This window comes from Oncorhynchus kisutch, linkage group LG17, assembly GCF_002021735.2.
Source record: "Oncorhynchus kisutch isolate 150728-3 linkage group LG17, Okis_V2, whole genome shotgun sequence".
In the NCBI taxonomy this organism is placed as follows: Eukaryota; Metazoa; Chordata; class Actinopteri; order Salmoniformes; family Salmonidae; genus Oncorhynchus; species Oncorhynchus kisutch.
In genome coordinates, this window is record NC_034190.2 from 67,974,165 (window position 1) to 68,524,869 (window position 550,705).

Sequence of the window (550,705 nt, forward strand, 5' to 3'; positions counted from 1 at the left end):
TAGCAACAAAGTTGAAGCTGCTGAATCAGTTGCTTTGTCAGGACAAAACATGGAAATGGACAGGACAATGCAAGGAAGCGTTTCTGAAAACCAGTGAAACACTCCTGATATCTGAGGCAGATATCCGGACTGCGGACCGCCACTGGAGGCTCCGGACTGCGGACCGCCGCTGGAGGCTCCGGACTGCGGACCGTCACTGGAGACTCCGGACTGCGGACCGTCGCTGGAGGCTCCGGACTGGGGACCGTCGCTGCAGGCACGGGACTGGAGACCGTCGCTGGAGGCTCCGGGCTGGGGACCGTCGCTGCAGGCTCCGGACTGGGGACCGTCGTTGGAGGCTCCGAACTGGGAACCGTCCCTGGAGGCTCCTTTCCCTGGATCATTACTGCAGGCTTCGTGCCATGGATCATCACTGGACTGAGGAGACGTACTGGAAGCCTGGTGCGTGGAGCTGCCACAGGGCTTACCAGGCTGCGCAAACATACTGGAGGCCTGGTACGTGGAACCGGAACAGGTCTCACCGGACTGGGGAGACGCACTGGAAGTTTGGTGCGTGGAGCAGGCACCGGATACACTGGGCCATGGAGGCGCACTGGAGGTCTCGAGTGTTGAGCTGGCACAACCCGTCCTGGCCTGATGCCCACTTCCGCCCGGCAAATGTGGGGCGCTGGCACAGTGCGCACCGGCCTGTGAATGCTCACTGGAGACCCAGTGCGCATCACCGCATAACACGGTGCCTGACCGATCACATGCTCCCCACGGTAAGCACGGGGAGTTGGCTCACGTCCAAACCCTGACTCCGCCAATCTCCCCATGTGCTACCCCCAAAAAATGTTTGGAGCTTCCTCTCGGGCTTCCGTCGTTGCCGTGACTCCTGGTCTCGTCGCCGTTCCTCCCTCGCTGATTCCACCTGTTCCCATGGGAGGCGATCCCTTCCGGCCAGGATCTCCTCCCACGTCCAGGATCCTTTGCCGTCCAGGATGTCCTCCCATGTCCACTCCTCCTGGCCATGCTGCTTGGTCCATGTCCGTCGTTAGTGGTGGAATGACCGGACCAAGGTGCAGCGTGGTAGGCGTACATTTTCTTTATTAAACGTTCCACCAAAAAAACAAACAACACAATGAACGTAAAGCTTCGGAGTGCAACACATGCAACAAACAGTGTGGGAGCAGTAGTGTCCTATATCATGCTGTCATGACGTTGGCCTGGGGTTGGTTTATGACAGTTATAAATACCTCTTCCCCCCTTTTTCCTCTCTCTACCCTACTGATGTTACATTTGCAAAACCCTTGGTTAACAACTATATTCTGGTAATCTGGCCAATTGAACATATGCAGTGGTACTTAATGAATATGATGTCAGTTCGGTTGTCATCTGAGACATTCTCATCAATGATAAAATGACAAACTCTACAGTGTAAAGTCTACACATCAGAGTTATCGGATTCACTTGGAATTGTTGTTCAATTTAAATGTTTGAATATGAAATTATTCGTGATGGGATGAAATGTGATTTTAGTTTCTAAAATGTGAGAATTGGGTTTTCATGAGTGAATTAGGCCCGACTCAGTGGCCTGCCCACGTGAAGATACATAGATTGCAAACTATGAAACACACCTCTTTTCTCCCTCCACTATATAAGCCCTTGACGAAAATGTAACCTCCTGTTCCGAGGATGTGAGGATGACGGTCCGATGTCAGAATGGTTCAGATAATAACTACAGAACGAAGCCAACATCAGCGTGAGCTTTGGTTGCAAATGGTATGAACTTTGAACCCTTATTCACTACAGAAGTGATACCTCCTAGCCATTGAGTTAGCAACAGCAGCTGCAAATGAGGGTTAGGAAGGAACAGACAGAGTATCCCGTCTATCACACAACGACGTTACTACAACGTATCCAGTTGACCACCAGAGACAAAGGATAAAGGACTCGGTTTGGCAACACGGCCTTCCATCTACCACCAACCTAGCGAAGCGCAGCTCAGAGTAAATATTTATTGCATTTTCCTTTTCCAAATGGGCGGTAATTTAGAATGCATAAAATACTATATTTACGATAGCACAGCTTCTTCCTTTGGTCCTCAGTCTTCCCGCTCTTTCTCTCAAACCCAGTCCTTTTCTTTTGTGTAACCAGCTGTCATATCTGTTCCACCCGCTAGGGACGTTTTCCTTTATGACGTAATTTGTAATCAAGGTATAATTCATTCTTTGTATATGTAATTCTGTGTGATTATTTTGGTATTTAGTAAATAAATAATTTAACCCAATTTTGTATTGCTGATTCAACTTGTTAGCCAGTGTTTGTGCAGATAACCAAGAATTTACAACTTTCAGATGAGACTGAATTAAGGTGACGATTAATATTGACTGCTATTGATGTAAAATATTACTAGGTCTTTAAGAGTTTATTCGGAAGATAATAGCTCTATAAATATTATTTTGTGGTGCCCCGACTCTCTAGTTAATTACATTTACATGATTAGCTCAATCAGGTAATATTAACTACGAGAAATTATTTAATAAAATAGCATGTCATATCACTTAATCCGGCATAGCCAAAGACACGACAATGCCTTCAGGTAAAGAGTAGCCGATCGCTTTCGCATCAAGGACATTGAACAAAGCAGAAAGTAACTACACACAGATATAACGAGAAGCCCTAGGCATCATATTTTGAGTGAGTATTTTTCACTAGTATCTGTATGGGAGGAAGTTCACCGTTCTTACAGCTCATCATTCGCTGACGAGCACATTTGGACCGCATATACGACATCAAGTACCACAAGTCAGAACTGCACTGCAATGCAGGTGGACTTTCCAGGTTACCACTACCTGTGGGTCAAGCCAGAGTCATGCCTGGTGGACATCTTCTACTTCAGACAAGTGGAAAACGCACCAGTCACTTCAACACAAGTGCAGAAAAAACACCAGAAACAACCTGATGTTATCTGAAGTGATGGACATCATCATCAAAGATAGAGCCACTGGGTTGTCTGGTTGTCTGCTATGGGGGAGGAGAGTAATCATTCTGCCTAAGCTGAGGACACCAGTGTTGCAACAGCTACACTCAGAGCATTGTGGAATGGTTTGCATTAAGGAAATCACACGATGCTACTTCTGGTGGCCTGGGTTGGATGGAAGCATTGAGGAGAGACATGTTCCTCAAATCAGAATGTTCTCAACGTACCGCAACTTGCACCTCTTCGTCTGGGATTGGCCTGGAGCAGGCATGGCAACACATACACGTCGACTTCGCAGGTCCATTTGAAGACAGAATCTTTCTCGTGGTCGTGGATGCTCATAGCAAGTGGCCAGAGATTGCCATCATGAGGTCTACTACTGCTGAGAAGACAATCGAGAATCTTGGAGAAGTCAGTTCAGCTTGTTACTCCATCTTGTAGGCGACAACTGACCAATGCTTACACAGCTTCTATCCTATACGAACAAGCTTCATGCAACCACCAAAGCATTGCTTGCATCACAATTCATGAAGAGAGAGCTATGCACAAGCTTTGACCTACTCAAACCTCTGAACGCAAAGGAGTGCGATGTCAACAGGAAGGTTAAATCAAATGTTGTGTACTGAGAGCAAAGAACAGAGTTTGGAGAAACTGTCTTAGCTAGGATCTACCTCAAAGGAGCAAAGTAGGTTCCTGCTGCAGTCATTGCTCAGACTGGTCTTGTGTCCTACATTGTCTAGACTGCTGAGGATGTCATCTGGAAAAGGCACATAGATCAGTTACTGGTGCGTAAAGCAACACCGATAGAATCACCAGTCGTGAGTGGCCCAGAACTGTTACTGGGTGACACTCTGACCCAGCAGGCATCACCTAAGGGCTCAAAGTCACATTCTCAGGACACTGACTCAGGCACACCCATACAAGTGTGTGATGAGACTGTAACACAGGCTATTCACATGCCTACACCTGTGTCTTACGCCACAGTCTAAAGACAGTAACCAGGTTTCCATCCAACCATTTCATGCGAGTAAAGTACATGTTGAATAAACAAATGTCATGAAACTTTCCATCAGGCCTTTCCAAATGTTGACAAAACAAAATACGCTAGACAAGGAGGATATTTTGTGTTGGTAAAATGTATTTTGTGAGAAATGTCAGTGGAAATGCTTTTATAAATATTGATATAATAACCATCATATTGAAATAAACTTGGAGTCACACCTCACGCGATAACATGTTGTGTGATCCTCCCACTATGCCTAGTTGGCTACAGATTAAGTAAATGATGTTGATCTTCAGAGGGTGGTGAAAGTGCAAGGTGATGAGCTCAATTGATGCTCATTTCCAATAAATATTGAGGTTCTTATTCTGGTGACATGATCATCGATGATTGGCTGCCATTTGACAAATAAAAATAATCTTGCTCTTTTGTCCATTATAATCTTATCATGTAGGCTGGCCTATCCACACTGTATCTGCAAGTTGTTGGCTAGAGCACACGTGCCAATACCAGAGTGGGAACACTCGCTACATAACAATTTTTTTTGTAAGAAAACCAGAGAGTGTATTTTTTATACGGTGCATGGAAATTTAACCATAAAAAAACATTTTTATGTGCACTGCATCATCACGTACAGCTTTTTTGAGTCAATTTGATGGAAACATCACTGGTGGGAAATTTAGTTTTTACGTGGGTTTTAGAATATTTGTGTGAAAATCTGTCACCAATTGGATGGAAATCTAGCTACTGTTATTGAGAGTCAAGTTGACCGCCATTACCCTACGAGTGATAGGTGGGCACCAAGACGCTTGGACTTGTTCATAATTGTTTTTAAATAGGTGGGGACGAGATGTGGTGTATGAAACCCACGCAGAGCATCATGGGAGTTGTACATTGAGAAGTGTTTGTTCAGATAAATGGTTGAGCTAATTCCTGTCTCCCTTCTCATCATTATTTAATTGTTATAAAGATGTGGTTATGAAACCCACAAGACATAACAAAAGTGTATTTCTGAGCAGACGTGGGCGTCCAGCTATATTTTTTTTGACAGGCAAAAAGCAGAACATAATCATGTCATAGGGTTTCTACACACACACACACACACACACACACACACACACACACACACACACACACACACACACACACACACACACACACACACACACACACACACACACACACACACACACACACACACACACACACACACACACAGTCTTCCTCTGCACAATACTGTACATATCTCACTCCTACACACAATGCATCAAAATCCCTCCTTCACACGACCCCACTAACAAAATCAGCACACTCATACAATGGAACACCCACAGAAAGAGGAACACATGAACAGCCCACACAGTGCAGTGCCTATACATTTCACTCACTGAACTAAAACTCTGACTGTATTACAGTAATAGTGTAAATGAAACCCTATCCACATAAATACACTCAGGATCCTTAAAACAAAGCCCCAAGCAGATTCATCAATATCTAATAATCCCAGTGTGTCACACACTCACCCATTCAGTACAGTAGCTACCTATCTGTGTTGCGGTCTTTACACAGTGAGCACATCACTTCCCCTCAAACTCGTGTGATCAGGATGAAAAATATCCCTCTGGTTTTACTCAATGGTGCTGTCACTCACTGAGATACACAGAGGAGTTATATAACTGTGCGATCACAGTTAAATGAACAGCATGTCAACTCGTTGAATTCAAACAAAATTAAGTAATATCAGCAACAGGGGACATTTTGGGCATAAATCATTTGGGCATGTTGGGAACTACCATCAAGAAACAGTGACAACTAGTGACAATGTTTTACTTCAGTCAGGGAATAGGGTCATAACACCATAGCCATCAAGCAAGTGAAGCAACCCATGCTTCCATGGGCCATGGAAAGAAACTGTGGAGAAAACATGGGAATTATACAAGAGAGAACCAGAGACACATTGTAGCATAACTCACTTTCTGCGGATGGTGGAGCTGTTGGTATCGGAGCTGTCTGTGTGTTCCAGTCTCTCCCGCTGCTCCCTCTCGGCTGGGTTCGAGCCACAGGACATGCCCCGGGTCAGCCTGGTGTGGGCACGTCTCTCCCGGCTCGGCCCTGCAGGGGGCACCACCACCGCAGGGGACGGGGCGGCGACAGGGCTGGTGGTGCTGCCATTACCTCCACTACTGCTGCCAGGGTGGATGGGCAGGGAGGGGGGCTTCTCTGATCTGTGGTTGGTGTTGCTATGGTTCTGTTCGGGGAGCTCCGGGGCTCGTGGAGGAGTGGGTCTTTCCAGCCTCAGGTCCTGGTTTTCCTGGCTGACTCGGTCCAGCTGGCCTTCCAGCTCCTCGATGCGCCGCCGCTGTGTCTCCAGGAGCTTGGCCTGGCTCTCGATTATGTTGTTGAGCTCTAGGAGGTACTCCACGGCACGGTTGGGGCTCTCGGGGCTGGTCTCCATGGTGGGAGGCCTTGCTCCAGGGAGGCTCCAGGGTACCACCACCTCCGCCGCTACGACCCTGGAGCTCCAGATCCCACCCCCCCACCAGCCCTGATGAGTGGGGGGGGAGAGGGGAGGACGGACAGGGGGGCTGGAGGAAGATGAACTTGGAGATTGTTTTTGTCCCTTTCTACTTTACGCAAAAAGCCTTTCAGAGATTCAGAGAGGTCAAGGGACACAACAGAGTGTGTCGACAGTTTCTCTAATTATTACATATCAAATATCACAATGCAAGATGGGGTTGGCTGCAATTGTTCTAGGTCCATAAGAGATGGCTAAACCAAGACAACGGTGTAAAGTTGAAAAACAAGTAAGTGGTACAACTGAGTGGGGTTAGCTGAATACTTAGTGTCTTTAAATTCAGCATCTTGAAGGATGGTGGAGGATTGAAATCCAGGGCTTTGGGCGTCAGGTGTCATTATTCCAAATTATCAACCAAAATCAAACCATAAAAGAGAGATGGATCAAGGTAGAGAAACAAGAGACAGAGAGGTATAGTTGAAATCTGAAACAATAAATGCACCGTAGTCATCTTGACAATTCAATATTATTCTCTCTTATAGAGAAGCAAACATAGGGGGTTACTGTGTAATAAAAGATCAGTCAAATAAAGAGAATACACACCAGTGGCACTTGTCATAAACCCGTGTTCTCCTTGTTAACTTCAGTCGAGATGTGTTATGATCTCAACAGCCAAGTGTTGTGGTGCAATTATATAGATTATTCCTTCAAGTATTAATGATCACTAAACGTTGTCTGTCTCTCCTGCTAAAAAGGGAAAGGGGAAAGGGGTCAGGCAAAATGGCTTGTAATGGTCTCCCACTAATAAGCAGTTTTTGTCAAAGATTATATAATAGAGAAAATTCCATGTTCCCTCCCATATAGACTATCCCCGCAGTCTCTACCTCATCCTCTTCACCCCATGACTAGATGTGTCTTTGGGGGGGGGGAAATGAAGACGTTGGACGACTGATTCATTTCATAGTTGAGGTCCAAGTCCTCACCCCTGCCCTGTACAGACCACATCCAACAGCTTGAGATTGGCTTTTAGGCTACAGCTTTGCCCGTGTTCCTTGTAATATCACCGCACTGCGATCAACGTCACGCATCCATAACGGATAATTGCCTACTCGATCGAGTCCTCTACAAATATTTCGACAGTCCAGTTTCTTTCAGAAAATTGTTAGCTGAAAAATAATATAAACGTAAAATAGTTCACACGTCTCCAATATACATACTTTATCGGTATAAGGAGTTTCCACTTGCCTGTGTCGCGACGGTTCAGGGAAACCAATAAAATAATCCTCTGCTAATTTCTAAAATCCCCTATGATAAAAATAAAGTGCATTTAGCAAACGATTTTCAACTACAGAGGCGGTAACTTCGCACTAGTGGTGGCACAGATAAACGAAGATATGGACTCCTTGGAAATCTGTGGACTGTCCTGAGCGCGCGTGGTGCTCAGGAGCGCTCCCGTGGCGACGCGCAAGGTATGCTGCACAATCGTTATAGACATGTAGCTTAGACTCTAGGCAATTTAAAATGTATATTTTTCCAAAACGTTTTGATTGATTGTCTGTAATGATAGATTTAACGAACATTTTATGTTAAAGTATTTTTTAAATTGGTTTTAATATTATAGCCTATAGCTTAGGCTACTGGTTTGCTGTAACTCCACTTCTCAAACATTTCCCCAAATCTCCGCGGTGAAGGGACGTTCCTCAAGCCGAGTCATGGTCTAATGGTCTAAAGTAACTAAACCATTAGAATAGAGTAGACCATTGTATATTACGGGCCTAAGTATTGGAAGTGCACAAAAATACGTATAGTATGATTCGTATACTGTATATATGGCTCTAGGGCCAGGCTGGACTCAACTGGAGAAAAACTAGCGCGCGCTGCGCGTACTGCGCTATTAGCAAGTTTATTTGCAGGACGCAATGCTGATGAGACGGGTCTAGTCTTCACCAAACTAGGCCTACAGTAATATGTCACTATTGGTAATATTGCCTACTCTCATGGCTCCCTCTGTGCATTTTCTTCAGAATAATGAAACTTGAATACTTCAATGAAGCGTCAGACTTTTGCAGAAAATAGCCCTCTGAAGGACCTCTGTTCCATTATATTTTTAGTAATACAGGATTACCTAACTGTCATTTAGTTTTAAGATCCCAGTGCCAGGTTTATAAAGGTCTTTGTGTAAATGTGCATGTCCTAAAAACTGTGTGTGCATGTGCGTGTGTGAGTGTAAGAGACAGAGAAAGAAGGGACACAGAGAGAAAAAATATATGCATATATTATACATTTAATATATTTATATTATATACATATAAATACTTTAAAAAAATATATATATATACATATACATACATACATACACACATACATACATACATACATACATACATACATACATACATACATACATACATACATACATACATACATACATACATACATACATACATACATACATACATACATACATACATACATACATACATACATACATACATATATATATATATATATATAAAGATATATGTATAAAGAGAGAGAGAGATTGCGAGAGTGAGTAAGAGAGTGAGAGATGCCTGTGTGCATGTGTTACAGGTGAGGCAATTTTACACACTGTACACTAACAGTAAAAAGCCTGATATTAGATCAGTGAGGAGAGTACATAGAGAAAAGTGAAATCCCTGCTCTTCCACAGAGCCTGGTAAATCATTAATGTGCTACATAAAGACCAGCTGATCCTCATCTGTCACACAACGTCCCTTTGTCTATACATTCTCTATTCAGCCACATCTAAACATTTCCCATACAGTGTTCCCTCTGCCACGCTTACACTGAAGCTATTCAGGCATCTCTTTCTTTTTTCACTTCCTCTATACAACCACATCTCTCACCTTCCATTTCAATCTCTCTTCTCACACACTATACAACCACATCTCTCACCTTCCATTTCAATCTCTCTTCTCACACACTATACAACCACATCTCTCACCTTCCATTTCAATCTCTCTTCTCACTCCTTCTATATAACCACATCTCTCACCTTCCATTTCAATCTCTCTTCTCACACACTATACAACCACATCTCTCACTTTCCATTTTAATCTCTCTTCTCACACACTATACAACCACATCTCTCACCTTCCATTTTAATCTCTCTTCTCACACACTATACAACCACATCTCTCACCTTCCATTTTAATCTCTCTTCTCACACACTATCCAACCACATCTCTCACCTTCCATTTTAATCTCTCTTCTTACACTCTATACAACCACATCTCTCACCTTCCATTTTAATCTCTCTTCTCACTCCCTCTATATAACCACATCTCTCACCTTCCATTTCAATCTCTCTTCTCACACACTATACAACCACATCTCTCACCTTCCATTTTAATCTCTCTTCTCACTCCTTCTATACAACCACATCTCTCACCTTCCATTTCAATCTCTCTTCTCACACACTCTATACATCTCTCTATGCCATCCTTCTTTCCCAGCTCTCTTCTGATAGTTACTTTATTCTCTTCTTGTGTGTTTGTCAGCCTCTATCAGTCCCGGCTCTCACCCAACTCTCTGACTCAGTGGTGTTTTTGGATATGTTGGTTTGATTGCTGTCAACATCCGTACAGGGTAGAGGAGAAGAGTGTCCTTAAGTGCTCTGAAGCAGTGCCCTCCAGTGATACTTAAGATAAGATGGATATAAACAAACACACACAAACACACAAACAAATACACACACAAACACACACCCTGCCAAAGTTGTTTTTCACAGATGTATTTTCACCCTCACCCTCAGTACAAAATGTTGCTGCCATCTACTGCTTTAAGTAGAAAACATTTTGTCAACGAACCTTGTTCTCTCAAAGACATACAAGTATTGTCCAAATAGCTGAGAAAATTATGTCAATAAATATAAATAGTTTATTATATGTTTTTTGACAGTTTATTGGCGATTATCTTCTTTAGGAAAATGATGGGGGAAAAGCATTCAAAAACATAACTTACAACAGTAACAGTCTGAAAAATAAACTGATCTGGTAGTCATATGCTGATGCTGATGTGTAATAATGTAGTCATACACTGGTTAATACTAGAGACGTGCTGTGTCATTTCTAATGTGACATATCTCCTGTTCCGATTGGGATGAGAATGAGAATAAGAATATAAAAACGGTATATAAAATTAGACAACATCTAGGTAATACATACTGCAGTTGCTTCCCTCACAACTTTTCTGTAGGTCACCAGGTGCTTCTGTGTATACAACATAATTCCATGCATACAGCACCATTTCCAAATGACTTGACTGGGATGTACATTGAAGCAATATGTGTCTTCCTGTATTTAGTTTTCAGTCCTTTATATTAATATACACTGAGTGTACAAAACATTTGCTCTTTCCATAACATAGACTGACCAGATGAATCCAGGTGAAAGCTATGATCCCTTATTGACGTCACCTGTTAAATCAACTTCAATCAGTGTAGATGAAGGGGAGGAGACAGGTTAAAGAAAGATTTTAAGCCTTGAGACAATTGAGACATGGATTGTATATGTGTGCCATTCAGAGGGTGAATGTGCAAAAAAATATTGAAGTGCCTTTGAATGGGGTATGGTACTAGGTGCCAGGCAAGAAATGCAACACTGATTGGGTTTTCACACTCAACAGTTTCCCACGTGTATCAAGAATGGTCCACCACCCAAAAGACATCCAGCCAACTTGACACAACTGAGGGAAGCATTGGAGGCAACTTGGGCCAGTCCAGAATCCCTGTGGAACACTTTTGACACCTTGTAGTCCACAAATTGAGGATGTTCTGAGGGCAAAAGGCTGTGCAACTCAATATTTGGAATATTAGGTTCCTAATGTTTTGTTCACTCAGTGTATACAGTATATACTTTTGGTAATCAGAACAGGCTCAATTCATTGGGGCCTGGACTCTACAAAGTGTCGAAAGTGTCTCAAGGCTTAAAAATCCTTCTTTAACCTGTCTCCTCCCCTTCATCTACACTGATTAACAAGTTACATCAATAAGGGATCGTATCTTTCACCTGGATACACCTGGTCAGTCTATGTCATGGAAAGAGCAGATGTTCTTAATGTTTTTTATACTCAGTGTATATATATATATATATTTATAACTGTTTTACAGAATTGTTTAATATACATCCACCTGCAGTAAAGCCGCTCAAAATGTACACTACATTCCAATCATTTAGCAGACACTCTCATTGACAGCGACCCAAAGGAGCAATCAGGGACTTTATATCTCTTGGTTTATCGAGTATATCTCAATACCTGAACATTTTAAAAATACATCTTTACAAAAATATCATATTTGAGCCTCTGCCATCATAACTGGCTCACAACTATCAGCCAATTGTTTGGCAAAGCGATAGCATACTGATTTAACATTGTGCCCTTACTCAATTCAGATAATTCAACGTCGGGAGAGTCGTTGATTGTTTTTACTGAAGCTCAATAGACATGAAAAATATGTCGATATTTGACCATTTCAGACATGACAGGAGGACTATAATGACACACCCACTACTCATTCATTCAATGGCATATTTACAGTAAGAGCCAGCTTAATGGTTCAGTATGGTTTGGTTACCAAGGCAACTGTAAGTGGCACTTAACCCTGTGAGACCCACAGTTGCAAATATGCAATATCTCCTAAATTGCATCCTGTACATAGTGCATCTCCTTAGACCCAGATGTATCACTTAGTATTATTGTTGTGTGTCAGTATGATTATTGGGGCTTCAGTAGCCTCTGAAACATGAGAAAACTGTCAACTCGTCTGAGACCATACTGGTCCCCTACACAAGCATTTGTTGTAAGCCATCCATACAAGTACATGACTTTAAATATTAAGTAAGAAATTGAGAAACAAACACTCTGAGCCAGAGCTAGAGGTAGTTTTGCAAGTGTTGCAAAAAGGCAACATAGGGCTTAAAGGGGAAATCTACAGTTCAAACAACAACAAAACGGACACCCCGCCACCTTTTTAGGTAAACAGCTTAGGGATGGTGCTGGAAACATGGCTATGAATGCAAGGCCTGACATGGTAGAGAGATTGTTTCCCTTCCAAATTCTGGAAATATGGACAACCAAATACTTTAAGAGTAACGTTGTTCCCTCTACACTTCAAAATAACAACAATGAATATATTTTTTTTAATGTCAGATTACTGACATTGACGACTAATAACTTTATGGCAAAGAAGCAAGATAGGAGATTCTCTCGCCAAGTTAAGCCAGAAAGATCAACCAAATATTACTTAAAGTTAGATGTTACATAGAAAACCCACAAAATAGTTGATGCTTTCGAAAAAAATAAATTTTTGATAGCAAAGCACTAACAATTGGATTGGTTAAGTTGTTCAACTTGGTATTTCAGACAAACTATGACTCTATTTCAGAAAAATATAGCATTACACAATATTTTCCATTACGTCAATGCTCTTGATATTTAACAGTTTTCTTATCGCAAAATGTTCATACCATTGAAGCCCAGTACTGCGTTTTTGCTACTTTTCCAGAACATTTTTTATAAACTTGAAATTCATGATGCAAGTATTTCTGAAAGGTAATACTCCCCCCCCCTCCCCCCATTTGGATCAATGCTTGGGTCTGTCTCACAGGGTAAGAGGGCCCAACACTACAATTGATAGTGTATTTGTTCTTATTTACATGAAATAAACTTTTGACAATGTAAATATACAGTACCAGACAAATATTTGGACACCAGATACTTTATTTTCACTATTTTCTACATTGTAGAATAATAGTGAAGAAAACAAAACCATGAAATAACACATATGGAATCATGTAGTAACCAAAAAAGTGGGGATAGCCCCCCTTTTTCCCCCAATTTTCACCTAAATGACATACCCAAATCTAACTGCCTGTAGCTCAGGCCCTGAAGCAAGGATATGCATATTCTTGGTACCATTTGAAAGGAAACACTTTGAATGTATGAGAATATAACACAATAGATCTGGTAGAAGAAAATACAAAGTAAAAAACAACCTACCACCATCTTTGAAATGCAACAGAAAGGTCCCTGTTCCAGCCATCACTCTGGTTGTAATTCCGATGGTGTCCACAAGATAGTATGAGCGAACTACATGACATTTAGTGTGAAGTCACCCAGGTACATTTGGGCAAATCGTGGAGACATTTGCATTCATATGAAATTTTTCTGCAAGAATATCGTCAAATCTGTATACTTGGACTTTGATTTAGCTTTTCCAGTATTAGTAACCATATTATAAATTCAACATTTGCAAAACAGCCAGTTTTCATAACTTCATAACTCTGAATATTCTTATAATTTTTGTCGAAAAGGAAAAGGCATGCTGTCGAACAAGGTTAGTAGTTAGATTCAAGGTTTCCGGATACTCCCGTAAAGCCCACCTCATTGGCTATCTAGCTAGCTTTGTTTAACCCCGATTGGTGCTTATTTTACAAAGTTAGATTCATTCAAGTGAAGACCGCCCGGGTCATCGGCCTTGAAGCCGTTGCTCTCTGACCAAATATGGTGCCCTATAGGATATATTACACCCCTAATGATATAGTGAAGTCTCTTTATGTTCTAGGATCTTTTAGGAATACAAACAAACGTGATTGGACTGGTTGAAACAACGTTTATGTCACAAATATTACCGAAGGTAACTCCCCTTCTTGTTCGGGTGGCGCTCGGCGGTCGTCGTCACCGGTCTACTAGCTATCACCGATCCTTTGTTCTGTGTTCGTTTGGTTTTGTCTAATTGGTATCACCTGTTTCTTGTTTGGTTGTTAGGGTGGGGTTATTTAAGTTTGTTCAGCCCGCTTCTGTTTCGTGCGGGCTTGTTCGTCTGTTTTGTGTTAGAGTGTATTTTGTTTGCATTTTGGGTTTCGCGCTGTCCGTTAATATTTCTGTTCATTTGTTTTCCTACTTTTGTTCATGTTATTTTTCCTGGACATTAAAGCGTGTTTTTTCCCACATCCTTTTGCTCTCTGCGCCTGACTCCACACCTCATCACTCATTGCACGTTACAGTTTAGGGTTAGATTTTCACAGATTCCTTTCTTTGCAAATTGAACGAGTGGAAATTATTTAGGATATGAAAAATGATTTTATCTAACAAAATGACACTTCATGTTATCTCTGGGAGCCTTTGGATGATAATTCAGAGCAAGATTTGAATTTATCAAACCTATCGCAGTGAAAAAGGGTTTTGTTGTTAGGAGCTCTCCTCAAACAATAACATGGCATTGTTTTGCAGTAATAGCTACTGTAAATTGGACAGTGCAGTTATATCAACAAGAATTTAAGCTTTCAGCCGATATAAGATATTTATATGTTGTTGTTTCTCTAAAATCTGCGATGGTGACACAAGGTGCTGCATGATTTACAACTGTCCCGTTGACGGTACGCCTATCCCTATTAAACAAATCAAAATGTATTTTCATCTGTGGTGAAAGGTGGCAGAGTGGTATACAGAAGATAGCCCTATTTGGTAAAAGACCAAGACCATATTTTGGTAAGAACAGCTCAAATGAGCAACAAGAAACAATAGTTGATCATTACTTTAAGACACGAAGGTCAGTCAATACAGAACATTTCAAGAATTTTAAAAGTTTCTTCAAGTGCAGTTGCAAAAACCATCAAACGCTATGATGAAACTGGTTCTCATGAGGACCGCCACAGGAAAGGAAGACCCAGAGTTACTTCTAATGAACTTATCCTCAACAGCAGAGTTAACTGCACTTCAGATCGCAGCCCAAATAAATTCTTCACAGAGTTCAAGTAACAGAAACATCTCAACATCAACTGTTCAGAGGAGACTGCATGAAGCAGGCCTTCATGGTCAAATTGTAAAAGGACACCAATAAGAAGGAGAGACTTGCTTGGGCCAAGAAACACGAGCAATGGACATTAGACTGGTGGAAATCTGTCCTTTGAGTCCAAATTTGACATTTTTGGTTCCAACCGCCGTGTCTTTGTGAGACACAGAGTAGGTGAACGGATGATCTCTGCATGTGTGGTTCCCACCATGAAGCATGGAGGAGAAAGTGTGATGGTGTGGGGGTGCTTTTCTGGTCACACTGTTGATGATTTATTTCGAATTCAATGCACACTTAACATGGCTACCACTGCACATGGCTACCACAGCATTCTGCAGCAATACACCATCCCGTCTGGTTTGCGCTTAGTGGGACTATCATTTGTTTTTCAACAGGACAATGACCCAACACACCTAATGACCCAATTGAGATGGTTTGGGATGAGTTGGACTGCAGAGTGAAGGAAAAGCAGCCAACAAGTGCTCAACATATGTGGGAAATTCTTCAAGACTGTTGGAAAAGCATTCCTCATGAAGCTCGTTGAGAGAATACCAAGAGTGTGCAAAGCTGTCATGAAGGCAAAGGGTGGCTACTTTGAAGAATAGAAAATCTCAAATATATTTGGATTTGTTTGACACTTCTTTGGTTACTACATGATTCCATATGTGTTATTTCATAGTTTTGATGTCTTCACTACTATTCTGCAATGTACAAAATAGTTAAAATAAAGAAAAACCCTTGAATGAGTAGGTGTGTCCAAACTTTTGACTGGTACTGTATGTGCATAATGTATAACTTTGGTAATATTTTTTTATATACGTTTGCACATAATACCCTGATACGTATCCAATATCACAACACAAATATATCATATTGATTCAAATGTTTTTAGTATATCTGTTACATATATGATTATATTCCACAGTATCAACAATATTAATCAGGGCTCCACTCAATATTGTATATACAATAGCATTTAGTTATTTATTTCATACAAATATATTTACATTATATAGATTGCACACAGCACAAACTGTCTGTCGAAGTCACGTTGCTCTGAAAGTCACCACGATCAAATCAATACACAGAACAACCTCATGGATCTATTTCATTCTCCAAATGAATGGTCAGAAGAATGTTACTATACAATACCACCCCTTCCCTTCTAACCATATCTACACTCTTAGAAAAAAGTGTTCCAAATGGATTCTTTGGCTGTCCACATAAGATAACCCTTTTTGGTTCCCGGTAGAACCCTTTTGGGTTCAATATAGAACAATCGGTGGTTTCTCTATGGGGACAGGCGAAGAACCCTTTTTAGGTTCTAGATAGCACATATTTTTCTAAGAGTGTATGGTGGACTGGACATAGTATAGCCTGGGACTGTCGCATATTATTGCTCAGTAGCATGAGGTATCATTTAATGTACTGTATACTGTCTCCATTGTCCCCTGAGACAGTCTTCCAGTGTCCCCAAACACGAGGACAATTCTATGGCAACTCATGAGGGAGAGCAGAGAAGAGAGCTGCATAAAGTGAACAAGCAGAGAAAAGACAGAGTTTGTGTTCCACTGGAACATCTTAAAATATGTACAAATAAACATGATCAACAGTTGATTAACATCAGCCAGAAACCAGCTGTTAAAAGGCACAAAGAATATTACTGTATAATACAACATTACCAAAAAGTCACAGTAAAACAAACTGAGTGAGTAGCGTTGTGTGTAGTTTGAAAAAGCAAGTGTACGGTATATTCCAAAGGGGATATGGTGTGATACTGTCACTGATCCTGGTATGATTATGGTTTCCTCAAACAGTGTGTATATTTTTGCTTCACTACGACAGGTAACTGCCAAAATAAAGGAAACACTTGAGTAAATGAGAGATACAAAGTATGTTGAAAGCAGGTGCTTCGAAACAGATGTGGTTCCACAGTTAATTAAGCAATTAACATCCCATCTGGCTTAGGACCATGAATAAAAGACGGGTCTCAAAGGAGCATAGTGGTCTGTCTGTCTCAGTCACCAGATTTCAACCCAATTGAACACTAATGAGAGATTCTAGAGCGGCGCCTGAGACAGTTTTCCACCACCATCAATAAAACACCAAATTATGGAATTTCTCGTGGAAGAATGGTGTCACATGCCTCAAATAATGTTCCAGATACTTGTCAAATCTATGCCAAGGCCCAACGCCCTATTAAGACACTTTATGTTGTTGATTCCTTTATTTTGGAAGTCACCGCTAGATTACCAATTATTCTATGACTCCTCTTCCTCTCCCTCTTTCTCGCTGTTCTCCTATAACCCTGTTCTCCTGTATGAACCCAGTCCTCTGTTGGCTGGGTGTGAGCCAGGAGCCTGGGAGTAGCAGGCACGGTGCCCCCAGAACGGCCCCTTCTGTGAGGGCCAGGGAGAGGCCAGAGACACAGGCAGCAGGAATACTGCCGTCCAAGTGGCTGGCTCCACACTCTGCGTTCTCCAGCTCTGAGGATGTAGTGAGGGAAAAAAAGGGTTCTCTCTGTAGTGGAGAGGTCTCGCGAGACTCCAAGGAGAGCAGGTTGTTCAGGGACTGAGAGCTCTCTCTCTCCACCCATTCAATCTGCTCAGGGACTGAGAGCTCTCTCTCTCCACCCATTTAATCTGCTCAGGGACTGAGAGCTCTCTCTCTCCACCCATTCAATCTGTTCATGATCCTCACCACTGTCCTCATAATTTCTATTCTCCCACTTTATCTCCCTCAACCTCTCATCCTCCAACTCCCTCTCTCTTTCCATTTCCATTTCCCATTCTCTCCTGTTCCTGGCATTCTCTTCCACATCCTCTTCCTCACAGACTTGCTTGAGCCTGGACAGACTTTGGTTAGGAATGGGGAGGTAAGCATCCTCCTCCTCTTTCACCTCTTATTCCTTCACATCCTCCTACCCCCTTTCGTTCACCTTCTCTGCTTCTTCATTTTCCTCAGTTTTCTCATTGTTCTCCCTCTTCCTGACCCTCTCCTCACTCCTGCTTTTCCTCTCTTTATCTCCCTCCCTCCCTCCCTCCGCCTCTGTGTGTATATCATCATTGTCATAGTTCCTCAGTGCATCTCTGGGTAAACTGTGAGAGCCTCCCTTGTTCCTGCTCTTCCTCCTGCTATCCTTCCCTCTCACCTGAGTCCTCTCTCACAGTCCACCACCGCCTGTCTCACTGCCCCCCTCCTGTCTCTCAGGATCAGGGTCTGAATCAAGGCTGTGTCTTACTGCCCCTGCTCCTTCCTCTCCCTGATCTGCTTCCTTTCTTCTTCCTTTATCTCCCCTTTCGAAGACCTCCCCCGCTTCTTCACCTTGGATCTGTGGATGCGGCCCTCCAGGCGGGCCAGGTCTACTGGAGCCACACTCTGCTCCTCGGGGTGCTGCTGTGGGAGGGAGGGGGAGGTGACTCTGCGCTCACGGACTGATGAACACACAGAGACAGGACATAGGAAGCAGGGAACAGAGAGAGCACAATGAATAGGTGGAGAAGAGAATAAGGAGAGTTAGAGAAGCAGGTGATGTTACATAATCACTGTAGAGGAACTCCAGAGTTCACAGAGCATTTCTCTGTCAGAAGCTGTAGCTGTATGTGTGTAGGTTGTGTTGTGTAACAACAGCTGCTACTCCCCTGACCCTCAGGTAACCCTTCATTATATTATAATACTTATCAACATTGTGTGCTCTCATGCAGAATGTCAACTGTGCTGTTGAAGCACATAAATCACTATCTCTCTTTTACATTCAGGAACACGACTGGCAGGTTGCACACTATAAATAATTCAACCAAGGGATATTGGTTGTCATTGATTTACCTGGCTAAGTCATTTTTAAAACTGAGGTTTAAGCTATAGGGCTCTATTTTAACAAACCTAAGGCAATGGTCAATCTAAGCGCTATAGGTTAAGGGGTGTGTCAGAAATATTTTAGCTATTTTCAATATCACAATTATAGTCGCATTTACTGCATTGTCGCGAAACGGCTGGGTTTTAATTAATAAACAAGTTGTGGGTTTGTAGAGGCTTGGCCCCTCACTGGCCAATCAGAACGCCTACAATGCATAGATAAAAATTTTACGTCAGCTCACTGTTTTACTCCTTTCAAACTTTATATTTTAATGAAGCTTTGATAATTACGATTTATTTTCAAGCAATCTCAGGAGCCAAACCCTTTATTGTCAGTCTTGACTGCTTTGAGATTGCATTGGGCAGACAGAAAAAGCCTTCATTGAGAGGAGGCGAGGATATGCTAAGATTTTAATCAAATAAAATGAAATGGGAAAAACATCAGTTTTTTATGTTTCTAAATACGAAGTATACATGCACCAAAAGCACATTAGACTACTCTTGTTCCATGTGCATATGGGCAGTGAGCGTCACGGCTGGATAGGATGCGTTTCCGCTGTCAAAATTCATGCCATAACCAACTGGGTTACCGCTAAAACCAGCTTTTGGTTGGTCCTATCAGTGCCCATCGGAGCGCTAGGGCTGGAAAATGCCCGTGCACCAGTTTTGACATGACGAAATTGCAAACTAACGTGCGTTTGACAATGGCGTCACCTTAACCGCAGCAGAACATAGAACCCCTTTAGTTATACCCCGGTCTTAAGACAATTCAACATATGATTTCAGCACGTGGGTGATCATGGTCTCACGATGAGGATGTCGACGTACAGTGACACATAATATATTTTCAACAACGACGACTGTAAAGACAACATAGGAAGTGAGGAGAAGAGGAATGTAAGAGAGACAAATAAATGGAGGACTAACAGGGACGATCACCAACCGCGTATTCTCTGTCCGGCCGATGACATAGAAGCAAGGCTCTCCTAGCTTGGAGTTGGTCATACATAGAGACAGACTGGACAGCTCCACTGAGAGGGAGAGAAAAGGAACAGAGGAAGAGAAAATAATTAGAGAAAGATGTGTAGGAGTAATATGAAAAAGGGAAAGAAGACAAGGAATAAAGAGAGAGCAAAGGGAAACGTGTTGGTGAAGGTAAGATAGAACGTGGAGATGGAGAGTCCAAAGAATGAATCACAAGGAAAGGTGAAATAATAGAAGGAAGCAAAACCCCCAAAAGAGAAACAAGAAACGTGGTGTTAGTAATTTAGAGGTTATACATTCAAGAGAGATACTATATACCCAAGAGAGATACTATACACCCAAGATAGATACCATACAGCCAAGAGAGATACTATACAGCCAAGAGAGATACTATACAGCCAAGAGAGATACTATACACCCAAGAGAGATACTATACACCCAAGAGAGATACTATACAGCCAAGAGAGATACTATACACCCAAGAGAGATACTATACAGCCAAGAGAGATACTATACAGCCAAGAGAGATACTATACAGCCAAGAGAGATACTATACAGCCAAGAGAGATACTATACAGCCAAGAGAGATACTATACACCCAAGAGAGATACTATACACCCAAGAGAGATACTATACACCCAAGAGAGATACTATACAGTCAAGAGAGATACTATACAGCCAAGAGAGATACTATACAGCCAAGAGAGATACTATACAGCCAAGAGAGATATTATACACCCAAGAGAGATACTATACACCCAAGAGAGATACTATACAGCCAAGAGAGATACTATACAGCCAAGAGAGATACTATACAGCCAAGAGAGATATTATACACCCAAGAGAGATACTATACACCCAAGAGAGATACTATACACCCAAGAGAGATACTATACAGCCAAGAGAGATACTATACACCCAAGAGAGATACTATACACCCAAGAGAGATGCTATACAGCCAAGAGAGATACTATACAGCCAAGAGAGATACTATACAGCCAAGAGAGATGCTATACACCCAAGAGAGATGCCATACAGCCAAGAGAGATACTATACACCCAAGAGAGATACTATACACCCAAGAGAGATACTATACACACAAGAGAGATACTATACACCCAAGATAGATACTATACACCCAAGAGAGATACTATACACACAAGAGAGATACTATACATCCAAGAGAGATACTATACACCCAAGCTTGATATTATACACCAAAGAGAAATATACACCCAAGCTAGATATTATACACCAAAGAGAAATATACACCCAAGATAGATATTATACACCCAAGAGAGATATTATACACCCAAGAGAGATACTATACACCCAAGACAGATACGGTACACCGAAGAGAGATAATATACACCAAAGAGAAATATACAACCAAGATAGATATTATACACCCGAGAGATACTATACACCCAAGAGAGATACTATACACCCAAGAGAGAAATTATACACCAAAAAGAAATATACACTCAAGACAGATATTATACACCAAAGAGAGATATTATACACCAAAGATAAATATACACTCAAGAGAGATATTATACACCCAAGAGAGATATTATACACCAAAAAGAGATAAACAACATAAGTTGTGACAGTTTGAGGAGGATTCTCTAGTGGCTATGCTAAGTTGAATGTTATGATTCTCTCTAGTATATTGACACCTTATCCTCAGTCCTCATCCCACCTATTCTTTTCTCACACCTTGTCTCTTAAAATCAAATGAAACTGAGTGACAGTTTGCGCAGTAGGAGGAGTGTCTCTGGGGTTTTACAGTGTTTCCACCCCCCTGTCCTTTTCTGTATCTTACCGTAGTCAGGGACGTATCCATTGCCTTTCTTTAGAACCAGGTATATGCGGTGTCCTCCCCTGCGTATCTGCTCTACTGCCTGGCTGTGGGTCATCCCTGTTGTGCTGTCCCCGTTGATCTCCACCAACTGGTCACTCACCTACAGTACACAGTGACAGCATAGTCAGTTGTTGTATGAAATAGTATCTCATAATGTACGTAATATCATGCTTTGTCAATAAAACTTGATTTCCTGAGTTGAGATAACTTACAGTTTACTGTGAAATATTAGACACCCCATTCTTTAAAGAGGTACACAATACACTCACCTGTATTTTGTGGCTGCGTGAGGCAGGTCCCCCCTCCATCAGTCCCAATACATACAGACCCATGTTGTACTCACTGCCCCCTCGCAGGCTGAACCCAAACCCTGTCTGCCCGCGGTCTAGATCCACACTGTAATACCTAGAGTCATGCTATAAGAAACATGGAGGGAGAGATGGACAGAATGAGATCGAGATCTCAACTTAAAGTGGAAAATACATGTCAGTGTTTTGCAGATGAATTTGGGCTTACTCTTAAAAAGATGTGGATCATTGACACAAACATAATGGATGGCTGCTGTCCTCACCTTGGGTCGTGACCTGTGACCTTTCCTGCTTGTGTAATTGGGGTCATAATCTGTGGTCTCTGATAGGCTGGAGGAGTCTGGGAAAGAAATAAGGGAGAGTGGTTAGCATAGATAGGTACAAGAAGTTAACGCTTCAGTACAGGGAGATGCATAGTGTCTTAGTTATCCTCTGAGCATTAATGGGGAGTATACAAGCAAGTGGATTATGTGCATTTCAGTTTTTATTGTGTTTTTGGAAATGTGTGTGTGTATAACATTGTGTGTATTTCTATGCTCACAGGTGCTAGGACGGGGGATGATGGTGAGGCGTAGGGTGTTTCCAGCTCTGCGAAGGATGTGGGCAAGCTCCCGGTGTGGAAGGGTCACCACAGAATGCCCCTGAACAGCCTCCAACCGGTCACCGGGCCGTATCTGACCGCTCCTCGCTGCAGGACTGCCCCGACGCACCGTCACGAACCGGTGAGGGAGGAGGGAGGCAGCTGAAAAGAGCGCGAGAGAGAGAAAGCGAGAGAGAGAAAGCGAGAGAGAGAAAGCGAGAGAGAGAAAGCGAGAGAGAGAAAGCGAGAGAGAGAAAGCGAGAGAGAGAGAAAGCGAGAGAGAGAGAAAGCGAGAGAGAGAAAGCGAGAGAGAGAAAGCGAGAGAGAGAAAGCGAGAGAAAGAGAAAGCGAGAGAGAGAAAGCGAGAGAGAGAAAGCGAGAGAGAGAAAGCGAGAGAGAGAGAAAGCGAGAGAGAGAAAGCGAGAGAGAGAGAGAGAGAGAGAGAGAGAAAGCGAGAGAGAGAAAGCGAGAGAGAGAAAGCGAGAGAGAGAAAGCGAGAGAGAGAGAAAGCGAGAGAGAGAAAGCGAGAGAGAGAAAGCGAGAGAAAGAGAAAGCGAGAGAGAGAAAGCGAGAGAGAGAAAGCGAGAGAGAGAAAGCGAGAGAGAGAGAAAGCGAGAGAGAGAAAGCGAGAGAGAGAGAGAGAGAGAGAGAGAGAGAAAGCGAGAGAGAGAAAGCGAGAGAGAGAAAGCGAGAGAGAGAAAGCGAGAGAGAGAGAAAGCGAGAGAGAGAAAGCGAGAGAGAGAGAGAGAGAGAGAGAGAGAGAGAGAGAGAGAGAAAGGCAGGTATTGAAGTTCCACAGTAAAACCTCTTCAACCCCTAATTAGTCCTGGATCGGTACAGCGGCACAGAAGAACATGTATCTCAACCCTCAGACACCAAAGCACTGGTTGGAGCACATTGCTGCAGTATATACTTGAACGTTTAACAATAAACATTTTTTAAGGTTAAACACATCTCATGAGACTGAAACTGCCCTGTTTCTCCCCAATAATTGTATTTTCATTAGAGTTTGTCGCTAATTAGAAAACCTCTTTAAAAGTCACAGTGAAGAACTAGTGAGTAAGGTCATCTAAGAGAAAGAACAGTTGTATATCATCCTGGTTTGCGGCAGAATCCCTCAAAACAAGTTGTAACTAAACCTTGGCTGTTTTTGACTGCACTTATGTCAGTATCTACTCTCTTCCGTCTGCTTTTCTCTTTCTCTTTCCATCTCCAAAACGAATTTGTCCTCCTTCATCCCCCCATCAATCAGTCCATCACTCTATCCCCGACACAACAAGGACCATTTCCTGTCCTTTTGATATGACATGTCTTCTAACAGTGTTTTTCAACTTTTTGTAGTACCAGCGACAAGCAAAGAATAATTCCCTCTGTCCATCTCTCTATTCCAATACTACAGTCCTTAAAGTCATTTTCTAAACTGTAAGCAAAAATGTGCTTACATTCTGCATAATTAGCCTTCCATTAGCAAAGGACACTAACAGTTCCCTGGTCTATACTGACCTATTTAAACATACTCTCTCTTTCAAGCACACTTTATTCAGTCTTTGATGTTTATGCTTGCTTGACATTTTCCCTGACTGTGAGAAGAACACTGTCCAAACTTACCCAGCCCTCCCCCTCAACTTAGCTTACAAAACATCACTCACACTGACTCACCCTCTCTGTCATGCACATCAGCGACACAGAGGGCAGCTAAGGTGAAAAATGGTGTGTGTGAGTATGTTTTGTGTGTGTGTGCTTCTCTGACAAACTGTTAGATCAAAAAAATATGTCAAACATAATTTTTCATCTTAAAAACATTACCCGGGTCATACCATCACTCTCCCAGACAGATGCAGAGAAACTCATCCACGCCTTCCTCTTCTCTCGGATCGACTACGGCAAATAGTCTGTTTGGGGACCTCCCAGCCAAATCAGTACAGAGGCTCCAACTAATCCAGAACAGTGCTGCCAAGGTTCTGACCAGGACCAAGAATTCGGACCATATCACACCGATCCTGGCCCAACTCCACTGGCTACCAGTCAACTACAGGATCGACATTGTCATGTTTGTATTTAAAGCCTTGAATGGACTGAGCCACACCTACATCAGCGACCTCATCTCAAACAGCGAGCCACCTGCCACTCACCACTGCTTCAAGTCCCCAAGACACGTCTTCGAACTATGGGGGACCGAGCCTTCTGCTGCCTTGCCCCTCGCCTATGGAATACTCTCCCTGACCATCAGAGAACCGCTACACCCCTCTAAACTTTTACCAGCCTTGATTATAAATGTGTTCTTTTTATTGTATGTATATATATTTTTATTCTTTGGTAGAGCTTTCAAATAACTCTAATGAAAAGCGCAATACAAATTACATTTATTATTATTATTATTATTATTACTGGTACTTTTACCACTACAATTACCACTTGTAGGATTACATCCACAACTACAGTACAGCTGTTAACTGCTTACAGTACAACTCAGGCCATGAATGGCTGAAACTCTAATGGTGCTCAAGGAAACAGTATGAGAAACATATTGCAGATGTTGAACTAATTGGCAGCTTTGATGCAAATCTGTCATGTTCATTTCAGCTAAACAAAATGTTCATACACACACACACACACATGCACGCACATACACACGTACGCACATACACACGTACGCACATACACACGTACGCACATACACACGTACGCACAAACACACGTACGCACAAACACACGTACGCACATACACACGTACGCACATACACATGCCCGAAAATACACACGTACGCACATACACACGTACGCACATACACACGTACGCACATACACACGTACGCACATACACACGTACGCACATACACCCGTACGCACATACACACATACGCACATACACACGTACGCACATACACACGTACGCACAAACACAGACATACTCATACAGTGGCATAACTCACACAAAGCATTTAGACAGACAGCATTCAACCAGAAACCAGAAAGTCGCAACATAATTACGTTTGGAGTCCTTGACAGTTCTCAAAGCAGACTGCAGTCTTTCCAACATGGCTCTTTGAATTACATATGTAGCGCAAAAAATCCTGAATTCCAACAAAACAGCTTGGAGATGTTTACATCTAAATGAATGGGGTCAGACCAATAAAAACACAATGAACTAAAACATGTCCCTGCTGTTGCTCTGGTTCAGTGTAACGTCTAAAGCAATTCAGAGAGAGAGAGATTGAGAGCGAGAGAGGCGGGAGAGAGAGGGGGGAGGGAGTTTTAATCTTTAGAGAAACCAGACTGAATCCTTTCACTGCAGAAAGAAGGGAGGGAGAGTGTGGTATATAGAAAAGGATAGATTATGGAATAGAGAGAGAGAGAGAGAGAGTGAGGCAGGGAGATGGAGACTATGGTTATTGAGATAAGACAGAGGTGAAATGCAGGTGTGAGAGGATAATGGAGAGAGAGACATTCTTTGTGCTGTTAAGACAAGACAGCATTAATGTATGTTAGCTTTGCCCATAAAGCAAATTGAACTGCATTAGAATTGGTCAGAGAGGCAAATACAAAGAGAGGGGAAACTGCTGGGCAAACACTGGTTGAATCAAAGTTGTTTCCGCAACATTTAAATTAAATTACGTTGAACCATACGTTGAATATACGTTGAATGGACATCTGTGCCCAGTGGGATGGAATGGTTGGTATACTGTAGCTAACCTGGTATTTAATTAAAGCCCTCTAGCTAATAGTTTATCAGGTGGGATGTTTTCCCCTTCACAGCCACAATGAGAACACAAACTAGCTTCATTGTGCTGTTAAGGGTGTAGGATCTTAATTTGATCACTTATGTTGCTGCAGATGAGTTCAATGATTTACATAAATTCACTGAAAACCCACACTAACACACAATTTTATTAACAGTATTGCACTTTTCATGTAGACTACTTTTGGCCAGCTAAGAGCCTAAGCACCGATCAAGCAACATTATGAACTAAACATTCAAATCCTGTTGCTGCAGGATTATTTTTCTGTGACAATATAGGTCAAATTAAGATCCTACATCTGTAACGTGACAGAGTTGCAAAGGTGCAGTATACTGTAGTGTTACAGCAGGCTTAGGATTGTATTGGTGTAAAGCAGCATGGAGCTGCTGACAGGCTGATGTAGATAAGAGCACTGACACATATAAAACCTGTGTGGCTTAGCTCCTAATAGCCCTGTGGCATGGGGCTTCACGCTGGATAATCTCACTATTGATTCCATTAATTGTCACGAGGGCTAGTGTATGTAGTACACACGCAAATCCCACACACATACATATTCATAAAATGCACTTGAACACATGGGCACCACCACACAAAATATTACACCCTATAACAGCAATGTTACACTTCAACACACACACACACACACACACACACACACACACACACACACACACACACACACACACACACACACACACACACACACACACACACACACACACACACACACACACACACACACACACACACACACACACACACACACACACACACACACACACACACACACACACACAAACACACAAACACACACACAAACGCAAACACTAGGAAGGAAGCGGCGTAACAAGATCCCAGCTTCAGTATAATGGGGAAGGGAAATGGGGTAAATGCAGTGCAATATATGCTGTCATTGGACTGTTTTTGTGTTTTATGACTCCATATTATCTGGAGTGCTGGCTGAAACACAAAAAAGATCATGAGCAGTGCGCAGGCTGACATCATCATGGGGCTAGTGGGGGGGGGGGGGGGGGTTGCTGTCTTTAAGTGACAGAGACCTGTGACTCATCATCATGACTCAGTGACTGTTATGCAGCCATAATTATTTATTCATCAAACTACAGAACAGTGTGTCTGGTTAGGAAGCCTTTCTCTTCATGCGAAAGACTGACTTTTCACTAGGTGATGACTGCCATTGACATTTGTTGGGGACAAGATAAGGGATTTGGTCTAAAAAGTTATGGTTTCTATTTTCTGCAGAAACTGCAATCCAATACCTCACCGACTTTCAAGCAAGGGAAAACTGAAACTCAATCCAATCAATAAGAAGATGCATATTTGCCAATGTAAAATGACATGTGTTCTGCTACAAATTAATTAGTTCTCACCTTTCCCCTTCTCTACATCCTGTGAAGCGATGACAAATCCGAACCCCTCTCCTGGCTTCCTCCTCAGCTCCACATCGAATCCCCGGGGTACACGATTCCGTCCCCCTCCCTCTTGCCCTGGTCCTGGGACCACCACCCCCCTGTCCCTCTCATCCTCTATGCCCGCGTTCAGCCAGTCTTTGGGCTCCATGGTGAGGGTGACTGGGACTGACTCCAGGAAACTGGTGCTCTGGACCAGAGAGGAGCGCACCATGGCTGGGGGAGGGGGAGGAGGGGTGGAGGTGGGACGGGGTGGGAAGAGGACAACTGCAGGGGGCGATGGGTTCTTGTCTGAGGCCACAGGTGAAGGAGGGGGGTGAAGGAGTGGTGAGGGGACATTCCGTATAGAGTTGGGGGAGATGGAAGAATGATGGAAACCTGAAGACGGGGAATAACATCACTAAAGGAATTGTTGAGAGACTTTCTTTAGGTTTTATTCATTACTGAGAAACAATGTAATGAATGCAGCAAATAAAATCTCCTAAAAACAAGTTTGCAGTAAAGTAACTAATGTTCTTACCTCCTCTGTGAACCAATAGGATAACTTCTTTTTGTTTGGTGTATTCCTGGAGAACTCGTTGTATCTGGAGGGAAAGGTATCAATTTAGTATATCTGATTTAACTTGACCTAATCTTATGTATTCTCCATCTCTTTCATATCTTCTTTCTCTCTACGTTTCCCTCCTCAGTACCTGTGCAAAGCTGAGACTCTGGACGTCTACTCCGTTGATCTTCATGATGGCATCCCCTGGCTGTAGGGAGGAGCACTGCCTCCTATCCCAGACCCTCTTGATCAGGGCCAGCCTGCCCCCCTGTCCCCCGGCCGTCACACTGAAGCCCATATCTCCTCCCCCCTCACATTGAGCCAGGGCTACAGGCACCAGCTCCCCTCCACCTCCAACCCCACCTTCTCCGACACCACCTCCTCCGACCCCACCTCCTCCGACCCCACCTCCGCTGCACAGGCTCATCAACCCCGGAGACGAGATGCTGCTGTGACTGCCACTGCCACTGGTGTTGCTATGGAAGCCGATTTGTGGTCTGTCGGGGGTGGGAGGGGGTCTCAGCAGGGAAGCCTGGGGTCTGATGAGGCGGGAGTATACCCCTCCGCCTGGGGAGGATGAAAGGCGGGGTCTTCCTGACTGGGGCATGGGCAGTCTGGACACAGGGAGTGTGGAGGAGGTGGACAGGTCGCTCTCTGACAGGTCACTCTTGGAGGTTCTGTAGCGCAGGGGCTGAGGGGGGGTAGAGAGGGAGTTATTGTTGTGGTTACGGATCATGGATGCCCTGCAGAGGAAGAAAAGAGACAGAAAGATAGTCAGTGTTCTCCATTAAAGTAAAATACAGTTGGAGTTGGAAGTTTACATACACTTAGGTTGGAGTCATAAAAGGTTGTTTTTCAACCACTCCACAAATGGCTTGTTAACAAACTATAGTTTTGGCAAGTCGGTTAGGACATCTACTTTGTGCATGACACAAGTAATTTTTCCAACAATTGTTTACAGACAGAATATTTCACTTATATTTCACTGTATCACAATTCCAGTGGGTCAGAAGTTTACATGCACTAAGTTGACTGTGCCTTTAAACAGCTTGGAAAATTACAGAAAATGATGTCATGGCTTTAGAAGATTCTGATAGGCTAATTGACATCATTTGAGTCAATTGGAGGTGTACCTTTGTATGTATTTCAAGGCCTACCTTCAAACTCAGTGCCTTTGCTTGACATCATGGGAAAATCTAAAGAAATCAGCCAAGACCTCAGAAAAAAATTGTGGACCTCCACAAGTCTGGTTTAGCCTTGGGAGCAATTTCCAAACACCTGAAGGTACTACATTCATCTGTACAAACAATAGTACAAAAGTATAAACACCATGGGACCACGCAGCCGTCATACCTCTGAGGAAGGAGACACGTTCTGTCTCCTAGAGATGAACGTACTTTGGTGCGAAAAGTGCAAATCAATCCCAGAACAATAGCAAAGGACCTTGTTAAGATGCTGGAGGAAACAGGTACAAAAATATCTATATCCACAGTAAAACGAGTCCTATATCAACATAACCTGAAAGGCTGCTCAGCAAGGAAGAAGCCACTGCTCCAAAACTGTCATAAAAAAGCCAGACTACGGTTTGCAACTGCACATGGGGACAAAGATCATACTTTTTGGAGAAATGTCCTCTGGCCTGATGAAACAAAAATAGAACTGTTTGGCCATAATGACCATCATTATGTTTGGAGGAAAAAGGGGAAGACTTGCAAGCCGAAGAACACCATCCCAACTGTGAAGCACAGGGGTGGCAGCATCATGTTGTGGGGGTGCATTGCTGCAGGAGGGACTGGTGCACTTCACAAAATAGATGGCATCATGAGGCTGGAAAATTATGTGGATATATTGAAGCAACATCTCAAGACATCAGTCAGTAGGTTAAAGCTTGGTCGCAAATGGGTCTTCCAAATGGACAATGACCCCAAGCATACTTCCAAAGTTGTGGAAAAATGGCTTAAGGACAACAAAGTCAAGGTACTGGAGTGGCCATCACAAAGCCTTGACCTCAATCCCAAAGAACATTTGTGGGCAGAACTGAAAAAGCATGTGCGAACAAGGAGGCCTACAAACCTGACTCAGTTACACCAGCTCTGTCAGGAGGAATGGGCCAAAATTCACCCAACTTATTGTAGGAAGCTTGTGGAAGTCTACCCGAAACGTTTGACCCAAGTTAAACAATTTAAAGGTAATGCTACCAAATACTAATTGAGTGTATGTAAACTTCTGACCCACTGGGAATGTAATGAAAGAAATAAAAGCTGAAATAAATAATTCTCTCTACTATTATTCTGACATTTCACATTCTTAAAATAAAGGACGCCATTGAGATTGACCTAAAACAGGGAATTTTTACTTGGATTAAATGTCAGGAATTGTGAAAAACTGAGTTTAAATGTATTTGGCTAAGGTGTATGTAAACTTCTGACTTCAATCTGTATCTAAAAATTACATTGTGTGTGGGTGTGCGTGTGTGTGTGTCACCTGTGTGAGCCGATGGCTGAGACCACCTCACTGTCACTCTGGGAGTTATCCGGGGCCTGCAGGTGGGTGAGACCCCTCAGGGAGCGGGGTGGGCGGACCGGGGGGGTGGTGACAGTGATGCTGCCACCGGAACGTCTATAAGATGGTGGTGTAGGGGAGGTGGAGTCAGATAGGTGACACCTGGAACGTCTGTAGGAGGGCAGCTCGGTGGAGTCAGCGGGGTGCACACTAGACCGTCTGTAGGAGGGCGGCTCGGCGGAGTCAGCAGGGTGCACACTAGACCGTCTGTATGGTGAATCAAAGGCAGTGGAGTCAGAGAGATGTCCACTGGATATTCTATAAAAGGGTGATGAAGGGGCCGTGGAGTGAGCGAGGTTTCCACTGGAGTGTCTGTAAGAGGGTGGCGGTCGGGTAACTGTGGAGGTGGCATTCCCATTGGCATCCAGTCCCGGCCCCACTCCTGGACCCATATAACCCACGTCATGGTGGTGAGAAAGGACGCCATTGAGATTATGATACTGGGTCTGGATTGGGGCTGTGGATGGGCGGGGGAGGAGCTGGTGTAATGGCTGGGGCTGGGTGGTGGTAGGTGGGAGGAGGGGGTCACAGACATCAGTTGACCCAGGATGGGGCTGCTTGAGGCATCCGTCTGTGTTGTAGAGCATGGGGTAGCCCCTCCGGAGGACCATGTCCACACTGTGGCCCACAGCCACTGCCTTCAGCATCTCCACCACCTCTTTATGAGACGTTCCCAGGACACAGACGTCGTTGATGTACACCAGGATATCCGCTGTGGGGACCAAGAGGATGGGTTGAAAGGCTTCTGGTTCAGTTATCCCACAGCATTAGTATACCTTTAAAACCTGCATATAGAACATCACATCATCCATTTGCAAATTGTTTGAGGGATATTGTAGTTCTAGTTAATAAATGCTATGCTATTTTTGTGTGGGTATGTGTGAAATGTAATCTTACCAACTAATCCCTCTGTATCCCAACCTTCTAAAATGCTCAAATGTGACAGGTGTCACAGTCTGTATTAGTGGGTGTTTATAGTATGTGTTAGTGTGCACATACAGTATGTACATGTGTTGCTGGATGTGATGATAGCTAGATTATGGCATGCATGCCATTAGGATTAGGGATTGATTGAGATCTACTCTCTGTGGGAGATCACAGAAAAATCCCACCACTATAATCCAGCTCCAGCTCCAGTGAGTGAGTGAGTGAGTGAGTGAGTGAGTGAGTGAGTGAGTGAGTGAGTGAGTGAGTGAGTGAGTGAGTGAGTGAGTGAGTGAGTGAGTGAGTGAGTGAGTGAGTGAGTGAGTGAGTGAGTGAGTGAGTGAGTGAGAGAGAGAGAGAGAGAGAGAGAGAGAGAGAGACTTATCTGGTAGATGTGAACACGTGCTACAGTATAATACCAACTATAGTCACATGCTTTTTACAGTATAACAATACTAAATATAGTGTTTACATTCTAGTGAGTATCGTAACAACAACAACAACAAGAATAATGCGATTCTGTGGGCTGACGTCTCTGAGCAAAGTTACAAAGAGAGATGGAATATTCTCAAACTGCCTAAACAAGCCACATTTAAACCAGGTTAAAAACCCAGACCAAGGTCAAGTACAGTGAGGAGAGAGAGTTTACAGGAGTCCATTTTCACAGTCTGCAAGTATTTAAAAATGTTTTGCCTATTAAACATCCGGTTTTAACGCTCAATAATCCACAATTCAATCTGTTGCAAACATAAATCCAAGACTCATTTCTGTTTAATTGACATTTACATTTACGAGGAATCCGGCTTTAATGCTCAATATTTTAATGTCAACATTGGCAAAGTTATGATACCCTTAAAGAAGCAAAATGTAACATATTCCTTGGAAGGAAGTGTAAAACTGTGTAAAACTTTTCAAAAAGGATAATAATCTCTCTGTATATTGTCCCCTCCCTCCCTCCTACCTGTGTTGAGAGCTCCAGGTCCCCCTGGCGTGATGCTGTAGACCTGGAGAAACTCCCTGGCTCTGCTGCCCCCCACGATGTTGAAACCAAACCCCCCGGGACCTTTAGAGAGGCATATGTGGATAGAGAAACCCCTCAGCTCCCCTGGCTGGTCTGTGAACCCTGGTACTGAGAAAACGAGAAGGAGGGAGGGAAAGAGAGTGGGAAAAGATACGGAAAGGAGTAAAAAGTGCAAAGAAGCACAGAGAGAGATGCTTACAACAGAGAGGGAGAGTGGTGCAATTGGAAGGTAAAGAGGAAATAAAGGTCACCATGAAGAGGTTAGAGAAAGACAGAGAGACAGAGAAAGGTTGCACCCTGTATGTGTGTGAATGAGTGAACTGTTTAGAATGTGCCGTTCAGAGCTGAGTTAAGAGACGAACAACACTGACAACTGAAAACTCATGGCCAGATGGCACTTAGTGCAAAACGTTTAGAAATACATAGACATGCAGGCAAAGGTTTTTTTCCTCCCTGTCATAATGGCCCACAGAGAAGATTCAAACCTCTTGAAAAGGAAATAAACTCTCTGCCTGATCTGTATCACCTCCTGCTGGTTAAAACAGTGAACTGCAACCCACTAATATTTTGACCAGCTTTACCCATGATATTCTGGCAGATGGGGCTCTAATGGCTATAATCAGCTATATTGGTCAAACGTTGTTGTATTAGGTTGTTTTATCTGTGAATCACATGACACTATTATGATCGAAGGTTGTCAGTGTCATGCCCAACACATGGCCTCTGTCATCCACTGCAGAACGGACCTGTGCCAGTGGTTCCTCCTAGCTTGTCGTTATGGGGTTAGGGATTAATCACTACACAGTATCTCAATTCTACTAAAAGCTCATTTAATTTCATTTGAATCTATTAACAGGCTCGCTGTGCCTATGGTCCTATAGTTCCCATCTTATTAACGTACAGTGCATCATTAGGCAGCCCAATGGTTAAACGCTCTAGCACTGTTTCCATAATTATAGAGTGGGAGAGAGCTCACATTGGTTCTTGTCGAGCATCGTTTCTCTGCTGCTCTGAGCACGACGATCCTGCCAGCTGGTAGTCTTGGAGTAATGGCTAAAAGAGAGTGACAGACAGGCCACCTCAAAGTCACCAATCAACCACCACCATGGTGATGCTATATAACAGTATTTACAAGTCAACATCCTTGACCAGAAACAACCTAAAACATACAAGAGAGCAGTCTATCCATGTAGAACAGAATAGAATAGTCACTTTCTTTCTTTTGTATTTATTTCTGTAAAGTGTGGTGTGACCTTGTCAAATACACTTAGAATAAATTGTGATTTGATTCACTCACTCTATGTAGAAAGGCTCTCCTGAGTTGCTGAAGGTCTTCTTCCAGTTTTTAGACATCACTGTTGGCACCCTGGCACTGGTGCTGCCATGACCGTTCTCCATGGCGCTGCCATACCCTCTTGACCGGCAAGGGGACAGGGAGACGGGATGGGCATTGCTGATACCCGCTGATCCACCTGGAACGTCAATGAAGACGACAGACAAAACACTGAAAACGAGTGTTTGACACGTTATTAAAGTTATTCTCAGTTTACAGTCAGTGAAAATAGAACCCTTGAATAATCTCTGGAATCATGGAAATTGTCTACACTGAACTTAGTTTACAGCTAGCTTTAAAGCCACATTTCCAAATCCAGACCCATTGAGTCTAGTGTAAAAAAATAAAAGAAGAAAAAAAGCAAGGCATGCATTCCATACATTACAGTACAGCACAGGGTCTATGTGAACAGCTTTAGCTCAACCCTCCTGTCCTTTAGAATGTACGTGGGAGGATGTGGCCTGCTGCTTACCCAGAGCTGCAGTCAGAGCCAGTCCAGCCAACACTCCGTTCAGCACCACATAGCCATGCGATAGATGACTCAGCAGCACAGGTCAGGAGCATAGACAACCCTGTTCCCTGCCTACCACACAGCCTGCCTATGGTCAGCTTGACCCTCCTCTGGAGCAAATCCAGCAATCAATGTGGCCACAGCCCCGCATAGAGCCAGAAGCATACTAATCATGCTAATCATTGATTATTTTGTCCATCAAAAACTCTGAGGTACAGAAGGACAATGCAGTCTTTACAGTCTTTACAGTAGCTGCAGGCCACCATACCTGGCACACATTTTGAAAACTTAAAATCACAAAAAGGTTTCAAATTCAAATAATTTACTACAACTACTGTTACTACTACTACTTATACTATGCTTACTATGACTGCTACTGCTACTACTAATACGCATTAACACTATATATGACTGTAGTAAATTGGTCACCCATATAGTCTTACGGGGGAGCAGCCTGTCTTTGGTAAACCTGCCTGACAGGCCAGAGACCTCCTCGCTGTTCTCCTCTTCCTCTGCTGCTTTCTCCAGGTTGCTAAGCGACTTGCTGCGTGTCTGGAAGTTCCGAAGCAGGTTGCGGTGTTCCCGGTAGGTGATGGGAGGGCTCTCTGGACCGATGTGTACTGGCCGTGGGGTGCCGTAGTAGTTCCCTGAGAGAAGGCAGGAGGAGGAGATGGAAGAGAAAGTGAGTTGATAAGCCACAACGTTATTGTTAGAATCATATTTGTACTGTTGGTCCTTGGTGCCAAGAAAGAATGGGGAAAAGAGAAAGACAAAATGTGATTGCGAAAAGGATAAGAGGTAAAGCAATTCAGCGTAGAGATGGAGATCCCAAACACATCTGAAAAGGCTATCACTATACAAAATATAGAATATACAGTCAATCCTAAATATTATGATGGAGGTGTTCCAGTGCCGTGCATTCATCACATAGATTACCATCCACCCTTAGGATCAGTAAAGTCTACTCTATTTTCTCCTTCAATTCTATCCTTCTGTTGTGGAAGCTATAATACAAATCAAATTACTTAAATGTATTCCTCCAGCTCATGCAGTCAGATCAGGGTAAGGAGATAAGGAGAAACATTAGATTGCTGTTGTACTCAGGGGGTGTCTTTTTAATCAGAGAAAGCAGTCCAACTCTAACCCTCCTGGGGTGGAGAGACTGAGACCTGTTCAAGACCTGGTGTCATTAACTACATGGAAATAATAAGGCTACCTCTGAGAAAATGTTTCTATCTACCATGCATGAGAGCACCAGCAGTTCCGGACGACTGTGTGATATCTCACTCCTGAGTAAGACCTTTACCTTTAAACAGGTTAACATTCACAAGGCCGCATGGCCGACGGATTACCAGGACGCGTACTCAGAGCATGCACTGACCAGCTCGCGGGTGTCTTCACTGACTTTTTCAATCTCTCCCTGACCCAGTCTGTAATATGTGCATGTTTCAAGCAGACCACCATAGTCCCTGTGCCAAGAATTCCAAGGTAACCTGTCTAAATGACTATTGCCCCGCCGCACTCACATCGGTGCAATGAAATGCTTTGAAAGGCTGGTCATGGCTCACATCAACACCATCATCCCAGAAACCCTGGACTCACTCCAATCCGCAAACCTCCCCAACAGATCAACGGATGACGCAATCTCTATTGCACTCCACACTACCCTCTCCCACCTGGACAAGATGAACATCTACAGTATGTGATAATGCTGTTCATTGACACCAAGCTCATCACTAAGCTCAGGACCCTGGGACTGAACACTGGACTTCCTGACAGGCTTCCTCTAGGTAGTGAGGGTAAGCAACAACACACCCTGTGTTGATCCTCAACACGGGGGCCCCTCAGGGATGCGTGCTTAGTCCACTCCTTTACGCCCTGTTCACCCACGACCGCGTGGCCGCACACGACTCCAACACCCTCATTAAGTTTGCTGACGACAAGGCAGTGGTAGGCCTGATCACCGATGACGAAGAGACTGCCTATAGAGAGGATGTCAGTGACCTGACAGTGTGGTGGTAGGACAACAACCTCTCCCTCAACATGGGCAAAACAAAGGAACTGATCATGGATTAAAGGAAATGGAGGGCCAAGCACGCCCCCATCCACATCGACGAGTTTGAGGTTGTTTTTCCCCAAAACTTTTTTTTACCCCTTTTTCTCCCCAATTTCGTGGTATCCAATTGTTTAGTAGCTACTATCTTGTCTCATCGCTACAACTCCCATACGGGCTCGGGAGAGACGAAGGTTGAAAGTCATGCGTTCTCCGATACACAACCCAACCAAGCCGCACTGCTTCTTAACACAGCGCGCATCCAACCCGGAAGCCAGCCGCACCAATGTGTCGGAGGAAACACCGTGCACCTGGCAACCTTGGTTAGCGCGCACTGTGCCCGGCCCGCCACAGGAGTCGCTGGTGCGCGATGAGACAAGGATTTCCCTACCGGCCGAACCCTCCCTAACCCGGACGACGCCAGGCCAATTGTGCGTCGCCCCACGGGCCTCCCGGTCGCGGCCGGTTACGACAGAGCCTGGCGTGAACCCAGGGTCTCTGGTGGCACAGCTTAACTACTGAGCCACCCAGGAGGCCCGACGAGTTTGAGTTTGAGTTTATTTTTATTTTTACAGGGACAGTACACATGAATCAACGTTTCAGTAAAAGTGCCGGTTTTATCCAGCCGGCTAATTTTAAACCGCAGTCCCTGGGCAGGTTATTAAAAACAATTACAACAACAATACAGACAATCAATAAGCAGTGAGGCTGTAGAGGAGCAGGTCTAGAGTTTCAAGTTCCTTGGTGTCCACATCACTAAAGAATTAACATGATCCACACACACCATCACAGTCGTGAGGCTGAAAAGGAGGCTAACATTTTTTGGCATGGGCTCACAGATCCTCAAACAGTTGTACAGCTGCAGCATTGAGAGCATGTTGATTGGCTGCATCACCGCTTGGTATGGCAATTCTTGGCATCCGACCGCAAGGCGCTACAGAGGGTAGTGCGTACGTACATCACCAGTACATCACTGGGCCCTAGCTCCCTGCCATCCAGCACCTCTATACCAGATGGGGTCAGAGGAAGGCCCTAAAAATTGTTAAAGACTCCAGCCCCCAAGTCATAGACTGTTCTCTCTGCTACCGCACAGAAAGCGGTAACGGTGCACCAAGACTGGAACCAACAGAACCCTAAACAGCTTCCAACTCCAAGCCATAAGACTACTAAATAGTTAACCAAGTAGCTGCCTGGACTATCTAGATTGGCCCTTTTTGCACTAACTCTTTTGACTCGTCAAATACACCGCTGGTACTGTTTTTCATCTATCCTGTTGCCTAGTCACTTTACCCCTACCTATATGTACATAAACTCAGCAAAAAAAGAAACGTCCTCTCACTGTCAACTACGCTTATTTTCTGCAAACTTAACATGTGTAAATATTTGCATGAACATAACAAGTTCCACAGACATGTGACTAACAGAAATGGAAAAATGTGTCCCTGAACAAAGGGAGGATCAAAATCAAAACTAACAGTCAGTATCTGGTGTGGCCACCAGCTGCATTAAGTACTGCAGTGCATCTCCTCCTCATGGACTGTACCAGATTTTTGAGTTCTTGCTGTGAGATGTTACCCCACTCTTCCACCAAGGCACCTGCAAGTTCCCCGACATTTCTGGAGGGGAACTTCCGATCCAACAGGTCCCAGATGTGGTCAATGAGATTGAGATCCGGGCTCTTCGCTGGCCATGGCAGAATACTGACATTCCTGTCTTGCAGGAAATCATGCATAGAACGAGCAGTATGGCTGGTGGCATTGGCCATGCTGGAGGGTCATGTCAGGATGAGCCTGCAGGAAAGGTACCACGTGACAGAGGAGGATGCCTTCCCTGTAATGCACAGCGTTGAGATTGCCTGCAATGACAACAAGCTCAGTCCGATGATGCTGTGACACACCGCCCCAGACCATGACGGACCCTCCACCTCCAAATGGATCCCGCTCCAGAGTACAGGCCTCGGTGTAACGCTCATTCCTTCATCGATAAATGCAAATCCGACCATCACCCCTCACTTTCTGCCCGTCCTGTCTGGTCCAGCGACGGTGGGTTTGTGCCCATAGGCGATGTTGTTGCCGGTGATGTCTGGTGAGGACCTGCCTTACAACAGGCCTACAAGCCCTCAGTCCAGCCTCTCTCAGCCTATTGCAGACAGTCTGAGCACTGATGGAGGGATTGTGCATTCCTGGTGTAACTCGGGCAGTTGTTGTTGCCATCCTGTACCTATCTTGCAGGTGTGATGTTCGGATGTACCGATCCTGTGCGGGTGTTGTTACAAGTGGTCTGCCACTGCGAGCACGATAAGCTGTCCGCCCTGTCTCCCTGTAGCGCTGTCTTAGGCTTCTCACAGTACGGACATTGCAATTTATTTCCCTGGCCACATCTGCAGTCCTCATGCCTCCTTGCAGCATGCCTAAGGCACGTTCATGCAGATGAGCAGGGACCCTGGGCATCTTTCTTTTGGTGTTTTTCAGAGTCAGTTGAAAGGCCTCTTTAGTGTTCTAAGTTTTCATAACTGTGAACTTAATTGCCTACCATCTCTAAGCTGTTAGTGTCTTAATAACCGTTCCACAGGTGCATTTTCATTAATTGTTTATGGTTCATTGAACAAGCATGGGAAACAGTGTTTAAACCCTTTACAATGAAGATCTGTAAAGTTATTTGGATTTTTACGAATTATCTTTGAAAGACAGGGTCCTGAAAAAGGGACTTTCCTTTTTTTGCTGAGTTACCTCAATTACCTCGTACCCCTGAACATCGACTTGGTACTGGTACCCCGTGTATATAGCCAAGTTATCGTTACTCATTGTATACTTATTCCTTGTGTTATTCTTTTTCTATTTTTCTCTCTACATTGTTGGGAAGGGCCCGTAAGTAACAATTTCACTGTTAGTCTACCCTTGTTGTTTACGAAGCATGTGATGAATAACATTTAATTTGTATGAGTGACATTCACCAGCCACGAGACTGCCTGGTAACTGAGGCTGTGTGTATTGGTTTGTGGGTTGTGGGTTAGTACTCTAACCCTATACTGTATATAAACTATCAACAATATCTATCGGCAATATACAGTATACAACTTATAGTGCATTGATCACGAAAGAATGTATGTGAAATGACAATGCATTTGAGGCCAGAGAGAGATGACTGAGTGAATGAGTACCAACCTGGGCCTCTTCTCTGCTCACCTTTGAATTTGCCGCTCTCCAGCAGCGCTGCTGACTCCTCCAGAGAGAAGAACTCTTCTATGGAGACAAAGTTGTAGTACAGCCCAGAGATCTCCCCATCACGGGGCAGTCTGGTCGTGCCTGGAGAGGGGTCGATGACAACAGACGAACAGAGCGTTACACATCCCAGTCTGTCTCCACTGTTCACATATACTCCTAATGAAATGAAACTAAGTATTGAAACTGATACTGTATATAGCATTTGCAACTAGGATATGTAGACTCCAGCATTTCATATTATTTTATAAAGATGAAAGGGAGGTAGGTTCATTATTAAATTAACGCATATTTGTGAGTTGCATGTTACTTGCTTGGAAACCTTTCTAAACCTTAGCGAAACCAGGCTTCCCCAAAAGATTGACCAATACATTAAAAAAATATATATACTGTATAATTTATGTTTCATCTCACTATGTTGTAGAATTTTCCTTAATTTCACAAGAGGCTTGATGTACAGTATCTCACTGGAGAAAGCATCCAAGCGAGCAAAACAGTGCCCCTCTGTCTCTGTATGTGTAACCCATCTATCTGATGCTGTCTAGTCAAAAATAGTATTATTTTGTTGCTGCCAGTAGCATTGAATGCAAGGGAAGCTAGCGAGCATTTGGCCTCCCTTGATAAAAAAAAATAATAACCAATCAGCACTGAGCTAAACTGAGTGAGATCAACTCTGAATGGTCCTGGAGCTCAAAAAAAGTAAAGCTAGTTTGGATTTACAGCAATCATATCACAACAAAAGCCAAACGTAATTTACAGAAAAACAAATTGTTGCATCGCATTCTGTTGTCCTCCGGTGGATAGCTAGCAAAATTGGCCCTTTCCTAAATTAGCCATGGACGGAGATAGGGATCTGGATTTGAGGTTTTACTTAATAATCCGTACTGGCCAATGATTATAACAGAGATTCTGATTCAACCATAAATTCATACTGTGCCTCTGGCATGATAGGATAGAAGTTCAATATGTAGCTAGATGTAGTAGGCTGATGTTAACTAGCAGGCTTATCGTTGCCCATGAAAGGAAGTTAGGCTAGCGAGAAAGCATTTTATTCAGGACAACAAAAACTAAAAGTATGTAGCCTACTGAATGGCAGAGTCATAGACCGTTTTGGTGACATTAACGAGAAGAGGACGGTGAGTCAACATGTTTTTTCTACTGCACACACACACACACACACACACAGAATCAGTAGTCTACCATGGAGAGACAGACAGGCAGCTCCTGATTTCTTTGCGACTTGTGGTAACTCTCTGTGGTTCTAAATGAATGTTGTTTAGTAGTCCGAAAATATCGTAAACATTAACTTGATTGACCATGCTGTAGGTCATGTAACTGTATGTTACATGCAATATGCTTTGTGGACAGATGGCTCTCTGGTTTTGTGATGAAACAAAGGTGTGCTTGAATTTATTCTGCCACTGTGTCATCTTATTGTCTCGGCCTTTAGGCCTATATATCACGGTGTCAAGGCATATGAACTGACAGATTGTAGAACAAACAACACAATTAACACAGTTTTTAATATAGCTTTTTTTCCTGGTTTGGCTTCTTCAGTACTGTACCCACACATCGGTACTGTCCAAACAGCAAGCCAAGGTCAAATCCTTGTCCTTCTCCTGGCCGTTTGGGGCCAGGAGGAGGACAAACCCAGTTACTCCATAAAACATATGATTAATGCACTGCCGTCTCACCATCAGGGAGGGCACAGCACTCCACACTACAATGACACACACAGGCAGGAGAGAGCACACAGACGCACACACACACACACACACACACACACACACACACACACACACACACACACACACACACACACACACACACACACAGACAGATCACACACTCCCACACACCTATCCTCTTTATACCCTGAGAGCCTGTTAATAGGTCCCAATCAGCAACAGAAGATGAGGCTCTGTCTGTAATGAAAAATTCTGATAGCAAATCTGATAGCAAAAGTGTGTGTACGTGCGTGCATGTGTGTGTGTGTGTATGTGTGTGCATGTGCGTGTGCGTGCGTGTGTGCATGCGCGTGTGTGTATGTGTGAAGGATGAGGCTGGGACTCATTACCCATGCCCTTCTCTGAGATATATATGACACGTCAGCAGGAGATAGCTGGGATTATTGACATATTCCTCCATGCATCTCCCTTCAGCCCCCCCCCCCCCCCCACCGATCCCACTGGGCCAGGCAGACAGACAGAGAGAGGGAGAGAGATAGCAGGAGTGTTAGTAGAAGGGTAATTAAACACCAAGACACAACTGTCAGTCATGTAACCAAATGGAAAATAATCATTTAGAATTCATGGAGGTCTTCCCTGACTTTGAATCATCCTATGTACAGTCAAGGGCAGATACCATATACCAATGCACTGATGATGCCTCTAGGGGTGGGGTGGGAGGACAAAGGCATATGTACAAACAGTTCCTAGAAGAGCGCATCATACAGTATCTAGTTCCCAAATTAATAATGATAACGTTGTGTCTGTGTCATAACAACCCATAGAGACATTAGGTAGCCAGCTGTTTACTGCATCTCCCCCCGGCACGACCACATGCCTGCTTTTCATTCTGCCGCTAAATGATTGATAAATGACCTGCGTTTACTTAATTCTGTTCAGCATTTCATATGAGCATTGTCCTGCTCATAGTCACTGTGTAAACATTTTCCTTGCCAGTGGCAACAGAATGCAGAGTACAGTAGAGTACACAATGTGTTTTAAATGGTGAGAAGTGCAAATCAAAACTACATTTAAATCAATAATTTTTCAGGTCCCCTATGAACAAAATTAAATGCAGTGATGCTATGCACATTCACTTCACTGTTCAAATAGAAATTAACAAATTTGTTTAGCATTCTGCTTTCTTCTGGAAAATGTGAAGTCCAAGATGGACAAAGGGGGTGCTGTTGGGGCTGTGTTTCTGGACCTAAGGAAGGCTTTTGATACTGTTAACCATGAGATTCTCATCACAAAATTGTCCAAGTTCAACTTTTCCCCCGATGCCTTGAGATGGATGAAATCATACCTTGAATGCAGAACTCAGTGTGTCAGAGTGAGCAATGAGCGGTCGCCCACTCTTAGCTATGATGTGGGCGTGCCCCAAGGGTCAATACTGGGGCCCCCCTGTTCAGCCTGTACATTAATGATCTGCCTTCTTTCTGTACTGGGTCTGAAGTTCAAATGTATGCAGATGATACAGTGATATATGTGCATGCAAAGAGCAAACAACAAGCTGCACAAGAACTCACTACTGTAATGGTCCAGGTTACAAAGGGGCTCAGTGACTCATGTTTGCATCTCAATGTGAAAAAAACTGTTTGCATGTTCTTCACAAAGAGGGCACAGATGCTACTGAGCCAGATGTCTATGTGTCAGGGGAGAAGCTCCAGGTGGTTTCTGATTTTAAGTACTTTGGCATCATACTTGATTCCAACCTCTCTTTTAAAAAGCTTGTGAAAAAGGTAATTCAAATAACCAAATTCAACCTAGCTAATTTCCAATTTATACGAAATTGTTTGACTACAGAGGTAGCAAAACTATACTTCAAATCTATGATACTCCCCCACTTAACATACTGCTTGACTAGTTGGGCCCTAGCTTGCTGTACAACATTAAAACCCATTCAGTCTGTCTACAAACAGGCTCTCAAAGTGCTTGATAGGAAGCCCAATAGCCATCATCACTGTTACATCCTCAGAAAGCATGAGCTCCTGAGTTGGGAAAAGCTTGTGCAATACACCGACGCATGTCTTCTATTCAAGATCCTAAATGGCCTGGCTCCCCCTCCACTCAATATTTTTGTTAAACAGAAAACCCAGACATATGGCAGCAGATCCACAAGGTCTGCCATGAGAGGTGACTGTATAGTTCCCTTAAGGAAAAGCACCTTTAGCAAATCTGCTTTCTCTGTGAGAGCTTCCCATGTCTGGAATACACTGCCATCAGACACACATAACTGCACCACATATCACACTTTCACAAAATGCATGAAGACATGGCTAAAGGTCAATCAGATTTGTGAACATGGTCCCTAGCTGTGTGTTGCCGCTTTCCATGTTGTCTGTTGTCTGTAGCTTGTGAGGTGTGGAAACACTTTGTTGCTTTTATGAATTTTGTCTTGCTGCTTTTTGTTCTATGTTGCTCTGTCTGTATGCTACGTCTTGCTTGTCCTATGTTGCTCTGTCTGTATGCTACGTCTTGCTTGTCCTATGTTGCTGTGCGTGTGCTCACTGCTCAATGACTGTCTGTATTGTAATTGTTTTTAATAACCTGCCCAGGGACTGCGGTTGAAAATTAGCCGGCTGGCTAAAGCCGGCATTTTTACTGAAACGTTGATTAATGTGCACTGTCCCTGTAAAAATAAAATAAACACAAACTCAAACTCATATCTTTAAAAAAGTATTACAAACAAGAGCCACTTATTTGAAAAGGCAATACATCAAATTTGAATATAATATGACGCGACTTCACACTATAAGGCCACTGTTGACTACATTTACACAACATTCACTCCATTCTGGGATCTACCGTTGGTAATTAGCTTCATTTAACTCAACGGTTTTACGTTTTAGTATAAATCATGTAATTTTAGGAGCAACACAGCTCCTGAAGGGGGTGACACTGAGTGACTGTTGCACTTCCCTCCTTAGGCTGAAGTTTTAGCCAAAAGCACTATCTATTCTTCCACAATGAAAAACAATACCACTATGTTTCAAACCAAGCACGGGATGTATAAGGTCCAATAAAATAGTGTCAGTTGAGTTGACTTGCTTACTTGTGTTTTTGCAAGTGGGCAAATTTGGTTTAAACATTGTTCCAATGTTTATCTGTGTCAGTAGCCTATAGGAGGGAGAGCAGCAGCAACAGCTCACTGTGTCATCCATCTCCTGCAGATCAGAGGATTACACAGCCACAAGCTGAGCTTGCTGCCTCGCTGTCACTCCAACTTAGAGCCAGGCAGGAAGTTGTGTCACAAGTCTCCACACAACTTTACCACCATAAATGCTGAGTATATTTATAGTGCAGATGCTAAAAATGTATGGACTAAGATCAAACTTATCCATCATCCTCCAACCCAATCTAGCCAATTAGTAACTGGATAAATGGAATTGTTGTGTAAAATGGCTTGGAGAATATGTGTGCCTGTTTTATGTCACGGTGTTCAAAGCTTAAAGACACAGAATGTCTTGTTGTTGTCTTACGTATTCTTGGGAGTGACCTGCGTCTTGCTCTTTCAACGAATCAGAGAGACACGTACTGTTCCACATGACATACTTCCTGGCTAAACGAGAGATCAAACTCTCCATCGCTGCAGGGCTGGCCAGGCTACGGCCGGCCAGGGTGGTCTGTGCCCAGCCAACCAGACAGACTAATGACTGGGTAAGAGAGACAACATGACACAAGCCAAACATATCAGACAGAAATCCACACCATAGTCCTTTCCAGTCCACTCTCACTGTGACATCATTCAGGCCCTTAGAGAAAGGTTTATTAAGACAGCAACAGATGCTCTATACTATATACCCAAGAGACATTGTCAAATGTTTTGGATAACTTTAAGATTAAAACACATCTGAAAAAATAAATAAAAGGGAATATGTTACCAAACAAGAAGGAGAGACCAGACATATGTCTCTGTGAAATAGCATAAAGACAGAAAAAGCCACCGATACGGGCCGGAGAGTATTCTACGCGAAGGAGAGAAACTGCCACTCCGGATAAAGTGTAATAATACAGACAGTAGCCATGGAAATGTTCTAGGGAATATTCCTCTTATCACCTAAACTTGTCATGTTTGGCTGATGAAGCCAGGGTAACAACTACATTTTAAAATCTACTCAACACACCCTCCATTTGCATACATTGTCACAGAGGTGTGGCAAAACAGCTTCCCTGGGCTCTGATTGTGATTGCACACCAATTAACACAGTTCTCTTGGTGACAGAAATGTAGGTCTCTAAATCAAAATGAATGTGTGAGATAAGGAACTTGTTGAAGTGATGAAATGTTGAGACGTGATGTCCAGCATAAGTAATGAGCATCAACATACTAATTCCTATTTCCATTATTAAATGTAAACCTGTAATGTAATTACATGTTACAGCTACAAGGGGGGTTACAAGGTAGAGATACAGGGGCACAGCTATTAGAGTCCCAGCAGATTTAGAAGGCATAGCTGCAAGGGACTTAAAGGGGACTTGCAGGTTGCAGCAACAGGGGACCGTAACGGGGCACAGCTAGAGGGAGAAGTAGAGGGCACAGCTAGAGGGAGAGGTAGAGGGCACAGCTAGAGGGAGAGGTAGAGGGCACAGCTAGAGGGAAAGGTAGAGGAAGAGGGAGAGGTAGAGGGAGAGGGAGAGGTAGAGGGCACAGCTAGAGGGAGAGGTAGAGGGAGAGGTAGAGGTAGAGGGCACAGCTAGAGGGAGAAGTAGAGGGCACAGCTAGTGGGAGAGGTAGAGGTAGAGGGAGAGGGAGAGGGAGAGGGAGAGGGAGAGGGAGAGGGAGAGGGAGAGGGAGAGGGAGAGGGAGAGGGAGAGTGCACAGCTAGAGGGAGAAGTAGAGGGCACAGCTAGAGGGAGAGGTAGAGGTAGAGGGAGAGGTAGAGGGAGAGGGAGAGGTAGAGGGCACAGCTAGAGGGAGAGATAGAGGGAGAGGGCACAGCTAGAGGGAGAAGTAGAGGGCAAAGCTAGAGGGAGAGGTAGAGGGAGAGGTAGAGGGAGAGGGCACAGCTAGAGTGAGAGGTAGAGGGAGAGGGCACAGCTAGAGAGGGGTAGAGGGAGAGGGCACAGCTAGAGAGAGGTAGAGGGAGAGGGCACAGCTAGAGAGAGGTAGAGGGAGAGGGCACAGCTAGAGAGAGGTAGAGGGCACAGCTAGAGAGAGGTAGAGGGCACAGCTAGAGGGAGGTAGAGGGCACAGCTAGAGAGAGGTAGAGGGCACAGCTAGAGAGAGGTAGAGGGCACAGCTAGAGAGAGGTAGAGGGCACAGCTAGAGAGAGGTAGAGGGCACAGCTAGAGAGAGGAAGAGGGCACAGCTAGAGAGAGGAAGAGGGCACAGCTAGAGAGAGGTAGAGAGAGAACACAGCTAGAGAAAGAGGTAGAGAACACAGCTAGAGAAAGAGGTAGAGAACACAGCTAGAGAGAGAGAGAGAACACAGCTAGAGAAAGAGGTAGAGAACACAGCTAGAGAAAGAGGTAGAGAACATAGCTAGAGAGAGAGAACACACAGCTAGAGAGAGAAAGAGAGAGAGAACACAGCTAGAGAGAGAAAGAGAGAGAGAACACAGCTAGAGAGAGAGGTAGAGAACACAGCTAGAGAGAGAGAGAACACAGCTGGAGAGAGAGAGAGAACACAGCTGGAGAGAGAGGTAGAGGACACAGCTAGAGAGAGAGAGAGAGAGAACACAGCTAGAAAGAGGTAGAGAACACAGTGAGAGAGAAAGAGAGAGAACACAGGTAGAGAGAGAGAGAACACAGGTAGAGAGAGGTAGAGAACACAGCTAGAGAGAGAGAGAGAACACAGGTAGAGAGCGAGGTAGAGAACACAGCTAGAGAGAGGTAGAGAACACAGCTAGAGAGAGGTAGAGAACACAGCTAGAGAGAGAGAGAGAGAGAGAGGTAGAGAACACAGCTAGAGAGAGGTAGAGAACACAGCTAGAGAGAGAGAGAGAACACAGGTAGAGAGCGAGGTAGAGAACACAGCTAGAGTGAGAGGTAGAGAGAGGTAGAGAACACAGCTAGAGAGAGAGGTAGAGAGAGGTAGAGAAAGGTAGAGAGAGAGAGAGAACACAGCTAGAGATAGAGGTATAGAACACATCTAGAGAGAGAGATAGAGAACACAGCTAGAGAGAGAGGTAGAGAGAGGTAGGGAACACAGCTAGAGAGAGAGGTAGAGAACACAGCTAGAGAGAGAGGTAGAGAACACAGCTAGAGAGAGAGGTAGAGAACACAGCTAAAGAGAGAGGTAGAGAACACAGCTAAAGAGAGAGGTAGAGAACACATCTGCATGGGACTTACATGGTACTGCTCGGAGGTAGAGGTTCTCCCGGATGACCTGCTGAAGCTGGCTGTCCATGGATCCTGGAGTAAAACACTTACTCAGATACAACCTGAGGTCCTTACACAATACAGAGCCTGAGAGAGAGGAGAGAGGAGAGAGGAGAGAGGAGAGAGGAGAGAGGAGAGAGGAGAGAGGAGAGAGAAGAGAGAGGAGAGAGGAGAGAGGAGAGAGGAGAGAGAAAAAGAAAGAGGGGGGAGAGAGAAGCGGGAGGAGACGAAGACATACAGAAAAAAATTGCAATATCAGCTCAACAGTCAATAACTGATGAAATGTGTAAATATTTGTATACCCCGTCAAAAAGAGAGGGACAGCCCAAGCTAACATTCCCAAATAGAAATGAGACTGTATTGCTACAGTTGGTTTGATCTCCCCCTATATCATTCCTACCCCTATCTAAAACACAATACACTCTTAGAAAATCATTTGCTACTGTATCTAGAACCTAAAGGGAACCTAAAAGGTAGGAAGGACCCTTTCCACAGAGGGTTCTACATGAAACCAAAAAGGTTTTTTACGTGGAACCAAAAAGGGTTATTTTACGGGGACAGCAGAAGTACCCTTTTGGAGTCTACATTTCCTTCTCAACACTTGATCAGCCATCCAGAGTACATAATATGGCATTTCCCAGCCTCTCATGCATACAGTAATAACACAGAGGCAGTGCTAGAAAACACAACAGTGTGGTGCTCTCACACAGCAGGCTGGGCTGATGGTCAGGCACTTATTCCACTCTCTGATCTATTCATTTCATCTCAAGTGCTTTATGGCCTCTGATGACAGGCCAGTTGGTATTATGGATGGCCTGAATACGTCTTCCTGCTTGTCACACTGACGGACAACCCCCCTGCTCCTGCTGCTGCTGCTCCCCACCCCCTGTGATCTAGCCTGGCCCAGATATGAGTGTGATATTAAAACGTCACTGTAATAAAACGTTATTAGCACAGGCAGTCTCCTACACACACACATGACCCGCCACATGTGGTCAGTATGACGTGCAGCTTTCTGGGAGTAATAATGAGAGGCTTTTGCTGGCATTGTGTAACAGCTGTCCAGCATTGTGCTTTATTATGAATATAAAAAAATACATCAGACTAATGATGTGGCGTAGACTGTAAGTAAAATGAACTAAAGGGCTTGCTTTCAAATTGCTATGTTGTTTTCACAGAAACAACAGAATGCCCTAGACAAAAACACATATGATGAACATCCATGACCAATACATCACCACAACACAATATGCCACATATCAATTAGGCAAAGTGTTTCCCTACACTGTACTGCTGCTCTCAAGGTTGTCATAATTATAGTGTCTGTCTGTCAAAAACATGAACAGTGTTGGTACCTTTAATCCTCCTGTGTCACAATGGAGGGATCATCTACCACACTTATTTACTCTCACATCATATCATTAGTGTTATATAGACTGACAACACAATGGAGGGATCATCTACCACACTTATTTACTCTCACATCATATCATTAGTGTTATATAGCCTGACAACACAATGGAGGGATCATCTACCACACTTATTTACTCTCACATCATATCATTAGTGTTATATAGCCTGACAACACAATGGAGTCCCTGATGGCATGAACTGTGGAGGAGGAATAGAGGGAAGGGATGGGGAGGAGGGAGAGGAGGAGGGGAAGGAGGAGTAGGCCTACAGTACAGGCAGTACAGCAGCACCATACAGCTCAGCCCATCAATCTCTGTCCACAGTACATGCGGTCAGAATACCCAGGGAGAGAGGTTGACCTGGCCGCCTGGCTCACAGAATCATTATGGATGTACCAGTGGCAGAGGGACCAGGAGTAAAGGGCCCCATTTACAGTCCTGCTGGTGATTCAGACGTCAATCTACCTCAGCAAGGCAATGGGGAGCCTCGGTCAGGTGATATAGCGGTGACATATTGCTCTGTTCAGACCTAACAAAGACATCCCCCCCTATAAATATCAAGGCTCCTCCAAGGTGACAGACAACTGTATCGTCACATGCACACAGCCCTCTCTGGACTCCATCATGTGTCATCAGGAATTCTAACGCCTCCCTCCCAGGTTCCCAACCTCAGACCCAATGTTTTGGGATCTCCGGGCAAATTGAAAGGAACTTCAACACCAGAATGATAAAAGTGTGTCAAGTTAGTTTTTTCAGTAACAGTGATTATTCAGCAATGTTTGGACAACCACTTGGGTAGAGTGTTATTCTATGAGTTGCCTGAGGAACGCAGTGTGACCAATCCCATAGTGTTGTCATGTGAAGGAGGAGTTGAGGTTGACAATGCTGTTATGCATGTACTGTATAAGATGTTTGAATATGCAACAGACATGAAAAACAATTCCCCATCAGACAAAGTCTATAACTAGAGATAGAGGAAGCAGCAGCATTCAATGTGTCCCCAGACCAAGTTACCACACTGAGCCTTACAGCACCTGGTGAGACGGTCTTGATGCGGATGGGATGGAGGCAGGAGTGGAGGACCCCCCGGACATCTCCTAGTGTCATCCCTAACACAGGGGTTCCCCCAATCTCAAGGATTACGTCGCCCACAGTGAGCCCGCCCCCAGGGGCTGCTGTGACGAATGGGAACTCTCCATAGTCGGCTCCACCGCCCACTGACACGCCCAGATCCCCCGAGGAACCAACCAGGGGGATGAAGCTATCCTGGACCTTGGAGTGCCAGTGCAGCTTCCTCACGGCTGCCTTAGACATGGCAAATGAGCTGAGGAGGGGAGAGGGGGGAGGGGGGAAGGATGAGATAGAGATCTAAACATTTCAAGCAGACAACCTAAGAAAGAAATTGAGAAACCTATCCACTGAGCCTATGCCTTCACTATGGTGAATCAGTAAAACAATACAGAAATACACTACGGAAAAAGAAGGAACAACATGTCAGAAAACAGCTAAATGTAGTTGAAGAATCCATAGAATCTAACCACTTCTGGGAAAATTGGAAAACTCTAAACAAACAACAACACGAAGAGTTATCTATCCAAAACAGAGATGAATGGATAAACCACTTCTCCAATCTTTTTGGCTCTATAACAAAGAACAAGTAGCAAAAACATATACATAATCAAATACAAATCTTAAAATCAACTATTAAAGACTACCAGAACCCACTGGATTCTCCAATTACATTGAATGAACTAAAGGACAAAATACAAACCCTCCGAACCAAAAACCACTGTGGGGTTGATGGTATCCTCAATTAAATGATAAAATATACAGACCACAAATTCCAATTGGCTATACTTAAACTCTTTAATATCATCCTCAGCACTGGCGTCTTCCCCAATATTTGGAACCAAGGACCCCAATCCATGAAAGTGGAGACTAATTTGACCCCAATAACTACCGTTGGATATGCGTCAAAAGCAACATTGGAAAAATCCTTTTCATTATCATTAACAGCAGATTTTGTACATTTCCTCAGCGAAAACAATATACCTAGCAAATGTAAAATTGTATTTTTACCAAATTACCGTACGACAGACCAGGTTTTCACCCTGCACACCCTAATTGACAAACTATGCAAAACAAAGGCAAAGTCTTCTCATGCTTTGTTGATTTAAAAAAATATTTCGACCATATTTGGAATGAGAGTCTGCTATACAAATTGATGGAAAGTGGTGTTGGGGGAAAAACATACAACAGTATAAAATCCATGTACACAAACAATATGTGTGCGGTTAAAATTGGCAAAAAACATACATTTCTTTCCACAGGGCCGGGGGGTGAGACAGGGGTGCAGCTTAAGCCCCACCCTCTTCAACAAATCAAATCAAATTGTATTTGTCATATCCACATGGTTAGCAGATGTTAATGCGAGTGTAGAGAAATGCTTGTGCTTCTAGTTCCGACCATGCAGTAATATCTAACAAGTTATCTAACCTAACAATTTCACAACAACTACCTTATACACACACAAGTGTAAAGGAATGAATAAGAATATGTACATAAAAATATATGAATAAGCGATGGCAGAACGGAGTAGGCAAGACGCAGTAGATGGTACAGAGTACAGTATATACATATAAGATGAGTAATGTAGGGTATGTTGTTTAAAGTGGCTAGTGATACATTTATTACATCAATTTCCTTATTAAAGTGGCTGGAGTTGAGTCAGTGTGTTGGCAGCAGCCACTCAATGTTAGTGATGGCTGTTTAACAGTTTCATGGCCTTGAGATAGAAGCTGTTTTTCAGTCTTTCAGTCCCCGCTTTGATGCACCTGTACTGACTTCGCCTTCTGGATGATAGCGGGGTGAACAGGCAGTGGCTCGGGTGGTTGTTGTCCTTGATGATCTTTTTGGCCTTCCTGTGACATCGGGTGGTGTAGGTGTCCTGGAGAGCAGGTAGTTTGCCCCCGGTGATCCGTTGTGCAGACTTCACTACCCTCTGGAGAGCATTACGGTGTGGGCGGAGCAGTTGCCATACCAGGCGGTGATACAGCCCGACAGGATGCTCTCGATTGTGCATCTGTAAAAGTTTGTGAGTGTTTTTGGTGACAAGCCAAATTTCTTCAGCCTCCTGAGGTTGAAGAGGCGCTGTTGCGCCTTCTTCACCACGCTGTCTGTGTGAGTGGACCATTTCAGTTTGTCCGTGATGTGTACACCGAGGAACTTTCCACCTTCTCCACTACTGCTCCCTCTGCTGTTTCCTGAAGTCCACGATCATCTCCTTTGTTTTGTTGACATTGAGTGTGAGGTTATTTTCCTGACACCACACTCCGAGGGCCCTCACCTCCTCCCTGTAGGCCGTCTCGTCGTTGTTGGTAATCAAGCCTACCACTGTAGTGTCGTCTGCAAACTTGATGATTGAGTTGGAGGACTGCAAGGACGCAGTCATGGGTGAACATGGAGTACAGGAGAGGGTTGAGAACGCACCCTTTGCCTCCCGGGTGGCGCAGTGGTTAAGGGCGCTGTACTGCAGCGCCAGCTGTGCCACCAGAGACTCTGGGTTCGCGCCCAGACTCTGTCGTAACCGGCCGCGACCGGGAGGTCCGTGGGGTGACGCACAATTGGCCTAGCGTCGTCTGGGTTAGGGAGGGTTTGGCCGGTAGGGAAATCCTTGTCTCACCGCGCACCAGCGACTCCTGTGGCGGGCTGGGCGCAGTGCGCGCTAACCAAGGTTGCCAGGTGCACAGTGTTTCCTCCGACACATTGGTGCGGCTGGCTTTTGGGTTGGATGGCACTGTGTTAAGAAGCAGTGCGGCTTGGTTGGGTTGTGTATTGGAGGACGCATGAATTTCAACCTTTGTCTCTCCCGAGCCCGTACGGGAGTTGTAGCGATGAGACAAGATAGTAGCTACTAAAACAATTGGATACCACGAAATTGGGGAGAAAAAAATTTAAAATTAAAAACGTTTAAAAAACAAATAAAAAAGTGAACGCACCCTTGTGGGGCCCTTGTGTTGAGGATCAGCGGGGTGGAGATGTTGTTACCTACCCTCACCACCTGGGGGCGGCCCGTCAGGAAGTCCAGGACCCAGTTGCACAGGGTGGGGTCGAGACCCGAACTCGAGCTTAATGACGAGTTTGGAGGGAACTATGGTGTTAAATGTCTACAACATATATATCAATGAATTGGCGAGGGCACTAGAACAGTCTGCAGCACCCAGCCTCATCCTACTAGAATCTGAAGTCAAATGTCTACTGTTTGCTGATGATCTGGTGCTTCTTTCCCCAACCTAGGAGGGCCTACAGCAGCACCTAGATCTTCTGTACAGATTCTGGAAACCTGGGCCCTGACTGTAAATCTCAGTAAGACAAAGATAATTGTGTTCCAAAAAGGTCCAGTTGCCAAGACCACGAATACAAATTCCATGTTGACACCGTTGCCCTAGAGCACACAAAAAACTATACATACCTTGGCCTAAACATCAGCACCACAGGTAACTTCCACAAAGCTGTGAACGATCTGAGAGACAAGGCAAGAAGGGCCTTCTATGCCATCAAAAGGAACATAAAATTTGACATATCAGGATCTGGCTAAAGATACTTGAATCAGTTATAGAACTAATTGACCTTTGTGGTTGTGAGGTCTGGGGTCCACTCACCAACCAAGAATTTACAAAATGGGACAAACACCAAATTGAGACTCTGCATGCAGAATTCTGTAAAAATATCATCTGTGTACAATGTAAAACACCAAATAATGCATGCAGAGCAGAATTAGGCCGATACCCGCTAATGATCAAAATCCAGAAAAGAGACGTTCAATTCTACAACCACCTAAAAGGAAGCAATTCCCAAACCTTACATAACAAAGCCATCACCAACAGAGAGACGAAGCTGGAGAAGAGCCCCCTAGGCAAGCTGGTCCTGGGGCTCTGTTCACAAATACAAACAGACCCCACAGAGCCCCAGGACACCAACACAATTAGACCCAACCAAATCATGAGAAAACAAAAAGATAATTACTTGACACATTACAAAGAATTTACAAAAAACAGAGCAAGCTAGAATGCTATTTGGCCCTAAACAGTGAGTACACAGTGGCAGAATACCTGACCACTGTGACTGACCCAAAATTAAGGAAATCTTTGACTATGTACAGATAGCTCATAGCCTTGAAAATGAGAAAGGCTGCCGAAGGCAGACCTGGCTCTCAAGAGAAAGCAGGCCATGTGCACGCTGCCCACAAAATGACGTGGAAACTGAGATACATTTGGCAGGAGGTTAGGAAGTGTATGACCATATTAGAGACACATATCTCCCTCAGATTACACAGACCCACAAAGAGTTTGAAAACAAATCCAATTTTGATAAAAACTCCCATATCTACTGGGTGAAATGCCACAGTGTGCAATCAAAGCATTTGTGACCTGTTGCCACAAGAAAATGGCAATTGGTGAAGAACAAACACCATTGTAAATACAACCTATATTTATGTTTGTACTTGAACTATTTGCACGTCATTACAACACTGTATATAGACATAATATGACATTTGAAATGTCTCTATTTTTTGGAATAGTGTTTACTGTTAATTTTTATTGATTATTTCACTTTTGTTTATTATCTATTTCACATACTTTGGCAATGTAAACATATGTTTCCCATGCCAATAAAGCCCTTAAATGTAAATTGAATTGAGGGAGAGAGAGAGAGAGAGAGAGAGAGAGAAAGAGAAAGAGAAAGAAAAAGAGAAAGAGAAAGAGCGAGAGAGAGAGAGAGAGAGAGAGAGAGAGAGAGAGAGAGAGAGAGAGAGAGAGAGAGAGAGAGAGAGAGAGAATGAGACAGACAGAGGGAAGGCAGTGTCACTCACACAATCGTGTTAAGGTGTGATTTCATGTCTTTAAGCTCAGGATTTCATTGCCCTGAAATAGTTTTTAACACCACAGAAGTTATCTAAGGTACTGTTGAGAAAAGGTAAAGAACATAGCTTCTGATTGCAGTACAAGTTCAACTATTCCCTCCTTTAGAACATGTGAAGCAGACTAAAACCTGGAAACTGTATTTGTGTGTTATACAAACACTGTGTGTGGTGTTTGGCAGTGTGTTGAACTGAAATACAGTAAATAAACTGTCACAATCAGATGAACAGGTCAATACTGACGAGACCAGACAGGGTAAATTAATACTCATTATAGATATGGGTCATTTGATACAAAATCTAATATTTCATATAAATTGACAGCTAAGTGTTGTTGTTTTAATGACTCCAGTAAGGAATCATCATGATTGAGCCTCCTTCATTTCCACTATGAATTGCACTTACAGTAATAAGCATCTATAAATCGTCTTGCCAAACATGAATAATGAAGACTATTCCATGTTCACTGAAGCTCCTGTTGTGGTCATGTCTGCTTTAGAGTCACATATCGTAGCCTATGGAACTGAGTATGCACTGCAGGCAAAACATTGCTGTTCATAGGACATGTTGTACTGTAGGCTATGTGATTTACATGATTCACCACTGTCTAGAATTCCAAAAGAACAAAATTGTAAGTTAAGTGTGATGCCTCTTCCAACAGTTGACTTTTAAAGGTCTTTGTTGAGAGCCAGTGAAGTGACAGATGGGCGGCTCAGAGAGAGGGCAGGTGCTCCTACACCGTGACAGAGAGAGTGCCTTGGTCTGACAGGACTGGAGCAGCCCAGGACACACGCTGATCTTAGACACAGAGAGAGGGTCGCATTAAACACAACACAGGGACGGGTGGGTGCATGGATGAGAGACTTTGTGAGACAGTCAAACATAAAGATGGACTATAAATGAGATACACAACACAGAGAGACTGACATATAATGAAATACAGGAAAGATAGAAATATAGGAAGGACAACTCCACAGATCCCCAATGTAATGTTTATCAGGGAGGGGAAGAGAGCAGGGAGGGAGAGCTGGAAATAGAGAGAGCGAGGGGGGGGGGGGGGTGGAGAGAGAGGGGGGGGGGAGTGGAGTGGGAGAGAGGGATAAAAAAAGAGAGAATGGGGGAGAGAGAGAGGCACTACACAGCCTGGGGTTGGCAGTGGAGTCGCCGGTTTGACCTTGCAGGGCGACAGGAGCCAGAGCTTGATTACAGTCTGGTCTGCTCCATTGGGGAAATAACAGCAATTTTGTTCTATGTTTCTGTTGGTCCAGAGACAAGTGAGTCTGTGAATTTAATTGATAAAAAGCAAAGGTGCTGTTTCTGAATTTATTTTTAGATATTATGCTTATTTGTTCATTTATCCCTAATTGTCCTCTCTGTGCCCTCACTCACTCGCTTTCTGACGTGCTGAGAGACCTTCTGCAGCTGAAATTGTACCTCCCAACCACCCATCCTTCCACACACACACAGAGTACACACGAACACAACCAATAAAACACATGCACCAAATACAGAATGAACATAAAAAGAGGCATTGTCAGGCCATCTGATTCAGAACGAAAATAATAACGCACAACAAATTGTATTAGCATCGACATATGTGATCTGTACATCATTCTGAGAGCAGTACCCTGACTCCATCATGTTTTAATACAAGTTCAATAAGCTTTGAGATCCCAAATGCTCTATCTGTCTTCTTAGCTATACAAGCTCACGCTAAAAATACCAACTATCCTATGATGTTTGGGTTTCGCATGGCTCTGGCTATCGTCTAGATTTACCAGGTTTGCCCGCTGTGGTGTGCTGTTCCGGTGTGGTGGCTGCTATCTTGGTCTCTTACCTTCAGTCGCAACTGTGTCAGCTCTGGTGAGGCTCTGAGTCTTACTGTGCCAATCAACACAGCGTTGTACAAATCAAATCAAATTGTATTGGTCACATACACATATTTAGCAGATGTTATTGCGGGTGTAGTGAAATGCTTGTGCTCCTAGCTCCAACAGTGCAGTAATATATAACAATTCACAACAATACACACATCTAAAAGTAAAATAATATATAAATATTAGGACGAGCAATGTCAGAGTGGCATTAACTAAATACAGTACAATAGAATATAGTACATACATATGAGATGAGTAAAGCAGTATGTAAACATTATTAAAGTGACTAGTGCTTCTACCCCCAAGCCATAAGACTCCTGAACATCTAGTCAAATGTCTACCCAGACTATTCACATTGCCCCCTCACCCCCCCCTCCATACCACTGCCACTCTCTGATGTTATCTATACATAGTCAATTTAATTAACTCTACCTACATATACATACTACCTCAACTAACCGGTGCCCCCGCACATTGACTCTGTCCCGCCCCCCCCCCTGTATATAATGTTATTTTTTACTGCTCCTCATTAATTACTTACATTTATTTACATTTATCTCTTATTCTTATCCATATTATTTTAAACTGCAGTCAGTTAGGGGCTCGTAAGTAAGAATTTCACTGAAAGGTCTACACCTGTTGTATTTGGCGCACGTGACTAATACAATTTGATCTGATTTGATTTGATTAGTGTTTCATTATTACAGTGGCCTTGAGATAGAAGCTGTTTTTCAGTCTCTCAGCCCCTGCGTTGATGCACCTGTACTGACCTCGCCTTCTGGTTGATAGCGGGGTGAACAGGCCGTGGCTCGTGTGGTTGTTGTCCTTGATGATCTTTTAGCCTTCCTGTGACATCGGGTGCTGTAGGTGTCCTGGAAGACAGGCAGTGTGGCCATGGTGATGTGTTGGGCAGACCGCACCACCCTCTGGAGAGCCCTGCGGTTACGGGCTGTGCAGTTGCCGTACCAGGCGTTGATACAGCCCGACAGGATGCTCTCAATTGTGCATCTGTAAAAGTTTCTGAGGGTCTTAGGGGCCAAGCCGAATTTCTTCAACCTTCTGAGGTTGAAGAGGTGCTGTTGCGCCTATTTCACCACACTGTCTATGTGGGTGGACCATTTCAGTTTGTCAGTGATGTGTACGCCAAGGAAGTTTAAGCTTTCCACCTTCTCCACTGTGGTCCCGTCGATGTGGATATGGGGGTGCTCCCCCTGCTGTTTCCTAAAGTCCACGATCAGCTCCTTAGTTTTGTTGACATTGAGAGAGCGGTTCTTTTCCTGGCCCCACTCTGCCACACAGCTCCCTAGACTGTTTCTAGTGCTGTGTGTTTGTCCTGAAAAGTCCTTCTTCTTTCAACTGGTTATTCATAACAATGTTGCCCTAAGAAACAAGAGAAGGTTGTTTTCTATGAACACATGATACCTGTGACTGGGTACAGAAAAGTGTGCTTGTCCATGTCCTGTCCTGTATTTAATATAACAAACAGTAAAGAAAACCTGACCTTAAACATCAAATATTTTGAATAGATATTTTGATCAATTTCATCCATAGGCACTTGTTATCAACATGTGTCTGGTATTCATTAAAAGTGGTGTGTTTCTGTTATTCTCAGAGACTGATAAATTGGCAATTGAGCTAATCTGACATACCGTTAACGATATGGGCGATATACAGTGCCTTCGGAAAGTATTCAGACCCCTTGACATTTTCCACATTTTGTTAGGTTACAGCCTTATTCTAAAATGTATAAATTGTTTTTTTCCTCATCAATCTACGCACAATACTCCATAATGACAAATAAATAAATAAATAAAATAATTGTTGCTAATTTAAAAAATATATAAACAGAAATATCACATTTACTTAAGTATTCTGACCCTTTACTCAGTACAGTGTTGAAGCACCTTTGGCAGTGATTACAGCCTTGAGTCTTTTTGGGTATGACACTACAAGCTTGACACACCTGTATTTGGGGAGTTTCTCCCGTTCTTCTCTCCAGATCCTCTCAAGCTCTGTCAGGTTGGATGGGGAGTGTTGCTGCACAGCTATTTTCAGGTCTCTTCAGATCCTCTTAAGCTCTGTCAGGTTGGATGGGGAGTGTTGCTGCACAGCTATTTTCAGGTCTCTCCAGATCCACTCCAGCTCTGTCAGGTTGGATGGGGAGTGTTGCTGCACAGCTATTTTCAGGTCTCTCCAGAGATGTTTCGATCAAGTCCAGGCACTGGCTGGGCCACTCAAGGACATTCAGAGACTTGCCGTTGTCCTGTTGGAAGGTAAACTTTTGACCCAGTCTGAGGTCTTGAGTGCTCTGGAGCAGGTTTTCATTAAGGATCTCTCTATGCTTCACAGTAGGTTTGGTGCCAGGTTTCCTCCAGATGTGACACTTGGCATTCAAGCCAAAGAGTTCAATCTTCGTTTCATCAGACCAGAGAATCTTGTTTCTCATGGTCCGAGAGTCTTTAGGTGCCTGTTGGCAAACTCCAAGCGGGCTGTCATGTGCCTTTTACTGAAGAGAGGCTTCCGTCTGGCCACTCTACCATAAAGGCCTGATTGGTGAAGTGCTGCAGAGATGGTTGTCCTTCTGGAAGGTTCTCCCATCTTCACAGAGGAACTCTAGAGCTCTGTCAGAGTGACCATCGGGTTCTTGGTCTCCCTGACCATGGCTTGGTTTTTGCTCTGACATGCACTGTGGGACCTTATATAGAGAAGTGTGTGTCCAATCAATTGAAATTACCCCAGGTGGACTCCAATCAAGTTGTAGAAACATCTCAAGGATGATCATTGGAAACAGGATGCACCTGAGCTCAATTGAGTCTCATAGCAAAGGGTCTGAATACTTATGTAAATAATGTATTTCTGTTTTTGATTTTTTATAAATTTGCACAAAAAAAAAAATAATATTGCAGGACATTGTGTGTAGATTGCTAAGGATTTGTATTTATTGAATATATTTTAGAATAAGGCTGTAACTTAACAACATGTAGAAAAAGTCAAGGGGTCTGTATACTTTCTGAAAGCACTGTTGGTACCAGTGCCATTAGACTTTTAGATCAAACTTTGGAACGCTATGGGCTACCAACTCACTTCCAATTGCATCTGAAAGATGCTACTCTCCAGTTAGTATAGATACATTGACTCTAAACTAAATATGCATTTACATATTAAAGTCATGTTTTAACTATAGTGGCTGCCACACCCACCACGGGCCAAATCTAGGGTGGCTCCATATCTATATATTTTCAGGGTATATACTACCTCGTAGGCAAATGTTCACAAAGTTTACCATTGAGTTCAGTTTAGCCATGCACCACTAGTGTACAAAAGAGAGATTATTTTTCATTCCTCCATATAAACACAGAAATCATAGTAAATTGTGTTTATTTTGTCAACTACTAGTTGCAAAAAAAATGATTTAGAAATTATGACATTTTTACCCTTTGGGGTCAAAATTGACCCGTTTTGGCACTTTTAGGGTTAAATGATTATTAACAACACATTGATAGCAGCTAATGGGGATCCTTAAAGAATACAAATACAATGGGCAAAAACTGGTTGAATCAACGTTGTTTCGACATCATTTCAACAACCAAAAATGAAATGTGATGAAGTTGTTTCAACGTGGAAAACTGATTGGATTTGCAAAAAGTCATCAACGTAAGGGAATGTTGTATTTTTTCACCCAACTTTTAACCAAAATCTGATGAAAATGTGACCTTTTCAGTTGATTTCACGTTGAATTCACGTTAGTTGGGGCGGCAGGTAGCCTGGTGGGTAGGAGCATTGGGCCAGTAGCCAACCAGGTAAAAATCTGTCGTTCTGCCCCTGAGCAAGGCATTTAACCCCCAAAAACAACTTCTCCCCAGGCACCAATGATGTGGATGTCAATTAAGGCAGCCCCCCGCACCTCTCTGATTCAGAGGAGTTGGGTTAAATGCAGAAGACACATTTCAGTTGAATGCATTTAGTTGTACAACTGATTAGGTATCCCCCTTTCCCATAGTTGACAATTTAACCAAATCAAAACTATATGTTGAAATGACGTCTGTGCCCACTGGGAAGGCTCTTACCACAAATAAAAACAGCAATACTTCTGACTGCAATTAAACGGCTTGACAGAAGAGAACACACTATACAGATTCAAGGATATCTAGTCCTATAAAAAGCACCCAGTATTGAAAATGCTGACCATTAGCAGAAGGAAGAGCTGACCAATACATATCCTATTTCACAGGTTTCCTCCTTCCAGTGATCTGTTTAGGCTCTCTGCTTTGCCTTACTGTCTTTCTGAGGTAATTTCATACCAGTCCCGCCTGACAAAGACCTCAATGTATTCATCTCTCTGAGGAAGCTATTCTTGGAGGTCAATCTTCATTCCTATAGGATCGTTATTCTTTTATTGAGAAAGTATGAATAACTACTGTTTCAGGCCACATTTAGAAGGAAAACTGTGAAAAGCATAAACAGCAAAGGCTTTTCTTTTTTTAATCCATTTGAAGTACAGTGCATTTTGTTATGTTACAGCCTTATTCTATAATGGATTAAATAAACACGAATCCTCAGCAATCTACACACAATATCCCATAATGACAAAGCGAAAACAGGTTTTTAGACATTTTGCACATTTATTAAAGAAACAGAAAAGAACTGAAATACTTATTTACATAAGTAGTCAAACCCTTTGCTAAGAAATTCGAAATTGAGCTCAGGTGCATCCTGTTTCCATTCAATCTACACACAATATCCCATAATGACAAAGCAAAAACAGGTTTTTAGACATTTTTGCAAATGTATACAAAAGCAAACACTGAAATATCACATTTCATAAGTATTCAGACCCTTTACTCAGTACTTTGCTGAAGCATCTTCTTGGGTATGATGCTTCAACCTTGGCACACCTGTTTTCTCAAGCTCTGTCAGGTTGGATGGGGAGCGTTGCTGCACAGCTATTTTCAGGTCTCTCCAGAGATGTTCGATCGGGGTCAAGTCCATGCTCTGACTGGGCCACTCAAGGACATTCAGAGACTTGTCCTGAAGGCACTGCTGCGTTGTCTCGACTGTGTGCTTAGGGTCATTGTCCTGTTGGAAGATGAACCTTCTCCCCAGTCTGAGGTCCTAAGTGCCCTAGAGCAGGTTTTCATCAAGGATCTCTCTCTGTACTTTGCTCCTTTCATCTTTCCCTCGATCCTGACTAGTCTTCCAGTCCCTGCCGCTGAAAAACATCCCCACAGCAGGATGCTGCCACCACCATGCTTCACAGTAGGGATGGTGCCAGGTTTCCTCCATACGAGACACTTGGCACACAGGCGAAAGAGTTCAATCTTGGTTTCATCAGACCAGAGAATCTTGTTTCTCATGGTCCGAGAGTCCTTTGGGTGCCTGTTGGCAAACTCCAAGCGGGCTGTCATGTGCCTTTTACTGAGGAGTGGCTTCTGTCTGGCCAATCTACCATTAAGGCTTGATTGTTGGAGTGCTGCTGAGATAGTTGTCCTTCTGGAAGGTTCTCCCTTCTCCACAGAGGAACTCTGGAGCTCTGTCAGAGTGACCATTGGGTCCTTGGTCACCTCCCTGACCAAGGCCCTTCTCCCCCGATTGCTCAGTTTGGCCGGGCGGCCAGCTCTAGGAAGAGTCTTGGTGGTTCTAAACTTCTTTCATTTAAGAATTATGGACGCCACTGCGTTCTTCTGGACCTTCAATGCTGCAGAATTCTTTTGGTATGCTTCCCCAAATCTGTGCCTCGACAAAATCCTGTATCGGAGCTCAATTTCCTTTTACCTCATTGCTTGGTTTTTGCTCTGACATGCACTGTCAACTGTGGGGCGTAGATAGACAGGTGTGTGCCTTTCCACATCATGTCCAATAAATTGAATTTACCACAGGTGGACACAGAGAAACATCTCAAGGATGATCAATGGAAACAGGATCCACCTGAACTCAATTTCGAGTCTCGTAGCAAAGGGTCTGAATACTTAAGTAAATAAGATATTTTGTTTTTTAAATTTGGTAATACATTTGCTCAAATGTTTAAAAAAAATATATATATGTTTTTGCTTTATCGTTATGGGGTATTGTGTGTAGATTGATGAAGGGGGAAATGATTTAATCAATTTTAGAATAAGGCTGTAATGTAACAAAATTTGGAAAAAGTCAAAGGGTCTGAATACCTTCTAAATGCACAGTATGTGCTTTTAATCCTGAGGAACATACAACATGCTTGTTTTCTTGCACTGAATACTGATATATCAAACCAAAACCACTCAAACACGCACATATCACACACATAAGCTCACATATCACCCACCTGACCATTTAGTTGTACTACAAATGCCACCAAACAGTACCTAAAACAGAGAGAAACTGCATACTGGGAAGACCCTAAGAACCAAGCATTATCCTGGCGCTTCTTTCAGTTCAGGTTAGACTTATCTACAACACAAGTTCCCAACTAAAGAGAACACCGTTTCAGTTGAGACCTTGAGTTCAGTTCAATAATTCGATGTCAAGTTAAAAGAAAGAACAAAGGAAATGAGACACTGTGTTTGATTGGAGGCCATAACATTTTCAAAGACCTTCAAGAAAATGGTGTAAGCAAATCACTTCAATTAAGACAATGGCTAATTGAATACCACAGCTAAGCAGCTCATGCAGGGTGTTGGAAAATAGAAAAACTGTGTTGCTTTGCAGATTTATCAGGACAGGACTGGGGAAAACGAGGGGGAGAGAGCATTTAGACACATATCAGTTGGATCATCACATGCTATATACACTGAGTGTACAAAACATTAGGAACATTTGCTCTTTCAATGACAGACTGAACAGGTCCACTTGAAAGCTATGATCCCTTATTGATGTAACATGTTAAATCCACTTCAATCAGTGTAGATGAAGGGTAGGAGACAGATTAAAGAATGATTTTTAAGCCTTGAGACAATTGAGACATGGATTATGCATGTGTGCCACTCAGAGGGTGAATGGGGAAGACAAATTGTTTAAGTGCCTTTGAATGGGGTATGGGGGGGGTATGTTGGTAGATGCCAGATGCCAGGCCCACTGGTTTGAGTGTGTCAAAAACTGCAATGCTGCTGGGTTTTTCACGCTCAACAGTTTCCTGTGTATCAAGAATGATCCACCAACCAAAGGATATCCAGCCAACGGCAGGACAGTGTTCGAAATCGCTGAAATCGCTGGTTCCACGAACATGACGGTGAATTCAGCTTACCGCAGTGGCCTACCCAGTCACCAGCTCTCAATCCAATTGAGCATCTGTGGGATGAGATGAAACAAGATATTTGGAGTTGAGATCTACTACCAGCCAATTTGACACAACTATGGGAAGTATTGGAGTCAACATGGGCCAGCATCCCTGTGAAACACTTCAGACACTTTGTAGAGTCCATGCCCCGACGAATTGAGTCTGTTCTGAGGGCAAAAGGGTTTGCATCTCAAATTTAGGAAGATGTTCCTAATGTTTTGTACACTAAGTGAACATTATAAAGCCATTGGTCCAGACACAACTCATAGGCAATAGGCTATCTCAATTGCCTGTGTTGATAACCAATCTCAGTACTGATACAGTAGCCTCGTGCTTCCTGCTATCTTACCTGGTATCTCACCCAGTATCTCACCCAGTATCTCACTCTGTATCTCACCTGGTATCTCACTCTGTATCTCACGCAGTATCTCACTCTGTATCTCACCCAGTAACTCACCAGGTATCTCACCCAGTATCTCACTCTGTATCTCACCCAGTAACCCACCAGGTATCTCACCCGGTATCTCACCCGGCATCTCACTCGGTATCTCACTCTGTATCTCACCCAGTAACTCACCAGGTATCTCACCCAGTAACACACCAGGTATCTCACCCAGTAACTCGCCTGGGATCTCACTCGGTATCTCACTCTGTATCTCACCCAGTATCTCATTCTGTATCTCACCCAGTAACTCACCAGGTATCTCACCAGGTATCTCACCAGGTATCTCACCCAGCATCTCACTCGGTATCTCACCCAGTAACTCACCAGGTATCTCACCCAGTAACTCACCAGGTATCTCACCCGGTATCTCACTCGGTATCTCACCCGGTATCTCACTCGGTATCTCACCCGGTATCTCACTCGGTATCTCACCCAGTAACTCACCCGGTATCTCACCTGGTATCTCACTCGGTATCTCACCTAGTAACTCACCAGGTATCTCACCCAGTAACTCACCAGGTATCTCACCCAGTAACTCACCAGGTATCTCACCCGGTATCTCACTCGGTATCTCACCCAGTAACTCACCAGGTATCTCACCCAGTAACTCACCCGGTATCTCACCTGGTATCTCACTCTGTATCTCACTCGGTATCTCACCTAGTAACTCACCAGGTATCTCACCCAGTAAGTCACCAGGTATCTCACCAGGTATCTCACCCGGCATCTCACTCGGTATCTCACTCTGTATCTCACCCAGTAACTCACCAGGTATCTCACCCAGTAACTCACCAGGTATCTCACCCGGTATCTCACTCGGTATCTCACCCAGTATCTCACTCGGTATCTCACCTAGTAACTCACCCGGTATCTCACCTGGTATCTCACTCGGTATCTCACTCGGTATCTCACCTAGTAACTCACCAGGTATCTCACCCAGTAACTCACCAGGTATCTCACCCGGTATCTCACTCGGTATCTCACCCAGTAACTCACCAGGTATCTCACCCGGTATCTCACTCGGTATCTCACCCAGTAACTCACCAGGTATCTCACCCAGTAACTCACCCGGTATCTCACCCGGTACCTCACTCGGTATCTCATCCGGTATCTCACCCGGTATCTCACTCGGTATCTCACCCAGTAACTCACCCGGTATCTCACCCGGTACCTCACTCTGTATCTCATCCGGTATTTCACTCGGTATCTCATCCGGTATCTCACTCAGTATCTCATCCGGTATCTCACCCAGTATCGCCTCTGTAGCAATATTACAATGTCTTCATGGTGAAGAGACTGTCAGATTTGATGAGTATCTCAGTGCTTCTAATGTCAATCTATCGGTCATCCTTCACCCATGTCAAATGTGTAGATACATCAGACCTTGTAAAGAAGAGAAACTAAGACAAAACACTTTTTCAAGTGCTGGTGGTAGGAGATTCCATTTTTAACTATTTACACACATTTATAAGCATTAAAACTATTTAAGTATCACTGTACAAGTATTTAAGCTGCAGTCACAACATCTACCCCCACTACTGCACTAAGCCCTTTCCTTCATTCATTCTAACCTGTAGTCCTCTACTCCTAATCGTACACCATCCTCCTGTGGCTTGTCTGTGTTGGAGGTCAGCCAACCATAACCAAAGACCTTAAATGCATTGCAACTAATAAAATGGATACAGAAAGACCATACTCTCTTTAACAGACAGGAAATGCAAATTAGGGTTTCTCCTAGGGTTCAATGTTCATCTGGATCAGCATCTTTCTTTTGACCCCACCTGCGAAATATTTACTTAAACTAGCTGTGCAACAACATGGGGTGCTCACTCACTATTAAATCTAGGGCACAGGAGTGTTCAACACAAAACAGACAGCAGTGGCAGATTTAAAAATAAAAGATTAAATGCCTGTGGGATGAAAAACATAAAATAACTCCCTCTGTCTCAAACGCACGCTAGCATGCACACACAACCGCACACACAGGCACACACCCAACCCCAGTGTAAGATGAATTTTTTGTAACTGATAGATATTCCATTCAATATCCTCAATCAGAGATGTTCTCTTCTCATCCATGAATTTAGAGTAGTGTGTGCCTCTCGTATATTCATGGCGTCCTTTTGTACTCCTCTCACAATGGTGCTTAGGGACTAACACAGAGTACAGAATAGGAGAGATCTGAGGATAGACGCAAAATGAAAACATACTGACAAATACAACACCTGTCTGTCTATAGATGGCAGTCTCAGTAAAGGGGGCTCCCAAAGGAGTGAAGCAGGGAACGTTCAGTTGAACCTCAAATGAACACAAATGAACACAGTATGGCATGGGACAAGTGAGCAGCGTTATTTAGCCGTCCAGTACTCATAGGAAGAAGAATGCAACAACAGATTCCTTAAAAGTCTGCCGGGAAGCATATCACTCCTCAGTGAGGTCAACGATGAGCTCTCATCACCAGGCAGATAGCTCACTTTTAGATGGAGAGAGAGAATGAAAGAAAATGGGATAAAAGGAGAAATGAAAGTTTTTTTTTTTTAAAGAGAGAAGACCAGGAAATAAAGGAAGGACTGGCTGTTTTTCTGATGAAGCAATGAACTGATAAAGAGGAGGAGGAGAGGTGTGGTTCTGTGTTTTGCAAGGTCACAGTACGGTAACTTAAGGCGAAACCGATCGGTAGTTGGTGAGTGTGTATGTGTGCGTGTGTGTGTGTGAGGTGAGTGTGTATGTGTGCGTGTGTGTGTGTGAGAGAGTGAGAGAGAGAGAGAGAGAGAGAGAGAGAGAGAGAGAGAGAGAGAGAGAGAGGGAGTGTATATATATGAGTCTCTAGTGTGTGAGTGTGTGGGATTGTGCTGATTCAGTAGGGATGGGTGAAGGTGACCCTTCCTCCACTCCTACCACATCTCTCCCTGCATCACCTGATCACAAGGATACCACCACCAGGGCCTTTTCAGGGCCTTATTGACATTTCCAAAATGATTGCTGTGCAATTGTTATTTCACAAGCTGATATGTCATTAAATTAATTTGTCCGCCAATTTGAGTATATATTTTTTTACATCTGCACACTTAGCAAACATTTATCTAATCAAAGTATACTGTATGTCTATCACATTGTACGGCCAGACGTGCTATCCTTGAGACAATAGACATTGAGTGCTACAGCTACAGAATTCCAATGCAGTAACAGAAAGCAGAGGTTCGGTCCACAGATTGGGGGAGTGTCTGTGTAGCCCTGCCCTGTCAAGGGTAAACTGACGCACATCTTCCCTCTGCAGCCTCCTCCTCCTTAACCACACCTTAAACCCCTGTCATGAAAATGCATGAGTGTAAAGGGCACAACATGCACATCATTACAGAATCAACAACTTCCTGGTGAAATACACTAATACTACACAAGAGCATGTCACTACAATTAGCTAGTTAATGGATAAATGTTAGTGGATAAATGAAAATGGCTGGCAAACAGCCAAAGATATTTCAGGTTAATGACAGCTGGTTAAGACTGTGTGAAAGAATGAATAGAAAATGGGGGAAAAACAGAAGGAGATAAGGTCCTGTAGTACATACCTACACGTACGCTACGGTCACAAGACGCAGGCCTCCTAATTGTCCCTATAATTTCTATGCAAACAGCTGGAGGCAGGGCTTTCTCCTATAGAGCTCAATTTTTATGGAATGGTCTGCCTACCCATGTGAGAGACGCAAACTCGGTCTCAACCTTTAAGTCTTTACTGAAGACTCATCTCTTCAGTAGGTCCTATGATTGAGTGTAGTCTGGTCCTGGGGTGTGAAGGTGAACAGAAAGGCACTGGAGCGACGAACCACCCTTGCTGTCTATGCCTAGCCGGTTCCCCTCTCTCCAGAGGGATTCTCTGCCTCTAACCCTATTACGGGGGCTGAGTCACTGGCTTACTGGTGCTCTTCCATGCCGTTCCTAGGAGGGGTGCGTCACTTGAGTGGGTTGAGTCACTGACGTGATCTTCCTGTCCGGGTTGGCGCCCCCCTCGGGTTCGTGCTGTGGGGGAGATCCTCGAGGGCTATACCTTGCCATGTCTCAGGGTAGTAGGTTGGTGGCTGAAGATATCCCTCTTGTGGTGTGGGGGCAAAGTGGGTGGGGTTATATCCTGCCTGTTTGGCCCTGTCTGGGGGTATCGCTGAACAGGGCCACAGTGTCTCCTGACCACTCCTGTCTCAGCCTCCAGTATTTATGCTGCAATAGTTTATGTGTCGGGGGGCTAGGGTCAGTCTGTTATATCTGGAGTATTTCTCCTGTCTTATCCGGTGTCCTGTGTGAATTTATGTATGCTCCCTCTAATTCTCTCTCTCTATTTATCTCTCTTTCTCTTTCTCCTTCTATCAGGGGACCTGAGCCCTAAGACCATGCCTCAGGACTTCCTGGCCTGATGACTCCTTGCTGTCCCCAGTCCACCTGGTCATGCTGCTGCTCCAGTTTGAACTGTTCTGCCTGCGGCTATGGAACCCTGACCTGTTCACTGGACATGCTACCTGTCCCAAACCTGCTGTTTTGGACTCTCTCTACCGCACCTGCTGTCTCTAACACTGAATGACCGGCTATGAAAAGCCAACTGACATTTACTCCTGAGGGGCTGACCTGTTGCACCCTCCACCACCACTGTGCTTATTATTATCTGACCCTGCTGGTCATCTATGAATGTTTGAACATCTTGGCCATGTTCTGTTATAATCTCCACCCGGCACCGCTAGAAGAGAACTGGCCACCCCTCAGAGCCTGGTTCCTCTCTAGGTTTCTTCCTAGGTTCCAGCCTTTCTAGTGAGTTTTTCCTAGCCACCGACCTTCAACATCTGCATTGCTTGCTGTTTGGGGTTTTGGTCGAGGTTTCTGTACAGAACTTTGTGACATTGGATAATGTAAAAAGGGCTTTATAAATAAATTTGATTGATTGATTCCACAAACAAGATCCTGAAAAGCCAACACTCAAAACCTGTGGTCCTGTATGGCTCAGATGGTAGAGATGGTAGAGCATGGCACTTGCAATGCTAGGGTTGTGGGTTTGATTCCCATGGGGGACCAGTACAAATGAAAATGTATGCACTCACTACTGTAGGTTGCTCTGGATAAGAGTGTCTGCTAAATGATTCAAATGTAAAAAAATATATTTAAAAAATGGGTAAACTTGGGGGTTTGAGAAGATGAGGGAAAGATCAGGTCTTTCTGGGATACAGTGTTTGTCAAGGTGCGGGGGACAGTATTCTCAAAGCACAAGTGTCTGGGATAGCGCCACATGTCTCTGGTTCTCTTGGACTTAATTAATGATTCATAATACCACTATAACCTTGACTGCTCCTAGAACCCAGAGCAATGCTCAGTGTGGAGTCAGGCTCTCACAAGCAGGGACACACCCTACACACCAATTGACAGTGAAGCACACACAATAACACAAAGGACATCTGCACACATCATTTCCTCCTCAACATACAAGCTGTTTGTCAAGCACAATAGATGTTGTAGGCATGAAATATGTCAAAGCTGTATCTATGTAAACACTCATTGAACATATGCTCTACTGTTACAGTAGACAAACTTATAATACACTTTTGTCATTATTACCTTTTGGATTTTTGTTTGGGTATAACACAGAATCCAACAATAAAATGAAATTATATTTCTTAGCATGAAGAGACTGTCTTAATTATAGAAACACAAATAAGACTTACTTCTTAGAAAATAATTAGGCTATGCCTAATAAGTACTTTATGGTGGAAAAAAAAATCACATTCTGACTATACTGTAATAACAAAACATTAAAGTACCTAAACAAAATTAAAAGCTACAGCCTATGGGTCAACTTTGACCAGTCAACTGATACCTTTATCAATAAGATCTCCCCTCCCTTATTCTGTCTCACGAGCCCACACTCTCACAATACGTAATATTTAGGTAAAAATACTGACCTGCCTTGGCGCTGACATACACACATCCTTTTCAAGCAATTTAGCCGTTCAAAGAGGAGCCGTTTAAACGCGTCTATATACATTGACCCGACCAAAACGACACTTGACCCCAACGGTGACTGAATTGAATATTACAAAATAAATGCCAAATAGTTTTCTATTCTAAATGAATTCAATACAAGCTATTTGAAATCGGACTAACGCGCGTTTATTGACAGCTGTTATCGACAGTTTCTGCAGACACTCAGACCCAATGTGCACGCCAGACAGAGTATTTGGACACTGTAGTGGAGACTTGTGTGTCATGAACAACGAGGATGCTCTACAGCTGAGCACGAGACCCGCGATGATCTGACAGACGAAAAAAAAACTGTCAGGCAAAACATCTGACAGGTTTACTCTAAATTAAGAGCCTGAGCTGGTAGGCTATACACCGGGCTGTTGTTAATTATGATAATGGATACATGGCATAGGTGTTTTAATTTATCATGGGGCTATCCCATTGGGCACACACTGGTTGAATCAATGTTGGTTCCACGTAATTCCTATGAAATTGACATTGAACCAACCAACGTGAAATAGACGTTGAATTGACGTAGGTGTACAGTGAGAAATTACTTATTTGTTAAGGGATACAGCATCGATAAGCTAACACACGAACCCGGTCCAGGCACTGACGCTCACCTTCATAATATCCTGCTTTCTTTTAGGCATATTCCTTCGCTTTTGAACTTCTTTTGATATATCAGTGTGGTTATAGACTTTCAAACGATTTTTACACTGTAGTTGAGACCATTAATGTAAAGAAAAGACACGGCGACGAAATTGGTTATATCTGGACAGAGGTGTTACGGAATTGCAGATGACAGAGGGCGATACCCATGGCTCGAGGCAATTGAACAAGTCAATATTGCATGCTATGTTTGGCATAATGTTCTCGGTCACAAAAAGCTGAGAAAGAAACCGTGATGAAGCAAATGAGCACCAAGGGATGTGGGGCATGGAGGGGAGAAAAACGGGGGCAAAGAACCGCCCCTAGAGAAAGTGGTGTACAGTATTATACACTATTTCGTTTGTCTGATGCGCTCGTCTTTCAGCATTAGGCTACTTTGACATGAGTACACAGTACGCTGTTGTTGAAGTAACGGACCATACACAACTTTCATTGGATTAACTCAGGTTGGACATAAAATCGTTCAAGTTTATTATAATATAAAATACAACATATATGAAAGGAAAAATAGACTACAGCCAACAACAACAAAAACTGTTGGCATGTGCAATAAACCCGCCTATAATAATATTCCCTATAACGAAGGCATTAGCCGATTGCATTTTGGGATTGCATTTTGGGAAATGTAGTGTCTTCACGGATCCATCAAGTCGCTGTCGGTGCATATAAAACTATATTGCCCAAAGCTCTCTTCTCGTCTCCTCTCGTACATTGCAAACATGGCGTCGTCGCAACATGAACAATACAGCAGTAATGTTGATACTTCAACATCTAGTGTTCAACAGCAAGGAGATAGAAAAGCAGGGGCTGTGTCTTTTGGTTTTAGCAAAACTTTAAGTAAATTTAAATCTAGTCGGGATGAAGATATAGATGCAGATGAGCGAGATTATTTAACAGGAGTCGATGGGAAAGAATTGCTAAGGTAAGAAATCTAGCTTTCTTCTAACGTTGGTGTCTAAATACAGTTCCATTAGGTACGTATTGTTGCTTAGTTAGCTAATAACTTTACTAGTCTGTGTTGAATAAATATGTTACTGCCCCTTCATGTATTAGTTTGTTAGCTATGTATTAGCTACACTTGTTTGAACCTGGTGCGATCTTCTTCTCCGTGTGATTTTCCGGCAGACTAGACGCTTTGTTGCGTATTGCTGCCGGAATGTGAATTGAACATTTTGTTCACAAAAATGGGAAATGGGGGTGGATAAGTTGCACCTCCGTCTAACCCTAAATATATACCACTAGCGGTCTAAGGCACTGCATCTCAGTCCCTGGTTCGAATCCATGCTGTATCACACCTGGCCGTGATTGGGAGTCCCAACTGCCAGCCTCATTAAATAGTACCTGCAAAACACCAGGCTCAATGTCAACAGTGAAGAGGCGATTCCGGTATGCTGGCCTTCACTGTTGATGCTGAAACTGGTGTTTTGCAGGTACTCTTTAATGATGTTGCCAGTTGTTTCTCAAACTAGACACTAATACCTGTCCTCTTGCTCAGTTGTGCACAAAGACCTCCCGCTCCTCTTTCTATTCTGGTTAGAGACAGTTTGTGCTGTTCTGTGAAGGGAGGAGTACAGTGTTGTATGAGATCTCCGGTTTCTTGGCAATTTCTTGCATGGAATAGCCTTCATTTCTCAGAACAAAAATAGACTGACGAGTTTCAGAAGAATGGTCTTTGTTTCTGGTCATTTTGAGCCTGTAATCGAACCCACAAATGCTGACGCTCCAGGAACTCAACTAGTCTAAAGAAGGCCAGTTGTATTGCTTCTTTAATCAGAAAGGCAGTTTTCAGCTGTGGTAACATAATTGCAAACGAGTTTTCTAATGATCAATTAGCCTTTTAAAATGATGAACTTGGATTAGCTAATACAACGTGCCATTGGAAAACAGGAGTGATGGTTGCTGATAATGGGCCTCTGTACACCTATGTAGATATTCCATAAAAATCTGCTGTTTCCAGCTACAATAGTCATTTACAACATTAACATTGTCTACACTGTATTTCTGATCAATTTTATGTTATTTTAATGGACCAAACATTTGCTTTTCTTTCAAAAACAAGGACATTTCTAAGTCAACCCAAACGTTTGTATGTTATTTCATAGTTTTGATGTCTTCACTATTATTCTACAATGTAGAAAATAGTACAAATAAAGAATTAATAGGTTTGTCGTAACTTTTGACTGGTACTGTACATATTGCTGCAATATGACCATAAACTTGAAACACCATAGTGGGTTTGGAAACAAATGTTCTCACGGGATCATTTATATACAGTACCTTAGCATGACTTTATCCAGTGAACACAATGCATCGAAACACGGTCTCCTCAGTCTCACCACCTGGTCTGCGTTGCACAAACGGCGTGCATCACAGACACTGAGGATCCTCAACTTCAATCAATCCACCTTAGCAATCAACCCCACCCCAGCTATCACTCCTTTCAGCGTCGCTCTGCTCTGGAGAGCAAAGCAGGACAAAGTACTTGGTTTGTGTTGCATGGACTTAGGTTTGTACCTAGCGCCCTTCTTTCTGCCTCATCTCGTCATCTGTCATTCCTCCCAATATGAAGGCCCCTCAGTAGCCGCTCTTTACTCTACTGCCCCCCCCCCCCCCCCCTCTGCCTGGTGTGGTCTGCTGGCTGTTAGCCTTGCATACTAGCTAGTAATCTCATAGCCCTTGGGACATAGCCCTTGTATAGCTAATTGTTGTCTAGTTAGTAAATGCTTTCTACCTCTGTCTGTTTTGTTTATCATAGTACCAGGCCTGTGGAGAAGCCGAAGGAGCTGATCATTCCACTCATCCAAAGGAACCGCTGGTGCAGCAGGCAGGAAAACAAAGCTGGCCTGGTCCAGGGGCAAGGTGATGGAGGAAGGGTTAAAGCCAAAACACAACCCCCCTCTCAGGAGCAGGACTCAGTGGAATCACAGGCTGTCAAAGAAATTATTGAAGGTTTGTGTTTGTCAGCTTCAGTTACTACTTCAGTGAGAAAAGCCTCTGAGAAATTATCCTAATGTTGTGAATCCACAGGGTATATAGTCTGTTAGCACTCTTTCAACATTACATCTATCTTTCAGAATCCCAGAGGCAGCTTGACCAGTGGAAAAATGGGGACCAGGCAGACCCCAACCTCACCATCCCCCTGCTGATGCAGAACCAGGCTCCACAGGGGTTTGAGGATGGAGACCACATCAAGGTGGACCTGCGACCAGAGTCTGTAAGTATGGGTTAAAGGTCAGAGAAACCTTGTCTGTGACTGCCTGATTCTTGTTGTCTGGGTCTTGGGTCTTTTCTCATTGGGCTGTAAAGTAACTTCAATGTGTTTTCACAGCGAATGTTATGTTTGAAATCAAATTAGGGAAGGCAACATTTTCAGAGGGAGTTTGAAAATTGGTTCAGTTCATGAGAGAGAAGTTGATTCATAAACAGAGATGGAAAGTTATGATACGGGTGAGTTAATAAGCGCGAGGTGGATTACCAAGAGTGTGTTTAAGTCAGGTCAACAGAGTGTGTACGATGACAGCAGGATGTGGACTGACCAGTTTAACTGGGACTGAAGCCATAGACTGTGTGAAAGTGCTGACCGCAGGATATTTACACACTTCAGATCTGACAGCGTCTTAAGAACGAGATGACACTTGCTCACCCTCCCTCTCCCTAGAGACCAACAGTAATCTTCCTTTGTGCATCTCTTCCTCATCACCCCTCCCACCGCCCTCTCATCACTGTCGTCTTACATCTGTCTTGACTGTAGAAATGCGGAAGGGGTTGGCTCATTCCACCTCTGGGTCATTTTCATGCTTCTCCCCCCATTCGTGTGATCCCAGCTTCTCCTAGAGCAGACAGAGCCCACAAGGGAGCTAGTGATGAGCATGGCCACTGGGACAGAGAGTACACACATTAATGGCAGCAGCATCTCTCTACACTGCTGTGATGTGGTTGGTGACATCAGTCAACCTGGACTGGCTGAGTCTGTGAGCCTTGAGCCAAAGGATTGTATAAGAACAACATTGGCATCAACTTTTTATTGTGTATGGAGTCCGGATGTACACAAGAATTGATCAGTCTATGGAAGCACTGTCTGGCAGGCTGACACAAATGACAATCAGATGTACAGATCCTCAGACTGTACCAGTGGGTGTGTAAAGAGTGATTTCAAATGTTCTCCCTTTCTGGGACTGCATCAAGACTAGAGGTCGACCGATTAATCTGAATGGCTGATTAATTAGGGCCGATTTCAGGTTTTCATAACAATCGGAAATCGGTATTTTTGGATGCCGACGTTTTTATTTATTTTTATATATTTAAAAAAAAAAATATATATATATATATATATATATAACATTTTTTTATACCTTTTTTTATTTAACTAGGCAAGTCTGTTAAGAACACATTCTTACTTTCAATTACGGCCTAGGAACGGTGGGTTAACTGCCTTGTTCAGGGGCAGAACGACAGATTTTTGCCTTGTCAGCCTGGGGGATCCAATCTTGCAACATTACAGTTAACTAGTCCAACGCAATAACGACGTGCCTCTCTCTCGTTGCACTCCTGTTACACGAATGCAGTAAGCCAAGGTAAGCTGCTAGCTAGCATTAAACGTATCCTATAAAAAAACAATCAATCATAATCACTAGTTAACTACACATTGTTGATTATATTATCTAGCGTGTCCTGCGTTGCATATAATCTGACTGAGCATACAAGTATCTGACTGAGCGGTGGTAGGAAGAAAAAGGCCGGTAAACATTCATTCAAACAGCACTTTCATTGCATTTTACCAGCAGCTCTTCGTTGTGCGTCAAAAGCATTGCGCTGTTTATGACTTCAAGCCTATCAACTCCCGAGATGAGGCTGGTGTAACCGAAGTGAAATGGCTAGCTAGTTAGCGCACGTTAATAGCATTTCAAACGTCACTCGCTCGGAGCCTTCTAGTAGTTGTTCCCCTTGCTCTGCATGGGTAACGCTGCTTCGATGGTGGCTGTTGTCGTTGTGTTGCTGGTTCGAGCCCAGGGAGGAACGAGGAGAGGGACGGAAGCTATACTGTTACACTGGCAATACTGAAGTGCCTATAAGAACATCTAATAGTCAAAGGTTAATGAAATACAAATGGTATAGAGAGAAATAGTCCTATAATTCCTATAATAACTACAACCTAAAACTTCTTACCTGGGAATATTGAAGACTCATGTTAAAAGGAACTGCCAGCTTTCATATGTTCTGAGCAAGGAACTGAAACGTTAGCTTTCTTACATAGCACATATTGCACTTTTACTTTCTTCTCCAACTTTGTTTTTGCATTATTTAAACCAAATTGAACATGTTTCATTATTTACTTGAGGCTAAATTGATTTATTGATGTATTATATTCAGTTAAAATAGGTTTTCATTCAGTATTGTTGTAATTGTCATTATTACAAATAAAAAAATAATCAGCCGATTAATCGGTATCGGCTTTTTTGGTCCTCCAATAATCGGTATTGGCGTTGAAAAATCATACTCGGTCGACCTTGAATCAAGACTGATCTGATCAGTTGCTGTATGTTCAGTCCACAGAGGCAGACTATGACAGTGTTCCTGTGGAGGCGTATGGGTTAGCCATGCTGAAGGGGATGGGCTGGAAGGCAGGAGAGGGAATTGGACGGACCTTCAAACAGTGAGTATTCTCTCTCATGGTCAGTCTTCAAATAAAATTGTATTTGTCTCGTGCTTTGTAGTCTACACCAGTTGTTTATCAGGGAAATGCTTACTTATAGGTAATTTTCTAACAATGTGGAGTTAACAATAAAAAAAATATACAGTACCAGTCAAGTTTGGACACCTACTCATTCCAGGGTTTTTCTTTATTTTGACCATTTTATACATTGTAGAATAATAGTGAAGACATCATGACTATGAAATAACACATATGGAATCATGTAGTAACCAAAAAAGTGTTAAACAAATCCAAATACAATTTATATTTGAGATTCTTCAAAGTAGCCACCCTTTGCCTTGATGACAGCTTTGCACACTCTTGGTATCCTCTCAACCAGCTTCACCTGGAATGCTTTTCCAACAGTCTTGAAGGAGTTCCCACATATGCTGAGCACTTGTTGGCTGCTTTTCCTTCACTCTGCTGTCCAACTCATCCCAAACCATCTGAATTGGGTTGAAATCGTGTGATTGTGGAGGCCAGGTCATCTGATGCAGCACCATCACTCTCCTTCTTGATCAAATAGCCCTTACCCTTCCTGGAGGTGTGTTCTGTGTTTGTTCTGTTGAAAAACACATGATAGTCCCACTAAGTGCAAACCAGATGGGATGGCGTATCACTGCAGAATGCTGTGGTGGCCATACTGGTTGAGTGTGCCTTGAATTGTAAATAAATCACAGACAGACAGTGTCACCAGCAAAGCACCCACACACCATCACACCAACTCCTCCACGCTTCACGGTGGGAACCACACATGCAGAGATCATCCGTTCACCTACACTGTGTCTCACAAAGACACGGCGGTTGGAACCAAAAATCTAACATTTTGACTCCTAACCAAAGGACAGATTTCCACCGGTCTAATGTCCATTGCTCGTGATTCTTGGCCCAAGCAAGTCTCTTCTTATTATTGGTGTCCTTTAGTAGTGGTTTCTTTGCGGAAATTCTACCAAGAAGGCCTGATTCACGCAGTCTCCTCTGAACAGTTGTGTCTTACTTGAACTCTGAAGCATTTATTTGGGCTGCAATCTGAGGTGCAGTTAACTCTAATGAACTTATCCTTTGCAGCGGAGGTAACTCTTGGTCTTCCTTTCCTGTGGCGGTCCTAATGAGAGCCAGTTTCATCATAGCGCTTGATCATTTTTGCGACTGCACTTGAAGAAACTTTCAAAGTTCTTGACATTTTCCGGACAGACTGACCTTCATGTCTTAAAGTAATGATGGACTGTCGTTTCTCTGTGCTAGTTTGAGCTGTTTTTGCCATAATATGGACTTTGTCTTTTAACAAATAGGGCTATCTTCTGTATACCACCTCTACCTTGGCTCAAATGCATTAAGAAGGAAACAAATTCCACAAATTAACTTTTAACAAGGCACACCTGTTAACTGAAATGCATTCCAGGTGACTACCTCATTAAGCTGGTTGAGAGAATGCCAAGAGTATGCAATGCTGTCATCAAGGCAAAGGGTGGCTACTTTGAAGATTCTCAAATGTACAATATATTTTGATTTGTTTCACACTTTTTTTGGTTACTTTGTGTTATTTCATAGTTTGGATGTCTTCACTATTATTCTACAATGTAGAAAATAGTCAAAATAAAGAGAAACCCTGGAATGAGTAATTGTCTAAACTTTTGACTGTGTGTTTTATTTATTTGTTATTATAAATAGTTGTTAATGCCTTTTTAGAACCAGGTTTCTCTGTCTGCATTATTTATAATGTCAATAGTGTCCATGCTTATTGCATCAGTATTATTTTTCTCTTTTTCTTTCTGTAGAGATGTGAAGCCTATAGAGCACCAGCTGAGGCCTAAGGGTCTTGGTCTGGGAGCTGATCGCTCTTCCATAAGAGACCTGGAGCCCAGTGGGCCCCGGAGGCCCCCCAAACCAGGCGATGAGCGGAAGGAGGAGACCCTCGTCCTGGGGCCTGGAGGCCATGTGCTGGTTGAGTCTGGAGCACACAAGGACCTTTACGGGAAGGTGAGATATCTGACTTTGTGTCTGAAATCACAGAAACCAACAGCAATCTCCTGAGACCATGACATTGTGTTATACCACTGTCTAGTATGCAATATTCTGTGTCATAGTTGTTGTTCTAGTTTGATGACTTATTTAAAAAGAGCAAGACAATTAGCTTAACTTTGCTAAAAAATGTTATTACTCCTCTACTTGTGCATTTTCACAGGGATTGACTGTTTTGCCTCGCCCTCCTTCTCACACCCCTCCCATTACCATACCATTCTTGTTACAGATCGAAGGGGTTGATCCGGACAATGCACGAGTAATGGTCAAGCTCGCAATTGGTAGCAAGACAGTGACAATCAGTCAATATGCACTGAAACTGGTTGACCGTACAGAATATGACAAAAACTGCAAAGACCTCAGTAAGTCTGTCTGCTGACATCATTTTCGTTTTGTGAATGCTCTATGAAATTACATTGAACCTGTTCTCGGTAAAATACTGGACAAATTGGGCAAACAGGGAGTCATGGAAATGTTCTTTCCATTATTTCCAATATTATTGTCTTTGCAATATTGTGAGATACCCCCTCTCTACATAAGATGGAAGGTTCCAGACACGAAGGGCAAAAAATGTCTGAGTGATGAGCTGAGCTCTCTCTAACTGACATTTGAGCCGCTGTGTGAAAAGAAGCAATCTGGCCATATCCATTTAAACCAAAAACAGCCATGCTGTTACTGCTTCTATTATCAGTAATCAGACAGACCTGTTCCAAAAGTGGAGGGAGTTTCACACATCAGGAATGCCAGTCAAATAATAATAATAATACTGGTGCTGATGTGTTTATGCACAGGCTAATTTTACTGCTCTTCTGTGGCTTATTTGTTATTGCTGAACAGGTAAATGTGTATCAGCACTATTATTATTGATGATGCAAATGAGACTACTTGATAATGCAACTGTTGAATGGAGTCCCCTGTAATACTATATTTTCTTCAAAACAGGTCGCCTAAGCAGGGCCCACAAAGAAAAGGAGAAAGAGCAAGAACGGCAGAGACGGGAAGAGAAGGAGAAAGAAAGGAATAATGAAGATGAGAGGAAGAAAGACAGAGGGAAGGACCAAAGAAAAAGGAAACATCGGGATTCAAGTCAGGACAGGTGGAGATTCCTGAAAATATTTGATGTTGGAAGTGTAATATTTCTAATAAATACAAGAGGATAACGTATATGACTTGGATTCGTTTATTTTGGAATATAGTACTCGTTCATAGAAATACACATTTTATTTACTCAACCCATTTCATTTGTTAAAGGTGCAATATGCAGAAATCACTCTGCCATTTCCTGGTTACTAAAATTCTAATAGTTTTCCTAATTTCAGTTTGACACAACAAGCAATAGATTGTGTAGAGAATCATTGTACCATCTATACCACTGAAATTTATTTTCATTAAACCAAAAATATTGTACTTTCAGCTGTTTGAAACTGGTGTACAAAACTGAAAGTATGTGAAAACTAAACTTAAGCCTGGAAAGCATAGAAATAGAACATATCTACCGCCTCTTAGATTTGCTTTCTATTAATGAAAGATCTATAACTCACATTTCTATGTGAATTTGGTCAGGTTGCCTGAAAAGGTATGGGTAGATTGCTTCAGATTTGTAATGTAATATTTTCTTGATCTTCACATATCACCTTTTCCTTCTCTCCTCAGAGAGAAGCCTATGGCGAAACTACCCCCTGCTTCATCCCCCTGGCTCCAGAGAGACCTGAAAGTTCGCTTTGTAGATAAAGCTTTCAAAGGGGGAAGATACTACAATTCAAAGGTACTAACACAAGGGGCACTAGTACACATCATTGCAACTCATTGCCTATTGACACTTTACAGCCCACAACAGTTCTGTTGTTGATCATTATCAGTTTAATTAATATCCAATGATTTGTTTCTTGTAGATGCGAATAGAGGATGTCTTGGCGCCAAACATCTGTGTGTGTCGTACTGAGGAAGGCAGATTCTTAGATGGTGAGTTCATGAGTCTTTGGTTTACTGCTGAATTACATTCTACTCACTCCAACCCATATGCTTTTAAATGGTATTCCCTCTACTCATCTATTATTCTTTTTTTACTCTGATGCCCTTGTCTTTTTAACGTAGATGTTAAACAGACAATGCTAGAGACCATTGTGCCAAAGAGTGACTCGGACGACATCATGGTTGTACTCGGTGAACACAGAGGGCAGGTGAGTGGATGAGTTGGCTGGCTCATCGTAATCATTTTGCCTGTAAAATATCCATGCGGATTTCTGTTTCATAGCTTTCATTACTGATTGGATTGAAGGGCTACAAAATTGGGAATGTTTAAGTACATATTTTAAAGGGTCCGTTGTCAATTACGTGGTGTTTCAGGTGGGTCGTATCCTCCAGAGGGACAGAGACCGAAGCAGAGCCATGGTGCAGCTGGACAGATATGAGGAGAAAGTCTTCACCCTGGACTATGACTCCATCTGCCATTATGTAGGAGGGGGAGATCGCTGACCCCCTCTGGTCTTACCAGCTCAACCAGTGATGCAGTGGTAAAAAAAATAAAGTGTGAAATAACGTTCCCTGTACTTTCAAAGCATTTCCCCATGTTAGGTGGGTGAACGCTCATGCACAAGTGTGTAAACGGTGTTTACCTCCACTACAACTGAGGTCAACATGCCCCAACGTCCTCTTAGTGGATATGTAATGTCTACATTTTACACTTTGTCATAAAATGCAAGCTTCTCTGTATGTACACTGAGTAACTTGTCATATTGTACCTTTTTTAATAAAATCATGTCAAAAGCAAAGCCATTGTATTGTGCTTTGTCCCTACTCAAGAAATGTGGCAATAACACTAATGGCAAAATCATGTTGGCCATACTACAAATTATGCCATTTTTATGTTTCCTGCAATCGCATTGCACACAGCCTCTTTTTTTCCAAAGGAAAAAAGCCAGTTCAAGTCAAAAAAAATACAAACTTAGTCATTTATTTAGAAATGCCACTCATCTGATGATCGTTAAACAAAAAGGTAGCCTGCAGGTAACATTCGAGCAATACAAAAATAAATCCAAGTAATATTTATACATGTACTGAAGCACATGACAACTTGTTTTTGTTTCACCAGATAAGCTTCGTCAGGAGTCTCACATTCCATGCTGTATGGATTGAGAATAGAATGTGAACTTGAGACTTCATCCAAACGTAGCAGACAAGGAGCCCACAGTTCTGTGTTTCCCTCCGAGTTTGAAGCCCTGTGGTCAGTCGTCGTCAATCACTGGGGGGCTTTTTATTGGCAGCGTTGGCCCTGAGTACAGCTCCAGGGCTGGGGTACGGACGCTGCTGGAACAAAGGCCCTGATGCCGTGGTGTCTTCGCCTCATTGCGCTTGGGCAAGCCAGTGGACCAATTGCCCCTATGGGAAGGAAAATAAATCTTAGATACATACACAGCAGGGGGAAAAGAGTGGTGATGAATGACCACTGGTTGGGTCAGTAGCCTTACTTGGGAGCATCGGAATAGGAACTGGGATCCATTGGGTCCATCTCATACTTCCTCCCTGAAAGAGTACAGAGATCTGTTAGCAAGTGTATACAATTCATTAGGTTTGTTTATGCTTGCAATATTTGTTTTGAGCAAGAAACACTGTCCCTCTGGAGGAAGGTTATGAAACTTTACCTCCTCGCTTGTTCTTGCTATAAGGGGCAGTGTCTTCTCTTCTCTGCATCTGTCTGTCTCTCCCTCCCATCATTCCTTTCCATTTCCGTTTCTCGCTCCCTCTCTCTGTCCTCTCCAACTTCTGCTGTAAGACAGAAAAACAGAATATTGGGGTTAATGAATGTCAATCAAATCCATCCTAAATATTGAGTCTGAATACATAACGGTCTCCTACTGGGTGGTCATGCTAGGACTCTTTTTACCCCTCAACATCTTGGCAGCTTTGGTTATCATAGATGTGGAGTTGGTTGGGGACAGCCAACCAGATTCCACATTCCAGGTCAGATTCCACATTCCAGTAGTATGGCAGACCACTGAGGATACAAAATACATGGAATCTTAGTCTACGACCAAAAATAAATCACTCCATCATAGCTGCTGTCCAGTAGCCATACCCAATGGGTTTTGTACAATTTACAGATTTAGTAGAGAATCTGAAAGAGTGCTTACCAAATAGGGTCAATTACTTTGTACCAGTTGGGTGGTAAATTCTCTCGGGCAGTGGCCTCATAATCTACATTGTTGTCGTCGTAGTCCTCAGCAATGATCTCCACATCTATAGACAAGTAGTGCTGGTAAATGACAGATAGCTAGTTAACGTTTTCAGTGAGTATAAATTTGATTGTTTGGAACAGTTTGTTGCCATACCTTCAACTGAGTACTTAAGAATCCCTCTTTTGGCTAGGCGAGCCAGTAACGTCGGGGACAGAGGCATCCTAAGAGAAAATTAATGCTTATAACTAGCCTCACTCACATTGTCATTGCCCAAATACATTAGTTGGCTAGATTTTTTTTAAAGTACGTGTAGCTAACGTTAGCTCACTCGCGTCTAAGCATCAGTATTGTGGCCAGCAAACTAACGTTTCCAGACAATCCAAATTAACCGTAATTTAAGGGAAACGTTAATGTAATCAAATGTAAATACAACTAAAAGCCCGGTTTATAGTTACCTGCAGCCAAAATTGTCATTGGCTACTTAATTTCAGATGTGGAGTGAAATCTAGCTAGCTAGCTAGCTAGCCCCCTCCGTGATAATAGAAACAGCACAAAGGCACTATGATTATGTCATTATTTGTGGGGAGGTTCACGTGCTAACATGCCTGCTGTATCTGCATTTCTATTTTGAAGTCGGGAAATATAGAAACGCAGTCCCCTGATTTTTGCAGCTATGGCTCTATCCAGTTTTGTGGATGCCAGTCTACCAGAAACAATGCAAAATTGCAAACTAGCCACCTACGCAGCATCGCTTCAGACTGGCGAAATTGACGTACGTGAACCAACCCAATTCCTTCGTCTCAGAAATGTGTCGTCACACAGCCCGAACAGCAACAACAAACATGGAGGAATATGCCCGTGAACCTTGGTAAAGTACATTTCAGATTAGGCTGAGAATTAACTAAACCGTTTTCAATATTGGTCCGATCTCTCTTTAGCCAACATACATGGTTAAAGAGTATGCTTCACCATATGGTTATGCCTTTCATGCCTGAGTCATTACAAAAATGATGGTTGAATTAGCTAGCAGTAACCTTAAGAGAAATCTGGTGCTTACTTGTCCTTTTTATTTTTTATTTATCCTTTATTTAACTCCTTGCTTTAAATGAGTATTGAAATCGAGAACCAACTTCTCTCGTTGAAAACGATATATGGTCAAACGTTTATTCCAGTGCCAAAAATTGACAAAGTGTAAGTATTGTAACGACCCTGGGTTTATACATTTTGGTCGTGAAGTCAGTGTCTTTCAACGGTGGGTTTTATAAAATGTTGCGTACAAGAGTTCGTCAGGACTTACTTTAGTTTTTTTTATTTATTATTTTCTATAAAGCCCACCATTACGGGATATACAGCTGCGGTGATTGCACTTTATCCAATACAAATTGCAGGACACACAGACCTGCCCAGCAGCTCAGTAGATCGGACTTTGTTTGCTTAAGACAACACGGTGCATGTTTTTACTTGAGAAATGCTGCAGCAAACACTTTAGGTAGATGTAAAATTGCGTGAATAAAACCTTATAAGAAAAATACTAAAAAGTAATTACAGATTTTCTTGAGTTATCTTAGATTCCTTCAGACTATTTTGAGTAAGTGATACTAGCTTTGTTCCTATGGTATCTCATGGGAGACAAACATTAGCAACACCCCTAAGACTCAAATCTCGTTTTTCGAAATGAGCAACACAAAAACACAGGCAGAATCGGTGCATTCAGTTGCTCTTTAAACTAGCCTTTTGTTGGCTAGTCTTTGTAAAATGTTTGTTAATGGTTTTGAATTAGTATCCTAATAATAATATTAGCTATTTAAATATTATGGTAGTGTGTGTGTGTATATATAGTTTAAATCACTAATAAGCCTACACATTTATGAATAGATAGACAAAGGATTTCTATAGAATCTGTCAGTATTGTGGTTTAATTACCCATGTCTTTTACACACACTTCTCAGTCCCTGGAGAATAGTAGATGATTGTGGTGGTGCATTCACCATGGGGACAATTGGCGGAGGGGTATTCCAGTCAATCAAGGGCTTTCGGAACGCTCCTGTGGTCAGTTTAAAATACTTTCTCTGAGCATATCAAATATATTTTAAGATCAATATCAGCACAGTGATTCAATCCTTTTTTCCATCTCTGCACAGGGCTTTCAGCACAGACTAAAAGGTAGTGCCAATGCTGTGAGAATAAGAGCTCCACAGATCGGCGGTAAGGGTCACTGTCTCTACAGGAGTTCTCTCTCGTACAGCACAAAGTACAAACCCCATCATCACTGTTTGTTTATTTCTCACTAACAGTTTGTGTGATGTTCCTGTAGGTAGCTTTGCTGTGTGGGGTGGACTTTTCTCAACGATCGACTGTGGTCTGGTCCATATTCGAGGGAAAGAGGATCCCTGGAACTCTATAACTAGTGGAGCGATGACTGGGGCAGTCCTGGCTGCACGCAGTGAGTGTTGAAGCAAACGTTTATTTGACAATAATTTAAATTTGGTATATTTCATTCTTTTTCTAGACCCTCAAATCTGAGCACATCCCCACCCCCTGCCTGCCCATCTTGCCCCACTGACCCAACAAAGTCAGATTACCTCAAGGGCTTGACATTTGGCTTTGTGCTCTTCTCAGGTGGGCCCTTGGCTATGATGGGGTCAGCTATGATGGGGGGCATCCTACTGGCCCTGATCGAGGGCTTTGGGATCCTTCTGACCAGATACACAGCACAGCAGTTTCAGAACCGTAAGTAATGCTTAGAAAAAGACTCTATCTATAGAATGAAAAACATCTGAAAAACCACCACACAGCAGTAACTATTAGACATGACAAATCAGTTTTTTTATGTCTCTTTCTCCTATCCAGCAAGTCCCTTTGTGTATGACCCCAGCCAGCTTCCTCCGAAGGATGCCAGCCAACAGCAGACTGGGTTCCAGTAGAGCCCAACTTGGTCTGGAGCTAATGAGCCTAGCTACAGCCCTGCATACTGTGACAGTCTCTGACTAGAGAGGAGAGAGGCGCTCTGTCACCTGACCACACAGCTGTCAGCAACCTCAGGGGAATGGAAATATCTAACCTAAGCCCCCATCCTCTCAATGGCAATAAGAATGTAGATGCACTTTAGTGTTATTCCTCAGGGCTAGATTACAGTTGATTTGAGTTATTTATGAATATATGTTTGTGTATACCGGTACACCAGTGTTCCTTCTGACTAGTCCCGAATAATACACACTTTTATCAGATACATTTGTGCCCAAACCCGTCATTTCATGGTGACTGTAAGAATGTTGGTGCTTTATTACCACAGCTACAGAAATAGAATGGGTAGCTGAAAATGTATAGGCATTAATACATAGGATTAGAAATTGCCTCAGTCTTATCAGAAGTGTGTCAGGTATGGCACAATCAATGTCGTTCAAAACGGATGTATTTTCTCTTGCTTGTAAAAATGCAATGCACTGAGGGAGGAGAACTGCACTATCATTTAATTTCCTCTCCTCTTTTATAATTGTATGGCTTATAAGGGTCTAAATCACATCACAAACGCACCAATGATTTGTTTCCATTTGTGAAACTCAGATAGCTGGAATGGAATGTCATGACCAAATACAGTCACAGCTCATTTGTTCTGCTGTTTATGTCACTACCTTCATTGGATGCCTGCCATTATGCCATGCATTACTAGACATTCCCGCTATCTAAGCACTATAAGGTCTATCCACTTTGATGAACCAAAGCACTTTCTTACTCCATCTCTCTGTTATTGTGTTGAGAAAAATTAGATGGGTTTTGTGACACAATGAAGATATGTTTTGTAATGTATAGAATGCTGTACAATAGTTGTTGGTTTTAATGTATTTATGATGCAGAAAAATAAATGTTTACAGTGTAATTGACTGGAAAAATTATTTAAATAGTTGATTCTTGTGTGGCTCCTGAATTCCTTCTGATCAATGACCGTATATTGATTGCCGCGTTCGAGTGCTACTCCTATCTAGGAATCTCGGACATTTCCGATTCGCTTACTGGTTGTGGCATTAATCAGCCTCTGACGCGATCAAGTAAGCAGCAGTTGATTCTCTTGAACAAGTCCGTAATCGAACACGCTCCTACCGCCGCTTCGAATAATGGGAGATGTTCCTTTTTAGATTGAATATTGTGAAAATGGACGTGCAGCCGCCTCCTATCCGAACCTTGGATGATTTTGTTTTGGATTCGTCTCGGTTCGCCGTGCGAGACATTCCTCATCTGGAGAGATGGAACAATCGGATCATAAATAACTTGCTCTATTACCAGTCCAACTATTTCGTCTCGTTTTTGACATTCCTGGGAATAGTAGGGTATGTTTCTGAAGTGGTCGTTTGTTGCATGAAACCACAGCTAATGAGATAAATAGTAATGTCGTCTTTTTGTAGGCAGCTCCATGGTTCTTTGGACAAAGTCTATGGGGAAATTAATGGCTTTTTAGTAGGGTTTTGTTGTTAACACAGGTTTATACGTTTTCTATGATAATCTTAATCGGCTAACGTCACTTTTTGTGAATTTTTAAGCATTTATTTAATACAAAAAGTATATAAAGGCTTCAAAATTCATAAAGGTCATGTTAACATATTGATATTATCTCATAGAACAAAACGTATAAAATCTAAGCCTGTGTTAACCGCAGACCTTATTTTCTGCGTTCATCCCAAAGCCCTAATCTTTCCCCATTCCCTTTCCCAATAGGGATGACTGAACCAACAAGAGGTAACTCATTTCCGTTTTTTAGGACTACAAGCTGGAAAGCTCTATAGTAGCTACTATTGTAATATGACATCACAAATTCTGTGGAAATGGATGTGCTGGGTCCATGGTCCATAATCAACATAATCATGTATAAGCTAGCTAACAAGCCATTGGCTGTGATAATGCACTGATTAATCGTTTATTTGGATTCATGGCCTTATCAATGTGACACAATTTAGTTGACCTATATAGAGAAATCCACTAACATCAGCCTTTTCTCTACACAGAGAGGCTGCTGCCTACATACAGACTTGAAAACTTTGGCCACTTTAATAAATGGATCACTATTCACTTAAATAATGTTTACATATCTTGCATTACTCATCTCATACCTTGCCTATGCCGCTCGGTCATTGCTCATCCATATATTTATATGTATATATTCTTATTCCATTCCTTTACTTAGATTTATGTGTATTAGGTAGTTGTTGTGGAATTGTTAGATTACTTGTTAGATATTACTGCACTGTCAGAACTTGAAGCACAAGCATTTCGCTACACTCGCAATAACATCTGCTAACCATGTGTATGTGACCAATACGATTTGATATCCTTCCTGCTCTGACAGGTTTTTGTGGCCCTTCCACCTCTTCTTGGGGGCCACAGTGGTGACGTTGATATTTATGGGGTTTGTGTGGGCAGCAGAGAACCAGGTCCCCATCAGACAGTTGCGCCGGAACCACCCATCCCTGGCCCTAGGTGCCATCCTGGGGGCCAGCTTCCTCTTCATCACAGTGCTCGGAGGAGTATCCGTCTTCCTCTTCGGCATAGCCTTCCCCATCTTATGTTAGTATTTATTCTCTCTTTCACCTCGCACCCACTATTGTTGCCACAATGTAAACATATATCAATCTTTGGCTTGTAGCAATATTGTAACATAACACTCTCTCAGCCTCTCTCTCCCTTTGTTATGCCCCTGATCTCTCTTTTCTCTCTAACTCTATATCTCTTACAGTGATACTGATCCACGCCTCTGTTAGGCTGAGGATCCTCAAGAACAAGTTGGAGAACAAGCTGGAGAACATTGGGCTGAAGAGAACACCCATGGGGCTCCTACTGGAGTCACTAGGACAGGAACAGGAGGCTGGTCCTAGAGGGGGAGGAGAGGAAGGGGTAGAGGGATTCCTGGTTCTATTTCAATCTTTTGCACCTAGCCCTATTCCCAGATCGGAAAGGACTGGATAAATGTTATCAATATGTTGAGCTAAGTTCCTTCACATATCCTGTCCTGATATGTATTCACAGTGGTAGAAGATAGAGACCTAAATGGAATGAGTCCTCTCAGACTAAGAGTGGGAGACAGAGGGAGGTGGTGAGGGAGGGAGGCTGAGGAAAGTAGAGGAAGAGAGGAGGGAAGTACTGTAAAGCAGTGGTGAAATTATGATGTCAAAGTGTCACGAATGTGGTGTTACAGATTGCAAATTCTATGGACTCTGCAGCCTTCTTAATGCACACACTAACTGTCGTGGGTTCTTTCCCCCACAAGTCATGTTGCACACTTTGACAAGCTCCTTATTAGAGTTTGCATTTTAAGCTGACATTATGTGAGCTAAAATACTGCGCTGAGAAGCAAATGTGTCCTAACAGACATGCAGTGTGGAGAGTGCTACAATAAGATGGTTTTTAAAATGCAATTTAAACGCTAGCGTTATGGTTACAATTTTCTTTCACATGGAAACCTGAAGGTGTTTGATGAGCCACTACTCTAACTCCTGAACACACTACTTTTTGTGTTATTGTCTATTCTCTACTGCTGTTGGGTTTTATTATTTGATGCAGTTGAAAGTTTCAATGAGTCGGGATAGATCAAGGACAATTGTGGATCAACTGTATGCTTTTAATAGAAATACAATTAATTCTACTTCTATGATGCTATGATTCCAATCATTTAAAAAAAGGATTATGTATATGTCTCTGTCCAAGCATTATGTGTTGCCAAGAACATTAATGTCAGTTTGTCTTCATTGTGTAAAATGTTATTCCATTGAGAATGTTGTATTTCTTTTTAGCAGTGCCTTCTATGGATTTATAATATTGTGGTTATGTTTTTTTTCTCCAATGCTGTCAAAATTTATTTACGCTTAATTTAATACATATGCAACATCTTGTCATGATTTTATTTTTCAATCAACCTATTAAAACTTATTAGATTTGATGATCAAAGTAGAATAATAGTTACATCCTGCCTGCCTTGTCACACAATAATTGAAAACATTTTCTCAGCACAGCTGGGGAAAGCTCCAGCACACAAAGCTTTTTCTAAATAGAATCACACATTTTCTATGTAGCATGCAACTGTTATTAATGATCAACTATATAGGAATGAATGTAGAGAATGCTGCTGCACTTGGAAGTAAGAAACATTGTGTACCAAAACCAATTTACGATAAAAGTATGCCCCCACAAGGGTCCACTGCAACACTTCACTTCCTACACCACTTGCCCGTCTTCCCTGTTATTGAGTGGTCGGTTGCTGTCCACCGTGCTGAAATGGTTTCCACTGACCACACTGACCAGAAGTTTCTCTACGTCCCCACTGCCCTCCCCTTAAAGATTTCAGGACGGTCATCCTTTTAAACGGCTCAATTACTCTAATCCTGATTCAAGGCTGACCACAGCAGGTAGCTAGCAACCTGTAGAGTGTGTGGGGACGAGTGTATTACTATTCTTGTTCCATTTTTATCTGGGCATACATACATGGTCAAAAAGATGCTGCATTGGATCAAATAAATAAGAAGATCAGATTTCATGAGTAATTTGCTGTCGAAATGAATGGGCAAGGATGTCCCAATTACCGGTGTGGCGCACTGACACGATTCAGAAATGGTTTGCTAACTCTTAAGTGTGTGTTTTGTTAATAGTCAATACGCGATGCACAGCCAATTTTGAAATTGGTTGTCAGTCAAACTCTGCAACTTGCACAACTATTTGATGGTGGCTCTTTCCCTGAAGGCATATTGTGGTTTTGAACTGCGACATGGCAGGAAAAGGTAAGACCATGCAATGTAGACCATGCAAAATGTATTTTGGTTGTTTCTTTTATGCATTGTTGGCCCATTTCAGACTTAGGAAATCTATTGAGTTTTTATGCGTTTTGATTTAAGTACTTCTCCATAGTTTGTATGCAGATGTGTAACAGGCTTTGCAGGCACATGTGGCTCCCTAGCACACTGAATACGTTTAATTCAACCGCTGAAAACCCTCCCACTTGCTGGCCAATAGATTTTCTCCTGGAGTTTTCATTCAGTACATTTATCTAAAGCAATCCTTTAAATATGGTGTACCGTTAATTCGAATTTTCTCGACAGACTCACTACAATGTATCAAGAGACAAGTTCAGAATAGGGATCAATGAAAGAAAGTCATCTAAATACACCCATATACGTCTCATTTTAAGCACCAATTAGATTTAAAAGAATACTTAAGGCATTTATTTAGGGTTAGTGAAGTATTTATGAATCGTATATAAACAGGGTTGGAGAGCCTTTACGCACTAAATATATAGGTGGATCAAAAAAAACATCCTGAAAGTTGACATATTAAATTGTTCAATCCATTAAATATTGGAAGGTGAGAAAAGTGTACAATATGGGTTGAACAATAGTCCTATAAATGTACCCTAATCCTCACTACTCATAGAACTGTGATGACAACAGTCCAGTTGTCGTGAACCATGCTGCAGGTTTAAACCGCTATGTATGGTCTGCATTCCATAATGATTCAAATAGGCTATATGTCCGAAACTAATGCACAACTTGTAATATGTTAGCCCATGGTTACACAAAGTTGGTCCTCGGGACCCCAAGGGGTGCACATTTGGTTTTTACGCTAGCACTCAAATAATCAACGAATCATCAAGCTTTGATCATTTGAATCAGCTGTGTAGTGTTAGCGTAATATTATCCACTACGCTGCGTTAGCTTAACATTATCCACTATTGCTAGCAACCATCAGGATCAACAACACGTACGGACGTGACAGAGGAAAGAAAGGTAAACTAACGATGTAATGGAATGATGCAAAATGTAGGCTACAAATTGAAGGAACGTAACCCACTGGGCACAAACTGGTCGAATCAACGTTGTTTCAACATAATTTGTCAAAATATTGTGACGTGGAATCTATATGGAAAATACATTTGATTTTTTTTTTAAGTAATCAACTGTTGTTTTGAGGGTGAAATTTAAACCACAGGATTATGTCATTGTGGTAACCAAATTTCAACATACAAACTCAGCATAACATATGTTACATTTTTACCTTTAAAACAATGTAAAATCTTCAAAGTTTTATCCATTATCAGACAAAAACTTAATGGGCTGGGCAGCACCTTTTACTGGAAATGTATCTACACCAGGGGTACGTGCAATGTGGTCAGGGGTATGCCAAATAAATAGTCAAATAATTAACATCCAATCACATTAACCATTACTCTCTCGTGGGAATTCCACGAAGGGTCCTTATGTACCCAATTGTAGCTGCTGTTCATTCCGTTTGCTCGAAAATTGATAAAAGGTTAAAAAAAAGTAAGGCCTCCGTCCATAGAGACACATACCAGCTCTACTGGTAGTACTGCTACTTCCAGCAGTACTACACCTGCACCTGTCGATGACACAAGTTCTTCTGCTTCCACGAGCAGATCCAATGCTAGCATCAGTAATTCTACATTTGTTGTTAGTCCAGCTAGCATGGACACTGACAGTTATGAATATGATGCAGCTGGAGAGCTACTGCCCCCTTACTCAGGAATGCACCGAACAGACCGGGACGTTGGACCATCAAAGAGGCGCAACTAAGATGAGAACGACATTGATTTGAGGTTCACTTACATTGGGAGTAGTGCCTTTCCTCAGCCACAGTGTGTTATATGTGCAAAAGTAATGTTACTATCTCACAACTTAATGAAACCTTCACTCTTGCACAGACATTTAGAAACAAAGCATGCCGATTTGAAAACTAAGCCATAGGAGTTTTTTGAGCGAGAATTAAGATGACTTTCGAGTAGTAAGACATGTATAAATGCAACAGATACCATTAATAAGAAGGGGCTAGAAGCATCTTATGTGGTGAGCTACTGAGTGTCTAGGACAGGCAAGCCCCATACTATTGTGGAGGACTTAATTCTTCCTCCTGCAGCAGATATGGCTGGGACAATGCTGGGGGAAAAGGCCCAAAAAACTATACAGACAATGTCTTCATCAAACAACACTGTTTCACAACAGATAAGTGACATGGCAGGAGATGTTTTGAAACAATTACTGCTTCACATACAAGCCAGTGAATTCTATGCGCTACAGCTGGATGAGTTAACAGACGTGGCGGACCTGGCACAGCTCCTGGTATATGTCTGTTATGTTTATGGGGGGGGTCAATTTTGGAAGACATCCTCTTCTGCAAACCACTGGAAACCAGGACAACAGGAGAGGATATTTTTTAAGTACAGGACAGCTTTGTGACATCAAATGAAATTTGGTGGTCAAGATGTTTTGGTATCTGTACTGATGGCGCAAAACCCATGACAGGGAGACATAATGGAATGGTAACTCCCAATGCCACTTGGGTACACTGCAGCATCCACCGAGAGGCTCTTGCTGCCAAAGGAATGACAGCTTGAAAGACATTTTGGACAGTGAAAATGGTTAACTTTGTTAAAGCAAGCCCCCTGAACTCTCGTGTATTTTCTGCACTATGCAATGATATGGGCAGCGACCATGTAATGCTTTTACAACATACAGAAGTACGCTGGTTATCAAGGGGCAAAGTATTGACACGTTTTTTAAAATTGAGAGACAAGCTTAAAGTTTTCTTTACTGACCATAATTTTCACTTGTCTGACTGCTTGCATGATGACGAGTTTCTCACACGACTGGCCTATCTGGATGATGTTTTTTCTCGCCTGAATGATCTGAATCTAGGATTACAGGGACTCTCCGCAACTATATTCAATGTGCGGGACAAAATTGAGGCTATGATTAAGAAGTTGGAGCTCTTCTCTGTCTTTCCATCACAGTAGGATTTTTTATTTTTTTGTGCAAATGAACTCAAGCTTACAATGTCAAATGTGATATAGTGAAGCGCCTGAGTGAGTTGGGTGCCCAATTACGCATGTACTTTCCCAAAACGGATGACACAAACAACTGGATTCGTTATCCCTTTCATGCCCTGCCTCCAGTCCCCTTACCGATATCTGAACAAGAGAGCCTCATCGAAATTGCAACAAGCGGTTCTGTGAAAATTGAATTTAATCAGAAGCCACTGCCAGATTTCTGGATTGGGCTGCACTCAAAGTATCCTGCCTTGGCAAATCGTGCTGTTAAGACACTGATGCCCTTTGCAACCACATACCTATGTGAGTGTGGATTCTCGGCCCTCACTAGCATGAAAACTAAATAGACTGTGTGTGGGAAATGATTTTAGACTGAGACTCTCCAATACAACCCAACATTGCAGAGTTATGTGCATCCTTTCAGGCACACCCTTCTCATAAACCTGTGGTGAGTTATTCACAATTTTCAATGAACAAATAAAGTGTTATATGTAAGATGGCTAAATAAAGAGCAAAATTATTGATTATTATTTGTGCCTTGGTCCTGTAAGAGCTTTTTGTCACTTCCCATTGTGACAAAAACTCACACTCATTCTTATGTTTAATAAATGTATCGTATAGTGTGTGTGGCAGGCTTACAATGATGGCAAAAACAACATTTGAGAGTGCAATGACCCTGGTGCTAGAGGGGGTACGCAGTTGGAGGTTGAATGTTTGAAGGGGTACGGGACTATAAACAGTTTGGGAACCACTGATCTACAGCTACCCTTTGTTGTCCCATCCAGGGTTTTAACCAATCCCAGCCCTGCTTAGCTTTGATATTGGTGAATCTATTACCAATGTGCTATTGTGAGAAGGATTGTTGAGAGGTCTCCACTTCAAAATGGAAAGGATTCACTGTTGCAATCAAAGTTATTTCAAAGGGTGGGTTTAACAGAGCAAATGAAATGTAACCATATTTAATCAATCATCAATTATGCTATTTAGACCTATATAGCATTTGGAAAGCGATCAACAGCAATTGTTTGAATTCAACCCAGAATTCAACTAAAAATAGACAATACAATAGGCATAGGGTTTCAAGCTCTGGTTGATTGTAATGATATTGAATTGTGTTTGGTTGTCAACACAACTAAATATCAACATTTGAAGGAGATGTTTCTTCTGCTTGAATAGTTCCATCTGTGCCACTGATTTACAGTAGTCTGGCTTTTATTCCAGTTTTTCTACAAATGAATCCTTTATATGTTCAATTCACTTCATTTCAGATGCTCTTATCCAGAGCAATTAGGGTTACGTGTGTTGCTCAAGGTGACATTGACAGATTTTTCACCTAGTCGGCTCAGGGATTCAAACCAGTAACCTTTCGGTTACTGGGCCAACATTCTTAACTGCAAGGCTACCAGCCACCTCCTGCTACTACTATCTCAACCAACAATCAATGTTAAAGAATAGGACTAAATTAAATCAAACTTTATTTAAAGTGCATTCAAAGTTTGATTTAGTCCTATTCTTTTACTTAGATTGTTGGTTGAGACGGAGACGTGAATCCAACATCAACTATACATTTGGAGACAAATTGGAATTAAATCCAGACTAAGTCAGTGGCATGGATGGAACTATTCAAGAAGAAGATACATCTTATTCAAATGTTGATATTTGGTTGCGTTGACAACCAAACACAATTCAATATCACTTTTGAAATACAATAACTAGCCTATTACTAGCCTAAGAAATGATATATGTTGGATTCAGGTCTCCAACAGGTCTTATACATAACTTTTGTAGTACTTTTGTAGTACAGTAAATAGCTTGAAGTTAAGGCTAGCTTAAAAACAATTGTAACATTCAACCATAAAATCATTTACACATCCATGGCCAGATTTTGAGGTTACTGTAACTATACATTTGTCCTTATGTAATCATATAAAGTGTGCATGTTCAAGATAGCATGCAATAGCTCCACAGTTCTGTGGAGACCTTCACAATTGCTGTAATAATCTGTGCAGATTTACCAGTCAAACGTTTGGACACACCTACTCATTCAAGGTTTTTAAATTTATTTTTATTATTTTCTACATTGTAGAATAATAGTGAAGACATCAAAACTATGAAATAACACATATGGAATCATGTAGTAACCAAAAAAGTGTTAAACAAATCCAAATATATTTTAGATTCTTCAAAGTAGCCACCCACATATGCTGAGCACTTGTTGCCTGCTTTTCCTTCCCTCTGCGGTCCAACTAATCCCAAACCATCTCAATTTGGCTGAGGTCGGGTGATTGTGGAGGCCAGGTCATCTGACGCAGCACTCCATCACTCTCCTTCTTGGTCAAAAAGCTCGTACAAAGCCTGGAGGTGTGTTGGGTCTTTGTCCTGTTGAAAAACAAATGATAGTCCCACTAAGTGCAAACCAGATGGGATGGTGTATTGCTGCAGAATGCTGTGGTAGCCATGCTGATTAAGTGTGCCTTGAATTCTAAATAAATCACTTACAGTGTCACCAGGAAAGCACTCCCACACCATAACACCTCCTCCTTCATGCTTTACTGTGGGAACCACACATGCAGAGATCATCCGTTCACCTACTCTGTGTCTCACAAAGACACAGCGGTTGGAACCAAAACTCTAAAATTTGGACTAATCAGACCAAAGAACAGATTTCCACCGGTCTAATGTCCATTGCTCATGTTTCTTGGCCCAAGCAAGTCTCTTCTTATTATTGGTGTCCTTTAGTAGTGGTTTCTTTGCAGAAATTCGACCATGAAGGCCTGAGTCTCCTCTGAACAGTTGATGTTGAGATGTGTCTGTTACTTGAACTCTGTGAAAAATGAATTTGGGCTGCAATCTGAGATGCAGTTAACTCTAATGAACTTAGCATCTGCAGCAGAAGTAACTTTGGGTCTTCCTTTCCTGTGGCTGTCCTCATGAGAGACAGTTTCATCATAGCGCTTGATAGTTTTTGTGACTGCACTTGAAGAAACTTTCAAATTTCTTAATGTTCCACATTGACTGACCTTCATGTCTTAAAGTAATGATGGACTGTCGTTTCTCTTTACGTATTTTGTAACAACGCATCCTTCACTCATGCTGCCAAACATACCCTCATGAAACTGACTATCCTACCGCGCCTTGACTCGGTGATGTCATTTACAAAATAGCCTCCAATACTCTGCATTCAATTTGCTGAGTAGTCTATCACAGTGCCATCCGTTTTGTCACCAAAGCCCCATATACTACCCACCACTGCGACCTGTATGATCTCGTTGGCTGGCCTTCGCTTCATATTTGTCGCCAAACCCACTGGCTCCAGGTCATCTATAAGTCTTTGCTAGGTAAAACACCGCCTTATCTCAGTTCACTGGTCACCATATTAGCACCCACCCATAGCACGCGCCCCAGCAGGTATATTTCACTGGTCACCCCCAAAGCAAATTATTCCTTTGGCCGCCTTTCCTTCCAGTTCTCTGTTGCCAAAGACTGGAACAAACTGCAAAAATCACTGAAGCTGGAGACTCATATCTCCCTCACAAACTTTAAGTGTCAGCTGTCAGAGCAGATTACAGATCATTGCACCTATACATAGCCCATCTGTAAATAGCCCACCCAACTACCTCATCCCCATATATATACATTTTTTTTATTTTATCCTTTGCACCCCAGTATCTCTACTTGCACATTCATCTTCTGCACATCTATCACTCCAGTGCTTAATTGTAATTATTTCGGCACTATGGCCTATTTATTGCCTTACCTCCCTAATCTTACTTCATTTGCACACACTGTATATAGACTTTTCTATTGTGTTATTGACTGTCCGTTTGTTTATTCCATGTGTAACTCTGTTTTTGTTTGTGTTGCTTTGCTTTATCTTGGCCAGGTCGCAGTTGTAAATGAGAACTTGTTCTCAACTAGCCTACCTGGTTAAATAAATGTGAAAAAAAATATATATATATATACAAATTTGAACTGTTCTTGCCATAATAGGGACTTGGTCTTTTACCAAATAGGGCTATCTTCTGTATACCACCCCTACCTTGTCACAACACAACTGTTTGGCACAAATGTGTACAAATGTACTTTTAACAAGGCACACCTGTTAATTGAAATGCATTCCAGGTGACTACCTCATGAAGCTGGTTGAGAGAATAGCCAGTGTGCAAAGCTGTCATCAAGGCAAAGGGTGGCTACTTTGAAGAATCTCAAATATAAAATATATTTTGATTTGTTTTACACTTTTTTTGGTTACTGTTACTTCCATGTGGGTTATTTATATTTTTGATGTCTTCACTATTATTCTATAATGTAGAAAATAGTAAAAAAATAAAGAAAAACCCTTGAATGAGTAGGTGTGTCCAAACATTTGACTGGTTCTGTACTTTTTAATGTAATCTCAATTCAGGTCATTTGGTTGTGCTATTAGATGAAGCACAGTGATAACACAATCTGTTGTATAAATAAACAAAATATCTGACATTGTAGTCCCATTTGAACTTTGCTGTGGTTTTAAATGGTTGAAAGTGCAGTGATAGACATTTGGATGACAACTAAACCAAATATCTGTTATTGAAATTTGGTTGTCCTTTTAATTGTTTGATAGCATAATGATACCACATTGGAAATTCAACTACACTTTTGGTTCTCTTTTTGAGCGGGTGAATATAGGTTGTAATCTCATTGATCAATGTCTCAACCAAATATTATCCACCTTGAAATGACGTTGTGTGCGCAGTGGGATGAGATTGACATGATACCATACTTCTAAACATATCTTGAAGCTACACTTTGTTTGTTTACACATGACAATGCAAAAGCAACATAAATAATGGTGTAATACAATGTCAGATTTTGAGTTATAATAGGGTAAGCTCATAAGGCTTTTAATATTCTTCAAGAATCAATGGGTATAGTGTATGTAATGTATTGAAAGGATCTTTTACAATATAGATTGTTAGTCCTAGTCACTCTAAAAACAGCTCTGTTGGCTTTGTCAATGTCATCATCCAATTTAAAGCCATTAGGCCTACATACCATTGTCATGAAACACAATAGGAAATAATAACCAACACCTGTGGCCTATGTAAGCCTATCATACTGTACCTTGTAGGCCTATACTGTACCATGTAGGCCTATATACTGTACCTTGAAGGCCTATCATACCTTACTGTACTATTTAGGCCTATCATACATTACGTACATTGTAGGCCTATCATACCTTACTGTACTATCATACCATATCATGTAGGCCTCCAGGCTGAAACCAATACCTGCCTAACCCCTGGCCACATGTCAATCTAATCCAACATAATAACAATAATAAGAATACAATTGTATTTGTATAGTGCTTTTCATTAGTGTTATCTCAAAGCTCTACATAGGCATGAACACATTGAATATAAACATCATGCATTAAGAATCAAGACAGGAAATAGCAATAGTAGGCTAGGTGCTAAAAGTACTTTCTAGACTCTATTTTAAAAATTCAGATTGAGCGGCTCTCATGGTCAGGGAGAGTATTCCATAGGCGAGGGGCAAGACAGCAGAAGGCTCGGTCCACCATAATTCGGAGACGTGTCTTTGGAACTTGAAGCAGTGGTGAGTTGCTAGAGCGGAAAGTCAGAGGTGGCTCGTTGATAGAAATTAGGTGTTACGATCAACTAGGAGTGGTGGGTGGAATCAGGCGCAGAGAGCAGGGTTCAGTCGTTTGTCAAATTTATTCACCAGCGCAACAAAAACGGTCACACCAACACACAGGGCGTATATAAGTTGCCAGTCCAAACAACAGGACAAAAATAGTCCGGAGAATAGAGACACGAATAAATCACACCATCAAACACAGAGTAGCAAAAAACAAGCCCGCACAAATACCCAGCGGGCCTAGTGCCCTTAAATACCCTACAAACAAACCCTAATGCAAAACAGGTGTACCCAATTACCCAATAACCAAAACAAACGGAAAGGGAATCGATGGCAGCTAATAGGCCGGCGACGACGACCGCCGAGCACCGCCCGAACAGGAAGAGGCACCATCTTCGGCGAGGTTCGTGACATTAGGTCGCTGTTATAGGTGGGACTCAATCAGGTCAAGGCTTTAAACACTAGGAGGAGGATTTTAAAGTCAATCCTATATTTGACCGGTAGCCGACTTCTTGGTCCTGGTGAAGGACTCTGGCAGCACTATTCTGGAGGAGTTGTATCCTCTGAAGGGATTTGCCTGGAAGGCCCCTGAACAGAGCATTGCAGTAGTTGATCTGGGACTAGTTTCTCTGCATCTGGCTGGGAGAGCAATGGTTTGAGCCGTTTCTTAGATGGAAAAAGTATGCTTTTCAGATATGTTTTATATGGGTATCAAAGGACAGAGAAGGATCCAAATTAACTCCCAGGTTTGATTTGTTTATAATACTTTATTTTCATTACTGTCAATTATTATTGGTCAGTTTGAGTAATTGACACAATATTAAAGAGTAGGCCACTTGATAGGCTAGATATTAAAGACCTAGTAAATACAAATAAATGATACACAACACCGTATACACATAGTAGTGCATAGTAACTACATAGCAATAACCTAGAAAATACATTTGATGAATGAATGGTGACTATCTTCCCTCTGTCTCCTGCAGAGGATGGCATCTCCTTGGCTGGCTCGGTTGTCGGGGACAAGTCCGACACCCTTGGCTCTACTGCCTCGGGCAAGAAGAGAGGTGGAGGACAGAAGAAGCAGATGCAAGCCAACAAATCTGCTCTCCGAGCTCCTCGAGCTCTCTGCTGCCTCACCCTCAGTAACCCCATCCGCATGGCTGCCTTGGCCCTTGTTGAATGGAAATATCCTTCAATGATGTACCTCTCTGTGTGTGTGTGTGTGTGTGTGCCTTAGTGTGTGTGCATGCACATGTGTGTGTGTGCGTGCATGTTAAACCCCCCCCCTGTGTTGTTAGACTAGTGTTGTCAATTTCAAAACACTGTCCACAAGACACAGAACTCTGTGGCCTTTTGCAAAACTGTAAATGTAAAAGTGGCCATCTCAAAACAAATACATTAAACAAAACTATATTATACCATCCAAATTGCAAATACATTCATCAAAAAAACTGCCTGCATACATAACGCAACCATACCTACCTCTTGAGTCCAAACAGACAAAACAGAAAGTTTGTTTCTTAAAAATTGCAGTAGATCGTACAGTTATGAATATCACTACTGTTCCCTGAAGGAGGGAACGAGTTATAATTATATCAGATATGAAGGTAAGACCCAGATGCAGACCACGTCGGATAACCAATAGTTTAATAATCCCAAAGGGGCAGGCAAATAGACAGGTCAAGGCAGGGAGTCCAGAGAAGTGGGGGAAAGGTGCAGGATGGCAGGCAGGCTCAGGGTCAGGTCAGGCAGAGGTCAGTAATCCAGAGGTTGGGCAAAGGTACAGGACGGCAGGCAGGCAGAATGGTCAGGCAGGCAGGCTCAGAGATGGAACAGGCAAGGGTCAAAACCAGGATGGCAAGAAAAAAAGAGACTGGGGAAAAGCAGGCGCTGAAACAAACCGCTGGTAGGCTTGATCAAACAAGACGAACTGGCAACAGACAGGCAGAAAACACAGGTATAAATACACAGGGGATAATGGGGAAGATGGGCGACACCTGGAGGGGGGTGGAGACAATCACAAAGACAGGTGAAACAGATCAGGGTGTGACACTATAGTATGTGTGTCACGACTCCTACCGAAGGTGGCTCCTCTTCCTGTTCGAGTGGGGCTCGGCGGTCGTCGTCACCGGTCTACTAGCTGCCACCGATCCCTTTTTCTTTTCTGTTGGTTTTGTCTTATTAGTTACACCTGTTTCTTGTTTAGGTTTTTAGTTGGGCTATTTAAGCCTGTAGGCCCACCTGCTCTTTGTGTGTCCTTGTTTTTCCCACTGTGTTATTGTGTGTTAGTGCGTCTCAGTTTGGGGTTTTCCTCCGGACTTGTTAAGTCCTGGTTTCGGGCGATCGTGTATGTGCGCCCACTAGCATGGCGTGTACGATTGTCCTGTGCGTAAATAAAGCACTATTTCTGTGCCTCCTGCGCCTGACTCCACACCCACTATGCCTAAGAGCGTTACAATGTGGAGTCGACCAATCATATTCACCTGAAGAAAAATGAAATCACGCCCAACAGTCCAAAAGATGCTGAGCCCTCCCTTGGAAGGGATCGTATTCATTTATTCAATTCAGTACCGCTCTTCAGCAAGCCCAATCCCCTGACGGTTGATCACTCTGTATAACATACTATGGAGACATACAATCACACGCCAAGCTGGCTCAGAGGGTACCAAACTAGGAGGCCCACGGCAACCCAAGCACACACAGGTTCTACCAGCTTACCCGAGAAGCCTGAACTGTCAGAGCCTCATGGGGCCTGAACTGTCAGAGCCCCATATAGGGAACCAGAACCATTGACACTCTGCCACTGCAGCCCAAGTCCATAGACCCAAGGTTCCAAGAACAATGCTTATCTTGCAAGCCCAAAATGCCAGAACTCGTACAAGTCCAAAACAACAGAACACCTTTCGTGACTTGGTAAATTGCACACCCTCGCTGCATAGAATCAACCCGAGTCTCAAACCCACAGGAAACCTGACGTAACCTGGAAACAGTGTGCTCACGCGCTGCCAAGGCAGCCCAAGGCTCCAACCTACAGATAACTGTTGTAACCCGGATAAATGCGCAACCTGCATGCTGCCTAACACCCAATCCCGGACCCAGCCATAAGAACTCTATTAGCCACACAGGGAGCTGTTACATCCAAGCAATAAACCCTCACAAAGGTATCTGGGGAATCCCAACTCGCTGCAGCAGAGACATCACAAATCCTCATGCCCCTAAACAATGAGCACACACACCGCTAGGCAACCCTCAGCCTTTGCTTTCATACGCCAGGGACCTTGGTGGCAAAAGCTGCATTAGGACATAACATCACTTTGGATTCGCCAGGTGTGAACTCCAAACAGGAAAGGTGTACTGATGGTGTGTGGAGATCCCCAATGCACTCGTTCGAAACCAAGACTATGAGCAGAGAAGTCTTGTATGAAAGGATCTTCAGGTCCACAGATGACAATGGTTCAAACAGAGGCTCACACAGAGTGTCCAAGACCAAAGCCAGGTCCCAGGTCAGAGCCATAGACATAGGCACCGGTCTGGGCCAACGCATGCCTTTCAGGAACCGCACCACCAGATGAAACCCCGGGGTAGAGCAGTCAATCCCTACATGACACGCCGAGATGGCTGCCATATAAACCTTCAATGTGGGAAATGAAAGGCCCTGCTCAAAACGCTCTTACAAGAACATGAAAATCTCCACCAAAGAAACCTGAAAAGGAGAAACTCCTTTAACCTGACACCTACCCTCAAAGCACACCACTTATATGTTTACAACCCTTTTGTAGAGGCGCCGACTGTATAGTAGTAATCATGTTCGAGGGTAAACCCCTAGCCATAAAAATAAACCTTTCAGCGGCCAAACCCCCAGATCCCATATCTTTTATTTATATATATATATATTTTTACGTTATCATGGTATTCAATTGGTAGTTACAGTCTTGTTTCATCGCTGCAACTCCCGTATGGACTCGGGATAGGCGAAGGTCAAGAGCCGTGCGTCCTCCGAAACACAACCCAACCAAGCCGCACTGCTTCTTGACACAATGCCCACTTAACCAGGAAGCCAACCACACCAATGTGTCAGAAGAAACACTACACCTGGCGACCATGTCAGCGTGCACTGCACCTGGCCCACCATAGGAGTCGCTAGTGTGCGATGGGACAAGGACATCCCTGCCAGCTAAACTCTCCCCTAACCCGGACGATGCTGGACCAATTGTGCGCCACCCCATGGGTCTCCCGGTTGCGGCCGGCTGCGTCAGAGCCTAGACTTGAAACCAGACGGCAATGCAGTGCCTTACACCACTGCATCACTCGGGAGGCCCCAGATCCCATATCTGCTGTCGTGGGTGCCAAACTCGTCCGCCTGGGATAATTGATCCCGACTACATGGAACCCTCCACGGGTCCCAGCCCAACAGGCGGACAAACCCCAGAGCAAGGGTGGTCTTGGCCAAAGCATCCGTTCCCTACGGAGCGCCCAGATTCCTCATTGAGAAGAACAGACGACAATGCACATTTTCTTGCGATGCGTAAAGATCTACGCCGGCCCTGCCGATCTACGCCATCGCCCCCCCCCCCCCCCCCTCCACTGTTGACCAAATACCTCTTTCTGAGTAGCCCACACACAGCGTTCCCCATCCCAGTAAGGATACGTCTATTGTGATCACCCTGTGGGACACCATGGGGACACCTTGAGCAACCAATGTCAGTGGCAAGATACATGTAGCAATCACCCAGCGTTGAAACGGACACCTCAACAGATGTCCCAGAGGCACCACAGCGATCATAGAAGAACTGTGCCAGACAGACTTGGAATGCGACCCTCATCTGTTGGGACATAAATGCATGATTCAGATTCAGAGTCCAAACAACTTTCTTGCGATGTGAAAGCAGTGTGGCGCTTCACCTGTTCCCTCGACTCCACTACGATCAGCCAAAAGTCCAGATAGGCCAATACTCTGATCCCCTGGCACCACACCCGTGCTAAAGCCACCTTCACCACCATATGAAATGTGTGGGACAATGGGGAGAAATGTTTTATTATTTTGTACATTTTCTCCACCATTTGGTAGGTACAGTCTTGTCCCATCCCTGCAACTCCCGTACGGACTCGTGAGAGTGGAAGGTCGAGGGCCATGCGTCCTCCAAAACACGACCCCACCAAGCCATACTGCTTCTTGACACACTTGCTTAATCCAGAAACACCGTACAGCTGGCAACTGAAGTCAGCCCGCCAGAAGTAGTCTTTAGAGCGCAATTGGACAAGGATATGGGGGCCGGCCAAACCCTCCCCTAATCCGGACGACACTGGGCCTCATGGGTCTCCTGGTTGCGGCCGGCTGTGACACAGCCTGGGAACAAACCCAGGTTTGTAGTAACACCTCTCACCTCTCGTTGCGCCACAAACCACATGAAAATACGCATCTTCAGATCTATGGACGTGAACCAATATAGCCGGCAAAGTGTGAGCATTTTAAACTTGCAAGCCTTGAGGTGCTTGTTTAAAACACGCAAGTCCAGGATGGACTGTACCAACCGCTCTGTACTTGTAACACGGGGACCACCCAAATAGCCTGCTTTTGAAAGAGAGAGGAAATCCCTCTCAAGACAGGCGCTAGGACCTCGGGGAACATTGATGATGCCACGAAAAGGAGGAGGACGCACAGCCAACTGCAGACCGTACCCCCTTGTCACCGTCCTCATCACCCATAGTGAAATTACGCATTCCCACCACTGGACAGAGCACGCTGCCAGTCTCCCATAAATGAACTCCTGAACGGGTAGAGCACCACTCTGAGGACTGGGATGATACATTTTTTGTCATGCTTCTTTTCATGTCCACCACTCTTGACAACTGTGTGTCTGAATGTGTTTTATGAACTGTGTTTTATGCCCACACCTGGATGATACCGCACTCTCGATACGCTTGAACACAGAGGAACCTTGGGTAAAAACACTGTACTTTTGTGAAACCGCTGTTCTGATACCCGGGCCCACACTGGGTTCGGGGACTTCAGCAACCAGTAACTTGCTCCCATTGACTAAGCCACTTGAGAGCACTGTTGCCACAGTAAATGCTTGGGGAGGAGGGCCCCGAGAACAGGGCCCCTTCCCCGGCTTCCAGCAAAGGTCGCGGGGTCTGCTCCTTCCCCCGCACTGTGTAAGAATCAGCATTGACCCCACTCTCCTTCGACCCAGCATGGCGTCTGTGCCAAGGCATTTCCCGCTGTTCAGAAGCAACCAGACGGTCATTAACTGAACTCGAAGCCGCCCCCAGGTGATCTATGACACCAATGGTTCACTCTCACCCGGCGAATCCAAAGCCGGGGCTTTAAGCTGCCCCGGACTGATGTCATCCGATTTATACTCTGAAAACCCTCCAGAGCCAACCAGGGACAGTATATCCCTGGAATCTGGACTCTGAACACTTCCAGAGAAACAGGAATGAGCCTCACTTGGCTGGGATGACACCCCTGTCAACTCCAACCACCGTTGTTGCTCTCTCCTGGCCTCAGACAACCCCATTCCCGAGGTCGCTTCACCGGAAGACCCTTCACCAGCAGACACAATCTTTCTCACAAAGTCAGCCCTGACACCCAAGGGAAGTTGAACCCAGCCGGAGACAATGGTCACATGAACTGGTCCGATCCAAAGCCTCCTGAGGGTGTTTCCAAACCAGACAAACAGGACAGCACTTGTGAGTATTGTTTAATTTAACCTCTCTGGTACAAGTGACAACAGCCAGTGAAATTGCAAGGCGCCAAATTCAAAACAACAGAAATCCCCATAATTAAAAGTCCTCAAACATTCAAGTATTATGCACCATTTTAAAGATAAACTTCTTGTAAATCCAACCACAGTGTCCAATTTCAAAAACGCTTTACGGAGAAAGCACACCATGCGATTATGTTAGGTCAGCGCCTAGTCACAGAAAACCATACAGCCATTTTCCAGCCAAGGAGAGGGCTCACAAAAGTCAGAAATAGCAATTAAATGAATCCCTAACCTTTAATGGTCTTCATCAGATGGCACTCACAGTACTTTATGTTACACAATAAATGTGTGTTTTGTTCGATAAGGTTAATCTTTATGTCCAAAAACCTCAGTTGAAATTGGCGCCTTATGTACAGTAATCATTGTCTCAAACAAACATCCGGTGAAAATGCAGAGAGCCACATCAAATTACAGAAATACTCATCATAAACATTGATGAAAGATACAAGTGTTTAACATACATTTAAAGATAAACTTCTCCTTAATGCAACCGCTGTGTCAGATTTCAAAAAGGCTTTACGGCGAAAGCACACGACGCAATTATGTTAGGTCAGCGCCTAGCCACAAAAACAATACAGCCATTTTCCAACCAAGGAGAGGTGTCACAAAAGTCAGAAATAGCGTTAAAATGAATCACTTACCTTTGATGATCTTCATCTGGTGGCACTCCCAGCTCTCCATGTTAGACAATAAATGTTTGTTTTGTTCGATAATGTCCCTCTTTATGTCAAAAAACCTCCGTTTTGTTGGTGCGTTTAGTTCAGAAATCCAAAGGCACAATGTGCGCTCTCAACATCAAGACGAAAAGTCAATAAAGTACAATAAAAGTTAGTAGAAACATGTCAAACGATGTTTAAAATCATAAATAACTATGTTTTTGTCATAAATAATATTTCAACCTGACAAAAGCTTCGTCAATAGAAAAGGAGAAACTGAAAGGCGCGTTCCCGATCACGTGCAGGACTCATGGCTGGAAATTTCCACTGGCCTCTCATTGAAAGTGCTGTATCTCCCTCATTTTTCAGAGTAAAAGCCTGAAACAATGCCTAAAGACTGGACACATGTAGAGGAAGCCATAGATATTGTGAACTGGGTCCTACGTCTTTGTATGGTGGATAGGCTTTCAGTGGAAAAACAGCCTTTCAAAATAAGAGTACTTCCTGGTTGGATTTTCCTTAGGTTTTCGCCTGCGATATCAGTTCTGTTATACTCACAGATTTTATTTTAACGTTTTGGAAACGTTAGTGTTTTCTATCCAGATCTACTAATTATATGCATATATCCTAGCTTCTGGGCCTGAGTAGCAGGCAGTTTAATTTGGGCACACTTTTCATCCAAAACTCAGAATGCTGCCCCCTACCCTAGTGAAGCTATGTTGTGAAACCACATGCCCTAGAGTACTTTTTAGGTTAAAACTTTAACTTTTTGAACTTACACTTACCACTGGCCATCTTACTCAAGCAAGGAAGCAATGGCTACACAAGCAGAGCAGAAAGTAGTGGGTTTTTAGCAAGCACAAAAATCGATACCAAGACCCAAAACTCACAACATCTAGTGGGACAAGTACTCTCTCCACAATAACAGACACCTTAGTCGGAGCCAAATATCGTAGTATTTGTGTTTGTAAATTGCGTGACACGTTATTCCTTCAGGCAAGCTGAAGAGCAAGAATTGAGAAAATGAATGCAAGTCCCGGTATTATAGCCAGAAAGGCGAGGCTTACGAGGGTGGACTCAGCGTCCATTGGCCCGTGTGGTGTGATTTCAGTTTTCTTTAGGTGGATATGATTGGTCATTAACTCCCCATAGTATGTTATACTGAGCGACAGGCTGAAAGGGAACAATACATCTTCTTTGCAGTCACCAAATCACGGTGATCAAAATTGGAAGTACAACTATCCAAAGGTGCAGAATTATGGGCAATTCATCTTCTATTATCCATATTTCACCAAACAATTTCATACACATCAAATCAATAAAAAATAAGCACATTGTGTGCAGAATTCATTCATTGATATTATCACAATTCAATTCCATGTGTTCAATACATAGGCTGGTTTGCTCACAGTTTTGTAGACTTTACATCGGCACACAGAAACACAATCCACAACATAAATAAGGAAAGGTGAATACAATGGAGTAACACAACTGATATGAATGTGGAGGCCTCAGTCCACACCAAAGCAAACCTCTATAATAGAAGGTCACAATGTTAGAGATGATGACCCAGAGATACTTAGAAAGTAATCTCATTCATTTTCTGCATGTCAACAATATTGTTCAAAATCATACAAATTAGACAGTCCCCATTGCCTAGATCTTCCCCTACATTGTACAGTTCATGGAATGACCTTGATGGGGTGATTTGGAATTTTGTGCAGTAGTATTTACTGATAGCCGGATAACAATTGCACACATTTCTCTTCTAATGAAGACAATGTCTGTGAACAAAACACCTAACAGTGAATTTTGTATTTACTGTTGACATTTGTATTTAACGTTTTTCAAACGGTAGTCTAAGATATTCACATCAGGTACAAAGGGAAGGAAATTATCAGATGTTTTGTAAATGTATTTTGAGCATTTGATCATTGCTGTTCTGCAATAGATACGTTTAAACGCAGATCCAAATATTGCTTGTACGCAATTGAGAAAAACTGTAAGTCAATCATGCATTCACTGTGTTGTGTAGTATTTACCCTTAACTGTGGTTCTGCAGACCTTTTGATATTTTCATTCTACTTGCTATCTTTGCCAACTGTGTGGCCCTCGGTGTATCTAAACCCTTCCCAGAGGAGGACTCCAATTCCACCAACCACAACCTGGTGAGTTGGTGCAAGGCGGCTGATATAGAGGCTGAGGTTTCAGTCAGGGAGATCATAGAGGCTGGCTCATTGGGAGTGCTATATAATGGCCAAACCTGGATTCAAATAGATATACTGTATTTGAAATAGCTCATTTAGCTGAGCTTACTTGGCACAATTGAATCAGTGGAATACTCCTAAAAGTGCAAAACCCATCTGGGACTCTAGGCAGGCACAAGCAAATGCTAAAAGTATTTGAACAACTTCAGGAAAGCCTGGAGGTATTTTATGAAGTGGGATGTGGTATAAAAGTCTAGGGAAAATCCAACAATCTGCAGTTTCTACATCCATGTATTGTCTTATAAATGTATGCTATGTACCCATTGATTCCTGAACAATATAACTTATAAATGCCACATGAACTTAGTTCAACTGTCATACCCCATCAGAACCCAAAATATCAGCTTGTTTTAATCCATTGTTTGTAAACAAAATAAAAGTAAAATACTTTATAGCCTCAAAACATGGTTAAAACTATAATACTGATATCATGGATGGTCAGTCCTTGTGTAACAGTATTGCTTCCGTCCCTCTCCTTGCCCCAACCTGGGCTTGAACCAGGGACCCTCTGAAGACATCAACAACAGTCACCCAATAAGCATAATTACCTATGACTCCACAAAAGCCACAGCTGCTGCAAGGTCTCAGAGCGAGTGACGTCACTGATTGAAACGCTACTAGCGCGCATTGCTAACTAGCAAGCCATTTCACACCAGTTACACTCAACCCCCTTTGACCTCCTCCTTCTCCACAGAAACCTCAGCAGCTGGGCAGAGCCCAACTGAGTGATCCGGGTCACAGCACTAATGTAACAGTATTGCTTCCGTCCATTTCCTTGCTCGAACCAGAGACACATTGTCAAAGGTCACCCAAGAAGCATAATAACCGCAGCACTTGCAGAGCAAGGGAAACAACTACTTCAAGGTCTCAGAGCGAGTGACGTCACCGACTGAAACACTACAAACGTGCACCGTCTAACTGGATAGCCATTTCACACCAGTTACACATGCATCCATAGCTCTGTCTCTGAATTTGAGAGCGGTTACATTTCCCCAGCCCCATCTCTCAGCTATTTATCGAAACGGGCGGGGAAGACAATTCACGGGCGGGGAAGACATTTAATCCTAGTAAGAATTCCTTGTGTTGGGTCAGTTAGCATCACCACTTTATTTTAAGAATGTGAAATGTCAGAATAATAGTAGAGAGAATTATTTATTTCAGCTTTTATTTCTTTCATCACATTCCCAGTGGGTCAGAAGTTTACATACACTCAATTAGTATTTGGTAGCATTGCCTTTAAAATGTTTAACTTGGGTCAAATGTTGCGGGTAGCCTTCCACAAGCTTCACAAAATAAGTTGGGTGAATTTTGGCCCGTTCCTCCTGACAGAGCTGGTGTAACTGAGTCAGGGTAGTAGGCCTCCTTGCTCGCACACACTTTTTCAGTTCTTCCCACACATTTTCTATAGGATTGAGGTCAGGGCTTTGTGATGGCCACTCCAATACCTTGACTTTGTTGTCCTTAAGCCATTTTGCCACCTCTTTGGAAGTGTGCTTGGGGTCATTGTTCATTTGGAAGACCCATTTGCGACCAAGCTTTAACTTCCTGACTGATGTCTTGAGATGTTGCTTCAATATATCCACATATTTTTCCTCCCTCGTGATGCCATCTATTTTGTGAAGTGCCCCAGTCCCTCCTGCAGCAAAGAACCCCCACAACAAGATGCTGCCACCCCCATGCTTCACGCATGAGATGGTGTTCTTCGGCTTGCAATTCTCCCCCTTTTTCCTTCAAACATAACGAAGGTCATTATGACCTAACAGTTCTATTTTTGTTTCTTCAGACCAGAGGACATTTCTCCAAAAAGTACGATCTTTGTCCCCATGTGCAGTTGCAAACCGTAGTCTGGCTTTTTTAATGGCGGTTTTGGGGCAGTGGCTTCTTCCTTGCTGAGCGGCCTATCAGGTTATATTGATATAGGGACTCATTTTACTGTGGATATAGATACTTTTGTACCTGTTTCCTCCAGCATCTTCACAAGGTCCTTTGCTGTTGTTCTGGGATTGATTTGCACTTTACGCACCAAAGTACGTTCATGTCTAGGAGACAGAACGCGTCTCCTTCCTGAGCGGTATGACGGCTGCGTGGTCCCATGGTGTTTATACTTGTGTACTATTGTTTGTACAGATGAACGTGGTACCTTCAGGCGTTTGGAAATTGCTCCCAAGGATGAACCATACTTGTGGAGGTCTACAATTTTTTGAGGTCTTGGCTGATTTCTTTTGATTTTCCCATGATGTCAAGCAAAGAGGCACTGAGTTTGAATGTAGGCATTGTTATAAATCCACAGGTACACCTCCAATTGACTCAAATGATGTCAATTAGCCTATCAGATGCTTCTATTGGAATTTTCCAAGCTGTTTAAAGGCACAGTCAACTTAGTGTATGTAAACTTCTGACCCACTGGAATTGTGATACAGTGAATTATAAATGAAATAATCTGTCTGTAAACAATTGTTGGAACAATTTCTTGTGTCATGCACAAAGCAGCTGTCCTAACCGACTTGCCAAAACTATAGTTTGTTAACAAGAAATTTGTGGAGTGGTTGAAAAACTAGTTTTAATGACTCCAACCTAAGTGTATGTAAACTTCCGACTTCAACTGTATATTGAACGCAGGTGTTTCCACACAACCCATCATGCTTAGGGTCATGTATAAATATGCTGGGCAGGCCATTATTTTTGCCATTATTTTGGCTACCATGGTTATGCCCCACCACAGGGCATGAGTGGTCACTGAGTGGTTAGATTAGCATGAAAAGGATGTAAACCATATGCCATGGCCGTCTCAGTCACCAGATCTCAACCCAATTGAACACTTAGGGAGATTCTGGAGCGGCGCCTGAGACAGCGTTGCCACCACCATCAACAAAACACCAAATTACGGAATTTCTCGAGAAAGAATGGCTTCTCATCCCACCAATAGAGTTCCAGACACTTGTAAAATCTATCTAGAGGTGAAAGAAATGCACACCTATTTAGGCGAGGTGATGGCTAGCTGAGTGGAACACTTACAAAAATAAAGGAGAGCCACACACTCTAGGAGCTCAGATGCAAAAAATATTTATGTCCATCGTTTCGACAGACAAGCTGTCTTCATCACTGTATATGTCAAATCTATGCCATGGCGCTGAACACAACCTTGCAGATCATCATTCTGGGTCAGTGTAGTCCATCTGCTTGCCTGTGGGGCAGGACAGTGGTTGGATAGTACTCTCCTTAAATCCCTTTATAGATCTTGGAGTAGATCCCTTTATTGGATTAGAATTTGTGGGGAGGAAACAGAGGCTGAAGTCTGACGCTTCCCCATAATCCTCCCCCACCCCTCTCTGCTACAGTGATACACTATGTCTTCATGTATTCATTATACTACTATAGCTTATCCTTCTAATCTGTCACATCACCTTGTTTGACCAGGATGATATGGCCAGGTTTTGGCTGCCTTTCTATTCCAGCCTGACATAGAAGCCCAGTGACTGTGGTGCCAGAGATGAGCAGCATAAGGATGCATTTGGCCCAGGGTTACTGACTAGCACTCTAGTGACAGGCTTATTATGGCTCCTAACTCCTGTGCACAAATTTTGACCTATATATGCCGTCAACGTGACGGTGCCTGCCTTCCGCCCCACATGTAGTAGATACACTGCCGGTCTATAGTTTTAGAACACCTTCTCATTCAAGTTTGTCTTTAATTTAGACTATTTTCTACATTGTAGAATCAAAACGATGAAATAACACATATGGAATAATGTAGTAACCACAAAAGTGTTAAACAAATCAAAATATATTTTGATTCTTCGAAGTAGCCACCCTTTACCTTGATGACAGCTTTGCACACTTTTGGCAATCTCTGAACCAGCATCATGAGACCTGGAATGCATTTCAATTAACAGGTGTGTCTTGATAAAAGTTCATTTGTGGAATTTTTATTCCTTCTTATGGAATTTTGAGCCAATCAGTTGTGTTGTGACAAGGTAAGGGGGGTATACAGAAGACAGCCCTATTTGGTAAAAGACAAAGTCCATATTATGGCAAGAACAGCTGAAAGAAGCAAAGAGAAATGACAATCCATCATTACTTAAAGACATGAAGGTCAGTCAATCCGGAAATGTTTAAGAACTTTGAAAGTTTCTTCAAGTGCAGTCGCAAAAACCATCAAGCTCTATAAAGAAACTGGCTCCTATGAGGACCACCACAGGAATGGAAGACCCAGAGTTACATGCTGCAGAGGATAAATTCATTAGAGTTACCAGCCTCAGAAATTGCAGCCCAAATAAATGCTTCAGACTTCAAGTAACAGACACATTTCAACATCAACTGTTCAGAAGAAACCACCACTAAAGGACAACAATAATAAGAAGAGACTTGCTTGGGCCAAGAAACACAAGCAATGGACATTAGACCAGTGGAAATATGTCCTTTGGTCTGGAGTCCAAATTAGAGATTTTTGGTTCCAACCGCCATGTCTTCGTGAGACGCGGAGTGGATGAACGGATGACCTCTGCATGACCTCTGAATGTGTATTTCCCACTATAAAGCATGGAGGAGGAGGTGTTATGGTGTGGGGGTGCTTTGCTAGTGACACTGTCTGTGATGTATTTACAATTCAAGGCACACTTAACCAGCATGGCTAACACAGCATTATGCAACGATACGCCATCCCATCTGCTTTGGGCTTAGTGGGACTATCATTTTGTTTTTCAACAGGACAATGCCGCTACACACCTCCAGGCCGTGTAAGGGCTATTTTACAAAGAAGGAGAGTGATGGAGTGCTGCATCAGATGACCTGGTCTCCACAATCACCCGACCTCAACCAAATTGAGATGGTTTGGCATGAGTCTGACCGCAGAGTGAAGAAAAAGCAGCCAATGAGTACACAGCATATGTGGGAACTCCTTCAAAACTGTTGGAAAAGCATTCTAGGTGAAGCTAGTTGAGAGAATGCCAAGAGTGTAAAAAGCTGTCATCAAGGCAAAGGGTGGCTATTTGAAGAATATGTTTAAGACTTTTTGGGTTACTACATGATTCTATTTGTGTTATTTAATAGTTTTGATGTCTTCACTTTTATTATACAATGTAGAAAATATTACAAATAAAGAAAATCCCTTGAATGAGAAGGTGTTTTAAAACCTTTGACCGGTAGTGTATATCAACATTAAAACAATACATCCCTACATATAATATTATCATTAGATATTAGTTGCATATTCACCCTGCATAATGAACTTCCACAGACATCTTGTAAAATGTCTTTACCTAATTTTCCCAACATCTGTCTTTGCTTTTGACTGATTACAGTATACAGACAAATTAAGAAGTATGTGTATTTGACCATGCCATCTTCTTCCTCTCTGTGAGTGCAGGAACAAGTTGAGTACATCTTCCTAGTTATCTTTACCATTGAGACCTTCACTAAGATCCTGGCCTATGGCTTGGTTATGCACCCCAGCGCCTACATCCGCAGTGGCTGGAATTTGCTTGATTTTGTCATCGTCGTCGTCGGGTATGCTAGCTCATGTCTCCATTCCACTACTTTCTATTTATGGTGTTTTTGCTGTATTGTTGTGTGCTGACTGGTTGTTGTGTGGCTGTTGTTGTAGGTTGTTCAGTGTGGTTGCTGAGGGGACGGCTGACCACAAGCCTGGAGATTCCCACCATGCAGCAGGCAAACCAGGAGGACTGGATGTCAAAGCTCTTAGAGCCTTTAGGGTGCTGCGACCCCTTAGGCTGGTGTCTGGAGTGCCCAGTAAGTTTGTGTGTGTGTTTCAGTAAAACCCCTCTCTGCTGTGTTTGTGTGTGTATGTGTGTGTGTTTCAGTAAAACACCTCTCTGGTGTGTGTGTGTGTGTGTGTGTGTGTGTGTGTGTGTGTGTGTGTGTGGTGTGTGTGTGTGTGTGTGTGTGTGTGTGTGTGTGTGTGTGTGTGTGTGTGTGTGTGTGTGTGTGCGCACGCACGCGCGCGTGCGTGTCCAGGTCTCCAGATTGTCTTGAACTCCATCATGAAAGCCATGGTTCCCCTGCTGCACATTGGTCTGCTGGTCATGTTTGTCATCATCATCTATGCCATCATCGGCCTGGAGCTCTTCCTCGGCAGGATGCACAAAACCTGTTTCTACGTGGGCACAGGTACAGACTCCACTTTTACAACATAATAATAATAATACAATTATACTTATATACATATACACTGCTCAATACTGTACATACACATCCAAACACTATATAACAATGTTACTGTCATTGTACATGCAGTCATTGTACACAGACAGGGGGAAAACAAGTTATTTACATACTGTAGAAGTTTGTTATCAATTAATGCTTTGGAAGCCTGGATTTAGTCTTTTTACGAAGACAAATACATTTGTCATGAAGATTGACCTCCCCATGTTGTCCTCTCTCCCAGAACTGAATGTGGATGATGACCCCACACCGTGTGCATTTGCTGGAAATGGGAGGGAATGTGTGGGCAACGGGACAGAGTGCAGAGGACCGTGGGAGGGGCCTAACGGTGGGATCACCAACTTCGACAACATATTTTTTGCCATGTTGACTGTGTTCCAGTGTATCACCATGGAGGGCTGGACCGATGTTCTCTACTGGGTAACATCAGACTCTTTTTTTAAATGTTCTTGGCTTCATCATAAATGGTACCCTATTCCCTATAGTGCGTTACTTTTGACCAGAAAGCTGTGGGCATTGTGGTCTTCCCTTACGAAAAATGTATCAATCCCTACAAAACATATTCTAATCCACATAATAATTAACTTTTCCTGTTGCTGCAGGATTATTTTCCCGCTGCAGCAAACTGGCTCAAATTAAGATCCGACATCTGTACTCCTCTGATCAAATTCTCTATCTTCATATGGAACACACCCACATGGCACACTGCTTGAATTGACATCTGTGCCCAGTGGGCAGTGTCTGATTAATGATTCTCTCTCTCTCTCTCTCTCATATATATTCCTGCAGATGAATGATGCAATTGGCTTTGAGATGCCCTGGGTCTACTTTGTCTCTCTGGTCATCTTTGGCTCGTTTTTTGTACTCAACCTTGTATTGGGAGTGTTGAGCGGGTGAGTGAGTTGAAGTGTGTGTATATGTTTGTCTTGTTTTAGATTTGTGTGTGAAGGCCTTGTCCGAGTGTAGGTTGTATAATGTGTGTGTGCATGTCTGTGTGTGCAGAGAGTTCTCCAAGGAAAGAGAGAAGGCTGTGGCACGTGGAGAGCTGCAGGACGCCCAGAATAAGAAGCAGATGGAGGAGGATATGTGTGGTTACATGGACTGGCTCATCGAGGCCGAGGATGTGGATGAGGAAGGAAACAAACGTATGGTTAACTGACTGCCTAAGCGAGAGACACACACACATACATATAACTGTACCCACACACAAACATAGCCTCACACCTATATATTCAACCTTTGTGTCTCCTAATAAGGTGCTGCTGTTGCCAAGAAGAAAATGATGAAGAAGTTTGGCTGGTATAAACACAGCGAGGACGGAGGTATGATAACCTGTCACCCTCTTCTCACTGTTACTGTCTGTGTATTTGTACTAATTGACTCTCTGTAATCTTAGATGGAAAGCTAATGAGGATGGTAGCTGACTATAAAAATTAAATCAAATCAAATGTTATTTGTCACATACACATGGTTAGCAGATGTTAATGCGAGTGTAGCGAAATGCTTGTGCTTCTAGTTCCGACAATGCAGTAATAACCAACAAGTAATCTAACTAACAATTCCCAAAAAAACCTACTGTCTTATACACAGTGTAAGGGGATAAAGAATATGTACATAAAGATATATGAATGAGTGATGGTACAGAGCAGCATAGGCAAGATACAGTAGATGGTATATACATATGTAGTACAGTAGTACAGTATATACATATGAGATGAGTATGTAAACAAAGTGGCATAGTTAAAGTGGCTAGTGATACATGTATTACATAAGGATGCAGTAGATGATATAAAGTACAGTATATATGTATACATATGAGATGAATAATGTAGGGTATGTAAACATTATATTAGGTAGCATTGTTTAAAGTGGCTAGTGAAATATTTTACATCATTTCCCATCAATTCCCATTATTAAAGTGGCTGGAGTTGAGTCAGTGTGTTGGCAGCAGCCACTCAATGTTAGTGGTGGCTGTTTAACAGTCTGATTGCCTTGAGATAGAACCTGTTTTTCAGTCTCTCGGTCCCAGCTTTGATGCACCTGTACTGACCTCGCCTTCTGGATGATAGCGGGGTGAACAGGCAGTGGCTCGGGTGGTTGTTGTCCTTGATGATCTTTATGGCCTTCCTGTAACATCGGGTGGTGTAGGTGTCCTGGAGGGCAGGTAGTTTGCCCCCGATGATGCGTTGTGCAGACCTCACTACCCTCTGGAGAGCCTTACGGTTGTGGGCGGAGCAGTTGCCGTACCAGGCAGTGATACAGCCCGCCAGGATGCTCTCGATTGTGCATCTGTAGAAGTTTGTGAGTGCTTTTGGTGCCGAATTTCTTCAGCCTCCTGAGGTTGAAGAGGCGCTGCTGCGCCTTCTTCACGATGCTGTCTGTGTGAGTGGACCAATTCAGTTTGTCTGGGATGTGTATGCCGAGGAACTTAAAACTTACTACCCTCTCCACTACTGTTCCATCGATGTGGATAGGGGGGTGTTCCCTCTGCTGTAGCCACTCCTATCTGTCATATCATTAATCTGTGCCTAGAGGAAAGTGTTTGTCCTCAGGCCTGGAGGGAAGCCAAAGTCATTCCGCTATCAGCTTGCTGCAAGCTCTTAGCAAACTATTGGACCAAAATTGTGTTTGACCAAATGCAATGCTATTTCTCTGTAAACAAATTAACTACAGACTTCCAGCATGCTTGTAGAGAAGAGCACTCAACATGTACTGCACTGACACAAATTACAGATGATTGGTTGAAAGAAATTGATAATAGGAAGGTTGTGGGAGCTTTACTGTTAAATTTCAGTGTGCTTTGATATTATTGACCATAACCTCATGTTGAAAAAATGTATGTGTTATGGCTTTTCAACCTGCCATATTGTGGATTCAGAGCTATCTATGTAATAGAACACAGAGGGGTTCCTGTAATGGAAGCTTCTCGAATGTTAAACATGTAAAGTGGGGTGTACTACAGGGCAGCTCTCTTGGCCCTCTACCTTTTTTCTATTTTTACCAATGACCTGCCACTGGCATTAAATAAAGCCTGTGTGTCCATGCATGCTGATAATTCAACTCTATATGCGTCAGCAACCACTGCTAGTGAATTCACTACAACCATAAACAAAGAGTTGCAGTCAGTTTTAGAATGGGTGGCCAGTAATAAACTGGTCCTGAACATCTCTAAAACTAAGAGCTTTGTATTTGGCTCAAATCATTCCCTAAGCTGAATCAGTGATGATGAATGGTGTGGCTGTTAAGCAAGTTGAGGAGACTAAATTACTTGGTGTTACCTTAGATTGTAAACTGTCATGGTCAAAAAATATTGATTCAGTGGTTGTAAAGATGGGGAGAGAACTGTCTGTGATAAAGAGATACTCTGCTTTTTGACACCACACTCCACAAAGCAACTCCTGCAGGCTCTAGTTAGATCTTATTTTGATTATTGTCCAGTCATATGGTCAATTGCTGCAAAGAAGGACCCAATTGAGTTGCAGCTGGCCCTGAACAAAGCTTCACATTTTGCTCTTCATTACAATCAGAGGGCTAATATCAATATTATGCATGCCAGTCCCTCTTGGCAAAGAGTTGAGGAAAGACTGACTGCTTTTTTTAATAACAAACATTAATTCCAAATTGTTTGCATAGTCAACTTACACACATGATTGACACACACACTTACCCTACCAGACATGCCTCCAGTGGTATTTTCACAGTCCCCAGGTCCAGAACAAATTCAAGGAAATGTACAGTACTATATAGAGCCATGATTGGATGGAACTCCCTTCCATCTCATATAGCGCAAGAGAACCAAATTTTTTATTTTTTAAGAATAAAGCATAAAGAATAAAGCAACACCTGAAAGGCACAATGCCTTTCCCTTGTGTGACCTACTTTTTGTGTGTATGTATTGACATGTACAGTGCATTTGGAAAGTATTCAGACCACTTTACTTTTTTATTTTATAAAAACTGAAATATAACATTTACATAAGTATTCTGTGTCGTTGTATGTGTCGAACTGCTTTGCTTTATCTTGGCCAGGTCGCAATTGTAAATGAGAACTTGTTCTCAACTTGCCTACCTGGTTAAATAAAGGTGAAATAAATCAAATAAATAAATAGTTATTTCTGTTTTTTTTTTTAAATTAACTTGCAAAAAGAAAACTTTTCTCTTTCTCATTATAGTGTTTTGTGTGTAGATTGATGAGATTTAAAAGATATAATCATTTTGAGGCTGTAAGGCTGTAAAGGTAACAAAATGTGGAAAATGTGAAGGTGTCAAAATACTTTCCCAATGCACTGTATGTTTAACTGATCGATGCCTACACACATGTTCATGTTCAAGTGTTTTGCCTGTTGTTTTTCATTATGTGTCAGACCCCAGTAAGACTAATGAAGGTTCTAATAAAAACAACAACAGAAAATCAAATCTATGGATCTGTGTTCAACAGAATCGGATTCAGACTCTGAATTTGGAGCATATTTAGATGACGACAATGGCTGCTGCGCATCTCTAATGTAAGGAAATAAACAAATGTGAATTCTTTGTTCGTTTGTCATTGTTATCAATGGTGATATTTTAATGGTTCTTCCTCCTTTTTTGTAGGGCTAAAATGATGGCCAACAGTTTCTGGTAAGTGGAGCAGGATAAGCTCTAAGAATATACACAAGGTTTTATTTTCACTTTAAGACAAAGTGTACACTACACTACAGACTTTTGACAAAGCCTGTTTCTGACCCTTCCGCTCCTCATATAACGTGTCTACTGATTCTCTCTTCACTCAGTGACCAGCTATGCCAACTGAACCATGCCTTTCGGAAAAACTGTCGTGTAGCAGTCAAATCCCAGAACTTCTATTGGCTGGTGCTTCTTCTGGTGTTTCTCAACACTGCAGCCAGCGCCTCTGAACACTATGGCCAGCCCAAGTGGCTCACCGAGATGCAGGGTCAGGATCCACTCTCTTCTCTACATCTGTCTGTTCTACTTTCTGTCCTCACCTACTTGTATCTGTTATTTTCTATTTATTTCTACGTCCTCCCCTCTCTCTTTTTCTCTGGGTCATTTTCTCTAATTCAGCAGGTTGAAATGGTGACATCAGGAACAGTAAATAAATACATAAATAAATAACCTTCATTTTCTCTGTCTTTCCTTCAGAGCGGGCCAATAAGATCCTCTTGATGTTGTTCACGCTGGAGATGCTGTTGAAGATGTACAGTTTCGGTTTCCAGATCCACTTCTTGGCTCTGTTTAACCGCTTCGACTGCTTTGTGGTGTGTGGTGGCATCCTGGAGACGGTCCTGGTTGAGTTGCAGATCATCCCTCCCATCGGCATCTCTGTGCTGCGCTGTGTCCGCCTGCTCAGGGTGTTCAAAGTGACACGGTAGGTAACTGCTGGCCTGGTCCCAGATCTGTTTGTGCTGTCTTGCTAGCTTGATTCCAGATCTGTTTGTGCCATCTTGCTAGTTTGGTCTCATATCTGTTTGTGTCATCTTGCTAACTTGGTCCCAGATCTGTTTGTGTTGTCTTGCTAGACTGGTCCCAGATCTTTCCAGAATACGCTGCTATGCAAATCAAATGTACTTCTGAAGGAACTCTCTGAAATGTCACTCTTTGCAATTGATTAAAAGCTTTGCATGCATCAATTCTATATGGAAGGGTACTGCATACCTTGATTCTTTACCCTCAAACACTGAAACCATCTGTCTCCTGTTTAGGCACTGGGCAGCCCTGTCAAACCTGGTCAATTCACTGCTCAACTCCATGAAGGCTATCTGCTCTCTACTGCTCCTGCTCTTCCTCTTTCTAATCATCTTCTCCCTGCTGGGTATGCAGCTGTTTGGGGGCAAATTCAACTTTGATGAGACTCAGATGAAGAGGAGCACGTTTGACACTTTCCCCCAGGCCCTGCTCACCTGCTTCCAGGTGACGTATACTTCTAATACCCTTCACACTACAATCACATTGCATGTGCTTCTCCTTACAGACCCCCTCTTTCTGTCTGTCTCTCCCTCTCTCTCTCTCTACCTTTTTCCTCTGTAGATCCTTACAGGAGAGGACTGGAATGCAGTGATGTATGATGGGATCATGGCTTATGGCGGGCCAGTCTTCCCACAGATGATCGTGTGCATCTACTTTGTCTCCCTCTTTGTTGTCGGTAACTGTATCCTTTCTGTTTACCAAGACAGAGTGTTGGTTATTCCATAATCCACATTTGTACAAAGCCATTCAATGTACACAAGCCTCTATTAAGAGGTACTCTAGAAGATACAGACTGTACTGATCTGTATTCACTGATGTTCTCAAGCTCTTGGTCAGTTCCTTAATATCTCTTGATCAGATATCCTGCTCAATGTCTTCTTGGCTATCGCTGTGGACAATTTGGCAGGAGATGGTGGAAAAAAGAAAGTAGAGTAAGTATCACAAAAGGCAGACAAAGAAAATGTATAATTTGATGGTCTGAGCTTAGTACTGGACATCTCTAAGTAGCATCAGTAATAAGGATGATATGTAGATGGTGAACAAAGACCAAGTGCTGAATGAATGGCTTTTCAGAGAGAAAAAGGAGGAGGAAGAGGACTGGGACGATGACGAAGACAAAGAGGAAGATGCAGCGGTATGTACCTAGATGTTGTTTCAGGGGACCAATACACAATTATTTTTATTTGATTTGATTATTTACCCCCTTTTTCGTGATTACGATCTTGTCTCATCGCTGCAATTCCCCAACGGGCTCGGGAGAGGTGAATTTAAAGTCATGCGTCCTCCGAAACATGACCAGCCAAGCCGCACTTCTTAACACTCGCTCGCTTAAACCGGAAGCCAGCTGCACCAATGTGTTGGAGAAAACGCTGTTCAACTAACGACCGAAGTCATCCTGCAGGCGTCGAGTTGCTAGAGCCCTCCTGGCCAAACCCTCCTCTAAACCGGACGACGCTGGGCCAATTGTGCACCGCCATATGCGACTCCCGGTCACGGCCTGTGATCCTCAGTGTTTTAAAGATAAACAATTATCTCATGTTTGCATTTATTTTGCTCACTCTTTCCTTGTGCAGAATGAGATGGATGACTGGGAGGAGAATGAGGAGTTGAGAGCCATCGAGGGTCTGGAGGGTAAGTTTTGTTCCATACACCTCAGATGGTTCCTCATCAGACTGTGACACATGAATTGTTATCTAAAACTGCTGATCTGATCAACTCCCCTCTCTCTCTAGGAATTATGCCTGTGAAGCCTGAATTTTCCGCTCCAAAAGAGAAGATTGAACCCATTCCAGATGGTAGCTCCTTCTTCATTCTTGGAAAGAGAAACTGGTAAGTCACAGCCATTGAGCCCTATGGGTCCTGGTCAAAAGTAGTGAATAATAGGAAATTGTAGGTAATTGTGTGCCATTTCAGAGCACCCATATAATTTGCATGTTCTCTCCTCTCCCCTCAGCCTCCGAGTGGCCTGTCACAACCTCATCCACCACTCCTACTTCACCAACCTCATCCTTGTCTTCATCATCGCCAGTAGCATTTCTCTGGCTGCTGAGGATCCAATCAGAGCTCACTCCTTTAGGAACAACGTAAGGCAAAGAAACTAAAGAGCCTCTAGATATCTCCTCAGCCAACAGTCAGTCCCGACCTCACAACCAAACACAAACTACTGCCCAATCAGTATATAACTGTCATTGATTCGACTGTTCTCACTCAACTCTGCCACACATCTACCGCCACTGATCAACAGTTTCAACCAAAACTACTGTTCTCATACTCACTCACCTTACACCGGCCACCAGCAAATAGTTTCAATATGGCTGTCATAATCCTGACATAGGATATCTTGTCTATCCTCAGATGCTTGGCTATGCTGACTATGCATTCACCTCCATATTCACTGTGGAAATTATATTGAAGGTAAAATAGGACCAAATATGTTTTGTTATATTTACTTCCTTTTGGAATGTTCCTTCATTGTGAATTGACAATGTTCTGCATAGGCTATCTTTCCTGCTGGCAGTGGCTGTATCAGTGGAGGAGGGTGGGAGGAGCTATAGCAGAACAGGCTCATTGTAATGGCTGGAATGGAATCAATGGAACGGTATCAAACACTTCAAACATATGGAAACCACATGGTTGACCTCATTTCATTTATTCCATTACAATGAGCCCATCCTCCTATCGCTCCTCCCACCAGCCTACACTGAGCTTTATGTCTATCTGTAAACGTATATAGTTGTACACATGGCATTGTAAGTGCCATTTAGAATCCCCCCTCTTGTGATTTAATCTCCCTCTCTAGGTGACAGTTTTCGGTGCATTCCTTCATCCTGGATCGTTCTGTAGGAATGCCTTTAATCTTCTGGACCTACTGGTTGTCAGTGTGTCGCTCGCGTCCTTCTTCCTCCAGTGAGTATCTGTCAGAATGTTAGCTCAGCAGGCTTGAACCTCCAGCTTTAAAGCTTGTGCCTGAGGTGAAGCAGGGGGTCCATTGACAATATAGTACAATAACTTTCAACCAACCTTTACTTGCCAATACTGCCTTTATTATTTGAAAGGCTCTGGTGTCTTATAAACCTTCTGTTTCCAGTTGCAGGTGGAACTCCAAAAACCAGAGAATATTCAGAAAAATATTAAATCCACTTTTTCTAGCAGGGTTGGGTAGGTTACTTTCTAAATGTAATCTGTTGCAGTTACTAGTTACCTGTCTAAAATTGTAATCAGTAATGGAACATTTGGATTAACATTTGGATTACCCAAACTCTAGTATCTGTAATCTGATTACAATATCTTTGCTGGTAATGTAACTGGTTACAGTTTTTGTAATCATATTAAATGTAACTGATTGCATGTACATGTAATCAGTTACTCCTCAACCCTGGTATCGAGTGAGAAATGGCCTTTCACATGTGTGTAAATATTTGTGTGTGTTGTTTGAGTCGCTCTGCGTGATGTGCTGTCATCATCTTCTACATGTGGCTACTGCCACATTGCTTAGAAATGACAAAGATGTTGTAAAATGCCAGATGTCCGGCAACTAAGATGGTGAGGAACCTCCTCTCGAGGTGCAAAAAGTGGATTTAATATTTCCCTGAATATTCTCTGTTTTTTGGAGTTTCACCTGCAACTGGAAACAGAAGACACTGGTGCCTTCCGAAACAGGAATTATGAAAAGTATCGGCAAGTAAAGGTTGGTCGAAAATACTGGAGCTGTACCATGCTTTTCAATGGACCATTGGATCAAAGGCCATCACAAGGTAGTTAGCTAGCTATGCAGATGGATGTAAGATTTGATCAGCTGTCGGTGTGTGTGTCGGTGTATCGATGTGTTATATTGACATAATACTGTAACAGCACTCTCTGCTGGTCAGACAAGAACAAGTCTTTGTGATTCATTCTCACACTCTTATCTGCCTCCTCTTATATTCTCAGTTCCAGCGCTATCTCTGTGGTCAAGATTTTCAGGGTACTCAAAGTGCTCAGGCCTCTTCGAGCAATCAACAGAGCCAAAGGACTCAAGGTAATAGTTTGAACACTTTGACCACCTCTCTCTTGCTCTCTCAAATACAGTTGAAGTCTGAAGTTTACATACACTTAGGTTGGAGTCATTAAAACTCGTTTTTCAACCACTCCACAAATTTCTTGTTAACAAACTATAGTTTTGGCAAGTCGGTTAGGACATCTACTTTGTGCATGACACAGGTAATTGTTCCAACAATTGTTTACAGACAGATTATTTCACTTATAATTCACAGTTTCACAATTCCAGTGGGTCAGAAATGTACATACATTAAATTGACTGTGCCTTTAAACAGCTTGGAAAATTCCAGAAAACTATGTCATGGCTTTAGAAGCTTCTGATAGGCTAATTTACATAATTTTAGTCAATTGGAGGTGTACCTGTGGATGTATAACAAGGCCTACCTTCAAACTCAGTGCCTCTTTGCTTGACATCATGGGAAAATCAAAAGAAATCAGCCAAAACCTCCGAAAAAAAATGTAGACCTCCACAAGTCTGGTTCATCCTTGGGAGCAATTTCCAAACGCCTGAAGGTACCACTTTCATCTGTACAAACAATAGTACGCAAGTATAAACACCATGGGACCACGCAGCTGTCATACCTCTCAGGAAGGAGAAGTGTTCTGTCTCCTAGAGATGAACGTACTTTGGTGCAAATACAAAGCATGGGGGTGGCAGCATCATGTTGTGGGGGTTCTTTGCTGCAGGAGGGACTGGTGCACTTCACAAAATAGATGGTATCAGGAGGATGGAAAATGTTGTGGATATATTGAAGCAACATCTCAAGACATCAGTCAGGAAGTTAAAGCTTGGTCGCAAATGGGTCTTCCAAATGGACAATGACACCAAGCATGCTTCCAAAGTCCAAAATGGCTTAAAGGACAACAAAGTCAAGGTATAGGGTGGCCATCACAAAGCCCTGACCTCAATCTTATAGAAAATTGTGTGCAGAACTGAAAAAGCGTGTGCGAGCAAGGAGGCCTACAAACCAGACTCAGTTACACCATCTCTGTCAGGAGGAACGGGCCAAAATGTATTTATTGTGGGAAGCTTGTGGAAGGCTACCCAAAACGTTTGACCCAAGTTAAACAATTTAAAGACAATGCTAACAAATACTAATTGAGTGTATATAAACTTCTGACCCACTGGGAATGTGATGAAAGAAATAAAAGCTGAAATAAATCATTCTCTCTGCTATTATTCTGACATGTCACATTCTTAAAATAAAGTGGTGATCCTAACTGACCTAAGACAGGGATTTCTTACTAGGATTAAATGTCAGGAATTGTGAAAAGCTGAGTTTAAATGTATTTGGCCAAGGTGTATGTAAACTTCTGACTTCAACTGTAACTGCAAACGTGGTCTTGTCTCTGCTTTTGTTGGCAGAATGTAGTGCAGTGCGTGTTTGTGGCAATCAAAACAATCGGAAACATCTTGATCGTCACAACGCTCCTCCAGTTCATGTTTGCCTGTATTGGAGTGCAGCTCTTCAAGGTACTTGGTCATTGCTTTTAGCAGTACTTTGAAAATATTCTGTATGTTGTCTTCTCATTATAAAGCCATGTGTTGTTCTGCTCTGTGTGTCACAGGGAAGATTCTACAGTTGCACTGATGAAGCTAAACACACTCCATATGAGTGCATGTAAGACTTCATATTTTGTCATTTATTTGTCTTTTAGCCAATGCATCACTCAAATTCCTGTCATGACATACTACAGTATATGTGATTTACTAATAAGCATAGCTTTGTGTGTGTGTGTCTGCGTGTTTTGTGTTTTAGGGGAACGTTTGTGGTGTATAAGGACGGTGATATGAATCACCCTATGGTGAGAGAGAGGAAATGGCAAAACAGTGAATTCAACTTTGACAATGTGCTGCAGGGCATGCTGGCCCTGTTCACTGTGTCTACATTTGAAGGCTGGCCGCAGTGAGTACCAAGACCACACATTAGTACATATGATGACTATCTGTTTATATATTAAAGTTTTCATCTCTCCCATTATAAACTCGTAGGCTGCTGTACAAGGCCATCGACGCCAATGCAGCGAACCATGGCCCTATTTACAACTACCGTGTGGAAATCTCCATATTCTTCATAATCTACATCATCATCATCGCCTTCTTCATGATGAACATCTTCGTGGGCTTCGTCATCATCACGTTCCGTGAACAGGGAGAATCTGAGTTCAAAAACTGTGAACTGAACAAAAATCAAGTTAGTCCTTTTCGTTGATGAACTTATTTTGACGTTCGTCACAATCACAAAGCTACTGTACCTTATCATGTCAAAGGAAGTCAGTCTACTAAGAATGCGAGTGATCACTTCACCTCCCACCTTCCCTGTGTCTCCTGTCCTGCCCACCACAGAGACAATGTGTACAGTACGCTCTGAAAGCCAAGCCCATCAAGATCTACATTCCCAGAAACCCATCCCAGCTAAAGTTCTGGAAAATCATCGCCTCCAGCCAGTTTGAGTACATCATGTTTGTCTTAATTCTTCTCAACACCCTCACCTTGGCTGTGCAGGTACAATACTGCAGTTTCAACTACACCTAGTCATAATGTATGCATAATGTACATTGAACCAAAATATAAACGCAACATGTAAAGTGTTGGTCCCATGTTTCATGAGCTGAGATAAAATATCCCATGCATTTTCCATGCTCACAAAAAGCTTATTTCTCTCAAATTTTGTGCACAAATGTATTTACATCCCTGTTAGTAAGCATTTCTCCTTTGCCAAGATAAACCATCTACCTGATAGGTGTGGCATATCACAAAGCTGATTAAACATAATTAAACAGGTGCACATTGTCCCGGGGACAATAAAAGGCCACTCTAAAATGTGCAGTTTTGTCACACAACACAATGCCACAGTTTTGAGGGAGCATGCAATTTGTATGCTGACTGCAGGAACGTCCACCAGAGTTGTTACCAGAGAATTGAATGTTAATTTTTCTACCATAAGCCGCCTCCAACATCGTTTTAGAGAATTTGTCAGTAGGTCCAACTGACCTCACAACCGCAGACCACGTGTATCGCGTTATGTGGGCAAGCGCTTTGCTGATGTCAACGTCGTGAACAAAGTGGCCCACGGTGTCGGTGGGGTTACGATATGGGCAAGCACAAACTACGGACAACTAACACAATTGCATTTTATCAATGACAATATGAATGCACAGAGATAATGTGACGAGATTCTGAGGCCAATTGTCGTGCCATTCATCTGCCGCCATCCCCTCATGTTTCAGCATGACAATGCATGGCCCCATGCTGCAAGGATCTGTACACAATTCCTGGAAGCTGAAAATGTCCCAGTTCTTCCATGGCCTGCATAAACACCAGACATGTCACCCATTGAGCATGTTTGGGATGCTCTGGATCGCCTTGTACGAAAGCATGCTGCAGTTCCCGCCAATATCCAGCAACTTCGCACAGCCATTGAAGAGGAGTGGGACAACATTCCACAGGCCACAATCAACAGCCTGTCCAATTCTATGTGAAAGAGATGTGTCGCACTGCATGAGGGAAATGCTGGTCACACCAGATACTGACTGGTTTTCTGAATAACACCCCTACCTTTTTTTTAAGGTATCTGTGACCAACAAATGCATATCTGTATTCCCAGTCATGTGACATCCACAGATTAGGGCCTAATGAATTTATTTCAATTGACGGATTTCCTTATATGAACCGTAACTCTGTTACGGTTTTCTTCCGTCGAAAGAGAGTCGGACCAAAATGCAGCGTGGTATTCTCAAAACATATTTAATAATGAAAAAACACAATAATACAACACAAGAAACAGACCGTGAAAACCTATACAGCCTATCTTGTGACAACTAACACAGAGACAGGAACAATCACCCACAAACACACAGTGAAACCCAGGCTACCTAAATATGGTTCCCAATCAGAGACAACGAGAATCACCTGACTCTGATTGAGAACCGCCTCAGGCAGCCATAGACTATGCTAGACACCCCACAAAACCTTAAGACAAAAACGCACCACAAAAACCCATGTCACACCCTGGCCTGACCAAATAAATGAAGACAAACATAATATACTACGACCAAGGCGTGACAAACTCAGTAAAATCTTTGAAATTGTTGCATGTTGCGTTTACATTTTTGTTCAGTATATATTACAACAGGAATAAGATTGTAAACTGTTTACATGTATTGCCCTGCAGCATTATGAGCAGTCTAAAACATTCAACTCTGTGATGGACATCCTCAACTTGATCTTCACAGCCCTATTTACCATAGAGATGGTCATCAAGCTACTGGCTCTCAGAACACATGTGAGTTCAACAGGCTTTCACTGGACACATGTTGATATCAATACAGTGTTCTAATGTTCCATGTTCTAATGTTCCGATACCATGTTCTAATGTTCCATGCTGTTGACTGTGTTTGTGTGTGTCTGTATATCCAGCAATATTTCATTGATGCTTGGAACACCTTTGATGCTCTGATAGTTGTGGGCAGTGTGCTAGACATCATGGTCTCAGAGCTTAGTGTGAGTACTATCTCTGTATCTCCTTTAGCTACTTCATGTTACATCATCTCTTGCATCTTCAGCCATTTCTTTACGTTAGGGAAACATGTGATGCTTAGAAAACGCTTGGAAGATAGACCTGCAACACTATTTGTGTACAGTTATTCATTGTAACTTCTCAAGGTCAGTTTAACAAACACATTGCTTTATAATAATCTTGTGTAGAGTTTGCTACAGTCAGAATAACTGTTGGATGTTCATATGTCAGGGCTCTCCCGCCCTGTTCCTGGAAAGCCACCCTCCTGTAGGTTTTCGCTCCAACCTTCATTATAACTAACCATCATATCAACCAGCTAATTATTAGAATCAGCTGTGCTAGATTAGAGTTGTAATGTAAACCTACAGAATGGGAGCTCTGCAGGAACAGGGTTGGAGAGCTCTGATATATGACATCTAATGTCTATTTTTCTGCTTTTTTTCTATTTCCAAGGGTGGAGATGAGGATGGAGAAGTAAGACCACGACAGGGACACAACTCTCTCCTCTCTGTCTGTCTCTCTCACCTTCTTCTCTCTCTTTCTGCCTCTCTTTTTCTCTCTGTCACTCTCTCTTTCAAAAAAAACATTTCCTTTAATCTCTCTCAATAAATTGTGTGAAAACAAGCTTCTGTTCCCTAAACCTCTGTGTTTCTGTCCAGGCCATTGAGGCCGCAGCCAAAGCCGCAGCTGTAGCTGTACCTGGAGCACCGCCCGGGGCCAAGAAGGAAAGCGGAAAAGTATCCATCACATTCTTCCGTTTGTTCCGAGTCTTGCGATTGGTCAAGCTGCTCAGCAAAGGGGAGGGCATTCGAACCCTCCTCTGGACTTTTGTCAAGTCCCTCCAGGTCAGTGCTATGCTCAGGCAGATGTCAAGATGAGACAGACAGACATGCACAGTGTTGATTTATATTTTGTAAATAAAATGTACGTTTCTACCTCTCACAGGCCTTGCCATATGTCGGTCTCCTTATTGCTATGATCTTCTTCATCTACGCTGTGATCGGCATGCAGGTGGGTCTCCTCCCATGTATTGTATCCCCTTCAAAAGTATTTAAAATGCAGCTGGTGACAATATGGCCTATGCTCACACCTTTTGCAGACATTTGGAAAGATTGCTATAGATGACAACTCGCATATCAACAGGAACAACAACTTTCAGACCTTCTTCATGTCTGTCCTACTGCTCTTCAGGTGAGCTCTGCAGGAGAGAGAGAGATAGTAAATAGGTAGAAACTCAACCACCTTTTCCTTTTCTCCCGTAGCTATCCACTCTTCATTTCCCCTCTGTTCTCTTCTTTTCTCTTCTCTGCAGCCTCTCCTCTTCCCATTCTCTCCTCTCCTCTCCCTCCTGTGTCTTCTTTACGTTCCTCAGTCCTAATGTGTGTGCTGTTCCTGCAGGTGTGCAACCGGAGAGCAGTGGCAGGAGATCATGTTGGCAGCGTTGCCAGGGAGACGCTGTGACCCCGAGTCAGACTTTGAGCCAGGGGAGGAGAGCATGTGCGGCAGCAACCTGGCCTACATCTACTTCATCAGCTTCTTCATGCTCTGCGCTTTCCTGGTGAGGGAGAGGGGAAGGGAGAGAGGAGGTGGTGTCAGAGGAAGGAGGGGAAATCTGTATGTGAGAGGTCTCTGTTGCGAAAGAGAAGTTTATCTCAATGAGACCAACCTGTATAAATAAGGGAAAAATAAAGAAATGTTGAAGCAGACCGGCTGTGATCAATACACTCCGTGTTCCTCTTCTCAGATCATTAACTTGTTCATTGCTGTCATCATGGACAACTTTGAGTACCTGACCAGGGATTGGACCGTACTGGGTACTCATCACCTGGACGAGTTCAAACGAGTCTGGTCGGATTATGACCCAGAGGCCACGTAAGAGACGACTCTCTGTATCTATTTTTTTTTTTTTTTCAAATCATGTATTTTAATTCCTTTCTCTGTTGCAGGGGTCGAATCAAACATATCGATGTGGTCACTATGCTGCGCAGGATCCAGCCACCCCTTGGTTTTGGCAAACTGTGCCCCCATCGTGTGGCTTGCAAGGTAGGGCAGATCATATTTTAATGTTAAAAGTTGCATAAATGAAAAAGTATAATAAACGTATTAGCTTGAATTATTTGTATAATTGAATGTTTGATATATGTCAGATAGTGTGCAGTGATAATGCTATCCTTAAAATTATGTTTTATTCATCAAAGTCAGACTCCCACTTAATACAGTATATCAAGACAGGCTACATGTCCTACAGTCTCTCTCTACCCATACAAGCCTGTCTAATCTAGCAGATCAGTGGAATTTACTCCCTCAGCCTTGGCTGCCTTTCCTCCTCTTCCCCCTGCCAATCCAATTAAACCCTCCCTCTCTCTTCCTTCTCCACTTCCTCTCCCCTCCTCCCTTTCTACCACTCTTCCTCTCATCTGCTTGCTTGTCCTGTCAGAGGCTGGTTGCTATGAACGTGCCGCTGCACAGCGATGGGACAGTCACCTTCAACGCTACCCTGTTTGCGCTGGTCAGAACCTCGCTCAAGATCAAGACTGACGGTCAGCCAGCACACACACACACAGTATATCATTCACACATCATTATTTAGTGCAGTGGTGCTTGCAGCCTTTACTCCTGTGTTTTTAAAGGTCTTGTGTCACTCCACTAGGGCCTGTTGACCAGGACAACGAGGAGCTCAGGGCCATCATTAAGAAGATATGGAAGCGCACTAAACCCAAGCTCCTTGAAGAGGTCATTCCACCCCCTAGAGGTAAAACTCAGGAGGTGCCTTTTTTAACCAACTAGACAGAGACTTATAATTGTATACTACCGTATAACCACACAGACCACTCTAATGGTAGTTTTAAAGTTACAGAAATACAGGTTTCTTTCTGTATCTCACTAGGATATTTGTCTGTGTTTTTTATCTTAGTCCTTCTCTATCACTTTCCCATTTGCCTCCCTTTGTTTAAAATGATTTTTTCCCCATTCTCCTCCTCTGTGACGATTCTTCCTGACTTAGGGGAAGAGGTCACTTGTGGGAAGTTCTATGCCAGCTTCTTGATCCAGGACTACTTTAAGAAGTTCCGCAAGAGGAAGGAGCGGGAGAGGAAGAAGAAGGGAAAGGACAAGAAAGACTCTCTCCAGGTATACCAGTTACCTGTTTACACGTGTTGCTGTGTGTGTGTTTGTGTATCACACTTTTTGTGTGTGTGTGTGGCAGGCAGGGCTACGGTCACTGCAGGCACTTGCCCCAGAGTTGCATCTGGCCTTGGCAATGGAGGGAGAGGAGGAGGAGGGTATGGAGGGAGAATTGGACGAAGAGTTTTTCAAAGTAAGTATCTCCTATTGACTGTCATTAGTGTATCAAAACAGTATGTACTGACATTTTTAAAATTTCGCCTTTATTTAACCAGGTAGGCCAGTTGAGAACAAGTTCTCATTTACAACTGTGACCTGGCCAAGATAAAGCAAAGCAGTGCAACACAAACAACATCACAGAGTTATACATGGAATAAACAAACTTACAGTCAATAACACAATAGAAAAAAGGCAATAATTAGGCTATAGTAGCGAAGTAATTACAATTTAGCAAATTAACACCGGACACTGATAGCACTGATAGATGTGCAAGTAGAAATACTGGTGTGCAAGAAGAGCAAAAAAGTAAATAAAAAACAATATGGGGATGAGGTAGGTAGATTGGATGGGCTATTTACAGATGGGCTGTGTACAGCTGCAGCGATCGGTTAGCTGCTCAGATAGCTGATGTTTAAAGTTAGTGAGGGAGATATGTCTCCCACTTCAGTGATTTTTGCAATTCGTTCCAGTCATTGGCAGCAGAGAACTGGAAGGAAAGGCGGCCAAAATTCTGTCTTTTCTATTTTGACATTGATCAAATATGCAAATATCACTTACAGTAGGTAAACATAAATGTTTCTATAGTATTTACAATAAGCAGCAGTTGACTGTATATTAAAGCTGATCTCTCTGTTTTCCCCTTCCTTCAGAATGAAAATGTTTTTGAAGATCCAGGCACCTCTGCCACCAATACTTCATCCACCACTCCCATACCAGGTGACATGGAGGAGTCCACCACCATCGTTTTCATGGAGCCCTTCATCGAGCCCACTATATTCAGCGACGTTGTCACAGAACAGCCATTAGCAGCCAGTGAGAGATCAGAATCAGCTCTGTCATCCTTTGATGTGGTGGTTGAACAGCCAATGAGATCTGAGGCCCTCCTTCCACCAGAAGAAGCACCAGCCCCATCCCCGCCCCACCCAGCCGCATCACCACCAAAAGATCCATCCCTTCCCCAACCAGCACCGAACCCATCCCCATCCCCTCCCCAACCAGCACCAGCCCCACCCCCAACACAGGCCCCATCCCCTCCCCAACCAGTACCAGCCCCACCCCCACCACAGGCCCCATCCCCTCCCCAACCAGCACCAGCCCCACCCCAACCAGCACCAGCCCCACCCCCACCACAGATTGCTTCTCCGCCACAAATGGTTGCCCAATCCCAACCTCAAATAGTGATAGCCCCACCAGAACCAGAGGCAGCTCAAATAGTGTTAGAGGCAGCCGCTGCCCCACCTCAACCAGAGCTAGTGATGGAGGGAAGAGGAGGTGAAACTTATGCTGCACAGCAGGTGTACTACCAACAGTACCCAGTGGGCATGCTAACAAACGACGGGTAAGTGGGAAGGGGAGAGAGGCAGATCTACGTTAATGAAGCTTAGTTGAAGAGCGTGCATGTGTGCGTGCGTGCATAAGTGTTCCCTTTCCCTTCACAGGTATGCATATCAAGAGCAACCTGCAGCATCCCATATCCCACCAGAGTACATGCAGAGTCATTCTCCTAACTTCACCAATGGGAGTGTTGCAGGAGTACCCTACGGAAATGGAAATGGCATGAATGGGAATGGCTATAATGGCGCTATGAATGGTATGAATGGAGGTAGCATGAGAGGCTACACAGGTAATGGTTACATAGGAAACGGCTACAATGGAAACGGCTACAATGGAAACGGCTACAATGGCAACGGCTACAATGGAAACGGATTGGAGCCGTATGTCCGGAGACGTGTTCTTCCTCCCACTCCTGCAGGTAATCATCACATGGTCTCAGTCTTTCTCCTCAACACCAGTAGAATCAGTAGAACTAGAAACACCCAGTGACCGTCTTAGTACATTTCCATGTATTTTCCCTTCCAGGTCGTAAGCCGCCCTCCTTTAACATCCAGTGTCTGCGGGCACAGCACAGCGAGGGTGACATCCCCATCCCTGGCACATATGAGAGTAACTCACCCCCATGCAGATCCAGACTGGTGAGAAACACACACATGCAAAAGAATAGTCAACAAATACTCACTGAATCAAAGAGAAATTTTAATGTAATAATAGAAATCAAGATTTGAGTAATTTTCCTCTTGGCGTTGTCATCCTTCGTCCTCCAGACCCTTGACTCCCGCCGCAGCAGTGTCTCCTCCATATCCTCGGCCTCCTGGGCCAACAATGGAGGAGGACCTGCAGGGTCAATGCCAGGAGCAGGGGTGTCAGCAACATCAGCAGCAGCCGCAAAGAGAGGGCGTCTGCTCTACGCCCCTCTGATGCTGGTGGATGAGGCCGGGGGCACCCAGCAGCTGTGGGGAGACAGGACCCAGGCCACCTCCAGCCTCCCTGCTATTGCAACTAGGCCCAGTGGCTGGTACCCTGGAGCCCCAACACTCCCCATGCACACGCCACAGAACAGGAGCTACACCAACGGCAGAGTGCCCTCCCAGATCAGCCAAAGACTCATAGAGAAAGGCAGTGCAAACAGCCTGGTGGAGTCGGTAAGTGATGAATAAAACAAAACGTCCAGCTAAAAGTCACCTAAAAATCCCAAGGCTACATATTGTTTACCGGTAGGCTATACCTTATCTGCCTAATGGTGAGTGGAGGAGTCAAGTGCACTCCAAGCGTCAGTAATTTACCTGAAAATTTGCTTTGCTTTCCAAAAAAGTATATTTGCCTTAGTCCGTGATTATGAATACTCAATAAACACTTGTATGCTGTAGGTTGTTGGGATATGGAAATATATATGGAGAGAGAGACTGATAGAGAGAGAGAGATTTGTGTTCAGTGTTTCACTACTCTTCTTACTCTCCCACAGATCCTGATATCAGAAGGCTTGGGCCTCTATGCAAGAGACCCAAAGTTTGTGAACTTCGCCAAGCGGGAGATCGCTGACGCATGTAACATGACCATTGATGAGATGGAAAACGCAGCCACAGATCTGCTGACCCGTTCTACTGGACAGCCAATAGGACGCTTTGAGGAGGAGCTGGCAGATGAGATGAACTGTGTGATTTCCTACTGAGAGAGAGGAAACAGAGAGCGAGAGGTAGGGAGAGTAGGAGGGCAATGAGATAGAGCCTTACCTCTCCATCAACATGGGGGGGTAAGAATGCTGTCGCAAGCTATTGATCTTAGGAAACGGTCTATATCTCTTTGATCATGCTATTTTTCTTTTCCAGATCTTCTGTTAATTTGGCTTTGTTGAAAGCATCAGTGTGTCTTGAACAAGAGTCTGAAAGAACCATTGTGAATTAGACGGCATATACAGTACAGAGCCCAACTATTGAGGTTTGGCCTCAATACTCTTTACACATTATTCTAGTGTAAGAGTGTACTGTACTATAGCCTGCCGAACATGATTGCAATTCGTATTCTACTATGAAGTAGTTTATTGCTATTTTCAAAAGCGGCATTTTTGGATTGTATTTCCATTTTTGGTACTGTTCTAGAATTACTGTCACTTATACACCCAAATCATACAATAACCCTGCTAGGGTCATAAAAACATATTAAAAGCTGGCATAAATAAAAAATATATATAAAAAAATAACTGTCTATAGTTCAAGTGAGCTCCACTTGTAACCATAGATAATGAAAATGGGTTTATGTGTGTCATGTCAGTTGCCCAGTGAAGCATTAGCATAGCATTAACAGTAGACTTTTGAACCATGTCATGTCATATGAACCTTTTTAGTGCAGGGGTTTCGCTAGCGGAACACCTCGACAACATTCCGCTGAAGAGGCAGCTTACGAAATTCATAAATATTTTTTTGAAATATGTAACTTTCACACATGAACAAGTCCAATACAGCAAATGAAAGATAAACATCTTGTTAATCTACCCATTGTGTCCGATTTCAAAAATGCTTTACAGCTAAAGCACAACATATGATTGTTAGATCACCGCCAAGTCGAAAAAACACACAGCCATTTTTCCAGCCAAAGATAGGAGTCACAAGAAGCAAAAATATAGATAAAATTAATCACTAACCTTTGATGATCTTCATCAGATGACACTCATAGGACATAATGTTACACAATACATGTATGTTTTGTTCGATAATGTGCATATTTATATCCAAAAATCTCAGTTTACATTGGCGCCTTACGTGCAGTAATGTTTTGATTCCAAAACATCCAGTGATTTTGCAGAAATACTCATAATAAACATTGATAAAAGATTCACAGAATTAAAGATAGACTTCTTAATGCAACCGCTGTGTCAGATTTCAAAAAAACTTTACGGAAAAAGCATAATCTGAGAACGGCGCTCAGAATCCAAAACAGCCAGAGGAATATCCGCCATTTTGGAATCAACAAATTTAGAAACAACACCATAAATATTCACTTACCTTTGATTTTCATCAGAAGGCACTCACAGGAATCCCAGTTCGACAATAAATGACTGATTTGTTCCATAAAGTTCCATCATTTATGTATGTATGGAATCAATCATTAGGATGTTTTTAACATAAAACATCAATAATGTTCCAACCGGAGAATTCCTTTGTCTTCAGAAAAGCACTGGAACGAGAAGTAACTCTGTCGGGAGCGCGCGTCATGAGACCAAGGCACTCTGCCAGACCACTGACTCAGAGGTCTTATGAGCCCCTCCTTTATAGTAGAATCCTCAAACCAGTTTCTAAAGACGGTTGACATCTAGTGGAAGCCCTAGGAAGCGCAACCTCATCCATATCTCAATGTGTACTCGGTAGGCCAGGCTTTGAAAAACTACAAACCTCAGATGTCCCACTTCCTGGTTGGATTTTTCTTAGATTTTCGCCTGCCATATGAGTTCTGTTATACTCACAGACATCATTCAAACAGTTTTAGAAACTTCAGAGTGTTTTCTATCCAATACTAATAATAATATGCATATATTAGCATCTGGGACAGAGTAGGAGGCAGTTCACTCTGGGCATGCTATTCATCCAAAAGTGAAAATGCTGCCCCCTATCTCAAAAAGTTTAAATCAACAGAAACCCCAAAGAAGATTCTCATGACAGTCATGTTAATGGTTTCTCTCTAGGTTTCTTCCTAGGTTCCTGCCTTTCTAGGGAGTTTTTCCTAGCCACTGTGCTTCTACATCTGCATTGCTTGCTGTTTGGGGTTTTAGGCTGGGTTTCTGTATAGCACTTGGTGACAACTGCTGATGTTAAAGGGGCTTTATAAAATACATTTGATTGATTGATTTATCTCCCTCAGTGAGAAACTTTGAAATAGTATTTATGTACGTATATGGTTAACAGGAACGCAACTTGTAAATGTAATAATAACAATTATTAGATTTATTTTATTGTGACTGCTAACACTTTGAACTGTCAGGTATTTGTGTGTACAGTAATAAAGTGTAATGTACTTTTTCTCAAAGTTGTCATGTAGCTAGTTCATTTAGTAGCAGTAGCAATAAGGCCGGAATTTAATAATGCAAATACTGGAGACATGGGCTTTTCATAAAGAATTGGCATAACTCTACATAATTATAGAGGGTGTAACATTTCATGATTTTAAGGAACATCATAAAATAAACACATGAATTGCAAAATGACTCATTAGTGCCTTAACAGATGGAGAACATCTGTGTTTCCTTGGCCCACTCAGTTCCACATTTAGAAACTCCTCTTTAATTACCATGACAACACTTGGCTTAGTGGCTGATTTTCAGGTGTTTTTGTTTTCAGCAAAGAAGATAAATAAAGATGTATATGACTGGCCATATTAAACTGAGAAACATGGTAATGGTTAAAAAGCATACATCTTTTGTCAAATTAACCTCCAAGGGGACGGTTGAGCTAACGTGCGCTAATGTGATTAGCATGATGAAAATTTCCCAGGACATAGACATGTCTTATATGGGCATAAATATGAACAATAATTTAATCTAACTGCACTGTCCAATTTACAGTAGCTATTACAGTAAAAAAAATGCCATGCTATTGTTTGAGGAAAGTGCACAACAACAAACGTATCACGGCACTTAGTTTGATAGATTCACCTCTGAAGGTTAATAATGTACTTACATTCATTGCTCTGATTTGTCATCCTGAGGGTCCTAGAGATAAAATGTAGCATAGTTTTGTTTTATAAAATCCATTTTTATATTAAAATATAGGAACTGGGTTCTACATTTGGAACCCCTGCTTTTTCAGATCTTTTTATCATATGTTTTTGGGGCATTTTAGCTAACCCTAACCCTTTTCCTAACCTTAACCTAATAATCCTAACTTGCTACACTCTAAAAATGAGGGCTTCAACAAGGGTTCTTCTAAGATCCTCAAAGTTCCTTGAAGAACCTTAGGGTTTTTGGCACTGAAAAATGCCCCCAAAACATTCTTCCAAGAACCCCATAGGAGATGGGATTCATTGAGGAACCTCTTTAGTTCTTTGGGGTTCTTGCAGGAACCTAACTGCCCAACTGAAATATTTTTTGAGAGGACAGCAGGTGCAGACACCTTACTGAAAAATGTAAAGATGTCCTCAATTTAAGGCAAGGTTTCTCCCTTTATGATCCCTTTATGATCTAAATATTTTTATGATGATAGGCCTACCATCTATCTTTTCATATTTGTCCAAATGGCTGTGTTTTGACACTCTCCCTTTTAAAAATAAATAAAAATTTAAACAAAAAATTTACACAATTCAATGGATATGAATCATCAACGAGGTAAGAATATGTAAGATGTTAAAGGCTATAGTCGTATTGGGCGCAGATGACTGAACTGCTCACTTCTTTTTTTGTGTCTGTATGCATGTATACTGACGAGGAGGCCCACAAAAGTATGTGCAATTTGTATTGGTTTGTCTCATAATATTATGCAGATCACATGTATCACCTACAATTCATTTGAATGAATGGTGTCTTTAAAACCTTTTGACTCAGTCACAGTAGCCATCTTCCTCCTCCCTTACCTGTTCAATGAAGATCCCAGGTGGCCTCTACATTATGGACAAGGTATGTATATGAAAACCGCTGTCAAGTGAACAGTGTTTTGATATGAACACTGTTGTGTGCACGTTTTGTTAATTATATGTATATTTATATATTTGTTTTATTCACAGACTTCACCCTCCCTACACCTGTTCAATCACCATGCACTGCTAAATCATTTTGGAATGTGAGACATGGGTTTACATCTAGACACTAATGATCTTGGAGCAGGGGGGAAAGGGCTCAGATTCCGGGGGTGTAGCCGCGGGGCTATAGCAGCGTGCCAGCGCATCTGGCTTAACATCCTTGGGTACCGGCCGGTGTTGTGGAAACGATGTCCTGGTATTCCACGGGAATGGCGGAGAGATCCGGGGCAATTTCCAAGTCCCCAGGAAGACGTTCCGGGGCAGGCAGAGCTGATTTCAGGCAATGAGTGTGGCAGAACGGGCTCCAGCCCACAATGGCACCAGTAGACCAGTCAATTGAGGGATTGTTTCGCTGGAGCCAAGAGAATCCCAATGCCACAGGAACCTGCGGAGACTCAAATAGGAGGAATTGGATCGTCTCACTGTGGTTCCCCGACACTCATAGGTTGATGGGGGTGGTATGGTGGGTGACCCAGCCTATAGAACGCCCGTCCAGAGCTCTAACATTCATGGGAAAGGAGAGGGGTTGAGTGGGGATGCGCACCTCGAATGCCAGGGTAAAGTCCATAAGACTCATATCAGCCCCCGAGTCGATGAGTATATGGAGGGACTTGGACTGGTCACCCCACAGTAGGGTGGCATGGAGAGGGGGGGCGAGTAGGGGGAGAAGCTAAATTGTCCTTAGGACCCACCAGTGTACTCATTCCTACCAATGAGTTAGGTCTCTTTAGGGGACAGGTAGACACATAATGACCGTGACTACTGCAATACAGACAAATCTGGGTGTTATGTCTGCCTACATGTTCAGCTGGAGAGCCTAACCCTGCCGAGCTGCATCGGCTCGGGAAGAGGTAAATCGGCAGTCTTCAGAGGATTTTGGAGAAACTCGGGTAAGCTCGGATCCTCTCGGGAACATATACACTGGGAACTTCCAGAGTCCATCAGATGCAAGGTGGGATCCTTGAGTGAGCAATTGGGACCGCAATCAGACCTCTTCTCCTTCCTACGATCCCGTAGCTGCCCATCAATCTGGATGGTCAAAGCGATGAGTGAGTCGAGATCCGTCGGTTTTTCCAGGGCTGCAAGCTCGTCCTTTACTTCCTCCGAATACTCTGTGCAGGAACGTGTCGAACAGCTCTTCCGGATTCCAGGCACCGCTGCTAGCATGCGGAATTCCACCGCATAGTCTGCCACACCGAGGGAGTCCTGCCGAAGCTGGAGTAACCTCCGGGCAGCCTCTCTCCCAGACATCTCAGCCCCGAAAACTTCTCACCTCTGCCATAAATATCTCCAGACTGATTGTTGCTCCCACAATGCCATGGCCCATGTGAGTGCCCTCCCGGACATCAGCGTAATGATATACGCTATCCTCGAGAGGTCGGGGGGGAATGAAGAAGGTTGCAGCTCGAAATTGAGGGAGCACTGAGAGAGAATGGCCCGGCAGGTTCTGGAATCTCCATCATAGCGCTCCATGGGAGGTAAGTGGGGTTCCCGGGAAACCGGGGTGATGGCGCTGCTACCAGCCGGGTTACTGAGGGTCTGGGAGGTTACCGTCATGGTAGACTGCCTAGTAGGCCACCCACGGATTTGCTCCTGCAATGCGTCCAAAGCTAGGTTGTGACTTTCGGCCACGGCCTAGAACCCTTCCATCAGATGGCGAAGCAACTCCTCGTGCCTTCCAATGGTGGCTCCTTGGGAGGAGATGGCGTTGCGGAGCTGGTAAAAGTCTGCTGGGTCAATCATGGCCAGTTCGTACTATAGCGTTTCAGGTAAGATCCAAGTGCAGACTGTGTTGAAGTAACAATGTTTATTACAGCAACAGAGGCAGCCAAACAACAGGTCAAGGCAGGCAGGCGTCGATAATCCAGAGTTGTGGGGCAAAGGTACAGGAAGGGAGGCAGGCTCAGGTCAGGCAGAGGTTGGTAATCCAGAGTAGGGACAACAGTACAGGACGGCGGGAAAAAGAGACTGGGGAAAAGCCCAAGCTGAGAAAACGCTGGTTGACTTGACAAACAAGACAAACTGGCAACGGACAAACAGAGAACACAGGTATAAATACACAGGGGATAATTGGGAAGATGGGTGACACCTGGAGGGGGTGGAGACAATCACAAGGACAGATGAAACAGATCAGGGCGTGACAGCCAGAGGATATACTGTGCCTATTGTACTTGGGGCTGGGAGTGTACCTCATGTTGGGTTTTATGTCTGCTTTGCCACTAAAATCATGACTAACACTGCCAACTAAAATATTGTGTTATTGTTGTTATTTTATGCTGATTAATAATAATAATTAACCCCAAAAGGTTATTTGTGGAACCATTAATGGAGGTTCTTTGAAGAACTTATAGTGGTTCCCCCACCATTTCAATTTGAATAACCCCTACAGAATCCTCCAGAAACCTTCAACCTGAAGCTCAATATCATGTAGAAATGCAAAACCTGCCTAGTGCCGACCTCCCAAAAAACCATACATTGGTGTCGTCTCTGTTATCCCTTGTGGCAATCGCTGTAGTCTACTAGAATAAAGCAGCCATTTGATTGGCCAAGCTGTCGAAATCGTCATTACTGTATGTCCAATGATTTATCTAACGTCTCTACGCTCCAGATGCCCTAGACGAGCTCGTGACGTAATACAGCTATTCCCATCTCTTTATCATCGTCCCCCCGTGGGCTGTTCCGGATGTAACGCCTCCCTCCAGCCTACCGGCTGATCCTCTTATCGACAAGCAGGCGGCCAAGATGGATGTTGTGAACCAGGTAGGGCTCTGGGATGAAAATCACCAATACCAATGTTTTCATTTGATTTAGTTATCTGAAAAGCCATAATTTGGCATGCCTGCAGAATGCGCACTTTGACGCGGTAGAGTTTTAGGGAAAAAAATAATAGGACATCATTTTGGTAGGGGCCGCTGTAATTGTAAATCCGCGGACCGTTAGTTTGAAATACAGTGCTTTCAGTGGTCGACTCATGTGAACGAAAAGCGAGCACTGAGCTCAAAACACCGCAATACAGGCATGATAGATTGCATGTGATTTAACTAATTTTACACCAGTAATTGACTGGCGCAGTGGAACGTTTGGCTAATAAATAGACCATAGTCCAAAAATCCAAATAATTGATCAAGACACCCTACGCAACATAATTTCAACAGCATTTCAAATAACTCAGACAATTAGGCTTAACACATCCAGGGTATTAGTTGAGGTGAAAGCTATATGAAGATATATTCCGTTTGAATTGTGGACACAGAAATGGATTGTTTAGTTGGAAAGACTATTTATATTCTTGAATAACTGCTATTGAACTAATAGAATCGTCTATTTAGAGGGGATTATTTAACATGTTTATGTAGCCTATGTGGTGTGTGCAGAGTATATACCCGACTAGAGGGTGAAGTATAGCCTATTAAATGTGGAATGAGGATATTGTTGTTGTTTTTACAAAAAAATGCAACAAAACAAGAGATGATGCTAAACAAATGTCTAACTCGTGAAAGAAAAAAGAAAGACAGGCTGATCTTGCATCAAAAAGAAGAAGCAGAGAGTACAAATCAAGAGGAAAAGCGACAGACCCTATTTAATCTATATCGCAATATCAGACGACGTCCGTCTCTTAGTCCTGTAGCGAGTTATATTATAGGCCTATCAATTTACGAGGGGCGACAGACCGACTGGGAGTTAAAAGTAAGACATTGCGAGGTGAATCGATAGGCTAAAGACAGAATCGATAGGCTACAGGACACAGTTTATTTGGGGATGATCACAGACAGATGCGACTGATGTGTTGCTTTCAACCGCACATAACAAGGCTTTACAAATTATAGCCTAAACTATAGGGCTAGCTATATCTACTATAGGGCCAACTACTATCGAGGTGACTCGAGATTTTCTTTCTGTATACATTTCTAGAGTGCTTGCTGTCTGTCGAGCTTTGGCGACAGCAAAAACAGTGGGATAAGCAGCTTTGTCTAATTCTATGCTGGCAAGTATCTCTCTCTCAGTTCCCTCCCTCTCTCTCTGTCTCTCTCTGTCTCTCTCGCTCTCGTCTCCACTAAACGATGTCAGTGCTTTGTCACACGGCCTGTCGCGCCCCAAGTCAAATAGTCCAATTACCGTACTAGCGAACAAATGGCAGCATGAAAAAATTGATCTTATCATCGCCTTCTCCACCGCTCCTGAAAGATACATTTAAATTAACTGACAGGTGCAAACTGTGGAGTAACGACCGATAGGCTATGCTGACAATGCATATAGGCCTACACAGAACATCCTACAAACGTTCAAAAGATAATTCGCGACAAATTCATAAAGCAATGTTAATTGTTGATTTCTGTGTTGACAGTTGGTGGCCACCGGGCAGTTCACCATAATCAAACAGCCTTTGGGATTTATGAAAATCCTACAATGGGTAAGTTACTGTTTTCATACAATGTTTCATTATTTGGCTTGTGACTGAGTGTATGAGAGGCCATGGTGAGTGCGCGCCCGTATCCTTTCCGCGCGCATGAGTGGGTGTGGAAGACTATAGAATGTACTGGTATTGTATATTGCATGCGTAAAATCTAGATTACAGATGAGTGTGATGATATTAACCAATACACTTAAAAGCTATAAATGATAGGCCCATATATTATGCTATGGTTGGCCCTGTTTTGAGAATAGATTATGAATTTAAAGTGATGTTGGGCCCTTGTACTGTGTCAGAACATGTCCTTCTGTCACACAGAGGTCACAAAGCTAGGTGAAGCTTTGTGCTCGTGACGACAAACAGGCAGCGCAAGGTGGCTGACACTACCCATTCTCCCACTCGCTGCTTCCTCTCGGTTCCCACTGGCAGGCAGGGCTCATGAAAACTCGACGTTGTTTCAGTGATACAATGTTATTGTAAATCGATCATGGTAATTGTGATAAATCTCTGTTCAAACTATCCAGGTATTTATGTGTCCTCTCCTGTGAAGTTTGTTGTAGGCCTACCTGATCCACCAGATAATTAACTCACGTCACTTTAGCCTTTCGCTCTGTAATCTAATCTGGAGTATTTTGTGACCACCTCAAGCATTTGGGTGTAGTTACTTCTTTATGTGTTGTGTAGTTGCGCCCTCCTAGGGCTAAACATTTTCGCTATAATTTAATGTTTTAGAAGTGGCACATAATGATTTAATAGGCCTACACTGAATTTAAACCTTGGTAGTAGTAGTAATGGCCATTGACGTTGCTGCAGCGTCACCTGAAAAAGGCGCTGTCCACTTTCAGGGGTTCTGAAACGTTAAAATCGCGGGGTTCCAATTGATCGCTGTCCATGGTGCTGAATCGGAATCTCCGCTATTTGCTTGTTTGTTTACCTTTACAATTCTTCATGTCGCCTCAATGCTCTATTTGTTGTATTGTGCCGTAGCATGACAATCGTTGATTGGCAATTCATGATGAATCTGTGATAAAGCATTCCACACATTCATGTCACAAAATGTACTTCATACATCCACATCATGGTTTCTGCATGCTTTATGTTCTCTTTATTCAGTAACACTCGAGGAACAGTGTGACCCCTCTTCCAACGTGTTTTGTGCCTGGGGCTAGAGGTAATTCTTCTATGTAGATAGGCTCTCTCAATTGTACAAAGAGGAGTCTGGCTGCATTTACACAGTCAGCTCAATTCTGATATGTGTTTCACTAAATAGTATTTGACCAATCAGATCAGCTCTGAAAAAGATCTGATGTGAAATACCAATTAGTTGCAAAAATATCAGGATTCAGCTACCTGTGTAAATGTAGCCTCTGACTCACTGAGTCCAGCATGATCATGTTAAGCAGAAATTATGAGCTGTAATAATTTGGACAAAATATGAATGTACTGTGTACTACGTATGTAACTTGTAATTAGGAACACCTCTCAGCCACATCATTACCACTTCTTTCTCATCTATTTGTCATCACACATTTGTGATAGCATCAAAACTAGCACACACATGCCCACACACACACACACACACACACACACACACACACACACACACACAGTCACAGTCATTACTCACCACTGACTCACCACTCTCACTCAACAGAACAAATCAATGTACAGTATGTGCTCATTGAGGAAGTTAAAGTAATGAAATCTCTTCCTCCCATGTTCCATTTGGACTCACTTTGCTAGAATGCCATGATGATTGGCTGATTGAAAGAATAGGATTCATTTATGAGAAGACACATAGACCTACATACAAAAATCAACATCAGGATTTAAATAAAAGATCCCCAAACAAATGTTCTACTCTAAATCACAGCAGGTAAGAGTAACACAGGGTAGCAGAGACTGAGAGGACAGTTCTGACAGCATGACCTTGTCTGTAGTCCTTCCCCGGAGCACTGCTAGTGCTTGAACATCACATCGTTACTTCTCTGGGTCACATGGTTAACAAACCTCCATGCCTGAAGCAGCACACAGGGAGGAGGCCAGAGCTCAGGAATCATAAGTTATAAAGGCCTGCATCTGCATGTTTCTACATCTGGGTCGAGGTGAGCCTAAAGGAGTTAATCCCCTGGCCTAAACAGATCCATATGTAACTCTAAATCAGCATTTAGCATTTATACATTCACATATCAATACTCATCTTTTACTCCATTTACACATCCCTACTGACTTCTCATTCAGCATTCCTGATCTCCAATATACACATATGTTTTCCTGTCAACATGTGTATGTAGTGTACACACAGAAGGGACGCTGACACAGACATTTTGGCTAACTATATTTGTTGCGATGTTTCAGAATGCAAGCCTTCTATGTTTTGGTTAACTACTGTGTCTACCATAACAACATCCTGCCCCGGTTATGCTTGGGAACTAGGTTATTTTTGTCTTACCTTGGGATTTACAGTTAAATGCTCTGTTACAGTTTACATATTTGCTTTACTGATTCACTCAGTGCACTGTTGTGCTGTAAGAACAGTTTTCATACTGTGTGGTCAATACAGTAGAGATCTGTGATAATCTGGCCCAGTGTTCTATAAGTGGTTCCTGGTGTTGTTGATCATCAAAGCTGCTGATTGTAGGATATGGTAAGGAGTTTACATGTTAAACCTTTGCAAACTCATTGCCAGGGCTCTCTGCCCACTCGTCTGCCCCTGGCTTAGAGGAGATGTGATTGGTTGAAGCTGTCACACTTTGGATTCCTGCCAAACTCAGAGACAGAAAGATGCTGGTGAGCATACATACAGTATTTACATTGTGATGGCTAGACTTGTGGTCCGACAACATCCATTTATGCTTGTGTATCAATCAATGTATAGCCAGACTTGGCTATAAAATCGGTGATAAGCAGGTATTTATAAATGCAGCTGCTTCTAACTCAGAGAGTGTGTGTGAGTGTGTGTATTTGTGCCTGCTTGAACAGGGGTAGTGTGACAGTGGATTTATGTGAGAGACTGCAACACTTACCATGTTAGTGGGAACATAGAAATAGAATGAACAGAACGGGCGTCCCCATTCAAGTCAATGATGGCATAATGGGTGGACTGGCGTCCTTTGCGAGTGTACCCATAGGATCAAAGCAGGAAGTAAGTGTACCCATCAATATGTGCTGTGATTTGTTGATTGAACTCAACTCACATGACAATTTTTTTTATTCCATTGCATGTGCCACATCAGTTAACATCCTTTAAAAACATTACCATGGATATTATTGCATCACAATACCAGGCAGCCATTGCGAGTATACCCATGAGTTTATAAGTCAAATTGGCAGGGTTAGAAGTTCCAAGCCCGTTTTATTCATTCTATTTCTATGAGTGGGAACCCCCACCCACCCCCCTCTATGCTCATTGTATGTTGCCAATAGCATTACTATAGTATCTGACAATGTGTGTGAAGCCATGTATTTTCTTAACTAGCCAGCCTGTCTCCATTTGTCTTTCTTCAACATATTCCCATTCATTCCTTTGCCCTTACTCCAACCTTCCTTTTTTACCGCAACCTCTTGTTAGGGAGACCATGGTCATATACCTCAACCTCTTGTTAGGGAGACCATAGTCATATACCTCAACCTCTTGTTAGGGAGACCATAGTCATATACCTCAACCTCTTGTTAGAGAGACCACAGTCATATACCTCAAACTCTTGTTAGGGAGACCATAGTCATATACCTCAAACTCTTGCACTAAGAGCGTGTTAATGAATGTTGCAAATCAGTGAAAACAGACACAGCATCTTTATGAACCAGGAAAAGGATTATACTTTATGTTACTGTGCATGTCAGACTACCTAAGTGAGAGCTAAAATCTTACAAGAGGATAATTTGGCATACGTTGTGGACTATCCACGTTGGAGGGTGTGGGAGAGTTAACTAGCCTGGTGCCAGATCTGTATGTTCTTCAACTCATCTGACTATGATAACGACCGAACACGGCAAAGAGTATTTAGCTAAAGCACAAACAGATATGATTCTTCCATGTCAGAGATGATTCCATGTTCTGTTTTGTTGTCCTCCTCCTTCCATCTTTCATGCATACTTATATCCAATCTGTTGAGCTTTTCATTATCACCCTCCCCCCTCACATTCCTCCCCAATCATTATTAAAACCTGTTAATAAGGAGATGGGGTGGAGGTGGGCTGTGTTGGCACGCTAAAGAGTAATGAGACAAGGGAATAAGTTACGTGTTTGTGTATGTGTGTTTCCGCGAGTGTGTGTGTGTGTGTCAGTGTGAGTGTACCGTTGCGTGAGCGTGCATGTGTGTGTGTGTGTGTGTGTGCATGTGTCCGTGCATGAGGGTGTGTGTACAATAGCACTGTGCAGCATCCTTTAGTGACAGATGGTGGAGGACCTCAGTCAGATTAATAGACAGATTTTCCATCCAATGGGATCTGGCCTGCAGGGAAGGGAGGGTGTGGTAAAAATAGGCTGACTGTATAACCTCCTATGTCAGTGTGTGCGAATGTGTGTATCTGCATGCTTGTGTGTACGACAGTAGGTTAGCGTTCAGGTACACAAGCGCTGGTTTACATTACTGTACACCCCCCTGTAGAACTGTAGTACTGTAGCCTGGGCCGTAGAGAATAACTTATTTAGTAAAACAGATATATCAACCAAACATGTTATTTTACATTTCTTGTATTTTCTTTATACAAAAGCGCACAACTTTAGGTGTCGGAGTAACCATGGCAACAGGTGTAGCGCTGTAACCTGGCAATATAGCTGCATTGATTTGCAGTTTGTGTGGCTTTGTCAGCAGCCTGCAGTGGTTGGAGGAACATTGGAGTGCAGGAGACACAGCAGATGGTGAAACCAGTGTCAGGTCTTTCAGCAACAGTGTACCTTTATTGGGGTTTTCCATTATACTGCATGGGCTTTCCTTTGGTTCACATCAACACCTATTTCAGACCAAACTAGAGTTATGCCAATTCCTCGACAGAGCACCATCTTTGTGAAGAAATCATCCCAAAATAAGGGCCATTTAATATATGTATTATGCTTCTCCCTACATGTCTCTCTGTCTGGGTCATATTCTTTCCCCATTCCTTTGATCTCACTACTCTATTTTCCCTCCCCTTCCCTTTCACTTCCCTTTTACTTCCACTTGCTGTCTATAATTCTCCTCCTCTTCTCATCCTCCCTCTGTGTCTTTCAGATCTTTGCCATCTTTGCTTTCTCGACATGCGGCAGCTACTCTGGCATGTTCAAGATGAGTGTGGAGTGTAAAAACCGGTCAGAGAGTGACCTGAGCATTGAGGTGGAGTTTGAGTATCCATTCAGGTCAGTATGCCTATTCAGTCACACGTAACCCCGTGAACCCGCACAAATATGGTCCGTCTGTAATTTCTACAGTACCACTGGGCTGCAAATGTCAGTGGTGGAACATTCATCTGTAAACTATATTAACCCCGTTAGACGTCTCTCTCTCTCTCTCCCCCCTCCTCTCTCTGTCTCTCTCTCTCTCCTTCTCCCCTTTTCTCACTGTCTCCCATCTTCTGTCTTTCTCTGTCGCTTGTCCTTCCCAGGCTACATCAGGTGTACTTCGATGCCCCAACCTGTAAAGGGGGAAACCCTGAGCGTCTGTTCCTGATCGGAGACTACTCCTCCTCAGCTGGGTTCTTTGTCACCGTCGGTGTCTTCTCCTTCCTCTACTCCATGGCAGCCCTTTCTGTGTATGTTTTCATTCTGGAGAAATACCGTGAAGGCTGCAAGGGAGCCCAGATTGTGAGTTTGTCTTTCTCAATTCTTGTTTCTAGTAGGCCTACACTATTCCATAGCACATTCCACTACCTCTGCTACTATTACTAATATCATAGTAATGATGATGATGAGCATGAGATTGATTATGTTTCAGATGAGGACTTTCTAGCTTGATCATGATGATGTTTCTGATAAGAACTTTGAAATTGATTATGATGATGAGCATGTCCAGTGCCTTCGGAAAGTATTAAGACCCCTTGACTTTTTCTACATTTTGTTATGTTACAGCCTTGTTCTAAAATTGATATAAAAATGTAAAAAACTCAGCAATCTACACATAATACCCCATAATGATAAAGCAAAAACAGGTTTAGACATTTTTGAAAATGTATTACAAATAAAAAACAAAAATACCTTATTTACATAATGTAAGTATTCAGACCCTTGGCTAAGAGACTGGAAATTGAGCTCAGGTGCACCCTGTTTCCATTGATCATCCTTGAGATGTTTCTACAACTTGATTGGAGTCCACCTGTGGTAAATTCAATTGATTGGACATGATTTGGAAATGCACACACCTGTCTATATAAAGGTCCCACAGTTGACAAAAGGCATGTCAGAGAAAAAGCAAGCCATGAGGTTGAAGGAATTGTCCGTAGAGCTCGAAGAAAGGATTGTGTCAAGGCACAGATCTGGGGAAAGGTACCAAAACATTTCTGCAGCATTGAATTTCCCCAAGAACACAGTGGCCTCCATCATTCTTAAATGGAAGAAGTTTGGAACCACCAAGTCAAATTGGGTGAGAAGGGCCTTGGTCAGGGAGGTGACCAAGAACCCGATGGTCACTCTGAAATAGCTCCAGAGTTCCTCTGTGAAGATGGGAGAACCTTCCAGGAGGACATTCATCTCTGCAGCACTCCCCCAATGAGACCTTTATGGTAGAGTGGCCAGACGGAAGCCACTCCTCAGTAAAAGGCACATGACATCCCGCTTGGAGCCAAAAGGCACCTAAATACTCTCAGACCATGAGAAACAATATTCTGTGGTCTGATGAAACCAAGATTTAACTCTTTGGCCTGAATGCCAAGTCAGGAGAAAACCTGGCATAATCCCTATGGTGAAGCATGGTGCTGGCAGCATCATGCTGTGGGGATATTTTTCAGCGGCAGGGACACTAGTCAGGATCGAGGCAAAGATGAACGAAGCAAAGTACAGAAAGATCCTTGATGAAAACCTGCTCCAGAGCGCTCAGGACCTTAGACTGGGGGCAAAGATTCACCTTCCAACAGGACAATGACCCTAAGCACACAGCCAAGACAACACAGGATTGGCTTCAGGACAAGTCTCTGAAGGACTTTGAGTGACCTAGCCAGAGCCCGGACTTGAACCCGATCGACGATCTCTGGAGAGAACTGAAAATAGTTGTGAAGCAACGCTCTCCATCCAACCTGACAGAGCTTGAGAGGATCTGCAGAGAAGAATGGAAGAAACTCCTCAAATACAGGTGTGCCAAGCTTGTAGCGTCATACCCAAGAAGACTTGGGGCTGCAATCGCTGCCAAAGGTGATTCAACAAAGTACTGAATACTTTTTATTTTATTTATTTATTTATTTTACCTTTATTTAACCAGGTAGGCAAGTTGAGAACAAGTTCTCATTTACAATTGCGACCTGGCCAAGATAAAGCAAAGCAGTTCGACAGATACAACGACACAGAGTTACACATGGAGTAAAACAAACATACAGTCAATAATACAGTATAAACAAGTCTATATACAATGTGAGCAAATGAGGTGAGAAGGGAGGTAAAGGCAAAAAAGGCCATGGTGGCAAAGTAAATACAATATAGCAAGTAAAACACTGGAATGGTAGTTTTGCAATGGAAGAATGTGCAATGTAGAAATAAAAATAATGGGGTGCAAAGGAGCAAAATAAATTAATAAATTAAAATTAAATACAGTTGGGAAAGAGGTAGTTGTTTGGGCTAAATTATAGGTGGGCTATGTACAGGTGCAGTAATCTGTGAGCTGCTCTGACAGTTGGTGCTTAAAGCTAGTGAGGGAGATAAGTGTTTCCAGTTTCAGAGATTTTTGTAGTTCGTTCCAGTCATTGGCAGCAGAGAACTGGAAGGAGAGGCGGCCAAAGAAAGAATTGGTTTTGGGGGTGACTAGAGAGATATACCTGCTGGAGCGTGTGCTACAGTTGGGAGATGCTATGGTGACCAGCAAGCTGAGATAAGGGGGGACTTTACCTAGCAGGGTCTTGTAGATGACATGGAGCCAGTGGGATTGGCGACGAGTATGAAGCGAGGGCCAGCCAACGAGAGCGTACAGGTCGCAATGGTGGGTAGTATATGGGGCTTTGGTGATAAAACAGATTGGACTGTGATAGACTGCATCCAATTTGTTGAGTAGGGTATTGGAGGCTATTTTGTAAATGACATCGCCAAAGTCGAGGATTGGTAGGATGGTCAGTTTTACAAGGGTATGTTTGGCAGCATGAGTGAAGGATGCTTTGTTGCGAAATAGGAAGCCAATTCTAGATTTAACTTTGGATTGGAGATGTTTGATATGGGTTTGGAAGAAGAGTTTACAGTCTAACCAGACACCTAAGTATTTGTAGTTGTCCACGTATTCTAAGTCAGAGCCATCCAGAGTAGTGATGTTGGAATACTTCTGTAAATGTGATATTTTTTATTTGTTTATAAATTAGCAAAAATGTCTAAAAACCTGTTTAAAAAGAAAACGATTTAATACATTTTAGAATAAGGCTGTAACCTAACAAAATGTGGTTAAAAGTCAAGGGGTTTGAATAATTTACAAAGGTACTGTAATTTGCTAATGCTTTGTAATGTGATTATCCTCAGGACTTTGTTGTGACCTGTGTGTTCACCTTCTTCTGGCTGGTGGCTTCTTCTGCCTGGGCTAAGGGTCTGTCGGATGTGAAGGCATCCACCGACCCAGACAAGGTTCTCTTACTGATCGAGGCCTGCGACGAACCGGAGAACCGCTGCCGTGAAGTCCATGACCCTGTCGTCTCTGGTCTCAACACATCTGTGGTACGGAATTCAATTGTAACGTTGTGATTTGTAAAAGGGCATGGACTACTGAGGAAAATCCTGTACTACAAGATATGGACCCCCTTCTTTTTCTTTTTTGTCCTTTTCTTCCATTCACCCCCTAGGCATTTGGCTTCCTGAACCTGATCCTGTGGGGAGGGAACCTGTGGTTCGTGTTCAAGGAGACTGGCTGGCTGGCAGCTTTTGGAGGCACATATGCACCTTCCCAGGAGAAAGCGCCTGCCCCAGAGTCCTTCGGCCAGGACGGCTATGGGCAGGAGGGCTATGCACAGCAGGGGGATGCCTATACCGGCACCCAGGGAGGCTACCAGCCCGACTATGGCCAGGGCGGCTACACTGAAGGAGGTGGAGACTATCAGCAGGGGGGATACGAACAGCAGCCCACCCCCTACGCCAATCAGATGTGAGCTGGTCCACCCTATGGCAGCTGGAAGCTGGTGAGTGTCAGTGCATATGATGGAGCAATCCTGAGAATACTGATAAATGACTGTGAGAAATACTGCATTACTCTTCCAAAGGGAAATACAGACTGTGGCTTTATGACATCTTCATAATCTTTAGGTATGCATTAGTTGTAATATTTCTCTCTCTCTCTTTCCCCCCCACCCCCAGGGGCCACCATGTGATTTAGGAGTGTGGTGCCTGACCACCACCCACAATTCCACACTCCTCTGTTTGTCTGTTTGTGCATTTGTGAGTTGACAAGAGGAGGGAGGCAGGCAGCGAGGGATGGAGGAAGGTGGGCTCTTGGAAGGGGAAGTTATCAACACCGTGTCCCTTGGGAGAGGGTTATTTTGTTGAGGGGGAAATGGGTCCTTACTGTAACATGCTGTTTATTCTCGTGATGTATTTAACTGTGGAAGACAACAGGGGATTTATTGACAGTTTGATCGCACAAGGACAAACTGGAATACAAAACCAAAATATCAACATCAATCTTTTAAAGGAATAACACTTAAATGAAGGACAATAATGGTAGTAATATTTAACGTGGGAGAATGTATTTGTCTGTGCTATGTAAATATCAACATATTCATATAGAAATATATGTACACAGTTGAATAATTGTGCACTCCATATTAGTTGTTATACAACAAATGTAGAGAACAGAGTTATTCAGTTGTATTTACTTCAGTTCTGTTTAGGAACTCACATAGTTCAACCCTCGTTGTTTTTAATATTTATGTTTTGTGTTTATTTTATTTCTCCATGTGTGTTTCTCTACATTTTCAGTTTATTCAGTTTCAGAATAGTTATTTTCTCATTGTGCTTTTTTATTTGTTCAACATTACTGAATGAGTTTAACGGGATAGAGTAGAGAAGATGTGATGGAGAGATGTGATGGGTGATGGATGAAGAGAAAAAAAGAAAGCAAAAAGAATGACGAATTCAGAGAGAGAGAGAAGAATGAGAGAGGTGTTAGCAGTGATTTATGTATTCATTACAACTTGTATTCATTGTCTTTTATATTTTTCCATTGAAATATTACTCAAGGATTTAGCTATGTTTGTTGAGAAAAGCTGAAATGCAAAAAGGAGAAAATGCATCTAGGATAATGAAAAAGTAGTTAGCATGGTAAGAATTGGTATTCTGCTAATACTATGCTGTTCCTAAAAACTGCTGTACATACTATGCTATCAACACTTTTAGTTAAAGATGATTTGAGGTTGTGAAGTCAACTGATGTTAAGGGGATCATTATTTTTTTATGTAGTTTAGAACTTGGTGTCAGATAGATTGGGCCCAGAACCTTGTCATGTTTCGATCGACTATTTATCTAGTCTAGAGATGAGTCATAAGACAGAATAAGTAATAATGTTTATTCACAATTTATTTTGGTCATCTGATCAAAACGCATCCATATATTTTCATAGAACTAAATCAGTATGGCACAATGTGTCATTTTCAAGACCATATACAAGCCATAGAAAATAAGTATTTTTTTACATATTAATATAGCCAACTAAGTTGTCCTGAACTGTATCTTGTTTCCATATACATAAAATATGTGGGGGGGGGGGGTGCAAGTGGCAAACAAGTGTTACAGTAATAGTATGTTTGGCTCATCATAAGGTCACAGCACAGTGCAGCTCTGCTATATTTAACACAAAGTACAGGGACTACACATGTTGCAATGGTCACTCTTTTCAAGGTCATGTAGATTGGCTGACATGCCATACTGCCAATCCTCACTTTGGATAGAATAAAAACTGTATTGCCAAATGGAAACAGGACAGGGGTGTCTTGATCGATAGATTTTGCTTCCACAGTTATCACAAGTAAATTGTTTTTCATCCATGTTATTCCATTATGCAGTTTTGGATCCATACGTTTTTTTACCAGTCGGTGTAGAGACACCTCACTTTCTCTCCTTTCTCCTGTGTTCTCTCTCTCTCTCTTTCTCTCCCTTCTCCTGTGTTCTCTCTCTTTCCATCTCGTTCTCTCCCTTCTCCTGTGTTCTCTCTCTCTCTTTCTCTCCCTTCTCCTGTGTTCTCTCTCTTTCCATATCTTTCTCTCCCTTCTCCTGTGTTCTCTCTCTCTTTCCATATCTTTCTCTCCCTTCTCCTGTGTTCTCTCTCTTTCCATCTCTTTCTCTCCCTTCTCCTGTGTTCTCTCTCTTTCCATCTCTTTCTCTCTCTTCTCCTGTGTTCTCTCTCTCTTTCCATCTCTTTCTCTCTCTCTCTCTCTCTTGTAGCTCTTATAAATATGCTCAATGCAATATGTATAGTCTGTCGTTAGTGGTGAATGATGTGTTGTGATACTCTCTACGCCTTTGGACAGTTGTGTTTATTGTTTATGATGTATTCTTATGACTATTTATGATAATGACTATTACAATTCAGAGAAAAAAATATCCAAGATTCTCCAGAATTCTATTGTATTCTTATTTTATGGAATCCCTGTGAAACAAAATCAAATAAACTTGACATTCTGTTGAAGGTTAAATGTTTTGTCTAATTCTCTAACCTTGTAGATCATATGCATTGTTCATGCTGTACTATTTACTGATTGATGTTCAGTAGCATGGGGAGGTCCCTAGGGGGTTCAATGTCTGAGGGTATAAGGTATGCCTACTACTAGGCTATGTCATGACGTTGGCCTGATGGGGGAGGTTTATGACCCCTATAAATACCTTTCCCCTTTTTCCTCTCTCTACTCTACCAATGTGACTATTGAAAATCCCTTTGTTAACATGGAGAGACTGGTAACATCAATAGGTTGGGAAACTGAACAATATTTCGGTTATCCAACCAGTTGAATATATGCGTTGGTACTTAATGAATATGATGTCAGATCAGTTGGCATCTGAGACATTATTACTAATGACAGGATGACAAACTGCATCTTGGAAAGTCGACACATTCTAGTTATCAGATTCACATGGAATTGTTGTGCAATTTAAATGTTTAAATGTAATTTTAGCTTCTTAAATGAGAGAACGGTTTGTCATAGAGAAACTCTGCTCGACCAGAGGCCCCGCCCAAGTGAACAGACTTTGGTTGTAAACTATGAAAGACGCCCTTCTGTCACCACTATATAAACCCGTTGACGAAAATGTAACTTCCTGTTCCAAGGACGTGAGGACTTGCGGTCCCCACGTTGAAAGGATAAAGACCACCTACAGAACTAAGCCAACCTCAGCGTGAGCTCTGGTTGAACGACAGGAAACTAACGAAATTAGCATCGGATCTAATCGACCTACACGTCAAAAGGATGAATTTCCACTATACAGCCAGAATATAGCATGAGCACATAGCATGGCAACTTGGTATGAACTTTGAACTCTTATTCACTAAAGAAGTGATACCTCCTATCCGTTACGTTAGTGCAGCAACTGTAGACGTGGGCTAGGAGAGGACGGACAGAGTAACTGTTCTATCACACGACGACGGTACTACCAAGTACCCGTTCTACCACCAGATATTCTTCAAAGGACAACCCGGCCTTCCATCTACGACCAACCGATCGAAGCGCAGATCAGAGTAAATATTTATTGCATTTTCCTTTTCCAAATGGGCGGTTATTTAGAATGCATAAGATTATGTATTTACGATAGAGTAGCTGCCTACTGCCTGATAGAGACACAAAATATTTTTGTTCCTCAGTCTTCCCGCTCTTTCATTCAAAACCCAAGCCCCTTTCTTTATGTAACCAGCCGTCATATCTGCTCTGTCCGCTAGGGACGTTTTCCTTTATGACATCATTTGTAATCAATGTATGATCCATTATGTGTAGATTTAATTCTGAGTGATTATTTAGGTATTTAGTAAATAAATAATTAAACAAAATGTTGTATTGCTGATTCAACTTGTTAGCCAGGGTTCGTGAAGATAACCAAGAATTTACAACTTTCAGATGTGATTAAATAAAGTGACGATTAAATATTGACTGCTATTGAGGTAGATGACCATGACTTAGTTGGCCAAACTAAGAGTTTATTCGAAAGATAACAGCTCTATTAACATTATTTTGTGGTGCCCCGACTTTCTAGTTAATTACATCTACCTGATTAGCTTAATAATGTAATATTAATTACAGAGAAATTATTTTATAGAATAGCATGTCATATCACTTAATCCGGCATAGTCAAAGACACGACAGCTACATGGGCTGCGTTTAGACAGGCAACCCAATTGTGATATTTTTTAATTGGTATTTTGACCAATCACAGCAGTTCGTTTCACATCAGAACTTTTTCAGCGCTAATCTGATTGGTCAAAAGATCAATTCGTGAAATAAAGATCAGAATTGGGCTGCGTGTCTAAACACAGCCATGGAGTGACACATCAACTTCTATTATTGGCACATGTAGTCCTGCTGCTGTGCCACATGATGGTATGATATCTCTGTTTTCCAGAATGCTACTATTGTAATGTATTTTCATTATCAGGGTTTGTAAAATATTCAAAGCATTTTAATATGATTCAGAAAATCTTCAAATCCTTTAAAGTGGCTGTGATTGATACATTTATATATTTTTTTGCTTTTCATTTAAAAGTATGGTTAAAACACTAATTTTGATCTCATGGATGCCTTTACCCCATCTTTGAATTTGAGTGGTTACATTTCTCCAGCACAATTTTTTTTAACCCTTTTTCTCCCCAATTGGTAGTTACAGTCTTGTCCCATCGCTGCAATTCCAGTACGGACTCGGGAGAGGCAAAGGTCGAGAGCCATGCGTCTTCTGAAACACGACCCCACCAAGCCGCACTGCTTCTTGACACACTCCTCACTTAAACCGGAAGCCAGCCGCACCAATGTGTCGGAGGAAACGCCGCACAGCTGTCATCCAAAGTCAGCGTGCATGAGCCCAGCCCACCACAAGGAGTCGCTAGAGCGTGATGGGACAAGAACATCCCGGCCGGCTAAACCCTCCCTTAACCCGGACGACGCTTCAACATTTTAAGAAAAACATTCTGTTCCATCAGCACTATTAATTGATAGGGCGTATACCTGCACGACACTACTTTGATCAGTATCAGTATGGATTAAGTGAGTATGGGCAATGCCTATTGAAAAATAATCTAATGAACAATACATGAACAACACAATTATATTCTGCATAGAGCAAAGTAAACGAAACAGCACATTTTACAAAAAGGTAACGTGTCATGCATAGCCGTGGGCAACTGTTCCCGAATCTGTTTGCTCTAAAAACAACTGTTCACACCCACTGGGTGAGAAAGCTGCGCACTACGAAGTGGTTCCCGTATGTGCCTAACAGCACCAACCCACCAGTAGGCAGTTCTAGTTACGTTGTCAAGAACATAGTCGACGGTGTTGCCAAAGCAAAGAGAGGCTTGTCACACAGCAACTGCATAGGACATGTCTAATGCTTTCCATTAGTTTCTGCCCACTGAACTTGAGAAAACATATTGCTGATGGCTATAATGTTAATGAACGTTAAATAACTTCCAGAAATTAATCACAGCAACAGTTATAATCACAGCAACAGTTGGAGCAAACTGTCTTCCACCACCACCACCTAAATCTCTAGAGAAAAGTTAAAGCCAACGCCCCGTTTGCCCGTCTTTACTCCCTCCTTCCAATTTTGTTCTCTAGTCCAGGAAGTTGCCATTACTCACCCATTCGAAGGAGTCGCAAGTTGGAGAGAAGAAAAAACCCGAAGTTAGGAGGCAACGGCAGTCCGCTTTTTCCTTACTGAATGTAACTTGTGTCTTCGTTGAGTCCTGCCACATTGCAATATTCAGCCGTTATACTTAACTGGTAAATTATACATTTAATTTCGTTATGGCTGATACTGAGGCCAGTGTCGCTGCGGGCTGCCTGGAGAAACTGAAGGGCTACGTGAAGACCCGAAAAGGAACTATTCTTGCTGCAGAAATAGTACGTTTGTTTCGATTTACTCTTAAAGCCTTATACACAAGGAGTAGACTACTGCTGCAACCTAAACGTACTGCTATTTAGGAGTTTCCAAACTATGAATGAAAGCTCTGTTGTAGAAATATTATATAATTCCCTAGAATATATCCTTGTTATGATGACATACTACTTTAGGTTTGCATTCATAACCTTAGCATAGGCCTCTATTAAGCAATAAGTAAACCTACTACTTTACAAAAATGTAACTGAATAGGCTATGTGGGTGTAGTTCATTTACCTACAGCTGTTTTTGCAATACAGATCTGTGAGTATTTCCATGATGGTATTCCAATGATTTGATCATGGCATGATAATGAATGGGGCCATTTTAAAATCGTGGACACAGTTATCTGGACTTAAAGGAACTGGACCTAGAATGATAACCATGTGCTCTGGAGGTAGGGGCCAGGCCAAGGGCTGGGTTTGTAGGCCAAGGGTTAAGAGCTTCCACCTGTCACATCTAATGTGGTGGTGTTGTGGTGAATCTCCCCTCATTTGGCACTCAACATTCAAATGCTGACAGTTTAGATTGAAAATCAGAGTGTACATAGGGTCACATACTACAGGATATCCATGAGAGTTATGATTACGTGTGACAATTAGTCATGGAAGGATGACAGAAATCTCCCTAAGATTGATAAGGTGTGCCGAATAAATTTGACACATTTACTACCTAGCTTGTAAATGTGTAAAGCTCCTTCTCTTTGATGTTGTGCTCATTAATGCTCCGTTATGTAGCAAGGTTATATAGTAAACTGAAATTAAAATGCAAACTAATCTTCTTTTTTTTAAACTGAAATAAAATCATTAATAAAACAATCTAAAAAACTAAAACCATACTGAAATGATTATCTTTGACCCCAAAACAAACAGAAATAAAATAACCATCAAATTATGTTCAGATAAAAGATCTAAACTGTAATGGGATTTTCAATGGGAGTTTCAAGCTTTAGGGGGTGGGGGGTTTCATGCTACTGAATGTGGCTGTTAAAAATGTGGTCAGGAGATGACATTGTTTCAAATAGGCCTAATTTATGCATCACTATCACAAGCTAACAGGGGGAAAAATGGAGCTAACTTGATTCTTACATGTACTACTACATTTAAAAAGCATTGGATTAGTATATGGGCTAGAGAGCTTTTCCTTCCACCATATTGTTTTGCACCTGTCTCAACAATATACATTTTAAATCCAAGTCACATTGAGGTTGACTTTATAAATTAAGGCTGAGGCTGCGGCTCCGAGGTAACTGCCCCGCCCCCCTGGATCAATTTTACCCGGAGTTGGAGATCCGAATCACATTCTGCGCATGTTTTTCTTTACCTCTACTTTACCAATACATTTTTTGTGGTCACCCTCCCTTCACATTTCTCACTGTCAATTAATAAAAATAATAATTCTTCAAATTTTACTGGTGAAATGTCCATGCAGCATCTGCATACCAACCATTTAATTTCAATCAATTTCATGGGGATATTCCAGACCTGAATCCTTAATTTAACTATTCGGAATTAATGTAGGAGGAGCCAAATAAAGGAGTGGCAGCTGCAGCAGCAAACCAGGCTTTTGAAAACGCCTATGAAATTTTACGTTTGGACCAACTTCGAAATTTGACTTTGAATAAATGTGGATAATCATCAGAATCTTAAGTAAAATTGTGATCCTATGCTTTCTGTCCCTAATACTGAAACTTTTTTTTTTTTAACTAGCAAATCAGGTCTAAAAAGAACTTAAACTGAATTTCAAATAAAAAATAGACAAATTAATAAGAATTAAAAAAAATATGAAAACCTTGTTATGTAGACTAACAAGCTGACCAAACTGGACACGCACGTGCACCATTGCGCACACATTGATTTTGTTCACCCACACCAGAAGCGATCAGGACACACAGGTTGAAATATCAAAACATACACTGAACCAATTATATTAATTTGGGGACAGGTCAAAAAGCATTAAACATTTATGCCAATTTAGCTAGTTAGCTTGCTGTTGCTTGTTTATTTGTGCTGGTATATAAACATTGGGTTGTTATTTTACCTGAAATGCACAAGGTCGTCTACTTTGACAATTAATCCACAGATAAAACTGTAAACCGAATTTGTTTCTCGTCATCTTTCCTCCTTCCTTCACGTTTCTTTTTCTTCTTTGGACTTTTATATGGCTTTTCTTCTTTGTACTTTAATGGCAGTTCGCAACCAACTTTACAGCATTACTACAACTGACCGGAATGGACCTAAGTTCATCTTTCAATCCCCCACGTGGGTATATGCTTCTAAAAACCCGATGGAAGAGGACGGACTTGGAGCACGTTGAGCGTCACAAATAGAACCAATTTCTATTTTAGCGACCTGGCCATGCATGAGCTCGCTGACACGCGCAATAATTGAATAACATGTATGTGTACATTTATTTTGCATTGCTCGCGCACGCGACTTGTCCGGTCTGTTTTAGCATGTAACTGTGGCCAAATTCAAGTAAAGGTTTATTTAATCATCTTTCAGCAAACTGTAGCCTATGTCCAGTCATATATGGACATTTAAAATCCAGCCCACACAAGAGCCCATCAAATGTAGAACAAACACAACTGTTGAGCACAACCAGAGAGAGACAAAGTGGGTACATGGTTTGATGGAAAGAGGAATGGACTGCAGATGACATCCAAAATTATGCACAGGCCAATGAAGCTATGTTTTTTTTTTCAACATTATGCTAAACCCATCTGGATTGAGTTAACCAGGATGTATGTAAAGACACTCCAGGAATAGACATGAATAACTTCAAGCAGGCCAAGTGTTTTTGTACACAGTAGACCCCTTTTAATGTGCTCTACATCCATGAGATGTATTGTAGGGTAGTAAGTGTCCTTTGGGGGCTTTGTTACCCATGCCTAAGTGCATTGAAGAGGGCCATCCCACTACTCTGGTGGAGTTGTTGCATGCATACTGATTGCCTATCTTGTTGCTCAGTGTTGTCATTGCCCTAAGAAGTCAGCACTGGTGAATCTCTCCTTTTGTAAAGATAAGCATTATTGGGTATGATAGGTGTTCTGTTCTAAAGGGGGTGGTAACTCACAGACTGAGCTTTCTCATAAAATGGAACAGAATATAATTCTAGCGAGTTCTAGAATTTTAAGAGTTTCTTTCCAAAACCCTATATCCACCATTTTTTCACATTTGTGTTTTTTCATCAGAAATGATTGCTTATGGGTACATTCATGTGTGTGTAAAATATTACTGTTCTCAGATTTTTAATTCAAGGATTTTAGATATTAAAATGGGTTTTGTTGCAAAAACTATATCCATTGTTTAGCTGGAATTGAATATTTGTATCCTGACTGTTATGTGTTTGTCTCACCTAGCGATCTTAAAATGAATGGACTAACTGTATGTCACTATTTTACATACAGATTTCATATTACTGTATTAATTAATTTAAAAAAAGTTACATTTGTGACATCAATATGAAACTATCATTTGTACAGTTCTTTATTAAAAAATGTTATTTGCTATTTGACTGTGTAAAACCTAGCAGTGCTACTTATTTCTCTGAGTGAGGCGGATATATAGCGCTTTGCAGCAAAACATGATTAGTCTCTCTGAAATGAAACCATCAAGTGATAGATTTAAACCAAATACATTTCTGTCTTTGAACAACCCCATTCCATGATTAGGTGGGGGGAAAACACATCAGTCTCTTTCATAAGTTATTTAAACAATCAAAGATAATTGACCTTTTCTGAAAATATAAATATTATATATACAAAAGTTTGAACACCCCTTCAAACACTGTACAATCATAGGATGCCACCTTTCCAACAAGTCAGTTCATAAATTCCCTGCTAGAGCTGTCCCGGTCAACTGAAAGTGCTGTTATTGTCAAGTGCACACGTCTAGTGCTGAAGCACATAGCGTGTACAAATCTTCTGTCCTCGTTTGCAACACTCACTACCGAGTTCCAAACTGCCTCTGGAAGCAACGTCAGCACAAGAACTGTTCGTTGGGAGCTTCATGAAATGTGTTTCCATGGCCGAGCAGCCGCACACAAGCCTAAGATCACCATGCTCAATGCCAAGCATCAGCTGGAGTGGTGTAAAGCTCAATGCCATTGGACTCTAGAACAGTAGAAACGCGTTGTCTGGAGTGATGAATCACGCTTCACAATCTGGTAGTCAGACGGACGATTCTGGGTTTGACAGATGAACACTTTTGGGATGAATTGGGATGCCGACTGCGTGTCAGGCCTACTCGCCCAACATCAGTACCCGACCTCACTACTGCTCTTGTGGCTGAATACGTCCCCACAGCAATGTTCCAACATCTAGTGGAAAGCCTTCCCAGAAGAGTGGAGGCTGTAATGGCAGCAAAGGGGGACCAACTCCATATTAATGCCCGTGATTTGGGTATGAGATATTAGACGAGCAGGTGTCCACATACTTTCCGTCATGTAGTGTATGTGTAGAGTTTATTTTAGCAGGGGGGTTCCTAGACTCAGATCCCAGAGGTCAGTGTTTCACCACACATTAAGAGTCAGTGCTTTGCAGAGGTAATGGAAATTCCAGAGATGTGTGAGGTTGCTGCAGCCTGGGATAAAGAATGCAGTAATCGCTTATTGCAACTCTATATGACTTGGCTTGGCATTCAAGGACAGTTTCACACCTTGCTGGAGACACAGGTCAGGTGGATGACCCCCCCTTGTGGAGCATCACAACAGCCCGGGAGAAAGTATGAAAGTCACAGGACGAGAGATGGTAGGTGTCTCAGACAGTTTACATACTGTAGTTCATACAGAGCAAAGAATACTCCAGCAGTAAGAGGAGGATCATGTGATGTGAGATACACAGGAAGACAACTCTTGCCATCATTAATCAGTCGGGAAATACTCATTTCCTCACCCACTGTTTCATAGTAACCCCATGTACTGTAAAGGATTGACACTGACACTATGGTACATGGCTTCTGAACTTAAATGGGCCTATGGAAGCCATATTCCAAAAGGGTGATTCCATGCCAGCATAGCCCCCCAAAATATTTTTGGTATCTCAGATTGTTCTGCCAATTCTCACATAGAAACTAAATTGGGACGAAGAATGTTTGATATGCTTTTTACCTTTTGTAGCGCAAACAATTAATTGGTTCATTGGGTTTGAACATGCTTCTGTGAAAGCTAGCTAATGTCAAAGTGAAACATAGTCAGTGTGACTCTCCCTGGATGATGAGCAATCGTTTCATGTAAGCTGAGTGATGTAGGCATTGCAGCAGCTTGTTCTGTTCCTATTACTGTGCTTAGAAATTGTATTTTGCCTCTCATCCCGATACTATTCAGAGAAGCTAGTTCCATTGAAACATCAGTTGAGCTTTTCCTGGCATTTCTTTGTGTGTGAGATTGTGTGTTTATAGTTACATCTCTCTGTGTTTTTGGTTGGCACTCTGCTCCGGTTTTTAGATTGTTAATATATTGACTGTAATCATTGACAAAATATTGGTCATTTTCCATAGTCAGTGAATGGAGGACTGAACAGATTCCATCTGGGTCTTCAGTCTGGTCAGAAATGGAGCAGTTTTTCCTGTGGTGTAACAGTGAGATGTCAACATCGCCCTTTTTTTGTTGTGAAGGGCTTTTGGATAGTGGGTGTTTCTCCATGTGACGGCCTCTTCATTAGCTGGTTACCCTTAGAGCAGCTGGCTGAGGCCAGAATAGAATAGAGCCTCATTGTGTAGGCCCCTCGCCCCGGCCACCCCACAAGTGCACAGAGGCAGCTCGTGCCAGTCTCTGGAACACACGAAGCACTGATGTGGGGGGGTGGGGGGCAGCTTATTGCATCATCTGTAGGCTACTACCACACTTTTGACTGGGTTTGCCCTAACTTAGCTTACTGCTCTGTGGCAGTAATCCAGTTCATATATAGCCAATATAATTATTTTATCCCTCAAATCAAAGAAAAAAGGGTAGCTTTGCAACTGCAAGCAAAGTTGACAATCTCCAATATCTTCCCTGAACATCTAAGTCAGTAACATCTTTGTCATCCTCACAAAGGCTTTGTGATGTCAAGTTGCACCATGAAATGTGACCATTCTTTCAAAACCTGCCTGTGGTTGTATTTAAATATATCTACCCACCCAGAATCATAGCTCAACAGCAGCAACAATAGAGAGATTCAGTAAGGGCTGGTGTTGCTGCTACACTGTGGGCTGTCCAAGTTTATGTACTCTCCACACTGACCCTATTTCACTGGAATGGACTGAAGGGAATGCCAGCAGATTTTTTTTTTCTGATGGAAAAATGCATTCCTGACTTGGTACAGACCCCTCTGTAAATACAATTAAAGCAACATGTTAAAGAAAGACATGTAAATGTTTAGGATAAAAAAAGATCAATCCCAGCACTGGGAAACTTACTCAGTGTGATATCGGCTTCTAAACTGATTGGCTATGTTAGCTACAATTTTTTTTGTTGCATGTGTTTTGTGACAGCCTCGGTTGTTTGTGTACTTCGTTGCATCACCACAGGGTCTTTAACCCCGTATAGACTGTGTTTATTATGTCCTGTTTGATGTTGGAGATGCTAGTGTTTGTGTGTGACATGGCAGTGATGGTGTCTGTCCATTTGACATTGCTGCCCCCTGGTCTCACTCAGCCTGGGTCTAGGAGTAGAAGACTATCGTGGATAAAATATGGTCTTAAGTCAACTGTCCTACCATCTTCATGTGGTGGAAATGACTCTGAGATGACTGTTCCTATCACTGCTGATCTGCTGTCTGGGATGAGTTTTAATCACGTCATTCAACCTGAACTGCTAATTCAAAGGAAAAGGAGGAATCTGGAGCCAAGTTGTTAGTTTGTTGTAAACTACAGCGAGACGTTCCCCAAGGATTCTGGGATACGTAGCAGTAATTTCCTAAAAAGGAAATGATATGAATAACATCCCAAATTCAAGCAATTCGGCTACAGATTAATTGAGCATAAAAGCCATTTTTGCCCTACAGATTTGGCATTTTCTAAGTACCTTTATATACATATTACACTGAATATTTTCATGCAGGCTTTTTCTCTCTCTCCTCTTTCTATCACTCTACCTTTCCCCCAAATTAATTGTCTGTCATTTTCTTTCAGCTCATCAGTTTTATTATCCTAATCTGCTATGCTGCATCATTGTATGGAGGTTATTCTGCAGTGGCCATCTGTGAGATGGTGTTCGCCATCATCTTCTTTGTCGTCTTCATGATGGAAATGGACAAGTCCATCCAGGTGGTCAACTGGGTCTGGAGTGTGAGTACAGTATATGTTTACACAGACACACACCTAGACACACACACACAAACAAACATGCACGCACGCACACACACACACACACACACGTAGACACGCATACCTAGAGACACACACACACACCTAGACACACATACCTAGAGAGACACACACACACCTAGACACACATACCTAGAGAGACACACACACACAGAGAAAGAGAAGCACACAGAAGCACATACACACATTATAGATGCATTCATAAAAACAGACAGTAACACAAGGACTTTCCAAGTGCCATTAGAAGTACAATCATTCACTAATGCTGGTCTCTTCCTCTCAGGATCTTATCCGTGCTGCTATTGGTGCAGCCCTGTACCTTATCACCTCTCTGATCTGTGTGATTGGTGGATCCGGGGACGGCGCCCGTATTGCAGGAGGGGTGAGTCAAATGTCTAGCCACCCTGAGATTTTTTTATAGAAACAAACTATAGCATCTCAAATTGCCTACTTCTTCAGCTCTCCAATACTTCAGACCAATTAATCACTGAAAAGTAGAACTTGGTGCTTAGAATATGTTTATATTAACAGTTATTCCATTCCCTTAGGTGTTCGGCCTGCTGGCTGGGATCCTGTTTGCCTATGATGCCTACACCATCTTTCTGGTCATCAAGAGCACCAGGCAGCACACAGCAGCGCCCACTGGTGGGTGATTTAGATAAGGTTGCAGCTTTGCTATGAACTGGGTCGTTCCACCAATTCGGTGCCTTGGTAATTTTAACATTCTGTCATAAAGAGCACATGTTCAACTTCATAAAAAACATTTTCTCATCGCAAAAGGTTAAATAAATAAAAATGACTATAGTAAGTGCCAAATAAAGTAACAGGGGAGATAGTAACAAGGTTCTCGATTTCATCTTAAATCAGCCATAAATCCCCTTTTGACAGGGGAAATGGAAGCTTGTTGTGTGAAACAGAGATGAGCAATGCAAGCTTCACAAAAATAATTGTCCTGTCTATATGGGTAACAGTGTGGAAGTGTTTTTATTTATTTGACCTTTTATTTAACAAGGCAAGTCCATTATAAACTAATTCTTATTTTCAATGACAGCCTAGGAACAGTGGGTTAACTGCCTTGTTCAGGGGCAGAACGACAGATTTGTACCTTGTCAGCTCAGGGATTTGAACTTGCAACCTTTCGGTTACTAGCCCAACGCTCTAACCACTAGGCCACCCTGTTTTGTGCTTGACCTGCTCGGTTTTCCAGCACAAAACACCAGAAAATGGACAAAAAGATTAGAGTTAAGTTCACGTAACAGGGTTGACCTTAATATGAGGGACAGATGTAAATGAATCACTAATCACATTAAATAAATAAATAATCATCTTCAGAAATGACTTTGTCAAAGCAACAAAATAACTAGGGCTTTACAATGATGCTGGAAACTTGGAGAAATGTTGGGGTTAAGTGGATTAAAATCTTCCTAGAAGTCACAGAGGGTGCACAGAGGGTGCACAGAGGGTGCACAGAGGGTGCACAGAGGGTGCACAGAGGGTGCACAGAGGGCGCCAATCTGAACCACATTGCTGAATTTTGGCACTTTAGCACGTCTTTATTCATATCGAAAATCTGATTTATTGAATTCTCCATGTGGTCTATATTAAAGGGCACTTAATTGAATCTAACGGGCATTTAAAATGCAATATTGGTGCACAATTTTTACTTAAAATATGAAAGGGACTCAAGTCACTCATTTCGTGGAACGACCCAACTACAGTTTTGACAGACATTTTCTCACTTAATTTGATTTGTTCTATTCTCTGCTTTGTTTACAGACGACAGAGTTTAAGCACTCAAAGCTATACCCCCCCCCCCCCCCCCCACAAAAAAAAAAGAAAAAGGAAGTTTGTGCAGGAGGAGTCGAAAATGAAGAGAGAAAGAAGTGCAGCAGATTGGAAGGAATTTGATGCTCAAATGAAGAGATTAATAGCAGCAATGAACCAATGTTAGGGTCAGAAGAGAGAAACATCTGCAGTACATCTATAGCTGACCCAGAGGAGAATGTTACTGCATTGAGATCTGCATGTTCAAAATAATTGTCAATTCCATGAGGGATTCCCTTGACAAAGGGTTATTCCAGTCTCGGTGTACAATTCTACCATCTACCAAAAAGGGAAAGATGTAAATATTATGCAGCATAATGAGGTGAAAAGCTTTGGTCAGTTTTCATACCTTTGTTTTCTGATCTAATTAATTAATGTGTCAAAAGATGTCTGTTTGTATTACATCCACTACTAAAGGTTTGGTTTATTAGTAATGAGATTGTAGCATTACATCCATAGAGGTGCTCAGATTAATAAAACATAAAAACGTAACATCAGCTGTTTACCTTTGCAGTTTTAGTACAAATTGCTTCAAACGGCATTCTATTTTTCTGCGTCATCAACATTTCACCTCAGCGGCAAAGCCCTCTCAATATTCGCGCTGTAATATATTATAATTGTGCTGGTCAAATTTAGCCGCCACATAGTCAATGTTCTCCCTGTGACCAGTGATATTGCTACCTACACTGAGTGTACAAAACATTAGCAAAACCTTCATACTATTGAGTTGCACCCCCATTTGCCCTCAGAACAGCCTCAATTTTTCAGAGCATGGACTCTACCAGATGTCGAAAGCATTCCACAGGGATGCTGGCCCCATGTTGACTCCAATGTTTCCCACAGTTGTGTCAAGTTGGCTGGATGTCTTTGGGTGGTGGACCGTTCTTGATACACACGGGAAACTGTTGAACATGAAAAACCCAGCAGCGTTGCAGTTCTTGACACACTCAAACCGGTGGGCCTGGCATCTACTACCATACTCTGTTCAAAGGCACTTAGATATACTGTCTTGCCCATTCACCCTCTGAATGGCTCACACACAATCCATGTCTCAATTGTCTCGAGGCTTAAAAATCCTTATTTAAACTGTCTCATCCCCTTCATCTACACTGATTGAAGTGGATTTAACAAGTGACATCAATAAGGGATCATAGCTTTCACCTGGATTCACCTGGTCAGTCTCATGGAAAGAAGAGAAGTTCGTAATGTTTTGTACACTCAGTGCATAGTGCTATTTGTACAGTAATGCATACTATCAATAGAGCTCTACATCTCTCTCACAGTGCCTTTAATACGCCATTTGTTGTAGCCTACCTGGAAACATTTGTAGTGCCTTCATTTTATGGGTTGGTATTTTGCCTCTCTTCTCAACTAGCACTGTTACTGACCACCATTCATTCTGCCCCCATAGTAAGGTTAGATGTTCCTTTGCCACCAAAGAACTTCTCGTTAGTAGGTTACTCTTGCCATAGGAAACACACATGTTTTCATCATCCTGGTTTTCACAAATCTAACTCAGGTTGTGTGTTTCTTACCTGTATTTGTGTGTTTTTTTTAACCAATGGTAAAAAAATATATTTTAATGCCATTTTGTGTTGTACAAGAGAAATGTTACCTCAGTGAGTGCACCGTTGTTAAGGGATATAGACAGTGTATGCGGATATAGTAAACTCTTAGAAAATAGTTTATTTAGAATTAGCAGTTAAAATAATCTTCTCTGCTAATTAATGTGTGGTTGACATTTCAGGATCCATATGTTATCATTTTAATATGCTTTAGTAAATGCTACCTTGCCTCCGAAATACAAAATTAATGTTTCAAGGTATAATTTGGCTTCAATGTTTTATTTCTAACAGGATTTTTTTATTTCTTGTTTCATCCTTTTTGTGTGTTTGAAACACTGAGGCATTCACAATGCTTTGCACAATAAAAGCCATTTGTTTCTCTAAATAATTATGAACCTTTCTAATAACTGCTATTACAAATTGTATAATCACATTGTTGTTATATACATAGTACTTACTAGCCTGACGACTCACACTAAATTATTCTGCTTCTCTGTCGTTTGCTACATACCTCCGTTGGTGTGGAGTAGCGTTTGGCCAGAGCAATGATTCTTGTTAGCCAGGCTAACAGCTGTGTATACTGGTTTGTGGCATGTACAAGGACCTGAGGGCTGTCTCTCAAGCTACCACAAGATGGAAGCAGCTGCCCTTTCAACATGACCAGGGTTCATTCTGTACTTTATTTTCTTCACAAATGGGCCCAATAATCGCAATAAAATGGAATGCTGCAAAATACTATCAACAATTACTAATCATTTAGATTTTGACTTGACCTAAGTAACATATTTAGTATGATTTTCAGGAAACTAGATAAAAACATGCCCTTTTTCACTGTCTTTGGTTGATCCTCCTCAGTAAACCCCATAAGCCTTTGTAGGCCTTTTGTTAGACCATAAACAAATATATACAGTGCCTTGCGAAACTATTCGGCCCCCTTGAACTTTGCGACCTTTTGCCACATTTCAGGCTTCAAACATAAAGATATACAACTGTATCATGAAGTGGAATGACATTTATTGGATATTTAAAACTTTTTTAACAAATCAAAAACTGAAAAATTGGGCGTGCAAAATTATTCAGCCCCCTTACTTTGTAGCGCCACCTTTTGCTGCGATTACAGCTGTAAGTCGCTTGGGGTATGTCTCTATCAGTTTTTCACATCGAGAGACTGAAATTTTTTTCTCCTTTTACTTTTCCCAAATTCTCCAACAACCCTTCAGCTGATCCAACAAGTCCCCACACCGTGCTAGGAGTTATACTGGCTTAAACCTCTTTGACCATTTGCATGCTGGCCAATATAATCGTTTTTTTTGTGCAAATTATCAGCTATTTCTTCCTTAAAACAAAAATGTTTGCTCATTGGCGTCAAAAAATGTCATTCATGTTGGACCATTATTTGGAAAAAACACTTCAACAGAGATTTTAAATTACATTAGAATAAAGCCCACCATTAATACCTAGTCTCATCATAGTGAGAAAATATGCTAGAAATATGTGTCACAAGCTGGCAAAGTCTTAATCTGGGAAAATTCATGTTGGAATGGGGCCCCTACAGGAACTCCATATGTGCATAGTTGGCTCAAGTAAAAATATACTGTATATAGGCCTAACATTAATTCCTGTGAATAGTCACTTTTCCATGTAAAGATGCTGTACACTAGGTCTAAGTTGGAACAGAGATTGGATTGGTCAGGGGATGCGTATGGTATGTCTAGGGCCTAGTATGAGTACCCAGCTAGAAGAAAACCCATATTTTTAGAAGACACAGTATTGCAGTATTGCAATCAGGTTACCTTCCTCTGTGGTTCACTCAAGAGGCATCATGCCCCTTAGGGGACACTTCTTTTCTTTTTTTACTAGCCCCTCAGCAGTTTTATGAAGATTGGGAACCTATCTCCCAACCTCATAACTAGCTACCAAGAAGCCATTTCAGGCTATCAATCAAGTTAGAGTAGCTAGCTTCATAAAAATATTAAAATCAAACATTTATAATATATATTTTCGAAGGCCGGGTTCCCTGCTTGAATACCCATGTTCTAAAGTCTTCCAACCTTGCCAGAAGGCATACCAGCTCAGACCAGCTATCTTATGCCTTTAGAACATGGGTATTCACCCGGGGAACCCAGCCTTCGAAAATGTACTATAAATGTTTTACTTGAATGTTTTTATGAATATCGCTAGCAACAACAGACTAAACAAATGTTTTATTATAAAGAGGGAAATATCGATTTTCTAACGATATGAACTTTAGTTCTCAACTCCTAATATGTAGCTAATTTCACTCGCTGGAGTATCTGACAAGGCTCTGAAAGAGTACCAACGAGTAACATTACCAGTCGCGGCAAGTGATGCTGGCTGCTGGTAAGCTTTCTTGACTTGGACAAAATTCCCTGTCTCAGGTCAGTAAGGATCTCCACTTTATTTTAAGAATGTGAAATGTCAGAATAATAGTAGCGAGAATGATTTATTTCAGCTTCGATTTCTTTCATCACATTCCCAGCGAGTCACAAGTTTACATACACTCAATTAGTATTTGGTAGCATTGCCTTTAAATTGTTTAACTTGGGTCAAATGTTTCGGTTAGCGTTCCATAAGCTTCCCACAATAAGTTGGGTGAATTTTGTCCCATTCCTCCTGACAGAGCTGGTGTAATTGAATCAGGTTTGTAGGCCTCCTTGCTCGCACACACTTTTTCAGTTCTTCCCACACATTTTCTATAGGATTGAGGTCCCGGCTTTGTGATGGCCACTCCAATACCTTGACTTTGTTGTCCTTAAGCCATTTTGCCACAACTTTGGAAGTATGCTTGGGGTCATTGTCCATTTAGAAGACCCATTTGCGACCAAGCTTGAACTTCCTGACTGATGTCTTGAGATGTTGCTTCAATATAGCCACAGAATTTTCCATCCTCATGATGCCATTTATTTTGTGAAGTGCACCAGTCCCTCCTGCAGCAAAGCACCCCCACAACATGATGCTGCCACCCCTGTGCTTCACGGTTGGGATGGTGTTCTTCGGCTTGCAATTCTCCCCCTTTACCTCCAAACATAACGATGGTCATTATGGCCAAACAGTTATATTTTTGTTTCATCAGACCAGAGGACATTTCATCAAAAAGTATGATCTTTGTCCCTATTTGCAGTTACAAACCGTAGTCTGGCTTTTTTATGGCAGTTTTTGAGCAGTGGCTTCTTCGTTGCACTTTTCGCACCAAAGTACGTTCATATCTACGAGACAGAACACTTCTCCTTCCTGAGCGGTATGATGGCTGCGTGGTCCCATGGTGTTTATATTTGCGTACTATTGTTTGTACAGATGAATGTGGTACCTTCAGGTGTTTGGAAATTGCTCCCAAGGATGAACCAGACTTGTGGAGGTCTACAATTTTTTTCTGAGGTCTTGGCTGATTTCTTTTGATTATCCCATGATGTTAAGCAAAGAGGCACTGAGTTTGAAGGTAGGCCTTGAAATACTTTCACAGGTACACCTCCAGTTGACTCATATGATGTCAATTAGCCTATAAGTAGCTTCTAAAGCCATGACATTTTCCAAACTGTTTAAAGGCACAGTCAACTTGAAAAATGACTTGTGTCATGCACAAAGTAGATGTCCTAACCGACTTGTCAAAACTATAGTTTGTTAACAAGAAATTTGTGGAGTGGTTGAAAAGGGAGTTTTAATGACTCCAACCTTAGTGTATGTAAACTCCGACTTCCACTATAGTTCAGTTCTTTCGGTTGGTATGGTTGTGAGGTATTGTTTGTTTTTGACTACCTACCTGTGTTTGACCATTGCCTGTGACCATGATTCCTGCCTTCTGCGAAGGCATAATAAACATTTGCCACGCTCTGCGCGTGAATCTACACCTTTTTCTCCCTGAGTATTCATTACAGAATACCTCACCTAAAAACGGAATCGATACAGCGGAGCTACAGCGGAGCCTAACCCAGCAAGGGGAGCTTATGGAGGAAATTGTACATCTTCTCCGCCAGCCTATCCCTACTCCTCCGATGCCCGGTATCGTAACCCATAGCCCTCCTTCGTTCATACCCATGCCTGTAAAATATGACGGTATACCTGGGAAATGTTACGGATTTCCTACACAATGCAGCAAATACATTGAGCACATCCCCACTAACTTCGCCACCGACAAGAGCAGGGTGGATTTTGTTGTCTCTACTCACAGGCAAAGCACTGGATTGGGCCACCGCCTCTTCAAAGAGGTACCCTGTGCTAACAAACCTCCAAACGTGCTTCAACGCCATACAACACTCCTTCCGTGGCCTTCAACTGCTCTTAAATGCTAGTAAAACTAAATGCATGCTCTTCAACCGATCGCTGCCCGCACCCGCCCGACTAGCATCACTACACTGGACTGCACTACACTACACTGCACTGGTTCTGTCTTAGAATATGTGGACAACTATAAATACCTAGGTGTCTGACTAGACTGCAAACTCTCCTTCCATACTCACATTAAGCATCTCCAATCCAAAGTTAAATCTAGAATCGGCTTCCTACTTCGCAACAAAGCATCCTTCAGTCATGCTGCCAAACATACCCTTGTAAAACTGACTATCCTACCGATCCTTGACTTCGGTGATGTCATTTACAAAATAGCCTCCAACACTCTACTCAGTAAATCGGATGCAGTCTATCACAGTGCCATCTGTTTTGTCACCAAAGCCCCATATACTACCCACCACTGCGACTTGTATGCTCTCGTTGGCTGGTCCTCACTACATATTCGTCGCCAAACCCACTGGCTCCAGGTAATCTATAAGTCTTTGCTAGGTAAAGCTCTGCCTTATCTCAGCTCACTGGTCACCGTAGCACGCGCTCCAGCAGGTATATTTCACTGGTCATCCCCAAAGCCAACACCCCCTTTGGTCGCCTTTCCTTCCAGTTCTCTGCTGGAAATGACTGGAAGGAATTGCAAAAATCACTGAAGTGGGAGACTTATATCTCCCTCACAAACTTTAAACCTCAGCTGTCAGAGCAGCTTACCGATCACTGCAGCTGTACACAGCCCATCTGTAAATAGCTCATCCAACCAACTACCTACCTCATCCACATATTGGTTTTTCTGCTCTTTTGCATGCCTGTATTTCTACTTGCACATCCTCATCTGCACATCTATCACTCCAGTGTAATTTAATTACTTTGCCACTATGGCCTATTTATTGCCTTTCCTCCTTACTTCATTTGCACAAACTGTATCCAGATTTTTCTATTGTGTTATTGACTGTACGTTTGTTTATCCCATGTGTAACTCTGTGTTGTTTTTGTCGCACTGCTTTGCTTTATCTTGGCTAGGTGGCAGTTGTAAATGAGGACTTGTTCTCAACTGGCCTACCTGGTTAAATAAAGGTGAAAAAAAAGGTATTTGATCATTCTCCCTCCGGTCGTCCTATAGAAGACCTCCTCATAGAACTTCAACAAGGATGCAATTCAGCTGCCGAGTATGCCCTCGAGTTCCGCACCAAGGCTGCAGAGAGTGGATGGAATAAGGCTGCAGAGTATGCCATCGAGTTCCGCACCAAGGCTGCAGGGAGTGGATGGAATAAGGCTGCAGAGTATGCCCTCGAGTTCCGCACCATGGCTGCAGGGAGTGGATGGAATGAGGCTGCTTTACTTACCGTCTACCGAAGAGGGCTCAAAGGGACCTTCAGGCGGAGCTGGCCTGTAGAGATGACCTTCAGGATTTAAATCAATACATTCGTATGTCCGCCGACCGCCGAAGAACTCTGCCACCCAGGAATCCGAAACCTTCTCTTTCCATGATTCCGTCATCCCGTCCGAGTCTTACAGAGCCCATGCAGTTGGGCCATGCTCCTCTCTCGTGTATCAAAGTCAAAAGTGGATCCAAGAAGGGCTCTGCCTATACTGTGGAGGAAAATATAATCTACTCAGCCATTGCCCTGTTCGCCCCCCACGGAGGGATGAGAAAGGGTCCCTCCGCTGCCATGCAGGTAGCCGTGTTCTTATTTCTAAATATCTCCCAGAAGCAATTCTCTATCCCAGTATTGATAACCGTGAAGGGGGTTACCAAGTACGTAGAAGGCTTGATAGATTCGGGAGCAGCATGTCATTTTATCGATCACCAGCTAGTACAAGAGCTTGACATTGATCTAACACCTGTCACCCCTCTTTCACCCTTAAGGATTAACACCCTGGACGGGCAGCCATTGGGCACGGGCTTCATCACGCACCTGACACAGAGCGTCAGACCCTCCAGATTGGCGTCTTCCACACTGAAACCATTCAACTCATGGAACTCTCATCCCCTAAACAGCCACTCATCCTTGGACACCCTGGCTTTGTCGTCGTGAACCTGCCATTTCATGGCAACAAGGTGAACTACTGTCCTGCTCTTTACCTGCTTCTCCAGTTGTCTCAGCCTATCCTGTAGAGCCACCACCACCGAGGACTCTGCCTCAGCAGTGCCACCCACCATACCATCTGAATACGTCCAGTACAGAAATGTCTTCAGCAAAGTCAAGGCCTCCACTCTGCCACCACATCGCCCAGGAGACTGTGCTATTGACTTTCTCCCTGGAGTGTCCCCACTGAAGGACTGTGTTTACCCCCTATCTATCCCAGAAAATGAGGCAATGGAGAACTACATTTGATGAATCACTCAAACGGTTTCATTCATCCTTCTTCTTCGAAGAAGAATCCCTCATCTCCCTTCCGGGAAGCTTCAACCTTTGCCAATCCCTCACAGACCCTGGTCCCACATAGCTGTTGACTTCATCACAGGCCTTCCTGAATCCTCTAGTAACACCACCATCCTTGTCATGGACCGTTTTTCAAAAATGTGTCGTCTGGTTCCCCTTCCTCATTTACCTAACACCATGGAATTGTCTGAGTGTATGTTTCAGCAGGTGTTCCATCTGTATGTGATTCCCGGAGGACATTGTCTCTGACCGCGGGCCCCAGTTTGTCTCCCGGGTGTGGCGAGCTTTCTGTGACCGACTGGGGGTCGCCCTCAGCCTCTCCTCCGGGTACCACCCCCGGACCAACAGGCAGACGGAACACCTGAACCAAGAAATAGGGAAGTATCTCCGGCAACAATGTTCTGCCTCTCCACACGACTGGAGTCAGTATACAGCCTGGGCCGAATACGCTCAGAACTCACTCATGCACTCATCCTTACTCCATTTCAGTGTGTCCTTGGTTACCAACCCCCCCATGTTTCCTAGTGCCAGGTGTAGCCCGGTACTGTCCCAGCTGTCGATGACTGGTTTCGGCGTAGTGAGCGGGAATGGGAGACCACTCACAGTCATCTGCAGGAAGCCTCTAATACCCAGAAAGGCTTTGCCGACAGACGCCGCTGACCTATGCTACTCCTTCACCCCGGACAGCGTGTGGCTCTCTACCAGAGACATCCACCTTCCCTGCAAAAAGTTCTGTCCTCGCTTCATTGGTACCTTCAAGATAACACATCGCATCAACCCTGTCACGTACCGCCTCCAGTTACCCCATCAGTATAAAAATCTTCTCGTCCTTCCATGGGTCTCTGTTAAAACCGGTCACCTCCAGTCCTCTTCACCCTCCAGTCTCTACCCGCAGTGCGCCCCCACCACTGGACGTCGGAGGGGAACCTGCCTACGCCATACGGGCCATCCTTGATTACAAACGCCTGAGAGGTCGCATCCACTACGTAGTGGACTGGGAAGGTTATGGGCCTGAAGACCGGTCCTGGGTCCCCGATCAAGGCATCCTCGACCCAGAGATGATTCAGGCATTTCACCATAACCGTCTGGGCATCAGCCTCGACGCAGATTGTCTGGTCAGTCCCCGACCTTGTTGAACCAACCTGCCCGACCTAGCCCCTGAGGTAGGCGTCCATCTCTGCTCCCCTCTCCTTTTTGTTCATCGATTTCACCTGTGTCTATTTCTCACCTGGTCTCATCCAGCTCTCCCTGAGACACACTCCCTGTGTCTCCCTATTTAGTTATTTATGTTTGTATGGTTGTGAGATATTGTTTGACTAATAATGAAAAAACTGTTTACCTTCCAGATCTATTCATTTTCAAATGTTGATTACTTGTCCTTGCCACTATCCTTCATCGGATGGTAAGACAAGACATGTGGAAAGAAAAATGTTTTGCAAACATATTATGGGGGTCACTGGTTTCCCTGGGCAGGGTTTCCTGGGCAAGAAAAGGTTGAAGACCTTCTAAAGCAAGCAATAACTAAATCTACTGAATATGACTCACATGCATTTCAATCTTTTACCCAGATTTGAGCAGAGAAGCATATTGTAAGGTTCTGCTCTTCTTTTCTTAGTCAACCTTGTGTTATTTTTCATTGTGTTCTTGAACGTAGCCCTGTTTCTTTGTGTTCTGGAACGTAGCCCTGTCTTTCATTTTTGTTCATTGATTTCACCTGTGTTCATTTCTCACCTGGTCTCATCAGCTCCCTATTTAGTTTAGTTCTTTCTGTTTGTATGGTTGTGCGGTATTGATTGTATTTGACTACCAACCTGTGTTTGACCATTGCCTGCGACCATGATTCCTGCCTTCTACGAAGGCGTAATAAACATCTGCCGCGCTCTACGCATGAATCTACACCTTTTTCTCGCTGAGTATTCATTACAGAATACTTAAAAACGCCTAAAAACGCAATGGATTCAGCGGAGCTACAGTGGCGCCTAACCCAGCAAGAGGAGCGTATGGAGTATTCATAACACATATTTCGCTTCTTTAAAAAAAAAAATGCCACCAGTAGCCCTGTTTGGAGTTATGCTTAGATATGCAGGAAAATATACATATTTTACATAGACTTAAGCATAATGATTATAGGTATTTGAAAAAATGCGAAATTCTCAATTATGGGCAGGGGGCCTAGCCCCCCTCAGGACCACCCTGCAGCCATCCTCGTGTACTTTGTTCCCCTTCAGATGTTTTGGGGTGCATGATGCCCCTGGTGCACTCTACCTTTAAAAAGTTGACTCCTCATGGCCTAAGTGTTTTCTTATTAATGCAACAGATGGGCAATATTGAAGAACCTCAACGCCAGTACAGTGTTCATTCGTGCTCAATAAGTGCAGTCATCTCAGTGTAGCGTGCTTACGTATGCGTCAGTAATTTTCAGACGACTCCAGCAAATTGACTGCGTAAAACTCCAAGAAGAGGGGGTTTGTACAATTTGGTGCTGTATTTGGGACACAACTTATCGGAACATATTTTACGTTATGTGAATTTAGATGCTTCATGTATCTACCTATTTAAATACTCTCCCAGACTATTTGGAAACAACGAAGCCGCTTGTTCTTTAACCATCGACATGTTCAAGCGCGGATCTAAAAAACGACGGTCGAATCGCTCGGTAAGTAGAATGGCCAGAACTACAGGTTAAAACATTGTACTTCGTTTTTTTAGTTTTTCAGTCCGTGGTATAGGCCTACTGTTTTCTGGAACGTACTAAGACATTATTGACATAGAATAGCTTTACGAAGTGTATCTAGTTAATTACTTACAAATAAAGATAATCAAAGTTGGCAGAACTAAATAGGCTATGTGGTTGTTTTTTTTGCTAACGTTGTGTTATTCGGATTGGTTATAGACCTGCCTATGCGTTATGATATAACTGGACAAGTTGCTTTACTTCTCTTGATTTAGTTTACAGAATTCCGTTCTTTGTTTTCTGAGTTGAGATGAATCATGGTTGCGTGGGAGGGGCGTACGGTCACCTACGTCATTGGCATTTACCTGCACAGGTTAGGCAGGCAACTTATAGCCCAAAGTATAGCCTTCCACTCACCGACCCCAGCCCGCACACTCTTAGGGAGCTCTGTGTGACACACACTCATATATATTTTTTAAATGTACACACACTTGTTGCTCAAAGGCAAGGTTGTCTTTAAAAATGTTTTTATTTAAGAACATTGACTCACCAATGCATTTGAGTTTACACCTATGACTAGCGCCAGGGAGGACATTGTTTTTTTTCAGTAAGGGAGTTGAACCATTCAGTCATGGAGGACTAGTATAGCTGTTGTTATACTAAACATCTGGCTTCTAGCATACTTGGAGCATTTCCAATGCCCTTAAAAGTGAATCCCACTATAATTATACTGGGCTGTTGGCATGTGGAACTCGCCACACACAACAGATCCACACTATGGTCCCATTTAGGGTCTGCTGTATTCATGACTCCTCTGTATCTACAGTATCGATTCTATAAGAACTTCAGTAGAAGGTGAAATGGTATGTGGACATTATATAAGACATTCATACATACACATTTTAAAGAGTTATTATTGCAATTTCAAGAAGGCACATAAAAAGGCATATCCAGGGAGTACGTGTCTCCTTTCCTCTGCAGGAGCTTCCAAAATGTGAATAAAGCTTTTAGTCAGCGTCATTTTAGTAGCCTGAAGCAATCCTCCCAATGGAAACTAAAAACACAGGTAGTTAAGACATGCAAAAGCTGCAGAATTATGCCTACTCAGTTTTGTCATGAATCACTTGAAAGGGTGGTTTTGAGGTCAAGACACAACACAGTAAGCCAGCTGGTGAGTTTAGTTGGTGTCAACCTCTCTTAGTCAAAGAGAGGATACATATTCAGGAAGCAATAAAAGCATTCTTTGCAGAAAATATATCCCACACTGAAGTACTTGTATTAAATCCCTAATCCCAAATATTATCCCAGGTGTACAGTAGATGCATTTGAGGTAAAAACCTGAACACATCAACGTGCATCAAAGGTACAGAACCTGTGAATTGCAAAGATAAACAAAAGGCTGTGTGATGTTAACATGCAGTATGGTATTGTCAACGCTCAAAAGGGATGGGGATGTGTTCCTGACCGTTCCCGAGAGAAGAGAAAGATATGTGTGGTGTTGATGGTTAGGTGAAGCGTTCCCTGCAGGCTCTGTTTTTCATGTATCCAGCCCAGTGAGGAGTGTAACAACTCAACCCAACATGCCTTTAGTGATTTTGGCTGCAGAGGCCTGTGACCCATGACTTCTCCACTGTTAACGTTGAACTCCTCAAACACAGCGGGAATACTATATGTAAAACATTGTTTTATGACTAAGCTAAACACCCTGCTGGCTCCATTCCAGCATCTGTTCTTATATGCATTGTAACAATGTTGTTACTATATAATATATAATATATATATATATATATATATATATATATATATATATATATATATATATATATATATATATATATTTGTTATAACATGAGTATAAGGAGGGGTGAAAGTAGAATACATTACTTCCCGGTAAGGGTCCACATATGCGTGCACGCGCTTGTCAAATAATCACTTCAGGGCTCCTTTACTAAGCTACCTTTCAACCCATTTAGTTCATTTGAGTCAGTAAGGCCTAATGCCCAGAGCACGTATTAGTGGTCGCAACCGGACTAGATTGTGAACGACTCTTGGCGGAATGCATTGCTTGACTGCCGTGAGGGTGATAAGCACAATGTTGTTTGTGAACCCCCCCCCCCCCCAAATGAATCCTCTCGAGTTTGAGTTTGTAGAGCAGAGGCTGTGTATGTTTTGGTTCTACAAAGCTGTGTCCATCGTAACATTCGATAATCAATTCATTCTTGCAGCATGCGATCAATTATGAGTTCTAAACATGTATTTTTCTTCTCTACACTCATGATCTATTTATTCCCTGCGTGCATAATGACAGACAGTTGGTGGTTGGAGCCGTTGACCAAGAAGAGGGTGTATTAATCCTGCTGTAGGGCTCATAGCGGCCAGCACTAGTAGGTCTAACGAACAACTAAAATTAACAAGTCACTCAAAAACGATTCATGACTCTCGAGTCAGTAAAAAGAGTTGTTAAAAATTTTTTTAACGTTTGCGAACTGCACATCACTAACGTACATCCACTGAGTGTACAAAAAATTAAGAACACCTCCTATTTCCATGACATAGACTGACCAGGTGAAAGCTATGATCCCTTATTGATGTCACTTGTTAAATCCACTTCATCAGTGAAGATGAAGGGTAGGAGACAGGTTAAATAAGGATTTTTAAGCCTTGAGACAATTGAGACATTGCTTCTGTATGTGTGCCATTCAGAGGGTGAATGGGCAAGACAAAAGATTTAACTGCCTTTGAACAGAGTATGGTAGTAGGTGCCAGGCCCACCGGTTTGTGTCAAGAACTGTAACACTGCTGGGTTTTTCATGCTCAACAGTTTCCTGTGTGTATCAAGAATAGTCCACCACCCAAAGGAAATCCAGCCAACTAGACACAACTGTCAGCATCCCTGTGGAATGCTTCCGACACCTTGGAAAGTCCATGTCCTGACGAATTGAGGCTGTTCTGAGGGCAAAAGGGGGGTGCAACTCAATATTACGAAGGTGTTTCTAATGTTTTGTACACTCATTGTATTTTCAGCCTCCAAACAGTGGTGAATGGAAAGAAACATCTGTTACACAACATTTTGGCAATTGTCATTACGCTCTTAGAAGAAAAGGTGTTATCCAGAACCTATAATGGTTCTCCGGCTTTCCCAAATAGAAAAACCCTTTTGAAGAACCGTTTTTTTTGATCCAGGTAGAACATTTTTTGGTTCCGTGACGAACGCATTCCACAGAGGGTTCTACATGGAACCCAAAAGGGTTCTAACTGAAACCAAAAACGTTTCTGTTATGGGGACAGCAAAGTAACCATTTTGGAACCCTTTTTTCTAAGAGTGTAGGCCAGAATTTATGCATCCACTGCTGTCTGCGTGTCTTGGCCACTCATCTCTGCCTTGTCAAAATGTCAGTGTTCTCGTTGAACCACATCACATTATGGGAGTGTGGGCTATACCATCTATTTTCAAGACCTTTCGCAAATTTTAATGAGGTAATGATAAATAGTTGTATAATAACTGTAGGCTTTCTTGATTTTATTTTTAATCATTGTCATAGGCTCATGTTTTTACTGGTACGGCATACTCCCAGTATTTATTTTGCCAGGACATAGTACCCCAAAGTGTTACCCAAAATTGCCATTACAGTCGTGGCCAAAAGTTTTGAGAATGACACAAATATTAATTTCCACAAAGTTTGCTGCTTCAGTGTCTTTAGATATTTTTTGTCAGATGTTACTATAGAATACTGAAGTATAATTACAAGCATTTCAAAAGTGTCAAAGGCTTTTATTGACAATTACATGAAGTTGATGCAAAGAATCAATATTTGCAGTGTTGACCCTTCTTTTTCAAGACCTCTGCAATCCGCCCTGGCATGCTGTCAATTAACTTCTGGGCCACATCCTGACTGATGGCAGCCCATTTTTTCATAATCAATGCTTGAAGTTTGTCAGAATTTGTGGGTTTTTGTTTGTCCATCCGCCTCTTGAGGATTGACCACAAGTTCTCAATGGGATTAAGGTCTGGGGAGTTTCCGGGCCATGGACCCAAAGATCATTGTTTTGTTCCCGAGCCACTTAGTTATCACTTTTGCCATATGGCAAGGTGCTCCATCATGCTGGGAAAGGCATTGTTCGTCACCAAACTGTTCCTGGATGGTTGGGGTAAGTTGCTCTCGGAGGATGTGTTTGTACCATTCATTATTCATGGCTGTGTTCTTAGGCAAAATTGTGAGTGATCCCACTCCCTTGGCTGAGAAGCAACCCCACACATGAATGGTCTCAGGATGCTTTACTGTTGGCATGACACAGGACTGATGGTAGCGCTCACCTTGTCTTCTCCGGACAAGCTTTTTTCCAGATGCCCCAAACCATTGGAAAGGGGATTCATCAGAGAAAATGACTTTACCCCAGTCCTCAGCAGTCCGATCCCTGTACCTTTTGCAGAATAGCAGTCTGTCCCTGATGTTTTTCCTGGAGAGAAGTGACTTCTTTGCTGCCCTTCTTGACACCAGGCCATCCTCCAAAAGTCTTCGCCTCACTGTGTGAGCAGATGCACTCACACCTACCTGCTGCCATTCCTGAGCAAGCTCTGTACTGGTGGTGCCCCGATCCCGCAGCTGAATCAACTTTAGGAGACAGTCCTGGCGCTTGCTGAACTTTCTTGGGCGCCCTGAATCCTTCTTCACAACAATTGAACCGCTCTCCTTGAAGTTCTTGATGATAAATGGTTGATTTAGGTGCAATCAATATCATAGCCTGTGAAGCCCTTTTTGTGCAAAGCAATGATGACGGTACGTGTTTCCTTGCAGGTAACAATGGTTGACAGAGTAAGAACAATGATTCCATGCACCACCCTCCTTTTGAAGCTTCCAGTCTGTTATTTGAACTCAATCAGCATGACAGAGTGATCTCCAGCCTTGTCCTCGTCAACACTCACACCTGTGTTAATGAGAGAATCACTGACATGATGTTAGCTGGTCCTTTTGTGGCAGGGCTGAAATGCAGTGGAAATGTTTTTTTAGGGTTCAGTTCATTTGCATGGCAAAGAAGGACTTTGCAATTAATTGCAATTCATCTGATCACTCTTCATAACATTCTGGAGTATATGCAAATTGCCATCATACAAACTGAGGCAGCAGACTTTGTGAAAATGAATATTTGTGTCATTTTCAAAACTTTTTGCCACGACTGTACATGTTATGATGGCACTGGTCAGCTTTTAGGTTCAACGCTTTACCCAACTTTGTGGCCCTCACAATCTATCTGACTGCTGTGTTCACATAGCCATGAGATGCATGAGCCTGAGAACAAACACACATTATCTGATCCCCACCTTGTAATAACAAAAAATGTTTTTTAGATAAAGCTGATATCAAGGTCATAGGCAGTAACTAAAGTAGGATGTGTGTATACAGTCGAAGCCAGACGTTTACATACACCTTAGCCAAATACATTTAAACTTAGTTTTTCACAATTCCTGACATTTAAATCTAGTAAAAATTCCCTGTCTTAGTTAGGTCAGTTAGGTTCACCGCTTTATTTTAAGAATGTGAAATGTCAGAATGATAGTTGAGAGTGATTTATTTCGTATTTTATTTCTTTCATCACATTCCCAGTGGGTCAGAAGTTTACATAGGGTTACTCAATTAGTATTTGGTAGCATTGTCTTTAAATTGTTTAACTTGGGTCAAATGTTTCGGGTAGCCTTCCACAAGCTTCCCAAAATAAGTTAGGTGAATTTTGGCCCATTCCTCCTGACAGAGCTGGTGTAACTAAGTCAGGTTTGTTGGCTTCCTTGCTCGCCCACGCTTTTTCAGTTCTGCCCACAAATGTTCTATCTGATTGATGTCAGGGCTTTGTGATGGCCACTCCAATACCTTGACTTTGTTGTCCTTAACCTCTCTAGGGTATGTGGGACGCTAGCGAAATTCAAATACAGAAATACTCATTATACAAATTCAGAAAAGATACAACTATTTTACATAAGGTTTAAAGATGAACCTCTTGTGAATCCAACCACGGTGTCAGATTTCACAAATGCTTTACGGCGAAAGCATACCTTACAATTATTTGAGAACAAAGCCCAGCAGACAAATCATTACAAACAGTAACCAGCCAAGTAGAAGAGTTACACAAGTCAGAAATAGAGATAAAATTAATCACTTACCTTTGATGATCTTCATATGGTTGCACTCAAAAGACATTCATTTATTCAATAAATGTTCCTTTTGTTCGATAGTCTCTCTTTATATCCGAAAACCTCCGTTTTCTTCTCGCGTTTTCTTCAGTAATCCACAGGCTCAAACGCAGTCATAACAGGCAGACAAAAAATCCAAATTGTATCCGTAAAGTTAATAGAAACATGTCAAACGATGTTTATATTCAATCCTCAGGTTGTTTTTAGCCTAAATAATCAATAATATTTCAACCTGACAATAACGTTGTCAATATAAAAGGTAAACAAGAAAGGCACTCTCTCGGTTGCGCGCATGAAAAAGCTCTGACACGGCAGGGTCCACTCATCCAGACTGCTCTTACTCCCTCATTTTTCAGAATACAAGCCTGAAACAATTTCTAAAGACTGTTGACATCTAGTGGAAGGCATAGGAACTGCAATTTGAGTCTTAAGTCAATGGATACTGTAATGGCATTGAATAGAAAACTACATAAGTTCTGTTATACTCAGACATTATTTTAACAGTTTTGGAAACTTTAGAGCGTTTTCTATCCAAATCTACTAATTATAGGATATGCATATCTTCTGGGCCTGAGTAGAAGGCTGTTTAATTTGTGCACGCTTTTCATCCAAAATTCCAAATGCTGCCCCCTACCCTAGAGAAGTTAAGCTATTTTGCCACAACTTTGGAAGTGTGGTTGGGGGTCATTGTCCATTTGGAAGACCCATTTGCGACCAAGTTTGAACTGATGTCATGAGATTTTGCTTCAATATAGCCACATCATTTTCCTACCTCATGATGCCATCTATTTTGTGAAGTGCACCAGTCCCTCCTGCAGCAAAGAACCCCACACCATGATGCTGCCACCCCCGTGTTCTTTGGCTTGCAAGCCTCCCCCTTTTACCTCCAAACATAATGATGGTCAATATGGACAAATAGTTATATTTTTGTTTCATCAGACCAGAGGACATTTCTCCAAAAGGTACGATCTTTGTCCCCATGTGCAGTTGTTAACCGTAGTCTGACTTTTTTTATTGCGGTTTTGGAGCAGTGGCTTCTTCCTTGCTGAGCGGCCTTTCAGGTTATGTCGATATCGGACTCGTTTTACTGTGGATATAGATACTTTCGTACCCGTTTCCTCCAGAATCTTCACATGGTCCTTTGCTGTTGTTCTGGGATTGATTTGCACTTTTCACACCAAAGTACGTTCATCTCTAGGACACAGAACGCATCTCCTTCCTGAGCCGTATGATGACTGCGTGGTCACATGGTGTTTATACTTGCGTACTATTGTTTGTACAGATGAACGTGGTTGTTAGGTATGTGTAACTGGCTGTAAGGGAGTCAGGCACAGGAGAGCAGAAGTTGGGAGCAGAAGCTGGGTAGCCAAAGGAGCCTTTTATTTTGGCGAACAAAAACCCACGGCACTAAGAACACTAAACACAATATGGGTTGACATAACCCAGCGCAAACCAGTCTAACGTGCACATACACGAAACAACAACACATATTATATTCACGTCTAATGCTGAGGAAATTGAAACCAGGTGTGTAGGAAGGCAATACAAATGGAAAAATGAAAGGTGGATCGGCGATGGCTAGAAAGCCGGTGACGTCGACCTCTGTAAGCCGCCCGAACAAGGAGAGGAACCGACTTCGGTGGAAGTCGTGACAGTGGTACCTTCAGGCATTTGGAAATTGCTCACAAGAATGAACCAGACTTGTGGAGGTCTACAATTTATTTCTGAGGTCTTAGCTGATTTCTTTTGATTTTCCCATGATGTCAAGCAAAGAGGCACTGAGTTTGAAGGTAGGCCTTGAAATACATCCACAGGTACACCTCCAGTTAACTCAAATTATGCAAATTATCCTATCAGAAGCTTCTAAAGCCATGACATCATTTTCTGGAATTTTCCAAGCTGTTTAAAGGCACAGTCAACTTAGTGTATGTACACTTCTGGCCTACTGGAATTGTGATACAGTGAATTATAAGTGAAATAATATCTCTGTCAACAATTGTTGGAAAAATTACGTGTCATGCACAAAGTAGATGTCCTAACCGATTTGCCAAAACTATAGTTTGTTTACAAGTAATTTGTGGAGTGTTTGAAAAACGAGTTTTAATGACTCCAACTGTGTATGTAGACTTCTGACTTCAACTGTATGTCACACATGCAGTTTATTACCTCACTTCCTTCGTCAGCAGTCCCCACCCATCACATCCCCTACTTCAGAAAGCAAAATAGCCTAACCCACTGCAGGGCCATAAACCTGATGTATATTATCCCTTTCTAGGAGATGTGAAGGAAACACATGAAACCCACAATAATCCACTTTACTTTGACTTAGTATGTGAGAGTTTTCTTGACATCATCTCGATCACATGTTCTCTAGCACATGATGCATTTCTCCTCCCTGCTCTTGTCTTCATTCATGGAAAAATAAGCTAAAGGAGCCAAAGTTGTATGATGGATCTGAAGTTTCCATTACAAACTTTATTCGTCATGGTAATGATATGCAGATAACATCACCTCTCTCTCTGTTTGCACCATGAAGTTAATTAGAACCAGCATGGCAGGTTTGGATGCATTTCTTTCTGGATCAGTTTACAGATGGGACTGTTCTAATACTGGCTTTTACTCCATGAGCAGAATGGATCAGCTTTATGAGGACGGAGTTTCTTGTTTATGCACTATTATAAAGGAATTCATATGCAGTACATAAACTCAAGGCCTACAACCATTATCTGAACATATGACTCCTGGCATTGATCAACTCACATAAATGTTTACATTGATTTTAAGGTCAGAGAGCAGTGTGCTTTTATCGTCAATATGTTTGGGATTTCACTGCTGAGTACAGTGCATTCGGAAAGTATTCAGACCTTTAGAAATTTTCCACATTTTGTTGCATTACAGCCTAATTATAAAATTGATTAGATTGATGAGGGAAAAAAACTATCTACACACAATAGCCCATAATTAAAAAGCAAAAACAGGAAACCGTAAATATCACATTTACGTAAGTATTCAGACTAGAGGTCGACTGATTATGATTTTTCAACGCCGATACCGATACCAATTAATACCGATTAATCGGCCAATTTCTTTACATTTGAATTATTTGTAATAATGACAATTACAACAATACTGAATGAACACTTATTTGAAATTAATATAATACATTTTAGCCTCAAATAAATAATGAAACATGCTCAAATTGGTTAAAATAATGCAAAAACAAAGTGTTGGAGAAGAAAGTTAAAGTGCAATATGTGCCATGTAAGAAAGATAACGTTTCAGTTCCTTGCTCAGAACATGAGAACATATGAAAGCTGGTGGTTCCTTTAAACATGAGTCTTCCATATTCCCAGGTAAGAAGTTTTAGGCTGTAGTTATTATAGGAATTATAGGACTATTTCTCTCTATACGATTTGTATTTCATATACCTTTGACTATCGGATGTTCTTATAGGCACTTTAGTATTGCCAGTGTAACAGTATAACTTCTGTCCCTCTCCTCGCTCCTACCTGGGCTCAAACAAGGAACACATCGACAACAGCCATCCTCGAAGCAGCGTTACCCATCGCTCCACAAAACCCGCAGCCCTTGTAGAGCAAGGGGAACAACTACTCCAAGTCTCAGAGCGAGTGACGTTTGAAACTAGCTAGCCATTTCACATTGGTTACATCAGCCTAATCTCGGGAGTTAATAGGCTTGAAGTCATAAACAGAGCAATGCTTGAAGAACAGCGAAGAGCTGCTAGCAAAATGCACGAAAGTGCAGTTTGAATGAATGCTTACGAGCCTGCTGGTGCCTACGATCGCTCAGTCAGACTGCTCTTTCAAATCATAGACTTAATTTTAACATAATAACACACAGAACTACGAGTCTTAGTTTCCAGATTCAACCATATTAATGACCTATCATCTCGAAAACAAAACGTTTATTATTTCAGTGAAATACGGAACCGTAACGTATTTTATCTAATGGGTGGCATCCCTAAGTCTAAATATTCCTGTTACATTCCACAACCTTCAATGTTATGTCATAATTACGTAAATTAGTTCGCAACGAGCCAGGCGGCCCAAACTGTTGCATATACCCTGACTCTTCGTGCAATGAACGCAAGAGAGGTGACACAATTTCACCTGGTTAATATTGCCTGCTAACCTGGATTTCTTTTAGCTAAATATGCAGGTTTAAAAATATATACTTCTGTGTATTGATTTTAAGAAAGGCATTGATGTTTATGGTTAGGTACACGTTGGAGCAACTACAGTCCTTTTTCGCGAATGCGCACCGCATCGATTATATGCAACGCAGGACACGCTAGATAAACTAGTAATATCGTCAACCATGTGTACTTAACTAGTGATTTATGATTGATTGTTTTTTATAAGATAAGTTTAATGCTAGCTAGCAACTTACCGTGGCTTCTTACTGCATTTGCGTAACAGGCAGGCTCCTCATGAGGCAGATGGTTAGAGCGTTGGAATAGTTAACTGTATGGTTGCAAGATTGAATCCCCGAGCTGACAAGGTAAAAATCTGCCGTTCTGCCCCTGAACAGGCAGTTAACCCACTGTTCCCAGGCCGTCATTGAAAATAAGAATGTGTTATTAACTGACTTGCCTAGTTAAATAAAGGTGTAAAAAATCTAATCGGACAAATCAACGTCCAAAAATACAGATTTCCGATTGTTATGAAAACTTGAAATCTGCCCTAATTAATCGGCCTTACCGATTAATCGGTCAACCTCTAATTCAGACCCTTCACTCAGTACTTTGTTGAAGCACCTTTGGTAGTGATTACAGCCTAGAGTCTTCTTGGGTATGGCGCTAAAAGCTTAGCACACCTGTATTTGGGGAGTTTCTCCCATTCTTCTCTGCAGATTCTTCATGTGCCTTTTACTGAGGAGTGGCTTCTGTCTGGCCACTTTACCATAAAGGCCTGATTGGTGGAGTGCTGCAGAGATGGTTGTCCTTCTGGAATTTTCCCATCCCCACAGAGGAACTCTGAAGCTTTGTCAAAGTGACCATCTTGTTCTTGGTCACCTCCCTGAAGGCCCTTCTCCCCTGATTGCTCAGTTTGGCCGGGCGGCCAGCTCTGGGAAGCGTCTTGGTGGTTCCAAACTTCTTCCATGTCAGAATGATGTAGGCCACTGTCTTCTTGAGGACCGTCAATTCTGCAGACATTTTTTGGTACCCTTCCCCAGATCTGTGCCTCGGCACAATCCTGTGTCGGAGCTGTACCGACAATTCCTTCGACCTCATGGCTGGGTTTTTGCTCTTACATGCACTGTCAACTGTGGGACCTTATATAGACATGTGTGTGCCTTTCCTTCTTAATTTTTAAAATCCATTTTAGAATAAGGGTGTAATGTCACAACATTTGCAAAAAGGGAAGGGTTCTCAATACTTCCCGAATACCCTGTATACTGATTTAACCACACTTGTACTGAACCGAACAGTACTGTACTGGCCTAAAAGTTGTTAGCTAACATTTTATGCGTCTTTATTGCATTTACTTATGCTCCTTCTCTGCAGGCTTTGTACAGTATATAGTACTTCTGTTATTTGCTCTAACCACAATGCATGCTTTGCATGCCCTCTCTCTCCATTTCTCTCTTCTCTCCCCAGTATTCTAATCTTCCATTTGTCAATACAACATGATTGGTATTTTCCTCCCCTGTTTTTCTCTCTGTATTTATGACACACTTTCCCAGGAAGTCCCATGCTCTGGTGGAGAGTTGTACATGTCAAGGATCAGTGAGTATGGCAGAGGGCAATGAGGCTTCACTAGCTGTTTGTTTTAGCACACGTGTTAACATGGGTCGCCACATTCCCCAGAGACAAAAGAGTCAGCTCTCTGACTGTGTTAGACTATGTGTAGTTATGTGTGAGCGTGTGTGTTCAGTACAAGGTATGAAGTACAAAACAGATATTTTCATGTTTGAATTCGTATTTTATTAATGGCAACTTGGAGGGGAACGTTTGACGAGGACCTACTTTCTCAGTACTCCGTACAGTTGGGCTTGTGTGATTAGAGTTGGGGGTTTCCCCCTCCCTGTCCCCCTGAGATCAGTCACCATGTCTGAAAGTTCTGTTAGCAAATGAGAACAGAAAGGTCCAGTCACCCAGAAGTCGTTTGTACAGTCCCTTTATCCCCACCTTCTTGCCATTTTACATTTGTGTGTACACACAAGATGTTCAAACAGGCTATGTTTAACTTTTTAATGTATGTTTCTACCTTGTACTGATTGATTTAGATAACTTTGAGTACTTATGTCTGTGTGTGAGCATGCATGTACATGTCCTTATGTAGATATTAAATCGCACACCAGATGCAATAAAATGGTATGTGAACCATTCGATGTTCTTTCCTTAGCTTGTGACTGTTTCATGTGGGCTAACCTGTTGATGCTGTTCATAGATTGGGCATCTGAGCTCAGAGCAGGGGGGGTGGTGCCCATTGGTAGGTTGGTGTTGAAGTGTCACAGTGGTGTAGTTTCTCAATGACACACAAACATCATAACATCTGGACTCAGTGAAGGAATAGGCTCATTGATGAAAAGAGTGAAATACAGACAACAACATCCAACCGATTGGTCTATTGTAGCATTGTTAGCACTGCAGCCACATCATAATAACCCAGTTTCACAAGCAATAAAAACCCAAATGGTATAACTGGCTTGACGTGAATATTAACATGACATTTACCCTATGTACTGATATGTGGTTTGAGAACAAAGTTGAACAGGTATTCACAGGTGCCTTCCAATTCCCATATCACATGGGCTTGGTTAATTTGGGTGTGTGTATGTGAGAGAGAAGGATAAGTGGTATGTCTGCATGTCTGTGTAGTTTGTGAGATTGCTCGAGGGAGTCTCCAGTTTTTTGGCACCGTTCTTGTTTCGTGGCAGGGATTATCTCTCCCTGTCTCTCTCATTTATCTAAGAAATATTGTTTTGTTAACTACCCCATCCTTCCCTTTCTATTGTTTGAAGTGCTGGCTAATGTTTTGCACAATGAAACAAGAGTAGACTGACAAATTGTCATGTACACCACACAAACCAAAACCTGGTGTATCGGGTTATGGTGTATGGCAGGGGTTCCCAATTACATTCAGCCGTGGGTTGATATTATTATTTTTTCTTTATTTTTTTTTTCTTGAGAGGATGGTTGGGCGCCGGAACATAGTAATACATAATTGTACACTGCAAGATGCCCAAACATATATAGAATTTGAGAAAAACTGAATCATTTCAAACCTTGATTAAATTGGGATACTTGGGAATAGGGTTGGGCGGGATACCGTATCCAGTGGAGGCTCCTCAGAGGAGGACCATCCTCAGTGAATTTCATTCAAATAAAAATTGTGAACCATTAAAGTTGTCCTTTTTTTGATAAAACTATACTAAATATATTCATGTCACCAAAGAATTTATTTAAACACACTGTTTTGCAATGAAGCCTCAACAGCACTCTGTAGGGTAACACCATGGTGTAGCCGGAGGACAGCTAGCTCCTCTGGGTACATTTACTTCAATACAAAACCTAGGAGGCTCATGGTTCTCACCACCTTCCATAGACTTACACAGTAATTATGACAACTTCCAGAGGACGTCCTCCAACCTATCAGAGCTCTTGCAGCATGAACTGACATGTCCACCCAATCAAAGGATCAGATAATCTAGTACTAAAAGCACAAGCTAGAACTGCAGTACATAAAATGTGGTGAGTAGTCGTCTTAAAGAGAGAGAAAGACACAATAGTTGAACAGTTTTGAACAAATACATTTCTTCTAAAATGAAGGAGATCAAGACAGAGAGAGAGCTAATATGGTGACAATGATGTAGGCTGTATGTAGCGGTTAGCGATTTATTAGTGATGCACCGATATTACATTTTTGGCCGAATGCGATATCCAATATTTTCCTTGCTAAAAAAAAATGACACCAATACCTGATATTTAACATTTTAGCTGCCTTTTAAGCATTCTAATACAGATAAATAGTTAACACACACACATGTACGCAGCGGTCTAAGGCACTGCATCTCAGTGCAAGAGGCGTCACTACAGTCCCTGGTTCGGGTCCAGGCTGTATCACATCCGGTTGTGATTAAGAGTCCCATAGGGCAGCGCAAAATTGGTCCAGCATCGTCCAGGTTTGCCCGGGGTAAGTCGTCATTGTAAATAAGAATTCGTTCTTAACTGACTTGTTAAATAAAGGTTACACAGACAGACACACACTCACACACACTGACCAAAAGGTTATTTTGTTGGTATTTACGTATGTCCCCATTACCAGTAAAACATAATCAAACCCTATTTCTTTCACTTACTTGCTGTGCTGTTTCGTTTGTTCAGTCGTTTCAGTCTCAACCAGGATTGCATCATACATGTCAAGCAGTGAAGTTTCAGCTCTGTCTGTCCGTGGCGCCTCTTCCTCGGTACGCACTATGTCTGTTTCCATCTTGTCCAGCTGTGTACGTAACATTTCACATAAACCCTGTTTCTTGTCTACATCAAAGTAGCGGTCCTTGTACATAGCATTGAGCATGGTGGCGAAACAGTAAAGAGAGAATGCCACCGAATCGCTTGTTCACAACCTGTGTGGGCAGTTGTGTTGCCGGGGCAAACTGTTGTCAAGAGCAACTGTTTCATTCACCGATGTGGGCCAGTAAAAACATCCACCTCGTCGGGAAAAGGGGCCATCTTCACTCAATAGAAACTATTCAGCACTAACGTCACACACTAGCTGCTAGCTAACTGGTTAGCTTAGCATTGACAAAGTCAAAATGGGCATGCGCACTCCACTGTTATGTGACAGAATCGGTGGCGTTAAAATTAGGAATTAGAATACGAATACTACACTGAACAAAAATATGAGTGCAACATGTAAAGTGTTTGTCCCATGTTTCATGAGCTAAAAAAAAAATATCCCTGAAATTTTCCATACGCACATGAAGCTTATCTCAAATTTTGTGCACATTTGTTTACATTCCAGTCAGTTTTGTTGAACAGATGTTTCAATGCCATGACAGAGGGTATCACGTCTGCTGCAGGCACAGTTGATGAGTTTATTCCTCGAGTCAGTTGTTCGAATGGCGCTAACTAGTGTGTTCATGTTTCCAAGTTTCAAACATGTTCTCAAATGCCATTGAAATGGCAGCAGTGGTATGACAACCAGCATATTCATGAGCATGCAATATGGCTTTCCCCAGTACGAAATTCTCAACGACCCACTGTGCTGTCAGACTCAGCCTGCTTATGGGGCTGATATCACTGGTCCAAATGTCAGTCATGAAGCTAATAGCAATGACGCTATTACTGTGTAACTCCGGTAGGGCAACATCTGAAAAATGGTACAAAAAAAACTGAGAACGGTTTATTGTCAAGGGCAATGAATTCCATTATCTTGGCTTTAATGGATTTCACCTTTGCGTTCTCGCTCTGAAATTCCCTTACTCTTTCAAATGACTGCTCGACTTGACTGCTCGATCCACACAGCAGACATTGTGGGCTAGGTTAGGAATGCTGTGTTGCACGTGTAGTGCGTGGCGTCATTACATCATGTACCTACGTTATATAGGTATGCACATCAGCTTTGACATTGGTTTTGCATATCGGCTTTAAACTAGACATCGGGCCGATACCGATGTTGGCATTTTTAGCTTATATCAGCCGATTCCGATATGTTCACCGATATATTGTGCATCCCTAGTATATACTGTATTCCGGGTTATTTGGAAATACTCACAGGATGGTTTTCATATACCGTCAATACCGTTGAAACTATTTCTTTGGGTTTTTTGAATACATTTCAATATTTGTAGCTACTTTTTGAGTAAATAAGTAGCTACAGTGAACTCGTGGAAGAAGTTAGGAGATGAAGCAGATTGCATTCTTCATTTGCCTGCCACATTATTCTTCATTATGAAGCTTACCATAGTTCCCCAGAACAGCAGGCAGTCACATATTTGTTGTAAAGTGTACAACTGGAGAATGCGGACGCTAGTGAGTCCATAGCATTCTATATCTATTGGTGAGTCCTTCTCTGTTGTGCTGCACATATGAGGTAATGAAGTTACACTTGTATGCAATTCTCTACTAAATGTTTGCCATCAGATATTTTATAACTGTCTAAGATGTGCTATACTCTCCAGCTGTGTATTTAGTTACTTCTTAGTTTGCTGAGTATGTGGCTGAATTAATAAGGAGACGGGTTGTTAGTTTTCTGCCATGTTTGAGAAGTCAAAGACCTCTGGATGAGTTATCTGTACAGCTGCCATTTTTCCCCCTGTGCTTCCAACAATAATTTTTTCCCCATTCTGCTCCGTGTACACATGCTGCTCTTCCATCAGACAAGCATACATCACAACTTTGTTCATTTGCGCAATTTCTCTCGTTCCCTTTCACTTGTAAATGTCCACACTCACTGAAAATGGCTACTCGCTGTACTTGTATAACTTTATGAGCTGGAACAATTGGGGGGCAAATCAAACCACCCACAAGACGAATTTGGCCCGCGGGTCTTCTATTGGGGAAACCTAGTGTATGGTGTGAACCAACTGTTTTATTATCTACTGTATCTCTCAACACCTTTAGACAAATGTAAGAAAAGAGCACGTTATTGTGAGAAAATGATTCATCAGAATGTGGTAGAGGAGAGGTAGGATGCCAGCGTCAGAGGAAAGGAAAGTGGAGACAGTGACTACATGGAGAGGGAAAGGAAAGAGTGCAGCACACTTCCTGTATCTGTTTCCTTCCTCTCATCTCTAAAAAGAGACACCACAATAGTGCAGTAGTGTGACACACACACTCTCAAAGACTACTTGCATGAATAGACACCAATACTAATGTGCAAATAAATGTAAAAAATTTATGGTTTGTTGAATGTACTTTGAGATATTCTGAATTCACAATAGTTTGGGTCGTGTGTGGCTGTAGTCCCACTCCCAGCAGGAGCTGTAGTTCTGCTGTATGGGGATTGGACTCAGGGCCTGGGCTGTTACTTCTGGACTGGAGGAGAACCTGTTCCCCTACCTCTAACTAGGGCTGTGGCGGTCAGGACATTTTGTCAGCCAGTGATTGCCAAGCAAATAACTGCCGGTCATACTGTATTTGACTGTTAGTTTACATAAACACGTTTAGCATCTCCTGGCTTCCACACATAGCCTACAAGCCACTGATGCAGACCTTTGGAACATCTACATTTAAAAAAGTGAGATCTATGGCATCCCACAACTGTCCCAGAGTTTACATTCTTGAAGGAATAAGTGTTACACAGAGGCCTATACTGGAGCAGGATCGATTTGGAGGTGGAGGGTTTGTCATGATCTGGGACCATGTTATGCTCTACACCGGTTGCAATGCGAATTAATGTGCTTAATTTTAAGAAGTTATTTGGACACTTTAGTTGTGATACAAACCTTATCAAAGCATATAGGCCTATGGGCTAGGCTACAGGAGGTGTGTGACTATGATTTGAAAAATAAAAAATAAAAAAGGTGTGCACTGTTTATTGCCTTAACGCACGCGCTGGGCATCCTTCACAAGTGTTAATAAACTCAGCAAAAAAAGAAACGTCAACTGCGTTTATTTTCAGCAAACTTAACGTGTAAATATTTGTATGAACATAATAAGATTCAACAACTGAGACATAAACTGAACAAGTTTCACAGACATGTGACTAACAGAAATGGAATAATGTGGGGGGGGGGGGGGGGAATCAGAAGTAACAGTCAGTATCTGGTATGGCAACCAGCTGCGTTAATAAGTACTGCAGTGCATCTCCTCCTCATGGACTGCACCAGATTGGCCGGTTCTTGCTGTGAGATGTTACCCCACTCTTCCACCAAGGCACTTGCAAGTTCCCGGACATTTCTGGCGGGAATGGCCCTAGCCCTCATCCTCCGATCCAACAGGTCCCAGACGTGCTCAATGCTGTGACACACCGTCCCAGACCATGACGGACCCTCCACCTCCAAATCTGTCCCGCTCCAGAGTACAGGCCTCAGTGTAACGCTCATTCCTTCGACGATAAATACGAATCCGACCATCACCCCTGGTGAAACAAAACCCCGACTTGTCAGTGAAAAGCACTTTTTGCCAGTCCTGTCTGGTCCAGTGACGATGGGTTTGTGCACATAGGCGACATTGTTGCCGGTGATGTCTGCCTTACAACAGGCCTACAAACCCTCAGTCCAGCCTCTCTCAGCAGACAGTGAGAGCACTGATGGAGCGATTGTGCATTTCTGGTGTAACTCGGGCAGTTGTTGTTGCCATCCTGTACCTGTCCCACAGGTGTGATGTTTGGATGTACCGATCCTGTGCAAGTGTTATTACACGTGGTCTGCCACTGCGAGGACGATCAGCTGTCCGTCTTGTCTCCCTGTAACGCTGTCTTAGGCGTCTCACAGTATGGACATAAGCAATTTATTGCCCTGGCCACATCTGCAGTCCTCATGCCTCCTTGCAGCATGCCTAAGGCACATTCATGCAGATGAGCAGGGACCCTGGGCATCTTTCTTTTGGTGTTTTTCAGAGTCAGTAGAAAGGCCTCTTTAGTGTCCTAAGTTTTCATAACTGTGACCTTAAATGCCTACCATCTGTAAGCTGTTAGTATCTTTACGACCGTTACACAGGTGCATGTTCATTAATTGTTTATTGTTCAATGAACAAGCATGAGAAACAGTGTTTAAACCCTTTACAATGAAGATCTGTGTAGTTATTTGAATTTTTACAAATTTATCTTTGAAAGACAGGGTCCTGAAAAGGAATGCCCCCCCCCCCCCCCCCCTTTTTGTTCATGGATACATTATCCCATTTCTGTTAGTCACATGTTTGTGGAACATGTTCAGTTTATATCTCAGTTGTGAAATCTTTTGACACATGTTATGTTTGCTGAAAATAAACGCAGTTGACAGTGAGAGGACGTTTCTTTTTTTGCTGAGTTTCACACATAAACATACACAACCCTATTAACACACCCTGTTACACAGTCATGCACATTGTTTACACGCATGTACTCACAGATGACATCACACCCATGGATTATGAGCAAGACCAATAATACATATTGAACCAATACAATCCTACTTCTCTGTCAATCATGGAATCAAACTGCAGATGTGCAAATTCAAGGGGTGAGGGAAGGGATATTTCCATGTTTTTCACTGGATCTCTGTGAATTTATTTTGCTTTCCAGAGAATAATCTTTTGGGAAAGATCACTCGACTTAAATCCTATGCAATAAATGACCTCCTCAAGGATGACCCTCTTACCATCCATACTGCTTTTGATTAAAGTGGATTGACCATTGACACGTGACCATTTCTCCTCCCAATCACTTACTGTCATGTGAAATAAATAAATGCTGCATTTGTTGATAATTTTATTCTAATTGTTTGTGATGCGTGAATGATATACTGGGTGTCTAATGTCGTGTTGTGGTGATTTCAGCAGGAGGAGGAAGACCCAGACCGGGGACAACCATGTATAAGATGTGGAGACCAGTGTCCTGGCTTTCGCATGCATGGCTGGAGGTAGGCCTCGCATACTCCCGTCACATACTCCTCACAGGAACATCGACACTGTTTTCAAGATGTTTCATGTGATTATATTTCATGCCATAGGTTTCTTTCCTTCTCATTTTGGAGTCATAACTCATAAGTAGGATAGGTATGATCACAGTCTAGTGCAGACAGTGCTCTCTTGTGTGTCACATGGCTGTCGCTATTTGGTTGTAACTTACTTATTGAGGAAGAGTCATATGGCTAACTTCCATTCTGTATTGGGTGATTTGAGGTGATTTCTGACAACAATATGGTTTCTCTGTGTTTTTATATGTTAGAGTGGACTGGGGATTGGAGAGCTGATTAACTGTCCATGTGGAGAGTAGGTCTAGATATAGACTCAAACAAACATTTTCCACACACAACACATTTACCACATCCAGAACAGATAAAGCATTCAGTAATGTGAAAGAAAAGGTCATAGAGAATCTAGGCAACAAAAAAAACAGAGCAGCTGCACTTTGTGTGAGTCGATGTTATTCACACACAAACAACCTCTGAGTGCAAGGGTTACCATTAGAAATGCTAGCTGCATGTGGTTTAGCACGTTTAAAACTTTTGAAAGTGTTCATAGCAGAGACCTATGACATGCTGTGGTTGGAGGCAGCTCTCTGATTATACATGTAGCCTATACACTGTAATCTAACAATTCCACAACAACTACCCAATTCACACAAATCTAAGTAATGTAATTTAATAATAATATCTACACTACCGTTCAAAAGTTTGGAGTCACTTAGAAAGGTCCTTGTTTTTGAAAGAAAAGGTAACATCAAATTGATCAGAAATACAGTGTAGACATTTTTAATGTTGTAAATGACTATTGTAGCTGGAAACGGCTGATTTTTAATGGAATATCTACAGGTGTACAGAGGCCCATTATCAGCAACCATCACTCCTTTGTTCCAATGGCACGTGGTGTTAGCTAATCCAAGTTTATAATTTTAAAAGGCAAATTGATCATTAAAAAACCCTTTTGCAATTATGTTAGCACAGCTGAAGACTGTTGTGCTGATTAAAGAGGCAATACAACTGGCCTTCTTTAGAGTAGTTGTGTATCTGGAGCAACAGCATTTCTGGGCCAAAGGGCATGTGGGAGACTCCCCAAACATATAGAAGAAAGTACTCTGGTCAGATAAGACTAAAATTGAGCTTTTAGGCCATCAAGGAAAACGCTATGTCTGACCCAGCACCTCTCAACCCAACACCTCTCATTCCCCGAGAACACCATCCCCACAGTGAAGCATGGTGGTGGCAGCATCATGCTGTAGGGATGTTTTTCATTGGCCGGCAGTGAGAAACTGGTCAGACTTGAAGGAATGATGGATTGCGCTATATACAAGTACATTCTTGAGGGAAACCTGTTTCAGTCTTCCAGAGATTTGAGACTGGAACGGAGGTTCACCTTCCAGCAGGACAATGACCCAAGCATACTGCTAAAGCAACACTCAGGTGGTTTAAGGGGAAACATTTAAATGTCTTGGAATGGCCTAGTCAAAGCCGAGACTTGATTCCAAGTGAGAATCTGTGGTATGACTTAAAGATTGCTGTACACCAGCGGAATCCATCCAACTTGAAGGAGCTGGAGCAGTTTTGCCTTGAAGAATGGGCAAAAATCACAGTACATCACCAGATGTGCCTAGCTTATAGTTCAGGGGCAGAACGACAGATTTGTACCTTGTCAGCTCGGGGGTTTGAACTTGCAACCTTCCGGTTACTAGTCCAACGCTCTAACCACTAGGCTACCCTGCCGCCCCAGGCTTAGAGCTGTAATTGTTGCAAAAGGTGGCTCGGCAAAGTATTGACTTTGGGGGGGTGAATAGTTATGCATGCTCAAATTTTCTTTCATGCTCAAGTTTTTTTTTGTCTTGTTTCTTGTTTGTTTCACAATAAGAAATATTTTGCATCAAGGTGGTAGGCATGTTGTGTAAATCAAATGATACAAATTCCAGGTTGTAAAATAGGAAAGATGCCAAGGAGGGTGAATACTTTCGCAAGCCATTGTTGATATTCCATAAAAATCTGCCATTTCCAGCTACAATAGTAATTTACAACATTAACAATGTCTACACTGTATTTCTGATTAATTTGCTATTATTTTAATGGACAAAAAAATAGCTTCTCTTCAAAAACAAGTGACCCCAAACATTTGAACGGTAGTGTACATATAGGTGTGAGCCTCTGTCTTTCGGTGTGTCACACATTTTAAAAGAAGTCTTCTGACCGAGGAAAGACTATTTTCACGCGCTTTAGCACTCTGCGGTTCCATTCTGTGAGCTTGTGTGGCCTACCACTTCGAGGTTGAGCTGTTGTTGCTCCTAGGCGTTTCCACTTCACAATAACAGCACTTACAATTGACCCGGGGCAGCTCTGGCGGGGCGGAAATTTGACAAACTGACTTGTTGGAAAGGTGGCATCCTATGATGGTGCCACGTTGAAAGTCACTGAGCTCTTCAGTACAGGCCATTCTACTGCAAATCTTTGTCTATGGAGATTGCATGGATGTATGCTCGATTTTATACACCTGTCAGCAACGGGTTTGGCAGAAATCCACACATTTTGGCCATGTAGTGTATGTATAAAAACACTCAAATAAAAAGTGACATTCTGTACTATCGCCTCAAATAAAACATTTGATCTCAAAGAGCCAAAATGAAAGTTATAGCTTCACTGACCAAATAAATATGGAGAGAGTGTATACAGATCACTGTGCCCCTGAAAATTAGTGTCTGTCTGTTGAAGTGTTTTTCAACCACCTATGTATGGTCATTTAGGTGTCCAGTCAGTGTCCTCGTGTCTTTCTGAGGAACAACTAGTATTCCTCTCCCCTTTCTTCTGTGTTTGCAGTCTCCCTGTATGAATCCTCTTCACTCCTCCCATCCCCCTCTCCTCCTCAGTGTGTCCAGACCATTGGCTCTCTTAGTTAGTCCTAATCCTGTCCGTCACCCTAATAAGATTAGCCCTTCCAGATCCGGCTACTGCCGCCACCGCTGTGATGAAGCCCTAAACTTCTCTACCCCTCCCTGACTCTCTCCCTCCCTCCTTCTCCCTATCCCTTTCTTTCAGATCCCGCTGTGATAGGGATGGGTTGAAGGAGGGGTGGCTCTCTCTGACTTTTCACTGTCTTCATACAGTTAATAAGCACTTTGAGGAAGGGCAATTTAGAAGGTTTTGAGTTTGGACCGGTACATTTAGAAACTATTTTTGTTTACGCACTGTACATTCGCACAAGGCTTGAAGTTGACACAGCTTGCACTTCTGACTATTTTCTGAAGTACTCCCTTTATTAGTTGTTTTAGTGAATGGAGACAATAGCCACATTTCATGGTAATTTTGACAGAGAGAAAGAGAGTTCTGGGTTAAACAATGCAGCATACACAAACACACATTGGGCCTTCAGAAGATAAGCCAACCCTGGCTGGCAGATTGAACTAATAAAGAGTCAGATATAAGAAACAGACTGGGTTCTACTTAAGCAATAAGGCACGGGGGGGTGTGGTATATGGCCCATATACCATGGCTAAGATAGGTTCTTTAGCACAACGCAATGCGAATACAGTCCTTAACCGTGGTATATTACACATATACCACAAACCCCTGAGGTGCCTTATTGCTATTATACACTGGTTACCAACGTAATTTGAGCAGTAAAAATACATTTTTGTCATACCCATGGTATACGGTCTGATATACCACAGCTGTCTGCCAATCAGCATTCAGGGCTCAAACCACCCAGTTTATAAATATGGAATAAAGGCTGCAAGGAGGGTATTAATTTCTATCAAATTATTCTAACTGAGTGCTTGCGTCCTTGGTTATTATGTCCCTGTGTTGAGGTCAAGTCAACAGGCTTTGAAGACAAACAGTCCTTAATCTAAAGCACATGGTGACTCTACTGTACTTTATACTGTCATGCTAAAAACACAGACAAACCAGATAAAAGAACCAGATGTAAAACTGCGACTGTCATCATATCATTGATGTGTTTACCATACATCTTTGGTGTGGTTATATTCATCTTTGGTATGGTGAAGTTATTGAAAGACATGTTGGCCGAATAGAGAGGGTACTTGGTTTGAGGTCTGGTGACCGGGAGCTTTTATTTAATGTTCCAGTCTGATATCAGGGCAAGAATAATGAGAGATGTTTAATCATTTTAAGCAGGAGGTGTCAGAACCACAGTTACTTCCCAGTTACCACAGAGCAGAATGATTAAATGATTGAGATGTATGGGGGCCACTGTTTAACATCTTAAAGACTCCAGAGTTCAGGACAAATGGCATCTCCTTTATTAACCCATTCACAGTAACACCTACCCCCATGGAAGACAAACATGCAAGTGGCCAAAGAGCTCGGCTGTTTAACCACACTGTCAGGGCAGTGATCTATCATCAACCTGCTCTCTCCCAGGCTGGGCCGGGGCCGAGGCCTCTTAGGCAGGGTGCAGATGGCTCCATCACCCCATCCACCAGAGGAGGAATTAAGTTACTTGTGACCCCATAGGTCCCAGTCAGTGACACTGAGACACAGAGTGCTCAAAGCCAGCCTCCCCTATTAGTTGGTAAGAGCAGGCAGGTGGCGTGGCGATTACTCAGGCACTAATTACTGACCACAGAGCAAGCATTCTGGGACAGTGTCCATCTGTTTCTTAGAGGGATGGATGGATCTATCTAATCTGGACTCAGAGTACTATCAGGCCACAGAGAGAGATACTGTAGCTACTCAGTTTAAATCACAGCTACTCACACCAAGAGCAGAGCAGACGCATTCATCCCAAGAGGGTTATTGATCACTGTACTGTACAAACTGGTTGGTACATTACCCATTTGACACATGTATGGCCAAAACAAATGGGGATGGATTGAATGGCTAATGATACATCTAAAAAGTGACTTTTGAATTTGTTATAAGTTGTGATTGTATGGAACATTGTGTATATTATTACTTCATCTTGTCAGAGTTGATGGCACACTTGCTGATGTTTGAACAGTTAAATAGTTATTCCAGGCGAGAGTGAGAGAAACCGGAAAAGGGGATTGAACAGAGAAAGATAAAAAAGAGATTGACAAGCGAGGCAATTTAACATAGATCTAAGGACAAAGGGCCTTTTTGGTTGGATGTGTTGATTGACAGGTCATCCTGGAGTGATTGACAGCGAGGACAGATGAGCTGTTATGATTTTGGACTTCTTGGAGGCTTGTAGCCAGGCCAAGATGTTCTCTGAAATGCCATCCTTTAATTGGTCAAAAGGGCTTGATGTCCAAACATAAGCATTTTTTATCTGTGCTGCATTGCTCATCTTGATTAGACTTGTCAGAACATGAAATGATTCATTCCAAAATGAAGTTGAGTTATAGAATCTGCTCCAATTATTTCAAACATTAAAGCTGACGGCATTGGTTTGTGTGTGTTCTGAAAATGTGAGAGGTCAAATTGAACTATTGCACGCTTTTTAGAAGTGTGGAGAAACCATGCAGTGAATGGAAAGAATGTAGTGTGTGTGTGTGTGTGTGTGTGTTTTGTGTGTGTGTGTGTGTGTGTGTGTGTGTGTGTGTGTGTGTGTGTGTGTGTGTGTGTGTGTGTGTGTGTGTGTCCAGAGACTTATTGTTTGGTCAACTCTTATCAGATGGGGGTAGAGGGATGTTGTGGGGGAGGGATACATTGAAAAGAGACATGTAGAGAGAGAAAACATATTTCCGCTGGTAAGGAGCTGCCTCATCTTGAACTCAGCTCTGACAAGGCAGACAGACAGCAGCACGATGTGACTAAATCTTAGATCAGATTCTGAGAAGCTTCACTATAGCACCGGTCTGGATAGGAGGATGTTACAGAGTCAGCATGGATTTCTTGGTGACGTTGATGACGAAAGGTAAAGGTCTTGGCTAATTCCTGCTTTACTTTTTTGTTGTATGTAGCCACTAATTGGAAGGCTTAACACTCATCGAACAGAAAGTAAAAGTCCTTGTGTGTACTTGAATGTGTTAGCTCACAGCGGATAGTAGGAAGTGGATAGTGGGGTCCCTGCTTGCCAGAGAGAGAGGGTTTAGATTGAGCCTGTTAACACTGCTAGCAGATTTGAAAACAGGACCGCTAATGATTGTAATTTGTGTTGTGGCATTCCAAAAGTGAAAATAAGCAGAGAGAGAGTTATTTCTGCTCCCCTCCAAGAGGGCTAGTAGGGAATATAGAAATGATTGAGGATTATGTGTCAGGATTATGTGGTCCTGCTGTGCAGTATGTACTGTGCACCAATTTTTTTTATTTTTTTTTATTTTACCTTTATTTAACCAGGCAAGTCAGTTAAGAACACATTCTTATTTTCAATGACGGCCTGGGAACAGTGGGTTAACTGCCTGTTCAGGGGCAGAACGACAGATTTGTACCTTGTCAGCTCGGGGGATTGAACTCGCAACCTTCCGGTTACTAGTCCGACGCTCTAACCACTAGGCTACGCTGCCGTAGTCTCCATGCTGGCCCAGTTCACACTGTTTTACTCTGTTTAGTGGTTAAGACCAGATTAGAGTACCACAAGCTAATAGGTATTTTATTATAATAATTTTTAGGCATGTGCTTCGTAAAAAACTAAAAACATTTTAGAGGATAAAAGAAGGATATACTGTATATGTTTCTAATATATAGTACTAGTGAACTACACTAAAGCCATCAGCGCTGTGTGAAAAGACCAGAGAAGTCATAGTAAACATTTAGGCCATGTGGCAGAGCAATGATTTCTGACCTCAGTAGCATCACAGAGAAGCAGCCTCACTACTTTACTGTATCCTTCTGCCCAGCAGTCAGTCATGTACGGGATTATCCACAACCAGAGTCCCTGTTTACATATCAACACAAAGAAAGATGCTGTTACAGCCACAGCGTTGTGACGTAACCTGAGAATTGGAGGCGTAACATGGATTACAGGCCAAACATATCACATCAGCATCTGCTCTGTGACCACAGTAGAACCGCTGGTCATTTCTGAGGGTCTCGTGGCAGTGGCTGGGTGTGGCTGTGGCGGCTGAGTGTGCCACCCTGGCATTCAAGCTAAATATACTCTTAATGGCAAGCTAGATGTCTTTCCAGGTTGGCAAAGAGATACAAGTGGGTTAATAACAATCAAGATCATTTGCAAGCACAGTTCTACACATCATTTAAAATGAATTGCTCTGGTGCAATAGTGTTTCATGTTGTACTTGGAAACTGTACTCTGGACAACTCTTTGCTGATTGGCACTGATAAATCTCCCTGTTAAATCTGATAAATCTCCCTGTTATTTTGAGGAGCTGGTGGGTGGCTGGATATCATTCCCTGGTACATGTAGTGGTTTTCCAGCTGCCTGTATGCTGCGGGGCATCTGTACCACGCACGCGCACACACACACACACGTGACTCTGTGTTGTACGGTGGCTCTTACATCCACACACGTACAGTGTGCACGAGCTCTGAGGACAAACAGCTGGGGCTGGATTGTGGCTTTTGAGTTTTGCCAGCATGGCTTACCCTGAGGTGACCTGCTATGTTTACCATGATTTATACTGAACCCACTGCACTACAACCTGGCCTTATAAGGAGCTAAGGCAGCCAGGGTTGGAAACGATCCGCAGGAGAGCTGTTCAGTTTAATATTTTATTGGGAAGGGAATAGTAGTAAGGATGGGATGGGAGACTTTGGAACAGAAGATTGAAAGTGAATGCTGTTTATCCACATGAAAGGATTGGTGTTTGTGTGTGTGTTTTAAGGGGGATGTCTACGCAAAGCGGCTTTGTCCTCCATCTGTGCCTGAGGAGCTGGCCTTGAGCCGCAAATACCAGCTGAGGGCCTGTTATGCAATCACACAAGAACCAGAGAGATACTGTTTATACAGGAGCCCACACACTGATGCATCCACACACTGATGCATCCACACACGTAATGCCTACACAGACATGAACACATACTGTACAAACCCTTTCTCACACTGTCACAGTCAGTTACACATACAGACAGGCCCAATTACTCAGAGGAAAGATATGACAGCCCAGAGGGGGTGACAAGGGGGAGGATTACCCCCTCCATCTTCTCTTCCTCCAACAGTTATTAACCACTGTGGGACAGGGGAGAATGACTGCCCCCTCTCATTGTAGCCACGGAAGTTTAAGGACGGCCACAGTACTGCAGGCATTAGCAGAAAACAGGCTCCACCATTATATTGAATGGAAAAATTGCAATATTCATGGTCAGTCTTTGTGTAAATACATTTGACAAAATTCAAAGACAATCATGGTACCAATAATTGCTTATAATACAATAGATGTATGTCCTTGAACCCATTTTTTAAAAATTGCACACAGAAGAAGTTATAAGAATAATTAAGTTACTAATGGCAACCAGCAGGACAACGGATCAACCTTCAACTTGAGTTATTCGATGAGAGGGGGCAACCCTTAGACCGCCTGGTACTCAGCACTCTATTGTCCCTCTAATCATTCTAACATCAATGCAAATCTAATCGAAAATCTAGTCAAACACTTCATGAGAGCCCATGAGCTCATGTTGCGCAACATTTCTATAGGCTATGCAATTGCGTGAGAAAACAGATTGATGGCCTCTATTAAAAAGAGGAGTATCCCATCAGCTTTCTATAGGCTAGGCCTATTATGTTTATATCCCAACTTTCCTAATATTAAGCACATTGCTTCTTTTTACACGAGGAGTATAGCCTACCTGGCTGGCATGAAAATGAACCACGGGAAAAGGGTACTCCATTCGCTATTTAACCTCTCTAGGGTAGGTGAGATACTAACGTCCCACCAGGGCAACATCCGAGCGCTAACATTCTAAATACACAATTTGTTATAGTAAACATTCCTGTAAATACATGTATCTTACATCATTTAAAAGAAACATTTTATTAATCCAGCCGCTGTGTCAGATTTCAAAAAGGCTCTACTGCGAAAGCGAACCAAGCTATTTTTTAAAATTATTATTATTATTTTTTTTTGCATTTTCCAACCAAGCATTAGCGTCATGAAACTCAGAAATAACAATAAAATAAATGGCTTACCTTTGAAGATCTTCCTCTGGTGGCAATGCCAAGTGTCCTAACTACACAGTGAATGTTTGTTTTGTTTGATAACACACTAAACAAACGTTTATCCAGTCATGGTTGGTTTCATTGCAATCCTCTGGTTGTTACTAACACAACCATACTTGATGGTTATTTTCCCGGGACGTATTGACCGAAACAAACCGATTTGAAGACACCAATCAATGACCTCATTGCGCACCAATGGTAGGACCGGTCTATCGTTGATTGACTGTATTTTGGCCCAATGACCACTGATCATCTTGAAATCTAGCTTGGAAGATAGCCAATGAGCTGAGGTAAACGGCAATATGTAATGGTTATACGTTCGAAGACCAGCCTTTGTCGTAAACTCTGGCGTAAAAGAGGCTCATTCGCCATTGCAAATCCTAGTTGACGGAGCCACGAGTGTTACGCATAGCAGTACATAGTCAATAGCATTTTCAGCAAGTTTATATATTTAAATTATGGCGAATAAATCAGGAAAAGCTCAAATAAAGTCTAGGTATACAGATTTAACCCAAATTATAGAGAAAATTAATAGAGAAAGCGAGACCGAGATGCTTCGGCACCTTCTGTCCCCTCTACCGCTGTCCCTTTTGCTCCAACCAGTGGTGTTCACCTGCCCAGATTAATCTCTGCAGGCATGAATGTGCCTCAGGGCACAGTAGGGAGATGTCGTTGGGCCCTTTGTCACAGGAAATGCCCCATCACCTGCACCACCTGTTCAGTAAGCCTCTGCTTTACACCAGAAAGAGACTGCTATGGGCCATGGCACCAGCAGCACAATATTGTGTAGAGGACTGAGGGTCTTCACAATATTGTAAATAGAAAATGTGTAAATAGTTAGGTTACCCTTGTTATTTGTTTATGTTTTATGATTTTTTTCGGGGGGAGGGGGGGGGGTTAGAATAGCATTTATGTATTTTGTATATAGTTCTTTCCTTCAAAATGTATCACTGTACCAATTCGGCCACTTGGGTACATTTGTGTGGGTCACCTGGGTGACTTCATCCTCAATGTCATGTAGCTCGCTCATTGTTGAAGTTTTCTGTCTAAAACTTTGCTCAGCTTTGTTGCCATCTTATGTTCTTCATTCAAATCATCCCCAGCATCCTAACTGTATGTTTGGCTGTTCTTGGTCATTTGAAAGATGATTCAGCAACAATAAAAAACAGAAAACGTATGTTTATTTCCTTTGTATTTTCTTCTACCAGATCTATTGTGTTATATTCTCCTACATTCAATTCACATTTCCACAAAATAGTTATATTCTCCTACATTCAATTCACATTTCCACAAAATACAGAGTGTTTCTTTTCAAATGATACCAAGAAAATGCATATCCTTGCTTCTGGGCCTGAGCTACAGTCAGTTAGATTAGGGTATGTTTTTAGGCGGAAATTGAGAAGAAGGGGGGGTACCCCAAAGAAGTTTTTAAGTGCAGAGATTACATGTATTTTTTCAGACCCTTTGCTATCAGACTCAACATTTAGTTCAGGTGCATCCTGTTTCCATTGATCATCCTTGAGATGTTTCTACAACTTGATTGGACATGATTTGGAAAGGCAGACACCTGTCTATAAGGTCCCACAGTTGACAGTGCATGTCAAAGCAAAACCCAAGCCATGAGGTTGAAGGAATTGTCCATAGAGCTCTGAGGCAGGATTGTGTCGAGGCACGAATCTGGGGAAGGGTACCGAAAAATGTCTGCAGCATTGAAGGTCCCCAAGAACACAGTGGCCTCCATCATTCTTAAATGGAAGAAACGCCAAGATTCCTAGAGCTGGCCGGCCATACCTCAGGGAGGTGACCAAGAAAACAATGGTCACTCTGGCAGAGCTCCAGAGTCCCTCTGTGGAGATGGAAGAAGCTTCCAGAAGGACAACCATCTCTGCAGCACTCCACCACCCAGGCCGTTATTGGCCAGACGGAAGCCACTCGGTAAAAGGCACATGACAGCCCACTTGGATTTTGCCAAAAGGCACCTAAAGGACTCTCAGACCATGAGAAACAAGATTCTCTGGTTTGAAGAAACCAAGATTGAACTCTTTGGCCTGAATGCCAAGCGTCACGTCTGGAGGAAACCTGGCTCCATCCATACGGTGAAGCAGCATCATGATGTGGGGATGTTTTTCAGCAGCATGGACTGAGAAACTAGTCAGGATCAAGGGAAAGATGAACGGAGCAAAGTACAGAAAGGTCCTTGATGAAAACCTGCTCCAGAGCACTCAGGACCTCAGACTGGAGCGAAGGTTCACTTTCCAACAGAACAAGGACCCTAAGCACATAGCCAAGACAACGAAGGAGTGGCTTTGGGACAAGTCTCTGAATTTGTAACCTGATCGAACATTTCTGGAGAGACTTGAAAACAGCTGTGGTGCGACGCTCCTCATCCAACCTAATAGGGCTTGAGAGGATCTGCAGATAAGAATGGGAGAAACACCCCATTCAGTTGTGACACGCTTGTAGCATCATACCCAAGAAGACTCAAGGCTGTAATCACTGCCAAATGTGCTTCAACAAAGTACTGAGTAAAGGGTCTGAATACTTATGTACATTTTATTTCATTTTTTAAATATTTTATTTAGCAAATATTTCAAAAAATTAGTTTTTGCTTTGTCGTTATGGGCTATTGTAGATTGATGAGAGGGGAAAAAATAATTTAATCTATTTTAGAATAAGGCTGCAACGTGACAAAATGTGGAAAAAGTCAAGGGGTCTGAATACTTTCCGAATCACTGTATATTATTTTGTATATGTAAAGACAAGATTAAATCAAGAATAGCCTGATGGGTGAAAATATTACCCTTTCACTATATTATCCCTTGTGAATGATGCCCAGCTTGTGTGCAGTGAGGCAAGAAACAGAGCATGCCTGTTTTTCTCTGAACTTTTTCAAATCATAGTCGCAAAATAAGCCTAGCCCATAGGCCTATATGTTTTGATAAGGTTTTTCTCACAACTAAAGTGGCCAAATAACTTAATAAATTAAGCACATTAATCCGCTTTACAAGGGGTGTATTGCCTAACTGGCATACATATGCAGCCCGTGAGTTTCAAGTTTGGAGAAGATCATTTTCACCATACAAATGCATCTTTATAATAAAAGCAATACATGCATAATTACATTTTCGGTCACTTTTGAGAATGGTGTTGGCTGATGAAATGTAAATGTGGACAGTTCTTCCAATATCTTCAATATGCACCCCGGAATTGGATATGGACGTGCGCAGTTGCGTCTGTCTTCAGCCTGTGAGGAAGACCCGATCATGTGACTGCATTGGCTAATAAAAATGTAGCTATCTGAGAGAGCCGTGTGAGTGAGAGATGCTTCGGAGCACGCAGCCAGGAGAAGGGAATTATAATTATTATATTCAGCCCAAGGGCACAATGGCCGCAAAAAGCATGGATTTTTTTCGGGGGCATTACGTCGACACAATGGGCATGCTACCGGGAAATTCGAGGAATTATCAAAAGAATAGCCACATGTGCGCACTCCCTCAAATTGTTTGGAGAAAATATATTTTCTGTTTTATTCAGCTATATTCAATTGTATTCTTTATACAATAAAACGATATTGTCTGCTAAATGAACTAGTGTAGCTCACAGCCATATGACATAGCCAGATCAGGATAGCAGCCTACACAAGAAATGACTAATATTAATAACCATCTAGATGTCACCTTGATATATACATACAGTCTACTACTCAATGGGGTGGGAATGAACGGTAACAACACTAGGACACAGTGCCCTTTGCTCCCGCTTGCCAAGCACGACTGTCCGGAAACTGCATGGGAAGTAGCTACCTAGTAGCCAATATCAGGGTGACAGTCACAGTAAGAACACACATAAACTCAGCAAAAAAAGAAACGTCCCTTTTTCAGGACACTGTCTTTGAAAGATAATTTGTAAAAATGCAAATAACTTCACAGATCTTCATTGTAAAGGGTAAAAACATTGTTTCCCATGCTTGTTCAATGAACCATAAAAAATTTATGAACATGCACCTGTGGAACCGTCGTTCAGACACTAACAGCTTGCAGACGGTAGGCAATTAAGGTCACAGTTATGAAAACTTAGGACACTAAAGAGGCCTTTCTACTGACTCTGAAAAACACCAAAAGAAAGATACCCAGGGTCCCTGCTCATTTGCATGAACTTGCCTTAGGCATGTGCAAGGAGGCATGAGGACTGCAGATGTGGCCAGGGTAATAAATTGCATTGTCAGAAATGTGAGACGCCTAAGACGGCGCTACAGGGAGACAGGACGGACAGCTGATCGTTCTCGCAGTGGCAGACCACGTGTAACAATACCTGCACGGGATCGGTACATCCAAACATCACACCTGCGGGACAAGTACAGGATGGCAACAAACAAATGCCTGAGTTACACCAGGAACGCATAATCCCTCCATCAGTGCTCAGACTGTCCGCAATAGGCTGAGAGAGGCTGGACTGAGGGCTTGTAGGCCTGTTGTAAGGCAGGTCCTCACCAGACATCACCGGCAACAATGTCGCCTATGTGCACAAACCCACCAACACTGGACCAGACAGGACTGGCAAAAAAAGTGTTATTCACTGACGACTCGTGGTTTTATCTCTCCAGGGGTGATGGTTGGATTCGCGTTCATTGTCGAAGGAATGAGTGTTACACCGAGGCCTGTACTCTGGAGCGGGATCGATTTGGAGGTGGAGGGTACGTCATGGTCAGGGGCAGTGTGTCCCAGCATCATCGGACTGAGCTTGTTGTCATTGCAGGCAATCTTAACGCTGTGCGTTACAGAGAAGACATCCTCCTCCCTCATTTGGTACCCTTCCTGCAGGCTCATCCTGACATGACCCTCCAGCATGACAATGCCACCAGCCATACTGCTCGTTCTGTGCTTGATTTCCTGCAAGACAGGAATGTCCGTGTTCTGCCACGGCCAGCGAAGAGCCCGGATCTCAATCATATTGAGCACGTCTGGGACCTGTTGGATCGGAGGGTGAGGGCTAGGGCCATTCCCCCCAGAAATGTCTGGGAACTTGCAGGTGCCGTGGTGGAAGAGAGGGGTAACATCTCACAGCAAGAACCGGCAAATCTGGTGCAGTCCATGAGGAGGAGATGCACTGCAATATTTAATGCAGCTGGTCGCCACATCAGATACTGACTGTTACTTTTGATTTTGACCCCCACTTTGTTCTGGGACACGTTATTCCATTTCTGTTAGTCACATGTCTGCGGAACTTGTTCAGTTTATGTCAGTTGTTGAATCTTGTTATGTTCATATAAATATTTACACATGTTAAGTTTGCTGAAATTAAACGCAGTTGACAGTGTCATGACGTTGGCCTGGGGGGTAGGTTTATGACAGTCATAAATACCTCTTCCCCCCTTTTTCCTCTCTCTACCCTACTGAGGTTACATTTGCAAAACCCTTGGTTAACATAGAGATTCTGGGAACATCCGAAGGTGGGGGGAAATTAACTATATTCTGGTAATGCGACCAATTGAACATATGCTGTGGTACTTGTCAGTTCGGTTGTCATCTGAGACATTCTCATCAATGATAAGATGACAAACTCTACAGTGGAAAGTCTACACATCAGAGTTATCGGATTCACATGGAATTGTTGTTCAATTTAAATGTTTGAGTATGAAATTATTCGTGATGGGATGAAATGTGATTTTAGCTTCTAAAATGTGAGATTTGGGTTTTCATAAGACAGGACTCGGCTCAATCAGTGGCCCGCCACTGTGAAGGGACATGGGCTATAAGACTTTTCAAACACGCCCTCCTCTCCCTTCCTATATAAGCCCTTGATGACAATATACAGTGGGGCAAAAAAGTTTTTAGTCAGCCACCAATTGTGCAAGTTCTCCCAATTAAAAAGATGAGAGAGGCCTGTAATTTTCATCATAGGTACACTTCAACTATGACAGACAAAATGAGAAAAAAATCCAGAAAATTACATTGTAGGATTTTTAATGAATTTATTTGCAAATGATGGTGGAAAATATATTTTTTTAATTTTTAATAATTGAATTAAGGTGACGATTAATATTGACTGCTATTGATGTAAAATATTACTAGAGTTTATTCGGAAGATAACAGCTCTATAAATATTATTATTAATAGTTAATTATATTTACATGATTAGCTCAATCAGGTAATATTAATTACGGAGAAATTATTTTATAGAATAGCATGTCATATCACTTAATCCGGCATAAACAAAGACACGACAACAGTGAGAGGAAGTTCCTTTTTTTGCTGAGTTTACGATGCATGAAGCAAAAGGTACACCCATCATCAATACCTTTTAATAAAAAATAAACAATAATTTGTTTTCTAACTGAAAATGTGGAATTACTTTTGTAAAACTAACAGTGAATTATGACTCGCTCATGCTCTGGCTTCAAAACAGAAGTCCAAACATACAATGTACGGTAGCTGCGTGGTAAGAAACGGAAGAAGAAAAACATTGTCCAATCAAAACTGTCTAACCTATGAGTGTACAAAACATTAAGAACACCGTCCTAATATTGAGTTGCATCCCCCCATACTCCAATACTTCCCACAGTTGTGTTAAATTGGCTGGGTGTCCCTTAAGTGGTATACCATTCTTGATACACACAGGAAACTGTTGAACTTGAAAAACCTAGCAGTGTTGCAGTTCTTGACACAGATCGGTGCATCTGGCATCAACTACCATACCCTGTTCAAAGGCATTTAAATATTTTGTCTTGCCCCATTCACCCTCTGAATGACACACATACACAATCCATGTCTCAAGGCTTAAAACTCTTAAAACTCCTCCCCTTCATCTACACTGATTGAAGTGGATTTAACTATATTTACTTTACTATCATTATATTGAAGACTTATAGTTTTTATCAAAGATTCTCTGTAATTAGTATTACATGATTAGACTGATTTAATCATGTAACCGTAATTCACTAGGAAATCGGGGCACCAAGGAAAATATTCAGATTACAAAGTTATCATTTCCTAAAATAACTTTTCAGACATTTTATCTGATCAATTAGTCTTCGAATGAATGAATGATTTACTTTAACTCATGTTAGTCTCATTCAAAACACCATAAATTGTCTTCACTATGAGTCATCCATACATCAATTCTCTTAAATAATTTATTACTAAGTAATTCACAGAAATGCATAAACAAACAAACAAGGTAAATGTGGTTACAAGAAATGATAGGAAAATGTGCCCTAGTGGGCTAAACCGGCATGGCGGCTTGTTAGACAAAAGAGAAAGTGGGGGTTGACTAAGAAGTCACTACAGAGTGATAATTGTAACAATTGAAATGCTAATCCTTTGCACATGAACGCTTATTTATTCAGGAACAATTGCAATCAATATATATATTTACGCTCAGTGTGTCGTCTTGATCGCTGGTGAAAAGTTTGTTTCTGTTGGAGAGTTTCGTCCTCTCTCTCTCTCTCTGTCTCTCTCTCTGTCTTGGTTAGAGGGGATAGTTCAGAGTAACATTCATTATTTTGTTATAGAATGAATGTTTCGGCGGTTGTCGTTCTTCGCATTCAATGATACCGAATTCCTAGCTGCAGACTAGTAATTAATATCAAAGACTTGTTCTTATTCTGTCGGTATCGATAATCTAAGAGTTTAACCACGTGGTATGGTTAAAATATTCAGCAATGGTCTACAACCTTTGTCCCCTCCTAATGGAGAAAAACATGGTCTAGTGATAATTTCTCAAAGTTGGGTTTTATTCGGAATTGCAGAAAAGGGGCTGGGTCCCAGGATGTCTGACCCTAACTGGGCTCAGGGGCGGTCCTCTGATTTAGTTCACTCCAATTCCCTTTTTGAGTTTTTCTTCATTAAAACAGTCCAAAATCACATTGTAAAATTGTGTAAACAGTATCATACTCTCTCATTCATCTTATACAACAATTAGATGTAAACCTCATATCTGAGGCTATTATATAAACAGCGTTATGATAATGTGGCCACACCGTCTCCCATGATCTTCCCCAAGTTGTAACAAACGGACCAGTTCGTAGCTGGATTCTTCACCGATCTTTTATACTTTCTCCGGAACATTAAAATGGTTCATACCACAAGTTCTGTGATGTGGAAGGAATTATTTTGTTCTCTATGAAAATGTACTCTCTCTATACTGTGTGTCCATGAGGAGATCCTCAGGAATTTACGACATCTCTCTGGCCACAGCAGCCTAGTTGAAGGAGGAAATGGGGAGGCAGGGAGAGGGGGATGGGGCTCGCCACACCCAAAGACGCAACATCATGACACAGGTGACATCAATAAGGGATCATAGCTTTCACCTGGATTCACCTGGTCAGTCTATGACTTGGAAACAGCAGGTGTTCTTAATGTTTTTTTACACTCACACCCACTACTTTCCTTTCGACACACACACTTGCCCATAGTCCTATCGCCATATTGGGATGAAGATACTGCCTTCTCAGCAACGGTGGGAATCTTAATGTGCAGGGCAAAGATGAGGCTTACCGCTATGTCTACCATAGGTGACAAGGTGTTAAACATGTCTGTTCAATGGGCTGGGATCTCCTTCAGCAGGTATTCAGAGAATGGTCAGCTTCCCCATCCAGGTGTGTGTGTGTGTGTGTGTGTGTGTGTGTGTGTGTGTGTGTGTGTGTGTGTGTGTGTGTGTGTGTGTGTGTGTGTGTGTGTGTGTGTGTGTGTGTGTGTGTATCCAACCATGTCACTGTTAGACTGAATGCGTGTGTGTCAGTTTGCAGTTTTACTCCATGCTTGTTTTAGCCTCTGATTGTTTAGTGTATATTTGACTGTATCGGAGTTGGTGACATGCCTCTCCTTGGATGAACACCTGTTTGTTGTGTTAGTAACTGTAATGTAGGGAGTCATATTGAGTCACGCTCAAGAATGTTTGTGGGCTGGCTAATTACTTCATGTCTCCAACGCAAATTATGTTCCTGCCATGCAATACTTGACTACAGACAGTATGGGTTTTGAGATGGCAATCAATGGTGTGTTTTTATGATTAGGTTATTAGATGTGTAAACTGTGTAAAAACTTAGTCACACTTGCCAACTGTTCAGTCCTAGCCTTCTGTTTGGTGGGTGTTGCATCTGTGCAATACTCTGAGTTGCCATGTATTGAACCCAATGGCCTCTTTTTCTCTCCACAGAAAGATCTGTGTGCACTGTAAGTGTGTGCGTGAGGAGCATGCAGTGCGGGCAGTGCCGGGCCAGCTGGAGAGGATGATGATGAAGCTGGTTTCAGACTTCCAAAGACACTCCATCTCTGATGACGACTCGGGCTGTGCCTCCGAGGAGTACGCCTGGGTCCCACCTGGACTCAAGCCTGAACAGGTCAGAACCAGAGAACGGAACCAGAGAACGCTTCACATACATACATTAATGCACACACGCACAAAGACATGCACGCACTCTCACACATACATGCATACATTAACACTCAGCATATACAATGAGTGTACAAAACATTAAGAACAACTTCCTAATATTGAGTTGCAACCCCCCTTTTGCCTTCAGAACAGCCTCAATTCGTCGGGGCATGGACTCTACAATGTGTCGAAAGCATTCTACAGGGATGCTGGCCCATGTTGACTCCAGTGCTTCCCACAGTTGTGTCAAGTTGGCTCGATGTCCTTTGGGTGGAGGACCATTCTTGATACACATGGCAAACTGTTGCGCTAGACAAACCCAGCAGCGTTGTAGTTCTTGACACAAACTGGTACGCCTGGCACCTACTACCATTCCCCTTTCAAAGGCAATTAAATATTTTGTCTTGCCCATTCACCCACTGAATGGCACGTACACAACCCATGTCTCAATTGTCTCAAGGCTTCTTTAACCTGATTTGAACTAGATTTAACAAGTGACATTAAGGGATCATAGTTTTCACCTGGATTCACCTGGTCAGTCTGTCATGGAAAAAGCAGGAGTCATTAATGTTTTGTACTCAGTGTATGTTTAAACTTCAACACACAGGGTCAAAAACATCCTTGGATTGTGTGTCTGAACATTCTTGTTTTTTAATCCAGGTGTATCAGTATTTCAGCTGTATCCCGGAGGACAGAGTTCCCTATGCTAACAGCTCAGGAGAGAGGTACCGCATCAAACAGCTCCTTCACCAGCTACCAGCTCACGACAGTGAGGTAACGGTCACTAATACTGTAACTCTGTGTGAGCTTTTGGTTGTCCTAACACCCCTGGGCTGTAATATAATGGTTTTCTGCTTGTCTGACTCAGCATTGTAACTGTTCTCTAATACTAGACTGGAACTCGGCGTGAAATGTTGGTTTTCCTAGCTTCTGGGCTGTAATTTAGTTGATTTGTGTTGTTCCTCACTAGACTTCTGCTTGTCTGAGTCAGCATTATAACTGTATGTCTTTTGTGTTTCCAGCATCAGTACTGCAACCAACTGGATGAGGAGGAGAAGAAGGAGCTTTGTCTGTTCAGTCAGCAGAGGAAGAGGGAGAACCTGGGCAGAGGCATGGTCAGACTGTTCCCTGTCACCATGACCGGAGCCATCTGCCAACAGGTAGACACTGCTGAGGGTGGGGGATCAGGGGGAGACTAGGGTGGGACGGAAACATTGAGAGTGAGGGATTAGGGAGATGAGTCAAGGAATTAGGACATGTCTTGGTTTTTAGTGTATTCTCTGTACTCCCTCAAGCACATTTGCATTTTGTTTACCTATTTTGTCTCTCTCACTTTCTCTCTCTTTCTCTCTCTGTGTTTCAGTGTGGCAGACAGATCTATGGTGGGGACATAGCAGTGTTTGCCAGCCGAGCGGGGCACGGTAGCTGTTGGCACCCTCAGTGTTTCCAGTGTGCCTCGTGCACTGAGCTGCTGGTAGACCTCATCTACTTCTACCAGGACGGACAGATCTACTGCGGCCGGCACCACGCTGAGAGAATGAAACCACGCTGCCAGGCCTGTGATGAGGTGACTGTGTTTACAACGCAAATCTCTCCGCACTGGCTCATACACTCTGACCTGCCCTGTCCAGTCCACAAATTTCTCCATACTGTTTAACCGTTGTCTGTCCTTTCCACAAAGATCTCTAAACTGTGGATCCACTGTCTGTTTATACATTCTATCTGCCCTGTCCAGTTCTAACACTGACTCCTATGAGGAGATGTGTGCTCATACTCTCCCAGCCCAGAGTAAGTCTACTTTCTTTGATTTACGTGCCTGTAGACCAGGATTGTCAAAAATAATTTTATAGTATGAAGAATACAATTGAACAAATCTGAATAAAATATAAATATTTTCTCCAAACGATTTGAGGGATTTCAGCTATTCTGTGTTGAGCGGTTAACAAAGAAATTGTTATTACTATATACTTCATTTAGAGTTAATGTAACTTTAGTTGTTCTACAAACGTTGGGCTATATGTTTTGATTTTCAATACAATGTAAGGCTGCATGATGCGACTCTAATGATGATTTGAAAAAAGTACCTTGAAAGGCATAAGCTCTGCTTAGTTTTTTGCGCAGGCTGTACACAACATCAAACAAACATTTGCAATTTGATAAGCACTTGATAAAAGCACTTGATAATGCCTAGAATTTCACGGCGGCATCCCCTTTGTCTGGCCGTAATGCATCCTAAAAAAAAATCCATGCCTTTTGTGTTGTGCCCTCTCTGAGTGGCGCGCACTCCATCACGTGATCGGGTCTTTGTCACAGGCTACAAGTGAAGACAGACGCATCGCGGACGCAACTGCGCGCGTTCTTCCGAGGTGCATATGGAAGCTGTTGGAAGAACTGTCCACATTTACTTTTTGTTAGCCAACAAGATGCGTAGGCCTAATGAACAGCAAAAGCACTAGCCTACATCATAGTACAAAGGTCAACCTATTCTGTGTGAGAAATAAATATTCCAAACACAGTCTGGGACAGTTGTGGGATGCGGTAGATCCCAAGTTAATACAACCACTAGATTAAAAAAACATTTTTTAAGCAATGTGGCTGAAGCAACAGATCAGAAAGTTTAGCTTAAAATGTTGATAAACTATTAGGCTATTTCTTCACATTATAGGCACAGCAATGCGCACATGGTAGTAGGCTATAAGCGCAAATGTTTCATTCGCAGAAAACACCATTATCAAAAGTGACTGCAAATGCAATTATGCGTAAAAAATGCTTTTATTATAAAGGTGCATTATTATGGTGAAAATGTACTTCCCCAAACTTGAAACTCACGTGCTGCTTATCAAATCAAATCAAATTTATTTATATAGCCCTTCGTACATCAGCTGATATCTCAAAGTGCTGTACAGAAACCCAGCCTAAAACCCCAAACAGCAAGCAATGCAGGTGTAGAAGCACGGTGGCTAGGAAAAACTCCCTAGAAAGGCCAATACCTAGGAAGAAACCTAGAGAGGAACCAGGCTATGTGGGGTGGCCAGTCCTCTTCTGGCTGTGCCGGGTGGAGATTATAACAGAACATGGCCAAGATGTTCAAATGTTCATAAATGACCAGCATGGTTGAATAATAATAAGGCAGAACAGTTGAAACTGGAGCAGCAGCACAGTCAGGTGGAAGTTGAAACTGGAGCAGCAGCATGGCCAGGTGGACTGGGGACAGCAAGGAGTCATCATGTCAGGTAGTCCTGGGGCATGGTCCTAGGGCTCAGGTCAGTTGAAACTGGAACAGCAGCATGGCCAGGTCGACTGGGGACAGCAAGGAGTCATCATGTCAGGTAGTCCTGGGGCATGGTCCTAGGGCTCAGGTCCTCCGAGAGAGAGAAAGAAAGAGAGAAGGAGAGAATTAGAGAACGCACACTTAGATTCACACAAGACACCGAATAGGACAGGAGAAGTACTCCAGATATAACAAACTGACCCCAGCCCCCGACACATAAACTACTGCAGCATAAATACTGGAGGCTGAGACAGGAGGGGTCAGGAGACACTGTGGCCCCATCCGAGGACACCCCCGGACAGGGCCAAACAGGAAGGATATAACCCCACCCACTTTGCCAAAGCACAGCCCCCACACCACTAGAGGGATATCTTCAACCACCAACTTACCATCCTGAGACAAGGCTGAGTATAGCCTACAAAGATCTCTGCCACGGCACAACCCAAGGGGGGGGCGCCAACCCAGACAGGATGACCACAACAGTGAATCAACCCACTCAGGTGACGCACCCCCTCCAGGGACGACATGAGAGATCCCCAGCAAGCCAGTGACTCAGCCCCTGTAATAGGGTTAGAGGCAGAGAATCCCAGTGGAAAGAGGGGAACCGGCCAGGCAGAGACAGCAAGGGCGGTTCGTTGCTCCAGAGCCTTTCCGTTCACCTTCCCACTCCTGGGCCAGACTACACTCAATCATATGACCCACTGAAGAGATGAGTCTTCAGTAAAGACTTAAAGGTTGAGACCGAGTTTGCGTCTCTGACATGGGTAGGCAGACCGTTCCATAAAAATTGAGCTCTATAGGAGAAAGCCCTGCCTCCAGCTGTTTGCTTAGAAATTCTAGGGACAATTAGGAGGCCTGCGTCTTGTGACCGTAGCGTACGTGTAGGTATGTACGGCAGGACCAAATCAGAGAGATAGGTAGGAGCAAGCCCATGTAATGCTTTGTAGGTTAGCAGTAAAACCTTGAAATCAGCCCTTGCTTTGACAGGAAGCCAGTGTAGAGAGGCTAGCACTGGAGTAATATGATCAAATTTCTTGGTTCTAGTCAGGATTCTAGCAGCCGTATTTAGCACTAACTGAAGTTTATTTAGTGCTTTATCCGGGTAGCCGGAAAATAGAGCATTGCAGTAGTCTAACCTAGAAGTGACAAAAGCATGGATTAATTTTTCTGCATAATTTTTGGACAGAAAGTTTCTGATTTATGCAATGTTACGTAGATGGAAAAAAGCTGTCCTCGAAATGGTCTTGATATGTTCTTCAAAAGAGAGATCAGGGTCCAGAGTAAAGCCGAGGTCCTTCACAGTTTTATTTGAGACGACTGTACAACCATTAAGATTAATTGTCAGATTCAACAGAATTCTCTTTGTTTCTTGGGACCTAGAACAAGCATCTCTGTTTTGTCCGAGTTTAATAATAGAAAGTTTGCAGCCATCCACTTCCTTATGTCTGAAACACATGCTTCTAGCGAGGGCAATTTTGGGGCTTCACCATGTTTCATTGAAATGTACAGCTGTGTGTCATCCGCATAGCAGTGAAAGTTTACATTATGTTTTCGAATAACATCCCCAAGAGGTAAAATATATAGTGAAAACAATAGTGGTCCTAAAATGGAACCTTGAGGAACACCGAAATTTACAGTTGATTTGTCAGAGGACAAACCATTCACAGAGACAAACTGATATCTTTCCGACAGATAAGATCTAAACCAGGCCAGAACATGTCCGTGTAGAGCAATTTGGGTTTCCAATCTCTCCAAAAGAATGTGGTGATCGATGGTATAAAAGGCAGCACTAAGGTCTAGGAGCACGAGGACAGATGCAGAGCCTCGGTCCGATGCCATTAAAATGTCATTTACCACCTTCACAAGTGCCGTCTCAGTGCTATGATGGGGTCTAAAACCAGACTGAAGCATTTCGTATACATTGTTTGTCTTCAGGAAGGCAGTGAGTTGCTGCGCAACAGCCTTCTCAAAAAAATTTGAGAGGAATGGAAGATTCGATATAGGCCGATAGTTTTTTATATTTTCTGGGTCAAGGTTTGGCTTTTTCAAGAGAGGCTTTATTACTGCCACTTTTAGTGAGTTTGGTACACATCCAGTGGATAGAGAGCCGTTTATTATGTTCAACATAGGAGGGCCAAGCACAGGAAGCAGCTCTTTCAGTAGTTTAGTTGGAATAGGGTCCAGTATGCAGCTTGAAGGTTTAGAGGCCATGATTATTTTCATCATTGTGTCAAGAGATATAGTACTAAAACACTTGAGCGTCTCTCTTGATCCTAGGTCCTGGCAGAGTTGTGCAGACTCAGGACAACTGAGGTTTGGAGGAATACGCAGGTTTAAAGAGGAGTCTGTAATTTGCTTTCTAATAATCATAATCTTTTCCTCAAAGAAGTTAATGAATTTATCACTGCTAAAGTGAAAGTCATCCTCTCTTGGGGAATGCTGCTTTTTAGTTAGCTTTGCGACAGTATTAAAAAGGAATTTCGGATTGTTCTTATTTTCCTCAATTAAGTTAGAAAAATAGGATGATCGAGCAGCAGTAAGGGCTCTACGGTACTGCACGGTACCGTCCTTCCAAGCTAGTCGGAAGACTTCCAGTTTGGTGTGGCGCCATTTCCGTTCCAATTTTCTGGAAGCTTGCTTCAGAGCTCGGGTATTTTCTGTGTACCAGGGAGCTAGTTTCTTATGAGACATTTTTTTAGTTTTTAGGGGTGCAACTGCATCTAGGGTATTGCGCAAGGTTAAATTGAGATCCTCAGTTAGGTGGTTAACTGATTTTTGTCCTCTGGCGTCCTTGGGTAGGCAGAGGGAGTCTGGAAGGGCATCAAGGAATCTTTGTGTTGTCTGTGAATTTATAGCACGACTTTTGATGTTCCTTGGTTGGGGTCTAAGCAGATTATTTGTTGCAATTGCAAACGTAATAAAATGGTGAACCATCTATTCCATGTTGGTTTCAACGTAATTTCCTTTCAAATGACGTAGAAACAATGAAGATTCAACCAGTGTGTTCCCAGTGGGAAGTCCTTAGAGGACACATTGGCCCTGTCACACGGGACACCCTGGGAAAACCTGTTTGCCAGAGGAATGACAATGTCGTTCAACAACCAGAAATATTAAAGAGTTAAGTATTTTCTTGAGATATGATTTGTTGACCCACATTCTTTCTTCTTCACTCCGTCTCTCCCTGAAATGCAGATCATTCTAGCAGATGAGTGTACGGAGGCAGAGGGCCGACACTGGCACATGAAGCACTTCTGTTGTTTTGAGTGTGAGGCAGCGTTGGGAGGGCAGCGGTACATCATGAGAGAGAGCCGGCCGTACTGCTGCTCCTGCTATGAGTCCTTCTATGCAGAGTACTGTGACACCTGTGGGGAACACATAGGTACTACAGTTACACAGTATACAAAACATTAAGAACACCTGCTCTTTTCATGACAGACTGACCAGATGAATCCAGGTGAAAGTTATGATCCCTTATTGATGTCACTTGTTAAATCCACTTCAATCAGTGTAGATGAAGGGGAAGATTCAGTTTAAAGAAGGATTTTTAAGCCTTGAGACAATTGAGACATAGATTGTGTATGTGTGTCATTGAGGATGAATGGGCGAGACAAAATTGAGGCTGTTCGGAAGGCAAAAGGTGGTGTGGGGGGTGAAACTCAATATTAAGAATGTTTGGTACACTCAGTGTTTACACACATACAGATGTAGGATCTTAATAGGAGCCAGTTTACTACAGCAGGGAAAAACATGTTGTGGATTCTACATTTTGTAGGGGTTGATACATATTTTTTCGTCTGACATTTTAAAAAGGAAATGACAACCTTTAGAAGCCTTTTTAAACCTTGTTAACTTGCAGTGTATTCATTTCCTGCTGTGCAGGAAACTTCATGCAACAACAGGATGATCAAATTTAAGATATGCCATCTGTACACATAAAAAAACTATATACACGTGTGCACAGACAGAAACATATGCTCACTCACACAGAGAAGTATACACACTCGCATAGACAACTTTCTTACAGCCTCTCTTTGTCTTCCAGGTATAGACCAGGGTCAGATGACCTATGAGGGCCAGCACTGGCATGCAGCCGAGTCCTGTTTCTGCTGTGCCCGCTGTCGGCTCCCCCTGCTGGGGCGGCCTTTCCTCCCGCGTGGGGGCCTTATCTTCTGCTCCAGGCCCTGCTCCCTGGGAGAGGACCCAGATAACTCAGACTCGTGTGACTCAGCCCTCCAGAGCCGGCCTCTGCAGCACAGGCACTGTGAGACTGCAGAGAAGATCCAACAGTCGCAGCGCTGCTCCCCACAGCAACCACCAGAGAGAGCCAACATCCCTGTTGTCTCAGGAAAAGACTGTGTTCATGCTGCACAGGAAAATGAAGGTAGCGGCATACTGCAGATGGCATTTACATGTTGCCTGAGCCTTGTAATACTCATAGCCTGCAGGGAATGAAATTGAAATGAAGTAATAATTTGAATAATTTAGCAGGTTATTTTATCCATAGCAACACAAATTATCAAAACAATACCATTTAGAAATGGTCAAAAGATTACATAGCCTTTTCTATTTAAGCAAGGTGTGTTTTATCTTCATTTCATCTCTGTTTCCCAGGTGTTCACATCTCTACTGATGTTCCAAATGGAGTCTCCCCACCACCCAATGGTCATCGTAACCTCAGAAGGTCCTACTCTCCTCTTCCCCACTGTCGCTTAGCCAATGGCTGGGCACCATCTTGGCCTATCGACCAATCTCTCAACAGTTTGCACACTGGAGACTGTGGCAAGCATCCAGGCAGTAGTCTGGAGTTTTTAGGAGAGCCCAACGGCTACGCTGGACACCCCCTCACCAGTTTCAGTAGAGGAACTTCTACTGCAAAGGACTGTGGGAACTGGGTGGAGAAGAGTAGTCAAGTTACGAAAGGTATTACACATTGGTGAATTGTTCTACAAAGTGCTACTTCAAGGCAATTACATGCATAATAAATGTGGGTCTTGAGCTAAAGTATTGTGTTCAGAATGAAACAGTTAACTGTAGAGCTCTGTTAGATACAATTGGCCATAAGCAAGAGTTGGGATAGTATTCTATAAATCCGTTTCCAAATCTTGCTCATCTCCTGTTATTGTGAGTTGATTGAACAGTAATTGAATCCTTTGCCTTTTTATAGATTGAGGTCTTTTATTTATCTCTCCTTCTTTCCAGTGTTTCCTCCCCCGAGGAATTCCTCCTTATCTGCATCACTAAACCACCCCAGTCCTGCTGACCCCCCGCCCCTCCCAGCCCCTCTACCCACCAAGTCTCGTGATTTGATGGCCAAGCCAAATCTGCACCAACCAGAACCAAGCCCCCCTGACCATAGTCCCCAATCATTTCGCAATGGGACAGCCAGAGTCAGCTTCCGAGAGCCAATCAGCTGCAGCTACTCTGTGAATGAGGAGGAGGAGGAAGAAGATGAGGAGAGAGGAGAAAAGGAAGAAGAACAGGTGGAATGGGAGGAAGAGGATGGAGGTTTTGGGCGCAGATTACATATGGAGAAGGGCATTCCACCTCAAATGGACCTACTGGGTAAGACCACTTTTCTTTTCTTTTTTCTCTCTCTTTTCATCACAACTGCCAACTGTCTTTTTTTTGTGTCCCCTCAGATGGTTCATACCAACATCGTAGTTTACGGCGGGGGTGGAATCGAGGCCGTGTGGCCTCTGACTCCGTTCTCCACCTAGGCACAGAGACACGCTTCCGTCACTCTCTGCCTGATCGGCCCCGTCTGGACGCTCTAGAATGGAGAGGACAGCGGGAGAGTGCTTCCCTCTCTTCCCCTGGCACCACAGAGCCCCTGTCACTCACCCTCCAGCGAGCCCAGTACAACAAACATGAGGACTCCTGCTCAACCTGCTCCTCCTCCTCAGAATCAGAGGAAGAGGGTTACTTCTTGGGGCAGCCCATCCCCTTGCCCCCCCAGCTAACCCGAAGGCCCCCGTCCGTGGACGGAGAGAGGGAGGGAGAGGGGGATGGAGAGAGGAAAGGAGTGAAGGACAGGGGTTTGAGGAACAGCCTGAGAAGGAAGAAGAGGAGGGCAAATAGCCTTGGCGCAAAGGACAAAGACACGAACTGTGCAATCTCCTAACTTTGACGCTCACAGACCCAGTGAAAGTTATTCTTATTCAACAAGCAGGCCAATGTTCAATATCACAAAAATGAATCTGTAATATGTTGCAATTCCTTTGGGATACTTTGAACACAATACTCATATGCAGTAGACTTATTCAAAGATGGAGTAAACTACTGTACTATGACTATCACATATTAGTGTTCAGAATATGATTTAAAATATGTTTTATGCGTTTTATATTTGTATTTTGTTTTGGGCACGTTTTTGCACAGTAAAATGAAACTTGCATCCTTTTGGGAAGTCTGTATGCTTCTGTAAGGAAACATCACTGTGGGCCTGTAGTGCATGTTACAGCATTAGAACAAGCAAAGGATTTACTCCGAAAAGGCAGGAACTTCACTTTGCATGATATTACTCAAGTGAATTTGTGGAGAGAGAACTCTCATTCCAGTATAAACATGTAAGCATTTATTGTGGGAAGTTATTCTTACTGACCTTACAGTAAGGATTTGAGGATTCCTTCTCAGTCTACCTTTCTTTGTAGTTAAACATTTTAAATTTAACCAGGCAAGTCGGTTAAGAACAAATTCTTATTTACAATGATGGCCTACCCTGGCGACACTGGGCCAATTGTGAGCCGCCCTATGGGACTCCCAATCACGGCTGGATGTGGTACAGCTTGGATTTGAACCAGGGACTGTAGTGATGCCTCCTGCACTGAGATGTAGTGCCTTAGACCTCTGCGCCACTCGGGAGCCTAATAACCGAGTCTTCATGGGCATTTGGCCCTCTCTCACAGCTTCCACACAGAGAGTTCTTCAGCAAAGAATGTGGTGACAGTTCTCAACCACATTCTTCCACCAAGCCAATCCGATTAAAAAAAAACTAGATTTACTTTTTTCAAATATTTTTGTAGCCTACCAGTTTTGTCTTTGGTGTTCTATGCATTGTTACACAGTTATGAATCACCAAATAGTTGGTTAAATACTCTGGGAGAGCAGTGAGATTCAAAGGCTATCTGTACACAATAACCTGGGCTGTGAATGGTGTGTATGTTCATGTGTGTCTGCGTAAAGTAAACTTTGTTTCCATTTTGACGTAAAGCCCCCCTATGTAAGTGTATGATATGTTCAAAGGAGGAAATAGTGCAACATGTACAGTACCAGTCAAAAGTTTGGACACACCTACTCATTCCAGGGTTTTTCTTTATTTGTACTATTTCCTACATTGTAGAATAATAGTGAAGAGATCAAAAAGATGAAATAACACATATGGAATCATGTAGTAACCAAAAAAGAGTTAAACAAATCCAAATATATTTTATATTGGAGATTCTTCAAAGTAGCCACCCTTTGCCTTGATGAAAGCTTTGCACACTTTTGGCATTATCCCAACCAGCTTCATGAGGCAGTCACCTGGAATGCATTTCAATTAACAGGTGTGCCTTGTTAAAAGTACATTTGTGGAATTTCTTTCCTTCTTAATGTATTTGAGCCAATCAGTTGTGTTGAGACAATGTAGGGGTGGTATAAAGAAGATAGCACTATTTGGTAAAAGACCAAGTCCATATTATGGCAAGAACAGCTCAAAAAGCAAAGACAAATGACAGTCTCATTACTTTAAGACATGAAGGTCAGTCAATCCGAAAAACTTCAAGAACTTTGAAAGTTTATTCATGTGCAGTTGCAAAAACCATCCAGCGCTATGATGAAACAGTCTCTCATGAGGACCACCACAGGAAAGGAAGACCCAGATTTACCTCTGCTGCAGAGGATAAGTTCATTAGAGTTAACGGGCACATCAGATTGCAGCCCAAATAAATGCTTCACAGAGTTCAAGTAACAGACACATCTCAACCTCAACTGTTCAGAGGAGACTGCGTGAATCAGGCCTTCATGGTCGAATTGCTGCAAAGAAACCACTACTAAAGGACACCAATATGAAGAAGAGACTTGCTTGAGCCAAGAAGCACGAGTAATGGACATTAGATCAGTGGAAATCTGTCCTTTGGTCTGATGAGTCCAAATTTGAGTTTTTGGTTCCAACCGTCGTGTCTTTGTGAGAAGCAGAGTAGGTGAACGGATGATCTCTGCAAGTGTGGTTCCAACCGTGAAGCATGGAGGAGGAGGTGTGATGTTGTGTGGGTGCTTTGCTGGTGACACTGTCAGTGATTTATTTAGAATTCAAGGCACACTTAAACAGCATGACTACCACATCATTCTGCAGCGATACGCCATCCCATCTGTTTTGTGCTTAGAGGGACTATCATTTGTTTTTCAACAGGACAATGACCCAAAACACACCACCAGGCTGTGTAAGGGCTATTTGACCAAGGAGAGTGCTGCATTAGATGATCTGGCCTCCACAATTGATTTATTTATTTAACTAGGCAAGTCAGTTAAGAAAAAAATCTTATTTTCAATGACAGCCTAGGAACAGTGGGTTATAACTGCCTGTTCAGGGGCAGAACAACAGATTTGTACCTTGTCAGCTCGGGGGGTTGAACTTGCAATGCTCTAGTCCAATGCTCTAACCACTAGGCTACAATCACCCGACCTCAACCCAATTGAGATGGTTTGGGATGAGTTGGACCGCAGAGTGAAGGAAAAGCAGCCAACAAGTGTTCAGCATATGTTGGAACTTTCAAGACTGTTGGAAAAGCATTCCATGTGAAGCTGGTTGCAAAATGCCAAGATTGTGCAAAGCTGTCGTTAAGGTAAAGGGTGGCTACTTTGAAGAAACTCAAATATGTTTTGATTTATTTAACACTTTTTTGGTTACTACTTGATTTCATGTGAATTATTTCATAGCTTTTGTGTGTTCCCTATTATTCTTCAATGTAGAACATTTTACAAATGAAGAAAAACCCTGGAATGAGTAGGCATGTCCAAACTTTTGACTGGTACTTTATGTACATTACTAGATATTTTTTTGTCCAGTTATTATTTTTATACTCTTTGGTGCTGGTTCCTGTTTTTATATTTTTTTAAATATATATAAAATACTTCAATCAAACTGTCAAACTGAAATGACAGTTTCTGTAAATTCTGTAATAGGGGAAATACATCTATTTTAAAAAAACAACTTTGTTCTCATTTCATATAAAAAAATCTTTCTGATTACTGAAATCATTAGAGAAACTGCTATTATCACATGACAGAAGAAGCAAGTCTACTTCCTTATGTAGGAGTGATTTGGTTGGAGTAGTCAGGTGGGACGACGCAGACCCGGTGGAGAGCGTGGTGAAACAGAAAAAACACTGTCCGTGTTAGAGAGGATCAAAACCCGAATGTATCATGGGTAAATTGTGACTGACTGATCTACAAATGATAAGTTATTTATGATGCAAGGTGATTTGTAGATCAGTCAGTTGGCATTCGCCTGCAGTCGTTTTGATGCTTTCGAAACACGGCCACTGAGCGTGTTTGAGCAAATTACTTTTGTCAAGTCGTTGACTATCGTTGGTCATTGCCTTTCAAAGTGGTTATAAAAATTGTTCGACTTGTGACTTGAGGACTGGATGAACTTGACAAAAATCATGTGATCAAAAGGTCATGCTGTTTTTTAAGAGGTCACCAAGTCACTGCAGGTTGCTTCTCACCAACTGCACCATGCAGCCATCACTTGCATTGTGGGAGGCACTATTTGTCAACTTTTTTTCAAATACATGACTGAAACAGGAACCAACTTCGCTTTGATTCAGGGGATACAAATGAAAAATTATATTTGAGACCTCTCTCTAACCAATGAATTGTACACGTTATGTGTCCAGTTTGTGAGTGTGTGATATGGAGGTACAGAAAGGTTTATGTCGACATTTATACAGACAAACTTTTAGAAACAATAGCAGCTATGTTAACACTGCCATGTTGATCTGAGCCTTGATGTTGGAAAACCACTACAGTGTCCAACTTTCGGCTGTCGCAGATGAACCTCCCCGACTTCACTCGCCGACTTTCGTCTAAAGCTTTGTTAGGCTTACCGCTCGAACACACCCACTGTCCTGCTGGGTTTTGATGCAGTCTTTACCCGACTAGGTCAAGTTAGGATTTGTCAGTGTGAGCTTTTGTTCCAACCCCATTACTGTGTTTTAGGTGCCAAGCTTATGGTAATGTTGCAGCAGTGTGGAGATTCCTAGATGTGAAAAGTGTGCAGGAGGGCATGAGACAAAGGAATGTGTGGTATGGGTGGGAAATGCTGTGTGTGTTAACTGTAGGGGTACCCATGTTGTTGGAGATCAGAAGTGTCTGGTGAGAGAAAGGCAGGTCGAGGTTGTCAGGGTCAGAGTAGTACAGAAGGTGTCGTATGATGAGGCAGTTAAGAGAGTAGTAGAGGAAGATGGGTCCAGGGCGAGGGATCCTAAGATGATCCCTGTGAGTAGCCCGAGGCCAATAGAGAGTGATAGGAATAACATGTTCATCAGTAAGGTTAGCTTCTTAGCATTATTAGCCATGGTTATCAACTGTACCACAGAAATGGAATGTAAATCACAGAAAATACATGTTGTGGTGGCAGCTGCAGAGAAGTACTTGGGTGTACAAGATTTTACAGCAGAAGGTGTGTTGAGCGATAGTGTCCCATCCTGCCAGCCTGGTGTAGGATCAGATAGAGCCAAAGTAGTGGAATAGTGGTGAGATTTTAATTGGTGTAGGGTTAATTAGTTGGCTGGGCACATTGTTTTCTTCCAGAACAGTAGGCAGACACACAGCCCTCACAGAAGGTGGTGGCATGCACCTCTAACGTATGTTTTCAGACCGCCATAATACCATAGAAGAAGAAGTAGTAGTCAGGTAGGGGAAGGAGAAGGAGGAGCATGTGAGCTGTCTGACAGGTTTGGCTGGTCTGTTGCTCCCTTCCATTCTGTCTCTGCAGTAGAATTCTGCAGTTTGTATCCTCTGTGGCGTGCTGAGCTGTGGAGAGGCCTAGAGTTCTGTTGGGGACCTGTAAGATTTTACTTCCATTCTAAAGGTATGTGTGTGTCCAAGTAACCAACGCCTTATTTGGAATTAAGGACAATCCATCTACAAGCCTTGGGTGTGTATATGTGAGAGATCCTTTCAGTGTTAGGTGTATCTATATATATTTTTCTTCCTAAATAGAAGAAGCTGACACTTGACACTGGGTTGAAGGAGAAGGATCCGTTTTGTTTTACATACCACTTTACATACCTCTGTGTGCTCAGTATTACTGTATTCTGAGAACTTAGCCTAATAAAACAGAATGTCCTCTGCCCTCATTGGCTGATAAATTGTACTGTGTGTACACAGTAGGAGTGTGTGAGGGAGAGGAGGAGCGACATAGATGAAGAGATAAAGGACATGCAGGTAAGAGAGTGTAGTGAGACAGCTCAAACCTCAGTAGGGGATTGGCATGGCTCTAGGTGGAATGAGAAACGTGTTGTTCAGAATGTCTGTCAGATACAGACTATTAGACCAGGGTCTTAAACACTTTCATAAAGCACAGATTACTGGTTTGACATTCATATCTTTGTGCTTTATCTACCAACAGCGCATGACACCACACAATAGGAACATCTTTAGAAGTTAATAGTAGGCCTTGCTCCCCAGAAGTGATACATTAATGGAATCATTTGTCAGACCCAAGTTCATGTTTATGTTGTGGTCACGGATCTTCAATACATTTACTGGTGCAGACAAAAATAATACATGATTTGTGTTCTAAGCAAAACAAATGTTCAGAAATGAATTGATGATAACTACAGCCAACTTCTAGAGGGGTGGATCAAGTGGTATGGTTTCAGAGATACTGATGCCATCTATTGTGGGGTCTGCGCTCTAGAGCGGTGATTCACAACTCCAGTCCTCCAGTACCCCCAACAGCACACATTTTTGTTGTAGCCCCAGACAAACACCTGATTCAACTCACTGAGGACTTGACGATTAGTTGACAAGTTGAATCAGGTGTGCTTGTCCGGGGCTAAAACAAAAATGTGTGTTGTAGGGTACACTCAAGGACTGGAGTTGGGGAACACTGGTCTAGAGGAAGCCCAGCACAACGCCCTAGCAACTGGCAATCTTTATTTAAAAGTGACATGCATTGTTCCCCTCTACCAGCTGTTGTGAGTTTTCAACATGCTGTGTTGTCATTGACTGCATCCTGGGGTTTTGTACAGCGGTTGGGGCCATTACTGTTGACTTATAATATCCCTGAGTCAACCACAGCACTTTAAAGTGATTTGTGTGAGTTGAAGTATCAATGCCATAGGGGTAGTATCTCTGTAGAAGGTAAGTGATCTGGAAGAGAGGGGTTCCCTCTGTCTTTGAGGTAACTGGGTATTTCTATTGATTGCTTGCCTGTATGCTGTCTCTCTCCTCTGATGACACAGTTATCTGAGTTGCTATCTGATGTGATGCTGTTTCTCCTTTTTCTGCTGGACATCCAGGACTTTAGGGCACCAGGGTTCAAGTGACATCCTTATGGGAACTGGAAGAAGACGGAACCATATCAGCCACAAACAAAATCCTGTCAGCTTTTGGGGACAGTATGATCCTGGAGTGAAGACATCTGAATAATTTTGACTTTGGGTGGCCAAAAAAAGCAGGATAAAGACAGGAGTCAAGGACAAACAATCTCACCTGTGCTCCCTCCCAACCCCACCTCCAGCATGCCTGTGGAGACACTACAGCCTGGCCTGAGACAGCCGGTGGCAGTGAGGGCTGCTGCTGCTGGAATGCCCAACCGCCTTCTCATGCCCAACCGCCGCCTCCCCCAGCCAAGAACATTGGAAGCAGCTGAGCCCAAGCAGAGTGCAGTGGAGAGACTGGCAGTAGACAAGGCTAAATATGTCAAGAACCAGGTGGCCCTCTTTAAGCAACAGCCAATCAAAGTGCCTCTACCTATCATGCGCAAGCCTCTGATGTCCCCTGCCCCCACCCTGCGGCCCACCCGTAAGGCCCAACTGCCTCGCCCTGACTACACCCAGCAAAGGAGTTCCCCACTGGACCTGGAGCACCTGAGTAACCTGATCAACGGGGTGGGTGAGGCTGAAACTCCCCCTACCTCCCCAACCATGGACCCAGTGGAGAGTAGTCAGGCCCCTGACTGCCCCACTACCAACTCTCCCTGTCCCTCTCCAATCTCTGCTGGAGCTGGGTCAGGGGCTGCTGAGAGTATCCAGACCCTCTGTCCTGAGTGGTCCACTCCAGTCAAAGTTAGGGTAAATGCCTCTGGCCCACTAAGTCCTACAGGGTCTCCTACTGCTGTGACCATACGTAGAGTGGACATCATACCCCACCACACCACACCAGTGAGGATACCCCTTAGAGCACAGCAGCAGATGCGCGTCCCATTGCAGCCCATGGCTCTGCATCCACACACCCAGATCCACAACACTATGTCACCTCTGCGTCTCTTCCACCCCCGAACTACCTATGCACCAGGCCCTGCGTCTCCTAAACCTGTCCCAGCCCCTCCACCACAAAATCACACCCCAACCCCCACCTCCCCGTCTAGCCCCGTCCAGCTCCCAGCCAACCCCCCCGTACTCCCGCCCTCCCCGTCGGTCACCTGCCTATCGTCCGGCAGCTCCAGAAAACGTCCCTCTCTGAACCGCTCCAAATCCGACATGAGTGACCGTTACTCCCGGGCCAGTACTGAGCTGGAGCGCTTCTTCAACCTGTGTGGTTTGGACACTTCGGAGATGCAGGTGCTGAAGGGGCCAGGCTCAGACATCGCCTCCCTTGCACAGTTCCGCAGTGCCAGCGCTCCTGGGTCAGAGTGTGCAGGCCAGGAGGGTGAAGAGGAAGGTGGGGCTGCAGAGCCGGCACCCTATGGCGTCTCAGTAATTGAGAGGAACGCCAGAGTTATCAAGTGGCTTTATGGTATCCGCACATCCAAGGATAGTGCCAGGAGCACCAACATGTAGGGCCATGAGAGACTGATGTAAATAGAGGCAGGGGAGAAAAACATGGAGGTGCACTTTAAACACAATTCCTGTACAGAGAAAAAAGCAGGAGAAGTGTGACTGCCGGTATAAACCAACTAATGAAAATGAAAGGAAGGGACTGATCTGGACTAATAGTGAAGGACACTGTCTGTCAATGCAGTTTGATAGTGTTGGACATAATTTTGTGCAAATTATTTATTGCATGGTACTTGGTACCAACACCCGTTTCATCCAGGGCAAAGCAGCAGTGTTTGGTGAATGACGCTTCTATTGATGATGTGGATCCTCTGTACCTCATCTCCCATCGGTCATCAAGGAGGCTCAGAAAAGGCCTGACGTCCAAGGCTACTCACCTTCCTCCAGCCATTATCATTGGTAGTTCCATGGTGAAGCACATCTTAGTTGCTGGAGCTAAAACCCTGTGCTACCTGGGGGCTACGGTGAAGGATATCACAGGATTTATTTTGTCTATCCTACATCAGCAGCCAAGAGCTGCTGCTGTTGTAGTGCATGTGGGATCAAATTATATCAAAATGGTAAATCAGAGATAATGAAACAGGATTTTATTGAGCTGATCAACACCCTAAAAGGCTCTGAAAGGCAGCCGATTATATCTGGCTCCGTGCCATCGCTGAGTCGCGACTGCGAAAGGTTCAGCAGGCTTTTAGCACTTCATATCTGGCTTAAAGTCTACTGCCATTCTGTTGGCATAACTTTTATTGACAATTTTTTACACTTTTTGGAAACAAAAGATGCTATACAGGGATGATGGACTCCACCAAAACCATCTACGGTAGGAGCCCGGACTCTCTCGTCACATTTTAAAGCTGCGTTAAGATATTGACTCAGAGACAGACCAAGCCCCACTCAGGTAATACCGCCCATCCTCTCTAAGCGTTATCTTCGTACTGTTGTCTATACTGCCAGGGAAGTTGTCAGTTGTAATTTTGTACTCATTCGATTTAATTCCACTCTTAGATCTGCTATTGTTAGCTCAAAAGGGGAGCCCACTGTGGTCTGCTCACCCAGTGCTTAAAGTTCAAATGTGAATTCCATAAACTTGAAACCCCCTCGGGTTTCAAATCATGTAGAGGGCTTGGGCTGTTGCATGATAGCAACCAAAGCCCATGTAAGTCAGTTTATAACATTCCATCATTGGTTACTCTGAGAGTTCCTCATATTGACATTGGCTGCGGCCTCAGGCCCTATGATGGTAACCTTGGAAAAGTAATTCCAATTTCTTCTCCTTCCTCTTTACTAATAGGGATAGACTAATGGTATAGTTCTATGCAATCTTATAGCCAAACCAACTAAATCAATATCAACCATCAGACAGGGTCCGCAACCGCCTATTGAACATACAGTAGCTTGTTTGAGTTGGAATTTCCATGTGACTTCAGAAATCGTAAAGGACTTGGGTTGATGCATCTGAACATTAGGCGCTTACTTCCTGAACTGAATTACATTAAGATCTGGGCTATGCAAATGAATTCGGACATTCTGGTATTGACTGAAACTTTCTTGACATTCTCGACTCTGATATTAATATTGAGGGTTATCATGAGTTGAGAGCTGACAGACAGGGTAGAGGTGAAATCCATTTCCCTTGCCAAAATGTTTTAAATACTATCTTTAAGTCATTCATAAAATAGATGATGCTTGGGTCAAGGCCAGGAACACAGGTGTAGGCAAGCTTTTAAGCAACTGAGGAACCATTGTGAAAAAACAAATAGATTATTATGTAACCACTCTCTGATTGTAAGAACCCTGCCAAATTCTGGAAAACTGCAGCGCCTATCATAGCTGGCTCAATACCCCACATTTTTTATTTAACATTGTTATTGGGAAATAATCAAAAATGATAGAAATCTGTTCTTGTGCTGCCACTCTATAATGGTGGGGATAGTAACAGTAGTGATCTTAATCATTATCAGCCCGTTTCAAGGCTTCCTTGTCTCTTTGAGATTCTTGAATCCTTGGTAAATGTACAACTTTGCTCTTTTACCTGAGAAATGTATTTTGAATGTAAACCAGTCAGAGTTTAGACCTGGGCATGACAGTATTACTCCAATCACTTCAGTTGTTAATGATCTTGTCCATACTTCAGACACTAAAATGAAATGTGCTGCTTGTTTGTGGACCTGTCCAAAGCTTTTGATACTGTTGATCATGCTATTTTATTGAATAAGTTGTGACGCCTGTTTATGGTTTCATTATTATTTTAGTGAAAGAACTCAGGCTAAGTCAGAAATTTCTTGAAGTGCATAAATGTGTACCACGGTTCAATTTTGGAACCTGTTCTCTTCACTGTTTACACCGTTGGTCAATCTGTTTATGTGGATGATACTAAACTCGGGAAAGGTCTTTCAAAGATACTTTGTAAAAATCCAAATAACTTCACAGATCTTCATTGTAAAGGGTTTAAACACTGTTTCTCATGCTTGTTCAATGAACCATAAACAATTAATGAACATGCACCTGTGGAACGGTCATTTAGACACTAACAGCTTATAGACAGTAGGCAATTAAGGTCACAGTTATGAAAACTTAGGACACTAAAGAGGCCTTTCTACTGACTCTGAAAAACACATTCACGCAGATGCCCAGGGTCCCTGCTCATCTGCGTGAATGTGCCTTAGGCATGCTGCAAGGAGGCATGAGGACTGCAGATGTGGCCAGGGCAATAAATTGCCATTTCTATACTCTGAGACGCCTAAAACGGCACTACAGGGAGACAGGACGGACAGCTGATCATCCTCACAGTGGCAGACCACGTGTAACAACACCTGCACAGGATCGGTACATACGAACATCACACTTGCGGGACAGGTACAGGATGGCAACAATAACTGCTCGAGTTACACCAGGAATGCACAATCCCTCCATCAGTGCTTACACTGTCTGCAATAGGCTGAGAGAGGCTGGACTGAGGGCTTGTAGGCCTGTTGTAAGGCAGGTCCTCACCAGACATCACTGGCAACAATGTTGCCTATGGGCACAAACCCACTGACGCTGGACCAGACAGGACTGGCAAAAAGTGCTCTTCAATGACGAGTCGCGGTTTTGTCTCTCCAGGGGTGATGGTTGGATTCGCGTTTATCGATGAAGGTATGAGCGTTATACCAAGGCCTGTACTCTGGAGCGGGATCGATTTGGAGGTGCGTCATGGTCTGGGGCGGTGTGTCACAGCATCATCGGACTGAGCTTGTTGTCATTGCAGGCAATCTCAACGCTGTGCATTACAGGGAAGACATCCTCCTCCCTCATGTGGCACCCTTCCTGCAGACTCATCCTGACATGACCCTCCAGCATGACAATGCCACCAGCCATACTGCTCGTTCTGTGCGTGATTTCCTGCAAGACAGGAAGGTCAGTGTTCTGCCATGGCCAGCGAAGAATCCGGATCGTGTGCTTTTCTTTTAACAGTAGGACGCAGATTTGTCAGTCAACCTTTTTATCTGTTCTTGATTATGGTGATATTTATCAAAGTGCAGCTGCTACTACTCTTAAACCTTTGGATGCCATATATCATAGTGCCCTTCGTTTTGTTACAGGCGACAGCAGGTTCGATTGTGGGTGAAGATTTCATCATAGTAAGTTTGTATGAAGGTTTGGTTATTAAAGGGTAAATAGTTCAATAGTAATATGCTCTAAAACTCTCTGGTGACAAACAAACTTTGCTTCCCTGTTTCCAATTGTCCACATGGCTGGGAGAACCTATTCAAGAAAGAAAGAAATTTAAAAAATGTTTTAAAAAAACCTGATGCATTATTAGCTAACTATAATAGCTACAGTGCATGCTAACTCAAATTAGTTGCTAAATGAGCTAGCTAGTTGATTCACTAGCTATCTAGCCATCGTCACATACTGTATAGATTGCTGGCGAAGTTAATTAAATACCAGCTACCTAACTTCAAATTAGCTAGCTATCTTGATGTAATTATCACTGTGAAAAACAAACTCCAAATGCATTTGTATGTAGCTAGATAACAGCCATGGAGGGGGTGAAAGGATAGCAGCCACAACTGTCAACGTGAGAGAGTAGGCTATTCTGGATAGGGCAGGTACTTTTGTGTAGTTCCTGTCCCTAGAAGTGAGGAAGGAGATAATGGTAACATAATATTCAGTTCGGTGCAATTTGACTATAATGAAGTCTGTCCTCAGATAAAGAGAGCTATGAAAGCCTGTCTGCATATGAAAAGGTCCCAATGAAGAGCAGTGGTTTTCGGTCCTGGTCCTGGGGACTCAAAGAGGTGCACATTTTAGTTTTTGCCTCAGCACTGCACTGCTGATTTCAAATGATCAACTCATCAGCAACTTCAAGTGGTATGTATGTATTCAATTGTGATGCTGTCCTTGAGATGATCCTGTTTTTGTCACATGCTACACATGCCTATATGTGTGCCCTTGCATCTATCAACCCAATGTTATCATGATTTGTTACCTGGGGCGGAAGGTAGCCTAATGGTTAGAGCATTGAACTAGTAACCGAAAGGTTGCAAGATCAAATCACCGAGCTGACAAGGTTCAAATCTGTCGTTCTGCCCCTGAACAAGGCAGTTTTAAATTAACCCACTGTTCCTAGGCCTTCATTGAAAATAAGAATTTGTTCATAACTGACTTGCCTAGTTATTTTTAAAATCAGTGATATTATACTTTTGTAATCCACAATGACCTGGTGATGTAAAAGTCTAATAATTACATTGTATTCCATATTCCTACAGATACCTTGTAACTGGAGATGCCTTCAAAACGATTGCCTACAGTTAACGTGTAGGGCACTGCAAGGTTTGGTGGTCAGGGCCATCTGGGAATGCCTCCTCAAATCAAATCAAATCAAATCAAAGTTTATTTGTCACGTGCGGCGAATACAACAGGTGTAAACCTTACAGTAAAATGCTTACTTACAGGCTCTAACCAATGGTGCCAAAAAAAATGTGTGTGTGTGTGTAGGTAAGTAAAGAAATAAAACAACAGTAGAAAGACATTTGAAAAAAAGAGTAGCAAGGCTATATACAGACACCTATTAGTCAGGCTTATTGAGGTAGTATGTACATGCAGGTATCGTTAAAGCTCTCAACCTGCTCCACTACAAACCCGTCGATGAGAATGGGGACGTGCTCAGTGCTCATTTTCCTGTAGTCCACAATCATCTCCTGGAGGAATTCAGGGTGTGAAGGCTACATAACTTCATGAGGATGGACATGAGGACCAGGAGTGGATCTGCAGCTTGTGCAGCAAGAGAGGCAATCCGTGTGCGGGAGATCTTCACCTCCCACTTCTTCGAAGAGGGTGCTGTTCCCTGACAATACCGTAGACTACACTATGCACAATCAAAGGCTCTTTTAAGAGCCATTCGCATTGCAATAAGAGTATTCTTCCATTTACTTAACTATGTTAACTGCAGTTATTCAATTTCCAGTTTCTCTCCCTTTGATTTTTACTTCTCAGGTGAGGGTGCTGTTTAGGTAAGGGTGCGATGTTTGTACAAAAACAGGCTATTTTAAATGACCCATATTGAAAAAATGTAGAACAATTAGACGCCCTTTAACCCACACCTACACACTCATGTATCAATCTGATTGATGGATTGTTGTGCAGTAAGCAGGTTCAGGTGTAGAACTGTGGCTCCTTTCCCCTTCAAAGAATAGGCAAGATGGCCAACCATGGAGAATAGTAAGACACTTCATTATTTCTATAACTACGCAATATTGTATGTGCCTGTGTGTCCGTTCATGTTTTTCAGCATAAAGTAATCTGCAGCCACTTAGTGTCAATAACAGTAACTCTCCTCTTCTTCCTAAATCTTCTAGGTTATATCAGCTGTGTCGGTGAACCCCTCCCGCATCTGAACTGGCTACATAGAGGGCACAGCATGATCAGAGGTGAGAGGTCACTTGGTCAGGTCAACAGGAAGTATTATTAAAGAGAGGCTTTACATTGAAATACAGATGGAGATGCAGTAGTCCCAGAGTTAATGAATCAAGGTCAGTTTTGCGTTTCACCTCCTGATTATTATGATGACTAACAATGTTAGCATGTTTAAGCCATGTTTGTAATTTTTTCTATCTCTCTTTACATCTGTCTCTCATCTGCAGATATGTTTTGATGTGAGAGAGAATGCCAACCCCCAGTCCCATCATCGCCACCTCACCCGCTTTTAAGATAACCTTCAGGTCGACGAGAGACACTATGTAATTGTGATGAACTGAGAGAATATTTGGGTAGCACTGTGATTCATTAATCATTTTCTGCCTTCCCTGCTCCTAAGTTCTTACCTCTTTCCCTGTATTTTACACCTCTCTCGCCACCTCTTTCTTCCTGTTTTTATAATGCACAACAAATGTGCATTGAAGTACAGATTGAACTTGTATTTATAATATTACAATTTTAATATTTATAATGCATGTACTTATAACACTTGGATAATGAACTTCTTTCAATAAAGCGTTTCACATTCTCTACTGGTTGAAATTAAGTCTCTCATTTGATTAAATACTACACCTATCCTGTGTTTATCAGATCAATGCAGATGAAGAGCATTAGATATTGAGATGAATTGGTTTTAGAGTATTTACATGATGCATAGGAAGTGTACTGTTTTAAAAAATTATATTTCTGTATATATGAATTACAAATCAGCCTTTTAAATCCTGTTTCTAGTCTATTAGTTACAATGTGTAACCATTGATGTCCCTGGACCAAGATTGGTAAACACTGAAGTGTGTAATTGTAATACATGCAGACAAAGCATCATTCAAAGACTGGAATTTGATACTCCTGGTATTGGATATGACTGAAAAATAATCAGACATTCATACCTGAAGTGCACCTTTATTTGCCAAGGTAGAGTACATGATCAGTGAATATATTAAATATAAAGGCCAAAATGTGGGGATCTCATGCATGGTAATAACTACATGTATATATACGACTTGCATCCTTGGCACATAGTTCTATTAAATTCTACTCAATGCATAGGCTTCATTAATGTCATTCAGACTATTTTGAAGTTGATACAACTGGCTATGATAGCTGAGGTTCATAGCTAGGTTCTGAAATAATATGTATACCAAACGTTTGGGTTCATACACAGATCGGCTAGATAGCCGCACATCTATAGGCCTACAAGTATGTTTATCCTCCACTGCACAATAAGCAAGAACATAGCTAGCTACATTATTCATCTATCTGCATTGCATGGCATGCAGGTCTACAATTTTATCCCTGATGTCCTCACACAGCTCTCTGGTCTTGGCCATTGTGGAGAGGTTGGAGTCTGTTTGATTGAGTGTGTGGACAGGTGTCTTTTATACAGGTAATGAGTTCAAACAGGTGCAGTTAATACAGGTAATGAGTGGAGAACAGGAGGGCTTCTTAAAGAAAAACTAACAGGTCTGTGAGAGCCAGAATTCTTACTGGTTGGTAGGTGATCAAATACTTATGTCATGCAATAAAATGCAAATTAATTACTTAAAAATCATACAATGTGATTTTCTGGATTTTTGTTTTAGATTCCATCTCTCACAGTTGAAGTGTACCTATGATTTAAAAAAATACAGACCTCTACATGCTTTGTAAGTAGGAAATCCTGCAAAATCGGCAGTGATTCAAGTACTTGTTCTCCCCACTGTATCAGCAAGGCAAGCTTACAAAATTGTACATTCAATTTGCAGTAAATGCTTTAGCTAGCTAGATTCTTTACATCCACTGTTTCACAAGATGACAGCCTGGTTTCCTGGTTGTTTCAGGAGTCCCTAAAACATTAAACAACCAGAATTACAATTTCATACTCATGTCCCAACGCACATAAAGATAGTCTGCTAATGTTAGCGAGTCAGCTAGCTTGCTAAATCGCGATTTTTGTCAATTAACTTTATGATAAAAAAATATGCATAATAGTTTGTCTCTATATTAACTAACATATTCCTGTCAAGTATACATCTTTTTTTTTGTATGATTCGTTATGATGTTATAATCACTTAGGGTGCATAGCGTCAAATTTGTCATGGGAACAACTCTATATGATTGGTCATTGCCCAGCGGTCGCCGCTGGTGATTTGCATAAACTTGGGAAAAGCTTATCTTTCTCATCGCCTCCCACACCACCTTCGCACCGCCATAGGTCGCCCGCACTCTCCACTTCTCACAGCTTTCCTTCCATTGAAATGAATGGGAAGTGGTGTTTCACCGCGCGGATACCTGTGGTAGTGTATCATCCCCGTAGGCTACAGTAGCCGCTACACCCACCATGCTGTTTTTACTCCATTTGAACATGAGCATTTCATGATCTATAGTGAGAAACAAAAGCATTTCATTCCTTCTCTATCTTCTTCTTGCAATGGACTGTGAGCTAAACATAAAAAATATAAAAAAATATGTACAAAAATTCCCCCAACTAAATTCACATAGAAATGTGAGTTTTATAGATCTGCCATTTTCATTGAAAGCAAGTCTAAGATCTGTTCTATATGCACAATTTTTACGCTTCCTGTTTTTATGTTTACTTTTTACCTTTTTTACTTTCGGTTTTATACACCAGCTTCAAACAGTTGAAAAAAAATTGTTATGGCAAATATATTTCACAGCAGTTTAGATAATACAATCGTTATTTACACTTTACACGTAAACAGTGAAGAGGCGAGTCTGAGATGCTGGCCTTCTAGGCAGAGTTTCAAAGAAAAAGCCATATCTCAGACTGGCCAATAAAAAGAAAAGATTAAGATGGGAAAAATAACACAGACAGACATCCAACATCCCGGAGTCGCCTCTTCACTGTTGACGTTGAGACTGATGTTTTGTGGGTACTATTTAATGAAGCTGCCAGTTGAGGACTTGTGTGGCGTCTGTTTCTCAAACTAGACACGCTAATGTACTTGCCTTCTTGCTCAGTTGTTCACCGGGGCCTCCCGCTCATCTTTCTATTCTGGTTAGAGACAGTTTGTGCTGTTCTGTGAAGGGAGTAGTACACAGCATTGTACGAGATCTTCAGTTTCTTGGCAATTTCTCGCATGAAATAGCCTTCATTTCTCAGAACAAGAATAGACTGACGAGTTTCAGAAGAAAGTTATTTGTTTCTGGACATTTTGAGCCTGTAATCGAACCCACAAATGCTGATGCTCCAGATACTCAACTAGTCTAAAGAAGGCCAGTTTTATTGCTTCTTTAATCAGTTAGCCTTTTAAAATGATAAACTTGGATTAGCTAACACAACGTGCCATTGGAACACAGGAGTGATGGTTGCTGATAATGGGCCTCTGTACGCCTATGTAGATATTCAATAAAAAATCTGCCGTTTCCAGCTACAATAGTCATTTACAATAACATTTCCAATGTCTATACTGTATTTCTGATCAATTTAATGTTATTCAATGGACAAAAAAACATGGTTTTCTTTCAAAAACAAGGACATTTCTAAGTGACCCCAAACTTTTGAACGGTAGTTACATATATTTTTGTTTATATCTACAGAGGGCCTAAAATTCTAAATCGAATGGCTAAATGATACGTTTTATGACCATCTGAAAACATTCCACATGGTAACTTAGTAGTATTGCGATCTAAAGGCTTCAATTTACAGGGGTTTTAACACCTGTTTGTGTTAAAACAATGTAGTACTTTAATGGGTGGGTTCACAGGGCTGAAATAGACAGGAGTTTCTCACTTTCAAAGGGCCAGGGTTGTTCGGTAGGCGTCCAATGTCACAAGGGATTAAGACATGTGCACGCACAGCATGAATGTGTGTGCATGTGTTCATTGTTACCAGATACTCATAGTTTGTTTGTTCTCATGTCAGAAGTAGAGAAAGATGTTGAAGTTGTAGGACAGAGTTTTACCCCGTCGAGGAGCAAATGGTGATCTGGAGTGGACTGTAACCACGGGAGAGTCCTAATTCCAAAGGATGAGCTGCTTCCAAACTTTGACAGATCAACTACAGACCTTGAGAAGTAATTTACCCCCCCCCCACACACACACACACACACACCATTGAACGGCAAGATGGAAACACTTGCAAGGATAATCATCAATGCAAGAGCACTGTAAGCTTCAAATGTTTGAATTTGTTAAATATAACACTGTTAACAACCTTTTATTGTGCTTAGTACAACAAAACAGTGTATGTTTTCCACTGTGGAATAGGACAGAGAAACATGAGATCCAGTAAGCTTTAAAAGTTTGAATTAATTAAATATAACACTGTTAACAACCTAACAATCTCTCGCGCTCTCTCTCGCGCTCTCTCTCAAGCATGTCTGACCAATTTGTATGTGTCTTTGTAATATATCCGATCACTGTAGCGTCTGGCGGGTATTCCTCTGTCCAGGAAGCTGTGCTATGCCGTGGGAGGTGTGCCATATCAGATTACTACTGCTGCCATTGGCTTCTCCTTACAGATTTTCCTGCTAAAGGTTGTACAGGTCAGTAATGTTACTCATTTGTCTGTCTGTCTGTCTGTCTGTCTGTCTGTCTGTCTGTCTGTCTGTCTGTCTGTCTGTCTGTCTGTCTGTCTGTCTGTCTGTCTGTCTGTCTGTCTGTCTGTCTGTCTGTCTGTCTGTCTGTCTGTCTTGTCTGTCTGTCTGTCTGTCTGTCTGTCTGTCTGTCTGTCTGTCTGTCTGTCTGTCTGTCTGTCTGTCTGTCTGTCTGTCTGTCTGTCTGTCTGTCTGTCTGTCTGTCTGTCTGTCTGTCTGTCTGTCTGTCTGTCTGTCTGTCTGTCTGTCTGTCTGTCTGTCTGTCTGTCTGTCTGTCTGTCTGTCTGTCTGTCTGTCTGTCTGTCTGTCTGTCTGTCTGTCTGTCTGTCTGTCTGTCTGTCTGTCTGTCTGTCTGTCTGTCTGTCTGTCTGTCTGTCTGTCTGTCTGTCTGTCTGTCTGTCTGTCTGTCTGTCTGTCTGTCTGTCTGTCTGTCTGTCTGTCTGTCTGTCTGTCTGTCTGTCTGTCTGTCTGTCTGTCTGTCTGTCTGTCTGTCTGTCTGTCTGTCTGTCTGTCTGTCTGTCTGTCTGTCTGTCTGTCTGTCTGTCTGTCTGTCTGTCTGTCTGTCTGTCTGTCTGTCTGTCTGTCTGTCTGTCTGTCTGTCTGTCTGTCTGTCTGTCTGTCTGTCTGTCTGTCTGTCTGTCTGTCTGTCTGTCTGTCTGTCTGTCTGTCTGTCTGTCTGTCTGTCTGTCTGTCTGTCTGTCTGTCTGTCTGTCTGTCTGTCTGTCTGTCTGTCTGTCTGTCTGTCTGTCTGTCTGTCTGTCTGTCTGTCTGTCTGTCTGTCTGTCTGTCTGTCTGTCTGTCTGTCTGTCTGTCTGTCTGTCTGTCTGTCTGTCTGTCTGTCTGTCTGTCTGTCTGTCTGTCTGTCTGTCTGTCTGTACGTACGTACGTACGTACACTGTCTCATGTCTGGGTGGGTGGTTCTCGCTATGCCTTTTGTGGTCCTCTCCTATGTCCTGCTGTGGTTCATGCCCCAAGACTCCATGTCTCAAGCTTTCAGTGTTCCCTGGTACCTCACAGCAAGCTGCCTGTTTGAGACCCTCATGACTGTAAGATCTACAATTTCATTCGCTGGATGAGACATTTCAGCCTGTTAACATCAAGGCTGTTCTTCTCTTTCTTCACATACAGTATGACCACTCAGCCCCATCTCCAAGTCTTAATCCTCTAGTCTACATCCTCAACCCTTGCTTGCCTTGCTCCATTTTTGTAAAATAATATATATACAAAAATAAAAAATACATTATTTAACCTTTATTTAACTAGGCAAGTCAGTTAAGAACAAATTTGTATTTACAATGATGGCCTACCCTGGCCAAACCCGCAGACACTTTTATCCAAAGTGACTTAGTCATGTGTGCATACATTTTACACACATGGGCCTGGGAATCGAGAGCATTATTCTGGCGTTGCAAAAGCCATGCTCTACCAACTGAGCTACAGAGGACCACTTATCTTATCATTACTACTGTATGTATCCCAAACAAATCACTTAGCTGCTTTCTGTAGCCTGATCTCTGCAGGATTATCATCGCTGCCTCTTGATAATGACCACTTTCCTTTAGGGTTACTGTGTGCCATACTCTTCCTGTGTCAGCATGTCCATGGTTACAAGGTGCAATTATTGACTCACAGTACAGTATCAAATGTCCCTTTTTTTGCATCATCACCATGGTTTCTGTGTCTATCTCCTGACAGTGTTTTAATGTGCCTTATCTTTCGCTGAGCATGTTTTTGGGTGGAGACCAGAGAGACAGAGACTCTACCACAGCCTACAGTAAGAGCTTGACATCCACTCTCTCTCGTGTTCCATCTTATAACGATGAATGGAATACAGTAAAAATGGATAAAATCATACATTTCTTAGTTGTTGTTTTTTTCAGCTTCACCAGTCCCTTGGTCTGTCTATTTCTCTCCCTGTCTATGTGATAGGGATGAGTGTGGAAATGCTGGCGATGCTGGTGGCCTCAGCAATTCAGGGTCAGGTTGTGGCTGTATACAACACAGAGAGGGCTGCAGCCTGTCAACAGCTTGACACCCCTGTGCCACAGACAGTTACACAACAAGCCACGGTACTACCATTATGAGTTACACAGCAGGGCATGGTACAAGTAACTACTCTCCAGTTACAAACACTAACCTAACCCAGCAATGACACACACACTGAAGGACATAACACTCCTCTACTATGTTGGTTTAGCAGAATTTCTTTGTCAGTGGAAGTGAACTTACCTAGTCCCAGGGATATCACATTACACAGTAATAAACTGTTCTTAGCGTGTGTATGTGTGTGTGCTTGTGTGTGTGTGCGTGCGTGCATGTACTTACATCCATGTGTGTTTTTGCATTTCAAGTATGTGCATTTGTCTTGTTTATTTACCCATAGGCCTAGGTGTTTTTTGCGCATAATGCATACATGTGAATCATTTGTGCTTGTGTAGCTTTGCTTACCTGTGAGGTTTCTTTCCCTGGCGTAAGGCTTTCCTGACCTCAGCGCTGGTCATAGGCGGGCTGTTCTTCCTCTGCTGCCTGGTCCTCTTCCTGGGGGTGAAGGAGCAGCAGGGTGAGTCAAGGGTCAGCACACTAGAATTAGGGTTAGAGAGGGGTCAGTTTCGAACTGCCAGAGTAAAGCACAGGAGAGGTCAAGGTTCAGTAGAATGTGTTCAAGAGTCTAGTTCTGGAAGTGGGCTAAAGGATGGGCTTGGAACGAAGGTTTTGGTAAGTCTTTTGAATGTATTTTTTCTACAACACCAATACCTCTCTCTGATTTTGTCTCCAGCTCCCCTCTATAGTCTGGCTAGAGTGCGTCTGTCCTATCTCACCACTCTAAAGATGTTAGTGTGCCACATTCCTTACCAACGACTGGTCCTTGGCCTCCTCTTTGCTGCACTTGCCTTTCAGGTAAATCCTAGCCTGGGCTGCATCTAAATAAATCAACTAATACATCTTGAATCAGCTAATGCACATTTGTCCCTTTTAGATGTCTTTGGGGAATTTTGCACTGTTCTGTACCCATGTAGCTGGGCTTGGGGCCCAGTTCCAACACCTTCTCCTGGCTCTGCTGGTAAGACAGTTCTGTTCAGTTCCGTCGACCTCACACATAGTCATATCACACACCCCACACCCTCTTGACTGCAAATTGGCCCAATACACAGGTAACAGAACACAATTGTTATCTAATCCGGCATATCATACTCTTTATGATGTGATATATTTATATGTAGCTGGAAGCTAACCTCTGTCATTTCCTTACTTAAGGGAAAACTACAGCCACAAGACATCCTCTTGTTGTTTGATATTGTTTGTTTCTTCGTCCTAACAGATAACAGCCATTATAGCTGTTCCACTGTGGCAGGCAATCCTGGTACGAGTTGGGAAAAAGACCACACTCTTCATCGGCCTATCTGTGAGCAGAACATTGTTTCTCCCTTTATGACAATGTTTATGCAGAAATACTTACTATTTGAGACTTACAATGTTTTTGTATTTATTTATAGCTCTTCATCCCAGCTGTAACAATCATAGCTTGTGTACCCAATAACCTGCCTGTCTTTGTGACCATGTGTGTGATGTTAGGATTCAGCTTGGCAACCATGTTCCTGCTGCCTTGGTGAGTCAGCACACTGCAGTTAGAAGGCCAAGACTTTGGCTCAGGGCCATGTCTCCGCTTTGAACTGCACTCTGCTCCAGTTCTGTCTCTGCCTCTGTCACTTTGAATGACTCTAAACACACACACAATGCTGACTTGTGTGACTAGGGGCATACTTCATTCATAACTCCCCATGACAGCCCATCAAGAGTTGAATATTCTGATATGCTGATTTGACACTTGGCCAGTTGACTAACATAAACAGTTTTACACTTCAATCGATTCACCCAGGCAGTGTTTGGTGCAATATCTGCGTGTGGTCTGATTTACGAGCCAGTCTCTTATTATTCATGTAGGTCCATGCTCCCGGATGTGGTAGATTACTTTGCCTTGAGAAACCCCTGCTGCAAGGACCTGGAGCCCCTGTTTTTCTCCTGCCATGCCTTCTGCAGTAAGCTGGGGGGAGGTCTGTCTGTTAGAATCTCAACCATGACATTACAGTGAGTCATTCATCCACCTACTCCTGCTCTGCCTCTCCCTTTTTCTCCCCCTCATTATGTAAAATGTCATTTCATTATTACAGTGCATTCGGAAAGTACACCTTCCCTTTTCCACATTTTGTTACATTAGAACCTAATTCTAACATTTATTTTTTATATTTAATCCATTTACACACAATACCACATAATGACAAAGCGAAAACATGTTTTTAGAAATTGTAGCACATTTATTAAAATTAAAAAACAGAAATACATTATTTACATAAGTATCCCAACCCTTCTCTATAAGACTTGAAATAGAGCTCAGGTGCATTCTGTTTCCACTGATCATCTTTGAGATGTTTCTACAACTAGACTTGGAGTCCAAATTTGGTCAATTCAATTGATTGGACATGATTTGGAAAGGCAGACACCTGTCTATATAAGGTCCCACAGTTGACAGTGCATGTCAAAGCAAAAACCAAGCCATGAGGTCGAAGGAATTGTCTGTAGAGCTCCGAAACAAGATTGTGTCGAGGCACAAATCTGAGGAAGGGTACCAAAACATTTCTGCAGCATTGAAGGTCCCCAAGATCACAGTGGCCTCCATCATTCTTAAATGGAAGAAGTTTAGAACCACCAAGACTCTTCCTAGATCTGGCCGCCCGGCCAAACTGAGCTATCGGGGAAGAAGGGCCTTGGTCGGGGAAGTGACCAAGAACCCGATGGTCACTCTGACAGAGCTCCAGAGTTCCTCTGTGTCGATGGGAGAATCTTCCAGAAGGACAACCCTCTCTGCAGCACACCACCAATCAGACCTTTATGGTAGAGTGGCCAGACAGAAGCCACTCCTCAATAAAAGGTACATGACAGCCCGCTTGGAGTTTGCCAAAAGGCACCTAAAGGAATCTCAGACCATGAGAAACAAGATTATCTGGACTGATGAAACCAAGACTGAACACTTTGGCCTGAATGCCAAGTGTCACGTCTGGAGGGAACCTGGCACCATCCCTACGGGGAAACATGGTGGTGGCAGCATCATGCTGTGGGGATGTTTTTCAGTGACAGGGACTGGGAGACTAGTCAAGATCGAGAGAAAGATGAATGGCGCTAAGTGCAGAGAGATCCTTGAGGAAAACCTGCTCCAGAGCGCTCAGGACCTCAGAGTGGGGCGAAGGTTCAGCTTCCAATAGGACAACGACCCTAAGCACACAGCCAAGACAATGCAGGAGTGGCTTCTGGACAAGTCACTGAATGTCCTTGAATGGCCCAGCCAGGGTCCGGACTTGAACCCTAACATCTGAAAATAGCTGTGCAGTGACACTCTCCATCCAACCTGACAGAGCTTGAGAGGATCTGCAGAGAATGGGAGAAACTCCTCAAATACAGGTGTGCCAAGCTTGTAGCGTCATACCCAAGAAGACTCAAGGCTGGAATCGCTCCCAAAGGTGCTTCAACAAAGTACTGAGTAAAGAGTCTGTGTACTTACGTAAATGTGATATTTCATTTTTTGTGATATTCCGTTGTTTTTTTTTAAAACAGTTTTTGCTTTGTCATTATGGGGTATTGTGTGTAGATTTATGAGGGGGGGGGGGACAATTTCATCTATTTTAGAATAAGGATGTAAAGTAGCAAAATGTGGAAAAAGTCAAGGGGTCTGAATACTTTCCGAATACATTTTGTATATGTTTCTTTCACCCTAATATTTCAATATATGTATTTATGTTATGCGTGTGTATAATGTGTCTTTGTATGTATGCTTGTTTGTACTGCAGTTTTGTGGGGTATCGTGCAGGTGCTTGTAGCCATAGTGAGGACATGGTGACTGCTCTTATTGTGCTGTTTGCCCCTGTGCCCATCACCCTACTGCTGGTAGGGCTGGTCTTCTTCCACCTGTATCCCATCAACGAGGATCGACTCCTCCAGCTCCAGAGAGAGCTAGGAAGAGAGTGAGACATTCACACTCCTTCTAATAGGCTGCCTTGGTGCTCCTACTATGACAATAGCTTCCTCTCTAAATCCAACATACTGCATTACAACTTCCCTTACACATTCCTGAGTTTATTGATGTTTGTATGTGCATGATGATGAATATGAATATGTGTAGCCCTAGGCCACTAACTGTTTTCTTGTTTTCCCTCTATTCAGTGTTGAAGCCATAGATTCAACTGATATAGAAGAGAAGATAGGATCACACATTCATCAGTCAAGACACCAAACACATGAGTCCAGTCTGAAGTCATGTGGTGAGTCACAGCCAACTAAGTCCAGTTGTATTTTAAACAAGTCTACCTTGAAAGGTCACAACCTCAGAGGCTCCAAAAAGTTAAATAACCAATCACAATATCCACTGGAGTTCAGGCCTGATTTTAATTCCCATTCACAAGTATCTAAGCCCAAATCAGATCACCTTCTATGGAATTCTTTCCAAATTCTAATCACTGCTCACGTAAATCTGATCATAGGATGTCTACCTAGTCTGAAAGAAAATGTGTTTACTCTGGACTTGGCACTTGCACTCTAGCCAAAAGAGGACAGATACATTGGGGGGTAGGCTCTGCATCTAGGCTGGTCTATAGGAGGAGATTATTATGGATAAGAGCGAGAATATTTGTTTGTCTAACGGCAGTCCAGCATCAATCATCATGTCACCAGTATGAGACCCTCAATATTTATTGGAAAGGCACATCAAGATCACAGTGCACTTTCACCACTCTGTGAAGTTAATCATAACTTATTTAAATTGTAGCCTTATAAACTGCATGGTTGGTCTCCTTTGGCATTTTTTTTTGTTGCTTAAATCTAAACAGGTTAATAAACAGGTACAATGAATGGAAAATTGTGAAATCAAGGAATGGAACAAAACAAGCAAAAGTAGTAGAAGACAAGGATCGGTCCAATAATGAATTTCTTGTTGGACTGCGTTTCTAGGACAGGGAGCTTCATTTTGGAGATTTTGGTAATATTGAGGGCTGTGAAGAGATCAGTGGGAAAGGTGGATTTAATCAAGGTGACTAGAAGCGGCCTTGTTTTGGTTAATTGTGTCGATGAAGAACAAAGGTTACTCACGTAACCACAGTGCTATGAGCTAGGGACTAGTTATCATTGCGGCTGGATGAGTCAAGATATTAATATCAGAGTAATTCCATGCCACGGGTGTGATGCGCATGCCCCCACCCCCTATAAATACCTGGGCGTGTAGCTTCACTTCCTCAAGACTCTTCCCGAGGCTACAACGGATCCAACAGCTAGACTAGCATAGTCCATAGCTCATAGAACTGTGGTTACGTGAGTGAGTAACCTTCATTCTATTTTGCTTGAGGGACTATGCTAGTCACTCAATGGGATGACAATACCAGAGTAAGTCGGTTTCCGTAGGGCAAAGCCTAGAGCAACACATCACCATAGGTGCTCGAGGCAGTACCCGGACCAACCACGGGTTTCTGTTGGGAGGTAAGGGTAGCACCAAGCACAGCTGAGCTCACCCTGTAAGGGTGAGCAACATTCACCCAGTAAAACCTTGCAAAGGACTGGGGGACGCCCAACTGGCAGCCTTAGATCTGTCAGAGAGGGGGACTCCCTTGAGCAGTACCCAGGAGGTGGCAATTCCCCCCGTTGGAGTGCGCTACTGCGAAGGATGGGGCTGGGTGGGCAGCTAGGCTATATGCTTGCAGACTGGTGTCTACAATCCAACGTGACAACCGTTGTTTTCTCCAAAGCAAACAAACAGCTGATCAGAGCAACAGATCGCCTCTCCACGTACTCATTTAGAGATATCACAGGACACAGAGAGCATACATCAACATCATGAGCCCCAGTGGGCATGGAGGTGGATAAGTCTGTTAGCCCCATTTCCCTGTTCATGTGACCTGAGGGCAGGACCTTTGGTAGGAAGGCTGAATTAGGCCACAGAGTAACGCTCGCTTTTCCCGGGCCAAGACAATATTTTTATTTAACCTTTATTTAACTAGGCAAATCAGTTAAGATCAAATTCTTATTTACAATGACGGCCTACCAAAAGGCAAAAGGCCTCCTGCCAGGATAGGGGATTCAAAATTAGAAATGAAAATATAGGATAAAACACACATCATGACAAGAGAGACACCACAACACTTGTAAAGACAGACCTAAGACAACAACATAGCATGGCAGCAACACATGAAAACACAGCATGGTAGCAACACAACATGACCACAATAACACTCATCACTAACAGAAAAAGCATGGAGCTCGCCAACCCTTTTGGTAGAGGCGATGGCCACCAGACCAGGGTGTAGTCGCCGCTCACTTTCCGGAGGCCCTTCCCTGGACAGCATTGCCGCTGCAGTGTTCAGAATCCTTGGGAGGTGTACAGCTCTTAGTTAGGCCACGTTCTTCTGTGACCACAGTAGAAGGTTATGTGCCATCTGGTGGAGGCGGTGGAGGCGGATGGAATCCAGACCCCCTTGGTGGTTTATGTACACTACCACTGTGGCGCTGTCTGTCTGTACCAGCACATGTTTGTCTGTCGTGGAAATTCAGTACTGAGAGAGATTTGGTCATTTCTTCAAACAATCATCTTTATTTAATATCGATGTATTATTGCAATAATGAGGCTGGTTGACCCCCCCCCCCTTGAGTTTTGGACTGAGTAACCTAACCATTACACAAATACAGAGTTCTATATATAGCTGACACTAGCAATGCTCAGTCATTGTTGGTTCAACCCTCCTCATTCAAACCAAGGAGCATAATAAGCCACTGGGCTCATCCTGTCGTTATCTGCACATGTGTTGTTGTCTTAACCCCACCCTGGCTTAGTTTCCCAGATGCAAGAATGATTTTGAGACCATGAGGAATTGTTCTAAACTCCTCCTGGCTATCTCTATCGCGGTTACACCCACCACATCTTGTCTATGTAATGCAGTCTTTAACACATTTGTCAGCTCAAGCCATCTCCTGTGATCATACGCCCGGATTAGTTGCAGGGAAGTAGAATGGAGACCATAAAAAAACCAGACACTAACAGGACAGAAATATCCTCCTATTTGTTAAGTATTAATTGCTAACTATTAATATCAAATATCAAAATATCACGTCTCGCAGTTGTGAGAAAAAGTTGAGCAGAGCTCGTTGGACTGCTCTCAACTCCAGCATGTTGTTTGGACCAGCTGGAGCTCCATGTCCCGCTGGCCACCCTCCCCTTCAATACTACTCCCCAGCCTGTCAAGGAGGCGTCTGTTTGAACCTGTTCCCTCTGATGGAATCAGGCGTATACTACCTGAAAAGGAATTTCAGGGATCGCCGTCTTGCCAGGGCTCGTGTGCATTCCTTAGACACAGTCATACCTGTTTTCCTTGGGATTTAAACCTTGAGCATTGAACCACCTCTGCATGGGTCTCAAGTGTAGAAGGCCAAATGGGGTCAAAAGGGAGGCTGCGAAGAGGAGACCCAGCAGTCTCTGACACTGAAGAACAGTCACCTTCTGGACAAAAGGTTTGAGGTGAGCTACAATTTTCTGAACTCGCTTTTTGAGGTGAGCCCTCATAAGAGACAAGTCGATCCATATGCCCACGAACGTCACAGTTTGTGTGGGGACCAGGTGTATTTTTTGCATGTTCAACCTGAGGCCTAGCGCTGAGATATGCTTCAGGAGATATGTCATGTCTGCTGCTGCCTGTTCTCCTGACTGAGAACAGGTTAGCCAAATGTCCAGGTCAGGTATTCCCAACAGACAGGGATGTTGAACCATCGAAGAGACGCAAATATGAGGAGAACTACATTGATTTGGGGTTCACTTATATTGGGAGTAGTGCCTTTCCTCAGCCACAGTGTGTTATATGTACAGAAGTACTCTCTCACAACTCAATGAAACCTTCACGGTTGCGCAGACATTTAGAAACAAAACATGCCAATTTGAAAAATAAGCTCAGGAGTTTTTTGAGCGAGAATTAAGACTACTTTTGAGTAGTAAGACATGTATAATAGCAACAGATACCATTAATAAGAAGGGGCTGGAAGCGTCTTATAAGGTGAGCTACCGAGTGGCTAGGACAGGCAAGCCCCATACTATTGTGGAGGACTTCATTCTTCCTGCTGAAGCGGATATGGCTGTGACAATGCTGGGGGAAAAGGCCCAAAAAACTATACAGACAATGTCTTCATCAAACAACACTGTTTCACAATGCATCAGGGACATGGCAGGAGATGTTTTGAAACAATTACTGCTTCACATACAAGCCATTGAATTCTATGTGCTACAGCTGGATGAGTCATCAGACGTGGCAGGCCTGGCACAGCTCCCGGTATACAGTTGAAGTCAGAAGTTTACATACACCTTAGCCAAATATATCTAAACTCAGTTTTTCACAATTCCTGACATTTAATCCTAGTTAAACTTACCTGTTTTAGGTCAGTTAGGATCACCACTTTATTTTAAGAATGTGAAATGTCAGAATAAAAGTAGAGAGAATTATTTATTTCAGGTTTTTATTTCTTTCATCACATACCCAGTGGGTCAGAAGTTTACATAAACTCAATTAGTGTTTGGTAGCATTGCCTTTAAATTGTTTAACTTGGTTCAAACTTTTCGGCAGCCTTCCACAAGCTTCCCATGATAAATTGGGTGAATTTTGGCCCATTCCTCCTGACAGAGCTGGTGTAACTGAGTCAGGTTTGTAGGCCTCCATGCTCGCACACACTTTTTCAGTTCTGCCCACAAATTTTCTACAGGATTGAGGTCAGGGCTTTTTGATGGCCACTCCAATACCTTGACTTTGTTGTCCTTAAGTCATTTTGCCACCTCTTTGGAAGTATGCTTGGGGTCATTGTCTATTTGGAAGACCCATTTGCGACCAAGTTTTAACTTCCTGACTGATGTCTTGAGATGTTCCTTCAATATATCCACATACTTTTCATACCTCATGATGCCATCTATTTTGTGAAGTGCACCAGTCCCTCCTGCAGCAAAGCACCCCCACAACATGATGCTGCCACCCCGTGCTTCCCAGTTTGGGATGGTGTTCTTCAGCTTGCAAGCCTCCCCTTTTCCCTCCAAACATAAAAATGGTCATTATGGCCAAACAGTTCTATTTTTTGTTTCATCAGACCAGAGGGCATTTCTCCAAAAAGTCCAATCTTTGTCCTCATGTGCAGTTGCAAACTGTAATCTGGCTTTTTTATGGTGGTTTTGGAGCAGTGGCTTCTTCCTTGCTGAGCTGCCTTTCAGGTTAAGTCGATATAGGACTCGTTTTACTGTGGATACAGATACTTTTGTACCCGTTTCCTCCAGCATCTTCACAAGGTCCTTTGCTGTTGTTCTAGGATTGATTTGCACTTTTCGCACCAAAGTCTGTTCATATCTAGGAGACAGAACGCGTCTCCTTCCTTAGCGGTATGACGGCTGCGTGGTCCCATGGTGTTTATACTTGCGTACTGTTTGTACAGATGAACGTGATACCTTCAGGCATTCGGAAATTGCTCCCAAGGATGAACCAGACTTGTGGAGGTCTAAAAAAAAAAATCTGAGGTCTTGGCTGATTTCTTTTGATTTCCCCATGATGTCAAGCAAAGAGGCACTGAGTTTGAAGGTAGGCCTTGAAATACATCCACAGGTACACCTCCACTTGACTCAAATGATGTCAATTAGCCAAACAGAAGCTTCTAAAGTCATTACATAATTTTCTGGAATTTTCCAAGCAGTTTAAAGGCACAGTCAACTTAGTGTATGTAAACGTCTGACCCACTGGAATTGTGATACAGTGAAATAATCTGTCTGTAAACGATTGTTGGAAAAATGACTTGTGTCATGCACAAAGGAGATGTCCTAACCGACTTGCCAAAACTATAGTTTGTTAACAAGAAATTTGTGGAGTGGTTGAAAAACAAGTTTTAATGACTCCAACCTAAGAGTATGTAAACTTCCGACTTTAACTGTATGTCCGTTATGTTTATAGGGGGTTAATTAAGGAAGACATCCTCTTCTGCAAACCACTGGAAACCAGGACAACAGGACAGCTTTGTGACATCAAATGGACTTTGGTGGTCAAGATGTGTTGGTATCTGCACTGATGGCACAAAAGCCATGACAGGGAGACATAGTGGAGTGGTAACGAGCGTGCAAGCTGTTGCTCCCAACGCCACTTGAGTACACTGCAGCATCCACCGAGAGCCTCTTGTTGCCAAAGGAATGCCTGACAGCTTGAAAGATGTTTGGACACTACAGTGAAAATTGTTAACTTTGTTAAAGCAAGGCCCCTGAACTCTCATGTATTCTTCGCTATGCAGTGATATGGGCAGCGACCATGTAATGCTTTTACAACATACAGAAGCTCGCTGGTTATCAAGGGGCAAAGTATTGACCAGTCTTTTTTTAATTGAAAGACGAGCTTAAAGTTTTCTTTACCGACCATAATTTTCACTTGTCTGACAGCTTGCATGATGACGAGTTTCTCACACGACTGGCCTATCTGGGTGATGTTTTTTCTCACCTGAATGATCTGAATCTAGGATTACAGGGACTCTTCACAAATATATTCAATGTGCGGGACAAAATTGAGGCTATGATTAAGAAGTTGGAACTCTTCTCTGTCTGCATTAACAAGGGAAACACTCTTTCCATCATTGTATGGTTTATGTCTGCAAATTAACTCAAGCTTATGGACAATGTCAAATGTGATATCACGAAGCACCTGAGTGAGTTGGGTACGCAATTACGCAGGTACTTTCCCGAAATGGATGACACAAACAACTGGATTCGTTATCCATTTCATGCCCTGCCTCCAGTCCACTCCAGTCCACCAGTCCGATATCTGAACAAGAGAGCCTCATCGAAATTGCAACAAGCGGTTCTGTGAAAATTGAATTTAATCAGAAGCCACTGCCAGATTTCTGGATTGGGCTGCACTCAAAGTATCCTGCCTTGGCACGTCATGCTGTTAAGACACGGATGCCCTTTGCAACCATGTACCTATGTGAGAGTGGATTCTCGGCCCTCACTAGCATGAAAACTAAATACAGGCACAGACTGTGTGTGGAAAATTATTTAAGACTGAGGCTTTTTCCAATACAACCCAACATTGCAGAGTTATGTGCATCCTTTCAGGCACACCCTTCTCATTAACCTGTGGTGAGTTATTCACAATTTTCGATTAACAAATAAAGTGTTATATGTAAGATGGCTAAATAAAGAGCAAAATTATTGATTATTATTATCATGTTATTAATGGACTTTACTTCCCACAAGCCGGGTTGTGACAAAAACTCACACTCATTCTTATGTTTAATAAATGTATCGCATAGTGTGTGTTTGTGGCAGGCTTACAATGATGGCAAAAAACAACATTTGAGAGTGCGCTGACCCTGGTGCTAGGGGGGGTACGCAGCAGCAGGTTGAATGTTTGAAAGGGTACGGGACTATAAACATTTTGGGAACCACTGGTCTAGGTCATTTAGTACCATCATCCCCTTTGATGTTAGCGGTGCTATAGCGACATCCATGCATTTTGTGAATGCTCTTGGTACCAGGGAAAGGCCGAAAGGTAACACTTGGTGCCCTTCTTCACGGAGGCTGACATCTGTCTGTGAGAGCCAAAGCGGTCTGCATGATGAGATGACCGTATACCGGGCTTTGACATTAGCACGTGACATCTCAACATTTAAGAGGGAGAGGAGTGTGGACACCGGAGTCATTTCAGCTGTCAGCTCAGGGTCACCGTCGGTGGACAGGCGAGCTATCAGACCATGCAGGTATGCCTGCAGCAGAGTGGTTGTATTCATGAGGCGAGCCACCATGGCCAGAAGTTGTCCTTTAAGTTGTCATCAGCAGCCCGATGAGGACAGCGGGGAGACTTACCAATTATCTCCTTGTCTGGGAGGACCATGATCGCAACAATGGGGTCCATGACTGGGTACTGGTCCAGTACCAATTCCTCGGGCGAAGCCATGAATGTCCAAGGCTTGCACTGGCTTGAGTTAGCCTTAGCCCTAGTTCGATGCAGCTTATCGGAGTACTTGGGGCAATGAGGAATGTACACTCTGCCTGGGCTTCTGTTAGGGTCTGGATTAATATCCAGAGCTTTCAGAATCCTAGAGATGAGCTCCTGCAGATCAGCTGATGAAGAGGGCGCTTCACTCTCAGCCCTCTCTGAGCCATGGTTCACTGACCCAGAACTAGCCTCAGAGGTCTCTCTTTGTCTATGTAATTAGCAGCAAAGATGGAGATAGCATCAGGATCCTGTCTTAAGTCTTCAACAGAGCCTGTCAGGCTGAGAGAGTGGAGCTGCGAAGGTTGGCGGGCCCGCTGCCGTGGAGGGTTGTTAACGCTTGAGTCCGCTCCCGGAGCCTCTAGCATTTGTCTCCTTCATCGTAGCTAATCGTGCTTCACATAGCCGTGGGCCAAGAGTAGCACAATACATGCAGCTGAAGGGGGAATCCACAACCTGAATGGCATGATCTAAGCCTAGGCACATCATACAGGTGGAATGGGCATCAACCGAAGCCAAGCCAGCATTGCATTTATCACAGTAGTATGGCATGTATAATCTTCTCCCTGTCTAGACAAAAGTCAGAAATACAGATATGTCTTATAGAACAGATAATCTGCATTACACTCCTTTAATACTATACCAGGTGTAAGTATAAAGTAGTTCTCTTCTCAGGGCAATATGTTAATTAAGTAATAATATCTTCTATGGATATCAGAATATATTTGGGAAATTCCACTCACAATCCCCAAAAGGTATGGATGTGAGGAGCCAATTACACTGAGAGAGTAACAGACTGTGTGAGAATAGGTCCTATGAACAGATGCTCTGAATCTCACTCTGGCAACAGCTGCAGCTCGAGCCAGTAAGAGAGTATGCTAGCTAGGATGCAAAGCCTGGACATTAGCCTGGGTAGGTGCAGTACCCAGACTCAATATCCTGAGAGAAGAGGCTAGCATCCAGCTGAAGCTAATAACCAACAGGTAACGCAATTAGCGGGGAGGCAAACCGGCGGACAGACAAGACACAGACAAGATTTACACCGTGAACAGGTTGGACCAACCAGTTCACCCTAATTCATAGCATGGTGTCGACCTGTAAGAAAAAGCTTAGAAGACAAAACACTGCAGAGAACTGCTGGGAGGAGCAAGCTTCGCCCAAAATGTAGCATACTCTACACATTCAACGGAAAACTCGTCTTCTATATCCAATTCTCGCTCACCTGCGTAGCCAAGGGAAGAAAATAGGAAGTGATGCTATGCGCCCAGGTATTTATAGGGGATGGGGCGCATCACACCCGTGGCACGGAATTACTCTGATATTAATACCTTGATTCATCCTGCCACCAGGCGGAAGGATATTTCATTGAGTGACTAGCATAGTCTCTCAAGTGAAATAGAACAGAAGACTGGATCTACCGAAGTCAGAAGTAACCTGTATTGATCTTCGGAGCACACATCTTCTGTTCTATTTCACTTGAGAGACGATGCTAGTCACTCAATGACATATCCTTCCTGGTGGCAGGATGAGTCAAGATATTAATACCCCACATAAAAAAATACCCCACATTATTTCCCTTGGAATCCTTATTCTCCACCCGCACAGTAAGTGGCGGAATGCACATCCAATTGTTGCAAACGCCATTATACCAGAGAAGAAGAAGAAACTGCACTGTTTCCCAAGTTGTAGTGGGAGGACCACTCACCATATCATAAAATATTTTTAATGACTAACACAAGATAGATCACAGCCTATCGTTTCTAATGGGAACAAATTAGTCATAGTGGGCAGGACAAGCAGGGAGGGGTGCAGAGCCAAGCACTAGCTAGCAAGATGTTTGCATATTTCCGTTGTGTAACGCCTACTCCATGAAGTGCACATGTGCAATAACTCAATTCGCCTTTGCACCCCTAAACAACTTTTTTTTTGTTACTTGGGCAAAGTGTAAAATCTACAAAACTTAGTCCACTCTGTTCGTAACAGATTATAGTTTTGGGAACAGAAAACGGTATTGAGATCAAATGTTTAATCTTTGAGAAAATGTCGGCAGGAATCCATATTGCTCCATCTACTCCTACTGCCGGCTACAGAGCTTCATCTCATCACCATATTTGGTAGTGAGTAGAAACGCCAACCGGATGCTTCACACTAATACATCCGGTGGGATATCTGTTCTATCTATGATATCAACGCGTGACTCCAAGTTTACTTCAAAATGATGGTTATTATATCAATATTTGCGCATAAAGGCGTTTCCACCGCCTTTTTCTTTCATAATACATTTATCGACACAAAAAGATGTCGACCGTACAAGTTATCTGTTGGCACATATAACAAACGTCATGTTTGCATCACGGTTGTCTTATTCATCTTTTTTTAATGGTATGACTACTCGCATAACTAGATTGCAAACGTGGTTAATGAAATCAACTTATATTATTGTATCTTTCTATAAATGTTTGATTGTCAACCAGTTGTTATTTTTATGTTATCATCATCTCCCTTGAAAAATGCCACTACATCAATGTATATGCGACTAAAATATGACCGAGTAGGCATACACACGAATTCTCATCATATAACTGGTATTGGCCATTTTATATTGCCCCCCCCTTTCTTGAATTCAATGAGCTTGACTTCCAGTTTCCTTTTGCATTGTAGTGCGTCGGAGAGTAAAATGGGAGTAGAAATCGAGACCATAACCCCGGGTGATGGTAAGGAAAAAACTGTAAATATGATTAAATTAGTCAAGAGGATGTTGCTAAATTCAAAATATTAAGTCGTTAACACAATAATTCTAATTATTTCAATTTCTTCCATCTTTTAGGACAGACATTTCCCAAAAAAGGACAGACATGCGTTGTGCATTATGTCGGTGAGTCAGCAAGCTAGCCACTAGCTTGATAGCTTAGCTAGCTATTGTCAGTTATCCACTTGCTTTGGCAACAAAGTACATGTTATTTATATAATGTGTGTAATCTGCCAAACGGATATTATCTCTCATAACTAACAATTAGTTCGACGATTTGCTTAGCTAATTAAAGTATTTTCTACGGTTAAAGTAGTTGTAACGTTACACCCTAGCTAAGCTAACGTTTGTAGCTAGTTGCCATACTACTACTTGCTAGCTAGCTAATTGACAGTTTTCTCAAATCAGTGAGAATGGATTTAATTAAGATTAATGTATCTTTAGCAAATAAGTTGGCTAGTTAGCCAGTAGCCAATAATGTTTGTCCAGTGGACTGTAATTAAATATTTTAATCAATGGATGCTAGCTAGCAATTTGGGAGGGGACATAATGTAATTTAGGTACACGGCTGTATTTATTAAATTTTTATTTAACTCGGCAAGTGTAACTAACGTTTATCCTCTCTCAATCCTATCGCAGGCTCACTGACGGATGGAACCAAGTTTGACTCTTCCCGGGACAGAGGCAAGCCTTTCAAGTTCAAGATTGGCAAGCAGGAGGTGATCCGTGGCTGGGAGGAGGGGGTTGGCCAGGTAAGAAGGGTCTCCTAGGTGTGTTTGCATTAGATATCCCCATTATTCTCTTGTACGATTGCACCACTTGTTTCAATAATTTAGAACATCTAAAAATTGGCTTGTGGGTGATGTGCAAGGACACAAGCCATTATAGGGTTATATTAGCAGTGTCTCAACAATAATACTATGACCTCTCTTTTTGTTTCACCTTCCCCACAGATGAGTGTGGGCCAGAGGGCAACTCTGACCTGCACGCCGGACTTTGCCTATGGCAGCAAAGGGCACCCTGGTATCATCCCACCCAACTCTACCCTCATCTTTGACGTGGAGCTGATGGGCCTGGAGTGATGTTTGTGTGCACTTACTACATGTTTAATTCCACTCAGATTTTCAGGGTGAGACAATTCTGCAGACAAATAGCCTGTTCAAATTGCACTACTACATTGTTGGAGTACATATAGTTGTATGAGCTTAAGTGCTCATTGGTGTGTTTAACAAGCTTTGGTGCTCATCTCCCATAATCCCCTCGGTCGTGTCTGTTCTGTTAACCACAGAATTGCATCCCTGTCCCCTTCTACAGGTTGACTCCTATCTCGGGAACATGGATGAAAAGGCAAAAGGAAGATAAATGCACTTGACTCCTGTAAAAGACTCACATCTACAGCTTCACCACTTCACTCTCCTTTCCATTTATATTCAAATGTGTCACTTGCTTAAAATACCTTATTCTTGATATATATTGTAGTAGAACACCCTAACAAGTCATAGGCCATACCTTTCAGATGTCATGTCATTTTATTGCTATGTATGTTTTTATGGTCTTTTTTTTTGTTGTGAAATTTGTAAGTCATACCTGCCATCAGGGGTAGGTACTGACACAATTTTGGATAAAGTGTCATTATACAAATATTCAATTTGATCTCATTCTCGTGGCTCTGAGTGGCCTTGCTTTTCAGAAAATGTGTTATTGTGGACATGATAATTGAGAAAAAAACTATGAATAAATGACTCCCCAAATGGATTTGATTAATGTAATTGGATTGCAGAAGTTTACTGAAATGAGAACCACCCAAAATGTTTTCCAAGTCAGCAATCAAGTTTTTGAGATATAACTTTCAAAATACATAAATACTGCTGGTATGATTGCTGACATTCAAAATATTTTGGGACACCAACAATGGACTATTGAAACATATCTCAGTTTTTGGGGTGGAATTTTCGTTTTTAAATCATTTTTTTATGATTTGGTTAATATATATTTTTCCCAGTCATGTTAACTTTCTGAATTAAACACTGTAGACAGACAAGCGTGGCACATACTGTTGTTAAGGCCAAATATCACATGTGTAATTAAAGATGGTCATTATTGTAGTGCAGAACTCGCATGCCGGCAGGTGTAGTTGTCCTCTCGAGCGACAAAATGGCTGAATTTTCTATGGTATGTTTCAATGAAATGATCACCCTTTATCCCGCAGTAGGCTTGACCTTGTTCTCTAACTAGGATAGTTTGGTCTGATTTCTCCAATTTTTCTTGTATCGTTGATTTAATGCTGCACAGTATCTGACAACTGTATACCAATTATTTCTAGTGTTGTTCTGAGAAGTGCTGAGGGCATATTTGAACACCATTAGTAATGCAAAATAGAGACCCTTTGTTTTGGGCCAAATATCATTCACAGTATTATTCCATAATTGTACCATAAGATTTGTGAAGTTGCATGATTTTGTTTTCAGAGGATTAGTGAAGTGCTAAAAGCAGATTTGAAGGAACTTGTACAGCAAGCTATGCATCTGTAAGGTTAAATTTCCCCAAACACACAATGAGTCAACTCTCACCCCATTGGTTGAAAACAATTGTTCCTCATCCCTAATGTATTTTTATTTCATATTGATTCCCAGGCATCTCTAATGCGTCTCTAATTCTCTCAGAGCACACTTCAATAGATGACACACAGACAAAGGCAACTTTCAGTTTATTTTCAAAGGGAAGAGGAAATACATCCAGAGCTATTTACACTTTGCATTCTACAGCTTTTTGTGCAATTTATCAACCCAAGTAAAGACATTCCATCATTGCTTTTTCTCATTGATATTGACTACTGAATTTGAATATTTGTCGTCAATGTAGCTTTAGCGGCACGATGTGGCTCAAAAGAAGACTGGCATGGTTAAGTAGTACAGTATAGTCCCAAAGGTGGGGAAAAAAGTGCAATGTTTGAAACAAATATCTAGGCTAACTATTGATCATATTCTTAATATTGTAAATTGTGAAATGTTGTAAATGGTATATGTGCCTTAACAATAAATACCTAGCTGGCATTTTTTATGACTTGCACTGGCATTCAGCATTTGCATGGATAGTGACAGTGCTAGTCTTATTCAGAATGTTTATCTTATCCTTGGACTATAAATAAAAATGAATGAAACCAGAAGATAAACTTTGGATCCCTGAAATGTAATAGATTCTCTATCTCTCAGTCATTGTGCAAAAATAATTCAAAGACATTCAACTAGAACTCCTACTCAGATCCCTCATTCACTTAGCTCTAGAAACTAAACTAAAATGTTGCTGATGTTTCTAACAAGATGAACCATATTCACCCCAATTTCAAAGACAACACTTGAAGATTCATGGAGCATACATCAAAGTCTTCAATGTTCAAATGTAGCAAGTCTGTTTAAAGTGAGGTAATGGCAAAAGGCTGAACATTTCTCAGGGTTACATGCAATGTACAGTTACGGGAGACACTGTAGACCCGTGTCAAAAAGTCAATTTAAGCAGGCTCATGCATTCCCCATCAAATGACTATTGCATTAGATTTTCTTTGATAGCAAGGCATGATTACAAATCTAACAGAAACAGGCTTGAACTATACAATTAGCCTAATTCCTGTCTGCTGTAACCAATAAACAAAATTCACAAAGGTCAACTGCAATACAATCGGATAATGTAAATCTCAAGTTCATCCTCAAATCAGACGTGGTGGGTGGAGAATAAAAAGCAATAGGAGTTTAAGTCCAAATCAAAGTCGGTATAATTGCCTTTGTGGCTGTGGCTCGTAAGAGGTTGGGGTTGCATGGTTACTGTGAGGAGTCAGGGGGCTAAAGAGTAAAGTTGTCAGATATCGGTCGCCCCATTCATGCTTGTGGGTTCATGGCCCCGGCCACATCCCCTGCGTCGCAGAGAGTGAAGGGCCACAGCGCAGCAACCCCGTAGCAGAGAGCCAATGTGGTAGACAGGCATGACCTCCCGAGGGGCCCCATGGCACAGCCAGGCCACTGTCGGCACTACCGGCATGGCCACCGCCAACAGGTCCACCAGGAAGTATCGGCTCCAGAAGTTCCGCTGGGGAGCCCCCTCCTCCCCCTCTTCCCCTTCCACAACAATTTCACCTTCAACTTCAACAGCCTCCTCCTTCTCCAGCCCTGTCACACTCCCTTGCCTCTCTAGTGAATACAATGACACAGGCTTGGGCTGGCAGGTTTGGGCCACTGTTGGCATTATTGTCATCTCCACTGGGCCATCTGGAGGCAGCGGTTCTAGGTTGTAGGAGAGCTGGGGAGGAGGGGAGGAAGACAAGAAGGGAGGAAACGGTTGTTGTTCAGAGTAGGCTGGGGTGATGTCAGTTGTTGCCAGGGAGATGATGCTTAGCTCTTCTCCCCCTCCTTCCTCTGAGACCCAGGTCATGGTGGGGCTGCAGGCCTGGGATCGGACCTCCGGTTTCACATCTGTCACGGGGGCAGCAGCAGCCGCTGCCATTGCAGCCAGGGGCTCCTCCTGAGGGAGGTGCAGGAAGAGGTGGTGATGCGGGAGGCAGGTGTGTCCGCTGCACCTGCAGCTGTTACCTAGGGAATGGCAGGAGTGGGAGATGGGCAGGACAGCCCCCCCTCTGTACAGTCTCTCGTAGGTGGAGGAGTGTGGCATGGTGGAGGAGAAGGGGCCACGGGCAGAGCCGACTGGGTTTTGTTCTGACAGAAGGGCTGCTTCCAGGAGCAGGTGGGTCCGTCCCCCTTCTGCCCGTGCCGCTGCACGCAGGTCAGGCCCTGGGACGTTTCCGTTGCGGTCCAGATGCAGGCCCTCACTGCTCAGCCGGGTGTAGGTGGTGCTGCGGTTTAGGGTGCTGGCTGGGGAGCAACCACATGAGCGGGACTTGACTGGTCTGGGTCCCTGCGGTGAAATGTATGGCTTTTGGTTGTGGGGGGATTTTTCTGGGGTGCCGAGATTTGATCGTACTGTCTCCACAACCTCATGTAGGTGCTGGATCTCCCTGCGCGCCTCCTTTAGAGCAAGCTGGGCCTCCACACGATGACACTCCTCCTCTATCCAGTCCTCTTGCATCCGACACAGCTGGGTCCTCATCTCAGTTATCTCACTGTCCCTGAGAGAATGAAGGAGAGAGGGGGAGGGGTTTGAGAATATGAGGGCTTCCCAAGGAAAAGTAATCAATGTGTGGTTTGCCTTGAGAGGCATGTGAAGTCTGAGATACAATCCCAGTTTCTGTAGTGAAATGGAAGACCGTTATTGATGTTGCTATTTTTGGAGTCATAGTGTGGTTAAATGCAACCCAAGAGCTGGGTTGTGAATGAGACACTTCTATTGGCCATTAGATCTGAAGTATCACATTGATCAGGAACATTCTGCTTGTCACAACGCATCCCTCCGGACTCACCTGTGCTGCAGTATCTCAACATTCTCCCTTAGCCTGGCTCGCAGGTGTCTGATACACACCTCCTTCTGCTGCAGGGGTGTGAGGTACTGCTCTGGTGTGGGGGGACGGATCCCATGGTTATCACTGCAGGTGGTGTGCTTCGTCTGACACCTGGGTTTGCATAGGGGTGTGAAGGAGAGTGTATAGTGATTACCAGTTATGCATCAGAGATCAATCATCAGATAAAAACTGCCATCATAACAGAGGCTGAGGAAGAGGCTAGAAGATATCAGTGGGGTCTTTCGGTTTTTCAAATAAATTATGAATCTCAAAACTACATGAAAAGCTTTCCCCCCCTTTTATTGCAAGGCAGATGCTACACCTTTTTCTGAAAACATTTGCTTGGTATTCTTCTGAATAATTTTTATTGCATGATATTTTGGGCTCAACCTTAAAAAAAACTATTCCTAAAACAAAACTGTGTTTGCTTGTGTCTTGCATATGATGTACAGATGCTGTGTCTTACCTGGGTGTGCCAGGGTATGTCCGGGCTGTAGGACTGCCCTCACTAGCCCTGCCAGGATAAGTGTTGGTGGGGTAAGTGTTGGTATTGGAGGCATTGCTATGGGAATGGCGCCCACTGCTAGTAGCCACTGACCGCCTGTAAACAGAGAGGCTACGTTAATGTTACACATTGATGAGACTCTTATCTTCAGTCAAAAAGATTAAGAAAACAAACAAAATCAATGGATTGCTTCCAAAAACTCACTCACTATAGATGTGGTACTATATTACCCTAACATTTTCATACATCATCACTTGGGATCATCACACAGCAAAAAAATAATAGCGAGAGAAGGCAGCAGCAGTACCTGCGCTGACCTGCAGAGGGCTTCCGACTGGGAGGGAGTGACATGGGTGTGGACCACCACTATCGCTCTGCTGCTGGCTCCAATATGAAGTCTAGGAAGATGGCTACAGTTGGACTGTACAATACATAATGTACAAAGATAGAGAAAACAGAATGGACATAGACAGGAGATAATCCGTTAAAAACTAACATAGAAAAGCAATCCATTTTGTTGACATTTCCTCTACCCACCAGATACCACTTTTAGTCCCTGGGCAAGGACATAATCCTATGTCATGGTCTCAAACTGTGTATTAAAAAAACACATTCATCATAAGATAATAAAGTTTTTTTTTTTTTGGGGGGGGGGATGTGTTGTAGGCCTACTGTTTGTTGTGGCCCTGACTACCCTGCATGTTAGGAGCCCATTGATGAGTAAACCAGTCTGGCCACCAGGAGCCCTTCAACAGATAAAGAAGCCTTTCACAGGACAGACCAGGGCAGAGACAGGGCATTCTGTGAGTCCATCGCCCATCTCACTGCTGCACAACCCATCCCTGGTAACCACAGACAGCCGGGAATAAACAGAAATCATAATATCCACCGGCAAAATCCAATGAACCAAGAGCCAAAAATAACAAATAACATAACAAAACAAAACCAGACCAGTTGGTACAGAAACAAGTGTTGTGCAAACAGAATTGCAGCCTCAGCACATCTGTGGCTGAATGAGCTGAGCAGCCTAGCTCAAACAATAATAGAGCAAAAAAGTATGATCAAAGAGAAAATCCCTGCTGAGCACAAAGCAGTTCAGAGATACAAAGACATGGCATGTCTGTGATATGCCATGTGATATGGTTGTCTACTGTCACTGTGCCAATGGGACATTTGAGGACACAGTACAGGAAAGCATGGGAGAGCCAGGGATCACAACTACGCCTACCCTACAGTGGATAATGTAGAGCCTCTGCACAACAGGTGGTGGGTCAAGCAATGTACTTCTTATGTAATTGTGAGCAGCAGCAGACGGCATAACTGGGTGGTAGGATGAGGGTGAATTAACGGGAATAAGGTTTAATGTTGGCTGATCATTTGATTCACATTAATGCCACCTACCTAGGTTTCTGGGAAATGACTGAATAAGGTTGTGCATGGTGCTTTACGTCATCTGTACAATGCAGAAGGGCAAGGAGCGCTGTACAGGCTTTTCGCTCATGAACAAACTGAACATTACCACTACAATTGGCAATCTTTTAATCAATGTCTTCTTTTCCTATAGACTGTTGATGAATGGGCAAGACGCAGAAAGCAATTAGCACTAAACATATCAGTTGCATCTCCGTGCGTCACTACGAGAGACATTGACATTATAGAAAACAACTACTATACCATAGATTATATGCCAGTGCATATCTAAAAGCAAAATCCTACCAGCCAACATCACTTTCCGGTGAACACAAACATTCCATCCAACGTTTGGAATCTTCGGGACGAGGCAGAAATAGGTGACAAACGAATTTAGCCCTGGCTGTGCCCTACATAGGCTACTGGGATTCAATACACCAGCCTCCTCTCTGATGCAGCTATTACCTGACTCTGTGATCTCTGACATAGCAGTACACTAACAAGATGATACGATTCCCAACATTTACAATTTTTGCAGGCCGATAAATAGTCCTACATCGTGGAGTAGAATATGTCCCCTCCGGACTTGTGTATGGACGCTTGAGAACCGTCACCAGTGGCAAGTAGATGGTTACTGTGCTGCTGATGAGAGTCCATGCCGGGAGCCACCTGTGTGAAGCTAGCCACAATAGCGAAATTTGCTGTTCGCCTTCAAAATAAAAGTTCCCCATCACGCAATAATTGCACAAATGCTAAACAAGGTCGGAATGTTATTATATAAATTCAAAAAGACAATAATTAAAAATACTCAGTGATATCCAAGGATTACAATTCTGACGTTTACACAAATAGCGTCATAGGTCATACTAAGGAACTTCATGTGGGAAATCACCTCAATATTCAGCCTATTGTGAGTAATGAACATTCACATTGCAATGTACAGCCTTACCTATGGCTCTTCAGTCCATGAAATGGGGTATCAGCCTTTTATTTTGAAGGTAAACTTTGTGGCTAATCCTTACTGTGGCTAGCTTCACACAGGTCTGAGAACCTGCTACGAAGATATTTTGGTAATTACGTACAATGCATCGGATTCTCGTAAAGACACAATGAATCATGGCGCACCATTCGGCAATTATCTAACACCTACCGATGGTGGGGCATCTGGGGATGGTCTGATAGTAGTATCTTGCCAACATGTTTATTTACAAGGGGCATGGGTGTTTGGAACCAAAAATGTATCAGGCCAGGGCAACAGTGTTGTATGTAGATGTGTAATGAAATAGATTCATTAAAATCGTCATTACTCTTCAACGTATTAGCTCAACATCCTTCTATGGTGAACTTGTACTTCTTTTAATTGAGACTTGAAATACATACTTTACAAACATTGAAGAAGGCTGCTCATACATTTAATTGAATAAAATTCACTGTTATACTTACAGATCGTTAAGAATAAAAACAATTCCTTAATTAAAAACACTGTACTAAAACTACCCTTATTAAAATTACTGAAATTGGTAAATCCAACAAATCCTAGTCTGTCGGCATAATGAACAATAACAAAACCATCTTATTCAAACAAGTAAAGTAAACCTAAAGCTCCTGAACAAAACAACAACAGAACATTCCAAAACCTTTGCTCTGACCCAATGAGACAAATCAGATGTTAACCCTGTCCAAATTATGTCTTGTAGCAGGCCCTGCTTTCTCACAAAGGGAGTGACTTGGGTCTGGGTCCTGGGAGATTCATAGAGGTGACATAACTATCTCATTAGTGCTGGATATCACAACCAAGTTTAATAAATATTATCCAAATAATATTTATTGGTGTAATCAGTTCTTAATTAGTGTCCATGCTATGAGACGAGGGTGTCTAGACCGCTGGAGTTTTGTGCAGTTATTGACAGATAGCAGTGAGTCTATGAACGAGGCACAATTAGCAGGTGTCTTCACCTCTTAGAACCTGAGTCCAGGTGTGGCTATAATGTCAGCGTAAGGCTCGCTCTGGTGCAGGTCCAGGGCCTGCTGTTTCTTTAGCACCAGGAGGCAAAAGAAGGTAGCCGAGGCCTGGGAGCGACTGTTCCTCTCACACAGCATCTGCAGGCTGAACATGGCGTTGCTTCTGCTGCTCTGAATCTGTTTAGGGATGTCATCAGGACAACATAGAAAAATCTGAATTTTGTTTATAGGGGATAGGTCAGTTACGGATTGATTATATAAAGGATAAATGTCAGAAAAGCAGGGAAAATCCCATCCCAGTTTGTTATAACACAACACACAATCGCACATTGCAGCAATTTCATTTCCACCAACTGTCCCCTAATCATGCCCTTTAATCTTTTAAATCCATCATCTGTGATTCGGTGGATTTCTGGGTCTGATTGTAATCAAGCTAGCAAGCTGACAAAGGGTAAGAATGGATGCCCTGCTGCATAGGGGTACTGAGTTCTTACTTTGAGAGCGTTTAGTAGTTTCTGAGCTCGGCTGGTCATCCTCCTCTCCTCAAAGTCATCCTGGCTGTCCACCATAGACTATAGTGTGGTATAACAACACATTACAGAGTGCACTGTAGTACATCACATCACACTATTTATTTTACCCATTTTTTGTGATATCCAATTGGTAGTTACAGTATTGTCCCATCGCTGCAACTCCCCTACAGACTCTAGAGAGGCAAAGGTCGAGAGCCATGCGACCTCCGGAACACAACCCTGCCAAGCCGCACTGCTTCTTGACACACTGTTTGCTTAACCCGGAGGACAGCCACACCAATGTGTCAGAGGAAACACTGTCCAGCTGGCGACCGAAATCAGCTTGTAGGCGCCCGGGCCCACCAAAAGGAGGAGTCGCTAGAGCGTGATGGGACAAGGAATGTTGTCAGAAAAAGTTATAGACAATGGGAAAACCTGGTTGAATATATATATAAACACTTTATATATATTTTTCTAGTGTTCATGTTGAACTCTTTACATGTACTGTGTCCCAGACGTCCTCAGGTGGGTTGTCAGTCCCATTGTGGTGCAGAGGAGTGAGCTCCACATTGTGTCCCATTCTCTCATGTAGGACACTGAACTCACTGGGCAGGTCGCTCACGTCGCTTTCCACTGTATACACACATATAAAATTAATAAACCCAAATAGGAAACATAACAGTTCAAAGGTAATATGAAATTCAAGTCTCCCAATTTCATGAAATGTAATGACTTGTATTCTCAGACAATCATTTCTATAACATGGTGTTGCTCTGTGTGAATATGACCTCCTACCCTCATGTCTCTCCTGTCTCATCTCTTCACGGTCATCTTCATTGCCCATTCGATCTGTTTTCCCCCGAAACACATCACTGGAATAGAGCTGCAGAGGCAGAATGGGGGCAGTTGTTGAAACTAAATGCACTGCTTCTATACATCACTGTGAACTCAATTTCCTCATTTAAGTATGGAATCCAACATTTATATATTGAAGGCTTGACTTAAGTGGAACAACATTCTTAAGCTAAATGTGTACTCTTTAGTATAACAGATGAGATAGGAAGGCTAAGAAGATCAACAGGGATCTCAGCCACCCGAGCCACAGCCTGTTCCATCCAGAAGGTGAGGTCAGTACAGGTGCATCAAAGCTGGGACCGAGACTGAAAAACAGCTTCTACCTCAAGGTCATCAGACTGTTAAATAGTCACCACTTGCCGGCGTTCGCCCAGTACCCTGCCCTGAACTTTAGTCGCTGTCACTAGCCGGCTACCACCGGGTTACTCTACCCGGCACCTTAGAGGCTGCTGCCCTATGTACATAGTCATGGAACATTGGTTCCTCAAGATTGTGTAACTGAGTCAGGTTTGTAGGCCTCCTTACGCGCACGTGCTTTTTCAATTCTGCTCAAAAACTTTCTATAGGATTGAGGTCAGGGCTTTGTGATGGCCACTCCAATATCTTGACTTTGTTGTCCTTAAGCCATTTTGCCTCAACTTTGGAAGTATGCTTAGGGTCATTGTCCATTTGGAAGACCCATTTGCGACCAAGCAAATGACTGATGTCTTGAGATGTTGCTTCAATATATCCACAGAATTTTCCATCTATTTTGTGAAGTGCACCAGTCCCTTTTACAGCAAAGCACCCCCACTACATGATGCTGCCACCCCCATGCTTCACAGCTTGGATGGTGTTCTTCTACTTGCAAGCCTCCCCCTTTTTCCTCCCAACACAACAGTGGTCATTATGGCCAAACAGTTCTATTTTTGTTTCATCAGACCAGAGGACATTTCTCCACAAAGTACGATCTTTGTCCCCATGTGCAGTTGCAAAACGTAGTCTGGCTTTATGATGGTTTTGGAGCAGTGGCTTCTTCCTTGCTGAGCGGCCTATCAGGTTAAGTCGATATAGGACTCGTTTTACTGTGGATATAGATACTTTTGTACCTGTTTCCTCCAGCATCTTCACAACATCCTTTGCTGTTGTTCTGGGATTGATTTGCACTTTTCGCACCAAAGTACAATAATCTCTAGGAGACAGAACGCGTCTCCTTCCTGAGCGGTATGACGGCTGGTTGGTCCCATGGTGTTTATACTTGCGTACTGTTGTTTGTACAGATGAACGTGGTACCTCAGGCATTTGGAAATTGCTTCCAAGGATGAACCAGACTTGTTGAGGTCTTGGCTGATTTCTTTTGATTTTCCCATGATGTCAAGCAAAGAGACACTGAGTTTGAAGGTAGGCCTTGAAATACATCCACAGGTACACCACCAATTGACTCAAATGACATCAATTAGCCTATAAGAAGCTTCTAAAGCCCTGACATTTTCTGGAATTTTATAAGATGTTTAAAGGCACAGTCAACTTAGTGTATGTAAACTTCTGACCGCTGGAATTGTGATACAGTGAATTATAAGTGAAATAATCTGTCTGTAAACAATTGTTGGAAAAATTACTTGTGTCATGCACAAAGTAGATGTCCTAACCGACTTGCCAAAACTATAGTTTGTTAACAAGAAATTTGTAGAGTGGTTGAAAAACGAGTTAATGTACGTAAACCTCCGACTTCAACTGTATATACTGTATTCTAATCAAGGCCTATCCTATTTAACTATTGTTGTACATATATTATTTTTCAAATATACTACATATTCTATTCATATACGGTTCATATTGTATATACATGCCATCACATACAGTATATATATTTATACTCCAGACACTGGCATTGCTCGTTTAATATTTAAATATTTCTTAATTCCATAATTTTCCTTTTTAGATGTGTGTGTATTGTTGTGTAATGTTAGATATTACTGCACTGTTGGAGCTATAAACGCAAGCTGCTAAATATGTGTTTGCAACCAATACAATTTGACTTGATTAAAGGTAAATATGTCAACCTATGATGGGACATATGTTGATTTCACACCCTGCTTACCTGTTGAAGGTGTGGATGAATGACATGGGCACAGAGGTGACTGAAGAGAATGTCCACCCCTCCACTCTCTTTCCATTGCATGAGTTGGTGGGTGGGTGGGGCTATGTCCAGTGGGGCAGTGAGATCTGAATAGTCAGTGAGCTGCTCCCTGATGGCCTGGTTGGACAGCTCCTTGGCCTGGTCCACCACCAGTCTCCTTCTCCTCTTCCCCTTCTTCCTCTCTAAGGTCGCCAAGGACAAACTTTAACTCCAATGGCTTACCTTACCTGTGCTTTTCACACTTGGGAGTTTCTACCACAGATAATAAGTAAGAAGGTAATGTGTTACTTATGGCTTTGATATATGATATAGGTTGTGTCCAGTTAGATAGTTGTGTTTGAGGGACAGTAAGTGTGCTTTGGAGAATGGCCTTGTGGTGTCAAGATGTTGCTTGTTAGGCAGATAAATATTTACGGGTCACAGCGACAGGCTCCAGAGCAAAGCCCTCCTCCTCATTGACCAACAGAGTTGTCTCATTCAGGACAGGTGTTGTCTCATTCAGGACAGGGCGATCCTCCTCCATGGGTACAGATGTAGGAGAGTCTGGACGACCTGCAATGCAGGGTTGTGGAATGAAGGGCATGCTGTCTCAGTCTACTATTGTGAAAACATAAAGTAGACACGGACAGCATACAATAGATTAATATTTCACTGTATAACGTAATAATGATAAAGCACCCAATTTTGGGAAAAGTTTCAAGAACGGAAAAATCCAATTTACTCCCTGCAAAGTTTACAGCAAAGTGGAATTAGCACATGAATAATGAAATTATAATTTTCCAGTATGCGTTACCGCTTGCTGTGAGAGAGGGTGCTTCAATGCTTGCACAAAGTATAACCACAGAGATTCTAAACCCAGAGGCGCAACATTGCGAGACTTCTGGGAACACCTCTGGGAACGCTGGTGAAACAGACCAAGCAGACCAGGCTGGGGTTTGAGAAGTCAATGAGAGAAGTGAAAAAGTATTCCTTAGTTGTACATTTTCCTCTAAATCAAAAGTCACAACCTAGATTTGAGCCAATGTCTTAAGTAGTTGAAAAAGTTATTACTACAACCTCGTTAAAGTAGCAAACTGACACGTTTTCATTTCTGTCAAAAACAACTTTACATCAAAGGAACTTCTCGTGCAGTTCGGCACAAGCCGATTGTTAGACCCGGTGACGTGTTTCTGCGCATGAGCTTAGCTAGCCAACGACGCCATGACATCGCCTACAAGCGCTACCGGGGATATCTATTGGAGAAGCAGTTTCTGCTTATCTTCATACCTTACTGTCTTTGGTAGTCTCATACAGATGTAGACCCCTTCGTATCTACAATTACACTGAATATTTAGACAGGGTATAAAGTTTCCTAAAAGACTACCAAAATAAACACACAAAAAAATCACCTTCTTGGTTAATGTTCATGGGGGCAATCTCTGGCATCACATTTTGTGGTTCGGCTGGGAAAAGGTCCATCAAAAAAGCATTCTCACTGGAACTGGCCATGAAGTCTATTCAGGATTTGGAAAGGGGTTTGAGACATTGCATAGGTTTGCCTTTGAAACATTCTTGATGTGTTCAGATGTGCAACAGATATGTTATCTTCAAGTGAATCTGCTGCTAAAAATCCAGGTCAGGACATTACCCAAGATGTCAATGCCTTTGTCCTCATCGACAAAAGCATCTCCGTGCTGGGCCAGGATCAGGAAACTCACATCTAACATGCCCCCTTGGTGAGACTGGGTCTCATCACCTACAAATATTAGAAACCGAGTAAGTCAGGGTAAGTTACTGACAGAAATGTGAGTGAAGGAGAGAAAGGTGGGCTATGGTGAGAAGGAAAATAACATTGAAAGAGACACAGGCAGGCACTGTAGAGTAGCAACCCTAACCCTTACCAAAGTCATCAAATGTGAGAAAGCTATTTCCAAAATCCTCTTTGAGGGTGATGTCCTCTGTTCGGCACTGATTCAGTAAAAAATGGTCCACAACATCTATGGCACTAGGGTCAGAGAGGGGAGAGAAAATAAATTACTTTTCGATATAAACATCATAAATACTGCTACATGAAGCTTCCACACCACCATGATCTATTGAATATAGGGATGCTCGATATATCGGTGAACATATATCTGCAAATGTCTAGTTTAAAGCCGATGTGCAAAACCGATGTCAAAGCTGACATGCATACCTATATAAAGTAAGTACATGACTAATGACACCACGTAAAATGTTGTGCTACACGTGCAACAAAGCATTCCTAACCTAGCCCACAATGTCTGCTGTGTGGATTGAGCAGTCAACAAGTCGAGCAGTCATTATGAAAGATTAGAACATTTTCAACAAGACAACTCAAAGGCGAAGTCCATTAAAGCCAAGATAATGGAATTCATTGACCTTGACAATCAACCGTTCTGTCATGGGCGATGTTGGCTTCTGCCATCTGGTTGAGCACCGGTGCACACCACCAAGTGCGCTATTTTTCAGATGTTGCCCGTTGCCGTACTGGAATTACACAGTAATAGCATCACTGCTGTTAGCTTCACGACAAACTGTCATATTATGTAATGCCATTTGGGTCTTTTAAGTGTAAAAAACAGTAGCACTGTCAAAGCTGTACAAAAAAGTCTGCAAACAAGCAAACACCGGCCATGAACGATGTGTTTACAATACCGCGTTGGTAATAAAGCATCATTTGTTCGACCGTAACTAGCTTTAGCTTGGTACCTAGCTTGCACCAATACAACCAGCCATAAAACAATTACCAGTAGAAACTGCAGCCGTTTTCATTATTCTTAGCAATGATTTAGGAATCCTTGTGAGTAAGTTTAAGCTAGGTTGCCACTTGTTGTTCACCTATTGAAATTGAACTTCAATTCATGCAAATAAATAAACTCAGCAAAAAGAGAAACGTCCCTTTTCCTGGACCCTGTCTTTCAAAGATAATTCGTAAAAATCCAAATAACTTCACAGATCTTCATTGTAAAGGGTTTAAACACGATTTCCCATGCTTGTTCAATGAACCATAAACAATTAATGAACATGCACCTGTGGCACGGTCATTATGACACTAACAGCTTACAGAAGGCAGATAATTAAGGTCACAGTTATTAAAACTTAGGACACTAAAGGGGCATTTCTACTGACTCTGAAAAACACCAAAAGAAAGATGCCCGGGGTCCCTGCTCATCTGCGTGAATGTGCCTTAGGCATGCTGCAAGGAGGCATGAGGACAGCAGATGTGGCCAGGGCAATAAATTGCAATGTCCTGACTGTGAGACGCCTAAGACAGCGCTACAGGGAGACAGGACGGACAGTTGATCGTCCCAACAGTGGCAGACCACGTTTAACAACACCTGCACAGGATCGGTACATCCAAACAACACACCTGTTGGACAGGTACAGTATGGCAACAATAACTGCCCGAGTTACACCAGGAATGCACAATCCCTCCATCAGTGCTCAGACTGTCCGCAATAGGCTAAGAGATGCTGGACTGAGGGCTTGTAGGCCTGTTGTAAGGCAGGTCCTCACCAGACATCACCGTCAACAACGTTGCCTACGGGCAAAAACCCACCATCGATGGACCAGACAGGACTGGCAAAAAGTACTCTTCACTGACGAGTTGCGGTTTTGTCTCACCAGGGTGAGGGTCGGATTCGCGTCTATCATCGAAGGAATGAGTGTTACACTGAGGCCTGTACTCTGGAGCGGGATCGATTTGGAGGTGGAGGGTCCGTCATGGTCTGGGGCGGTGTGTCACAGCATCATCGGACTGAGCTTGTTGTCATTGCAGGCAATCTCAACGCTGTGCTTTACAGGGAAGACATCCTCCTCCCTCATGTGGTACCCTTCCTGCAGGCTCATCCTGACATGACCCTCCAGCATGATAATGCCACCCGCCATACTGCTCGTTCTGTGCGTGATTTCCTGCAAGACTTGAATGTCAGTGTTCTGCCATGGCCAGCGAAGAGCCCGGATCTCAATCCCATTGATCACGTCTGGGACCTGTTGGATCGGAGGGTGAGGGCTAGGGCCATTCCCCCCAGAAATGTCCGGGAACTTGCAAGTGCCTTGGTGGAAGAGTGGGGTAACATCTCACAGCAAGAACCGGCAAATCTGGTGCAGTCTATGAGGAGGAGATGCACTGGAGTACCTATTAATGCAGCTGGTGGCCACATCAGATACTGACGGTTACTTTTGATTTTGACCTTTGTTCAGGGACACATTGTTCAATTTCTGTAGTCACGTCTATGGAACTTGTTCAGTTTATGTCTCAGTTGTTGAATCTTATGTTCATACAAATACTTACACATGTTAAGTTTGCTGAAAATAAACACAGTTGACAGTGAGAGGACATTTATTTTTTGCTGAGTTTAGCTAGCCAGCTACTTAACCTTGTTGCCCAAAGCGTTATAAGCAGCCAGCTAGCTTCATCTGGCTAGTGAGGCTGACCGGGTTATGTGTTGTGAGGCTAGCCACAATAAGGATCAGGCACAATAGTGGAATTTTTCAGTTTGCTTTCAAAATAAAAGTATGTCATTGACAGTGATGCAAATGAATACAAATAGTAGAATTATACCATACTTTTATTTTGAAGACTAACCGCAAAGTCCACTATTGTGGATAATCCTTATTGTGGCTAGCTTCACATAGATGGGTCAGAACACCATTAATCAAATAAGAACGGTCTTATAAATGAGGGTTATTTTAGATGACACCTAGCTATATAGTTAGCTAACTATAGCTACTGAAACAGAGTGTGTAGTTTTGCTTTGTTTTTGGCGAAGAACATTGTTTGAGCTAGCTTTTTTTATGACCAGCACTGTAGATGTGCGAGACAACTTCACCAGCATCATAGCATACGTATCGATGAATCGTTGGAACATATGAAATACGAGTGATAGTGTAATCAATGTGTAATAACTACGTAAAAAAATTATGAAAGCGTTAAATGTGATGTGTGATGTGCAATCATATTCAGGTCCTGATTGGTCAACAAGTGTTATTTGACATGCAAAGACCCAAACGGCGTTGCATAGAAATCCTGGTTGAGAATGAAACGACTGAACGAATTAACAATGAAACAGCACAGCAAGTAAGTGAAAGAAATGTTGATTATGTTTTACTGGTAATGGGGACATATGTAAATGCCAACAAAATAACTTTTTGGTCAATGTGGTGGTGTGTGTAACCTTTTATTTAACTAGGCAAGTCAGTTAAGAACAAATTCTTATTTACAATGACAGCCTACCCCGGCAAAACCCGGGTGAAGCTGGGCCAATTGTGCGTCGCCCTATGGGACTCCCAATCACGGCAGGATGTGATACAGTCTGGATTCGAACCAGGGACTGTAGTGACGCCTCTTGCACTGAGATGCAGTGCCTTAGACCGCTGCGTCCATGTGTGTGTGTAAACTATATAACTGTACTAGAATCCTTAAAAGGCGCTAAAAATGTTTATATCGGTTATCGGCATCAGATTGTTTGGCAAGGAAAATATTGGATATCGGTATCGGGCATAAATGTAATATCGGTGCATCACTAATTGAAACACTGACACTAGCCTTAATGGGGTAGGGCTTATTGGGAGCATACATTTGTTTTGAATGTGAGTGAGTTAAATGAGAGAGAAAGGAAAACAAAAGTACTTTGTGTCTGGTAGCTGGGAATCGAAGTCAGTGAAATCCTCCATCAACGTGATGGCTTTAAGTGTGGCCTCCAGTCCTTCAACAGGCATGTCAGTCTGTCCTAATGGTGACAGAAATAAATGTATAATTTTATACAAGACTTGAACTGATATATGTTTCCAATTATCAGAATAACATGGATATCCTGTCTTTAAAATGCAGGGTTCTACACAAAGCATGTAAGAGGGCTGCTGTGCCACCTTGTGGACTGGCTGCAGCACCAGGTTTTAAAAAAGTTGAAATTATTTTTTTGTTAAATAAATATATACACTTTATTTGTTATCATTTAAGGCCAGGCACCAGACCCTAATATGGTATATTTTGCTCTAGATTGCAACACCTTGAAATGTTGACATTGACTACACAAAAAGGATGCTTGGCTAACCTGGTCTGAAGGCTACTTTAATTTTGACAACAGCATCATTGCAGTCAGCAAGTAGATATTTGGCTTTTCTGAAGTATATCCTCACTACTCCCAGGAGTAGGTGGCCAAAAGTCCGCAAGCCGATCTTTGTCTTGAGATTTCACACAAGCACAGAGACATAAAAACAGACAAGAGGGGCAAGCCTAAGTCGGGCTATATCATATATTACAGATGATGTGCTCATTGTGTGGCTACAGGTACAGTGGGGAGAACAAGTATATGATACACTGACGATTTTGCAGGTTTTCCTACTTATAAAGCATGTAGAGGTCTGTAATTTTTATCATAGGTACACTTCAACTGTGAGAGACAGAATCTAAAACAAAAATCCAGAAAATCACATTGTATGATTTTTACGTAATTAATTTGCATTTTATTGCATGACGTAAGTATTTGATACATAAGAAAAGCATAACTTAATATTTGGTACAGAAACCTTTGTTTGCAATTACAGAGATCATACGTTTCCTGTAGTTCTTGACCAGGTTTGCACACACTGCAGCAGGGATTTTGGCCCTCTCCTCCATACAGACCTTCTCCAGATCCTTCAGGTTTCAGGGCTGTCGTTGGGCAATACGGACTTTCAGCTCCCTCCAAAGATTTTCTATTGGGTTCAGGTCTGGAGACTGGCTAGGCCACTCCAGGACCTTGAGATGCTTCTTACGGAGCCACTCCTTAGTTGCCCTGGCTGTGTGTTTCGGGTCGTTGTCATGCTGGATGATCCAGCCACGACCCATCTTCAATGCTCTTACTGAGGGAAGGAGATTGTTGGCCAAGATCTCGCGATACATGGCCCCATCCATCCTCCCCTCAATACGGTGCAGTCGTCCTGTCCCCTTTGCAGAAAAGCATCCCCAGAGAATGATGTTTCCACCTCCATGCTTCACGGTTGGGATGGTGTTCTTGGGGTTGTACTCACTTCTTCTTCTTCCTCCAAACACGGCGAGTGGAGTTTAGACCAAAAAGCTCTATTTTTGTCTCATCAGACCACATGACCTTCTCCCATTCTTCCTCTGGATCATCCAGATGGTCATTGGCAAACTTCAGACGGGCCTAGACATGCGCTGGCTTGAGCAGGGGGACCTTGTGTGCGCTGCAGGATTTTAATCCATGACGGCGTAGTATGTTACTAATGGTTTTCTTTGAGACAGTGGTCTCAGCTCTCGTCTGGTAATTGACCAGGTCCTGCCGTGTAGTTCTGGGCTGATCCCTCACCTTCCTCATGATCATTGAAGCCCCACGAAGTGAGATCTTGCATGGAGCCCCAGACCGAGGGTGATTGACCATCATCTTGAACTTCTTCCATTTTCTAATAATTGCGCCAACAGTTGTTGCCTTCTCACCAAGCTGCTTGCCTATTGTCCTGTAGCCCATCCCAGCCTTATGCAGGTCTACAATTTTATCCCTGATGTCCTTACACAGCTCTCTGGTTTTGGCCATTGTGGAGAGGTTGGAGTCTGTTTGATTGAGTGTGCGGACAGGTATCTTTTATACAGGTAACGAGTTCAAACAGGTGCAGTTAATACAGGTAATTTTTTATTGTATTTTATTTTATTTAACCTTAATTTAACCAGGTAGGCAAGTTGAGAACAAGTTCTCATTTACAATTGCGACCTGGCCAAGATAAAGCAAAGCAGTTCGACAGATACAACGACACAGAGTTACACATGGAGTAAAACAAACATACAGTCAATAATACAGTATAAACAAGTCTATATACAATGTGAGCAAATGAGGTGAGAAGGGAGGTAAAGGCAAAAAAGGCCATGGTGGCAAAGTAAATACAATATAGCAAGTAAAACACTGGAATGGTAGTTTTGCAATGGAAGAATGTGCAAGGTAGAAATAAAAATAATGGGGTGCAAAGGAGCAAAATAAATAAATAAAATACAGTTGGGAAAGAGGTAGTTGTTTGGGCTAAATGATAGGTGGGCTATGTACAGGTGCAGTAATCTGTGAGCTGCTCTGACAGTTGGTGCTTAAAGCTAGTGAGGGAGATAAGTGTTTCCAGTTTCAGAGATTTTTGTAGTTCGTTCCAGTCATTGGCAGCAGAGAACTGGAAGGAGAGGCGGCCAAAGAAAGAATTGGTTTTGGGGGTGACTAGAGAGATATACCTGCTGGAGCATGTGCTACAGGTGGGAGATGCTATGGTGACCAGCGAGCTGAGATAAGGGGGGACTTTACTAATGAGTGGAGAACAGGAGGGCTTCTTAAAGAAAAACTAACAGGTCTGTGAGAGCCAGAATTCTTACTGGTTGGTAGGTGATCAAATACTTATGTCATGCAATAAAATGCTAATTAATTACTTAAAAATCATACAATGTGATTTTCGGGATTTTTGTTTTAGATTCCGTCTCTCACAGTTGAAGTGTACCTATGATATAAATTACAGACCTCTACATGCTTTGTAAGTAGGAAAACCTGCAAAATTGGCAGTGTATCAAATACTTGTTCTCCCCACTGTATGTGGAGTAGAGGTCGACCGATTAATCGGAATGGCCGATTTAATTAGGGCCGATTTCAAGTTTTCATAACAATCGGAAATCTGTATTTTTGAGCGCCGATTTGCCATTTAAACGGTGGGTTAACTGCCTCGTTCAGGGGCAGAAAGACAGATTTTCACCTTGTCAGCTCAGGGGATCCAATCTTGCAACTTTACAGTTAACTAGTCCAACGCAATAACGACCTGCATCTCTCTCGTTGCACTCCACAATGAGACTGCCTGTTACGCAAATGCAGTAAGCCAAGGTATGTTGCTAGCTAGCATTAAACTTATCTTATAAAAAACAATCAATCATAATCACATGGTTGATGATATTACTAGATATTATCTAGCGTGTCCTGTGTTGCATATAATCTGACTGAGCATACAAGTATCTAAGTATCTGACTGAGCGGTGGTAAGTGCCTTTTGCCAGCAGCTCTTCGTTGTGCGTCAAGCATTGCACTGTTTATGACTTCAAACCTATCAACTCCCGAGATGAGGCTGGTGTGACCGAAGTGAAATGCTTGGCTAGTTAGCGCGCGCTAATAGCGTTTCAAACTTCACTCACTCTGAACCTTGGGGTGGTTGTTTCCCTTGCTCTGCATGGGTAACGCTGCTTCGATGTGATGGCTGTTGTCGTTGTGTTGTTGGTTCGAGCCCAGGGAGGAGCGAGGAGGGACAGAGGCTATACTGTTACACTAGCAATACTAAAGTGCCTATAAGAACATCCAATAGTCAAAGGTTAATGAAATACAAATGGTATAGAGGGAAATAGTCCTATAATAACTACAACCTAAAACTTCTTACCTGGAAATATTGAAGACTCATGTTAAAAGGAACCACCAGCTTTCATATGTTCTCATGTTCTGAGCAAGGAACTGAAACATTAGCTTTCTTACATAGCACATATTGGACTTTTACGTTCTTCTCCAAAACTTTGTTTTTGCATAATTTAAACCAATTTGAACATGTTTCATTATCTACTTGAGGCTAAATTGATTTTATTGATGTATTATATTAAGTTAAAATAAGTGTTAATTCAGTATTGTTGTAATTGTCATGATTACAAATACATTTTTAAAATATAAATCGGCCGATTAATCGGTATTGGCTTTTTTGGTCCTCCAATAATCCTTATCGGCGTTAAAATCATAATCGGTCGACCTCTAATGTGGAGAGCTGTATCAGAAACAATTTCATATACTTTGAGACATATATATAGCTATGGCCACGAAAACGAAACCTGAAAGGCAAGGTATTATTCATTGGATAACGGAGTAAGTTACTGTAGACAAAAAGAACATGGTGAGCTAACTCAGTCAGAGGCAAATACATTTTCTCACTGTTTATATATTTAGGAAGACAAAACAAAGTGTACTGTTACCTGCGGGGAGATTATGTGTTTGATGGTGCTCTCCAAATTGCATTCAAACACATGAGTTTTGGTGATTTTGCGCTCCCAATGCGCTGCTAGCCAGATTTTGGCCAGAGGCCCGCGCTTGGAAGTGAGGAGCTGAGTGTAGAACATCATGGTCAAAGCCTTGGTGGTCTATCTGGTCCTCACTGTTGATATTGCTGCGGGTTTGATTTGATAATACAATACATGTGGTTCATTTTATATGGCTTACGGCACAATTCACTTGCAAAATATTTGTTTAACAAGCATTAGCTAGCTAACGTTCCTGTAGCTCATGGTATGAAAACCATTTATCGAACGCGCCGTTGACAACAAACTGGAGCTAACCTCTAACCTGGCTAGCTACCTTCGTTTACATGTGTCCCTAATACTAACTAGATGGAGAAAATGTAAAATGTCTAAATCATTTTACCACCCTTTTCCAAATAAAATTGAATAATTTGATACTCACACGTTTCAGTCCAAAATAAGTAATGGAATGGCGCGAGATTAACCATATTTACTCACATTACCGCGTATTTGGCACCAACATGGCACGAGAGTGGAGCAACCTGTCTCGAGCAAAGTGATAGATACCAATTTAGTTACATCGTGTGGTTTTAGTCTAACCGGGTGACATGCGTGAGGTTTAAACGTTTTTATGCTACAGTTTTGATTGTAACCATAAAATAAAAAAATCTCTGAAGTAGCTACAGTAAAACTTGTCAATTTGAACAGATCATGTTTCGTTATCCCGAAATTGCGTGAGCGCTAGAGCATGCCAGCGCCAACTAAAAAGTTGGAAGTTGCTCAACCCTAAAACGAATACAAACTATTTTATTATGACATCCAAAGTTTGTGGCAGTTCATTGATTAACTACAGTAACTAGCTAAATTGAACCATAATTGTTTTGGCATGTGATGCTCATTTAAATGTATTCACTCCAGTGTGCTTCCTGTTATAACCAGCTGGGGGCACTGTTACTCTCTTGCCTCGGTAAATCCTAGACTTTTTGTTTCCTATCGCTTATAATGATACCTCTTTAGTAGTGTTTTGTGCTCTCGTCTGGGCCGTAGAAACTGTATTGTTTCTTAATTTGACTTCATTGAAATACATCTCCCTCTACTACTATTTCAGTAACTTAAAAGCACATGAAATAGCATTAATGACTCACTGAGGTACTCAAATAAGCCCCTAAAAAAATATTATCTGAAGAAGTCCAAGCCACCCGTCAAGTGAGCAGGACAAACCTTACTACTGACATACTAATTACATAACTGACATTTATATAAATACAAGGCGAAATGGAATTACTCATTTACACGTATACAAACACACACACCAACTCCAGCGTACACACACACACCACACACCAGAGCAGAAATGCCCCCCAGTATCTTCTGAGGCGTGGACAGCAGGCTGAGAAATAAACACTGCAAAATAAATTTGCATTTTGCGCTGACTGTGTGCCATGAGCAGTCGGAAGCTCTGGAACAGCTGGTGTAGCAAGAGGATCCAAACCCCATGACCCACTATAATCACTTGAGGGTTTCATCAGAGGGAGAGTGTAGAGAGGGGGATGATAAAGGGAGATGGGAGGAAAAAGAAAGAGCAGTTGTGAGAGGGAGTGAACAGTGATGAGGGAAGGGAGTGAAAGGGATGAACGTCTTGAATGGTTCACTGCAGTTCATTTTGAAACAAATGGCAAATAGCCAGATTAATCAGCTTGTATTTAATGAGTAGCAAGGTATCTTACAAAGACAGCGTGACTGTCTGTTTTGCATGTTTTTAATTTCCACTACGTTTAATACTTTTTACTGTACTAATGTAAGAATTGTAACAGTGGGGAAGCTTGTCCAGTATGTACGCATGACAAAAAATGACCTAATCAGATGTTGAGCTTCACTGCATGTTAGAGTTACATCTGTTTGTTATGTAACTGCTTTCACTGTGAACCACTCATTATTATTTAGTCTGTCAGCTTTGATAAAGTCAGTGGGGTTGTTGTTGTAGGCCTTAAGAAACACAACTATGCGGGGCACTCATATAGAATTACCACTTTTCGTACAAAATGCAAATTCCTGTTCACTCTGATTCATCTCAGATCAAACAAGTGGAAAAATGAGGTGACTGCAGCCGAGATGTCATGTCCTGCACACCATCACCGCAACCCCTTTTTGAGAGAATGGAGATTTATGACTGATTAGCTAGATTGACTCTGCTCATAAAATACTCCACACAAAACTCTGTATGCCAACACACAATCAAACCACCTGCCAGAATCATTTGTTTTATGTTTATTTAATTTTAGGATTCACAGACTTTCCGCTTCCCCAAAAATATATATATTATCTGCATTTAGCAGGCATATGTTGGAAATTCTATCAAAAGGAACATATTTTGAAAGTTGTGAATTGAGGTTCCATAGCAATACTTTTCCACCTATCCTTGATGTTGTGCCAGAATTACTTGAGTTGCATCACAACTGCCTTTATAATATTGGAATTATCTGAAACAGAAGTTCTCAGAGATTCTGTTGGTTCCGCTCTTTGGATCTGCTCAACAGATAATGCCAAAGACAATTAAGGTCACCAAAGGTCATCAACCTGGAACCATGCTAACAGGAACATGAAATATTCAGTCACAGTTTGTTGTGTCCAACTGTCCATTGTCCACTGTTGTTGAAACAGGTTTGTAGTTCTGAATGACACACTGACTAATATGACCTTAAAAGCAGAGACGATGGTTTACCTAATGTCATTACAGACTTCTGATATACTGCAAATCATGAGGTTCTTTTACCTTCTTTTACCTGACCCATGGCAGAGTGTCTGAACCTACTGACCCATTAGAACAAAAGGTATGCCAGTTTTGATTTACAATTTTGAAACATGAAACATTACATTTCAAACAATTATAACCAAGTACCAGACTGGTTGTTTCAACGTTTTGTAATAAAATTTGATAATTACAGCAACTTCCTCAAACATTTGTTTCACAGTTACAATAAGGTCATAATGATACTATAGATATGCTCTCTTATTACAAATACACATCAAGGTCTACAGCACAGCAACACAATGGTCTGAAGGGAAACCAGGGCTACTTTACAGCCCAATTCTATCAGCAATGTATTGGAAATATGTCAGGAAATATTCAGCCAAGGTCTCTCTCTTCACCGGCACAGTATAACCAGATGAGTTGATGATGATTAGCTTTAATATGTTCATATCACCCCCACTACACAGATGTGAACATTGCATCATGTGTGGGATCATTGGGCACCTATTTTCATTAGTTCTGTCTCCTTGCCACATTATTTTCCTGGATAAATCCACTGCACTTAATAATAATAATAAATGTTGTCTTTTATAAATATATTTAAATAGTTCAGTTAACACTTTTGTGTTTTGTCATCTTGTACAATTTAATATTCTTGGTTGTTTGGGTTGACCAACTTGTAAGACATTGGACTCTAGCAATATTATCTTGTTTGCTGTGGTAAGAATGAGTGCAACAGCTGCTGAGGTACATACAGATGTCAGAAAATAATGATGAGTTAAGATGGGCCCATCATCTCTCACTGACACAGATACTGTCATGTTGGCTTGTTTGCCAGATTGCAACATATGATTCAACCAATACTTTTTGCCATTTTACTGTCAGTCTCTCCCTTCCTGGCCATCTCTTTCCACCTGGCAATCTCGCCATCCCTGTCTGAACGATTAGGGTAGGATGCAGTTCTGATGCAATACTAGAGGAAATCAGCCTGCAGATTGGCAGAGAGTTGACTGACAGTCACCTCGCCGTAGGTGGAGCCGGTCAGTATGCAGGCACTCCTCTGGGACGTGGTTCCTGTTTGGCAAGGAGCTCCATCCTCAGCACAGTGCAGACACGCCACGGGGCTCTCTGCCTGTCCGTATGAGATGCTCATTTCCTTGTTGTTTCTCTGGGATGGTTGTGATATGGATCCAAAGGGGTCTTTCTGTTCAGGCCGGGGGCTGCCCCTGCAGATCCTATTGCGGAATGTGGACGTGTCTCGGCAAAGACACTTGCGGAAGTTGGGTTTGCACAGCAGGTAGACCATAGGGTTATAGATGGTGGACGATTTGGCAAAGATGGCCGCCAAGGCGAATGCAGCAGGAGGCACGATGGTGGCATCACCAAATGCCGCCCACATGGCCACTATGGCGTAAGGGCTCCATGCACCAAGGAAACCGATGCATACTGCTACCGACAACTGTTCAGAAACACACATAATTAAAAACATTTCTGCATATATAAATAGGCATAAACATTGAATGAATGTTCAATATTACTTTACTTAAAGTCTGCCGGTATAATGCATTATAACTTTGCCACAGAACCTGAAAACTATACTCGTCTATCCACACATAGAATTGCATAATCCCTGAACTGTTGATGTTGTTGTTGTGAACTGGACTGATGACACAGGGATACCCTCTGACCTTGACAATGAGGCTGTGTGCATTGGTGGTTTTGGTTTGGGATGACACATGCTGCTGGACGGCCCGGCGAGAGCCGCGCACCGTCAGCAGGATGAAGGTGTAGGAGAGGAAAATGATGGTGCATGGCAGAGCGTAGCAGAAAAGGAACAGGCAGACGATGTAGGACAGGGCTGACAGCTGGTGGTTGGGCGCGTGCCAGTCAATGCAACAGGCAGTGCCATAAGGCTCCGGCCCGTAGTGTCCCCACTGTGTCAGGGGACTGATGGCGAACACAGAGGCGTAACACCACACAGCCACCACCAGGACGCAGGCATGGGACGAGGAGAACTTGTTACCTGGGGATGGAAAATGGGACAAAGGGGGAAAAGGAAGGCGGAGAAATGTGCATTTTGACATAAGATAAGATTGTGCTTTATTCATCTCTGAAGGGCAAATTAGTTAGCATCCGTTTTAACAGACTATTTCACCATCACAGAGATTAACGTACGGTAAAAAAGAAAGGTTTGATCATATCCCATTGACATCTAACTCACCATAGTTAGGGAAGCTGACTTTGAGGCAACAGATGGAGGAGAGAGCTGTGAGGTTGGTCAGGCTGCACAGACCAAACAGAACTCCACACATAGCATAGAACTGACAGGTGATCTCATCAAACAACCACCTACACAGTGGAGAGAGATGAGACTTAGGCAGTATAAAATGTTATATTCCTTCATTATCATAACTCAGAATAACAGTGAGAGAGATGAGAGTTAGGTAGTATAAAATGTTATGTTCCTTCATTATCATAACTCAGAATAACAGTGAGAGATAGATGAGAGTTAGGTAGTATAAAATGTTATATTCCTTCATTATCATAACTCAAAATAACAGTGAGAGAGAGATGAGAGTTAGGTAGTATAAAATGTTATATTCCTTCATTATCATAACTCAGAATAACAGTGAGAGAGAGATGAGAGTTAGGTAGTATAAAATGTTATATTCCTTCATTATCATAACTCAGAATAACAGTGAGAGAGAGATGAGAGTTAGGTAGTATAAAATATTATATTCCTTCATTATCATAACTCAGAATAACAGTGAGAGAGAGATGAGAGTTAGGCAGTATAAAATGTTATATTCCTTCATTATCATAACTCAGAATAACACTGAGAGAGAGAAACAAGTGTTTTTTGTTCCATGAGCCAGAAGAGAGAAAGAATATGACGAACTTGTGAGCGAATGCAGAGGGTATGGCCAGAGGGAATAAAGACAGGGTCATCCCAAGGTCGCTAATGGACAGGTTAATGATGAAGAACTCGGCCGGCTTCAAGGACAATCGCTTACGATACGCAACAAGCATCAAGATGCCATTCCCCAGGAGAGACAGAACACCTAGAAGAGAAAGAGAATGAAATATGATAACATGAAAAAGAGAGAAGGACAACTGAAGACATAGATTAAGAATTATGAATGTGAAAATCGGAGGGTATACATCCAGGCATAAAAGCATATCCAGTACTCTGAATGGATTGATTGTATATGCCTTTTCTCTTAATTTGAGCTGCATGTGGCTGTGACTGGATGACTAGCTAGTTGGAATTGAATTGACTAAAATGTGAGAATTTGTTGTGAATGGATAAACAGTGAATATGAACTCACAGAATATGCTGTAGAGTGTGCCCATGAGGAAGTCAAGCTCCTTTGAGATTGTGGAGACAAACAGGGCTGTGTCTGAAGCATTTCCCATCTGGAGAAAGAGAGAGAAGGAGTGGAGGAGGGTGGACAGAAGGGAGTGTAACTGTTAGTCAGAGAACAGTAGCACAGTTAATTGACAATTATGTCATTATGTAATGTTTGCTAGCGTTAATTACAGCCACAAGTTTTCTTTTAATCAACTAATTTAATAATCAGTGAATGTGTGATGAGGGAAATCATCAGAGATTGGACAAAAAGATCATGAAGGATTCGCAACAACAAAGGATTCGCTACACTATTTTTGTTGTTCCATCTGGTCTACATTTATCTGCTTTGGATAAATATCAGAATTGTAAAGGTTTAAAGGCCCAATGCAGCCTTTTTAATATCAATATCAAATCATTTCTGGGTAGCAATTAATTGCCTTACTGTGAAAGATTTCTGTTAAAATGGGTAAAAGTAGCTTTTTAGCTAAACACTATTTCTGAAGCAAGAATTTTGCTAGGACTGTTTGGGAGTGGTTTTAGTGGGGAGGGGAAAACTAGCTGTTATTGGAGGTTTGGAATGCTCTTTGTTATTGGTCTATAAAAAATGTACCGCATGGTGATGTCAACAAGGAAAGCCAAAACTCCTGCCCATGCAAACTTGCTGATTTGATGGTCCTTTGTAGATTGTATTTTCAACCAGCAACTATCAGGAAATAACACTGATCAAAATTGTTCACAATTGTACAGTGTTAGTTTCATCAGCTGTTGTACAATGTGATAAAAACACAGGGAAAAAAAACAATTTCGACTGCACTGGGCCTTGAAATGAATTGAAACAACAACTGGGTTGAGCACTGAACCAAGCCTTTTGTTAAGAGTTCGAATGTGTGCGCTTCAGCCAGTAGCTGTTGATTTCCATGTGGAGTATGTTGGGGTAGATGTGTTAAGGGGACTGTACAGTCTTGGCCAAAAGTTGTGAGAATGACACAAATATTAATTTTCACAAAGTCTGCTGCCTCAGTTTGTATGATGGCAATTTGCATATGCTCCAGAATGTTATGAAGAGTGTTCAAATTAATTGCAAAGTTCCTCTTTGCCATGCAAATGAACTGAATCCCCACAAAATATTTCCAATGCATTTCAGCCTTGCCACAAAAGGACCAGCTGACATCATGTCAGTGATTCTCTCGTTAACACAGGTGTGAGTGTTGATGAGGACAAGGCTGGATATCACTCTATCATGCTGATTGAGTTCGAATAACAGGCTAGAAGCGTCAAAAGGAGGGTGGTGCTTGGAATCATTGTTCTTCCTCTGTCAACCACATTACCTGCAAGGAAATGAGTGCCGTCTTCATTGCTTTGCACAAAAAGGGCTTCACAGGTAAGGATATTGCTGCCAGTAAGATTGTATCTAAATCAACCATTTATCGGATCATCAAGAACTTCAAGGAGAGCAGTTCAATTGTTGTGAAGAAGGCTTCAGGGCCCCCAAGAAAGTCCAGGAAGCGCCAGGACCATCTCCTAAAGCTGCGGGATCGGGGCACCACCAGTACAGAGCTTGCACAGGGATGGCAGCAGGCAGGTGTGAGTGCATCTGCACGCACAGTGAGGCGAAGACTTTTGGAGGATGGCTTAGTGTCAAGAAGGGCAGCAAAGAAGCCACTTCTCTCCAGGAAAAACATGAGGGACAGACTGATATTCTGCAAAATGTACAGGGATTGGACTGCTGAGGACTGGGGTAAAGTCATTTTCTCTGATGAATCCCCTTTCCGATGGTTTGGGGCATCCGGAAAAAAGCTTGTCCGGAGAAGACAAGGTGAGCGCTACTATCAGTCCTGTGTCATGACAACAGTAAAGCGTCCTGAGACCATTCATGTGTGGGGTTGCTTCTCAGCCAAGGGAGTGGGCTCACATTTTGCCTAAGAACACAGCCATGAATAAAGAATGGTACCAACACATCCTCCGAGAGCAACTTCTCCCAACCATCTAGGAACAGTTTGGTGACGAACAATGCCTTTTCCAGCATGATGGAGCACCTTGCCATAAGGCAAAAGTGATAACTAAATGGCTCGGGGAACAAAACATCGATATTTTGGGTCCATGGCCAAAAAACTCCCCAGACCTTAATCCCATTGAGAACTTGTGGTCAATCCTCAAGAGGCGGGTGGACAAACAAAAACCCACAAATTCTGACAAACTCCAAGCATTGATTATGCAAGAATGGGCTGCCAACAGTCAGGATGTGGCCCAGAAGTTAATTAACAGCATGCCAGGGCGGATTGCAAAGGTCTTGAAAAAGAAGGGTCAGCACTGCAAATATTGACTCTTTGCATCAACTTCATGTAATTGTCAATAAAAACCTTTGACACTTATGAAATGCTTGTAATTTTACTTCAGTATTCCATAGTAACATCTGACAAAAATATCTAAAGATACTGAAGCAGTGAATATTTGTGTCATTCTCAAAACCTTTGGCCACGACTGTACTATGCCATTGTAATAGAGGGAAATACTGAGTCTGGCTTTCAACTTACTCTTGATAGTTGTAATAGTAGAATGCACAAGATGCAATTTCTAAATTGAGTAGCGCACCATCAGTTTTCCTCGTGTCATGACAGTTATTGTATACCTTAGAGGGCTATTAACTTTTCAGAAATGTCCAGATCAACTAGTCTATTTCAGCTAACGTTTTTTAGTTAGGTTTTTTTAGCCCATCGATTTTGTAGTAATGTTTGAGTCACTCAAATATCACATGAATACACATTGGAATTACCTTTAAAACTGCAACATTTTCTCTGCACCACATGCCAAAATGTGTAAAATTGCAGGAAATAAGCTATTTCTACATTGTAGAATAATAGTGAAGACATCAAAACTATGATATAACACATATGGAATCATGTAGTAACCAAAACAGTGTTAAACAAATTAAAATACACTATATGTTATATTTGAGATTCTTCAAAGTAGCCACCCTTATCAGCTTTGCACACTCTTGGCATTCATGACAGCTTTGCACACGCTTGGCATTCCCTCAACCAGCTTCATGAGGTAGTCACCTGGAATGCATTTCAATTAACAAGTTGTTAAAAGTTCATTTGTGGAATTTCTTTCCTTCTTAACGCATTTGAGCCAATCAGTTGTGTTGTGACAAGGTAGGGGTGGTATACAGAAGATAGCCCTATTTGGTAAAAGACCAAGTCCATATTATGACAAGAACAGCTCAAAGAGAAAACAAGAGTCCATCATTACTTGAAGACATGAAGGTCAAGGCCTCCCGAGTGGTTCAGTGTTCTAAGGCACTGCATCGCAGTGCTAGCTGTTCCACTGGAGATCCTGGTTCGAGTCCAGGCTCTGTCGCAGCCAGCCGCGACCGGGAGACCCATGGGGCAGTGCACAATTGCGCCAGCGTCGTCCGAGTTATGGGAGGGTTTGGCTGGCAGGGATGTCCCATCGCGCTCTAGCTACTCCTGTGGCGGGCTGGGCGCAATGCACGCTGACACGGTCGCCAGGTGTACAGTGTTTCCTCTGACACATTGATGCAGCTGGCTTCCGGGTTAAGTAGGCATTGTGTCAAGAAGCAGTGCGGCTTGGCCGGTTTGTGTTTCAGAGGATGCACTCTCCTGAGTCCGTACGGGAGGTGCAGCTATGGGACAAGACTGTAACTACCAAAGGGAGAAAAAAATGTATTCATTTTCAAAAGACATGGTCGGTCAATCCAGAAAATGTCAAGAACTTTGAAAGTTTCTTCAGGTGCAGTCGCAAAAACCATCAAGCGCTATGATGAAACTTGCTCTCATGAGGACTGTCACAGGAAAGGAAGACCCAGAGGCTGAATTTGAATTAACTGCACCTCAGATGGCAGCCTAAATAAATGCTTCACAGAGTTCAAGTAACAGACACATGTATTAAACTTAATTAGATGCATTAGACATGTAGTAGACATATTAGATCATACACTGTTTACCAGGGGGCAGGGCTACCGACGTTAAGGCTAATCTGAAGATGGTGCTGGCTAAAGCTAAACTGGCGAGTGTAGAGAGTATAGATATATTGTTATCCACGTCGGCACCAACGATGTTAGGATGAAACAGTCAGAGGTCACCAAGTGCAACATAGCTTCAGCGTGTAAATCAGCTAGAAAGACGTGTTGGCATCGAGTAATTGTCTCTGGCCCCCTCCCAGTTAGGGGAGCTCTACAGCAGAGTCTAACAACTCAATCACTGGTTGAAAACTGTTTTCTGCTCCTTCCAAAAGATAGAATTTGTAGATAATTGGCCCTCTTTCTGGGACTCACCCGCAAACAGGACCTGGCCTGCCTGTTGAGGAGTGACGGACTCCATCCTAGCTGGAGGGGTGCTCTCATCTTATCTACCAACATAGACAGGGCTCTAACTCCTCTAGCTCCACAACGAAATAGGGTGGAGGCCAGCCAGCAGGCTGTTAGCCAGCCTGCCAGCTTAGTGGAGTCCGTCACTAGAACAGTCAGTGTAGTCAGCTCAGCTATCCCCATTGAGACCATGTCTGTGCCTCGACCTAGGTTGGGCAAAACTAAACATGGCGGTGTTCGCCTTAGCAATCTCACTAGAATAAAGACCTCCTCCATTCCTGACATTATTGAAAGAGATCGTGATACCTCACATCTCAAAATAGGGTTACTTAATGTTAGATCCCTCACTTCAAAGGCAGTTATAGTCAATGAACTAATCACTGATCATAATTTTGATGTGATTTGCCTGACTGAAACATGGCTTAAGCTTGATGAATTTACTGTGTTAAATGAGGCCTCACCTCCTGGTTACACTAGTGACCATATCCCCCATGCATCCCGCAAAGGCAGAGATATTGCTAACATTTACGATAGCAAATTTCAATTTACAAAAAAAAACAGAAGTTTTTGTCTTTTGAGCCTCTAGTCATGAAATCTATGCAGCCTACTCAATCACTTTTTTTTATAGCTACTGTTTACAGGTTTCCTGGGCCATATAAAGCGTTCCTCACAGAGTTCCCTGAATTCCTATCGGACTTTGTAGTCATAGCAGATAATATTCCAATTTTTGGTGACTTTAATATTCACATAGAAAAGTCCACAGACCCACTCAAAAGGCTTTCGGAGCCATCATTGACTCAGTGGGTTTTGTCCAACATGTCTCTGGACCTACTCACTGTCACAGTCATACTCTGGACCTAGTTTTGTCCCATGGAATAAATGTTGTGGGTCTTAATGTTTTTCCTCATAATCCTGGACTATCGGACCACCATTTTATTAAGTTTGCAATTGCAACAAATAATCTGCTCAGACCCCAACCAAGGAGCATCAAAAGTCGTGCTATAAATTCACAGACAACACAAAGATTCCTTGATGCCCTTCCAGACTCCCTCTGCCTACCCAAGGATGTCAGAGGACAAAAATCAGTTAACCACCTAACTGAGGAACTCAATTTAACCTTGTGCAATACCCTAGATGCAGTTGCACCCCTAAAACGAAAAACATTTCTCATAAGAAACTAGCTCCCTGGTATACAGAAAATACCTGAGTTCTGAAGCAAGCTTCCAGAAAATTGGAACGGAAATGGCGCCACACCAAACTGGAAGTCTTCCGACTAGCTTGGAAAGACGGTACCGTGCAGTATCGAAGAGCCCTTACTGCTGCTCGATCATCCTATTTTTCCAACTTAATTGAGGAAAATAAGAACAATCCAAAATTTATTTTTGATACTGTCGCAAAGCTAACTAAAAAGCAGCATTCCCCAAGTGAGGATGGCTTTCACTTCAGCAGTAATAAATTCATGAACTTCTTTGAGGAAAATATCATGATTATTAGAAAGCAAATTATGGACTCCTCTTTAAATCTGCGTATTCCTTCAAAGCTCAGTTGTCCTGAGTCTGCACAACTCTGCCAGGACCTAGGATCAAGAGAGACACTCAAGTGTTTTAGTACTATATCTCTTGACACAATGATGGAAATAATCATGGCCTCTAAACCTTCAAGCTGCATACTGGACCCTATTCCAACTAAACTACTGAAAGAGCTGCTTCCTGTGCTTGGCCCTCCTATGTTGAACATAATAAACGGCTCTCTACCACCGGATGTGTACCAAACTCACTAAAAGTGGCAGTAATAAAGCCTCTCTTGAAAAAGCCAAACATTGACGCAGAAAATATAAAAAGCTATCGGCCTATATCGAATCTTCCATTCCTCTCAAAAAATTTAGAAAAGGCTGTTGCGCAGCAACTCACTGCCTTCCTGAAGACAAACAATGTATACGAAATGCTTCCGTCTGGTTTTAGACCCCATCATAGCACTGAGACTGCACTTGTGAAGGTGGTAAATGACCTTTTAATGGCATCAGACCGAGGCTCTGCATCTGTCCTCGTGCTCCTAGACCTTAGTGCTGCTTTTGATACCATCGATCACCACATTCTTTTGGAGAGATTGGAAACCCAAATTGGTCTACACAGACAAGTTCTGGCCTGGTTTAGATCTTATCTGTCGGAAAGATATCAGTTTGTCTCTGTGAATGGTTTGTCCTCTGACAAATCAACTGTACATTTCGGGGTTCCTCAAGGTTCCGTTTTAGGACCACTATTGTGTTTAATATATATTTCACCTCTTGGGGATGTCATTCGAAAACATAATGTTAACTTTCACTGCTATGCGGATGACACACAGCTGTGTCATCTGCTATGCGATGCGGATGACAGACCCTCGCTAGAAGCTTGTGTTTCAGACATAAGGAAGTGGATGGCTGCAAACTTTCTACTTTTAAACTCGGACAAAACAGAGATGCTTGTTCTAGGTCCCAAGAAACAAAGAGATCTTCTGTTGAATCTGACAATTAATCTTGATGGTTGTACAGTCGTCTCAAATAAAACTGCGAAGGGACCTCGGCGTTACTCTGGACCCTGATCTCTCTTTTGACGAACATATCAAGACTGTTTCAAGGACAGCTTTTTTCCCATCTACGTAACATTGCAAAAATCAGAAACTTTCTGTCCAAAAATGATGCAGAAAAATTCATCCATGCTTTTGTTACTTCTAGATTAGACTACTGCAATGCTCTACTTTCCGGCTACCTGGATAAAGCACTAAATAAACTTCAGTTAGTGCTAAATACGGCTGCTAGAATCCTGACTAGAACCAAAACATTTGATCATATTACTCCAGTGCTAGCCTCCCTACACTGGCTTCCTGTTAAGGCAAGGGCTGATTTCAAGGATTTACTGCTAACCTACAAAGCATTACATGGGCTGGCTCCTACCTATCGTTCCGATTTGGTCCTGCCGTACATACCTACACGTACACTACGGTCAAAAGACGCAGGCCTCCTAATTGTCCCTAGAATTTCTAAGCAAACAGCTGGAGGCAGGGCTTTCTCCTATAGAGCTCCATTTTTATGGAATGGTCTGCCTACCCATGTGAGAGACGCAGACTCTCTCTCAACCTTAAAGTCTTTATTGAAGACTCATCTCTTCAGTAGGTCATATGATTGAGTGTAGTCTGGCCCAGGAGTGTGAAGGTGAACGGAAAGGCTCTGGAGCAACAAACCGCCCTTGCTGTCTCTGCCTGGCCGGTTCCCCTCTCTCCACTGGGATTCTCTGCCTCTAACCCTATTACAGGGGCTGAGTCACTGACTTACTGGTGCTCTTCCATGCCGTCCCTAGGAGGGTTGCGTCATTTGAGTGGGTTGAGTCACTGATGTGGTCTTCCTGTCTGGGTTGGCGCCCCCCCCTGTTTTCAACTCTCTAGAGACAGCAGGAGCGGTAGAGATGGTCTCAATGATCGGCTATGAAAAGCCAACTGACATTTACTCCAGAGGTGCTGACTTGTTGCACCCTCGATAACTACTGTGATTATTATTATTTGACCATGCTGGTCATTTATGAACATTTGAACATCTTGTCCATGTTCTGTTATAATCTCGACCCGGCACAGCTAGAAGAGGACTGGCCACCCCTCATATCCTGGTTCCTCTCTAGGTTTCTTCCTAGGTTTTGGCCTTTCTATGGAGTTTTTCCTAGCCACCGTGCTTCTACACCTGCATTGCTTGCTGTTTGGGGTTTTAGGCTGGGTTTCTGTACAGCACTTTGAGATATCAGCTGATGTAAGAAGGGCTATATAAATACATTTGATTTGATTTGATGATGTTGTGGAATTATTGGAATTATTCAAACAAGTAAACGTTATTTTTTAATTACTGCAGTAATGGAGCTTGTCGTTGAGATCCCAACGACAAAAGATACCATGCCTTTATATAGCAAAGATACACCCCCTTCAGTGTACATGACAAACAACAGATGTATGGAATGGGTCACACGGTTAAGATTTGTATGAAAGATACTTATAGTTCACAGCAGACAGTATCTGCTGTAAAACTGTTCTCATTATGTAGAGACCAGGGTATGGCCCCGGAGTCATCTCTCTCTGGTAACTTATAGAACAGAAACATTAACTTGTGCTATGGAATGTGGTCTTGTTAGGCTTATCATCCAAAGACATTGTAAATCTTCCGTCAGTTTTAAGCCTCCCAGAGGCCCATCCTCAGTAGAACACACACCGATGAAAGTGTTCTAAGAACCCCCTATTCTGTTGCTTAAAACATCCATTTGATGCAATAACTGTATTATAACATAATCTTGTAATTTCTGTTCTGACACACATCTCAACATCAACTATTCAGAGGAGACTGCATGAGTCAGGCCTTCATGGTCGAATTGCTGCAAAGAAAGCACTACTAAAGGACACCAATAAGAAGAAGAGACTTGCTTGGGCCAAGAAACACAAGCAATGGGCATTAGACTGGTGGAAATCTGTCCTTTGGTCTGATGAGTCCAAATTTGAGATGTTTGGTTCCAACCGTTGTGTCTTTGTGAGACGCAGAGTAGGTGAACGGATGATCTCTGCATGTGTGGTTCCCATTGTGAAGCATGGAGGAGGAGGTGTGATGGTGTGGAGGTGCTTTGCTGGTGATACTGTCAGTGATTTATTTAGAATTCAAGGCACAATTAACCAGCATGGCTACCACAGCATTCTGCAGCGATACACACTCCCATCTGGTTTGCGTTTAGTGGGACTATCATTTGTTTTTCAACAGGACAATGACCCAACACACCTCCTGGCTGTGTAAGGGCTATTTGACCAAGAAGGAGAGTGATAGAATGCTCCGTCAGATGACCTGCCCTCCACAATACCAGACTTCAACCCAATTTTTTATTTTTATTTTATTTCACCTTTATTTAACTGCGACCTGGCAATTGACATGGTTTGGGATGAGTTAGACCGCAGAGTGAAGGAAAACCAGCCAACAAGTTCTCAACATATGTGGGAACTCCTTCAAACAGTTGGAAAAGCATTCCAGATGAAACTGATTGAGAGAATGAAGTGTGTGCAAAGAGTGTGCAAAGCTGTCATCAAGGCAAAGGGTGGCTACTTTGAAGAATCTAAAGTTTAAAATATATTTTGATTTGTTGAACACTTTTTTGGTTACTACAGGATTCCATATGTGTTATTTCATAATTTTGATGTCTTCACTATTATTCTACAATGTAGAAAATAGTTAAAAATAAAGAAAAACGCTGAATGAGTGCTCTTACTGAGGGAAGGAGGTGGTTGGCCAAGATCTCGCGATACATGGCCCCATCCATCCTCCCCTCAATATGGTGCAGCGTCCTGTCCCCTTTGCAGAAAAGCATCCCCAATGAATGATGTTTCCACCTCTATGCTTCACGGTTGGGATGGTGTTCTTGGGGTTGAACTCACCCTTCTTCCTCCAAACACGGCGAGTGGAGTTTAGACCAAAGAGCTCTATTTTTGTCTCATCAGACCAGATGACCTTCTACCAGGTCCTGCTGTGTAGTTCTGGGCTGATCCCTCACCTTCCTCATGATCATTGATGCCCCACGAAGTGAGATCTTGCATGGAGCCCCAGACCGAGGGTGATAGACCGTCATCTTGAACTTTTTCATTTTCTAATAATTGCGGCAACAGTTGTTGCCTTCTCACCAGGCTGCTTGCCTATTGTCCTGTAGCCCATCCCAGCCTTGTGCAGGTCTACAATCTTATCCCTGATGTCCTTACACAGCTCTCTGGTCATGGCCATTGTGGAGATGTTGGAGTATGTTTGATTGAGTGTGTGGACAGGTGTCTTTTATACAGGTAACGAGTTCAAACAGCTGCAGTTAATACAAGTAATGAGTGGAGAACAGGAGGGCTTCTTAAAGAAAAACTTAACAGGTCTGTGAGAGACGGAATTCTTACTGGTTGGTAGGTCCGTCTCTCACAGTTGAAGTGTACCTATGTTAATAATTACAGACCTCTACATGCTTTGTAAGTAGGAAAACCTGCAAAATCTGCAGTGTATCAAATACTTGTTCTCCCCACTGTATATACAATATAGGTATTATGGACCGTATGTGGATAGAATATTTAGTATGTCTGAAGAATACGTAGGATGGAATGGTATATATACCTCAATAGTTGAATAGGATGGCATTGACTAGAATACAGTATATACAGTTGAAGTCGGAAGTTTACATACAACTTTGCCAAATACATTATACTCAGATTTTCCCAATTCCTGACATTTAATCTTAGTAAGAATTCCCTGTCTTAAGTCAGTCAGAATAATAGTAGAGGGAATGATTTATTTCAGCTTTTATTTCTTTCATCACATTCCCAGTGGGTCAGAAGTTTACATACTCTCAATTAGTATTTGTTAGCATTGCCTTTAAATGGTTTAACTTGGGTCAAAAGTTTTGGTAGCCTTCCACAAGCTTCCTACAATAAATTGGATGAATTTTGGCCTATTCCTCCTGACAGAGCTGGTGTAACTGAGTCAGGTTTGTAGGCCTCCTTGCATGCACACGCTTTTTCAGTTCTGCCAACAAATTTTCTATAGGATTGAGGTCAGGGCTTTGTAATGGCCACTCCAATACCTTGACTTTGTTGTCGTTAAGCCATTTTGCCACAACTTTGGAAGTATTTTTGGGGTCATTGTCCAATTGGAAGACCCATTGGTGACCAAGCTATAACTTCCTGACTGATGTCTTGAGATGTTGCCTCATTATATCCACATCATTTTCCTACATCATGATGCCATCTATTTTGTGAAATGCACCAGTCCCTCTTTCAGCAAAGCACCCCCACAACATGATGCTGCCACCCCAGTGATTCACGATTGGGATGGTGTTCTTCGGCTTGCAAGCGTCCCCCTTTCTCCTCCAAACATAACGATGGTCGTTATGGCCAAACAGTTCTATTTTTGTTTCATCAGACCAGAGAACATTTCTCCATAAAGTACAATCTTTGTCCCCATGTGCAGTTGCAAATGGTAGTCTGGCTTTTTTGGGCGGATTTGGAGCAGTGGCTTCTTCCTCGCTGAGCGGCCTTTCAGGTTATGTCGATATAGGACTAGTTTTACTGTGGATATAGATACTTTTGTACCTGTTTCCTCCAGCATCTTTACAAGGTCCTTTGATGTTGTTCTGGGACATATTTGCACTTCATCTCTAGGAGACAAAATGCATCTCCATCCTGAGTGGTATGACAGCTGCGTGGTCGCATGGTGTTTATACTTGCATACTATTGTTTGTACAGATAAACATGGTACCTTCAGGTGTTTGGAAATTGCTCCCAAGGATGAATCAGACTTGTGGAGGTCTACAATTATTTTTCTGAGGTCTTGGCTGATTTCTTTAGATTTTCCCATGATGTCACGCAAAGAGGCACTGAGTTTGAAGGTAGGCCTTCAAATACATCCACAGATAGACCTCCAATTGACTCAAATTATGTCAATTAGCCTATCAGCTTCTAAAGCCATGACATCATTTTCTGGAATTTTCCAAGCTGTTTAAAGACATAGTCAACTAAGTGTATGTAAACTTCTGACCCACTGGAATTGTGATACAGTGAATTATAAGTGAAATAATCTGTAAACAGTTGTTGGAAAAATGACTTGTGTCATGCACAAAGTAGATGTCCTAACCAACTTGCCAAAACTACAGTTTGTTAACAAGAAATTTGTGGATAGTTGAAAAACAAGTTTTAATGACTCCAACCTAAGTGTATGTAAACTTCCGATTTCAACTGTACATATTAAATGAGTAAAACAGTATGTAAACATTATTAATGTGACCAGTGATTTTATGTCTATGTACGTAGGGCAGCAGCCTCTGAGGTGCAGGGTTGAGTAACCGGGTGCTAGCCGGCTAGTGACAGTGACTAAGTTCAGGGCAGTGTACTGGGTGGATGCCAGCTAGTGATGGCTATTTAACAGTCTTATGGCCTTGAGATAGAAGCTGTTTTTTTGTCTCTTGGTCCTAGCTTTGATGCATCTGTACAGACCTTGCCTTCTGGATGATAGCAGGGTGAACAGGTCAAACTCCGGTGGTTGATGTCCTTGATGATCTTTTTGGCCTTCCTGTGACATCGGGTGCTATACGTGTCCTGGGGGGGCAGGCAGTGTGTCCCCGCTGATGTGTTGGGCTGACTGCACCACCCTCTGGAGAGCCCTGCGGTTGCGGGTGATGCAGTTGCTGTACCAGGCGGTGATACAGCCTGACAGGATGCTCTCAATGATGCATCTATAAAAGTTTGTGAGGGTCTTAGGGCCAAGCCACATTTCTTCAGCCTTCTGAGGTTGAAGAGGCACTATTGCGTCTTCTTCACCACACTGTCTGTGTGGGTGGACCATTTCAGAGTGTCAGTGATGTGTACGTTGAGGAACTTGAAGCTTTTCACCTTCTTCACTGTGGCCCCATCAATGTGGATGGGGGCGTGCTCCCTCTGCTGTCTCCCTCCAGCATACCTCCTTACCAAACATCCCTCCTTATGGGCTTGAGGTTATGTAGGTTATCAAGCATCCCTCCTTATGGGCTTGAGGTTATGTAGGTTACCAAGCATCCCTCCTTATGGGTTTGAGGTTATGTAGGTTATCAAGCATCCCTCCTTATGGGTTTGAGGTTATGTAGGTTAAGCAAGCATCCCTCCTTATGGGCTTGAGGTTATGTAGGTTACCAAGCATCCATCCTTATGGGTTTGAGGTTATGTAGGTTACCAAGCATCCCTCCTTATGGGTTTGAGGTTATGTAGGTTATCAAGCATCCCTCCTTATGGGTTTGAGGTTATGTAGGTTAACCAAGCATCCCTCCTTATGGGCTTGAGGTTATGTAGGTTAACCAAGCATCCCTCCTTATGGGCTTGAGGTTATGTAGGTTACCAAGCATCCCTCCTTATGGGTTTGAGGTTATGTAGGTTATCAAGCATCCCTCCTTATGGGCTTGAGGTTATGTAGGTTATCAAGCATCCCTCCTTATGGGTTTGAGGTTATGTAGGTTATCAAGCATCCCTCCTTATGGGCTTGAGGTTATGTATGTTATCAAGCATCCCTCCTTATGGGCTTGAGGTTATGTAGGTTACCAAGCATCCCTCCTTATGGGTTTGAGGTTATGTAAATTACCAAGTGTGCTTACTTTTCTAGGGCATATATAGTAACTGAACTTGAATAAAGGATATGATAAGTTTATTGCCTATCAGATCTGTCTCAGCCTCCAGTATTTATGCTGCAGTAGTTTATGTGTCGGGGGGCTAGGGTCAGTTTTTTATATCTGGAGTACTTCTCCTGTCCTATTCGGTGTCCTGTGTGAATTCTCTAATTCTCTCTTTCTTTCTTTCTCTCTCTCGGAGGACCTGAGCCCTAGGACCATGCCCCAGGACTACCTGACATGATGACTCCTTGCTGTCCCCAGTCGACCTGGCCGTGCTGCTGCTCCAGTTTCAACTGTTCTGCCTTATTATTATTCGACCATGCTGGTCATTTATGAACATTTGAACATCTTGGCCATGTTCTGTTAAAATCTCTACCCGGCACAGCCAGAAGAGGACTGGCCACCCCACATATGCTCTCTCTAATTCTCTCTTTCTTTCTCTCTCTCGGAGGACCTGAGCCCTAGGACCATGCCCCAGGACTACCTGACATGATGACTCCTTGCTGTCCCCAGTCCATCTGACCGTGCTGCTGCTCCAGTTTCAACTGTTCTGCCTTATTATTATACGACCATGCTGGTCATTTATGAACATTTGAACATCTTGGCCATGTTCTGTTATAATCTCCACCCAGCACAGCCAGAAGAGGACTGGCCACCCCACATAGCCTGGTTCCTCTCTAGGTTTCTTCCTAGGTTTTGGCCTTTCTAGGGAGTTTTTCCTAGCCACCGTGCTTCTACACCTGCATTGCTTGCTGTTGGGGGTTTTAGGCTGGGTTTCTGTACAGCACTTTGAGATATCAGCTGATGTACGAAGGGCTATATAAATAAATGTGATTGGATTTTGATTTGATATTAACTATCTATAAAGAACTGACCTGTTTATAAGCTATTTATAACCCCTTTATAAAGTACACCCTAATATGAAGTGCTACGTGCCCAGTCTGACAGACAGCAAAGACAATAGGGAACTGTGTTAAAAATAAACCTTTAGGTCACCTTTCAATCATATAGGGAGCGTCCTTGAACGTGTTGCCATGCTCCAATCAGTATTTTAATATCTTACACAGCAAGACATAATTACGTCACCACAACTCTAGGAAATGCTTCTAATGTATTACAACATCGGTGCCGTATAAGGAAGGCTATAATAACATTGTGATTCTCAGAAATTGAGTCTGGTAGGAGGAACACTACACAACTCATTACTCCGTACATTTCCCCTTGACCTGAATATCAATTTCCAATAGACTGACATTATCTTCCACAGGATTGCATAACAACCCTATGAGATATGTTCAGGTACATGTAGCAAATGGGTTGGTTGTCTGAATTTGCTGATCGTGTCATGACAACGCATGGAACTGTGTATGTTTAATGTATCAGTCATATTTCACCTTCATGAATTTGTGGGTGGAAAATGTGAATTTAAAGAAACATGTTAAGTCACACCTACCTATATCTTTAATTTAATCTCAAGTCAGTTTAGTGTTTATCTAGTGACTCACTTGGGTACTTGAGCCAGGGGTAAATTAAACCATGTGTGCCATAACTATTAACCATCACAAGCAGGTTTTCTTTATTTAAACCACACCAAGCACCAAGATCATTGAGTTCACATCATTGGCCTACTTAACATTCAAATATTACATACAACGGAGACTGAGGGTGTTCTTTCAAAGACAGAGACAGCCAGGCTTTGCTACTCTAACAAAGACACCAATAAGAACTCCATCATGATACTACTTCAAAAAGACCCTCTCACTCACATCTCATCCCAGGCGCCGTCTGACATTAATATTTAATCTCTTGTTTTTTATTTATTTAAGGCAAACAACCAAAACCTCTCGATCCTTTTTGAACATGTTGAATATACGGTAAATTGGAAAGCTTCATTACAGACCATCCCTTTCAAAACTCATAGCAGCAATACAGAAATATCAATAGATGTTAGAATCACCTTTGGCAGCGATTACTGCTATGACTCTTTCTGGGTAAGTCTCTAAGAGCTTTGCACACTTGAATTGTACAATATTTGCACATTATTCTTGAAAAAATTATTCAAGCTCTGTCAAGTTGGTTTTTGGTTATTGCTACTTTCTATATTTAATTACCAATAAATGTGCAAAGATTTTAAAAAACACTTTGTCATTATGGGGTATTGTGTGTAGATGGGTGATTAATAAAAATAAAAAATCCATTTAGAATTCAGGCTGTAACACAACAAAATGTGGAATAAGTCAAGGGGTCTGAATACTTTCTCAAATCAAATAAAATTAAATTAGGCACATGCGCCGAATACAACAGGTGTAGACTGTACAGTGAAATGCTTACTTACAAGCCCCTAACCAACAATGCAGTTGAAAAAATACGAATCGGAGCAAGAAATAAAAGTAAAATTTTGTTAAAGAGAAGCAGTAAAATTACAATAGCTAGACTATATACAGGGGTACAGGTACAGAGCCAATGTGCGGGGGCACTGGCCAGTCGAGGTAATTGAGGTAATATATACATGTAGGTAGAGTTATGGCTATGCATAGATAATAACAGAGAGTAGCAGCGGCGTAAAAGAGAGGGGGGGGGGGACAATGCAAACAGTCTGGGTAGCCATTTGATTAGATGTTCAGGAGTCTTATAACTTGGGGGTAGAAGCTATTTAGAAGCCTCTTGGACCTAGACTTTGCGCTCCGGTACCGCTTGCCGTGCAGTAGCAGAGAGGACAGTCTATGACTATGGTGGCTGGGGTCTTTTTAGGGCATTCCTCTGACACCGCCTTCTATAGAGGTCCTGTATGGCAGGAAGCTTGGGCCCAGTGATGTAGTGGGCTGTACGCACCACCCTCTGTATTGCCTTGCGGTCAGAGGCCAAGCAGTTGCCATACCAGGGAGTGATGCAACCAGTCAGGAGGCTCTCGATGGAGCAGCTGTAGAACCTTTTGAGGATCTGAGGACCCATGCCATAATCTTTTCAGTCTCCTGAGGGGGAATAGGCTTTGTCGTGCCCTCTTCACAACTGTCTTGGTGTGATTGGACCATGTTAGTATGTTGGTAATGTGGACACCAAGGAACTTGAAGCTCTCAACCTGCTCCACTGCAGCCCCGTCGATGAGAATGGGGGCGTGCTTGGTCCTCCTTTTCCTCCATTTCCTGTAGTCCACAATCATCTCCTTTTTTCTTGATCATGTTGAGGGAAAGGTTGACGTCCTGGCACCACACAGCCAGGTCTCTGACCTCCTCGGCCCATCAGGAAGTCCCGGATCCAGTTGTAGAGGGAGGTGTTTAGTCCCAGGGTCCTTAGCTTATTGATGAGCTTTGAGGGCACTATGGTGTTGAATGCTGAGCTGTAGTCAATAAATAGCATTCTCACATAGGTTTTCCTTTTGTCCAGGTGGGAAAGGGTAGTGTGGAGTGCAATAGAGATTGCATCATCTGTGGATCAGGTTAGAGCGGTAAGCAAATTGGAGTGGGTTTAAGGTTTCTGGGATAATGCTGTTGATGTGAGCCATGACCAGCCTTTCAAAGCACTTCATGGCTACAGATGTGAGGGCTACGGGTTGGTAGTCATTTAGGCAGGTTACCTTAGTGTTCTTGGGCACAGGGACTATGGTGGTCTGCTTAAAACATGTTGATATTACAGACTCGGACAGGGAGAGGTTGAAAATGTCAGTGAAGACACTTGCCAGATGGTCAGCGCATGCTCGCGGTACACATCCTAGTAATCCGTCTGGCCCTGCGGCCTTGTGAATGTTGACCTGTTTAAAGGTATTACTCACATCGGCTGCGGAGAGTGTGAGCGACAGTCACTGTGGGGACGACGTCATCGATTCATTTATTGATGAAGCCAATGACTGATGTGGTGTACTCCTCAATGCCATAGGAAGAATCCCAGAACATATCCAGTCTGTGATAGCAAAACTGTCCTGTAGCTTAGCATCTGCTTCATCTGACCACTTTTTTTGACCGAGTCACTGGTGCTTCCTGCTTTAATTTTTGCTTGTAAGAAGGAATCAGAAGGCTTGAATTATGGTCAGATTTGCCAAATGGAAGGCGAGGGAGAGCACGTCTCTGTGTGTGGAGTAAAGGTGTTCATGCTGATAAAAATTTGGTAAAACATTTAAGTTTCCCTGCATTAAAGTCCCTGGCTGTTAGGAGTTCCGCCTCTGGATGAGTTCCGCCGCTCATTGAGTGCGGTCTTAGTGCCAGCATTGGACTGTGGTGGTATGTAGACAGCTACGAAAAATACAAATGAAAACTCTCTAGGTAGATAGTGTGGTCTACAGCTTATCATGAGATACTCTACCTCAGGCGAGCAAATCCTCGAGACTTCCTTAGATATCGTGCACCAGCTGTTATTTACATATATGCATTGTCAGCCACCCCTTGTCTTACCAGACACCGCTGTTCTCTCCTGCCGATACAGCGTATAACCAGCCAGCTGTATGTTGATAATGTCGTCGTTCAGCCACGACTCCATGAAGCATAAGATATAACAGTTTTTAATGTCCCGTTGGTAGTTTAATCTTCCTCGTAGGTTGTCGATTTTATTTTCCAATGATTGCACGTTAGCTAGTAGAATGGAAGGCAGGGGGGGTTTATTCGATCACCTACGAATTCTCAGAAGGCAACCCGACGACCTCCTTCCTCTTTTCTCCATCGTCTCTTCACGCAAAACAGAGATTTGGGCCTGTTCCCGGGAAAAGCAGTATGTCGTTCACGTCGGGCTCTTCGTACTCGTTAAAGGAAAAAAAACTTCTGCCAGTTCGTGGTGAATAATCGCTGTTCTGATGTACAGAAGTTATTTTCGGTTATAGGAGATGGTAGCAGCAACATTACGTACAAAATAGGTTAAAAAAAAGAAACAACACAAAAAAAAGATCATAAAATCATAAAACGTCAGCCATCTTCTCTGGCGCTGGAGACTTCTGAAGGCACATGTCTATATACTGTATATCAGGAAGTGTACATAGTGATCTCGTAGATGTCAATATCAGACTGGGAAGAATTAACGTTTGCGGTCTCCCCCTATCTGCAAGCATGACCAATGGCAAAACACCTTATTGATATGTAATTTCAGTCAACCAATAGGAATTCATAAACATCACATATATATTTCTGCAGTGGGAAGTGGAATCATAACCAACCTTTGTTACATGAGTACAGCACAAGTGTGATTGTGTGTATGTGTGCGTGTGCCTCCATGCATGCATGCTTGTCACCACATTAGAAAGCTGAATGTCCACTGGTAGACCAGCTGAATTGCAGCGCTGGTCAACTGTGGCTGATCTGATGTTGTGTGGGCCAGCTGAACTGTGCAACAGCTAATGGTCAGCTGTAGTTAACTGGCTGCCCTGGATAGTGACTGACACAGTTGCATCCCAATTGGCACCCTACTTCCTATTTAGTGCACTACTGGGCCCTAGTCAAAAGTAGTGCACTATATAGGAAATGGGTTATCATTTTAGACGTTGCCACAGAGCCAGTTTAGACATCCAAACCAAACTTAGATTGGCCTGCACACATATTGAAAATCAATGATTTACAATTGACACACTACTGTGTGGTTTTTCATAATGTATCTATGCCTTCCTGTATCTCCCTATATGTGTCTCTAGTCTCTACCTGTTTGAACACATCCAGTAATGCTGATAATTGCAGAGACACTGAACCCTGTGATTGAATGGTCACATCTGCCTGCATTTCTCAGTGACTTTCTCTTTTGCTCTGTGACTGTTGTCTCTAAAACACTTGAGTTTGATTTCCGGAGACGAAGGTCCAGACTCCAGACACTGGGGTCTGATTATGTCTGTCTGATGCTCTCATCTTACTGTTGGCTGGATGTCTGTCAAACGTTCCCTTTTCCCCTTCAGGTAAATTGATTCAGTCTGACGTAAGACTCCACTTTAATGAGAAATGTCGCTCAAACAGTGTGATTGTTTTGACTCAGCGGAGATAACTGGGGAATCAGTGCCTGTTGAAGCATGGTGGTGGCCGTGTACAGTGCAATTTTGGTTGTGAGGCATTCGCCGCATGAATGAGCATGTGAGCGGTGACACGATTATGCTTGCAGAGCATCCATAAAAAAACCTTGCCAAGACCTTCAAACGGTGTCTCCATCTTGGCTGTAGTTATAAAAGAGCTACAGCTCAGACGGTAATCATATGATACGGTCCGTCTGGATGCCTTTCATTTTGTTTTCACTTGCATTAGAATGGATCATTGAATTTTGGAGGTCAAAGCCAGTTATGATGGTTGGTTTTGAATATGATTGATGGGGTTATTGTTGACTAGAGTGTTGGCTATAGGCCAGCAAATGCTGCGACTGCATGTAGCCTATACTCAGCTGGAAATTGGTGTCTGTCAGCATATGAAAAATATATATGCAGTTATTGTATGTAGTCGCGTTAGTCATAGTCATGAATCTAAATATGACCCGGAGCGTGGGTCAACCCTCTGGTTGCCTAGTATGCATGTGGTGTGATGTCTCTGTTACGTTAGATTATCATAAACACATGATTTGAATGGGCTTTAAGATGTAGTAGGGCCTACCTTATCTTATCAGCCATAAAAAAATGGCCTCCTCTTCCTCCTCTAATCTAACAAATGCTCTCCTCCTCCTCATCTCAAAAACAGCCTCCTCTCATACCACTGAGTCTCGCAAGCCTCTCAGTCATGACTGGGTGCTAGTGCTGGAAAAGTTGTCACAAAGATTGCAATGATATGGTTTCTCCCATGTGGATCTTCACGTGCAATTTCAGGTTATTATTCTGCTTGAATCCTTTGCCAGTGGACAGTGGAGAGGTCAGATGTTGGGGGTTCACTGAATCAGTGCCCCACTTATCTTTGGCAATATCACCCATATTGAGGTCCCGAAGAGGTGAGGAGTGGATTTTCTTTCTACCGAGAGGAGAGGTAATGTTTTGTTTTGTAGTCAGGGAGACTGCAGGTGTTATGCAGCATTCACAGTTAGTTATCCCCATTCACAGTCAATAAGCGTGTAATGGTTTTATTCATGTTTGTGAGCAGACATTATGTAAGATTGGAGCATGCAACTGTCCATGAAATCTAAAACCATTACGCCATTACGTTTTTCATTTATGAAATATGCAATCTACAAAAGTCCAGCTAGACACAGTCCATTGTTGCCTTGATCTAATCAGTAGAGACCCACAATACAGAACATCTAAATCTACTCCAGATAGTGCTTCAACCTTATTGGATAACATCCAGTTATATTAACTCATATATGGACACATACAGCACTGCTGACACACTTTTGAATCCTGCTTTTTCAGCCGTTCCCCTGACAACAATATTACATCAGGTGATATGTCACAAACACTTAATTATAGCAGTACCAAACTAACCATTATAAACTGGGTCATTCGAGCCCTGGAGGCTGATTGGCTGAAAGCCGTGGTATATGAGACGGGTATGATGCAAAACTACATGTTTATTGTTCTAATTATGTTGGTAACCTGTTTTTAACAGCAATAAGGTACCACAGGGTTTATGGTATATGGCCAATATACCACGGCTAAGGGCTGTATCTAGACACTCCGCCTCGCATCGTGCCTAAGAACAGCTCTGAGCTGTGGTATATTGACCAAATACCACACCCCCTCGGGCTTTATTGCTTAAACTATAACATCTTTGAGAGAGCACAAGAAGGTAGACAGACAAACAAACAGACAGACAGACAGACAGACAGAGAGACAGAGAGACAGAGAGACAGAGAGACAGAGAGACATAGAGACAGAGAGACAGAGAGATGGAGAGAGCGAGCTGCATCAGCAACAGTGATCCCCTGAACCAGCATTGTAATCCTCTAATCCCCAACACTGAACTGACAGTAGACCGACAGGATCTGCCATGCAACCAGCCCCACACCCTGCCTAAAGCCCCACACCATGCAGCCCCACACCGTGCCTTTCTATGGAACCTACCTTCCAGGGAGGAGATGTGTGTCCTCAGATAAACTCATGGAGGCCAGGCGGAGAGAAGAGCAGGACAGAGCTCCTACCCGGCTACACAGGAGACACTGGACCCTAGCTCGGTCACTCACACTGCAGATCCCCAACGGTAGCCCTGTTGCCTCTTCCTCTTCTGACACATAAACACTCACAACGCAAACATCCAGCCAGGAATGCATTAACCGAGACAGGCACACACTCACTCATTCACACATACATACATAGACAGACAGTGCATCTGCCTGAACACATTTCCTTGGAGATTCAGTGGGTCCTCGTAGTGTAGCCAGGAAGAAAAGCCCAGGGTGATGCCAATCCAACCAGAGAAATCAGAATAACCCTGATTGGGAGGCTCTGAGTGTCATGAATGAAACAAAGTACCACCGTCCCCTTACCCCTTTCTCTTTCTCCCCCTTCTCCAAACAACTCTCACTCGCTCGCTCTCCCTTCCCCTTTCTCCCTCTCGTTCTTGCTCTGACTCCCTCACTCTCTTTTTCTGACTCTCTCTGTCCCCCTTTCTCTCTCCTTCCCCCTCCCCCTCTTCTTCTCCCTCTCCCCTCTCTCTCCTCTCTCTCTTTCCCCTCTCTTTCACTCTCTCTTCCCCCTCTCTTTCTCTCTCTCTCTTTCTCCCTCTCTTTCTCTCTCTCTCTTCCCCCCTATCATTCTACCCCCCTCTCTCTGTCCCTCTACATCTATCTGTTTACTACTCCCCCTCTCTGTGTGATGGCACATTTTCCTGTCTGTTTACAACCATACTGTATCTCACTCACTTGCATCAACATTTCCTGTTTTTTAAACACCTCAAAATGACACCATCAGACAGATACTTATATTTAGCAAACAGTAAATGCCCATTTTAAATGCATGGTTGACATTAAAATCTGCATAAATTAATTACTAATATATTGCCACTTGACCATTCAAAACTGGCAAACATCTGAACACAGGAGAACCAACTTGTCACTGAACAGACACATAACAGTAGCAACTTCTACTTGATATCAATCAATAGCATCACCGTACAGCAAACCGCCATGAAAAGCCGACAGTCACAGGATGTGGAATGGAGATGGACATGGGTGCCTGTCCCCATCAGCATCGCTGTTTGTCTCTTATTCAAGTCTCAGTTTGCTGGGTGATGCATGAGACTGACGCATTGGCATACAAAGCTCTAACCTATTTACTAACCTATTTACTGTGTGCCTGTGTCTTACTTTATTCCAGAGAATATAGATGGACCAAACTGGTTGTCCAGAAATCCACAAACTGACTGTCCAGAACAGATTGAGGCAATCACTGATATCAGGGTACTTTTTATAAAACGTTCAAGTGGGTACTTCAAAGAAATCCTTCTCTGAATAGAGTATTTATTTTGAATAGGATATTAAGATGAAAGGACGAAGCAGTCATATTAACTAAAGCTGAAAAGGGTAGAAACGTGATTATGTGCGAGCCAACATGTTAAAAAAAAAGTATACAGTTGAAGTCGGAAGTTTACATACACTTAGGTTAGAGTCATTAAAACTCATTTTTCAACTATCCACAAACTTCTTGTCGGTTAGGATATTTACTTTGTGCATGACAGAAGCAATTTTTCCAACAATTGTTTACAGACAGATTATTTCACTTATAATTCACTGTATCACAATTCCAGTGGGTCAGAAGTTTACATAAACTAAGTTGACTGTGCCTGTAAACAGCTTGGAAAATTCCAGAAAATTATGTCATGGCTTTAGAAGCTTCTGATAGGCTAATTGTCATCATTTGAGTCAATTGGAGGTGTACCTGTGTATGTATTTCAAGGCCTACCTTCAAACTCGGTGCCTCTTTGCTTGACATCATGGGAAAAATCAAAAGAAATCAGCCAAGACCTCAGAAAAAAATTGTAGACCTCCACAAGTCTGGTTCATCCTTGGGGGCAATTTCCAAACACCTGAATGTACCACGTTCATCTGTACAAACAATAGTATGCAAGTATAAACACCATGGGACCACGCAGCTGTCATACCACTCAGCAAGGAGACGCGCTCTGTCTCCTAGAGATGAACGTACTTTGGTGCAAAAAGTCCAAATCAATCCCAGAACAACAGCAAAGGACCTTGTGAAGATGTTGAAGGAAACCGGTACAAAACTATCTATATCCACAGTAAAACTAGTCCTATATCGACATAACCTGAAAGGCCGCTCAGCAAGGAAGAAGCCACTGCTCCAAAAGCGCCATTAAAAAAGCCCAATTACGGTTTGCAACTGCACATGGGGACAAAGATTGTACTTTTTGGAGAAATGTCCTCTGGTCTGATGAAACAAAAATAGAACTGTTTGGCCATAATGACCATCGTTATGTTTGGAGGAGAAAGGGGAGGCTTGCAAGCCGAAGAACACCATCACAACTGTGAAGAACGGGGGTGGCAGCATCATGTAGTGTGGGTGCATTGCTGCAGGAGGGACTGGTCCACTTCACAAAATAGATGGCATCATGTATGGATATATTGAAGCAACATCTCAAGACCTCAGTCAGGAAGTTCAATCTTGGTCGCAAACGGGTCTTCCAAATGGACAATAACCCCAAGCATACTTCCAAAGTTGGGGCAAATGGCTTAAGGACAACAAAGTGAAGGTATTGGAGTGGCCATCACAAAGCCCTGACCTCAATCCTATAGAAAATGTGTGGGCAGAACTGAAAAAGCGTGTGTGAGCAAGGAGGCCTACAAACCTGACTCAGTTACACCAGCTCTGTCAGGAGGAATGGGCCAAAATTCACCCAACTTATCATGGGAAGCTTGTGGTAGGCTACCCGAAAAGTTTGACCCAAGTTAGACAATTTAAAGGCAATGCTACCAAATACTAATTGAGTGTATGTTAACTTCTGACCCACTGGGAATGTGACAAAAGAAATAAAATATGAAGTAAATAATTATCTCTACTATTATTCTGACATTTCACATTCTTAAAATAAAGTGGTGATCCTAACTGACCTATGACTGGGAATTTTTACTAGGATTAAATGTCAGGAATTGGGAAAAACTGAGTTTAAATGTATTTGGCTAAGTTGTATGTAAACTTCCAACTTTTTTCAGCTTAGCTCAACCCCAGGTAGCAGTTCAGTCAGGGCTTGAAGTAAGAAAGAAGGACACAACATCAATATATTGAGCACTTTTCCTTCACTTTGTGGTCCAACTCATCCCAAACCACCTCAATTGGGAGGTGTGGTGATTGTGGAGGCCAGGTCATCTAATACAGCACTCCATCACTCTCCTTCTTGGTCAAATAGCCCTTACACAGCCTGGAGCTGTGTTGGATCATTGTTGTCTTGTTGAAAAACAGATAATAGTCCCTCGAAGCGCAAACCAGATGGGAGTGTGTATCGCTGCAGAATGCTGTGGTAGCCATGCCGGTCAAGTGTGCCTTGAATTATAAATAAATCACTGACAGTGTCACCAGCAAGCACCCCCTCCATCATGCTTCACGGTGGGAACCACACATGCAGAGATCATCCGTTCCCCTACACTGCGTCTTACAAAGACACAGCGGTTGGAACCAAAAATCTCAAATTTGGACTCATCAGACCAAAGGACAGATTTTCACCAGTATAATGTCCATTGCTCACGTGTCTTGGCCCAAACATGTCTCTTCTTATTGGTGTCCTTTAGTAGTGGTTTCTTTGCAGCAATTCGACCATGAAGGCCTGATTCAAGCAGTCTCCTCTGAACAGTTGATGTTGAGATGTGTCTGTTACTTGAACTCTGTGAAGCATTTATTTGGGCTGCAATTTCTGAGGTGCAGTTAACTCGATTTACCTTATCCTCTGCGGTAAAGGTAACTCTTGGTCTTCCTTTCCTGTGGCGAGACCCAGTTTCATCATAGAGCTTGATGGTTTTTGTGACTGCACTTGAAGAAACTTTCAAGTTCTTGAAATTTTCCAGATTGACTGACCTTCATTTCTTACAGTAATGATGGACTGTCATTTCTTTTTGATTATTTGAGCTGTTCTTGCCATAATATGGCACAAAAGCATGATTGGCTCAAATGCATTAAGAAGGAAAGAAATTCCACTGTCACGTTCTGACCTTAGTTCTTTTGTTATGTCTTTGTTTTAGGTTGGTCAGGGCGTGAGTTGGGGTGGGTTGTCTATGTTCATTTTTCTATGTTGTGTTTTGTGTTTGGCCTGGTATGGTTCTCAATCAGAGGCAGGTTTCGTTAGTTGTCTCTGATTGAGAATCATACTTAGGTAGCCTTTTCCCACCTGTGTTTGGTGGGTGATTGTTTCCTGTTTTGTTCTTTGTGTCACCATTCAGGACTGTTTGGGTTTTCGTTTCAATTCACTTTGTTATTTTTGTATTGAGTCGTGTTCAGTTATTATTAAAGTATCATGGACACTTACAACGCTGCGTATTGGTCCGATCCTTGCTACTCCTCCTCAGAAGAGGAAGAGGAAAGCCGTTACGTCCACAAATTAACTTTTAACAAGTCACACCTGTTAATTGAAATGCATTCCGGGTGACTACCTCAGGAAGCTGGTTGAGAGAATGCCAAGAGTGTTCAAATCTGTCATCAAGGCAAAGGGTGGCTACTTTGAAGAATCTCAAATATAAAATATATTTTGATTTGTTTAACACTTTTTTGGTTACTACATGATTCCATATGTGTTATTTCATAGTTTTGATGTCTTCACTATTATTCTACAATGTAGGAAATAGTCAAATAAATGACCCCAGAATGATTACACCAGCCATCTGGAAAACAGACTTCCCCCTGGGCCAAAAGGTGTCCCCCTCTCTGCTCCTCTAATGTTGAGCCCCACTGTAACAATGATGAACATTTAAACACCACCTGGAACACTCAGCCATCACAGTTTATCACTCACGCCCATAAGGCTGGTTGCATAGAGCTCCAGGGCTGGGACTGACAGCCATGGAAACAGCTTAGATCTGTGCGCTCCCTGCTCTGTGGCTTAGGGTCTGCCAGGGAACCATCAAAGAGCCATAAAGAACAGAGGTGCTGCCATATCAACTCAACGCTCCCAGAAGGGGATTGCAGTTCTCACACACTCAGAACACCCACTCTGGCTGCCACCACTCTTCAATCAACTTGATCACTGATACATGCTTTTTTTATAGGGGCTGTCAGTGACTCGTGCTGATCTGGTGAGCTGGCTAGCATGTCCATTTTGTGGCAACATAATGATATGGGTATGCTTGTCAGGGACTGTGGAGTTTGTCACGATCAAACTAATTAAGAATGGAGCAAAACCCAGGTAAAAAGTTAGAGGAAACCTTGCCTCAGTCTTCTGAATAGCTAACCCTGGGATAGAATTGTATTTCTTAGCAGGACAATTACACAATGTTAAATGCCAAAGACACACCAGAATGGCTTTCCAAGAGGTGTTGAGTATTCCTAAATGATCCAGTCTTCGTCCTGACTTAAATATGCAGAGACAAGGTTTGAATATTGCTGTCCATCAATGATCCAAAACCAAATTTACTGAGCTTGAGAAATTTTGACAAAAGCAATGGATATATGTTGCGCTAAGAGCAAAGTTGGTAGAATCTTGTTCCAAATTATTCACAGCTGTAATGGCTGTCAAAGGTACAAAGGTAATTTGTCTATAATTTGTCTTTCACTTTGGAAATGTAGAGCAGGTTGTGTAGAACGATAGGAAAAAAATCTAATTTAATATGTCTCCACATTTAATTTTAAGGCAGCAAAATGTGCCCAGGGCGTGTAGACTTTCACTATAGGCCCTGTACAGCTACAAGGCTCTGGGCTAGACATCCCTTGGAAGATTTTATGCTTCCATTCTGTATGTCCTGATGGAAGTCAAGTTTTAATATTAGAAATGTAAGGTTGCTCTGACATTAGATTCATGTGTGTCAGAACCAGGTTCATTGATTCTAGCCCGGTGTGTGCTTTTCAGCTTTACCCCAGTTGATTGATCATGTATCAGTTATTAGCAGAAAGACTGGATGAAATGAAGGTTTATAAGATGACAAATTCAAGGCTTAATGTGTCATTATGGCATAAATTCATACATATCTCCTTTTATGAAGGACAGAGTGTTATTATAACAGCAGGTCTGAGAACACTCAGTCCTCACAAAGCTGTCTGTTTATTACACTCCATCCATCTTATTCTCACCATGTTTCAACATACCTTTGTTATTACAGACTGGCTGAATCAACGTTGTTTCCACGTAAGTTCAAAGAAATTATCGCGGAATAGACGTTGAAATCTAACTCTATCTGTCAGTGTAGCAGGGTAGCCTAGTGGTTAGAGCGTTGGACTAGTAACCGGAAGGTTGCAGGTTCAAATCCCTCAGCTGACAAGGTACAGATCTGTCGTTCTGCCCCTGAACAGGCAGTTAACCCACTGTTCCTAGGCCGTTATTGAAAATAAGAATTTGTTCTTAACTGACTTGCCTAGTTAAATAAAGGTAAAAAAATAAAAAGTGTTGAATGAAATGATGTGATTCTTCTTTTGCCTTTCTTTGATCTTCTATATTTACAGTAAAATAATTGTTAATTGCCTAAAGCTAAAGGATGTATGATTAGTTTTGGTTACACAACAAGACAAGATAATGGCAGGATTATGGTAAAACAACAAAAGTGCACCTGAAACCCCTCTGATGTTTGTCTGCGTGTCTCTGGTAGCAGAATGTTTCTGAGGAAGCATGTAAATGTCCAGGTTCTTAATCACAATGTTTTTTTCTTTCTTTTTTTCTTCATTTCTGTGAGGTGAGGAGGATGTCAGGTCGAGCTGAGCACTGACTGAAAACTGCCCTGTCCTCTTCACCCTGGATGTTTGACTCATAGGGGGCAGAATCTGTTTCCCCTTTGTCATGTGTGTGTTTATTTTGGGTTCCGTGCTGGTCCCAGGCTTGATTACAGAGGCCAAACAGCGCAGAACAGCAGTGAGTCCCGATGATCTCGAAATGAGGCTTCTGCTCCTTTTTGTTGTCTTTTTTCTTTCACAGTTATTTAATGATTTAGACCCGGAAATTTAGACCCGGGAAGGCTAATGAGTGCACTGCACTCTCTGACCAGTAGTGACATTTATTGGTAAATCAAGTGTTAAGTTAAATGAACAACAGCAGGATTGCAACCTGTGCACCGATGTTCTAGCGGAGTACAAGCCAGCTCTTCTATGTAATCTAAAGGAGGAAAGAGCATAAAAGCTGCCTGTCAAGATCACAGCAAGAAAGAGACAGAGGGGAAAAAGTTGAAGTGGTAGAGAGAGAGAGCGATAGAGCTCAGCCCAGAGATGTGTTGGTTCAGTAATTTCCCCTTCTCTAATCCATGTTTTTCTTGAATCATCTTCCCACCATTTATCGGAATGTTTGTGGGCCAAGCCCAATAGCCACAAAGCCAAATAGTCTCTGTCTCATCAGAGTTTAAAGGCTCAGAATCATGGGCTTATTCATATGGACCTTCATGTACAAATGACATTGATTGACCTGTACTCTGTACTGGTACCCCCTGTATATGGCCTCAATTATAGTTATTTTGTGTTACTTTTTATTTTATTTTTTACTTTAGTTTATTTAGTAAATATTTTCTTAATTATTTTTTCTTTAAACTGCGTTGTTGATTAAGTAAGCATTTCACCGTTGTATTCGGCGCATGTGACAAATACAATTTGATTTGATTTAACAATTTGATTTGATTTGATGGACGCATTCAACCCCCTACTTTACTTTTCACAAAATGCTACATGATGTGTGAGGAAGGATGAGGAAGCAGTAAGGTAATGTTGTCATAAGAGCACTGTTAGTGGCATCACATCACAACCTTGCCACAGCCAAGAGGAGATGTGTGTTTAGAGATGGCGCCTCGCTCAGACAGCCATTATCTCTAAAGAAGTTGATTTTCTGTCATGCGGCTTCCTTCTCTTCATCTTCTGACAATCATGTTCACAAGACATAATAACGTTATGCCAGAATGAATTTTTGATGGAAAGGGAATTTCTTGTTGATAAGCCTCTTTAATGAGATATCGAATGCTGTGTTGTTTGCCCCGAGGAGAAATGCGATTGTGATTTGATTACGAGAAATAGGATTATGGGATGAATTTGTTTTTGTGTGCTGCTGATGAAAAGGAGGAAGTGGGTGTTGGTAAATTAAATATCTGTTATATCAAGCTAGGGAGGGAATTTAATATGGCAAACTTTAATACTCATCATGAATAGCTTCAACATCTACAAACTGGCTCCCTGACATTCCCACAGGCTTACTGTGAATGAATACAATAACAACCTTGCGATTTTGAATATCTGTGTGGTGTCAATGAGGGGAATAGTTGTGTTGCATTCATGACATGTGGGAACTAGGAAGCTAGACCATTTCCGACTTGGAAAGGCATGATAGAAATATGATATCTGAGTTTCCCAACCAATAGGAAGGGGAGAGGCTATTGTCTGCCAAAGTTGGGTCTTGGGAGTGTTCAGAATCATTCCGTTTTTATCGGACTACAAAATCAACAAATGTCCTTTAGCTGTCACCATGGCCTGATATTCCTACATGACAGCAGTGCTCAGCAAGCGGGCATCGGGATCAAATGACACACTGTGCCCCGTAGTTGTGTTGCAGTGCAAACTCTCCCCATTGAGCAGCAGTAGACTTTATCACAGTGACATCCAAATGGTTACTACTACCAATATTACAAATTATTCTTTTAGGCTGCTATCCTACTCCAAATATATTGAAGTGGGATGGAACAAATTGGTGACTTTAGCTACCGCCAGCGACATGTGACACAGCTGACCGGGGGGAACAGGTGTTGCCCAGTGGGTAGCTGAGGAACGCTCAATTCCGTTCTCTACCAAGTGGGAAGCATCTCGATACAACACCGTTACACTGGTCATTCAGATTCCAGATGGTGACCAATACTACAAGTTTTTTCCCATCTGAAGAAACATCACATTTATAAGTTGTAAACTAGCGCCATACTGCTGTTGTTTCCAGCATAGCCAATATAAACTGGCTAGCTGGGAAGGGCTCATCAGGAGGAATGACTTAACTGAATCCATTAGTCTTGACTCTCACTCAATCTGACCCTCATGCAGGTCCGTATAGCCTCTTTCAAAAGGAAGCTCTAGGCAAATATCTCACATTAATTTGAACTTTGATTTGTCATGAATGCAGCATAGGTCCATGTATGCTATCAGAGAAGGTGTTAGGGTTTGTGAAACAACCAACAAAGTTCATTTAAAATTAGAAACTTTAGAGATTTAAGGCTTTGTTCCTGATCTGATCTGACATTTATGACCCTTCACAGTTGACCACTATTTTTATGTAGCCAATGATTTATTTACTCATTAGCTGTCTGCGCTCAGAGGCTACCAGGTGAAGCAGTTCAGGTCCTTGAAATCATTGCTCCACAGTCAGATGTGACTCCTCTATGTCCTCTGTCTTTATGCCAGCATCGCCTCCTGTTAATTGATGAACATAATGACCGTGTGTTTGCCACAGCACAGGGCGTTAGGAACCTAAAATAGAGACAGTGAACTGTAGGAAGGACTCTCAGGGACAGACAGAGAGACAGAGAGGGACAAGGGGCGAGAGAGAAAATGGATTAATTAAGTAGTGAGAGAGAAAAGGACAGTTATGCGGGGGAGAGAGGGGAGCGGGTGCCGAAGAGAATGGTCTGAAGGTGATAACGTGCGGCAGGGCCCCTCTGGGTACAACTAACCATAGTGCTGTTGCGTGCATGCAGATGACTCTATCCTTCAGCACACAGTCTAGCCTCCTACATTTCCTATCTCTGTCTTTTTTTTTTCTCTCTCTCTCTCTCTCTCTCTCTCTCTCTCTCTCTCTCTCTCTCTCTCTCTCTCTCTCTCTCTCAGGCATCGATCAATTACAATGCACCACCATTCTCCACCTCTGTGTCCAAAACCCTTTAACACAACAGCAGTTCATTTCCAACAAATCAGGCATTTGGTGGGATGTCCAATGGGGAACAGGGACTGATAGGTGGGGGTTAGTAGGAAGGTCAGCTATGAGCCATCATAATGGACCGATCAGAGATGTGCTTGGAGAACAGAATGAGTGAATTAGTGGGAGACAGGATGTCTGGCAGATAGTCAACAGTCTCTAGTGTATGTCTAGTCCTCACCCCGATGATGCTTTTAGTCTCATTTCATATATATTATATACATTCAGAGGAGTCATACACCACATGTTTATGAGGGGGCACTGGTGGTTTAATTCAATATTTTGATTGAATAATACATTCAGTGTATAAGAATCTTGTATTTTACATTCCACAAATGGATGAGATTGAAGGTGCAAGTGACCGTTCAGTGTCAACGGGCTTTGCCAATATGTGTAATAAACCAGACAGACTGATTTGTCCATACTTGATTCTGCTCACAGATATTTCTCAATGTGTGGTGACAGAGGAATCGAATGCCTCTCTGTTGCCCTCTGGTGGCTTTAGATGTGGCCTAATATGTCATGCTTTTGCTATTGTGTTCACTCACTGACATCTTTGTATTTACTGTTGTCAAATTATTACTTATTCTTATATACATTTCAGACTAGCAACAGTGACATAACGCCTCTTTATTATACAGACAACACTTTAACAGCAAGAGGAATGCAGATCATAAAGAACTTGTAATGTTTTATTCAAAATGTAAAATACAAAAGACAATAATCATACAAAATAAAAACGTAGTATCTTGGATACCTGTAAACTCATATGCCTACTAAACAACGGTAAAAAAAAAAATCTATATAAAAGTGTCAATATAAAACATTTTGCTAAACAACATTCTATAAAAAATCATCTATGGCACGCCAGTGGGTTGAAACATTGCCTGTTTGTTTCTATCGTCTCCAGCTCACCCACCAGCCATTTGGGGCTCAAGATAATTGTCCATTATCACTCAATACAGAACTCTGTTCTCCCTCTTACAGTAATAGATTTCATGACAGGTTACTGGTCTTCTCTTAACTGTTCTGGCTCTAGGAGGTACAGGCTCTGCTGGGTGGGCTCTGCATTCCACGTGCAGTTCCTGAGTTCCTGTCTCAGCTCAGACAGCTGGTGAGCGTGATTAGTGAGGGTACCGTTGACCTGGGACAGGTATCCATCTGACTGCCTCTCCAACTCCGCCCTGATCCTCTCCAGATCCTTGACCAGGTGACTGAAGCCCTTACACTGGCCCTCCACGCTGGCCACACGGCCCCCCACCTCCACCACCTCCTTTTGGACTCCAAGCGCAGTGGAGCGGCAGCCCTGCACCTCCCCGGCCAGCCGCCTCCTCAGTTCCTGGAGCTCTCCCTTTATCCGGGTCAGCCTCTTCTCACCCACCCCCAACATGGAGGCCTGGCGCCCCAAAAGCTGGACCACACCCTTCACCTGCTGGGCCAGGCGCTCTTCCCGCTCCTGCCAGGTGGTGTTGGCGCGCCCCACATCCTGGACCACCAACCCTACAGAGTCCTTCAGGCCCTTCAGGGTGAGGTTCATGGAACGGGCATTGAACTTGAGAAGCATGATTTCACCCTGGACTGAGCTCCCCTCCTCTCCCTCCTGGTGGTCTTCCCTCTGGGACAGTCTGGTCAGGAGGCTCTGCAGGGTGACATTAAGGCTGTTCAGACGGTTATTCTCCATGTCCAGGAGACCATTCTCCTCTCCTCCTCCTGTCTTATCCTCCTCCACCCTGTGAGTGTTTGATGTGGCTTCGTCTCCCTGGAGAATGGGCTGAGAGGAGGATGTGCAGAGTAGTTCCAGGCCGCTCAGCTGTTTCTGCACTCTGTCCACGTCCACCTCTAGCCTCCTCCTGAGGGACTCCACCTCTGTCTCCAGTGTGGGCACGACATGGCCCTCTAGCAAGGCAGGGGCTGTAGCATTCTCCAGATCCTCCAACGCTGTCAGCAGACGACCCTCCAGAGCCTTCAGCTTCCCCTCCAGACGGGCCTCCAGGCTGCCTGCCCCGACCTCTCCCTCTGAGCTACTGCCCTGGACCCCACCACTACCACTGCTGCTAGTGCTCCCACCCCTGACCTTTCCACATTCAGTCAGGTTGAGCTTGGCCTCCACGTCCTCCAGTCTCCCCTCCAGCATTGCCTCTACATGGTCCTTGTGCCCACCCAGCTCCACTCCAAGGTGCCCCTGGGACTGGTTGAGGCCTGCCACCAACTGTTCCAGCAGATGCACCCTCTCACCTAGGCCTGTGACTCTACCACAGCAGCCCTCTCTCAGGTCATGTCCCTGGATCTGAGTCTGCAGGTATCCAAGCTCCTTCCTAAGCCCAGTGGCGCTGACCTCCAGGGCCAGCTCCATTAAATCCTGTCTCTCCTGCTGCTCCCTGTGGCACTGTCGACTCACCTCCCTGGTCCTCTCCCCACAGCGGCTCTCTGCACTCTCGATACACTTCTCAAACTCCCCCAGGATCTCCGTCCGGGCCCCGCCAAGCTTGGCATCCACCAGATCCTCCATTGCCTTCTGGGTGTCTCTCGCTTCGGCCCTTGTCAAGCTATCTGCACCTCCTGACATCTTCTTGAGGGTTCCGTCATGCCTGATCACACTGCCTCTCAGCTCCTCCAGCTCAGCAGCCTTGGCCTGTAGCTCAGTCCGGAGCCCCTCAACCCTCCCTGTCAGCTCGCTCAACCCTGGGAAAGCCTGGCCCACATCCAGCCCCTCTGCATCGGGGTCTCCTCCAGGGATGTCTGCAAAGCCTACAGTGGAGTGGGGGGAAGAGGACAGAGCGGGGGCAGGGACAGGGCTTGGTGCTGCAGACAGCAGGGCGGAGAGCATCCTGTTGGCGTCCTCCCATAGTGAGGCGCGCAGGCCATCCTCGAGTCCGTTCACCATCCCCCTAAGCATCTCCAGACCCTGGGACAGCCTCCGCACGTCCTCCTCCATCCGGTCCAGACGCTCAGTAGACTCACTATCTACTGTGTCCCGAGGCTGGCCTACAGAGGGGAAAAGAATGTTACAGACACAATCATACTCACAAGAGCACAGGGAGAGAGCGAGAGAAAATGTAATGTAAGAATAAATGTTCATTTTAAGGATGCTAAGTCTTTGAAGAATGTTGCCAAAATCAATGCAATTTCAGGACAGTTAAGCACTTTAGATACATATAGATATTAACTTTAAAGCCAGCAGTAGAGGACACAATGTTAGAATCTTATTAATATTGAATGTAATATTTATGTTGTGTTGCAGTACAGAATATGCATTGGAATAACACTCCCAGTCTCACCATCCATTTCTTGCCTGCCAGCAGGGGGAGCTGTTTCATCAGTGACAGGCTCCAACTCTGAGTGAAAAGGATGATCAGTGAGGTCTGGGTGATCAGGATGATCTGGTCCAGGCTGCTGGTGATTGTTTGGCTCCAGATCTGGTTCAGGCTGATGATGGTCTGGCTCATGGTGGTCTGGCCCCTGGTGGTCTGGTTCAGGCTGGTGATGGTCCGGCTCGTGGTTGTCTGGCTCCTGGTGGTATGGCCCCTCCTGGTCTGATTCAGGCTGGTGATGATCCGGCTCGTGGTGGTCTGGCCAGTGGTGGTCTGGTTCAGGCTGGTGGTGGTTTGGCCCCTGGTGGTCTAGTTCAGGCTGGTGATGGTCTGACCCCTGGTGGTCTAGTTCAGGCTGGTGGTGGTCTGACCCCTGTTTGTCTGGTTCAGGCTGGTGGTGGTCTAACCTCTGATGGTCTAGTTCAAGCTGGTGATGGTCTGACCCCTGGTGGTCTGGTTCAGGCTGGTGGTGGTCTGAACCCTGGTGGTCTAGTTCAGGCTGGTGATGGTCTGACCCCTGGTGGTCTGGTTCAGGCTGGTGGTGGTCTGACCCCTGGTGGTCTGGTTCAGGCTGGGGGTGGTCTGACCCCTGGTGGTCTAGTTCAGGATGGTGATAATCTGACCCCTGGTGGTCTAGTTCAGGCTGGTGGGGGTCTTGCCCCTGGTGGTCTAGTTCAGGATGGTGATAATCTGACCCCTGGTGGTCTAGTTCAGGCTGGTGGTAGTCTTGCCCCTGCTGGTCTAGTTCAGGCTGGTGATACTCTGGCCCCTCATGGCGGTCTGGTTGGTGGTGGTGCTGTGGCCCAAAGGTGTAAGGCTTGGAAGATGACCCTCGGTAGGAGGGGTGGGTCAGAGGAGGCCCAAAGGGACGTTTAAGGTAGGACTTGACGTTGCTGGGAGGAGGGCCTTTTGCTTTCACTGGGTATGACTTCATAGGAGGAGGTCCCTTCATGGGAGGGCCCTTGGTAAGGATTGGGTACGGTTTCATGGGAGAATGGTCCTTGCTCTGACTCCAGGGGTTTCCTTTAATGGGTGGGCCTTTGAATGGTGGGCCCTTGAATGGAGGCATCGCCTTAATTAGGTGTTGGTAGGCTGGGGGTCCCTCCATGCAGCCATAGCCAGAGTATCCTGGACAGCAGCGCCATTCCAGCTCAGTGAGAGTCTTATGGGCAACTTTATAGACAGGCTTGTACATCACATGATATCTGAGGGTTAATGAAAGAAACAACATAAGCACAAGCAACTACCAAGCTGACACCTGTGAATGGTGAGAGGAGAAGTTACAGCCCTATTTTCATACCCTTTTCATATGGCAAGAGCAGCAGAACTAATAATCTGAGTTGTTTTTACAGCAGTTTTACAGCAGTAGTCCTCAATGTAGATGTGGCAATAACAGTAGTAATTGTGGAGGCCGTAGGCCTATTTATGATACAATCTGTAATAGTTATATCATGTAGTATCAATTATGAAGATGAACTCACATGAGGGTTGGACACTTCTGACCCCAGGCACACTTGTTGTACTGAGCTTTGACATAAGGAGCTACCCCATCCTGCATGGTGAATGAAACAGTCTTCTCAACAACGTAGGCACAGTGGTTTCTGTCAGAGAGAAAATAATGAGAGAATAAGATTACACACTTAGATAAGATTCTTAAACTTGCACCTTTTTCTAAACCTAAAAACCCTCTTGCATTTCCCACTGGCTGAGATATTAAAATGAAAACAAAAACAAACAGACTGCTACACAGTAAGTTAACAAGCTTTAACTGAGCATCAAAAGCGAAGCTAATGTCCAGCGCCACCTCCCCAGAGGGAACAGCCCAGTTTATGTTCAGAACGAGTACTCACTTGAGCCTGCTGGTAGGCTTCCCATGGACATAGGGATGAGGATTGGGCCCAGCCTTGTAGAGGATGTACTGGGAGGGTCTGTAGAACTTGGCATCAGCCAGAGACAGAGTGGCCGACAGGAGGAGGATGGGAGGTAATGCCACTGCAATGTGCATCGTTGCTCCCACTCAAGGAAAGGTAGACGAAAAAATAAAATGAAAAAACTGCTGCCTGAAGTCAGAAAACAATGGCAGTATAGCTTTTAAAGGAAAAGTAGGTCTGCCTCAAAGGTCTGATACAACTTGATTTTTCAATGGCATCAGACAAATGTATAAAGGATGTATAGTTGAGATGCCAGCAACTCACTAAAAATACCTCACAGAACTAGAAAACATTCAATTGTAAAGAAAAGACTTCATTCTTAGTAACCCGATTCCATACATGAGAAGAAGACATGGAAAAAGGTTGTCACAGAGAGAGAGTTCTTCAGCACTTAGGAAAAGCCAAGTCAAGAGCCAGTCTATTAATGTAGTCCTGGTGCAGTCTGTGGCTATGAGTCTCTGTCGGAGTGACAACAGTCCACTGTGAGCTAAAAGGGCTGCTGTTGGACCCTAATAGGGAGCACCCTCTGGCATTATTTGCATATCCCCCTCCCACATTGCCCTCCTGAAAGTAACACAAGTGTGCGACTGGAGGGAGAGGCCTGAGTCCCCCATATGTGTAAATGCTCATTAATACCATATAACAGTGCTACCATGAATAGGTCACCACCATTACTGTGGCTGCTGCTACTTCGTCATGCATTATGATATAATACACCTCTAGATTAACAGGGTCGGGCAAACAGTCGCCGATCCTTTACCCAACATACACAGCTACTGTCTCAGGTTATAACTAATAACAGGGCACTGAGGCGATATCTATTTTTCGGAATCTGTAATGTTATGGATATTCTATGAGTTACTTGATCTTAGCCATAATGACCCATGTCTAATAGTATGATTATCTCAATGAGTAAAAGGTCAGCTGAAGAGACAGCCAGGGTCAAGGAATTAAATGCAACACGTAATTGAATGTATCTCTATGGTCAGGGTTATGTCGTGGGTTATGCCTTTGAATTTTAGGCTACTGCTAAGGGGACATCAGAACACCCTGTCACCCTTACGTAATAACCAGTAAGCACTTTTTCTGTTCCGATCAACACAGCACATTTGCAAAACAAAATAAACAGCTAATGATGGAAATGAAGCATGGCAGTTGGCATTTCCCCTGCTCTGGCCATTTCATAGGCTTCATAGATACAGTATATTCTACCCACCACTCTACTCTACCCAGCACTGAACACATCTATGAAACATGGCTACTGCTACACAGCTGGTCTCTGACCCCACTCTCACACCCACACCCCACCCAGACCTAATGGCAAACCAACAGGACCAACCAGGAACAAAGACAAACAAATAGCCTGGGTTGAAACACACCCACCCCTCTTTACTTCCTCCCCCAGAGAACCCACATACTCAACACTCAACCACAGCATCTGTGTTTGTTCAGTGCATCAGTGCCCTGTGAGGTGGCTAGTTAGTGGGTATATCACAGGTGGAATGATTTAGATGTAGATGTGATTTATTAGGATCCCCATCAGCCGATGCCAATGGAGACAGCTAGTCTTACTAGGGTCTGACATATAATGAAAAATACATTACAGACAAAATACTTTACGATTTACATATATTTAAATACATAAACATGTAGTGTGTGTGTGCGTCAATCAGTTACACATACATAATGTAGTCCTACAAGCCATGTATATATACGTTCTCAATAACCTGAGTCCCCTAAATCCTGCAGTCATTGGTCTTACCCAGGAGTCAAGCCCCTGGGCTTACTTTGTGGTTATTTAGGTTAAAAGCATACCATTCATTTGTGTATTCATAGAAAACCATGTTAACGTATTGCTGTGCACTGTTTCTATCCCAGGAATGATTTATTAGCTGGACCTTGTTAGCCTCCTGTCTCCTGTTTGTGCCTGGTCCCACCTTCTTTACCTGGGAACTCCCTGTCACCTGCTGATGCACAATAATAGAACTGTGTGTGTGTGTGTGTGTGTGTGTGTGTGTGTGTGTGTGTGTGTGTGTGTGTGTGTGTGTGTGTGTGTGTGTGTGTGTGTGTGTGTGTGTGTGTGTGTGTGTGTGTGTGTGTGTGTGTGCGCGCACACATATTTGGTGTATAAGTGTGTTTCCAATCCCTTAGCTCCAAGCTACTCCACCATTTGTTCCATAGGCAGGACCTGACATACTCCAAAACACAGGAGCTAGGTTTGGTCCTGGACTAGTCATGCAACACAAGCACACCTTTATTCTAGTAGAGCAGGCCACTCCACCGGAAAGGGCACCGAATGACATCACAATGTAACAGCTGTTCCAGGCTCGATGTCTCTGCTCACCTCCCCATCGTAACGCTCACTTCAGATTTAGAATGTTCACATACCTATCATCATGAAAAGGGAGAGGTCTAATTTACCTGCCACACACTTTTTTGTGTGGAGTCGCCAGATAGAATGGAGTGTGTGTGTGTGTGTGTGCGTGTGCGTGCCCACATTTGTTTAATTACTCTGCTCTCTTTCTCTTTCTGACTGTTTACCATTGACACCAGACGTCTACATTCTGAGCCTGCCTGTAAACTCTTTAAAGTGAGGTTTATGTTTTCTATGTTTCACCAAGGTTATTGTGTCTGAAGAAGAGTGTGACAGTGTTTAACTTGGAATCATCCATCAGATTACATCATAAAAAGTATGTTACTGACAACAACAACATAACCTTAATCATTTTACATGCAGGAAAACCCCCATCAATTGTACACTAATGAGATTGTATTTTAGTGCAGAGAGATTACTCCAGGTTCAGGAATTATCTGCAGCTCTCTTTTTCAGTTGTTTGTTTGAGTGACCACTTTCATTTGTGTAGGCCTACGTTTCCTCTGCCACTACCACCACTAAGTACCACTATCATGCTTTAAAAAGGAAAATGTTTGTGTTCAGTATTATTGTCTATGTATGACAGAGCTGTGTTTTGCACATATACTATGTCTGGGCTATTAATCACATTATCTTGGTATTCATTCATTATGAGATAATATTGATGTAGGACAAATGTTGATAAGAGCAAACCTCATTTAATGGCCACATGGGGTTGCAATAGCTTGTGGCACACCCACACCCATGTGAGAACTCCGGTGTGTTTGTGTTAATCAGGCCTCATGGCTCTGTGTCCACATCTGAAGATAGGCAATACCTACCTGCACTTACAGAACACCTCTCACTCAGTCCTACTACTATTATTGCTAGTCAATGGGAACAAGAGACTGTCATGAAAGTTCCATTTCATAGCAGAACCTGCTGGGTCTGTAGCAATGGGTGTTTGACCTTTCCATAGATGAGAACAATGTTTGAGGCTCTGCCCCTGGTGTAGTGAAACCATTTAGAGACGCTTGATAATCCTGCTTGTCTCCACAATGTTTGGTAAATCCGCCTTTAGTTTAAATGCACCACAGTTATTGAATACCTTACAAAACAAATTACACCTGAATTCCCTGGTGCCAATAGTGCAGTTTAAAACTGTTGTTAAATGAGTTCACTAAAGTGTGAAATTGTTTCAATTGATTATTTTATACCTTGTTGTAATAACCTGATGTAATTGATTTATAGCTGTCTTGTAGTTTTGTTATATTTTTGTTGTTGCTGTATTTATGTCATTTTTGTCCTCAGGGCACCATTGTAAATGAGACAATGGTCTCAGTTTGGTTCCCCTGAATAAATACAAGTTAATCAAAAATATATAATAACAATGTGCCAAAGTATTATTTTTCCTTCAGAGAGAAAAAGTTTGTCCATTATTTTTGTGTGCTGAGCCTCTAGGCCAAATGGGTTGTTAGTGGACCATGTCTTTAATCATTTGCATTTGAAACTGTTGGAGAATGAATCATTATCCATTGATACACCATGAAACAAAAGGCTGGTCCTCTGCAGACCAGCCTTAACCTACTGTTAATATCCCAGGCTCTTTGATGTTCCCTCCAGTTCCCTTTCATATTTTAGGCCTCTTACCAGGCCAAATGTGCCCATGCTAATACATTAGCCCCTATGTGCCCCCTAAAGTATCTGCTGCTTCATAGATAGCATGTTCTCATAGCAACAATGATAGGCCTACACCCCGAGAAGTCACATGCCCATGCCCTGGTAATTAGACCTACAGCTGTTTGTTGTCACTGGGTTAGTATGTCCCACGTGTGGTTTGTGGGGCTGATTGGTCCAGTAGGTGTTCTGGGATTTACCATCAATGGGCTTCCGAGTGGCGCAGCGGTCTAAGGCACTGCATCTCAGTGCTAGAGGCGTCACTACAGACCTTTGTTCAATTCCAGGCTGTATCACAACTGGCCGTGATTGGGAGTCCCGTAGGGCGGCACACAATTGGCCCAGCGGTTAGGGTTTGGCCGGGGTAGGCTGTTATTGTAAATAAGAATTTGTTCTTAACTGACTTGCCTAGTTCAGTAAAGGTTAAATATGTTATTTATTTTTAAATATACAACCACAACCATTAGTCATGGTTGTATCCAACCATAAATGATATAGAAGTAGAATGGGTAGAACAGACGTAGTTCACTAAAAGCCACATGGTTTTTCACTGGTGTAACATGTCAACTCTGTTGACAGTTAGCAGCCTGATGATCTGTCAAACTGTAAAACTGATCCCATGCCATGACCCCACTCTCCAAGGGTGTCTTAGGGGAAGTGGGATATGCTAAAAACACATTACTATTTCACCACACACTTGTACATGTGTGAATCAGGACAAATATAAGCACCCCTTATTTGACCTTTTGACTTCTTATTTACAGTAAGGGCCACTGCCTAAAGCCTTGGGTTTCCCCTTGGCTATCTTTGCTCTGAGGCTCCACCGTGGATGTCATCTTGGTGAAATGTATGGTCCCCAGGAGCACCAGAGCTCTGGCTCCTTTTCTTTGGTAAATAAAGGCAGGAGGATCCCTTATGCTGCATGTTCTCTATTCTATTTTGCCTCTAGCGTGTGAGTCTTGCGCTGGCTTTTCATCAGCCGGTGTTCAAAGTCTCTCCACTGGCTGCGCTAATTACAGGGCTCTGGGCAGCACTTTAAGACCGCTCATGCTGGCTCTTGAGAAAAAGCCGCGCGCCTGATTCTCATGACGAGATGAACCACACATACATGCAGTAGCTCCGCACTGACAGAATCAGTCAGCCAACATCATTGGGACATTCCGCACCGAAAGAGACTCATAACTTCACCCAGGACAGGACACTATTAGCTGCACCATCCGATAAGAGGTTGCGCTAGAGCGTATCTGTGTTTATTTTTTTACTTAGTGAAACGCTTCCAGTGTCAATTTTGACATTTGGCAGCCTATTTGAATGCTGCATGAGTTAATTCTTCCATTCAACCCTGGATATAACCGATGAACTCACGAGATGTAGAGTTGTCTACTGGCAGTGGCACCTGAGTGGCGGTAAAAAGGAGATAACGTGACTTTCACGATCCTCTCCAAGTCGGCTAATTGTTAGACCATCCTGTCAGTGTAGACTTTGGCGGAACGGAGAGGAGTCCACAAACCGAGGATTACCTGTTGGATACTTTTACTAGTGCTGTCACAGGGAAAGGTGAAACGGCATGGCTGTGGACGGTAATTGAGATCCAATAGTCGTGCATGCGGACATCTCAATAGACGAATCATCCCCTATCTTCTCTTGTGATATACTTTCTATTGTCGGTAAAGCCAGATTAAGCTAAACAAGTGCGCAGTGTAGCATTAGTTTTGCTGAACTTGCATGACCACTTCCCCTGCTTATTTTTGGCTTTAGATTTCAGAATTTAGGTGGAATTTTTATGCAGCACAAACAGAAACCGCTGTCCGGACGGCGTGGTGCTGAAATTGACAGCGATTAAGGGTGACGGATTAGGGTCCATTTGCTTACAGTGACCACTGGCCATATAACCCATTCCTTACAATTTAACGCCTATTTTGAAATGAAGGAACCAGTTGTTCACTGAAGATTGGGTACATCTCAGATTCGATGTTTTCAAACACTTCTAGTATATTTTTATTGAAGTTACTTTTCTAAGTGTCATGAAGCAACATACACCCATGCCCCATGCTGAAGACCTAGACTAGAGGGTTGATATCGAAGGGATATGTCCATTATGAAATGTTCTCCACCAGTGGCATTCATATGGCTTGGCTTGATAACGAGCTGCCTTTGCGAGCCTTGGCTCTGTTGGGGGTCTGGAATAAGGGGGATACTGGATGATGCAGAGGAGGGGCACAAGCAAAAGGACCAAAATATACCCTTTAATCTCCTCTCCTCTCATGCTCTCCTCTACTGTCTCTTGTTCTGTCCTGTCCTGTGTCAATTAGAAAAGAAACATTTGAATGAACATCACACACACACTACTCAAAACATCACTTCCAACACAGACAGAAAATCAACCCAATCTGGCACATTAATTAGTAATGACCTGTGTGGCTGGTTGCCAGGTTATGCTGCAGTAATGGTGTGTTTACTCTAGCTAGCACCTTTTCCCTTCATTATGATACTGAAAAGACACTTCCTGCCTGTAGAATGGAATAGGGTGTGTGTCTGCCAGTAACTAAACATAATGATGAGCGACTGATTTATATGCAGTAGTCATGTGGAGTTGCCAGAAATGCCTGGGAGCTATCTGGGTAAAAGTTGAAGTTCCTTTGAACATCAGCTCATAATGACTCAGTTTAATGGCTCAGCCATTATAACACCTGCTTGGTCTGTCTGGAAAAACACCTAGTAATGATGGTTGAGACCATCTGTCAATGAGAAGGCACCCAGGGTTTGACAATTCTTTGGCATGTATTTTTCCAGATTTCACATGGCATTTCTAGTGCAAATTACAGCATAGTCAGCGAGAGAATTTCAAGCACCACAAGCCTGTGACTTTACTGCCACTGTTATAGTCAAATCCTATTGCTCAAATCAAAACTGTATGTGTCTCTTTTACTCTTGTAGCGGCCTCCAGTTTCAGTTTCTGCCGGCCTGCTGTGGAATACAGAGCGCTGCCGGAGGACTTCAACCACCTGAGTCGACGGACAGGAGGGAACCTGACTTGGCATGACGGGCGGGGTCAGAAAACAGCAGGGGGCCGGACAGTGAAGCTGCTCCAACAGCCTGGGACAGAGAAATATCAGGTGGAGTACCTCAACTATTTTAGATCTCTATTTCTGCATATCAGATCATAATCACAGATCAGATGTGAAAAGTGACCCCGTTTCTGTAGGGCTTTACAGCCATGATGCTAATGGCTGCCTTTTGATGCTGTATCTGTTTCTAGTCATCCACTACATCTCTAATTGGTAGGCCTATTCTAGATGCACATGTACATTTAGAAAAAGGAAAGAGCTTCATGGGTTATTATTCCTCTCAGATCAGTCTTTTTCAATCATTAATTGACGTGTATGTAAGCTTCTCTCTGGCCCTGTGTAATTTACCAACACAAAGACAAAATATAAAAATATTTAATGACAAATGCAATGGACTTTATCCATTGTTCCAACACGAGTAGCACTTTGTTCGTGGAGAATGGAAGATGCTGTTTATCCAGAGGGCTATGGGGCACTCTGTCCAGACTGTCCAGCCTTTTATAATGACTTTAAAAAGAACTGCTGTCCTTCCTTTGTACAGAAACACCAGCCTTAGTCTGTGGACCGAGAGCTAAAATGTGCAATATACTGTATGACATCTAATGGCTGTGGTGAACCTTACAGTATGTGCTCTGGCAGATATGTTTTATAACAAAGCATGTCTAGCAATTTTGTGTGAACTGGGCCATAGCTCTACTATTTGGAGCAGGGGGGGGGGGGGGGTCCTGGTTCTCGGTTCCCGGTGCCTGGTTCAATTAATGCTAGGGTAATAGGGGGTAACTAGCCCATGGGGCATCTCTCTCCTTGTTTTCAGTCACAGGTGGGGACTGGATTAGGTGTGAGCAGTGCAGTAGGTGGGCTCGTGAGTTGTGCTCCAATTTGACTGGGGATAGCTTTATTTGTGACCTACAGGTACAAATTAGAATCGTGCAATAGCAAAGCATAAGAGAGTTGCCACATCAATGTTACACTGAGTTAATTAGTTCAGTTATTGTTATTAAATGTTATATTCCAATGTTATTTCATGTTATTATTTATATTCCATTCTAATTTTATATTCCAAATATATATATGTTTTTTTGGGGGGGAACCTTTTGCTCCTGAATGTCATTTTAAAGACTGTAAGGATTTAAAATCTTGCATTATTCAAATCATATTTAGTGCAATTGTACATAATGGATTGTATAGAAAATGAACAACAAAGAAAGAAAAAAGAAAAGTAATGTGCAGGTGAGTTAAAAAGAGGGACATCAAATCTCCTCATAGTGCAGTTATTAATGGTGACATGTGTAAAACCATTCCCCCCATATTTTATTGAAATCATTCAAATAAGACAACTAAACTTGAAGTATTACTTACTAAAGAATTTCTAAATATAACGGATTAAATGTATTTTAACACACTTCTGTGAAACCCTATGCCATACTCTTCTACCGGGGGGGCAGTTATACCCGGTAAAAAAAAAAACTTGTCAACTGTAGCCATTTTTTTACCTTTATAGTTTATTAGCCTAAGCATGATCTTCATACACATATCAATTTCTTTCCAGACGGTGCTCTTTTGTGTCAAAAATTAGACACGTTCTTAGGGGGGGCTAGTTACCCACTAGCACCCTATCTGATATATTATGGTATTCCCTTTACATGGTATTACAGTGCAGTGAACCTTTTGTGTTTTTTAAATTGACTTTAAATCATGTTATTGCAATTTCAATGTGACTGTTTTTTTTTACCAATGAATGAAGGAATCTCTACTATACATTGCGGTTTCCGAGTACCCTACAAATTTGGGCTGATGACAGAGATACTTCCCTTCCCCTTCCATGCATGCATATGCTTCATGCTTTATGTCTTTCACGATCAATGCAATGCATTACATAATCTTGTATCATGAATGTCTGTGATGAAAAATGCAGGGAGAGAGCTTATTTGTTTTTGTTTGTTGCTGGCCAAATTCAGGCCAAGGGGTGTAGCACTAGTATGTTGAGTTCAAACCTTTTGAACTTTAAGTGGGGCTGCTGGAGAAGAAGAGCAGAGCAGAAAAGGAGAGAACACTGCATTCATTGATTTTTAAATTGAATGAATGATCAAAGGCTTCATTTGATTAGTCACCCATATCCTGCTGAGATTCAAAGTGAAGGAATTTGGTATTGGGATATGACTGACCCACATGCACTCTGGTTTGATGCTGATGCTCATTGCTCACAGAACTATGTTCCCTGATCTTATAGTTTCAGATGAATGTATGCGTTTGATCTGCAGGGGGACCTTTTATGTGATAGGCTTCATTAGTGATGGGTTTAGTGTGTATATATGCTAATGTGAGACGGGCGGTATCGGAACAAGAGGTCTGATACCAACAGTCTCAGAGACCGTTTATATCAACAAGTCATCAGACTGCTGAACACTTGAACTGGACTGACCAGCTGCTCATGCACACACCCACACAGACATACGGTACACACACACACACACACACACACACACACACACACACACACACACACACACACACACACACACACACACACACATTTTGGACATTTTCCAAAATCATGGGCATTGATATGGAGTTGGTCCCCCCTTTTCTGCCTTCTTCTGTGAAGGCTCTTCACTAGATGTTGGAACATTGCTGCGGGGAATTCCATTCAGCCACGAGAGCATTTAAAAATATATATATATTTCACCTTTATTTAACCAGGTAGGCCAGTTGAGAACAAGTTCTCATTTACAACTGAGACCTGGCCAAGATAAAGCAAAGCAGTGCGACAAAAACAACACAGAGTTACACATGGGATAAACAATCGTACAGTTGATAACACAATAGAAAAATCTGTATACAGTGTGTGCAAATTAAGTAAGGAGGTAAGGCAATAAATAGGCCAATAGTTGCAAAGTAATTACAATTTAGCAATTTACACTGAAGTGATAGATGTGCAGATGAGGATGTGCAAGTTGAAATACTGGTGTGCAAAAGAGCAGAAAAACAAAAACAAATATGGGGATGAGGTAGGAAGTTGGTTGGATGGGCTATTTACAGATGGGCTGTGTACAGCTGAAGCGATCGGTAAGCTACACTGACAGCTGAAGCTTAAAGTTTGTGAGGGAGATATAAGTCTCCAACGTCAGGGATTTTTGCAATTTGTTCCAGTCATTGGCAGTAGAGAACTGGAAGGAAAGGCGGCCAAAGGAGGTGTTGGCTTTGGGGATGACCAGTGAAATATACCTAATGGAGCGCATGCTACAGTGTGTTGCTATGGTGACCAGTGAGCTGATATAAGGCAGAACTTTACCTAGCAAGGACTTATAGATTACCTGGAGCCAGTGTGTTTGGCAACGAATATGTTGCGAGGACCAGCCAACGAGAGCATACAGGTAGTATATGGGGCTTTGGTGACAGAACGGATGGCACTGTGATAGACTGCATCCAATTTGCTGAGTAGAGCGTTGGAGGCTATTTTGTAAATGACATCGCTGACGCCAAGGATCGGTAGGATAGTCAGTTTTACGGGGGTATGTTTGGCAGCATGAGTGAAGGAGGCTTTGTTGTGAAATAGGAAGCCGATTCGAGATTTAACTTTGGATTGGAGATGCTTAATGTGAGTCTGGAAGGAGAGTTTACAGTCTAGTTAGACACAGGTATTTATAGTTGTCCACATATTCTAAGTCAGAACCATCCAGAGGAGTAATGCTAGTTCTTCCACACCAATCTTGACAAACCATTTCTATATAGACCTCGCTTTGTGCACAGGGGCATTGTCATGCTGAACCAGGAAAGGGCCTTCCTCAAACTGTTGCCACAAAGTTGGAAGCATAGAATCGTCTAGAATGTAATTGTATGCTGCATTGTTAAGAGTTCCCTTCACTGGAACTAAGGGGCCTAGCCCAAACCATGAAAAACAGCCCCAGACGATTATTCATCCTCCACCAAACTTTACAGCTGGCACGATGCATTCAGGCAGGTAGCGTTCTCCTGGCAGCTGTCAAACCCACATTAATCCTGTCGGACTGCCAGATGGTGAAGCATGATTCATCACTCTAGAGAATGCTTTTCCACTGCTCCAGAGTCCACTGCTCCAGTTTTTACACGCTACGCGCTTCAGCACTCAGCGGTCTCGTTCTGTGAGCTTGTGTGTCCTACCACTTCGCAGCTGAGCCGTTGTTGCTCCTAGACGTTTCCACTTCAAAATAACAGCACTTACACTTGACCGAGGCAACTCTAGCAGGGCAGAAATTTGACGAACTGACTTGTTGAAAAGGTGGCATCCTATGACGGTGACATGTTGAAAGTCACTGAGCCCTTCAATACGGGCAATTCTACTGTCAATGTTTGACTATGGAGATTGCATGGCGGTGTCCTCGATTTTATACACCTGTCAGCAACGGGTTTGGCTGAAATAGCTGAATCCACTCATTTGAAAGGTTGTCCACATATTTTTGGCCAAGTAGTGTATATTCATGCTACTCACACATCACAACTGCTGCTACCAGACTCTTATTAAGCTGCTTAATTTAAACACATTGCCCCCAATCTCCTCTTCCCCGAAACACATGTAAATATTGGACTAGAAATTGTGCCTTCCTGTATTATACTGATGCTAAAATGTTTATACTGAGCCGTTTACTTTGTTTGTATTCTTATCTTGTATTATTTCTTATTGTTGCATTGTCGAGAAGGAACCTGCAGTAAGCATTTTGTTAGATGATGTTTACCATATGTATCCCGTACATATGACTAATAAAATGTGAAATGTGAAACTTGAACCTTGACACCCACTGCTGCTTGGTGTGTGTGTGTGTGTGTGTGTGTGTGTGTGTGTGTGTGTGTGTGTGTGTGTGTGTGTGTGTGTGTGTGTGTGTGTGTGTGTGTGTGTGTGTGTGTGTGTGTGTGTGTGTGTGTGTGTGTGTGTGTGTGTGTACATGTGTGCATGTGTACAATAACCAAGGCTTATTAGCTTTTGCATGACTTTGCCAGAAATGCCGTGGTTGCAGAGATAAGCTAAAGTGGTATGAACATGAGTTAAGTAAAGGATGGCAGTGGTGTAAAGTACTTAAGTTAAAATACTTTAAAGTACTACTTATGTCGTTTTTTGGGGTAGCTGTACTTTATAATTTATATTTTCGACAACTTTTACTTTTACTTCACTACATTCCTAAAGAAAATAATGTACTTTTTTACTCCAAACATTTCCCTGACACCCAAAAGTACTTATTACATTTTGAATGCTTAGCAGGAGAGGAAAATGGTCCATTTAAACACTTATCAAGAGAACATCCCTGGTCATCCCTACCACCTCTGATCTGTCGGACTCACTAAACACAAATGCTTTGTTTGTAAATGATGTCTGAGTGTTGGAGTGTGCCCCTGGCTATCGATACATTTTAAAAACAAGAGAATTGTGCCATCTGGTGTGCTTTATATAAGTAATTTGAAATTATGTATACTTTTACTTTTGATACTTTTGATACTCAAGTAGTATTTTATGGGTGACTTTTACTTGAGTCATTTTCTATTAAGGTATCTTTACTTGACAATTGGGTACTTTGTCCACCACTGAAGGAATGTCACTCCCATCACTATATTCCTGGCAACTGCATTGTCATGCATTATATCTGTGTGGCTAAGATCATGAAAGTGGTCCTTGGTGACCAGAAGAAAGAAAGACCCCTGGGTGTTTGGACAGATGTTTTGATGGATGAAGGATGTGCTAGTCTAACTGACGTGGTGAGGTTGTCATCCCTTGGGGCACTCAAGGTTAAAACACATCACTTAAATGGGAGGGGAGGGGTCTGAGAGATAATGGAAGCAGTAGAGGGCCAGAAAGGAAATATGACATTGCAGAAATAAAATATTCAGTGTGTGTGCTTGGGTGTATTTCAGCGCCGTTCAGGCGACTCCTATGGAATCTACCACACCAGCCCCACCCAGCCTAGTCTGATCCAGCCTGTGGTGTTATGGACTCAGCAGGACGTCTGCAGGTGGTTGAAGAAACACTGTCCTCACAACTACCTGACCTACGTAGAGGCCTTCTCTCATCACGCCATCACAGGTATCAACTAGGACACGTGTATTACAGGCACAAAGAACATCATTCAAAATTACAGAATCAGAGTAAAATACAGTTGGTTTGAGTAGATACAAGTGCACTAACCCGAAATCATAATTTACAATCATAAAAGGAGGCTAAAATACAGTAAGATTGGATGGCTGGCAGAGTAGAGTTAGTTGAATAACTATGCTTGTAATACTCTTTACCCAATACAGGTATCAAAGGGTACAAGTGCACTAGCAAGTGCACTATTCATTAATAATCATGCAATGAGATTGGAATACAGCAGGTGTGGGTGGATACAAGTGCACTAGCAGAAAAACCATAATTCATCATCAGAAAATGCTAGTAAAATACACAATACAGTCGGTGTGGGTGTGTATGAGTAGTGACAGTTGAATCACTTAATGACAGCCTCCTCTCTCTGTTCCCTGTCAGGCCGTGCTCTGTTGCGTCTGAATGGAGAGAAGCTGGAGAGAATGGGCTTGGTGCAAGAGACACTGAGGCAGGAGCTCCTACAGCAGGTGCTTCAACTGCATATGCAAGAGGAGGGACGAAACCTGCAGCTCCTTAGCAGAGGTGTGTGTGTGTGTGTGTGTGTGTGTGTGTGTGTGTGTGTGTGTGTGTGTGTGTGTGTGTGTGTGTGTGTGTGTGTGTGTGTGTGTGTGTGTGTGTGTGTGTGTGTGTGTGTGTGTGTGTGTGTGTGTGTGTGTGTGTGTGTGTAAATTGCAGTTAACATTTGAATGTAATTCTAACAGTTCCTATTTTCTCTCCTTGTCTTTCTCTTGTAACAGGTGGCTCCTTTGGAAATCTATCGTAACATAACATTCCATTTCTGACTGGGTTGTTTACAGTGAAAACTGGAAAGATTATAGAGCACTTCAACCATGTACAAGCTGGGAGTCTGTCCACCATTCAGAAACTAGGACTGTAATGTGAACCACATGGAAACTATTAACTCTGACGAGGACACATGAGATGATCACATGCCATATCCAACTCAGACAGAACCGGGGGAGATGGAACACTCCCAAATATACATACAGTACTGTGATCAATAGAGCACAGCCCCGACTTTGAAAAGTTGGATATTGGTTTTCCAACTAAAGGGACAGACTATACAGTTCTATCTGTGATTTGAAATGAAAGGATGTTATTAAAGGCTTCATGTCAGATTGGCTGTTTGTGTCTTGTTGCCCATTTTTATGTTATTTTATGTTTTAACCATACAGCTGTGCAAAGGTTAGTTGTGAATTATATATTTTTGTCACAATGGTTCTTCTTGGAATTATCCTATAGTGTACTCTAATTTGGGGCTTAATTGTAAATTGGATAGATTGTTGTGAAATACATTTATGGTGAAGGGCTCCTTATTTCAGATAAATAAAATGTATTATGTCCTTAACATTGGCCTACATGATTTTTCTGTGACCCCAATCCACTACTGGTGAAGATCAACTACATTACCCACAATCCTCTTGAATACATGGCGCTGTCCACCAGCCGGCACCGAAGAGGGCAAGAGGAAGCTGAGTGCAGCGGGAAGAAAATGTCATCGCGCTCAGACAGGTACTGGTTCTAACAGCATAGACTATTTCATTCTTATACCTTGCATTAGCTGATGTTGTTTAAACGAAGCCTGAAATATATAACTATGTGCTGAGCACTGCATTGGATGTATGCCTTTCGTTGTAGCCTAATCTACTACGGCATCATTTGACCTCCCAGAGCTCACAGTGGCTTGCTTAGCTGTAACGTCCCACCTGCGCATAAACACACAGTCAAGTTGGGATTCATAGAATGTTTGAAGTTTTATACATTGAATTCAAATACCGGTTAACTGAGTCGGATATCAAGTTTGATCATTTACCAATGATCATTTTAATGCTGTGTGTCAGCTGCTCTGCCGTCGCCAATAAAGTATGTCACCAAGCAGTCGCGTAATAGGATCAGTCTAATAATGGACATCTGCCTTGTATCTAGCACATAACACAACAGAATGACGCTATTGCATTGCTCTGCTCTCAGTATGTATCTGCTGAAATTGTAGTATTTGAGTGTATGTGGATTGTTACAGTAATAACTAGGTAGCCTACACAATGGTAAAACAAATGTGTGCCATCAATGGACACATGCTGAATGAAATGCAGTGGCCTGGCATTGTGCAAGGAAAAACTGTGACAAAAATATGATAAAACAGCAACTGTCAGCAGGTCAGAGACGGAGTCGTAATCAGACAAACACTTGGGAACATGATTGCCCTGCAGGATATCTCTGTCCTAGCCTGGTCCCAGATCTGTTTGTGCTGTTTTGCTAATTCTTGCCAAACAGATCTGGGAACAGGCTATCTCTGTCAGGATCAGCATAGGAGATGAAGATCAGTAGAGGGCGTCCTGGTGTAAACAGGCCTCTATTAATAACAGGCACCAACTCTGTGATCCTTTTAAACACACTTAGACAAGGGAGGGAGGGAGGTGAAAATGGAGAGGTAAAAGGAGAGAATTGGTGACATTTTCCTTACTCTCCTCTGAGCTGAGATTAGGGAAGAGAGAGGCTAGATTCAGTGGGTAGATTGTAAAACAGGTCTAGAGAGACAACCTCTAAAGAGATGACCTGACGTTGTCTCTCCCTCTAAAGTGCGTCAGGTGGATTGTAATCTCTTTTCTATGGGGGTTAACTTTGACCACGTTTGCTGCCTCAGTAAGCGTTAGCCTGTGTGAGCTCTACTGTGTTAGTAGTGAGTACTGTAGTGAGTACTGTACCTGTTGGGCCTGAGCTGGAGCAGCCAGCCCTCCCTGTTTCGCTGCAGATATGACTCTGCCTGCATACACTGGAGCCAGAATCTCAGGCTGCTGGTCCATGATGACCCGCAGGTAAGTGGTCTGTTTACATAGTGGTGTTGTATGCATGATTATTGGAATGGATGTGGAAGTCATTCTGCCTGTGTGTGTTGAGGGAGTTGGGATGAGTTGAGGGAGTTGGGATGAGTTGTCCCATCCCATGTCAGTTGAGACATACTGGTGATGAGAGGTACAGGGAAATGCAGGATCTATCTACCAAAAACATATGTGTTGAAACAAATCAAGATTTTTATGTTGGGGCTTTAGTGGTGCCTGAACAGTACTAAATGTGGATTTGGAGTCTGATGTAACCGCTAAGCTGGTTTTTAACCTTCAGTTGAGCTTGATAGTAAACAAGGGTGTGACGGAGTTGGTATAAACCTTATCAGTGACGTTACCTACGAAAGGGACCATTATAGTACTTTATAACACTCCTAAAAAACATCCCTCCTTTTTCTTGTACTGTAATTGTACCCAAAGCTCTATGTTAATAACAGGTTAATGATGATATGATGATTGCTGTTTCTCAGTGGTAGTGGGGAAGACTCGTTAGATCGGCTCCTGCCTGGCTCTCCTATCACGGCTCCACGCAGGAAAAGCACATCCCAGACTAAGACAGAGCCTCCCCTGCTTCGCACCGGCACACGCACCATTTACACAGCCGGCAGACCCCCCTGGTATGATGAGCACGGTGCACAATCCAAAGAGGCCTTCGTCATCGGTACAACCGTTATGGGTGTATGCCTTATTTAATTGTGAATTTTTTATGTTGTATGTGGAATGTTGTAATGGTCTTTCCTTATTGTATGACTTGTTGTTGTACTTAAACATACATGTGTGTTTGTCTGCAGGGTTGTGTGGGGGCAGTGCATCAGGGAAGACCACGGTGGCCAATAAGATCATTGAGGCTCTGGATGTCCCCTGGGTAGTGTTGTTGTCCATGGACTCCTTTTACAAGGTGAGAGACTGGCATTCATTTGGCTTGCTTGAGATTTAGCATCTGGACATGCTACTGTAGGTTAAGGGGAGTTCCTCTCTATTCCTCACAACAGACTTGTTGACAGACACCCTTTTGATACTGTATGAATGAGCCTACCCACAACCCATCCCTCTTAATGATGTTAATCACATGTGAAGCACATGGGGAAGAGACTGTCCACAGCCTGGGTAATCCCCTCCCACACTTCTTCCTTCCATCATGTCTGTTTATAGAACACCAGGGAACAACATGCACCCTAATCCATGGACTCAACATGCAAGCACACACACACATGCACACGTAAACGCAATCACACACACACACACACACACACACACACAGGGTTGGTGAGTAACTGATTACATGTAACATTGTAAACAGATTACAGATACTTTTGAAAAATGTGTTGATTACTTCATAGATTCGATTTAAATTCAGAAAGGATGTTTCTGAAAAAATACATTATGACACCTTTTCACAATGACATTCAATTCAGCATGAAAAAAGGCACACGTTTAGGTTTGTTCCACCTGAGCAAGTCTGACCACAAGTCTGTTTTCTTCTACTGCTTCTTAAAGGGATAGTAATCCGAAAGTAAATTAAAGTATTCAGATTACGCTACTGAGTTTGGGTAATCCAAAAGTTACATTACTGATGACAATTTTGGACAGGTAACTAGTAACTGTAATGGATCACATTTAGAAAGTAACCTACATGAGCACGCGCTACATGGGTAGGCAGCATTACAACTTTTTGTTTTTACACATTCACCTTTTCCCTTTACCCTATGAAAGATCCCATTGTGTTTCTGTGTCCATCTTTCCCTGAAGTTTGCTCTCCTGTACCCCCTAGGTTCTGACCCCTGAGGAACAGACCCTGGCAACCAGTAACGACTACAACTTTGACCACCCAGGGGCGTTTGACTTTGAGCTGCTAGTTGCCACCGTTAAGAGACTCAAACAGGGCAAGAGCGTGAAGATCCCAGTGTATGACTTCACTACACACGGCAGACAGAAAGACTGGGTGAGTGCAGAACCTGAAGGCCATGTACCAAGGGAAAACTCTAGATTCTCCTGATATATTTATCCACTGTAAATAAACAGAAGAAGGGTATAACTGGCAGCTGTTGCAGTTCTGAGCATTTCTGTTGTGTCTGTCTCTTCCCTGTGTAGAAAACTGTGTATGGTGCAAGTGTGGTCATCTTTGAGGGGATCATGTCCTTTGCAGACAAAGAGCTTTTGGAGGTAAGGCTGTATGATCATCACATGTTAATATCTTCTTTACTGAATCAGTTGTCATCTGTGACTGCAAGGTACAGGAACATAGTGGTCTATTGTTGCTCTGTTTGTCTCCAGCTCCTAGACATGAAGATCTTTGTGGACACGGACTCAGACATCCGGCTGGTACGTCGGCTTCGCAGGGACATCACAGAGCGCGGGCGGGACATCGAGGGGGTCATCAAGCAGTACAACAAGTTTGTGAAGCCTGCGTTTGAGCAGTACATTGAACCCTACATTCGACTGGCAGACATTGTTGTGCCACGAGGTGAGAGATGGAACACTACCCGTTAGAAAGGTCAAAAGTGCAATATTTCTGCATTCTGCATTTTGGCATCTGCCGTTCTCAATATAATATTTGTTAGCCATTGGCAGCTAATACCAATATGAAGGCATATGTATCCTGCTGATATACTATGGTTTCGTAGCCGATATTCTGTGCAGATATTGTTAATTATGTGGTAGCCATTTGAGCTACTGAAATGTTTCTCTCCAAATTAAAATATGTTGTTTCCAAGTGAAAATATGATTCCCTCTGCCAGGTGGAGGTAACATGGTGGCCATTGACCTGATTGTCCAGCATGTCCACAAGCAGATGGAGGAGGTGAGTGAGCAACAGAACACTATACTCAGTAGACTATATACACTGAGTGTACAAAACATTAAGAACACCTGCTCTTTCCATGACAGACTGACCAGGTGAATCCAGGTGAAAGCTATAATCCCTTGATTGATGTCCCTTAAATTCGTTAAATCCACTTCAATCAGTGTAGATGAAGGGGAGGAGACAGGTTAAAGTAGGATTTTTAAGCCTTGAGACAATTGAGACATGGATTGTGTATGTGTGCCATTCAGAGTGTGGATGGTCAAGACAAAATATTTAAGTGCCTTTGAACTGGGTATGATAGTTGATGCCAGGCGCACCGGTTTGTGTCAAGAACTGCAACGCTGCTGGGTTTTTCATGCTCAACAGTTTCCCTTGTATCAAGAATGTTCCACCACCCAAAGGACAGCCAACTTGACACAACTGTGGGAAGCATTGGAGTCAACATGGGCCAGCATCCCTGTGGTATGCTTTCGAAACCTTGTAGAGTCCATGCCCTGACGAATTGAGGCTGTTCTGGGGGCAAAGGGGTGGGGGGTGGGGGTGCAACTCAATATCAGGAATGTGTTCTTAATATTTCTGAGCTGCAGTGCATGAGAAGATGGTGTCACACAGTGGCAGAATGCTGGAATATCTGTAGAGGTATTGTGAGGGGATGAGTGACTGACATCTCTTTGCCTTTCTCGCTCTTTCTTTTTCTCTCTCGCTCTCTCTGTTTCATTCACCTTCTTGTACATTCTGTCTCGATCTCTCTTTCTCTCTCTCTTTGTGCAGCGTGAGCTCAGTGTCAGGTAGGCTTACACATCTCTTACACCTCCTCACTCCCTCCCTCCCCCGTATTTGAGTTTTTGTAGTGGTGTTATTCACAATACCCCCACCAGGTGTCTCAGGGTGACTACATGGACTCCTTTTATTGAAGAACTAGTGGGAGAGCAGAACAGTGTCTAGTCATTGTCACCTATTCAAATGTATTCTCCTTTGTGTTGTTTCCTCCAGGGCGGTCCTGGCCTCGGCCCAGCAGACTCAGCCCCTCCCCCAGACCCTCAGTGTGTTGGAGGGTACGCCTCAAGTTAAAGGCCTGCATACCATCATCAGGTCAGATCACGTTCAAATAGAGCCAGTCTAGAATCAACAGACACTTTTTTTTCTTCTTCTCATTCTCCTCCAACTAATTTGTGTAATTCAGGAATCAGGAGACCAGTCGAGACGAGTTCATCTTCTACTCCAAGAGGTTGATGCGCCTCCTTATTGAACATGCTCTAACATTCCTGCCCTCTCAGGTATGTGGACATTATTTACCAATGTTTATAGTGTATGCTACTGTAATATGTTATTTTGTTATATATGATTAGACATAATGTCGCTAACTTCATCCCTATTGTATCATGTAACAGTCATGCACGGTACAGACCCCACAGGGCCAGGAGTATGATGGGAAGAGAAGCTTCAGTGGAAAAGGGGTGGGTACTGTACAGTCATTGATACTACTCCTGTTTCCCTGCACTATGTTTGGTATTCCTTTCTAGTAGTATGGATTTTGTGTGTTTGTCAACATGCTGAAGCTCCATCCTCCTCCCCCCAGATTACAGGTGTGTCTATCCTGCGGGCAGGGGAGACCATGGAGCCTGCTCTGAGGGCTGTGTGTAAGGATGTCCGCATCGGCAAGATCCTCATCCAGACCAACCTGGACTCAGGAGAACCAGAGGTACTTTAGAATAGAATAGATCTTTATTGGCTGAAGAGAGGAGACGTGGTCCTATTTAGAATAGTCACACTTACTGTATATCCACCTCACTGGGTGTCTTCCTAGTAACAAGATCTGCCTCCTCTTCCTGACCGTATCTCTGTGGTAACCCTGTTTCTCCTTCATCCCTGTCCAGTTGCATTACCTGCGTCTGCCAAAAGACATCAGCGAGGACCATGTCATTCTAATGGACAGCACTGTGTCTACAGGTGCTGCAGCCATGATGGCTGTACGGGTCCTATTGGTAAGGGGGCAGTAATAGACATCCCCATCCCATAATAACAGAGAGACCCTGTCTTCAGGATTAATCACTCATTGCTATAGTAACCATAGAATTATAATTAGTATTTGTATTTCTATGATATTACTAACCATACTAAATGGCTGAGTTTTAAAGTGATGGCCAAAGGACTAAATGTGTTGTGTTGTGTCTATGCAGGACCACGAGGTGCAGGAGGAGAACATTGCGCTGGTCTCTCTGCTCATGGCAGAGTTGGGGGTGCACTCGGTGGCCTACGCCTTCCCTAAGGTCAAAATCATCACCACAGCTGTGGACAAGAGTGTTGATGACTTCCTGCAAGTCATTCCAGGGATTGGTGGGTTTGGCATCGATATAGCTAACATGTCTTACCCCATACACTAGTACAAACCACTCCCTCCTGTTGTAACCCACTGAGCACAGATGTCAGTTCAACGTTTAGTTTTGATATACATTTGGTTGAGTTGTCAACTAACGTGAATTCAATGTGAAATCAGTAAAACATTTCACCATGTCATTGGATTTAGGTTAAAAGTTGGGTGAAAGAAAAGAAAATATGAAATGCCCTCATGTTGATGACTTTTTGCGTATCCATTTAGTTTTCCAAGTTGATTCAACCAGTTTTTGCCCAGTGGGAAGTCAGTAATGTTGATTGGCCTATTTAATTAGAATTCTGCTTCAATGACTACACCTTTCTGTAATCCGCCTCAGTAATGTGCTCTTCACGGTGATGTCTGATGTGTTGCTCCAAGTAATTTAACTCTATATTTCTGTGTTTTCTGTCATTACAGGGGACTTTGGGGACCGCTACTTTGGGACAGATGGTGGATCATCAGGCTGGAGTGACGATGAGGAACAGGAGCGACCGAAACAACAAACATGAACGTGATTCTGTGAAACACAAGGTTAAAGGCTAGCCTTGTGAAACCAGACTGTGAATTTGTGATAATCAGGCTGGTTTAACAAGGCTAGTTAAGGGCAGGATTAACCAGCAACACCAATCAGATTCCATTGAGCTGCTATAGACAGACACAACAAATGGTTCTCTATAAACAAGACATTACTCCCATTTATGTACAGCAAGACATTTTGTATTCTATTTTATGGTACATATTACAATATTTAAATGGAGGGATTATTATTCTATTTATACAGTTGGATTGTTCAGTTCTGGACTGCTCAAGCAGAACATGTTTATATATGGGGCTACATGAAACTGAATCAGTTTCATCCCTTCTAAAGAGGATGCTATCTTGACAATTGCTATGCTATCTTGGCAATTTGATATGAAATAGATTATTGAAAGTTTGGTAGTGAAGCTTCCTAACCTGTAGGGGGAAGCATTGTTCAATTTTAGTTGCTGTGTTGCCATGTTGTGTGTGTGCACCCAGATACTCAAACCACACTAGAAATCATATGACGGTCTGCAATTGGTCCATTCCTTTTATTGAGTGAAATTACACATCATGTACTGGAAATTGCCCATTATTTTCAAGTATTTGAAAACGTATAGCAATTTGAAAGCTATTGAGTTGAAATGGTATTGAATCCTCTCCACCCATGACTGAGAGAACAGTCACTAGCAATTAAATGATCTTCACCTGAACAAAGAGATCATGACATGTGCTGATGTTTGATGCTAAATGCCAAATATGATATATCTTTGTATCTATCTTACCCCAATTTTTTAGGGTGTGACATACGTTACGCTTATTGTAGTCATTTTCACCTAACATAGTACACACATATGTATGAATGTTGAATGCATTATATTTTCTACCTCTTACAAGCATAGCCTACATGTAGAGTTATGAGAGAGCACTGTTTTGTGGGGAATTTGTTTATTTATAATCACAATATTTCTCTGTGAGAGCCCTCAGAGTAGGTGGCTGTGATCATGGATGTCATGCAATGCATGTTGTATTCTCCAAGACAGCACAAGACTCGCCTGCCCATGTGACTACTGCCTCAAGGTTAACCTGTTACTATGGAGACAAGCCCACCAATGAAAATTCAGCAGACGGTTGCGATGTTGACTGTAAGCTTTTTGTTTTAAGGGTGACCTATTTTTTTTCTCCAGCTAGTCAGACACAGACCCCTCTGTACGCACGCACACACACACACGCCGCCACATTTGAACATTTATCTCTGGGAAATGCATGTGTTATTAGAGTGTAATTATGGAATAAAGTGAATGTCAGATTATCATTTAGGAAACAGTCACCCTTACTTACATCTACTTAAATTCCTAACCTAGCTCTCATACCATCATGGTCACCTAATCATCCCCAGCTTCCAATTGGCTCATTCACCCCCCCACCCCCCCTCCATTTAACTATCCCCCAGGTTGTTGGTGTAAATGAGGATGTGTTCTCAGTCAATTTACCTGGTAAAATAAGGGTACAAAAATTATAAACATCTACTTGAATGCATCCAACTTTCTCAATGCCTTAATAGCCAATTAAATCATGTTTTCCTGTGATAAATCTGTAGCACGATTGTAGAACGTTTGTCTTCCATTAGTCACCACCAATGTTTTTCAGAGCTGCCTTTGGTTTCAGGAGCAGTTTGATATTGATTTATATTATTTTGCCTACTATGGCTGCTTTTAGACAGGCAGCCCAATTCTGATCTTTTTTTCTTAGTAATTCATCTTTTGACCAATCAGATCAGCTTTGAAAAAGATCAAATGTGATTTGTCAAAAGACCAATTAGTAGAAAAATATCAGAATTGGGATTCCTGTCTAAACCCAGCCTGTGCTTGATTTGTGTCTTTATTATATGGCAATAATTTGATCATGATGTTGTAATAGGCAAAATAATAATATCTTAACAGATCATGAACAGCGCATATGACAAAGAGTTCAATGGAGGGACAGCTTTAGACTGGTCTAGTGAAGTTAGCTGGCATGGTTGGACAAATAATTATTACCTTCTGGTGGAGTTAATCCCGTCTAATAAAAGGCACATGAGGTACATGTTTAGATTATATATATTTTTAAGTGAAGCTTAGAGAGAACATAATTTTTTCAAAGTGCCACTTTATTACAAAAGTATAAACTTGACTGACATTTTCATGAATAGTAATCTTGATATAAAACATTACAATCTTTTGCATTTTTAGCACTTAATTACACGCTTCGAGTACAAGACCCTGTAGTCTGATTAGCAAACACACAACATTAGCTGCCACATAAAACTTAACTGGGCTTTTCAAATAACACACCATAACTTAAATTGCTTGGGAAAATTAAACAACAACATCCAAATTCACATTTTTCATTGCTTTGCAATTTTGTCACCAGATAAGTCATTCCAAAAATACAGCCAAACATAAATAGTAAAAGATAGATTTCTTGACACCAATTATATATTTATTATTCTTTCTCTTTTTGTAACATACGCACGTACACATTGCATCAACATACAGAATAATAACCACATTATGTGCTGGGTATATTTGGTCAAATGAAGTTCTTTAGTGTCCAGGTTGAGATTACATTTTGTGTTATACTTCAAATACGCTCCTTTACAATATCTCTGTTGTGTCGTTATCATTTGTTGTCACTGCACAGCTGAATTGTTTTTATTTTCATTTAGGATCACACTGGCAATTGAGAGGACATAAAAATGTTCATCAGTGTAGTGATGAGATCGCTACAGAGAGTGTTAATGAATGCTCCACCTGCGTTCAAAGCTTAGGAGGGTGAAATCACCATCGTGAGGCTGCAGCAGTATCTTGATTGAGCCACAGTTTTGAGACTGAGGATGGAGCTATTACATTTGTGTAGACTTCAACAGAATGTCCCCTTGACTTGATATGGCCCCTGACTTGATATGGCCCCTGTGGTTCAGATAGTAGTATCCTTTCCTCTCTGTGTTGAAGACGAAGGCAGTGACCAACTTGACAGTAATGATTGCCAGAGATTCCTAGTAGTCAAAGCTATCCTGAATTAAAATGACATTGTGCTCTCTAAGAGAAACAAAGCAACATAACAACTAAACAATCAGTAAAAAATAATAATAATAATGTTCTTCGGTACCACATGACAGTGCTTGATTTTTGTTTGTGTTTTTTTAGCATGCAACATTAAGCAGGCAAAGTGCAGGAAAAGGATTGGCAAGTAAAAACAGTAAAACTGAAGTAAAACACTTAATTTACAGATGGTAGTGGAGACAGTCCATGTGATATGTAACAAATGAAAAGGGAAAAATATCTGGTATTTTTATCTGTGAATATGGTCAAAAGTATTACTTTTTCTTTAGGAAGAATGCCAACATTTTTGCAATTTAGTTAATTATTCTCTCATTTGACTCTTTGTCCCTGAGCTTTCAAGTCCTTTGATTAATATTAATTTATTTTATATTATTATTTTAATTCCTTCCTGAATCACACATCGACCAACTTGGGGAAAAGGTCTGCCATAAACAGACTAAGTGCTACATAGAGAGAAAACTGAAAGTTGTGCTCGTTCGTAAACTAGGGCTCCAGGATTGCCAGTACAATAACACTGTTTTAACCATGGAAATGAATTATGAACTCAGCAAAAAAAGAAACGTCCCTTTTTCAGGACCCTGTCTTTCAAAGATAATTTGTAAAAATCCAAATAACTTCACAGATCTTCATTGTAAAGGGTTTAAACACTGTTTCCCATGCTTGTTCAATGAACCATAAACAATTAATGAACATGCACCCGTGGAACAGTCATTAAGACACTAACACTAGGCAATTAAGGTCACCTTTATGAAAGCTTAGGACACTAAAGAGGCCATTCTACTGACTCTGAAAAACACCAAAAGAAAGAAGCCCAGGGTCCCTGCTCATCTGCGTGAGTGTGCCTTAGGCATGCTGCAAGGAGGCATGAGGACTGCAGATGTGGCCAGGGCAACAAATTGCAATGTCCGGACTGTGAGACGCCTAAGACAGCGCTACAGGGAGACAGGACGGACAGCTGATCATCCTCGCAGTGGCAGACCACGTGTAACAACACCTGCACAGGATCGGTACATCCGAACATCACACCTGCGGGACAGGTACAAGATGGCAACAACAACTGCCCGAGTTACACCAGAAACGCACAATCCCTCCATCAGTGCTCAGACTGTCCGCAATAGGCTGAGAGAGGCTGGACTGAGGGCTTGTAGGCCTGTTGTAAGGCAGGTCTTCACCAGACATCACCGGCAACAATGTCACCTATGGGCACAAACCCACCATCGCTGGACCAGACAGGACTGGCAAAAAGTGCTCTTCACTGACGAGTCACGGTTTTGTTTCACCAGGGGTGATGGTTGGATTCGCGTTTATCGTCGAAGGAATGAGCGTTACACCGAGGCCTGTACTCTGGAGCAGGATCGATTTGGAGGTGGAGGGTCCGTCATGGTCTGGGGCGGTGTGTCACAGCATCATCGGACTGAGCTTGTTGTCATTGCAGGCAATCTCAACGCTGTGCGTTGCAGGGAAGACATCCTCCTCCCTCATGTGGTACCCTTCCTGCAGGCTAATCCTGCTCGTTCTGTGAATGATTTCTTGCAAGACAGGAATGTCAGTGTTTTGCCATGGCCAGTGAAGAGCCCGGATCTCAATCTCATTGAGCACATCTGGGACCTGTTGGATCGGAGGGTGAGGGCTAGGGCCATTCCCCCCAGAAATGTCCGGGAACGTGCAGGTGCCTTGGTGGAAGAGTGGGGTAACATCTCACTGCAAGAACTGGCAAATCTGGTGCAGTCCATGAGGAGGAGATGCACTGCAATATTTAATGCAGCTGGTGGCCACACCAGATACTGACTGTTACACCAGATACAGACCCCCCCCTTGCTCAGGGACACATTATTCCATTTCTGTTAGTCACATGTCTGTGGAACTTGTTCAGTTTATGTCTCAGTTGTTGAATCTTGTTATGTTCATACAAGTATTTACACATGTTAAGTTGGCTGAAAATAAACGCAGTTGACAGTGATGACGTTTCTTTTTTTGCTGAGTTTATTTCTATGATTTTACCCACTAAAATGGGGGAAGAATTTAGGCAATTTTCCCTCTAATTGTGCTGTGCACATTGTTAAAATAGTGCTACCATCCTACAGATTTCTCTGTAATAGTTTTGTGCTCATTTCTCATCACTACCTTTGGATTCAAGATAGGGGTTTGACCCAGCAAAGGACTTTCTCTTCAGCCCGTTAACCACTGACCAACCCTTTTGCCCTAGGCTCTGAAAGGCAGGAAGTTATGACTGTAATGTAGACAGTATGTGTGAGTGAGCATGAGAGGGGCTCAACCAGCTCTTCCCAACCGTGGTCTTCTTTTTGCTGGGAAGGAGGTAAGAGGTCAGATAGGTCACAGCCTTAGAGCCCAGTGACATACATCTCCATGCCGTCGTTGAAGGTGAAGATGGTAGTGGTGCTAGAGTTGGCAGTTCCGCCCTGCTTCAGTTCCCCAATGCTCTCGTACAGGTTCTCCCCGGGCAGCAGCAGGGCTTTGGCTGGAAGGTGCTGTAACTTGGGGGTCTGCTGTGTGGGCGGCGGCGGGGGAGGCTGCTGCTGCTGCAAGGGCTGATGGGATTTCTTCCTCCTGGGCCTGAGTGTAGCGCAGGTGTTTGGAGGCCGTTCGGTTCCTCCAACTCGCTTCCAACCACCACCACCTTCCATAGGCTCATAAGTGGGGTCGCACTCCTCCCCCGTCTCGATGGACTCATAACAGTGGTCTTCCAGAGTGGCAGAGGCTCCTCCGACGGGTTTCCCCTCTTGCGGGGCCCAGGTCTGTGGCTTGACCACCACACTGAATCCCCCATCTCGCTCCCGGTCCCGGTCACCACGCCCCAAGGTCCGGAAGCCAATGTTTGCTGGAGGAGACCCAGGAACAGTTCTCTTCTTCTTGCCTGGTTTGCATACCTTGGAGTACATCTCTGCAACCTGTAAACCACACAGCACAGGACAACCGTCAGTACAAATCAAACTGATAAACACCATACACACATACAGTACTTTGTAATGACATACATACTCACCATAGCAGTGGAAGGCTGTATGTTCTCTCCACTGTGAGGACTCAGAGGGCCTAACGGTTTGTTTTGGAGCATGGTGATGTCATCATCCTCTGGAGGCTTCCAAATGTACTGCTCTCCATTACCCATGAACACTGCCTCCTGCCAGCCAATCAGAGAACAGGATGAATGGGTTGTCAACTTCACATATGATTAAGAGGAAACACAAAACACAAAAATAAAACAAATAAAAGAATGCTTTTGTATAATACTTGGTGGAATGAAATGAAAAGTAATCTTTCAGGCTTACTATTCAAAATCCCTTTTTGCTCCCCTCTGCTAAGGAGTATACAAGTCAGTCCATTAAACCTCTACTGGATTGGTGTCCCTAAAACGGGACGGTTTTGCTAACGTGCGCTAATGTGACTAGAATGACGTTGTAAAATTCTATTTGAGTAAAAGTCTAAAAGTATTTGGTTTAAAATATACTTAAGTATAAAAAGTAAATGTAACTGCTAAAATATACTTAAGTATCAAGAGTAAAATTATAAATCATTTTAAATTCATTATATCAAGCAAAGTAGACGGCACCATTTAGGACAGCCATGGGCACACTCCAACATTCAGACATAATTTACAAACGAAGCATGTGCGTTTAGTGAGTCCGCCAGATCAGAGACAGTAGGGATGACCAGGGATCTTCTGTTGATAAGTGCGTGATTTTGACCATTTTTCTGTCCTTCTAAGATTTCAAAATGTAACGAGTACTTTTGGGTGTCACGGAAAATGTATGGAGTAAAAAGTACAATATTTTCTTAAGGAATGTAAGTAAAGTAAAAGTAGTCAAAAATATAAATAGTAAAGTAAAGTACAGATACCCCCAAAAAATACATAAGTAGTACTTTAAAGTATTTTTACTAAAGTACTTTACACCAGTGCAATTTACAATAGCTATTACAGTGAAAAAATACAATGCTATTGTTTGAGGAGAGTGCACAACAACAAAACACTTTTATCACAGCTGGTTTGATACATTCACCTCTGAAGGTAAATAATGTACTTACATTCAGTAATCTTGCTCACATTTGTCATCCTGAGAGTCCCAGAGATATAAATGTACCATAGTTTAGTTTGATAAAATCTATTTTTATATTCAAATGGTGTCTCTTCAGCTTTCATTTCTTTCATCACATTCCCAGTGGGTCAGAAGTTTACATACACTCAGTTAGTATTTGGTAGCATTGCCTTTAAAATTGTTGAACTTCGGGCATGTTTCAGGTAGCCTTCCACAAGCTTCCCACAATAAGTTGGGTGAATTTTGGTGATTCCTCCTGACAGAGCTGGTGTAACTGAGTCAGGTTTGTAGGCCTCCTTGCCCGCACACAATTTTTCAGTTCTGCCCACAAATGTTGTATAGGATTGAGGTCAGGGCTTTGTGATGGCCACTCAAATACTTTGACGTTTTTGTCCTTAACTTTGGAAGTATGCTTGGGGTCATTGTCCATTTGGAAGACCCATTGGCGACCAACTTCCTGACTGATGTCTTGAGATGTCGCTTCAATATATCCACATAATTTTCCTTCCTCATGATGCCATTTTGTGAAGTGCACCAGTCCCTCCAGCAGCAAAGCACCCCCACAACATGATGCTGCCACCCCCGTACTTCACAGTTGGGATGGTGTTCTTCGGCTTGCAAGAATCCCCTTTTTTCCTCCAAACATAACGACGGTCATTATGGCCAAAAAGTTATATTTTTGTTTCATCAGACAAGAGGACATTTCTCCAAAAAGTACAATCTTTGTCCCTATGTGCAGTTGTAAACCGTAGTCTGGCTTTTTTATGGCGGTTTTGGAGCAGTGGCTTCTTCCTTGCTGAGCGCCCGATTCAGGTAATGTCGATATAAGACTCGTTTTACTGTGGATATAGATACTTTTGTACCCGTTTCCTCCAGCATCTTCACAAGATCCTTTGCTGTTGTTCTGGGATTGATTTGCACTGTTCGCACCAAAGTACGTTCATCTCTAGGAGACAGAACGCATCTCCTTCCTGAGCACTATGACGGCTGCGTGGTCCCATGGTGTTTATACTTGCGTACTATTGTTTGTACAGATGAATGTGGTACCTTCAGACGTTTGGAAATTGCTCCCAATGATGAATCAGACTTGTGGAGGTCTACATTTTTTTTCTGAGGTATTGGCTGATTTCTTTTGATTTTCCCATGATGTCAAGCAAAGAGGGACTGAGTTTGAAGGTATGCTTTGAAATACATCCACAGGTACACCTCCAATTGACTCAAATGATGTCAATTATCCTATCAGAAGCTTCTAAAGCCATGACATCATTTCCTGTAATTGTCCAAACTGTCTAAAGGCACAGTCAATTTAGTGTATGTAAACTTCTGACCCACTGGAATTGTGGCACAGTGAAATAATCTGTCTGTAAACAATTGTTGGAAAAATGACTTGTGTCATGCACAAAGTAGATGTCCTAACTGACTTTCCCAGAACTGTAGTTTGTTAACAAGAAATTTGTGGAGTGGTTGAAACACTTAGGTTGGAGTCATTAAAACTAGTTTATGTAAACTTCAACTGTAGATATGTGAAAGTTAGTATTTTTCAGTAGGGAAGGTAATTATCCATCATGTTTGATATTCCTGGATGTGTGTAAACTTAACATTTTTATTATCATAGCATTTTTGTATGTTCTCTGTAGTTATGTACTTGAAAATGTATCAATTGACCAATTCGGGCACATTTGGGCAAACTCCTGGAAAACTTGATAAAATATATAGTGTAGTAATGTAATGCTTCACTGGATCAGTCTGAAACTTTGCACACACACTGCTGTCATCTGGTGGCCAATATCTAAATTACACAAACTCCTATCTGGATATATAGCCTTTCTCTTGAATTTCAAAGATGATGAAGATTTTTTTAAATAGAAAACGCATATTTTTGTATTCGTATTATCTTTTACCAAATCTAATGTGTTATATTATCCTACATTCATTTCACATTTCCACAAACTTCAAAGTGTTTCCTTTCAAATGGTATCAATAATATCATATCCTTGCTTCAGGTCTATAACTACAGTCAGTTATATTTGGGTATGTCATTTTAGGCGGAAATTGAAAAAAAGGGTCCGATCCTTAAGAGGTTTTAAAATGGGCCTTGAGAGAGGAAATGTGTGCAAACAGACAAATAAATGCATTTCATTTGACTCTAAACATTACAATTAAATGTGTAGCTCTTAACAGAATTGCTTGAGCTACAAAGAGGCATCAGGAGAAATCGACTTTCAATGCTCTATATACAAAACACATAAACACACACAAATACAGCCTTTAGTAATACATGTAGGGAACTGCAAAGACATGTACAAATAGGCAGAAAAATGCAATGAAATGAATCAACATTTCTGAACACATTGCCTTCGTCACAAGGTCTGACTTTGGCAAGGACTTCCTACATGAACAAACTTTATCTTTATCATTCTGTAACATCAGCCATTTCTCTACCAACCTTGGGGAAGGTGGGCAGCTTGAAAGCATCCACGTTTTTCCGGGGCATCTTCATGCTGTGAGGGTGTGGCGGAGGCGGGGCAGGGTGTGATGGTGGGGCGTGGCGGGGAGGTGGCAACGGTGCCTCCCCCATATCGGTCCCGCTGTCTCTCTTCTGGGGGACAGCCTTGTCCACCTTCCGGAGCTTCCGGACGCAGGCGTACTCTGCAGTCGTCTCCGGGGGTTGCGGATGAGCCATAGCCTGGGGCATGGGCTCAGGCTCGGGGAGCGGTTCATTCAACCCATCCCCATCTAGATCAGGGGGGGCAGGGGTGTTGGCTGGGACGGCCGGAGGGGCTGGGGTGTCGGTCTCTCCGGCCCTGCCCACTATGGCGTAGAGGTTGTTATCAGGGCCACGCTTCGGGGAGGAGCGTTGACCTACCTCAGAGTAGGTGTGCTCCCCGTCCTCTCCGGTGCCAGAGGGGATCTGGGGTAGCGTCCTTCCCCCTGACCGGAGGTCGGAGTTGGACCGGCGGCTGGGCAGGAGGTCCATGCTAGACGGACGGTTCTTTTTAGATGACTCTGCAGGACACATGGAAACCAGAAAGGTTGGCATTCTTTCACCTACAGTATATGAAAAAAAGCCTTGTAAAAGTGGTAAGGATCAGTGTTTGTTATGTGGTGAATATTTCTACAAACTGAGCTGAACAGTGACACTCTTATGCCTAAGAGTTTTACTCACTTTTGCCATTGCAATTTAGCTTGTTCATCTCACCGTCCGACTTGCTGATGGAACGCAGCTTTGACTGCCTGAGTATACTCTAACAACACATAAACAGACAAATGTTTTTATCAATTGCTTGTGAATGCTAAATGCATCCATGTTTTACCTAAAGTGTTAAATGTGGTTATTGGAGTGATCTCTACGACTCACCATGTCCATCAACCTGTGTTTCCCACTTTCACTGGAGACATTATGCGTCTTTCCCTTCCTATATTAAACACAACAGTTAATGTATTATAAACATGCAAACAGCTGTGTCCGTGCGTGTGTACGTGCATTTGTACGTGTGTACATGCATTCGTACAGGTGTTACGCACGTCACGCTGCTTGCTAAGCGAGTACCACTTCCTCCTGATTTGGCTCACAACGAGAGGCTCGAACCCAGGACCTCTGCCTTGCTAGCACACGTAACCACCCTCCTTGACAACGTACCGACCATTTAAACTATCAAAAGATATCTAATTCGATAGCTCCATCGGCAAAATTACAAACTAGCTGTGGAGTGAGTTTACAGTATGTTCTTAACTCTGTTACTCATAAATGTGTGTATATCCATGTGTGCACATGGTCATGCACATTAACTCATCTCACCTCTGGCAGCCCACACAGAGCACCACGATGAGGATGGTGACGATGAAGGCTGAGGCAGCAGCGATGGCACCCAGCAGCAGGACCTTGCCGTAGGTAGGAGACGTGAAGTTCAGCCCGTCCTGCATGGAGGCCATGTGGGAGCGCTGGCGCTCTCTCTCTCACAACCACACACTCACCACACACATACAGACCACAACCTCCCTGGGATCTGCCGAGATGGAGAAGGAGAGGAAAGAGATGGATTGTTTGTCATACAGATCAGCTGGTCTTATTTAAGAACACAGAATTAAAATGGGGATTGGGGCAAACATATAATTCAAATAAATGGAGAACATGTCATGACACACAACAGTTTCTTCTATTCCTCTAGTTGCACCAATAACAAACAAAAGGAAGACAGGAATATACAAAAAGGTCAACCATAGCATTTCTGCCACTCATTTTCTTTGTCCTTCTCTTTTCTGTCTCTCTTCCCCTCCATTGACTGTCATTTACCCTCTGGCCTCTTTATCTTCCTTTGGGCTTGTTAAGGATTTGTGCCATTTTTTTCTCTTTGCTTTCTGACAGATCCAAAAACATCAGGTCGCTAACCTGAAGTGTCCAAAGAGCCCATAGTTCTAGATGAATATCAGTCCCAGCAATGGAGTTGATATCCAGATTCAAATTTGTGCTGGACTTATGTCTTTGAAACGAACACAGTGTAGTCTAAACCATACACTTAGTCTTCAGTCTACACAGGGACCATCCTTACCAGGACCTTTCCTCCACACACAGATATCAATCATCCCTGAGACACCAGTTGAAGATATTCTGATATATTTGTTTGTTTAAGTGTAATATAATTCTTCACCTCTGTAATTATCATAGTTTTCCAACGTTTTTAATAATTTGTTCAAAACACTGTAAATATTGCAGAATCAATGAGTCACAGCGAAGATAAAATGACTGCAATACAGACAGACACAGAAACAGAGAGAGGAGGCCCACATTGTTATCTTATTCCAAAACCAAAGAGAAGACAGAGAACAGAGGAAACTATATTTTCTTAGATTTTGTTTTTGTCCTCCAAGCTTTTTCCTCTCTCAGTGAAAGAGATGTTTTAGGTAGGCAGTTTGGTTCAAACAATGAGGACAAGTTCTTATCAGGATTGTTTAATGATGCCCTCCAAATCTCCGAGGGACATCAGATATGCAGATGTGTTTCTGATATAACTGTCCTGGGACACTCTTCAAGGTTTACTAATGATTTACTTATTGAACTACACATTTACAGAAGCAAAAATATTCACCACCAATGGTTTGAACCAGCAACCATCAAGGTACTAGCCTATTTTGAAACAGGTTCCCAAACCTCTTCTCGCATATATATTCATTGGAGAATATATTGTAACGCTCTTCAAACGAAACGATTCATATGACTCATCCCACTCTGGTCTACAGTAGAGTCTAAAGTCTCTATACCCTCAACTTTCATGACTTCCCCAGAGCATATCATAGCCTCTTGTTGACCAACAGTTGAGGCTGAGTAGGTACGGTCTCAATTAGTACATGGAAGGAAAGAGGCTGAGAGAGGATCAACTTTGCCTCTGCATGTGGCTATTGGGACATCTGTGCTTCTGAATATATTAATACTAACTATGGAGTGCCATAACATGGCATGAAAAACATTTGACATTTAAATCCTCAGGACACACAGCATGCTGAGGTACAGTATATTATGCCTTGCTGTCCTTGTTAACAGTACAACATTGTTTTAGGCCCCACTCCCCTCATCTCCTCTCGAACACTGGTTCAGACCAGCTGCTAGATAATTAGTAGGAACAGTATGTCCAGTTTCACAGGTGCTTTTCCCCTCTTCAATTAACTCCTACTAGGTTACTCCTATTTCCTTCTCTCTCTCTCCCTCACACACACAAACACACAATTTTCTCCCCTCTCTGTCTGGCATCCCTATCTCTCAACCATCTTTTCAATTTGACATAATAGTAAATGGTCTCCTACAAACAGAGAGCTCTGCACTGAATCCTGTTCCAGTATAGAGGAAACAGGTGGGGAGGTGTGTGGGGGTGGGGGGTTCCCAACATGTGGAAATTCCCAACATATGGACATTTCTGACAGGGAATATCACCACCAACAGACACTGTATGCATTATTCTGCCAAGTGTTGATACTGTATCTTTGAAGCATTTATCTTATATCCTCTTTGGGATTGGGAGTAGATAATCAGTGGAATACACACACTTTGTTTTCATGTTATCCAGAAGAGTGTCAATGGTGGTCAGATCAATTCAGTGGCTATGGGACCAATGAGCCAATTTGGTATGCACTAACATGGTTAGTATTGTAGCTCATTAGCATACTAGTGTGGTGATCCAAAATGGCTGAAACAGCTCAGTTAAATAAGCTTTAGCCTTACCATTGCAGTGTGGTGTGATGGTGGTCTGTACAGTGCTATTAGGGCACATGTCAACATTGCAAATGATATGGGAGACAATGTTCTGATTCCTCCAAAAATATGGTTTCATCCAAACCGCCTTCAGCTTTCTCACAGAACGACACAGAGTGCTTTCAACAGAGCCCAAACGCTGGCAATTAAATCCCTGGTTGATATATGTTAATATAATTTATTAATAAAATATATTTTGCTACACTAGAGCAACTGTCAACCCCTACATACAGCTCTTTTGGCAATGACTGTACAATACATTGAGGCAGGAAACATGCTTTATCACACTTCTGCGTTACCTTACTACTTAATGGACGTACTTATATATTTTATACTGTGTGTAAAACGTGTCCTAAAAATGTTAAAGGCAGGAGGTGAAAAGACCTGTAACATTATAAAATGTTAAATATTTCTCACTAGAATTCAACTGTCAACACTCTCCCCAGAGTTCACCCAGAATATGTATTTTGTAACACTCTCACCAGAATATCCTGAAACACCCAAATGGATCCACAATTCTATTCATTCACAATTCTGACAGATTCCAGTGTAACTACACCTAAATCCCATTGAGAACAGACCACAGATGTAGAGAGCAAGAGCAAGGCAAGAGGAAGAGAGGAAGCAGTGTAGGGCTGGGAGGAAGGTGAGGAAGAAAAAGAGAGGCCATCAGCATGTGAGTAGGAGTTCTGTGGCAGGTGCTTGAAGGAGCTGAAAAGCTGATGATGAGAAGAGGCTGTCATTTCCAGTCTCTCTCTCTTTGCGTTTCCCCTAGGTTCTTAGGCAGAATGACGCCTCAGCACTGCAGTGTAATCTCTGGCCCTAGAGCTCTTTCTCTAAACGAACCAATTGGACGTTGCGCTCCGAGCAAAGCAGTCAAATGGCCCTCAACCAGAGGCTCCTCTGCTAAACAAAGACCCTCTCCCCAGCCAGATAGAATCCCCTCATCCTATGGCACTCTACTACGCATTTTTTTTAAATGGTTGGGAGAAGCACGTAACTGGAACATCCCTCATAAACCCCAGGCCCATACAAACAGATCTTCCTCTGCCTCAAATCTAGGGCTCCAGTAATTAAAACATGTCAGCACTCCCTCTCTCTGGGTGATTTCTATGCTATCAGTTGAGCACAGGGAAATAAATTATTACAGGATGTTCCTTTAGTTTAAAACGAATATGCAAGACCAACCGAAGCATGCAATGCTCCAGTAATATAATCCATAGACAAATAGAGGAGTAACAGCAACACCTTAGAGGGCGGGGCGGCAGGGTAGCCTAGTGGTTAGAGCGTTGGACTAGTAACCGAAAGGTTGCAAGTTCGAATCCCCGAGCTGACAAGGTACAAATCTGTTGTTCTGCCCCTGAACAAGCAGTTAACCCACTGTTCCTAGGCTGTCATTGACAATAAGAATTTGTTCTTAACTGTCTTGCCTAGTAAAATAAAATAACAATTTAAAAAGAGTTGGTAGGCTAGGGTTACCCTAAGGAGTATACACACAAAGAGAATACATGTATCAAAAAAGAGACCTTTGTAAAAATCATTCTGGGGGTTCCAAGTCAATTGTGTGGTCTCCAAAATACTGCTAATGGCAGTTCTGACACTTCTTTCAGGTGTCAAGAACAGTGAGTGGACAGAGGTAATTGTGCATCCAACTGGGAATGTTTCTGGAAACTTTAGGTAGCCTAAAGTTCCAGTAGAATTCCCATTGATCAGCCTTATTGTTTACCAATACAGTCAATCAATACACCAAAACATGATCACATGATGAATGTCCCCTAGAGACATAGTATGATGCCAAATTAAGGCATTTTACTGGTGGTCAGTAATCTGCTTCTCCATCACATCATCAAAACCTTTCACGCACGCACGCACACACGCACACACACACACACACACACACACTCACTCACTCACTCACTCATATGCCAACAGATTTAATTTCATTGTCTCTATTCTCTATGTCCTGAACTGTCCCTGGCCACAGCAAGCAAAGCATCATCTGCTTCAATGCTGATCAATCAATTGGGAGAGAGTAGACCCACCTTATATCTGAGTCATTCCAGTCACACACACACACCACAGAGCACAATTACCCACAATTCAAAACCCATGGGTCTGTGTGTGTGTGCATGTGTGAGAGAAAGAAAGAGATGTATGATCCTGTGATGATGTGAAAGAGGTCAAATACTTGCTTGCAATAACGATGAACCATTTTAGCCCTGAGTGAGGGAGAATATTGTCTCTGAGAGCATTCTCAGTTGCATGTTTTCACCCAGGCATATGTGTGAGTATTGGGTGCCATAAAGACTTCATAGGCTACAGGAAGCTGATCATATACTGGCCCTGTGGTTCTTCTCTCCCTCCATGGCTCTGAACTCCAACTGAGATTAATTTGTCTACACCTTATACAGCTGACAAAAGCAAATCCCAAACCACATTTCTCCTTTGATACATTTGATCCTGTAGCAGGATCAGACATATGTATTCTCCACAAGTAAGCAACACACGTAGGCTACACGCGCGTGCGTATAGAGAGAAGGGTGTTAAACGCTTCCTAACCATCAGTCCAGTAGTCTGCTATGTGCCCGTATAATGATTCGCGCCCTTGCCTGCACCAACCACAACACTCTCATAGGCTGGGTTTTAACATCGAGAACCTCGACAGCTCAAACTGCGGTGGTTCCGGAGACAACAGGTTAGAGCCCAAACACCGAGCAGGCATGGCACACCATGACACTGGCCATGACAGAGAAGACGGTGTGAACAGATAGATCACGCAAGGCGAATTTGGCAGTGCCAAGGCATTTGTCAAAGAATGCCACCCCCAAAAAGGTTAAAATCGATGCAGTGGTGTGTGTGGTTTCATTCACTGTCTGACTAAACTTGGGGATCTCTATTCGTTTACCCCTTAGTCTATGGTTCCCTCCATAATTAAAGCATAAAAAAAAAACATGTCAAGATCAAAGTGAAAATGAACGCACAACGCCGGTGTTGCTTGGTCCCTAAGGTCAGCAGCTTGCAACTCACACCACAAAGACATACCCCCATTACCCCTTTTTGAAGGGGGGGGGGGGGGTGGGGGGGGGCAGAAAACAGTCATTGTATCAGTCTAATGTTAATTATCTTTCATGATTCACAGAGGCCTCTTGAATGCTAAGCATACGACATCGACGTAGGCTACACATAAACGTTTACATATTGCTCGCATCCAGGTTATCTGATAAATCGGTTAATTAGACATCGAATCACAAAAGCCAAGCAGTGCAGTGACATTGTGGCTGTTGCACACGTGTCTGCTGTACTGTATGTAGGACCACTAGAAATTATGGTAACGGAGCCTGTGAACAACACAAAGGAAAAAATCGCATAATGCTATGTATAAAGCTGACCAATCAATGATCAAATGGCAAAATGTGAAAAGGCTAATCAAATGTATGTCAGCAAAAACATCTAGAATCTAATGATGTATATATATGAGAATTTCTCACATGCTGACAGACATGCTTAAGGCAGAGCATTGTGCCAGGAGCTAATCTCATACTCACTCAGCTCAGCGATTCGGGATGCGCGACGGCGCGCAGCATCCACCTTGGTCGGTTCCTTCAAATTCTGCTTCCACTCGGACCATCCACTCCTCACTAGCATAATCAATTAAAGGCGATAACCGGAGCTTCTTGTGTGTGAGAAAACATGAGCATAATGCATCATTGCGTTTGGCATTTTTTGACACCTCCGTTCACCCCCTGTGAATGCGAACCGTTTCCAAAGGGAAAAGCAAAGCAAGCAGACAGATTAACTATTTTCCACTGTATCACCTGTGTTGTATCGAACTGTCAGATTTTCCTCCAGTTTTTCAAACCCCCTCCATCTATCTCTCTACACTCTATTCCTCGCTCAGCTCAATGGTAGAACCATGTGACGGAGAGAATTTGAGAACCCCAATTATTAGTATTTTGTTTCTATCTAGCGCCATCACTCGGACGGACCGGGAAGCGAATGAATGCAATGGAGACTGGAATAATATTTCATATCTAAGCCACAGTTGTGGACGCCTGTGCTGAAATAGATGACCATGTATAAACCAGCTGCGGAAAAAGTACCCAATTGTCATACTTGAGTAAAAGTAAAGATGCCGTATTAGAAAATTACTCAAGTAAAAGTTACCCAGTAAAAGTCTAAAACTATTTGGTTTTGAATATACTTAAGTATCAAAAGTAAAAGTACGAATAATTTAAAATTCCTTATATTAAGCAAACCAAACGGCTAAATTATATTGTTTTTTAAATGTATGGATAGCCAGGGGCACACTCCAACACTCAAACATAATTTTCAAACAAAGCATTTGTGTTTAGTGAATCCGCCAGATCAGAGGCATTAGGGATGACCAGGGATGTTCTCTTGATAAGTGTGTGAATTGGACCATTTTCTGTCCCCCTAAGCATTTAAAATGTAACGAATACTTTTGAGTGTAAGAGAAAATGTATGGAGTAAAAATGACATCATTTTCTTTAGGAATGTAGTGGAGTAAAAGTAAAAGTTTTCAAAAATATAAATAGTAAAGTAAAGTACAGATACCCCAAAAAACGACTTAAGTACTACTTTAAAGTATTTTTACTTCAGTACTTTACACCACTGATGTAGACTACTAATAAATGTGTAATACTAATGTGGTGAGCGGTATTGATTTTTAATCACCAAGGATGGCTAAAAAAGTTTGGTTGGTCAGGCTAATGTGGTATACATCGCTGGATTAAAACGAATAGGCCTATTATTCCGGAGCCTATTTTACTGTCTCACAGGTCACAAGAAGCTGGAGCATAAAATAAAAGCCTTGTGAAAAAGTGTGCCCTCATCACTGTGATTCCAACCCGGCATATTGAGTGAAGCTGTCCTTCAGCATCAACCAAACACACGCACAGTGACGTGCACAGGTTTCCCTGTTTGGTTTATAGACTACATGAGTTTGACTTCCATTTCTAGTAGGCGTCTACTTCCACGGTCCACGATGTGGGAACCAGTGGGTCCCTCTAGGCCTACGGAATGTTTGTACGTGACCACAGATGAGGGTTGCTTGAAAGTTAACAATTTGGGGGGTAAGAATGGACCAATATATGTTTGTCCTGTATTTCAGAAAATATCACGGAGACCATTTTGTCTGGGTCTACTCAACGTGTATGGCATTGTCCCTTACACCACATGCTGGCGTTTTACACTAGTAGTCCCAAGCGTCCTTAGCGCCACACCTACCGGAGCATCGGAGTAGGGCTATTACTATGCCCCCTACCCTCCCCCTCGTTGTAACACAGACCTTGTGTTTTTCATCTCGGACAGTTTTATTCCACCTCCGCAAACCACAACACGTCCCCGCACCAGAGCTTGTTTGGATATAGGACTATTAAATTTGCCCCTCTGAATTTACTAAAAGTCATATTGCGGTTTCGATTCGCGTATTTGAAACCTGTTTACGCAGAGATATAATGGGTTGCTGTTCAGGACGATGTATGCTGATCTTCTTCTGCACTCTCCAATTGGTGAGATCATTCTTCTGTGATGATGCTATCTCTAATGTTACATACTTTAAAAACACACCTGCTACCATTGCCTTGCTTTACTTCTTCTCCTGAACGATTAATGCCACTTCCGCTGGCTGATGTTGTTGAAATTGTATACTGATATTGTTAATATTTTCAGATTGAGGAAAGGAAGTAGGCATATTTTACAATTTGAGATATAAACATTTGTACATTATAGCTAGTTCCCACGACTCACGAAACCCAAGTCAAAGAGTCTTAACATTTCCATATCCAACTAAATTGAATAAAAATATGTTGTAGTAAAATTATGTAGCCTAATAGTTGGACACATAGCCTATATTTGTGTTCTGAGAAAAACATATGTAAGTTCTATTAATATAATAGAAATATTACAGGTCAATCAAACATCAGTTAATATACATTTTTATCTAGCTAAGATTTTTGTATTCATGCTAATTTATTGTGTGTTTTAGAGTACAGCATTTTCATGTTTATCTTGAGTTGCAGATGGGGAAAGGGAGCCAACCCCCACTCTGTCTGAACCTCAGACTTTGTCCTTGCTCTTTCTTCCCACCCTGCCCCCCTTTTGAGTGATGGAGAAGGGCGACCTCAGAGGACAGAACTCATATCCCTGCTCTTCCCCTCTCCATGCAACATGCTTTGTCCCCCGTGGCTCAGTTACCTTGACAACCCAGAGAGAGCAGTCATCATAGGGAAAAAAATATGTGCAGTGGATGTTTTATAGGGTATATAGGAGGGAAATGTCCATTTAACAAGTCACAACACCATCATCCATCTCTCATTGATTCAGAACCAACTGTAGATTAGAATCTCTGAAGAGTCTGGACCCAGTGAGTGGATGACTTGATAAGATGCTTTATCATGCATAATACTGTAATAGAGTTTCTCCCCCCCCCCCTCCATCTCTTTCTCCCCCTCCTGCTCTCTCCCTTTGACACACCAGATGACAGCATTGGAGAGGCAGGCTTTGGACTTCCTTGGGTACCAGTGGGCTCCCATCATGGTCAACTTCCTGCACATAATTATGGTTATCCTCTGCCTCTTTGGCACCATTCAGTACAGACCACGCTATGTTGTTCTAGTAAGTCACATCTAGGCCACACTACTTTTGTGTTAATCTGCCCCCACCTTGTAATCAACATGGATAATTTGATGAAATGTGTCAATTCTTCATAGAGAATGGAACTGTGTTGAAGGCAAAGCCATTTGTATAACTATTGTGGAATAGCGTTGGCCACTGTTTGAATTCTGTCATGTATAGTGATTTGCCGCCATATAAATAGATACACATTACAGTGAATTCGGAAAGTATTCAGTCCTTTTGATTTTTTCCACATTTTGTTACCTTACAGGCTTGTTCTAAAATGGATTAAATAGTTTTTTTTTTCTCCCTCATCAATCTACACACAATACTCCATAATGAAAAAGCAAAAACCGTAAAAAAAAAAATTGTGCTCCTTTATAAAATAAAAAACGTAAATGTCACATTTACATAAGTATTCAAACCCTTTACTCAGTACTTTGTTGAACCACACTCATGCGTTGTCTTGGCTGTGTGCTTAGTGTCGTTGTCCTGTTGGAAGGTGAACCTTCACCCCAGTCTGAGTTCCTGAGCGCTCTGGAGGAGGTTTTCATCAAGGATCTCTCTGCACTTTGCTCCTTTCATCTATCCCTCGATCCTGACTAATCTCCCAGTCCCTGCCACTGAAAAACATCCCCACAGCATGATGCTGCCACCACCATGCTTCACCGTAGGGATGGTGCCAGGTTTCCTCCAGACGTGATGCTTGGCATTCAGGCCAAAGAGTTCAATCTTGCTTTCATCAGACCAGAGAATCGTGTTTCTCATGGTCTGAGAGTCCTTTATATGCATTTTGTCAAACTCAAAGAGGGCTGTCAGTTGCCTTTTACTGAGGAGTGGCTTCCGTCTGGCCACTCTACCATAAAGGCCTGATTGGTGGAATGCTGCAGAGATGGTTTTCCTTCTAGAAGGTTCTCCCATCTCCACAGAGGAACTCTGTGCCTTGAAACAATCCTGTCTCTGAGCTCTACGGACAATTCCTTTGACCTCATGGCTTGGTTTTTGCTGTGGCATGCACTGTCAACTGTGGGACCTTATATAGACAAGTGTGTGCCTTTTCAAATCATGTTCAATCAATTGAATTTTCCACAGGTGGACTCCAATCAAGTTGTCGAAACATCTCAAGGATGGTCAATGGCAACAGGGTGCACCTGAGCTCAATTTCGAGTCTCATAGCAAAGGTCTGAATACTTAAGTAAATAAGGCATTTCTGTTTCTAAAAACCTGTGTAGATTGATGAGGAAAAAAATATTTAATCAATTTTAGAATGAGGCTGTAACTTTTCGAATGTACTGTATGTGTCTAAAACGCTCATCAAATATATGTTCATCCCTCAGTACCTGCTGTGGACATTACTATGGGTGGCATGGAATGTCTTTGTGAGCTGTCTCTACTTGGACCTGGGAGGCCTTTCCAAGGTATTGATCACTAATATTCAGACCCACTATCAACTAGCCTAATTTTGCCACACCTTGAATTGTGTGTTCTTTTGGCATTGAATCAATCAGTCTCTTTTTTTGCAAAACAATTATATACCATAAACATGTTATCATGAACAACCCATATGCTGTGTCACTGCAGGAGAGCGACCTGCTTTCTCTGGGTGTATCCTCACACCGTTCATGGTGGAAAGACAACAGTCCAGGCTGTGATGACAGGGACCTTCCTGCCACTAGATGGCAGAGTCTGGAGAGCCCAGAACTCATCTCTGCTCTGGGATGCTGGCTGGAATATCAATACATAGAGGTCCTACACTGCATTGTACAAGTCCTAATCTCTGTGAGTTCTCTCTCTCAGGAGAGGTAAAAAAAAACTATAACATTATAAAATGTTAAACATTTCTCACCAGAATTCAACTGTCAACACTCTCCCCAGAGTTCACCCAGAATATGTATTTTGTAATACTCTCACCAGAATATCCTGAAACACCCAAATGGATCCACAATGACATTCTATTCATTCACAATTCTGACAGATTCCAGTGTAACTACACCTAAATCACATTGAGAACAGACCACAGATGTAGAGAGCAAGAGCAAGGCAAGAGGAAGAGAGGAAGCAGTGTAGGGCTGGGAGGAAGGTGAGGAAGAAAAAGAGAGGCCATCAGCATGTGAGTAGGAGTTCTGTGGCAGGTGCTTGAAGGAGCTGAAAAGCTGATGATGAGAAGAGGCTGTCATTTCCGGAGCCAGGTTCCCAGAGCAGCTGCCTTGCTGTCTCTGTCTGTCCACCTCCCCACCCATTTCTCTCCCTCTCAGAAATAAATTCAGAACGTATCTATACTGTGTTCTACATTGTAATGTAATGTTGAACTTGTGGTCTCTGTGTTTGTGCCTACAGTTCTTGGGATTTGCCTACGCCTGCTATGTGGTCAGCACCTTCACAGAGGAGGACAGCTGTATGTGAATTTTCAAAGTGCATTTTACACATGGTCACAACAAACAAGAAAACACACAAACTAGAACAGATACTAAAGCATTAAGTCACAGGCACATAAATGTAATACTATCAATGCCTCTTTTTTTCCTTCCACCCCACTTTTTAGTTATTGTAATCATTTATACCCATCTAATTATGAGTTGGTTCAAACTGTCTAGAGGTTAAAAGAGAAGATTCAATAGAAAAAGTACATTGACCAAGTTAGTGTTGCATCATTATATATTTATTCATATAATATTTTTTTTTTCAGTTAATTTAATTGGTGGGGTTAATTTAACCAATAAGGCCCTGAGGGGGTGAGATATATGGCCAATATACCACGGCTAAGGGCTGTTCTTAAGCACGACGCAACATGGAGTGCCTGGATACAGCCCTTAGCCGTCGTCTATTGGCAAAATTGCTATTATAAACTGGTTACCAACATATTTAGAGCAGTACAACAACATTTTTGTTATACCTGTGGTATACGGTCTGATATACCATGGCTTTCAGACAATCAGCATTCAGGGCTTGAACCACTCAGTTTATAATACCCATCTAAACCATCGCAGTTGTACTTATAGTGTTCAGAATTGGGCTGTATGTGCCATTACTTTCTCAGGGGGGAAAAAAATCATACATATTCGGCACACACAGTGTCGTTCCAGACCATACAAACGTACGTGTGTGTCTGTGTGCGTGCGTTGGCACATATTTGATATTGTAGTACACTCTTAGAAAAAAGGGTTCCAAAAGGGTTCTTTGGCTGTCCCCATAAGATAACCTTTTTTGGGTTCCAGATAGAACCCTCTGTGGAATGGGTTCTACATTTTACCCAAAAAGGGTTCTACCTGGAACCAAAAGGGTTACTCAAAGGGTTGTCCTATGGGGACAACCGAATAACCTTTTTACCGTAGGTCTAGTACCTACGGTAAAAAGCACCTTCTTTTCTAAGTGTATTCAATATGTTTCTGTATGAGACTGTGCAGTTACCTTATTATCTCGCCATCATGTTTTGTTTTACAGACTATAAGTAAAGATTTCAAGTGGATTGAAAATGACTGACAGGCAAGGAGGGCAGAAGAGGTACAAGAGAGTGGAATATCTCCAGTCAGTGAAACAGAAGACATTCCCACAATGCTCACAAAACATCATTCCTCTGCCTACCAGCACTCTTAATGCATACTAGAGTAAACCAGCATGAGTTCTCTGTTTAATGTAATATTGGTCGATACTAGCTTAATCCAAGATCTGCAAAGGTGGAAAGAGTACAGAAATATCCTACTCAAGTAGAAGCACTGTTAGTTTAATGACATTTTATTCAAGTAGATGTCAAATTACTGGTGTAAAAAAACTACTCAAGTAAAAGAAAAAAAGTTGCACATTTAAAATAAAATAAAAGTAAAAATAAAGAAGTTACTTTTCAAAAAAAAACATTGACTTGATACTTAGCTGAAAGTTGCCTGAAAGTTACCTGAAAGTTGTTACACATGATCTTTTCCATGCATTACATTAAAAAGAAAGAGAGGAAATGAATGTTCAGTGCAAGGATCTAGGAACTAAGTTCAGTGCAACAAGGCACATCTGCATGTAAAAAAAACTAAGAATTTGTCAAAATTATACTATTAATATTAGAAAATAAAGTAAACAGCCAAAGTGTATTTATGATTTTAAAAAGCAATACAAAATAAAGTGCCTAAACAATAAAGTTGACAGACTTCAATATACTTCAGACTCCAGAAATAAACATGTCTAATCCTACACCCATTCATCACCCCTTCGTTATATGTTACTTGTCCATGGGACCGGGTGACATTCAACATTCACTCACTCCCCCATTCACACACACTCACTCCCCCTCTTTCCACTCAGTAAATCACTAAATCACTCACTCACTAAATCACACACACACACACACACACACACACACACACACACACACACACACACACACACACACACACACACACACACACACACACACACACACACACACACACACACACACACACACACACACACACACACACACACACACACACACAAACTCCCTCTTTCAATCAATTACCAGGGGTGGAAAGAGTACTGAAATATCCTACTCAAGTAGAAGTACTGTTACTTATATAACATTTTACTCAAGTAAAAGTACTTGAGTAAAAAAAATACTGAAAAAAGTACAAGTACTTGGAAAAGCTACTCAATTATAGTAACGAGAGTAGTTGTAATTAGTTACTTTACACCTCTGAAGATCTGTTTGTGTTTATGCCTGCTCCATTGTCATTGTCAAGTTGTTTGGCATAACTATTCCTAGTTGGCAAGAGAGCAGAAACAGACTGGCACCCAGGCTAGGTCAATACAGGTACACTCAGAACATTACTGATACTTCTGACATAACATGTATCAGTGTGCAGGAAATAGTATTCGTTGTATTATGACATAATGGCACATTGTAAAAATAAGCAATTATGCAAAGAGTTGAATATGGACTGAATCCTATAATTGTGTGTCCTACATTGATGTTAATGAGAGATTTGCTTTTGAAAGAAAAGCAATTTTTTGTCCATTAAAATGACATCAAATTGATCAGAAGTACAGTGTAGACATTGTTAATGTTGTAAATGACTATTGTAGCTGGAAACGGCTGTTTTTTTAAATGGAATATCTACATAGGCATACAGAGGCCCATTATCAGCAACCATCACTCCTGTGTTCCAATGGCACGTTGTGTTAGCTAATTAAAGTTTATGATTTTAAAAGTCTAATGGATCATTAGAAAACCCTTTTTCAATTAGATATTCCATTAAAAAATCTGCCATTTCCAACTACAATAGCCATTTACAACATTAACAATATCCACACTGTGTTTCTGATAAATTTGATGTTATTTTAATGGACAAAAACAATGACATTTCTAAGTGACCCCAAACTTTTGAACGGTAGCGTATGTGAAGGTATCCGTCTGTGTGTTTCTCTCTCTGTGTGTGTGTGTGTGTGTGTGTTTGTTTGTACACAGTACAGTACAGTAGTTCATACATGAGAATGTACTGATTCCAGACACCAGAGGAAAATACAGACATTTAGTAAATAATCTTCAATATTGTGATAGAAATAAGTTAATGTCAGTGGTTCATGTAAAAAACAAAAATCTTAAAGATATAGTCAGGAAGCATCTCCTAGGCCTACCTCTGAATTTCTTCTGAATGTAGATGTCACTGCTGGGAAAAAGCCCTGAATGTATCTTTAAGTGGATCTTGTTGAAATAAACAGCACTTGTCTTTTAGCTAATGTGTGCAATGTGTTTTGTTAGTATCATATTACTAATTTACTTTCCTTACTACTGATAAAAATCATATTTAAAAAAATATTTTACAAGACAGGTCAGTTAAGAACAAATTCTTATTCTCACTGACGGCCTAGGAACAGTGGGTTAACTGCCTTGTTCAGGGGCAGAACGACAGCTTTTTACCTTGCCAGCTCAGGGATTCGATCTTGCAAACTTTCGGTTTGTCTACCTGCCGCTAACCACTAGGCTACCAATCCAATGTTAATCATTGGGTTGGTCAGTGAGTATCACTCAATATTATTCAATATTTGCTCAAATTTTTTCAACTCAGAGTCCAGTCCATCAAATCAGAATATGATATAAGTATTGCAGGGCTGTAGTGTACTCAGAGCCTATGATACAGTATCTCTATTAAGCACTTACAACAATGTGTTTGTCAGTCAATTAGAGAAACACAACAGAATAATTGCATAATTTTAAAAGTGTGAACGGAAACAACTCACTAAATTGCTTCACTGCACTGTTTCACACTTTGTCTCATAGTACTTAAAAAAATATTTGTGTATTTAACCTTTATTTAACCAGGAAAAGCTCATTGAGGCCCAGAGTCTCTCTTTCAGGGGAGACCTGGCCAAGAAGGCAGCAACAATCAATACATTACAGAATTAAAACATACAATACAATACAACATGATTCAGCCTAAGAAAAAGCATTTACACTCCTCTGTAACAGTCTCCTATCAACATTTTAAATTCATTCAATGGCACTAACATATCTAGGTGAAGCCTGGATTGTAGACTATTCCATGCCTTTAGTGCACAGGTAAGCCTACTCAAGTGACTTGCAGTCGTCAAGATAATATCGTAATGTATATCTAAATTGCAATAGAGAGTTATTTCTCTAGCACGTTTTTATTTGATAATCAAAGATTTACCTTGAATATAGTAGATTGAGCCCCAAATAATTCGGCCCGTTTCCGGACGTTCCCTATCACTCTTCCGTTCGATTGGTTAGCGCGCTGGCTCGTCATCGCGGCAGAAAGTTAAAATCACAGTCGATATTGAAACGCGACTACCGCGGTACTCCCATTGAAGATGAATTACTTCCGACGTTTGGTCTTTGACGCACCGCGCCTGTTGTGCCGCTGACGTCAATCCCCTTCATTTAGACCCCGGATGAACCTGCCAGTGGGGGAAGTGAATAGGGCCATCAAAGCACAGTAAATGAAATTTGGTGGAGGGGGGGAAGCTCAAAAAAACTCTTAGCAGTGGACCCTTCGGAACACCTCCAAATTGGATTTAAATAAACGCATGGGGACTGGCATAATTGAACAGTGGAGCTAGCTTGCTACTGACTAACGTAGTATATAGAAGAAGAAAACTTGCTTTTAGCAAGCTAGCTAACGTTACTCTGCTGGGATCCGAAGAAAACGTAGTTTTTGAGAGAACAGACGTCTAATTGAAAGGCTTCTACACAAATCCAGTGGCTTGCTTCATGAATTATGTCTGCAACAAGTATTGACCCTCAGGTAGGCAGGCTGTATTTGCCGGGAAGATATCCATTCAGCGTCAAGAAGGCCTTTAAATTTGATAAAAGGGAGTTATGTGTCCAATCCATCCCTGTTACCATTGCTGAGATATGCGATGCTACCAACTAGCTAGCTAACGTTTACTCAAATGGGGTAATGGTTTGGTAGTTAGCCGCTAGTTAGCATTTAGCAATGTGGTTTGCTAAAAGTCTGCATTTTCGATTATTGTTAGGAAAACTTTCATCTGTTGCAAAAGTGGTTAACCAGCGCTAGCAAGTTGTTTTCAGAATTAACGACGCCCAATATTATGATAACTAACCCTGTTAGCCCTGTGCTAACGCTGTCAAAGATTGAGCCTTGTAGCTGTAGTTAGCTAGCCAGCTAATGTAGCTAAGCGAACTTCTAATTTTCAGTGCGCGTGTATTGTTGTCTAGAAAGTAGAATGCTAAAATGTTTTTTTAATATATTTTTTTATATTTAAACCAATTACACGGGACTGAAGACTTCAAAAGGACAAGACGCTAAAGGTAAGAGCACTGTAGCTAACGTTATCGTAGCTTTGCTAGACAATATTTGTCGCTGGCTGCTAACTAGACGATGATTGCTCAGCCGGTGGCGGGTCGCGAGCACAGACCATGCACTGAGTTACCAACAATGCACCTGCGGTGTAAATACAATGCTGGCTCTTGCAATACAGTAACATTGGTCAAAGAAGAAGTCAAGTCGTGCTAGGGCAGGGGTTCCCAAACCTTTTTGGCCTGCTACCCTATTTTGATATAAATACAAAAAATCGCGACCACAGCCATGTAAAAAGGTGATGTAATCAACGGACCATGTTTACCTTTTTAATTGGGACTTTGACAGTCTTACAAATCAGTCTGACAGTGCATTTTACAGTATTTCAAAGTATGGTTTTAAGTGACTGAAATGCATCAAACATATTGGGAAATTCAGAAGATCGGGCAGTTTTATTATCATCTGTGTAGGAAAGATCATTTGTTCTCTAATTTATTCCCTCAATCCACACACAATACCCCATAATGACAAAGCAAAACCAGTATTTTAGGCATTTTTGCAACAAACCCTGGAATTATTACATTTACATAAGTATTCACACCCTTTACTGAGTACTTTGTTGAAGCACCCATTACAGCCTCATGTCTTATTGGGTATGACGCTACAAGCTTGGCACACCTGTATTTGGGGAGTTTCTCCCATTCTTCTCTGCAGATCATCTCAAGCTCTGTCAGGTTTGATGGGGAGTGTCGCTGGTTCAAGTCTGGGGTCAGGCTGGGCCACTCAAGGACATTCAGAGACTTGTCCCAAAGTCACTCCTGCTTTGTCTTGGCTGTGTGCTTAGTGTCGTTGTCCTGTTGGAAGGTAAAACCCTCACCCCAGTCTGAGGTCCTGAGTGGTCTGGAGCAGTTTTTCAAAAAGGAACTCTTTGTACTTTTCCCCGTTCATCTTACCCTCGATCCATACTAGTCTCCCAGTCCCTCCCGCAAAAAAATATCCCCCCAGCATGATACAGCCATCACCATGCTTCACTGTAGGGATGGTGGCAGGTTTCCTCCAGATGTGACGCTTGGCATTCAGGCCAAAGAGTTCAATGTTGATTTCATCAGACCAGAGAATCTTGTTTCTCATGGTCTGGGAGTTTTTAGGTGCCTTTTCTGGCCACTCTACCATAAAGGCCTGATTGGTGGAGTGCTGCAGAGATGGTTGTCCTTCTGGAAGGTTCTCCCATCTCCACAGAGGAACTCTGGACCAAGGTCCTTCTCGCCCCGATGGGTCAGTTTGGCCGGGCGTCCAGCTGTAGGAAGAGTCTTGGTGGTTCCAAACGTCCATTTTAAGAATGGCAGAGGCCACTGTGTTCTTGGGGACCTTCAATGCTGCAGACATTTTTTGGTACCCTTCCCCAGATCTGTGCCTCGACACAATTCTGTCTCTGAGCTCTACAGACAATTCCTTCGACCATATGGCTTGGTTTTTGCTTTTGATCAATGGAAAAAGGATGCACCTGAGCTTAATATAGTGTCTCATAGCAAAGGTCTGAATAGTTTTCTAAATAAGGTATTTCAGTTTTTTTGTGTATATTTGCAAATGTTTCTAAAAAAAACAACGTTTTTCGCTTTGTCATTATGGGGTATTGTGTAGATTGAGGGGAAAAAATGATCTAATCAATTTTAGAATAAGCCTGTAATGTAACAAAATGTGGGAAAAGTCAAGGGGTCTTAATACTTTCTGAACGCACTGCAGCTGCTACTGGAGGTTTACTGAAGTAACCCCAGTTATATGACCCAAGCATAATTTTCTCTCGCAAAATAGTCTAGCTAACAGTCATCACACCAGATTCTTTGACATGATTTCAGTGATGCCTTGTTTTGCAAGTGTTACAGTACTACAGAACAACATTGCTAACATCAGATTTCTATTGTCTTCTCAGGCAGGCATACACTAAGCATGTCTTGTTTTTTCATGAATGAAGGAGGGATACTTGTGTGTTTGTCTGTATTGTTAAGTAAGCATTTCACTGTTAGTCTGCACCTGTTGTTTAAGAAGCATGTGACAAATACATTTTGATTTGACAGTGAAAAATAACCCTACTATCAGTCTTTCCGGTTTCAGTGCAAAATGGCTCACTCCACCAGAAGGAAACTGTCCATGATAATGACTTTGAGCCCTATCTCTCTGGCCAATCCAATCAGGTGAGTGACTTTTGAAATCATGGTGTGTATCTTGGTCATTAAAGAATATTTTTCAACTTGGCTGCAGGGGAGGACCACAAATCAATACTGTCTCACAGGAGAATGGATGTTTTCTTGGCTACCTTGTTAGCAGATATTATTACTCCATTGACATCATTACAGATGATGTGTGATGTCTAAGTACTGCACGCATACCCTTTTAAGTCTTAAAGTCAGGGTTTTGGGGTATAAGCTAACGGTCATTGGAGTATTGGTGGTGGTAGGTCATGTTGACATTTAGTTTAATGTGTCAGGATTTAAAAAACAAATTGTACTTACACTCCTCTTTTTCTGTCTTCTAGAACAACAGCTACCAATCCATGACTGACCCTTACCTGTCCAGCTACTATGCCCCCTCCATTGGCTTTCCCTACCCTCTTAGCGAGGCCCCTTGGTCCACCGGTGGCGACCCCCCTATCCCTTACCTGACTCCCTATGCGCCCCTCAGCAATGGAGACCACCACTTCATGCATGACACTGTGTTTGGCCAGCCTGGGGGACTTGGCAGCAGCATCTACCCGCATAGGTTTAACTTTTTCCCTGAGAACCCGGCCTTCTCAACCTGGGGTACCAGTGGGTCTCAAGGCCAGCAGACTCAGAGTTCAGCCTATGGGGGAAGCTACAGCTACCCTCCCAGCTCCCTGGGGGGCACACTAGTCCCTGATGGCCAAACAGGGTTCCACAGTGACACTCTGAGCAAGGCACCAGGTATGAACAGCCTTGAACAAGGGATGCTGGGGCTGAAGATGGGTGGGGATGTGTCTGGCAGTGGCTCAGGTGTGAAGAGCGTGAGTTCTGTGATCGGTGGCAGTGGTGCTGTAGCTCAGGCTGTTGCTACAGGCAACGGTGGAACACCAATTGGCATGCCCCCTCCTAAGCCCACATCCTGGGCCGCTATCGCCAGCAAACCAGCCAGGCCACAGCTGCTGAAGGCCAAGGCCAAGCCGGGCATGCCCATGGGGGGAGCTCTGCCACCTCCGCCCATCAAACACAACATGGACATTGGGACATGGGATAACAAGGGGCCTATAAGCAAAGTGGCCCCTCCGCTGCCCCACCACCACCATCAGCAGCTCCACTCTCATAGCCATGCCCACCTTCCCCACGGTCTCCCCCCTCCCCCTCAGCAGTCCATTCAATCTGCCCAGTCCCTTGTGCAGCAGATGACCATGGGCCCGCCCCCTCCACAGTCATACCAGAACCACAACTTAGGCCCGTCCCCTCAGACCCGCTGGGTTGCCCCACGCAACCGTAATCCAGGCTACGGAGGGGGCAGCATGGACAGCAGCGGTTCCTCTAGTGGCGGGGGTGTTGGGAATGGAGGGGGTGTTCCTCCAGGTTCTGGCTCAGGTCTAGAGAACCACCCTGTTCTGGAGAAGCTACGGGCTGCCCACAGCTACAACCCTAAGGAGTTTGACTGGAACCTGAAGAACGGCCGCGTGTTTATCATCAAGAGCTACTCTGAGGACGACATCCACCGCTCCATAAAGTACTCCATCTGGTGCAGCACAGAGCACGGCAACAAGCGTCTGGACTCAGCCTTTCGTGCCATCAGTGCCAAAGGCCCTGTCTATCTGCTGTTCAGCGTTAATGGCAGTGGGCACTTCTGTGGCGTGGCAGAGATGCTCTCGCCCGTGGATTATGGCACCAGTGCTGGCGTCTGGGCGCAGGACAAGTGGAAAGGCAAGTTTGACGTGGACTGGCTGTTTGTGAAGGACGTGCCCAATAGCCAGCTGAGGCACATCAGGCTGGAGAACAATGACAACAAGCCGGTGACCAACTCCAGGGACACTCAGGAGGTCCCTCTGGAGAAGGCCAAGCAAGTGCTGAAGATCATTGTGGGCTTCAAACACACCACCTCCATCTTTGATGACTTCTCCCACTATGAGAAAAGACAGGAGGAAGAGGAGGTTGTCAGAAAGGTAATCAATCATTCGTCTCCTGTTGATCGCAAAGATCCTGAACTGATCATTAATTAAGGATGGGTTTCGTCAATATTTGTAATGATCCAAAAACTATAACAAACATCTCCTTTACATAGGGATGCAAATCTGAGTTTGTATTTCTTATTTTGTCCCATCACAGCGAAATGTCTACTGTTTTGTATTTGTTTGGTGCCATTTTATTGTGTTTTGTGCAGTAGGTGTAACCATAACGAAATTCCTCTTCTCTTTCAACAGACCTATGAGCCAATTCCAATACAGCGAGGGTCCCGACTTGATCAGGTAAAGAAACTTTTCTGAAATGTCACTTCTATTTGGCTTCTGCCTATCGACATTCTACACTATGTCTCTAAGGGACTAATATACCATGGTTGTGGGGTAGAAGATTATTAATTTATTAACTGTTTTCTAATGGTAACCATTTTGTTTTTTCTTCCCCTCCCTAACCAAGGAACACCAAAACCGAAGTAAACCACAATAGAAGACTACTCCTTATAGCTTGATCAACGGTTGTACTTGGATGGACATATTGAAATTTAGGTCATATAAAAAACGAGGACATAAAGAAATTTGTAACTTATTTCTTTTTCTATTTAATTTTGATGACTTTGGCCCACATCAAACTTTGAGCCACCTTGCTCCTGGTCTGGTTCCCAGTCTCCAAGTTGTGTGCACCAATCAAATTGCTTCATCATTTTTAGTGTTCTATATTCTGTATTTTAACCCTGGTCTCCTATTTGTTATAAACGCACATCCTTAATTATGATTAACAAATATCTGCACGTCTTTAAAAAAAACATGCTGCTGATATTCAGTGACTGTTCAACTTGTGGTGTGAGTGTTGGAGAAACTTTAAGTGCTTGTATTGCTTGTTCTGATTTAGGAAGAGTGAATGTGACAACAGAATCTTGACAAATGTTTGATAACTATACATGGAACAGTTTTATTTTGCATAATCAAAAGAAGTGTTCTGTTTTGCCCTTGTCCATCTGAGAGTGGTTTGGATGGTAGAGGATTGTCTATCCAAAAAGCTTCTGCAAATGATTGATATTATGGATAAAGTGAAAGTTTTAAAAGAAATGTATCACTTGGCTGATCACTGTTGTGACAAACTATGTGGAAGAGATGTTTTCACACATTTTTTCAGAGTGGAGCCTTAGCATTTCTTTCTGACAACAGTGTCAATTAAATTATATTTGCTCTACTGTACCTCAAGTCTGTCAGCAAAAAGATTCAAAGGAAAGATGTCTAGAACATCCACTCTCAAGGGAGGTCCCTCGCTTTGTTTTGGATGGGGTGGAAATGCAAACATACTCAGTTCAGGTTCTTAGCCAGACAATACGATTGTCTTTTCCCTTATTTTAAATCATGTCTTTCCTTTATCATATCTGTTACATGTCTCTGTTCCCTGTTATTCCAATAATGAGGGTCCCTGTTTAAGTCACTTTGGGGACAAAATGTAGCATGTACTGCTTTTAAATTCAAGATTGGCCTGTCATTTTGTTTCTGCGCCTTGTCATTTCCATACGGAATTCAAATGTGGATATTTTTCTTGCTATAACCCTTCCACTTCATCCTCAGAAATGTTAAGCTTTAATGTACTGGCAAAGCTAATTGAGAAGCCTGAAATGTGTATCCTTATAATTAATGTTACTGATTTAATGTCAAGTGTATGAAAACCCAGAGAATGGTCTTTATGGTATCTGTGTGATTTATTTAATTTTGTGGGGGCTTGCTGTACTGTTTATGTCTGTATGCAAGTGTGAAAGACAGAGGGAGTGTGATTATTGAGGGAGTCAGATTTATATAATGGTATAGGAAGTGATTCATGATGATATATGAACATTTACGAAAATAAATGTAGAAAACAAACGTTTAAGTCACCCCTGAATTAAATATGCATTGTATCAAAGGTCACTATCTATCACATTCTTAGATTTGATCATGGTCATTATTAAAGGTATACTATCTGTTGTAAGTGTTTTTGGTTTGTTCCATTGTGAGTCAAAGGTATCATGTCTGCATCTAAGTATGTTTCCCTTTGTAACCCTGTTTCCCTTTGGGGGGAAACCCATTCTTGTTATTCTTTTAGATAAGAGAGAGTGGTGCCTAAAGTATACTGGATGTTGACATACGGTTGAAGTCAAAAGTTGACATACACCTTAGCCAAATACATTTAAACTTAGTTTTTCACAGTTCCTGACATTTAATCCTAGTAAATATTCCCTGTCTTAAGTTAGTTAGGATCACCACTTTATTTTAAGAATGTGAAATGTCAGAATAATAGTAGAGAGAATGATTTATTTCAGCTTTTATTTCTTTCATCACATTCCCAGTGGGTCAGAAGTTTACATACACTCAATTAGTATTTGGTAGCGTTGCTTTTAAATTGTTAAATTTTGGTGAAACGTTTCGGGTAGCCTACCACAAGCTTCCCACAATAAGTTGGGTGAATTTTGGCCCATTCCTCCTGAACAAGCTGGTGTTACGGAGTCAGGTTTGTAGGCCTCCTTGCTCGCACATGTTTTTTCAGTTCTGCCCACAAATGTTCTATAGGATTGAGGTAAGGGCTTTGTGATTGCCACTCCAATACCTTGACCTTGTTGTTTTGGAAGTATTCTTGGGGTCATTGTCCATTTGGAAGACCCATTTGCGACCAAGCTTGAACTTCCTGACTGATGTTTGATGATTGCTTCAATATATCCACATAATTTACCCCCCTCATGATGCCATCTATTTTGTGAAGTGCACCAGTCCCTCCTGCAGCAAAGCACCCCCACAAAATTTCTCACAAGGATGAACCAGACTTGTGCTCTACACTTTTTTTTCTTAGGTCTAGGTTGCAGTTGTAAATGAGAACTTGTTCTCAAATAGCCTACCTGGTTAAATAAAGGTGAAATTAAATAAAAGGTTGATTTCTTTTGCTTTTCACATGATGTCATGCAAAGAGGCACTGAGTTTGAAGGTAGGCCTTGAAATACATCCACAGGTACACCTCCAATTGACTCAAATTATGATATTTTGATATTATGCCTATCAAAAGCTTCTAAAGCCATGACATTTTCTGGAATTTAACTAGCTGTTAAAGGCACAGTCAACTTAGTATATTTAAACTTCTAACCCACTGGAATTGTGATACAGTGAATTATAAGTGAAATTATCTGTGAACAATTGTTGGAAAAATTACTTGTGTCATGCACAAAGTAGATGTCCTAATCGACTTGCCAAAACTATAGTTTGTTAACAAGAAATTTGTGGGGTGGTTGAAAAACGATTTTTAATTACTTCAACCTAAGTATATGTAAACTTCCGACTTCAACTATATCACACCTGGGTCAAAAACATTTCTCTGCTGAAACGAATGGCATAGTCCAAACCCCAAAACGGCTTTATTATTTAACAAACAGAACTGTACATAATTCACAACACATCAAACCAAAGCTATCTGTTTACTTAAAATAGGGAGGTCAAATCTGTCTTGATTTTACCTTACCTTTACTTATTTGTCCAGTGTTTCATCCCACGAGCTCATAGTTGCAGTAGGCTATGTTTCTCACCACTGTATACTAATAACTACGTTGATATTTGTTATTGCCTAAAAATACAATTACTTTAATGATTTGGATCGACGTTAAGGTGATTCCTCTCTTGGCATTCACCGCGTGCCTTAATTGTATTGTTATTAAATCAAGGTCTGCCGTGAACACGAAAAGCGGTAATCTAAATTTTCCCTATAAATGTACCTAGATTACAGATGAATTGATTCCTTGGAATAAGGCCAATAAACACGAGCAAGACCGTTTCCAGACCATTACCTCATTACCTTTTCTTCATGAATGTAAAGTTGAATCGGATCACAAAGGCATATCTACACAACTACGTCGATAGAGCATTTGGCGCACTCTGTTTAAATGTATTTGCTGTAGGTATAGCCTAGAATCCTATCTCATATGGAGCCAGTGTCAGAAAAAAACACCAATCAGTGTCCATACACATTGGTCCAGTTTCAACAGGGTGCCATTATCATTCCAGAAGCATCAATTCGAAAGCCTACGAAATGTTGTCCGTATTTGGCTACAGAATAGCCTACATTTAACAGGCTAGGCCTAAAACAATGGTCCAGGCATCAGGCGTCCGCATCATCAGCACCGCTCCAGCCGTAATAACGCATAAAGCGAGAAAGGACACCGGTTGAAATACATTTGCCCTATATCGTAACCTTGATTTTCAGAAACAGTTGCCCACTTGTTTTGTTTTCACCATCTCTGAACCAATCTAGCAGGATTTGCTTATCTTCTTCCCATCCAAGACGTGCGTTTATTGAATGCAGTGCTCGAGGATTAGATCGAGGAAGCTTGACGTCATGGACAGGACAGGGTCAAACTCCCCCCACCATAAACCGAACTAAATCTTTTTGAAATGAGCAGTTGACATTTTGCAGAATGGGGCATTATTGCACAATAAATCAGCCGCCCCACTAAACCTGCACAATATTTCACACTGCACAGCAGCAGCACACACAGCACACAGACATGATTCAGCTTCATCACAGCAAATGAGAATTGCCTAATCATGATGACCTATTCATATTTGAGAATAAGGACACACCTTGGATATTTCTGCAGTAAAGTAATCTGCAGAAAGAAATTTTAACCAAGGTACTGTTCACTTCCAGTGTTTCCATAATACATCATATCTGATTTGCAGTTGCGATTTTAGCATGTTATTTTTAGTGGGAGGGAAAAATATTGTAGATGCATGCCAACAAAGCCACTACACAACACAACTAAACAATACAGTAATTGCATTATAACGGTGACAATCAGTGCCCACAACTGTTACGGCCTACATAAAGTTGTCCCAACCAGGAGAGCTTACTTTTCAGCTCCATGGAGTGAATCCTTACCACTGCTACACCTGGCTATCAGTGGAGTCTGGTCTGGCAGCAAAACAGTTAATTCAGCTTCATTTACTGCCTTTTTAAAAAACATATCTGATATGGCTGACTTGCTTACACAAATGTGGTTTCTAGTGACAATTGAGATGTACAAACTATGGGATAAGAGACAATCCGTAATTTTGATTAAGACAATGATCGAGCTCAGTCGGACATTTGAAATGTACAGCGACAGAATTCAGAACATGGACCGTTCTTACAGTATTATACCTGTACACCAAGTCCAAATCGTATGATAAATAAAGGGGGCATATAAGCAGACAATGAAATCTCTTACGAAATTAGATGATTACATTTCTCTTAAACAGGCTATAGGCTATATGAGGGTGAAAGGAGCCAAATTATTAGCGTGAGGCACATAGTGTATGTTGTGTAGTAAGCTGTTAGTAGCCTTAGTATTACTTTCTTAGCTACAGTATACATATCTTCCTGACATATTACATAATTTATACAGCAGCATACAATACATTTTTGGACTGACCTTGTTGTGCTGTGCTCACTTGAACAGGAAGGTGGTGCTGCGGTCCTTCTTGTGGCAAATTTTGTCATCAAACTGTGTCATCAAAGTCTGGCATTCTCTGGATTTATAGTGCTTTCACGACAACTGGGTCCTCGGAAAAAAACTAATTCCAAGTTGGATGACAGTTCAAAACGTATTTTCCCAGTTGGAGCTCGTTTTTTTTTTAGGTCCCAGTTGTCTTGAACTCACTGAAGTCTGAGATTTCCCAGTTCCGAGTTTCCAGTTGTTTTGAACTCGGCAGAATTTATGCTGGACTGACAACCTTTTCTGGCCCATGGTGTTGCATGTGAATGTTTATCCTTTAAACATGGAAAATAGATCCCTAAACACAGACTTGGACCACACACCGACTCCACTGAATAGCTGGCTCATGATGGCTTTGAAACGCTTGCAGATAGCAACTGATTCCTTCCAAACCACTTGTTGTTGAATTTGCTGTAGTATGATGTCCCTTGGGGGTATATGTACCTATGTAGGACATGCGAGGGTTAGGTTAATAAACAGGCTGGAGCTAGAACCTCGTTGTCGTGCGTCCTTATTTTAGATCATACTACATGGTGTCAAAAGTGGTTTTAAAACTCACATAAAACGTGAAGGACGTACCAAGTAAATCATACATTCAGGCTGTTTCAAAGCAGGGAGGGCACAGTGTTGGAGATAAAACAGCGCATATCATTATTTTGCTAGCTAACGAGCAAGGACTAAATTACTGCTAAGCAACATGTTGTAAGAGGAAGAAGCTGGCGGGATTGCAGGTTTGGCGACCCCAAGTTCAACGTGCTCTGGCGCTAACACGGACAGGCCAGTGGCTAGTAATGACGGATTTCGCATTATTCCCCCGGATAATTTTGTTTGTATAGACATTCAAAACTGGCCGAAATGGATCAGGCGCTTTGAAAGGTACAGTGTAGCATCAGGCTTAAACGTGAAAAATGAGGCATTCCAAGTTAATACACTGATCTACTCTATGGGTGATGAAGCCGAGGATATATTAAATGCTTCAACGTTGACCGAGGAAGGGAAACTTAACTACAGTGGCGTTACAGACTGTTTTGAAACGCATTTTGTAGGGAGACACAACATTATTTTTGAGAGAGCTAGGTTTAATATGCGCAAACAGGAGCAGGGTGAAACCACCGGCAGTTTTATCACAGCTGTTCACAAACTAGCAGAACATTGTCCGTTTGGCGCGCTCAGGGAAGAGCTGATCCGAAATCGGATTGTAGTTGGAATAAGAAATATATCACTTTCTGAAAAGTTACAGTTGGATTCCTAGCTTACCTTGTCCAAAGCTGTAAACCAGGTTAGGCAGAGTGAGACAGTAAAAAGACAGCAGACGATACTGCGCGACAGCAGCTCCTTGCAGAACGAAGAGAGTGGGGAAATACATGCATTTTCATACAGAGCTAACGGAGTGGAACACAGAACAGAGACAGACATGGAGAAAACAATCACAGACAGCACCAGTAGCTAGTTAAAGTGTTTGTCGCAAATGTGGGAAATCCCCTTTCCATAGATGGAAAGATTGCCCAGCAAAGGATGTGGAATGCAGGAAATGTCACAGGAGAGGACACTTTTCAGCTGTCTGTCGATTAAAGCAAATGCATGACGTTTCAGAGGAGGTACAGCAGGACAGCATCTTTATGGGAGAAGTAAAGGAAAACAATGCTGGCTGGCATTCAGACATTAAACTCAATGGGGAGGTTGTGTCATTTAAACTAGACACTTGGGCAGCAGTGACAGCTATCCCAACTAGGCTGTATAGCTATAGCAGAGATGGCCCTTTGCTCTCCACAAACAAAAAAGTGTACGGGCCCAGTAATAAGATTTTACCAGTGGTAGGGCAGTTGGTGATTAAACTGGAGAGTAAAGACAAAAGTGCCATCCAGCCTGTCTTCGTCATTGACTCTCTAGCCAGACCGTTGCTGGGGCTGTCAGCAATTGTAGCATTGCAACTCATTGAGAGAGTGAGCGAACTGGAGGACCCAGGAGAGGTTTTCAAAAAGAAATTCCCAAAAGTGTTTTCTGGTCTAGGAAGGATAGAAGGTGACTACAAAATCTGCCTGAAAGAGGATGCTGTCCTGTATGCCCTTACCACCCCACGCCGGGTGCCTATCCCTTTATTGGCCAGAGTAAAGGAAGAGTTGGGGAGGATGGAAGAAATTGGGGCGGTGTCTAAAATAGAGAGTCCCACAGACTGATGTGCAGGGATGGTGGTGGTCCCAAAAGCCAATGGGGAAATAAGGATCTGTGTGGACATGACTAAATTGATTGAGGCACTCTGCAGAGAGAGACACATCTTACCATCAGTGGAGCAGTCACTGGCTCAGTTGGATGCCTCACAGGTCTTCACAAAGCTGTGTGGATGCCCGCTCAGGTTTCTGGCAGATACCGCTGTCATCAGAGAGTAGGGCACTCACAACGTTTATAACACCGTTTGGACGTTACTGTTTTAATGTTTTGCCATTTGGAATCGCTTCTGGTCCTGAGCATTTCCAAAGACGTCATAGTCCACGCGGACGATGTGCTCGTGTGCGGAAGGGACAGAGCAGAACATGACGTAAGGCTCACAGCAGTTCTGACCCGACTTCAGGTGACTGGCCTGACACTCAATGAAAAATGCACTTTTGCACAATCAGAGGTCTTGTTCTTGGGACACAAAATCAGTGCAGCTGGAATAGAGCCATCACAGATATGCCCAGACCCCACAATGTGGCTGAAGTCAGGACCTTCTTAGGCATGGCCACATATGTGGGTTATGTCCTCCCATAGTTCTCAGATACAACCAAACCTCTGAAAGACTTACTAGCCAAAGAGAATGACTGGTGATGGGGTCACATGCAACAGGTAGCATTTGACAAAATCAAAGGAGATATGGCCTCACAGAGAGTGCTGGCCCAGTACCGTCCCCACGCCGAGACAAAAGTATCAGCAAATGCATCATCCTTTGGGCTAGGGGCGGTCCTCACACAGATGCAGGACAACATGGAGTGGCGTCCAATAGCATACATCTCCCGAAGCTTATCCGACACAGAGCAAAGATATGCTCAAGTGGAGAAGGAGGCGTTGGCTATCACATGGGCATGTGAAAGGCTCAGCCAATACCTTATTGGCCTGCAGTTTACAGCAGAGACTGACCACAAAATACTGTTGGCTCTGTTAGGGACAAAGGCACTGGATGACTTGCCTCCCAGAGTTCTGTGCTTCTGCCTCAGATTACTGAGGTTCACCTACAAGATGGTGTATGTGCCAGGGAAGGCACTGATCACAGCAGATGCACTCTCTAGGCCCCAATTAAACGTCCATTATCAGAGGAGGAGCAATGTCTAGAGGGTGAGGTACAGGTGTCCATTAATGCAATAAGGGACAGTCTACCTGCATCTCAGACCAAACTGCAGCAGATTGCAGAGGAGCAACAATGAGACCACATCTGCCAACAGACTGCAGCAGTGCAAAAAGGGATGACCCAGGCAGGAGGAACTGCCTCAACTGCTGAAGCCCTATTGGGTGCACCAAAGTGACTTCCACTGTAATGGAGACCTTCTCATGAAAGGACAACGGATAGTTATCCCAGAGACTCTACAACCAGAAATGCTAGACGGAGTGCATGATGGACACATGGGGATAACCAAATGCAGACTGAGGGCTCAACAGTCAGTGTGGTGGCTTGGTCTGAGTACCCAGATTGCCAAGCTAGTGGCCCAGTGTGAGGTCTGTACAAAATGTCAACCTTGTCATCCGGAGCCAATGATGGCAAAACGGAGCTGCCAAAACGGCCATGGCAAAAGGTAGGGGTGGATATGTTCTATTGGAAAAATGACACTTATCTGCTAGTGAGAGATTACTACTCAAGATACATTGAAATAGCAAAGACACCCATAACCACATCAGCTGGTGTTATCAATGGATTAAAGTTTTAAAAAATCCAGGCAAGGGGTCGCTGAGGTCCTGGTTACAGATAACGCTCCCCAGTTCTCTGCGAGCTCCTTTTCTGCTTTTGCCGCAGAATATGACTTCATACATGTGACCAGTGGCCCCTACCATGCACAGAGTAATGGTGAGGCAGAGAGAGCTGTGAAAACAGTCAAGGTCCTGCTGAAAAATAACAAGGATCCATACAGGGCTCTGTTAGCTTACAGAGTTACACCACTGCATCATGGGCTGTCGCCTGCCGAGCTCCTGATGGGCAGGAGGCTGCGTTCCCCATTGCCTATCTCGCCGGCTCAGCTTAAACCCTGATGGCCTAACATGAAGGCCTTCACTGAGAGGGACAAACGGGTGAAACAAATGCAAACTGGAGACTTTAATCGGAGACACCGTGCTAAGGAGAGGCCAGAGCTGATCGAAGGTCAAGGTGTGTGGATTACAAACTCAAAGACACCAGCAATAGTGCTGAGGAAAGCGGATGCCCCATGCTCCTATGTGGTGGACACAGGCTCAGAAGAGGTACGAAGGAACAAAACACACCCCAGAGCTCTTCCAGATCTACCAGCCACACAGACGGAGGCCACAGAAAATGCACAAAAAGAGGGTGAAGGAGAGAGAATGCTCAGAGCCACAAGCACGCCCAAAAAGGGATGTGAAGCCACCAGAGTGGCTGAAAGACTGAAGAGAAAACATACTGTTGGGGACCATACCCAGCAAAAAGAGACTGTACCTAAGTTAATGTTCATACTGTGTGATTTAATGCTTTCATACTGTTTCAGGATGGGAAGTAGCATGTTAAAGAATAATACTGGTTTCCAAATTGCATTTCAGTTATGCTTCAGTGGTTATGCATGTTGAGTTCTTGTTCAAGGGAGAGGGGAAGATGTAGTAGGATGTCCCTTGGGGGTATCGGTACCTATGTAGGACATGCGAGGGTTAGGTTAATAAACAGGCTGGAGCTAGAATCTCGTTGTCACGCATCCTTATTTTAGATCATACTACATTTGCGATTTCCAACTTGTTGTGTATTGTTTATGTCCAATAGCTATGTTTTAGCTATACTTTCTCTTCATATGACAAGGATTGAAAGGATTTGCCAGTACATTGTCAACTTTATTCATGATGATGACTGCTTGTCTAGCTTGCTAGCTAAGAATTTGAAATTATGATGTTGACATGATCAGTCCCATCAAAGCTACGGTAGTCACTCTCCACTGGCTATGGTGCTGAAACTGCACTGATGCTCGTGAAGTTGCTTTCTACTAGCTTTGTTTATTGTCCCCCAAGGTTAAATCGGGGAGGGATTGTGGATCGGTCTCCATTGTCCTTCTGTCTCTCCATCTGTTAGTCACACGAGATATCTCGGACAGCACTGGCCCGATGTTTACGAAAGGTGGGTGAATTATGCGTTTTGCCATTGAAATCTGGCATTTACAAAATTACACTAATTGGCCCAAGGCGGGAGCTATAGTTATTAACTGATATTTGTGAGACACCAGAGAGGAATAGGCTAAGCGAGAGGGATAAATCGAAACAAAATCTGTCTTCTCCAGCAGGTGGTGTTTTTTATTTGGCACATGACATGGAGTATAGGCTATATAAGGAGTGGATTAGCTAGAGACTGCAAAGCTCGACATTCAGGGCTACCGGCTGACCTGGCCAGTTAATCAAGCTTTCGTATGGCCCGCTTGGGACAGTAGACTACATTTTCAAAAAATATATAGGCTATATAAGCTACTTGTATTCATACATTCACAATCTTCCCAACAACTGACGCTTCACACTTGTTATCAACCTGCTTCCAAGCTGTGTCAATAATGTCAAAGCCTTCCATGTCCATCTCGAGTGACGCCCTTCCTCAACTTCCTGGATACACCCGCCCAAGTGGAGGCGGGAAGCCCATCAATTCATTGTTGAACTTCCGCACACCTTTCAATCTTTTTTCATATCAGACATAGCGATGTCATTATTAGCAAATAAAGGTTTATGTAAGGTCCACGGACCATGTAGGCCTACACTATGGAGCTGCTTGCTTGTCAATACATGAACATTAGCCTATTTACACAAATCACTTGTTGGTTAAATACAAAAATCAATATTGAAGTAATGCTATGCTGTAGTCTAGGCCCATATAATTGTTTAAAAATCAGATTAATTCCCGAAACTGTTCATGAGTGGTTTATTTATTCATTGAATATCAACTGTCAGGTGGCAAGAGCGCAGAACTATGGACACTGCTGATTGCTGCGCAGAAATAAATCTGTTCTAATAAACCCAGTCTCTGCGCAAAAATCTTAAATGCAATCTCTGGAAAATACAACAGTTTTGATGGAAATTATTGAAAAGAGCGTGATCCCAGCGTTAGAGTGTTATAGGGCTATAATTTATTTCTCAACTCCAATTGGCAGCGTTTTACAATCTTTAGTGTCTATCATGACAATTTAAAAAAGTTACTGCGTGAAGCGTGTCAGCCATTCGCATGTGTTTTACGTAGGCCTCTATTACTGTACAATTCACACAATTACACTATTTATAAACATAACAATTACATGATTTTATGAATGCCAGTGGGAGTTTTTTTTAAAGATATTATACAAGCAACAAGGTCATATTTAGTCTGTGACATAGCTAATGATTAGCCCTTTGGGGTAAACCATGTAGAGAAGCAACCTCATGCTTCAGCATATAGCCATGATAATGGGTCAGACAGGTGATCATGCTTATTGCTAAAATAGCACACCTGCCTGATCATATAGACCATATAAAGATATTGCTTTTCATCAATATGTTACTAGGCTAATTTTTGGAGGGGAATATTACATTTTAAACAGTTTAATATAGGCTATATGTCATCATTGAGAGGGGGGCATGGTTTTATTTTTGTTTTCCAAACAATCAGTGTAAATAAATATGTGATTTTATGGTTGGCTATAATATAAGGTATTTGCCCAAACTGCAAATGAAACGTGAAATCACCCAGATTTAAATTCTGATATCTTGGCCTGGGTCAGTAATTAAAAAATTCAGGCCAATAGTTTTCACTTGGTACTGGCCCAGTGTGCAACTGGCAAATTTACCTGAATGTCAAGACCTGGACTGGTACCCAGGCTAACTGCCCTCCATTTTTAAAGACATTTATTTCCATTGTTAGATATATAAAAGCTAATCTGTGGTCAACTAAAATGTGTTAGTCACACAAGATATCTCAATTGGCCCAATGGGGGAGGCTGCATCATTCATGGGGGATGACATGTTTACTGTTGTCTTGTTTCGCTTTTCAATTTCAGGGACAATAGATAATGTTTTCAAAGTTCTACCAAGTGAAGCAACACTGAATTATAAATATTTTAAAGCATCTTATTCTCAGACCTGGTGCACGAAGGCATAATTTAAATCATGTCAGAAACAAGTCATTTTTTCATATGCATATTGTAGTAAGGCCTGCAATCCTCTACACAAACCATTTTGTTAGACTGACATTATAGCCTACACAGATATACACACTAAGTTATTGGCAGTGTCTTTGTGTGGGTCATACACGAGTGACTGCAGACAAATTCCACAAGTCCACACGGTTGGCTTCTCCAAACATGAGGAATACTCCGAGGCCCATGGTATTCACCATTGTGAAGAGTGAGAACACGTAACCCCAGGAAGCTGTGACCTCAATCAGGTATCCAGAAACATAGACCAGCACCAGACCTGTGGGATACACAAACTGGTCTCATTTACACAGTCAAATACAGTACATAGGCCTTTAATACACTTAACCGTGAGCATTATATCATTCTGATGTACAGTATACATGGGGGATTGATATTTAATACCTACCTGTGAAAGCTCCACACATATTCATAAATCCTGTGGAGAAAAAATATATTCATTTTTGGGAACAAAATATTTGTTTGTCAATCAAAATGGAACAAATGGAATAGGAAGACAATGATACCCAAAGACAAAGACAAATTCTTATTTACAATGACGGCCTACAACGGCCAAACCCAGACGACGCTGGGCACAATTGGTCCAGCGATGTCCGGGTTTGGCAGGTGTAGGCCGTCATTGTAAATAAGAATTAGTTCTTAACTGACTTGCCTAGTTAAATAAAGGTTCAATTTTAAAATTGTTTTTAAAAAACTGACCAAACAAGGCTCCAGCGCACGATGGGGCTAGGTCCTGTACATTCACAGACACACCACTAGCACATGGGGACAATGGCAACGGGTTAGTATACTAATAACTCTATTACTGGATAAGAAGTTACCCTTCTCATCCAGTAATATGGGTATACCTCTATTATGTGGATTGAATAATGTTACATGAACACACACAGAAACACACCTGCTGTTGAAGGTGGCGAGGCCCATAGCAGCAGAGACAAAGATCACAGCGGAAGGGAATGAGAGTGGCCTGCAGAGTAGCAGGAGGAACACACTGGACACACCCATGGACATGAACTGTATGAGGAGAGAGAGAAACACATCGATCGACTTATTTAAAGATGTCCTCTAGCGATTTATGAACACTTTTGAAAACATACTTTTGAAAAGCGATAACCAATGTATAAAGACAGTAAAGTACACACATTGAAGGGTAAAAAAAATATGTTTTGAACAAAATTGTGTTTTTTTAGACACAAGTGCAAACTTCAAGGGAGTAGGGCATTTAAGGAGTCATTTTGATGGGAATCTGTGATGTCATCAGCCTCACCCTTTCTTGAGGAACAATAGAGAACTAAAGAGGAAAAGCACACCCCCTACTTGTGCTATCTCAATACCTTTTGTAAAGTAAATCAGGTGATAAAGAGGTGAAAAATAGACTGGAGTGCCACTTTAACTTAAATTCCCCATTTCAAGAGATAGAGTGCCTTGCAAAGGTATCCACCCCCCTTGGCATTTTCCTATTTTGTTGCATTACAACCTATCATTTAAATGGATTTTTATTTTAATTTCATGAAATGGACATACACAAAATAGTTCAAATTGGTGAATTGAAATGAAAAAAACGTATTGTTTCAAAAATTCGACAAAACACCCCCCAGAAAAGTGGTGCGTGCATACAGTTGAAGTCGGAAGATTACATACACCTTAGCTAAGTACATTTAAACTCATATTTTCACAAATCCTGACATTTAATCCTAGTAAAAAATTCTGTGTTTTAGGTCAGTTAGATCACCACTTTATTTTAAGAAAGTGAAATGTCAGAACAATAGTAGAGAGAATGATTTATTTCAGCTTTTATTTCTTTCATCACATTCCCACTGGGTCAGAAGTTGACATACACTCAATTAGTATTTGGTAGCATTGCCTTTAAATTGATTAACTTGGGTCAAACGTTTCGGGTAGCCTACCACAAGCTTCCCACAATAAGTTGAGTGAATTTTGTCCCATTCCTCCTGAAAGAGCTGGTGTAACGGAGTTAGGTTTGTAGGCCCCCTTGCTCGCACACACATTTTCAGTTCTGTCCACAAATTTTCTATGGGATTGAGGTCAGGGCTTTGTGATGGCCCCTCCAATACCTTGACTTTGTGGTCCTTATGCCTCATGATGCCAACTATTTTGTGAAGTGCACCACTCCCTCCTGCAGCAAAGCACCCCCACAACATGATGCTGCCACCCCTATGCTTCACGGTTGGGATGGTGTTCTTCGGCTTGCAAGCCTCCCCTTTTTTCCTCCAAACATAACAATGGTCATTACGGCCAAACAGTTCTATTTTTGTTTCATCAGACTAGAGGACATTTCTCAAAAAAGTATGATCTTTGTCTGTGGATATAGATACTTTTGTACCTATTTCCTCCAGCATCTTCACAAGGTCCTTTGCTTTAGTCCTGGGATTGATTTGCACTTGGTGCACCAAAGTACATTAATCTCTAGGAGACAGAATGCGTCTCTTTCCTGAGTATTATGACGGCTGCGTGGTCCCATGGTGTTTATACTTGCATGCTATTATTTGTACAGATGAACGTGGTACCTTCAGGAGTTTGGAAATTGCTCCCAAGGATGAACTAATCTTGTGGAGGTCTACACATTTTTTTCTGAGGTCTTGGCTGATTTCTTTAGATTTTCCGATGATGTCAAGCAAAGAGGCACTGAGTTTGAAGGTAGGCCTTGAAATACATCCACAGGTACACTTCCAATTGACTCAAATGATGTCAATTAGCTTATCAGAAAGCATGACATATTTTTCTGGAATTTTCCAAGCTGTTTAAAGGCACAGTCAACTTAGTGTATGTAAGCTTCTGACCCACTGGAATTGTGATACAGTGAATTATAAGTGAAATAATCTGTCTGTAAACAATTGTTGGGAAAATGACTTGTGTCATGCACAAAGTAGATGTCCTAACCGACTTCCAAGACCATAGTTTGTTAAAAATAAATTTGTGGAGTGGTTGAAAAACTAGTTTTAATGACTCCAACTTAAGTGTATGTAAACTTCCGACTTCAACTGTATATATTCACCCCCTTTGCTATGAAGCCCTTAAATAAGATCTGTTGCAATCAATTACATTCAGAAGTCACATAATTAGTTAAATAAAGTCCACCTGTGTGCAATCTAAGTGTCACATGATATGTCACATGATCTCAGTAAATATACACCTGTTCTGAAAGGCCCCAGAGTCTGCAACACCACTAAGCAAGGAGACCATCAAGCAAGCAGCACCATGAAGACCAAGGAGCTCTCCAAACAGGTCAGGGACAAAGTGGGGGAGAAGTACAGATCAGGGTTGGGTGATAAAAAAATATCCAATACTTTGAACATCCCACGGAGCACCATTAAATCCATTATAAAAATTGAAATATTTTGGCACCACAACAAACCTGCCAAGAGAGGGCCACCCACCAAAACTCATGGACCATGCAAGGAGGGCATTATTCAGAGAGGCAACAAAGAGACCAAAGATAACCCTGAAGGAGCTGCGAAGCTCCACAGAGGAGATTGGAGTATCTGTCCATAGGACCCCTTTAAGCAGTACACTCCACAGAACTGGGCTTTACCTAAGAGTGGCCAGAACAAAAGCCATTGCTTAAAGAAGAAAATAAGCAAACACGTTTGGTGTTCGCCAAAAGGCATTTGGGAGACTCCCCATACATATGGAAGAAGATTCTCTGGTCAGATGAGACTAAAATTGAGCTTTTTGGCAATCAAGGAAAACGCTATGTTTGGCGCAAACCCAACACCTCTCATCACCCCGAGAAAATCATCCCCATAGGGATGTTTTTCATAGGCAGGGACTGGGAAACTGGTCAGAATTGAAGAAATTATGGATGCTGATAAATACAGTGACATTCTTGAGGGAAACCTGTTTTGGTCTTCCAGAGATTTGAGACTGGGATGGAGGTTCACCTTCCAGCAGGACAATGACCCTGAGAATACTGCTAAAGCAACACTCGAGTGGTTTAAGGGGAAACATTTCAATGTCTTGGATTGGCCTAGTCAAAGCCCAGACCTCAATCCAATTGTGAATCTGTGGTATGACTTAAATATTGCTGTCCACCAGCAGAACCCATCCAACTTGAAGGAGCTGGAACAGTTTTGCCATGAAGAATTGGCAAAAATCCCAGTGGCTAGATGTGCCAAGCTTATAGAGACATACCCCCAAGAGACTTGCAGCTGTAATTGCTGCAAAAGGTGGCTCTATAAAGTATTGACTTTGGGGGGGGTGAATAGTTATGCATGCTCATGGTTTCAGTTTTTTAAATCTTATTTCTTCTTTGTTTCACAATAAAAAACTATTTGCATCTTCAAAGTGGTATGCATGCTGTGTAAATCAAATGACACAAACCCCCAAAAGTCCATGTCAATTCCAGGTTGTAAGGCAACAAAATAGGAAAAATGCCAATGGGGGTGAAAACTTTCGCAAGCCACTGAACTGTAACTAATCCTGTTATGTCAGATAAGAAATTATTGAGACCCTTGACAAACATGAGCAATAATGACTGTATAAAATAAATAATTCAAATACTGAGCTATTTTGTATGAAAAAAAGGGAAATTATATAATTTATCTCAAAAACATAGGGATCAAGATGATTGACATCCTTAACTATTCTTATAAAGTAGTCAAAAGTTCAGTATTTGGTAGCATATTCCTAGCCCGCAATGACTACATCAAGCTTGTGACTCTACTCTACTTGTTGGATGCATTTGCAGTTCGTTTTTATCGTGTTTCAAATGGTTTCATGTCATTATTGTTGTATGTCATTATGTCATTATGTTGTATGTCATTATAGTGGTTGATAGCATGATTACGGATAATCCTGAATGAATCGTGAGAAAGTTACAGAGAGTCACAGATAAGACATGCTAACCTCCCCTGTTATTGATAATGTCTTGGGGGTATGATCTTTGTATTTCTCAATCATCATTATTCACGATTCATTCGGGATTATCCATAATCATGGTATCATCCACATTAATGTAGAAGTGTTTAGAAACATTTTATTCTTATTTTCAATAAAAGTGACTCTAAAATTACACAATACATTTTTACAATTACTTTCTATTGGGTACAAAATAATCTGAAACAACCGAAACTAACTGCAAATGCACCCAACAAGTTTGTAGAGTCACAAGCTTGATGTAGCCATTCATTGCATGCTAGGAATATGGGACCAAAGACTAAACTTTGACTACTTTATTTATAAGAATCTTTAAGGGTGTCAATAATTTTGACCCCTACCTTTTTGAGAAAAAAGTATTATCTTTCTCTGAGCAAATGTTTAAATTATAATAATCATTTTTTAACAGTTTTTTCATTATCCATTTTATACAGTCATTATTGCTAATCTTTTTCAAGGGTGTCAATAATTTCAGACCTCACTGTATGTTAGTCAGGGGAAATAATTGCCTGAGCCCCAAGGATATGTCTGATTGCCTTGTCTGGCATGAAAATGGGGAGCTCTAACCTGTCTGAACAAATATCTTATGTATACCTGTACATTCTCTCTGTCCACAAACCACTGAATATTGGGTTCAGTTACACAAGAATATAAGTTAGCGATTCTAAACCAGGTAAGCTTACCTGCATCATCTTCCTAACAGATGATGTTCGAAATCCTAGAACAAAAAACAGTCTGTTACTATGAAATGGCTTCAATAACTTACTAAGGAAGCAGCAAAACAAACAAATGTTGTACTCTAATCTGTCATTCTTGTACCCTGCTGAATGAGGTGATCCGAAATTATGCCTCCAAAGAGCGCAGATGCGATTGCAACCAACCATGGAATTACGTTACACACCCATCCCTGGAATAACATATATTAGAAGTATGAGTTACAATACAGATGACACTAAATTGCAATGGTTACACTATTTATTATTTTGGGTGAAGAAGGCCAGTATAGGTAAGACATGCTTTTTGGATAAGGTAAAGAAAGTGGCTGAAGAGATAAAGGTTTAATACCTTGGCGTGCGGATATGTATCTTTGAAAAAGGTTGGTAGCCATGACATCAATGAGTAACAAGTACTGCTGAAGCATAGGTGAGCAAAGACCATGGCACTGAAGAGATGTGAAAGAGGGAGAACAAGAGACTAAAAAAAGCAGTAGAGCCAGGCAAGCAGGCAACATCAAGGTAAATAGAAGAAGTTGCAAAACATTTGCATAAAATCCACGTGCCATACTGTATTACATCCACAATCAATATATGCTCAAATTTAAGCTGTACCACACAGAGGGCTGTTTGAACATTTTTAGCCAGCGTTTCTTTGACAGACCCGAACTGGATCCATGGCTTGACAGCACTTGGATTGTGTTCATTTGACCTGCAACCGAAACACACATTACCATATAAAGCAGTATGATTATAGCAGCCAACCTCTTGAATCGTACATAACAACCACGTCATTCAGTGAAACAACTAACATGTATAATACATGCATTACATTTTGTATATACTTTCAAACTAGAAATATATTATAGAAGCCCACCTTATATGAAATCTAGAACGTAGAACAACCACTTAATTCAATGAAACAACTATTACATACAACACATCCAATGCACATTTTTTTATTCTTTAAAACAAAATATATTCATGCACAAAGCACCAGTTCTATAGATTATTATATTGCTACCCTAGAGTACCTCTCAGTAGAAATCTCCACACAGTCAATGACCACAGTCCCGAGAGCAGACCAGCGCCATAGAACACACTCTCCCAGCCATAGCGTTCCAACATCGCGGACCCCAGTCCTCCCACCATCAGTGTTCTGACTCACAAGCATAGAAGCACAATGAGGAAGAAGCATTTAGAACATATTTCAGATAAAGCTATTTATGATTAAATTATAAATCAGAGATGGATGTTGGTATAATTAGAGACCTGTGTTCAGTTATTACATGTATAACTTACCCCATATAAGAGCCACTGCCCATGGTACTCATCAGAAAGCCTCTTTCCCCTTCATCCACTCGTTGGGAACAAAGACTGGCCAAAGAGGGGTAGTGGACACCTGAGAGAAAGCAGTTGTTATCAAAGTTACCAAACCATTCCAAAAGAGGAGACAGAGGGTAGAGACTTTCTATGTTTCCACCCTCTCACCTTGTAATAGCCCCATAAGGAATCTGGCCACCGTCATGGAGGTGAGGGAACTGATGCCGAGTTGTGCCAACAGAGGGGTGCATGCTGTAATGGAAGCCCAGGATGTAGTGGCAAGAAGTAGGACCCGTTCACCACCAATTCTGGCAAAACAAACAATCATGAGCAGAGACAGAGCAGTCTTCACAGCACACAAGAAATGTGATTTCCATCTTCTAACATGGACATTATATAACAGGCAATCACTCAAGCTCAAATAATACAAATCCCAATCCCAATAGGTAGCCATTGTTTCTCTCATTCAGACCACCAGAGGTTGACCCACCTGTCGCTGACATGACCTCCCAGCACCTGAGTGAAGCAGTAACCCCAAAAGAAGCCCCCCATTACCACACCAGACTGCGTCTTGCTCCAGCCAAATGTGGTGGCCATGTTGACAGCACAGATTGGCATGGCCATCCTGGCACAGTAAAGGAGACATGTGCCCAAGAAGAGCGTCACCGTCCACTTTTGAGCCAATGGTCTGGGGGCAAATAGCAAGAAAGAGAGGGAGAGGTAATGATTTATGATAATACTGATAATCTACATTACACTATATGTAAAAAACAGATAATCGTTTTTTAAACAACTTTTCATTTTTTAAACAACTTTTAAACAACAACTGACTGACATCAGTTCAATGATTTGAATTCCATTTCGCTTAAAAATATATATTTTGTGAACTCAATGCGCACATCGCATAGTTTCTCTAGAGATAAAGATCCAGCCTGAACTGTGCTATGTAGTAGGGAGTTGTAGTTTCCAACAGACCAATATTCTGCACATTTGGTAATTAACTACAATTACAATAATCCATTGGTCATTTACTTGTCTTGGTCTGAGTTTATTTATTCTACTCAAGAATAATGCAGACAGTGAGGTGACATAGAACATAGCCGTAGGAAGTAGTTTCAGGGTGTTTAAAAAAATTATTGAATCTGAACCAACCTCAAAAAGCACAAATAACTCAGCACTATGTATCAGTAGAGAAGACAGCAAACCAGTTTTTCTGACTACATCAAGTGAAGTGCCTTAATGAAGCCACCAGCATTGGATAAAAGTTTCAGCAGACAGAGCAAGCTAAAATATTTTTTATAATATTTTGTGTGATGTCTAATTTAAAGACAAACAGGGATCTAGTTTAATATTAGATACTTCTGTTAAGTTACATAGAGCAGTAAAACACTACAAATATGGGCAAATTAATTGAAAGTGTGACCAAGATCTAAATCTACTTTCACATTGGAGCTTCTAACAACCATTGTGAATGTTGTGAACACACAGAAACTCTAGCCTGGTCCCAGATATGTTTGTGTTATCCTGTCAGCTCCTTGTCACACAAACAGATCTGGGACCAGGCTACCGAAACACATATTGAACCCAAGATAAGTGTCTACAGTGGTGTAAAGTAATTAAGTAAAAATACTCACTAAATGGACTCACTAAACAGACATGCTTCCCTTTGTAAATTATGCCTGAGTGTTGGAGTGTGCCCCTGGCTATCCGTAAATTAAAATAACAAGAAAATGGTGCCATCTGGTTTGCTTAATATCACCAATTCAAAATTATTTATATATACACTGCTCAAAAAAAATAAAGGGAACACCTAAACAACACAATGTAACTCCAAGTCAATCACACTTCTGTGAAATCAAACTGTCCACTTAGGAAGCAACACTGATTGACAATACATTTCACATGCTGTTGTGCAAATGGAATAGACAACAGGTGGAAATTATAGGCAATTAGCAAGACACCCCCAATAACAATAAAGGACTGGTTCTGCAGGTGGTGACCACTTCTCAGTTCCTATGCTTCCTGGCTGATGTTTTGGTCACTTTTGAATGCTGGCGGTGCTTTCACTCTAGTGGTAGCATGAGACGGAGTCTACAACCCACACAAGTGGCTCAGGTAGTGCAGCTCATCCAGGATGGCACATAAATGCGAACTGTGGCAAGAAGGTTTGCTGTGTTTGTCAGCGTAGTGTCCAGAGCATGGAGGCGCTACCAGGAGACAGGCCAGAACATCAGGAGACGTGGAGGAGGCCGTAGGAGGGCAACAACCCAGCAGCAGGACCGCTACCTCCGCCTTTGTGCAAGGAGGAGCATGAGGAGCACTGCCAGAGCCCTGCAAAATGACCGCCAGCAGGCCACAAATGTGCATGTGTCTGCTCAAACGGTCAGAAACAGACTCCATGAGGGTGGTATGAGGGCCCGACGTCCACAGGTGGGTGTTGTGCTTACAGTCCAACACCGTGCAGGACATTTGGCACTTGCCAGAGAACACCAAGATTGGCAAATTCGCCACTGGCGCCCTGTGCTCTTCACAGATGAAAGCAGGTTCACACTGAGCACGTGACAGACGTGACAGTCTGGAGACGCCGTGGAAAACGTTCTGCTGCCTGCAACATCCTCCAGCATGACCGGTTTGGCGGTGGGTCAGTCATGGTGTGGGGTGGCATTTCTTTGGGGGGCCGCACAGCCCTCCATGTGCTCGCCAGAGGTAGCCTGATTGCCATTAGGTACCGAGATGAGATCCTCAGACCCCTTGTGAGACCATATGCTGGTGCAGTTGGCCCTGGGTTCCTCCTAATGCAAGACAATGCTAGACCTCATGGCTAGAGTGTGTCAGCAGTTCCTGCAAGAGGAAGGCATTGATGCTATGGACTGGCCGCCCGTTCCCCAGATCTGAATCCAATTGAGCACATCTGGGACATCATGTCTCGCTCCATCTACCAACGCCACGTTGCACCACAGACTGTCCAGGAGTTGGAGGATGCTTTAGTCCAGGTCTGGGAGGAGATCCCTCAGGAGACCATCCGCCACCTCATCAGGAGCATGCCCAGGCGTTGTAGGGAGGTCATATAGGCACGTGGAGGCCACACACACTACTGAGCCTCATTTTGACTTGTTTTAAGGACATTACATCAAAGTTGGATCAGCCTGTAGTGTGGTTTTCCACTTTAATTTTGAGTGTGACTCCAAATCCAGACCTCCATGGGTTGATAAATTTGATTTCCATTGATAATTGTTGTGTGATTTTGTTGTCAGCACATTCAACTATGTAAAGAAAAGAATATTTCAGTGGGCTCACTCACAATTTTTCCTAAGAACACAGCCATGAATAAAGAATGGTACCAACACATCCTCCGAGAGCAACTTCTTCCAACCATCCAGGGACAGTTTGGTGACGAACAATGCCTTTCCAGCATGATGGAGCACCTTGCCATAAGGCAAAAGTGATAACTATGTGGCTCGGGGAACAAAACATTGATATTTTGGGTCCAAGGCCAGGAAACTCCCCAGACTTTAATCCCATTGAGAACTTGTGGTCAATCCTCAAGAGGCGGGTGGACAAAAAAAAACACAAATTCTGACAAACTCCAAGCATTGATTATGCAAGAATGGGCTGCCATCAGTGGCCCAGAAGTTAATTGACAGCATACCAGGGCAGATTACAGAGGTCTTGGAAAAGAATGGTTAACACTGCAAATGTAATTATTTTACCTTTATTTAACTAGGCAAGTCAGTTAAGAACAAATTCTTATTTTCAATGATGGCCTACTGAACTGTATGTTCAGGGGCAGAACGACAGATTTGTACCTTGTCAGCTCGGGGATTTGAACTCTCAATCTTTCGTTTACTAGTCCAACACTCTAACCACTAGGCTACCCTGCCGCCCGAAGTTTTGACTCTTTGCATCAACTTCATGTAATTGTCAATAAAAGCCTTTGACACTTATGAAATGCTTGTAAATATACTTCAGTATTCCATAGTAACATCTGACAAAAAATATCGAGACACTGAAGCGGCAACCTTTGTGAAAATTAATATTTGTCATTCTCAAAACTTTTGGCCACGACTGTATATTTCAATACCAAATACTTTGAGACTTTTATGTATTATAAAAAAAATAAACATTGCTTGACATGTCTATAATCACCACGTAACCGCTACAGTGAAGAGGTTTTCACTCCTTACCTGGGCCATATCGCAGTCTGCCGCTGTGGTTCCTCTCCCTCCGAACCATTGTGTGCGAATACTTTGTTAGGAATATTTTTCTCGGGAACTTCCAAGTTATGTTTAGTTTCACCAAATATTTGCCACAATGCCATTCAATGTCTGGTGTATTTTCAAATTCACCGTCCACCGCTCGACACGTAGATTTCGTCGGGAAACGTGCGCTTTGATTAAAGAAAATATGGACACAGCCTTGGCAAACAAGCTGGACAGGTAAAACTAGTGGGCAACATGCAACATGCATATCTCTCTGACAGCTTGGCTGGCTGAATGACTGGTTTCTTGCAATCAGTGCAACACAGAACGCGTTCCAGCTCGTCTAGTTTGTAAATAGCGGCAGCCAATCAACAATGTGTGATCGCGAGGGTTTACAATTTAGAACGCGCCCTCAGATTCCACGACCGCTGCAGTAGTGAGCCAATGCTTCAACTGGTGACCTACTATTCATCACTTCCATGGCGAAATTGCACATTCACAATAAATAAATTAACCTGAGCAGCAAGGCTACACAATGCAGGAAACAATGCTCTTAATGGATTTTCATACATTACCTACTGTATAAGGCCGTATTTCAATAAAACTGTCACTCAAAATAATTGTTTATTTCCATATCTGCAAATATTTCCTCAAAAAACGTCCAATAATAAGAGGGGAGTTATCTGTAGTCTCTATGATCACATTGTCTTACAGTACAATAAAAAGTTGTATGAAATGAAGACTGGACATTTAGCAGCAGGTACAAAATAAACAAATATTTCAATTCCCACATAACATAAACAAGGCGTGAGTGCTTCTGTAATGACCTTAACCAATTCAACATTACACTACATGTATCTGGGCAGTAAATGTAAAAATTCTAACTGGTAACTAACTCTTAATAGCAAACTGGTCATGTGTACCGAACTTCTCTCTACTCCCGTAGGAGAGAAATAAGTACAGCCCTTCTACTGTGAAAGGTCAAGGTTTCCACCATCTACAACTTTTCAATCCTCAACAAAACAAGGCAGAGTTCCATGTGTCTTTCAAAGACAGAAGGGAATGTAAACTCAGCCAACCATTTAAAAGAAACCCGTATTTCCATGTAAGCAATCATTTCATTCAGCAGTAGACAGGTTAATACCAGAAGACCGGTTATAACCTATCAAAGTACAGTAGATAAAAGGATGGGTAACACAGTTTCCACTTAATCCAAACCCTTTATCTAGAAAAAGTGGCGTATAGCCTATTCCTCTCTTTCCTTTACACATGAGCCTAATTTAGTCTTAAACTATACCTTATATGTATAAAATCATAACTCCCAAACTCAACGTGGCAACCCAGTGGCTTAAAAACATTTTTTTTTAAATGATACTCAGAACTCACCATGATACTCAAGTAAAAGTGAATAATACTTATTTTTCAGGTAATCAAATATAAACCAGCAATTTAAATTTGTCTTTCAAAATGTCTATAAATGTGGGTACTCTGTTGAATGTTTATATCATCATAGCAGTTGTCACTTTTTAAAATACAGCCATATACTGTTTGCACAATCAATTAAGTCCTCTCATATATGCAACATGAAAAAAGTATTTATATTGGTATATAATATATGTTATTATTACGTTATCATCCAGTCGTTGACTGCTTATAAATAGGAGAAAGGAAGTGTGGTAGTCCATGTCACTGCTCGTTCATTTCACTTGGGATCCTCAATAGTGCCTTTGCTGAGGTCTGTCATTTTGGGGTATTTGACTTTCTTCTGGTCCAGCTCGTTCTGAGCCCATAACAGCAGCTTGAGTAGCTTGGCCAGTTTGGGTGTTGACTCCCTGTTCTCATAGTCCAGCACAGCCTGGTTCACCTCACTCCACACCTGAAGAGCATTGAGAAAGGAAAGAAAGGTGTTTAAATTACAGGAATACAGTCACACATAGAACACCCCCAAAAAGAGACCCTTTTACACATGCACATTAAGGCTCTTTCTTTACATTAGTAAAATATGTGTAGTAAGAGCTGACTCTTCAACATCAGATTACTGTTCTGTAAACAGAACTTATCTGTTTACAGTATCTTTACATTAATATTGGATGTGGTGTGGCCAAAGCCACATTCCTGCTTCATGTGTGTTTGCAGCTATTAGCATACTGTAAATACCATAGTATATAGACAAACAAAATAAGGATCTAAACCATATTGCACATAATGTTGCACACTTGATTAATGCAATGATTCACAAATGTGTGGACATTTTAAAAGCATTTCATTTTCAATTTGGCTAACAACAAAAATAATAAACAAAAATAATTAAGGTCATTCTTACATGGGCATGTGGCATCAGAGAGCCATTGTCTTTACACTATAGCACTCAGAGGGGGTATTTGGTGCACACATGTCCCACACTACCTATGGAGGTGGCTTGGGAAAGAGCGATTTGAAGCTAGATCGGTCTCTTTACCATATAAAAATACAGTGCCCTCTGTAATTATCGGGACAGCGTTTTCTTTTTGTTCCTTCTTCTTTAGACTCAATACTTCAAAAGGTTGGATTAAAAATCAAACAATGACTATGAAGTGCAGTCTGTCACCATTAATTTGAGCATATTTTCATCCATATTGGGTGAACCGTTTAGAAATTACAGCACTTGTTGTCCATAGCCCCCCCCCCATTTTAGGGGAGGAAAAGTATTGGGACAAATTCACTTATATTTGTATTAAAGAAGTAAACAGTTTAGTATTTGGTCCCATATTCATAGCACACAATGACTACATCAAGCTTGTGACTCCACAAATTTGTTGGATGCATTTGTAATTTTGTTTTGGTTGTGTATCATATTATTTTGTGCCCAATAGAAATTAATGGTAAATAATGAATTGTGCATTTTGGAGTCACCTTTATTGTAAATAAGAATAGAATGTTTCGAAACACTTCAAAATACACAATACATTATTATTTACCATTCATTACTATTGGGCACAAAACAAACAGCAAATGGATCCACCAAATTTCAGTCACAAGCTTGATGTAGTCATTGCGTGCTATGAATATGGGACCAAATACCGAACTTTTTTTTACTACTTTAATACACATAAGTGAATTTTTCCCCAATACTTTTCCTCCCCTAAAATGGGGGAACTATGTACAACAAGTTCTGTCATTTCTAAACGGTTCACCCGATATGGATGAAAATACACTCAAAATAAAGCTGATAGTCTGCACTTTAATCTCATAGTCATTTGAGACAAAAGAAGAAAAAATGCTTCATTCTCTTAATAATTACGGAGGGCACTGTATGTGTCGTGGATCTAGTATGCGTCGTCAAGTTAGTGTAGTGTAAAGAGGCTATAATTAAGTAATAAGGCACGAAGGGGCGTGGTATATGGCCAATATACCATGGCTGTGGGCTGTTCTTAAGCACGACGCAACGCTGAGTGCCCGGATACAGCCCTTAGCCGTGGTATATTGGTCATATACCATGCCCCTTATTGCTTAATTATAGCCTCTTTACACTACACTAGCTTGACGCAACCTGCACGACTCAACGCGGAGTGCCCGGATACAGCCCTTAGCCGTGGTATATTGGTCATATACCACAAACCCCTGAGGTGCCTTATTGCTATTATAAACTAGTTACCAACGTAATTAGAAATGTTTTGTCATACCAGTGGTACAGTGCTTTGCGAAAGTATTCGGCCCCCTTGAACTTTGCGACCTTTTGCCACATTTCAGGCTTCAAACATAAAGATATAAAACTGTATTTTTTTGTGAAGAATCAACAACAAGTGGGACACAATCATGAAGTGGAACGACATTTATTGGATATTTCAAACTTTTTTAACAAATCAAAAACAGAAAAATTGGGCGTGCAAAATTATTCAGCCCCCTTAAGTTAATAATTTGTAGCGCCACCTTTTGCTGTGATTACAGCTGTAAGTCGCTTGGGGTATGTCTCTATCAGTTTTGCACATCGAGAGACTGACATTTTTTCCCATTCCTCCTTGCAAAACAGCTCGAGCTCAGTGAGGTTGGATGGAGAGCATTTGTGAACAGCAGTTTTCAGTTCTTTCCACAGATTCTCGATTGGATTCAGGTCTGGACTTTGACTTGGCCATTCTAACACCTGGATATGTTTATTTTTGAACCATTCCATTGTAGATTTTGCTTTATGTTTTGGATCATTGTCATGTTGGAAGACAAATCTCCGTCCCAGTCTCAGGTCTTTTGCAGACTCCATCAGGTTTTCTTCCAGAATGGTCCTGTATTTGGCTCCATCCATCTTCCCATCAATTTTAACCATCTTCCCTGTCCCTGCTGAAGAAAAGCAGGCCCAAACCATGATGCTGCCACCACCATGTTTGACAGTGGGGATGGTGTGTTCAGGGTGATGAGCTGTGTTGCTTTTACGCCAAACATAACGTTTTGCATTGTTGCCAAAAAGTACCATTTTGGTTTCATCTGACCAGAGCACCTTCTTCCACATGTTTGGTGTGTCTCCCAGGTGGCTTGTGGCAAACTTTAAACGACACTTTTTATGGATATCTTTAAGAAATGGCTTTCTTCTTGCCACTCTTCCATAAAGGCCAGATTTGTGCAATATACGACTGATTGTTGTCCTATGGACAGAGTCTCCCACCTCAGCTGTAGATCTCTGCAGTTCATCCAGAGTGATCATGGGCCTCTTGGCTGCATCTCTGATCAGTCTTCTCCTTGTATGAGCTGAAAGTTTAGAGGGACGGCCAGGTCTTGGTAGATTTGTAGTGGTCTGATACTCCTTCCATTTCAATATTATCGCTTGCACAGTGCTCCTTGGGATGTTTAAAGCTTGGGAAATCTTTTTGTATCCAAATCCGGCTTTGAACTTCTTCACAAGAGTATCTCGGACCTGCCTGGTGTGTTCCTTGTTCTTCATGATGCTCTCTGCGCTTTTAACGGACCTCTGAGACTATCACAGTGCAGGTGCATTTATACGGAGACTTGATTACACACAGGTGGATTGTATTTATCATCATTAGTCATTTAGGTCAACATTGGATCATTCAGAGATCCTCACTGAACTTCTGGAGAGAGTTTGCTGCACTGAAAGTAAAGGGGCTGAATAATTTTGCACGCCCAATTTTTCAGTTTTTGATTTGTTAAAAAAGTTTGAAATATCCAATAAATGTCATTCCACTTCATGATTGTGTCCCACTTGTTGTTGATTCTTCACAAAAAAATACAGTTTTATATCTTTATGTTTGAAGCCTGAAATGTGGCAAAAGGTCGCAAAGTTCAAGGGGGCCGAATACTTTCGCAAGGCACTGTTTATGGTCTCATATACCACAGCTGTCGGACAATCAGAATTCAGGGCTCGAACCACCCAGTTTATAATAGCCTAATAAACAATTATACAGATGATAGGCCACACACATAGACACACCTTCTGTCGCTGCATCATGTTAAGCAGGTCTCCAAAGGGCGACTCTTCTGGGTTGTCGAAGGCAAGAAGAGCCAGCGTCCTCTCCATCTCTGTCAGGCACTCACGGCTCTCCTCCCCCTGCTCTGCCAGCTGTGTCTGGGCAAACTCCAATGCAGACTCTGTCTCCTGCAGCCTGATTAACTCAATCAAGTGCTGTTGCTACAAAGAGGAAAAGGGGAAGGAGAGAAGAAATGGAGAGGGACTTTTTATGTTGACTGAGAACAGATTGTCATTTACAGCAATGACCTGGGGAATAGTTACAGGGGAGAGGAGGGGGGATGATTGAGCCAATTGGAAGCTGGGGATGATGGGTCAGATTGGTGGTATGAGGGTCAGATTGGGAATATAGCCAGGACACTTGTGTTAACATCCATACTCTTACAATAAGTGCCATGGAATCTTTAGTGACCACAGAGAGTCAGGACACCCGTTTAATGTCCCATATGAAAGACGGCACCCTACACAGGGTAATGTCCCCAATCACTGCCCTAGGGCATTGGGATATTTTTTTAGACCAGAGGAAAGAGTGCCTCCTACTGGCCCTCCAACACCACTTCCAGCAGCATCTGGTCCCCCAACCAGGGACTGACCAGGACCAACCCTGCTTAGCTTCAGAAGCAAGCCAGCAGTTGGATGCAGGGTGGTATGCCGCTGGCAAAGGAATGAAATATAAGTTTTATCAAGTGTTTTGGTGTGGGCAACGGACATCCACAATAGATGTTGTTGTCTTGGACAAGCTCTGATCCTAAATCAGTCCCCTGAGGGCATCCTTACCTGCAGGTGAAAGTACAGGTAGCGTTTGGTGTCAAGCAGCTCTGGGTGTAAGCTGTTGATGAGTGCGATGGCCTCCTGTATCTGTCCCTTCAGGATCAGCTCTCTAATCTTTATCCTCTCATCTAGAGAGTCCAGGTCCACACTGGGCTCGATCCCAGACTCCATCCGAAACTTCTCGGCTGCCTCTTTAAAGCCCTCTGCACAAACACAGACAAGAGTGAGACCATCAAAATCACAAGAAAAATCAACTGGATAGATCAAGGAAAAATGTGTGATTCTGCTTCTGTAAGTAGAGACAAGCTGAAGATTCAGAAAGGTTAATTGGGATAGAGAGCGGCTCAGATTGGAGGTTGTTTTAGCTATAAATGACACAAAAGTGTGAATCGTGGAATACCTGTCACAAGGTAATTCATAATGAGCCGGTTCATGTCCGCCCTCTGTATGTGTACATTGTTCAGTTTGTCCATCCATTCATCTTTAGTAATATCTTCTGACTTTTCCGCGTAATTCATAATTGACATTGGGATCCTGCAAAGTTTAAATAAAAAAATACGTTAGCTAGCAAGTAGTAATTGCACCGACATGTCGAGAGTGACTGTGGTCGAGGCGGAGGTAAATTTGGTTTTATATTCACACATTCATCAGACATTCGCTAAAAGCCATTTACAAATGTAAAAATCAATAACTAATTAACCATGTCACAGAATCATCAAACTAGATATGATTTATTCTAGAAATGTCTAGCATACATTTACAACCTTTGTTTTGAGTAGAAATTCTAGTTGACTTAATAGAAATACATAAAATCTATCATATTCCATTTTAAACTGTATAAATCAATAACTAATTCACAGTTTGTCACAAAAACATGAAACTATGTATGATTTATTCTACAAATGTATACTTTACAACTTTTGTTTTAGGGAAAAATTCAAGTTTTGATTTGATAGAGGGCATGTAGTCTGTCTAGAGGGCGTGTGGTCAAAGTTCTAACGAGTCTGTTATGCCCTATTAGAAGGGGCCTGACATAAAATTCGGCATCTTCGGTCATATTAAATTAAATTACAGGAAAAAACTACAGATTGAAGGGGTCAGGTCTGGCTAACAAAGAAGACAGGATCAAGAGGACCAAGACAACCAAGAGGATCAACATGGAAACATAGAAAAGCACATTTGTTGTCCATTAAAATAACATCAAATTGATCAGAAATACAGTGTAGACATTGGTAATGCTGAAAATGACTATTGTAGCTGGAAACAGCAGATTTTTTATGGACCATTATCAGCAACCATCACTCCTGTGTTCCAATGGCACATTGTGTTAGCTAATTTTAAAAGGCTAATTGATCATTAGAAAACCCTTTTGTAACTATGTTAGCACAGCTGAAAACTGTTGTTCTGATTAAAGAAGCAATAAAACTGGCGTTCTTTAGACTAATTGAGAGTCTGGAGCATCAAAATTTGTGGGTTCGATTACAGGCTCAAAATGTCCAGAAACAAAGTACTTTCTTCTGAAACTCGTCAGTCTATTCTTGTTCTGAGAAATGAAGGCTATTCCTTGCGTGAAATTGCCAAGAAACTGAAGATCTCGTGCAACGCTGTGTACTCCCTTCACAGAACAGCGCAAACTGGCTCTAACCCGAATAGAAAGAGGAGCGGGAGGCCCAGGTGCACGACTGAACAGGAGTACAAGTAGATTTGACTGTCTAGTTTGAGAAACAGACGCCTCACAAGTCCTCAACTGGCAGCTTCATTAATTAATTATTTAATGAAGCTGCCAGTTGAGTGACCCCAAACTTTTGAACGTTAGTATATATTATGGTTCACTCTTAGTTTTCCTTATCTCCATTGTGGAACGTCCATGTTGATCATCTTGGTTCTCTTGATCCATTCATCTGTGTTCTTTGTTAGTAAGGCCTGACCCCTTCATCCTGTAGTTTTTTCCTGTAATCTAATTTAATATGACTGAAGATGCAGAATTTCTAATAGGGTATAACAGACTCGTTAGAACTTTGACCACACGCCCTCTAGACGAACTACATGACCTCTATCAAATCAAAACTGGAATATTTACTCAAATTAACGTTTTTAAAAAGTATGCTAAACATTTATAGAATAAATCATACACAGTTTGATGTTTCTGTGACAAATGGAGTTATACAGTTTTAAATATAATTGTATAAATTATGTATTTATATCAAATGAAAACTGTAATTTCTCCTCAAAACAAAGGTTGTAAAAGTATGCTAGACATTTATAGAAAATATCATACTTTGCTTGATGATTCTGTCATAATCAGTGAACACGTTATTGATTTATATAGCTTTAAATGGCATTTTATAGATGTTAATGTAGTTCTGTCAAATCAGAACTGGAATGTTTATTCAAATCAAAAGGTTGTAAAGGTATACTAGACATTCATAGAAAAAAATCATACCTAGTTTGACGATTCTGTGACAAATGGTGAATTACTTATTGATTTATACTTCTTTAAATTACATTTGATAGATTTTATGTGTTTCTATCAAATCAAAACTGGAATTTTTCCAACGACAAAAAAAGGTTGCAAAAGTATGCTATACATTTATAGAATAAATCATACCTAGTTTGATGTTTCTGTGACAAACGGTGAATTGGTTATTGAATTGTACATGTGTGAATGGTTTAGGATGAATGTTCGAATGTGTGAATATAAAACCAACTTTACCTCGGTGTGGTCGAGTGGTGTTTGAAGAACAAAACAACGTTAGTTATGTAGCTAACTAAATCCTTTAATTTCGAAAGGTTAGCTGGTTATTAACAATGATATCATATCTACCGTCTATGCGAGGAACAGAGCGAATATTCTGGTCTCACACACCAAACCATTTAGTCTGAAATTAGCTCGCTAACTATCGTTATTTGTTGTGTTGATACTAGCTAGATGGCTAGCTAACGTTAGCTTGTTGGTGCATCACCCACCAACATGTAATTGTAACATGAGTGAAGAGTACAATACGATACATAATAATATATATTATCGCTATCAAATATAGTAGTCAGCTTTATTGTTCAATTAAATATACCTGTAACAATCGGCTACGGATGTGTAGTTGCTTCAAGCTCTCTCGCGTGAATCACGAAAACCGAACGTGATTTGGGGAAACAAAACTACGATTGGCCAGTGGAATGATGTCATGGTTACCAAGGAACAGTAGCAGTGATGGGATCTATTCAGAAGGGTTCAACGTTGCAAAAACTTTCAGATAGAAATGTATTTTGTGGAACAGATATTTTATGTCTTGTAGAATTGGGCTGCAAGGTTCTAAACGTTTCACCTCATTGTATATACCTTGGTGTAACTCGAAAATATGTTCTGTGGAATTAACGCAATGTGAAAAAGTAAAGCAAAGACAGGTATTACTTCTTAGCGTACCCTGACGGAAAATGATTGCAGTCAGATGTATATAACTGCAGTTAGAGTGCAGTATATCTGCCGTTATTCTGCAATTACTGCATCCAAAATACCACAGTCGACTACAGTTGCTGCACTTCTTTTTTTTTGCAAGGGTAGGCATACTTGGGTTTTCTCTGAGGGGGTATCTGGTTGAGAATCACCTAGGCCTACTTTACTGTATTACATCTCTTCAAAAGTCCTTAAAATGCAAATTACTTCATCACGTTGTAGCTATGTTTATTTATTTTTAGTAAACATTAGTTTATAATGCAGTAATAAGGCTGAGGGGCATCCCAATCAATGATCGTGCGGCGCGCAGGTCGATTGGAAGGTGTTCGGGGGCGGGGCCAGTATACTGCTGCAGCTGTCCATGGTTGGGTTTGGTGAGTACGCGCGGTTCTCTGGGATGAAACCATAATCAGACACCGTTATTATATCTCTTTGGATCATTTCCCTATACAGCGCATCAAAGCCGACTTCAAGAGGTAAGCATTGATGTGGATTGTTTATTTTTTAAACCTATTCTCCCTTGCCCTTGAAAATTACTGCTGATTTGAGCGAGTCCTGTCTTGCATTTAGAGAAGGCCAGCAACAATCCAACATGGATGCTGCGCAGTGCTGATGCAGCTACATAGATTAATCGCTCCAAGCATCGCATTTAGGCTACAGATTCAAAAAATAATCCTGAATATATATATCATAATATTCTAGTTGTCCTTATAGCAAACGGACATTCCATGAATGATGATCATGTATTCCATTTATTTGAACAGCGTTATAGTGTACGGATTTTAACAGCCTCAGAGCTTACGGGTTTTACATTTGTCGTCTTTTGTGACAATTTGTTTGGTCAGTCATTTGTGTCATGGCCTAAAAATTTTAATAGTTTGTCTGGAGGTTGAAGAAAGGGTATTTTACGGCTAGTGCGCCATCTCAATAAATCTAGCCTATCTATGGTCAGCTGCTTCCTTGGAAGTCAATAACGATTCACCTCCCCAGGACCACATCACATAAAGGCTCACCATTTACACTAATTACTTGAGATGTAGGATCCAATTAAGTACATTATTTGAGTTTACGTCTTTTTTTATTCAGGGACAGGCATATGATGGAAAATGCTTAAAATTAAGCATTTTGGCCTTACTGTCACTGCAGAAGGTCCTTGACGTTTTCTGAATGCTGTATGCCCTTGTGCAGTCTGAAGCTGTAGCATCTTGATGTTTGTGATTTGTCGTTAACTTCTTACAGATTTCCTATCAACAATCCAAACAATTGACAGTGAGAGATTTGACAGAGTAGCTACTTTGAAAAGAGACCTCCGAAGGGTACACATTGCAATTAATATCAGTGATTTGTGTGAGACCTCAGTTCTCAATTAGACACTGAGTGACTGAGAATGACAACACTCATATCTCATGTAAATTAATTTGTTATTGATTTAGTAATAGCTACAGGATCCTGGCATGTGTAGGCCTATTCTAAGTAGAAACCCAATAGATATACAGTAAGAATATGTGACTAGGTTGTCTGATCTGTTGTCGAAAGGAAGAGGGCATCTAGGTTCACAGTGAGATGATTTACTCTACTCTTTCCTCTTACAGGGTAGGAACCCTGCTGAGAGTACACCATTTTGGAGTGGCGGTAGGGATATAAGGTGTGCAATAGATTCCTGGAGTGTGGGAGTATTTAGTGATTTTGGGGCAGAACCACATATTTGTGACAATGAAAAATACACTGCTTCAGTCAACACACAGGGTGCTATAGGCTGAAAAATAGTGTAATGATGACTCATTGGTAAATAAACATGTGCAATCCTTCCTTTTCTCTGTGTTCAGATTGTGAAGGACGCGAGGCATCATGGCAGCACAAGAACAGGCAAGGCAGCGCTCACTCTCCACCTCTGGTGAATCACTCTACATTGTGCTTGGCATTGACAAGCTAGCCACTCCCGACGATATCAAGAAATCCTACAGGTCCGTCAGAGAGGCGCAGCCACTTACTGTAGCAGTTATACTAATACTCATCAATAAAAATATAGCCACATTATTTTCTAGAGTTGTGCCACATATAAATATAGTCTTATGTTTTGTTAATTGGTACTATCTGATTCTCACTCTTATGTGTTCTTAGAAAACTTGCATTGAAATTCCACCCTGATAAGAACCCAGATAACCCGGAAGCTTCTGACAAGTTTAAGGAGATCAACAATGCCCATGCCATTCTGAACGACCCCACCAAGCGGAACATCTATGACAAGTACGGCTCCCTGGGACTGTACGTGGCTGAGCAGTTTGGCGAGGAGAACGTGAACACCTACTTTGTCCTGTCCAGCTGGTGGGCTAAGGTGAGACTGCGAGGTGCCATAGGGAGGTGGGGGGGTCAACATGTAGAATTTACTTTTTGTTAAAGATTAAATGGCATATTTTATAACACAAACCCTGTAAAAACAAAACAAAGCCTCTCTTAACACTGTTTTCCTTGATTGTTATTGTTTTATCTTCTTGCCACACTCTCTTGATCACTCTTACACCTCTCTCTCTCACATACACACACACACTGCCTTGTTTTCTCTCTGCAGGCCTTGTTTGTGTTCTGTGGCCTGGCCACTGGCTGCTACTTCTGTTGTTGCCTGTGTTGCTGCTGTAACTGCTGCTGTGGGAAGTGTAAACCGCGGCCTCCAGAGGGCCAGGAGCCTGACTTCTATGTGTCCCCTGAGGACCTGGAGGCCCAGATGCAGTCTGATGAGAGAGGTGAGATCGACTGCTTATTGTGTAAGAAACATGTTTCTGCATGAATACAAATCACTTCATCACTGACCATTGACTTGTTTCAATTGCATGGTAATTTACTATGGAGTGCCATCATTACTGACCATGTATATCTTACTGTGTGTGTGTGTGTCTCTCTCTCTCTCTCTCTCTCTCTCTCTCTCTGACAGAGGCTGGTGGTGAAGCAATCTTGGTGCAGCCATCAGCGACAGAGACCACCCAGTTGACGTCAGATGGTCACCATTCTACCTATCAGACCGACATGGGCTTCAACTAAACTCCACCCCTGTCCTGGCCTGTGGCCCTGCCTGCTACCCTGCTCCACCTTAAAAGGATGAATGAGAAGGGCAATCTGTTTAAACTTCACAAAGAGAGCCAAGTCCTGGAGAGGAGATGGAGGAGTGAGCGTGGTCCACCTACAGAACTCTTTAAGATACACCTCCCCTTTCCACCCGCTCCAGAGTGGTCCACTCCCACCTCAATGTAGGAAGAAAGAGAAAGAAAACATTTGCTTCCCTTCCGTTTGTTCTTTCATATACTTTGGCCTTTGACCTCACAAACCTCCAACCCCACATTCCCCTATCCATATTTCATGTCATTGTGTAGCATGCACTGTTTTGAGATAAATAAATAATTGTCTTCATTTTTTAAAAATTCATACTGTTGGTGCACATGTGAGTGTGATTCATTTGGGGCACAGTTTACTTTGTGTTTTTGCTCACTGATAAGAGAGGTTTGGTTCAGGGAGGTTGTGGATAGTGAGGTGTTTCTGTTCATTGTCTTTGCTGCATGACATCATCATTAAACATTCAAAATAGAGCTAGACAATTCTCAGTTTAAAATTGCCATCAGCTGATGGCACTTAAACCCATAGATTTGGACTCCTGTTTACCTGTGTTTGTGCCCTTCCCATTGCATTGTGGTTATATTGTGCTGAGATCTGTGCATGTAGAAGGGAGGGCAGGGCACACAAGCTGCATTTTATGACAGCAATATCATGAAATACTGATGGTGACATTGCTTTCTTAACATTTAGTGGGTCTTGAATTTAATTGGCTTGGTTTGGTCTGTTCTTGTGTGAAGGAAGCATTGCTTTGTCCTGCCCCTAAAATCTGAATTGAATGCTTGTAATCTTGCCCCTGACTTCCCTGCATCGAAGAACTGACTAACACCAGAAGATAAATAGGTTTGTTAACATATGTAGTCATGTATATTTGGTTTAGTTTTACTTGCCACTGTGCCACCCACAGTCCCGTTGGATTGTTGGGATGTGACCCAGACATCTCTGAGCAACACTTCTCTGCACATTTGAGTGGTTGTTCTCAATATCCAGTTATTTTATGTTTTACCTGTGCTTAATTTTCTTGTGGTTCCGAGTGTTACCCCACACTGTCTAACCCAAGGACCATGACCTGATCCAATTAGAGGGGGACATATTTTCATTCCAAGCACTGTTCATTTATGTTTAGATGTGATCAAAAAGACTACTGTATGGGTGTAGGGAAAAGTTGGGAGCATTTGAAGAATATTATCATCTTGTTTTTTATAATTATGTTGAAGGGAATTCAGAAGTGTTGTAATTGTCCAATGCTTTGTTAATTTCTTTTTACCATCATTGAATTTTGAGTGTCGATATTGGTACTTTCTTAGGTCATAAGTAATTTCATCAGTGGGCTAGCACTACCACAGGCAGCTCTTATCCTATAACCAGAATAGATTTATGTTTTTAATATAAATATATACAACTAAATATATGTAAAGTGTAACTAATGCATAACCTGCCATTATCTTCATTTGTTTGTTTCATTAATGCCAATTATGTTTAAATGGTTTACAATGGATGTCTGAGCTCCTCTCATCTGCCCTCTGCTTTTGATGGTATGGTTGTTTGATATGTGTGGTCCTTTTACAGTGTTTGCTGTGCCCTCCTCAGAAACCGCCCCATAGATATACCTACCTGTTATCGCTTCTTCATTGAGATGTTGGAAAATGCTAATTGTTAAATGAGTTGAATGCAATGTGAGTTCAAAAAACTACTGGACCAATGATCAGGAAATGGTTCCATAAAAATGTATCGATACAGATGACATAGTATATAGTATAATGATATAGTAATTTTATGAACTTTATTTTATTTAAGTTAACTTATTTTGTCATGTTTTGATGATGAACGGCTATAGTTATAAATGGTATGTTTTATTTTGATGTGGCCATTAAATTTTGCAACGCATGGTTTAATGGTTAAGGTCTGTTGTACATACACTTAAATATTACGTATAAATCTGGACCTTTATGTTGTAGCATGGTAATGTGTGTGTGAAAGAAAACAAAGTGGGTCATTGATCTGCTGTTGTTAAATAAATGTTCCTGAACATTTACTGTTGTTTTCTTTATCATTTAAATTATCATGCTTCTACAGTATGCTACAAATATATGATTCTCGTAGGCCTACCAGGACCTTCAAATAAGCCAACACTAGAATATGAAAGGCGGCTTGGTGCATTAATATTGCCAGTAGATGGAGACAGAGCCCGTGCTGTGGAATCCTCTGTTTCGCGCCCTCGCTCATTTTACCACCTGATGGATATTTTCCCAAAGATCCAGCAATCTGCACAGGTGCCCAAATTGAGTTTCCCGCATTAGCAGCAACGTTCTTACGACATTAATTGGGAAAGTAGCTTATACTGTAAAATAGCATCGATTATCAATGTGGCGCATCTTCTGTATACTAAATACCTATTATTTGTTTAACAAACCGGAGCTCATTCCCCATTTATCACACACGTGCGGAAGAGTAACTCTCATTCTCATAATTACATATTTCTTTTTCCTCTTGAATAAACATCATTACATTTCCAATAAGACTACATTATAGTGTTTTCTTCGCTTTTCTGTAAATGGCTTAGGCATGTAAACCATTGCGTGAGGCTGAATTTGAGCATAGAGAAGCATTTGAGAGATCTAGTATCGAAGAGTAGGGATTGGACTCCATTTAGCAAGAGCAACGTTAGCTTGAACACGGAAAATACGTACCAGGTGAAACTGAGTTTTTCATAAGTCTGCTGATCATGAATAGGCAAGGTAAGTCGGTTGCATTTAATTTACTAAGTCTAGATTGTTCAATTGTTTAATTACCAACTGACATCCTACTCAGAATCACGCGGGTAGATACAATACGTTATATTAGACTACCTAGCCTCTACTGCTATCCGTGATTGGTTACACGCAATGTTATTGTTAGATCTACAGGTAGCCATATAATTCATTACCATGGACAGCGCACTGGGCGAAAATGAGTACAACGTCCTGGGTCAACACAGTGGCTGGCCTACATGATGTAGCTACACATTTGTTCAGGACATTTTCAGCCTGTCCTTCTAACGTGGCGTTCATGACTAGACTACATACATGTATTATTTACTTCATAAAGATGAACTGTATGTTTGAATGGCCAGTAGCTACTGTAATTAATGTCAACAACTGATCGAAAATGTATGCCAAAGCATCTATGGTTTGCATTTCAGACAGTAACATCTATACTCCTTTAAAAGGTTGCAGTGGGGAGAATGTTTCACCAAGGAACATTTCCATTGGAATATCAAGAAATGGTCTGACTAACTGTCTATCAGAGGAGGATGAGGATGATTTAAAGATGGAGCTAGCAAAGGTACTATTCCCTCTGTCTGTCCAGCGTTGCCATTTTGTCCCATTCTTCATGTTGTCAAACATTGTCATACTCATGTTTGATCAATGTGTCTCTTAGGTTAATACTTTGTAAATATTTAATTTAGCATCGTACCCAAATGAATGGAAAAAGACAAGTCATAGAATAATTTCCAATCCAATTATTATTACTACCTCTGGTTCCTTGAAGGTAAACTTTTCTGTCATTTTGTTCTGCTCAGACAGAGGATGAGATGCAGACATTGCGGCAGGTGCTCTTGGCCAAAGAGAAATATGCGGTGGACATCAAGAGGCAGCTGGGTATGGGCCCCTTCAGTGAGATTAAACACAACATGTCCAAAGGCTGGCATGAAGTCCAGACCTCCAACATGTAAGTATTTCGTGTGAGATGCCATCATGATATCACGTTGCTTCAACCACCTATACACCATCACCAGAAAAATGTCTTAAAATAACCTGAGGTATTAGAAAGAGCTTCACAATAATACATCTGATATAGCTTCAGAATAGTTTCAGAATTGAAGTCAAACTTCCAAAACTGTGAATAGATTTCAAACTAATGAAGAGCCAAATGAACCAGGGAGGTTTTGACTCTGACCTAATGTGAGTAAAAGTTGGGCAAAGGTCAAACAACAACCATGCCTGCCAAAGAAGCTATTGTAGCTATTATTATTTCTGGCAGAATGTTGTGGAAAAGCATGCAACGTCAGCACCCTGTTTTAGCCTGGCGTCATAGTTGCTGGGTACTCCTGAAAGGCACACTCATGTTTGGTACTTAGTGTTCTCCAAGATGGGGTTTTCCAAAAGTGTTGTTGTTCTCACATGTCAACTAACAAGTAATATGTGGGGACAGCTGATGGGATTTTGAGGTCAACTAGGATCAGATGCCTGTTAATAGCCTGTCTAATAGCCTGTCTTAACACTGGCAGTAGCATTAACACAACAGGCTATGGCTGGCCTGGCCAGGGAGGAAGCACTTCAGTTGGTGAAAACAGAGGAGGTGGGAGTATCTGGCTATATGCACTAGGACAGGGATGAAGATGATGTACGAAAAATGTATGCACTCACTACTGTAATTCACTCTGGATAAGAGCGTCTGCTAAATAACTCAAACATAAATGTCCATCCATGCTCACTCCATTTGTCCTGCTGCTGCTGTTGCTGCACGGAGCTCGTTACTGTGACGTTGTCTCAGAGATGTTCCTTTTTGTTGTTCAAATTCTAAATCTACTTTAAGGAATGGGAGGAGACACAAAAGTGGAACGTGAGGATGTGGTCGATATACAAATATTAATAGAATACCACTATTTGGGTAATTGAACACAGTACCTCAGTGACATAGAGATTGTGAATTGCCCTTTTCAACAATAAAAACTCCTGGCACTTCATATAGTCAACAAATCAAATCAAATCAAATCAAATCAAATTTATTTATATAGCCCTTCGTACATCAGCTGATATCTCAAAGTGCTGTACAGAAACCCAGCCTAAAACCCCAAACAGCAAGCAATGCAGGTGTAGAAGCACGGTGGCTAGGAAAAACTCCCTAGAAAGGCCAATACCTAGGAAGAAACCTAGAGAGGAACCAGGCTATGTGGGGTGGCCAGTCCTCTTCTGGCTGTGCCGGGTGGAGATTATAACAGAACATGGCCAAGATGTTCAAATGTTCATAAATGACCAGCATGGTCGAATAATAATAAGGCAGAACAGTTGAAACTAGAGCAGCAGCACAGTCAGGTGGAAGTTGAAACTGGAGCAGCAGCATGGCCAGGTGGACTGGGGACAGCAAGGAGTCATCATGTCAGGTAGTCCTGGGGCATGGTCCTAGGGCTCAGGTCCTCCGAGAGAGAGAAAGAAAGAGATAAGGAGAGAATTAGAGAACGCACACTTAGATTCACACAGGACACCGAATAGGACAGGAGAAGTACTCCAGATATAACAAACTGACCCCAGCCCCCGACACATAAACTACTGCAGCATAAATACTGGAGGCTGAGACAGGAGGGGTCAGGAGACACTGTGGCCCCATCCGAGGACACCCCCGGACAGGGCCAAACAGGAAGGATATAACCCCACCCACTTTGCCAAAGCACAGCCCCCACACCACTAGAGGGATATCTTCAACCACCAACTTACCATCCTGAGACAAGGCTGAGTATAGCCCACAAAGATCTCCGCCACGGCACAACCCAAGGGGGGGGGGGGGCGCCAACACAGACAGGATGACCACAACAGTGAATCAACACACTCTCTCCCTCTCTGTGTCTCTAGGTATAAGATGACCCATGACACTATTTCTCATGCAGGACAGATCAGCACTGCTGCCATGTCCACAATGGGTGTGGCCATCACAAGGAGACTGGGAGAAATGAGGTACCCTCAGCCTTCCCTTTACTCTTTTATTATCCTCCCATACATCCTCCCATTCTTTCCATCTTCCTTTACCACCTCTAAAATTAATCTGTCCACTATTGAGGCCACCTTTCATATTCGTCATCTCTTTTCTTAATCTGTTAAATTATCCATCCATCTTTTTAATCCAGCTAAATACTGTATATTCAGCTATTTTCATGCAGTTCATCTTCACAGGACACATTTGTTGAGGACAAAGGTTTCTTCATGCAGACTTGTTTATGAATGCTAGGGAGAAAACAACAGCCTTAATCCAATCAGATCAGCCTGTCTTAGTTGGCAACAATATCTGTTTATCTACTGTACTGTTCCTACAAAGCCTTTAAATGGAGCCTGTGTAAAGGGTAGCTACCGATGTGATGCATTTTTGCTTTCCATTAATGGCAAGCACACACAAACCCACAGAGACACGCACACACACACACATACACTGCACTGCCAATTTACACCTCCATGTGGCCTCTTTTACTGTATCTGACCCATCTCTCCATCCCCATCTCTTTCCTGTGACGCTGCACACATACCGGATAGAGCACTGCCTTTGCCAAGCCCACCTCGGTAAGGATAGTAGGAGTGCCTTGGCCTCCAGCCTACTGCACCAGATTGTCTCACCTCTGAAGCTTTGTGATGATAAAACATCTTGATTTCAATGTGATGTATTCTCAGACTGTTGCATTAGCTTTAGCCTCGGGGTCCAGGCTCCTCGGCCCTGCAATACTATATTACCGTAGACCTGAGTGATCTACATAAACTAACTAACTAGTTAACTATAACTAACTACTGGGTGAAGTGTTGCATTCGTTTAGACCTGAGTGAACTGCTGATAGATGCATGTTAATTAATGTTGCTGACCTTTCACCCTTCACCTAATTAAGCTGCTACTGATATTATCTATTGTTCTTGCTCACATGCTGTACTATTGTAGACCTGCCCTACTACATGCTGTACTGCTGTAGGCCTACCCTACTATACGTTGTACTGCTGTAGGCCTGCCCTACTACATGCTGTACTGCTGTTGGCCTACCCTACTATACGTTGTACTGCTGTAGGCCTGCCCTACTACATGCTGTACTGCTGTAGGCCTACCCTACTATACGTTGTACTGCTGTAGGCCTGCCCTACTACATGCTGTACTGCTGTAGGCCTACCCTACTATACGTTGTACTGCTGTAGGCCTACCCTACTATACGTTGTACTGCTGTAGGCCTACCCTACTATACGTTGTACTGCTGTAGGCCTGCCCTACTACACGTTGTACTGCTGTAGACCTGCCCTACTACACGTTGTACTGCTGTAGGCCTGCCCTACTACATGCTGTACTGGTGTAGACCTGCCCTACTACATGCTGTACTGCTGTAGGCCTACCCTACTACACGCTGTACTGCTGTAGACCTGCCCTACTACATGCTGTACTGGTGTAGACCTGCCCTACTACATGCTGTACTGCTGTAGGCCTACCCTACTACACGCTGTACTGCTGTAGGCCTGCCCTACTACATGCTGTACTGCTTTTACTCATCTCTCTTTGTCTCTCTTTCTGCTCTCTGAAACACCAGCCCCTCCTTGAGCCACTCCATCAGTGTGCCTGCTATGAGTATGAGGTAAGACACTGGGCCCGCCTGTTTCACTCTCTGACATCCCTGATATTCTGCCCTACTACTACTTCCTGCAGTACCTCCATAGGCGGTGAATGACATTTGAATTATATTAACCTCCTCCCCAGGCTAATTGCGAACAGCGCTTGGGGAGGAAGACTCTGGTGAACGAGATTATAATTACATTAATGCTGCAAGTAAAAAAAGTTACATTTAGTTTGATTTATCTTTCAGTGAATCGTTTAACCTGAAATGGTTCTCTACCTCAAAGTGATTTAAATTGTTTTAGAGATCATTTATCTTTCTGCCTTAGACATTCCAATACATTCAAGTCCTTTGAAGAAATGGTGGGAAGCGTGAAGGTTAGTGTCTGTGTTCTCTCACAATCACAAACAAGCACAAAGATCAGAAAATACTGTATTGTCTCGTCTTTGATATTCAATTCCTCATCTCTCTACTGTTTCCTGTCTCTCACACAGAACAAGGTGTCCGGGAGTCGAGGGAATGACGGAAATGTCTCTGGGTTTGGCAGAAGCCCATCTCAGAACAGTGGTTCCTTCTAACATAATCCACCTAATTTTCCCTCTTCCATCTATACTCCTTTAATCACTTTCACCTGATGTCATTGTCCACACTACCCCATCAGACATTAAACATTTTGTAGGATGTTGATGAATGAATAAATTACCAAATACAGTTTCTATGGATTCCGTGTGGGCAATGCAGAGATATTTAACTTTTTTTGTTGTTGTTGGAGTGGGGTGGGAGAGATTTAAAATGTCATACTGTGAATTGAATGTCATCAAGGTGCAAATGTTTTTCTACAATTTTATAGAATGTAGCTTCAGTTGTGAGATAGGAGTAATGCATTTTGTATAGCTTTGTCAGTGTTGGTTCCAAACATTCATTAATTTAAAATGTCTAAATAGAATTTCCAATATCCAGCTATTTATATTGTCCTGTTGATTGAAGGAAAATATTACTGTTGGCTTATATCCTGCTACTGCATTCTAAGAACATAACAATCCCAAATGTACAGTGAAGTATTTTTGTACTTTGAGAATTTTTAATTAAAACGTATTATATGTGGTCTGGTCTCATGTGTAATGATTTTGGATAACATAACGGTTAGCCTAACGAGATACATAAACGTGATTATTGCTGTTTCACAGTAACAGTCATTTTTGTCAAAAGAAAAACGTATTCCCTGACCGGGAATCGAACCCGGGCCGCGGCGGTGAGAGCGCCGAATCCTAACCACTAGACCACCAGGGAAAGTTGAGAGAAATAAACACAGTTTTTAACCTTGAACAAGATATTATACAGTTTATAGGGACAATTGTTACACTAGTCTGATTTCAAACATCTTACAAATACTGAAAATAAAAATGTTGATAATGACATCATGGCATGTGCTCTGCTAGAGTTATGATTAATTCCTAAATGCGAAATTCCACGCCATAGCTAGAAAAACAAATTAAAACAGTGAATCAGAACATTCACTGGGTTAAAGTTCGCTGACTTATGCTCAGTTATTCGTGTTTTTTATTGTTTCCACAGAATTAACGTGGCAAGGGCATTGCAACCAATGATTGCGATTTCATTGAGTGCTTGCCTTGCCTGGTGCAAACGCTGTATAAAAGGGCCCTGTCCACGCCCATGAGCAGCTCGTCCAGTAGGCGTCATATCCTGCGCTGTATAAAGCTACCTGCCTTTCGCTCTTCAGTAGCCTGCCTATTCCTACACTGACGACACCATAAAGACCTTTAAGGGTCCTTTCAGAGAATATACCCACAAATGGGCAATACGAGTCCTTTAGTGTAATTCACAGATCTTTGCCAACCGACCCTCGTCCTCAATCCTTTGTTGTTTTGCAGCATCACCAAACAAAAAGGTAAGATTGATTTGATTGCTTTTAGATTAAGGCAAACAATATGGGCCTCTGACTTTTCCATCTTCAATGTCAATTGTATAACCTATATGGTCTAATAATGGACAATGTGTTTCCAATCCTATATATTGACCTATTAAAGAAAGAGCTATGGTACTAAATAATATTGTATTTATTGTCCTGGCACTAATCATTACAAATGCACATTTCACATTGTCTTTAATAATGTAATAAGTATGTGGTATGTGGATTTTGACTGCTGATGTTTTAGTCTCTTTGCATCTATATTTTATCTGGATGGTCTGTTTATTATGCACCTGCCAGTGTCACTGTCATTTATTGTGCTGCACGTGAGGTTATATTGTATTGGTCCCCTGCTGGCATTGTCTTTGCTCCCGAGGATCCTTGGGACCTCCCTAACCCTTACCCTAACCTTAACCATAACCTAATCTTAACCCTTACCTTAACCATTTTACATTTAAACTTCAATAGGGTAGGGACATCCCAAGGAACCTGGGATAGCACAGATCCTTTTGGCATGAATCAAATCTAATTTTATTGGTCTGTACATATACATTGTGGATGTAATCACAGGTACAGCGACACGCTTATGCTTCTATCTTCAACAGTACACTAATACCTAACAATATACACACATACAAAAAATATCAGAATGAGCAATGTCAGAGTCCGGAATATAAATATGTATGTATATACAGTATGGACAGTATATACAGTTTGGACAGTATATGAATATATGAATATTAAAGGTAACTACAGCAGTAGTTATAAAGATTGAGCCTTGACTAGAATACAGTAAAACAGTATGAATGTAATGCGGATGCACATTCACACATCTAATGTGCCCCACAGCAGTAAACATTTATTTAAACTTTCTTTTTCCACTGTGCGAAGGGAATTGGTTTATCCTTGAGATGTTTTTTTTGCAACTGCCTATGTAGCACAGATGAGAATTAGGCTGGCAATCCCCAGCCATCTGGACAAGAGCTTCTGTCCTGTTTGGACATGATAGAACTGACTTAGCATCGAACATGTAATCATGAGGTTGCTTCTCAGTCAACTATTTACTTTTGCTTATAGTAATGTAGTTTGGTTGGAGTAAAATCACATTTTTGTTTCATTCCACTGCAGTGTTTGAGATGTGAGTGTTTACCACAGTTGAACTGTTGGCAACCTTTCTCTTAGAAAAAGGTTTTTGATTCCTGTATAGTCCTGCTTACTGCTATATTCTGTTTTTCGGGTGGCTTGGTCTGTACCTTAGAGGTCCTGTAGCGGTTAGCCCCAGTGTTGAGGCCTGCCATGCACCTAGCTGGTGCACAGCACTCTGTTACCTGGCTAGGTTCCCGGAAGTTGGGACATTATACCAGCAAACCCGGGCCCCGCACTGTCCAGTTATTTTCAGAACATGGTGTTGAAATCAGACTCTCAACTGTTGACCTCTACCACCTCTCTAAGCCAACATTGAGACCTGCCTATAATAGGCTAATGATAGGCTTCTGTTAATGGATGATGCTAGTAATCATGAAATAGGTTGTCAATTTGCACAAAGGCTTTTGCACAGCTTTTTGTCTTTGTTCAGGATGTTGTGTTATGGCACATTCAGTGAGATCTAGCATGCAGCATTCATAGACAATATTATTTGGCTCATCCCAGTATCACTTGCCTCTGCTTGCAAGGTTCCTGTTTCCACACTCGTAATAATTCATTCTTCTCTCTCTCCTTTCCTCTCTCTCCCTAAGGTTTCCCATCATCCATCTTTGAGTGTTTTTGAAGGAAAGGTCGAAGAAAATGGCAGCAATTCCATCTACCGGCTCTCTCATCGCCACCCATGATTACTACAGAAGGCGCATAGGATCCACCTCTAGCAACAGCTCTTGTGGCAGTTCTGAGTATGCTGGCGAAGTCATTCCACACCCCCCAGGTACAGATGATCAGATAACTGCAACGGTGCCTCTGAAATGGCACCATATTCTCTACATAGTGCACTACTTTCGACCAGGGCCCTTGGGGCTCTGGTCAAATGTAGTGCAGTATGTAAGGAAAGGGGTGCATTTCAACTCACTCTCTCTGACAAATGCCTTTATTTAGGAACATATCCTCTATCTCTCTGCAACTTGATCTGACCAGGTTCCTAATCTTCCTTTTCAATTTTTCTTAGGTCTGCAGAGACAGGACTCTGGTCACTGGTGGTCTTCTTTCTTCTTTGCAAACAAACAGAACCAGCCTGGCAGCATGGTTGGATCTGAACAGAAGTGAGTTCACTAACCTAAGAGTCACATAAATGGATCAGATCCATGCATGGTTTAAATGTTGTGCTTGATTTCTCCTTTCTTTGTATGTCTAATTTTGAGTAACCAGTTGTTACTAATTGTAGCCATGTACCTCTGTCTAAACAATATTTCCCTCTTGTTGCAGGAGTGGAACATACACGGTGAACAACGGTCAGGTGACTTGTATTGCCAGGGAGATGGTGTTGAAGAGGCAGCTCAGTGAAAGCAGCGACTCTGGGAAGATGGAACATGGGAGCCCACCACCCTCCTAACTCCTTCTCCTCAACGCCCAACATCCCACTCCTCACCACCCCATGGAGATGGAGGCAGCGGAGACTACTTTTTTTTACCTTTTAGTGATGGAGGCTGCTTTTCCTCCCTCTTTGTTTATGAATATTATATTCTATCTTTTTATAATTAAACACTAAAAAAGCCAAAGTTTTTTTCCCCAAATGTCTGTCTGATATCATGCTTTTTCCTGTTAAATAAATCAAAGTATTTAATACATTTTTCTTGAATTGTATTTCATAAATCCCTAAATATATTTTTTTGTTAATATTTTAGTCTATAAAGTTTACACACAGAAAAGATTAGGGCAGAAATTGCTCTCTAGTTATTTCACCTGATTAGCCTAGTTAGTGAGAAAGTGTAGTTTATAATAACTTCCTTTCTATAACAAGAGTGAATATTCCTATAACTAATAGCCACTATATTGAACATGTGAGGTGTCCATGGCTCTGATGAAAGGGGATAGACAGACTTTAGAAGGAGCAGTTCTGCATCCACAATATGTAACCCGATAACAATCCTGAGATCTCCATTGTCAGGTTTGGTCATGTCATTACTGATGTGTAGAATCTGTATTTCAACATGCTGCCAGCCAGTGTTGATGTACTTGCTGAATGGAATTAACCCGGTTAGGCTGCAATGTGATTAGCAACAGCTAATTTATAAAGATGATGGCTTATATAATACATTACACCTGTTCTGTTCTGAAATATAGATCAACCACCTGTGGAACATTCTGCATTACTCCAGTCATTCATATTGTTTCGCACAATCTCTTGGGGATTAAAGTGAATGTCAACTATATTTTTGATACAGTCTTTCTATGATCTCAACATATTGGCATGGAGTCAACACCTAGTTATATCAACAAGTATCCAATAAAATACACTTTCAGGATTGTTCATTAAAGCATGGAGTTAATGGGAAGAGTTCACTAGTTTTACACTGACTGAAGTCATCAACAATGTTTACTCCAGTTACTGTAGTTAACCATTTAATTGAACATACTGTATAGTTATACAAGTTATTCTCATTGAGATAAAAATCTATTTAGCAAAAGAGACCTCTAGACATGACTCTTACATGCAGGCTACATATAGTTGAAGTCAGAAGTTTACATACACCTTAGCCAAATACATTTAAACTCTTTTTATTTTTATTTTTTTATATATTTTTTTACAGTTAATGACATTTAATCCTAGTAAACATTCCCTGTCTTAGGTCAGTTAGGATCACCACTTTATTTTAAGAATGTGAAATGTCAGAATAATAGTAGAGAGAATGATTTATTTCAGCTTTTATTTCTTTCATCACATTCCCAGTCGGTCAGAAGTTTACATACACTCAATTAGTATTTGGTAGCATTGCCTTTACATAGTTTAACTTGGATCAAATGTTTCGGGTAGGCTTCCACAAGCTTCCCACAAAAGTTGGGTGAATTTTGGCCCATTCCTCCTGACAGAGCTGGTGTAACTAAGTCAGGTTTGTAGGCCTCCTTGCTCGCACACGCTTTCTCAGTTCTGCCCACAAATTCTTTATAGGATTGAGGTCAGGGTTTTGTGACGGCCACTCCAATACCTGGACTTTGTTGTCCTTAAGACATTTTGCCACAACTTTTGAAGTATGCTTGGGGTCAGTGTCCATTTGGAAGACCCAATTGCAACCAAGCTTGAACTTCCTGACTGATGTCTTGAGATGTTGCTTCAATATACAGTGCCTTGCGAAAGTATTCGGCCCCCTTGAACTTTGCGACCTTTTGCCACATTTCAGGCTTCAAACATAAAGATATAAAACTGTATTTTTTTGTGAAGAATCAACAACAAGTGGGACACAATCATGAAGTGGAACGACATTTATTGGATATTTCAAACTTTTTTAACAAATCAAAAACTGAAAAATTGGGCGTGCAAAATTATTCAGCCCCTGTACTTTCAGTGCAGCAAACTCTCTCCAGAAGTTCAGTGAGGATCTCTGAATGATCCAATGTTGACCTAAATGACTAATGATGATAAATACAATCCACCTGTGTGTAATCAAGTCTCCATATAAATGCACCTGCACTGTGATAGTCTCAGAGGTCCGTTAAAAGCGCAGAGAGCATCATGAAGAACAAGGAACACACCAGGCAGGTCCGAGATACTGGTGTGAAGAAGTTTAAAGCCGGATTTGGATACAAAAAGATTTCCCAAGCTTTAAACATCCCAAGGAGCACTGTGCAAGCGATAATATTGAAATGGAAGGAGTATCAGACCACTACAAATCTACCAAGACCTGGCCGTCCCTCTAAACTTTCAGCTCATACAAGGAGAAGACTGATCAGAGATGCAGCCAAGAGGCCCATGATCACTCTGGATGAACTGCAGAGATCTACAGCTGAGGTGGGAGACTCTGTCCATAGGACAACAATCAGTCGTATATTGCACAAATCTGGCCTTTATGGAAGAGTGGCAAGAAGAAAGCCATTTCTTAAAGATATCCATAAAAAGTGTTGTTTAAAGTTTGCCACAAGCCACCTGGGAGACACACCAAACATGTGGAAGAAGGTGCTCTGGTCAGATGAAACCAAAATGGAACTTTTTGGCAACAATGCAAAACGTTATGTTTGGCGTAAAAGCAACACAGCTCATCACCCTGAACACACCATCCCCACTGTCAAACATGGTGGTGGCAGCATCATGGTTTGGGCTAGCTTTTCTTCAGCAGGGACAGGGAAGATGGTTCAAATTGATGGGAAGATGGACGGAGCCAAATACAGGACCATTCTGGAAGAAAACCTGATGGAGTCTGCAAAAGACCTGAGACTGGGACGGAGATTTTTCTTCCAACAAGACAATGATCCAAAACATAAAGGAAAATCTACAATGGAATGGTTCAAAAATAAACATATCCAGGTGTTAGAATGGCCAAGTCAAAGTCCAGACCTGAATCCAATCGAGAATCTGTGGAAAGAACTGAAAACTGCTGTTCACAAATGCTCTCCATCCAACCTCACTGAGCTCGAGCTGTTTTGCAAGGAGGAATGGGAAAACATTTCAGTCTCTCGATGTGCAAAACTGATAGAGCCATACCCCAAGCGACTTACAGCTGTAATCGCAGCAAAAGGTGGCGCTACAAAGTATTAACTTAAGGGGGCTGAATAATTTTGCACGCCCAATTTTTCAGTATTTGATTTGTTAAAAAAGTTTTAAATATCCAATAAATGTCGTTCCACTTCATGATTGTGTCCCACTTATTGTTGATTCTTCACAAAAAAATACAGTTTTATATCTTTATGTTTGAAGCCTGAAATGTGGCAAAAGGTCGCAAAGTTCAAGGGGGCCGAATACTTTCGCAAGGCACTGTATCCACATAATCTTTCCCCCTCATGATGCCATCTATTTTGTGAAGTGTACCAGTCCCTCCTGCAGCAAAGCACCCCCACAACATAATTCTACCACCCCCATGCTTCACGGTTGGGATGGTGTTCTTCGGCTTGCAAGCCTCCCCTTTTCTCCTCCAAACATCACAATGGTCATTATGGCCAAACAGTTCTATTTTTGTTTCATGAGGCCAGAGGACATTTCACCAAAAAGTATGATCTTTGTCCCCATGTGCAGTTGCAAAACGTAGTTTTTATGGTGGTTATGGAGCAGTGGCTTCTTCCTTGCTGAGCGGCCTTTCAGATTATGTCGATATAAGACTTGTTTTACTGTGGATATAGATACATTTGTACCTGTTTCCTCCAGCATCTTCACAAGGTCCTTTGCTGTTGTTCTGGGATTGATTTGCACTTTCGCACCAAAGTATGTTCATCTCTAGGAGACAGAACGCGTCTCCTTCCTGAGCGGTATGACGGCTGCGTGGTCCCATGGTGTTTATACTTGCGTACTATTGTTTGTACAGATGAACGTGATACCTTCAGGCGTTTGGAAATTGCTCCCAAGGATGAACCAGACTCGTGAAGGTCTACACATTTTTTTCTGAGGTCTTGGCTGATTTCTTTTGATTTTCCCATGTTGTCAAGCAAAGAGACACTGAGTTTGAAGGTAGACCTTGAAATACATCCACTCTGTAACCAATTGTTGGAAAAATGACTTGTGTCATGCACAAAGTAGATGTCCTAACCGACTTACCAAAACTACAGTTTGTTGACAAGAAATTTGTGGAGTGGTTGAAAAACGAGTTTTAACGACTCCAACCTAAGTGTATGTAAACTTCGGACTTCAACTGTACATACATGTTACATGTTGTGACATCGAAGTTGATAGTGCAGGTGTCTTGAACCAGATTAACCAAACACCAAATCGGTGTTTGAAGAAAATAAGGTTTGTGTCACGTTCTGACCATAGTTCTTTTGTGTTTTCCTTGTTTTAGTGTTGGTCAGGACGTGAGCTGGGTGGGCATTCTATGTTGTGTGTCTAGTTTGTCCGTTTCTATGTATGGCCTGATATGGTTCTCAATCAGAGGCAGGTGTTAGTCATTGTCTCTGGCCTAGTGGTTAAGAGTGTTGGACTAGTAACCGGAAGGTTGCAATGTCAAACCCCCGAGCTGATGAGGTTGTTGTTCCGCCCCTGAACAGGTAGTTAACCCACTGTTCCTAGGCTGTCATTGAAAATAAGAATTTGTTCTTAACTGACTTGCCTAGTAAAATAAAATATTTAGGGAGCTTGTTTTGTGTTGGGGTTTGTGGGTGGTTGTTTCCTGTCTTTGTGTTCCCTGCACCAGATAGGACTGTTTCGGGTTTGTGCCATGTTTGTTGTTTTGTAATTTGTGTTCATGTTTAGTTTATCTTATTAAAAAACATGAACTCTAACCACGCTGCATTTTGGTCCTCCTCTCCTTCGATGGAAGAAATCCGTTAGTTTGAGAAGCCATTGTACAACCGGGAGAGCTTTAAGAAAATAATCTTGAACTTATCTTACTCAGCCACTGGAACACAGGAAATGAACATTACTGGCCAGAAAAACGGTAGGAGCAATCCTTATTAACAGTTTAAAATGGGTTCAAACAAAACAAGAACCTGGAACATAACTAAACATGTGACTGACAAAGATTGTTCAGAGCACCTGACCTGTGTCAATGTGTGATTTAAAGACTAAGCACCTAAATACCATTGCCTCAACAAACACCATAACCTTCAACAAATACACTCAACGCACCCCCCCCCCCCCCTGCGCTCCCTGTTGCTATTCCGGATTTAGCCTTTCTAATTATATTCCAGTCTCTAAATCTGTCACACCTACAGACATGGGAATCTCGCATCCAGCACACGCATGGTCCGAGCATACGCTGTGACTGGCACTCCTTATTTTACCTCAGGACAGAGGATATTGTAGGTTACCCTGCTCAAAGTTTAGGGGAGCACAGTAGGTGAGAAATAGAGAGAGGGGGGGGGTTGAGAGAGAGAGAGACACAAATATCACTTTCACTACCGTATGAAAGGGCGAGAGGTAAAGACAAACAGACAGAGAAACAGACATTACGTAAAGTGGGCAAGAGGTGAGTGGGTTCAGATGTCATTGTTATATGTGGTATCAGGTTGGGCCTTGTGTGGCAGCAGGCCCGGTAGTCCCGGATAGACAGTCCCTCATCATGGGCTCAGTGATATAAGGGGAATCTAGGGCAAACCTATAGCTGCCTGGCCGAGTCTGAGCTGTGACCCACTAGATCTACTGAGCTAGAATGCAGCCTCCAAACTTTCACAGTAGAGTTGGGAGGTGGAGGAATGGAGGGGATGTGGGATGATGGGGTTCTCCACATCAAACAATGTCACAGTAACATGGAGTCTATTAGGAGTGAGACACAGCATTAATATTACTCTGGTTGGGTGTTTTTTGTATTTTTGTATTAATTATTTGTGTACTTGTTTGACATTTTACTGCATATATAGAAGCTAGTAACATAAGCATTTTGCTACACCCGCTATAACATCTGCTAAACTGTGTATGTAACAAATACATGTTAATATGATTTGTTAGGGTTAGTTTTAAGGTTGAGGGTTAAGGTTGAACTGGGATGTAGACATGAAGCTAGGGTTAGAGTTAGGGTTGAGATTAGTGTTAGGTTTAACTGGGATGTTGACATGAAGCTAGGGTTAGACTTAGGGTTGAGGTTAGTGTTAGGGTTGAACTGGGATGTGGACACGAAGCTAGGGTTAGAGTTAGGGTTAGGTTTAAGGCTAAAGCCAAAGCCAAAGCCAAGGTCAGGATGTTCTTCCATTTAACCCTTTAAAAATAATAGATACGTAACCTATAAGTATTATGAGTGGGAAAGAACACATTTTTTGTATCACTGTCTCAGTTGGTTTGTGGCCAGGGCCACCAATCTCTGAACGCAGGGAGAATGTGTACACACTGGGATCATGTATTGAGTATTTACACGTGTCCCAATGTGAAATTTCAACATTAACACAGAGATTCCGGAAGTGATTGATGATAAGCTCAGTTACGTCTTTACGCAACAACAACAGAGGGCTCCTGGCAGTGAACTACCACTTAGGTCACCTCCACATGTTTCTGGGAAACTCAGAAGCATAAAGTTATAAAGAATAAACTCTGGAGAATAAGTTATGTAATACAAATAGTAAGTTGGTGTTATAGCGCTATAATAATATGTTTCTAAGAATATGTTTCTAAGAATAAGCAAGTTATTGTTATGATTCAGTTATAACGCAACCCCAATCAGCATCAGAGGTCTGATAAATTGCTGCATGTGAAACATGGTAGAGGGAAATCCAGACCATACTTCTGGTACCTTCTCGCCAGGTCAAGACAGGACTAAGTTCTCCTTCCAACTGGATGCTTGGTCCATTTCCATGCCCTGATTGTGAAATAGCTTTTACATTTTGATCCTAGCCAGACATGTAACTGTAGGCAGCCAGAAACATGTAACCGTAGGCAGCCAGATATGTAACCGTAGGCAGCCAGACATGTAACCGTAGGCAGCCAGAAACATGTAACCGTAGGCAGCCAGACATGTAACCGTAGGCAGCCAGACATGTAACCGTAGGCAGCCAGACATGTAACCGTAGGCAGCCAGAAACATGTAACCGTAGGCAGCCAGAAACATGTAACCGTAGGCAGCCAGACATGTAACCGTAGGCAGCCAGACATGTAACCGTAGGCAGCCAGACATGTAACCGTAGACAGCCAGACATGTAACCGTAGGCAGCCAGACATGTAACCGTAGGCAGCCAGAAACATGTAACCTATTCGTTCAAAACCTCTACTCAGTCGCCATTAAATGTAAATACTTCTTTAATTAGGCCATTGCTCAGGACCCCATTTGAACTGAAGAGGCCTGTGAAATGAAGTAATTTTCTAATTTCAATGAAGGATTGCATTTTTGGGGAAATAGTATTGACATTATTTCTTCACATGATGCAGAATACTCTCAGTTCTTTGGAATGGATACACACTAACTTAGTCAATTGCAAAGGGATTGGACTGAGGTAATTCACTCAAACACACAGGCTATTAGCAGATGCTGTATGTATGGGCACACTTAAAGCATCTGTGAAGCTCGTAAAAAATCCCACAAATCTGCAGTCAGTGCTGTTACTGTCAGTTGGCCATTGTTCTATGCTGCACCCTCGTGGCTGTTATTGGTTTGCTGAAGTTTAAATGGACTGGACTTTCAGTCTCCCTGCTGCTGCTTTCTGACCCGTTGCTGAACTCCTGTGGACTTAGGCTGTCACTACGGTTCTTTGCATAGTGGTACACGGTTAGAAGACCTTCCCTGAAGCAGAGAGACATTTACTCTGTTCCCTCGTTCTCAGGTGTTGTTTGATGTTTTGCATCTTATGACCTCATCATTCTACTGGCTTCCAGAGCCGGATGGACTGGAAATGCTGCATAATTATCTCTACATGACAGATTAAGTATACACATTTTAAACGTATTTGAGGCCTTGGAAGGAGACAGTGAATAGTTATGTACTTCAACTCATTTAAAAAAAGTGATTGGCAAGGCAAAGGTAAATGTGACAGAATATGGACAAATCTTTATAACTGTGTTGGAGTCAGTGGATATAGGCACATTCAGGAGGTGCAGCAACTCAGATAGTGACATTGAAAATTATTATGTACAGCTGCATCCTAACCTGATCATTCTGTGGTTATTACATACAGTATCTATATAAAGAGAACGAAGGCCTCACCATGGCAACAGAGCACATCTATCCACAAGGTTACTCCATCTTTCCAACTTTATCTCTCCATATCCATCTCTCCATCTCTCTCAAACATTGTCTGCACTACATTCCCAATCCAAGAAATTAATCAAAGTAGCCAAGTTTCGGTTTTATTCAGTTACTGACATCTCTGAAGAGAAGCTTGCAATCCTGCTGTTGGTAACCAACATTTTTTACCGTAGTGTTGACGTTACACTGAAAAAGCGCTATTTCAAAACAAGAACAAGTCCCTCATAATTAGTGATATGTAAGAGGCAGAGAATATCCCGCCTGGGCGGCTTTGCATGAAACAAACAGATGAAAATGTTTTCTTTTGTCTTTTTAGTCGCTTCACATATATTAATTAATATTTATACCTATAAACACTTTTCAAAAAAATCTAAATATTCAGTCACATGTACTGGAAAAAGCTCCACTTTTAAATCACAATGATAAATGTACAAAACAATGATAAACGTTTCATATAAATGTTATGGTAACAGGTAGAGAGACTTTACTTTCATCATTAAATATCATAATGGAACAAAAATAAACTCAGAGATTCAGCGTTTCCTGAGGTTCTTGTGTTCCCCCTTGAGGACCAGGAGAGGGGAATGGCTTTTACATCACATCATTGAGGAGCTGTTACGAGAGGTCAAAGTGTACCTTATAACAACCAGGGAATGTGATCACAATAGAACCATCATAGAATGAGTGGCTACCATTGCGTTTTGACTACTGTGATCCTCCTACCATTATATTATGTTGCTCAGTGATTGAGTTACATGCTAATGAAACCCATTTGACTCCACCCGCCAGGAGCTTGTTAAAACACGGCTATTCAGAAGGGAAAAGGTGGCTGGGTTATCTGCAATCGTTCAATAGGAATATGTGTATCATTATGCTACTGATAAATCTCAGACAGAGGTAGGCTATTCATGGTGCACTTTGAACTGGCATGACGCTCACTCTCACTCCTCAATCCCTAAAGAGTCTGATGCTATCAGCCATCACCAGATACCAACCCCAACCTGGTTGTCTTAGTCTAGCCTCACTTCGACCATGTGAATGTCATCTGACCACCTTTCAAAGCAGTCACATCTGTCTGCATTTGATATAATGCACTAAATAAATGTCTGAGCAAATATAAACAGGAAGGGTAGGTGAGAAAATATCATGGACAAAAATGTAAAGTATTTGGAAAAATCTGTACATGTAAACATCACACTTTCACTGAGTCCAAAAAACCAGAAAGAAAAAATACAAAGCTTCACATTGGTATACAGTACATTACAACACCCTGCACAGAACTACAGTCTCTGGCCAATGCAGGAGAAGTAACAAATAAAATAATATCAAGAACAATAGAAGTTTTACAGAGCACCACCAACTGTTAAAACAGGCAAGGGTTGAACTTGAAACCACATACATATTCTGGAACCGTGCTGTACACCACAGAAAAATGATTTAGGTTTAAAATGTTTCTTTTACAACCTTTTGTACAGCTATACATATATCTGACCACATCAGCAATCCACAAGTTACTAGGGCTTTTACGCTACATTTTTATAAAACATCTATACATTAAATTGTCCTGCCAATGCAACGAGAAATCCACTGGAACAAAATATGTCTACAAATGGTTGTGTTTCATTGGTCACAGTAACTGCAGCACACAAATGAAAATGTAGCTCGTAGTCTTAAGACACATTAAGAGACCCTTTTCTGGACACACAAAGAAAAGTGATGCGTTAGTTAGAAACGTGAATTTAGATCAACCCGGCATCAATAACATAATGTGTATCTGCATTGTGATATGTTGTTGTCTAACCTAGCCATCTTAAGATGAATGCACTAATTGTAAGTCGTTCTGGATAAGAGCATCTGCTAAATGACTAAAATGTCAATTTAAGTGACGATGGCAGTTTACTGGTGGCTGTTGGAGATTATGGCTGGCCAAAAGTAAAATAGGGGCAAGGTGAAGGACACATGGAAGACATTTGAGTGTATCAGGACAGAACCCTACCCACTGGGCACAGACGTCAATTCAACATCTATTCCACGTCGGTTCAACGTAATTTCCTTGAAATGACATGGAAACAACATTGATTCAGCCAGTGTGTGCCCCAGTGGGTACACTCTTAGAAAAAAGGGTTCCAAAGTGGTTCTTTGGCGGTCCCCATAGGAGAAACGTTTTTGATTCCAGGTTTTTTGTTCCAGGTAGAACTTCTACCCTGGAACCACAAATTATTATTCAAAGGATTCTCGTACAGTATGTTCTAGATAGCTATACCTACACTCTTTGAAAAAAAGGTGCTATCAAGTTGATTCATCCAAATGAGTCTATACAAATTTTTTTTTTTACCTGCATTCAAATGTGTACACACACCTGAGCTCAAAATAACAGTTTCTAAAGCCTGACTAGTCTAGCTAAAATAAATTTCTGAAGTCTGATGCGTGCAAAATATAATTCTCTTCTAAAACAGCACTTTTCTTGTGCTGCTAGTAAAAATTCAGATTGAAGTGATTTAGTTAAGACTGTGAGATTGGCTGATTCTTGCATGAGCCATGCCATGTACTTTAAAACCCAATATTGTGCATTTTAATAATGATTTCCACAATATGTTATCCATAAGATGATCAGTTTAGTGGACAAAAATCATCTACATTTAAATCAATACAGACATCCAAAATAATATCATATCAGCTCTCATCATAGACCACCATGATCAACCCATTGTCAGGAATGTGTATCTTAAATGTGTAAATTGAACATGTGAATCAAGTATGATTGTTCTGTAACAATGTCCGGTTACAAATATATACCGTGTTATTTTATCCTGAGCTGTAAAGTGCTTCCAAACTTGCAATAGATTATACATTTGAAATATAATAAAGAAGTCAAATTATGTCATGGATGGTGACAATAAATAAATTACAGATTATTTTGTGCATGTCATTTTAGACTGTCCTGTTCTTGGAATGATCATCGTCACAGCAATGTAGTAGATATATGTGCTGCTGACATCATTTATTATAAATTACACTGAAATTCATTCCTCTCTTATATGAATTATCTGACAAATCTACAGTACATTCGGAAAGTATTCAGACCCTTTCTCCACATTTTGCTACGTTACAGCCTTATTCTAAAATGGATTAAATAAAACATGTTCCTCATCAGTCTATACATAATACTAAATAATGACAAAGCGAAAACAGGTATTTTGACATTTTAGCACATAAAAAAACAAAACAGAAACACCTTATTTACATAAGTATTCAGACCCTTTGCTATGAGACTAGAAATTGAGCTCAGGTGCATCCTGTTTCCATTGATCATCCTTGAGATTGATTAGAGTCCACCTGTGGTAAATTCAATTGATTGGACATGATTTGGACAGGCACACACCTGTCTATATAAGGTCCCACAGTTGACAGTACATGTGTGGATGCACAGATCTGGGGAAGGGTACCAAAACATCTCTACAGCATTGAAGGTCCCCAAGAACACAGTGGCCTCCATCATTCTTAAATGGAAGACCAAAGACTCTTCCTAAAGCTGGCCGCCCAGCCAAACTGAGGAATCGGAGGAGAAAGGCCTTGGTCAGGTAGGTGACCAAGAACTCGATCACTCTGACAGAGGTCCAGAGTTCATCTGTGGAGATGGGAGAACCTTCCAGAAGGATAGCCATCTCTGCAACACTCCACCAATCAAGCCTTTATGGTAACCACTCATCAATAAAAGGCACATGACAGCCCACTTGGAGTTTGCCAAAAGGCACCTAAAGGACTCTGACCATTAGAAACAAGATTCTCTGGTCTGATGAAACCTAGAGTTAACTCTTTGGCCTGTATTCCAAGCATCACATCTGGATGAAACCTGGCACAATCCCTCCGGTGAAGCATGGTGGTGGCAGCATCATGCTGTGGGGATGTTTTTCAGCGGCAGGGACTGGGAGACTAGTCAGGATCGAAGGAAGGATAAACAGAGAAAAACAAAGAATAATACACAGAGATCCTTGATGAAAACCTGCTCTAGAACGCTCAGGACCTCAGACTGGGGCAACGTTTCACCTTCCAACAGAACAACGACCTTCAGCACACAGCCAAGACAACACAGGAGTGGCTTCGAGACAAGTCTCTGAATGTCCTTGAGTGGCCCAGCCAGAGCCCGGACTTGAACCCGATTGAACATCTCTGGAGAGACCTGAAAAAAACTGTACAGCGACGCTACCCATCCAACCTGACAGAGCTTGAGAGGATCTGCAGAAAAGAATGGGAGGAACTCCCCAAATACAGGTGTGCCAAGCTTGTAGCGTCATACCCAAGAAGACTTGAGGCTGTAATCACTGCCAAAGGTACTTCAACAAAGTAGAGTAAAGGGTCTGAATACTTACGTAAATGTATATTTCAGTTTTTAATATGTAATAAATTACATGTTTTTTACTTTGCTATTATGGGGTATTGAGTGTAGATTGATGAGGGGAAAAAACAATGTAATCAATTTTAGAATAAGGCTGTAACGTAACAAAATGTGGAAAAGTCAAGGTGTCCGAATACTTTCCTAATGCACTGTTTAAGGTGCTGACCAGGTTGACTACTTAAAATAATTTAAGTGTACAGAGCAATTTTTTTTACTAAAGAGCTTTGAAAGGGCAACTCCACTTCACTTACACAACAAACCGAAATAATGCCAACGTTTACCAACAATAAAACGACCACTTAGGACAGAGTGCTCAAATGACTGACCTGTCAAAGTATGTTGATAGAGAGGATGTTACGGCTACAGTACTCTGTGCTGCTCTCACATACAGTACACAAACCATAGCAAGGAACTGTTGAGTAAACTGTGATGCCATCACACATGATCAAGATTGTCTTTTGCCTCTTTTTTAAAACCGTGTGTTTTATGTCATAATTTCTGCTAATGAGAAATGCAAAGACCGGTAAGAAAAAGGAGTTGAGGTGGAGAGAATATGGTGGGATTTTGAGGGAAATCTTTCTCTATAGCAGACCAACAGCCGTTACAAGGAGCACAATGCATTCACCATACATTTCCATGAGATGACCATGTGACGTTCACGAGACAAAGTTTATGACACAACCATATGCTGTTCATATCTGACTGACTTAAACCAACCCAAACTGTTAGTCTCTGAAATAAACTCAAATTACTGAACAAAGGTTCATTGACCTCAAGTCTACTATCATTGCATATCAGGTTCTGTCCTATTCACATCTGTCTGATTGGTGCCAGTCAATGAAAGGCCTCAGTTATGAGGTTCCAGATAAAGAAGAGCATCTTTCAGAACAGACAACAATGAAGCTACAGTGCTGCCATGAGACATACTTTCTTTTTACACAGCATTCCTGATTGACAAATTACGTTCCTGCTCCCAGCGGAGCCGTACAAAATATTATGGGATGTTTGGTAAATCTGCTATCTCTGGGGAATGTTTTACAGGTTAGCTCATCATGCTGAGACTAAAAGCATGAGGAGGAGGTAGAGGTACCCTAAGAAGACCTCCCTTTGCACAAAGTCCCACAAAAAGACTGAGTATGTGGAAATTGGCTTGCATTTACTGATTATCTTCCATATTGCACCCTGTTACACACTTTTCCCAGAAGCATTAACCTTTTGCCTACAATCCAAAGCCTGTAGGTTTGGACACATTACAGTACTTTACCCTCCAGGTTTAACATCCCCCCTTTTCTATGATCACACTTTGCATACCTAAACCTTCAAACTTTAAAAACTACTGTTGAGGTTAACAGAGCAGTGTCATAATGCCAAATATGAAGCAACAATTCATGTTTGACAAATACCTCCTCAGTTTAGAAAGAAAATCCATGGAAGGAGGTGACTTTGCGGTGTTTCTGGGGTATGAATGAAGTGGGTGAGGAGTAGGTTTGTTATGGGAATGTAAAAAGCTAACTGGGCACTAAGATTAGTTTGAATGTATGGATTTTATATTTGTGTAAATTCTTTGCGTTCCTGTGACCATATACAATATCTACTATCTGTATGGCCCAATTGTGCGATGCAGTTTTACTCCTAGTCTTTACTTTGACAGTTTACTCAGTTAAACTCTTAATTAAGTGTCTGTCTGTCTGAATGTGTTTGACTGAGGGTGATAGTACAGACAGACAGCCTGGGGAGACGGGTCATGGCAAGGCATAGTTCATCCGGTCTGGCCTGTTTATGGTTCAGTTCTGCTGCAGGATCAGGTTCTCCAGCTCGTCTGCAGATCGGAGCAGGAAGGCAGCAGACTCTCGGTACCCGGCGATGAGCTGCCTCACCGCTGTGACCTCAGGGGGGCTGAGCTGAGCCGAGGCACCTCCCCCACCTCCACCCTGACCACTGTGACTGTTAGAACTGGAGGAAGAGGATGTGGGAGCCACAGACTTCATACTGAGATCAGTGGGACCTGAAGAGAGAAATGATAGTGTACTTTAAGTGTGATAACCCCATACAGTAAAGAAAGCACAAGATTACGGGGTCACAATTTATTAGATTAGTCCATCTGTAGATGCTCTACAGATGGTCATACTGTCAACAAACTAGCTGTTGCTATGCAACTGCTTCCTAAGGTTAGGGTTAGGGTAAGGTTTAGAAAAACATTAGGGTAAGGGTTAAGGTTAGAGTTAGAGTTAGGGCTAGGGTAAGGGTTAAGGTTGGGGCTAGTAGATAGTTCGTAAAAAAATTACTGATAGCCTGTAGATACCCGTTGAGCATCTACAGATGGACTATCCAAATAAAGTGTTACCAATTATTTATATACAATATAGGCAATCAATAATCACACTAATATAGATACAGGTACATACAGTACAAAAACACATTCTAACTGAATCTCAGTCTAGGACTTGGGTAGAAGCTAATTACCATTGTTCTGTGTGGTGGTGGCACAGGTGGTCGGCAGGTTGTTGCTCATTGCTCCGTAACTGCGGAAGCTGTAGTTGAGGCCCCTGTTGGTGCCGTTGGTGTATACTGGGTCATGGGACTGGGAGTAGGCTGAGGCAGCCAGGGAGAAGCCTGAGGGGGCAACTGAGGCCGGGTCCCTGGAGCCGTTCTTATCAGCAGTAGCAGGTTCCTCCTACAGGAGTAGCTACAATAGTTATTACACTGTAATAGGAAAAATAACATAGTAATAAGAACATGTACATTTTTAGCAAGATATACAGTATTTGAATCTACTGTATGTACATACTGGTAATGATGTTACCGACAGAAGAACATGGACTTCATTTACTGTCATGTATACACAAACACACTCCAAAATAACATGAATTAACAAATACAATACAAACATTCTGTGAACACATAAATACATGTACACTCACGGGGCCTTGATAGACATCTAGTCGCATCCTCTTGGCAGCGTTGCGTGTCTCACTTTCACAAGCAGCAGCGAGAATGTTCTCAGCCATGGCAGAGGTGAGGTGTGGGGGTGTGGGCCGTGTCTGACAGCACAGACAATAGTGTATAATATTCATGTGTGAATGAGTGAATATTTATGCATGTTCATGAAACTTGATTCTGAAATTTTACATTGGCAGATACAAAATGATATCTTTCTACAAATCCTGGCCATCCCAGTCTCTACAAACAATCAACCCCCTTCAAATGAAATTCCAAGTTGAAGAACACTGGGAAACTGCGGCACTCCAAAATGTTTCTAAAATCAGAGAATCAAGAGCATGCGGGAGGGTGTGGGAAGTATTTACAGGTTGCAGTGTTGTTACATTGAACCAGTGGCGACACATCATTCTGTTTTGTGCACCACATTTTTAGCTACAAAAAACTAAAACAAACTGAAAATATGTATACACGTACTAATGCCAAAATATATATACACGTATTAATGCCAAAATAACATGCAAAACAGGCAAACCCAACCCCCCAAAAAACAATAATATATATATTTTGGGGGGTGGGTTTGCCTGCTTTGCATGTTATTTTGGCATTAATACGTGTCACATATCACTTTGCAAACAATGTAAAAAAAAAAAAATCGAAATCATTAAGTTAATAAAGCTGCATACAAACTGCTATTCAGTGGAGTGGGTATGTGGTTCTAATTCTGAGTTTAAGGGTCTCTTTCCAAGCTTAAAATGATAAACATTTAACATTGGCCATGCTGTCAATCCATCATGATTTCTGCCACACCCAAAACAACTGTTAACTTGTAACTGGGAAATCTGACTTCAGTGAGTTCAAGACAACTGGGAACTTGGGAAAAAAAACTAGCTAACCTATAACCTGTTTTAGAGAAATGTAATCATTGAATATTGTTAGAGCTTTCATTGTCTGCTTATATGCCCCCTTTTATTTATCCTACGGTTCTGACTTGGTGTACAGGGAGAACACTGTAAGAAAAGAATGGCCATGTTCTGAATTCTGTAGCTGTACATTACAAAAGTGTTGAACAAATAGTTGTATTGACTATGTCCGTCCTAACTCGCTCATTAATGTCTTAATCGAAATTACGGATTGCCTCTTATCCGCTTTTCGTCCCCTTATGCCATAGTTTGTATATCTCAATTGTCAGTAGGAACCACATTTGTTTAATCAAGTCAGCCATATCAGCTGTTTTTTTTAAAGGTAGTAAATTAGGCTGAATGAACTGTTTCGCTGCCAGACAAGATAGCCAGATGTAACACTGCTTAAGTAAGTAAGGTGTTGGGACTGCTGTTGGGACTCTACTGTTAAGACAGCTTTATGTAGGCCCTAACAGTTTGTGGGCAGAGTTTGTCACCATTATAGTGCAATTAATCTATTGTTTCAGTGTTGTATAGTGGCTTTGGAGGCATGCATCCCCAATTTTTTAAATGTTGTTTGCCCCACCAAGATTTACATGCTAAAATCGCCACTGCATTGAGCACATCTTCCACACTTATAGTTCCCAGTTTGAACAGTAAGGCATTTGGAAAGAATGGACCAGCGTGTCTCTGATCGTCTGTATGAGAACACACCAGGCTGGAGCATCAGCTCTGTTTGTAGAATAGGCCAATGTTTGAAGTCTGTTACAAATCACAGCCATGACGTGTTGTCCTTTTCGGGCTTCTGAGCTAGAAATGATGGTCTGGACATGTTCGTGTGCTGCTGTTTTCCAATGTTCTTGAACTTGGGATTTCACTTGAAGTCATTGTCATAAATGGCAACTAATAAAGTCCACTCTACAATCAACCCCCCTTCGTAAGATCATAACACTACCATCTACTAAATAGGGGAGGGGGGCTAGGGACTATGGGGAGGATACTGAGGGGAACAGTGCTTACCTCAAAACCAACCTTCTTCATACGGCGGCAGGACTTGAGGTAGGTGCGGATGCGCTTGCGGGAGCGCTCCTGGAACTCAGGGAACTGTCGGCTGCATGACTCGATGATGGCCTGGATCTTCTCCTTGGGCTGCTTGGAGATGGGCACCATGCGGTCCAGGTTCTCATCCACAAACAGACGAACAAACATCTGAGAGGGTAGAGATAGAGGGGGGAAGGGAGGAGCGCGAGGAGGATTGGGTGTATAAGGGAGGAGAGGGGGAAGATAGGTTTAGAAGGGAGACGAGATGATGGGAGGTGTAGAGGGGAGAGAGGAGGAGGGGGTGTAGAGTAGGGGGAAGCAGGAGGGGTATGTGTAAACAGACAAAAAGAGCAACAGCAGAAGTGGGGGAGTAAACATGGAGGTAGAGCATGAAAGAGGGTGCAAAGAAAAGGAGAGAGATTAAATAAAGAGGGTGGAGAGAGGAGAGAAGATATAGTGAATGCAAAAAAACATTCAAAATGCACAATAACATGACAATTGTCTTAAGGTTGAGGAGTGCCATTTTACATTTTCCCTCTGACATTTATATTATTTTGAAAAAGTGCTAACTTAACTTCTTTGTAGATATTTGGGTTGCATGAAGACAAATTGTGTTGCATAAAGGCCAATTTCTTCAATTTCTTGAAGTATATATTTAGTTGTGACAGCTGCGATGATACTCTTACATTAAATGCTTTCAGCCTCTCTGGGTCCATTCCCTCAGCATCAGTGATCTTGTCACTGTCATCGTGGTCGTCATGATCGTCATCATCATCATCGATGATCTGAGCACGCCCAGAGGTCAGGTCCTCAGCACTCATGCTCAGTTCTGTCTTCAATGAGTCATAGCTTCCGGGGCTGTGCTGAGGAGACTGTAAACACCCACAAAGAAACAAAACACTGTTACTATTGCCACAGATAAGGACACAAAACAGCATTCAGGTTGTAATAAAACATCTGGTGTGGCTATCACCACAACACCATATTCAAATGGATTTTCTGTCCTTACCCTGTTGCCGTAGTCTGGTTTCCCAGGGGACTTCCTCGTAGCGTCAGCTGAGTAGGGCGTCCCAACAGGGCTCCCCACAGGCAGCAGTCTGTCAGTCAGATTGACTGGTTGCTGGTCCTCTGAGGAGGAAGAGGAGGAGGTGGTGGTGCTAAAGTCCAGGGGAGCACTCACCCCATTCTCAGTCACCTCCCTGTATGGAGCCACACCATCTGAAGGGACACTGCCCACAACCATTGCCTCCAGGGGGGCCAGGGATGGCAGTCCGTTGGCACTCTCAGAGTTGTCATCTGAAAGAGAGAGAGCGAGAGAGAGCGAGCGAGCGAGAGAGAAATTGAGGCATGATATAATAAATGAATTAGTCTCAATAAATCCAGATATTATCATTCATAAAATGTTCCTTTTTCCGGCCCCCATTTGAAAATGTGAATTACCAAATCCTACAAATTGAGGTTTTTGCTAACTGTCATATAAGTAAGATGACCTGGTGTGTTGTGAGGATGTGCAATGTAGTTGTTTTTGATAGTTGAGTAAATAAATAAACACACATTTACTCTATTTCTATCCTTAGCAATCACTCTATTTGTGTGTGTGTGTGTGTGTGTGTGTGTGTGTGTGTGTGTGTGTGTGTGTGTGTGTGTGTGTGTTGAGGGCTGGGGTGGATTTACATGCTATTTGTTGTGCTCTCAGTGTTTGTATAGGAAGAGGAGGGTATTGGGGTCAACTGTCAAAATAAATAGAGGGTGCTGCCACAGTAGAGGGCTGTGTTTCTAATGGGGGATGGAGGGATGGAGATGAGGAGAGAGGAAGGGAGGAGGAGGACATGATGGGATGGTTGGGGAGGATGTGATGGGATGGTAGGGGAGGATGTAATGGCGGAGAAGCTAAGGGGGGAACAGACCCTCACAGGGTGCCATGCAAAGTACAAGTGAACAGTAATAATCTGTCAAAAACAACACTAATGTGGGGTTATGCTGTCAAACCACGAAGACGACTCATTTCTACCATCACCTTTTCCTTGAGGCAGGAGAGCCATCAAAGTCACCCTTTCCCCCATCCAAATCTAAAAGGCCCCTCTCACAGGCATTTCCATTGTTGTGCTGATATGGCTTTTTCCTATTGTGTTGACTAGCTAGAATCCAGCCAATGCTAAATCTGTGACTTTTTCTTTGAATACACTATTCAATACAAACTGGTAACCAGAGTGTCTGGTTGTCTAGAGCTTTTAATATCTGTAGTTTCTTAGTGGATGTCCACTTTCCCATCATGAGTCAGTCATGGATGGAGGTGGGGGTGGCTGGAGGCCCCTCAGACATTAGGGATGAATGAGGTTGGGTTGGGGTAGTGAAACACATTAGTACATTAATAGAAGCACAAAGTGCTCCCTATCCTATACTACCAGTACATGGTTCTCCCACACCTGCTTAACGTACAGTCGTGGCCAAAAGTTAAGAATGAAACAAATATTAACTTTCACAAGGTTTGCTGCTTCAGTGTCTTCAGATATTTTTGTCAGATGTTACTATGGAATACTGAAGTATAATTACAAGCATTTCATAAGTGTCAAAGGCTTTTATTGACAATTACATGAAGTTGATGCAGTCAATATTTGCAGTCTTGACCCTTCTTTTTATTTATTTAAAAACAAAATCCCCCTTTTTCTCCCCAATTTCGTCGTATCCAATTGTTAGTAGTTACAATCTTGTCTCATCACTACAACTCCCGTACGGGCTCGGGCAGAGACTAAGGTCGAGAACCATGCGTCCTCCGAAACACAACCCAACCAAGCCGCACTGCTTCTTAACAGCAGCATAGCCTAGTGGTTAGAGCGTTGGACTAGTAACCGGAAGGTTGCGAGTTCAATCCCCTGAGCTGACAAGGTACAAATCTGTCGTTCTGCCCCTGAACAGGGCAGTTAACCCACTGTTCCCAGGCCGTCATTGAAAATAAGAATGTGTTCTTAACTGACTTGCCTGGTTAAATAAAGGTAAAATAAATAAAAAAAACACAGCGCGCATCCAACCCGGAAGCCAGCCGCACCAATGTGTCGGAGGAAACACCGTGCACCTAGTGACCTGGTCAGAGCGCACTGCGCCCGGCCCGCCACAGGAGTCGCTAGTGCGCGATGAGACAAGGATATCCCTAACGGCCAAACCCTCCCTAACCCGGATGACGCTAGGCCAATTGTGCGTCGCCCCATGGACCTCCCGGTCACAGCCGGCTGCGACAGAGCCTGGGTTCGAGACCCTTCTTTTTCAACACCTCTGCAATTGCCCTGGCATGCTGTCAATTAACTTCTGAGCCACATCCTGACTGATGGCAGCCCATTCTTGCATAATCAATGCTTGGAGTTTGTCTGAATTTGTGGGTTTTTGTTTGTCCACCCACCTCTTGAGGACTGACCACAAGTTCTCAATGGGATTAAGATCTGGGGAGTTTCCTGGACATGGACACAAAATATTGATGTTTTGTTCCCCGAGGCACTTAGTTATCGTCATGCTGGAAAAGGCATTGTTCGTCACCAAACTGGAAGAAACTTCTTGTTGTGTTCTTAGGCAAAATTGTGAGTGAGCCCTTCCCTTGGCTGAGAAGCAACCCCACACATGAATGGTCTCAGGATGCTTTACTATTGGCATGACACAGGTCCGATGGTAGCGCTCACCTTGTCTTCTCCGGACAAGCTTTTTTCCGGATGCCCCAAACAATCAGAAAAGGGATTCATCAGAGAATGATTTTACCCCAGTCGTCAGCAGTCCAATCCATGTACCTTTTGCATAATATCAGTCTGTCCCTGATGTTTTTCCTGGAGAGAAGTGGCTTCTTTGCGGCCCTTCTTGACACCAGGCCATCCTCCAAAAGTCTTTGCCTCACTGTGCATGCAGATGCACTCACACCTGCCTGCTGCCATTCCTGAGCAAGCTCTGTACTGATGGTACCCTGATCCCACAGCTGAATAAACTTTAGGAGACGGTCCTGGCACTTGCTGGACTTTCTTGGGCACCCTGAAGCCTTCTTCAAAACAATTGAACCGCTCTCCTTGAAGATCTGATAAATGGTTGATTGAGGTGCAATCTTACTGGCAGCAATATCCTTGCCTGTGAAGCCCTTTTTGGGCAAAGCAATGATGACGGCACGTGTTTCCTTGCAGGTAACCATGGCTGACAGAGAAAGAACAATGATTCCAAACACCACCCTCCTTTTGAAGCTTACAGTCTGTTATTTCGAACTCAATCAGCATGACAGAGTCATCTTCAGCCTTGTCCTCGTCAACACTCACACCTGTGTTAACAAGAGAATCACTGACATGATGTCAGCTGGTCCTTTTGTGGCAGGGCTGAAATGCAGTGGAAATGTTTTTGTGGGATTCGGTTCATTTGCATGGCAAAGAGGGACGTTGCAATTCATCTGATCACTCTTCATAACATTCTGGAGTATATGCAAATTGACATCATACAAACTGAGGCAGCAGACTTTGTGAAAATGTATCTTTGTGTCGTTCTCAAAACGTTTGGCCACGACTGTACATCCCAAATCACGCTCAACCAATGAAAACAGGGACATACTGTAAACAAACAAACATACAGTACGCACAAACACACGAAAAGGCTTACCGTCTTCCTCTTTCAATGCGGCTTGTGGGCTGTGTACTCCATTGGGGGGACTGAGCTCAGGGACAGGGGGACGCTCAGCAGAGACCCACGTGGGCTCAGCCATATCCATGTCCTCACTGCTCACCGAACTTTCATCCTGAGAAGAGAGAGAGAGAGAGAAAGAGGAGAGAAAATTGAGACATTTCTCAAATTACGATTTCGTCCCTGAGGACGATTGAATAGGCTGCTGAAGATTTGATTGTATTTAATTTATTACGATCCGAATTAGCCGACGCCAATGGCAACAGCTAATGTTACTGGGGTTCGACATAACAAACAAGACATTACAGACTAGAGACTATACAATTAATATACATTTAAAAACATTAACATGTAGTGTGTGTGTGAGGGCATCTATCAGTTACACATACATGTTGCGAGGTGTCGCTTTATTCCTATTTTAAAACCAGATTTTCTGTTCACTTACGCTATATAAGATGGAAGGGAGTTCCATACACTCCTGGCTCTGTATAATACTGTACGTATCCTTGAATTTGTTCTCAACACCCCTGGTGGCATGTCTGATAACAATAAAGAGCAAAAGCGGCTTTGACTATATGAATGGACAATAATCAAGATAAAACTACAGCCTGCAAGACTTGCTTTGTAGAGTGTGGTGTCCAAAAATCAGAGCATCTCTTCATTATGGACAGACCTCTCCCCATTTTTACAACCATTGAATCTCTATGTTTTGACCATGACAGTTTACAATCTAAGGTAACACCAGGTGATTTAGTCTCTTCAACTTGTTCAACAGCACACCTAAGCCTATATGGGAGGGTCTGGGGGGGCATAACTCCGAGGTGGCGGTTCTGGTGAGGGACGTGGACCCCACTCCACTTCTGACTCGGCCCACTTACGTAATGTCTCTGGAGCGGGAACCCTCACCACCGACCCCGGACTAGAGGACGCCACTGGACTGATGGTGGAGTCTGGAGTGAGTGGCTGCGCTGGACAGGCGGGAGACTCTGGCGGCGCCGGACTGGAGGGAGACTCTGGCGGCGCCGGACTGGAGGGAGACTCTGGCGGCGCCGGACAGGCGGGAGACTCTGGCGGCGCCGGACTGGAGGGAGAATCTGGCGGCGCCGGACTGGAGGGATCCGGACTGTCACCCATCGTGGGAGGTTCCGGTCTTTGGCCCGTCGTAGGAGGTTCCGGTCTGTAAACTATCGCCGGACGCTCTGGACTGGATACTGTCGCCGGACGCTCTGGACTGGGTACTGTCGCCAGACGCTCTGGACTGGTTACTGTCGCCGGATGCTCTGGACCGGTTACTGTCGCAGGACGCTCTGGACTGGGTACTGTAGCCGGACGCTCTGGACTGGCGAGGCACACTGTAGGCCTGGTGCGTGGTGCCGGCACTGGTGGTAGCGGGCTGGGGACACTCACCTCATGGCGAGTGCGGGGAGGAGGAACAGGGCGTGCTGGACTGCCGAGGCGCACTATAGGCCTGGTGTGTGGTGCCAGCACTGGTGGTACCGGGCTGGAGACACGCACCTCAGGGCAAGTGCGAGGAGCAGGATTAGGGAGTACTGGACCCTGGAGGCACACTGGTGGCCTGGTGCGTGGTGCCGGCACTGGTGGTACCGGGCTGGAGACACACACCTCGGGGCAAGTGCGGGGAGGAGGAACAGGGCGTACTGGACTGCCGAGGCGCACTATAGGCCTGGTGCGTGGTGTTGGCACTGGTGGTACTGGGCTGGTGACACGCACCTTAGGGCGAGTGCGGGGAAGAGGCACTGGATACACTGGACAGTGGAGACGCATTGGACATCCAGAACATAGAGCTGGCTCGATACGTCGTGGCTGGATGACCAATCTAGCGCACTGGAGAATAGCTGAATAGCGCACTGGAGACACCGTGCGCATCTCTGCATAACACGGTGCCTGACCAGTTACACACTCCCCACGGTAAGCACAAGGAGTTGGCTTAGGTCTCCTACCTGACTCAGCCAATCTTCTCGTGTGCCCCCTCCCAAAAATCTTGGGGGGCCTCTCGTTCTTCCGTGCTAGCCTTGTACCCTCATAACGTCGCCGTTCCTCCTGTGCTTTCTCCACCTGCTTCCATTGCAGAGTCCTTTCCCCTCGGTACTTCTCCTCGTTGTATAGATAATCACCCACGAATTACCCAAGGAATATGGCTGCCTAAATATGGTTCCCAATCAGAGACAACGATAAACAGCTGCCTCTAATTGAGAACCAATCAGGCAACCATAGACATACTAAACACCTAGACTAGTAAACAACCCCATAAACATACAAAAACTCTAGACAGGACAAAACACAACAAACCACCCCTTGTCACACTCTGACCTAACCAAAATAATAAAGAAAACAAAGAATACTAAGGTCAGGGCGTGACAGCGTACATGGTTGAATCATCAGCATACATGGACACACATGCTTTGTTTAATGCCAGTGGCAGGTCATTGGTAAAATAGAAAAGAGTAGAGGGTCTAGAGAGCTGTCCTGCAGTACACACTTTAAATGTTTGAGAAGCTTACATAAAAAAAGCAACAACAGATTATGGTCAATATTATCAAAGGCTGCACTGAAATCTCACAGTACAGCTCCCACAATTGTATTGTTATTGTCACGATCGTCGTATGGAGGGGACCAAAGCGCAGCGTGGTGTGAATACATTCTTCTTTATTGAATGAAGAACACAAAGAATACTTAAACAAAAAACAACAAAACGATTAAGATGACCGTGACCGCTATATAAACACTGTGCTAACATGCAACATAACAGACAATAACCCACGAAATACCCAAAGAAGATGGCTGCCTAAATATGGTTCCCAATCAGAGACAACGATAAACACCTGCCTCTAATTGAGAACCAATCTAGGCAACCATAAACACCTAGATGGAAACAACCCCATAAATCTACAATACCCCTAGACAGTACAAACCCCCTAGATGAGACAAAACACACACTTCACCCATGTCGCACCCTGACCTAACCAAAATAATAAAGAAAACAAAGAATACTAAGGTCAGGGGGTGACAGTACCCCCCCCACAAAGGTGCGGACTCCAGCCGCAAAAACATAATCTAAAGGGGAGGGTCCGGGTGAGCCTCTTTCACGGCGGTGGCTCGGGTGCTGGACGTGGAACCCACTCCACCATAGTCTTAGTCCTCTTTTGTGGCCTCCAAGGAACGGCGACCCTCGCCGTCAACCTAGGACTGGCAACCCTACTAAAGAGCCCCACTGGACTGAGGGGCAGCTCCGGACTGAAGGGCAGCTCCGGACTGAGGGGCAGCTCCGGACTGAGGGGCCCCTCCGGACTGAGGGGCAGCTCCGGACTGAGGGGCAGCTCCGGACTGAGGGGCAGCTCCTGGCTGGCTGACGGCTCCTGCAGCTCCTGGCTGGCTGACGGCTCTTGCAGCTCCTGGCTGGCTGACGGCTCTGGCAGCTCCTGGCTGGCTGACGGCTCTGGCAGCTCCTGGCTGGCTGACGGCTCTGGCAGGTCCTGGCTGACTGACGGCTCTGGCAGCTTCTGGCTGGCTGACGGCTCGGGCAGCTCCTGGCTGGTTGGCGGCTCGGGCAGCTCCTGGCTGACTGATGGCTCGGGCAGCTCCTGGCTGGCTGGTGGCTCGGGCAGCTCCTGGCTGGCTCACGGCTCTGGCAGGTCCTGGCTGACTGACGGCTCGGGCAGCTTCTGGCTGGCTGACGGCTCGGGCAGCTCCTGGCTGGCTGGCGGCACCGAGACAGACGGGAGACTCTGGCGGCTCGGGACAGACGGGCGACTCTGGGGTCTCGGGACAGACAGGCGACACTGGCATCTCGGGACAGACGGGAGACTCTGGCGGCTCGGGACAGACGGGAGACTCTGGCGGCTCGGGACAGACGGGAGACTCTGGCGGCTCGGGACAGACGGGAGACTCTGGCGGCTCGGGACAGACGGGAGACTCTGGCGGCTCGGGACAGACGGGAGACTCTGGCGGCTCGGGACAGACGGGAGACTCTGGCGGCTCGGGACAGACGGGAGACTCTGGCGGCTCGGGACAGACGGGAGACTCTGGCGGCTCGGGACAGACGGGAGACTCTGACGGCTCGGGACAGACGGGAGACTCTGACGGCTCGGGACAGACGGGAGACTCTGGCGGCTCGGGACAGACGAGGCACACTGTAGGTCTGGTGCGTGGTGCCGGCACTGGTGGTACTGGGCCGAGGACACGCACCTCAGGGCAAGTGCGGGGAGGAGGAACAGGGAGAACTGGGCTCTGGCGACGCACAGGAAGCCTGGTGCGGGGGGGCTGCCACCGGAGGGCTGGTGTGTGGAGATGGCACCGGATAGACCGGACCGAGAAGGCGCACTGGAGATCTGGAGCACCGAGCTTGCCCAACCTTACCTGGTTGAATGCTCCCCGTAGCCAAACCAGTGCGGCGAGGTGGAATAGCCCGCACTGGGCTGTGCAGGCGAACCGGGGACACCATGCGTAAGGCTGGTCCCATGTATGCCGGCCCGAGGAGACGCACTGTAGACCAGATGCGTAAAGCCGGCTTCATGGTGCCTGGCTCGATGCCCACTCTAGCCCGGCCGATACGAGGAGCTGGAATGTATCGCACCGGGCTATGCACACGCACCGGGGACACCGTGCTCTCCACCGTATAACACGGTACCTGCCCGGTACAATGCCCTCTCTCTCCACGGTAACAACGCCCTCTCTCTCCACGGTAAGCATGGGGAGCTGGCGCAGGTCTCCTACCTGACTTCGGCACACTCCCCGCGTGCCCTCCCCCAATACATTTTTGGGGCTGCCACTCGGGCTTCCAGCCGCGCCTCCTCATACCGACGCCTCTCTGCTTTCGCTGCCTCCAGCTCTGCTTTGGGACGGCGATATTCCCCTGGCTGTGCCCAGGGTCCTTTGCCGTCCAGAATCTCCTCCCAAGTCCAGAAGTCCTTTGATTGCTGCTGCTGTCCGTTACCACGCTGCTTGGTCCATTGTTGGTGGGTTATTCTGTCACGATCGTCGTATGGAGGGGACCAAAGCGCAGCGTGGTGTGAATAAATTCTTCTTTATTGAATGAAGAACACGAAGAACACTTAAACAAAAAACAACAAAACGATTAAGACGAACGTGACCGCTATATAAACACTGTGCTAACATGCAACATAACATAGGCAATAACCCAAGAAATACCCAAAGAAGATGGCTGCCTAAATATGGTTCCCAATCAGAGACAAAGATAAACACCTGCCTCTAATTGAGAACCAATCTAGGCAACCATAGACCTACATAAACACCTAGATGGAAACAACCCCATAAATCTACAAAACCCCTAGACAGTACAAACACCCTAGATGAGACAAAAACACACATATCACCCATGTCACACCCTGACCTAACCAAAATAATAAAGAAAACAAAGAATACTAAGGTCAGGGCGTGACAATTATCAATTTCTTGTGTCAGTGCAGTACATGTTGAGTGCCCTTTGTTTACAGAGAAATTAGTAGGGGAATCTATCAAAAAGCGCACCTCTAACTTTGTACAGCGCTAATGCAATTAGTAAAATCAGTCACTCTACGAAATGCTACCAAATAAATCACAATTAATTTATAATACTGTGAATATATAGTTTCACTGTCACGACTCCCACCGAAGGTGGCTCCCCTACCTGTTCGGGCAGCGCTCGGTGGTCGTCGTCACTGGTCTACTAGCCGCCACCGATCCCTTTTTCCTTTTCTGTTCATTTGGTCTTATTGGTTACACCTGTCTCTTATTTTGTTTCTTGATTCATGTCTATTTAAGCCTGTTAGGCGGGATTGTTTTCTGTTAGTCATGGTGTGTGTGTTTGTGTTCCTGTCCGTTTGTGCCCTGTGTTGGGTCGGACAATTTTTCTGTCTATTTATCGCCTATTGTTTTGGGCATTCGTTTGAGAATCCAATAAAGATGGTTTCCCCAGTTCCTCTGCTCTCTGCAATTGACTCACCACTCCAGGCGATTGTGACATTCACAGACATATTGTTGCATCATTTTTATGGTTTGAGCGAAATCGTTAAGAATAATATAAAGCCAGTCCGCACACCACCAAGGTGAATTAGTTTAGTCTAGACTCTTGATTTTCAGTGTTGAGGGATGGGTAATGTATTGATTCTCGAGTGCCAAATCAACACAAATGTGTTTCTATTTGTCATTGTTACATCTTTTTGATATTTATGAGTCTTATTTTTGTATATATTTTTTAAATATTTATATAGTTTTAAATATTATGGTTATTGATTTGTGTTGTTCCAAATGTCTGAATAAAAATAATAGTTTTTTTACTTTTTTTTGGTTGGCGGGGGGGGGGGTCCGCGCAGGGAGCAATACAAGCTAAAAACGCCACTGGATAGCGGAATGACTTTGACTTCCCTCCAGGCCTGTCGACAAAGGCTTTCCTCTAGACTCACATTAAAGACGATGGATAGGAGTGGTAATGGAGTCAGCTACCATCCTCATTAGCTTTCCATCTAAGTTGTCAATGCCAGGAAGTTTGTCATTATTGATCGATAACAATCATTTTCCCACCTCTCCCACACTAACTTGTAGAGAGCAGCAGACTACAGGAGTAAAATCACATACACTATTTTCATGTGAGCGAGCATTCAGTACACATGTCAAACACACATAATAATATGCATTATTACAAATGTCAATAGAAAGCACTGTACACAGTCACAGTTTAGCCAACGCCATTTTCTCCCGACACTGCCAACACCACTGTGGAACTTTGACAAAAGGGTAAGCAAAAGGGTAAGAATGACGGAAAAAATCTCCCTGTTAAATAATGTGTCTTGCAGTACTGCTATTTTTAACTGTGGAAAGAAGAAACCTCAAACATGCTCACTATAGCGGAACATAGACAGGAGTGGACCCGAGTGGGTTACTTGCCAGAGCTTGAGGAAAATAAAAAACAAACACACAGACTACGACGATGGTGGTGCTGAACATTGTTTAATTATATAGCGGGAGAAAGGGTCCTTAGTCAGTTGTACAACAACGCATTCAACTGAAAAGTATCTTCCACATTTAACCCAACCTCTGAATCGGAGAGGTGTGGGGGGCTGCCTTAATTAACATTCACCTCATCAGCGCCTCATCAGCGCCCAGGGGGCAGTTGTCGTTGGGGGTAAACTGCCTTGCTCAGAAAGAGAAAGACAGATTTTTACCTTGTCGGCTCAGCGATTTAATCCAGAAACCTTTGGGTTACTGACCCAATGCTCCTACCCACCAGGCTACCTGCTACTGAACCTCTACCAACAGGGAGGACAACAACTCTGAATGTAACATTCTGCAATACACTGGAGTACCTAGTCACAGAGAAGCAATGCAACACAGAGAAACAACCTCCACAATACCTCCATATTTGATATAGTCTCTGTCAACATCTCAGTGTTGTCTTGTCGCCATCAATCAACATGCTTTTGGTCCTCTTGTAGAATGAATGACCAATACTTTGGTAAAGTGGTTACCGGTACTTACAAGCTAGCCTTGCAAACCGCCTGATCTCGCTAACTTAATCTGGTAATTTAGGCTACTTACAAGCAGCCCTGGTTTATATGCATGATGAAAACAAAATCTGCTCTTTCTAGGCCAGGGGTTTTGCCGATGGGGTTAGCTAATTTATGAATACACTTGCTAATGCCTCTGAATAAAAACCTTGCATATATCATGAATGCAAGAGAACGCATTTGGCAGAACCCCACACATACAGTACAGTACAATAAGCACTAAGCACACACTGCTATCCTCCTGAGGAAACACAACACACCCCTCTGAGGGTTCTGTAGAGGACTGAGGCATTTACCGAAGGCTCTATTAGTGATGCATGACATAATAAAGAGAGGGAGAGGAGGGGAAGAGAGGGGAGAGAGAGAGATTGAGAGAGTGGCAGAGAGATATATATATATATAGAGAGAGATTAATTTAGCCACTTATGCATGTCTAAACAACATGCACAATCTCCAAACAAAAGCTGTGAAAAGTGACATCATGATGACATAGGCTAACATTCCCTGCGGTCATAATGTCATCTGGGCACGCAAAGGCGAGATTCATTCAAAACGGAACTGACAGTGAACTGTATGACTACAATATCTGAAAAATATGTTTAGTAGGCATAATATTGCTACTAGCCAATGGATCAAATTATTGTCAATATTGTAAATAAATATAAATGTGTAAAATACACATTACTAAACATGGTTTTAAGGACAGGGAATAGCTCTTACCTAGATAGGGTCCTGATTTTCACCTAAATAAAAAACAGCAAGTTGTATAATACATGCTTCCTCTCTTTGTCAACAACACTTCTATCCTTCCGGTGATTTCACAAAAATCCTACTGCACGGGTGTGCATTGAAGTCCAGTGTTGGAGGAGAACAAGGCGGAGCGTTGCCTCTGATGTCACTATCACAGTACAGTGAGTTCAGTATCCTACAGTGGCATACAGTCTAATCTCTTGGTGTCTTTAGATTTTATTGGTAAATCTGCTGCTGCCTCCTATGCTTTGTTTGGTTCATTTGTTGATTCCCACCTCTGCATCTTAAAAAAAAAAAAATCACACTTTTTGATAATTTCTAGTAGGCCTAAGCCTTGTGCTGAATGGGAAATTCTAGACAAAGATGATGAACTGAGTCAATCTGTGATTCTATTTTTGAGTTGAGTGGGTCCTCTCAGTGTCTCTCCAACTCACAAAGCAATAGAAAGTTGTGGATATGTGAAACATGTTGATGATTTCTCTCAATCAGCCCCCCCCCCCCCACACACACACCACCGTCACTCTCTCTTTCTCACACACACACAGCTCAGCATTCACACACATGCAAGCACACACACGCGCACACACACTATGCCTTACCCGCTCATTGGCAGTCATGCACTGTAGTTTCATCTGTTTCAGGTAGGTGGCCGTCAGGGGCATGTTGTAGTCAATGAGGTCCGGGACCAGGGATGCTGGTCGATCATTTTCTGTACAGAACATAGAGCACAGGAGGTTGGTGGCACCTTAATGGGGATTACGGGATCGTGGGAATGGCTGGAGCGGAATGAGTGGAATGGTATTTTTGCTCCATTTGCTCCATTTGCTCCATTCCAGCCATTATTATTAGCCATGCTCCACTCAGCAGCCTTCACTGACATAGAGATAGATACAGGAAGATGTTTTTCAAAACAAACAATCAAGTAAAGCAAGCCAGGTATGATCTCTTTTGTACCACTTTAACTGAACAAAACTCTCATGGCTCAAACCAAACAGACATGCCATTAGAGCTTTTTGACTTCTCCCACGTGCTCTTTGGGCTCTGATGCTCCCCTGCACTGTCTATTGGTTTTCTTTGACCAGAGAGTTCATTCATCTGATCTGGTTTCTCTGGTTTCTCTGATCTTAATTAGAAGCAGTCTCTGATTAAAAGGCAATAATGACAACCAGTAGGCACTGTGGCCCTTTTTTTCATATTCTGTTATATACTGTTGTTTTCTCACTGTGTATGTACAGTATATACTGTATTCTCAAAATAGCATATCCTAATATTTCCTTTCCAAATGGTATACTGTCTATACACAACACATATTTATATTCTGGATTCTGACACATGCTCACTCTAATATATCTACTCTGGATTGTTAATTGGACTCTATATTTCTTGATTTTCTGTTTTGATTTCTCTTTTTTATTTTGTATTCTATTTGAGATACAATCTACTGCACTGTTGGAGCCAATAAACATAAGCATTTCGCAGTGCCTGCTATAACACCTGCAAACCTGTGTACGTGACAATAAACTTTGATTTGATTTGATCTGGAGTCATGGACTGCTGTTCTAAGGCTGTAAACCAGGGGTGTTAAACTCATTCCATGGAGGGCCTAGTGTCTGCAGGTTTTTGACAACCAGGTGAGGGGAGTTCCTTACTAATTACTGACCTTAATTAATCAATTAAGTACAAGGAAGGAGTGAAAACCCACAGACACTCGGCCCTCCGTGGAATGAGTTTGACGACTATGCTCTAAACTAAATAGGAAGCTGTCTGTGTTCCCCACCATGGCCACTAGAGGGACCCCATGCTACTTCTTTTGGAACATCTCTTTCATAATTTAGGACCTCTTGGGTCTTTCTTGCATCACTTGATGGCCTCTGCTTTCAACCAAAGTCCACACCTTTAATTGGCTGACGAAACAAACACAGAGACCTAGGATATATTTAAACGACATATTGTACATTGAGTTGAGGGTGTGAAACACAACGAATATGGAGCAATAAATGTACTAGTAGTCAATTTAATATTTCATTATTTGTGGTAGCATTGCAATTAATAATTTAAACAAAGGCAGTAAGAAGGTGATACATGTTATAATGATGCATTAAAAGTATTTGGCATTGTTGCTATTCAGATAGATATCAAATTGAAAGAGGCCTTTCAAACAAGGATTTAATGACTGAATAAATATATACAGTAAATTAATAAAAAGCAACCAGTTGACTGACTGGGAAGTTAGTTACCTTTAAACTCTGCAGTGTTGGGATTGATGTGCATCCTTTTCTGACACTCTCCACAGCTCATTAGGAAGCGTGTCACTGCCTCCCTGGGCAGGAAGGCATATGTCTCCGCTATCTGTGCCAGGGGAAAGGTCAGAGGACAAAGCACAGGTCAGGAAGGACAGGAGCAAAGGAGGCATGAACTGTTATTAAAGCCTGGGATCAATGATTATGTTAATGCTGTGTTATGTGGCATGGTGAGGAATGAGGAAGGAATCCTCCCTCAAGGACTGCAACAACCTCTCTCTCTCTTGTCTACTGCCGAAGCCCTGACCGTTTGACTCTACCATCTATTTACAGTGCATTTGGAGTATTCAGACCCCTTGACTTTTTCCACATTTTGTTACGTTACAGTCTTATTCTAAAATGGATTAAATTGCCCCCTCTCCTCCCCATCAATCTACACACAATACCCCATAATGACAAAGCAAAAACAGGATCCATTTTTTTGTTTTTGTTGTTGTAAATATTACATTTACATAAGTATTCAGACCCTTTACTCAGTACTTGTTGAAGCGCCATTCGCAGTGATGACAGCCTCAAATCTTCTTGAGTATGACACTACAAGCTTGGCACACCTGTATTTGGGGAGTTTCTCCATTCTTCTCTGCAGATCCTCTCAAGCTCTGTCATGTTGGATGGAGAGCGTTGCTGCACAGATATTTTCAGGTCTCTCCAAAAACGTTTGATCGGGTTCAAGTCCGGGCCACTCAAGGACATTCCTATGTTGTCTTCACCATGTCCTGTTAGACTGTTCACCAAAGTCAGGTCCTGAGAGCTCTGGAGCAGGTTTTTCACAAAGGATTCATTAAGGAATAGTGGGTTAACTGCCTGTTCAGGGGCAGAACGACAGATTTGTACCTTGTCAGCTCGGGGGTTTGAACTCACAACCTTCTGGTTACTAGTCCAACACTCTAACCACTAAGCTACCATGCCTGAATGATGGAGGCCACTGTGTTCTTGGGGACCTTCAATGCTGCAGACATTTTTTGGTACCCTTCCCCAGATCTGTGCCTCGACGCAATCCTGTCTCGGAGCTCTACGGACAATTCCTTGGACCTCATGGCTTGGTTTTTGCTTTGACATGCACTGTCAACTGTGGGACCTTATATAGACAGGTATGTGCCCTTCCAAATAATGTCCAATCAATTGAATTTAACACAGGTGGAATCCAATCAAGTTGTAGAAACTTCTCAAGGATGCACCTGAGCTCAATTTCGAGTCTCATAGCAAAGGGTCTGAATACTTATGTAAATAAAGAATTTATGTTTTTCGAAAAACCTGTTTCACTTTGTCATTATGGGGTATTGTGAGTAGAATGATGAGGAAAATGTTTTAATTTATCCATTTTAGAATAAGGCTGAACCGTAACAAAATGTGGAAAAGGGGAAGGGGTCTGAATACTTTCCGAATGGTCAGAGCTGGGGCCTTTCTCCTCCTCATGTTCTCTCTCAGGTGTAGCTGACTCGTATACAGTCAAGTTCAAAATGATTGGCAACATATGCAGAAAAGTACCTCGTAACTACTGTAAAATATGGTGATGGAACTTTGATGCTATGGGGCTATTTTGCTTCCACTGGTCTTGAGGCCCTTGTTAACGTTAACGGCATCATGAATTAAACCAAGTGCCAGAACATTTTAGCCAAAAACTTGGTTGCTTCTGCCAGGATGCTGAAAATTCGCCACAGGTGGATCTTCCAGAAAAACAATAACCCCAAAGACACATCAAAATCCACAAAGAAATTATTAATAGACCACAAAATCAACATTTTGCAATGGCCATCTCAGTGTCCAGACTTGAAAACCTGTGGTTTGAATTGAAGAGGCCGGCAGTCCATAAGCGCAGACAAAGGATATCAAGGATTTGGGAAGATTCTATATGGAGGAATGGTCTAAGATCCCTCCCAATGTGTTCTCCCAATCTCATAACACATTTTTGTGATTGTTCTTATTACTTGTTTAACTAAGTCTCTTTCTCTGAGCTATTGTATTAGTATAAAATAATATAATTTTCCACTTTTTGTATCATACAACATAGCTCAGTATTTGTATCATACAACATAGCTCAGTATTTGTATCATACAACATAGCTCAGTATTTGTATCATACAACATAGCTCAGTATTTGTATCATACAACATAGCTCAGTATTTGTATCATACAACATAGCTCAGTATTTGTATCATACAACATAGCTCAGTATTTGTATCATACAACATAGCTCAGTATTTGTATTATTTATATGATACAGTGTTTTTTGCTCATCTTTATCAAGGGTGCCAATCATTTCAGACCTGGCTGTATATTTCCCTCTCTCACGCTCTAGCTCCCTTCCCTGTTTATCTCTGCTTCTCTGCCCCCCCCCCCCCCCCCCCCCCTGGCATTTCCCTGCTAAACAAGGCGACCTTCATGTGACCATGGCGAGGCAGCAGGGGTGCCCAGCTCACCCCCCTCTCTCCTTCCCCCAGAGGCAGAGGAGAAGGAAAGGCCACCCAGAGGAATCTGCACTTCCCAGAAGGCCGCAGTGACAGCTTCATATTATGCCCCAATGGCACTCAGTGCCTTCTCAAAAGGGTACGTACTATGAGACATGACAGGACCTCTCTACGGGGCAGGGGCGAGAGGCGCGAGGGAGAAAAGGCCCTGGTCCCTGGGGGGTGTAACAGCCATGCTTCCAAAAAACTATCTCACAACACAGACAAAGACCCCCCAGCTGCAGACACAGACATGGCATCTCAGACCTAACTAGATGCTGAATACACTGGGTGAATACACTAGCACTGGGTGAATACACTAGCACTGGGTGAATACACTAGCACTGGGTGAATACACTAGCACTGGGTGAATACAGATACACCATAGAACAATTTAATCTAGGAATGCATATGCTGTTGATTATGTGGTATATATGGATTTTACTTTTGCCTCCAGTTGAGGATGCCTTTTTTCCTTAGTAGCTACTGATGCTATGAATAAGAAATAGCCAGTCTATAAAATGTCTATTTTATGTGGCAGTCTCTAAGAGAATTGGAAGAATATGTTTTAGTACAGTCTTTAGCAGGGGTAGGCAACTAGATTCAACCAAGGGCCGATTTTTGTCGGTGCGGATGAGGAGGGAGCCGTATCATAATTATAATAATTTGTACACTGCAAATTGACCACAACTAAGCCCCAAACAGATTGTATTTGAAAATAACAATAATTTCATACCTTGATTACATTGAGACACAATCACATATCTCTTTTTTCATTTGTGTGAATACTTGGTGAACAGATTTCCTAAATGAAACTCATTCTTAGCAGAATACTGGTTGATTTTCGTAGTTTTTTGCAACAACTACCCCCCCCCCAAAACATATATAGATTTTTTTCCTTCTAAATACTTTGGAGGGACAAAATAAATCACTTGCGGGACGGCTTCTTTACCGCTTTGTAGGTCTTCTTCTGGCCAGCGTGTTTAGGTGCTCTACCAAGGTCAGCACCCATCTCCACATGCATGGCATAGATGATGTCGAAGAAGTCCTCCACCACTGCCACCCTCTTCAGGGACAAGCTGTCCTGGGCCGAGCCTGCATCTGCACACTGGAAGACAGAGAGGGAAACATTCAGTACCCTGCCTGAGGAAGCTGAGGCCTGTGTGTGTGTGGTGTGTGTGTGTATGTGTGTGTGTGTCTTTACAAAAAAAGCACATGTCAAATTGCATTTTCACATGTATTAAATTTAGAGTTCACATGTTATAACACCACTTTTTTACGTGAGGAGAATAACATGTTTTCACCTCACATGTGAAAATCACATTTTCCGTTTTACATGTAAGAAAACTCCAACTGTGTAACAAATCTCACTTTGACATGTGGAATTACAGATTCACATGTTTGGTTGAAATAATGTTATTCTCCATACATGTGAAAAGATGGTGTTAACAGTAGCAATGTTTCCACTGGTGGAATTAGGGTGACCACATCTAAAAAGCCCAAATGTGGGCCAAGGCAACGATTTTGCGGGACATTTGCGGAACAGTCGAAAGACTACATGTTTGGGGGGCAGGTTAATGGATCATGTGCAAATGGCGACATAGTTCTGCTGTATGAAGGTCACTGCCTGTCAAAGGGGTAATCCTTAGTTGCTACATCCATATAAATGAATGATATGTACCCGTTGATTCTTGAAGAATATAATGCCTCTTGAGCTTAATTCAACTGTTACATCCCATCAGAACCCAAAATATAAAATGTTTTACTCCAATGTTTGAAACAAAATAGATGTAAACAACCACTGCATAGCCTAAAAACATGCTTAAAAGTATAATTTTGTTATCATGGACATCCATAGTGTAGTCTACTGGTTGAGAGAAGGACATTTCTCCAGTCTCATCCCTCAGATTGTTACTGAAACTGTGGTGGGGAAAACTCTTTGTTATTGTTTCAATTAAGGATTGCCGTAATAGTGTTATTATATGGTGCAATCTTCTAGTGAGTTACTTTTGTGCCATTAATATCAAGCAAACTTCTGAAGTCGAGAACAAAATTCTTACTATTGCAAACAAAAATAATGATATTGAAAGCAAACCATAAAACCCTAAATATTGATAGCAAACCATAAAACCCTAAATATTGAAAGCAAACCATAAAACCCTAAATATTGATAGCAAAAACAAAACATTTCAAGGAAATAATTTCGAAATGTGAGAACAAATCAAATATAAATGGTTGCCCTAAAAAATGTAATCAGTGATTTTTCGCTGCCTTTTTTCCAGTTGCACGTTTTGGCAAATTCATTCCAGAAACATAGTATCCTGCATCCCACTACTAGTTTGCCTCTGAAGGTAAGCAGGGTTCCTGGATGGGAGACCAGATGTAGCTGGATGTGGTAAAAAAAAAAGTAAAAGGTGGGAACTTCACACTTGTCCCAGAACCACGTCTCACTCATATGATATAGATGTATTTTTTATTTTTCACGTGATTTGTTTCATGTGTTTTTTTTGTAAGGGTGTGTGTGAGCACATGCATGTATACCACATGGGGATGTGTCCCCCCCCTAGCGACAGCAAATAGCTAGCTTTTAGTGTGGCGCCAACTGGTAAGAGACTTTAGGAGGGTGGTCACGTGTGCTAGCAAGGCAGAGGTCACAATGTCGCATCAGGTACGTCCAACTTGGGACGAAATGGTACTCGCAGCTTGTCTTCCGTTACAGATGGTGCCGTGACCCAGATCTACAGTTGCTTTCAGCACAACGATGGTGTCGCTACTGAGTAAGTTTAAGGGGTGAATGGAGCACATGGGGATGTGTGAAACACACTCCTCAGCCTGAAATGTCCCCCCTATCGACAGCAAATAGCTAGCTTTTAGTGTTGCGCCGACTGGTAAGACACTTCAGGAGGGCGGTCAAGTGTGCTAGCAAAGCAGAGGTCCTGAGTTCGCACCAACTGTGAGCCCAATCGGGAGGGAGTGTACTCACTAAGCAAGCAGCGTGACGTCCTTTACACATGCACGTGTGTGTATCAGTCCTATATGGAAAGATATATCTGGAACATAATAGTCATGAAAATCTGAAAATATCCTAACCCCCTATTAGGTGATGCAGGGCTCGTAGTGTGAATGTTAACAAGATGGCTTTCTTATTCAAGCATTGAGAACAGTGAGTATGATTCAGCATAGTAATATGGATCAGCACACAGGAGAAAAGAATATGGAGCAACTCAAACAGGGTGCAGGAAAAATCACCACTGGGTCAGCTCTCCTGAGATGTCCAGTGCTACTGTCTGTGTCTATGTAGATCCCAGTTCTACAGGCTGGCTGCCTGTCTGTGTATATGTAGATCCCAGCTCTACAGGCTGGGTGCCTGTCTGTGTCTATGTAGATCCCAGCTCTACAGGCTGGCTGCCTGTCTGTGTCTATGTAGATCCCAGCTCTACAGGCTGGCTGCCTGTCTGTGTCTATGTAGATCCCAGCGCTACAGGCTGGCTGCCTGTCTGTGTCTATGTAGATCCCAGCTCTACAGGCTGGGTGCCTGTCTGTGTCTGGGGCTAGCCTAACAGAGTGTCTCCTGACAGATGTCACTGATCCAGGCTGCTGATTCTGGCTCTTGGTATCATCACCCACTCACTGTCCAGAGCACTGCTGAGACTGGGGATAGCACTGGGTCTAGTGTACTGCGGTGGGCACTGATTTATTTTGTGTTTAGGGAATTAGCTGCCAGATTAGCTTCCCCTTAGCAGAGCTTCTTCACCCCTGCAGAGTCAGTCTCTTTCTCTGTTACACACACTTGGAGATTGCTCCATTGCAGAGAGAGAGAGAGAGAGAGAGAGAGAGAGGGGTCCCTTGGCTTCATTTGATGGGCACCACCAACACCACCTCACCCCTGCAGTCAGTGTTTAAAAATAACACCACCTCTAGTCCTGTCCAATGCAGAAAGCTACTCCTACAGCCAGCCCCCAGCAGCTACCCTGCTTCCCATGTAGCTGACCCCGTAACCATAGAAACTACCACAATCTCTCTCTCTCGGGCAGGTGTGGTTGGAACTCACATCCCTACGACAGTGGCCTCTCTGCTTAATAGCCTACCTACCACATGGTCTTTCTTTCGCGTGGTCACCGCTGGGTTTTCTCTCTCTCCTTTTCTCCCTCAACTTTTCTGAGTTACATTTGTCTCTATTCTTTCTAACTTCCTTGTGTAGGTTTATCTGGTGTATTATTTCCTTGAGAAATATTTTCCTTGAGAAATGAGTTTTATGTAAACAAAAGAACATGTGAACTGAGGCTTATGTGCATGGTTTATAGCTCTGAATAGAAGCTGAGGTCAGTGAAACAAAATAATGGAATATTATATGCATCTAGTTGAGTTCCTGGTAGACAGCACAGATGTAGGTTCCAAAAGCTGTGCTTTGTGACTAGCTGTGAGATGTCAGGGGATGTGTTCTAGTGTTCCCGGAGGAGGGTCCAGAGTTCAGAAAGTTCTCCTCTGGCATCACTGAGGAATCTCACTATTTTTCTCTCCTTTGACATTTTTATCCTGTTCCTGCTATCTGACGTTTCTTTCTCTCTTCTTCCTCCAACGGTGTCCTTCTCCTCCTCGCTCCCTCTGTCCCATTCATTCTTTCTTCCCCTTCTCCTTCCTCCTGCTCTCCCAAGTGCAAGGTAATGATCGTTGCCATGGCAACTAAAACCAGCTCCCAGAGCAGGTTTGTTTTAATCCGACCCCACTCCTCTCTCTCTCTCTCTCTCTCTCACCACTCTCCTTCCCTGTCAGCATGTTCTAAATGTAATAGCCTAATGATAATGCTAACAATTCTGATCACCATCACTCCTGTCTCATTTTCCTGATGACATCATCATTATTCAGGACAGAAATAGTGAATGAGCAATTTTTTTTGTTGCATTCTCTAAAAAATAGTAATCCAACCGAGGATGCTTTTGTACTGCACATACTTGGACATCTACCAGTGTTAGATCTGCTATTGTCCTCTAACACAGCAACACTTTATATCTCACTAACTAAGATTCCAATAGCTGTTGTTGCCTCTTATGCCTCCTCGTTTTTGAGTGAACTGTGGTACAGCAAAGATTCCATCACCCTTGGCAGGAATCAACCCAGAGTCAATACAGCCATCCATTTTGCTAAAAGATTTTGGATCCCTTTGAAGGGTTGCGTGTGTGTGTGTGTGTGTGTGTGTCAGTGTCTGTGTGCGTTTGTGCACGCTCATGTTTCTGTGTTTAAATGCTCCTCTGTCTGTTTATTCAGCATAGTCCACAAGGTGTATGTTGCGTTGCTGGAGGAGACCAGCTGTTGAATGATTGTGTAACTATGTGTTCTCATCAGCATCACAGCGTTTTACAGGAGGAAGACATGTCAGCAGCCCTAATCACCATCACCACATAAACCTATCAACACTCAACTCCAACTCTCTCTCTCTCATTCTTCCCCTCTCTCTTTCTCCCCATCTTTCTAATCCCATAGGACTTTGCTCTCCCCATCCCCTCCTATCTCGCTCTCTCTCTCCTCTCCCTGTCCCGCTCCAAACAGCTCTGTTGCTAGGAGACTGGAGGGGTTGAATCGGAGGAGGGGAGAACAGGAGGTGAGGAGAGAGCGGAGAAGAGGAGAGAGCAGTCCTGCACATAGACGAGTCGGGGGGGCTGGAGGCAGCTGGGTCACACAGACAGGCCAGTGGAGAGAGGAAGGGAGAAAAACACAGCAAACATTTAAAATGGAAAGGGCACTTTATCCTCAATGGAGTAGGGAGAGCAAACACTATAAATCCCTACAGCCATCACAGCACATACATCATAGGATTTACAGTTATATGTTGTCTCAAATACTGCCAGCAGCAATACTACAGGTACAGTATAGCTACACTACCAGTCAAAAGTTTTAGAACACCTACTCATTCAAGGATTTGTATTAATTTGACTATTTTCTACAATGTAGAATAATAGTGAAGACATCAACACTTGGAAATAACACATATGGAATCATGTAGTAACCAAAAAAGTGTTTCATATTTTATATTAGAGATTCTTCAAATAGCCACCCTTTGCCTTGATCACAGCTTTGCACACTCTTGGCATTTTCTCAACCAGCTTCACCTGGAATGCTTTTCCAACAGTCTTGAAGGAGTTCCCACATATGATGAGCACTTGTTGGCTGCTTATCCTTCACTCTGCTGTCTGACTCATCCCAAACCATCTCAAATTGGTTGAAGTCGGGGGATTGTGGAGGCCAGGTCTTCTGATGCAGCATGCCATCACTCTCCTTCTTGGTCAAATAGCCCTTGCACAGCCTGGAGGTGTGTTGGGTAATTGTCCTGTTGAAAAACAAATGATAGTCCCACTAAGCCCAAGCCATGCTGGTTAAGTGTGCCACACCTCCAGGCTGTACAAGGGCTATTTGACCAAGAAGGAGAGTGATGGCATGCTGCGTCAAAAGACCTGGCCTCCACAATCCCCCGACTTCAACCAATTTGAGATGGTTTGGGATGAGTCAGACAGCAGAGTGAAGGATAAGCAGCCAATCTCAAATATAAAATATATTTAGATTTGTTTAAGACTTTTTTGGTTACTGTCACACCTTGATCTGTTTCACCTGTCTTAGTGATTGTCTCCACCCCCTCCGGGTGTTGCCCATCTTCCCCATTTTCCCCAGTGCATTTATACCTCTGTTTGTCTGTTGCCAGTTCGTTTTGTTTCGTCGAGCCTACCAGCGATCTTCCCTTGCTCCTGTCTTTCTCTAGTTTTACCATTTTTTACCATTCTGCCTGCCCTGACCCTGAGCCCACCTGCCGTTCTGTACCTTGTCACACCTCCCTGAATTACTGACCTTTGCCTGCCCTAACCTTGAGCCTGCCATTCTGTACCTTTTGGACACTGCTCTGGATTTACTGACCTCTGCCTGCCCTTGACCTGTCGTTTGCCCTCTTTTTGTAATAAACGTTTGTTACTTCGAAACAGTCTGAATCTGGGTCTTCTCCTGAGCCTGGACAGTTACTACATGATTCCATATGTGTTATTTCATAGTTCTGATGTCTTCAATATTATTCTACAATGTAGAAAATAGTAAAAATAAAGAAAATCCTTTGAATGAGTAGGTGTTCTAAAACTTTTGACTGGTAGTTTATGTGTAAACGAATGAATAATTATGAGATATAATAAGCTACAGTACATGAAAAGATAGCTGTAATCATATATTTTTTTAACCTTTATTTAACTAGGCAAGTCAGACAGGAACAAATTAATTCTTATTTTCAACGACAGCCTAGGAACAATAGGTTAACTGCCTTGTTCAGGGGCAGAACAACATAGTTTTACCTTGTCAGCTCAGTGATTTGATCTTGCAACCTTTCAGTTACTAGTCCAACACTCTAACCACTAGGCTACCTGCCGCCCCATGATATTAACCTATAAATATTATTATGGGTTGCTGTGGCAGAGAGACGGCGCTCCAAAGAAATAAAGAAGGACAGTTGGGGTAAAGGATGGCTGTTTCAACAGCGCCAATGACTCAGATTATCTCATTGCAGATGTGACAACAGGTCACCTTTTAAAGTCCCATGTCATCGTGGTAAACCCATCAGCGAGGTAATAGACGCATAAATAGGAAAGCCCTAGTGTCCTCAGTGGGGAGGGGGTAGAAGGGGGGTACCACAGTGAGGAAGGGGCTAAGGGACTAGGACAACCTAATAGGGTGAAAAATATATAAAACATCATCTCCTTGACCCTCTTTTTAATACGTACCTTCACCCTCTCCTCTTTCTGTCATCCACCCTCCTTTATTTCCTCCCTTTCTCTTTTTTCTCCCTGTTCCTTTGCTCACTCTGTTCTCCAGACTCTGTTGATGTTCCAGTCACCACCCCCAAATGGAACATTCTGATGTACTACACATTTGTTCTGCAATCTGGGCCTAACACATTCCTTTTATCATTGTGTTATTACTACATAATACTATATATTTTCTATTTATGTTACCCTGATGTAGTTTGTTAAATATTGGTCCTACTACTGCATAAGAAAATTACAGTAGCACTACAGAGTGTAGTAGTAAGATTCAACACTGAGTCGTAAGGCTGTGTGTGTGTGTGTGTGTGTGTGTGTGTGTGTGTGTGCTACGATCTGGAGCAGAGCTCAAACTCTCTCCCACACAGGGGCGAGGCCTCCAGACCAGTTAAAAATTGTGTTAATTTCTCCTCCTATGGGAGCAAAGAACTGTCTCTCCATGGCAACAGAGAGGGTGCTTAGAGGAGGAAAACCGAGCAGGGCGATCAACGACCCCCTCTTTGTACAGACGCACACACACACACACAGTAACATACATATTTTTACACAAAAACACACACACTCACATATGAACCCACTGTGATATCACACTCCATGCACAGCTTACTAGAGATTAATTACAAAAATATTATCAAAAGGCTAGGAACACATTGGCTTCAAATATGTAGACCTATCGAATTCCCTTGTCCTAGAAGAGGCCTCATTCACACAAAAAAGTGGTTAAATTGTGTGTCTATGTGTGTCATCTACATCCAAAGCAGAGGAACCTTGCACATAATTTATTAGGGGACACTGAGGGCCCAAATTCAATATATTTTATTATGTGTAAAATTAACTGTATAGGGATCAGATTGAGGAGGCACTAGAGGCACCCCCATGGCCAAAGAAGCACTAAAATAACCACAGCACACAATCACTACTAAAAAAGTAGGTAAATTGGAGATATGGTTTGAGAGAGGCCTTGTTGCAGAAACATCAACATCAAAAGCAGTCTTTATTATAATGCCTTGTCCTTTTTATAATAAGGGGGCAATCTGCTTCATCCATTTTTGGACATCTGAATTAATGAAATGTATCCATTTATTCTTGAAGAATATTTGTTGTACCTTTATTTAACTAGGCTAGTCAGTTAAGAACAAATTCTTATTTTCAATGACAGCCTAGGAACAGAGGGTTAACTGCCTTGTTCAGGGACAGAACAACATATTTTTACATTGTCAGCTTGGGGATCTTGCAACCGTTCGGTTACTAGTCCAACGCTCTAACCACTAGGCTACCTGCCACCCCATGATATTAACCTATAAATGTTTCATGAACTTAGTTCAACTGTCGTTCCCCATCAGAACCCCAAAAATAAACTTATTTCACTCCAAGGTTTGATACAAAGCAAATGCAAACAAACATTATATAGCCTCAAAACATGGTTAAAGCTATAATTTTGATATACAGTATATCATGGATGGCCAATCCTTGCACCCATAGTTAAGTCTATGAATTTGAGAGTGGTTACATTTCTCCAGCCCTATCCCTCAGCTTTTTACAGAAACAGGGGTGGGGAGAACACTTTATTATTGTTTCAACTGCCGATTGCCGCTTTAAGGTCAATTCTCCCCCATCTCGCCAGGTGTGGTGAAGTGGTGTTTTTGGGTAAAGTATTCAGCATTTGGTGTAGACTTAATAATCCATGTGCCAACCCATAGAGACTAAACAGGAGGGATAAAACTATGGCTAGATTATGCTGGAGTTGTGCCATGCAAAACTGTTAGCATTAATGCAAATGTTGTTGAATGAAAGGAGCACTATTCTTTTGACTCCGTGCCCTTCTAACAGAGGGGAGCTCTCAGGAGAAGTGGAAAAATTAATCAGATAATAATGATGATGTTCATGCTCCATTTTGATGGCAGAACACAAATATTTTGTACTTAATTTCCGTTCCATGTCTGCCTCAGAGGGGGGGACATACTCAACTACTCCAACACCGCTCAGCCTTTTCTTTCTGCTGTCTTTCATTAAGTTTCAATAATATATTCACTGGTTTACAGCTCACTGGGTTACAGGATTACAGAGCGTTTAAGACCTCAATTAACCCTTTATGTCCTTTATGACAGCACTTCCTACAACCTTAGTCTCAACAAGGGTAGCTTACATATGGAGTCCCATGCCTAAGGCTGTGCTGTGTGTGGTGAGAAAGTCCTACCAAACCCAGACTGTGAATGAGGGATAGAGATATTTACAGGTTGCTGTTGGCATGGCAACAAAAAGCAACAGCTCTCATCCATAAAAGAAAAATTCACTGCCATACTCTGAGCAACAAAAGAGAAATTAACACAACATTCCTCTTTGAAATGGAGGGCACACACCTATTGTTGAATAAATGATTATATGTGCAAACCAGATTAGTGTTAGACTATACTATATATGGTGGCAGAGTATTTTATATCTGCTAATAATAATGTATAACTGAAAATAACAGGCCGGTATGAATTAATGAAGTAATAGTGGTGTGTGAATGTACCACTACAGTGTGCATGTCTACAGTAGTGTATGACTGCAGAGCGACTCACAGTGCCATGGTCTATCTATGGTTATATTCACCTCCTCTCTGCTTGGGCTCTAATCACGACATAATGAGAGTTAAACGAAGTTGCATCCCCACACTGAGTCCTGCTGGATTCTCTAAGCACGGGCTGTTCTGCTGCGTTCACAACATTTTAGTTTTTTATTTAAACTTTATTTAACTAGGCAAGTCAGTTAAGAACAAATTCTTATTTACAATGACGGCCTACCAAAAGGCAAAAGGCCTCCTATGGGGACAGGGACTGGGATTAAAAATAAAAATAAATGAAATAAAAATATAGGACAAAACACACATCAGGACACGAGAGCCAACACAACACTACATATTTTGGAAACTCGGAACTAACGAGTTAAAGCGAACGTAACTTATTTGCTAGAGCTTCTTATTGGTTGATTCTAAAACTTCCCAAATTGGAAACTCGGGTATCATCGTTCTACAATTAGTAACAAATTTGGAGATGTCTCAGTTTCCGACATGACTTGAATGCAGCATTAGTCATACAGAAGGAGAGCAAGAGAGAGGACTGGGATATAGGCAGAGACAGAGAGTGTGAAAGAGAGATAGAGATTCCATACAATCCCATCAACTGTCTGAAATTAAGATTACACTAGGTCCATGCTGCAAAACTGTTTAAATCCACAATTCCCTTTAGTCAGTATCTGTCTCCTTCCTTCCACTCCTGGGCAATCCTGTATAACTATATCTGTGTTTACACCAACTGAGAACAGGTTCCTTTCTGCCCATCAACCACCATGCCATCCCCACCCACACCCCCTCGTTTAGACCCCACAGTGAAACTTGGCAGACCCCAGGAGCAGCTGCAGAGAGGCCACCAACGCACATGCTGTGGAAACACACCCCCACCACACAGGAGTGGTCCCGGGGGGCATTGTGGTTTTGTACTCTCTGTCTCTGTGTGTGTGTGAGAGAGAGAGAGAGAGAGAGAGCGGGCAGGTCTATGCGTACCTTTTTTCTGTATCTTGTATGTATTTATTTGGTTGGCACATGGCGTAGGCCTGAAGCAGACAGAGCGAGAGAATGAAGAAGAGAAGGAGATCTGAGGACTGATAGCACATGACCGTTAAATCGACTGATACACTATCTACCACTCAGTAAGGGAACAGTCCAGGATGACATACCACTGGCTGACAGACAAGAGAACAGACACACAAACCCCCTCCACACTCACATTGATACACATGGACCTTTCTCATGTCTAATTGCACCTCAATTTCACTATTTGACCTTCTACTTCCCACTTTAATTAATGCTGTAATTACTGCCTTGTGTTTGCTTATGTTTTTCTCTTTGTTGTGGAGTTTTGCACAGGTGGGGGCTGGACATGGGGGAGTCCACTGCTTTTTCCCATCAAGAATTACATATGTGATATTCAGGAATACTCTCATTTAGTAGGACTGGAAATCCCACATAGTCCTCTATAACATAATTTGCATGCTCTTCTCACTCATGCATGGAGTAAAAAATAGTTCCCTGCCCAGGCTCCAACCTTGTATTCCTGTAGATCAAGTTACTGTACATTTACAAACTTGGCCCTTACAGATTGACTTTGTTGGAGGGCCAGTAGGAGGCACTCTTTCCTCTGGTCTAAAAAAAAAGAAAAGAAATCCCAATGCCCCAGGGCAGTGATTGGGGACACTGCCCTGTGTAGGGTGCTGTCTTTCGGATGGGATGTTAAACGGGTATCCTGACTCTCTTAGGTCATTAAAGATCCCATGGCACTTATTGTAAAAGTAAGGGTGTTAACCCCAGTATCTGGATAAAATTCCCAATCTGGCCCTCAAACCATCACAGTCACCTAATAATCCCCAGTTTACAACTGGCTCATTCATCCCTCAACTCAAATTAATGTTTGTCAATTAGTTCAAGACATTCAAACAAAACAAATATGCTAATGTTTACAATACATTTAGGTTCGGATGTTCAAGGTTTATGGTGCACAATTAGCAATCCCCATTGAAAATACGATGGCTTTTGTGAATTTATGCTATCATACGAGGTAAAGGTGAACATGATCAAATATTTGGATAATCTATAAACCCTCACCCCCACCTTCCATACAATGCCCCCCCCCCCCCCCCCCCCCCCACATCCCCCATTTGGGCACGCTGCTGGCACCCAATGTATGCACATTCACTCAATTGTCCTACATGGCAGGAGTCTGGACCAGACATAGGCTACTCGGCATATGCCTACTTTTTATCATTGTTTTGTGAATGGGCTATTAACTCATAAATACTGCTTAGTAGCATAACGCACTGCATTTCAGTGCTACATACACCCTGGTTCGAATCCAGGCTGTATCACAACCGGCCGTGATTGGGAGTCCCATAGGGCGGCGCACAATTGGTCCAGCGTCGTCCGGGTTTGGCCGGTGTAGGCCGCCATTGTAAATAAGAATTTGTTCTTAACTGACTTGCCTAGTTAAATGAAGGTTACATTTAATAATAATAAAAAATAATGATAACGATTCGTTAACAGAACATTAACCAAGTCATTCGCGAGACGAGCACAGAAAGATACCCCACACTGGCGATTTTGCCTCTTTATGCACCGGCGTTGCTATGGCAGCTGATGGGGATGGGAGTATGACTGCTCTGTTCAGAGGATGAGAGTCGGAATAGGTTAGAGTCTGTGAATAGGTTAGGGTGAGGAGGGAAAACCAAACACTGAAAAGTTGTAATCAAATAGCCTATGACAGGTACATGTGGTTGTGGTGAAATCAAATAGCCTAGGTTTAACTGATGGCATGGGACGTGTCATGCGACCGCGCGCATACACACACAAACACGCACACTTTACCGTTGACTTGACCGGGACATATAGGACCGGCTTCCCTGACGCTCCTTTCTTGTGCTCCCCGAGGATGTTGCTCCCGACCTGAAACCCTTTCGACTTCACCCAGAATTTGAATTTAGCATTGATGTGACTATTGTCGACATACATGCTGTCCGACTCTTCGTTTTGCAACAATGTCTGCATGATTTTGTTGTATTTTCGCCGGGTGACGGTCTTTGTTTTACCCGAGTCCCCATATGTCCGGAGGCACCAGTCCTGAAATTCACGGAACATCTCAGCCTCTAAAACAACGGGACTCTGGCTCCTTTTCGTTATATCAGTGCATGATGATTTTTTTGTTGCCATAGCGTTCGCTCTTGTAACACGTTTGTCCCTTCAAATAATAGGCTATAATAGCTAGGCTACTAAAATGCAGATTTACCCCTCCTCTGCCCGTCCCGCGTCGAGGAGGATGGTTCCGCAAATGGGATGCCTTTCTGCCTTTCCTTAAACTGGATTAAAGGCGTAGGAAACTGATTCGGGCAGCAGCTGCACACCTGTTTGCAGAGACGCTTTGCCTGCTGTCCCGAACCGCAACGGCAAAATGTCACTTGCTCACATATTCCGATGAGGAATTGAGGGAGGGGGCTGTCCTATAGTGCGGGTATTTCCCACCTGTGCGTAAACGGTCTCTTGACTGGAAGCTGAGATATGGATTAAAAAAAACACAGTGCTCACTAAACAATAAAGAACAAAGGATGAGGGAAAACCTTGAACTGTGGTTTTCTATTGACCTATATTCGGCATCCGAGCTGATGCAGACTCAAGTGAAAACCGTGACAATTCTCAAACATTTAGGCTACTCGGTATTGAGCCATGTAGGCTATCCTATCATCACAACCAGTCACGCGCACCGGGGATGTTTCCCTGCTTCCCACCTGTTTGAATGGGACCTGCGCGTGCACCATCCCGAACCGCCTATAGGACGTTCCGTAGAAATTATATTCTCAAAGAAGCAATAGGATATAAAGGCAACCTGTAAAACCAAGCATTTTAGGTTAATTTAAAGGCGTTATCTGTAAGGGAATTACAAGATGCATTATAGGCAGCAGCCTAATCGTAGAATGTCCGATACACCGACGACGCCTCTGCATCAATGAAGACCTATGATTCTTTGAAGAATTTCCTCAAATATGAATAAGACATCTTAAATATACACTGTTAATTTGGTGGTCATGAGAAAACAGTCTCTTATCTTCACTCACAAAAATAGACTGATATCAGATCTGGTCCGGACAGAAGATTGAATTATAGACCTATAGGAAATATAAATTGTGCATCTGTCCCACACAAAAATTATAACTATTGCACATAGCCTACAGTGAGAGATTCACAAGCATGTAAAGTATCAACTCTGTCTGTCTATGTGTTATTCCACACACATTGACCAGAAGAAAATCCATGGAGTTCAATAGACTCCGATCTGAGGTAAAAATGCTCTTAATGCTCTCTATGTTTTGGCATTCGCCTGGCTAGTGTCCTATCATGTTCCAGTGTGTTCTCTGTGTCCATATGTGTGTGAGGCCTCTGTAGAACCATGCTGGGACTGCTGCTGGTGGTGACTGCTCCTGTTGCCATGACAGCAGGGCAGCAGAGGTGGGATGCCCCATCTTCATCTCTCCATCCTCCCTCCCTGACTCACACCAACACACAACGGAATTCTGGACAATAATACCACCCCTCTGCTCTCGCCTCCATATCCTAACACTGAATAATGAACAGCTTCAACTCAATCAATAGGTCCCTGACCAAATAACAATGTGTGTGTGTGTGTGAGAGAGAGAGAGAGAGAGAGAGAGAGAGAGAGAGAGAGAGAGAGAGAGAGAGAGAGAGAGAGAGAGAGAGAGAGAGAGAGAGAGAGTTTTACCCAGCCACACACAGATGATACTATTTCTTTTAGTTTCTTCATGTGGTATTATTTTGATACATATCTCTCTGGCAGGACTGGCCTGCCTTAGTAAAGGTTGAGTGGATTAGCCAGCCCACTGAATGGCCCGGCTCAAGGCTACATAAGTCCCAGCATCTGCTAGGGACCTGGTTTGAGATGCCACCGGAGTAGGAATGTTAAGTTGTTTCACAGTTTTTCTTGTTTGTTAACTCTTGATGTCACAGGAACACTGATGTAAAGGCTGCTCAATCTGATAAATCACATAACCAAAGGCACGTGTGTGTGGGTTTGGTATACTTGAACCTGAAATGAATTTGGATTAAACATAGACACACCATCACTGAGCACAGACATGGGCGAGCATACATGACACAAACACACACGCACGTGCGCACACAAGACAAGACCTCTGACTGAGAGGACCTTTAACCTGGTCCAGCACCCCATTCCACAATCAAATGAGGCTCAGCTGGTGGGAAGTCACACTTTCTCACTCGTAATGAGGCGATATAGTGCTGGAATTATTGCCACTATCCCCCACTACAATTCTCCACCCCAGGGGTGGCCTGGGGTGACTCTGGTACTGACAGGCTGAGCTTACAGTGTGTCAGGCAGTGAGGGAGAGAGAGAGAGACAGAGAGGGAGAGAGAGAAAAAGAGAGAAACAGAGAAACATAGAGACAGAGAGAGAGAGAGAGAAAAAGAGAGAAACAGAGAAACATAGAGACAGAGAGAGAGAGAGAGAGACAGAGCGAGAGCAATGGGGAGAGAAAGAGAGAGAGAAAGACACAGAGAGAGAACAAAAGAGAAAGAGACAGAGAGAGAGAAAGACACAGAGAGAGAACAAAAGAGAAAGAGAGAGAGAACAAGAATGAGAGAGGAGAGAGAGTGTGGCTGAGATGGATGGAGACAGACAGTGTGAGACTGAATGAGAGAATAAGAGGCTGCTGAATCAGTCTCAGTTAGAATGACAAGTTAACCTTGCTCTGTGTGCTGATCCCAAACATACTGGTAACTGCACCTTCTTCTTTCTGTGCTGATCTTCTCCATATAATACTCCACTCTCAGAGAGACGATCTGTTGACTGCTGCCACCTGGAGGTCATTCTTTAGAACTCCTGCTATCAGTTTGGTGGGGGAGATTGGGTTACCTGTTTATTCAGACATGGTATCATGGACCAGAAATTAGTAATCTAACTTCTGGACCACCAGAATTTAGATTACTAATCTGGAATGGTGGCGAGCTCAGGGTTGCGAAATCAAACAAACAATCTCAGTTCATCTAATTATGTTTTTAAATGTACTTATTTCTATAAAATATACAGTATGAGTCAAAAGTTTGGACACGCCTCCTCATTCACGGGGTTTTCTATATTTGACTATTTTCTACATTGTAGAATAATAGTGAAGACATCAAAACTAGGAAATAACACATAAGGAATCATGTAGTAAACAAAAAAGTGTTAAACAAAAAAAAAATCTATTATATATCTGAGATTCTTCAAAGTAGCCACCCTTTGCCTTGATGATAGCTTTGCACACTCTTGGCATTCTCTCAACCAGCTTCACCTGGAATGCTTTTCCAACAGTCCTGAAGGAGTTCCTACATATGCTTCACTCTGCGTCCAACTCATCCCAAACCATTGGGACAGCAAAGCCAGTATGCAGCCTGGAGACAACAGAATGGGCACAGTTACCATGGAAACACAAACGGCCCAGGCAAATCATGGCAACTGGTAACTAAGTAACAGGAAATGACAGACCATAGAGGCCGATAGGCCTGGTTAATCATGGAGGGAAAAGAGGTATGGGAGAGAGGGAGATATAGACAATTATGCTTGCATATTTCTTTTCATGCTTTAGAACAAAATTAAATATTGAATACCTTTGAGCATAGTCTGGTAATTGTTTGTGTGTGTGTGTGTGCTTGTTCTTGCGTGTGCATGTGTGTGTGTGTGTGTGTGTCACAAAGACAAAGAGCTAGAGCATATACTGCAGGCCAATTATTTCTCCCCCAACCCCATTGCAGCTGTTTATGGGCTGGGCTCTGATTGTTTAAGAGACTCTTATAGGCTGATTAACTCTGGGTCTGTTTACTCAACTCTAATTGCACTCCTAGAGAGAGGCTGATAACACAAAGAGGGGGCCTTAGCTTTGCTCTATAGACTACAGAAGAATCTTCAGTTGGAAACCACACAGTATTAATACACAGGAAGCACTTTGTGGAGAGGAGAGAAAGGAGTAAGCAATAGGTGTCATAGGCTGTTGAATTGGAAGAGCTACACTTTTCAAACTGATAAAACCCCACAAACACATACAGTCATTCTATTTATACCCATGCAGCAAACACTCAGCCAATAACACCTGCATTGAGATTCTCCAGTTTCTTTTGGCATTAAAGACATAGAATTTCCACTTATAGTATTTGGACATTACAGATAATCTTTCCGATTTATTCTGCCAAATGTCTGAAATAAAAGGTTATAGAATAACAAAAGATAAAAATGGATAGATAATACATTTGATAATAAATATTATATTTTCTATCATCTGTATTATATATGTAATTGATCTATATATAACCATGGGTATCACAATTCTTAAAACATCTATTTTATTTCACCATGGGGGGAAAACCTACAATACTGTGTAAATACAACAACGTGGGTTTCATTGAATTAAGTGAGTCAGAACCCAAGATGATAGATGGCGCTCTTCAACAATCCTAAAGTCTTAGTGAAGTCTACAATGTGAAGACTGTGTGTCCAAGTGCATGCATGTGCATGTGTGCAGGCTGTACTTTTTTTGGGACTTGTGTGGTTCCCATTGTAACTGAGACTCAGAGCCATGGAGGTATTTGAGGTGTACATCAAGTCCCTCTCTAGGCTGCAAAGCTATGTCCTCAGGAGGCTGCAGACATTCGGCTTGGCCCCTAAGACCCTCACAAACTTTTACAGATACACCATTGAGAGACTCCTGTCGGGCTGTATCACCGTCTGGAGAGCCCACAATCGTAGGGCTCTCCAGAGGTTGGTGCAGTTTGCCCAAAGTATCACCGGGACACTTACAGCACCTGATGTCAGCATCCGGCCTGTTCACCCTGCTATCATCCAGAAGGCGATGTCAGTACAGGTGCGTCAAATCTGGGGCCGAGAGACTGAAAAACAGCTTATCTTTCAAGGCCAGTAGACTGTTAAATAGCCATCACTAGCTGGCCTCCACCCAGTACCCCGCCCTAAACTTAGTCACTGTCACTAGCCGGCTACCACCCGGTTACTCAACCCTGCAGCTGAGAGGCTGCTGCCCTATGTACATAGACATGGAATATCCAGTCTCTTTAATAATGGAACACTGGTCACTTTAATAATGTTTACATACTGTTATACTAATTTCATATTTATATACTGTACTCTACTGTATTCTAGTCAATGCCACTCCAACATTGCTCATCCTAATATTTATATATTTCTTAATTAATCATTTTTACTTTGAGATTTGTGTGTGTTGTTGTGAATTGTTAGATACTACTGCACTGTTGGAGCTAGGAACACAACCATTTCACTACACCCACAATAACATCGCGAAGCGGATCCTGTGTTCTGCCTTTCACCCAGGACAACGGAATGGATCCCAGCCGGCGACCCAAAAAAACGACTTTGTAAAAGAGGGAAACGTAGCGGTCTTCTGGTCAGACTCCGGAGACGGGCACATCGCGCACCACTCCCTAGCATATTTCTCGCCAATGCCCAGTCTCTTGACAACAAGGTTGATGAAATCCGATCAAGGGTAGCATTCCAGAGGGACATCAGGGACTGTAACGTTCTTTGCTTCACGGAAACATGGCTCACTCGAGAGACGCTATCGGAGTCGGTGCAGCCAGCTGGTTTCTCCACGCATCGCGCCGACAGAAACAGACATCTTTCTGGTAAGAAGAGGGGCGGGGGCGTATGCTTTATGGTTAACGAGACGTGGTGTGGTCACAACAACATACAGGAACTCAAGTCCTTCTGTTCACCTGATTTAGAATTCCTCACAATCAAATGTCGACCGCATTATCTACCAAGGGAATTCTCTTCGATTATAATCACAGCCGTATATATTCCCCCCCAAGCAGACACATCGATGGCTCTGAACGAACTTTATTTGACTCTTTGCAAACTGGAATACACATATCCTGAGGCTGCATTCATTGTAGCTGGGGATTTTAACAAGGCTAATCTGAAAACAAGACTCCCTAAATTGTATCAGCATATCGATTGCGCAACCAGGGCTGGTAAAACCTTGGATAATTGCTATTCTAACTTCCGCGATGCATATAAGGCCCTCCCCCGCCCTCCTTTCAGAAAAGCTGACCACGACTCTATTTTGTTGCTCCCTGCCTACAGACAGAAGCTAAAACAAGAAGCTCCCACGCTGAGGTCTGTTCAACGCTGGTCCGACCAATCTGATTCCACGCTCCAAGACTGCTTCCATCACGTGGACTGGGATATGTTTCGTATTGCGTCAAACAACAACATTGACGAATACGCTGATTCGGTGAGCGAGTTCATTAGAACGTGCATTGAAGATGTCGTTCCCATAGCAACGATTAAAACATTCCCAAACCAGAAACCGTGGATTGATGGCAGCATTCGCGTGAAACTGAAAGCGCCAACCACTGCTTTTAATCAGGGCAAGGTGACCGGAAACATGACCGAATACAAACAGTGTAGCTATTCCCTCCACAAGGCAATCAAACAAGCTAAGCGTCAGTATAGAGACAAAGTAGAATCGCAATTCAACGGCTCAGACACAAGAGGTATGTGGCAGGGTCTACAGTCAATCACGGATTACAAAAAGAAAACCAGCCCAGTCATGGACCAGGATGTCTTGCTACCAGGCAGACAAAATAACTTTTTTGCCCGCTTTGAGGACAATACAGTGCCACTGACACGGCCCGCAACCAAAACATGCGGACTCTCCTTCACTGCAGCCAAGGTGAGTAAAACATTTAAACGTGTTAACCCTCGCAAGGGTTAACGGAAGGTTGCGAGTTCAAACCCCCGAGCTGACAAGGTACAAATCTGTCGTTCTGCCCCTGAACAGGCAGTTAACCCACTGTTCCCAGGCCGTCATTGAAAATAAGAATGTGTTCTTAACTGACTTGCCTGGTTAAATAAAGGTAAAGAAAACATTTTTTTTTTTTTAAAAAGGCTACAGGCCCAGACAGCATCCCCAGCCGCGTCCTCAGAGCATGCGCAGACCAGCTGGCTGGTGTGTTTATAGACATATTCAATCAATCCCTATCCCAGTCTGCTGTTCCCACATGCTTCAAGAGGGCCACCATTGTTCCTGTTCCCAAGAAAGCTAAGGTAACTGAGCTAAACAACTACCACCCCGTAGCAATCACTTCCGTCATCATGAAGTGCTTTGAGAGACTAGTCAAGGACCCTATCACCTCCACCCTACCTGACACCCTAGACCCACTCCAATTTGCTTACCGCCCAAATAGGTCCACAGACGATGCAATCTCAACCACACTGCACACTGCCCTAACCCATCTGGACAAGAGGAATACCCATACACTGGGGCCCCACAAGGGTGCGTTCTGAGCCCTCTCCTGTACTCCCTGTTCACCCACGACTGCGTGGCCACGCCCGCCTCCAACTCAATCATCAAGTTTGCGGACGACACAACATTGGTAGGCTTGATTACCAACAACGACGAGACGGCCTACAGGGAGGAGGTGAGGGCCCTCGGAGTGTGGTGTCAGGAAAATGACCTCACACTCAACGTCAACAAAACTAAGGAGATGGTTGTGGACCTCAGGAAACAGCAGAGGGAACACCCCCCTATCCACATCGATGGAACAGTAGTGGAGAGGGTAGTAAGTTTTAAGTTCCTCGGCGTACACATCACAGACAAACTGAATTGGTCCACCCACACAGACAGCATTGTGAAGAAGGCGCAGCAGCGCCTCTTCAACCTCAGGAGGCTGAAGAAATTTGGCTTGTCACCAAAAGCACTCACAAACTTCTACAGATGCACAATCGAGAGCATCCTGTCGGGCTGTATCACTGCCTGGTACGGCAACTGCTCCGCCCACAACCGTAAGGCTCTCCAGAGGGTAGTGAGGTCTGCACAACGCATCACCGGGGGAAATCTACCTGCCCTCCAGGACACCTACACCACCCGATGTCACAGGAAGGCAATAAAGATCATCAAGGACAACAACCACCCGAGCCACTGCCTGTTCACCCCGCTATCATCCAGAAGGCGAGGTCAGTACAGGTGCATCAAAGCTGGGACAGAGAGACTGAAACACAGCTTCTATCTCAAGGCCATCAGACTGTTAAACAGCCACCGTTAATATTGAGTGGCTGCTGCCAACACACTGACTCAACTCCAGCCACTTTAATAATGGGAATTGATGTAAAATATATCACTAGCCACTTTAAACAATGCTACTTAATATAATGTTTACATACCCTACATTATTTATCTCATATGTATACGTATATACTGTACTCGATACCATCTACTGCATCTTGCCTATGCCGCTCTGTACCATCACTCATTAATATATCTTTATGTACATATTCTTTATCCCTTTACACTTGTGTGTATAAGGTAGTAGTTTTGGAAGTTAGCTAGATTACACGTTGATTATTACTGCATTGCCGGAACTAGAAGCACAAGCATTTCGCTACACTCGCATTAACATCTGCTAACCACGTGTATGTGACAAATAAAATTTGATTTGAACATCTGTTAAATATGTCTTTGTGACCTATATCATTTGATTTAATGTGATTCGATTTATATACAAATGTTCATGATCTGAAAAATTGTGTTTCAGTTTGTAGAAGTTTTCCTGCTTCTGACCCCTCTGAACCCCATCCCAGTGGAAAGACAGGTGTTTGCTCAAGTCCAATGTTTTCCAACCCGTCACATACCATACCTTCCACACTTCCTGTGAAGCCAAATCCAACCTCTTACACTCTCTTTGCACTGCCATTGTGAAGGGTATAATGCACAACATATTATAAGTGTGTGTGTGACCCTGGTGACCCTGCCCTCACTTACCAGAGCACATTAAACTTTGACATAACATCTGGTAGAAAGGGTTGGCAAGCTCAAGACAATAAATCACAAATCCTGTTGGACAAGAAATAGTCTTCCTGGTCAGTTAGAAGGCCTACCAGAAAACATTTATACTATACCTATGTGTACTTCCTGTGGAAAAATATTTACCAAAGAAAATGTTCCAATTCTGTCAGATGCGTGAAGGGTTCATTGCATTTACTCACTACTCCTTTGTTCATAATATTTTTTTAAATAAGTTATTTCTTTACTCTACCAACATGACACAAACATGATGCAAATGCCACAAACTTTCCCTTCCTCTTACCTAATCTCATACATACAAAAAGCCACTTAGATGTCCATACATCTGCTTGTCTTACATACACAGGTACACTTTCACACTTTATCATGGCTGTCTTTTTCAACTGTCGCAGCCACCTGTGTTTGTCCCTTCTCCCCTGTCAATCCCAGCTCTGATCCGTGGCAATAACAAGTTCACTGCGGTGGGGACACAAACACTCCCTGCACCCCTAATCTAGCTCCCTGATTGGTTGTGACATGCTTATAGTGACCCCCCATGGTCACACTAACAACCACTTTGGCCTGGACATGTGACATGTCTGATCGCACCTGTCAGTGCTTATCCTTAAAGCATTATCCTACACCACAACCCTTCCTTCTCTCTGACTCCTGTCTCTGTTTTCTCTCCTTTTAAGACTCCCCCTTTCCCTTCCCTTTTTCTCGCACTAACGAATCCAACCCATTCTCTCCCACCTCCCTCTCTATTTAACTGAGGGTTTGAAAGAAGTTATTACCTAGGCCCACATACTTACCTCTGTTTCTTAAAGGGATATTGCAAGATTCTGACAATTAAGCTGTTTTTCTTCTTACCCAGAATGGTATCCACCAGTTCGTCTGACTCTGGCTAAGTATAAAAATGTCTTAATTACCAGAATCTCGCAGTATCCATTTAAAGCTCACTCTTTGATGGTATGCGTTAGCAATGTCTACAGTAACACTGCTAATTCAAACTTTTCCTACAGACTATTGCCTTAGAAGCCTACCACAGCCAAGCAAACAAACTGTGTTTGGGCACCATGTGTTTGTCTCAAAGTCAAATAATTTACAGCAATGGCTAAACGCACATTTATTAAGTCTCTGTGGGTTAACACACTCAGGTTGTGTTGGACAGGGGAGCTGCATGCACAGTTTGGGTAGTGATAAGCCACCTTCTGTAGTGTTTAATAAACTGGTCATTGTTGTGGCACTGTTTTAACTTAAGAAACACTCTGACGAAGGCTGTTGCAGCCACATCACATTAGTGTCCTCCTTTCCAAATGCATGAAAATGGATCTCACCTTGCTTACTCTTCATGGTGTGCTAATCTTCCTCCTTCTGTGTGACTCCTTTATGTTTGTGTGAATCTACTCTTTCTGACTGATTTCATCTCTGTGTTAGAAATGAAAACACCACCCACATCCTGTATTAGGAGGAAACTTACAAGAAAAATCATTTCTAACATCTTCCACTTGTCTGCAAGACAATAATATTCAATCATCCTATTGGCAAGGTAATCATTCACAGAGTCCTTTAAGATTGACCGGCTGTTCCACACCGGTATCAGTCCCACATAGATAACTATTAGAGAGTATGTTCTGACAGCCTGCCAGTAGTGAGGAATTCTTCTTCTGTTCCAATGGTTGATAAGGACATCTCTAACAAACACTTCACCGGTGACTTTGTATCGTTTTAGGTACAGGCCTTGGGTCAGGGGATATTGCTGCAGCCTCAGAAGGTAGATACTCGTAATCTGTAACGAAGGGAAAAAGAGTGACAGTTAACATGTCCTGGTATCAGGAAAAATGTATATTTCACTTCGATCTCCATAAGTAAGCATGTCCCGATTCTTTGGAAGATATCCCTAACATGATGACTGCGGTGTACAACATAAAAGCTTATCAGGTTCTGATTGGCTTACTATGCCTCTTCACCCGAGACCGGCCCCCGACAGCTAATCAATTAGTTTTTTATTCTCCAGGCTCCACTTTGTGATCAAAATGGACAACCTTGCAATGAGTGCCATATATCCATTGTGATTTGCCCTGTACTTTCACTGCTGATCTCGTTATGAGCAAAACTTGATAAGGACCTTCCCATTTTGTCCCTAATGTTTCTGTTACGTATTTGTTTACCATCACCCACTGTCCTGGCACTATGGCATGTCTCCCTTCAAGCGTTTTTCCCCATGCCTTTTTCACTTGTTTGTCTGCATCCCCTACTGCATTAGAAAGTTGTGTGCAGTAGTTAAGCATTGTGTCAATCACAATGTGTACGTCTGCCTTTCTAAAATCTGACGTGCCTGGTAGTGACATGGGTCGACCTGTGACAACCTCAAATGGACTCAAACCTGCGGTTTTGTTGTGAGTGCCCCGTATACTACATAAGACCGTAGGCAATGCATCCAGCCACGCTATCCCTTCTTGATGCATGTTTGACAGTCTTTCTTTCAAAACCCAGTTTGTGTGTTCTACCTGACCACTTGATTGAGGATGGTAATGGCAGTGTAGTTGCCAGTCTATGTTCAGAAGACGAGCTACCTCCTGAGATACTGTTCCTGTGAAATGAGGGACTTGGTCTGAATCTAGTTGGTCCGGAAATCCCCATCTGGGAATTACTTCTCGAATCAGGATTTTGGCTGTGTGTTGTTCGGTTCTATTCCTAGTAGGGTAGGTTTCAGCCCATCGTGAGAAACAATCAACAACAACCAGCACATCTCCCGGCCCTTTATATTTGGGCAGTGTGATGTAGTCAAGCTGTAGATTTCTGAAGGGTCCTGGTGGGGCAGTCGCTCGTCGTGTCTGTACTTTCCCTCGTCCCTTGGTGTTGTTTTCCATACAAATGTTGTAATTTGCCATGTCAGCCACTTTCCGCACACTAGGATTCCACCATTTTCCCACAAAGCGATTAATTATCTTATCCACAACAATGTGTCAAAAGAGTAGATCTGTGTCACCAAGTAGGGTAAGAGTGCATTTGGCACTACACATTTCAGGTTGCATTTCCACACACCTTCTTGACTGAGTTCTTTCACTGCAGCCATCCATTCCCACACTTCATATTTTGGTGCATTGCTCTGCATGTCTCTAATGTGTTGCATCCAAGGTGCATTTCCTAATCAGTTTAGGTGACAGAGGAGTTCACTTGGCAGCTGCCTTGGCAGCTCTGTCAGCCAGGTCATTACCTTTACTCTTGTCTGTAAATATTTTTCCATGTGCTTTCATTTTCATAATTGCAACTTGTGCAGGCAACTGGAGAGCATTCAGTAGAGCCATCAACTCTGGTCCATTCTTCACAGGAGCGCCCAGTGATGTCATGAATCCTCTGTTTTTCCATATTTTTCCAAAATCATGGGTAACACCATCAGCCTGTTTGCATGCTTCTGTCAAAGCCACCAATTCCGCCACCTATGCTGATGTTCCTGCAGGGAACGTGCCTGTCACTATCACATTGTCCATTGCAGTAGTCCAAAATGGCGTTGGAAGAAATGGCAGCAGTTTTACGGGCGCCCAACTAATTGGCTATTATGTGGGGGGTTTTGCGTTATTTGTAACTTATTTTGTACGTAATGTTTCTGCAACCGTATCTTATGGCAAAAAAAAAGCTATTTATCAGGACAGCGTAATATCCCATGTTTTACGGAATCGTGGCTGAATGACGACATTGATATTCAGCTAGCGGGATATATGCTGCACCGGCATGATAGAACAGAACACTCCGGTAAGATGAGGGGAGGCGGTCTGTGCATATTTGTAAACAACAGCTGGTGCACGAATCTAAGGAAGTCTCTAGACTTTGCTCACCTGAAGTAGAGTATATTGTGATAAATTGCAGGCCACACTACTTGCCGAGAGAGTTTGCAGCTATACTTTTCTTGGCTGTTTATTTACCACCACAGACAGATGCTGGTACTAAGACCGCACTCAGTCAGCTGTATAAGGAAATAAGCAAACAGGAAACCATTCACCCAGAGGCGGCGCTCCTAGTGGCTGGAGACTTTAATACAGGGAAGCTTAAATCAGCTCTAACAAATCTCCATCAACATGTTAAATGTGCAACCAGAGGGAAAAAAATTCTAGATCACCTGTACTCCACACACAGAGACGCATACAAAGCTCTCCCTCGCCCTCCATTTGGTAAATCCAACCACAACTCTATCCTCCTGATTCCTACTTACAAGCTAAAATTAAAGCAGGAAGCACCAGTGACTCGGTCTATTAAAAAGTGGTCAGATGAAGCAGATGCTTAACTACAGGACTGTTTTGCTATCACAGACTGGAACATGTTCCGGGATTCTTCCCATGGCATTGAGGAGTACACCACATCAGTCACTGGCTTTATCCATAAGTGCATTGAGGACATCGTCCCCACAGTGACTGTACGTACATACCCCAACCAGAAGCCATGGATTACAGGCAACATTCACACTGAGCTAAAGGGTAGAGCTGCCGCTTTCAAGGTGTGGAACTCTAACCCGGAAGCTTACAAGAAATCCTGCTATGCCCTGCGACGAACCATCAAACAGGCAAAGCGTTAATACAGGGATAAGATTGAATCATACTACACCGGCTCCGACACTCGTCTTATGTGGCAGTGCTTGCAAACTATTACAGACAACAAAGGGAAGCACAGCCACGAGCTGCCCAGTGACACGAGCCTACCAGATGACCTAAATCACTTCTATGCTCACTTCGAGGCAAGCAACACTGAGGCATGCATGAGAGCATCAGCTGTTCTGGACAACTGTGTGATCACGCTCTCCATAGTCGACGTGAGTAAGACCTATAAACAGATCAACATACACAAGGCTGCGGGGCCAGACGGATTACCAAGACGTGTGCTCCGGACATGTCCCTGATTGAGTCTGTAATACCAACATGTTTCAAGCAGACCACCATAGTCCCTGTGCCCAAGAACACAAAGGCAACCTGCCTAAATGACTACAGACCCGCAGCACTCACGTCCATAGCCATGAAGTGCTTTGAAAGGTTGGTAATGGCTCACATCAACACCATTATCTCAGAAATCCTAGACCCACTCCAATTTGCATACCGCCCAAACAGATCCACAGATGCAATCTCTATTGCACTCCACACTGCCCTTTTCCACCTGGACAAAAGGAACACCTATGTGAGAATGCTATTCATTGACTACAGCTCAGCGTGCAACACCATAGTACACTCAAAGCTCATCACTACGCTAAGGATCCTGGGACTAAACACCTCCCTCTGCAACTGGATCCTGGACTTCCTGACGGGCCGCCCCCAGGTGGTGAGGGTAGGTAGCAACACATCTGCCACGCTGATCCTTAACACTGGAGCTCCCCAGGGGTGCGTGCTCAGTCCCCTCCTGTACTCCCTGTTCACCCACGATCATTAAGTTTGCAGACGACACAACAGTGGTAGGCCTGATCACCGACAACGATGAGACAGCCTATAGGGAGGAGGTCAGAGACCTGGCCGGGTGGTGCCAGAATAGCAACCTATCCCTCAACGTAACCAAGACTTTATTATTTTTTTATTACCTTTATTTAACTAGGCAAGTCAGTTAAGAACAAATTCTTATTTTCAATGACGGCCTAGGAACAGTGGGTTAACTGCCTGTTCAGGGGCAGAACGACAGATTTGTACCTTGTCAGCTCGGGGGTTCTTATAGTTCTTAGCCATATTTGTGATTTGGACCAATGTGAAGAAGGAGAGGGCGTTGCCTTTGACTAAGGGTAGGCTGCCTTAAATCTATTTTCCTATGACCATATGGGTACAATTATTTTTCTTTATGGAGTTCTTAAGAGTAGTGATTTTAATTTGATTTGTTTTTTGTAATTTTGTTTTATTTTTTGACCAGTAGTGTTGTTGTTTTTTACACATTACTCACATGGGGAGTTATGTGTAAAAAATGGGGGAGGGAACAGTCCTCTGAGGTTTTGGATTGTCAACTTTGCCCAAAATTGTGTTAGACTTTTGGGGTATCAGGTTGATTGTAGAGGTCTACACCACATACAATTATAGTCATTTAGATTAAGAATGCATTGAGATACTGGTCTGTCTTGTAATCATATTTTTATAAAGTTAGTCGGCCACTAGGTTTCTATGGCTTTGATGTCGCGGCGAAGACCGGTCACATTTCATCACCTGGGCCTTAGTACAGTGATTTGACAGCAGTTGCCTTCTACTTGAGGAACTTGCTCAGAAAAATAATACTGGATGTTAATATAAATGTACATTCTGCAAATGTTGATGTGTATTAAATTGAGTTTTTTTTTAAAACTATGAATGATTTGAATCTTGATTTGAATCACTGAGCAATGCCATTCTAAATTTTGGTTGGATAATTTACTGGGTTCTTAATTATGATTTGGAAACTGAATGATTTTTAAAACTGAAGGATTGATTTTAGTTTAGTATGTTAATAACTATATGAGTGAAGCAATTAATGTATTAGGGATTGATTGTTTTGATTGTTGTTATGAACTAAAGATGTTGACACTATTCTCAGCATGCCCTAGTGAATGGAGACTCTGATCCGGAGAGTGAAACTGATCCTAATCTATTGGATCTACAGGCTTTGCCTTATAAATAGCAGAATCATGATGCTTGTCTTGGGTCCTGTTCATTAGAAATCAATGGAATACATTTTACTTTAACTAGGAGTTGTCCAACAAGATATGCTAATTTTAGTTTCTGGGATGGAAATAGTAATTTCCACCATACCATGCTGATCCATTGGAGTGTGATCGATAACTCAAGCTTATTTTATTAAACTCCATTGTTGCATGCGATGCATTATGCATTAAATATGTGCTTTTCACTGTCTATGAAGATATAGCTTTGAATCTCATAAACTGTATGCATTTTTTGTTTTTCTTCATGGGTTCGTGCAGGTGACTGTGTTTCAAAATCGTTTCAGACAAATTGCTAGAGTGCTTAGAAAATGTGTTGGAGGTTGAAATGGGAGACAGTGCTATGTTTCTTGGACTGAGCCAGTGATATGGCAGCCGGTCACGTGCTGGGACCCATGCAATGAGTTATTGCTTTTATGCTTCTTGGTTAATGTAGAATATATGCATTTTCTACATGTGAATGAATGTTCTTAAATCTTGTAATTATCTTTTAAGTTGAGAGGATTCTCAAAATGGGGGATTATGGTGAAAAAATTGCAAGATTATGCTCTAATACTTTTATTGCATCAAATGTTTGTGTTATGCAACAGAATAGAGTATTCTTAACTATTGTGTGTGTGTTCTACTGAGGATGGACCTCTGGGAGATAACACTGACAGACGAGATTTACAATGTCTTTTGGGTGATAAAACCTAAAGAGCATTCCAGAGCATGAGTTAATGTTTCTGTTCTATACCGTACCAGGGAGAGATGGTTCCAGTTTGGAGTCGGAGGGCCAGACACTGGTCTCTATACAATGAAAACTGTTGACACAGCAGATACTGTCTGCTATGTATTATAGGTATCTTTCATACAAATCTTAACCTTGTGACCCATTCTATATATCTGTTGTTCGTCATGTAGGTTGAAAGGGGTGTATCTTGGCTATACCTTTGCACTTTTGTCTCTGGGCTCTCAACGAATCATTTGACCATGAATCGTTGACCAGCCATGACCAGCCATCATTATCGTAGAGCACTTAATCGATTCACTTTAAATGTGTGCTTTCTATTGACCTGCTCCCTTATTAATAATTGATTGAAATACGTGATTAAAGATTTAGTTTAAGTATAACTTTGACTTGTGTGATAAGTTTGTCTCTCCTCATTTGATCGTAAAGAAATTAACCCCCACACAGCTCAGGGATTTGATCCAGCAACCTTTCGGTTACTGGCACAACGCTCTAGCCACTAGGCTACCTGCCGCCCCTTATAACTGATAGGGCTTTAACGGTCTACTGGAGAACAGTGGTTTAACTGCCTTGTTCAGGGGCAGAACAACATATTTTTATCTTGACAGCTCAGGGATTTGGGGATTCAATCCAGCAACCTTTTGGTTACTGGCCCAATGCTCTAACCACTAGGCTACCTGCCGCCCCTTTAACTGATAGGGCTTTAACCGATATGTATCACTAATTGCATGCACTTAGAACATATTAACGTGATTTGGTTATTTTAGATGATGTAGGTCTAGAATCACATAGCAATATGCAGTCAATCAGGAGATCAAGAGCTGACTCCCGATATGGGTTGGGCGCCACCCTCCCCTTTTCACCTGGATCAACACACAGTTGATGAGTTTTTTTGGTCAAGACCAGGTCATCCGGGTCAAGGCACCATGTGTTAGCAGTTTATGTTATTCTTCGACACAGAACCCAAAGCAGATCGGGGGAGAAAAATATATTTATTCAAAGAGAACAAATAATAGTTGTTGGTCGATGTTGATTCTTTCCTGTTTTCATTTTTTTCTCCACTGAACAACGTTTATACCAAAACCTAGCATGTCGTTGACCAATTAGAATTCATTGCAGTAAAATTGGGCCAATGGCCAAATACAAAGTATCCCATTTCAGGCTTCAATGTATAGATAGTTTGGACCAATGAGAACTTGCCACACATAGCTATGAGTCCAAATTAGAACCCCTACACATATTCTAAACAGATGTTGAACTAAAAAACAACTACTTCCATTGATCTCTAGTTCTCTATTAGAGAAAAACAACTAGTTCTATTGATATTTAGTTCTCTTGATCTCTAGTTCTCTGCGTTGTATATTTATCTTTGAATGTTCTTACAGCAGTAAGACTCTACAAAAATATAAACGCAAACTTCCAACAATTTCAAAGATTTTACAAATAGTGTAACCACTATTTGCCTCATGCAGTGCGACACGTCTCCTTCACATAGAGTTGATCAGGCTGTTGGTTGTGGCCTGTGGAATGTTGTCCCACTCCTCTTCAATGGCTGTGTGAACTTTGTGGGAAATGGAACACGCTGTCGTACACGTAGATCCAGAGCATCCCAAACATGCTCAACAAGTGACATGTCTGGTGAGTATGCAGGCCATTGTAGAACTGGGACATTTTCAGTTTACAGATCTTGTGTACAGATTCTTGCGACATGGGGCCGTGTATTATCATGCTGAAACATGAGGTGATGGCAGTGGATGAATTGCACGACAATGGGCCTCAGGATCTCGTCACGGTATCGCTGTGCATTCAAATTGCCATCAATAAAATGCAATTGTGTTCGTTGTCCGTAGCTTATGCATGCCCATACCATAACCCCCCTCCATAGGGCACTCTGTTCACAACGTCTACCATCTGACCAGTACAGTTGAAACCAGGATTCATCCATGAAGAGCACACTTCTTCAGTGTGTCAGTGGCCATTGAAGGTGAGCATTTTTCCACTGAAATCAGTTACGATGCTGAACTGCAGTCAGGTCAAGACCCTGGTGAGGACGAAATATTTATATTTCACCAAATAATTGATTGAAATACATTGTTTTGCAGTGAAGGTATACACTAACTTCAAAAGCACTGTCTGGGGTAGCACCATGGTGTAGCCGGAGGACAGCTTGCTTCCATCCTCCTCTGGCTACATTGACTTCAGTACAAAACCTAGGAGGCTCGTAGGCCTCACCCCCTTCCATAGACATACATGGTAATTATAACAACTTCTGGAGGACGTCCTCCAATCAATCAAAGCGTTTGCAGTATTAACTGACATGTTGTCCATCCAATCATAAAATTAGGATCAGAGAATGAACCTAGTGTGTTGTATTGGGATTGTGCCACAGAGTATTATGGGGGTTCTATGTGTTGAGAATCTTGGTGACATTGTTGGATAGAGATTAAGAGTGAATAGTGATAGGTGAGAATTTTTGGGATATTATTCAATTCAAATTTGTTTTTTAAAAATACAGGAGATGGAAGAGGTATATTATAAATTGTTTTCTTGGTTTTAGAACTTTATTTTTGTGTCCAGTTAGCGCAATTTATTTACATTTTCCTTCATTAGCTAACGTTAGATAGCTTAAAACCATGTTACCTGACTAGGAAAAACTGGTCCCATCATAGCCCATGTAAAACATTTCACTGTCATACCTCATAGGGTGCAGAGTTCTCCTAGTTAGGTTAACAGGAAAAACTCCAGGCCCCAGGGGGTAAAAATTGCCCCACCACTCTCAGACCTATGGTGCCATCAGGCTACTTGCAGTTGTTTGTTATTGTCAGGTAACGTTTCTTAGGCTACTTTGATGTGTCAAGTGGGCAAGATACACAGTCTGTGATTGACTTTATGAATTTTGAGTTGTCTTGAGTTAACCTTCATAGAGAAACCGATTGTCCAAACCTACGATGGCTTAGCTGTAATGGAATGTATCTGCTATTTGTATTTACAGCTAAGCCCCCTCCTGTTCCCTGATTAAGAGGTGATGACCACTCCACTCCACTACTATTGTCAACTCTCTCCTGACATGAACTGAAGCCACGTCTCATGTGCCCCCTCATCCACTGGCACATTGAATGTTTCCTCTCCAAGCACTGTGAGTACCCTTATCAATTTTATGTCAATCACATACACAAAAACAATCACATTATTACACATCAATGATTTTACTCCTTGCTTGGACTAACTCATTCTTAGCTCTTTTGTCTAACTGTGTAGTGTGTTGTGTTATTGTTTTTTGTCTTCCCAGTCAAATCCTGTCCTGCACTGGTCAGGCCTCTGAACACCTCAACTCATGCCTCATACCCTCTTCCAATCACTGCTGTGACTTCACTAGCCAAACCACACCCACAACCAGATGAACTTCCAAGAGGAGCTACCAGAGCTCACCTTGGGAAAGCACCCTACCACTGTGCTTCAGCCGACACCCGTTGTGGAGTCCATCACAGTGACCAAAGAGCCTTCTTCAGGGACGAAGGAGCTAACAGAGCTCACCCTGGGGGAGAACCCTACCACTGTGCTCAAGTGGACACCTGCTCTAGTGTCCTTCACAGTGGTCCTACAGCCTTCAACAGGGACGGAAGAGCTACCAGAGCTCACCCTGAGAGAGCACCCTACTCCTACACCAGCCGACACCTCAGAATGTCAGTTTGTCCATAATGTGGGGGCTCTGCCTGCAGCAGCTGTACATGCAAAGTCCAGCTCATCACTCAGACCTCTTTGGACCTAGGATGGTGGGATCTGTCTAGTCCTACCTTTGACGTCTAGCCTGCTCCTGTTCAAAGACGTCTCCAAGCTCCTCCCTGGGAGCCCCTTCCACTCTCTGCTGCAGTGTCTAAGTCCATGTCTGCTGTCCAGGCCCTGTCAGCCCCTGCTTGGTGGGACCTGCCGGTCTAAGGCTTGGGGTTCATGCTAGCCTCTCTGAACTTCCCGTAAGCTCCAGCCTTGGGAGACCCTCCTGACGTCCTAGTGGGGGACCCGCCTGACGTACCTGTGGGGGACCCGCCTGACGTCTCTGTGGGGACCCTCCTGATGTCCCCGTGGGGGACCCTCCTGAGCTCCTAGTGGGGGACCCTCCTCTCCAAGGTGTTCAGTGTTCTGTCGTAATTGCCCTACTAGGTCTTCAGTCTATAGCCCTTATAGATCCAGTAGATCCAGAGCATCTTAGCCCTCAGTTCCCTGATCTAGTGGTTTCACAGTTTCCTGCTATGCTAGGCCCATGCTTTCTGTCCTGTTATGTGTAACATCCCCTAGATCACAGTCTGTAGACCAGCCAGGCCTCAAGTCACTAGCTCTGTCAGGCCCCAAGTCACTAACATCTGGGCACTCAATCAGTATCTCCTGGACCAGGGGTCCAGTTTCAAGTGTGCAGCCATGTCCTGTCCCAGGGCCCTCTCCTGTCGCTGGTGTGGGGATCGTGCCATCTGCTGTTCTGAGATCACCGCCCGTCCTTTCTGTAGCGATCCAGCCAACCTCAACTCCAATCTTGGAGCACTCTCCTGTCGTCGCTGTGGGGGCCCAGCTCTGCCCTCCTGCTGCGGCCTGGCCTCGTGATCCAGGGCCTTTGTCTGGTTGCCCTGCTGTGGCCTGGTCTCCGGATCCGAGGCCTTCACCCGGTCCCTCTGCCTGAGTTCGCCGCCTGTTGCTGCTTCCTTGGTCCAGCCACCAAAGTATCCAGTCTTTAGAACGTCGTCAAGCTCTGCTGCTGCGACCCTGATGTCTCCAGTCCCTGTGTCCTCAGCTGGCTCCTCCTTTGGGGGCCTTAGCAGCCCTCACTGCCGAGGAACAATTTTCTACCGTGAGCTTATTTTCTGCCCTTAATAAGCGCATTCATACTGAGATTGTCTCTCTGTTGCCTTAGGAGATGATTGAAGAAACATCATGTAATTGGATTAAGTATTTCAAAGACCCCTGGCCCTAACATTATTATATAGGTCTGTTGACCAAAAATGTTGGGCTGTAACAAACTGAAGTTAAACCATGACATATCATCAGAACAATTATCTGTAAATAACTGACCAGCTAAATGCAATACCCTTTCAATGATTACCTATTGATTTAATACTGTAGACCTAGCTCTAGTTTAGATCCCTGTAATAATGGATATCTTCCATATAGGGTTCTAGTGCAATGCACCCAGAAGAGTGTAATGCCACTACATGAGTTACTTTATAAGTTGATACTTGTAAGAATGTACATTATTTAATGCTTTCCTTCTATCTATGTTTGTCCTGTGTAAATAGTGGCTTTTCTTTGGGTGCCGAAATAAAAAACCTTAAAAACGTCACTTTGAGTGACGTCTGTCAAACTGCTCCTTGTAAATCTACTGTTTTACAATGGAGTAGGAAGTTACGACTTCAAGCGTGCACTACTATTCAATAATTTTATAAATATCCATTCGTACACGCTTAGGGCCTTCTGTGTACCTGTGCTTGTCCTGATTGTTATAGAGTTGTCACTTGGATTTGCAATACATCCTTTTTTATATAAAAAATATATTCTATGCATCCCCTGCCCAAACTAAAATATCTGCTGTGCAATTATGGGCTACTCCTCTGTTAACAAACAATGGCTACCTTGGCAGGAGTCGCATAAAATGCTTTTTTTTTAATCAAAAACTTTAGATTTCAACACACAAAGAAAATCTTGCATTACACAGCACAAACATAAGCACAAGGGAAGCATGAAATTATTTTTTTTACAAGTATCTACAGATGGCGAACTCGATGTAGTTGGAGGTAGTTGCCCAGACTCACTGCAACTCAACTCTATTAAGGTGCATATATAATGGAGTTGAGTATACTACTCTGAATAATTAGGGTCTACTTTCTGCCAATTAGTGACTGACAAAAGTTTTTAATTTATCAATAAAAAATGGCTGGTCCATCCATATGATTCATTATGATTTAATGTTCCATCCCAAAATTGTCCATTTGTAGCCCAAACTATAGTCGCTCATTTTCAACCGTCCACATGCAAGCACCCGGGCCAACTCCCCGAGCACGCACTGCCATCTTCTAAACCAAGGGATGAACATGTCAATAATGCCTGGCTTTGCAATTTAGCCTAGGTGTTGTACATTTTACAATGCCCAAAGAACTGCTTCAATTTAGTTAGTCTGTTTGATTTCAGGGTAGTCTGGTCTTTTATGCTAGGCCTAGGCTGTATGTTGACCTTTGTGATATCGAGTGCTTGACTTAGACAGGAGATCACCAGAGCCGAGTACCAACACCTCAAATGTTCTACTGATTGAGCTCCTGTTCCTCTTATAGAATGTTAGCTCAAAAGTACTGTTGCATTTCCTTTAAAAACAGCTCAAATATATTTTTGTACGTCATTTCATCACACAACTTCCTCACCATCTTAAATAAGTGTACCCTTAAAAAAAAAAATTGAACTAAGAACAGATATAGCCCTTGGTTCACTCCAGAGTTGACTGATCTTAACCAGCACAAAAACATCCTGTGGCGCACTGCACTAGCTTCGAATAGTCCCTGTGATATGCAACTTTTCAGGGAAGTCAGGAACCAATATACACAGTCAGTGTACACAGCACCTCCTCTCAGCTGCCCACTGCGCTGAGGCTAGGAAACACTGTCACCACCGATAAATCCACGATAATCGATCATTTTAATAAGCATTTCTCTACGGCTGGCCACTCTTTCCACCTGGCTACCTCAACCCCGGCCAACAGCTTTGCACCCCCCGCAGCAACTGGCCCAAGCCTCCCCCTTCTCCTTCACCCAAATCCAGACAGATGATGTCCTGAAAGAGCTGCAAAATCTGGATCCCTACAAATCAGCTGGGCTAGACAATCTGGACCCTCTCTTCCTAAAATTTTCCGCCGCCATTGTCGCAACCCCTATTACTAGTCTGTTCAACCTCTCTTTCGTATCGTCTGAGATTCCTAAAGATTGAAAAGCGGCCGCGGTCATGCCCCTCTTCAAAGTGGGAGACACTCTAGACCCAAACTGTTACACACCTATATCCATCCTGCCCTGCCTTTCTAAAGTCAAGTGAACAAACAGATCACCGACCATTTCGATTCCCACCATACCTTCTCCACTATGAAATCCGGTTTCCGAGCTGGTCAAGAGTGCACCTCAGCCACGCTCAAGGTCCTAAACGATATCATAACCACCATCGATAAAAGACGGTACTGTGCAGCCGTCTTCATCGACCTGGCCAAGGCTTTCACCGTATTCTTATCGGCAGACTCAACAGCCTTGGTTTCTCTGATGACTGCCTCGCCTAGTTCACAAACTACTTCTCAGACAGAGTTCAGTGTGTCAAATCGGAGGGCCTGTTGTCCGGACTTCTGGTAGTCTCTATGGGGGTGCCACAGGATTCAATTCTAGGGCCGACTCTTTTCTCTGTATATATCAATGATGTTGCACTTGTGATTCTTTGATCCACCTCTACACAGATGACACCATTCTGTATACTGTACATCTGGCCCTTCTTTGGACACTGTGTTAATCAACCTCCAAATGAGCGTCAATGCCATACAACACTCCTTCCGTGGTCTCCAAATGCTCTTAAACGCTAGTAAAACTAAATGCATGCTCTTCAACCAATCGCTGCCCGCACCCGCCTAGCATCACTACTCTGGATGGTTCTGACTTAGGATATGTGGACAACTATAAGTACCTAGTTGTCTGTCTAGACTGTAAACTCTCCTTCCAGACTCATATTAAGCATCTCCAATCCAAAATTAAATCTAGAATCGGCTTCCAATTTTGCAACAAAGCCTTCCCTCACTCATGCTGCCAAACATACCCTCGTAAAACTGACTATCCTAATGATCCTTGACTTCGGCGATGTCATTTACAAAATAGCCTCCAAATTGGATGCAGTCTATCACAGTGCCATTCATTTTGTCACCAAAGCTCCATATACTACCCACCATTGTAACCTATATGCTCTCGTTGGCTGGTCCTCGCTACATATTTGTCCCCAAACCCACTGGCTCCAGGTCATCTATAAGTCTTTGCTAGGTAAAACTCTGCCTTATCCCAGCTCACATGGTCACCATAGCAACACCCACCTGTAGCACGCACTTCAGCAGGTATATTTCACTGGTCATCCCCAAAGCCAACACTTCTTTGGCAGCCTTTCCTTCCAGTTCTCTGCTGCAAATGACTGGAACAAATTGCAAAAATTACTGAAGTTGGAGACATATCTCCCTCACTAACTTCAAGCATCGGCTGTCAGAGCAGCTTACCGAACCCTGCAGCAGTACACAGTGCCCATCGTTAAATAACCCATACCAACCAACTACCTACCTCATCCCCATATGTGTTTTTGCTTTTTTTCTGCACTTTTGCACACCAGTATTTCTACATGCACATCCTCATCTGCACATCTATCAACCCAGTGTTAATTGCTCATTTGTAATTACTTCGCCACTATGGCCTATTTATTGCCTTACCTCCTTACTTCATTTGCACGCACTGTATACAGATTTTCTATTGTGTAATTGACTGTACATTTGTTAATCCCATGTGTAACTCTGTGTTGTTGCTTTTGTCGCACTGCTTTGCTTTATCTTGGCCAGGTCGCAGTTGTAAATGAGAACTTGTTCTCAACTAGCCTACCTGGTTAAATAAAGGTTAAATAAAAAAAATACATAAAATGGCATAAAAGCATAAAACACAGCAGTTGAATATTACATTTGTTAAAAATTACATGTTGTTAAAAACAATAGAAACAACCATGAATAAAAGTATTTTTTCTTGTAAAACATCCAAACTGTAAAAGCCATTTAAAATGTGTGCAAATGTCTTCGGTCCTTTGTACAAGCTCACCTCCTCCTGCTCTTCCGAATCAATAACCATCCTGTCCCTCGGGGCCCAGAGGAGATCACTCCCCTAGGCGCCGCAAGGCTGTCAGGCCGTGGCTGCCGGTACCTTGGGTGTTGTGGGGGACCCTTCTCCTGGGGTCGAGGCCCCCTTTCTTCTGTACCACCCCAGGGCTTACATGGGTACCATGGCCACGGCCTGGGGGGTGGTCTCTACTCGAATTTATTTCAGATCAAGTCTAGCAATGGTGATATCCATATGGTCAGGAGGTTTTTCAGTCGTGCTCGAGGCCCTTTACAGCCCACGACTGGTTTTCCCTGGTCGGCCAACTTAGTCAATAACTGGCAATAAAGTTTGCGCCGATCAATCGGTCGCCAACGGGACATTACGCACAAGCTTTTAACAGTGTTTCCATAAATCGTCGAGCAAACGCGAATAAAATACAATTGTATAATTTTGCACAATTTCAACATCCGGGCCTTGCCTTTTTTTCTAACTCTAGCTACCGTTGCATGTATAGCCATACGGGACGTCCCCTTTTCGTACAGTGCGCCAATCAGAATAGCCAGGTTGGGGAGACGTCATCAGAGAGTATTGGGGAAGTAGCCCGTGGTTCTCCATCCCGGTGGCAGTCTACCAGGAGGAAGGACAACAAAGGTAGGTAACCCATGATTCATATTTTAAAGCCACTAGTTATCATTCTCCACTGTACGACTTCGCATGCGACACGAATGGTGACGCTATGATTACGTGTATATTTATTGCTTATAGCCAACATTGTGTATGCCAATTGGTCTACCTCCACCTATTAACAAAAGCACAAAGTCTGGTTGACGACACAAAAGACAAGTCAACAGCCTAGGAACTGGCATGCTTACCCCGATGTTACTGTAGCCTACTGTATTTGATCATACAATGTCAGTAGAAGTAATGCCCTGTCTTTTAGAATTAATAGGCCTACAGTATTTGTTTACATGTCTGTTAGGGAATATTAGATTAGAGGGCAATGCTGAAGAACAAGATTAGATTGAAAAAAGTACAGTAGTTTATAGTGTCGTAATGTCTTGGATTACCCACCAGTATAAAGGCAACAGCTTTGTTGACAATAGAAGCTAGTCTACAGTATTACCAAATCCTGAGCTGCAGCGTGCCTGTCTGGCAGTAACCTGTATCGGAGAAAAGATCAAGAAAAGACTCCTCTGCTCTTCCTTTGCATGGAACATTCGCGGCAAAAATTACCCCGCGAGAGTTCTTTATACACATAGGAAGGGGGAGAAATGAAACCAGCTGGCGGTTATCATTAGTTACCACAGCCACAAAGCTCAAATTGGCTATATCTTTAAAAATGCATAAAAACAAAAATGTGCTTTTTGGTTGTAGTTTAAGGTTACGTTTAGGCATAAGGTTAGCAGGGTGGTTCGGGCCAGGGTTAGGTTTAAAATCCAATTTTAAGAAGATAAATTGTTGAAAGAGGCGGTGTTTAGCCAAAATTAGGACTGTGGCTATGGTAACTAGTGATGACCCAGCGTGTCGAACTCCGAACTAACAGACAGGGAAAGCAATGTGGGTTGCACGTTTTGCAAACGTGTGCCTGCAATATTCTCCCATGGATCTGATCATTTGAATTCGCCTATGTAACACACCCATATACTTACACAATAATTAAACCTAATAAACTACCCGTTGCATTGGCAGTTTCCCTTTACCGAGTCCTTCAGTCAGTCTTATGATGAACCCCTAAAGGGGTCGGTTTAATATTGTACAACCGTTAGGACATTATAAAGGATAGCTTAATATTACTGAAATATGTTGTGTAAAATAGTAGGGTTGATTTGGAGAAGAACTGTCCTTTGACTATTGCCACACAACAACAAAAAGTCAAGCAGCCCTTTGTCTGTAGAACAAAAGATTGAGTGGCCCCATCCATTGGTCTGTTGTCTACCCCAATACCCCATGCTGCCCCCTGAAGGGGAACAGGGTTGGTTTAATTATGGAATAGGTATGATAGTTGATATGACAACATATAGCTTTGGACCTTCCTATGAAAGAGTGGTCCCCATCTTCTTTTTGCCTGATTGGGGGCTGTTATGGCTTCAGATGACAGATATACTTGTCAAGAAATCTAAATGTGACACTGGTAATTACACATTTGACCCAAGAAAATAGAGGCTTAAATACAGAAGGATTGTCATTTTGTTGTTGGTGTATAACATTTGAAACCAGTACTTTTATTTTAAAAAAATATTACAGAGGTTCAAATGTTATATTTGAAAGAAATGCTATGATGTCCATGTGAAACGTCTCTTTATGTCAGTTTTTAAATAACAGAAAAAATGGCGACAAATGTGGACCTGGACCAGACCCCAGATACCACTGCAGAGAAATGCAGCAGTTTTGAACTGCTGGACTGGCTCAATAAGACCCTGGACATCAAATTCACCCGCGTGGAGCACATATGCTCAGGTACTGTCTCACTAGGTCACACAGCTTCATTGCTATGCTATAACAAGAATCATAGAGCCGTCTACAATGCTTTTATCATATAGAAAAAACTTAGACTCCTGACACTTAGTGGACAGGTACTTTTCTCTTTAATGTCTGATGAAAAGCACACGTTTCACTATAGCAGAGGTCTCCAACCTTTTCTAGCATGGGAGCTACTTTAAAAATAATTAAACCTGATCTACTCTAGCTTTTAAATAGGCACGTTATTTTCTCTTCCTTTCCCCTGAAAACTCTTCCCCAGGTCCTTAGTGTGCAAGAGAAAGTAGTGCACCATGTTCTCTGCCATTTACTTGGCAGATATTGTGTTCGGTTTGTCTTTTTAAGCCAATAGTGACTAATCAGGAGTGGGATAATGTCAGTGTTACATTAATTAGACAGTAGCTGGGAGCTTGCAGTGTCTGATACTTGTGAGATTTGATTATGACAGTTTGCGGTGGAAAATGTGAAAATTGCATATACTTTCAGAATTGTTACTCATAGTTGGGCTGCGAGCTACTGGTAGCTCATGATTAACCTGTTGGAGACTACAGGCTATTCTGTCCTGCTGTCCCTGGTTACTAGAGGGTCTTAAACCTCTTTTGTGTGGCTGTGGTGTGAAGGTTCCTGCTACTGCCAGCTGATGGACTGGATCTTCCCTGGGTGCATCGACCTCAGCACAGTGAAGTTTCAGGCCCAGGACACGTCAGACTTCCTCCACAACTACAATATGCTCCAAGCTGGCTTCAACAAGACTGGTGTCACCAAGGTTTGACTACACCCCATTTTGTTTCTGTAAATAAATTACTTACACCCATAGCTTTTTGTCCATCACATTTAAGTCAAGGATCTTTTTTTATTGTAAGTTAATATTTTATATATGGGCAGAGGGATTCTCCCTTAGTTTCTTTGTGGTATCTGCTTATTGTTCTAAATCCCTCCCCTTTAGACTGTTCCAGTGGAGGAGCTGATAAATGGAAAGTTCCAGCCCAACTTCATATTCCTGAAGTGGTTCAAGAGGTTTTTCCAGGCTAACCTGGCAGGGCAGGTGTATAACCCTGTAGAGGCTCGCCAAGGCCAGGACATCCAGCCTGCCATATTACGCTTACATTCTCCTCAGAGACTTCACCTCAAGGGCCACAATTCTGCCAGCCACAGTCCCAGTCAATCAGGTGTTCAGTATTTTACATATCATGGGTTGAAATATTATTTGTGCTGTTTCTGACCTTATAATCAAGATAGATTATTGTTGATCTTTTTGTGTTAATCAATTTGTGTTTTCCTTTTTTCGACAGGGGTGTTGGAAACCGACACGGAGGAAGAAGCTTTAGGGAAGTATCAAAGGAAAAGTATTATTTATGAGGATATATGGAGGGAGACTTACTCCTGGGTGGGGGCCAGCACTCTGGGAGAGATCTATGCCTACTGCAGTCTGTGCGATCTTAACCTCAACATCTTTCACTCAGGTCTGTTTGACCTGAAGCGTCACTCACAGTCCAAGAAGCACTGCAAGCTTTCCCTGGCTGCCAGTGATGGCACCCTAACGCCAGAGCCAGGGAAAAGCAGTCAGGGCAGCTGCAGTGACCTTCCACCCTGTAGTGAGTTGGTCTTTCGCTTCATTCAAGCCAACTGTGTCTCTGGTCCCTCCGCGGCTGAGGACCAAGTGTCTAACAGATACTGCCAGTATGTCCTGGGACTACAGTACCCAGAGGACATAGTGTCTGCATGCCAAAAGACTCCTTACTGCATATACATGTACGGAGGAGTGGTGCTAGGGCAGACTGACATGGCTTCTGTAGTTCTAGTGGGTTATTTTGATGTAAAGGAAGCCAGGCACTGCATCAGGCTGTTGGATGTTCTGCAGCATCCAGATGATGACAATGCTGGAGAGAAAACAGCTGCAGCTCTGGTGGAGACCTTGGAGAGGTTTGGGCTTCCTGCAGCTAACCTCGCTGCTCTCTACTCAGATGGTAATGGTTCTGCCTCAGAGCCAATATGCTCACAACTCAGGGAACTCAACACCAACATGTTGGTGCTAAGTGGGCTGTATGGAGTGGCTGATGCAGCCTGCCATGCTGGGGTGTCGGAGCTCTCCACTCAGGCCCAGGAGCTTATTGTAGATATCTACTCCCACTACTCCTCCTGCTCCACCAAGGATGACAACCTGAAGGAACTGTTTTCCAGCATTAGCGGTACTGATGGCCTCACCCTTCCCCTCACCACCTGCTGCCTTAACTTCTGCATGTTAGTCAGGAAGTTTTTGGGAATGTGGACCGATCTCATCTCCCACTTCAGCTCCTGTAATGAAGAGGATAACATAGATAATAAGGCTAAGCTGATCTGCACACAGCTGCAGGACCCCAAACTCAGGGCTATCTTCATGTTTCTGGACCAGGCCCTAGAGCCCCTCCGTGTCTTCCAGGAGCGACTGCATCACCATGAGGGCTCAGCCCGGGCTGACTTGGTGCAGATCCTACAGGATGCCAGCAGCCTCCTGCGCTCCTATGCCTCCAGTTTCCTCCGTCCTCAAGCCGTCGTGCTCTTCCTCAAGGAACGTGACTCCTTTCTCCTCAAGACCACAAAGTTCCACCTGCCAGGGGCAGAGCTGAATGTGGGTGGGGCTGTAGTGGAGGACTTCCTGTGTGAGTCATCAGAGACAGGAAGTGAAGCACTGCAGTTATTACAGGAACAGGCTTTGTCCTTCTACACAGCGCTCACAGCCCGCGTGGCGGAGGGGCTGCCTCTTAGTGACGGTGTGTTGAGGAGCATGGCCCAGCTACTGAGCCCTCAGGGCAGGCTGAAAGTGACAGGGAAGGCTGTGGGAGAGCTGGGGGCCAAACTGGGGCTCTGCAGCTCACCCGAGGAAATCAGCCAGCTGAACAAGGAGTTCCTGGAATACCAGCTGGCAGAGGAGGGAGAGGGGGACGAGGGAGAAAACAGATGTGATGGAGGGGTCCAGAATGACTCGGCCGCACCTTCGCTGGAGCAACATTGGAGCACTGTGCTGAAGGCTTCTGGGTCGACCACCATCTTCAGGAAACTTGTTTTGACCCTCTTAGCCATGCCCTGCCCCCCACTTGAAGCTCAGAAAGTCTTCACACAGGTATGTGTAAGATAAAAAGCATCACACACGTGTATGTCAATGCATGCCTGCATGCATTTATGGTACTGTCCCATTTGTGTACTTACAGTGCCTTCGGAAAGTATTCAGACCCCTGGACCTTTTCCACGTTTTATTACGTTACAGCCTTAATCTAAAATGGATTAAATAAAAACATTTCAGAATGACAAAGCCAAAACAGGGTTTTAGATTTTTTTAGATACGTTATTTACAGTATTCAGACCCTTTGCTATGACACTCCTGGAAACCTGGCACCATCCCTACGATGAAGCATGGTTGTAGCAGGGACTGGGAGAATAGTCAGGATCGAGGCAAATGGATGGAGCAAAGTACAGAGAGATCCTTGACGCAAACCTACTCCAGAGCGCTCAGGACCTCAGACTGGGCCGAAGGTACACCGAAGCACACAACAACCCTAAGCACACAGTCAAGACAATGCAGGAGTGACTTCGGAACAAGTCTCTGAATGTCCTTGAGTGGCCCAGCCTGACCCCAGACTTGAACCCGATCGAACATCTCTGGAGAGACCTGAAAATAGCTGTGCAGCAACACTCCCCATCCAACCTGACAGAGCTTGAGAGGATCTGTAGAGAAGAATGGGAGAAACTCCCACAATACAGGTGTGCCAAGCTTGTAGCGTCATACCCAAGAAGATTTGAGGCTGTAATCGCTGCCAAAGGTACTTCAACAAAGCACTGAGTAAAGGGTCTGAATACTTATGTAAATTTGACACTTCGGGTTTTATTTTTATTTTTTATTAGCAAAGAATTCTAAAACCCTGTTTTTGCTTTGTCATTATGGACTATTGTGTGTAGATTGATGTGGGGGTAAAATGTAACCACTTTTAGATTAAGTGACCTAACAAAATGTGGAAAAAGTCAAGAGGTCTGTCCAAAAGCTGTGTGTGTGTCTGTCAGTCTGTCAGTCTGTCTGTCAGTCAGTCAGTCAGTCTCTGCATCTATATTATTTGTGTCTGTGTTCTCAGGCTGTGGAGAATGGGGATGCTGACCAGTTCGCTGACAGTGTGACAGAGAGTGAGCTGGACTCCATTCAGAAAGTAGACCTTACCAATGATAGCACTCTCTCAGACAACAACAGTGTCAACGGGCTTGGCAGGAAGAAGGAAAGTCGAGGTCGTTCCAGAAAGATTCCATCAGGTACGTTATTTCATTAGGGGACTGGGATAGGAATATAATAGAATGTGATATAATTATAATAATTAAGTATATTAATAATGTGTTGAGTTGCACCCACAAGAGCACTCAAATGCTTTTTTAAAGGTACAGTTCCATTTTGGTTTAGCATTAGTTTGTGAGTGTGTACCGGCAAGCAGCTTATCACGTGGATTAACACATGAAAGGGTTAGCTTTAATGGGTTGAGATGCTCAGGATGGTGCCAGCTCTCCATTGTTGGGGTAGGTTAGTGTAGCATGAGCATGCTTCAGGTTTACATTTCTAGAAGTTGTTGTGTAAGTTTAACAGACTGAATAGACAGATTTATATATTTTAGTGAGAAATCATTATTGTTATTTAAAGGGGATGGTATTCTCATAGAGGGGATGCTATCAACATACCATACCATTGGTTGAGTTAGCTATAATTGTATGCCTCTCATATGAATTTCAAAACGTGTGCATGCAAATACCCTGACATGGGCACTGTCACATATTAGAAACCATTTGTCATCATCTCTGCATGTGTGTGGTGCCCTTAGCATTGTCTGGTATGCACAAGCCCTGAGAGCAAAAGTGCATTTTGACATGACACCCTACACAGCACCAAAACAGCTACACATCTAATCATCTAATATTGTAGTCATGATGGCAGAATTCAGTATTATATGGGTTGTAATCTTACACTGTCCATTGATTCAGTGTTTCACATACTTCTATTACAGGATCCCTGTTAATAATGGAAGCATCAATGTGTTGTTTTCCAGGGGTGAATTACCTTAATGGGACAGTGAAGCCATGCACAGTGCGGCTGCAGAAGATAATCAGTAAGATAAGATATTGACAGTTACAGAAGATGATCATTGGTAATCATCTAGATCACTTAAAGGGGAAATCAGCAGTTGCTACATCCACATTTGGACTTATAAATGAATGATATGTACCCATTTATTCCTGAAGAATATAACTTCTAAATGCCTACATGAGCTTATTTCAACTGTCTTTTCCTATCAGAACCCAAAATATAAGCTTGTTTTACTCCAATGTTTGTAAACAAAGTAAACGTAAGCAAACACTTTAAAGCCTTAAAATGATACTGTTGATATCATGGATGGTCAGTCCTTGAATCCATAGACTTAATTTGAAAGTGGTTACATTTCTCCAGCTCCGTCCCTCAGATTTCTACCGAAACAGTTGTGGGGACGACACTTTGTTATTGTTTCAACTGCTGATTGACCCCTTTAAAGCCCAGTGCAGTGATTTTTTTCCCCTGTGTTTTCTATGTATTTCCATGCTATGAGGTTGAAATTATACTGCGAAATTGTGAAAATGGTAATAATGCCCTTTTAGTTTAAGCACTGTTTGAAAAGACTGCCTGAAAATTCAGCCTGTTTTGGTTGGATGAAGTTTTGGCCTGCTGCTTCTTCTTTTTGACCATTTTAATTTAAAACAATCACTCTAGGTTACTTAAGAAATTATTTGTTATTGAGATAAAAACCGCTGTATTGGACCTTTTTATACTCTATTTAAGCAGTGTACAGGTGACACATTACCAGAGAATGCTTCACAATCTGCCTACGGCTCTTCCCATGGTTGGAGTTCATTTCATTGCAATTCAGTCAATGTAAACTGAAATTCAAATTTCTCTCAATGCTTTTCAATGAAACCCCATCTCTTTAGTTGTCTATGCGCTGTCTTTTCACCTTTGGACAATTTCAAAAAAAAAAAAAAAAAAATGTTATTTGGTTTAATACAATTTGTGCTTGTAGATGGACCAAAGAATGAGGGACATACTGTGTTCGTTGAGGATGATGTCATTTGGACAAATACTATGGAGGTAATGTTTAGTATTCTTTTTTCTTTCTTTTTTTTTAACCATATTTCATGTCTGGCAGTATTGGGTGAACCAATTCGACGTATATGGTAACTTAAGATTTAGCTAAGAGTGACGTTATTGTTTTCTTGGGACTCATAATCAACTTCACATAACAGAGCTTCCCAGTAGAAAACAGACATAGATATTGGAGCCTATGCTTGTTTTTACCTTGCTGTAGTGGGGGGGATGTGTGACAAATTAAACTCCAAGTAAACTGCATGTGACAACACCTGACAATGGAAACAATATAATTCTTTCAAACAAAGCAAAGTGTTCATGAATCTTTTGTGTACATGGATGTCTCCAAATCTTGACATTATGGTAAACTTTCCTCTACAGGCCTTTTTAAATAGAGGTCAGCAGTATGCTTAACTCTGCTGTTGCTTGTCCAATCAACCATTCTCTAAGATTTGACATTCTTTGAATTGAAAACCTTAAACTATGCCTAGGACAAGTGCATGCCAGCCTTTCACCCTTGTCTAACAAACTAACCTCATCAGTAGCTTTTTTATCTTCTTCTTTTTCTTTCAAGTTTATTCACGTGATCTGCTTTATGGTTTGTAGTAGTGGGCTAGTTATTGGATGTGAGTGTGTGTGAGTGCTTGAATGCGTAAATGTGTGTGTGTGTGCTCGATGTGTTTAATATGTGTTTGTGTGCATATGTGTTGTCCCTCAGGGCAACATTAAGGGCATTTATGGCTGGGAGAGCAGCTTACGCCAGAAGCCACAGGCGAGAGCTGTATTTCAGCCTGGTGCCGGTGCTGGTGCCTGGGCCAAGCCACAGGTTCTTGACAACGACAGCAAAAAGGACCAGGAGTCTGAGGCTGTGACGGTAGGTACTCTCACCTGTGCTCCTACCTGTGATGGCTGGTGGGCAGAGATACATGAGGACAGGCTCATTGTAATGGCTACGGTATCAAACACATGGATTAATTCCATTCCAACCATAAGAATGAGCCCGTCCTCCTATATCTTCACCCACCAGCCTGTAGGAGAGCCCCTCTGGCAAATGGGACAGTGAAAGGCGCAGTACTGTCAAAACAACAGAACATGTATATTTCGTTATAAACGTGTGCTTGGCTGTCATTGGCACATCATCATTTGTTTGCGTGGCTCTTGTGATTCGAATTCTAACGTTCTGACTTCCCTTCTAACACTTTTTATGGACATGGTAGTCTCCAATTTCCTCGCCTTTATCATTCTCAATTGTGCACCATGGTCAGCTGGATTGGGTCGCTTAAATAAATGTTGACAAACCAAGTACCAGAGTAGCGTATTACATGAAAAAATTAAAACGTACAAAAAACGGATATTTACAATTGCAGTCACCCATTAGACACCCTTTCAAATGTCTTTGTTTAAATTTTTCAGGTTAATCTGTGAATGTGTTGGTCATTGTCTTCAGACTATTTTATCTGTGTATTCAAGCATAAATATTTTTGATTTTCAGCCCCTGAAGAATAAGAATCAAACATCAACATCCAATGTGTCTACACCGAGTCGCAGGGCAGCAAAGAAGGGCGTTGATTACCAGGTTCCTACTTTCATGACAATTAGTATCACAAATATTTGCTATGCATGGCAACATGCTTCCTTATCATGTAAACCCATGTGTCTCTCACCCTGTAGGATGGGACGGGTTTCCCCACTGGAGAGCTGGTGTGGGGAAAGGTGAAGGGCTTCACCTGGTGGCCTGGAGTGGTGGTGCTCTGGAAGTCTAACAAAACACCGCCTGTATCCATGCGCCGGGTAGAGTGGTTTGGAGACGGCATGTTTTCCGAGGTGAGGACTTGACTTGACTCGTTGTAAATAATAAGATTGATCTGCAGAACAGATTGATGTTTGATCTGAATCCTTCCTTTGTTTTGTGTTTCAGATCTGTACAGAGAGGCTTCTGCGTTTTGCAGCTTTTGCAAAGGGCTTCTGCAAGAATTCCTATGCTAGCTTGCCCACCTACAAAGATGCCATCTACCAGGTCCTTGAGGTAGGGCTGGAATAATTTTATCACTGTATAACATTCCATTGTAAAGCTCTGTACATCACTGTTTGTTACCTTAACATATATATCACAATATTCCATACTGTATAATACCACCAAGAACCACATTACTCACCACTCATATTTCATGTCTGTGCAGTTGGCTGGTGAACGCTGTGAGAAGTCCTTTCTTGCAGCGGGGAATAAACAAGAGGAGCTTAAGTTGATGCTGGACTGGGCCCACAGTGGATTCCAGCCCACTGGACCAGATGGGTTCAACCCCCCAGCCCCTGCAGGTATGTGTGGTTTAGAGTGAAGTTGCTCCTAGACGGTGATCTCCCCACAAATGGTTAAAGTTAGGATTGGGGGAGGGGAAGCTGACCAAGCTCTGTACCTAGGTGAAACTTCACCCCGTAGTGCTTTGTGTTGGTTGCTTCTATTATATTTCCACAACAGGGTAACACTTATTCCTGTGTAGTAACACTGTAGTTACACTTCTATTAGCAAGTCATCCCAGTTTCTTTTTGTTTTGTTTCATTCCCAAAGATTTGAAGGCAGAATCTTCAGACTCAGCTCTGTCAGACTACCAACCCCCAGCTAAGAAGAAGTATGTGAATAAGAACAGACCATTCTCTGGGAATCAGGGCTACAGCAGAGGTAAGTCCTATACCCACCGTAATCCATATTCATTAATGAGGGCAGTTTTTCTAATTACTCTGTCACTAAATAATTATATTTACATCAATTCATTTTTTGTTGTTCATAGGGGCAATGCTACAAGAGGTTATGAAAGGCAAGAAAATTGAAGGTATTTTGATTTCTTTCCACTGTAATTGTATTTTCTTGCTCTGTATTTCTCTGCGCTTTTGAAATATGGCATATAATGGAATCAGTAATTTTACTATACTAATGTATACAATTAATTATTGTATCACCTCAGAATTCTGTTTATCATGTGGAACCCCCCACATCCACACCTTCCACCCATTGTTTGAAGGGAGTCTCTGCCAGAAGTGTAAGGTAAACCAACTACGTCTTCCTAGTCCTTTAATGACTGTTCAGTTTATTTATGTAAACGTAGACATGTTAGATCATGTCTGCTTATCATTTGAAAGATTGTTGATATTAATTAACCTCATCCCCATGGTAAAGCTGTCCCCTTGTAACCTTTACAGGAGAACTTTATTGAGACTTTGTACAGATACGACAAAGATGGCTACCAGTCTTACTGCACTGTTTGTTGTGCTGGCCAAGAGGTCATTCTGTGTGGCAATGCCAGCTGTTGCAGGTAAGCACGGCTCAAGAGTACATTTCCCCCTCTTTTCTTTCACTCCCATTTCCTCTTTTACATGCATATCCTCTCTGTCATTCTCTCTCTCTCAGGTGTTTCTGTAAGGACTGCCTGAACTTTTTGGTTGGCGATGGAACCTTTAACCAACTGAAAGACGTGGACCCGTGGAGCTGCTTCATGTGCTTACCATCCCAGTGCAACGGATCACTCAAGCTACGGCCTGACTGGAGCGTGCGTGTTCAACAGTTCTTCGTCAACAACAGTGCCCTCAAATTTGAACCCCACAGGATGTATCCCTCCATCCCTACACATCAACGCAGACCCATCCGGGTATTGTCTCTCTTTGATGGGATTGCCACAGGTTTATACATTCTCAATATGGGCTTTCATTCTTCTTGGGGAGATTGTTACAGATGAGTGATTGTGATGTGTTGTATGAGGATGTATGCAATGGCAGGTGTTTCTTCTGTTATCTGACAGGTTACTGTGTGTAGAAAGGTTAGGGTTTGGTCTTTTTTAGGTGTGGTTAATGGTGTTGGATGGCTGTGTATGACCATTGTGCTCCTGCAGGGTACCTGGTGCTCAAAGACCTGGGCTTCATCATAAAACGCTACATTGCCTCTGAGATCTGTGGGAACTCGATTGCTGTGGGTATGATCAAACACCAGGGCCAGATAGAGCATATCAACGACGTACGCACCATCACCAGGAAACATGTGAGTTCAGCATACACACACACACACACACACACACACACACATTCATGTTAGAACACACACACACTCCTATGGTCTTTCTCTACAAAAAATGTGCTATCTAGAACCTAAATGCGTTCTAAATCAAATCAAATCAAATCAAATTTATTTATATAGCCCTTCGTACATCAGCTGATATCTCAAAGTGCTGTACAGAAACCCAGCCTAAAACCCCAAACAGCAAGCAATGCAGGTGGAGAAGCACAGTGGCTAGGAAAAACTCCCTAGAAAGGCCAATACCTAGGAAGAAACCTAGAGAGGAACCAGGCTATGTGGGGTGGCCAGTCCTCTTCTGGCTGTGCCGGGTGGAGATTATAACAGAACATGGTCAAGATGTTCAATGTTCATAAATGACCAGCATGGTCGAATAATAATAAGGCAGAACAGTTGAAACTAGAGCAGCAGCACAGTCAGGTGGAAGTTGAAACTGGAGCAGCAGCATGGCCAGGTAGACTGGGGACAGCAAGGAGTCATCATGTCAGGTAGTCCTGGGGCATGGTCCTAGGGCTCAGGTCAGTTGAAACTGGAACAGCAGCATGGCCAGGTGGACTGGGGACAGCAAGGAGTCATCATGTCAGGTAGTCCTGGGGCATGGTCCTAGGGCTCAGGTCCTCCGAGAGAGAGAAAGAAAGAGAGAAGGAGAGAATTAGAGAACGCACACTTAGATTCACACAGGACACCGAATAGGACAGGAGAAGTACTCCAGATATAACAAACTGACCCCAGCCCCCCGACACATAAACTACTGCAGCATAAATACTGGAGGCTGAGACAGGAGGGGTCAGGAGACACTGTGGCCCCATCCGAGGACACCCCCGGACAGGGCCAAACAGGAAGGATATAACCCCACCCACTTTGCCAAAGCACAGCCCCCACACCACTAGAGGGATATCTTCAACCACCAACTTACCATCCTGAGACAAGGCTGAGTATAGCCCACAAAGATCTCCGCCACGGCACAACCCAAGGGGGGGGGGGCGCCAACCCAGACAGGATGACCACAACAGTGAATCAACCCACTCAGGTGACGCACCCCCTCCAGGGACAGCATGAGAGAGCCCCAGCAAGCCAGTGACTCAGCCCCTGTAATAGGGTTAGAGGCAGAGAATCCCAGTGGAAAGAGGGGAACCGGCCAGGCAGAGACAGCAAGGGCGGTTCGTTGCTCCAGAGCCTTTCCGTTCACCTTCCCACTCCTGGGCCAGACTACACTCAATCATATGACCCACTGAAGAGATGAGTCTTCAGTAAAGACTTAAAGGTTGAGACCGAGTTTGCGTCTCTGACATGGGTAGGCAGACCGTTCCATAAAAATGGAGCTCTATAGGAGAAAGCCCTGCCTCCAGCTGTTTGCTTAGAAATTCTAGGGACAATTAGGAGGCCTGCGTCTTGTGACCGTAGCGTACGTATAGGTATGTACGGCAGGACCAAATCAGAGAGATAGGTAGGAGCAAGCCCATGTAATGCTTTGTAGGTTAGCAGTAAAACCTTGAAATCAGCCCTTGCTTTGACAGGAAGCCAGTGTAGAGAGGCTAGCACTGGAGTAATATGATCAAATTTTTTGGTTCTAGTCAGGATTCTAGCAGCCGTATTTAGCACTAACTGAAGTTTATTTAGTGCTTTATCCGGGTAGCCGGAAAATAGAGCATTGCAGTAGTCTAACCTAGAAGTGACAAAAGCATGGATTAATTTTTCTGCATCATTTTTGGACAGAAAGTTTCTGATTTTTGCAATGTTACGTAGATGGAAAAAAGCTGTCCTCGAAATGGTCTTGATATGTTCTTCAAAAGAGAGATCAGGGTCCAGAGTAACGCCGAGGTCCTTCACAGTTTTATTTGAGACGACTGTACAACCATTAAGATTAATTGTCAGATTCAACAGAAGATCTCTTTGTTTCTTGGGACCTAGAACAAGCATCTCTGTTTTGTCCGAGTTTAATAGTAGAAAGTTTGCAGCCATCCACTTCCTTATGTCTGAAACACATGCTTCTAGCGAGGGCAATTTTGGGGCTTCACCATGTTTCATTGAAATGTACAGCTGTGTGTCATCCGCATAGCAGTGAAAGTTTACATTATGTTTTCGAATAACATCCCCAATTTATCCAGTCCTACAGCTGTCCCCATAGGAGAACCCGTTGAAGAACCCTTTTTGGTTCCAGGTAGAACCCCATTGGGTTCCATGTACAACCCTTTCCTTTTGGAACCCTTTTTTTCTAAGAGGGTAACCTTTGTGTGTTTGCTTTAGCTGGCTGAATGGGGTCCTTTTGACCTCCTGATTGGAGGAAGCCCCTGCAATGATCTGGCTTGCGTCAACCCTGCTCGGAAGGGCTTATTTGGTAAGGAACCTCCTGACTTCAAAGTAAAAAGAGTGTTCCTACTAGACAATGTAGAGAGCAAATGTCTGAAGCAATTTATCCAGTCCGTTTTCACATTGTTTTATCAGCAGTTAACAGAGTAGCCTACTGTTACATGTACATGCTTACCTTTCCATTGGCCTAGTAAACGTGTTTTAATGGTGTTTCATTGGGTTTCTCTGTTTCCAGAGGGCACAGGCAGGCTGTTCTTTGAATATTACAGGATGCTGACCATGATGAGGCCAAGGGAAGATGATGATCGGCCATTCTTCTGGCTCTTTGAAAATGTGGTGGCCATGAGCGGTCATGACAAGGCTGACATCTGTCGCTTCCTTGAGGTAAAGATACTAGGTATTTCTATAAGAATACGCTAATCCATGGTCAATGAGGCCTGTCTCTCTCTCCTTCTTTCACTCTCTGGATCTTTCTCACTCTCTCTGGTCAATACATTTGGCTGTATGTTTGCGTATTCATTTCATAATGACTAATAATCTCATCTGTGTCCAGTGCAATCCCATCCTGATCGATGCAGTAAAAGTGAGCCCAGCTCACAGAGCTCGCTACTTCTGGGGAAACCTCCCGGGCATGAACAGGTAAACAGTTGAAGTCAGAAGTTTACAGACACTTAGGTTGGAGTCATTAAAACTTGTTTTTCAACCACTCCGCAAATTTCTTGTTAACAAACTAGTTTTGGCATGTCGGCTAGGACATCTACTTTGTGCATGACACAAGTAATTTTTCCAACAATTGTTTACAGACAGGTTATTTCACTTATAATTCACTGTATCACACTTCCAGTGGGTCAGAAGTTTACATACACTAAATTGACTGTGCCTTTAAACAGCTTGGAAAATTCCAGAAAATGGTGTCATGACTTTAGAAGCTTCTGATAGGCAAATTGACATCATTTGAGTCAATTGGAGGTGTACCTGTGGATGTATTTCAAGGCCTACCTTCAAACTCAGTGCCTCTTTGCTTGACATCATGGGAAAATCAAAAGCCAAGACCTCAGAAAAAAAATTGTAAACCTCCACAAGTCTGGTTCATCCTTGGGAGCAATTTCCAAATGCCTAAAGGTACCATGTTCATCTGTACAAACAATAGTATGCAAGTCCATGGGACCATGCAGCTGTCATACCGCTCAGGAAGGAGAAGCGTTCTGTCTCCTAGAGATGAATGTACTTTGGTGCGAAAAGTGCAAATCGATCCCAGAACAACAGCAAAGGACCTTGTGAAGATGCTAGAGGAAACAAAAGTATCTATATCTATACAACATTATCTATATCCACAGTAAAACGAGTCCTATATCGACATAACCTGAAAGGCCGCTCAGGAAGGAAGAAGCCACTGCTCCAAAACCGCCATTAAAAAAAGCCTGACTACTGTTTTCAACTGCACATGGGGACAAAGATCCTACTTTTTGGAGAAATGTCCTCTGGCCTAAATGACCATTGTTATGTTTGGAGGAAAAAGGGGGAGGCTTGCAAGCCGAGGAACACCATCCCAACCGTGAAGCACGGGGGTCGCAGCATCATGTTGTGGGGGTGCTTTGCTGCAAGAGGGACTGGTGCACTTCACAAAATAGATGACATCATGAGGTAGGAAAATTATGTGGATATATTGAAGCAACATCTCAAGACATTAGTCAGGAAGTTAAAGGTTGGTCGTAAATTAGTCTTCCAAATGTACAATGGGGTCATTGTACATTTGTACATTCGACCAAGCATACTTCCAAAGTTGTGGCAAAATGGCTTAACAACAACAAAGTCAAGGTATTGGAGTGGCCATCACAGAGCCCTGATCTCAATCCAATAGAACATTTGTAGGCAGAACTGAAAAAGTGTGTGCGAGCAAGGAGGCCTACAAACCTGACTCAGTTTCACCAGCTCTGTCAGGAGGAATGGGCCAAAATTCACCCACCTTATTGTGGGAAGCTTGTGGAAGGCTACCTGAAATGTTTGACCCAAGTTAAACAATTTAAAGGCAATGCTACCGAATAATAATTGAGTGTATGTAAACTTCTGACCCACTGGGAATGTGATGAAAGAAATAAAAGCTGAAATAAATCACTCTACTATTATTCTGACATTTCACTCTCTTAAAATAAAGTGGTGATCCTAACTGACCTAAGACAGGGAATTTTTACCCTGTTTAAATGTCAGGAATTGTGAAAAACTGAGTTTAAATGTATTTGGCTAAGGTGTATGTAAACTTCTGACTTCAACTGTATATACAACTAACACATAGACACATCCCCATACATCTACACACACGCCTACTGATAAACACTAACACATGCACTCTATCATGTTGTTTTTCTTATGTTCAAGTCATCTACATGAAGTAAAATTACTTTAAGATGGTTTGGCAGAGAGTTCACTCATCTGTATGTGTTTATCTCCTTAGACCTCTAGCTACCTCTCTGGATGACAAGGTGAACCTGCAGGATTGTCTGGAGCTTGGACGCACGGCCAAGGTAACACTAATAAGCTTTTCTAGATGGTTTTAGCCATCAGTACTTCACTGGCAAGAGAGGTTGAAGTTAAAAGTTTGAAGTTCAGATGAATTCTAATGCATATTTTCAAAGGTATGAATGAGTTTCTAGCATCAGATGGGATGTCCATATTTGAAACATGGTTAAAGCTGTGATTGTTATCCGTCTGTTCTTTCCCTTATAGAATAACAAAGTTCGTACCATCACCACCAAGTCCAACTCCATCAGACAGGGGAAGATGGGACCCCTACCCGTCGACTTTAATGGCAAGGAGGACTCCCTTTGGTGCACAGAGATGGAGAAGTAAGCATTTATTATTGAGAGTAAAGGGGTAGGGGTGAACAGCATAGAATATAGAAGTGATTACAGTGTAATTACATTGTTTAGAAGCTGTTATAGTTACCATTATTCTAATACCATAACTGTTCATGGATACGGCTCTCACTTGTCAATGGTCTTATAGTGTGGTAGTTAGGTGAATGTAATCTGTATTTTCTGCTACAAATACACTTACACTCAGGTTGTTTTTACATTGTTCTAACATTTTCCACGTTATATGATTGACCTTCCTGCAGGATCTTTGGCTTTCCCAAGCATTACACTGATGTCAACAATATGGGTCAGAGCCAGCGGCAAAAAGTACAGGGCCGATCATGGAGTGTACCAGTTATCAGGCACCTCTTCGCTCCACTCAAGGACTACTTTGCCTGTGAGTAGGAACCTCACATTCCTGTATGCTGCACTGTCAACAACAACAGCAACATGAAATGGCTGATTGTTGGAGAGGGGAGGATAAAAACAGTATACTTATCCTTCCCTGCTTTTCAGTGAATGAAACTATCCTGTGTTTATCAGACTGACCTCAATCATATTAGTATTTTTGTACTACTGTCTGTGCTGTCTGTTTTATTCCTTTTCAGTTAATGAGCAGCTGTTTCAATGCATTGTGGTCATATGATCACAGTATTCCCAGAATGCACTGACACTTTGGTTATTTCGGTTTATCTGGAGTAGTTCAAGTTTGTCAATCATGTATTTGATGTTTTGTTTACATTTGGTCAATGATGGTGAGATCAGACCTCAAACCCTGCCCACTATCTACCTCAATACTGATCTGTGTCTTAAATCTGCAGTTTTCTGTATTTAATTGAATTTTATAAATAGTCATAAAATCATATTCACTTGTAAATATGACTGAACCTTCTAATGTTTTGTTACTTGTTTGGAAAAGAAGATCCTCTGAGAATCTGAAATTCAAGGCAGAAAATGTGCCTTGAGTGTTTTGTTTGTATTTTAACTTGCCCAATATTCACCATTGTTACTCTCTCTGTGGTGCTAGAGTATGTTTAGGTTTTTAATGATAGTTGGTCACAGGACACACATTTTGACTTACATTGTCTCACTTGCCATTTATAGACTTTAATTTGGGTGATCTAGTCAAGCATGTGAATGCTATATAAACCTGCATGCTTATTTTCTTCAAAGAAAAAGTTGCTGAAAGCCAGACCTAACAGCTTTGATTTAATTAGTAAGATGTGTACATTCTCCCTCTCTCTTGGAGCAGTGGGCAGAGGAACGGTTTTAATTGCAAGTGCCTACTAAACAATTGTTTTAAGCCCAGGAACAACACATGTAGAACTATTTTTCTCCTGTAATTATTATGAATTCTTTAATATTTCAAAGGGAGCTGGACAAAGCTCTGAGGAAAGGAATACATCATAAACGTTGTCTCATAATCCTTTCAGTAAATCAGACAGGCAGCATGTAAGTTTGTGAAAGCAACTATTTTAAAATTCCCTTGTATGTTCTTAGGGTGTTGATGAAGGTCACATGGAGGGCCTACTCATAAAATACCCACTTCGGTTTCATGCCTGTTTTTGACGTGTGCTGTTATGACCAGTAAACTGTGTGTTAAGTTGAAGTGATGGTTTTAACTTCAGTGTTCTGTTCACCTCTCTCAGTAAGTTTGTTGAAATATACCACAACACAACCATCTTTCATAGAACAACTTACTCTACTCTCTCTCATAGAACAAGTTATTCTGAAATCATAAGTACTGTTTATCATTTGGGGTTATTGAGACTCTTAACTAATAATTAAGTTTTGAACCCTTGTTCCCCTCCAGCATCCATACCTTCCTCTCATGCGTGTGTCAGTTCCATACCTTCCTCTCATGCTGTGTGTCAGTTCCATACCTTCCTCTCATGCTGTGTGTCAGTGTGGTGACTGATGTCAAACTTCTCTTAACTCAGAGACCAAACACATACTCGATACCAAATGGGGTTTTTCTTACCATCTGTTTTTAATAAGCACCATCAGTTGAACACCTTCTGGACTGTGATTTACGTACATAAGATGCTGGCCTTATTATTTTTTTTATTTTTTTATGACACAAAGGGAATTAACAATATCGTTCTGTGTACTGTATGTTTTGATAACATTTGAGGTATTGGTATAAAAGTATTATGTTATTAGGGTATTCACTAGACTCCTGTTGGTGCTATATTAGTCAATTGTTTTCTTATTTTCTTGCATGGTATGTTTAATATTGGTCAGGTTGTATAAAACATGTGTAGTTGCCACAGACTAGTTTAATGTATAGTTGTCACAGTCTCATAACCGCATGTAAAGCTTTTGTCCCACATCTACAGTCATGTTAGATTAGAAATAAACTTCCCAAATGGTATTATTTGTACTTTGTCCTTGTCAGTCGGTTAATTTATTGATTTTATATTATAGTGTGTGTGCACTTAAAGCTTATAGGTGGTTGTGAGGACGTTGGTGAATGGAAAAATGCAGAGTCATGCGCAGGAGACAGATATGAGTAATAGTCCAAAATTTACTCAAATAAGTAAGATTCCAACAAGGAACAAACACAATAATCCAGAGAACTAACAACGAGAACCCACATGACAAACAATAACGCACAAAACAGAGAGGGAAGTCAGAGGGTTTAATAAGGAACATAATTAATGGAATGGAAACCAGGTGTGATTGATCAAGACAAAACAAAATGAAAATGAAACATGGATCGGTGGTGTCTAGAAAGCCGGTGAGGCCGAACGCCGCCCGAAGAAGGAGAGGGACCAACTTCGGCCGAAGTCGTGACAGTGGTCTCTGGGACCATAGCCTGTTGTGTACACTCCAAGCCTGTAGGTGAAATGTGCTATTGTGGTTTTATACAAGGCCATATATTAATCTTAACCTGAACAAAGAAATGAAACAGTGGTGTGAAGAAGATCATGTAAGAATAATAATGGATCAATATATACAGATGGTTTGAAGGATCCCATTGACGTGAATACAGAAACAGGTGTATTTATTCCTGAGTTCGATGTTAATCTATGCAAGAGACTAACAGATAATAGATCAGTATATTCAACAGAAATGGTCGCAATAATTTTGGGATTGCAATGGATAGAGGATGTGCAACCAAGAAGAGTATAAATATGAATGGATTCTGCATCAGTTTTGTGTAGTTTTTAATATCTGGAAAATCAGAGCGAGACGATTTATGGTTTGAAGTAATTACGATTTTGTTAGAATTACAAAGAAATGGTACAGAGGTTTTGTTGGATTTCTGCTCATACAGGAGTCAATGGAAATGTTATAGTAGATACTGTATAATTGAAAAGAAAGCAATGTAAATGAACAAAGTGGGATATGCAGGAGCAGCTTGGTAGAGGAGAGGTTAAAACATTGATCTGAAAGACTGGGTTGGATTGCTGGCAGAGGCAATAGGATGCAAGTTCTAAGGGGATACATTTTTATAGTACAAGGAAATCTGTATGGGCGGTAACCTAGTGCCATGTAATGGGAACAGAAGGGAGGAAGTTATGTTGAGTAGGATGTTATTAGGACATATGGGATTGAATTCTTCTTTGAAATTGACATGGTACTGGAATGTGTGATGGGTGTATGGTAGAGGAAACGGTTGAGCATGTATTATTAGTCTATTGTGAACTGAATGATGTATAAAGGGAGAGTTTGTTTGATAGGGTCAGGGGGTGGGGGGTTAGTGAGGTTTGTATGGAGCACAACACTGGAGCTCCCCAGGGGTGCGTGCTCAGTCCCCTCCTGTACTCCCTGTTCACCCACAACTGCATGGCCAGGCACGACTCCAACACCATCATTAAGTTTGTAGACGACACAACAGTGGTAGGCCTGATCACCGACAACGACGAGACAGCCTATAGGGAGGAGGTCAGAGACCTGGACAGGTGGTGCCAGAATAACAACCTATGCCTCAACGTAACAAAGACTAAGGAGTTGATTGTGAACTACAGGAAAAGGAGGACCGAGCACGCCCCCTGTCTCATCGACGGGGCTGTAGTGAAGCAGGTTGAGAGCTTCAAGTTTCTTGGTGTCCACATCAACAACAAACTAGAATGGTCCGAACACACCAAGACAGTCGTGAAGAGGGCACGACAAAGCCTATTCCCCCTCAGGAAACTAAAAAGATTTGGCATGGGTCCTGAGATCCTCAAAAGGTTCTACAGCTGCAACATCGAGAGCATCCTGACTGGTTGCATCACTGCCTGGTACGGCAATTACTCGGCCTCTGACCGCAAGGCACTACAGAGGGTAGTACATACGGCCCAGTACATCACTGGGGCTAAGCTACCTGCCATCCAGGACCTCTACGCCAGGCGGTGTCAGAGGAAGGCCCTAAAACGTATCAAAGATCCCAGCCACCCCAGTCACAGACTGTTCTCTCTACTACCGCATGGCAAGCGGTACCAGAGTGCCAAGTCTAGGACAAAAAGGCTTCTCAACAGTTTTTACCCCCAAGCCATAAGACTCCTGAACAGGTAATCAAATGGCTACCCGGACAATTTGAATTGTGTGCCCCCCCCAACCTCTCTTTTTACACTGCTGCTACTCTGTTTATCATATATGCATAGTCACTTTAACTATACATTCATGTACATACTACTTCAATTGGGCTGACCAACAAGTGCTCCCGCACATTGGCTAACCGGGCTATCTGCATTGTGTCCCGCCAACCCCTCTTTTACGCTACTGCTACTCTGTTCATCATATATGCATAGTCACATTAAACATATCTACATGTACATACAGTGGGGCAAAAAAGTATTTAGTCAGCCAGCAATTGTGCATGTTCTCCCACTTAAAAAGATGAGAGAGGCCTGTAATTTTCATCATAGGTACACTTCAACTATGACAGACAAAATGAGTGGGAGAAAAAAAATCACATTGTAGGATTTTTTATGAATTTATTTGCAAATTATGGTGGAAAATAAGTATTTGGTCACCTACAAACAAGCAGGATTTATGGCTCTCACAGACCTGTAACTTCTTTTAGAGGCTCCTCTGTCCTCCACTCGTTACCTGTATTAATGGCACTTGTTTGAACTTGTTATCAGTATAAAAGACACCTGTCCACAACCTCAAACAGTCACACTCCAAACTCCACTATGGCCAAGACCAAAGAGCTGTCAAAGGACACCAGAAACAAAATTGTAGACCTGCACCAGGCTGGGAAGACTGAATCTAAAATAGGTAAGCAGCTTGGTTTGAAGAAATCAACTGTGGAAGCAATTATTAGGAAATGGAAGACATACAAGAACACTGATAATCTCCCTCGATCTTGGGCTCCACGCAAGATCTCACCCCATGGGGTCAAAATGATCACAAGAACGGTGAGCAAAAATCCCAGAACCACACGGGGGGGACCTAGTGAATGACCTGCAGAGAGCTGGGACCAAAGTAACAAAGCCTACCATCAGTAACACACTACGCCGCCAGGGACTCAAATCCTGCAGTGCCAGACGTGTCCCCCTGCTTAAGCCAGTACATGTCCAGGCCTGTCTGAAGTTAGCTAGAGAGCATTTGGATGATCCAGAAGAAGATTGGGAGAATGTCATAGCTAGAGAGCATTTGGATGATCCAGAAGAAGATTGGGAGAATGTCATATGGTCAGATGAAACCAAAATAGAACTTTTTGGTAAAAACTCAACTCGTCGTGTTTGGAGGACAAAGAATGCTGAGTTGCATCCAAAGAACACCATACCTACTGTGAAGCATGGGGGTGGAAACAACATGCTTTGGGGCTGTTTTTCTGCAAATGGACCAGGACGACTGATCCGTGTAAAGGAAAGAATGAATGGGGCCATGTATCGTGAGATTTTGAGTGAAAACCTCCTTCCATCAGCAAGGGCATTGAAGATAAAACGTGGCTGGGTCTTTCAGCATGACAATGATCCCAAACACACCGCCTGGGCAACGAAGGAGTGGCTTCGTAAGAAGCATTTCAAGGTCCTGGAGTGGCCTAGCCAGTCTCCAGATCTCGACCCCATAGAAAATCTTTGGAGAAAATCTTTGAAAGTCCGTGTTGCCCAGCAACAGCCCCAAAACATCACTGCTCTAGAGGAGATCTGCATGGAGGAATGGGCCAAAATACCAGCAACAGTGTGTGAAAACCTTGTGAAGACTTACAGAAAACGTTTGACCTCTGTCATTGCCAACAAAGGGTATATAACAAAGTATTGAGAAACTTTTGTTATTGACCAAATACTTATTTTTCACCATAATTTGCAAATAAATTCATTAAAAATCCTACAATGTGATTTTCTGGATTTTTTTCCCTTCATAGGTCTGTCATAGGTGAAGTGTACCTATGATGAAAATTACAGGCCTCTCTCATCTTTTTAAGTGGGAGAACTTGCACAATTGGTGGCTGACTAAATACTTTTTTGCCCCACTGTACTACTTCAATCAGCCTGACAAACCAGTGTCTGTATGTAGCCTCGCTACTGTATATAGCCTGTCTTTTTACTGTTTTATTTCTTTACCTACCTATTATTCACGTAATACCTTTTTTGCACTATTGGTTAGAACCTGTAAGTAAGCATTTCACTGTAAAGTCTACACCTGTTGTATTCGGCGCACTTGAGAAATAAACTTTGATTTGATTTATTTTATTAGAAATGCAGGGTTAGGTAGCTAAGAGTTCGACTTCTGAGGGGGCGCAGCGGTCTAAGGCACTGCATCTCAGTGCTAGATGTGTGACTACAGACCCTGGTTTGATCCCGGGCTGTATCACAACCGGCCGTGATCGGGTGTCCCATAGGGCAGCGCACAATTGGCCCAGCGTCGTCCGGGTTAGGGGACGGTTTAGCCGGGGTAGGCCGTCATTGTAAAATAAGAATTTGTTCTTAACTTACTTGCCTAGTTAAATAAAGGTAAAATAAATAGAATATACAGGTAACTGCCCAAATAAAGGAAACGCTTGAGTAAACGAGGGATACAAAGAATATTTAAAGCAGGTGCTTGCACACAGGTGTGGAATTAACTTCCCATCATGCTTAGGGTCATTTAAAAAAAATGTGTGCCCATTATTTTGTTTACCAGGCTAGAAAAAGAGATCTGTGACTTTTGAAAGAGGGGTGATTGTTCGCACACATTTGGCAGGAGCTTCAGTGACGAAGACTGCTCAACTTGCTGATGTAACACGATTTGCCATGGCCTTCTCAGTCCCCAGGTGTCAACCCAATTGAACACTTAGGGGAGTTTCTGGTACGACGCCTGAAACAGAGTTTTCCACCACCATTAACAAAACACCAAATTATGGAATTTATTGTGGAAGAATGGTGTCACATCCCTCCAATAGAGTTGCTGACACTTTTCTAGCGGCTCATGGTGGCCAAATGACCTATTAAGACACTATTGGTGTTTCTGTTATTTTGGTAGTTACCTGTAGTAGTAGTAGTAGTCGTAGTAGTAGTATAGGCAAAGATTTGTATAACTAACTCAAGATAGACCAGAGCCTGTCCTTTCCAATGGGAGCAAATGAATCATAGAGGGCAGAACAAGTGAGGAGGTGGGCAGAGCCAAGCACGAGCTAGTGAGATGCTATTCGTGTTCTAGCATTTATTTGCATATTTCCGTTAGGGAACGACTACTCTGAAGTGCGCGTATGCAAGAACTCAATTCGCCCTTGCGCTCCTTCTAAACAACGTAATTGTTCGGCAAATGGTAAAGTCAACAAAACGCAGTCCACTCTGTTTGTTACAGATTCTAGTTTTGGAAACAGAAAACTGTATGGAGATCAAATATTTAATCGATGAGAAAATTAGCGTCATGTCGGCTAAAATCCATCTTGCTCCATTTTCTCCCACTACCCGCCACTGGGCTTCCTCTCATCACCATATTTGGTAGTGAATAAAACCCCTGTCAGATGCTTCACATGTATAAAGCAGGTAAAATATCAGGCTCATTGTTTTCATCTGTGGTACCGTGACTGGTTTCACACTCCTGTACCATAGGTGGCAGTGTATGCACCTTTCAGTTAGTTGCGATATTTTTACAGTCTTTGGTAGCGATCCCTTAATACATTTTAAAGAATAAGACGAGTTCGTGGGGAAGATCTCATTTGTATCCTCCTCACGTCCTCTCTCGGCTCTCAAACTCATTGGAGGAGAAAGCCAGAGGCACCGCCCCTCTGACCTTCTCCTCCAATGGAGTTTGAGAAGGAGACGAGGATGCGAGGTGTTTAATTTGAGATATTCCAATGTTCAGGTCGTTCAGGCTAGCTAGCTACATCACAACTGTGCAAGAGCTAAGACACTAACGAAATAAGCCGCCGGGGAACGGCGAGAAAGTATCTACAAGTTTTAACCTTTTTGTATTTTTGAGTAATTTGATTTATCTGTTGGAAAATTAAGACAATGTAAGTTCAAAAGCATGTGTCTTAAATGGTTAATTGTCAGTAAAACTAGCTAGATAGCTAACGTTAGCGATGATGTCGTTGTTGAATGATGGGTGTGTTTGATAGCTAGCTAGCTGTTGTATCGGTAGCTAACAGTTCCGGATTAGCTAAAATGAAACTCGATTTTTTTTATACCAACGTTAGCGGTATAACGTGTTAACATAATAGCTATAACTAATGTTAGCTCGTACTTAACTCACTGTCAACGATGGCCAACTCGTTTAATATAATGATAGCTAGTTTAGCTAACCCGATAATTTAGCAGGGCGTAACGTTAGCTAAAGCTTTGACTAGCTAGCTAATGTTATCCATAAATAGTTGTGCGTGTCTTAGCTAAAATGTAACGGGTTTCTAGGTAATGTAAAATAGTCAAGTCAGATGTCTTTGTCTCCTTCCTTAACGTAACTTACATTCTCATGTCTTCCCTTACCAAGTTAACGTTGGAAGATGGCTGTGAACGTTTACTCTACATCTGTGACCGGCGACAACCTTAGTCGCCATGATATGCTTTCTTGGATCAACGAGTCTGTACAGATGAACTACTCCAAGATTGAGCAGTTGTGCTCAGGTCAGTAAGATGACGTCTGGGTCAAACCAGAAGCACGTTCATTGGCACAGCTAACTAGCTTGTGATGGCTGTTGATCCGATGGCTCATTCAAAGTGTGGTACAGTTAATTTCGATCAACCTTTTACTTGGAGATACTTCATTCGTTTTAGATTCTGAAGGCACCTGTGATTTATAAATTCATGTTTTCAGTTGCAGGTGGAACTCTTAAAGGAATATTCAGAACATTTATAAATAGTATTTTTGCATCATGTGAAGTTATAAGCCGACATAGCGACCAGACATCTCGTATTTCCCATCATCTTGGCAGGAGCTTGTCATTTCTAAGCAAAGCAGCGGTAGCTGCATGTCGAACAAGATGACAGCACTTGACCCAAACAAATATTTGCACACATGCGATAGGCCATTTCTCACTTGATAGAAAAAGTGAATTGAATCTTTCTGAATGTTCATTTTTTTTTAAAGTTCCACCTGCAACTGGAAACTGAAGTTTAAGACACGGTGCCCTCAGAATCGAGAACAAAGACAGTATCGCCAGGTGAAGGTTGGTTGAAAGTAGTGGTACCGTATTATCGACCGCTAGTTATGCACTGGAGGTTTGAGCCTGCTTGGCCGCTAACTACACCACCATCGGCCACAGGTGGCTGGTGTCACCTTAATTGGGGAGGATGGGTTCATAGTAATGGCTGGAATGGTATCAAACACATGGTTTCCATGTATTTGATACCACTCCATTCCAGCCATAATTAGCTGTCCTTCCCTCATCAACCTCCTGTGCAATACCCCATATATGTATGGGCCTATTTTAATCTACCACCATTTTAGAAACTTACTCACCATCTAGGGAAATTGTACTCCCCACAGTAGCTTGGGCCGTCACGGGCCGTCACGTCTCTTGTGGCTGAATGGAAGCAAGTCCCTGCAGCAATGTTCCAACATCTAGCGGAAAGCCTTCCCAGATGAGTGGAGGCTGTTATAGCAGCAAGGGGGACCAGCTCCATATTAATATCTGTGATTTTGAAAGATGTTCGATGAACAGGTGTCCACATACTTTTGGTCATGTAGTGTACCTTGCAGTGGGTTGGGGAAAGGTAATGGCAGGAGCAGAGTATTATAGCCTATAGAAGTTGAAACCTGATTAGCTGGTAATTGAATTATGTTATCACATTCACACAGGTGCTGCTTACTGTCAGTTCATGGACATGCTTTTCCCTGGATGCATACCATTGAAGAAGGTTAAATTCCAGGCCAAACTAGAGACTGAGTTCCTCCACAACTTCAAACTTCTACAGACCAGTTTTAAGAAGATTGGGGTTGACAAGGTGAGTGCACAGTTTTTTTGTTTTTTTTACCTCGGTGTACTGTTGGCTATTCAGCTATTCCTACATTTCAGCCATTGAGATTGTGACACTTTTTAATATATTTCCAGATCATTCCTGTTGATAAATTGATAAAAGGCAAGTTCCAGGACAACTTTGAGTTTGTGCAGTGGTTCAAGAAATTATTTGATGCCAACTACGATGGGAAGGAGTATGACCCGGTCAGTGCTCGCCAAGGCCAGGACACTGCTCCTACTCCCAACCCAGGGCAGGTCGCACCCAAGCCCAGGAAGCCCAGCACTGGTGAGGGAGACACATTTATAATTTCTAGCATTTTGATTGTATTCTAAATACCTAATTGAAAATATAGCTGCAAGCAGCAATGAGGGGTCTAAGTCACGTTATAATCCAAGTTACTCTGTCAGCTGGTGGAACAAAAAAATATTGATCCAGTGTCTTTGATGCTTGGACCCGTAAATGCATACTGTATGCATTTCTATTTCAGTACAGCCCCACAGCTCCCCACCTGTTATCAAACCAGCTGCGAGAGTCGGTAAGGTGGTTTAATGGTCAACCGGATCTCCCAATGGGCACCTATGGTGGGCTGTCATGGTCACTGTGGAAAGGAATATTGCTGTAAGGCTAGACACTGGAGTCAGTAGGTGTTAATGTGCAGTTGTGTGTCTAAGGTTGAGGGCATACACAGTCCACAGCTATATTATTCTCTTCTACTTTTTTAAACTGATTTGTGTTTGATCTAGCTCCCATGAGGTCAACAACAACAGTGACCAAACCCCCGCCCAAGTCAGCAGGGAGTGCCTTGCGTAGGCCCGGAGCAGCAGGGGATGTGGAGAGGGAGGAGCTATCCCAAGAGGTATGGTCTTTCGGAGTGTCAAAGCTAACATAAGTTGTTTTGATGAGACGGTGAGATTTCCCCTCAATCTCCTGTATGGCTTTTTGTGTGCTAGTTGAATAGTTTATTGAAATTGAAGCTTGTTTAGTTGTAACATCATGATAGCCCTGCCCATTCATTCTCCTATCACTCGATCACTCTGCTGCTCTCACTTCAGGTCAGTTCCCTGAAAGCCACTGTCCAGGACATGGAGAAAGAGAGAGACTTTTATTTTGGAAAGCTGAGGTCCATTGAGGTCATCTGCCAAGAAGTGGATGGAGAGGCAGATACAACTATGCAGAAGATTATGGATGTTCTATATGCCACTGATGTGAGTGACACCTCACCAGAATACTCTCTTTGACACACACACAAACAGCTGAGAGGCTCAGTGTTCATTTTCATATTATCTTTTCATAACCAATGATTCCATAGTAGGAAACTAATGTAGCTTTGTATTTAAATAAAAATTGTTTCCTGCTTACAGGAGGGGTTTGTTATTCCTGATTCCGATGCTGAAGGAGAAGAACCAGAAGAGTTCTGATGAAAAATGGACACAACTCTAGTCCATGCCATAATCTCTCACACACACACACACACACACACACACAGGTTAGTGAACACACGTTTGCATGTGCAATGTACATGCATACGCACTCGTGTGCTCTAATGAACATGCACTTACTCACACATACTGCCACTGTGGATTAAGTTGCCTTTGGATCATACACTGGCTGCCCCCTTGGTCCAAGTCTTTGTTGGTTCAAGTGTTTTTTGAACCATAATACTTTTCAGAGAGCCTGCTGATCTAGCCCCCAGAGAAGAAGAACCCTGGATGAAATTCTAATAGGGCCATTCCTTTCTGGTTTCTTTTCTGCCTTGTTCTTATTCTGGCCTCTGCTGTGCCTTTCAACTTTGGCCTGTTACTTTTGAAATATGTTCAGGTCTTTCTATTCCTTATTTCCAATTGACCTAAACAAAACTGTACTAGGTGATTTTGATATATTTGCAAATATGATTAATTATTAAAGATATATGAATATGTTTACTCTGCCAATGGAAATTATTGTAATTTTTATGGTATGTTTACGCATATTCATTATACTTGAGTTCAAATTTGTGGTTTAGGCGATCAGCATTTGTATTTAGTTTCCTGTTTATCTGGGGAAGGTATTCATCACATTACTTTTTTTGAAGTAAAAAAAGTAATGTTTTATTGATAACCTTTAAATAAAATACTGTACTTTTTACTTAAATGCTAAATTATAGACTCATTCTGACATTTGTGTGTTGTATGTAGGCTAGTTTTACACTAGAGACTAGCATCTCTACCGACCTATGTTCTAATTTACTTCCTCATGTAAGGCAAAGACCGGATGTATGGTTGCCTGTCCACACTGAAGAAATACTTCCTTCTAGTCTACAATAAGAGCAGAACTATACGCTCTTAGCAGAAGAACTGAGAGCTGTCTTTTAGACCTCGGAAGTCTGTTTTAAACTTGGGAGCAATATAAGATTTCCATAAGCATCTCTTGTCTTTAGAAATAAAGTATTGATTGGAGAAATTAAATGTTTTTAGGTTGAAGAAATAACTTGTTTTGACAAGTTTTATGTTATTAAAAACTCAAATGTATACATTTTTCTAATTCAATTTATTTATTTCTCCATTAAAATGTCCTGACAGACTTCTGCATTGCTATTGGCAGTTGGTTCTTGGTAGAGTAACTGCTGAAATCAAAACCGAAATAGTTATATTGGCTGATCATTAAATATAAATGTAAACATACCCAGAGTAAAGGGCCATAAAAACAATAAAGGTCTAGAGCCCCACTGTGCGTGATGGGGGACCCAAGCAGAGATGTTGGTAGCAGGGTGTTTTTTTTTGGGTGGTGTTGATGCTGCCATCATTGAGCAACAGGGCAGCCCTTTGGATGGGCCGGATGCTGTTCCTGATGGGGCTCCCTGCCTGGTCTCTGGGGGTCCGCAATAGGGAGAACCTGCCTTGTGGCGGCCACTGTGAGACAGAGGACCTATTCGTGTCTTGATTCTGGTATGTTCCATTGAGAATCGCCAGCTCCATTGGCATCTTCATGTTTTCTTTCCCTCTGCTGTAAGCACCAGGATTCTCCTGACCTCCAACGCTTTCCTCATTCTGACCCTGGCGTGTTCTGCCTTGTCATTCACGCTGGTCAGTACGTACAGGTCCTCGTCTAGATCTTCCATGCTGGGTTTGCCTCTTCATTTTGTTGTCCTTTACTGACCCCCATTCTTGCATTTTGATCTGGCATCCGGTTTCTGCTTCCATCTGCTTGGCCCTGTATGGGGCCCAGGCCTTGGGTAACTGCAGAGGTTGTTTGTCTACAAGGCTATTCACTGGGTCATTGGACATGTTTTCCTGCATCTCTTCGTCCAGAAGCTTCTCAGTGTGTGTCAAGATGCAAAACAGATTTGGAAAACTGGTCAACTTCTTTTCGTGTAACAATTGTGTCAAATAGTAAGGACTTCTCCGTCTCCCCTTCCTTTCTGTCTTCCGACTGTCATCTTTGTGCCATCAAGAGTAGGGTGCTTTTATAAACAGAAAAAAGCTTGGAAAACAACTTTTTTATATCCCCCACATTTTGATTGCTGTAGTCAGAATTTGGTTGAATTGTTGTTGAAAAATAAAAACTTCCTCTAGATACCACTGAATACAATGTTATGAAGACCAAAAGAGCTTTACTCTTCTGTGAGAATTTGAGCCAGTGTCAAAGGTGTACAGCCATGGCCAGTGTGAGCTTGTGGACTGTCACAGGTGCACTGTGAAGAAGGTCAGACTGTAATATCAATTTAGGTTTAAACTGTAAATGCATGTGTTTGATCACTAAATCACATTTGGAATCCCTTAACTATTCATTGAATAAAATTGCCTGTGTAATCAAAACCGTTCACAGCTCCGCCTCTGATGACAAGCAGAAACATACCACAGCTCAGGTAAATGCAGAACAAAATAAATCCACATACTGGTGTGCTCCCCAAAGTGCTCTTTTTTTTATTGGCACAGACAACATTTCCATTCTAATTTGGTTTTTGTGACCTTGTCACCCACATTTTGTTCACAGTTTTTTTAATTAATCTCCCATTCCGAAGATTTTCAAGTGAAAAATGGTCCAAGATGGTTTTAATATCAAATGTGGACTTAATCCTGACTGAGGTCCTCTATATGCTCCCTCTGCAGGGTATGGCGGGGGAGACGGAGCATTCGGGAAGAACAGTGACCTCGGGGAGGAGGACATGCAGGCTCAGGGGGGAGTGGAGAATCAGAACAACAAACAGTAACTTCGCCACATCGAAAGCATATTCAGAGAGTCTGACACGGATGGAGGAGGGGGGTGAGTGACCTGACCACATTTTTCCCCCTCCCCATAACTAGTGGTCTACCCCAGTATCAATTTTAGCCCCTAGTGGATCCCTGCCAGTTTCACCCACCGGCTGCACATTTCTACATAGTGTTGTCATACAAACATGCATAACATTGAGTCCTTCTCATTCTCTCTGTCAGGGTTGGATATGGATCAGTTTCGGGATGCGATGTGGATGATGAGGATCTGGACATTATCTTTATGAAGGTGGACACCAACTGTGATGGCAGTGTGGACTGGGTGAGAGAGGAAAACAAGACAATGAATGGGAGTGCTGTTTTGTCATCAGTTGACCAACTCCTCTGGTATGTGAAAAACATGTTAACACATTTAAATTCTTACTCTCTTTAACAAAAGCTTTGTGTTGTTTATACAGGATGAATATCTAAACTACATGCTTTTAGAGTACAGACCACTCTACCTTCCCAAACCACTCAAGATTGTGCCTGTATAAGTGGCATTTAATAGGCTATGTTTTACAGGTTCCTAAGTAGTATGTGTGCACTGTGTGCATCCTTGAAATATTTGTGCCTGTGTTGTGCACACTGTGAGGTCATTGTCCGGCTGAAGTTCTACCCATTCAAGCCCCCAGCCAAAAAAAGAAGACAGACAGACTCTGGGGATCATGGCCGGACCTCAGGGGTCCTAAGGGCCGTGCCCACAATGGACGCTACCTGTCAATCAGCCACAATGGTGTACTCAATTACTGGAACGAGAGGTTCTCGCTGCTGAGCACTGTCAATGTTATAAATTTCTTTCTTTTTCTACAGGGGCAGCAGGTAGCCTAGTGGTTAGAGAGTTGGGCCAGTAACCGAAAGGTTGCTGGATCGAATCCCCAAGCTGACATTGTAAAAATCTGTCGTTCTGGCCCTGAGCAAGGCAGTTAACCCACTGTCCCCTGGGCGCTGAAGGAGTGGATGTCGATTATGACAGCCCCCTGCACCACTCTGATTCAGAAGGTTGGGTTAAATGCGGAAGACATATTTCAGTTGAATGCATCCAGTTGTACAACTGACTAGGTATCCCCATTTCCCTTTCCCTAATACATGATAACAGAAATGGAGAACAACCAGTATTAGGGAAACGGGGATACCTAGTCAGTTGTACAACTGGAAGCATTCAACTGAAAGCCAACAAGTGCTCAGCATATGTGGGAACTCCTTAAAGACTATTGGAAAAGCATTCCAGGTGAAGCTGGTTGAGAGAATGCCAAGAGTGTGCAAAGCTGTCATCAAGGCAAAGAATCTCAAATATAAAATATATTTTGATTTGTTTATATATACACTGCTCAAAAAAACAAAGGGAACACTTATGTAACTCCAAGTCAATCACACTTCTATGAAATCAAACTGTCCACTTAGGAAGCAACACTGATTGACAATAAATTTCACATGCTGTTGTGCAAATGGAATAGACAACAGGTGGAAATTATAGGCAATTAGCAATAAAGGAGTGGTTCTGCAGGTGGTGACCACAGACCACTTCTCAGTTCCTATGCTTCCTGGCTGATGTTTTGGTCACTTTTGAATGCTGGCGGTGCTTTCACTCTAGTGGTAGCATGAGACGGAGTCTACAACCCACACAAGTGGCTCAGGTAGTGCAGCTCATCCAGGATGGCACATCAATGCGAGCTGTGGCAAGAAGGTTTGCTGTGTTTGTCAGCGTAGTGTCCAGAGCATGGAGGCGCTACCAGGAGACAGGCCAGAACATCAGGAGATGTGGACGAGGCCGTAGGAGGGCAACAACCCAGCAACAGGACCGCCACCTCCGCCTTTGTGCAAGGAGGAGCAGGCGGAGCACTGCCAGAGCCCTGCAAAATGACCTCCAGCAGGCCACAAATGTGCATGTGTCTGCTCAAACGGTCAGAAACAAACTCCATGAGGGCCCGACGTCCACAGGTGGGGGTTGTGCTTACAGCCCAACACCGTGCAGGACGTTTGGCATTTGCCAGAGAACACCAAGATTGGCAAATTCGCCACTGGCGCCCTGTGCTCTTCACAGATGAAAGCAGGTTCACACTGAGCACATGTGACAGACGTGACAGTCTGGAGACGCCGTGGAGAACGTTCTGCTGCTTGCAACATCCTCCAGCATGACCGGTTTGGTGGTGGGTCATTCATGGTGTGGGGGGCCGCACAGCCCCCCGTGCTCGCCAGAGGAAGCCTGACTGCCATTAGGTACCGAGATGAGATCTTCAGACCCCTTGTGAGACCATATGCTGGTGCGGTTGGCCCTGGGTTCCTCCTAATGCAAGACAATACTAGACCTCATGTAGCTGGAGTGTGTCAGCAGTTCCTGCAAGAGGAAGGCATTGATCCTATGGACTGGCCCGCCCGTTCCCCAGACCTGAATCCAATTGAGCACATCTGGGACATCATGTCTCGCTCCATCTACCAACGCCACGTTGCACCACAGACTGTCCAGGAGTTGGAGGATGCTTTAGTACAGGTCTGGGAGGAGATCCCTCAGGAGACCATCCACCACCTCATCAGGAGCATGCCCAGGCGTTGTAGGGAGGTCATACAGGCACGTGGAGGCCTAACACACTACTGAGCCTCACTTTGACTTGTTTTAAGGACATTACATCAAAGTTGGATCAGCCTGTAGTGTGGTTTTCCACTTTAATTTTGAGTGTGACTCCAAATCCAGACCTCCATGGGTTGATAAATTTGATTTCCATTGATCATTTTTGTGTGATTTTGTTGTCAGCACATTAAACTATGTAAAGAAAAAAGTATTTAATAAGAATATTTCATTCATTCAGATCTAGGATGTGTTATTTTAGTGTTCCCTTTTTTTTGAGCAGTGTATATTTCTACTACCGTTCAAAAATTTGGGGTCACTTAAAAACGTCCTTGTTTTGAATGAAAAGCACATTTTTTGTCCACTAAAATAACATCAAATTGATCAGAGATAAAGTGTAGACATTGTTAATGACTATTGTAGGTGGAAACGGCCATTTAAAAACAAAATTGAATATCTACATAGGCGTACAGAGGCCCATTATCAGCAACTATCACTCCTGTGTTCCAATGGCACGCTGTTTTAGCTAATCCAAGTTTATCATTTTAAAAGGCTAATTTATAATTAAAAAACCTGTTTGCAATTATGTTAGCACAGCTGAAAACTGTTGTTCTGATTAAAGAAGCAATAAAACTGGCCTTTAGATTAGTTGAGTGTCTGGAGCATCAGCATTTGTGCGTTAGATTACAGGCTCAAAATGGCCAGAAACAAAGTACTTTCTTCTGAAACTCGTCGGTATATTCTTGTTCTGAGAAATGAAGGCTCTTCCATGCGAGAAATTGCCAAGAAACTGAAGATCTCGTGCAACGCGGTGTACTACTCCCTTCACAGAACAGCGCAAACTGGCCCTAACCAGAATAGAAAGAGGAATGGTAGGCCCCGGTGCACAACTTAGCAAGAGGACAAGTACATTAGTGACTAGTTTGAGAAACAGACGATTCACAAGTCCTCAACTGGCAGCTTCATTAAATAGTACTCGCAAAACACCAGTCTCAACATCAACAGTGAAGAGGCGACTCTGGGATGCCTTCTAGGCAGAGCTGCAAGAAAAAGCCATATCTCAGACTGGCCAATAAAAGATCAAGATGGGCAAAATAACACAGACACTGGACAGAGGAAGGTTGGGGAAAAAAGTGTTATGGACAGACAAATCTAAGTTTGAGGTGTTTGGATCACAAAGAAGAACATTCGTGAGACGCAGAAAAAATGGAAAGATGCTTGAGGAGTGCTTGACGCCATCTGTCTAGCATGGTGGAGGCAATGTGATGGTTTGGGAGTGCTTTGGTGGTGGTAACGTGGGAGATTTATACAGGCTAAAAGGGATCTTGACAAAGGAAGGCTATCCATTTTGCAATGCCATGCCATACCCTGTGGACGGTGTTTAATTGGAGCCAATTTCTTCCTACAACAGGACAATGACCCAAAGCACAGCTCCAAACTATGCAAGAACTATTTAGGGAAGAAGCAGGCAGCTGGTATTCTGTCTCTAATGGAGTGGCCAGCACAGTCACCGGATCTCAACCCTATTGAACTGTTGTGGGAGCAGCTTGACCGTATGGTACGTAAGAAGTGCCCATCAAGCCAATCCAATTTGTGGGAGGTGCTTCAGGAAGCATGGGGTGAAACCTCTTCAGATTACCTCAACAAATTGACAACTAGAATGCCAAAGGTCTGCAAGGCTGTAATTGCTGCAAATGGAGGATTGTTGGACGAAAGCAAAGTTTGAAGGACACAATTATTATTTAAATTAGAAATCATTATTTATAACCTTGTCAACATCTTGACTATATTTCCTATTCATTTTGCAACTCATTTCATGTATGTTTTCATGGAAAACAAGGACATTTCTAAGTGACCCCAAACTTTTGAACTGTAGTGTATATACTGTAAAGTAATGAGTAATCATTTTTAGAAAATCATGGGGCATATAGTCTTTGGTTGCATGCTATTTTATGCCAATCATATTGCTGCTTGTAGCCTATAACTGATGCTTCGTGGTCTTATGTATGCCATCTATTGGCATTATTTAGCAATTAAAAGTTATTATTTCATAGCAGACCATAAAGACATTGGAGAGGCATCTGAGAAATCAAGTGTATTTTTCTTATTAATTCCAAAGATTAGTCCAGCCGGCCATGTAGGTAGGTCCGGATAGGGTCTGCCGGCCAGATAGGACCATTCATAGTAATCTGTTACTTTTTCAGTCCTTCATATTGCATTAGCGGTGTGGAAAGGGACAGAAAAAAGCATGCACGGGCGGTTTCCTGTGACCGCAAGCTGGCTGCTGATGAAGGGGCGTGGTGTATCTAGGGAGAAAACTCATCTTCCTCAATGTCATTCGTGGTCTTATGCTGCTATCTATTGGAATTATTTAGCAATTGCACTTCATACATTTTTTGGAACTGTCGATCAGATCAAAACGTTTCAAACCTAAAGTCACTGAATAAAGTGTATATCCTTACTGAAGTAGTAATTACGTGATTTTATCACTTACAACCATAATATAACAATTTAGAGCATAACAATGAAACTGACTGGCTTTGCGCATAAACGGAAATCACCATACATTTATTTATAAAAATGTTTATTTCTTTACATGGATAACATAAGTAATACCCCCTTAACATATAAACACTGGACACAGACATTGAAAATGAGCTTTTTAAAATAAATCTGGTAGCTTTCAAAAAAATACTTTGCTCTGCTGAGCAGTTTGTTTTCAGAAGTGTGCTGACTGCCTGTCATCAGAGGAGTCTGACTGCCTGTCATCAGAGTCTGCCTGCAATGTCATCAGAGGAGTCTGCCTGCCATGTCATCAGAGGAGTCTGCCTGCCATGTCATCAGAGGAGTCTGCCTGCCATGTCATCAGAGGAGTCTGCCTGCCATGTCATCAGAGGAGTCTGCCTGCCATGTCATCAGTGGAGTCTGCCTGCCATGTCATCAGAGGAGTCTGCCTGCCATGTCATCAGAGGAGTCTGCCTGCCATGTCATCAAAGGAGTCTGCCTGCCATGTCATCAGTGGAGTCTGCCTGCCATGTCATCAGAGGAGTCTGCCTGCCATGTCATCAGAGGAGTCTGCCTGCCATGTCATCAGAGGAGTCTGCCTGCCATGTCATCAGAGGAGTCTGCCTGCCATGTCATCAGAGGAGTCTGCCTGCCATGTCATCAGAGGAGTCTGCCTGCCATGTCATCAGAGGAGTCTGCCTGCCATGTCATCAGAGTAGATTTGTGAATAATATAAAATTAACAAGTTATTGCCACACTCACATTGAGGCCGAGTTCAAACTACAAATTTAAACACTAAAAGAGAAATGGTAGCAGATAAATGGTAAGCTGGTTAAATAAAAGACTGCTCTTAGAACTTTCAGACTGCCATTGTTTTGGGGAAATAGGGACATGTCTTTCTATTTTGCAAAACATCTCAAAATGTATGTATTTTGATGTTTTGAAGTTCTACACCATTTTAATCAGGATAATCTCTTTCTTATGACATACATTTGGGCAGCGTACTCTGCTGTCATCGACCGCTAGATCCGAAATAGAAGTTATCATGTTTTCCTACTTCCTCATTACGCAGACATAAGCACACTTGACACCGAGGTGTGGATGTTTACTTTCTACACAAGTTTTATTTTTCCGTTTCGTCCTAAGAACGGAGTATAGTGGTAAAATATGAAGGTACACATTTTTGGTGCCATTTAGGGAAAATTTAATTCTAAGCATCGATCAAGTCCGAAGAGGCTCAACAAAGGTTAGTTTCAATTCAATTTGCTATGGCCTCGCACTAGTGCCATTTTTTGGCCATTTTTCAGATTTGGGTGAATTTTGACTCCTTCTATTGTTCTGCCTACTATTAGTGATGACATTGGCTGTAGCTGAGCTTCTAGTTAAATCCAACTCTTTTTTTCAAATCCTCTTCGCTATATTCTGCTTGAAACATATATGGTTGAATGTCACCATGTAGCTAAAAAACTGCTCCATCTTCAAATTCGTGTTGAATCACTTGAAGCCATTGTGATAAACCTCCTGGCATTGACAACTTAGATGGAAAGCTACTGAGAATGGAAGATGACTCTATTACCACTCCTATCCATCGTCTTTAATCTGAGCCTAGAGGAAAGTCTTTGTCGTCAGGCCTGGAGGGAAGTCAAAGTCATTCCGCTACCCGAGAGTGGTTTGGCAGCCTTTACTGGTTCTAACAGCAGACCTATAGGCTTGCTGCCAGCTCTTAGCAAACTGTTGGGAAAAATGGTGTTTTACCGAATACAATGCTATTTCTTTGTAAACAAATGAACAACAGACTTTCAGCATGCTTATAGAGAAGGGCACTCAACATGTACTGCACTGACACAAATGACTGATGATTGGCTGAAAGACAGTGATAATAAAATTATGGGAGCGGCACTGTTAGATTTCAATGCAGCTTTTGATATTATTTACCATAACCTGTTGTTGAGAAAACGTTTGTGTTATGGCTTTTCAACCTCTGTCATATTGTGAATTCAGAGCTTTCTATCTAATATAACTCAGAGGGTTTCATTTAATGGAAGTTTTTAATGTAAAACATATAAAGTAATGTACCGCACCAGCTCTCTAGGCCCTTTACTCTTTTCTATTTTTACCAATGACCTGCCACTGGCATTAAACAAAGCGTGTGTGTCCATGTATGCTGATGATTCAACCATATACACATCAGCAACCACCTCTAATGAAGTCATTGAAACCCTTAACAAAGAGTTGCAGTCTGTTTTGGAAAAAAAGAAAACAAACTGCTCGGTTGGCTAGGCCATCAGAAGATCGATAGAAGGCATCTGCCGTTCAACTGTATTAGGGCAACATTTTGGAGTGTCGGTGTAATCAACCAATTACATTTTTACTTGAAATGGGTGGGACATTTCTGCCTTCTCAAAGGCCAACAGGTCACTGCACAAAAGCGAGCAGTAGTTTTCCCAAGGTCTAGCTAGCTATCTTTTGATGTAGGCTAGTTTGCATTGGCTGTGGCAGGTGTTATTGAAGAGGATGTTGTGGCTAATTTCTCCTAAATTTCAACAAGAAGTTGTGTTTCAAATGATCATCATCTGGTGAGTGGTACTGTGTTTTTTTATTGGAGTTTGCTTGCTGTTGTTATCCATCTCTTTGAAAATAACTTGTGTGAAACATTTTTGCTGAGGAGTATTTTTGTAATAATAAAGTATTCTTTTTTTGGTTTTGCTCAATCTTCCTACGCCCCTGATGCAAACAGGGCATGATGACTGAATTGGGCATCACAAATAGCCTACTAACAAAGACTTCGGACCAAACGTTTTCAATACCTGGTTTGCATACCCATTGTTGTCTTAGTTAGCATTTACTGGTAGATAAGTTTGGTAGGTCTTTCCTACCTACCCTACCGCCTACCAATGTCATTCTTCTGTGAGCTGCTCCATGCCAAAACCAGTTGAGAGCTGTTGCTATTGCTGCCTGCAGATGATATTCTGGTGAAACTAAGCTATGATGTGCGGTGTGCATGTGAATATATTTCACACGCTTTGCGATTGTGTAGACTAATTTGTGCATGGGGGAGGCATACCTGCGTATAGCCTCCACTATGGCACTGGCCCTTTGTATTTTACAAAAAGTGCACTCTCCTACATGAGTGCGCTGGTATTACCGTTGTTGTCCTTTCACCATCACGAACCTGTCACACATTGAAGGCCTAGGTTCAGTAGGTTATCCACTGAGCAAAGATGGCTCTAATAGATATAAAGTCTGCAGGTATTAATGTTTCAAGAAAGGAGTGTATATATTTGGCTTGGTGAAGCGGTTTTATGCGCTTTCTGAATGGAAGCTGATAATTATTTGTTTTTACTCCACTGGTCTCGGCTAGTCTCCGGAAGAAATTAGGAGTCCTGGAGACCCAGTCAAGACCATGTACAAATGTATCCAACACTAAGACAAGACCGAGAAACTAAAAATGTGGTCTCGAGACTGGACTCGAGACCGGAGTCTGGTCTTGAGTATGGTCTGAGTCCTGTCTTGAGTAATACAACACTGCATATGGTCAAATTCTGCAAAGAAATACCAAGTTAAGCTGCAGCTGGCCCAGAACAGAGCCGCACCTCTTTCTCTTCATTGGCTGTAATGACCTTCAAGGTCATCACACCATTGATATAGCACGGACGCTAATAGTTTATCGAATCCCATTGTGACGTAGAGGGGGACACTATTTGTCCGGGGGACATTATTTGGCATGACAGGCCCAGCAAAAGCTTATCACCACTCCCATCCTCTCCAATCCCATTAACAGTACCATCATCTCCACAAACAAGTCTCCCCTATCTGACCTGCCCGTTTTCACACTGCTCAACACTGCAGCCGGATCAGAGTAGATCACCACTGAGTGTTTTCACCTCCTCCACCCATCTCAGACCTGTAATCATGACCATCAACTCAGCTGCATACACTGACACATAATCAGTTAACCCCTTACATACTCTGAAATCTGGGATATACACCCCTGTCCCCACCCTACCAGTGACTGGATCCTTTCAACCATCTACAGTGGGGCAAAAAAGTATTTAGTCAGCCAGCAATTGTGCAAGTTCTCCCACTTAAAAAGATGAGAGAGGCCTGTAATTTTCATCATAGGTACACTTCACCTATGACAGACAAAATGAGGGAAAAAAATCCAGAGAATCACATTGTAGGATTTTTAATGAATTTATTTGCAAATTATGGTGGAAAATAAGTATTTGGTCACCTACAAACAAGCAAGATTTCTGGCTCTCACAGACCTGTAACTTCTTTAAGAGGCTCCTCTGTCCTCCGCTCGTTACCTGTATTAATGGCACCTGTTTGAACTTTTTATCAGTATAAAAGACACCTGTCCACAACCTCAAACAGTCACGCTACAAACTCCACTATGGCCAAGACCAAAGAGCTGTCAAAGGACACCAGAAACAAAATTGTAGACCTACACCAGGCTGGGAAGACTGAATCTGCAATAGGTAAGCAGCTTGGTTTGAAGAAATCAACTGTGGAAGCAATTATTAGCAAATGGAAGACATACAAGAACACTGATAATCTCCCTCGATCTTGGGCTCCACGCAAGATCTCACCCCGTGGGGTCAAAATGATCACAAGAACGGTGAGCAAAAAATCCCAGAACCACACGGGGGGACCTAGTGAATGACCTGCAGAGAGCTGGGACCAAAGTAACAAAGCCTACCATCAGTAACACACTACGCCGCCAGGGACTCAAATCCTGCAGTGCCAGACGTGTCCCCTGCTTCCCTCAATGCACTCCCTCAATCCACACAAGAACGGTGAGCAAAAATCCCAGAACCACACGGGGGGACCTAGTGAATGACCTGCAGAGAGCTGGGACCAAAGTAACAAAGCCTACCATCAGTAACACACTACGCCGCCAGGGACTCAAATCCTGCAGTGCCAGACGTGTCCCCTGCTTCTCTCAATGCACTCAACATGCTCAACAACCCTTCCATCCACATGGTATCGTAAGCTTTCTCAATGTCAAAATACACAACACTCATCACCTCTTTTATTGGCTATGTCTTTACTAACTGTCACCAGGACATCTATGGTAGACATCCCTCTTCTGAACCCACTCTGTGCTACGCTCATCAAACCCATAACTTCCAAGAAATACATCATCCTACTCACTATCATCTTTTCCATCAACTTACACGTGTTGGATGTCAGCGCAATAGGCCTATAACTGCCCGCCCTAGAGGTATATTTACCTGATTTTACACTTGGCAACAGCACATTTCCACCCAGCAGGTATCACCCCAGTCCTCCATTACTTATTATACAACCCTAACACTGCTTCCAACACACTGTTTGGTGCATGATTAACATCACATAACACACCCTATCTTCTCCAGGAGCAGTCCTCACGCAGCCCTCCAACGCCCTTGTCATCTCAAACATCGAAAACTCTGCATCCATAGCTTATCCTGACTACGCTTTGTTCTTTAAGACATCTCCATGCTCCTTTAACTTTTCCCTTTGTCTCATCTTAGTCTCATCATACAGGTGATCACATCTGTGAACCGCTGCAAACGCACCACCTAGGACATTTACATTCTTTACTTGATAAAGCTGTGATGTTTCCTTCTACCAACACTGGAATTCCAGCATTTTACCCTTCCCCATCATATTTTCCAAACCTCACCAATTTCAGTCCCTTTACCAATAGTGGAGCACAATTCCCACCATGCCTCCCTTTTCACTGTCTTAATTGTTCTTCTCGCAATCGCTCTCTTCCTTTGATAGTCCATGAGATTCCTTTCTGTTAAGACATTCTTAAGTACCTGTAGAGCTATATGTTTCCTGAGCACTCATCTGTCCAACATGGCAACACCCGCCATCTTCCTCACCCCGAACACACTGGAACGGTCACATCTGCAGCTGATATAACTAAATACTTTACTGCCTCAGCGCGCTCATCCACAGACCCCTCCATTGATAACTTTTGTCCCACCCGCTCCCACAGGTACTTGAACATCTTCCAGTTAGCTTTCTCAAAGCACCACCTCATGTTACTGCCTTTACTCTGCATACACACACCCATGATCTTACATTGAACCGGTTTCTCTCATCACTTTCCATTCATATCTCCCTGTCATCGCCGCCCATACCAATGTCAAGTCCAAGCATGACTGTACCCCTCGCCACATTGATTCTCATCCCCCTCCCATCATTAACACACACTAATCCCTCGTTATCCATAAAGTCTTCAACTGTTCGGTGCATCCATAAATACTCCCATTGCTGTTTTTAATGCGTACTTACTCAGATTTTGTAATGGGCATTAAAATCACCACACCATATTACCTTCCTACACGTCTTATCAATCCGTTCTAATTGTAAAGGAGTGTTGTTAGTGTCCGCCTTCCTTTAAAAAACAATGCCTGCCTTAGGGGAGTGACGGGGCCAGAGCACGAAGCAACGCCCCACACTATTTGTAGTCTTTCAGACTGGAAAAAATGTCAGCTTGTATATTTAGCAAGCAATCCACTGGTAGGAACATTGTTGAAAGGTGTCTGTTGAAGGAATTTTAATTCCTCTGTTTTAATTCCCAATTAAAATTAAACACTGTCAATTCATAAGAATGTACCCTTATTTTATAGGAATGGACAGAGCCCGGTCTTAAAAGTCAAGTAACAGCCTTTATTCAAGAGAGTACTGAGTACATACACTTTTTACCACAGGTTATAAACTGAAAATGACGTCAGTGTTTTCTAAATGTTCCGTCTCTTCTTGACACTGGTAGAAAGGCTCTATAGCTCTCAAGCCTTCCCTCCTCGCCTAGAGCCAAGGTCAGTCAGTGTAGATAAGCATTCTAGACAGTCTGGAGATAAGTTCATTCATTTGTACCAAGGAACAGACCGTCATTGTTCTAAACTCGTGACCACATTCACTACATTATATTCAATACTGGGATCAAGAGAGAAAATTCATACATGTAGAGTAGCATAATAGTATTCTGATTAGTACATCCTGATTGAAATGTATACATAATTAGTCATTATAGATAAAAATTCCCTTAACAATGTCCAATGGCTCTACCGAACAAGGACAACCATATCTACACACACAAAAACATATAGTGTGATGAGTATCACATAGAGCCTTCACAAAGCAGGACTACATTATTTATGATCTATAGCAACAAATGGGACCTAAAAGACACACACCATTCTCATGACCGGTACTTGGTATACCTAACGATCTTGATCCTTTTTTGAGGGAAAAAAAACACAAGATGTCAATGTAATTTCACATATTTTACACACCGTTTTTTTTATTGGCCCTTATTGTACGTGCAACAGACATGTAAAGCGTTTACTCTGCAACGCTGCCCACCCTCGAGCGTTTGCTTTACACAGAAAAGTTCAGATTGATCGGTCTTCCCTCATGCCTCTTCAGTCACCCTCCTCCAAACTTGAGCAATGATTCTACACAGTTTCCAGACAGATGTAAGTTATAAGCTATAAATGTTCATATCTGGTGCTAAATAAAATAATAATATATCTGTCAGTGAGATGTTTGATTTTTCAGGTTTGGTTAGCAGTCCTGCGTTTACTGATGCTTCTAACTTGAGTGTGGATGGCTGCTTGATTTAACAGTGGGCTGTATAAACCATTTAGCTTGACAAGACCTTGGTTGACAAGTTTCATTATTATTTTCATGAATAGACATTTACACAGCAAATAAAATGAAGAACTACAGATCTCTGTGGATGGGAGCAGGTGATTTACCGTGTAAAATCTGAAGCTTCTGACAGCACTATTTTCAAGACCAAGGTCAAACCATCCTCGAGGGTTACTGACAAGCCTCACAACACCTGGCTGACTGTTAAAAATGATCGGAAGATAAAAGCTGCTCACTGTAACAGCATGGCAGGGTAAGCAAAAAACAGTAACTACATACCTTTTAAAGTGCACTTAAATTCAGAAAATATTAAAAGTTGACTTCATGTTGGGGGTCAATGCCATTTAAATTCAAAAAATGTACTTCCTGAAAGAGCAGTACTTTTTCAGCATTGGAATCTGGATTGGTGGAAATGAAATGGAATTGGTAGCATAACTGACTGCCTTCATTTATTCTTTAGACTAGGCGAAAGCTGTTCAAAAGTTGCTGCTGTCCTGTTGCAAGTTGGAAGCCTCTGTCTGCCTGGGTTACACAAGCATGGTATGTACTAGCATCGCCTGTGCCTGGTATCCACCTAAACAGTAGAAGAAGAAAGATTAACTAAGAAGTATGGTGGAAAATTTCAAGGCTATGCTATAATACTTTTATTGCATCAAATGGTTGTTTTATTTAACAGAATAGAGTATTCTCTTAACTATTGTGTGTTCTCCTGAGGATGGGCCTCTGGGAGATAACACCTCAGACGAGATTTACAATGTCTTTTGGGTGATAAAACCTAAAGAGCATTCCAGAGCATGAGTTAATGTTTCTGTTCTATACTGTACCAGGAAGAGATGGTTCCAGTTTGGAGTCGGAGGGCCAGACACTGGTCTCTACACAATGAAACTGTTGACACAGCAGATACTGTCTGCTATGTATTATAGGTATCTTTCATACAGATCTTAACCTTGTGAGCCATTCTATATATCTGTTGTTCGTCATATAGGTTGAAAGGGGTGTATCTTGGCTATAAAAAGACCTTTGTACTTTTGTCTCAGGGATCTCAACAAATCATCTGAGCGTGAATCGTCGACCAGCTATGACCAGCCATCATAATCGTAGAGCACTAAATCAATTCACTTTATATGTTTGCGTTGTATTGACCTGCTCCCTTATTAATAAGTGATTAAAGATTTAGTTTAAGTATAACTCTGACTTGTGTGATAAGTTTGTCTCTCCTCATTTGATAGTAAAGAAATTAACCAACACAGAAGAGGTAGGGAAAGGAGACCCATCCCCAAAGCTTTAACTTCACAGGAAAAGCAGCTGCGCCAGATGCTCTCATTGATAAGGGACCATTCAAGGACCATGCTGATGT

At 42.6% G+C, this 550,705-nt stretch overlaps 28 protein-coding genes, 1 long non-coding RNA gene, 1 other non-coding gene and 3 pseudogenes across 58 annotated transcripts in view; 19 read left to right on the top strand and 14 right to left on the bottom strand.

Annotated features, from left to right (window-relative positions):
- LOC109908163 (IQ motif and SEC7 domain-containing protein 2) overlaps positions 1-7,913 on the bottom strand; it is a 70,588-nt gene extending 62,675 nt beyond the window's left edge. The window contains exons 1-2 of one of the 3 annotated variants that reach the window (XM_020506695.2): positions 7,362-7,913; positions 5,936-7,224 (exon numbers count right to left, since the gene is read on the bottom strand). In XM_020506695.2, coding sequence (XP_020362284.2) covers positions 5,936-6,417 — 482 coding nt within the window. In that variant the 5' untranslated portion in view covers positions 6,418-7,224; positions 7,362-7,913. Of the gene's footprint in view, positions 1-5,935 lie in introns of all 3 variants that reach the window. The other 2 variants (XM_020506696.2, XM_031794436.1) reach the window with 2 other exon arrangements.
- Positions 7,914-72,541: 64,628 nt separating this feature from the next.
- LOC109908164 (G-patch domain and KOW motifs-containing protein) lies at positions 72,542-82,350 on the top strand. Its single transcript, XM_020506699.2, has 11 exons — positions 72,542-72,787; positions 74,621-74,814; positions 74,940-75,079; positions 77,412-77,518; positions 79,336-79,537; positions 79,809-79,941; positions 80,522-80,675; positions 81,233-81,344; positions 81,472-81,541; positions 81,674-81,759; positions 81,926-82,350. Exons 1-11 carry the CDS (start codon positions 72,585-72,587, stop codon positions 82,052-82,054), a joined length of 1,530 nt encoding a protein of 509 aa, XP_020362288.1. The 5' UTR covers positions 72,542-72,584; the 3' UTR covers positions 82,055-82,350.
- Positions 82,351-82,510: 160 nt separating this feature from the next.
- On the bottom strand, positions 82,511-84,202 carry LOC109908165 (polyglutamine-binding protein 1-like; annotated as a pseudogene).
- Positions 83,762-87,647, top strand: LOC109908166 (mitochondrial import inner membrane translocase subunit Tim17-B-like). Of its 3 annotated transcripts, none has more exons than XM_031794440.1 (6): positions 83,762-83,865; positions 85,704-85,803; positions 85,896-85,959; positions 86,069-86,197; positions 86,374-86,484; positions 86,605-87,631. In XM_031794440.1, exons 2-6 carry the CDS (start codon positions 85,744-85,746, stop codon positions 86,676-86,678), a joined length of 438 nt encoding a protein of 145 aa, XP_031650300.1. In that variant the 5' UTR covers positions 83,762-83,865; positions 85,704-85,743; the 3' UTR covers positions 86,679-87,631. The 3 variants fall into 3 exon arrangements, 2 of the variants coding, with proteins under 2 accessions (XP_031650300.1, XP_020362290.1); XM_020506701.2 differs by lacking the exon at positions 83,762-83,865 and adding an exon at positions 84,553-84,622 and having other exon boundaries at positions 86,605-87,647; XR_004203688.1 differs by lacking the exons at positions 83,762-83,865; positions 85,704-85,803 and adding an exon at positions 84,212-84,622 and having other exon boundaries at positions 86,605-87,647.
- A 105-nt stretch (positions 87,648-87,752) lies between these two features.
- LOC109908626 (PRA1 family protein 2-like) lies at positions 87,753-90,630 on the top strand. Its single transcript, XM_020507286.2, has 3 exons — positions 87,753-88,079; positions 89,093-89,310; positions 89,480-90,630. Exons 1-3 carry the CDS (start codon positions 87,874-87,876, stop codon positions 89,707-89,709), a joined length of 654 nt encoding a protein of 217 aa, XP_020362875.1. The 5' UTR covers positions 87,753-87,873; the 3' UTR covers positions 89,710-90,630.
- A 593-nt stretch (positions 90,631-91,223) lies between these two features.
- Positions 91,224-138,801, top strand: LOC109907033 (voltage-dependent L-type calcium channel subunit alpha-1D-like; annotated as a pseudogene).
- A 4,324-nt stretch (positions 138,802-143,125) lies between these two features.
- Positions 143,126-156,697, top strand: LOC109908561 (synaptophysin). 2 transcript variants are annotated; one of them, XM_031794442.1, is made up of 8 exons: positions 143,216-143,270; positions 144,856-144,921; positions 146,035-146,092; positions 150,135-150,259; positions 150,505-150,703; positions 153,545-153,736; positions 153,862-154,194; positions 154,370-156,697. In XM_031794442.1, exons 4-7 carry the CDS (start codon positions 150,180-150,182, stop codon positions 154,162-154,164), a joined length of 774 nt encoding a protein of 257 aa, XP_031650302.1. In that variant the 5' UTR covers positions 143,216-143,270; positions 144,856-144,921; positions 146,035-146,092; positions 150,135-150,179; the 3' UTR covers positions 154,165-154,194; positions 154,370-156,697. The 2 variants fall into 2 exon arrangements, with proteins under 2 accessions (XP_020362815.1, XP_031650302.1); XM_020507226.2 differs by lacking the exon at positions 146,035-146,092 and having other exon boundaries at positions 143,126-143,270.
- A 2,731-nt stretch (positions 156,698-159,428) lies between these two features.
- On the top strand, positions 159,429-171,226 carry LOC109908168 (proteolipid protein 2-like). 2 transcript variants are annotated; one of them, XM_020506702.2, is made up of 5 exons: positions 159,429-160,104; positions 167,254-167,409; positions 167,732-167,830; positions 167,997-168,093; positions 169,225-171,222. In XM_020506702.2, exons 1-5 carry the CDS (start codon positions 160,009-160,011, stop codon positions 169,236-169,238), a joined length of 462 nt encoding a protein of 153 aa, XP_020362291.1. In that variant the 5' UTR covers positions 159,429-160,008; the 3' UTR covers positions 169,239-171,222. The 2 variants fall into 2 exon arrangements, with proteins under 2 accessions (XP_020362291.1, XP_031650303.1); XM_031794443.1 differs by having other exon boundaries at positions 159,799-160,104; positions 167,997-168,111; positions 169,225-171,226.
- An 8,701-nt stretch (positions 171,227-179,927) lies between these two features.
- Positions 179,928-228,050, top strand: LOC109908169 (prickle-like protein 2). 2 transcript variants are annotated; one of them, XM_020506703.2, is made up of 11 exons: positions 179,928-180,173; positions 199,823-199,905; positions 218,162-218,345; positions 219,041-219,154; positions 219,403-219,540; positions 219,744-219,947; positions 224,844-225,030; positions 225,694-226,032; positions 226,263-226,571; positions 226,851-227,213; positions 227,291-228,050. In XM_020506703.2, exons 1-11 carry the CDS (start codon positions 180,132-180,134, stop codon positions 227,770-227,772), a joined length of 2,445 nt encoding a protein of 814 aa, XP_020362292.1. In that variant the 5' UTR covers positions 179,928-180,131; the 3' UTR covers positions 227,773-228,050. The 2 variants fall into 2 exon arrangements, with proteins under 2 accessions (XP_020362292.1, XP_020362293.1); XM_020506704.2 differs by lacking the exons at positions 179,928-180,173; positions 199,823-199,905 and adding an exon at positions 205,611-205,804.
- Positions 228,051-232,564: 4,514 nt separating this feature from the next.
- On the top strand, positions 232,565-242,127 carry LOC109907035 (protein FAM110A). Of its 7 annotated transcripts, XR_004203692.1 has the most exons (7): positions 232,565-232,725; positions 234,161-236,534; positions 239,218-239,256; positions 239,828-239,989; positions 240,388-241,339; positions 241,477-241,548; positions 241,762-242,121. XR_004203692.1 is itself a non-coding variant. In XM_031794444.1 (2 exons), the coding sequence occupies exon 2, from the start codon at positions 234,383-234,385 to the stop codon at positions 235,640-235,642; it is 1,260 nt and encodes a 419-aa protein (XP_031650304.1). In that variant the 5' UTR covers positions 232,565-232,725; positions 234,161-234,382; the 3' UTR covers positions 235,643-238,140. The 7 variants fall into 7 exon arrangements, 1 of the variants encoding a protein (XP_031650304.1); XR_004203690.1 differs by having other exon boundaries at positions 240,388-241,548; positions 241,762-242,127; XR_004203691.1 differs by having other exon boundaries at positions 239,218-239,989.
- Positions 242,128-245,452: 3,325 nt separating this feature from the next.
- Positions 245,453-252,216, top strand: LOC109907036 (sodium-dependent lysophosphatidylcholine symporter 1-like). The gene is made up of 12 exons (XM_031793322.1): positions 245,453-245,482; positions 245,962-246,081; positions 247,050-247,178; positions 247,828-247,906; positions 248,062-248,191; positions 248,595-248,696; positions 248,922-249,030; positions 249,110-249,193; positions 249,452-249,535; positions 249,627-249,739; positions 250,075-250,218; positions 251,973-252,216. Exons 1-12 carry the CDS (start codon positions 245,453-245,455, stop codon positions 252,148-252,150), a joined length of 1,302 nt encoding a protein of 433 aa, XP_031649182.1. The 3' UTR covers positions 252,151-252,216.
- A 10,474-nt stretch (positions 252,217-262,690) lies between these two features.
- Positions 262,691-264,677, top strand: LOC109908170 (peptidyl-prolyl cis-trans isomerase FKBP1A-like). The gene is made up of 5 exons (XM_020506707.2): positions 262,691-262,873; positions 262,987-263,034; positions 263,548-263,660; positions 263,862-264,037; positions 264,223-264,677. The coding sequence occupies exons 1-4, from the start codon at positions 262,786-262,788 to the stop codon at positions 263,988-263,990; spliced, it is 378 nt and encodes a 125-aa protein (XP_020362296.1). The 5' UTR covers positions 262,691-262,785; the 3' UTR covers positions 263,991-264,037; positions 264,223-264,677.
- On the bottom strand, positions 264,472-270,915 carry LOC109907037 (syntaphilin). 3 transcript variants are annotated; one of them, XM_020504832.2, is made up of 5 exons: positions 270,732-270,915; positions 269,164-269,277; positions 268,818-268,952; positions 268,313-268,462; positions 264,472-268,021 (listed from the first exon to the last, which is right to left on the bottom strand). In XM_020504832.2, the coding sequence occupies exons 2-5, from the start codon at positions 269,205-269,207 to the stop codon at positions 266,761-266,763; spliced, it is 1,590 nt and encodes a 529-aa protein (XP_020360421.1). In that variant the 5' UTR covers positions 269,208-269,277; positions 270,732-270,915; the 3' UTR covers positions 264,472-266,760. The 3 variants fall into 3 exon arrangements, with proteins under 3 accessions (XP_020360421.1, XP_031650306.1, XP_031650307.1); XM_031794446.1 differs by having other exon boundaries at positions 270,573-270,915; XM_031794447.1 differs by lacking the exon at positions 270,732-270,915 and having other exon boundaries at positions 268,372-268,462.
- Positions 270,916-271,569: 654 nt separating this feature from the next.
- Positions 271,570-272,873, bottom strand: LOC109908171 (double-strand-break repair protein rad21 homolog A). Its single transcript, XM_020506708.2, has 2 exons — positions 272,723-272,873; positions 271,570-272,405 (listed from the first exon to the last, which is right to left on the bottom strand). Exons 1-2 carry the CDS (start codon positions 272,795-272,797, stop codon positions 272,226-272,228), a joined length of 255 nt encoding a protein of 84 aa, XP_020362297.1. The 5' UTR covers positions 272,798-272,873; the 3' UTR covers positions 271,570-272,225.
- Positions 272,874-272,970: 97 nt separating this feature from the next.
- LOC109907038 (double-strand-break repair protein rad21 homolog A) lies at positions 272,971-286,542 on the bottom strand. 4 transcript variants are annotated; one of them, XM_031794450.1, is made up of 11 exons: positions 286,218-286,542; positions 285,678-285,868; positions 281,771-281,900; positions 281,347-281,446; positions 277,595-277,698; positions 277,342-277,449; positions 277,103-277,207; positions 276,129-276,266; positions 275,676-275,896; positions 273,536-273,623; positions 272,971-273,373 (listed from the first exon to the last, which is right to left on the bottom strand). In XM_031794450.1, the coding sequence occupies exons 2-11, from the start codon at positions 285,822-285,824 to the stop codon at positions 273,222-273,224; spliced, it is 1,293 nt and encodes a 430-aa protein (XP_031650310.1). In that variant the 5' UTR covers positions 285,825-285,868; positions 286,218-286,542; the 3' UTR covers positions 272,971-273,221. The 4 variants fall into 4 exon arrangements, with proteins under 4 accessions (XP_031650310.1, XP_031650312.1, XP_031650308.1 ...); XM_031794452.1 differs by having other exon boundaries at positions 276,129-276,257; positions 286,162-286,542; XM_031794448.1 differs by having other exon boundaries at positions 286,162-286,542.
- Positions 286,543-287,407: 865 nt separating this feature from the next.
- Positions 287,408-313,860, bottom strand: LOC109907279 (opsin-5). Its single transcript, XM_020505156.2, has 6 exons — positions 313,248-313,860; positions 291,801-291,888; positions 291,371-291,533; positions 290,693-290,820; positions 290,160-290,494; positions 287,408-289,930 (listed from the first exon to the last, which is right to left on the bottom strand). The coding sequence occupies exons 2-6, from the start codon at positions 291,886-291,888 to the stop codon at positions 289,445-289,447; spliced, it is 1,200 nt and encodes a 399-aa protein (XP_020360745.1). The 5' UTR covers positions 313,248-313,860; the 3' UTR covers positions 287,408-289,444.
- A 10,137-nt stretch (positions 313,861-323,997) lies between these two features.
- On the bottom strand, positions 323,998-328,515 carry LOC116354363 (EMILIN-3-like). The gene is made up of 4 exons (XM_031793323.1): positions 328,361-328,515; positions 327,992-328,111; positions 326,478-327,715; positions 323,998-326,184 (listed from the first exon to the last, which is right to left on the bottom strand). The coding sequence occupies exons 1-4, from the start codon at positions 328,513-328,515 to the stop codon at positions 324,206-324,208; spliced, it is 3,492 nt and encodes a 1,163-aa protein (XP_031649183.1). The 3' UTR covers positions 323,998-324,205.
- Positions 328,516-334,038: 5,523 nt separating this feature from the next.
- Positions 334,039-342,744, top strand: LOC109907664 (sterile alpha motif domain-containing protein 10-like). Its single transcript, XM_020505762.2, has 5 exons — positions 334,039-334,051; positions 335,409-335,587; positions 341,420-341,588; positions 342,027-342,167; positions 342,383-342,744. Exons 1-5 carry the CDS (start codon positions 334,039-334,041, stop codon positions 342,406-342,408), a joined length of 528 nt encoding a protein of 175 aa, XP_020361351.1. The 3' UTR covers positions 342,409-342,744.
- A 346-nt stretch (positions 342,745-343,090) lies between these two features.
- On the top strand, positions 343,091-351,496 carry LOC109908564 (uridine-cytidine kinase-like 1). 2 transcript variants are annotated; one of them, XM_020507230.2, is made up of 15 exons: positions 343,091-343,157; positions 344,959-345,149; positions 345,280-345,386; positions 346,260-346,430; positions 346,580-346,651; positions 346,763-346,952; positions 347,227-347,288; positions 348,063-348,079; positions 348,285-348,383; positions 348,475-348,568; positions 348,683-348,748; positions 348,871-348,993; positions 349,169-349,276; positions 349,472-349,628; positions 350,083-351,496. In XM_020507230.2, exons 1-15 carry the CDS (start codon positions 343,138-343,140, stop codon positions 350,172-350,174), a joined length of 1,569 nt encoding a protein of 522 aa, XP_020362819.1. In that variant the 5' UTR covers positions 343,091-343,137; the 3' UTR covers positions 350,175-351,496. The 2 variants fall into 2 exon arrangements, with proteins under 2 accessions (XP_020362819.1, XP_031650313.1); XM_031794453.1 differs by lacking the exon at positions 343,091-343,157 and adding an exon at positions 343,194-344,461.
- Positions 351,497-352,697: 1,201 nt separating this feature from the next.
- On the bottom strand, positions 352,698-367,527 carry LOC109908567 (proteoglycan 4). Its single transcript, XM_020507233.2, has 7 exons — positions 367,133-367,527; positions 361,143-361,350; positions 360,702-360,759; positions 360,510-360,588; positions 359,790-360,349; positions 356,293-356,430; positions 352,698-356,197 (listed from the first exon to the last, which is right to left on the bottom strand). Exons 2-7 carry the CDS (start codon positions 361,274-361,276, stop codon positions 355,631-355,633), a joined length of 1,536 nt encoding a protein of 511 aa, XP_020362822.1. The 5' UTR covers positions 361,277-361,350; positions 367,133-367,527; the 3' UTR covers positions 352,698-355,630.
- Positions 367,528-368,742: 1,215 nt separating this feature from the next.
- LOC109908568 (sodium/potassium-transporting ATPase subunit beta-1-interacting protein 3) lies at positions 368,743-375,918 on the top strand. Its single transcript, XM_020507234.2, has 6 exons — positions 368,743-369,118; positions 370,086-370,223; positions 371,561-371,641; positions 371,805-372,002; positions 372,561-372,618; positions 373,665-375,918. The coding sequence occupies exons 1-6, from the start codon at positions 369,065-369,067 to the stop codon at positions 373,673-373,675; spliced, it is 540 nt and encodes a 179-aa protein (XP_020362823.1). The 5' UTR covers positions 368,743-369,064; the 3' UTR covers positions 373,676-375,918.
- A 1,081-nt stretch (positions 375,919-376,999) lies between these two features.
- Positions 377,000-384,117, top strand: LOC109908172 (YTH domain-containing family protein 1-like). 3 transcript variants are annotated; one of them, XM_020506709.2, is made up of 6 exons: positions 377,000-377,449; positions 377,952-377,976; positions 380,063-380,157; positions 380,499-382,118; positions 382,377-382,421; positions 382,591-384,117. In XM_020506709.2, exons 1-6 carry the CDS (start codon positions 377,423-377,425, stop codon positions 382,618-382,620), a joined length of 1,842 nt encoding a protein of 613 aa, XP_020362298.1. In that variant the 5' UTR covers positions 377,000-377,422; the 3' UTR covers positions 382,621-384,117. The 3 variants fall into 3 exon arrangements, with proteins under 3 accessions (XP_020362298.1, XP_020362300.1, XP_020362299.1); XM_020506711.2 differs by having other exon boundaries at positions 377,015-377,449; positions 380,041-380,157; XM_020506710.2 differs by having other exon boundaries at positions 377,015-377,449; positions 380,078-380,157.
- Positions 384,118-393,705: 9,588 nt separating this feature from the next.
- On the bottom strand, positions 393,706-406,616 carry LOC109908173 (solute carrier family 17 member 9). Its single transcript, XM_031794455.1, has 13 exons — positions 406,103-406,616; positions 402,409-402,606; positions 402,087-402,226; positions 401,898-401,997; positions 401,630-401,754; positions 401,211-401,307; positions 400,948-401,044; positions 400,702-400,789; positions 400,566-400,600; positions 395,885-396,000; positions 395,686-395,741; positions 395,375-395,404; positions 393,706-395,245 (listed from the first exon to the last, which is right to left on the bottom strand). Exons 1-13 carry the CDS (start codon positions 406,234-406,236, stop codon positions 395,076-395,078), a joined length of 1,386 nt encoding a protein of 461 aa, XP_031650315.1. The 5' UTR covers positions 406,237-406,616; the 3' UTR covers positions 393,706-395,075.
- A 106-nt stretch (positions 406,617-406,722) lies between these two features.
- LOC109908174 (glucose-induced degradation protein 8-B homolog) lies at positions 406,723-415,522 on the bottom strand. 2 transcript variants are annotated; one of them, XM_020506712.2, is made up of 5 exons: positions 415,412-415,522; positions 412,741-412,874; positions 412,347-412,543; positions 411,534-411,731; positions 406,723-407,993 (listed from the first exon to the last, which is right to left on the bottom strand). In XM_020506712.2, exons 2-5 carry the CDS (start codon positions 412,865-412,867, stop codon positions 407,820-407,822), a joined length of 696 nt encoding a protein of 231 aa, XP_020362301.1. In that variant the 5' UTR covers positions 412,868-412,874; positions 415,412-415,522; the 3' UTR covers positions 406,723-407,819. The 2 variants fall into 2 exon arrangements, with proteins under 2 accessions (XP_020362301.1, XP_020362302.1); XM_020506713.2 differs by having other exon boundaries at positions 415,054-415,460.
- A 551-nt stretch (positions 415,523-416,073) lies between these two features.
- Positions 416,074-420,928, top strand: LOC109908177 (dnaJ homolog subfamily C member 5). Of its 5 annotated transcripts, none has more exons than XM_020506714.2 (6): positions 416,074-416,267; positions 417,384-417,436; positions 417,618-417,755; positions 417,913-418,126; positions 418,361-418,532; positions 418,721-420,928. In XM_020506714.2, exons 3-6 carry the CDS (start codon positions 417,640-417,642, stop codon positions 418,825-418,827), a joined length of 609 nt encoding a protein of 202 aa, XP_020362303.1. In that variant the 5' UTR covers positions 416,074-416,267; positions 417,384-417,436; positions 417,618-417,639; the 3' UTR covers positions 418,828-420,928. The 5 variants fall into 5 exon arrangements, with proteins under 5 accessions (XP_020362303.1, XP_031650316.1, XP_031650317.1 ...); XM_031794456.1 differs by having other exon boundaries at positions 416,113-416,165; XM_031794457.1 differs by having other exon boundaries at positions 416,121-416,267; positions 418,361-418,553.
- A 477-nt stretch (positions 420,929-421,405) lies between these two features.
- On the top strand, positions 421,406-427,330 carry LOC109908566 (tumor protein D53 homolog). 2 transcript variants are annotated; one of them, XM_020507232.2, is made up of 8 exons: positions 421,406-421,631; positions 422,102-422,217; positions 422,456-422,604; positions 424,506-424,607; positions 425,178-425,204; positions 426,203-426,247; positions 426,555-426,603; positions 426,721-427,330. In XM_020507232.2, the coding sequence occupies exons 1-8, from the start codon at positions 421,619-421,621 to the stop codon at positions 426,802-426,804; spliced, it is 585 nt and encodes a 194-aa protein (XP_020362821.1). In that variant the 5' UTR covers positions 421,406-421,618; the 3' UTR covers positions 426,805-427,330. The 2 variants fall into 2 exon arrangements, with proteins under 2 accessions (XP_020362821.1, XP_031650319.1); XM_031794459.1 differs by lacking the exons at positions 426,555-426,603; positions 426,721-427,330 and adding an exon at positions 426,370-426,541.
- A 114-nt stretch (positions 427,331-427,444) lies between these two features.
- Positions 427,445-427,516, bottom strand: trnae-cuc (transfer RNA glutamic acid (anticodon CUC)). Its single transcript has one exon. It is a non-coding gene; the product is annotated as a tRNA-Glu (tRNA).
- A 436-nt stretch (positions 427,517-427,952) lies between these two features.
- LOC109908178 (pancreatic progenitor cell differentiation and proliferation factor-like) lies at positions 427,953-431,515 on the top strand. The gene is made up of 4 exons (XM_020506716.2): positions 427,953-428,135; positions 429,893-430,074; positions 430,312-430,405; positions 430,569-431,515. The coding sequence occupies exons 2-4, from the start codon at positions 429,942-429,944 to the stop codon at positions 430,693-430,695; spliced, it is 354 nt and encodes a 117-aa protein (XP_020362305.1). The 5' UTR covers positions 427,953-428,135; positions 429,893-429,941; the 3' UTR covers positions 430,696-431,515.
- A 7,459-nt stretch (positions 431,516-438,974) lies between these two features.
- LOC109907039 (nucleolar protein 4-like) lies at positions 438,975-479,728 on the bottom strand. Its single transcript, XM_031794460.1, has 11 exons — positions 479,011-479,728; positions 466,775-466,930; positions 463,314-463,425; positions 461,676-461,785; positions 452,783-452,918; positions 449,175-449,461; positions 448,852-449,037; positions 448,145-448,333; positions 446,207-446,326; positions 445,749-445,959; positions 438,975-445,290 (listed from the first exon to the last, which is right to left on the bottom strand). Exons 1-11 carry the CDS (start codon positions 479,350-479,352, stop codon positions 445,070-445,072), a joined length of 2,070 nt encoding a protein of 689 aa, XP_031650320.1. The 5' UTR covers positions 479,353-479,728; the 3' UTR covers positions 438,975-445,069.
- Positions 479,729-489,129: 9,401 nt separating this feature from the next.
- On the bottom strand, positions 489,130-505,128 carry LOC116354431 (uncharacterized). Its single transcript, XR_004203695.1, has 2 exons — positions 504,250-505,128; positions 489,130-489,807 (listed from the first exon to the last, which is right to left on the bottom strand). It is a non-coding gene; the product is annotated as an uncharacterized LOC116354431 (long non-coding RNA).
- On the top strand, positions 504,808-524,450 carry LOC109908179 (uncharacterized). Its single transcript, XM_020506719.2, has 25 exons — positions 504,808-504,900; positions 506,558-506,706; positions 507,348-507,493; positions 507,674-507,896; positions 508,020-509,827; positions 510,831-511,002; positions 511,785-511,844; positions 512,787-512,854; positions 513,570-513,725; positions 514,344-514,427; positions 514,523-514,675; positions 514,770-514,877; positions 515,032-515,167; positions 515,418-515,528; positions 515,638-515,679; positions 515,812-515,891; positions 516,047-516,159; positions 516,255-516,523; positions 516,733-516,878; positions 519,159-519,249; positions 519,457-519,605; positions 519,775-519,860; positions 521,674-521,743; positions 521,946-522,064; positions 522,337-524,450. Exons 2-25 carry the CDS (start codon positions 506,577-506,579, stop codon positions 522,476-522,478), a joined length of 4,662 nt encoding a protein of 1,553 aa, XP_020362308.1. The 5' UTR covers positions 504,808-504,900; positions 506,558-506,576; the 3' UTR covers positions 522,479-524,450.
- Positions 524,451-530,170: 5,720 nt separating this feature from the next.
- On the top strand, positions 530,171-534,902 carry LOC109908180 (microtubule-associated protein RP/EB family member 1-like). 2 transcript variants are annotated; one of them, XM_020506720.2, is made up of 8 exons: positions 530,284-530,453; positions 530,927-531,060; positions 532,235-532,380; positions 532,488-532,680; positions 532,883-532,930; positions 533,139-533,251; positions 533,448-533,600; positions 533,757-534,902. In XM_020506720.2, exons 2-8 carry the CDS (start codon positions 530,940-530,942, stop codon positions 533,811-533,813), a joined length of 831 nt encoding a protein of 276 aa, XP_020362309.1. In that variant the 5' UTR covers positions 530,284-530,453; positions 530,927-530,939; the 3' UTR covers positions 533,814-534,902. The 2 variants fall into 2 exon arrangements, with proteins under 2 accessions (XP_020362310.1, XP_020362309.1); XM_020506721.2 differs by lacking the exon at positions 532,883-532,930 and having other exon boundaries at positions 530,171-530,453.
- Positions 534,903-535,088: 186 nt separating this feature from the next.
- LOC109907040 (protein quaking-A-like) lies at positions 535,089-536,031 on the bottom strand (annotated as a pseudogene).
- Positions 536,032-550,705: the final 14,674 nt, after the last annotated feature.

Excerpts from the sequence above, each read along its gene's own strand:
- LOC109908164 (XM_020506699.2), top strand. The coding sequence starts at position 72,585 with ATGGCGTCGTCGCAACATGAACAATACAGCAGTAATGTTGATACTTCA. Across the intron at positions 77,519-79,335 it reads ATTGGACGGACCTTCAAACA|AGATGTGAAGCCTATAGAGC; the intron begins GTGAGTATTCTC and ends TTCTTTCTGTAG. Across the intron at positions 81,760-81,925 it reads TCGGTGAACACAGAGGGCAG|GTGGGTCGTATCCTCCAGAG; the intron begins GTGAGTGGATGA and ends GTGGTGTTTCAG.
- LOC109908166 (XM_020506701.2), top strand. The coding sequence starts at position 84,561 with ATGTGTCGTCACACAGCCCGAACAGCAACAACAAACATGGAGGAATAT. Across the intron at positions 86,198-86,373 it reads GGCAGTCCTGGCTGCACGCA|GTGGGCCCTTGGCTATGATG; the intron begins GTGAGTGTTGAA and ends TGCTCTTCTCAG. Across the intron at positions 86,485-86,604 it reads AGCACAGCAGTTTCAGAACC|CAAGTCCCTTTGTGTATGAC; the intron begins GTAAGTAATGCT and ends TCTCCTATCCAG.
- LOC109908626 (XM_020507286.2), top strand. The coding sequence starts at position 87,874 with ATGTTCCTTTTTAGATTGAATATTGTGAAAATGGACGTGCAGCCGCCT. Across the intron at positions 88,080-89,092 it reads ACATTCCTGGGAATAGTAGG|GTTTTTGTGGCCCTTCCACC; the intron begins GTATGTTTCTGA and ends CTGCTCTGACAG. Across the intron at positions 89,311-89,479 it reads CATAGCCTTCCCCATCTTAT|TGATACTGATCCACGCCTCT; the intron begins GTTAGTATTTAT and ends TATCTCTTACAG.
- LOC109908561 (XM_020507226.2), top strand. Across the intron at positions 150,260-150,504 it reads GAGTTTGAGTATCCATTCAG|GCTACATCAGGTGTACTTCG; the intron begins GTCAGTATGCCT and ends TGTCCTTCCCAG. Across the intron at positions 150,704-153,544 it reads GCTGCAAGGGAGCCCAGATT|GACTTTGTTGTGACCTGTGT; the intron begins GTGAGTTTGTCT and ends GATTATCCTCAG.
- LOC109908168 (XM_020506702.2), top strand. The coding sequence starts at position 160,009 with ATGGCTGATACTGAGGCCAGTGTCGCTGCGGGCTGCCTGGAGAAACTG. Across the intron at positions 167,410-167,731 it reads TGGTCAACTGGGTCTGGAGT|GATCTTATCCGTGCTGCTAT; the intron begins GTGAGTACAGTA and ends TCTTCCTCTCAG. Across the intron at positions 167,831-167,996 it reads GCGCCCGTATTGCAGGAGGG|GTGTTCGGCCTGCTGGCTGG; the intron begins GTGAGTCAAATG and ends CCATTCCCTTAG.
- LOC109908169 (XM_020506703.2), top strand. The coding sequence starts at position 180,132 with ATGTTCAAGCGCGGATCTAAAAAACGACGGTCGAATCGCTCG. Across the intron at positions 219,541-219,743 it reads CCGGAGCCATCTGCCAACAG|TGTGGCAGACAGATCTATGG; the intron begins GTAGACACTGCT and ends TCTGTGTTTCAG. Across the intron at positions 226,033-226,262 it reads TGCTGCACAGGAAAATGAAG|GTGTTCACATCTCTACTGAT; the intron begins GTAGCGGCATAC and ends TCTGTTTCCCAG.
- LOC109907035 (XM_031794444.1), top strand. The coding sequence starts at position 234,383 with ATGCCTGTGGAGACACTACAGCCTGGCCTGAGACAGCCGGTGGCAGTG.
- LOC109907036 (XM_031793322.1), top strand. The coding sequence starts at position 245,453 with ATGTCAGAAGTAGAGAAAGATGTTGAAGTT. Across the intron at positions 248,697-248,921 it reads GTGAAGGAGCAGCAGGGTGA|TCTGGCTAGAGTGCGTCTGT; the intron begins GTCAAGGGTCAG and ends TCCCCTCTATAG. Across the intron at positions 249,031-249,109 it reads TTGCTGCACTTGCCTTTCAG|ATGTCTTTGGGGAATTTTGC; the intron begins GTAAATCCTAGC and ends TGTCCCTTTTAG.
- LOC109908170 (XM_020506707.2), top strand. The coding sequence starts at position 262,786 with ATGAGCTTGACTTCCAGTTTCCTTTTGCATTGTAGTGCGTCGGAGAGT. Across the intron at positions 262,874-262,986 it reads GACCATAACCCCGGGTGATG|GACAGACATTTCCCAAAAAA; the intron begins GTAAGGAAAAAA and ends TCCATCTTTTAG. Across the intron at positions 263,661-263,861 it reads GGGAGGAGGGGGTTGGCCAG|ATGAGTGTGGGCCAGAGGGC; the intron begins GTAAGAAGGGTC and ends CCTTCCCCACAG.
- LOC109907037 (XM_020504832.2), bottom strand. The coding sequence starts at position 269,207 with ATGTCACTCCCTCCCAGTCGGAAGCCCTCTGCAGGTCAGCGCAG. Across the intron at positions 268,953-269,163 it reads CCCTCTGCAGGTCAGCGCAG|GCGGTCAGTGGCTACTAGCA; the intron begins GTACTGCTGCTG and ends CTCTGTTTACAG. Across the intron at positions 268,463-268,817 it reads ACATACCCTGGCACACCCAG|GTGTCAGACGAAGCACACCA; the intron begins GTAAGACACAGC and ends ATGCAAACCCAG.
- LOC109908171 (XM_020506708.2), bottom strand. The coding sequence starts at position 272,797 with ATGGTGGACAGCCAGGATGACTTTGAGGAGAGGAGGATGACCAGCCGA. Across the intron at positions 272,406-272,722 it reads AACTACTAAACGCTCTCAAA|ATTCAGAGCAGCAGAAGCAA; the intron begins GTAAGAACTCAG and ends ATCCCTAAACAG.
- LOC109907038 (XM_031794450.1), bottom strand. The coding sequence starts at position 285,824 with ATGATGTTCTACACTCAGCTCCTCACTTCCAAGCGCGGGCCTCTGGCC. Across the intron at positions 277,699-281,346 it reads TCCCAGCTACCAGACACAAA|TGCCATAGATGTTGTGGACC; the intron begins GTACTTTTGTTT and ends CTCTGACCCTAG. Across the intron at positions 273,374-273,535 it reads GAGACAGGAGAGACATGAGG|TGGAAAGCGACGTGAGCGAC; the intron begins GTAGGAGGTCAT and ends GTGTGTATACAG.
- LOC109907279 (XM_020505156.2), bottom strand. The coding sequence starts at position 291,888 with ATGGGAAATGCTTCAGACACAGCCCTGTTTGTCTCCACAATCTCAAAG. Across the intron at positions 291,534-291,800 it reads CACACTCTACAGCATATTCT|GTGTTCTGTCTCTCCTGGGG; the intron begins GTGAGTTCATAT and ends TTTCTCTTCTAG. Across the intron at positions 289,931-290,159 it reads CACACAGCCTCATTGTCAAG|TTGTCGGTAGCAGTATGCAT; the intron begins GTCAGAGGGTAT and ends GTTTCTGAACAG.
- LOC116354363 (XM_031793323.1), bottom strand. The coding sequence starts at position 328,515 with ATGCACATTGCAGTGGCATTACCTCCCATCCTCCTCCTGTCGGCCACT. Across the intron at positions 327,716-327,991 it reads CAGAAGTGTCCAACCCTCAT|ATATCATGTGATGTACAAGC; the intron begins GTGAGTTCATCT and ends ATTAACCCTCAG. Across the intron at positions 326,185-326,477 it reads TGGCAGGCAAGAAATGGATG|GCCAGCCTCGGGACACAGTA; the intron begins GTGAGACTGGGA and ends TCCCCTCTGTAG.
- LOC109907664 (XM_020505762.2), top strand. Across the intron at positions 341,589-342,026 it reads CTCTCATCACGCCATCACAG|GCCGTGCTCTGTTGCGTCTG; the intron begins GTATCAACTAGG and ends GTTCCCTGTCAG. Across the intron at positions 342,168-342,382 it reads CCTGCAGCTCCTTAGCAGAG|GTGGCTCCTTTGGAAATCTA; the intron begins GTGTGTGTGTGT and ends CTCTTGTAACAG.
- LOC109908564 (XM_031794453.1), top strand. The coding sequence starts at position 344,400 with ATGACTCTGCCTGCATACACTGGAGCCAGAATCTCAGGCTGCTGGTCC. Across the intron at positions 344,462-344,958 it reads TGGTCCATGATGACCCGCAG|TGGTAGTGGGGAAGACTCGT; the intron begins GTAAGTGGTCTG and ends GCTGTTTCTCAG. Across the intron at positions 348,994-349,168 it reads TGGACTCAGGAGAACCAGAG|TTGCATTACCTGCGTCTGCC; the intron begins GTACTTTAGAAT and ends ATCCCTGTCCAG.
- LOC109908567 (XM_020507233.2), bottom strand. The coding sequence starts at position 361,276 with ATGGCCTCCATGCAGGACGGGCTGAACTTCACGTCTCCTACCTACGGC. Across the intron at positions 360,350-360,509 it reads GCTAAATTGCAATGGCAAAA|AGTCATCTAAAAAGAACCGT; the intron begins GTGAGTAAAACT and ends TGTGTCCTGCAG. Across the intron at positions 356,431-359,789 it reads AGCTGCCCACCTTCCCCAAG|GAGGCAGTGTTCATGGGTAA; the intron begins GTTGGTAGAGAA and ends ATTGGCTGGCAG.
- LOC109908568 (XM_020507234.2), top strand. The coding sequence starts at position 369,065 with ATGGGTTGCTGTTCAGGACGATGTATGCTGATCTTCTTCTGCACTCTC. Across the intron at positions 369,119-370,085 it reads TCTTCTGCACTCTCCAATTG|ATGACAGCATTGGAGAGGCA; the intron begins GTGAGATCATTC and ends TTGACACACCAG. Across the intron at positions 372,003-372,560 it reads TTGTACAAGTCCTAATCTCT|TTCTTGGGATTTGCCTACGC; the intron begins GTGAGTTCTCTC and ends TTGTGCCTACAG.
- LOC109908172 (XM_020506709.2), top strand. The coding sequence starts at position 377,423 with ATGTCTGCAACAAGTATTGACCCTCAG. Across the intron at positions 377,977-380,062 it reads AAAAGGACAAGACGCTAAAG|TCTTTCCGGTTTCAGTGCAA; the intron begins GTAAGAGCACTG and ends CCCTACTATCAG. Across the intron at positions 382,119-382,376 it reads AAGAGGAGGTTGTCAGAAAG|ACCTATGAGCCAATTCCAAT; the intron begins GTAATCAATCAT and ends CTCTTTCAACAG.
- LOC109908173 (XM_031794455.1), bottom strand. The coding sequence starts at position 406,236 with ATGGCATTGTGGCAAATATTTGGTGAAACTAAACATAACTTGGAAGTT. Across the intron at positions 401,045-401,210 it reads TTCAAACAGCCCTCTGTGTG|TGCCATGGTCTTTGCTCACC; the intron begins GTACAGCTTAAA and ends ACATCTCTTCAG. Across the intron at positions 395,742-395,884 it reads CTCGCCACCTTCAACAGCAG|TGGTGTGTCTGTGAATGTAC; the intron begins GTGTGTTTCTGT and ends CCCATGTGCTAG.
- LOC109908174 (XM_020506712.2), bottom strand. The coding sequence starts at position 412,867 with ATGTCAATTATGAATTACGCGGAAAAGTCAGAAGATATTACTAAAGAT. Across the intron at positions 412,544-412,740 it reads TATGAATTACCTTGTGACAG|AGGGCTTTAAAGAGGCAGCC; the intron begins GTATTCCACGAT and ends GTGTTTGTGCAG. Across the intron at positions 407,994-411,533 it reads ACATGATGCAGCGACAGAAG|GTGTGGAGTGAGGTGAACCA; the intron begins GTGTGTCTATGT and ends AATGCTCTTCAG.
- LOC109908177 (XM_020506714.2), top strand. The coding sequence starts at position 417,640 with ATGGCAGCACAAGAACAGGCAAGGCAGCGCTCACTCTCCACCTCTGGT. Across the intron at positions 418,127-418,360 it reads TGTCCAGCTGGTGGGCTAAG|GCCTTGTTTGTGTTCTGTGG; the intron begins GTGAGACTGCGA and ends TTCTCTCTGCAG. Across the intron at positions 418,533-418,720 it reads GATGCAGTCTGATGAGAGAG|AGGCTGGTGGTGAAGCAATC; the intron begins GTGAGATCGACT and ends TCTCTCTGACAG.
- LOC109908566 (XM_020507232.2), top strand. Across the intron at positions 422,218-422,455 it reads TAAAGATGGAGCTAGCAAAG|ACAGAGGATGAGATGCAGAC; the intron begins GTACTATTCCCT and ends TGTTCTGCTCAG. Across the intron at positions 424,608-425,177 it reads AGGAGACTGGGAGAAATGAG|AGCACTGCCTTTGCCAAGCC; the intron begins GTACCCTCAGCC and ends CATACCGGATAG.
- LOC109908178 (XM_020506716.2), top strand. The coding sequence starts at position 429,942 with ATGGCAGCAATTCCATCTACCGGCTCTCTCATCGCCACCCATGATTAC. Across the intron at positions 430,075-430,311 it reads AGTCATTCCACACCCCCCAG|GTCTGCAGAGACAGGACTCT; the intron begins GTACAGATGATC and ends AATTTTTCTTAG. Across the intron at positions 430,406-430,568 it reads ATGGTTGGATCTGAACAGAA|GAGTGGAACATACACGGTGA; the intron begins GTGAGTTCACTA and ends CTCTTGTTGCAG.
- LOC109907039 (XM_031794460.1), bottom strand. The coding sequence starts at position 479,352 with ATGGCAACAAAAAAATCATCATGCACTGATATAACGAAAAGGAGCCAG. Across the intron at positions 449,462-452,782 it reads CGCATTGAAAGAGGAAGACG|ATGACAACTCTGAGAGTGCC; the intron begins GTAAGCCTTTTC and ends TCTCTCTTTCAG. Across the intron at positions 445,960-446,206 it reads TAGATGTCTATCAAGGCCCC|GAGGAACCTGCTACTGCTGA; the intron begins GTGAGTGTACAT and ends CTACTCCTGTAG.
- LOC109908179 (XM_020506719.2), top strand. The coding sequence starts at position 506,577 with ATGGCGACAAATGTGGACCTGGACCAGACCCCAGATACCACTGCAGAG. Across the intron at positions 516,160-516,254 it reads GGCAATGCCAGCTGTTGCAG|GTGTTTCTGTAAGGACTGCC; the intron begins GTAAGCACGGCT and ends TCTCTCTCTCAG. Across the intron at positions 519,606-519,774 it reads ACATCTGTCGCTTCCTTGAG|TGCAATCCCATCCTGATCGA; the intron begins GTAAAGATACTA and ends ATCTGTGTCCAG.
- LOC109908180 (XM_020506720.2), top strand. The coding sequence starts at position 530,940 with ATGGCTGTGAACGTTTACTCTACATCTGTGACCGGCGACAACCTTAGT. Across the intron at positions 533,252-533,447 it reads GGGAGGAGCTATCCCAAGAG|GTCAGTTCCCTGAAAGCCAC; the intron begins GTATGGTCTTTC and ends CTCTCACTTCAG. Across the intron at positions 533,601-533,756 it reads ATGTTCTATATGCCACTGAT|GAGGGGTTTGTTATTCCTGA; the intron begins GTGAGTGACACC and ends TCCTGCTTACAG.